Raw genomic sequence first — 574,347 nt, forward strand, 5'->3', positions numbered from 1 at the left:
CGCTCTCCAGATTTCAGTTTCCTCAGCTCGCCCGGCTCCGCCTCTGTGCTGAAGAAGACTTTTCCTGAGACGCAGTCCACCTCAGGGGAAAAACAGAAACCAAACCAAAGCAGAAAGGTGTTTTGGGTGAGCACTTCCAGCAGCCCCTCACACCCGCTCGCCCCTTCGCAGGGAGGAGGGCAGCGCAGACCTCAGCTCACCGGGGGTGGCGAGGGGACACGGCCTGACCGACTGGCAGATGTCCCTGCCCACGGCAGGGGCGGCGCCAGGCGGTCCTTAGGGGTCCTTCCGACCCAGACCCAGACCCAGACCCAGACCCAGACCCAGACCCAGACCAGACCCGACCCGTGGGGCCCCACGCAGGTGGCGGCACAGCCCACACCGCTGCCGCCCGGCTCCAGGGCGCGAAGCGAACGAGACCGCGTTCCCCGCCGATCCGCGCCGATCCGCACCGGACCGCACCGCCCCGCCCCGGGCGGGCACCGGCGCCGGCTCCCCCCTCACCTCTGTGGCACCGAGCCGCGCCCGCACCTCCCGCGCAAGGAAGGCCTCCAGCCCGCGGCCCGCCGTGCAGAAGTACCGCCAGCCTCCCGCCGCCATCTTGGCCCGCCCCGCCGTCCTCAGCGCGGGCTGGGGGCCGGGCGGGACCGGCCCTCCTCCGCGGGGCCCCTCCCCGGGGGCAGCTCTACCGCGGTGAGCCCGCCCTGGCAGCGGGCTGGCGGGGCAGGGCGGAAGGCAGGACTGCCGCCTGCGTCGGTACCAGACAAAGGTACTTGAAAGCACCTGGTCCGGAGTCTGTTTGCACACTCGGGGGGACAAAGCTTCACCTGTCCCCACGGGACGGCTTCACCGCTAAATGCCGTCATCACCGTGGCGGGAGGTGACGCCCTGAGGGACCATCAGTGCAGGCGGCGAGATCAATTACTGCAGCGCAGCTCTCACTCGTCCTGTTCCAGCAGAAGACCGCGCCACCGCTCCTGAGAGGGCTGATGAGGGAGAGGAGCTTTGCTGTGGCGCAGAATTGGTGTCTGCATCCACACCATGCAGGCAATCTGTAGACACCCCCCGTGAGTGATTCAGCACCCACGGCACCGGAGGAAGCACCAGCAGGGCAGCTGCGAGCCAGCAGCTCCCCCCCCCCCGACAGGCGACCTGCTCTGCTGCAGGATGTGCAGGAACTTCTATTCTCCAGACTACTCTGCTGTATGGGGCGATGTTGCCTGGAGAGAATGTGCTCTGTGTTCTGAGAAATCAGCTGAGGCTAATTACCGGGGGGCGGGGATGGTTGTAAGGGAGGAAGCAAAAGAAAAGGTCAGAGTTATGCTGTCATTGAATTGTCACTACATTGTTGCTACCTAGATGAATGACCTGCTGCGGCTATGGACTACGCAGGCTTCTCCTACACACTTCTTTGTAGGTTTTCTAGCAAGCTGATCAGCTCACTTCCAAATATAACTCTCTGAAAGAGGTCGTCGGTAAGCTTTTTCTCCCCACATGGAGCAGACGGTTTCAGAGAAAGTTTCAAGGTCATCTTGATAAATACAGCGCCGGAGAAAAGGCAGACTTGTGCTTAATGAGCAGCTTTTGGAGCTGTGGGGCTGAATTAAACCGTAGCGGACAGAGCTGGAGTGGGAAGACATGGAAAGAAGTGTCATCACTGAAAGCATTAACGTACAGGGAGGAAAAACGTAGTATGCCCCTCCTACATTTGTAGGAAAAATAACTGTCTCTATATAGTTTGACGGAAGTAATCAGTGTTTTGCCGGAGTCCTACTTCTGTTGCAAAATACCACCTATGGTGCCGTGAAGAAAGAAAGAAGAGCAGCTTTTCTTTGCTAAGCGGGTCTTGAGCTTATTATTCTTGTAAGCTTAGTCTGAGAAGAGGGATTTTGTTCTTAGCGTATTTAGCATCTTTGTTTTTACCTCTCCCCTCCAAGAGATAATTCATTCTGCAGGACCATAGTCTGTGATTCTGATAAGAAATTCTGCCGGTACGGGCTCGATCACGAGCCCGCCTGTATGTTGCATCTCTTCCTTGGTGACCTGAGGTGTCATGGGCCCACCGAGCTAGAAATGATTCACCCTTATGTTGCCAGTCCAGATCCACCTGAGCCACTTCAATCTTAGCAGCCTGATCCACCTGCTGGTTGTTTTGATGTTCTTCAGTGGCCCGACTCTTGGGTATGTGAGCATCTACGTGACGGACTTTTACAGCCAGGTTCTCCACCCGGGCAGCAATACCTTGCCACAGTGCGGCAGCCCAGATGGGTTTGCCTCTGCACTGCCAATTGCTCCGCTTCCATTGCTGCGACCACCCCCACAGGGCATTTGCCACCATCCGTGAATCAGTGGTGTGAGCACCACACAGCCACTTGCTCGCTCCTCCCACACCCCCGTGGGATGGGGGAAAGAAAGTATTTCTGTCCTATACTAAAAGGCAACACTTATCCCTTCTTTCAGTAAGTGGACTTACTCCAACACTGACAAAGAATGTGACCCGAGTAGCTGAGATTTACAAGAAATCTGTGTACTGAACAGTTAAGTGACACAGCATATACGTCTGGGTCCACTCTGCCTAAAGGAAAATGACTCATCAGTAAAATGCATATACGGGGTCCAGAGCTGGACTTCAGTTTCGTTAATTTTTTGTGGTGTGGGGTGCGGTGTTACACATACACATATATGTACAGTGCCAGCAGAACGCAAGCTGGTAAGACACCTATTTAGAACATTTTAAAAGCCGTTTTCAGCACTAAAGAAGCATCGAAAACATATCTGGGTGAAAGATACCGCAAAATTGATTATTATCAATTAGAACTAGAGTTGTTAGTATATAAATAAAATAAATATTAACAAATATTAATTTTATAAATAGAACTCGAACGGGGGCTTCACGTTTCTGAGCACCCACCGTGTGCAAACCGGAGGGGATGACTCGAGGGCAGGAGTCAGTGCCGTACCTTTATTTCTAGAAACTACAAGTGGGGGTTGTTTCTTAAGCAGTAGAAACAGTCGCTCTCCAGATTTCAGTTTCCTCAGCTCGCCCGGCTCCGCCTCTGTGCTGAAGAAGACTTTTCCTGAGACGCAGTCCACCTCAGGGGAAAAACAGAAACCAAACCAAAGCAGAAAGGTGTTTTGGGTGAGCACTTCCAGCAGCCCCTCACACCCGCTCGCCCCTTCGCAGGGAGGAGGGCAGCGCAGACCTCAGCTCACCGGGGGTGGCGAGGGGACACGGCCTGACCGAGTGGCAGATGTCCCTGCCCACGGCAGGGGCGGCGCCAGGCGGTCCTTAGGGGTCCTTCCGACCCAGACCCAGACCCAGACCCAGACCCAGACCCAGACCAGACCCGACCCGTGGGGCCCCACGCAGGTGGCGGCACAGCCCACACCGCTGCCGCCCGGCTCCAGGGCGCGAAGCGAACGAGACCGCGTTCCCCGCCGATCCGCGCCGATCCGCACCGGACCGCACCGCCCCGCCCCGGGCGGGCACCGGCGCCGGCTCCCCCCTCACCTCTGTGGCACCGAGCCGCGCCCGCACCTCCCGCGCAAGGAAGGCCTCCAGCCCGCGGCCCGCCGTGCAGAAGTACCGCCAGCCTCCCGCCGCCATCTTGGCCCGCCCCGCCGTCCTCAGCGCGGGCTGGGGGCCGGGCGGGACCGGCCCTCCTCCGCGGGGCCCCTCCCCGGGGGCAGCTCTACCGCGGTGAGCCCGCCCTGGCAGCGGGCTGGCGGGGCAGGGCGGAAGGCAGGACTGCCGCCTGCGTCGGTACCAGACAAAGGTACTTGAAAGCACCTGGTCCGGAGTCTGTTTGCACACTCGGGGGGACAAAGCTTCACCTGTCCCCACGGGACGGCTTCACCGCTAAATGCCGTCATCACCGTGGCGGGAGGTGACGCCCTGAGGGACCATCAGTGCAGGCGGCGAGATCAATTACTGCAGCGCAGCTCTCACTCGTCCTGTTCCAGCAGAAGACCGCGCCACCGCTCCTGAGAGGGCTGATGAGGGAGAGGAGCTTTGCTGTGGCGCAGAATTGGTGTCTGCATCCACACCATGCAGGCAATCTGTAGACACCCCCCGTGAGTGATTCAGCACCCACGGCACCGGAGGAAGCACCAGCAGGGCAGCTGCGAGCCAGCAGCTCCCCCCCCCCCGACAGGCGACCTGCTCTGCTGCAGGATGTGCAGGAACTTCTATTCTCCAGACTACTCTGCTGTATGGGGCGATGTTGCCTGGAGAGAATGTGCTCTGTGTTCTGAGAAATCAGCTGAGGCTAATTACCGGGGGGCGGGGATGGTTGTAAGGGAGGAAGCAAAAGAAAAGGTCAGAGTTATGCTGTCATTGAATTGTCACTACATTGTTGCTACCTAGATGAATGACCTGCTGCGGCTATGGACTACGCAGGCTTCTCCTACACACTTCTTTGTAGGTTTTCTAGCAAGCTGATCAGCTCACTTCCAAATATAACTCTCTGAAAGAGGTCGTCGGTAAGCTTTTTCTCCCCACATGGAGCAGACGGTTTCAGAGAAAGTTTCAAGGTCATCTTGATAAATACAGCGCCGGAGAAAAGGCAGACTTGTGCTTAATGAGCAGCTTTTGGAGCTGTGGGGCTGAATTAAACCGTAGCGGACAGAGCTGGAGTGGGAAGACATGGAAAGAAGTGTCATCACTGAAAGCATTAACGTACAGGGAGGAAAAACGTAGTATGCCCCTCCTACATTTGTAGGAAAAATAACTGTCTCTATATAGTTTGACGGAAGTAATCAGTGTTTTGCCGGAGTCCTACTTCTGTTGCAAAATACCACCTATGGTGCCGTGAAGAAAGAAAGAAGAGCAGCTTTTCTTTGCTAAGCGGGTCTTGAGCTTATTATTCTTGTAAGCTTAGTCTGAGAAGAGGGATTTTGTTCTTAGCGTATTTAGCATCTTTGTTTTTACCTCTCCCCTCCAAGAGATAATTCATTCTGCAGGACCATAGTCTGTGATTCTGATAAGAAATTCTGCCGGTACGGGCTCGATCACGAGCCCGCCTGTATGTTGCATCTCTTCCTTGGTGACCTGAGGTGTCATGGGCCCACCGAGCTAGAAATGATTCACCCTTATGTTGCCAGTCCAGATCCACCTGAGCCACTTCAATCTTAGCAGCCTGATCCACCTGCTGGTTGTTTTGATGTTCTTCAGTGGCCCGACTCTTGGGTATGTGAGCATCTACGTGACGGACTTTTACAGCCAGGTTCTCCACCCGGGCAGCAATACCTTGCCACAGTGCGGCAGCCCAGATGGGTTTGCCTCTGCACTGCCAATTGCTCCGCTTCCATTGCTGCGACCACCCCCACAGGGCATTTGCCACCATCCGTGAATCAGTGGTGTGAGCACCACACAGCCACTTGCTCGCTCCTCCCACACCCCCGTGGGATGGGGGAAAGAAAGTATTTCTGTCCTATACTAAAAGGCAACACTTATCCCTTCTTTCAGTAAGTGGACTTACTCCAACACTGACAAAGAATGTGACCCGAGTAGCTGAGATTTACAAGAAATCTGTGTACTGAACAGTTAAGTGACACAGCATATACGTCTGGGTCCACTCTGCCTAAAGGAAAATGACTCATCAGTAAAATGCATATACGGGGTCCAGAGCTGGACTTCAGTTTCGTTAATTTTTTGTGGTGTGGGGTGCGGTGTTACACATACACATATATGTACAGTGCCAGCAGAACGCAAGCTGGTAAGACACCTATTTAGAACATTTTAAAAGCCGTTTTCAGCACTAAAGAAGCATCGAAAACATATCTGGGTGAAAGATACCGCAAAATTGATTATTATCAATTAGAACTAGAGTTGTTAGTATATAAATAAAATAAATATTAACAAATATTAATTTTATAAATAGAACTCGAACGGGGGCTTCACGTTTCTGAGCACCCACCGTGTGCAAACCGGAGGGGATGACTCGAGGGCAGGAGTCAGTGCCGTACCTTTATTTCTAGAAACTACAAGTGGGGGTTGTTTCTTAAGCAGTAGAAACAGTCGCTCTCCAGATTTCAGTTTCCTCAGCTCGCCCGGCTCCGCCTCTGTGCTGAAGAAGACTTTTCCTGAGACGCAGTCCACCTCAGGGGAAAAACAGAAACCAAACCAAAGCAGAAAGGTGTTTTGGGTGAGCACTTCCAGCAGCCCCTCACACCCGCTCGCCCCTTCGCAGGGAGGAGGGCAGCGCAGACCTCAGCTCACCGGGGGTGGCGAGGGGACACGGCCTGACCGACTGGCAGATGTCCCTGCCCACGGCAGGGGCGGCGCCAGGCGGTCCTTAGGGGTCCTTCCGACCCAGACCCAGACCCAGACCCAGACCCAGACCCAGACCAGACCCGACCCGTGGGGCCCCACGCAGGTGGCGGCACAGCCCACACCGCTGCCGCCCGGCTCCAGGGCGCGAAGCGAACGAGACCGCGTTCCCCGCCGATCCGCGCCGATCCGCACCGGACCGCACCGCCCCGCCCCGGGCGGGCACCGGCGCCGGCTCCCCCCTCACCTCTGTGGCACCGAGCCGCGCCCGCACCTCCCGCGCAAGGAAGGCCTCCAGCCCGCGGCCCGCCGTGCAGAAGTACCGCCAGCCTCCCGCCGCCATCTTGGCCCGCCCCGCCGTCCTCAGCGCGGGCTGGGGGCCGGGCGGGACCGGCCCTCCTCCGCGGGGCCCCTCCCCGGGGGCAGCTCTACCGCGGTGAGCCCGCCCTGGCAGCGGGCTGGCGGGGCAGGGCGGAAGGCAGGACTGCCGCCTGCGTCGGTACCAGACAAAGGTACTTGAAAGCACCTGGTCCGGAGTCTGTTTGCACACTCGGGGGGACAAAGCTTCACCTGTCCCCACGGGACGGCTTCACCGCTAAATGCCGTCATCACCGTGGCGGGAGGTGACGCCCTGAGGGACCATCAGTGCAGGCGGCGAGATCAATTACTGCAGCGCAGCTCTCACTCGTCCTGTTCCAGCAGAAGACCGCGCCACCGCTCCTGAGAGGGCTGATGAGGGAGAGGAGCTTTGCTGTGGCGCAGAATTGGTGTCTGCATCCACACCATGCAGGCAATCTGTAGACACCCCCCGTGAGTGATTCAGCACCCACGGCACCGGAGGAAGCACCAGCAGGGCAGCTGCGAGCCAGCAGCTCCCCCCCCCCCGACAGGCGACCTGCTCTGCTGCAGGATGTGCAGGAACTTCTATTCTCCAGACTACTCTGCTGTATGGGGCGATGTTGCCTGGAGAGAATGTGCTCTGTGTTCTGAGAAATCAGCTGAGGCTAATTACCGGGGGGCGGGGATGGTTGTAAGGGAGGAAGCAAAAGAAAAGGTCAGAGTTATGCTGTCATTGAATTGTCACTACATTGTTGCTACCTAGATGAATGACCTGCTGCGGCTATGGACTACGCAGGCTTCTCCTACACACTTCTTTGTAGGTTTTCTAGCAAGCTGATCAGCTCACTTCCAAATATAACTCTTTGAAAGAGGTCGTCGGTAAGCTTTTTCTCCCCACATGGAGCAGACGGTTTCAGAGAAAGTTTCAAGGTCATCTTGATAAATACAGCGCCGGAGAAAAGGCAGACTTGTGCTTAATGAGCAGCTTTTGGAGCTGTGGGGCTGAATTAAACCGTAGCGGACAGAGCTGGAGTGGGAAGACATGGAAAGAAGTGTCATCACTGAAAGCATTAACGTACAGGGAGGAAAAACGTAGTATGCCCCTCCTACATTTGTAGGAAAAATAACTGTCTCTATATAGTTTGACGGAAGTAATCAGTGTTTTGCCGGAGTCCTACTTCTGTTGCAAAATACCACCTATGGTGCCGTGAAGAAAGAAAGAAGAGCAGCTTTTCTTTGCTAAGCGGGTCTTGAGCTTATTATTCTTGTAAGCTTAGTCTGAGAAGAGGGATTTTGTTCTTAGCGTATTTAGCATCTTTGTTTTTACCTCTCCCCTCCAAGAGATAATTCATTCTGCAGGACCATAGTCTGTGATTCTGATAAGAAATTCTGCCGGTACGGGCTCGATCACGAGCCCGCCTGTATGTTGCATCTCTTCCTTGGTGACCTGAGGTGTCATGGGCCCACCGAGCTAGAAATGATTCACCCTTATGTTGCCAGTCCAGATCCACCTGAGCCACTTCAATCTTAGCAGCCTGATCCACCTGCTGGTTGTTTTGATGTTCTTCAGTGGCCCGACTCTTGGGTATGTGAGCATCTACGTGACGGACTTTTACAGCCAGGTTCTCCACCCGGGCAGCAATACCTTGCCACAGTGCGGCAGCCCAGATGGGTTTGCCTCTGCACTGCCAATTGCTCCGCTTCCATTGCTGCGACCACCCCCACAGGGCATTTGCCACCATCCGTGAATCAGTGGTGTGAGCACCACACAGCCACTTGCTCGCTCCTCCCACACCCCCGTGGGATGGGGGAAAGAAAGTATTTCTGTCCTATACTAAAAGGCAACACTTATCCCTTCTTTCAGTAAGTGGACTTACTCCAACACTGACAAAGAATGTGACCCGAGTAGCTGAGATTTACAAGAAATCTGTGTACTGAACAGTTAAGTGACACAGCATATACGTCTGGGTCCACTCTGCCTAAAGGAAAATGACTCATCAGTAAAATGCATATACGGGGTCCAGAGCTGGACTTCAGTTTCGTTAATTTTTTGTGGTGTGGGGTGCGGTGTTACACATACACATATATGTACAGTGCCAGCAGAACGCAAGCTGGTAAGACACCTATTTAGAACATTTTAAAAGCCGTTTTCAGCACTAAAGAAGCATCGAAAACATATCTGGGTGAAAGATACCGCAAAATTGATTATTATCAATTAGAACTAGAGTTGTTAGTATATAAATAAAATAAATATTAACAAATATTAATTTTATAAATAGAACTCGAACGGGGGCTTCACGTTTCTGAGCACCCACCGTGTGCAAACCGGAGGGGATGACTCGAGGGCAGGAGTCAGTGCCGTACCTTTATTTCTAGAAACTACAAGTGGGGGTTGTTTCTTAAGCAGTAGAAACAGTCGCTCTCCAGATTTCAGTTTCCTCAGCTCGCCCGGCTCCGCCTCTGTGCTGAAGAAGACTTTTCCTGAGACGCAGTCCACCTCAGGGGAAAAACAGAAACCAAACCAAAGCAGAAAGGTGTTTTGGGTGAGCACTTCCAGCAGCCCCTCACACCCGCTCGCCCCTTCGCAGGGAGGAGGGCAGCGCAGACCTCAGCTCACCGGGGGTGGCGAGGGGACACGGCCTGACCGACTGGCAGATGTCCCTGCCCACGGCAGGGGCGGCGCCAGGCGGTCCTTAGGGGTCCTTCCGACCCAGACCCAGACCCAGACCCAGACCCAGACCCAGACCAGACCCGACCCGTGGGGCCCCACGCAGGTGGCGGCACAGCCCACACCGCTGCCGCCCGGCTCCAGGGCGCGAAGCGAACGAGACCGCGTTCCCCGCCGATCCGCGCCGATCCGCACCGGACCGCACCGCCCCGCCCCGGGCGGGCACCGGCGCCGGCTCCCCCCTCACCTCTGTGGCACCGAGCCGCGCCCGCACCTCCCGCGCAAGGAAGGCCTCCAGCCCGCGGCCCGCCGTGCAGAAGTACCGCCAGCCTCCCGCCGCCATCTTGGCCCGCCCCGCCGTCCTCAGCGCGGGCTGGGGGCCGGGCGGGACCGGCCCTCCTCCGCGGGGCCCCTCCCCGGGGGCAGCTCTACCGCGGTGAGCCCGCCCTGGCAGCGGGCTGGCGGGGCAGGGCGGAAGGCAGGACTGCCGCCTGCGTCGGTACCAGACAAAGGTACTTGAAAGCACCTGGTCCGGAGTCTGTTTGCACACTCGGGGGGACAAAGCTTCACCTGTCCCCACGGGACGGCTTCACCGCTAAATGCCGTCATCACCGTGGCGGGAGGTGACGCCCTGAGGGACCATCAGTGCAGGCGGCGAGATCAATTACTGCAGCGCAGCTCTCACTCGTCCTGTTCCAGCAGAAGACCGCGCCACCGCTCCTGAGAGGGCTGATGAGGGAGAGGAGCTTTGCTGTGGCGCAGAATTGGTGTCTGCATCCACACCATGCAGGCAATCTGTAGACACCCCCCGTGAGTGATTCAGCACCCACGGCACCGGAGGAAGCACCAGCAGGGCAGCTGCGAGCCAGCAGCTCCCCCCCCCCCGACAGGCGACCTGCTCTGCTGCAGGATGTGCAGGAACTTCTATTCTCCAGACTACTCTGCTGTATGGGGCGATGTTGCCTGGAGAGAATGTGCTCTGTGTTCTGAGAAATCAGCTGAGGCTAATTACCGGGGGGCGGGGATGGTTGTAAGGGAGGAAGCAAAAGAAAAGGTCAGAGTTATGCTGTCATTGAATTGTCACTACATTGTTGCTACCTAGATGAATGACCTGCTGCGGCTATGGACTACGCAGGCTTCTCCTACACACTTCTTTGTAGGTTTTCTAGCAAGCTGATCAGCTCACTTCCAAATATAACTCTCTGAAAGAGGTCGTCGGTAAGCTTTTTCTCCCCACATGGAGCAGACGGTTTCAGAGAAAGTTTCAAGGTCATCTTGATAAATACAGCGCCGGAGAAAAGGCAGACTTGTGCTTAATGAGCAGCTTTTGGAGCTGTGGGGCTGAATTAAACCGTAGCGGACAGAGCTGGAGTGGGAAGACATGGAAAGAAGTGTCATCACTGAAAGCATTAACGTACAGGGAGGAAAAACGTAGTATGCCCCTCCTACATTTGTAGGAAAAATAACTGTCTCTATATAGTTTGACGGAAGTAATCAGTGTTTTGCCGGAGTCCTACTTCTGTTGCAAAATACCACCTATGGTGCCGTGAAGAAAGAAAGAAGAGCAGCTTTTCTTTGCTAAGCGGGTCTTGAGCTTATTATTCTTGTAAGCTTAGTCTGAGAAGAGGGATTTTGTTCTTAGCGTATTTAGCATCTTTGTTTTTACCTCTCCCCTCCAAGAGATAATTCATTCTGCAGGACCATAGTCTGTGATTCTGATAAGAAATTCTGCCGGTACGGGCTCGATCACGAGCCCGCCTGTATGTTGCATCTCTTCCTTGGTGACCTGAGGTGTCATGGGCCCACCGAGCTAGAAATGATTCACCCTTATGTTGCCAGTCCAGATCCACCTGAGCCACTTCAATCTTAGCAGCCTGATCCACCTGCTGGTTGTTTTGATGTTCTTCAGTGGCCCGACTCTTGGGTATGTGAGCATCTACGTGACGGACTTTTACAGCCAGGTTCTCCACCCGGGCAGCAATACCTTGCCACAGTGCGGCAGCCCAGATGGGTTTGCCTCTGCACTGCCAATTGCTCCGCTTCCATTGCTGCGACCACCCCCACAGGGCATTTGCCACCATCCGTGAATCAGTGGTGTGAGCACCACACAGCCACTTGCTCGCTCCTCCCACACCCCCGTGGGATGGGGGAAAGAAAGTATTTCTGTCCTATACTAAAAGGCAACACTTATCCCTTCTTTCAGTAAGTGGACTTACTCCAACACTGACAAAGAATGTGACCCGAGTAGCTGAGATTTACAAGAAATCTGTGTACTGAACAGTTAAGTGACACAGCATATACGTCTGGGTCCACTCTGCCTAAAGGAAAATGACTCATCAGTAAAATGCATATACGGGGTCCAGAGCTGGACTTCAGTTTCGTTAATTTTTTGTGGTGTGGGGTGCGGTGTTACACATACACATATATGTACAGTGCCAGCAGAACGCAAGCTGGTAAGACACCTATTTAGAACATTTTAAAAGCCGTTTTCAGCACTAAAGAAGCATCGAAAACATATCTGGGTGAAAGATACCGCAAAATTGATTATTATCAATTAGAACTAGAGTTGTTAGTATATAAATAAAATAAATATTAACAAATATTAATTTTATAAATAGAACTCGAACGGGGGCTTCACGTTTCTGAGCACCCACCGTGTGCAAACCGGAGGGGATGACTCGAGGGCAGGAGTCAGTGCCGTACCTTTATTTCTAGAAACTACAAGTGGGGGTTGTTTCTTAAGCAGTAGAAACAGTCGCTCTCCAGATTTCAGTTTCCTCAGCTCGCCCGGCTCCGCCTCTGTGCTGAAGAAGACTTTTCCTGAGACGCAGTCCACCTCAGGGGAAAAACAGAAACCAAACCAAAGCAGAAAGGTGTTTTGGGTGAGCACTTCCAGCAGCCCCTCACACCCGCTCGCCCCTTCGCAGGGAGGAGGGCAGCGCAGACCTCAGCTCACCGGGGGTGGCGAGGGGACACGGCCTGACCGACTGGCAGATGTCCCTGCCCACGGCAGGGGCGGCGCCAGGCGGTCCTTAGGGGTCCTTCCGACCCAGACCCAGACCCAGACCCAGACCCAGACCCAGACCCAGACCCAGACCAGACCCGACCCGTGGGGCCCCACGCAGGTGGCGGCACAGCCCACACCGCTGCCGCCCGGCTCCAGGGCGCGAAGCGAACGAGACCGCGTTCCCCGCCGATCCGCGCCGATCCGCACCGGACCGCACCGCCCCGCCCCGGGCGGGCACCGGCGCCGGCTCCCCCCTCACCTCTGTGGCACCGAGCCGCGCCCGCACCTCCCGCGCAAGGAAGGCCTCCAGCCCGCGGCCCGCCGTGCAGAAGTACCGCCAGCCTCCCGCCGCCATCTTGGCCCGCCCCGCCGTCCTCAGCGCGGGCTGGGGGCCGGGCGGGACCGGCCCTCCTCCGCGGGGCCCCTCCCCGGGGGCAGCTCTACCGCGGTGAGCCCGCCCTGGCAGCGGGCTGGCGGGGCAGGGCGGAAGGCAGGACTGCCGCCTGCGTCGGTACCAGACAAAGGTACTTGAAAGCACCTGGTCCGGAGTCTGTTTGCACACTCGGGGGGACAAAGCTTCACCTGTCCCCACGGGACGGCTTCACCGCTAAATGCCGTCATCACCGTGGCGGGAGGTGACGCCCTGAGGGACCATCAGTGCAGGCGGCGAGATCAATTACTGCAGCGCAGCTCTCACTCGTCCTGTTCCAGCAGAAGACCGCGCCACCGCTCCTGAGAGGGCTGATGAGGGAGAGGAGCTTTGCTGTGGCGCAGAATTGGTGTCTGCATCCACACCATGCAGGCAATCTGTAGACACCCCCCGTGAGTGATTCAGCACCCACGGCACCGGAGGAAGCACCAGCAGGGCAGCTGCGAGCCAGCAGCTCCCCCCCCCCCGACAGGCGACCTGCTCTGCTGCAGGATGTGCAGGAACTTCTATTCTCCAGACTACTCTGCTGTATGGGGCGATGTTGCCTGGAGAGAATGTGCTCTGTGTTCTGAGAAATCAGCTGAGGCTAATTACCGGGGGGCGGGGATGGTTGTAAGGGAGGAAGCAAAAGAAAAGGTCAGAGTTATGCTGTCATTGAATTGTCACTACATTGTTGCTACCTAGATGAATGACCTGCTGCGGCTATGGACTACGCAGGCTTCTCCTACACACTTCTTTGTAGGTTTTCTAGCAAGCTGATCAGCTCACTTCCAAATATAACTCTCTGAAAGAGGTCGTCGGTAAGCTTTTTCTCCCCACATGGAGCAGACGGTTTCAGAGAAAGTTTCAAGGTCATCTTGATAAATACAGCGCCGGAGAAAAGGCAGACTTGTGCTTAATGAGCAGCTTTTGGAGCTGTGGGGCTGAATTAAACCGTAGCGGACAGAGCTGGAGTGGGAAGACATGGAAAGAAGTGTCATCACTGAAAGCATTAACGTACAGGGAGGAAAAACGTAGTATGCCCCTCCTACATTTGTAGGAAAAATAACTGTCTCTATATAGTTTGACGGAAGTAATCAGTGTTTTGCCGGAGTCCTACTTCTGTTGCAAAATACCACCTATGGTGCCGTGAAGAAAGAAAGAAGAGCAGCTTTTCTTTGCTAAGCGGGTCTTGAGCTTATTATTCTTGTAAGCTTAGTCTGAGAAGAGGGATTTTGTTCTTAGCGTATTTAGCATCTTTGTTTTTACCTCTCCCCTCCAAGAGATAATTCATTCTGCAGGACCATAGTCTGTGATTCTGATAAGAAATTCTGCCGGTACGGGCTCGATCACGAGCCCGCCTGTATGTTGCATCTCTTCCTTGGTGACCTGAGGTGTCATGGGCCCACCGAGCTAGAAATGATTCACCCTTATGTTGCCAGTCCAGATCCACCTGAGCCACTTCAATCTTAGCAGCCTGATCCACCTGCTGGTTGTTTTGATGTTCTTCAGTGGCCCGACTCTTGGGTATGTGAGCATCTACGTGACGGACTTTTACAGCCAGGTTCTCCACCCGGGCAGCAATACCTTGCCACAGTGCGGCAGCCCAGATGGGTTTGCCTCTGCACTGCCAATTGCTCCGCTTCCATTGCTGCGACCACCCCCACAGGGCATTTGCCACCATCCGTGAATCAGTGGTGTGAGCACCACACAGCCACTTGCTCGCTCCTCCCACACCCCCGTGGGATGGGGGAAAGAAAGTATTTCTGTCCTATACTAAAAGGCAACACTTATCCCTTCTTTCAGTAAGTGGACTTACTCCAACACTGACAAAGAATGTGACCCGAGTAGCTGAGATTTACAAGAAATCTGTGTACTGAACAGTTAAGTGACACAGCATATACGTCTGGGTCCACTCTGCCTAAAGGAAAATGACTCATCAGTAAAATGCATATACGGGGTCCAGAGCTGGACTTCAGTTTCGTTAATTTTTTGTGGTGTGGGGTGCGGTGTTACACATACACATATATGTACAGTGCCAGCAGAACGCAAGCTGGTAAGACACCTATTTAGAACATTTTAAAAGCCGTTTTCAGCACTAAAGAAGCATCGAAAACATATCTGGGTGAAAGATACCGCAAAATTGATTATTATCAATTAGAACTAGAGTTGTTAGTATATAAATAAAATAAATATTAACAAATATTAATTTTATAAATAGAACTCGAACGGGGGCTTCACGTTTCTGAGCACCCACCGTGTGCAAACCGGAGGGGATGACTCGAGGGCAGGAGTCAGTGCCGTACCTTTATTTCTAGAAACTACAAGTGGGGGTTGTTTCTTAAGCAGTAGAAACAGTCGCTCTCCAGATTTCAGTTTCCTCAGCTCGCCCGGCTCCGCCTCTGTGCTGAAGAAGACTTTTCCTGAGACGCAGTCCACCTCAGGGGAAAAACAGAAACCAAACCAAAGCAGAAAGGTGTTTTGGGTGAGCACTTCCAGCAGCCCCTCACACCCGCTCGCCCCTTCGCAGGGAGGAGGGCAGCGCAGACCTCAGCTCACCGGGGGTGGCGAGGGGACACGGCCTGACCGACTGGCAGATGTCCCTGCCCACGGCAGGGGCGGCGCCAGGCGGTCCTTAGGGGTCCTTCCGACCCAGACCCAGACCCAGACCCAGACCCAGACCCAGACCAGACCCGACCCGTGGGGCCCCACGCAGGTGGCGGCACAGCCCACACCGCTGCCGCCCGGCTCCAGGGCGCGAAGCGAACGAGACCGCGTTCCCCGCCGATCCGCGCCGATCCGCACCGGACCGCACCGCCCCGCCCCGGGCGGGCACCGGCGCCGGCTCCCCCCTCACCTCTGTGGCACCGAGCCGCGCCCGCACCTCCCGCGCAAGGAAGGCCTCCAGCCCGCGGCCCGCCGTGCAGAAGTACCGCCAGCCTCCCGCCGCCATCTTGGCCCGCCCCGCCGTCCTCAGCGCGGGCTGGGGGCCGGGCGGGACCGGCCCTCCTCCGCGGGGCCCCTCCCCGGGGGCAGCTCTACCGCGGTGAGCCCGCCCTGGCAGCGGGCTGGCGGGGCAGGGCGGAAGGCAGGACTGCCGCCTGCGTCGGTACCAGACAAAGGTACTTGAAAGCACCTGGTCCGGAGTCTGTTTGCACACTCGGGGGGACAAAGCTTCACCTGTCCCCACGGGACGGCTTCACCGCTAAATGCCGTCATCACCGTGGCGGGAGGTGACGCCCTGAGGGACCATCAGTGCAGGCGGCGAGATCAATTACTGCAGCGCAGCTCTCACTCGTCCTGTTCCAGCAGAAGACCGCGCCACCGCTCCTGAGAGGGCTGATGAGGGAGAGGAGCTTTGCTGTGGCGCAGAATTGGTGTCTGCATCCACACCATGCAGGCAATCTGTAGACACCCCCCGTGAGTGATTCAGCACCCACGGCACCGGAGGAAGCACCAGCAGGGCAGCTGCGAGCCAGCAGCTCCCCCCCCCCCGACAGGCGACCTGCTCTGCTGCAGGATGTGCAGGAACTTCTATTCTCCAGACTACTCTGCTGTATGGGGCGATGTTGCCTGGAGAGAATGTGCTCTGTGTTCTGAGAAATCAGCTGAGGCTAATTACCGGGGGGCGGGGATGGTTGTAAGGGAGGAAGCAAAAGAAAAGGTCAGAGTTATGCTGTCATTGAATTGTCACTACATTGTTGCTACCTAGATGAATGACCTGCTGCGGCTATGGACTACGCAGGCTTCTCCTACACACTTCTTTGTAGGTTTTCTAGCAAGCTGATCAGCTCACTTCCAAATATAACTCTTTGAAAGAGGTCGTCGGTAAGCTTTTTCTCCCCACATGGAGCAGACGGTTTCAGAGAAAGTTTCAAGGTCATCTTGATAAATACAGCGCCGGAGAAAAGGCAGACTTGTGCTTAATGAGCAGCTTTTGGAGCTGTGGGGCTGAATTAAACCGTAGCGGACAGAGCTGGAGTGGGAAGACATGGAAAGAAGTGTCATCACTGAAAGCATTAACGTACAGGGAGGAAAAACGTAGTATGCCCCTCCTACATTTGTAGGAAAAATAACTGTCTCTATATAGTTTGACGGAAGTAATCAGTGTTTTGCCGGAGTCCTACTTCTGTTGCAAAATACCACCTATGGTGCCGTGAAGAAAGAAAGAAGAGCAGCTTTTCTTTGCTAAGCGGGTCTTGAGCTTATTATTCTTGTAAGCTTAGTCTGAGAAGAGGGATTTTGTTCTTAGCGTATTTAGCATCTTTGTTTTTACCTCTCCCCTCCAAGAGATAATTCATTCTGCAGGACCATAGTCTGTGATTCTGATAAGAAATTCTGCCGGTACGGGCTCGATCACGAGCCCGCCTGTATGTTGCATCTCTTCCTTGGTGACCTGAGGTGTCATGGGCCCACCGAGCTAGAAATGATTCACCCTTATGTTGCCAGTCCAGATCCACCTGAGCCACTTCAATCTTAGCAGCCTGATCCACCTGCTGGTTGTTTTGATGTTCTTCAGTGGCCCGACTCTTGGGTATGTGAGCATCTACGTGACGGACTTTTACAGCCAGGTTCTCCACCCGGGCAGCAATACCTTGCCACAGTGCGGCAGCCCAGATGGGTTTGCCTCTGCACTGCCAATTGCTCCGCTTCCATTGCTGCGACCACCCCCACAGGGCATTTGCCACCATCCGTGAATCAGTGGTGTGAGCACCACACAGCCACTTGCTCGCTCCTCCCACACCCCCGTGGGATGGGGGAAAGAAAGTATTTCTGTCCTATACTAAAAGGCAACACTTATCCCTTCTTTCAGTAAGTGGACTTACTCCAACACTGACAAAGAATGTGACCCGAGTAGCTGAGATTTACAAGAAATCTGTGTACTGAACAGTTAAGTGACACAGCATATACGTCTGGGTCCACTCTGCCTAAAGGAAAATGACTCATCAGTAAAATGCATATACGGGGTCCAGAGCTGGACTTCAGTTTCGTTAATTTTTTGTGGTGTGGGGTGCGGTGTTACACATACACATATATGTACAGTGCCAGCAGAACGCAAGCTGGTAAGACACCTATTTAGAACATTTTAAAAGCCGTTTTCAGCACTAAAGAAGCATCGAAAACATATCTGGGTGAAAGATACCGCAAAATTGATTATTATCAATTAGAACTAGAGTTGTTAGTATATAAATAAAATAAATATTAACAAATATTAATTTTATAAATAGAACTCGAACGGGGGCTTCACGTTTCTGAGCACCCACCGTGTGCAAACCGGAGGGGATGACTCGAGGGCAGGAGTCAGTGCCGTACCTTTATTTCTAGAAACTACAAGTGGGGGTTGTTTCTTAAGCAGTAGAAACAGTCGCTCTCCAGATTTCAGTTTCCTCAGCTCGCCCGGCTCCGCCTCTGTGCTGAAGAAGACTTTTCCTGAGACGCAGTCCACCTCAGGGGAAAAACAGAAACCAAACCAAAGCAGAAAGGTGTTTTGGGTGAGCACTTCCAGCAGCCCCTCACACCCGCTCGCCCCTTCGCAGGGAGGAGGGCAGCGCAGACCTCAGCTCACCGGGGGTGGCGAGGGGACACGGCCTGACCGAGTGGCAGATGTCCCTGCCCACGGCAGGGGCGGCGCCAGGCGGTCCTTAGGGGTCCTTCCGACCCAGACCCAGACCCAGACCCAGACCCAGACCCAGACCAGACCCGACCCGTGGGGCCCCACGCAGGTGGCGGCACAGCCCACACCGCTGCCGCCCGGCTCCAGGGCGCGAAGCGAACGAGACCGCGTTCCCCGCCGATCCGCGCCGATCCGCACCGGACCGCACCGCCCCGCCCCGGGCGGGCACCGGCGCCGGCTCCCCCCTCACCTCTGTGGCACCGAGCCGCGCCCGCACCTCCCGCGCAAGGAAGGCCTCCAGCCCGCGGCCCGCCGTGCAGAAGTACCGCCAGCCTCCCGCCGCCATCTTGGCCCGCCCCGCCGTCCTCAGCGCGGGCTGGGGGCCGGGCGGGACCGGCCCTCCTCCGCGGGGCCCCTCCCCGGGGGCAGCTCTACCGCGGTGAGCCCGCCCTGGCAGCGGGCTGGCGGGGCAGGGCGGAAGGCAGGACTGCCGCCTGCGTCGGTACCAGACAAAGGTACTTGAAAGCACCTGGTCCGGAGTCTGTTTGCACACTCGGGGGGACAAAGCTTCACCTGTCCCCACGGGACGGCTTCACCGCTAAATGCCGTCATCACCGTGGCGGGAGGTGACGCCCTGAGGGACCATCAGTGCAGGCGGCGAGATCAATTACTGCAGCGCAGCTCTCACTCGTCCTGTTCCAGCAGAAGACCGCGCCACCGCTCCTGAGAGGGCTGATGAGGGAGAGGAGCTTTGCTGTGGCGCAGAATTGGTGTCTGCATCCACACCATGCAGGCAATCTGTAGACACCCCCCGTGAGTGATTCAGCACCCACGGCACCGGAGGAAGCACCAGCAGGGCAGCTGCGAGCCAGCAGCTCCCCCCCCCCCGACAGGCGACCTGCTCTGCTGCAGGATGTGCAGGAACTTCTATTCTCCAGACTACTCTGCTGTATGGGGCGATGTTGCCTGGAGAGAATGTGCTCTGTGTTCTGAGAAATCAGCTGAGGCTAATTACCGGGGGGCGGGGATGGTTGTAAGGGAGGAAGCAAAAGAAAAGGTCAGAGTTATGCTGTCATTGAATTGTCACTACATTGTTGCTACCTAGATGAATGACCTGCTGCGGCTATGGACTACGCAGGCTTCTCCTACACACTTCTTTGTAGGTTTTCTAGCAAGCTGATCAGCTCACTTCCAAATATAACTCTCTGAAAGAGGTCGTCGGTAAGCTTTTTCTCCCCACATGGAGCAGACGGTTTCAGAGAAAGTTTCAAGGTCATCTTGATAAATACAGCGCCGGAGAAAAGGCAGACTTGTGCTTAATGAGCAGCTTTTGGAGCTGTGGGGCTGAATTAAACCGTAGCGGACAGAGCTGGAGTGGGAAGACATGGAAAGAAGTGTCATCACTGAAAGCATTAACGTACAGGGAGGAAAAACGTAGTATGCCCCTCCTACATTTGTAGGAAAAATAACTGTCTCTATATAGTTTGACGGAAGTAATCAGTGTTTTGCCGGAGTCCTACTTCTGTTGCAAAATACCACCTATGGTGCCGTGAAGAAAGAAAGAAGAGCAGCTTTTCTTTGCTAAGCGGGTCTTGAGCTTATTATTCTTGTAAGCTTAGTCTGAGAAGAGGGATTTTGTTCTTAGCGTATTTAGCATCTTTGTTTTTACCTCTCCCCTCCAAGAGATAATTCATTCTGCAGGACCATAGTCTGTGATTCTGATAAGAAATTCTGCCGGTACGGGCTCGATCACGAGCCCGCCTGTATGTTGCATCTCTTCCTTGGTGACCTGAGGTGTCATGGGCCCACCGAGCTAGAAATGATTCACCCTTATGTTGCCAGTCCAGATCCACCTGAGCCACTTCAATCTTAGCAGCCTGATCCACCTGCTGGTTGTTTTGATGTTCTTCAGTGGCCCGACTCTTGGGTATGTGAGCATCTACGTGACGGACTTTTACAGCCAGGTTCTCCACCCGGGCAGCAATACCTTGCCACAGTGCGGCAGCCCAGATGGGTTTGCCTCTGCACTGCCAATTGCTCCGCTTCCATTGCTGCGACCACCCCCACAGGGCATTTGCCACCATCCGTGAATCAGTGGTGTGAGCACCACACAGCCACTTGCTCGCTCCTCCCACACCCCCGTGGGATGGGGGAAAGAAAGTATTTCTGTCCTATACTAAAAGGCAACACTTATCCCTTCTTTCAGTAAGTGGACTTACTCCAACACTGACAAAGAATGTGACCCGAGTAGCTGAGATTTACAAGAAATCTGTGTACTGAACAGTTAAGTGACACAGCATATACGTCTGGGTCCACTCTGCCTAAAGGAAAATGACTCATCAGTAAAATGCATATACGGGGTCCAGAGCTGGACTTCAGTTTCGTTAATTTTTTGTGGTGTGGGGTGCGGTGTTACACATACACATATATGTACAGTGCCAGCAGAACGCAAGCTGGTAAGACACCTATTTAGAACATTTTAAAAGCCGTTTTCAGCACTAAAGAAGCATCGAAAACATATCTGGGTGAAAGATACCGCAAAATTGATTATTATCAATTAGAACTAGAGTTGTTAGTATATAAATAAAATAAATATTAACAAATATTAATTTTATAAATAGAACTCGAACGGGGGCTTCACGTTTCTGAGCACCCACCGTGTGCAAACCGGAGGGGATGACTCGAGGGCAGGAGTCAGTGCCGTACCTTTATTTCTAGAAACTACAAGTGGGGGTTGTTTCTTAAGCAGTAGAAACAGTCGCTCTCCAGATTTCAGTTTCCTCAGCTCGCCCGGCTCCGCCTCTGTGCTGAAGAAGACTTTTCCTGAGACGCAGTCCACCTCAGGGGAAAAACAGAAACCAAACCAAAGCAGAAAGGTGTTTTGGGTGAGCACTTCCAGCAGCCCCTCACACCCGCTCGCCCCTTCGCAGGGAGGAGGGCAGCGCAGACCTCAGCTCACCGGGGGTGGCGAGGGGACACGGCCTGACCGACTGGCAGATGTCCCTGCCCACGGCAGGGGCGGCGCCAGGCGGTCCTTAGGGGTCCTTCCGACCCAGACCCAGACCCAGACCCAGACCCAGACCCAGACCCAGACCAGACCCGACCCGTGGGGCCCCACGCAGGTGGCGGCACAGCCCACACCGCTGCCGCCCGGCTCCAGGGCGCGAAGCGAACGAGACCGCGTTCCCCGCCGATCCGCGCCGATCCGCACCGGACCGCACCGCCCCGCCCCGGGCGGGCACCGGCGCCGGCTCCCCCCTCACCTCTGTGGCACCGAGCCGCGCCCGCACCTCCCGCGCAAGGAAGGCCTCCAGCCCGCGGCCCGCCGTGCAGAAGTACCGCCAGCCTCCCGCCGCCATCTTGGCCCGCCCCGCCGTCCTCAGCGCGGGCTGGGGGCCGGGCGGGACCGGCCCTCCTCCGCGGGGCCCCTCCCCGGGGGCAGCTCTACCGCGGTGAGCCCGCCCTGGCAGCGGGCTGGCGGGGCAGGGCGGAAGGCAGGACTGCCGCCTGCGTCGGTACCAGACAAAGGTACTTGAAAGCACCTGGTCCGGAGTCTGTTTGCACACTCGGGGGGACAAAGCTTCACCTGTCCCCACGGGACGGCTTCACCGCTAAATGCCGTCATCACCGTGGCGGGAGGTGACGCCCTGAGGGACCATCAGTGCAGGCGGCGAGATCAATTACTGCAGCGCAGCTCTCACTCGTCCTGTTCCAGCAGAAGACCGCGCCACCGCTCCTGAGAGGGCTGATGAGGGAGAGGAGCTTTGCTGTGGCGCAGAATTGGTGTCTGCATCCACACCATGCAGGCAATCTGTAGGCACCCCCCGTGAGTGATTCAGCACCCACGGCACCGGAGGAAGCACCAGCAGGGCAGCTGCGAGCCAGCAGCTCCCCCCCCCCCGACAGGCGACCTGCTCTGCTGCAGGATGTGCAGGAACTTCTATTCTCCAGACTACTCTGCTGTATGGGGCGATGTTGCCTGGAGAGAATGTGCTCTGTGTTCTGAGAAATCAGCTGAGGCTAATTACCGGGGGGCGGGGATGGTTGTAAGGGAGGAAGCAAAAGAAAAGGTCAGAGTTATGCTGTCATTGAATTGTCACTACATTGTTGCTACCTAGATGAATGACCTGCTGCGGCTATGGACTACGCAGGCTTCTCCTACACACTTCTTTGTAGGTTTTCTAGCAAGCTGATCAGCTCACTTCCAAATATAACTCTCTGAAAGAGGTCGTCGGTAAGCTTTTTCTCCCCACATGGAGCAGACGGTTTCAGAGAAAGTTTCAAGGTCATCTTGATAAATACAGCGCCGGAGAAAAGGCAGACTTGTGCTTAATGAGCAGCTTTTGGAGCTGTGGGGCTGAATTAAACCGTAGCGGACAGAGCTGGAGTGGGAAGACATGGAAAGAAGTGTCATCACTGAAAGCATTAACGTACAGGGAGGAAAAACGTAGTATGCCCCTCCTACATTTGTAGGAAAAATAACTGTCTCTATATAGTTTGACGGAAGTAATCAGTGTTTTGCCGGAGTCCTACTTCTGTTGCAAAATACCACCTATGGTGCCGTGAAGAAAGAAAGAAGAGCAGCTTTTCTTTGCTAAGCGGGTCTTGAGCTTATTATTCTTGTAAGCTTAGTCTGAGAAGAGGGATTTTGTTCTTAGCGTATTTAGCATCTTTGTTTTTACCTCTCCCCTCCAAGAGATAATTCATTCTGCAGGACCATAGTCTGTGATTCTGATAAGAAATTCTGCCGGTACGGGCTCGATCACGAGCCCGCCTGTATGTTGCATCTCTTCCTTGGTGACCTGAGGTGTCATGGGCCCACCGAGCTAGAAATGATTCACCCTTATGTTGCCAGTCCAGATCCACCTGAGCCACTTCAATCTTAGCAGCCTGATCCACCTGCTGGTTGTTTTGATGTTCTTCAGTGGCCCGACTCTTGGGTATGTGAGCATCTACGTGACGGACTTTTACAGCCAGGTTCTCCACCCGGGCAGCAATACCTTGCCACAGTGCGGCAGCCCAGATGGGTTTGCCTCTGCACTGCCAATTGCTCCGCTTCCATTGCTGCGACCACCCCCACAGGGCATTTGCCACCATCCGTGAATCAGTGGTGTGAGCACCACACAGCCACTTGCTCGCTCCTCCCACACCCCCGTGGGATGGGGGAAAGAAAGTATTTCTGTCCTATACTAAAAGGCAACACTTATCCCTTCTTTCAGTAAGTGGACTTACTCCAACACTGACAAAGAATGTGACCCGAGTAGCTGAGATTTACAAGAAATCTGTGTACTGAACAGTTAAGTGACACAGCATATACGTCTGGGTCCACTCTGCCTAAAGGAAAATGACTCATCAGTAAAATGCATATACGGGGTCCAGAGCTGGACTTCAGTTTCGTTAATTTTTTGTGGTGTGGGGTGCGGTGTTACACATACACATATATGTACAGTGCCAGCAGAACGCAAGCTGGTAAGACACCTATTTAGAACATTTTAAAAGCCGTTTTCAGCACTAAAGAAGCATCGAAAACATATCTGGGTGAAAGATACCGCAAAATTGATTATTATCAATTAGAACTAGAGTTGTTAGTATATAAATAAAATAAATATTAACAAATATTAATTTTATAAATAGAACTCGAACGGGGGCTTCACGTTTCTGAGCACCCACCGTGTGCAAACCGGAGGGGATGACTCGAGGGCAGGAGTCAGTGCCGTACCTTTATTTCTAGAAACTACAAGTGGGGGTTGTTTCTTAAGCAGTAGAAACAGTCGCTCTCCAGATTTCAGTTTCCTCAGCTCGCCCGGCTCCGCCTCTGTGCTGAAGAAGACTTTTCCTGAGACGCAGTCCACCTCAGGGGAAAAACAGAAACCAAACCAAAGCAGAAAGGTGTTTTGGGTGAGCACTTCCAGCAGCCCCTCACACCCGCTCGCCCCTTCGCAGGGAGGAGGGCAGCGCAGACCTCAGCTCACCGGGGGTGGCGAGGGGACACGGCCTGACCGACTGGCAGATGTCCCTGCCCACGGCAGGGGCGGCGCCAGGCGGTCCTTAGGGGTCCTTCCGACCCAGACCCAGACCCAGACCCAGACCCAGACCCAGACCAGACCCGACCCGTGGGGCCCCACGCAGGTGGCGGCACAGCCCACACCGCTGCCGCCCGGCTCCAGGGCGCGAAGCGAACGAGACCGCGTTCCCCGCCGATCCGCGCCGATCCGCACCGGACCGCACCGCCCCGCCCCGGGCGGGCACCGGCGCCGGCTCCCCCCTCACCTCTGTGGCACCGAGCCGCGCCCGCACCTCCCGCGCAAGGAAGGCCTCCAGCCCGCGGCCCGCCGTGCAGAAGTACCGCCAGCCTCCCGCCGCCATCTTGGCCCGCCCCGCCGTCCTCAGCGCGGGCTGGGGGCCGGGCGGGACCGGCCCTCCTCCGCGGGGCCCCTCCCCGGGGGCAGCTCTACCGCGGTGAGCCCGCCCTGGCAGCGGGCTGGCGGGGCAGGGCGGAAGGCAGGACTGCCGCCTGCGTCGGTACCAGACAAAGGTACTTGAAAGCACCTGGTCCGGAGTCTGTTTGCACACTCGGGGGGACAAAGCTTCACCTGTCCCCACGGGACGGCTTCACCGCTAAATGCCGTCATCACCGTGGCGGGAGGTGACGCCCTGAGGGACCATCAGTGCAGGCGGCGAGATCAATTACTGCAGCGCAGCTCTCACTCGTCCTGTTCCAGCAGAAGACCGCGCCACCGCTCCTGAGAGGGCTGATGAGGGAGAGGAGCTTTGCTGTGGCGCAGAATTGGTGTCTGCATCCACACCATGCAGGCAATCTGTAGACACCCCCCGTGAGTGATTCAGCACCCACGGCACCGGAGGAAGCACCAGCAGGGCAGCTGCGAGCCAGCAGCTCCCCCCCCCCCGACAGGCGACCTGCTCTGCTGCAGGATGTGCAGGAACTTCTATTCTCCAGACTACTCTGCTGTATGGGGCGATGTTGCCTGGAGAGAATGTGCTCTGTGTTCTGAGAAATCAGCTGAGGCTAATTACCGGGGGGCGGGGATGGTTGTAAGGGAGGAAGCAAAAGAAAAGGTCAGAGTTATGCTGTCATTGAATTGTCACTACATTGTTGCTACCTAGATGAATGACCTGCTGCGGCTATGGACTACGCAGGCTTCTCCTACACACTTCTTTGTAGGTTTTCTAGCAAGCTGATCAGCTCACTTCCAAATATAACTCTTTGAAAGAGGTCGTCGGTAAGCTTTTTCTCCCCACATGGAGCAGACGGTTTCAGAGAAAGTTTCAAGGTCATCTTGATAAATACAGCGCCGGAGAAAAGGCAGACTTGTGCTTAATGAGCAGCTTTTGGAGCTGTGGGGCTGAATTAAACCGTAGCGGACAGAGCTGGAGTGGGAAGACATGGAAAGAAGTGTCATCACTGAAAGCATTAACGTACAGGGAGGAAAAACGTAGTATGCCCCTCCTACATTTGTAGGAAAAATAACTGTCTCTATATAGTTTGACGGAAGTAATCAGTGTTTTGCCGGAGTCCTACTTCTGTTGCAAAATACCACCTATGGTGCCGTGAAGAAAGAAAGAAGAGCAGCTTTTCTTTGCTAAGCGGGTCTTGAGCTTATTATTCTTGTAAGCTTAGTCTGAGAAGAGGGATTTTGTTCTTAGCGTATTTAGCATCTTTGTTTTTACCTCTCCCCTCCAAGAGATAATTCATTCTGCAGGACCATAGTCTGTGATTCTGATAAGAAATTCTGCCGGTACGGGCTCGATCACGAGCCCGCCTGTATGTTGCATCTCTTCCTTGGTGACCTGAGGTGTCATGGGCCCACCGAGCTAGAAATGATTCACCCTTATGTTGCCAGTCCAGATCCACCTGAGCCACTTCAATCTTAGCAGCCTGATCCACCTGCTGGTTGTTTTGATGTTCTTCAGTGGCCCGACTCTTGGGTATGTGAGCATCTACGTGACGGACTTTTACAGCCAGGTTCTCCACCCGGGCAGCAATACCTTGCCACAGTGCGGCAGCCCAGATGGGTTTGCCTCTGCACTGCCAATTGCTCCGCTTCCATTGCTGCGACCACCCCCACAGGGCATTTGCCACCATCCGTGAATCAGTGGTGTGAGCACCACACAGCCACTTGCTCGCTCCTCCCACACCCCCGTGGGATGGGGGAAAGAAAGTATTTCTGTCCTATACTAAAAGGCAACACTTATCCCTTCTTTCAGTAAGTGGACTTACTCCAACACTGACAAAGAATGTGACCCGAGTAGCTGAGATTTACAAGAAATCTGTGTACTGAACAGTTAAGTGACACAGCATATACGTCTGGGTCCACTCTGCCTAAAGGAAAATGACTCATCAGTAAAATGCATATACGGGGTCCAGAGCTGGACTTCAGTTTCGTTAATTTTTTGTGGTGTGGGGTGCGGTGTTACACATACACATATATGTACAGTGCCAGCAGAACGCAAGCTGGTAAGACACCTATTTAGAACATTTTAAAAGCCGTTTTCAGCACTAAAGAAGCATCGAAAACATATCTGGGTGAAAGATACCGCAAAATTGATTATTATCAATTAGAACTAGAGTTGTTAGTATATAAATAAAATAAATATTAACAAATATTAATTTTATAAATAGAACTCGAACGGGGGCTTCACGTTTCTGAGCACCCACCGTGTGCAAACCGGAGGGGATGACTCGAGGGCAGGAGTCAGTGCCGTACCTTTATTTCTAGAAACTACAAGTGGGGGTTGTTTCTTAAGCAGTAGAAACAGTCGCTCTCCAGATTTCAGTTTCCTCAGCTCGCCCGGCTCCGCCTCTGTGCTGAAGAAGACTTTTCCTGAGACGCAGTCCACCTCAGGGGAAAAACAGAAACCAAACCAAAGCAGAAAGGTGTTTTGGGTGAGCACTTCCAGCAGCCCCTCACACCCGCTCGCCCCTTCGCAGGGAGGAGGGCAGCGCAGACCTCAGCTCACCGGGGGTGGCGAGGGGACACGGCCTGACCGACTGGCAGATGTCCCTGCCCACGGCAGGGGCGGCGCCAGGCGGTCCTTAGGGGTCCTTCCGACCCAGACCCAGACCCAGACCCAGACCCAGACCCAGACCAGACCCGACCCGTGGGGCCCCACGCAGGTGGCGGCACAGCCCACACCGCTGCCGCCCGGCTCCAGGGCGCGAAGCGAACGAGACCGCGTTCCCCGCCGATCCGCGCCGATCCGCACCGGACCGCACCGCCCCGCCCCGGGCGGGCACCGGCGCCGGCTCCCCCCTCACCTCTGTGGCACCGAGCCGCGCCCGCACCTCCCGCGCAAGGAAGGCCTCCAGCCCGCGGCCCGCCGTGCAGAAGTACCGCCAGCCTCCCGCCGCCATCTTGGCCCGCCCCGCCGTCCTCAGCGCGGGCTGGGGGCCGGGCGGGACCGGCCCTCCTCCGCGGGGCCCCTCCCCGGGGGCAGCTCTACCGCGGTGAGCCCGCCCTGGCAGCGGGCTGGCGGGGCAGGGCGGAAGGCAGGACTGCCGCCTGCGTCGGTACCAGACAAAGGTACTTGAAAGCACCTGGTCCGGAGTCTGTTTGCACACTCGGGGGGACAAAGCTTCACCTGTCCCCACGGGACGGCTTCACCGCTAAATGCCGTCATCACCGTGGCGGGAGGTGACGCCCTGAGGGACCATCAGTGCAGGCGGCGAGATCAATTACTGCAGCGCAGCTCTCACTCGTCCTGTTCCAGCAGAAGACCGCGCCACCGCTCCTGAGAGGGCTGATGAGGGAGAGGAGCTTTGCTGTGGCGCAGAATTGGTGTCTGCATCCACACCATGCAGGCAATCTGTAGACACCCCCCGTGAGTGATTCAGCACCCACGGCACCGGAGGAAGCACCAGCAGGGCAGCTGCGAGCCAGCAGCTCCCCCCCCCCCGACAGGCGACCTGCTCTGCTGCAGGATGTGCAGGAACTTCTATTCTCCAGACTACTCTGCTGTATGGGGCGATGTTGCCTGGAGAGAATGTGCTCTGTGTTCTGAGAAATCAGCTGAGGCTAATTACCGGGGGGCGGGGATGGTTGTAAGGGAGGAAGCAAAAGAAAAGGTCAGAGTTATGCTGTCATTGAATTGTCACTACATTGTTGCTACCTAGATGAATGACCTGCTGCGGCTATGGACTACGCAGGCTTCTCCTACACACTTCTTTGTAGGTTTTCTAGCAAGCTGATCAGCTCACTTCCAAATATAACTCTCTGAAAGAGGTCGTCGGTAAGCTTTTTCTCCCCACATGGAGCAGACGGTTTCAGAGAAAGTTTCAAGGTCATCTTGATAAATACAGCGCCGGAGAAAAGGCAGACTTGTGCTTAATGAGCAGCTTTTGGAGCTGTGGGGCTGAATTAAACCGTAGCGGACAGAGCTGGAGTGGGAAGACATGGAAAGAAGTGTCATCACTGAAAGCATTAACGTACAGGGAGGAAAAACGTAGTATGCCCCTCCTACATTTGTAGGAAAAATAACTGTCTCTATATAGTTTGACGGAAGTAATCAGTGTTTTGCCGGAGTCCTACTTCTGTTGCAAAATACCACCTATGGTGCCGTGAAGAAAGAAAGAAGAGCAGCTTTTCTTTGCTAAGCGGGTCTTGAGCTTATTATTCTTGTAAGCTTAGTCTGAGAAGAGGGATTTTGTTCTTAGCGTATTTAGCATCTTTGTTTTTACCTCTCCCCTCCAAGAGATAATTCATTCTGCAGGACCATAGTCTGTGATTCTGATAAGAAATTCTGCCGGTACGGGCTCGATCACGAGCCCGCCTGTATGTTGCATCTCTTCCTTGGTGACCTGAGGTGTCATGGGCCCACCGAGCTAGAAATGATTCACCCTTATGTTGCCAGTCCAGATCCACCTGAGCCACTTCAATCTTAGCAGCCTGATCCACCTGCTGGTTGTTTTGATGTTCTTCAGTGGCCCGACTCTTGGGTATGTGAGCATCTACGTGACGGACTTTTACAGCCAGGTTCTCCACCCGGGCAGCAATACCTTGCCACAGTGCGGCAGCCCAGATGGGTTTGCCTCTGCACTGCCAATTGCTCCGCTTCCATTGCTGCGACCACCCCCACAGGGCATTTGCCACCATCCGTGAATCAGTGGTGTGAGCACCACACAGCCACTTGCTCGCTCCTCCCACACCCCCGTGGGATGGGGGAAAGAAAGTATTTCTGTCCTATACTAAAAGGCAACACTTATCCCTTCTTTCAGTAAGTGGACTTACTCCAACACTGACAAAGAATGTGACCCGAGTAGCTGAGATTTACAAGAAATCTGTGTACTGAACAGTTAAGTGACACAGCATATACGTCTGGGTCCACTCTGCCTAAAGGAAAATGACTCATCAGTAAAATGCATATACGGGGTCCAGAGCTGGACTTCAGTTTCGTTAATTTTTTGTGGTGTGGGGTGCGGTGTTACACATACACATATATGTACAGTGCCAGCAGAACGCAAGCTGGTAAGACACCTATTTAGAACATTTTAAAAGCCGTTTTCAGCACTAAAGAAGCATCGAAAACATATCTGGGTGAAAGATACCGCAAAATTGATTATTATCAATTAGAACTAGAGTTGTTAGTATATAAATAAAATAAATATTAACAAATATTAATTTTATAAATAGAACTCGAACGGGGGCTTCACGTTTCTGAGCACCCACCGTGTGCAAACCGGAGGGGATGACTCGAGGGCAGGAGTCAGTGCCGTACCTTTATTTCTAGAAACTACAAGTGGGGGTTGTTTCTTAAGCAGTAGAAACAGTCGCTCTCCAGATTTCAGTTTCCTCAGCTCGCCCGGCTCCGCCTCTGTGCTGAAGAAGACTTTTCCTGAGACGCAGTCCACCTCAGGGGAAAAACAGAAACCAAACCAAAGCAGAAAGGTGTTTTGGGTGAGCACTTCCAGCAGCCCCTCACACCCGCTCGCCCCTTCGCAGGGAGGAGGGCAGCGCAGACCTCAGCTCACCGGGGGTGGCGAGGGGACACGGCCTGACCGACTGGCAGATGTCCCTGCCCACGGCAGGGGCGGCGCCAGGCGGTCCTTAGGGGTCCTTCCGACCCAGACCCAGACCCAGACCCAGACCCAGACCCAGACCAGACCCGACCCGTGGGGCCCCACGCAGGTGGCGGCACAGCCCACACCGCTGCCGCCCGGCTCCAGGGCGCGAAGCGAACGAGACCGCGTTCCCCGCCGATCCGCGCCGATCCGCACCGGACCGCACCGCCCCGCCCCGGGCGGGCACCGGCGCCGGCTCCCCCCTCACCTCTGTGGCACCGAGCCGCGCCCGCACCTCCCGCGCAAGGAAGGCCTCCAGCCCGCGGCCCGCCGTGCAGAAGTACCGCCAGCCTCCCGCCGCCATCTTGGCCCGCCCCGCCGTCCTCAGCGCGGGCTGGGGGCCGGGCGGGACCGGCCCTCCTCCGCGGGGCCCCTCCCCGGGGGCAGCTCTACCGCGGTGAGCCCGCCCTGGCAGCGGGCTGGCGGGGCAGGGCGGAAGGCAGGACTGCCGCCTGCGTCGGTACCAGACAAAGGTACTTGAAAGCACCTGGTCCGGAGTCTGTTTGCACACTCGGGGGGACAAAGCTTCACCTGTCCCCACGGGACGGCTTCACCGCTAAATGCCGTCATCACCGTGGCGGGAGGTGACGCCCTGAGGGACCATCAGTGCAGGCGGCGAGATCAATTACTGCAGCGCAGCTCTCACTCGTCCTGTTCCAGCAGAAGACCGCGCCACCGCTCCTGAGAGGGCTGATGAGGGAGAGGAGCTTTGCTGTGGCGCAGAATTGGTGTCTGCATCCACACCATGCAGGCAATCTGTAGACACCCCCCGTGAGTGATTCAGCACCCACGGCACCGGAGGAAGCACCAGCAGGGCAGCTGCGAGCCAGCAGCTCCCCCCCCCCCGACAGGCGACCTGCTCTGCTGCAGGATGTGCAGGAACTTCTATTCTCCAGACTACTCTGCTGTATGGGGCGATGTTGCCTGGAGAGAATGTGCTCTGTGTTCTGAGAAATCAGCTGAGGCTAATTACCGGGGGGCGGGGATGGTTGTAAGGGAGGAAGCAAAAGAAAAGGTCAGAGTTATGCTGTCATTGAATTGTCACTACATTGTTGCTACCTAGATGAATGACCTGCTGCGGCTATGGACTACGCAGGCTTCTCCTACACACTTCTTTGTAGGTTTTCTAGCAAGCTGATCAGCTCACTTCCAAATATAACTCTTTGAAAGAGGTCGTCGGTAAGCTTTTTCTCCCCACATGGAGCAGACGGTTTCAGAGAAAGTTTCAAGGTCATCTTGATAAATACAGCGCCGGAGAAAAGGCAGACTTGTGCTTAATGAGCAGCTTTTGGAGCTGTGGGGCTGAATTAAACCGTAGCGGACAGAGCTGGAGTGGGAAGACATGGAAAGAAGTGTCATCACTGAAAGCATTAACGTACAGGGAGGAAAAACGTAGTATGCCCCTCCTACATTTGTAGGAAAAATAACTGTCTCTATATAGTTTGACGGAAGTAATCAGTGTTTTGCCGGAGTCCTACTTCTGTTGCAAAATACCACCTATGGTGCCGTGAAGAAAGAAAGAAGAGCAGCTTTTCTTTGCTAAGCGGGTCTTGAGCTTATTATTCTTGTAAGCTTAGTCTGAGAAGAGGGATTTTGTTCTTAGCGTATTTAGCATCTTTGTTTTTACCTCTCCCCTCCAAGAGATAATTCATTCTGCAGGACCATAGTCTGTGATTCTGATAAGAAATTCTGCCGGTACGGGCTCGATCACGAGCCCGCCTGTATGTTGCATCTCTTCCTTGGTGACCTGAGGTGTCATGGGCCCACCGAGCTAGAAATGATTCACCCTTATGTTGCCAGTCCAGATCCACCTGAGCCACTTCAATCTTAGCAGCCTGATCCACCTGCTGGTTGTTTTGATGTTCTTCAGTGGCCCGACTCTTGGGTATGTGAGCATCTACGTGACGGACTTTTACAGCCAGGTTCTCCACCCGGGCAGCAATACCTTGCCACAGTGCGGCAGCCCAGATGGGTTTGCCTCTGCACTGCCAATTGCTCCGCTTCCATTGCTGCGACCACCCCCACAGGGCATTTGCCACCATCCGTGAATCAGTGGTGTGAGCACCACACAGCCACTTGCTCGCTCCTCCCACACCCCCGTGGGATGGGGGAAAGAAAGTATTTCTGTCCTATACTAAAAGGCAACACTTATCCCTTCTTTCAGTAAGTGGACTTACTCCAACACTGACAAAGAATGTGACCCGAGTAGCTGAGATTTACAAGAAATCTGTGTACTGAACAGTTAAGTGACACAGCATATACGTCTGGGTCCACTCTGCCTAAAGGAAAATGACTCATCAGTAAAATGCATATACGGGGTCCAGAGCTGGACTTCAGTTTCGTTAATTTTTTGTGGTGTGGGGTGCGGTGTTACACATACACATATATGTACAGTGCCAGCAGAACGCAAGCTGGTAAGACACCTATTTAGAACATTTTAAAAGCCGTTTTCAGCACTAAAGAAGCATCGAAAACATATCTGGGTGAAAGATACCGCAAAATTGATTATTATCAATTAGAACTAGAGTTGTTAGTATATAAATAAAATAAATATTAACAAATATTAATTTTATAAATAGAACTCGAACGGGGGCTTCACGTTTCTGAGCACCCACCGTGTGCAAACCGGAGGGGATGACTCGAGGGCAGGAGTCAGTGCCGTACCTTTATTTCTAGAAACTACAAGTGGGGGTTGTTTCTTAAGCAGTAGAAACAGTCGCTCTCCAGATTTCAGTTTCCTCAGCTCGCCCGGCTCCGCCTCTGTGCTGAAGAAGACTTTTCCTGAGACGCAGTCCACCTCAGGGGAAAAACAGAAACCAAACCAAAGCAGAAAGGTGTTTTGGGTGAGCACTTCCAGCAGCCCCTCACACCCGCTCGCCCCTTCGCAGGGAGGAGGGCAGCGCAGACCTCAGCTCACCGGGGGTGGCGAGGGGACACGGCCTGACCGACTGGCAGATGTCCCTGCCCACGGCAGGGGCGGCGCCAGGCGGTCCTTAGGGGTCCTTCCGACCCAGACCCAGACCCAGACCCAGACCCAGACCCAGACCAGACCCGACCCGTGGGGCCCCACGCAGGTGGCGGCACAGCCCACACCGCTGCCGCCCGGCTCCAGGGCGCGAAGCGAACGAGACCGCGTTCCCCGCCGATCCGCGCCGATCCGCACCGGACCGCACCGCCCCGCCCCGGGCGGGCACCGGCGCCGGCTCCCCCCTCACCTCTGTGGCACCGAGCCGCGCCCGCACCTCCCGCGCAAGGAAGGCCTCCAGCCCGCGGCCCGCCGTGCAGAAGTACCGCCAGCCTCCCGCCGCCATCTTGGCCCGCCCCGCCGTCCTCAGCGCGGGCTGGGGGCCGGGCGGGACCGGCCCTCCTCCGCGGGGCCCCTCCCCGGGGGCAGCTCTACCGCGGTGAGCCCGCCCTGGCAGCGGGCTGGCGGGGCAGGGCGGAAGGCAGGACTGCCGCCTGCGTCGGTACCAGACAAAGGTACTTGAAAGCACCTGGTCCGGAGTCTGTTTGCACACTCGGGGGGACAAAGCTTCACCTGTCCCCACGGGACGGCTTCACCGCTAAATGCCGTCATCACCGTGGCGGGAGGTGACGCCCTGAGGGACCATCAGTGCAGGCGGCGAGATCAATTACTGCAGCGCAGCTCTCACTCGTCCTGTTCCAGCAGAAGACCGCGCCACCGCTCCTGAGAGGGCTGATGAGGGAGAGGAGCTTTGCTGTGGCGCAGAATTGGTGTCTGCATCCACACCATGCAGGCAATCTGTAGACACCCCCCGTGAGTGATTCAGCACCCACGGCACCGGAGGAAGCACCAGCAGGGCAGCTGCGAGCCAGCAGCTCCCCCCCCCCCCGACAGGCGACCTGCTCTGCTGCAGGATGTGCAGGAACTTCTATTCTCCAGACTACTCTGCTGTATGGGGCGATGTTGCCTGGAGAGAATGTGCTCTGTGTTCTGAGAAATCAGCTGAGGCTAATTACCGGGGGGCGGGGATGGTTGTAAGGGAGGAAGCAAAAGAAAAGGTCAGAGTTATGCTGTCATTGAATTGTCACTACATTGTTGCTACCTAGATGAATGACCTGCTGCGGCTATGGACTACGCAGGCTTCTCCTACACACTTCTTTGTAGGTTTTCTAGCAAGCTGATCAGCTCACTTCCAAATATAACTCTTTGAAAGAGGTCGTCGGTAAGCTTTTTCTCCCCACATGGAGCAGACGGTTTCAGAGAAAGTTTCAAGGTCATCTTGATAAATACAGCGCCGGAGAAAAGGCAGACTTGTGCTTAATGAGCAGCTTTTGGAGCTGTGGGGCTGAATTAAACCGTAGCGGACAGAGCTGGAGTGGGAAGACATGGAAAGAAGTGTCATCACTGAAAGCATTAACGTACAGGGAGGAAAAACGTAGTATGCCCCTCCTACATTTGTAGGAAAAATAACTGTCTCTATATAGTTTGACGGAAGTAATCAGTGTTTTGCCGGAGTCCTACTTCTGTTGCAAAATACCACCTATGGTGCCGTGAAGAAAGAAAGAAGAGCAGCTTTTCTTTGCTAAGCGGGTCTTGAGCTTATTATTCTTGTAAGCTTAGTCTGAGAAGAGGGATTTTGTTCTTAGCGTATTTAGCATCTTTGTTTTTACCTCTCCCCTCCAAGAGATAATTCATTCTGCAGGACCATAGTCTGTGATTCTGATAAGAAATTCTGCCGGTACGGGCTCGATCACGAGCCCGCCTGTATGTTGCATCTCTTCCTTGGTGACCTGAGGTGTCATGGGCCCACCGAGCTAGAAATGATTCACCCTTATGTTGCCAGTCCAGATCCACCTGAGCCACTTCAATCTTAGCAGCCTGATCCACCTGCTGGTTGTTTTGATGTTCTTCAGTGGCCCGACTCTTGGGTATGTGAGCATCTACGTGACGGACTTTTACAGCCAGGTTCTCCACCCGGGCAGCAATACCTTGCCACAGTGCGGCAGCCCAGATGGGTTTGCCTCTGCACTGCCAATTGCTCCGCTTCCATTGCTGCGACCACCCCCACAGGGCATTTGCCACCATCCGTGAATCAGTGGTGTGAGCACCACACAGCCACTTGCTCGCTCCTCCCACACCCCCGTGGGATGGGGGAAAGAAAGTATTTCTGTCCTATACTAAAAGGCAACACTTATCCCTTCTTTCAGTAAGTGGACTTACTCCAACACTGACAAAGAATGTGACCCGAGTAGCTGAGATTTACAAGAAATCTGTGTACTGAACAGTTAAGTGACACAGCATATACGTCTGGGTCCACTCTGCCTAAAGGAAAATGACTCATCAGTAAAATGCATATACGGGGTCCAGAGCTGGACTTCAGTTTCGTTAATTTTTTGTGGTGTGGGGTGCGGTGTTACACATACACATATATGTACAGTGCCAGCAGAACGCAAGCTGGTAAGACACCTATTTAGAACATTTTAAAAGCCGTTTTCAGCACTAAAGAAGCATCGAAAACATATCTGGGTGAAAGATACCGCAAAATTGATTATTATCAATTAGAACTAGAGTTGTTAGTATATAAATAAAATAAATATTAACAAATATTAATTTTATAAATAGAACTCGAACGGGGGCTTCACGTTTCTGAGCACCCACCGTGTGCAAACCGGAGGGGATGACTCGAGGGCAGGAGTCAGTGCCGTACCTTTATTTCTAGAAACTACAAGTGGGGGTTGTTTCTTAAGCAGTAGAAACAGTCGCTCTCCAGATTTCAGTTTCCTCAGCTCGCCCGGCTCCGCCTCTGTGCTGAAGAAGACTTTTCCTGAGACGCAGTCCACCTCAGGGGAAAAACAGAAACCAAACCAAAGCAGAAAGGTGTTTTGGGTGAGCACTTCCAGCAGCCCCTCACACCCGCTCGCCCCTTCGCAGGGAGGAGGGCAGCGCAGACCTCAGCTCACCGGGGGTGGCGAGGGGACACGGCCTGACCGAGTGGCAGATGTCCCTGCCCACGGCAGGGGCGGCGCCAGGCGGTCCTTAGGGGTCCTTCCGACCCAGACCCAGACCCAGACCCAGACCCAGACCCAGACCCAGACCAGACCCGACCCGTGGGGCCCCACGCAGGTGGCGGCACAGCCCACACCGCTGCCGCCCGGCTCCAGGGCGCGAAGCGAACGAGACCGCGTTCCCCGCCGATCCGCGCCGATCCGCACCGGACCGCACCGCCCCGCCCCGGGCGGGCACCGGCGCCGGCTCCCCCCTCACCTCTGTGGCACCGAGCCGCGCCCGCACCTCCCGCGCAAGGAAGGCCTCCAGCCCGCGGCCCGCCGTGCAGAAGTACCGCCAGCCTCCCGCCGCCATCTTGGCCCGCCCCGCCGTCCTCAGCGCGGGCTGGGGGCCGGGCGGGACCGGCCCTCCTCCGCGGGGCCCCTCCCCGGGGGCAGCTCTACCGCGGTGAGCCCGCCCTGGCAGCGGGCTGGCGGGGCAGGGCGGAAGGCAGGACTGCCGCCTGCGTCGGTACCAGACAAAGGTACTTGAAAGCACCTGGTCCGGAGTCTGTTTGCACACTCGGGGGGACAAAGCTTCACCTGTCCCCACGGGACGGCTTCACCGCTAAATGCCGTCATCACCGTGGCGGGAGGTGACGCCCTGAGGGACCATCAGTGCAGGCGGCGAGATCAATTACTGCAGCGCAGCTCTCACTCGTCCTGTTCCAGCAGAAGACCGCGCCACCGCTCCTGAGAGGGCTGATGAGGGAGAGGAGCTTTGCTGTGGCGCAGAATTGGTGTCTGCATCCACACCATGCAGGCAATCTGTAGACACCCCCCGTGAGTGATTCAGCACCCACGGCACCGGAGGAAGCACCAGCAGGGCAGCTGCGAGCCAGCAGCTCCCCCCCCCCCGACAGGCGACCTGCTCTGCTGCAGGATGTGCAGGAACTTCTATTCTCCAGACTACTCTGCTGTATGGGGCGATGTTGCCTGGAGAGAATGTGCTCTGTGTTCTGAGAAATCAGCTGAGGCTAATTACCGGGGGGCGGGGATGGTTGTAAGGGAGGAAGCAAAAGAAAAGGTCAGAGTTATGCTGTCATTGAATTGTCACTACATTGTTGCTACCTAGATGAATGACCTGCTGCGGCTATGGACTACGCAGGCTTCTCCTACACACTTCTTTGTAGGTTTTCTAGCAAGCTGATCAGCTCACTTCCAAATATAACTCTCTGAAAGAGGTCGTCGGTAAGCTTTTTCTCCCCACATGGAGCAGACGGTTTCAGAGAAAGTTTCAAGGTCATCTTGATAAATACAGCGCCGGAGAAAAGGCAGACTTGTGCTTAATGAGCAGCTTTTGGAGCTGTGGGGCTGAATTAAACCGTAGCGGACAGAGCTGGAGTGGGAAGACATGGAAAGAAGTGTCATCACTAAAAGCATTAATGTACAGGGAGGAAAAACGTAGTATGCCCCTCCTACATTTGTAGGAAAAATAACTGTCTCTATATAGTTTGACGGAAGTAATCAGTGTTTTGCCGGAGTCCTACTTCTGTTGCAAAATACCACCTATGGTGCCGTGAAGAAAGAAAGAAGAGCAGCTTTTCTTTGCTAAGCGGGTCTTGAGCTTATTATTCTTGTAAGCTTAGTCTGAGAAGAGGGATTTTGTTCTTAGCGTATTTAGCATCTTTGTTTTTACCTCTCCCCTCCAAGAGATAATTCATTCTGCAGGACCATAGTCTGTGATTCTGATAAGAAATTCTGCCGGTACGGGCTCGATCACGAGCCCGCCTGTATGTTGCATCTCTTCCTTGGTGACCTGAGGTGTCATGGGCCCACCGAGCTAGAAATGATTCACCCTTATGTTGCCAGTCCAGATCCACCTGAGCCACTTCAATCTTAGCAGCCTGATCCACCTGCTGGTTGTTTTGATGTTCTTCAGTGGCCCGACTCTTGGGTATGTGAGCATCTACGTGACGGACTTTTACAGCCAGGTTCTCCACCCGGGCAGCAATACCTTGCCACAGTGCGGCAGCCCAGATGGGTTTGCCTCTGCACTGCCAATTGCTCCGCTTCCATTGCTGCGACCACCCCCACAGGGCATTTGCCACCATCCGTGAATCAGTGGTGTGAGCACCACACAGCCACTTGCTCGCTCCTCCCACACCCCCGTGGGATGGGGGAAAGAAAGTATTTCTGTCCTATACTAAAAGGCAACACTTATCCCTTCTTTCAGTAAGTGGACTTACTCCAACACTGACAAAGAATGTGACCCGAGTAGCTGAGATTTACAAGAAATCTGTGTACTGAACAGTTAAGTGACACAGCATATACGTCTGGGTCCACTCTGCCTAAAGGAAAATGACTCATCAGTAAAATGCATATACGGGGTCCAGAGCTGGACTTCAGTTTCGTTAATTTTTTGTGGTGTGGGGTGCGGTGTTACACATACACATATATGTACAGTGCCAGCAGAACGCAAGCTGGTAAGACACCTATTTAGAACATTTTAAAAGCCGTTTTCAGCACTAAAGAAGCATCGAAAACATATCTGGGTGAAAGATACCGCAAAATTGATTATTATCAATTAGAACTAGAGTTGTTAGTATATAAATAAAATAAATATTAACAAATATTAATTTTATAAATAGAACTCGAACGGGGGCTTCACGTTTCTGAGCACCCACCGTGTGCAAACCGGAGGGGATGACTCGAGGGCAGGAGTCAGTGCCGTACCTTTATTTCTAGAAACTACAAGTGGGGGTTGTTTCTTAAGCAGTAGAAACAGTCGCTCTCCAGATTTCAGTTTCCTCAGCTCGCCCGGCTCCGCCTCTGTGCTGAAGAAGACTTTTCCTGAGACGCAGTCCACCTCAGGGGAAAAACAGAAACCAAACCAAAGCAGAAAGGTGTTTTGGGTGAGCACTTCCAGCAGCCCCTCACACCCGCTCGCCCCTTCGCAGGGAGGAGGGCAGCGCAGACCTCAGCTCACCGGGGGTGGCGAGGGGACACGGCCTGACCGAGTGGCAGATGTCCCTGCCCACGGCAGGGGCGGCGCCAGGCGGTCCTTAGGGGTCCTTCCGACCCAGACCCAGACCCAGACCCAGACCCAGACCCAGACCCAGACCAGACCCGACCCGTGGGGCCCCACGCAGGTGGCGGCACAGCCCACACCGCTGCCGCCCGGCTCCAGGGCGCGAAGCGAACGAGACCGCGTTCCCCGCCGATCCGCGCCGATCCGCACCGGACCGCACCGCCCCGCCCCGGGCGGGCACCGGCGCCGGCGCCGGCTCCCCCCTCACCTCTGTGGCACCGAGCCGCGCCCGCACCTCCCGCGCAAGGAAGGCCTCCAGCCCGCGGCCCGCCGTGCAGAAGTACCGCCAGCCTCCCGCCGCCATCTTGGCCCGCCCCGCCGTCCTCAGCGCGGGCTGGGGGCCGGGCGGGACCGGCCCTCCTCCGCGGGGCCCCTCCCCGGGGGCAGCTCTACCGCGGTGAGCCCGCCCTGGCAGCGGGCTGGCGGGGCAGGGCGGAAGGCAGGACTGCCGCCTGCGTCGGTACCAGACAAAGGTACTTGAAAGCACCTGGTCCGGAGTCTGTTTGCACACTCGGGGGGACAAAGCTTCACCTGTCCCCACGGGACGGCTTCACCGCTAAATGCCGTCATCACCGTGGCGGGAGGTGACGCCCTGAGGGACCATCAGTGCAGGCGGCGAGATCAATTACTGCAGCGCAGCTCTCACTCGTCCTGTTCCAGCAGAAGACCGCGCCACCGCTCCTGAGAGGGCTGATGAGGGAGAGGAGCTTTGCTGTGGCGCAGAATTGGTGTCTGCATCCACACCATGCAGGCAATCTGTAGGCACCCCCCGTGAGTGATTCAGCACCCACGGCACCGGAGGAAGCACCAGCAGGGCAGCTGCGAGCCAGCAGCTCCCCCCCCCCCGACAGGCGACCTGCTCTGCTGCAGGATGTGCAGGAACTTCTATTCTCCAGACTACTCTGCTGTATGGGGCGATGTTGCCTGGAGAGAATGTGCTCTGTGTTCTGAGAAATCAGCTGAGGCTAATTACCGGGGGGCGGGGATGGTTGTAAGGGAGGAAGCAAAAGAAAAGGTCAGAGTTATGCTGTCATTGAATTGTCACTACATTGTTGCTACCTAGATGAATGACCTGCTGCGGCTATGGACTACGCAGGCTTCTCCTACACACTTCTTTGTAGGTTTTCTAGCAAGCTGATCAGCTCACTTCCAAATATAACTCTTTGAAAGAGGTCGTCGGTAAGCTTTTTCTCCCCACATGGAGCAGACGGTTTCAGAGAAAGTTTCAAGGTCATCTTGATAAATACAGCGCCGGAGAAAAGGCAGACTTGTGCTTAATGAGCAGCTTTTGGAGCTGTGGGGCTGAATTAAACCGTAGCGGACAGAGCTGGAGTGGGAAGACATGGAAAGAAGTGTCATCACTGAAAGCATTAACGTACAGGGAGGAAAAACGTAGTATGCCCCTCCTACATTTGTAGGAAAAATAACTGTCTCTATATAGTTTGACGGAAGTAATCAGTGTTTTGCCGGAGTCCTACTTCTGTTGCAAAATACCACCTATGGTGCCGTGAAGAAAGAAAGAAGAGCAGCTTTTCTTTGCTAAGCGGGTCTTGAGCTTATTATTCTTGTAAGCTTAGTCTGAGAAGAGGGATTTTGTTCTTAGCGTATTTAGCATCTTTGTTTTTACCTCTCCCCTCCAAGAGATAATTCATTCTGCAGGACCATAGTCTGTGATTCTGATAAGAAATTCTGCCGGTACGGGCTCGATCACGAGCCCGCCTGTATGTTGCATCTCTTCCTTGGTGACCTGAGGTGTCATGGGCCCACCGAGCTAGAAATGATTCACCCTTATGTTGCCAGTCCAGATCCACCTGAGCCACTTCAATCTTAGCAGCCTGATCCACCTGCTGGTTGTTTTGATGTTCTTCAGTGGCCCGACTCTTGGGTATGTGAGCATCTACGTGACGGACTTTTACAGCCAGGTTCTCCACCCGGGCAGCAATACCTTGCCACAGTGCGGCAGCCCAGATGGGTTTGCCTCTGCACTGCCAATTGCTCCGCTTCCATTGCTGCGACCACCCCCACAGGGCATTTGCCACCATCCGTGAATCAGTGGTGTGAGCACCACACAGCCACTTGCTCGCTCCTCCCACACCCCCGTGGGATGGGGGAAAGAAAGTATTTCTGTCCTATACTAAAAGGCAACACTTATCCCTTCTTTCAGTAAGTGGACTTACTCCAACACTGACAAAGAATGTGACCCGAGTAGCTGAGATTTACAAGAAATCTGTGTACTGAACAGTTAAGTGACACAGCATATACGTCTGGGTCCACTCTGCCTAAAGGAAAATGACTCATCAGTAAAATGCATATACGGGGTCCAGAGCTGGACTTCAGTTTCGTTAATTTTTTGTGGTGTGGGGTGCGGTGTTACACATACACATATATGTACAGTGCCAGCAGAACGCAAGCTGGTAAGACACCTATTTAGAACATTTTAAAAGCCGTTTTCAGCACTAAAGAAGCATCGAAAACATATCTGGGTGAAAGATACCGCAAAATTGATTATTATCAATTAGAACTAGAGTTGTTAGTATATAAATAAAATAAATATTAACAAATATTAATTTTATAAATAGAACTCGAACGGGGGCTTCACGTTTCTGAGCACCCACCGTGTGCAAACCGGAGGGGATGACTCGAGGGCAGGAGTCAGTGCCGTACCTTTATTTCTAGAAACTACAAGTGGGGGTTGTTTCTTAAGCAGTAGAAACAGTCGCTCTCCAGATTTCAGTTTCCTCAGCTCGCCCGGCTCCGCCTCTGTGCTGAAGAAGACTTTTCCTGAGACGCAGTCCACCTCAGGGGAAAAACAGAAACCAAACCAAAGCAGAAAGGTGTTTTGGGTGAGCACTTCCAGCAGCCCCTCACACCCGCTCGCCCCTTCGCAGGGAGGAGGGCAGCGCAGACCTCAGCTCACCGGGGGTGGCGAGGGGACACGGCCTGACCGAGTGGCAGATGTCCCTGCCCACGGCAGGGGCGGCGCCAGGCGGTCCTTAGGGGTCCTTCCGACCCAGACCCAGACCCAGACCCAGACCCAGACCAGACCCGACCCGTGGGGCCCCACGCAGGTGGCGGCACAGCCCACACCGCTGCCGCCCGGCTCCAGGGCGCGAAGCGAACGAGACCGCGTTCCCCGCCGATCCGCACCGGACCGCACCGCCCCGCCCCGGGCGGGCACCGGCGCCGGCTCCCCCCTCACCTCTGTGGCACCGAGCCGCGCCCGCACCTCCCGCGCAAGGAAGGCCTCCAGCCCGCGGCCCGCCGTGCAGAAGTACCGCCAGCCTCCCGCCGCCATCTTGGCCCGCCCCGCCGTCCTCAGCGCGGGCTGGGGGCCGGGCGGGACCGGCCCTCCTCCGCGGGGCCCCTCCCCGGGGGCAGCTCTACCGCGGTGAGCCCGCCCTGGCAGCGGGCTGGCGGGGCAGGGCGGAAGGCAGGACTGCCGCCTGCGTCGGTACCAGACAAAGGTACTTGAAAGCACCTGGTCCGGAGTCTGTTTGCACACTCGGGGGGACAAAGCTTCACCTGTCCCCACGGGACGGCTTCACCGCTAAATGCCGTCATCACCGTGGCGGGAGGTGACGCCCTGAGGGACCATCAGTGCAGGCGGCGAGATCAATTACTGCAGCGCAGCTCTCACTCGTCCTGTTCCAGCAGAAGACCGCGCCACCGCTCCTGAGAGGGCTGATGAGGGAGAGGAGCTTTGCTGTGGCGCAGAATTGGTGTCTGCATCCACACCATGCAGGCAATCTGTAGACACCCCCCGTGAGTGATTCAGCACCCACGGCACCGGAGGAAGCACCAGCAGGGCAGCTGCGAGCCAGCAGCTCCCCCCCCCCCGACAGGCGACCTGCTCTGCTGCAGGATGTGCAGGAACTTCTATTCTCCAGACTACTCTGCTGTATGGGGCGATGTTGCCTGGAGAGAATGTGCTCTGTGTTCTGAGAAATCAGCTGAGGCTAATTACCGGGGGGCGGGGATGGTTGTAAGGGAGGAAGCAAAAGAAAAGGTCAGAGTTATGCTGTCATTGAATTGTCACTACATTGTTGCTACCTAGATGAATGACCTGCTGCGGCTATGGACTACGCAGGCTTCTCCTACACACTTCTTTGTAGGTTTTCTAGCAAGCTGATCAGCTCACTTCCAAATATAACTCTCTGAAAGAGGTCGTCGGTAAGCTTTTTCTCCCCACATGGAGCAGACGGTTTCAGAGAAAGTTTCAAGGTCATCTTGATAAATACAGCGCCGGAGAAAAGGCAGACTTGTGCTTAATGAGCAGCTTTTGGAGCTGTGGGGCTGAATTAAACCGTAGCGGACAGAGCTGGAGTGGGAAGACATGGAAAGAAGTGTCATCACTGAAAGCATTAACGTACAGGGAGGAAAAACGTAGTATGCCCCTCCTACATTTGTAGGAAAAATAACTGTCTCTATATAGTTTGACGGAAGTAATCAGTGTTTTGCCGGAGTCCTACTTCTGTTGCAAAATACCACCTATGGTGCCGTGAAGAAAGAAAGAAGAGCAGCTTTTCTTTGCTAAGCGGGTCTTGAGCTTATTATTCTTGTAAGCTTAGTCTGAGAAGAGGGATTTTGTTCTTAGCGTATTTAGCATCTTTGTTTTTACCTCTCCCCTCCAAGAGATAATTCATTCTGCAGGACCATAGTCTGTGATTCTGATAAGAAATTCTGCCGGTACGGGCTCGATCACGAGCCCGCCTGTATGTTGCATCTCTTCCTTGGTGACCTGAGGTGTCATGGGCCCACCGAGCTAGAAATGATTCACCCTTATGTTGCCAGTCCAGATCCACCTGAGCCACTTCAATCTTAGCAGCCTGATCCACCTGCTGGTTGTTTTGATGTTCTTCAGTGGCCCGACTCTTGGGTATGTGAGCATCTACGTGACGGACTTTTACAGCCAGGTTCTCCACCCGGGCAGCAATACCTTGCCACAGTGCGGCAGCCCAGATGGGTTTGCCTCTGCACTGCCAATTGCTCCGCTTCCATTGCTGTGACCACCCCCACAGGGCATTTGCCACCATCCGTGAATCAGTGGTGTGAGCACCACACAGCCACTTGCTCGCTCCTCCCACACCCCCGTGGGATGGGGGAAAGAAAGTATTTCTGTCCTATACTAAAAGGCAACACTTATCCCTTCTTTCAGTAAGTGGACTTACTCCAACACTGACAAAGAATGTGACCCGAGTAGCTGAGATTTACAAGAAATCTGTGTACTGAACAGTTAAGTGACACAGCATATACGTCTGGGTCCACTCTGCCTAAAGGAAAATGACTCATCAGTAAAATGCATATACGGGGTCCAGAGCTGGACTTCAGTTTCGTTAATTTTTTGTGGTGTGGGGTGCGGTGTTACACATACACATATATGTACAGTGCCAGCAGAACGCAAGCTGGTAAGACACCTATTTAGAACATTTTAAAAGCCGTTTTCAGCACTAAAGAAGCATCGAAAACATATCTGGGTGAAAGATACCGCAAAATTGATTATTATCAATTAGAACTAGAGTTGTTAGTATATAAATAAAATAAATATTAACAAATATTAATTTTATAAATAGAACTCGAACGGGGGCTTCACGTTTCTGAGCACCCACCGTGTGCAAACCGGAGGGGATGACTCGAGGGCAGGAGTCAGTGCCGTACCTTTATTTCTAGAAACTACAAGTGGGGGTTGTTTCTTAAGCAGTAGAAACAGTCGCTCTCCAGATTTCAGTTTCCTCAGCTCGCCCGGCTCCGCCTCTGTGCTGAAGAAGACTTTTCCTGAGACGCAGTCCACCTCAGGGGAAAAACAGAAACCAAACCAAAGCAGAAAGGTGTTTTGGGTGAGCACTTCCAGCAGCCCCTCACACCCGCTCGCCCCTTCGCAGGGAGGAGGGCAGCGCAGACCTCAGCTCACCGGGGGTGGCGAGGGGACACGGCCTGACCGAGTGGCAGATGTCCCTGCCCACGGCAGGGGCGGCGCCAGGCGGTCCTTAGGGGTCCTTCCGACCCAGACCCAGACCCAGACCCAGACCCAGACCCAGACCCAGACCCGACCCGTGGGGCCCCACGCAGGTGGCGGCACAGCCCACACCGCTGCCGCCCGGCTCCAGGGCGCGAAGCGAACGAGACCGCGTTCCCCGCCGATCCGCGCCGATCCGCACCGGACCGCACCGCCCCGCCCCGGGCGGGCACCGGCGCCGGCTCCCCCCTCACCTCTGTGGCACCGAGCCGCGCCCGCACCTCCCGCGCAAGGAAGGCCTCCAGCCCGCGGCCCGCCGTGCAGAAGTACCGCCAGCCTCCCGCCGCCATCTTGGCCCGCCCCGCCGTCCTCAGCGCGGGCTGGGGGCCGGGCGGGACCGGCCCTCCTCCGCGGGGCCCCTCCCCGGGGGCAGCTCTACCGCGGTGAGCCCGCCCTGGCAGCGGGCTGGCGGGGCAGGGCGGAAGGCAGGACTGCCGCCTGCGTCGGTACCAGACAAAGGTACTTGAAAGCACCTGGTCCGGAGTCTGTTTGCACACTCGGGGGGACAAAGCTTCACCTGTCCCCACGGGACGGCTTCACCGCTAAATGCCGTCATCACCGTGGCGGGAGGTGACGCCCTGAGGGACCATCAGTGCAGGCGGCGAGATCAATTACTGCAGCGCAGCTCTCACTCGTCCTGTTCCAGCAGAAGACCGCGCCACCGCTCCTGAGAGGGCTGATGAGGGAGAGGAGCTTTGCTGTGGCGCAGAATTGGTGTCTGCATCCACACCATGCAGGCAATCTGTAGACACCCCCCGTGAGTGATTCAGCACCCACGGCACCGGAGGAAGCACCAGCAGGGCAGCTGCGAGCCAGCAGCTCCCCCCCCCCCGACAGGCGACCTGCTCTGCTGCAGGATGTGCAGGAACTTCTATTCTCCAGACTACTCTGCTGTATGGGGCGATGTTGCCTGGAGAGAATGTGCTCTGTGTTCTGAGAAATCAGCTGAGGCTAATTACCGGGGGGCGGGGATGGTTGTAAGGGAGGAAGCAAAAGAAAAGGTCAGAGTTATGCTGTCATTGAATTGTCACTACATTGTTGCTACCTAGATGAATGACCTGCTGCGGCTATGGACTACGCAGGCTTCTCCTACACACTTCTTTGTAGGTTTTCTAGCAAGCTGATCAGCTCACTTCCAAATATAACTCTCTGAAAGAGGTCGTCGGTAAGCTTTTTCTCCCCACATGGAGCAGACGGTTTCAGAGAAAGTTTCAAGGTCATCTTGATAAATACAGCGCCGGAGAAAAGGCAGACTTGTGCTTAATGAGCAGCTTTTGGAGCTGTGGGGCTGAATTAAACCGTAGCGGACAGAGCTGGAGTGGGAAGACATGGAAAGAAGTGTCATCACTGAAAGCATTAACGTACAGGGAGGAAAAACGTAGTATGCCCCTCCTACATTTGTAGGAAAAATAACTGTCTCTATATAGTTTGACGGAAGTAATCAGTGTTTTGCCGGAGTCCTACTTCTGTTGCAAAATACCACCTATGGTGCCGTGAAGAAAGAAAGAAGAGCAGCTTTTCTTTGCTAAGCGGGTCTTGAGCTTATTATTCTTGTAAGCTTAGTCTGAGAAGAGGGATTTTGTTCTTAGCGTATTTAGCATCTTTGTTTTTACCTCTCCCCTCCAAGAGATAATTCATTCTGCAGGACCATAGTCTGTGATTCTGATAAGAAATTCTGCCGGTACGGGCTCGATCACGAGCCCGCCTGTATGTTGCATCTCTTCCTTGGTGACCTGAGGTGTCATGGGCCCACCGAGCTAGAAATGATTCACCCTTATGTTGCCAGTCCAGATCCACCTGAGCCACTTCAATCTTAGCAGCCTGATCCACCTGCTGGTTGTTTTGATGTTCTTCAGTGGCCCGACTCTTGGGTATGTGAGCATCTACGTGACGGACTTTTACAGCCAGGTTCTCCACCCGGGCAGCAATACCTTGCCACAGTGCGGCAGCCCAGATGGGTTTGCCTCTGCACTGCCAATTGCTCCGCTTCCATTGCTGCGACCACCCCCACAGGGCATTTGCCACCATCCGTGAATCAGTGGTGTGAGCACCACACAGCCACTTGCTCGCTCCTCCCACACCCCCGTGGGATGGGGGAAAGAAAGTATTTCTGTCCTATACTAAAAGGCAACACTTATCCCTTCTTTCAGTAAGTGGACTTACTCCAACACTGACAAAGAATGTGACCCGAGTAGCTGAGATTTACAAGAAATCTGTGTACTGAACAGTTAAGTGACACAGCATATACGTCTGGGTCCACTCTGCCTAAAGGAAAATGACTCATCAGTAAAATGCATATACGGGGTCCAGAGCTGGACTTCAGTTTCGTTAATTTTTTGTGGTGTGGGGTGCGGTGTTACACATACACATATATGTACAGTGCCAGCAGAACGCAAGCTGGTAAGACACCTATTTAGAACATTTTAAAAGCCGTTTTCAGCACTAAAGAAGCATCGAAAACATATCTGGGTGAAAGATACCGCAAAATTGATTATTATCAATTAGAACTAGAGTTGTTAGTATATAAATAAAATAAATATTAACAAATATTAATTTTATAAATAGAACTCGAACGGGGGCTTCACGTTTCTGAGCACCCACCGTGTGCAAACCGGAGGGGATGACTCGAGGGCAGGAGTCAGTGCCGTACCTTTATTTCTAGAAACTACAAGTGGGGGTTGTTTCTTAAGCAGTAGAAACAGTCGCTCTCCAGATTTCAGTTTCCTCAGCTCGCCCGGCTCCGCCTCTGTGCTGAAGAAGACTTTTCCTGAGACGCAGTCCACCTCAGGGGAAAAACAGAAACCAAACCAAAGCAGAAAGGTGTTTTGGGTGAGCACTTCCAGCAGCCCCTCACACCCGCTCGCCCCTTCGCAGGGAGGAGGGCAGCGCAGACCTCAGCTCACCGGGGGTGGCGAGGGGACACGGCCTGACCGACTGGCAGATGTCCCTGCCCACGGCAGGGGCGGCGCCAGGCGGTCCTTAGGGGTCCTTCCGACCCAGACCCAGACCCAGACCCAGACCCAGACCAGACCCGACCCGTGGGGCCCCACGCAGGTGGCGGCACAGCCCACACCGCTGCCGCCCGGCTCCAGGGCGCGAAGCGAACGAGACCGCGTTCCCCGCCGATCCGCGCCGATCCGCACCGGACCGCACCGCCCCGCCCCGGGCGGGCACCGGCGCCGGCTCCCCCCTCACCTCTGTGGCACCGAGCCGCGCCCGCACCTCCCGCGCAAGGAAGGCCTCCAGCCCGCGGCCCGCCGTGCAGAAGTACCGCCAGCCTCCCGCCGCCATCTTGGCCCGCCCCGCCGTCCTCAGCGCGGGCTGGGGGCCGGGCGGGACCGGCCCTCCTCCGCGGGGCCCCTCCCCGGGGGCAGCTCTACCGCGGTGAGCCCGCCCTGGCAGCGGGCTGGCGGGGCAGGGCGGAAGGCAGGACTGCCGCCTGCGTCGGTACCAGACAAAGGTACTTGAAAGCACCTGGTCCGGAGTCTGTTTGCACACTCGGGGGGACAAAGCTTCACCTGTCCCCACGGGACGGCTTCACCGCTAAATGCCGTCATCACCGTGGCGGGAGGTGACGCCCTGAGGGACCATCAGTGCAGGCGGCGAGATCAATTACTGCAGCGCAGCTCTCACTCGTCCTGTTCCAGCAGAAGACCGCGCCACCGCTCCTGAGAGGGCTGATGAGGGAGAGGAGCTTTGCTGTGGCGCAGAATTGGTGTCTGCATCCACACCATGCAGGCAATCTGTAGACACCCCCCGTGAGTGATTCAGCACCCACGGCACCGGAGGAAGCACCAGCAGGGCAGCTGCGAGCCAGCAGCTCCCCCCCCCCCGACAGGCGACCTGCTCTGCTGCAGGATGTGCAGGAACTTCTATTCTCCAGACTACTCTGCTGTATGGGGCGATGTTGCCTGGAGAGAATGTGCTCTGTGTTCTGAGAAATCAGCTGAGGCTAATTACCGGGGGGCGGGGATGGTTGTAAGGGAGGAAGCAAAAGAAAAGGTCAGAGTTATGCTGTCATTGAATTGTCACTACATTGTTGCTACCTAGATGAATGACCTGCTGCGGCTATGGACTACGCAGGCTTCTCCTACACACTTCTTTGTAGGTTTTCTAGCAAGCTGATCAGCTCACTTCCAAATATAACTCTTTGAAAGAGGTCGTCGGTAAGCTTTTTCTCCCCACATGGAGCAGACGGTTTCAGAGAAAGTTTCAAGGTCATCTTGATAAATACAGCGCCGGAGAAAAGGCAGACTTGTGCTTAATGAGCAGCTTTTGGAGCTGTGGGGCTGAATTAAACCGTAGCGGACAGAGCTGGAGTGGGAAGACATGGAAAGAAGTGTCATCACTGAAAGCATTAACGTACAGGGAGGAAAAACGTAGTATGCCCCTCCTACATTTGTAGGAAAAATAACTGTCTCTATATAGTTTGACGGAAGTAATCAGTGTTTTGCCGGAGTCCTACTTCTGTTGCAAAATACCACCTATGGTGCCGTGAAGAAAGAAAGAAGAGCAGCTTTTCTTTGCTAAGCGGGTCTTGAGCTTATTATTCTTGTAAGCTTAGTCTGAGAAGAGGGATTTTGTTCTTAGCGTATTTAGCATCTTTGTTTTTACCTCTCCCCTCCAAGAGATAATTCATTCTGCAGGACCATAGTCTGTGATTCTGATAAGAAATTCTGCCGGTACGGGCTCGATCACGAGCCCGCCTGTATGTTGCATCTCTTCCTTGGTGACCTGAGGTGTCATGGGCCCACCGAGCTAGAAATGATTCACCCTTATGTTGCCAGTCCAGATCCACCTGAGCCACTTCAATCTTAGCAGCCTGATCCACCTGCTGGTTGTTTTGATGTTCTTCAGTGGCCCGACTCTTGGGTATGTGAGCATCTACGTGACGGACTTTTACAGCCAGGTTCTCCACCCGGGCAGCAATACCTTGCCACAGTGCGGCAGCCCAGATGGGTTTGCCTCTGCACTGCCAATTGCTCCGCTTCCATTGCTGCGACCACCCCCACAGGGCATTTGCCACCATCCGTGAATCAGTGGTGTGAGCACCACACAGCCACTTGCTCGCTCCTCCCACACCCCCGTGGGATGGGGGAAAGAAAGTATTTCTGTCCTATACTAAAAGGCAACACTTATCCCTTCTTTCAGTAAGTGGACTTACTCCAACACTGACAAAGAATGTGACCCGAGTAGCTGAGATTTACAAGAAATCTGTGTACTGAACAGTTAAGTGACACAGCATATACGTCTGGGTCCACTCTGCCTAAAGGAAAATGACTCATCAGTAAAATGCATATACGGGGTCCAGAGCTGGACTTCAGTTTCGTTAATTTTTTGTGGTGTGGGGTGCGGTGTTACACATACACATATATGTACAGTGCCAGCAGAACGCAAGCTGGTAAGACACCTATTTAGAACATTTTAAAAGCCGTTTTCAGCACTAAAGAAGCATCGAAAACATATCTGGGTGAAAGATACCGCAAAATTGATTATTATCAATTAGAACTAGAGTTGTTAGTATATAAATAAAATAAATATTAACAAATATTAATTTTATAAATAGAACTCGAACGGGGGCTTCACGTTTCTGAGCACCCACCGTGTGCAAACCGGAGGGGATGACTCGAGGGCAGGAGTCAGTGCCGTACCTTTATTTCTAGAAACTACAAGTGGGGGTTGTTTCTTAAGCAGTAGAAACAGTCGCTCTCCAGATTTCAGTTTCCTCAGCTCGCCCGGCTCCGCCTCTGTGCTGAAGAAGACTTTTCCTGAGACGCAGTCCACCTCAGGGGAAAAACAGAAACCAAACCAAAGCAGAAAGGTGTTTTGGGTGAGCACTTCCAGCAGCCCCTCACACCCGCTCGCCCCTTCGCAGGGAGGAGGGCAGCGCAGACCTCAGCTCACCGGGGGTGGCGAGGGGACACGGCCTGACCGAGTGGCAGATGTCCCTGCCCACGGCAGGGGCGGCGCCAGGCGGTCCTTAGGGGTCCTTCCGACCCAGACCCAGACCCAGACCCAGACCCAGACCCAGACCCAGACCAGACCCGACCCGTGGGGCCCCACGCAGGTGGCGGCACAGCCCACACCGCTGCCGCCCGGCTCCAGGGCGCGAAGCGAACGAGACCGCGTTCCCCGCCGATCCGCGCCGATCCGCACCGGACCGCACCGCCCCGCCCCGGGCGGGCACCGGCGCCGGCTCCCCCCTCACCTCTGTGGCACCGAGCCGCGCCCGCACCTCCCGCGCAAGGAAGGCCTCCAGCCCGCGGCCCGCCGTGCAGAAGTACCGCCAGCCTCCCGCCGCCATCTTGGCCCGCCCCGCCGTCCTCAGCGCGGGCTGGGGGCCGGGCGGGACCGGCCCTCCTCCGCGGGGCCCCTCCCCGGGGGCAGCTCTACCGCGGTGAGCCCGCCCTGGCAGCGGGCTGGCGGGGCAGGGCGGAAGGCAGGACTGCCGCCTGCGTCGGTACCAGACAAAGGTACTTGAAAGCACCTGGTCCGGAGTCTGTTTGCACACTCGGGGGGACAAAGCTTCACCTGTCCCCACGGGACGGCTTCACCGCTAAATGCCGTCATCACCGTGGCGGGAGGTGACGCCCTGAGGGACCATCAGTGCAGGCGGCGAGATCAATTACTGCAGCGCAGCTCTCACTCGTCCTGTTCCAGCAGAAGACCGCGCCACCGCTCCTGAGAGGGCTGATGAGGGAGAGGAGCTTTGCTGTGGCGCAGAATTGGTGTCTGCATCCACACCATGCAGGCAATCTGTAGGCACCCCCCGTGAGTGATTCAGCACCCACGGCACCGGAGGAAGCACCAGCAGGGCAGCTGCGAGCCAGCAGCTCCCCCCCCCCCGACAGGCGACCTGCTCTGCTGCAGGATGTGCAGGAACTTCTATTCTCCAGACTACTCTGCTGTATGGGGCGATGTTGCCTGGAGAGAATGTGCTCTGTGTTCTGAGAAATCAGCTGAGGCTAATTACCGGGGGGCGGGGATGGTTGTAAGGGAGGAAGCAAAAGAAAAGGTCAGAGTTATGCTGTCATTGAATTGTCACTACATTGTTGCTACCTAGATGAATGACCTGCTGCGGCTATGGACTACGCAGGCTTCTCCTACACACTTCTTTGTAGGTTTTCTAGCAAGCTGATCAGCTCACTTCCAAATATAACTCTCTGAAAGAGGTCGTCGGTAAGCTTTTTCTCCCCACATGGAGCAGACGGTTTCAGAGAAAGTTTCAAGGTCATCTTGATAAATACAGCGCCGGAGAAAAGGCAGACTTGTGCTTAATGAGCAGCTTTTGGAGCTGTGGGGCTGAATTAAACCGTAGCGGACAGAGCTGGAGTGGGAAGACATGGAAAGAAGTGTCATCACTGAAAGCATTAACGTACAGGGAGGAAAAACGTAGTATGCCCCTCCTACATTTGTAGGAAAAATAACTGTCTCTATATAGTTTGACGGAAGTAATCAGTGTTTTGCCGGAGTCCTACTTCTGTTGCAAAATACCACCTATGGTGCCGTGAAGAAAGAAAGAAGAGCAGCTTTTCTTTGCTAAGCGGGTCTTGAGCTTATTATTCTTGTAAGCTTAGTCTGAGAAGAGGGATTTTGTTCTTAGCGTATTTAGCATCTTTGTTTTTACCTCTCCCCTCCAAGAGATAATTCATTCTGCAGGACCATAGTCTGTGATTCTGATAAGAAATTCTGCCGATACGGGCTCGATCACGAGCCCGCCTGTATGTTGCATCTCTTCCTTGGTGACCTGAGGTGTCATGGGCCCACCGAGCTAGAAATGATTCACCCTTATGTTGCCAGTCCAGATCCACCTGAGCCACTTCAATCTTAGCAGCCTGATCCACCTGCTGGTTGTTTTGATGTTCTTCAGTGGCCCGACTCTTGGGTATGTGAGCATCTACGTGACGGACTTTTACAGCCAGGTTCTCCACCCGGGCAGCAATACCTTGCCACAGTGCGGCAGCCCAGATGGGTTTGCCTCTGCACTGCCAATTGCTCCGCTTCCATTGCTGCGACCACCCCCACAGGGCATTTGCCACCATCCGTGAATCAGTGGTGTGAGCACCACACAGCCACTTGCTCGCTCCTCCCACACCCCCGTGGGATGGGGGAAAGAAAGTATTTCTGTCCTATACTAAAAGGCAACACTTATCCCTTCTTTCAGTAAGTGGACTTACTCCAACACTGACAAAGAATGTGACCCGAGTAGCTGAGATTTACAAGAAATCTGTGTACTGAACAGTTAAGTGACACAGCATATACGTCTGGGTCCACTCTGCCTAAAGGAAAATGACTCATCAGTAAAATGCATATACGGGGTCCAGAGCTGGACTTCAGTTTCGTTAATTTTTTGTGGTGTGGGGTGCGGTGTTACACATACACATATATGTACAGTGCCAGCAGAACGCAAGCTGGTAAGACACCTATTTAGAACATTTTAAAAGCCGTTTTCAGCACTAAAGAAGCATCGAAAACATATCTGGGTGAAAGATACCGCAAAATTGATTATTATCAATTAGAACTAGAGTTGTTAGTATATAAATAAAATAAATATTAACAAATATTAATTTTATAAATAGAACTCGAACGGGGGCTTCACGTTTCTGAGCACCCACCGTGTGCAAACCGGAGGGGATGACTCGAGGGCAGGAGTCAGTGCCGTACCTTTATTTCTAGAAACTACAAGTGGGGGTTGTTTCTTAAGCAGTAGAAACAGTCGCTCTCCAGATTTCAGTTTCCTCAGCTCGCCCGGCTCCGCCTCTGTGCTGAAGAAGACTTTTCCTGAGACGCAGTCCACCTCAGGGGAAAAACAGAAACCAAACCAAAGCAGAAAGGTGTTTTGGGTGAGCACTTCCAGCAGCCCCTCACACCCGCTCGCCCCTTCGCAGGGAGGAGGGCAGCGCAGACCTCAGCTCACCGGGGGTGGCGAGGGGACACGGCCTGACCGAGTGGCAGATGTCCCTGCCCACGGCAGGGGCGGCGCCAGGCGGTCCTTAGGGGTCCTTCCGACCCAGACCCAGACCCAGACCCAGACCCAGACCCAGACCCAGACCAGACCCGACCCGTGGGGCCCCACGCAGGTGGCGGCACAGCCCACACCGCTGCCGCCCGGCTCCAGGGCGCGAAGCGAACGAGACCGCGTTCCCCGCCGATCCGCGCCGATCCGCACCGGACCGCACCGCCCCGCCCCGGGCGGGCACCGGCGCCGGCTCCCCCCTCACCTCTGTGGCACCGAGCCGCGCCCGCACCTCCCGCGCAAGGAAGGCCTCCAGCCCGCGGCCCGCCGTGCAGAAGTACCGCCAGCCTCCCGCCGCCATCTTGGCCCGCCCCGCCGTCCTCAGCGCGGGCTGGGGGCCGGGCGGGACCGGCCCTCCTCCGCGGGGCCCCTCCCCGGGGGCAGCTCTACCGCGGTGAGCCCGCCCTGGCAGCGGGCTGGCGGGGCAGGGCGGAAGGCAGGACTGCCGCCTGCGTCGGTACCAGACAAAGGTACTTGAAAGCACCTGGTCCGGAGTCTGTTTGCACACTCGGGGGGACAAAGCTTCACCTGTCCCCACGGGACGGCTTCACCGCTAAATGCCGTCATCACCGTGGCGGGAGGTGACGCCCTGAGGGACCATCAGTGCAGGCGGCGAGATCAATTACTGCAGCGCAGCTCTCACTCGTCCTGTTCCAGCAGAAGACCGCGCCACCGCTCCTGAGAGGGCTGATGAGGGAGAGGAGCTTTGCTGTGGCGCAGAATTGGTGTCTGCATCCACACCATGCAGGCAATCTGTAGGCACCCCCCGTGAGTGATTCAGCACCCACGGCACCGGAGGAAGCACCAGCAGGGCAGCTGCGAGCCAGCAGCTCCCCCCCCCCCGACAGGCGACCTGCTCTGCTGCAGGATGTGCAGGAACTTCTATTCTCCAGACTACTCTGCTGTATGGGGCGATGTTGCCTGGAGAGAATGTGCTCTGTGTTCTGAGAAATCAGCTGAGGCTAATTACCGGGGGGCGGGGATGGTTGTAAGGGAGGAAGCAAAAGAAAAGGTCAGAGTTATGCTGTCATTGAATTGTCACTACATTGTTGCTACCTAGATGAATGACCTGCTGCGGCTATGGACTACGCAGGCTTCTCCTACACACTTCTTTGTAGGTTTTCTAGCAAGCTGATCAGCTCACTTCCAAATATAACTCTTTGAAAGAGGTCGTCGGTAAGCTTTTTCTCCCCACATGGAGCAGACGGTTTCAGAGAAAGTTTCAAGGTCATCTTGATAAATACAGCGCCGGAGAAAAGGCAGACTTGTGCTTAATGAGCAGCTTTTGGAGCTGTGGGGCTGAATTAAACCGTAGCGGACAGAGCTGGAGTGGGAAGACATGGAAAGAAGTGTCATCACTGAAAGCATTAACGTACAGGGAGGAAAAACGTAGTATGCCCCTCCTACATTTGTAGGAAAAATAACTGTCTCTATATAGTTTGACGGAAGTAATCAGTGTTTTGCCGGAGTCCTACTTCTGTTGCAAAATACCACCTATGGTGCCGTGAAGAAAGAAAGAAGAGCAGCTTTTCTTTGCTAAGCGGGTCTTGAGCTTATTATTCTTGTAAGCTTAGTCTGAGAAGAGGGATTTTGTTCTTAGCGTATTTAGCATCTTTGTTTTTACCTCTCCCCTCCAAGAGATAATTCATTCTGCAGGACCATAGTCTGTGATTCTGATAAGAAATTCTGCCGGTACGGGCTCGATCACGAGCCCGCCTGTATGTTGCATCTCTTCCTTGGTGACCTGAGGTGTCATGGGCCCACCGAGCTAGAAATGATTCACCCTTATGTTGCCAGTCCAGATCCACCTGAGCCACTTCAATCTTAGCAGCCTGATCCACCTGCTGGTTGTTTTGATGTTCTTCAGTGGCCCGACTCTTGGGTATGTGAGCATCTACGTGACGGACTTTTACAGCCAGGTTCTCCACCCGGGCAGCAATACCTTGCCACAGTGCGGCAGCCCAGATGGGTTTGCCTCTGCACTGCCAATTGCTCCGCTTCCATTGCTGCGACCACCCCCACAGGGCATTTGCCACCATCCGTGAATCAGTGGTGTGAGCACCACACAGCCACTTGCTCGCTCCTCCCACACCCCCGTGGGATGGGGGAAAGAAAGTATTTCTGTCCTATACTAAAAGGCAACACTTATCCCTTCTTTCAGTAAGTGGACTTACTCCAACACTGACAAAGAATGTGACCCGAGTAGCTGAGATTTACAAGAAATCTGTGTACTGAACAGTTAAGTGACACAGCATATACGTCTGGGTCCACTCTGCCTAAAGGAAAATGACTCATCAGTAAAATGCATATACGGGGTCCAGAGCTGGACTTCAGTTTCGTTAATTTTTTGTGGTGTGGGGTGCGGTGTTACACATACACATATATGTACAGTGCCAGCAGAACGCAAGCTGGTAAGACACCTATTTAGAACATTTTAAAAGCCGTTTTCAGCACTAAAGAAGCATCGAAAACATATCTGGGTGAAAGATACCGCAAAATTGATTATTATCAATTAGAACTAGAGTTGTTAGTATATAAATAAAATAAATATTAACAAATATTAATTTTATAAATAGAACTCGAACGGGGGCTTCACGTTTCTGAGCACCCACCGTGTGCAAACCGGAGGGGATGACTCGAGGGCAGGAGTCAGTGCCGTACCTTTATTTCTAGAAACTACAAGTGGGGGTTGTTTCTTAAGCAGTAGAAACAGTCGCTCTCCAGATTTCAGTTTCCTCAGCTCGCCCGGCTCCGCCTCTGTGCTGAAGAAGACTTTTCCTGAGACGCAGTCCACCTCAGGGGAAAAACAGAAACCAAACCAAAGCAGAAAGGTGTTTTGGGTGAGCACTTCCAGCAGCCCCTCACACCCGCTCGCCCCTTCGCAGGGAGGAGGGCAGCGCAGACCTCAGCTCACCGGGGGTGGCGAGGGGACACGGCCTGACCGAGTGGCAGATGTCCCTGCCCACGGCAGGGGCGGCGCCAGGCGGTCCTTAGGGGTCCTTCCGACCCAGACCCAGACCCAGACCCAGACCCAGACCCAGACCCAGACCCAGACCAGACCCGACCCGTGGGGCCCCACGCAGGTGGCGGCACAGCCCACACCGCTGCCGCCCGGCTCCAGGGCGCGAAGCGAACGAGACCGCGTTCCCCGCCGATCCGCGCCGATCCGCACCGGACCGCACCGCCCCGCCCCGGGCGGGCACCGGCGCCGGCTCCCCCCTCACCTCTGTGGCACCGAGCCGCGCCCGCACCTCCCGCGCAAGGAAGGCCTCCAGCCCGCGGCCCGCCGTGCAGAAGTACCGCCAGCCTCCCGCCGCCATCTTGGCCCGCCCCGCCGTCCTCAGCGCGGGCTGGGGGCCGGGCGGGACCGGCCCTCCTCCGCGGGGCCCCTCCCCGGGGGCAGCTCTACCGCGGTGAGCCCGCCCTGGCAGCGGGCTGGCGGGGCAGGGCGGAAGGCAGGACTGCCGCCTGCGTCGGTACCAGACAAAGGTACTTGAAAGCACCTGGTCCGGAGTCTGTTTGCACACTCGGGGGGACAAAGCTTCACCTGTCCCCACGGGACGGCTTCACCGCTAAATGCCGTCATCACCGTGGCGGGAGGTGACGCCCTGAGGGACCATCAGTGCAGGCGGCGAGATCAATTACTGCAGCGCAGCTCTCACTCGTCCTGTTCCAGCAGAAGACCGCGCCACCGCTCCTGAGAGGGCTGATGAGGGAGAGGAGCTTTGCTGTGGCGCAGAATTGGTGTCTGCATCCACACCATGCAGGCAATCTGTAGACACCCCCCGTGAGTGATTCAGCACCCACGGCACCGGAGGAAGCACCAGCAGGGCAGCTGCGAGCCAGCAGCTCCCCCCCCCCCGACAGGCGACCTGCTCTGCTGCAGGATGTGCAGGAACTTCTATTCTCCAGACTACTCTGCTGTATGGGGCGATGTTGCCTGGAGAGAATGTGCTCTGTGTTCTGAGAAATCAGCTGAGGCTAATTACCGGGGGGCGGGGATGGTTGTAAGGGAGGAAGCAAAAGAAAAGGTCAGAGTTATGCTGTCATTGAATTGTCACTACATTGTTGCTACCTAGATGAATGACCTGCTGCGGCTATGGACTACGCAGGCTTCTCCTACACACTTCTTTGTAGGTTTTCTAGCAAGCTGATCAGCTCACTTCCAAATATAACTCTCTGAAAGAGGTCGTCGGTAAGCTTTTTCTCCCCACATGGAGCAGACGGTTTCAGAGAAAGTTTCAAGGTCATCTTGATAAATACAGCGCCGGAGAAAAGGCAGACTTGTGCTTAATGAGCAGCTTTTGGAGCTGTGGGGCTGAATTAAACCGTAGCGGACAGAGCTGGAGTGGGAAGACATGGAAAGAAGTGTCATCACTGAAAGCATTAACGTACAGGGAGGAAAAACGTAGTATGCCCCTCCTACATTTGTAGGAAAAATAACTGTCTCTATATAGTTTGACGGAAGTAATCAGTGTTTTGCCGGAGTCCTACTTCTGTTGCAAAATACCACCTATGGTGCCGTGAAGAAAGAAAGAAGAGCAGCTTTTCTTTGCTAAGCGGGTCTTGAGCTTATTATTCTTGTAAGCTTAGTCTGAGAAGAGGGATTTTGTTCTTAGCGTATTTAGCATCTTTGTTTTTACCTCTCCCCTCCAAGAGATAATTCATTCTGCAGGACCATAGTCTGTGATTCTGATAAGAAATTCTGCCGGTACGGGCTCGATCACGAGCCCGCCTGTATGTTGCATCTCTTCCTTGGTGACCTGAGGTGTCATGGGCCCACCGAGCTAGAAATGATTCACCCTTATGTTGCCAGTCCAGATCCACCTGAGCCACTTCAATCTTAGCAGCCTGATCCACCTGCTGGTTGTTTTGATGTTCTTCAGTGGCCCGACTCTTGGGTATGTGAGCATCTACGTGACGGACTTTTACAGCCAGGTTCTCCACCCGGGCAGCAATACCTTGCCACAGTGCGGCAGCCCAGATGGGTTTGCCTCTGCACTGCCAATTGCTCCGCTTCCATTGCTGCGACCACCCCCACAGGGCATTTGCCACCATCCGTGAATCAGTGGTGTGAGCACCACACAGCCACTTGCTCGCTCCTCCCACACCCCCGTGGGATGGGGGAAAGAAAGTATTTCTGTCCTATACTAAAAGGCAACACTTATCCCTTCTTTCAGTAAGTGGACTTACTCCAACACTGACAAAGAATGTGACCCGAGTAGCTGAGATTTACAAGAAATCTGTGTACTGAACAGTTAAGTGACACAGCATATACGTCTGGGTCCACTCTGCCTAAAGGAAAATGACTCATCAGTAAAATGCATATACGGGGTCCAGAGCTGGACTTCAGTTTCGTTAATTTTTTGTGGTGTGGGGTGCGGTGTTACACATACACATATATGTACAGTGCCAGCAGAACGCAAGCTGGTAAGACACCTATTTAGAACATTTTAAAAGCCGTTTTCAGCACTAAAGAAGCATCGAAAACATATCTGGGTGAAAGATACCGCAAAATTGATTATTATCAATTAGAACTAGAGTTGTTAGTATATAAATAAAATAAATATTAACAAATATTAATTTTATAAATAGAACTCGAACGGGGGCTTCACGTTTCTGAGCACCCACCGTGTGCAAACCGGAGGGGATGACTCGAGGGCAGGAGTCAGTGCCGTACCTTTATTTCTAGAAACTACAAGTGGGGGTTGTTTCTTAAGCAGTAGAAACAGTCGCTCTCCAGATTTCAGTTTCCTCAGCTCGCCCGGCTCCGCCTCTGTGCTGAAGAAGACTTTTCCTGAGACGCAGTCCACCTCAGGGGAAAAACAGAAACCAAACCAAAGCAGAAAGGTGTTTTGGGTGAGCACTTCCAGCAGCCCCTCACACCCGCTCGCCCCTTCGCAGGGAGGAGGGCAGCGCAGACCTCAGCTCACCGGGGGTGGCGAGGGGACACGGCCTGACCGAGTGGCAGATGTCCCTGCCCACGGCAGGGGCGGCGCCAGGCGGTCCTTAGGGGTCCTTCCGACCCAGACCCAGACCCAGACCCAGACCCAGACCCAGACCCAGACCCAGACCAGACCCGACCCGTGGGGCCCCACGCAGGTGGCGGCACAGCCCACACCGCTGCCGCCCGGCTCCAGGGCGCGAAGCGAACGAGACCGCGTTCCCCGCCGATCCGCGCCGATCCGCACCGGACCGCACCGCCCCGCCCCGGGCGGGCACCGGCGCCGGCTCCCCCCTCACCTCTGTGGCACCGAGCCGCGCCCGCACCTCCCGCGCAAGGAAGGCCTCCAGCCCGCGGCCCGCCGTGCAGAAGTACCGCCAGCCTCCCGCCGCCATCTTGGCCCGCCCCGCCGTCCTCAGCGCGGGCTGGGGGCCGGGCGGGACCGGCCCTCCTCCGCGGGGCCCCTCCCCGGGGGCAGCTCTACCGCGGTGAGCCCGCCCTGGCAGCGGGCTGGCGGGGCAGGGCGGAAGGCAGGACTGCCGCCTGCGTCGGTACCAGACAAAGGTACTTGAAAGCACCTGGTCCGGAGTCTGTTTGCACACTCGGGGGGACAAAGCTTCACCTGTCCCCACGGGACGGCTTCACCGCTAAATGCCGTCATCACCGTGGCGGGAGGTGACGCCCTGAGGGACCATCAGTGCAGGCGGCGAGATCAATTACTGCAGCGCAGCTCTCACTCGTCCTGTTCCAGCAGAAGACCGCGCCACCGCTCCTGAGAGGGCTGATGAGGGAGAGGAGCTTTGCTGTGGCGCAGAATTGGTGTCTGCATCCACACCATGCAGGCAATCTGTAGACACCCCCCGTGAGTGATTCAGCACCCACGGCACCGGAGGAAGCACCAGCAGGGCAGCTGCGAGCCAGCAGCTCCCCCCCCCCCGACAGGCGACCTGCTCTGCTGCAGGATGTGCAGGAACTTCTATTCTCCAGACTACTCTGCTGTATGGGGCGATGTTGCCTGGAGAGAATGTGCTCTGTGTTCTGAGAAATCAGCTGAGGCTAATTACCGGGGGGCGGGGATGGTTGTAAGGGAGGAAGCAAAAGAAAAGGTCAGAGTTATGCTGTCATTGAATTGTCACTACATTGTTGCTACCTAGATGAATGACCTGCTGCGGCTATGGACTACGCAGGCTTCTCCTACACACTTCTTTGTAGGTTTTCTAGCAAGCTGATCAGCTCACTTCCAAATATAACTCTTTGAAAGAGGTCGTCGGTAAGCTTTTTCTCCCCACATGGAGCAGACGGTTTCAGAGAAAGTTTCAAGGTCATCTTGATAAATACAGCGCCGGAGAAAAGGCAGACTTGTGCTTAATGAGCAGCTTTTGGAGCTGTGGGGCTGAATTAAACCGTAGCGGACAGAGCTGGAGTGGGAAGACATGGAAAGAAGTGTCATCACTGAAAGCATTAACGTACAGGGAGGAAAAACGTAGTATGCCCCTCCTACATTTGTAGGAAAAATAACTGTCTCTATATAGTTTGACGGAAGTAATCAGTGTTTTGCCGGAGTCCTACTTCTGTTGCAAAATACCACCTATGGTGCCGTGAAGAAAGAAAGAAGAGCAGCTTTTCTTTGCTAAGCGGGTCTTGAGCTTATTATTCTTGTAAGCTTAGTCTGAGAAGAGGGATTTTGTTCTTAGCGTATTTAGCATCTTTGTTTTTACCTCTCCCCTCCAAGAGATAATTCATTCTGCAGGACCATAGTCTGTGATTCTGATAAGAAATTCTGCCGGTACGGGCTCGATCACGAGCCCGCCTGTATGTTGCATCTCTTCCTTGGTGACCTGAGGTGTCATGGGCCCACCGAGCTAGAAATGATTCACCCTTATGTTGCCAGTCCAGATCCACCTGAGCCACTTCAATCTTAGCAGCCTGATCCACCTGCTGGTTGTTTTGATGTTCTTCAGTGGCCCGACTCTTGGGTATGTGAGCATCTACGTGACGGACTTTTACAGCCAGGTTCTCCACCCGGGCAGCAATACCTTGCCACAGTGCGGCAGCCCAGATGGGTTTGCCTCTGCACTGCCAATTGCTCCGCTTCCATTGCTGCGACCACCCCCACAGGGCATTTGCCACCATCCGTGAATCAGTGGTGTGAGCACCACACAGCCACTTGCTCGCTCCTCCCACACCCCCGTGGGATGGGGGAAAGAAAGTATTTCTGTCCTATACTAAAAGGCAACACTTATCCCTTCTTTCAGTAAGTGGACTTACTCCAACACTGACAAAGAATGTGACCCGAGTAGCTGAGATTTACAAGAAATCTGTGTACTGAACAGTTAAGTGACACAGCATATACGTCTGGGTCCACTCTGCCTAAAGGAAAATGACTCATCAGTAAAATGCATATACGGGGTCCAGAGCTGGACTTCAGTTTCGTTAATTTTTTGTGGTGTGGGGTGCGGTGTTACACATACACATATATGTACAGTGCCAGCAGAACGCAAGCTGGTAAGACACCTATTTAGAACATTTTAAAAGCCGTTTTCAGCACTAAAGAAGCATCGAAAACATATCTGGGTGAAAGATACCGCAAAATTGATTATTATCAATTAGAACTAGAGTTGTTAGTATATAAATAAAATAAATATTAACAAATATTAATTTTATAAATAGAACTCGAACGGGGGCTTCACGTTTCTGAGCACCCACCGTGTGCAAACCGGAGGGGATGACTCGAGGGCAGGAGTCAGTGCCGTACCTTTATTTCTAGAAACTACAAGTGGGGGTTGTTTCTTAAGCAGTAGAAACAGTCGCTCTCCAGATTTCAGTTTCCTCAGCTCGCCCGGCTCCGCCTCTGTGCTGAAGAAGACTTTTCCTGAGACGCAGTCCACCTCAGGGGAAAAACAGAAACCAAACCAAAGCAGAAAGGTGTTTTGGGTGAGCACTTCCAGCAGCCCCTCACACCCGCTCGCCCCTTCGCAGGGAGGAGGGCAGCGCAGACCTCAGCTCACCGGGGGTGGCGAGGGGACACGGCCTGACCGAGTGGCAGATGTCCCTGCCCACGGCAGGGGCGGCGCCAGGCGGTCCTTAGGGGTCCTTCCGACCCAGACCCAGACCCAGACCCAGACCCAGACCCAGACCCAGACCAGACCCGACCCGTGGGGCCCCACGCAGGTGGCGGCACAGCCCACACCGCTGCCGCCCGGCTCCAGGGCGCGAAGCGAACGAGACCGCGTTCCCCGCCGATCCGCGCCGATCCGCACCGGACCGCACCGCCCCGCCCCGGGCGGGCACCGGCGCCGGCTCCCCCCTCACCTCTGTGGCACCGAGCCGCGCCCGCACCTCCCGCGCAAGGAAGGCCTCCAGCCCGCGGCCCGCCGTGCAGAAGTACCGCCAGCCTCCCGCCGCCATCTTGGCCCGCCCCGCCGTCCTCAGCGCGGGCTGGGGGCCGGGCGGGACCGGCCCTCCTCCGCGGGGCCCCTCCCCGGGGGCAGCTCTACCGCGGTGAGCCCGCCCTGGCAGCGGGCTGGCGGGGCAGGGCGGAAGGCAGGACTGCCGCCTGCGTCGGTACCAGACAAAGGTACTTGAAAGCACCTGGTCCGGAGTCTGTTTGCACACTCGGGGGGACAAAGCTTCACCTGTCCCCACGGGACGGCTTCACCGCTAAATGCCGTCATCACCGTGGCGGGAGGTGACGCCCTGAGGGACCATCAGTGCAGGCGGCGAGATCAATTACTGCAGCGCAGCTCTCACTCGTCCTGTTCCAGCAGAAGACCGCGCCACCGCTCCTGAGAGGGCTGATGAGGGAGAGGAGCTTTGCTGTGGCGCAGAATTGGTGTCTGCATCCACACCATGCAGGCAATCTGTAGACACCCCCCGTGAGTGATTCAGCACCCACGGCACCGGAGGAAGCACCAGCAGGGCAGCTGCGAGCCAGCAGCTCCCCCCCCCCCGACAGGCGACCTGCTCTGCTGCAGGATGTGCAGGAACTTCTATTCTCCAGACTACTCTGCTGTATGGGGCGATGTTGCCTGGAGAGAATGTGCTCTGTGTTCTGAGAAATCAGCTGAGGCTAATTACCGGGGGGCGGGGATGGTTGTAAGGGAGGAAGCAAAAGAAAAGGTCAGAGTTATGCTGTCATTGAATTGTCACTACATTGTTGCTACCTAGATGAATGACCTGCTGCGGCTATGGACTACGCAGGCTTCTCCTACACACTTCTTTGTAGGTTTTCTAGCAAGCTGATCAGCTCACTTCCAAATATAACTCTCTGAAAGAGGTCGTCGGTAAGCTTTTTCTCCCCACATGGAGCAGACGGTTTCAGAGAAAGTTTCAAGGTCATCTTGATAAATACAGCGCCGGAGAAAAGGCAGACTTGTGCTTAATGAGCAGCTTTTGGAGCTGTGGGGCTGAATTAAACCGTAGCGGACAGAGCTGGAGTGGGAAGACATGGAAAGAAGTGTCATCACTGAAAGCATTAACGTACAGGGAGGAAAAACGTAGTATGCCCCTCCTACATTTGTAGGAAAAATAACTGTCTCTATATAGTTTGACGGAAGTAATCAGTGTTTTGCCGGAGTCCTACTTCTGTTGCAAAATACCACCTATGGTGCCGTGAAGAAAGAAAGAAGAGCAGCTTTTCTTTGCTAAGCGGGTCTTGAGCTTATTATTCTTGTAAGCTTAGTCTGAGAAGAGGGATTTTGTTCTTAGCGTATTTAGCATCTTTGTTTTTACCTCTCCCCTCCAAGAGATAATTCATTCTGCAGGACCATAGTCTGTGATTCTGATAAGAAATTCTGCCGGTACGGGCTCGATCACGAGCCCGCCTGTATGTTGCATCTCTTCCTTGGTGACCTGAGGTGTCATGGGCCCACCGAGCTAGAAATGATTCACCCTTATGTTGCCAGTCCAGATCCACCTGAGCCACTTCAATCTTAGCAGCCTGATCCACCTGCTGGTTGTTTTGATGTTCTTCAGTGGCCCGACTCTTGGGTATGTGAGCATCTACGTGACGGACTTTTACAGCCAGGTTCTCCACCCGGGCAGCAATACCTTGCCACAGTGCGGCAGCCCAGATGGGTTTGCCTCTGCACTGCCAATTGCTCCGCTTCCATTGCTGCGACCACCCCCACAGGGCATTTGCCACCATCCGTGAATCAGTGGTGTGAGCACCACACAGCCACTTGCTCGCTCCTCCCACACCCCCGTGGGATGGGGGAAAGAAAGTATTTCTGTCCTATACTAAAAGGCAACACTTATCCCTTCTTTCAGTAAGTGGACTTACTCCAACACTGACAAAGAATGTGACCCGAGTAGCTGAGATTTACAAGAAATCTGTGTACTGAACAGTTAAGTGACACAGCATATACGTCTGGGTCCACTCTGCCTAAAGGAAAATGACTCATCAGTAAAATGCATATACGGGGTCCAGAGCTGGACTTCAGTTTCGTTAATTTTTTGTGGTGTGGGGTGCGGTGTTACACATACACATATATGTACAGTGCCAGCAGAACGCAAGCTGGTAAGACACCTATTTAGAACATTTTAAAAGCCGTTTTCAGCACTAAAGAAGCATCGAAAACATATCTGGGTGAAAGATACCGCAAAATTGATTATTATCAATTAGAACTAGAGTTGTTAGTATATAAATAAAATAAATATTAACAAATATTAATTTTATAAATAGAACTCGAACGGGGGCTTCACGTTTCTGAGCACCCACCGTGTGCAAACCGGAGGGGATGACTCGAGGGCAGGAGTCAGTGCCGTACCTTTATTTCTAGAAACTACAAGTGGGGGTTGTTTCTTAAGCAGTAGAAACAGTCGCTCTCCAGATTTCAGTTTCCTCAGCTCGCCCGGCTCCGCCTCTGTGCTGAAGAAGACTTTTCCTGAGACGCAGTCCACCTCAGGGGAAAAACAGAAACCAAACCAAAGCAGAAAGGTGTTTTGGGTGAGCACTTCCAGCAGCCCCTCACACCCGCTCGCCCCTTCGCAGGGAGGAGGGCAGCGCAGACCTCAGCTCACCGGGGGTGGCGAGGGGACACGGCCTGACCGACTGGCAGATGTCCCTGCCCACGGCAGGGGCGGCGCCAGGCGGTCCTTAGGGGTCCTTCCGACCCAGACCCAGACCCAGACCCAGACCCAGACCAGACCCGACCCGTGGGGCCCCACGCAGGTGGCGGCACAGCCCACACCGCTGCCGCCCGGCTCCAGGGCGCGAAGCGAACGAGACCGCGTTCCCCGCCGATCCGCGCCGATCCGCACCGGACCGCACCGCCCCGCCCCGGGCGGGCACCGGCGCCGGCTCCCCCCTCACCTCTGTGGCACCGAGCCGCGCCCGCACCTCCCGCGCAAGGAAGGCCTCCAGCCCGCGGCCCGCCGTGCAGAAGTACCGCCAGCCTCCCGCCGCCATCTTGGCCCGCCCCGCCGTCCTCAGCGCGGGCTGGGGGCCGGGCGGGACCGGCCCTCCTCCGCGGGGCCCCTCCCCGGGGGCAGCTCTACCGCGGTGAGCCCGCCCTGGCAGCGGGCTGGCGGGGCAGGGCGGAAGGCAGGACTGCCGCCTGCGTCGGTACCAGACAAAGGTACTTGAAAGCACCTGGTCCGGAGTCTGTTTGCACACTCGGGGGGACAAAGCTTCACCTGTCCCCACGGGACGGCTTCACCGCTAAATGCCGTCATCACCGTGGCGGGAGGTGACGCCCTGAGGGACCATCAGTGCAGGCGGCGAGATCAATTACTGCAGCGCAGCTCTCACTCGTCCTGTTCCAGCAGAAGACCGCGCCACCGCTCCTGAGAGGGCTGATGAGGGAGAGGAGCTTTGCTGTGGCGCAGAATTGGTGTCTGCATCCACACCATGCAGGCAATCTGTAGACACCCCCCGTGAGTGATTCAGCACCCACGGCACCGGAGGAAGCACCAGCAGGGCAGCTGCGAGCCAGCAGCTCCCCCCCCCCCGACAGGCGACCTGCTCTGCTGCAGGATGTGCAGGAACTTCTATTCTCCAGACTACTCTGCTGTATGGGGCGATGTTGCCTGGAGAGAATGTGCTCTGTGTTCTGAGAAATCAGCTGAGGCTAATTACCGGGGGGCGGGGATGGTTGTAAGGGAGGAAGCAAAAGAAAAGGTCAGAGTTATGCTGTCATTGAATTGTCACTACATTGTTGCTACCTAGATGAATGACCTGCTGCGGCTATGGACTACGCAGGCTTCTCCTACACACTTCTTTGTAGGTTTTCTAGCAAGCTGATCAGCTCACTTCCAAATATAACTCTTTGAAAGAGGTCGTCGGTAAGCTTTTTCTCCCCACATGGAGCAGACGGTTTCAGAGAAAGTTTCAAGGTCATCTTGATAAATACAGCGCCGGAGAAAAGGCAGACTTGTGCTTAATGAGCAGCTTTTGGAGCTGTGGGGCTGAATTAAACCGTAGCGGACAGAGCTGGAGTGGGAAGACATGGAAAGAAGTGTCATCACTGAAAGCATTAACGTACAGGGAGGAAAAACGTAGTATGCCCCTCCTACATTTGTAGGAAAAATAACTGTCTCTATATAGTTTGACGGAAGTAATCAGTGTTTTGCCGGAGTCCTACTTCTGTTGCAAAATACCACCTATGGTGCCGTGAAGAAAGAAAGAAGAGCAGCTTTTCTTTGCTAAGCGGGTCTTGAGCTTATTATTCTTGTAAGCTTAGTCTGAGAAGAGGGATTTTGTTCTTAGCGTATTTAGCATCTTTGTTTTTACCTCTCCCCTCCAAGAGATAATTCATTCTGCAGGACCATAGTCTGTGATTCTGATAAGAAATTCTGCCGGTACGGGCTCGATCACGAGCCCGCCTGTATGTTGCATCTCTTCCTTGGTGACCTGAGGTGTCATGGGCCCACCGAGCTAGAAATGATTCACCCTTATGTTGCCAGTCCAGATCCACCTGAGCCACTTCAATCTTAGCAGCCTGATCCACCTGCTGGTTGTTTTGATGTTCTTCAGTGGCCCGACTCTTGGGTATGTGAGCATCTACGTGACGGACTTTTACAGCCAGGTTCTCCACCCGGGCAGCAATACCTTGCCACAGTGCGGCAGCCCAGATGGGTTTGCCTCTGCACTGCCAATTGCTCCGCTTCCATTGCTGCGACCACCCCCACAGGGCATTTGCCACCATCCGTGAATCAGTGGTGTGAGCACCACACAGCCACTTGCTCGCTCCTCCCACACCCCCGTGGGATGGGGGAAAGAAAGTATTTCTGTCCTATACTAAAAGGCAACACTTATCCCTTCTTTCAGTAAGTGGACTTACTCCAACACTGACAAAGAATGTGACCCGAGTAGCTGAGATTTACAAGAAATCTGTGTACTGAACAGTTAAGTGACACAGCATATACGTCTGGGTCCACTCTGCCTAAAGGAAAATGACTCATCAGTAAAATGCATATACGGGGTCCAGAGCTGGACTTCAGTTTCGTTAATTTTTTGTGGTGTGGGGTGCGGTGTTACACATACACATATATGTACAGTGCCAGCAGAACGCAAGCTGGTAAGACACCTATTTAGAACATTTTAAAAGCCGTTTTCAGCACTAAAGAAGCATCGAAAACATATCTGGGTGAAAGATACCGCAAAATTGATTATTATCAATTAGAACTAGAGTTGTTAGTATATAAATAAAATAAATATTAACAAATATTAATTTTATAAATAGAACTCGAACGGGGGCTTCACGTTTCTGAGCACCCACCGTGTGCAAACCGGAGGGGATGACTCGAGGGCAGGAGTCAGTGCCGTACCTTTATTTCTAGAAACTACAAGTGGGGGTTGTTTCTTAAGCAGTAGAAACAGTCGCTCTCCAGATTTCAGTTTCCTCAGCTCGCCCGGCTCCGCCTCTGTGCTGAAGAAGACTTTTCCTGAGACGCAGTCCACCTCAGGGGAAAAACAGAAACCAAACCAAAGCAGAAAGGTGTTTTGGGTGAGCACTTCCAGCAGCCCCTCACACCCGCTCGCCCCTTCGCAGGGAGGAGGGCAGCGCAGACCTCAGCTCACCGGGGGTGGCGAGGGGACACGGCCTGACCGAGTGGCAGATGTCCCTGCCCACGGCAGGGGCGGCGCCAGGCGGTCCTTAGGGGTCCTTCCGACCCAGACCCAGACCCAGACCCAGACCCAGACCCAGACCCAGACCCAGACCCAGACCCGACCCGTGGGGCCCCACGCAGGTGGCGGCACAGCCCACACCGCTGCCGCCCGGCTCCAGGGCGCGAAGCGAACGAGACCGCGTTCCCCGCCGATCCGCGCCGATCCGCACCGGACCGCACCGCCCCGCCCCGGGCGGGCACCGGCGCCGGCTCCCCCCTCACCTCTGTGGCACCGAGCCGCGCCCGCACCTCCCGCGCAAGGAAGGCCTCCAGCCCGCGGCCCGCCGTGCAGAAGTACCGCCAGCCTCCCGCCGCCATCTTGGCCCGCCCCGCCGTCCTCAGCGCGGGCTGGGGGCCGGGCGGGACCGGCCCTCCTCCGCGGGGCCCCTCCCCGGGGGCAGCTCTACCGCGGTGAGCCCGCCCTGGCAGCGGGCTGGCGGGGCAGGGCGGAAGGCAGGACTGCCGCCTGCGTCGGTACCAGACAAAGGTACTTGAAAGCACCTGGTCCGGAGTCTGTTTGCACACTCGGGGGGACAAAGCTTCACCTGTCCCCACGGGACGGCTTCACCGCTAAATGCCGTCATCACCGTGGCGGGAGGTGACGCCCTGAGGGACCATCAGTGCAGGCGGCGAGATCAATTACTGCAGCGCAGCTCTCACTCGTCCTGTTCCAGCAGAAGACCGCGCCACCGCTCCTGAGAGGGCTGATGAGGGAGAGGAGCTTTGCTGTGGCGCAGAATTGGTGTCTGCATCCACACCATGCAGGCAATCTGTAGACACCCCCCGTGAGTGATTCAGCACCCACGGCACCGGAGGAAGCACCAGCAGGGCAGCTGCGAGCCAGCAGCTCCCCCCCCCCCGACAGGCGACCTGCTCTGCTGCAGGATGTGCAGGAACTTCTATTCTCCAGACTACTCTGCTGTATGGGGCGATGTTGCCTGGAGAGAATGTGCTCTGTGTTCTGAGAAATCAGCTGAGGCTAATTACCGGGGGGCGGGGATGGTTGTAAGGGAGGAAGCAAAAGAAAAGGTCAGAGTTATGCTGTCATTGAATTGTCACTACATTGTTGCTACCTAGATGAATGACCTGCTGCGGCTATGGACTACGCAGGCTTCTCCTACACACTTCTTTGTAGGTTTTCTAGCAAGCTGATCAGCTCACTTCCAAATATAACTCTTTGAAAGAGGTCGTCGGTAAGCTTTTTCTCCCCACATGGAGCAGACGGTTTCAGAGAAAGTTTCAAGGTCATCTTGATAAATACAGCGCCGGAGAAAAGGCAGACTTGTGCTTAATGAGCAGCTTTTGGAGCTGTGGGGCTGAATTAAACCGTAGCGGACAGAGCTGGAGTGGGAAGACATGGAAAGAAGTGTCATCACTGAAAGCATTAACGTACAGGGAGGAAAAACGTAGTATGCCCCTCCTACATTTGTAGGAAAAATAACTGTCTCTATATAGTTTGACGGAAGTAATCAGTGTTTTGCCGGAGTCCTACTTCTGTTGCAAAATACCACCTATGGTGCCGTGAAGAAAGAAAGAAGAGCAGCTTTTCTTTGCTAAGCGGGTCTTGAGCTTATTATTCTTGTAAGCTTAGTCTGAGAAGAGGGATTTTGTTCTTAGCGTATTTAGCATCTTTGTTTTTACCTCTCCCCTCCAAGAGATAATTCATTCTGCAGGACCATAGTCTGTGATTCTGATAAGAAATTCTGCCGGTACGGGCTCGATCACGAGCCCGCCTGTATGTTGCATCTCTTCCTTGGTGACCTGAGGTGTCATGGGCCCACCGAGCTAGAAATGATTCACCCTTATGTTGCCAGTCCAGATCCACCTGAGCCACTTCAATCTTAGCAGCCTGATCCACCTGCTGGTTGTTTTGATGTTCTTCAGTGGCCCGACTCTTGGGTATGTGAGCATCTACGTGACGGACTTTTACAGCCAGGTTCTCCACCCGGGCAGCAATACCTTGCCACAGTGCGGCAGCCCAGATGGGTTTGCCTCTGCACTGCCAATTGCTCCGCTTCCATTGCTGCGACCACCCCCACAGGGCATTTGCCACCATCCGTGAATCAGTGGTGTGAGCACCACACAGCCACTTGCTCGCTCCTCCCACACCCCCGTGGGATGGGGGAAAGAAAGTATTTCTGTCCTATACTAAAAGGCAACACTTATCCCTTCTTTCAGTAAGTGGACTTACTCCAACACTGACAAAGAATGTGACCCGAGTAGCTGAGATTTACAAGAAATCTGTGTACTGAACAGTTAAGTGACACAGCATATACGTCTGGGTCCACTCTGCCTAAAGGAAAATGACTCATCAGTAAAATGCATATACGGGGTCCAGAGCTGGACTTCAGTTTCGTTAATTTTTTGTGGTGTGGGGTGCGGTGTTACACATACACATATATGTACAGTGCCAGCAGAACGCAAGCTGGTAAGACACCTATTTAGAACATTTTAAAAGCCGTTTTCAGCACTAAAGAAGCATCGAAAACATATCTGGGTGAAAGATACCGCAAAATTGATTATTATCAATTAGAACTAGAGTTGTTAGTATATAAATAAAATAAATATTAACAAATATTAATTTTATAAATAGAACTCGAACGGGGGCTTCACGTTTCTGAGCACCCACCGTGTGCAAACCGGAGGGGATGACTCGAGGGCAGGAGTCAGTGCCGTACCTTTATTTCTAGAAACTACAAGTGGGGGTTGTTTCTTAAGCAGTAGAAACAGTCGCTCTCCAGATTTCAGTTTCCTCAGCTCGCCCGGCTCCGCCTCTGTGCTGAAGAAGACTTTTCCTGAGACGCAGTCCACCTCAGGGGAAAAACAGAAACCAAACCAAAGCAGAAAGGTGTTTTGGGTGAGCACTTCCAGCAGCCCCTCACACCCGCTCGCCCCTTCGCAGGGAGGAGGGCAGCGCAGACCTCAGCTCACCGGGGGTGGCGAGGGGACACGGCCTGACCGAGTGGCAGATGTCCCTGCCCACGGCAGGGGCGGCGCCAGGCGGTCCTTAGGGGTCCTTCCGACCCAGACCCAGACCCAGACCCAGACCCAGACCCAGACCCAGACCAGACCCGACCCGTGGGGCCCCACGCAGGTGGCGGCACAGCCCACACCGCTGCCGCCCGGCTCCAGGGCGCGAAGCGAACGAGACCGCGTTCCCCGCCGATCCGCGCCGATCCGCACCGGACCGCACCGCCCCGCCCCGGGCGGGCACCGGCGCCGGCTCCCCCCTCACCTCTGTGGCACCGAGCCGCGCCCGCACCTCCCGCGCAAGGAAGGCCTCCAGCCCGCGGCCCGCCGTGCAGAAGTACCGCCAGCCTCCCGCCGCCATCTTGGCCCGCCCCGCCGTCCTCAGCGCGGGCTGGGGGCCGGGCGGGACCGGCCCTCCTCCGCGGGGCCCCTCCCCGGGGGCAGCTCTACCGCGGTGAGCCCGCCCTGGCAGCGGGCTGGCGGGGCAGGGCGGAAGGCAGGACTGCCGCCTGCGTCGGTACCAGACAAAGGTACTTGAAAGCACCTGGTCCGGAGTCTGTTTGCACACTCGGGGGGACAAAGCTTCACCTGTCCCCACGGGACGGCTTCACCGCTAAATGCCGTCATCACCGTGGCGGGAGGTGACGCCCTGAGGGACCATCAGTGCAGGCGGCGAGATCAATTACTGCAGCGCAGCTCTCACTCGTCCTGTTCCAGCAGAAGACCGCGCCACCGCTCCTGAGAGGGCTGATGAGGGAGAGGAGCTTTGCTGTGGCGCAGAATTGGTGTCTGCATCCACACCATGCAGGCAATCTGTAGACACCCCCCGTGAGTGATTCAGCACCCACGGCACCGGAGGAAGCACCAGCAGGGCAGCTGCGAGCCAGCAGCTCCCCCCCCCCCGACAGGCGACCTGCTCTGCTGCAGGATGTGCAGGAACTTCTATTCTCCAGACTACTCTGCTGTATGGGGCGATGTTGCCTGGAGAGAATGTGCTCTGTGTTCTGAGAAATCAGCTGAGGCTAATTACCGGGGGGCGGGGATGGTTGTAAGGGAGGAAGCAAAAGAAAAGGTCAGAGTTATGCTGTCATTGAATTGTCACTACATTGTTGCTACCTAGATGAATGACCTGCTGCGGCTATGGACTACGCAGGCTTCTCCTACACACTTCTTTGTAGGTTTTCTAGCAAGCTGATCAGCTCACTTCCAAATATAACTCTTTGAAAGAGGTCGTCGGTAAGCTTTTTCTCCCCACATGGAGCAGACGGTTTCAGAGAAAGTTTCAAGGTCATCTTGATAAATACAGCGCCGGAGAAAAGGCAGACTTGTGCTTAATGAGCAGCTTTTGGAGCTGTGGGGCTGAATTAAACCGTAGCGGACAGAGCTGGAGTGGGAAGACATGGAAAGAAGTGTCATCACTGAAAGCATTAACGTACAGGGAGGAAAAACGTAGTATGCCCCTCCTACATTTGTAGGAAAAATAACTGTCTCTATATAGTTTGACGGAAGTAATCAGTGTTTTGCCGGAGTCCTACTTCTGTTGCAAAATACCACCTATGGTGCCGTGAAGAAAGAAAGAAGAGCAGCTTTTCTTTGCTAAGCGGGTCTTGAGCTTATTATTCTTGTAAGCTTAGTCTGAGAAGAGGGATTTTGTTCTTAGCGTATTTAGCATCTTTGTTTTTACCTCTCCCCTCCAAGAGATAATTCATTCTGCAGGACCATAGTCTGTGATTCTGATAAGAAATTCTGCCGGTACGGGCTCGATCACGAGCCCGCCTGTATGTTGCATCTCTTCCTTGGTGACCTGAGGTGTCATGGGCCCACCGAGCTAGAAATGATTCACCCTTATGTTGCCAGTCCAGATCCACCTGAGCCACTTCAATCTTAGCAGCCTGATCCACCTGCTGGTTGTTTTGATGTTCTTCAGTGGCCCGACTCTTGGGTATGTGAGCATCTACGTGACGGACTTTTACAGCCAGGTTCTCCACCCGGGCAGCAATACCTTGCCACAGTGCGGCAGCCCAGATGGGTTTGCCTCTGCACTGCCAATTGCTCCGCTTCCATTGCTGCGACCACCCCCACAGGGCATTTGCCACCATCCGTGAATCAGTGGTGTGAGCACCACACAGCCACTTGCTCGCTCCTCCCACACCCCCGTGGGATGGGGGAAAGAAAGTATTTCTGTCCTATACTAAAAGGCAACACTTATCCCTTCTTTCAGTAAGTGGACTTACTCCAACACTGACAAAGAATGTGACCCGAGTAGCTGAGATTTACAAGAAATCTGTGTACTGAACAGTTAAGTGACACAGCATATACGTCTGGGTCCACTCTGCCTAAAGGAAAATGACTCATCAGTAAAATGCATATACGGGGTCCAGAGCTGGACTTCAGTTTCGTTAATTTTTTGTGGTGTGGGGTGCGGTGTTACACATACACATATATGTACAGTGCCAGCAGAACGCAAGCTGGTAAGACACCTATTTAGAACATTTTAAAAGCCGTTTTCAGCACTAAAGAAGCATCGAAAACATATCTGGGTGAAAGATACCGCAAAATTGATTATTATCAATTAGAACTAGAGTTGTTAGTATATAAATAAAATAAATATTAACAAATATTAATTTTATAAATAGAACTCGAACGGGGGCTTCACGTTTCTGAGCACCCACCGTGTGCAAACCGGAGGGGATGACTCGAGGGCAGGAGTCAGTGCCGTACCTTTATTTCTAGAAACTACAAGTGGGGGTTGTTTCTTAAGCAGTAGAAACAGTCGCTCTCCAGATTTCAGTTTCCTCAGCTCGCCCGGCTCCGCCTCTGTGCTGAAGAAGACTTTTCCTGAGACGCAGTCCACCTCAGGGGAAAAACAGAAACCAAACCAAAGCAGAAAGGTGTTTTGGGTGAGCACTTCCAGCAGCCCCTCACACCCGCTCGCCCCTTCGCAGGGAGGAGGGCAGCGCAGACCTCAGCTCACCGGGGGTGGCGAGGGGACACGGCCTGACCGACTGGCAGATGTCCCTGCCCACGGCAGGGGCGGCGCCAGGCGGTCCTTAGGGGTCCTTCCGACCCAGACCCAGACCCAGACCCAGACCCAGACCCAGACCCAGACCAGACCCGACCCGTGGGGCCCCACGCAGGTGGCGGCACAGCCCACACCGCTGCCGCCCGGCTCCAGGGCGCGAAGCGAACGAGACCGCGTTCCCCGCCGATCCGCGCCGATCCGCACCGGACCGCACCGCCCCGCCCCGGGCGGGCACCGGCGCCGGCTCCCCCCTCACCTCTGTGGCACCGAGCCGCGCCCGCACCTCCCGCGCAAGGAAGGCCTCCAGCCCGCGGCCCGCCGTGCAGAAGTACCGCCAGCCTCCCGCCGCCATCTTGGCCCGCCCCGCCGTCCTCAGCGCGGGCTGGGGGCCGGGCGGGACCGGCCCTCCTCCGCGGGGCCCCTCCCCGGGGGCAGCTCTACCGCGGTGAGCCCGCCCTGGCAGCGGGCTGGCGGGGCAGGGCGGAAGGCAGGACTGCCGCCTGCGTCGGTACCAGACAAAGGTACTTGAAAGCACCTGGTCCGGAGTCTGTTTGCACACTCGGGGGGACAAAGCTTCACCTGTCCCCACGGGACGGCTTCACCGCTAAATGCCGTCATCACCGTGGCGGGAGGTGACGCCCTGAGGGACCATCAGTGCAGGCGGCGAGATCAATTACTGCAGCGCAGCTCTCACTCGTCCTGTTCCAGCAGAAGACCGCGCCACCGCTCCTGAGAGGGCTGATGAGGGAGAGGAGCTTTGCTGTGGCGCAGAATTGGTGTCTGCATCCACACCATGCAGGCAATCTGTAGACACCCCCCGTGAGTGATTCAGCACCCACGGCACCGGAGGAAGCACCAGCAGGGCAGCTGCGAGCCAGCAGCTCCCCCCCCCCCGACAGGCGACCTGCTCTGCTGCAGGATGTGCAGGAACTTCTATTCTCCAGACTACTCTGCTGTATGGGGCGATGTTGCCTGGAGAGAATGTGCTCTGTGTTCTGAGAAATCAGCTGAGGCTAATTACCGGGGGGCGGGGATGGTTGTAAGGGAGGAAGCAAAAGAAAAGGTCAGAGTTATGCTGTCATTGAATTGTCACTACATTGTTGCTACCTAGATGAATGACCTGCTGCGGCTATGGACTACGCAGGCTTCTCCTACACACTTCTTTGTAGGTTTTCTAGCAAGCTGATCAGCTCACTTCCAAATATAACTCTCTGAAAGAGGTCGTCGGTAAGCTTTTTCTCCCCACATGGAGCAGACGGTTTCAGAGAAAGTTTCAAGGTCATCTTGATAAATACAGCGCCGGAGAAAAGGCAGACTTGTGCTTAATGAGCAGCTTTTGGAGCTGTGGGGCTGAATTAAACCGTAGCGGACAGAGCTGGAGTGGGAAGACATGGAAAGAAGTGTCATCACTGAAAGCATTAACGTACAGGGAGGAAAAACGTAGTATGCCCCTCCTACATTTGTAGGAAAAATAACTGTCTCTATATAGTTTGACGGAAGTAATCAGTGTTTTGCCGGAGTCCTACTTCTGTTGCAAAATACCACCTATGGTGCCGTGAAGAAAGAAAGAAGAGCAGCTTTTCTTTGCTAAGCGGGTCTTGAGCTTATTATTCTTGTAAGCTTAGTCTGAGAAGAGGGATTTTGTTCTTAGCGTATTTAGCATCTTTGTTTTTACCTCTCCCCTCCAAGAGATAATTCATTCTGCAGGACCATAGTCTGTGATTCTGATAAGAAATTCTGCCGGTACGGGCTCGATCACGAGCCCGCCTGTATGTTGCATCTCTTCCTTGGTGACCTGAGGTGTCATGGGCCCACCGAGCTAGAAATGATTCACCCTTATGTTGCCAGTCCAGATCCACCTGAGCCACTTCAATCTTAGCAGCCTGATCCACCTGCTGGTTGTTTTGATGTTCTTCAGTGGCCCGACTCTTGGGTATGTGAGCATCTACGTGACGGACTTTTACAGCCAGGTTCTCCACCCGGGCAGCAATACCTTGCCACAGTGCGGCAGCCCAGATGGGTTTGCCTCTGCACTGCCAATTGCTCCGCTTCCATTGCTGCGACCACCCCCACAGGGCATTTGCCACCATCCGTGAATCAGTGGTGTGAGCACCACACAGCCACTTGCTCGCTCCTCCCACACCCCCGTGGGATGGGGGAAAGAAAGTATTTCTGTCCTATACTAAAAGGCAACACTTATCCCTTCTTTCAGTAAGTGGACTTACTCCAACACTGACAAAGAATGTGACCCGAGTAGCTGAGATTTACAAGAAATCTGTGTACTGAACAGTTAAGTGACACAGCATATACGTCTGGGTCCACTCTGCCTAAAGGAAAATGACTCATCAGTAAAATGCATATACGGGGTCCAGAGCTGGACTTCAGTTTCGTTAATTTTTTGTGGTGTGGGGTGCGGTGTTACACATACACATATATGTACAGTGCCAGCAGAACGCAAGCTGGTAAGACACCTATTTAGAACATTTTAAAAGCCGTTTTCAGCACTAAAGAAGCATCGAAAACATATCTGGGTGAAAGATACCGCAAAATTGATTATTATCAATTAGAACTAGAGTTGTTAGTATATAAATAAAATAAATATTAACAAATATTAATTTTATAAATAGAACTCGAACGGGGGCTTCACGTTTCTGAGCACCCACCGTGTGCAAACCGGAGGGGATGACTCGAGGGCAGGAGTCAGTGCCGTACCTTTATTTCTAGAAACTACAAGTGGGGGTTGTTTCTTAAGCAGTAGAAACAGTCGCTCTCCAGATTTCAGTTTCCTCAGCTCGCCCGGCTCCGCCTCTGTGCTGAAGAAGACTTTTCCTGAGACGCAGTCCACCTCAGGGGAAAAACAGAAACCAAACCAAAGCAGAAAGGTGTTTTGGGTGAGCACTTCCAGCAGCCCCTCACACCCGCTCGCCCCTTCGCAGGGAGGAGGGCAGCGCAGACCTCAGCTCACCGGGGGTGGCGAGGGGACACGGCCTGACCGAGTGGCAGATGTCCCTGCCCACGGCAGGGGCGGCGCCAGGCGGTCCTTAGGGGTCCTTCCGACCCAGACCCAGACCCAGACCCAGACCAGACCCGACCCGTGGGGCCCCACGCAGGTGGCGGCACAGCCCACACCGCTGCCGCCCGGCTCCAGGGCGCGAAGCGAACGAGACCGCGTTCCCCGCCGATCCGCGCCGATCCGCACCGGACCGCACCGCCCCGCCCCGGGCGGGCACCGGCGCCGGCTCCCCCCTCACCTCTGTGGCACCGAGCCGCGCCCGCACCTCCCGCGCAAGGAAGGCCTCCAGCCCGCGGCCCGCCGTGCAGAAGTACCGCCAGCCTCCCGCCGCCATCTTGGCCCGCCCCGCCGTCCTCAGCGCGGGCTGGGGGCCGGGCGGGACCGGCCCTCCTCCGCGGGGCCCCTCCCCGGGGGCAGCTCTACCGCGGTGAGCCCGCCCTGGCAGCGGGCTGGCGGGGCAGGGCGGAAGGCAGGACTGCCGCCTGCGTCGGTACCAGACAAAGGTACTTGAAAGCACCTGGTCCGGAGTCTGTTTGCACACTCGGGGGGACAAAGCTTCACCTGTCCCCACGGGACGGCTTCACCGCTAAATGCCGTCATCACCGTGGCGGGAGGTGACGCCCTGAGGGACCATCAGTGCAGGCGGCGAGATCAATTACTGCAGCGCAGCTCTCACTCGTCCTGTTCCAGCAGAAGACCGCGCCACCGCTCCTGAGAGGGCTGATGAGGGAGAGGAGCTTTGCTGTGGCGCAGAATTGGTGTCTGCATCCACACCATGCAGGCAATCTGTAGACACCCCCCGTGAGTGATTCAGCACCCACGGCACCGGAGGAAGCACCAGCAGGGCAGCTGCGAGCCAGCAGCTCCCCCCCCCCCCGACAGGCGACCTGCTCTGCTGCAGGATGTGCAGGAACTTCTATTCTCCAGACTACTCTGCTGTATGGGGCGATGTTGCCTGGAGAGAATGTGCTCTGTGTTCTGAGAAATCAGCTGAGGCTAATTACCGGGGGGCGGGGATGGTTGTAAGGGAGGAAGCAAAAGAAAAGGTCAGAGTTATGCTGTCATTGAATTGTCACTACATTGTTGCTACCTAGATGAATGACCTGCTGCGGCTATGGACTACGCAGGCTTCTCCTACACACTTCTTTGTAGGTTTTCTAGCAAGCTGATCAGCTCACTTCCAAATATAACTCTTTGAAAGAGGTCGTCGGTAAGCTTTTTCTCCCCACATGGAGCAGACGGTTTCAGAGAAAGTTTCAAGGTCATCTTGATAAATACAGCGCCGGAGAAAAGGCAGACTTGTGCTTAATGAGCAGCTTTTGGAGCTGTGGGGCTGAATTAAACCGTAGCGGACAGAGCTGGAGTGGGAAGACATGGAAAGAAGTGTCATCACTGAAAGCATTAACGTACAGGGAGGAAAAACGTAGTATGCCCCTCCTACATTTGTAGGAAAAATAACTGTCTCTATATAGTTTGACGGAAGTAATCAGTGTTTTGCCGGAGTCCTACTTCTGTTGCAAAATACCACCTATGGTGCCGTGAAGAAAGAAAGAAGAGCAGCTTTTCTTTGCTAAGCGGGTCTTGAGCTTATTATTCTTGTAAGCTTAGTCTGAGAAGAGGGATTTTGTTCTTAGCGTATTTAGCATCTTTGTTTTTACCTCTCCCCTCCAAGAGATAATTCATTCTGCAGGACCATAGTCTGTGATTCTGATAAGAAATTCTGCCGGTACGGGCTCGATCACGAGCCCGCCTGTATGTTGCATCTCTTCCTTGGTGACCTGAGGTGTCATGGGCCCACCGAGCTAGAAATGATTCACCCTTATGTTGCCAGTCCAGATCCACCTGAGCCACTTCAATCTTAGCAGCCTGATCCACCTGCTGGTTGTTTTGATGTTCTTCAGTGGCCCGACTCTTGGGTATGTGAGCATCTACGTGACGGACTTTTACAGCCAGGTTCTCCACCCGGGCAGCAATACCTTGCCACAGTGCGGCAGCCCAGATGGGTTTGCCTCTGCACTGCCAATTGCTCCGCTTCCATTGCTGCGACCACCCCCACAGGGCATTTGCCACCATCCGTGAATCAGTGGTGTGAGCACCACACAGCCACTTGCTCGCTCCTCCCACACCCCCGTGGGATGGGGGAAAGAAAGTATTTCTGTCCTATACTAAAAGGCAACACTTATCCCTTCTTTCAGTAAGTGGACTTACTCCAACACTGACAAAGAATGTGACCCGAGTAGCTGAGATTTACAAGAAATCTGTGTACTGAACAGTTAAGTGACACAGCATATACGTCTGGGTCCACTCTGCCTAAAGGAAAATGACTCATCAGTAAAATGCATATACGGGGTCCAGAGCTGGACTTCAGTTTCGTTAATTTTTTGTGGTGTGGGGTGCGGTGTTACACATACACATATATGTACAGTGCCAGCAGAACGCAAGCTGGTAAGACACCTATTTAGAACATTTTAAAAGCCGTTTTCAGCACTAAAGAAGCATCGAAAACATATCTGGGTGAAAGATACCGCAAAATTGATTATTATCAATTAGAACTAGAGTTGTTAGTATATAAATAAAATAAATATTAACAAATATTAATTTTATAAATAGAACTCGAACGGGGGCTTCACGTTTCTGAGCACCCACCGTGTGCAAACCGGAGGGGATGACTCGAGGGCAGGAGTCAGTGCCGTACCTTTATTTCTAGAAACTACAAGTGGGGGTTGTTTCTTAAGCAGTAGAAACAGTCGCTCTCCAGATTTCAGTTTCCTCAGCTCGCCCGGCTCCGCCTCTGTGCTGAAGAAGACTTTTCCTGAGACGCAGTCCACCTCAGGGGAAAAACAGAAACCAAACCAAAGCAGAAAGGTGTTTTGGGTGAGCACTTCCAGCAGCCCCTCACACCCGCTCGCCCCTTCGCAGGGAGGAGGGCAGCGCAGACCTCAGCTCACCGGGGGTGGCGAGGGGACACGGCCTGACCGAGTGGCAGATGTCCCTGCCCACGGCAGGGGCGGCGCCAGGCGGTCCTTAGGGGTCCTTCCGACCCAGACCCAGACCCAGACCCAGACCAGACCCGACCCGTGGGGCCCCACGCAGGTGGCGGCACAGCCCACACCGCTGCCGCCCGGCTCCAGGGCGCGAAGCGAACGAGACCGCGTTCCCCGCCGATCCGCGCCGATCCGCACCGGACCGCACCGCCCCGCCCCGGGCGGGCACCGGCGCCGGCTCCCCCCTCACCTCTGTGGCACCGAGCCGCGCCCGCACCTCCCGCGCAAGGAAGGCCTCCAGCCCGCGGCCCGCCGTGCAGAAGTACCGCCAGCCTCCCGCCGCCATCTTGGCCCGCCCCGCCGTCCTCAGCGCGGGCTGGGGGCCGGGCGGGACCGGCCCTCCTCCGCGGGGCCCCTCCCCGGGGGCAGCTCTACCGCGGTGAGCCCGCCCTGGCAGCGGGCTGGCGGGGCAGGGCGGAAGGCAGGACTGCCGCCTGCGTCGGTACCAGACAAAGGTACTTGAAAGCACCTGGTCCGGAGTCTGTTTGCACACTCGGGGGGACAAAGCTTCACCTGTCCCCACGGGACGGCTTCACCGCTAAATGCCGTCATCACCGTGGCGGGAGGTGACGCCCTGAGGGACCATCAGTGCAGGCGGCGAGATCAATTACTGCAGCGCAGCTCTCACTCGTCCTGTTCCAGCAGAAGACCGCGCCACCGCTCCTGAGAGGGCTGATGAGGGAGAGGAGCTTTGCTGTGGCGCAGAATTGGTGTCTGCATCCACACCATGCAGGCAATCTGTAGACACCCCCCGTGAGTGATTCAGCACCCACGGCACCGGAGGAAGCACCAGCAGGGCAGCTGCGAGCCAGCAGCTCCCCCCCCCCCCGACAGGCGACCTGCTCTGCTGCAGGATGTGCAGGAACTTCTATTCTCCAGACTACTCTGCTGTATGGGGCGATGTTGCCTGGAGAGAATGTGCTCTGTGTTCTGAGAAATCAGCTGAGGCTAATTACCGGGGGGCGGGGATGGTTGTAAGGGAGGAAGCAAAAGAAAAGGTCAGAGTTATGCTGTCATTGAATTGTCACTACATTGTTGCTACCTAGATGAATGACCTGCTGCGGCTATGGACTACGCAGGCTTCTCCTACACACTTCTTTGTAGGTTTTCTAGCAAGCTGATCAGCTCACTTCCAAATATAACTCTTTGAAAGAGGTCGTCGGTAAGCTTTTTCTCCCCACATGGAGCAGACGGTTTCAGAGAAAGTTTCAAGGTCATCTTGATAAATACAGCGCCGGAGAAAAGGCAGACTTGTGCTTAATGAGCAGCTTTTGGAGCTGTGGGGCTGAATTAAACCGTAGCGGACAGAGCTGGAGTGGGAAGACATGGAAAGAAGTGTCATCACTGAAAGCATTAACGTACAGGGAGGAAAAACGTAGTATGCCCCTCCTACATTTGTAGGAAAAATAACTGTCTCTATATAGTTTGACGGAAGTAATCAGTGTTTTGCCGGAGTCCTACTTCTGTTGCAAAATACCACCTATGGTGCCGTGAAGAAAGAAAGAAGAGCAGCTTTTCTTTGCTAAGCGGGTCTTGAGCTTATTATTCTTGTAAGCTTAGTCTGAGAAGAGGGATTTTGTTCTTAGCGTATTTAGCATCTTTGTTTTTACCTCTCCCCTCCAAGAGATAATTCATTCTGCAGGACCATAGTCTGTGATTCTGATAAGAAATTCTGCCGGTACGGGCTCGATCACGAGCCCGCCTGTATGTTGCATCTCTTCCTTGGTGACCTGAGGTGTCATGGGCCCACCGAGCTAGAAATGATTCACCCTTATGTTGCCAGTCCAGATCCACCTGAGCCACTTCAATCTTAGCAGCCTGATCCACCTGCTGGTTGTTTTGATGTTCTTCAGTGGCCCGACTCTTGGGTATGTGAGCATCTACGTGACGGACTTTTACAGCCAGGTTCTCCACCCGGGCAGCAATACCTTGCCACAGTGCGGCAGCCCAGATGGGTTTGCCTCTGCACTGCCAATTGCTCCGCTTCCATTGCTGCGACCACCCCCACAGGGCATTTGCCACCATCCGTGAATCAGTGGTGTGAGCACCACACAGCCACTTGCTCGCTCCTCCCACACCCCCGTGGGATGGGGGAAAGAAAGTATTTCTGTCCTATACTAAAAGGCAACACTTATCCCTTCTTTCAGTAAGTGGACTTACTCCAACACTGACAAAGAATGTGACCCGAGTAGCTGAGATTTACAAGAAATCTGTGTACTGAACAGTTAAGTGACACAGCATATACGTCTGGGTCCACTCTGCCTAAAGGAAAATGACTCATCAGTAAAATGCATATACGGGGTCCAGAGCTGGACTTCAGTTTCGTTAATTTTTTGTGGTGTGGGGTGCGGTGTTACACATACACATATATGTACAGTGCCAGCAGAACGCAAGCTGGTAAGACACCTATTTAGAACATTTTAAAAGCCGTTTTCAGCACTAAAGAAGCATCGAAAACATATCTGGGTGAAAGATACCGCAAAATTGATTATTATCAATTAGAACTAGAGTTGTTAGTATATAAATAAAATAAATATTAACAAATATTAATTTTATAAATAGAACTCGAACGGGGGCTTCACGTTTCTGAGCACCCACCGTGTGCAAACCGGAGGGGATGACTCGAGGGCAGGAGTCAGTGCCGTACCTTTATTTCTAGAAACTACAAGTGGGGGTTGTTTCTTAAGCAGTAGAAACAGTCGCTCTCCAGATTTCAGTTTCCTCAGCTCGCCCGGCTCCGCCTCTGTGCTGAAGAAGACTTTTCCTGAGACGCAGTCCACCTCAGGGGAAAAACAGAAACCAAACCAAAGCAGAAAGGTGTTTTGGGTGAGCACTTCCAGCAGCCCCTCACACCCGCTCGCCCCTTCGCAGGGAGGAGGGCAGCGCAGACCTCAGCTCACCGGGGGTGGCGAGGGGACACGGCCTGACCGAGTGGCAGATGTCCCTGCCCACGGCAGGGGCGGCGCCAGGCGGTCCTTAGGGGTCCTTCCGACCCAGACCCAGACCCAGACCCAGACCAGACCCGACCCGTGGGGCCCCACGCAGGTGGCGGCACAGCCCACACCGCTGCCGCCCGGCTCCAGGGCGCGAAGCGAACGAGACCGCGTTCCCCGCCGATCCGCGCCGATCCGCACCGGACCGCACCGCCCCGCCCCGGGCGGGCACCGGCGCCGGCTCCCCCCTCACCTCTGTGGCACCGAGCCGCGCCCGCACCTCCCGCGCAAGGAAGGCCTCCAGCCCGCGGCCCGCCGTGCAGAAGTACCGCCAGCCTCCCGCCGCCATCTTGGCCCGCCCCGCCGTCCTCAGCGCGGGCTGGGGGCCGGGCGGGACCGGCCCTCCTCCGCGGGGCCCCTCCCCGGGGGCAGCTCTACCGCGGTGAGCCCGCCCTGGCAGCGGGCTGGCGGGGCAGGGCGGAAGGCAGGACTGCCGCCTGCGTCGGTACCAGACAAAGGTACTTGAAAGCACCTGGTCCGGAGTCTGTTTGCACACTCGGGGGGACAAAGCTTCACCTGTCCCCACGGGACGGCTTCACCGCTAAATGCCGTCATCACCGTGGCGGGAGGTGACGCCCTGAGGGACCATCAGTGCAGGCGGCGAGATCAATTACTGCAGCGCAGCTCTCACTCGTCCTGTTCCAGCAGAAGACCGCGCCACCGCTCCTGAGAGGGCTGATGAGGGAGAGGAGCTTTGCTGTGGCGCAGAATTGGTGTCTGCATCCACACCATGCAGGCAATCTGTAGACACCCCCCGTGAGTGATTCAGCACCCACGGCACCGGAGGAAGCACCAGCAGGGCAGCTGCGAGCCAGCAGCTCCCCCCCCCCCGACAGGCGACCTGCTCTGCTGCAGGATGTGCAGGAACTTCTATTCTCCAGACTACTCTGCTGTATGGGGCGATGTTGCCTGGAGAGAATGTGCTCTGTGTTCTGAGAAATCAGCTGAGGCTAATTACCGGGGGGCGGGGATGGTTGTAAGGGAGGAAGCAAAAGAAAAGGTCAGAGTTATGCTGTCATTGAATTGTCACTACATTGTTGCTACCTAGATGAATGACCTGCTGCGGCTATGGACTACGCAGGCTTCTCCTACACACTTCTTTGTAGGTTTTCTAGCAAGCTGATCAGCTCACTTCCAAATATAACTCTTTGAAAGAGGTCGTCGGTAAGCTTTTTCTCCCCACATGGAGCAGACGGTTTCAGAGAAAGTTTCAAGGTCATCTTGATAAATACAGCGCCGGAGAAAAGGCAGACTTGTGCTTAATGAGCAGCTTTTGGAGCTGTGGGGCTGAATTAAACCGTAGCGGACAGAGCTGGAGTGGGAAGACATGGAAAGAAGTGTCATCACTGAAAGCATTAACGTACAGGGAGGAAAAACGTAGTATGCCCCTCCTACATTTGTAGGAAAAATAACTGTCTCTATATAGTTTGACGGAAGTAATCAGTGTTTTGCCGGAGTCCTACTTCTGTTGCAAAATACCACCTATGGTGCCGTGAAGAAAGAAAGAAGAGCAGCTTTTCTTTGCTAAGCGGGTCTTGAGCTTATTATTCTTGTAAGCTTAGTCTGAGAAGAGGGATTTTGTTCTTAGCGTATTTAGCATCTTTGTTTTTACCTCTCCCCTCCAAGAGATAATTCATTCTGCAGGACCATAGTCTGTGATTCTGATAAGAAATTCTGCCGGTACGGGCTCGATCACGAGCCCGCCTGTATGTTGCATCTCTTCCTTGGTGACCTGAGGTGTCATGGGCCCACCGAGCTAGAAATGATTCACCCTTATGTTGCCAGTCCAGATCCACCTGAGCCACTTCAATCTTAGCAGCCTGATCCACCTGCTGGTTGTTTTGATGTTCTTCAGTGGCCCGACTCTTGGGTATGTGAGCATCTACGTGACGGACTTTTACAGCCAGGTTCTCCACCCGGGCAGCAATACCTTGCCACAGTGCGGCAGCCCAGATGGGTTTGCCTCTGCACTGCCAATTGCTCCGCTTCCATTGCTGCGACCACCCCCACAGGGCATTTGCCACCATCCGTGAATCAGTGGTGTGAGCACCACACAGCCACTTGCTCGCTCCTCCCACACCCCCGTGGGATGGGGGAAAGAAAGTATTTCTGTCCTATACTAAAAGGCAACACTTATCCCTTCTTTCAGTAAGTGGACTTACTCCAACACTGACAAAGAATGTGACCCGAGTAGCTGAGATTTACAAGAAATCTGTGTACTGAACAGTTAAGTGACACAGCATATACGTCTGGGTCCACTCTGCCTAAAGGAAAATGACTCATCAGTAAAATGCATATACGGGGTCCAGAGCTGGACTTCAGTTTCGTTAATTTTTTGTGGTGTGGGGTGCGGTGTTACACATACACATATATGTACAGTGCCAGCAGAACGCAAGCTGGTAAGACACCTATTTAGAACATTTTAAAAGCCGTTTTCAGCACTAAAGAAGCATCGAAAACATATCTGGGTGAAAGATACCGCAAAATTGATTATTATCAATTAGAACTAGAGTTGTTAGTATATAAATAAAATAAATATTAACAAATATTAATTTTATAAATAGAACTCGAACGGGGGCTTCACGTTTCTGAGCACCCACCGTGTGCAAACCGGAGGGGATGACTCGAGGGCAGGAGTCAGTGCCGTACCTTTATTTCTAGAAACTACAAGTGGGGGTTGTTTCTTAAGCAGTAGAAACAGTCGCTCTCCAGATTTCAGTTTCCTCAGCTCGCCCGGCTCCGCCTCTGTGCTGAAGAAGACTTTTCCTGAGACGCAGTCCACCTCAGGGGAAAAACAGAAACCAAACCAAAGCAGAAAGGTGTTTTGGGTGAGCACTTCCAGCAGCCCCTCACACCCGCTCGCCCCTTCGCAGGGAGGAGGGCAGCGCAGACCTCAGCTCACCGGGGGTGGCGAGGGGACACGGCCTGACCGACTGGCAGATGTCCCTGCCCACGGCAGGGGCGGCGCCAGGCGGTCCTTAGGGGTCCTTCCGACCCAGACCCAGACCCAGACCCAGACCCAGACCCAGACCCAGACCAGACCCGACCCGTGGGGCCCCACGCAGGTGGCGGCACAGCCCACACCGCTGCCGCCCGGCTCCAGGGCGCGAAGCGAACGAGACCGCGTTCCCCGCCGATCCGCGCCGATCCGCACCGGACCGCACCGCCCCGCCCCGGGCGGGCACCGGCGCCGGCTCCCCCCTCACCTCTGTGGCACCGAGCCGCGCCCGCACCTCCCGCGCAAGGAAGGCCTCCAGCCCGCGGCCCGCCGTGCAGAAGTACCGCCAGCCTCCCGCCGCCATCTTGGCCCGCCCCGCCGTCCTCAGCGCGGGCTGGGGGCCGGGCGGGACCGGCCCTCCTCCGCGGGGCCCCTCCCCGGGGGCAGCTCTACCGCGGTGAGCCCGCCCTGGCAGCGGGCTGGCGGGGCAGGGCGGAAGGCAGGACTGCCGCCTGCGTCGGTACCAGACAAAGGTACTTGAAAGCACCTGGTCCGGAGTCTGTTTGCACACTCGGGGGGACAAAGCTTCACCTGTCCCCACGGGACGGCTTCACCGCTAAATGCCGTCATCACCGTGGCGGGAGGTGACGCCCTGAGGGACCATCAGTGCAGGCGGCGAGATCAATTACTGCAGCGCAGCTCTCACTCGTCCTGTTCCAGCAGAAGACCGCGCCACCGCTCCTGAGAGGGCTGATGAGGGAGAGGAGCTTTGCTGTGGCGCAGAATTGGTGTCTGCATCCACACCATGCAGGCAATCTGTAGACACCCCCCGTGAGTGATTCAGCACCCACGGCACCGGAGGAAGCACCAGCAGGGCAGCTGCGAGCCAGCAGCTCCCCCCCCCCCCGACAGGCGACCTGCTCTGCTGCAGGATGTGCAGGAACTTCTATTCTCCAGACTACTCTGCTGTATGGGGCGATGTTGCCTGGAGAGAATGTGCTCTGTGTTCTGAGAAATCAGCTGAGGCTAATTACCGGGGGGCGGGGATGGTTGTAAGGGAGGAAGCAAAAGAAAAGGTCAGAGTTATGCTGTCATTGAATTGTCACTACATTGTTGCTACCTAGATGAATGACCTGCTGCGGCTATGGACTACGCAGGCTTCTCCTACACACTTCTTTGTAGGTTTTCTAGCAAGCTGATCAGCTCACTTCCAAATATAACTCTTTGAAAGAGGTCGTCGGTAAGCTTTTTCTCCCCACATGGAGCAGACGGTTTCAGAGAAAGTTTCAAGGTCATCTTGATAAATACAGCGCCGGAGAAAAGGCAGACTTGTGCTTAATGAGCAGCTTTTGGAGCTGTGGGGCTGAATTAAACCGTAGCGGACAGAGCTGGAGTGGGAAGACATGGAAAGAAGTGTCATCACTGAAAGCATTAACGTACAGGGAGGAAAAACGTAGTATGCCCCTCCTACATTTGTAGGAAAAATAACTGTCTCTATATAGTTTGACGGAAGTAATCAGTGTTTTGCCGGAGTCCTACTTCTGTTGCAAAATACCACCTATGGTGCCGTGAAGAAAGAAAGAAGAGCAGCTTTTCTTTGCTAAGCGGGTCTTGAGCTTATTATTCTTGTAAGCTTAGTCTGAGAAGAGGGATTTTGTTCTTAGCGTATTTAGCATCTTTGTTTTTACCTCTCCCCTCCAAGAGATAATTCATTCTGCAGGACCATAGTCTGTGATTCTGATAAGAAATTCTGCCGGTACGGGCTCGATCACGAGCCCGCCTGTATGTTGCATCTCTTCCTTGGTGACCTGAGGTGTCATGGGCCCACCGAGCTAGAAATGATTCACCCTTATGTTGCCAGTCCAGATCCACCTGAGCCACTTCAATCTTAGCAGCCTGATCCACCTGCTGGTTGTTTTGATGTTCTTCAGTGGCCCGACTCTTGGGTATGTGAGCATCTACGTGACGGACTTTTACAGCCAGGTTCTCCACCCGGGCAGCAATACCTTGCCACAGTGCGGCAGCCCAGATGGGTTTGCCTCTGCACTGCCAATTGCTCCGCTTCCATTGCTGCGACCACCCCCACAGGGCATTTGCCACCATCCGTGAATCAGTGGTGTGAGCACCACACAGCCACTTGCTCGCTCCTCCCACACCCCCGTGGGATGGGGGAAAGAAAGTATTTCTGTCCTATACTAAAAGGCAACACTTATCCCTTCTTTCAGTAAGTGGACTTACTCCAACACTGACAAAGAATGTGACCCGAGTAGCTGAGATTTACAAGAAATCTGTGTACTGAACAGTTAAGTGACACAGCATATACGTCTGGGTCCACTCTGCCTAAAGGAAAATGACTCATCAGTAAAATGCATATACGGGGTCCAGAGCTGGACTTCAGTTTCGTTAATTTTTTGTGGTGTGGGGTGCGGTGTTACACATACACATATATGTACAGTGCCAGCAGAACGCAAGCTGGTAAGACACCTATTTAGAACATTTTAAAAGCCGTTTTCAGCACTAAAGAAGCATCGAAAACATATCTGGGTGAAAGATACCGCAAAATTGATTATTATCAATTAGAACTAGAGTTGTTAGTATATAAATAAAATAAATATTAACAAATATTAATTTTATAAATAGAACTCGAACGGGGGCTTCACGTTTCTGAGCACCCACCGTGTGCAAACCGGAGGGGATGACTCGAGGGCAGGAGTCAGTGCCGTACCTTTATTTCTAGAAACTACAAGTGGGGGTTGTTTCTTAAGCAGTAGAAACAGTCGCTCTCCAGATTTCAGTTTCCTCAGCTCGCCCGGCTCCGCCTCTGTGCTGAAGAAGACTTTTCCTGAGACGCAGTCCACCTCAGGGGAAAAACAGAAACCAAACCAAAGCAGAAAGGTGTTTTGGGTGAGCACTTCCAGCAGCCCCTCACACCCGCTCGCCCCTTCGCAGGGAGGAGGGCAGCGCAGACCTCAGCTCACCGGGGGTGGCGAGGGGACACGGCCTGACCGAGTGGCAGATGTCCCTGCCCACGGCAGGGGCGGCGCCAGGCGGTCCTTAGGGGTCCTTCCGACCCAGACCCAGACCCAGACCCAGACCCAGACCCAGACCCAGACCAGACCCGACCCGTGGGGCCCCACGCAGGTGGCGGCACAGCCCACACCGCTGCCGCCCGGCTCCAGGGCGCGAAGCGAACGAGACCGCGTTCCCCGCCGATCCGCGCCGATCCGCACCGGACCGCACCGCCCCGCCCCGGGCGGGCACCGGCGCCGGCTCCCCCCTCACCTCTGTGGCACCGAGCCGCGCCCGCACCTCCCGCGCAAGGAAGGCCTCCAGCCCGCGGCCCGCCGTGCAGAAGTACCGCCAGCCTCCCGCCGCCATCTTGGCCCGCCCCGCCGTCCTCAGCGCGGGCTGGGGGCCGGGCGGGACCGGCCCTCCTCCGCGGGGCCCCTCCCCGGGGGCAGCTCTACCGCGGTGAGCCCGCCCTGGCAGCGGGCTGGCGGGGCAGGGCGGAAGGCAGGACTGCCGCCTGCGTCGGTACCAGACAAAGGTACTTGAAAGCACCTGGTCCGGAGTCTGTTTGCACACTCGGGGGGACAAAGCTTCACCTGTCCCCACGGGACGGCTTCACCGCTAAATGCCGTCATCACCGTGGCGGGAGGTGACGCCCTGAGGGACCATCAGTGCAGGCGGCGAGATCAATTACTGCAGCGCAGCTCTCACTCGTCCTGTTCCAGCAGAAGACCGCGCCACCGCTCCTGAGAGGGCTGATGAGGGAGAGGAGCTTTGCTGTGGCGCAGAATTGGTGTCTGCATCCACACCATGCAGGCAATCTGTAGACACCCCCCGTGAGTGATTCAGCACCCACGGCACCGGAGGAAGCACCAGCAGGGCAGCTGCGAGCCAGCAGCTCCCCCCCCCCCGACAGGCGACCTGCTCTGCTGCAGGATGTGCAGGAACTTCTATTCTCCAGACTACTCTGCTGTATGGGGCGATGTTGCCTGGAGAGAATGTGCTCTGTGTTCTGAGAAATCAGCTGAGGCTAATTACCGGGGGGCGGGGATGGTTGTAAGGGAGGAAGCAAAAGAAAAGGTCAGAGTTATGCTGTCATTGAATTGTCACTACATTGTTGCTACCTAGATGAATGACCTGCTGCGGCTATGGACTACGCAGGCTTCTCCTACACACTTCTTTGTAGGTTTTCTAGCAAGCTGATCAGCTCACTTCCAAATATAACTCTTTGAAAGAGGTCGTCGGTAAGCTTTTTCTCCCCACATGGAGCAGACGGTTTCAGAGAAAGTTTCAAGGTCATCTTGATAAATACAGCGCCGGAGAAAAGGCAGACTTGTGCTTAATGAGCAGCTTTTGGAGCTGTGGGGCTGAATTAAACCGTAGCGGACAGAGCTGGAGTGGGAAGACATGGAAAGAAGTGTCATCACTGAAAGCATTAACGTACAGGGAGGAAAAACGTAGTATGCCCCTCCTACATTTGTAGGAAAAATAACTGTCTCTATATAGTTTGACGGAAGTAATCAGTGTTTTGCCGGAGTCCTACTTCTGTTGCAAAATACCACCTATGGTGCCGTGAAGAAAGAAAGAAGAGCAGCTTTTCTTTGCTAAGCGGGTCTTGAGCTTATTATTCTTGTAAGCTTAGTCTGAGAAGAGGGATTTTGTTCTTAGCGTATTTAGCATCTTTGTTTTTACCTCTCCCCTCCAAGAGATAATTCATTCTGCAGGACCATAGTCTGTGATTCTGATAAGAAATTCTGCCGGTACGGGCTCGATCACGAGCCCGCCTGTATGTTGCATCTCTTCCTTGGTGACCTGAGGTGTCATGGGCCCACCGAGCTAGAAATGATTCACCCTTATGTTGCCAGTCCAGATCCACCTGAGCCACTTCAATCTTAGCAGCCTGATCCACCTGCTGGTTGTTTTGATGTTCTTCAGTGGCCCGACTCTTGGGTATGTGAGCATCTACGTGACGGACTTTTACAGCCAGGTTCTCCACCCGGGCAGCAATACCTTGCCACAGTGCGGCAGCCCAGATGGGTTTGCCTCTGCACTGCCAATTGCTCCGCTTCCATTGCTGCGACCACCCCCACAGGGCATTTGCCACCATCCGTGAATCAGTGGTGTGAGCACCACACAGCCACTTGCTCGCTCCTCCCACACCCCCGTGGGATGGGGGAAAGAAAGTATTTCTGTCCTATACTAAAAGGCAACACTTATCCCTTCTTTCAGTAAGTGGACTTACTCCAACACTGACAAAGAATGTGACCCGAGTAGCTGAGATTTACAAGAAATCTGTGTACTGAACAGTTAAGTGACACAGCATATACGTCTGGGTCCACTCTGCCTAAAGGAAAATGACTCATCAGTAAAATGCATATACGGGGTCCAGAGCTGGACTTCAGTTTCGTTAATTTTTTGTGGTGTGGGGTGCGGTGTTACACATACACATATATGTACAGTGCCAGCAGAACGCAAGCTGGTAAGACACCTATTTAGAACATTTTAAAAGCCGTTTTCAGCACTAAAGAAGCATCGAAAACATATCTGGGTGAAAGATACCGCAAAATTGATTATTATCAATTAGAACTAGAGTTGTTAGTATATAAATAAAATAAATATTAACAAATATTAATTTTATAAATAGAACTCGAACGGGGGCTTCACGTTTCTGAGCACCCACCGTGTGCAAACCGGAGGGGATGACTCGAGGGCAGGAGTCAGTGCCGTACCTTTATTTCTAGAAACTACAAGTGGGGGTTGTTTCTTAAGCAGTAGAAACAGTCGCTCTCCAGATTTCAGTTTCCTCAGCTCGCCCGGCTCCGCCTCTGTGCTGAAGAAGACTTTTCCTGAGACGCAGTCCACCTCAGGGGAAAAACAGAAACCAAACCAAAGCAGAAAGGTGTTTTGGGTGAGCACTTCCAGCAGCCCCTCACACCCGCTCGCCCCTTCGCAGGGAGGAGGGCAGCGCAGACCTCAGCTCACCGGGGGTGGCGAGGGGACACGGCCTGACCGACTGGCAGATGTCCCTGCCCACGGCAGGGGCGGCGCCAGGCGGTCCTTAGGGGTCCTTCCGACCCAGACCCAGACCCAGACCCAGACCCAGACCCAGACCCAGACCAGACCCGACCCGTGGGGCCCCACGCAGGTGGCGGCACAGCCCACACCGCTGCCGCCCGGCTCCAGGGCGCGAAGCGAACGAGACCGCGTTCCCCGCCGATCCGCGCCGATCCGCACCGGACCGCACCGCCCCGCCCCGGGCGGGCACCGGCGCCGGCTCCCCCCTCACCTCTGTGGCACCGAGCCGCGCCCGCACCTCCCGCGCAAGGAAGGCCTCCAGCCCGCGGCCCGCCGTGCAGAAGTACCGCCAGCCTCCCGCCGCCATCTTGGCCCGCCCCGCCGTCCTCAGCGCGGGCTGGGGGCCGGGCGGGACCGGCCCTCCTCCGCGGGGCCCCTCCCCGGGGGCAGCTCTACCGCGGTGAGCCCGCCCTGGCAGCGGGCTGGCGGGGCAGGGCGGAAGGCAGGACTGCCGCCTGCGTCGGTACCAGACAAAGGTACTTGAAAGCACCTGGTCCGGAGTCTGTTTGCACACTCGGGGGGACAAAGCTTCACCTGTCCCCACGGGACGGCTTCACCGCTAAATGCCGTCATCACCGTGGCGGGAGGTGACGCCCTGAGGGACCATCAGTGCAGGCGGCGAGATCAATTACTGCAGCGCAGCTCTCACTCGTCCTGTTCCAGCAGAAGACCGCGCCACCGCTCCTGAGAGGGCTGATGAGGGAGAGGAGCTTTGCTGTGGCGCAGAATTGGTGTCTGCATCCACACCATGCAGGCAATCTGTAGACACCCCCCGTGAGTGATTCAGCACCCACGGCACCGGAGGAAGCACCAGCAGGGCAGCTGCGAGCCAGCAGCTCCCCCCCCCCCGACAGGCGACCTGCTCTGCTGCAGGATGTGCAGGAACTTCTATTCTCCAGACTACTCTGCTGTATGGGGCGATGTTGCCTGGAGAGAATGTGCTCTGTGTTCTGAGAAATCAGCTGAGGCTAATTACCGGGGGGCGGGGATGGTTGTAAGGGAGGAAGCAAAAGAAAAGGTCAGAGTTATGCTGTCATTGAATTGTCACTACATTGTTGCTACCTAGATGAATGACCTGCTGCGGCTATGGACTACGCAGGCTTCTCCTACACACTTCTTTGTAGGTTTTCTAGCAAGCTGATCAGCTCACTTCCAAATATAACTCTTTGAAAGAGGTCGTCGGTAAGCTTTTTCTCCCCACATGGAGCAGACGGTTTCAGAGAAAGTTTCAAGGTCATCTTGATAAATACAGCGCCGGAGAAAAGGCAGACTTGTGCTTAATGAGCAGCTTTTGGAGCTGTGGGGCTGAATTAAACCGTAGCGGACAGAGCTGGAGTGGGAAGACATGGAAAGAAGTGTCATCACTGAAAGCATTAACGTACAGGGAGGAAAAACGTAGTATGCCCCTCCTACATTTGTAGGAAAAATAACTGTCTCTATATAGTTTGACGGAAGTAATCAGTGTTTTGCCGGAGTCCTACTTCTGTTGCAAAATACCACCTATGGTGCCGTGAAGAAAGAAAGAAGAGCAGCTTTTCTTTGCTAAGCGGGTCTTGAGCTTATTATTCTTGTAAGCTTAGTCTGAGAAGAGGGATTTTGTTCTTAGCGTATTTAGCATCTTTGTTTTTACCTCTCCCCTCCAAGAGATAATTCATTCTGCAGGACCATAGTCTGTGATTCTGATAAGAAATTCTGCCGGTACGGGCTCGATCACGAGCCCGCCTGTATGTTGCATCTCTTCCTTGGTGACCTGAGGTGTCATGGGCCCACCGAGCTAGAAATGATTCACCCTTATGTTGCCAGTCCAGATCCACCTGAGCCACTTCAATCTTAGCAGCCTGATCCACCTGCTGGTTGTTTTGATGTTCTTCAGTGGCCCGACTCTTGGGTATGTGAGCATCTACGTGACGGACTTTTACAGCCAGGTTCTCCACCCGGGCAGCAATACCTTGCCACAGTGCGGCAGCCCAGATGGGTTTGCCTCTGCACTGCCAATTGCTCCGCTTCCATTGCTGCGACCACCCCCACAGGGCATTTGCCACCATCCGTGAATCAGTGGTGTGAGCACCACACAGCCACTTGCTCGCTCCTCCCACACCCCCGTGGGATGGGGGAAAGAAAGTATTTCTGTCCTATACTAAAAGGCAACACTTATCCCTTCTTTCAGTAAGTGGACTTACTCCAACACTGACAAAGAATGTGACCCGAGTAGCTGAGATTTACAAGAAATCTGTGTACTGAACAGTTAAGTGACACAGCATATACGTCTGGGTCCACTCTGCCTAAAGGAAAATGACTCATCAGTAAAATGCATATACGGGGTCCAGAGCTGGACTTCAGTTTCGTTAATTTTTTGTGGTGTGGGGTGCGGTGTTACACATACACATATATGTACAGTGCCAGCAGAACGCAAGCTGGTAAGACACCTATTTAGAACATTTTAAAAGCCGTTTTCAGCACTAAAGAAGCATCGAAAACATATCTGGGTGAAAGATACCGCAAAATTGATTATTATCAATTAGAACTAGAGTTGTTAGTATATAAATAAAATAAATATTAACAAATATTAATTTTATAAATAGAACTCGAACGGGGGCTTCACGTTTCTGAGCACCCACCGTGTGCAAACCGGAGGGGATGACTCGAGGGCAGGAGTCAGTGCCGTACCTTTATTTCTAGAAACTACAAGTGGGGGTTGTTTCTTAAGCAGTAGAAACAGTCGCTCTCCAGATTTCAGTTTCCTCAGCTCGCCCGGCTCCGCCTCTGTGCTGAAGAAGACTTTTCCTGAGACGCAGTCCACCTCAGGGGAAAAACAGAAACCAAACCAAAGCAGAAAGGTGTTTTGGGTGAGCACTTCCAGCAGCCCCTCACACCCGCTCGCCCCTTCGCAGGGAGGAGGGCAGCGCAGACCTCAGCTCACCGGGGGTGGCGAGGGGACACGGCCTGACCGACTGGCAGATGTCCCTGCCCACGGCAGGGGCGGCGCCAGGCGGTCCTTAGGGGTCCTTCCGACCCAGACCCAGACCCAGACCCAGACCCAGACCCAGACCAGACCCGACCCGTGGGGCCCCACGCAGGTGGCGGCACAGCCCACACCGCTGCCGCCCGGCTCCAGGGCGCGAAGCGAACGAGACCGCGTTCCCCGCCGATCCGCGCCGATCCGCACCGGACCGCACCGCCCCGCCCCGGGCGGGCACCGGCGCCGGCTCCCCCCTCACCTCTGTGGCACCGAGCCGCGCCCGCACCTCCCGCGCAAGGAAGGCCTCCAGCCCGCGGCCCGCCGTGCAGAAGTACCGCCAGCCTCCCGCCGCCATCTTGGCCCGCCCCGCCGTCCTCAGCGCGGGCTGGGGGCCGGGCGGGACCGGCCCTCCTCCGCGGGGCCCCTCCCCGGGGGCAGCTCTACCGCGGTGAGCCCGCCCTGGCAGCGGGCTGGCGGGGCAGGGCGGAAGGCAGGACTGCCGCCTGCGTCGGTACCAGACAAAGGTACTTGAAAGCACCTGGTCCGGAGTCTGTTTGCACACTCGGGGGGACAAAGCTTCACCTGTCCCCACGGGACGGCTTCACCGCTAAATGCCGTCATCACCGTGGCGGGAGGTGACGCCCTGAGGGACCATCAGTGCAGGCGGCGAGATCAATTACTGCAGCGCAGCTCTCACTCGTCCTGTTCCAGCAGAAGACCGCGCCACCGCTCCTGAGAGGGCTGATGAGGGAGAGGAGCTTTGCTGTGGCGCAGAATTGGTGTCTGCATCCACACCATGCAGGCAATCTGTAGACACCCCCCGTGAGTGATTCAGCACCCACGGCACCGGAGGAAGCACCAGCAGGGCAGCTGCGAGCCAGCAGCTCCCCCCCCCCCGACAGGCGACCTGCTCTGCTGCAGGATGTGCAGGAACTTCTATTCTCCAGACTACTCTGCTGTATGGGGCGATGTTGCCTGGAGAGAATGTGCTCTGTGTTCTGAGAAATCAGCTGAGGCTAATTACCGGGGGGCGGGGATGGTTGTAAGGGAGGAAGCAAAAGAAAAGGTCAGAGTTATGCTGTCATTGAATTGTCACTACATTGTTGCTACCTAGATGAATGACCTGCTGCGGCTATGGACTACGCAGGCTTCTCCTACACACTTCTTTGTAGGTTTTCTAGCAAGCTGATCAGCTCACTTCCAAATATAACTCTTTGAAAGAGGTCGTCGGTAAGCTTTTTCTCCCCACATGGAGCAGACGGTTTCAGAGAAAGTTTCAAGGTCATCTTGATAAATACAGCGCCGGAGAAAAGGCAGACTTGTGCTTAATGAGCAGCTTTTGGAGCTGTGGGGCTGAATTAAACCGTAGCGGACAGAGCTGGAGTGGGAAGACATGGAAAGAAGTGTCATCACTGAAAGCATTAACGTACAGGGAGGAAAAACGTAGTATGCCCCTCCTACATTTGTAGGAAAAATAACTGTCTCTATATAGTTTGACGGAAGTAATCAGTGTTTTGCCGGAGTCCTACTTCTGTTGCAAAATACCACCTATGGTGCCGTGAAGAAAGAAAGAAGAGCAGCTTTTCTTTGCTAAGCGGGTCTTGAGCTTATTATTCTTGTAAGCTTAGTCTGAGAAGAGGGATTTTGTTCTTAGCGTATTTAGCATCTTTGTTTTTACCTCTCCCCTCCAAGAGATAATTCATTCTGCAGGACCATAGTCTGTGATTCTGATAAGAAATTCTGCCGGTACGGGCTCGATCACGAGCCCGCCTGTATGTTGCATCTCTTCCTTGGTGACCTGAGGTGTCATGGGCCCACCGAGCTAGAAATGATTCACCCTTATGTTGCCAGTCCAGATCCACCTGAGCCACTTCAATCTTAGCAGCCTGATCCACCTGCTGGTTGTTTTGATGTTCTTCAGTGGCCCGACTCTTGGGTATGTGAGCATCTACGTGACGGACTTTTACAGCCAGGTTCTCCACCCGGGCAGCAATACCTTGCCACAGTGCGGCAGCCCAGATGGGTTTGCCTCTGCACTGCCAATTGCTCCGCTTCCATTGCTGCGACCACCCCCACAGGGCATTTGCCACCATCCGTGAATCAGTGGTGTGAGCACCACACAGCCACTTGCTCGCTCCTCCCACACCCCCGTGGGATGGGGGAAAGAAAGTATTTCTGTCCTATACTAAAAGGCAACACTTATCCCTTCTTTCAGTAAGTGGACTTACTCCAACACTGACAAAGAATGTGACCCGAGTAGCTGAGATTTACAAGAAATCTGTGTACTGAACAGTTAAGTGACACAGCATATACGTCTGGGTCCACTCTGCCTAAAGGAAAATGACTCATCAGTAAAATGCATATACGGGGTCCAGAGCTGGACTTCAGTTTCGTTAATTTTTTGTGGTGTGGGGTGCGGTGTTACACATACACATATATGTACAGTGCCAGCAGAACGCAAGCTGGTAAGACACCTATTTAGAACATTTTAAAAGCCGTTTTCAGCACTAAAGAAGCATCGAAAACATATCTGGGTGAAAGATACCGCAAAATTGATTATTATCAATTAGAACTAGAGTTGTTAGTATATAAATAAAATAAATATTAACAAATATTAATTTTATAAATAGAACTCGAACGGGGGCTTCACGTTTCTGAGCACCCACCGTGTGCAAACCGGAGGGGATGACTCGAGGGCAGGAGTCAGTGCCGTACCTTTATTTCTAGAAACTACAAGTGGGGGTTGTTTCTTAAGCAGTAGAAACAGTCGCTCTCCAGATTTCAGTTTCCTCAGCTCGCCCGGCTCCGCCTCTGTGCTGAAGAAGACTTTTCCTGAGACGCAGTCCACCTCAGGGGAAAAACAGAAACCAAACCAAAGCAGAAAGGTGTTTTGGGTGAGCACTTCCAGCAGCCCCTCACACCCGCTCGCCCCTTCGCAGGGAGGAGGGCAGCGCAGACCTCAGCTCACCGGGGGTGGCGAGGGGACACGGCCTGACCGAGTGGCAGATGTCCCTGCCCACGGCAGGGGCGGCGCCAGGCGGTCCTTAGGGGTCCTTCCGACCCAGACCCAGACCCAGACCCAGACCCAGACCCAGACCAGACCCGACCCGTGGGGCCCCACGCAGGTGGCGGCACAGCCCACACCGCTGCCGCCCGGCTCCAGGGCGCGAAGCGAACGAGACCGCGTTCCCCGCCGATCCGCGCCGATCCGCACCGGACCGCACCGCCCCGCCCCGGGCGGGCACCGGCGCCGGCTCCCCCCTCACCTCTGTGGCACCGAGCCGCGCCCGCACCTCCCGCGCAAGGAAGGCCTCCAGCCCGCGGCCCGCCGTGCAGAAGTACCGCCAGCCTCCCGCCGCCATCTTGGCCCGCCCCGCCGTCCTCAGCGCGGGCTGGGGGCCGGGCGGGACCGGCCCTCCTCCGCGGGGCCCCTCCCCGGGGGCAGCTCTACCGCGGTGAGCCCGCCCTGGCAGCGGGCTGGCGGGGCAGGGCGGAAGGCAGGACTGCCGCCTGCGTCGGTACCAGACAAAGGTACTTGAAAGCACCTGGTCCGGAGTCTGTTTGCACACTCGGGGGGACAAAGCTTCACCTGTCCCCACGGGACGGCTTCACCGCTAAATGCCGTCATCACCGTGGCGGGAGGTGACGCCCTGAGGGACCATCAGTGCAGGCGGCGAGATCAATTACTGCAGCGCAGCTCTCACTCGTCCTGTTCCAGCAGAAGACCGCGCCACCGCTCCTGAGAGGGCTGATGAGGGAGAGGAGCTTTGCTGTGGCGCAGAATTGGTGTCTGCATCCACACCATGCAGGCAATCTGTAGACACCCCCCGTGAGTGATTCAGCACCCACGGCACCGGAGGAAGCACCAGCAGGGCAGCTGCGAGCCAGCAGCTCCCCCCCCCCCGACAGGCGACCTGCTCTGCTGCAGGATGTGCAGGAACTTCTATTCTCCAGACTACTCTGCTGTATGGGGCGATGTTGCCTGGAGAGAATGTGCTCTGTGTTCTGAGAAATCAGCTGAGGCTAATTACCGGGGGGCGGGGATGGTTGTAAGGGAGGAAGCAAAAGAAAAGGTCAGAGTTATGCTGTCATTGAATTGTCACTACATTGTTGCTACCTAGATGAATGACCTGCTGCGGCTATGGACTACGCAGGCTTCTCCTACACACTTCTTTGTAGGTTTTCTAGCAAGCTGATCAGCTCACTTCCAAATATAACTCTTTGAAAGAGGTCGTCGGTAAGCTTTTTCTCCCCACATGGAGCAGACGGTTTCAGAGAAAGTTTCAAGGTCATCTTGATAAATACAGCGCCGGAGAAAAGGCAGACTTGTGCTTAATGAGCAGCTTTTGGAGCTGTGGGGCTGAATTAAACCGTAGCGGACAGAGCTGGAGTGGGAAGACATGGAAAGAAGTGTCATCACTGAAAGCATTAACGTACAGGGAGGAAAAACGTAGTATGCCCCTCCTACATTTGTAGGAAAAATAACTGTCTCTATATAGTTTGACGGAAGTAATCAGTGTTTTGCCGGAGTCCTACTTCTGTTGCAAAATACCACCTATGGTGCCGTGAAGAAAGAAAGAAGAGCAGCTTTTCTTTGCTAAGCGGGTCTTGAGCTTATTATTCTTGTAAGCTTAGTCTGAGAAGAGGGATTTTGTTCTTAGCGTATTTAGCATCTTTGTTTTTACCTCTCCCCTCCAAGAGATAATTCATTCTGCAGGACCATAGTCTGTGATTCTGATAAGAAATTCTGCCGGTACGGGCTCGATCACGAGCCCGCCTGTATGTTGCATCTCTTCCTTGGTGACCTGAGGTGTCATGGGCCCACCGAGCTAGAAATGATTCACCCTTATGTTGCCAGTCCAGATCCACCTGAGCCACTTCAATCTTAGCAGCCTGATCCACCTGCTGGTTGTTTTGATGTTCTTCAGTGGCCCGACTCTTGGGTATGTGAGCATCTACGTGACGGACTTTTACAGCCAGGTTCTCCACCCGGGCAGCAATACCTTGCCACAGTGCGGCAGCCCAGATGGGTTTGCCTCTGCACTGCCAATTGCTCCGCTTCCATTGCTGCGACCACCCCCACAGGGCATTTGCCACCATCCGTGAATCAGTGGTGTGAGCACCACACAGCCACTTGCTCGCTCCTCCCACACCCCCGTGGGATGGGGGAAAGAAAGTATTTCTGTCCTATACTAAAAGGCAACACTTATCCCTTCTTTCAGTAAGTGGACTTACTCCAACACTGACAAAGAATGTGACCCGAGTAGCTGAGATTTACAAGAAATCTGTGTACTGAACAGTTAAGTGACACAGCATATACGTCTGGGTCCACTCTGCCTAAAGGAAAATGACTCATCAGTAAAATGCATATACGGGGTCCAGAGCTGGACTTCAGTTTCGTTAATTTTTTGTGGTGTGGGGTGCGGTGTTACACATACACATATATGTACAGTGCCAGCAGAACGCAAGCTGGTAAGACACCTATTTAGAACATTTTAAAAGCCGTTTTCAGCACTAAAGAAGCATCGAAAACATATCTGGGTGAAAGATACCGCAAAATTGATTATTATCAATTAGAACTAGAGTTGTTAGTATATAAATAAAATAAATATTAACAAATATTAATTTTATAAATAGAACTCGAACGGGGGCTTCACGTTTCTGAGCACCCACCGTGTGCAAACCGGAGGGGATGACTCGAGGGCAGGAGTCAGTGCCGTACCTTTATTTCTAGAAACTACAAGTGGGGGTTGTTTCTTAAGCAGTAGAAACAGTCGCTCTCCAGATTTCAGTTTCCTCAGCTCGCCCGGCTCCGCCTCTGTGCTGAAGAAGACTTTTCCTGAGACGCAGTCCACCTCAGGGGAAAAACAGAAACCAAACCAAAGCAGAAAGGTGTTTTGGGTGAGCACTTCCAGCAGCCCCTCACACCCGCTCGCCCCTTCGCAGGGAGGAGGGCAGCGCAGACCTCAGCTCACCGGGGGTGGCGAGGGGACACGGCCTGACCGACTGGCAGATGTCCCTGCCCACGGCAGGGGCGGCGCCAGGCGGTCCTTAGGGGTCCTTCCGACCCAGACCCAGACCCAGACCCAGACCCAGACCCAGACCCAGACCCAGACCAGACCCGACCCGTGGGGCTCCACGCAGGTGGCGGCACAGCCCACACCGCTGCCGCCCGGCTCCAGGGCGCGAAGCGAACGAGACCGCGTTCCCCGCCGATCCGCGCCGATCCGCACCGGACCGCACCGCCCCGCCCCGGGCGGGCACCGGCGCCGGCTCCCCCCTCACCTCTGTGGCACCGAGCCGCGCCCGCACCTCCCGCGCAAGGAAGGCCTCCAGCCCGCGGCCCGCCGTGCAGAAGTACCGCCAGCCTCCCGCCGCCATCTTGGCCCGCCCCGCCGTCCTCAGCGCGGGCTGGGGGCCGGGCGGGACCGGCCCTCCTCCGCGGGGCCCCTCCCCGGGGGCAGCTCTACCGCGGTGAGCCCGCCCTGGCAGCGGGCTGGCGGGGCAGGGCGGAAGGCAGGACTGCCGCCTGCGTCGGTACCAGACAAAGGTACTTGAAAGCACCTGGTCCGGAGTCTGTTTGCACACTCGGGGGGACAAAGCTTCACCTGTCCCCACGGGACGGCTTCACCGCTAAATGCCGTCATCACCGTGGCGGGAGGTGACGCCCTGAGGGACCATCAGTGCAGGCGGCGAGATCAATTACTGCAGCGCAGCTCTCACTCGTCCTGTTCCAGCAGAAGACCGCGCCACCGCTCCTGAGAGGGCTGATGAGGGAGAGGAGCTTTGCTGTGGCGCAGAATTGGTGTCTGCATCCACACCATGCAGGCAATCTGTAGACACCCCCCGTGAGTGATTCAGCACCCACGGCACCGGAGGAAGCACCAGCAGGGCAGCTGCGAGCCAGCAGCTCCCCCCCCCCCCGACAGGCGACCTGCTCTGCTGCAGGATGTGCAGGAACTTCTATTCTCCAGACTACTCTGCTGTATGGGGCGATGTTGCCTGGAGAGAATGTGCTCTGTGTTCTGAGAAATCAGCTGAGGCTAATTACCGGGGGGCGGGGATGGTTGTAAGGGAGGAAGCAAAAGAAAAGGTCAGAGTTATGCTGTCATTGAATTGTCACTACATTGTTGCTACCTAGATGAATGACCTGCTGCGGCTATGGACTACGCAGGCTTCTCCTACACACTTCTTTGTAGGTTTTCTAGCAAGCTGATCAGCTCACTTCCAAATATAACTCTTTGAAAGAGGTCGTCGGTAAGCTTTTTCTCCCCACATGGAGCAGACGGTTTCAGAGAAAGTTTCAAGGTCATCTTGATAAATACAGCGCCGGAGAAAAGGCAGACTTGTGCTTAATGAGCAGCTTTTGGAGCTGTGGGGCTGAATTAAACCATAGCGGACAGAGCTGGAGTGGGAAGACATGGAAAGAAGTGTCATCACTGAAAGCATTAACGTACAGGGAGGAAAAACGTAGTATGCCCCTCCTACATTTGTAGGAAAAATAACTGTCTCTATATAGTTTGACGGAAGTAATCAGTGTTTTGCCGGAGTCCTACTTCTGTTGCAAAATACCACCTATGGTGCCGTGAAGAAAGAAAGAAGAGCAGCTTTTCTTTGCTAAGCGGGTCTTGAGCTTATTATTCTTGTAAGCTTAGTCTGAGAAGAGGGATTTTGTTCTTAGCGTATTTAGCATCTTTGTTTTTACCTCTCCCCTCCAAGAGATAATTCATTCTGCAGGACCATAGTCTGTGATTCTGATAAGAAATTCTGCCGGTACGGGCTCGATCACGAGCCCGCCTGTATGTTGCATCTCTTCCTTGGTGACCTGAGGTGTCATGGGCCCACCGAGCTAGAAATGATTCACCCTTATGTTGCCAGTCCAGATCCACCTGAGCCACTTCAATCTTAGCAGCCTGATCCACCTGCTGGTTGTTTTGATGTTCTTCAGTGGCCCGACTCTTGGGTATGTGAGCATCTACGTGACGGACTTTTACAGCCAGGTTCTCCACCCGGGCAGCAATACCTTGCCACAGTGCGGCAGCCCAGATGGGTTTGCCTCTGCACTGCCAATTGCTCCGCTTCCATTGCTGCGACCACCCCCACAGGGCATTTGCCACCATCCGTGAATCAGTGGTGTGAGCACCACACAGCCACTTGCTCGCTCCTCCCACACCCCCGTGGGATGGGGGAAAGAAAGTATTTCTGTCCTATACTAAAAGGCAACACTTATCCCTTCTTTCAGTAAGTGGACTTACTCCAACACTGACAAAGAATGTGACCCGAGTAGCTGAGATTTACAAGAAATCTGTGTACTGAACAGTTAAGTGACACAGCATATACGTCTGGGTCCACTCTGCCTAAAGGAAAATGACTCATCAGTAAAATGCATATACGGGGTCCAGAGCTGGACTTCAGTTTCGTTAATTTTTTGTGGTGTGGGGTGCGGTGTTACACATACACATATATGTACAGTGCCAGCAGAACGCAAGCTGGTAAGACACCTATTTAGAACATTTTAAAAGCCGTTTTCAGCACTAAAGAAGCATCGAAAACATATCTGGGTGAAAGATACCGCAAAATTGATTATTATCAATTAGAACTAGAGTTGTTAGTATATAAATAAAATAAATATTAACAAATATTAATTTTATAAATAGAACTCGAACGGGGGCTTCACGTTTCTGAGCACCCACCGTGTGCAAACCGGAGGGGATGACTCGAGGGCAGGAGTCAGTGCCGTACCTTTATTTCTAGAAACTACAAGTGGGGGTTGTTTCTTAAGCAGTAGAAACAGTCGCTCTCCAGATTTCAGTTTCCTCAGCTCGCCCGGCTCCGCCTCTGTGCTGAAGAAGACTTTTCCTGAGACGCAGTCCACCTCAGGGGAAAAACAGAAACCAAACCAAAGCAGAAAGGTGTTTTGGGTGAGCACTTCCAGCAGCCCCTCACACCCGCTCGCCTCTTCGCAGGGAGGAGGGCAGCGCAGACCTCAGCTCACCGGGGGTGGCGAGGGGACACGGCCTGACCGAGTGGCAGATGTCCCTGCCCACGGCAGGGGCGGCGCCAGGCGGTCCTTAGGGGTCCTTCCGACCCAGACCCAGACCCAGACCCAGACCCAGACCCAGACCAGACCCGACCCGTGGGGCTCCACGCAGGTGGCGGCACAGCCCACACCGCTGCCGCCCGGCTCCAGGGCGCGAAGCGAACGAGACCGCGTTCCCCGCCGATCCGCGCCGATCCGCACCGGACCGCACCGCCCCGCCCCGGGCGGGCACCGGCGCCGGCTCCCCCCTCACCTCTGTGGCACCGAGCCGCGCCCGCACCTCCCGCGCAAGGAAGGCCTCCAGCCCGCGGCCCGCCGTGCAGAAGTACCGCCAGCCTCCCGCCGCCATCTTGGCCCGCCCCGCCGTCCTCAGCGCGGGCTGGGGGCCGGGCGGGACCGGCCCTCCTCCGCGGGGCCCCTCCCCGGGGGCAGCTCTACCGCGGTGAGCCCGCCCTGGCAGCGGGCTGGCGGGGCAGGGCGGAAGGCAGGACTGCCGCCTGCGTCGGTACCAGACAAAGGTACTTGAAAGCACCTGGTCCGGAGTCTGTTTGCACACTCGGGGGGACAAAGCTTCACCTGTCCCCACGGGACGGCTTCACCGCTAAATGCCGTCATCACCGTGGCGGGAGGTGACGCCCTGAGGGACCATCAGTGCAGGCGGCGAGATCAATTACTGCAGCGCAGCTCTCACTCGTCCTGTTCCAGCAGAAGACCGCGCCACCGCTCCTGAGAGGGCTGATGAGGGAGAGGAGCTTTGCTGTGGCGCAGAATTGGTGTCTGCATCCACACCATGCAGGCAATCTGTAGACACCCCCCGTGAGTGATTCAGCACCCACGGCACCGGAGGAAGCACCAGCAGGGCAGCTGCGAGCCAGCAGCTCCCCCCCCCCCGACAGGCGACCTGCTCTGCTGCAGGATGCGCAGGAACTTCTATTCTCCAGACTACTCTGCTGTATGGGGCGATGTTGCCTGGAGAGAATGTGCTCTGTGTTCTGAGAAATCAGCTGAGGCTAATTACCGGGGGGCGGGGATGGTTGTAAGGGAGGAAGCAAAAGAAAAGGTCAGAGTTATGCTGTCATTGAATTGTCACTACATTGTTGCTACCTAGATGAATGACCTGCTGCGGCTATGGACTACGCAGGCTTCTCCTACACACTTCTTTGTAGGTTTTCTAGCAAGCTGATCAGCTCACTTCCAAATATAACTCTCTGAAAGAGGTCGTCGGTAAGCTTTTTCTCCCCACATGGAGCAGACGGTTTCAGAGAAAGTTTCAAGGTCATCTTGATAAATACAGCGCCGGAGAAAAGGCAGACTTGTGCTTAATGAGCAGCTTTTGGAGCTGTGGGGCTGAATTAAACCGTAGCGGACAGAGCTGGAGTGGGAAGACATGGAAAGAAGTGTCATCACTGAAAGCATTAACGTACAGGGAGGAAAAACGTAGTATGCCCCTCCTACATTTGTAGGAAAAATAACTGTCTCTATATAGTTTGACGGAAGTAATCAGTGTTTTGCCGGAGTCCTACTTCTGTTGCAAAATACCACCTATGGTGCCGTGAAGAAAGAAAGAAGAGCAGCTTTTCTTTGCTAAGCGGGTCTTGAGCTTATTATTCTTGTAAGCTTAGTCTGAGAAGAGGGATTTTGTTCTTAGCGTATTTAGCATCTTTGTTTTTACCTCTCCCCTCCAAGAGATAATTCATTCTGCAGGACCATAGTCTGTGATTCTGATAAGAAATTCTGCCGGTACGGGCTCGATCACGAGCCCGCCTGTATGTTGCATCTCTTCCTTGGTGACCTGAGGTGTCATGGGCCCACCGAGCTAGAAATGATTCACCCTTATGTTGCCAGTCCAGATCCACCTGAGCCACTTCAATCTTAGCAGCCTGATCCACCTGCTGGTTGTTTTGATGTTCTTCAGTGGCCCGACTCTTGGGTATGTGAGCATCTACGTGACGGACTTTTACAGCCAGGTTCTCCACCCGGGCAGCAATACCTTGCCACAGTGCGGCAGCCCAGATGGGTTTGCCTCTGCACTGCCAATTGCTCCGCTTCCATTGCTGCGACCACCCCCACAGGGCATTTGCCACCATCCGTGAATCAGTGGTGTGAGCACCACACAGCCACTTGCTCGCTCCTCCCACACCCCCGTGGGATGGGGGAAAGAAAGTATTTCTGTCCTATACTAAAAGGCAACACTTATCCCTTCTTTCAGTAAGTGGACTTACTCCAACACTGACAAAGAATGTGACCCGAGTAGCTGAGATTTACAAGAAATCTGTGTACTGAACAGTTAAGTGACACAGCATATACGTCTGGGTCCACTCTGCCTAAAGGAAAATGACTCATCAGTAAAATGCATATACGGGGTCCAGAGCTGGACTTCAGTTTCGTTAATTTTTTGTGGTGTGGGGTGCGGTGTTACACATACACATATATGTACAGTGCCAGCAGAACGCAAGCTGGTAAGACACCTATTTAGAACATTTTAAAAGCCGTTTTCAGCACTAAAGAAGCATCGAAAACATATCTGGGTGAAAGATACCGCAAAATTGATTATTATCAATTAGAACTAGAGTTGTTAGTATATAAATAAAATAAATATTAACAAATATTAATTTTATAAATAGAACTCGAACGGGGGCTTCACGTTTCTGAGCACCCACCGTGTGCAAACCGGAGGGGATGACTCGAGGGCAGGAGTCAGTGCCGTACCTTTATTTCTAGAAACTACAAGTGGGGGTTGTTTCTTAAGCAGTAGAAACAGTCGCTCTCCAGATTTCAGTTTCCTCAGCTCGCCCGGCTCCGCCTCTGTGCTGAAGAAGACTTTTCCTGAGACGCAGTCCACCTCAGGGGAAAAACAGAAACCAAACCAAAGCAGAAAGGTGTTTTGGGTGAGCACTTCCAGCAGCCCCTCACACCCGCTCGCCCCTTCGCAGGGAGGAGGGCAGCGCAGACCTCAGCTCACCGGGGGTGGCGAGGGGACACGGCCTGACCGACTGGCAGATGTCCCTGCCCACGGCAGGGGCGGCGCCAGGCGGTCCTTAGGGGTCCTTCCGACCCAGACCCAGACCCAGACCCGACCCGTGGGGCCCCACGCAGGTGGCGGCACAGCCCACACCGCTGCCGCCCGGCTCCAGGGCGCGAAGCGAACGAGACCGCGTTCCCCGCCGATCCGCACCGGACCGCACCGCCCCGCCCCGGGCGGGCACCGGCGCCGGCTCCCCCCTCACCTCTGTGGCACCGAGCCGCGCCCGCACCTCCCGCGCAAGGAAGGCCTCCAGCCCGCGGCCCGCCGTGCAGAAGTACCGCCAGCCTCCCGCCGCCATCTTGGCCCGCCCCGCCGTCCTCAGCGCGGGCTGGGGGCCGGGCGGGACCGGCCCTCCTCCGCGGGGCCCCTCCCCGGGGGCAGCTCTACCGCGGTGAGCCCGCCCTGGCAGCGGGCTGGCGGGGCAGGGCGGAAGGCAGGACTGCCGCCTGCGTCGGTACCAGACAAAGGTACTTGAAAGCACCTGGTCCGGAGTCTGTTTGCACACTCGGGGGGACAAAGCTTCACCTGTCCCCACGGGACGGCTTCACCGCTAAATGCCGTCATCACCGTGGCGGGAGGTGACGCCCTGAGGGACCATCAGTGCAGGCGGCGAGATCAATTACTGCAGCGCAGCTCTCACTCGTCCTGTTCCAGCAGAAGACCGCGCCACCGCTCCTGAGAGGGCTGATGAGGGAGAGGAGCTTTGCTGTGGCGCAGAATTGGTGTCTGCATCCACACCATGCAGGCAATCTGTAGACACCCCCCGTGAGTGATTCAGCACCCACGGCACCGGAGGAAGCACCAGCAGGGCAGCTGCGAGCCAGCAGCTCCCCCCCCCCCGACAGGCGACCTGCTCTGCTGCAGGATGTGCAGGAACTTCTATTCTCCAGACTACTCTGCTGTATGGGGCGATGTTGCCTGGAGAGAATGTGCTCTGTGTTCTGAGAAATCAGCTGAGGCTAATTACCGGGGGGCGGGGATGGTTGTAAGGGAGGAAGCAAAAGAAAAGGTCAGAGTTATGCTGTCATTGAATTGTCACTACATTGTTGCTACCTAGATGAATGACCTGCTGCGGCTATGGACTACGCAGGCTTCTCCTACACACTTCTTTGTAGGTTTTCTAGCAAGCTGATCAGCTCACTTCCAAATATAACTCTCTGAAAGAGGTCGTCGGTAAGCTTTTTCTCCCCACATGGAGCAGACGGTTTCAGAGAAAGTTTCAAGGTCATCTTGATAAATACAGCGCCGGAGAAAAGGCAGACTTGTGCTTAATGAGCAGCTTTTGGAGCTGTGGGGCTGAATTAAACCGTAGCGGACAGAGCTGGAGTGGGAAGACATGGAAAGAAGTGTCATCACTGAAAGCATTAACGTACAGGGAGGAAAAACGTAGTATGCCCCTCCTACATTTGTAGGAAAAATAACTGTCTCTATATAGTTTGACGGAAGTAATCAGTGTTTTGCCGGAGTCCTACTTCTGTTGCAAAATACCACCTATGGTGCCGTGAAGAAAGAAAGAAGAGCAGCTTTTCTTTGCTAAGCGGGTCTTGAGCTTATTATTCTTGTAAGCTTAGTCTGAGAAGAGGGATTTTGTTCTTAGCGTATTTAGCATCTTTGTTTTTACCTCTCCCCTCCAAGAGATAATTCATTCTGCAGGACCATAGTCTGTGATTCTGATAAGAAATTCTGCCGGTACGGGCTCGATCACGAGCCCGCCTGTATGTTGCATCTCTTCCTTGGTGACCTGAGGTGTCATGGGCCCACCGAGCTAGAAATGATTCACCCTTATGTTGCCAGTCCAGATCCACCTGAGCCACTTCAATCTTAGCAGCCTGATCCACCTGCTGGTTGTTTTGATGTTCTTCAGTGGCCCGACTCTTGGGTATGTGAGCATCTACGTGACGGACTTTTACAGCCAGGTTCTCCACCCGGGCAGCAATACCTTGCCACAGTGCGGCAGCCCAGATGGGTTTGCCTCTGCACTGCCAATTGCTCCGCTTCCATTGCTGCGACCACCCCCACAGGGCATTTGCCACCATCCGTGAATCAGTGGTGTGAGCACCACACAGCCACTTGCTCGCTCCTCCCACACCCCCGTGGGATGGGGGAAAGAAAGTATTTCTGTCCTATACTAAAAGGCAACACTTATCCCTTCTTTCAGTAAGTGGACTTACTCCAACACTGACAAAGAATGTGACCCGAGTAGCTGAGATTTACAAGAAATCTGTGTACTGAACAGTTAAGTGACACAGCATATACGTCTGGGTCCACTCTGCCTAAAGGAAAATGACTCATCAGTAAAATGCATATACGGGGTCCAGAGCTGGACTTCAGTTTCGTTAATTTTTTGTGGTGTGGGGTGCGGTGTTACACATACACATATATGTACAGTGCCAGCAGAACGCAAGCTGGTAAGACACCTATTTAGAACATTTTAAAAGCCGTTTTCAGCACTAAAGAAGCATCGAAAACATATCTGGGTGAAAGATACCGCAAAATTGATTATTATCAATTAGAACTAGAGTTGTTAGTATATAAATAAAATAAATATTAACAAATATTAATTTTATAAATAGAACTCGAACGGGGGCTTCACGTTTCTGAGCACCCACCGTGTGCAAACCGGAGGGGATGACTCGAGGGCAGGAGTCAGTGCCGTACCTTTATTTCTAGAAACTACAAGTGGGGGTTGTTTCTTAAGCAGTAGAAACAGTCGCTCTCCAGATTTCAGTTTCCTCAGCTCGCCCGGCTCCGCCTCTGTGCTGAAGAAGACTTTTCCTGAGACGCAGTCCACCTCAGGGGAAAAACAGAAACCAAACCAAAGCAGAAAGGTGTTTTGGGTGAGCACTTCCAGCAGCCCCTCACACCCGCTCGCCCCTTCGCAGGGAGGAGGGCAGCGCAGACCTCAGCTCACCGGGGGTGGCGAGGGGACACGGCCTGACCGACTGGCAGATGTCCCTGCCCACGGCAGGGGCGGCGCCAGGCGGTCCTTAGGGGTCCTTCCGACCCAGACCCAGACCCAGACCCAGACCCAGACCCAGACCCAGACCAGACCCGACCCGTGGGGCCCCACGCAGGTGGCGGCACAGCCCACACCGCTGCCGCCCGGCTCCAGGGCGCGAAGCGAACGAGACCGCGTTCCCCGCCGATCCGCGCCGATCCGCACCGGACCGCACCGCCCCGCCCCGGGCGGGCACCGGCGCCGGCTCCCCCCTCACCTCTGTGGCACCGAGCCGCGCCCGCACCTCCCGCGCAAGGAAGGCCTCCAGCCCGCGGCCCGCCGTGCAGAAGTACCGCCAGCCTCCCGCCGCCATCTTGGCCCGCCCCGCCGTCCTCAGCGCGGGCTGGGGGCCGGGCGGGACCGGCCCTCCTCCGCGGGGCCCCTCCCCGGGGGCAGCTCTACCGCGGTGAGCCCGCCCTGGCAGCGGGCTGGCGGGGCAGGGCGGAAGGCAGGACTGCCGCCTGCGTCGGTACCAGACAAAGGTACTTGAAAGCACCTGGTCCGGAGTCTGTTTGCACACTCGGGGGGACAAAGCTTCACCTGTCCCCACGGGACGGCTTCACCGCTAAATGCCGTCATCACCGTGGCGGGAGGTGACGCCCTGAGGGACCATCAGTGCAGGCGGCGAGATCAATTACTGCAGCGCAGCTCTCACTCGTCCTGTTCCAGCAGAAGACCGCGCCACCGCTCCTGAGAGGGCTGATGAGGGAGAGGAGCTTTGCTGTGGCGCAGAATTGGTGTCTGCATCCACACCATGCAGGCAATCTGTAGACACCCCCCGTGAGTGATTCAGCACCCACGGCACCGGAGGAAGCACCAGCAGGGCAGCTGCGAGCCAGCAGCTCCCCCCCCCCCCGACAGGCGACCTGCTCTGCTGCAGGATGTGCAGGAACTTCTATTCTCCAGACTACTCTGCTGTATGGGGCGATGTTGCCTGGAGAGAATGTGCTCTGTGTTCTGAGAAATCAGCTGAGGCTAATTACCGGGGGGCGGGGATGGTTGTAAGGGAGGAAGCAAAAGAAAAGGTCAGAGTTATGCTGTCATTGAATTGTCACTACATTGTTGCTACCTAGATGAATGACCTGCTGCGGCTATGGACTACGCAGGCTTCTCCTACACACTTCTTTGTAGGTTTTCTAGCAAGCTGATCAGCTCACTTCCAAATATAACTCTTTGAAAGAGGTCGTTGGTAAGCTTTTTCTCCCCACATGGAGCAGACGGTTTCAGAGAAAGTTTCAAGGTCATCTTGATAAATACAGCGCCGGAGAAAAGGCAGACTTGTGCTTAATGAGCAGCTTTTGGAGCTGTGGGGCTGAATTAAACCGTAGCGGACAGAGCTGGAGTGGGAAGACATGGAAAGAAGTGTCATCACTGAAAGCATTAACGTACAGGGAGGAAAAACGTAGTATGCCCCTCCTACATTTGTAGGAAAAATAACTGTCTCTATATAGTTTGACGGAAGTAATCAGTGTTTTGCCGGAGTCCTACTTCTGTTGCAAAATACCACCTATGGTGCCGTGAAGAAAGAAAGAAGAGCAGCTTTTCTTTGCTAAGCGGGTCTTGAGCTTATTATTCTTGTAAGCTTAGTCTGAGAAGAGGGATTTTGTTCTTAGCGTATTTAGCATCTTTGTTTTTACCTCTCCCCTCCAAGAGATAATTCATTCTGCAGGACCATAGTCTGTGATTCTGATAAGAAATTCTGCCGGTACGGGCTCGATCACGAGCCCGCCTGTATGTTGCATCTCTTCCTTGGTGACCTGAGGTGTCATGGGCCCACCGAGCTAGAAATGATTCACCCTTATGTTGCCAGTCCAGATCCACCTGAGCCACTTCAATCTTAGCAGCCTGATCCACCTGCTGGTTGTTTTGATGTTCTTCAGTGGCCCGACTCTTGGGTATGTGAGCATCTACGTGACGGACTTTTACAGCCAGGTTCTCCACCCGGGCAGCAATACCTTGCCACAGTGCGGCAGCCCAGATGGGTTTGCCTCTGCACTGCCAATTGCTCCGCTTCCATTGCTGCGACCACCCCCACAGGGCATTTGCCACCATCCGTGAATCAGTGGTGTGAGCACCACACAGCCACTTGCTCGCTCCTCCCACACCCCCGTGGGATGGGGGAAAGAAAGTATTTCTGTCCTATACTAAAAGGCAACACTTATCCCTTCTTTCAGTAAGTGGACTTACTCCAACACTGACAAAGAATGTGACCCGAGTAGCTGAGATTTACAAGAAATCTGTGTACTGAACAGTTAAGTGACACAGCATATACGTCTGGGTCCACTCTGCCTAAAGGAAAATGACTCATCAGTAAAATGCATATACGGGGTCCAGAGCTGGACTTCAGTTTCGTTAATTTTTTGTGGTGTGGGGTGCGGTGTTACACATACACATATATGTACAGTGCCAGCAGAACGCAAGCTGGTAAGACACCTATTTAGAACATTTTAAAAGCCGTTTTCAGCACTAAAGAAGCATCGAAAACATATCTGGGTGAAAGATACCGCAAAATTGATTATTATCAATTAGAACTAGAGTTGTTAGTATATAAATAAAATAAATATTAACAAATATTAATTTTATAAATAGAACTCGAACGGGGGCTTCACGTTTCTGAGCACCCACCGTGTGCAAACCGGAGGGGATGACTCGAGGGCAGGAGTCAGTGCCGTACCTTTATTTCTAGAAACTACAAGTGGGGGTTGTTTCTTAAGCAGTAGAAACAGTCGCTCTCCAGATTTCAGTTTCCTCAGCTCGCCCGGCTCCGCCTCTGTGCTGAAGAAGACTTTTCCTGAGACGCAGTCCACCTCAGGGGAAAAACAGAAACCAAACCAAAGCAGAAAGGTGTTTTGGGTGAGCACTTCCAGCAGCCCCTCACACCCGCTCGCCCCTTCGCAGGGAGGAGGGCAGCGCAGACCTCAGCTCACCGGGGGTGGCGAGGGGACACGGCCTGACCGACTGGCAGATGTCCCTGCCCACGGCAGGGGCGGCGCCAGGCGGTCCTTAGGGGTCCTTCCGACCCAGACCCAGACCCAGACCCAGACCCAGACCAGACCCGACCCGTGGGGCCCCACGCAGGTGGCGGCACAGCCCACACCGCTGCCGCCCGGCTCCAGGGCGCGAAGCGAACGAGACCGCGTTCCCCGCCGATCCGCGCCGATCCGCACCGGACCGCACCGCCCCGCCCCGGGCGGGCACCGGCGCCGGCTCCCCCCTCACCTCTGTGGCACCGAGCCGCGCCCGCACCTCCCGCGCAAGGAAGGCCTCCAGCCCGCGGCCCGCCGTGCAGAAGTACCGCCAGCCTCCCGCCGCCATCTTGGCCCGCCCCGCCGTCCTCAGCGCGGGCTGGGGGCCGGGCGGGACCGGCCCTCCTCCGCGGGGCCCCTCCCCGGGGGCAGCTCTACCGCGGTGAGCCCGCCCTGGCAGCGGGCTGGCGGGGCAGGGCGGAAGGCAGGACTGCCGCCTGCGTCGGTACCAGACAAAGGTACTTGAAAGCACCTGGTCCGGAGTCTGTTTGCACACTCGGGGGGACAAAGCTTCACCTGTCCCCACGGGACGGCTTCACCGCTAAATGCCGTCATCACCGTGGCGGGAGGTGACGCCCTGAGGGACCATCAGTGCAGGCGGCGAGATCAATTACTGCAGCGCAGCTCTCACTCGTCCTGTTCCAGCAGAAGACCGCGCCACCGCTCCTGAGAGGGCTGATGAGGGAGAGGAGCTTTGCTGTGGCGCAGAATTGGTGTCTGCATCCACACCATGCAGGCAATCTGTAGACACCCCCCGTGAGTGATTCAGCACCCACGGCACCGGAGGAAGCACCAGCAGGGCAGCTGCGAGCCAGCAGCTCCCCCCCCCCCGACAGGCGACCTGCTCTGCTGCAGGATGCGCAGGAACTTCTATTCTCCAGACTACTCTGCTGTATGGGGCGATGTTGCCTGGAGAGAATGTGCTCTGTGTTCTGAGAAATCAGCTGAGGCTAATTACCGGGGGGCGGGGATGGTTGTAAGGGAGGAAGCAAAAGAAAAGGTCAGAGTTATGCTGTCATTGAATTGTCACTACATTGTTGCTACCTAGATGAATGACCTGCTGCGGCTATGGACTACGCAGGCTTCTCCTACACACTTCTTTGTAGGTTTTCTAGCAAGCTGATCAGCTCACTTCCAAATATAACTCTCTGAAAGAGGTCGTCGGTAAGCTTTTTCTCCCCACATGGAGCAGACGGTTTCAGAGAAAGTTTCAAGGTCATCTTGATAAATACAGCGCCGGAGAAAAGGCAGACTTGTGCTTAATGAGCAGCTTTTGGAGCTGTGGGGCTGAATTAAACCGTAGCGGACAGAGCTGGAGTGGGAAGACATGGAAAGAAGTGTCATCACTGAAAGCATTAACGTACAGGGAGGAAAAACGTAGTATGCCCCTCCTACATTTGTAGGAAAAATAACTGTCTCTATATAGTTTGACGGAAGTAATCAGTGTTTTGCCGGAGTCCTACTTCTGTTGCAAAATACCACCTATGGTGCCGTGAAGAAAGAAAGAAGAGCAGCTTTTCTTTGCTAAGCGGGTCTTGAGCTTATTATTCTTGTAAGCTTAGTCTGAGAAGAGGGATTTTGTTCTTAGCGTATTTAGCATCTTTGTTTTTACCTCTCCCCTCCAAGAGATAATTCATTCTGCAGGACCATAGTCTGTGATTCTGATAAGAAATTCTGCCGGTACGGGCTCGATCACGAGCCCGCCTGTATGTTGCATCTCTTCCTTGGTGACCTGAGGTGTCATGGGCCCACCGAGCTAGAAATGATTCACCCTTATGTTGCCAGTCCAGATCCACCTGAGCCACTTCAATCTTAGCAGCCTGATCCACCTGCTGGTTGTTTTGATGTTCTTCAGTGGCCCGACTCTTGGGTATGTGAGCATCTACGTGACGGACTTTTACAGCCAGGTTCTCCACCCGGGCAGCAATACCTTGCCACAGTGCGGCAGCCCAGATGGGTTTGCCTCTGCACTGCCAATTGCTCCGCTTCCATTGCTGCGACCACCCCCACAGGGCATTTGCCACCATCCGTGAATCAGTGGTGTGAGCACCACACAGCCACTTGCTCGCTCCTCCCACACCCCCGTGGGATGGGGGAAAGAAAGTATTTCTGTCCTATACTAAAAGGCAACACTTATCCCTTCTTTCAGTAAGTGGACTTACTCCAACACTGACAAAGAATGTGACCCGAGTAGCTGAGATTTACAAGAAATCTGTGTACTGAACAGTTAAGTGACACAGCATATACGTCTGGGTCCACTCTGCCTAAAGGAAAATGACTCATCAGTAAAATGCATATACGGGGTCCAGAGCTGGACTTCAGTTTCGTTAATTTTTTGTGGTGTGGGGTGCGGTGTTACACATACACATATATGTACAGTGCCAGCAGAACGCAAGCTGGTAAGACACCTATTTAGAACATTTTAAAAGCCGTTTTCAGCACTAAAGAAGCATCGAAAACATATCTGGGTGAAAGATACCGCAAAATTGATTATTATCAATTAGAACTAGAGTTGTTAGTATATAAATAAAATAAATATTAACAAATATTAATTTTATAAATAGAACTCGAACGGGGGCTTCACGTTTCTGAGCACCCACCGTGTGCAAACCGGAGGGGATGACTCGAGGGCAGGAGTCAGTGCCGTACCTTTATTTCTAGAAACTACAAGTGGGGGTTGTTTCTTAAGCAGTAGAAACAGTCGCTCTCCAGATTTCAGTTTCCTCAGCTCGCCCGGCTCCGCCTCTGTGCTGAAGAAGACTTTTCCTGAGACGCAGTCCACCTCAGGGGAAAAACAGAAACCAAACCAAAGCAGAAAGGTGTTTTGGGTGAGCACTTCCAGCAGCCCCTCACACCCGCTCGCCCCTTCGCAGGGAGGAGGGCAGCGCAGACCTCAGCTCACCGGGGGTGGCGAGGGGACACGGCCTGACCGACTGGCAGATGTCCCTGCCCACGGCAGGGGCGGCGCCAGGCGGTCCTTAGGGGTCCTTCCGACCCAGACCCAGACCCAGACCCAGACCCAGACCCAGACCAGACCCGACCCGTGGGGCCCCACGCAGGTGGCGGCACAGCCCACACCGCTGCCGCCCGGCTCCAGGGCGCGAAGCGAACGAGACCGCGTTCCCCGCCGATCCGCGCCGATCCGCACCGGACCGCACCGCCCCGCCCCGGGCGGGCACCGGCGCCGGCTCCCCCCTCACCTCTGTGGCACCGAGCCGCGCCCGCACCTCCCGCGCAAGGAAGGCCTCCAGCCCGCGGCCCGCCGTGCAGAAGTACCGCCAGCCTCCCGCCGCCATCTTGGCCCGCCCCGCCGTCCTCAGCGCGGGCTGGGGGCCGGGCGGGACCGGCCCTCCTCCGCGGGGCCCCTCCCCGGGGGCAGCTCTACCGCGGTGAGCCCGCCCTGGCAGCGGGCTGGCGGGGCAGGGCGGAAGGCAGGACTGCCGCCTGCGTCGGTACCAGACAAAGGTACTTGAAAGCACCTGGTCCGGAGTCTGTTTGCACACTCGGGGGGACAAAGCTTCACCTGTCCCCACGGGACGGCTTCACCGCTAAATGCCGTCATCACCGTGGCGGGAGGTGACGCCCTGAGGGACCATCAGTGCAGGCGGCGAGATCAATTACTGCAGCGCAGCTCTCACTCGTCCTGTTCCAGCAGAAGACCGCGCCACCGCTCCTGAGAGGGCTGATGAGGGAGAGGAGCTTTGCTGTGGCGCAGAATTGGTGTCTGCATCCACACCATGCAGGCAATCTGTAGACACCCCCCGTGAGTGATTCAGCACCCACGGCACCGGAGGAAGCACCAGCAGGGCAGCTGCGAGCCAGCAGCTCCCCCCCCCCCCGACAGGCGACCTGCTCTGCTGCAGGATGTGCAGGAACTTCTATTCTCCAGACTACTCTGCTGTATGGGGCGATGTTGCCTGGAGAGAATGTGCTCTGTGTTCTGAGAAATCAGCTGAGGCTAATTACCGGGGGGCGGGGATGGTTGTAAGGGAGGAAGCAAAAGAAAAGGTCAGAGTTATGCTGTCATTGAATTGTCACTACATTGTTGCTACCTAGATGAATGACCTGCTGCGGCTATGGACTACGCAGGCTTCTCCTACACACTTCTTTGTAGGTTTTCTAGCAAGCTGATCAGCTCACTTCCAAATATAACTCTCTGAAAGAGGTCGTCGGTAAGCTTTTTCTCCCCACATGGAGCAGACGGTTTCAGAGAAAGTTTCAAGGTCATCTTGATAAATACAGCGCCGGAGAAAAGGCAGACTTGTGCTTAATGAGCAGCTTTTGGAGCTGTGGGGCTGAATTAAACCGTAGCGGACAGAGCTGGAGTGGGAAGACATGGAAAGAAGTGTCATCACTGAAAGCATTAACGTACAGGGAGGAAAAACGTAGTATGCCCCTCCTACATTTGTAGGAAAAATAACTGTCTCTATATAGTTTGACGGAAGTAATCAGTGTTTTGCCGGAGTCCTACTTCTGTTGCAAAATACCACCTATGGTGCCGTGAAGAAAGAAAGAAGAGCAGCTTTTCTTTGCTAAGCGGGTCTTGAGCTTATTATTCTTGTAAGCTTAGTCTGAGAAGAGGGATTTTGTTCTTAGCGTATTTAGCATCTTTGTTTTTACCTCTCCCCTCCAAGAGATAATTCATTCTGCAGGACCATAGTCTGTGATTCTGATAAGAAATTCTGCCGGTACGGGCTCGATCACGAGCCCGCCTGTATGTTGCATCTCTTCCTTGGTGACCTGAGGTGTCATGGGCCCACCGAGCTAGAAATGATTCACCCTTATGTTGCCAGTCCAGATCCACCTGAGCCACTTCAATCTTAGCAGCCTGATCCACCTGCTGGTTGTTTTGATGTTCTTCAGTGGCCCGACTCTTGGGTATGTGAGCATCTACGTGACGGACTTTTACAGCCAGGTTCTCCACCCGGGCAGCAATACCTTGCCACAGTGCGGCAGCCCAGATGGGTTTGCCTCTGCACTGCCAATTGCTCCGCTTCCATTGCTGCGACCACCCCCACAGGGCATTTGCCACCATCCGTGAATCAGTGGTGTGAGCACCACACAGCCACTTGCTCGCTCCTCCCACACCCCCGTGGGATGGGGGAAAGAAAGTATTTCTGTCCTATACTAAAAGGCAACACTTATCCCTTCTTTCAGTAAGTGGACTTACTCCAACACTGACAAAGAATGTGACCCGAGTAGCTGAGATTTACAAGAAATCTGTGTACTGAACAGTTAAGTGACACAGCATATACGTCTGGGTCCACTCTGCCTAAAGGAAAATGACTCATCAGTAAAATGCATATACGGGGTCCAGAGCTGGACTTCAGTTTCGTTAATTTTTTGTGGTGTGGGGTGCGGTGTTACACATACACATATATGTACAGTGCCAGCAGAACGCAAGCTGGTAAGACACCTATTTAGAACATTTTAAAAGCCGTTTTCAGCACTAAAGAAGCATCGAAAACATATCTGGGTGAAAGATACCGCAAAATTGATTATTATCAATTAGAACTAGAGTTGTTAGTATATAAATAAAATAAATATTAACAAATATTAATTTTATAAATAGAACTCGAACGGGGGCTTCACGTTTCTGAGCACCCACCGTGTGCAAACCGGAGGGGATGACTCGAGGGCAGGAGTCAGTGCCGTACCTTTATTTCTAGAAACTACAAGTGGGGGTTGTTTCTTAAGCAGTAGAAACAGTCGCTCTCCAGATTTCAGTTTCCTCAGCTCGCCCGGCTCCGCCTCTGTGCTGAAGAAGACTTTTCCTGAGACGCAGTCCACCTCAGGGGAAAAACAGAAACCAAACCAAAGCAGAAAGGTGTTTTGGGTGAGCACTTCCAGCAGCCCCTCACACCCGCTCGCCCCTTCGCAGGGAGGAGGGCAGCGCAGACCTCAGCTCACCGGGGGTGGCGAGGGGACACGGCCTGACCGACTGGCAGATGTCCCTGCCCACGGCAGGGGCGGCGCCAGGCGGTCCTTAGGGGTCCTTCCGACCCAGACCCAGACCCAGACCCAGACCCAGACCCAGACCAGACCCGACCCGTGGGGCCCCACGCAGGTGGCGGCACAGCCCACACCGCTGCCGCCCGGCTCCAGGGCGCGAAGCGAACGAGACCGCGTTCCCCGCCGATCCGCGCCGATCCGCACCGGACCGCACCGCCCCGCCCCGGGCGGGCACCGGCGCCGGCTCCCCCCTCACCTCTGTGGCACCGAGCCGCGCCCGCACCTCCCGCGCAAGGAAGGCCTCCAGCCCGCGGCCCGCCGTGCAGAAGTACCGCCAGCCTCCCGCCGCCATCTTGGCCCGCCCCGCCGTCCTCAGCGCGGGCTGGGGGCCGGGCGGGACCGGCCCTCCTCCGCGGGGCCCCTCCCCGGGGGCAGCTCTACCGCGGTGAGCCCGCCCTGGCAGCGGGCTGGCGGGGCAGGGCGGAAGGCAGGACTGCCGCCTGCGTCGGTACCAGACAAAGGTACTTGAAAGCACCTGGTCCGGAGTCTGTTTGCACACTCGGGGGGACAAAGCTTCACCTGTCCCCACGGGACGGCTTCACCGCTAAATGCCGTCATCACCGTGGCGGGAGGTGACGCCCTGAGGGACCATCAGTGCAGGCGGCGAGATCAATTACTGCAGCGCAGCTCTCACTCGTCCTGTTCCAGCAGAAGACCGCGCCACCGCTCCTGAGAGGGCTGATGAGGGAGAGGAGCTTTGCTGTGGCGCAGAATTGGTGTCTGCATCCACACCATGCAGGCAATCTGTAGACACCCCCCGTGAGTGATTCAGCACCCACGGCACCGGAGGAAGCACCAGCAGGGCAGCTGCGAGCCAGCAGCTCCCCCCCCCCCCGACAGGCGACCTGCTCTGCTGCAGGATGTGCAGGAACTTCTATTCTCCAGACTACTCTGCTGTATGGGGCGATGTTGCCTGGAGAGAATGTGCTCTGTGTTCTGAGAAATCAGCTGAGGCTAATTACCGGGGGGCGGGGATGGTTGTAAGGGAGGAAGCAAAAGAAAAGGTCAGAGTTATGCTGTCATTGAATTGTCACTACATTGTTGCTACCTAGATGAATGACCTGCTGCGGCTATGGACTACGCAGGCTTCTCCTACACACTTCTTTGTAGGTTTTCTAGCAAGCTGATCAGCTCACTTCCAAATATAACTCTCTGAAAGAGGTCGTCGGTAAGCTTTTTCTCCCCACATGGAGCAGACGGTTTCAGAGAAAGTTTCAAGGTCATCTTGATAAATACAGCGCCGGAGAAAAGGCAGACTTGTGCTTAATGAGCAGCTTTTGGAGCTGTGGGGCTGAATTAAACCGTAGCGGACAGAGCTGGAGTGGGAAGACATGGAAAGAAGTGTCATCACTGAAAGCATTAACGTACAGGGAGGAAAAACGTAGTATGCCCCTCCTACATTTGTAGGAAAAATAACTGTCTCTATATAGTTTGACGGAAGTAATCAGTGTTTTGCCGGAGTCCTACTTCTGTTGCAAAATACCACCTATGGTGCCGTGAAGAAAGAAAGAAGAGCAGCTTTTCTTTGCTAAGCGGGTCTTGAGCTTATTATTCTTGTAAGCTTAGTCTGAGAAGAGGGATTTTGTTCTTAGCGTATTTAGCATCTTTGTTTTTACCTCTCCCCTCCAAGAGATAATTCATTCTGCAGGACCATAGTCTGTGATTCTGATAAGAAATTCTGCCGGTACGGGCTCGATCACGAGCCCGCCTGTATGTTGCATCTCTTCCTTGGTGACCTGAGGTGTCATGGGCCCACCGAGCTAGAAATGATTCACCCTTATGTTGCCAGTCCAGATCCACCTGAGCCACTTCAATCTTAGCAGCCTGATCCACCTGCTGGTTGTTTTGATGTTCTTCAGTGGCCCGACTCTTGGGTATGTGAGCATCTACGTGACGGACTTTTACAGCCAGGTTCTCCACCCGGGCAGCAATACCTTGCCACAGTGCGGCAGCCCAGATGGGTTTGCCTCTGCACTGCCAATTGCTCCGCTTCCATTGCTGCGACCACCCCCACAGGGCATTTGCCACCATCCGTGAATCAGTGGTGTGAGCACCACACAGCCACTTGCTCGCTCCTCCCACACCCCCGTGGGATGGGGGAAAGAAAGTATTTCTGTCCTATACTAAAAGGCAACACTTATCCCTTCTTTCAGTAAGTGGACTTACTCCAACACTGACAAAGAATGTGACCCGAGTAGCTGAGATTTACAAGAAATCTGTGTACTGAACAGTTAAGTGACACAGCATATACGTCTGGGTCCACTCTGCCTAAAGGAAAATGACTCATCAGTAAAATGCATATACGGGGTCCAGAGCTGGACTTCAGTTTCGTTAATTTTTTGTGGTGTGGGGTGCGGTGTTACACATACACATATATGTACAGTGCCAGCAGAACGCAAGCTGGTAAGACACCTATTTAGAACATTTTAAAAGCCGTTTTCAGCACTAAAGAAGCATCGAAAACATATCTGGGTGAAAGATACCGCAAAATTGATTATTATCAATTAGAAATAGAGTTGTTAGTATATAAATAAAATAAATATTAACAAATATTAATTTTATAAATAGAACTCGAACGGGGGCTTCACGTTTCTGAGCACCCACCGTGTGCAAACCGGAGGGGATGACTCGAGGGCAGGAGTCAGTGCCGTACCTTTATTTCTAGAAACTACAAGTGGGGGTTGTTTCTTAAGCAGTAGAAACAGTCGCTCTCCAGATTTCAGTTTCCTCAGCTCGCCCGGCTCCGCCTCTGTGCTGAAGAAGACTTTTCCTGAGACGCAGTCCACCTCAGGGGAAAAACAGAAACCAAACCAAAGCAGAAAGGTGTTTTGGGTGAGCACTTCCAGCAGCCCCTCACACCCGCTCGCCCCTTCGCAGGGAGGAGGGCAGCGCAGACCTCAGCTCACCGGGGGTGGCGAAGGGACACGGCCTGACCGACTGGCAGATGTCCCTGCCCACGGCAGGGGCGGCGCCAGGCGGTCCTTAGGGGTCCTTCCGACCCAGACCCAGACCCAGACCCGACCCGTGGGGCCCCACGCAGGTGGCGGCACAGCCCACACCGCTGCCGCCCGGCTCCAGGGCGCGAAGCGAACGAGACCGCGTTCCCCGCCGATCCGCACCGGACCGCACCGCCCCGCCCCGGGCGGGCACCGGCGCCGGCTCCCCCCTCACCTCTGTGGCACCGAGCCGCGCCCGCACCTCCCGCGCAAGGAAGGCCTCCAGCCCGCGGCCCGCCGTGCAGAAGTACCGCCAGCCTCCCGCCGCCATCTTGGCCCGCCCCGCCGTCCTCAGCGCGGGCTGGGGGCCGGGCGGGACCGGCCCTCCTCCGCGGGGCCCCTCCCCGGGGGCAGCTCTACCGCGGTGAGCCCGCCCTGGCAGCGGGCTGGCGGGGCAGGGCGGAAGGCAGGACTGCCGCCTGCGTCGGTACCAGACAAAGGTACTTGAAAGCACCTGGTCCGGAGTCTGTTTGCACACTCGGGGGGACAAAGCTTCACCTGTCCCCACGGGACGGCTTCACCGCTAAATGCCGTCATCACCGTGGCGGGAGGTGACGCCCTGAGGGACCATCAGTGCAGGCGGCGAGATCAATTACTGCAGCGCAGCTCTCACTCGTCCTGTTCCAGCAGAAGACCGCGCCACCGCTCCTGAGAGGGCTGATGAGGGAGAGGAGCTTTGCTGTGGCGCAGAATTGGTGTCTGCATCCACACCATGCAGGCAATCTGTAGACACCCCCCGTGAGTGATTCAGCACCCACGGCACCGGAGGAAGCACCAGCAGGGCAGCTGCGAGCCAGCAGCTCCCCCCCCCCCCGACAGGCGACCTGCTCTGCTGCAGGATGTGCAGGAACTTCTATTCTCCAGACTACTCTGCTGTATGGGGCGATGTTGCCTGGAGAGAATGTGCTCTGTGTTCTGAGAAATCAGCTGAGGCTAATTACCGGGGGGCGGGGATGGTTGTAAGGGAGGAAGCAAAAGAAAAGGTCAGAGTTATGCTGTCATTGAATTGTCACTACATTGTTGCTACCTAGATGAATGACCTGCTGCGGCTATGGACTACGCAGGCTTCTCCTACACACTTCTTTGTAGGTTTTCTAGCAAGCTGATCAGCTCACTTCCAAATATAACTCTTTGAAAGAGGTCGTCGGTAAGCTTTTTCTCCCCACATGGAGCAGACGGTTTCAGAGAAAGTTTCAAGGTCATCTTGATAAATACAGCGCCGGAGAAAAGGCAGACTTGTGCTTAATGAGCAGCTTTTGGAGCTGTGGGGCTGAATTAAACCGTAGCGGACAGAGCTGGAGTGGGAAGACATGGAAAGAAGTGTCATCACTGAAAGCATTAACGTACAGGGAGGAAAAACGTAGTATGCCCCTCCTACATTTGTAGGAAAAATAACTGTCTCTATATAGTTTGACGGAAGTAATCAGTGTTTTGCCGGAGTCCTACTTCTGTTGCAAAATACCACCTATGGTGCCGTGAAGAAAGAAAGAAGAGCAGCTTTTCTTTGCTAAGCGGGTCTTGAGCTTATTATTCTTGTAAGCTTAGTCTGAGAAGAGGGATTTTGTTCTTAGCGTATTTAGCATCTTTGTTTTTACCTCTCCCCTCCAAGAGATAATTCATTCTGCAGGACCATAGTCTGTGATTCTGATAAGAAATTCTGCCGGTACGGGCTCGATCACGAGCCCGCCTGTATGTTGCATCTCTTCCTTGGTGACCTGAGGTGTCATGGGCCCACCGAGCTAGAAATGATTCACCCTTATGTTGCCAGTCCAGATCCACCTGAGCCACTTCAATCTTAGCAGCCTGATCCACCTGCTGGTTGTTTTGATGTTCTTCAGTGGCCCGACTCTTGGGTATGTGAGCATCTACGTGACGGACTTTTACAGCCAGGTTCTCCACCCGGGCAGCAATACCTTGCCACAGTGCGGCAGCCCAGATGGGTTTGCCTCTGCACTGCCAATTGCTCCGCTTCCATTGCTGCGACCACCCCCACAGGGCATTTGCCACCATCCGTGAATCAGTGGTGTGAGCACCACACAGCCACTTGCTCGCTCCTCCCACACCCCCGTGGGATGGGGGAAAGAAAGTATTTCTGTCCTATACTAAAAGGCAACACTTATCCCTTCTTTCAGTAAGTGGACTTACTCCAACACTGACAAAGAATGTGACCCGAGTAGCTGAGATTTACAAGAAATCTGTGTACTGAACAGTTAAGTGACACAGCATATACGTCTGGGTCCACTCTGCCTAAAGGAAAATGACTCATCAGTAAAATGCATATACGGGGTCCAGAGCTGGACTTCAGTTTCGTTAATTTTTTGTGGTGTGGGGTGCGGTGTTACACATACACATATATGTACAGTGCCAGCAGAACGCAAGCTGGTAAGACACCTATTTAGAACATTTTAAAAGCCGTTTTCAGCACTAAAGAAGCATCGAAAACATATCTGGGTGAAAGATACCGCAAAATTGATTATTATCAATTAGAACTAGAGTTGTTAGTATATAAATAAAATAAATATTAACAAATATTAATTTTATAAATAGAACTCGAACGGGGGCTTCACGTTTCTGAGCACCCACCGTGTGCAAACCGGAGGGGATGACTCGAGGGCAGGAGTCAGTGCCGTACCTTTATTTCTAGAAACTACAAGTGGGGGTTGTTTCTTAAGCAGTAGAAACAGTCGCTCTCCAGATTTCAGTTTCCTCAGCTCGCCCGGCTCCGCCTCTGTGCTGAAGAAGACTTTTCCTGAGACGCAGTCCACCTCAGGGGAAAAACAGAAACCAAACCAAAGCAGAAAGGTGTTTTGGGTGAGCACTTCCAGCAGCCCCTCACACCCGCTCGCCCCTTCGCAGGGAGGAGGGCAGCGCAGACCTCAGCTCACCGGGGGTGGCGAGGGGACACGGCCTGACCGACTGGCAGATGTCCCTGCCCACGGCAGGGGCGGCGCCAGGCGGTCCTTAGGGGTCCTTCCGACCCAGACCCAGACCCAGACCCAGACCCAGACCCAGACCCAGACCCAGACCAGACCCGACCCGTGGGGCCCCACGCAGGTGGCGGCACAGCCCACACCGCTGCCGCCCGGCTCCAGGGCGCGAAGCGAACGAGACCGCGTTCCCCGCCGATCCGCGCCGATCCGCACCGGACCGCACCGCCCCGCCCCGGGCGGGCACCGGCGCCGGCTCCCCCCTCACCTCTGTGGCACCGAGCCGCGCCCGCACCTCCCGCGCAAGGAAGGCCTCCAGCCCGCGGCCCGCCGTGCAGAAGTACCGCCAGCCTCCCGCCGCCATCTTGGCCCGCCCCGCCGTCCTCAGCGCGGGCTGGGGGCCGGGCGGGACCGGCCCTCCTCCGCGGGGCCCCTCCCCGGGGGCAGCTCTACCGCGGTGAGCCCGCCCTGGCAGCGGGCTGGCGGGGCAGGGCGGAAGGCAGGACTGCCGCCTGCGTCGGTACCAGACAAAGGTACTTGAAAGCACCTGGTCCGGAGTCTGTTTGCACACTCGGGGGGACAAAGCTTCACCTGTCCCCACGGGACGGCTTCACCGCTAAATGCCGTCATCACCGTGGCGGGAGGTGACGCCCTGAGGGACCATCAGTGCAGGCGGCGAGATCAATTACTGCAGCGCAGCTCTCACTCGTCCTGTTCCAGCAGAAGACCGCGCCACCGCTCCTGAGAGGGCTGATGAGGGAGAGGAGCTTTGCTGTGGCGCAGAATTGGTGTCTGCATCCACACCATGCAGGCAATCTGTAGACACCCCCCGTGAGTGATTCAGCACCCACGGCACCGGAGGAAGCACCAGCAGGGCAGCTGCGAGCCAGCAGCTCCCCCCCCCCCGACAGGCGACCTGCTCTGCTGCAGGATGCGCAGGAACTTCTATTCTCCAGACTACTCTGCTGTATGGGGCGATGTTGCCTGGAGAGAATGTGCTCTGTGTTCTGAGAAATCAGCTGAGGCTAATTACCGGGGGGCGGGGATGGTTGTAAGGGAGGAAGCAAAAGAAAAGGTCAGAGTTATGCTGTCATTGAATTGTCACTACATTGTTGCTACCTAGATGAATGACCTGCTGCGGCTATGGACTACGCAGGCTTCTCCTACACACTTCTTTGTAGGTTTTCTAGCAAGCTGATCAGCTCACTTCCAAATATAACTCTCTGAAAGAGGTCGTCGGTAAGCTTTTTCTCCCCACATGGAGCAGACGGTTTCAGAGAAAGTTTCAAGGTCATCTTGATAAATACAGCACCGGAGAAAAGGCAGACTTGTGCTTAATGAGCAGCTTTTGGAGCTGTGGGGCTGAATTAAACCGTAGCGGACAGAGCTGGAGTGGGAAGACATGGAAAGAAGTGTCATCACTGAAAGCATTAACGTACAGGGAGGAAAAACGTAGTATGCCCCTCCTACATTTGTAGGAAAAATAACTGTCTCTATATAGTTTGACGGAAGTAATCAGTGTTTTGCCGGAGTCCTACTTCTGTTGCAAAATACCACCTATGGTGCCGTGAAGAAAGAAAGAAGAGCAGCTTTTCTTTGCTAAGCGGGTCTTGAGCTTATTATTCTTGTAAGCTTAGTCTGAGAAGAGGGATTTTGTTCTTAGCGTATTTAGCATCTTTGTTTTTACCTCTCCCCTCCAAGAGATAATTCATTCTGCAGGACCATAGTCTGTGATTCTGATAAGAAATTCTGCCGGTACGGGCTCGATCACGAGCCCGCCTGTATGTTGCATCTCTTCCTTGGTGACCTGAGGTGTCATGGGCCCACCGAGCTAGAAATGATTCACCCTTATGTTGCCAGTCCAGATCCACCTGAGCCACTTCAATCTTAGCAGCCTGATCCACCTGCTGGTTGTTTTGATGTTCTTCAGTGGCCCGACTCTTGGGTATGTGAGCATCTACGTGACGGACTTTTACAGCCAGGTTCTCCACCCGGGCAGCAATACCTTGCCACAGTGCGGCAGCCCAGATGGGTTTGCCTCTGCACTGCCAATTGCTCCGCTTCCATTGCTGCGACCACCCCCACAGGGCATTTGCCACCATCCGTGAATCAGTGGTGTGAGCACCACACAGCCACTTGCTCGCTCCTCCCACACCCCCGTGGGATGGGGGAAAGAAAGTATTTCTGTCCTATACTAAAAGGCAACACTTATCCCTTCTTTCAGTAAGTGGACTTACTCCAACACTGACAAAGAATGTGACCCGAGTAGCTGAGATTTACAAGAAATCTGTGTACTGAACAGTTAAGTGACACAGCATATACGTCTGGGTCCACTCTGCCTAAAGGAAAATGACTCATCAGTAAAATGCATATACGGGGTCCAGAGCTGGACTTCAGTTTCGTTAATTTTTTGTGGTGTGGGGTGCGGTGTTACACATACACATATATGTACAGTGCCAGCAGAACGCAAGCTGGTAAGACACCTATTTAGAACATTTTAAAAGCCGTTTTCAGCACTAAAGAAGCATCGAAAACATATCTGGGTGAAAGATACCGCAAAATTGATTATTATCAATTAGAACTAGAGTTGTTAGTATATAAATAAAATAAATATTAACAAATATTAATTTTATAAATAGAACTCGAACGGGGGCTTCACGTTTCTGAGCACCCACCGTGTGCAAACCGGAGGGGATGACTCGAGGGCAGGAGTCAGTGCCGTACCTTTATTTCTAGAAACTACAAGTGGGGGTTGTTTCTTAAGCAGTAGAAACAGTCGCTCTCCAGATTTCAGTTTCCTCAGCTCGCCCGGCTCCGCCTCTGTGCTGAAGAAGACTTTTCCTGAGACGCAGTCCACCTCAGGGGAAAAACAGAAACCAAACCAAAGCAGAAAGGTGTTTTGGGTGAGCACTTCCAGCAGCCCCTCACACCCGCTCGCCCCTTCGCAGGGAGGAGGGCAGCGCAGACCTCAGCTCACCGGGGGTGGCGAGGGGACACGGCCTGACCGACTGGCAGATGTCCCTGCCCACGGCAGGGGCGGCGCCAGGCGGTCCTTAGGGGTCCTTCCGACCCAGACCCAGACCCAGACCCAGACCCAGACCCAGACCAGACCCGACCCGTGGGGCCCCACGCAGGTGGCGGCACAGCCCACACCGCTGCCGCCCGGCTCCAGGGCGCGAAGCGAACGAGACCGCGTTCCCCGCCGATCCGCGCCGATCCGCACCGGACCGCACCGCCCCGCCCCGGGCGGGCACCGGCGCCGGCTCCCCCCTCACCTCTGTGGCACCGAGCCGCGCCCGCACCTCCCGCGCAAGGAAGGCCTCCAGCCCGCGGCCCGCCGTGCAGAAGTACCGCCAGCCTCCCGCCGCCATCTTGGCCCGCCCCGCCGTCCTCAGCGCGGGCTGGGGGCCGGGCGGGACCGGCCCTCCTCCGCGGGGCCCCTCCCCGGGGGCAGCTCTACCGCGGTGAGCCCGCCCTGGCAGCGGGCTGGCGGGGCAGGGCGGAAGGCAGGACTGCCGCCTGCGTCGGTACCAGACAAAGGTACTTGAAAGCACCTGGTCCGGAGTCTGTTTGCACACTCGGGGGGACAAAGCTTCACCTGTCCCCACGGGACGGCTTCACCGCTAAATGCCGTCATCACCGTGGCGGGAGGTGACGCCCTGAGGGACCATCAGTGCAGGCGGCGAGATCAATTACTGCAGCGCAGCTCTCACTCGTCCTGTTCCAGCAGAAGACCGCGCCACCGCTCCTGAGAGGGCTGATGAGGGAGAGGAGCTTTGCTGTGGCGCAGAATTGGTGTCTGCATCCACACCATGCAGGCAATCTGTAGACACCCCCCGTGAGTGATTCAGCACCCACGGCACCGGAGGAAGCACCAGCAGGGCAGCTGCGAGCCAGCAGCTCCCCCCCCCCCGACAGGCGACCTGCTCTGCTGCAGGATGTGCAGGAACTTCTATTCTCCAGACTACTCTGCTGTATGGGGCGATGTTGCCTGGAGAGAATGTGCTCTGTGTTCTGAGAAATCAGCTGAGGCTAATTACCGGGGGGCGGGGATGGTTGTAAGGGAGGAAGCAAAAGAAAAGGTCAGAGTTATGCTGTCATTGAATTGTCACTACATTGTTGCTACCTAGATGAATGACCTGCTGCGGCTATGGACTACGCAGGCTTCTCCTACACACTTCTTTGTAGGTTTTCTAGCAAGCTGATCAGCTCACTTCCAAATATAACTCTTTGAAAGAGGTCGTCGGTAAGCTTTTTCTCCCCACATGGAGCAGACGGTTTCAGAGAAAGTTTCAAGGTCATCTTGATAAATACAGCGCCGGAGAAAAGGCAGACTTGTGCTTAATGAGCAGCTTTTGGAGCTGTGGGGCTGAATTAAACCGTAGCGGACAGAGCTGGAGTGGGAAGACATGGAAAGAAGTGTCATCACTGAAAGCATTAACGTACAGGGAGGAAAAACGTAGTATGCCCCTCCTACATTTGTAGGAAAAATAACTGTCTCTATATAGTTTGACGGAAGTAATCAGTGTTTTGCCGGAGTCCTACTTCTGTTGCAAAATACCACCTATGGTGCCGTGAAGAAAGAAAGAAGAGCAGCTTTTCTTTGCTAAGCGGGTCTTGAGCTTATTATTCTTGTAAGCTTAGTCTGAGAAGAGGGATTTTGTTCTTAGCGTATTTAGCATCTTTGTTTTTACCTCTCCCCTCCAAGAGATAATTCATTCTGCAGGACCATAGTCTGTGATTCTGATAAGAAATTCTGCCGGTACGGGCTCGATCACGAGCCCGCCTGTATGTTGCATCTCTTCCTTGGTGACCTGAGGTGTCATGGGCCCACCGAGCTAGAAATGATTCACCCTTATGTTGCCAGTCCAGATCCACCTGAGCCACTTCAATCTTAGCAGCCTGATCCACCTGCTGGTTGTTTTGATGTTCTTCAGTGGCCCGACTCTTGGGTATGTGAGCATCTACGTGACGGACTTTTACAGCCAGGTTCTCCACCCGGGCAGCAATACCTTGCCACAGTGCGGCAGCCCAGATGGGTTTGCCTCTGCACTGCCAATTGCTCCGCTTCCATTGCTGCGACCACCCCCACAGGGCATTTGCCACCATCCGTGAATCAGTGGTGTGAGCACCACACAGCCACTTGCTCGCTCCTCCCACACCCCCGTGGGATGGGGGAAAGAAAGTATTTCTGTCCTATACTAAAAGGCAACACTTATCCCTTCTTTCAGTAAGTGGACTTACTCCAACACTGACAAAGAATGTGACCCGAGTAGCTGAGATTTACAAGAAATCTGTGTACTGAACAGTTAAGTGACACAGCATATACGTCTGGGTCCACTCTGCCTAAAGGAAAATGACTCATCAGTAAAATGCATATACGGGGTCCAGAGCTGGACTTCAGTTTCGTTAATTTTTTGTGGTGTGGGGTGCGGTGTTACACATACACATATATGTACAGTGCCAGCAGAACGCAAGCTGGTAAGACACCTATTTAGAACATTTTAAAAGCCGTTTTCAGCACTAAAGAAGCATCGAAAACATATCTGGGTGAAAGATACCGCAAAATTGATTATTATCAATTAGAAATAGAGTTGTTAGTATATAAATAAAATAAATATTAACAAATATTAATTTTATAAATAGAACTCGAACGGGGGCTTCACGTTTCTGAGCACCCACCGTGTGCAAACCGGAGGGGATGACTCGAGGGCAGGAGTCAGTGCCGTACCTTTATTTCTAGAAACTACAAGTGGGGGTTGTTTCTTAAGCAGTAGAAACAGTCGCTCTCCAGATTTCAGTTTCCTCAGCTCGCCCGGCTCCGCCTCTGTGCTGAAGAAGACTTTTCCTGAGACGCAGTCCACCTCAGGGGAAAAACAGAAACCAAACCAAAGCAGAAAGGTGTTTTGGGTGAGCACTTCCAGCAGCCCCTCACACCCGCTCGCCCCTTCGCAGGGAGGAGGGCAGCGCAGACCTCAGCTCACCGGGGGTGGCGAGGGGACACGGCCTGACCGACTGGCAGATGTCCCTGCCCACGGCAGGGGCGGCGCCAGGCGGTCCTTAGGGGTCCTTCCGACCCAGACCCAGACCCAGACCCAGACCCAGACCCAGACCAGACCCGACCCGTGGGGCCCCACGCAGGTGGCGGCACAGCCCACACCGCTGCCGCCCGGCTCCAGGGCGCGAAGCGAACGAGACCGCGTTCCCCGCCGATCCGCGCCGATCCGCACCGGACCGCACCGCCCCGCCCCGGGCGGGCACCGGCGCCGGCTCCCCCCTCACCTCTGTGGCACCGAGCCGCGCCCGCACCTCCCGCGCAAGGAAGGCCTCCAGCCCGCGGCCCGCCGTGCAGAAGTACCGCCAGCCTCCCGCCGCCATCTTGGCCCGCCCCGCCGTCCTCAGCGCGGGCTGGGGGCCGGGCGGGACCGGCCCTCCTCCGCGGGGCCCCTCCCCGGGGGCAGCTCTACCGCGGTGAGCCCGCCCTGGCAGCGGGCTGGCGGGGCAGGGCGGAAGGCAGGACTGCCGCCTGCGTCGGTACCAGACAAAGGTACTTGAAAGCACCTGGTCCGGAGTCTGTTTGCACACTCGGGGGGACAAAGCTTCACCTGTCCCCACGGGACGGCTTCACCGCTAAATGCCGTCATCACCGTGGCGGGAGGTGACGCCCTGAGGGACCATCAGTGCAGGCGGCGAGATCAATTACTGCAGCGCAGCTCTCACTCGTCCTGTTCCAGCAGAAGACCGCGCCACCGCTCCTGAGAGGGCTGATGAGGGAGAGGAGCTTTGCTGTGGCGCAGAATTGGTGTCTGCATCCACACCATGCAGGCAATCTGTAGACACCCCCCGTGAGTGATTCAGCACCCACGGCACCGGAGGAAGCACCAGCAGGGCAGCTGCGAGCCAGCAGCTCCCCCCCCCCCGACAGGCGACCTGCTCTGCTGCAGGATGTGCAGGAACTTCTATTCTCCAGACTACTCTGCTGTATGGGGCGATGTTGCCTGGAGAGAATGTGCTCTGTGTTCTGAGAAATCAGCTGAGGCTAATTACCGGGGGGCGGGGATGGTTGTAAGGGAGGAAGCAAAAGAAAAGGTCAGAGTTATGCTGTCATTGAATTGTCACTACATTGTTGCTACCTAGATGAATGACCTGCTGCGGCTATGGACTACGCAGGCTTCTCCTACACACTTCTTTGTAGGTTTTCTAGCAAGCTGATCAGCTCACTTCCAAATATAACTCTTTGAAAGAGGTCGTCGGTAAGCTTTTTCTCCCCACATGGAGCAGACGGTTTCAGAGAAAGTTTCAAGGTCATCTTGATAAATACAGCGCCGGAGAAAAGGCAGACTTGTGCTTAATGAGCAGCTTTTGGAGCTGTGGGGCTGAATTAAACCGTAGCGGACAGAGCTGGAGTGGGAAGACATGGAAAGAAGTGTCATCACTGAAAGCATTAACGTACAGGGAGGAAAAACGTAGTATGCCCCTCCTACATTTGTAGGAAAAATAACTGTCTCTATATAGTTTGACGGAAGTAATCAGTGTTTTGCCGGAGTCCTACTTCTGTTGCAAAATACCACCTATGGTGCCGTGAAGAAAGAAAGAAGAGCAGCTTTTCTTTGCTAAGCGGGTCTTGAGCTTATTATTCTTGTAAGCTTAGTCTGAGAAGAGGGATTTTGTTCTTAGCGTATTTAGCATCTTTGTTTTTACCTCTCCCCTCCAAGAGATAATTCATTCTGCAGGACCATAGTCTGTGATTCTGATAAGAAATTCTGCCGGTACGGGCTCGATCACGAGCCCGCCTGTATGTTGCATCTCTTCCTTGGTGACCTGAGGTGTCATGGGCCCACCGAGCTAGAAATGATTCACCCTTATGTTGCCAGTCCAGATCCACCTGAGCCACTTCAATCTTAGCAGCCTGATCCACCTGCTGGTTGTTTTGATGTTCTTCAGTGGCCCGACTCTTGGGTATGTGAGCATCTACGTGACGGACTTTTACAGCCAGGTTCTCCACCCGGGCAGCAATACCTTGCCACAGTGCGGCAGCCCAGATGGGTTTGCCTCTGCACTGCCAATTGCTCCGCTTCCATTGCTGCGACCACCCCCACAGGGCATTTGCCACCATCCGTGAATCAGTGGTGTGAGCACCACACAGCCACTTGCTCGCTCCTCCCACACCCCCGTGGGATGGGGGAAAGAAAGTATTTCTGTCCTATACTAAAAGGCAACACTTATCCCTTCTTTCAGTAAGTGGACTTACTCCAACACTGACAAAGAATGTGACCCGAGTAGCTGAGATTTACAAGAAATCTGTGTACTGAACAGTTAAGTGACACAGCATATACGTCTGGGTCCACTCTGCCTAAAGGAAAATGACTCATCAGTAAAATGCATATACGGGGTCCAGAGCTGGACTTCAGTTTCGTTAATTTTTTGTGGTGTGGGGTGCGGTGTTACACATACACATATATGTACAGTGCCAGCAGAACGCAAGCTGGTAAGACACCTATTTAGAACATTTTAAAAGCCGTTTTCAGCACTAAAGAAGCATCGAAAACATATCTGGGTGAAAGATACCGCAAAATTGATTATTATCAATTAGAAATAGAGTTGTTAGTATATAAATAAAATAAATATTAACAAATATTAATTTTATAAATAGAACTCGAACGGGGGCTTCACGTTTCTGAGCACCCACCGTGTGCAAACCGGAGGGGATGACTCGAGGGCAGGAGTCAGTGCCGTACCTTTATTTCTAGAAACTACAAGTGGGGGTTGTTTCTTAAGCAGTAGAAACAGTCGCTCTCCAGATTTCAGTTTCCTCAGCTCGCCCGGCTCCGCCTCTGTGCTGAAGAAGACTTTTCCTGAGACGCAGTCCACCTCAGGGGAAAAACAGAAACCAAACCAAAGCAGAAAGGTGTTTTGGGTGAGCACTTCCAGCAGCCCCTCACACCCGCTCGCCCCTTCGCAGGGAGGAGGGCAGCGCAGACCTCAGCTCACCGGGGGTGGCGAAGGGACACGGCCTGACCGACTGGCAGATGTCCCTGCCCACGGCAGGGGCGGCGCCAGGCGGTCCTTAGGGGTCCTTCCGACCCAGACCCAGACCCAGACCCAGACCCAGACCAGACCCGACCCGTGGGGCCCCACGCAGGTGGCGGCACAGCCCACACCGCTGCCGCCCGGCTCCAGGGCGCGAAGCGAACGAGACCGCGTTCCCCGCCGATCCGCGCCGATCCGCACCGGACCGCACCGCCCCGCCCCGGGCGGGCACCGGCGCCGGCTCCCCCCTCACCTCTGTGGCACCGAGCCGCGCCCGCACCTCCCGCGCAAGGAAGGCCTCCAGCCCGCGGCCCGCCGTGCAGAAGTACCGCCAGCCTCCCGCCGCCATCTTGGCCCGCCCCGCCGTCCTCAGCGCGGGCTGGGGGCCGGGCGGGACCGGCCCTCCTCCGCGGGGCCCCTCCCCGGGGGCAGCTCTACCGCGGTGAGCCCGCCCTGGCAGCGGGCTGGCGGGGCAGGGCGGAAGGCAGGACTGCCGCCTGCGTCGGTACCAGACAAAGGTACTTGAAAGCACCTGGTCCGGAGTCTGTTTGCACACTCGGGGGGACAAAGCTTCACCTGTCCCCACGGGACGGCTTCACCGCTAAATGCCGTCATCACCGTGGCGGGAGGTGACGCCCTGAGGGACCATCAGTGCAGGCGGCGAGATCAATTACTGCAGCGCAGCTCTCACTCGTCCTGTTCCAGCAGAAGACCGCGCCACCGCTCCTGAGAGGGCTGATGAGGGAGAGGAGCTTTGCTGTGGCGCAGAATTGGTGTCTGCATCCACACCATGCAGGCAATCTGTAGACACCCCCCGTGAGTGATTCAGCACCCACGGCACCGGAGGAAGCACCAGCAGGGCAGCTGCGAGCCAGCAGCTCCCCCCCCCCCGACAGGCGACCTGCTCTGCTGCAGGATGTGCAGGAACTTCTATTCTCCAGACTACTCTGCTGTATGGGGCGATGTTTTCATCCCCCCCTCCCCCCCCCTTCCCACTTATTCACAGGGGACAGAGCCAGAGTGTAAAGTAACACAGGTCTTCAGGTGCGGTAAAAAGCAAATGCTCCACAGTAGGAAAAGTGAAATTCTGTCTCGCCTACCACAGCTCACACATCTCTAGATTAATTGAAAAACTGTAGCGGCCCCTTGGCTGGAGCAGCGCCATCTGTGCTCCAGACCACGCTGGTCTCCTACAAGCGCTCAAAAGCCACAGGTGGCAGGATCCAAACCAGCCAGAGATAAGAGATTTCAGTAGAAAATTCAGACTTTAAAATTACTCACGGTCTTGGTTCCCTTCCCTCAGTCAGCCAGGGATCATTTCCTGATTTTTGTTTCTCTGTAGATGGACTCTTGGCCAGCCCTGGAACAGCAAAGACCAGCTAAGCACGGTGCAACACGCGCCCAGCAATGGGTTGTGCGACTGATGAGGAACAGAAGTCTACCTGCAGTGTAAGTGGTCAAGGCCAACACCACCTTCTGGAAGCAGCCACCATTTTAGGTTATTTAAATTGCGGGCTCTCAGCACGTCTTTGTCTGAAGACAGTTACCCAAACCCATCAAATTCAGTGGAAAATAGAGGTCCCCTCAACGCAGCCGCTATCTTTCACTATTTTTGGTTTGACGCCTGTGAGAAATAAGCCGGTTAACAGGTAGGGGAGAGCTGGGGAGAAGGTTTTGGAAGAACTGGAGGCACTAAACAGCCTATACAGTGCTGATTAATTGATACACACTGGCTGAGTGGAACACTGCAGCTGCCTTTCACCAGGCAACATGCTTCCCTTAGTGACCTGCTGCCGCCATGCAGGAGAGCAGCTGCCAGGGCAGTCGGGCCGCGTAGCGGTCTCGGCAGAAATCCAGCATTTCCAAGGAGCCTTCACCCCAGCTGGGCATCAGTGCAGAGTAGCTGTGTGCTCAGTGTCAGGGCGTAGGGATGGAACAATTTCACAACAGGACCGAAAATCCTCTTTGGCCACACCACAGAGTTTTCCTCAAAGAGCTGCACGCTCAACAAGGCGAGTCTCTCTCACCTTCTCTCTCAGGAATCATTTTTTCCCCTCAGACGAAGGCTCATAAAACTCAGCCCTGGCCATTTCAGCATAAAGCTTACCAGCAGCTGATAGACACCCGCAGAGCAATACGGGTGGACGCTCCCCTCTTTGCTTGTCACCGCAGCATTTCCTTACAAGAGGAGGTTTTGGGTAGGATATTAGTTGAACATAACCTCCCCCCGCCAGTTCCCACAGCCCTGCCCTTTGGTTCCCTATATCCCTGCTGCATTGCCCTGTCGGCTGTGGCAGAACAGCCGTTGCACGTGGCCAAGCTGCGAGCTCAGCTCTAAGAAGTGACACAGCCGAAGTGCTTGTTAAAGCCTAGTCAGGTTTGGAGCAAGTTGCTGACACAACTTACTCATAAATAAGGAAGTCAGCAAGAATACATTAAAATTGTAATGCTGCTCAAACGTATCTTGTAAAATCATCGCTACAGTGGGTGTACTTATTTCCACACCCCACCCCCACAAACAGAATAGGCAAATGCTATTCTCTGAGCATCCGAAGGTTGGGAAACAAGTTTTTAAGGGTGCCAAGCCCTTCCCAGCATCACACTGTGATTAGTCTGAAAGCGTGCTTCAGACAGCACAACTTTTAAACCACAGTCACACAAAATAGCTATTATGTTCAACATCTCTGTGGACGCTCTGCCCAGCATTCATGAGCAGTGACATGTGTAACTCCGGTAGGGGTTGCACATCAGTTGGCAAAGCCCTCAAGACCTGTTAAAAGAACCCCACAAGGGTATACAAATGAGGAAAAAAACCTTAAGAATTAATCACATAGGTGAGTAATCTGGACTTGCTGTATCAGATAACAGCCACAGGTTCCTGATGTCAAGAATCAGGTTCAATGCCCCCTCCACCCTCCCAAAACCAGAGCTCACACACTTCTAAATTTTGGGGGCGTTTTGTTTTGTTTTTTTTTAAATAAAAGACAGCTTCCAGATACCTAATCATTACTGTGCTGTTTGTGCAGGACAAACAAACTTTAAATACTAAAATGCACAAGGCAAGTCAAAACAAGCTGTTTGGTTCAAACTGCTCAGCAGTGCAGGCTCAAGCACTTATTTGCAATGGCTTTACTCTTTGTACAATCAGTTCTATGTAGCAATAACTGTATATAAAGAATATAGTACACACTATTGTTTTCATTGTCAATTTACAAGAGAAAAAAATAAATATTTTCCATTCTTATTATACATTAACACTTCAGTAGAAAGTTACAGCTGTTGTGTTGGCATAACCTGCAACTTCAGGAGGAAAAAGGACATGCATACCTATCTATTAAGAACTCTAATCTATGACTTTGTAATAAATTACAGAGGATAGACACCAGCTAACAGAATACCGATTATCTGAATTCAGTATATTTGCGATTCTTGCTCTGAGGAAAAAAAAAAAAATCTTGCAAAATACAAAAGCTAGTAGCTTGTATTATGTAAATGAGACAAACCATGTATGGGATAGCCTTTTCTTCAAATGTTTGTGAATAATAGACTTGTGGTTTTAGGCAAAGAAGATTAAGTAGCTGAGTTAGTCCTTGCACCCTTCACACATAACTAGCACCGTAAAGATGCAAGGACCTCAGCAAACACCTAAATTTCATGCTTCATAACTAAAGCATGCATTTTGTAGAGTTTGTGCATGTTACATATTCTGTTTATTAAGGTTACTGTGCAAAAAAGATTCTCAACCACTGAAGACGTTTCTGTAATTCTGTTAAAATTATTTGCAACATTTCTAAACGTTAGCAGGCCTGTGTGAGATTAATGAAAAAAATAATCTTACTTGTGGTTCACCCTTGACTGCTATACACAGACACTGTACCAATGAATTGGCAAATCAGAGTAATGGTAGCAGCCTAAGTGTCCAATGAAGTGGGGAAAAAATGAGTTAATATGCATTGCAGGTTACTTAAAAATATATAGGTATTATAAAATGGCACAAAGCTTTATACAGGTGGATCTATCAGTGCAAATACATATACATGAGGTACCAATTTATTCAGGCCAGATCTAATTACATGTATCTTACAATCACTCTCAATTTCCTGTTGTCAGATACAGGCTGACAAGCCATAGCATTGAAGTAAAATCAAAGTCAAAACAATTTTTCAGCATATTCAATACCAGATCATTGTAATTTCCCTACAATTTGGTTTCTGAGCTTCCACTCCTCAGACTGCTTAATATTTTTTTTATATTTTTAAAAACACACTTAGTGTTAATACTTAATTTTCTTTTTCAAGGTTTGAGACTTGGATTACAGGAAAAAGTTAAAACTGTGTATGTAAACTGGAACAATAACTATAGCTGGCTGAATATTTTAACATTGTTTGAAATTTTAACAAGTACTGTCAGGAAGGAGGAACACAGTTATTGCTATTTGGGGACTTAAAAATAAAACAAACAAACCTGAAGGCATAGACAGCACTGTTCCAATGGTGAAAGTTAAATAGATACAAAATGGCATTCTGCCTAGAATCAGTCCTTTTGCATTTGAACACTCTTCAAGTTATCTACAGCATTCTCTTCCAGGCAACTATGATGACATTTACATGGAGATATGGATTTGAAGTGGCTAACCGTGGGACACACGCAGCTTTTCAACTCTGGTAATTCTTTCTTGAGACGTTCCAGCTGCTCCACCTGGAATATATTTGGTTGTTCAGGATTTGAGTCATATATCCTGAATAAAAGAGAAAAGAAAACACACTGATCAGTATAATCTGACAGTTCACAGAAATGTAGACTAGATGAAGCAACTGGGTTTTTTTCCCTAGTAGAGTAAAGTTAGGTATTCAGCAAGTCTATAAAAACAGTATGTTTGAGGTTAGTACCCTAAGTTTTGCTGCTTGTCTTGCAATATAAAATGGTATTCCTTTTACACAATGGTTACTATTTCACTGGCTATACTAAAAAGCTACCCACTAGCATTTACCTCACTTACTCTCCTGAAAAATGTGATTTTACAGGTGACACAAAACAGTGAAGAGCAGAGTTCCAGGCTTCAAACTTAAAAGCGTAAGATGTTTCAAAGCCCTGAGATTATTTGAACAGACTGTGATACACTACTTTTACATAATACTGAATGGAGTTCATACTTACGTTTCAAGAAGTATTTCACCACCACCCCAATTCAGAACCATTTTTTAAAGTTACCATTACATTATTAGGTGAAGAGTGAAAAACAGAAAATCTCATCTCTATTTACACCTAATGCAAATTTAACTATCTCTTTTCACTTTCTTGTTTTCACACATGTAAACAAAGCTGCAGGATTTGAATTGTCAACGTTGTACCAGACTGTCCAAATCCAAAACACATTTTGAGTTTGACAGTGTAGGCACTGAGTATAACTCAAATACTATTTTGGTGTAATTCGTTATAAAGCAAAAGCATTCATGTTCCTGTAACCTAACTTTGGTACAACACTTACTGTGACAAGGATACATTCTGATCTCCCAACATTAATTTCTAACATCAGTATGCTATTTATATCCAAAATTTAAATCCTGGCATCCAGTTCCCCTCACTTGTAGCTACTGCGCATATACAGTTTCAGGTACTGCAGGTCTCCAGCTTTATCTCCTTCCAATGAAAACTTCTGAAAGAAATTACCATGGCTTCTGCCTTAAGTCTCTCATGAATATTCATACTTTCATTTATGATTCCTTCAAAAAAGTGGTTTGTTTTTATTGTATCATCCTTTCTCTTTCATATCATAATTTCAAGGTATGTCCAAAAGGAACGTGATGTCACAACCAAAACAATAGAGTGCTATATGATACAGTGCCAGGAGCCTTTTTACCCCCACAAGACAACTTGTGCACTGTTCGCAAGTCCAAGACATCAAAAATAATATGCAGCTCAAACAGTGATATAGTAAATGGGATTCAAATGAGGAAACACTTCTGCAGGAAATATAGATGTGGATCACATTACCTACAGTAAGATCAAAGATAGTTTCTTTACAGAAACTCCTAGAAGTGAGGACAAATGCTGTCCAGTCTTATGGAATACACACGGAAAGCACAGCAGTTAAATTACTTGCACAGAACCTATAATCCAATACAGGCCTAAGATACGACCTAAAATTGCCTAATAGAAGCTATCTGCAAAATAAAAGCCCAACCTTCCTTCCTTCCAGGATGCAGATATGACCTGTGCTTTCTTCAGTTAAGTTAGCTTACACATTATAAATTTCTCTATGCATTCAAGAAAAAGCACTGAAATTAGGAGATAATTTTCTATATAGCAATACACCTTAGGAGTTTTCTATATAGCAATACACCTTAGGAACTGCGAATCTCAAGTCCTTCCCATCAGTCAGACACTAGAAGAGCAAACAAGGGCATGTTTCTAAGCCCTTGTTCATAGAACGTGGCTAAGCATGTTTCTAAGCAGCTTCTGGCAGGTGTTTTATTAGTTCTTTACTAGGGCAAGCATAAATTCTGTAATTCTTGCTTCGTATTCAACTCTCTTCAACTGAGATTTTGGATGAGTCCAACCCTCCAAGCTCCCTTCAGACTGGCTACTGGAACCAGCCCGCTCCAATGTGTATGTATATAGTATTTCTTCTAAACCAAAAGCAGAGAAGACAATTTGAAGCACAGCTACGCTACCCTTGTACCTCAGAATTTCTTGTCCCCACTTTTCGTTTGGGTCCATGAAACTACACCATCAGTTGGCAAAAACAGAACATAGCTCCAGGATTTCTCTTATGAATTATTTCCAGTATCACCATCAAAATAAGGAATAAACTCTCATCTCCCTATCCTTCAGTCTTCACCAGGACAATTATTTATTAAGTAACTATGCACCAAAGTCCTTCCATTCGACTTCTATTAATAAGCAAGCCCTGCAGAAGACTGGGAAGTCCTTCAAATATTACTTTTTTAAATTAGCGCTTTCTACAAAAAGCTTTGCAGGACATTCCAGGGTTATGCAGTGGGCATAGAACTGATTTGCTTAGCTCCTACCGGGTGTTTTTGCAACCTCTGAAGACACATACATCCAGCAAGTCTCAGTCACAGCTGTTTTTCTTTGCTATTGCTTGGTCCAAAAATGAAGAGTCAGCAGCACTGAAATACTGTTTTCATGCTAAGAAGGTTTTCTGAAGCTTTTGATTAAAACTTTTCATTTTTCTTTACCTCTCAAGGTAAACTTGAGTTTACTTTGCAATTCACAAAACAGGAAAGACTTAGACTGCCGTTGCATAACATCCTAATTCAATCATTGAGTAGATTAAATTATAGATCAACTAATACTAGTTAACTTCCTACATATATCCATGCTGTTATTTATTTAAGCAACATTCAGTTTCGGGCAAATACAATGGCACAGGTTTAGACAGTCTTCTAGTTTAAGAAGTGTTTTGAATGCTTTTGCCTTTATTGCCAACTAAATTTGTGTTAGTTTTGGAAAGTTACTAATACTAATAGGAGTACAGAGCTTTTGTCTGGAGTCTGCAAATGCAACATGCAGCCATAAGGAACTGTAGTGTTTAGAGAGGAGACAAACACATTGAAGATTCTCATGGAAAAGCTTTCAGCATAAATGTTTGAGGATTACTGGTTTAATATTCTCATGCAGCTATGTGTATTATTCAACAAACAGAACTCAGATCATGTAAAGTGAATTAAAAAAAAAGGCAATGCAAGTGTAAGCTAGCACCCACCCCCTCTCCACGTTGGTATTTTAATATATAGTGAACTGGTATAAAAACATAAGACTGCATTGTTCTTACTGAGTTAAGTATATTCAAACACAAAAATATTTCCTGGACTGTTTACAAAGCTTATTCAGGAGAAAAATACCAGATAAATCATCCCACAAATCCTGCTTTAAAATTCTTAATTTTGGCCAATCCAGAAAATTTCACTACAATAGGTTAAAGTTTTTTCTTTAAATAAAATCTAAATCAAACTAACAAAGCATTTTAAGCGTAAGATTTGATTTTCTGTGTGAACAGAAGATATTCAGTCATGCATTTAAAGTACTTTTCTAGATTAGGGCCCAAATAGAAGCTTGGAGGCACCTTTTCTGTAGGTTGCCCTTTTAACACAAGTAGTTTGGATATCTTAGGTGCTAAGATATCCAAGAGATGAATGCTAGTTGAACATAGGAAAAAAAAAAGTAGAACATTGTCCCGGCAACTGCACTAGACCATCCGTTTGGTTTAATGACTTTAAGTATGTCTAATAATCTGCAGCCCAAGTGGAGAAAGGACTGGATGGGGAAAAGAAAAAAAAATTATTTCCCCTGCCCCAGTGAGATCGTTCTTTTAATAGTGTTGGCATTTGTAAGCTTCCTAGATTTAGTCTTGCAGTTTTTCTCCATGCAAAACAAAGTCAGACCCCCCCTACCTGCATTTTTTTTTTTTGCCCGACACTTGGTATCAGCAACTTTTGGTATTCAGGACACAGTTTTTCTGCCATCTTCGCAAGTGGCTACAATGTTTTGCTCAACTCTACATGGATGATTAAAGTTCAGAAAAAATAGCTTATAGAAATCATTTCTACCCAGACAGTTCATAATCATTGACATAATTACCGCATGCAATAACAATAACTCAGGGCCATATCCAAGCAACCTAAAATTCACTAAAATTCCTGTATTCACTTCCTAGCTTATTCAGACAAATAACACTAAGATGGTTTAAGTAAAGGTCTAGTAAACAGCAGCACAAAACACCAGGCACAGCGATTTTTGATAAATATCTGGACTTGGCCTTAAGTGCAGAGAACAAAAATTCTGCCGAAGCCATGGAAGAAGCACGTCTTCCATGTTCATGGATTCACTCCTGGAAATATTCTGGAATTTGAAGATACAACCATAGCATAAACTGGCTTTAAGCTAATAAACAGATTACTGCAGTCCCTACTTATTTCTAGAGCTTGAAACAGGCATGTACATCTCTCTCTCTACTTGAGTTCTGCTTCACAGTAGTTTTGAATTTATCTATTTCTAAACTTCAAACAGCACAGAATATGGATGCTTATACCATACCTATTTAAACTTTTGACAATTTAAACTCTTGATATTCACTTCATACTCTCAAATGATTTGAAAGACTGCCTCTCTACCCAGCAGCTCCAACTGTGAATGGAAACACTTGCTGCCAGGTTTTACATTTAGACATGCCATCCAGGACTTGCAGGTACCACCCGCATTTCAAAATGTCCAGCCTGAGATATCTGATGCAATTTTCAGAACTGTCGTGTTCCTTCTAAGGAACCTAGATTAAGATTAAAGTTAATTCTATTCAGACAATTAGTAAATTTTGAAAAATAATTAAGAATTGTAAAGGAACATTCCAATATTTGTTTTGGCCTACGGAAAAAAAAAGGTCAATAATGTTTAGAAATTAGACTTAACGAGCCTGCAACAATTACACTGAAATGAGATAGTTGTTTGCTACTCAATTGCAGTTTGTAACTTGAAAAAGAAAGAAAAAAATGCACCACTGAACTACTGTTTTTTAAACAGCTTTGGAGTTAGTATTAATTTTGGGGTTCCTCTGAATAAAGTGGAAAGATGTCAACGAGGTGGAAGAGATACAGGGGGCAGACAGTGAGAGGAGAGATGAATACTATTAAGAATCTAGATGGTCTTAAATAGTGCAGGATGGTTAAGAATTTTTTGTTCAGTTAAATCCATAAGGGAATTCAGCCTATAAGCAATTCCACTGAATTGGTTAGTCATCAAAAGGTGAGGTAAAAGGTGTTCTGCTATCATACTGCAACTTAAAACACACTAAACAGTACAAAACAGAACATAAGATGATATGTAGCAGACTTGCAGCCTTGACATAAATACAACATTATTTAAGTAGTGTTGAGCAATTAAGTATCTAAAGTAATAAAAGCCACATGAAGTCAGAAATAAGGCTGTCACCCATTTTACTATTTTACCATAGTAGTGCATATCTATTACATCAAGTGTAATTAAGAACTCTAGAAGACTGGATTAGCAGACATCAGATGAACAGACATTTCATAAGAACACTTTATGCAGCAGTATTTGATTAAAATACCCTACCTGTCTATAGACCAATAATTTATCACTTCAAGTTATACATACCATAGAATCAAATTTCATAGCAACCCTACGACCGTATACTAAAGCGGCAGAGTACCATTTTGTCTGCATACTAGTCCAGAGATATTTTTCATCTACTAAAGGGGCCTCAATCTGGAGTTGTAGGAGAGGTACAACATGTAGCACTGCTGTAGCAGGAAAGAGGACTTATGTTTCAATTACCAGTCTGAAGCTGATCCCCAATGTAAAAATCTTGTTATTCCTTTTTACCACCAATGAAAAGAAGGAGACATACTATACAGTACAAGAAGGGACACCTCCGGCAAACCAGAGGAGCACTGGACACACCACTCTGGAAGGACTCTCCATAGTCAAGAATAGATTGAAGGGAGTTAACTAGTTTTCACACTGGCAGCCTAGAACTCTAAGAACAAACATATTTGATTTCTTGCCTCTAGATATGTTAACTTGACTCTCAGTTTTCACTTTGTTAAACAGAGTCCTTGACAATTACTTGATTTCCCTCCCCGCCCGGTAAAACAATATGCAAAGCAATGCCCTTGCTAAAGCGAAAGGTTTGAGTGTCTTCTATAATTTGACACTTCAGTTACACTTAATGCTTTCCCAATTACATATTCTTTGCAATCTATCAGAAAGTCTAATTTAATACAGCTTCCCAAATTAATCATCATCTTGTAATAATGAATTTCACATCTTTTATGATAAAAGAGCTAAAACTTTTCAGTTTTGTAAGAAACTAAAATAACACTTTTGTTCAAAGATTTACCACAGTATTCTGATGTCCACCTGAATTGCGTGGATATAACAACTACTTTCTGAAGTGACTAATTTGGTAGTTTGCCCTGTGAGTCACTCCAAGCTAATTTTAATAGGAGAAATGGTGAATTCACAGCTTTGAAACACAACAGAATGTTGGCAAAAAATTAAGTTAAAATCATTCATTTAAGTTGTGTTAACTATTTCCATAACTAAATGTAGAAAGCTGAAGATTTCAGCCAAACAGTTAAATAACATTGTCCTCACCGTGTCATGTACAAAGTTTAAGAATTACTATCAGGAACGTTAATAGCATGTTAAATGTGTATGCCATGCACTAGTTCTTCAGAGAATCTAATTATATTCACATTAACCTCAGGAGAAGCAAAAAGTTATTTTGCTTCATATATACAGCTGAACAAGTAGGAATTAGAGCTAGTCTTGTTTTTGAATTGGGGTTATGTGCTTGTTGTGCTTATAGTACCAAAGGAAGATGTTCTGTACCAATGCAAAATTTCACAAGAAACTGGGATACAATAATTTCTCAGCTTAATTTTTATTACTATTTTTAAAACACAGTGAAGTACCTGTCATATATTAGCCCATGAACACCATATTCTCTCAGCTTCTTCCTGTTATCTGGGTCATTTGCATCATCACCCCATGAGAAAATCACTAGGCCTTTAGATTTGGCCCTTTTAATAAATGATGGATTCCTCAGCAGGTCTTCAGAGTGCACATTAATTCCCTGAAATACAAAACACTTCAATTAAAATCTGTGTTTCTGAAAATCTCTCACCTTAGTTTTTTTTATCCTTTGATACTCACAGCTCCTTACAATTTCATACATAATATTAATAAGAAATAATTTAATACAATTGAAGAGTTTACTGATAACACTATTTGTTAAACAATGTATTATACAGGCATTGAAACAACAGACATTATTTTGGCAGTTACTAAATATTAGTTTATTTCTTTTGTGATGTTGTTTGTAATTTTAAGCACGTCAAAAATTATGGATTTACAAAAAGTAGTAATAATTTAGTTTCATTTTACTGCAGATTAATACCAGAACTTGTCAGCTTACCAACAAGTTTTCAAACTGTGCAAAAGTAATGGCAATTGGAGTTGTACGAGACCTAAGATCCATAAGTTCTGGATAGAGTTTAGATTCTCCTTGGGTGAGAAATAACACAGGATACTTGTTTTGCTTATGCCGAACCCTGTTATAAAAAAAAAGTTTAAAAATAGCAAATGTGTTAAAAAGCAGGGAAATTCAATCTTACTTTTTGAGGAGGATTACACCCTTTACTGCATGTTCTTCTAATTCCTAGCTGGTGCAACAAGATGGTACTACAGTTTAGTATGAAACTATGTAGACAAACTGTTCTGTCCGTTACTTTTACCGCTAATTAGAGATTAATATACACAATTTAAGGGAAGCTAGACTTTAAGTTGAACTGAGATCCACATCCTCAAAAATATTTATACAAAATCCTTGAAGACTGTCCAATTCTGTAATTTTCTTCTTAAATGCACATTAGAGTAAAGTGAACATTCACGGTAAAAGTTTATAAACATGTTTAATATACAATACCTAACCTTACTAATGTTTTTCAAGTCTGATACCAGAAAGATGGTATGAAATGACAACAGATGGAAGCAAAGTTTTGGGATTAGCATGTCATGCATTCTTACACACTTGTTCCTTAGCCCTTTTATCAGTACCTTGATTTGGTTTTGTCCTGCCCATTTACCCTTCAGTGGTATTTCATCAGTGCAGTCTCTCATCAAACGAGATTTCCATAAAGCCTTTCATTAACAGTGCTAAATCACTTCTTGTTATGAAGTACTACAGCATATTGTTAGTTCATATGCATCCCAACTGTTCCCCAGTTCAACTCCTATGGTTTTTCTGTGCTTCAATATGACATTCCATAAAAGAAAGACAAACTGCTTAACAAAAACACACAGGTAGTTCAAAGCTATTTCATTTTCTGTCCTTTTGAAAAGGCAGATATAGAGAAAAAATTGTAATAAAATTAATTTTGTTTCTAAATTAGGCTTGCATACCCCTTAAATATGACTGAAAGAGACTTTGTGATACCAGAAGAAATCTTGACCTTTTTTGTTGTATCAAGAAAGACTGAAGCATTCAGGAAGGCACTTGACAAAAATATCTACTTTGACTTTGTTCTCCTATTTTATTTTTGCACAGCTCAGATAGCAAAGTGGTCTAATTTCTCGTTTCAATTCCCAACTATTTTGGCACCCAAAGTTTAGGTCTAATCAAAACGTGTGTTATGTTGGGTATTCTTATGTCCAAAGTAAATTTTACCAAAGAAAAAAAAAAGAAAAAAAGAAGAAAATACATTGTGTATCTCTTCTTAACTTACATTGTACAAATATCTGCATTAAAAGAAGAAAATACAATCCTTCTTCTTCCAGCATTCATCAAAACAGTTTTTAGAATAATATCTAGAAAGAGGTTCATATCAAAGTAAGTTGACAAGTTGCCATCCCACTGTCCATCCTATAAAAATAAAAGACAAGTTTCAGTCATTTAAATTAATGCTTACTAAAATTATTTTAACAAGCAGTGGTGTCTCCCTGAGCAAAATGAGAATTCAGTTTACAAGTCTGAATACAGAAGTCACTCCTTCACTCTACTGAATGCTAGTTACAGCTCTACAGGACTGTCAGTCTGTGAGGTGCAGCTGAATTCTAACAGCAATAAGATTCACTGAAAAATTCACCACCTTCCCATCCAAGGAGAGAGTTTCTATGAAGCTGTCCTGGTTTTGGCTGGGATAGAGTTCATTTTCTTCCTAGTAGCTGGTACAGTGCTGTGTTTTGGATTTAGTATAAAAGTAATGTTGATAACACACCAATGTTTTAGTTGTTGCTAAGTAGTGCTTACACTAGTCAAGGACTTTTCAGCTTCCCATGCTCTACCGACCGAGAAGGCTGGAGGTGCACAAGAAGCTGGGAGGGGGCACAGCCAGGACAGCTGACCCAAACTGGCCAAAGGGATATTCCATATCATGTGATGTCATGCTCAGTACATAAACTGGGGGGAAGCGGGCTGCGGCTCGGGGACTGGCTGGGCATCAGTCAGCAGGTGGTGAGCAACTGCATTGTGCATCACTTGCTTTGTATATTCTTCTTCTTATTATTATTACTATTATTATTAGGTTTTTATTTTATTTCAATTATTAAACTGTTTTTATCTCAACCCATGAGTTTTCTCACTTTTACTCTTCTGATTCTCTCCCCCATCCCACCGGGGGGGGAGAAGTGAGCGAGTGGCTGTGTGGTCCTCAGTTGCCGACTGAGGTTAAACCACGACAGAAGCCTTTTCTAATTTTGAACACACAAAGGAATTCCATGAAAGATCACTAAAAACTATTACAGATATTTTGTACTGCTTTTTCTAAATATAAAAATGCAACCATAAGATTTGTAGAAATAAACGTGATATCCTTTGTCTTTGAGAATAGCACGTACCAGTCTTTCTGCAGTTGATACGTCTCTGAGAACATTAGCATGTTTCCATGCATACAGACTTCCACCTACCACTCTACTTAGTTTCTTTCTCCCACTCCAGGCTTCCAGTCCTAGCCCTGACAACCGTTTCCTTCTAGACTGAGCGCTAAGCAATCCAGCTGAGTCCGCAGTATTGCTGACTAGAAGGAAACTGTTGATTGTATTACTGCACCATGTTGTAGCTGCTCCTGCACCAGGCCAGGAAAGTTGGAATTTCTTGTCACTTTTCCCATATATAGCACGCCTGACCTGTCGTGATCCATTGACTTTAAAAAGGGTCTTCTACTAAAAGCAGTCTGAGCTACATTATGAACTCAATCCTATAAATACTTCCTATTGTTTTAAGAGTAAGTTTGTTCATTTGCTAAAGCAGTGCTATTACATTCCTAGTTTTAAAGACAGTGGGTTATAAATAAAACAAGAGTCATAAAAACCCCCCAAAATTATGCCTTTGTTTGTAGCTCATAAATTGCCATGTCAAATTAACAAGCTTTAGCCACGAGAATGGCAAAGAATCAAAGCAAGTCACATGTACATTTACTTACCCTTTGCTGGCAGATCCATTTTATTTCTATGTTGAACCCAACATCTTCAGAAACAGACTCCAGGACCTGAAAAAATTTTCATTATGAAGAGACCCCACAGCAAAGGAGGACAACTAAGCACTATGTGGGTAATTACTGGGAGAATACATTGGAGTTTAATGCCAATGGGGTCTAACAGTAGAATAAAGAAACCTACATTTTTAACATTTAACACAAGATACATATACATCTTTTCCTCCTTCAGTTTAAAAGTTAGGAAATACATAAAAATGGATAAAGTCTTAAGGACAAAATTTTGACAAGGTACAAATGCAAGTCAATTCACCTTAACATGCGTGAGAAATGCCTCATTTGTACTCCTAAAGAAGAAATGTTTTTTACTTCTTCAGGAAGTTTTTTTGAATGCAAAAAGCATCTTAAGTAACACATAGTCCTAAGTATGAAATCCATGAGGTTGCCATTATGATGATGAGAACAAAAGTCTGTGAAATTCTTGTAAAGAATTAATTGTAAGGCAACTTCAAATCAAAAGGTGAAATTAACAGCTAATGAAATTAAGGAAACGTTGGTAGATTATTCTTTAACCCTATAAAGATGACAGGTACAGAAGAGAGTAACATACCCTTTCTTATAGGAAGAAAATTAAATTTGGGGAATCAAACTGGTAGAGGACTTGAACCTCAGTGGTTTAGTCTATTACACAAAGTTCTTTATTTTCTGTAGTTATGCAGTAATCTGATTAGACAGTAAAAAAAAAAAATACAGTGGAGCATATGACCTGTAACTTATGGCTATTTCATACATGTTCTGACATAAGCCTATAAATAACTGGATACTAATCATCTCTATAATCCAAATAAAAAGCAGTATTATTGTATAAAACAAGTCCCTAAAAGGCATGTTAATGAGCAGTTCAGACGTTGGGAAAAACAGTAAGGGGGGGGGGGGGGGGGAGAGAGCAGTTCTAGAAAAAAAAAACCACTGTAAATGGTATCAAACTGGTTTTGGTCAGTTGTCTCTGTGAAAAATAAGCCAACACAAAACCCAGAGTTGGCAAATAGTCATGAATGGGAACATACAAGAAATTCACTTATAATTTCTCTGTGTCTGGCTCTGCTGGATGGCCAAGAGTATGTGATGAACTGCCAAAGGCCAAGTTTTTTCCCAAAATCAGCAAACAATTGTCGATGCTTTAAAACGCAATGCCTAGATGCTAACCCGCTGTAAAACTGAGTGTATCCTGAGCTATACAACTTGGGTTCATGAATTAAGAAGCTTGAAAGATATTACTTTTAAACTGTTTTTTTAAACTATTACTTTTAGCTGCTGAAAAGGCTCCAGTGGCCAACAATAAAGCCTATGTTCTCAGTTCCAGCATTGATATTGGAGGCCTAAACCCAAAAATTAACATCCCTTGCTATGCGTGCAAAGCTGAAAGAAAAATGCATGTTTTCATGTTCCACAGTCATCATCTCTATTGCTCTACATTTGCTGCTTACTCTCTGCAGAGAAGGAAATGGCTGGGTCTCAAAAGCAGAGTTTTCTTCGTCTTTAAAAGATGCTGAAAAGAAATACAAAATACTGAATCAAAACAAATAGCACTGCTAATCCCAGCAAGAAAAGACTGGCTCAAAATCATAAGGCCTTTAAGAGTAAAGAATGGAATCAGGTCTTTCTTTTAATTACCTAAGGCTTCCCCCCCAACACTGACATACTCCAACAATGGTGTTGGCAATTTCTGTTTTGCAAGTGGGAGAGTTTTTTGACCCCCATTAAAAGCCTTGCCAGAATATTTATCAGAAGCAGCTTCTCCCATCCCTCACCATTTCAGTCACTGAATCACATCCAGTAGAAGCAGCCTTGCCTGTCAAGGCTTATTATTTATTTTATCTTTTCCCAGACAGGTAGGATGTGTGAGATACTTTGTCTGATTCTGCTGTCCCTATAAAGGCGATGAATTAACACCAAAAATTTACAGCACCAATAAGACACACTACAGCAGTTACCGAAGTTCTTGTTAGCAATTCTGAAGAGCTGCCAAAAAGGTACAGTTAGAGAAGCATAAGATGGAAACATTGGGAACAATTTTGTTAAGAACATTCATAAATATATATTTAGCTATGCATTCATCTTCTACCCTCCTGTCCCCTCTTCCCAAGGGAGTAACTCCCATCTGGGTATTTACTTCCCAGCAAAGAACTCTACAGCATGCACTAAATTAAAGTAACTACATAAGCATTTAGAAATGTTCATGAAGAAGCCAAATGTGATTAGAACAAGTGACTGCAACCACAGAATATATATCATTACATGGGAGTAAAATCTCAAGACTCTTGCAAACTAGTACATACCATTGTGATCTTTTACTTTCAGGGCAGTCACGTGAGCCAGCTAAAAAGCATAAGAAGAGTAAAATTAAATACTCCACCCATAGAGATCTTTTACTACATGTAAAATATAACTAATTTTCCTTACAAATTGTTTTTAAGTTTAAAGGTTTACAGTTTTAGTAATTTGTAAAAGAACAAAGGAAATACTAGTACGCATCACAATTTTCTTTCAAACTTTAAAACATAAAGATTCCAAGGAAAGCTCAAAAACAAACTGAAAATGTTCTTACTGAAAATTCAGAAAAGATGTTGAAGGGTAGAAACACACATAATATAATTTAACATGTGAAGAAATCTGAACATTAAATCGTTCTCTGTCAGATGTTAAGACTCCGTGTTTCCAATCAAGTGCAGACAGAGGGCCAACAGCGGTTTTATAATGTAGTCACATACTGAGATAGAATCAGGCCAGGCATAGGACCAACTCCCTCGCTCCATTCAAATTCTCTCTCCACAAAAAGGAGGAGACCAAGTAATTTTAAGTAAAAATACAGCTCTTGGATCAGCCAGGTGCTTCCTTGACTGAGGACAGATATCTCAGCTGGGTCTTTAGTGGCCCAGTCTCATCCCCTGACCCCCTTTTTACATAGGCCAGGCACTTCTGTTTGAAAGATAGTGATAACCAATTAAAAAAAAAAAAAAAACAACAATCAATTAGTTCTAGCCAGTTTGTCCAGTCCATACCATTGAGTCATGGACCCTTCTACACCTCCACATGCACCGCCAAAGAGGAGTTCAACATAATCTGGATCTCCCTTGTTAACAGGGAAACATTTGAAAATTAGATAGACTTCATGACAAATATCTTTCTTCTTCAACAAAGACTCCAAAGCATTGGCTTTCAATGAACCCTACCACCACTTTCAGCCTTTCTTTTTTTAATTATCAATGTTAGCATAATGATATGGATCTACACAAGTTGTCAGACCATCTTTCTAGAAGGTAAGGAAATGGCATTTATTCAAGTTGTAATGATGGTGCAAAAGTACTATTCTTGGAATTAGCTACTTGTTCTACTTGTACAATTTTTAAAACTTGACCTCTCCCAATCTGTAGTTACTCCAAAAAAAATCTAAGCTTCATACACAATTTGAAAATTCTACACATAGCATATCATAGTGGCCAAAGAACAATACCTTCAATAACTGTAGCTGATCAAACGTGAGTTCTTTGACTGCAATCTCAAACAGTTCCAAAGGCTCCGTATCCAGTTTCTTTGAAGAGAAATAATACATAACTAAGCATTGGACAGGCTGCCCAGGGAAGTAGTTGAGTCACCATCCCTGGAGGTATTTAAAAGACATGTAGACGTGGCACTTAGGGACAAGGTTTAGCGGTGGACTTGGCAGTGTTAGGTTTACAGTTGGACTCAGTGATCTTAAAGGTCTCTTCCAACCTAAATGATTCTATGATCACTGAAAACTACAAAAAAGCCTACATGCTTTGAATATGGTAACATTAAAGGCAAGTAATTTTTTCTCTTTTATTGATAAAGATACAAGTGATATCTTATTATAGCAAGAGTAAGATGATCAGTTTTCAGGAGACAACACAGGCACTCAGAAGAATGAAACAAGTGTCAATTTGAAAAAAACCAGGATTTGGTCTTTCATGCAAGTCAGACACCTCAATGTTCTTTCTTCAGAAAAGGTTAGCACATTTATTCTGTAAAAACTTGATCAGTTAATGTATTCAGGAAAAAAGTTTGCAAGTAAAGAAATGCATTAAAAAATACTCCAAGGCAGCTCAATTATTGTCTATCCAATGTCTCAGAAACTAATAAAAAAAAGACAAGTGTCCTGGTAAAACTGAAACACGCATACCCTGCCCCCAAACTAAAGATCTGGTGTTGAAAAAATTCTGTCAATCCATTTTTCACTTCCCCTCTTCAATATAAAGACATTTTTACTCAACAATACTGATTCAATATACACTGAATATGCATTTCCCTTAGTCAAAGTTCCATTTCCACAACTGTTCAGAACCAAACTTCTTATAAATTGCAATATTGCAACAGGTGTGAGAATTTGATGACACAGACTTAGTGCCAAGAAGAAAGAGAGAACTTATCTTGCAGTCTGCTCTGCCATGCTATCTTTCTTTTCACTGCCAGAACTAGAAAGGAAGAAAACTAGAACAGAGTCCAACCTCTTTGTACTGCTGCTGAATGCAACTATTCTGGCCTCAGTGGAGAACATGCAACAGACCAGCACCTCAGTGGGTTTTTTTAGTCACCGGTCCTTATGCCTATGGTTCTCTCGATATTAAGGAGTGTCATGTCACTTTACTCCATGAAAACATTCAATTGTTATGCTTCATAAAACTTGGGTATTTAAGAGGTATTGTGATAGTCTGTTCAGAGCACCTTTTAAGGAATGCTTATCTGTACATACGAGTAACAGTACTGTTCACTGCTTCTTATGTTATAGTACTCTTGACGCTTACAGAAACAGCAGAAAAGAGTTTTTGGTTAAAAAAGAAGGAACAACAACTGCAACCTCATGAGGTAAGCAAGGAAAGGAACATGACACTTGCTTTCAGGAGCCATTTTCCTGCTCCTAGAACCTCTGTCTTCACTCCTTTCCTTCTGTTCCACTGAGCAATCCAAAAGCAGTTCTTCAGCCTCACTTACTGTCCCAACGAGACATGAAATATACTGTTTACCTCACAGTTAAAGGACAGAGCAAAATGCAGAAGTAAAAGGGTTAAAGAAAGTTAGAAAAACTAATGGAAGCCAAGCCATTTGTGGCTAATCAAACCCCCTAAATGACGGAGATCCCTGTTTCTTCCACTTTTCTGCTTTCCATCTACTGGCCACTACTGGGATACCAAACAAGATAGGCTTTGGTTTGACCTAAAGAGCATTTATGAGTACGTAACTGCTTAAGAGAAGTATACATTTAAGTATCAGCAGGAGTGAGAAATCATGCTGAGAATTACACTAACTGTCCCTCAAAAAAGAAACAACTAGAAGTTCTGACTCTGACAGTCTAAGAGAGTCCCAGAGGTGCTACTGAATATAGTGGAGTTGTCTGCATTTTTCTTCCAAACCATAAATTAAAAAAAACTAAAAAAATAACTACAATGTAGGCTTGAAGAGTCTCAAACCATGCATCTGAAATGCTGTTGCTACAACATCAAAAGGAAAAACTCAACTTCCCTGCTCTACTTTATACACACAGTAATGCTGCATATTTATTCCCTTTCCATCCCTTGATTCCCCAGAATTATTTCTATGAGAGCTTGGCATTTTAGTTTCTGGAATGGTTGCATTTAAAGATAAGATACAGATATCATCATCTTTACCTTTTTCATGGCCATGCAACATGTGAGATCGTGGTATACAATAGGCACATGATCTTTAGAAAGATGTACATCAAATTCCACATATGCTGCTCCCTACAGGAAATTGAAAAACACACAGAATAAAACAAAAACCAATTAACTATTTATGCACAAGGACTACAGAACTGCAGACAAGTTGCCAAGTATTCACAGGTCCTGGACATCAACCAGAAGTTGAATGCAACTGGCTATTACCAGTTTATTCATACTCAACAATGGATTAGAAATGAAAAAAAAAAAAATCATATGGGAAAGTATTTTAAATTACCATAATGCAGCTCTGATATATATATATATATATATATATATATATATATATATATATAAAACTTGCTTAATCTTGTAAACCCTCTAGTAACATTCAAGTACTGTAAACTTGATTTCAGAGAAAGGCTAAGATGATGTTTTTAAACACAGATGCCTTCGCGGTGCCCTTCCTCCCTCCTCCCCAACACCCCACCAAGAGACAAGTGATTGCTACAAATTGGCAAAGCTTTAGGGAGATATTCCATATACTGAGGAGCTTCTGCAGTCGCTAGTGAGTAACACAGTAGTAGCGTGTTATAACATGTGCAAGAGCAGAAATAGCTACATCCAGTATTCTCCTAGCCTTTACAACTGTATGTTATTTTCTGTGAAGCTTAAAAAGGAAGAAAGATCAAACGAGCTCTAAGTACAATCTTTTTGAAAAGAGGGAGAGCCGGAAAGACAGAAATAAACACACAGAAACAATTTTTTTTTACTTATTCTCACTGTCCGTAATTCATTCCTTTGAAAGGCCTCCAAGAATACTATTCATCAAATTATCATCCTGACTTGCTTACTCTTTTTCAATCAGTACAGAAAGAAAATAGGACAGGCTTTTTTCAGCCCTTTTCTCAGCAGAAATATTTTTAGAGTGGTGGCTTTCAGCCTTTTCTATCTGCAAATAATTGAAAGTACTTTTCTGGTGATGCTGCTGATGACTTCATAGTAAATTTCTGCTTCAATGCATACTTCTTGTGGGCTTTTTGAAAGCTGTCTATAAACCTGCAGCATCCACCCAGAAATGAAAAATTACTGTTCAAAAGGATCATTTAGTAGCTGCAGTTTTCTTTTGCTCTGCAGTCAGCCACTGTTCAAATTATACCCTGACTCCCAAACGAGAGAAAGCTTTCAGTATGACTCTTGGGGAGTACAGTACTCCAGAATCAGTAGCCAATAAGCATAATACTCTAGATGCTGCTCCCATCCCTTTAACAACTTCAAAAGATGTTTGGTAAGAATCTACATTAGTGAAGAAGTACCTGAAAAGGCTTAGGAACCCTACAAGTTAAGTGGCAGGTGATCTCACAGCAGCATCTTTACATAACTAACCACAGCTCTTCACTGTGAAAACAGGAGCTAGACAAGGAACCTCTGAATGTGCTTCTGACTCCAGCTACTCTGCTGCAGTGTCTCACTAGATTGTCTAGATCAATCTTATCACAGATCACTTCAGTGACCAAGATTATTGGAAGGAATAAAAGTGACCACCTCAATCACAGAATTTAATCACCTGAAGCTAGCTAGTATCTCCCAAATTGAAAGTCTCATCTTAGGATTTAAAGTCTTCATTGTAGCAAGCACTGAAACAAAGGATTGTTTTATTCTACCAGCTCAGCTCCCAAGTCTGATTTTTGGACACCAATTTTAGGTACTCAGCAGTTCCTGAGCGACACCTTTGCCACCTCAGACTATGCTGACAGACTCTAGCAGAGCTAAAATTTTATTCATTTGTTCAAAATTATTCCAACCCTATGTCTCTGCAGGGTTGAGATTAAAATTTTCCCTGTATTAGAACACCATCAGAACTTATTAGATCAAAGTTGGGTTTTTCTTGAGGAACTTAAGAATGAGAGTCTAATCTAGCTATTACTTCCCTTCCTATCTCTCAGGGAATTTCCACAGTGATTTGATGTAATTTTTTATCAGTTGAATTACCATTCGTTGTATTGAATCATGGAAATTAAGCACACAAGCCGAGCAAGTTTTAACTATACGGGTACTATGTGCGTGCAAATGTGCATACATACATGACTAGCAGCATTCCTCAGAGAGGCAATAGTGTTCTCTTGAACTTTAGCAAGTCTGAAATAACAGCAAAGAAAAAGGTTTTGTTAGATGCAGCATAGCACAGAAGTCCACTGAAACAACAGAAATACAAATCAGAAGTCTCTGTTTTACAGAACATCCACGTTTGATATTGAAGTGACTAAAATGATTATGGGTTGTAGCTTTTTATTTTAAACTGTCCACTTCCTCAACTGATGTCAGTGAAACTAAAATAACACACACCCCCAGATTAAAATGCAAATGAACTTACTTAGCTGTTGTTGTAGAATTTCCCGCTCCCCTATGTCCAACATCTAGAGTTGTTCTTGGTTTCCAATATTTTGCATATGAAGCCTTCATATCACAACTGTATCCCTGGATCGGCTTAATAATTATGTAGTCCACTACAAGAAAAATACCAAATGCTTCACATGTCAATAGATAATGGATGACTTCCAGTAAAGTTATCTACATCTGTTTGCATCAACTGTACCTCTAACTTTTCCAATTGTCTTCCTTGGATTTCTGCTCATAATAGCAAGTGTAAGAATTCCAGCACTCTTCCCAAGCTCTGCAATTGTGGATGACAGGAGGCAGGCAGAACCTACATGACCTGGGAGCGCATCACCTTGTACTACTTTCTCACCTAAATCTTCCTAAAAACAAAACAAACAAAAAACCAGAACACCTACTGTTATAGGTAGGTGAGAATGCTAAACAAACTCTTCTTTCTCATGGAAACCTTGCTCCTCAGGAAGATATATACAGAAATTTCTTGTGTGTTACAGAAAACATTGATTTCAGGCTAAAAATTGTTTAATATAACAGTGTGTTGCAAGTTATGATCAGGAATATGAAATTGTTGATGGACATCTAGGAAGTCATGTACATTTGTCTTTGAAAACTCTTAGATTTTCAGCTTTTCAGATCAAAGTTGCATGCGTAGAATAGTCTGTCTTCTAAAAAGCCCAAGTCATGTTTAGAACAAAGATGAACGGGAATAATATATATGCTTAATATAAGGTTATATTCATTTGCAGGGAAGGAAGAGGGCAACTAGCAAGCAGAACATATATTTCTTGACCATCATCAGGTTCAGGAACTATGTAGTCACCTTACAATTATGAACGTAAGTGATCTAAAGGTATTTTTAGACTGAAGAGAGAATGCTTAAAACTTTCTTCTGCATAAACAGTATGAAGAGACAAAAGTTGCTATTAAAAAGGACTTTGAATATTAAAATCTTTCAGAAAAAAATACAGTGCAAAACAACAGCTGTAGTAGTGAGAATCAGCAAGCACCCAGTTTTAATTTGCACTAGTCAGTGCAGAGAAATCTCTTTGTTTATAACTTAAAAAAATCAAGATCAAATAGTTGTAATTTAACTAGTTCATATACACATTGTTCAGATTAAAAAAGGATAAGCAAAACTGATCTCTGATAAAGGATAAAAATCAAGCCGACCTAACTACATGTAGTACCATACACCAAGATTTGAGTCTTATTTGTACTTCTAAATAAGCAGAAACTGCAAAGCTTTCCATGCCATACCAAGAAGACTCACAAAACCTTTCTGCAAAATGGGGCAGTAGCCAATAGCCTTGTGGCTTTGTTTACACAAGTCCAAAAGATCAAGAATATCAGGCAATAGCCCTATCCTAATAGTGAAACCTTCATGGTAATTAACTCCTTTAACTCCTGAAGGCAGACTGGAGTTGCTTCTTAGTGGTAAAGAGACATACCTCAAAAAAATCAAAGATTAATTCCAAGTTATCAGGCTCCATGGTTTGTATAGTGTATTCTATCCATCGGTCTGGCTGCAAAGCGTAGCCACAGTCTGGCTGAGAGTGTCGACATTTATATTCGTTGTTACTTATTAAGGAGAACTCCACAGTGTTTGCCATTTTCTGAGGGACAGTAGGGGATGTTTTCTCTTGGCCCTCTTCGTCATCATCATCTTCCTCTAGGCCTTCTAGAGTCAATTTTACTCTACTCAACCAGAAATACAAAACAAATGGTTAAGTCACAGGAGTGTCTTTGGAAATAACGAAGAATTAGAAAGAAGCTTGAGCAGAAGCTCATACAACAGCACAAGAATTCTTCTCAACACCACCATCTACAGTGTACACAGTGGGCCCTCACAAAAGGCAGAGTTTGCAACTGTTGTCTAAATCTTATTTTAGTCAGATTTAAGTGCTCAAGTCACTTCCAAAACTGGAACTTGGATAAATGTAAAAACTGTACTAATGGTCTGAGAAGCAGCACTCCACCAAACTAACGATCTGGGTTGCCAAACAGACAGCCTTTCTCCAGAGATTTATACCCATAATGCCAAAAGGCTAATGAAAAGCACTGAAAATAGCAGTAATCATCAAGATCAACACCTGAACGTTGGTGGCTGCTGATACAACTATAAGTCTCTCTGAACACCAATAAGGCAGATAAATGTATTCTATTAGACATAAACAAGATAGTCTGAAGTAATTAGTAAGTCCCTTGAGAAATCCTAAATGATCATTTAAAAGTAAACTGAATGCAATTTCTGAAAAATCCTGGACTGAGAAGAATAAGCCTCCCTAAGACTCAGAATTCATTTTACAGAGCAAACCTTCCAAACAGAATGAATTATGCCAGTGACGGAAGCATATATGAGTAATCCAAATCCCTTTCTGAATCATCTAAGCAACAGATGGGATAAAGAGTTATCATTTAGTTAGATGTCCATTCACTAGTAAAACTGAAGTTGTATTTCAAAGAAACAATTACAATCATAGAAATCCTTTACACTAAGTCCACATTCTTAATACCCTCATAAAAAAAGTCACAACACAGATGCTCCACAAACTTGAAAAATGACACTGCCATAGCAAGTGACAGTCACAAAAACTACCTAACTTTTTAGGCAGAACGTGGAAAACAGTATCTAATGAGTGCATCCAGCTTATCAAGTTTGGATTTCAACTGTCTAATTTAGACAAAGATCAGGCTTCAGAAATTGCTATCTCTCTACCTGCTGTAACACACAAGGAAAAATTGCAAAGCTCTAGAGAACAGGACGTAAGTATTAATTCTCACTGAAGAATGTTGTATTAAATAAACTTTCCCCTCATCAGAAGAGTTGGGGGAGGGGCGGCACGTGGGGGAAGGATAAAAATAATTTAAAAAAAAAATCAAGTGTCAGACCATCAAAATAAGGCACACAGTACAGAATTAACTCCCAGGTTAACTGAGTGATCTGTAAATAACTTTGATAGTGGTGTGCTGGAAGTTGCTCATATGTTACAAGCTCAAAATCTGGTTTCTAGCAATTGAATACAAAATTGTTTGGTTTGGTTTTGGTTTTTTTAAATGTTTTCCATCAAAGAAAAACAGGGAACCACAATCCTTTCCAAACAAGAAGATGGATTGTATGCAAGATTAGGAGTGGGAGAAATACTGTTAGTCTGTCAAAGGATCTGAGCACTCCTGCTCCCCTCTTTCCCATTGGTAAGAGTAACACATGGCTAACATACTACCTAAAAATTGCTGCTGTGAAAAAGCACTTTTTCTGAGGATTGTTAGTAGCAACAATCATCATGCATTCAGAGATGTGTCAGGCTCTAGTTAAGGAGGAAAGGTTTTTATACATCTCAACTCTTCCCTCCCCCCCAAAAAAAAAAGACCGTGAAAGATACAGAAAACAAGCTTACACCACACAGTACAACGATATGTGCTGGGATAAAGCTTGGCAACCACAGAGCTCAAAAAAAAAAACCAAACCCAAAACCAACCCCAAAAAACCACCCAACCAACCACCACATGCAGGAAGGAAAGGGGCCGGGGGCAGGGTGGGGGGAAGAGGGGCAGGGAAGAGAGAGCAAGCTCCAGATCCCAGAAATTCAAGAGGGGAAGGAGATCAAACACTCAGGGCAATAGCACAGTCCTCAAAACATCAGGACTAAGATACCCATTTCTGTCAGTCAACTGTATAGTTATAATAATGCCTGCTTTTTGAGACACCTCTACAGATAAAAAACATCAAACTGACCTAAACAGCAACAGAAGTGATTAGAGAATGCTGTTATCTCCACCATCGATGTTGACTGGAAATCTGTAATGCCAGTGGAGTATTAACTATATATTAAATGGAAAGGGCTGTTTACTTTGGTAAGGAGAAAAAGTAGTAAGCAACAAAAAAACAGGAAGCCTTCTCCCTTTCCTTTCCCCCAACTTCCACTTCCATTCTGCTCTTTTCAAGAAGTTAAGAGAAAAGAACAAAGATGAAAACTCTCTGAAAAGTAACAGCAGAGAACTACTTCAGAACACTACAGTTCCAGCCAAGAAGCAGGAAACACCAAGGCAAGTATGGAATAAGTATTTGTGAAAGACACCTGTTACCTACTGCTTAACTTGTGCTATCACATCTGCTTTATACATATTTAGTAGCTTAATAACTATCAGAAAAGCAAGAACCAAAAAGTATTAAGTCAGCAGTGAAACTAGAACAGTTTTGACTGTTTGTCTTCCCTTGTTGAAACAGAAGAAACTCTTTTCACACTACATTAATAATAAAATGAGGTAACTGAAACACACCACTGATTTAACGTTAGCACCGTATTTTTACAAAGTGCCTAAATACTTGGAAATTGGCCTGATAGTACACCCCTATTAGCAACCCAAAATTAATTGAAAGGCTACATTAATTAAGAAAAAAAGAATCACTAGTATTGACAATTAACATCAGATAAATTGCAAACTGAGATGAGCAGGCTCTTACCTAAACCTTGATGTTTTGAATTTCTTCTTCGATATCACTACAGGTGGTTTCTCAGAATAATGCAGACGTAATCTTATTTCTGTTTGACAAGTCAGCCACCCAGCATCCACAGTTTCAATACCATCTATCAAAAATTAAACAAAAAGTAGAAGACACTTTAATAACTTATTTTAGGGAAATCTAGACAGTTTAACATACAAAATATAAATACAGTTCCTCTGACACCATCTTCCAGACAATCCTCCTTATCACCGGCCTTATTCAATAATATTTCCAGAGCAATTGTTGAGTACATCCTTTCACCTGTCTTTTCTGAACTACCCAGAATAAACAACAGATACTGCAGTTGTTTGCTGGCTTTTAAGGAGATTAAATAGGAACAATGATCCTCACCAGATTCATGTCTAAACTGTCTGCAGGAGAGCACTAAGTATTCCAGTGTTAATTTTATTCATGGAATCAAGGGCTAAGTTAAGTCTCCAAAGGCAGACATAACATTCCCTTGTCCTGGGATCTCCCAACACATGGAGTAACACTGACAAAAACTCTGAAGATTCATAAGCAACTTGAGACTCCCTGTTTCTATTGAGATACAGGTGTCAAATTAGCTTATCATAATCAATGCCAGTAAAGCAGTGTAAGTCTGCAGGACAGGATATAGCAACAGATATGATGGGGAATCAAAGCATGGAGGAGAATCCTCAACCTCACCACCAGGACAAGGAAAGCCTACAAGCAGGATGGCCAGAAAGCCCAAGCTGCCAGACCAGGTGCTGAAGCAGACCCTGCAGTTTTGAAGAGTTCCTAGCAAAACGTATCATTCGATAAGGATATGAAGAAAAATGAAAGAGCTTTAAGACAAGATGTATGAGACCTGACAAAGAGTTATCTCAGGCACCACAGGATTGAGCTTTAAGTGACAGGTGGGTTAGAACTGCCAAAAGTGAGACATACGCACACAAAAAGAACATGAGGTTTGAGCTTATGAGAGGTTTTGGCAGTTACGTGCCTAACTGAAGAGGCAGATTGTGTACATTTAGTGTAAGTGATAATATTTTTCTAGGCACAAAGAGTTTTTTCTAAGGCCAGGTTTTAAGAGAAAGCTAATATTCTATTCTGTATTTCCAAAAAATACATGCTCATGATCTAAAGTTTGCAAATTTCAACCTTTAACACCAGCACACTGACAATATTTCAACTCTTCCTAGCAGTCTTTTATTAACACTAGAAGGGATTTCCGCCTGAGTGTGAATTCACAAATGCTGGATATAAAAATAACCATATAAGCAGAGAAAACAATCACTTACAGGCAAGTCCTGTCACAACTAACTTAGTATTTCAAATATTTTTTCAACTACAACACTTAATCTTGTTAAAATTAAATACATGGTAAAGAGTGAAGGTCAATATATCTCACTTACTACGGATTCCAAAGTATCCATCATCAATTGTAATTTCATTTTCTAGAATTAAAAGGAGGGGAAAAGAATGAAAGAAACTAATTAGTATTCACATTATAAAAAATCATTGCCAAGTTAGATTAATCTACTTTTCCACTTCACTTCTAAAAAGTATATCTAATTAAAACGTAGGAAAACTGAAACAGACAAAGAATAAACATGTTTACTGCAACCTTCTATAAAGCTTTTTCCCAATTTATGCTTTTTCTTAGTTTCTGCAAGAAAAACCAAATCAACACACAAGATGCCATGTTTTACCTGAAGTAATCTGAACTGAGAAAAGCAAGAAGGTTGCATAATTTCCTAGTTTGCTGCAGTATTTTGCTGATAATATCTACATCCTACTATGATCTAAGATGCTTTTCTTGTTAGTGTCAAAGACATTAAAGTTTCTTGCAAACATACAAGAAAACTGCTTCTAAATCAAGTTAGTCACAATTAAAATGCTTATTCTGCCCAGGTGACAGAAACCAACCTAGGATGAAATATTCAAAACACTCATTTCACACTTACTTTTATCCTCACCCTCTCCAAAGTTTTAATAACTGAAATCTTAAGACACTAAGTAAATTCACCAGCATTAACAGAATTGCAGTAGTCTAAACAAACTGTAAGTTTCTTAAAACATAAATCTTAACAAAATTTTGTCTCTACAGCCATTAATCCCATTTTTTTCCTAAGAATCATGGGCCTGCCCTCAATTTTTAATAACCACAGGCAACAATTTAGGATCATAATGACCAAGTGCTAACATCCTGGTTTTGATGCATTTTCTTAAAGACTGCTTATGAAGCATTGAGTATTACTGGGGGGAGGGGGGGGAATCCTAACTGTTTGGAATGAAGTTATCCAAATTTAGAGATAGTCTAGACCCTAACAGAGGGTAGGCTGCTTCGTTAATCAGTTACTGAAAAATACAGAAACATAATCTTGTTACAGGAATAGAAACACTTAACTAATTCAATTGAAATAAAAAAAAAAATAAAGGGGGGGAGGGAAACGTGATCATGGTACTACTCATGATTAACAAACAGTTTCTTTAATACCAGCTTCTTTCTAAAAGACATTTTTTCAATATATCAGAAGGTATTTAATAGATGTAAACTCCTAAGCGTAGAGGAAATAACATTTTGCATATCCTAGGAAAGACAGCGCATGAAACATGCCATCCCGTAGCAGCAGAAGAGATCTAAATTACAAGCTACATTCAAAGGTTATTTCAGTCACTCTTAAAAACCAAACTTTTCCCCTGTTCAGAAAAGCATTAGGAACTTGTATGCGAGTCTGCATGCCACCTTTTCTTCCAGCAAAATAAATTACTGCTAAATTGCCGAGTAAATAAGCCCATTCGTGGTTTTATTTACATTAATCCATTTACTTAAAGAAGCCTAATTAAGAATTTTTGCTTTAAAATTTTACTAATGAAATAGTAGTTAAATAAAAACAGCAGTGACTTCACACCCTCCCCCTCCCCACATTTTCTCTGAAAAAAATTATATGGATCCTTAGTCTCAAAGAATTAAACTTACAGAAAATTATTACAATTCCAAATTAATAAAAAAAAAACAACCCACGTAATCTTAAGGATGGCAGCAAAGAATTTCACATCCACTCCATTTTTAAGCCACTTATTTATATATCTATTTTGAGAGTAAGGCCCATGTTGTGCAAAGAAAAAGTTTATACCTCCAACACATTAATACATTTAACTATTTTAAAACTGTAGTTATCAATCCCTCTAAACCAATGTGCAGCATATTAGCAATCTTATGCATATGCCTCAAACAGATGCAGTTGATGCCCATACCTAAAGGGGTAATTGATCGTGGTTGTAGATGAGTCTCCCACGTGTGAACTATGACTTCGCAGGGACCATCGATAGTCTGTAATTTAAAAGTTAAATGTCTGCAATAATTTCTTTTATTATATCTGATTTTCTACCCGTGAAGCTGTTTGGGATGGTTGTGAACTAAACTTACAGATTTAAGAAAAAAAGAAGAAAGAGAAGGAGAGGGGGATAGAGAAGAGAGAATGAAAAAGAAAACAGATCAGGCTTGTTTCTTACCCCTGCAACTGCTGATGATGCTATCTGATGTGTTGGGTACACATATGACAAAACTTGTGACAAAGTCTGACAGGGTGGCGAAGTTACATGGAATTATTAAATCTTTACTGCTTACAGCTACTCTGCTGGACTACTTTAATTTCCTTCTCATACAAAAACAACAAAGTGTCTCTGAACTCATTAAGCATGCTTGCTTTTTTCTTAAGATACTAAAGCAACAATTTATGAAAAAACATATCCCACATCTCTAATTCCAAACAGCACTCATCATCTACTCATGCACTTAACAGTTGCAGGGGTAGGTTCTCCCTCAAAATTTGCTTGACTAATTCAAAGTCTATAAAACACACTTATTTTAGTTGTGGTACAGAAGAGCAAATTATTTACCATCTAATTAAAACATAAATACTTGGAATTTTGCTGCCTCAGAAGGAAAAAGACACTGATACTACCCAATTGGCCAGCAGTGAAGCCCCTGCAGTCTATTCCATTTGGAGCAGGATAAATTAGATTCTCTCACCAAAAAAAGATTACTGTCCCTTAAAAGACTACATTTGTTGACAAACATGGCGAAGACTCAGATAGATAATCAGAACAATAACTCAATCTCTTCTCTCAGAACAATTTAAGTTTGAAATAGCTTTCTAGGTTAAAGCTTTCAGGTAACCACTGGCTAGCAACAGAAAGAATATGCCTGATTCCCAGCTCAGTCACCCTAAGAAGTTTCCCTTAACATTGCGTGGTTGTTACTATCAGTCATAAGAACCACTATCAAATAGCTGTAGAGTTTGTCATTTTGGTGTTTTGGGCCTAAGTAATTCTTATTTCCAAAAAGACTTGCTACAATTGCCAAAGTCATAAGCTTCAACGCCAACTTGTCCCAGTACTTCAGGTTCTTGTTTAAATAGATTTCGGATCAACAGGGACATCCAGACAAGCTTCAAACTCAGCAGTATAATTACACAGTACCATAATGCTTTGTTATCTTACAGCTCACCAAATAAATTCTTTAGCAGCAGATGGGATTTCTTGACATAGATCAAATACGTTTAATCTATTATGCTTTTGAATGAATTAACAGCAAACGCCAAATATTTAAAAAGTGCTCAATAAGACAGGTTTGCTCTGTGAGTCTTAGCTAAAAGCAATTTAATTTTTCTAATGAATTCAGAGGCATCTATACTTAAGGGTCATGTCAGAATAAAATACATATGCTTAAAGTTCTGCTTTAAAGATAGAATGCATGTAAATATAAATAAAATGATATTATTGTTTTCAGTTTATTCCTGTTATAGGGCAGTTTTAATTCCCATCTTCTCACTGCTGCCACAATGATCACTCCTATGGACTTCTAGAAAAGTAAATAATGAGAAGCATCTTCCTCCCTCTTTACAGCAGATCCACACTTGCATGTCACAGTCTCAGTTTCCGAAGCTGAAACCTGTGTTTGCCAGCAGGGAGGCTACCATTTCCTAACACTATGCAGGCCTGCAAGCTCTCCAACAGCGACTCCCATGAACACATACAGAACTTGTAGCTTGTGAACCTGGGCAATGCAAATCTGTCCTAACATGGATTAAGATGTTTTCTTCAAAAGGTAAGCAAAGGTTTTTCCTTGTAGAAGCCCCCAATATATTGTATTAAAATACCAATACCAGTCTATTTCTTACACTTCTGTAATTGTACATTTTAATTCTAGCTTCTAAAATTATGAATGAGACTGAGTAACAGTATCCCAACAATAAGCACAACACGCTGGATACATTCAGCAAAATTTCATCCCCTGAAAGGAATACAGTGGGCTGATTAGGCATTTAATCCCAGGAACCCTCAACACTTTCCATACTAATAAGAGCCAAGCAAAGCTGCCTGGAAAAAAGGGGCAATGGATTAGAGAACAGGCACAGACATGACTGAGAGCCCTCTCACAATCCCTGCTCAGACTGTCTTTGTGTTTATAGGCATTTAAATAATATTTTAATTACAAATAACAGAAGTCATTGTTACAATGAGGTTAAAATACTGATGTAATTTCAGTGGCATATGCTGACCGCATTTGAACAGCCCAGTTCAGATCAGCCTGTAGCAGAAGTATATGATGTGTCATCAATATTCATTCATCCATCAATAGTCATGTCATCATATTCATATTGGGTAACTTTTTGTTACCCAAAAAGTCAGCCTCTGCTAAGACAGTCTTAAAAGGGCACCATCCAAATGTCACATCAAGCATCCCAGTGGGCAGTACACTGAGATTACAGTAAGTGGCACTGTATGACATGGATCCCTCTCTACTAACACACAGAATTTTTTTTTAAAAGCAAATACATAAAAATTATTTTGCTTGATTTATATTTAGCTGAACATCTGATGCAATTTTGAAGGTCTTAAAGGGTAAAATGCCTATAAAGAATAATGTTCCAGAGGTTCAAAGCAGTCTGATGCACACTCTGCATGAAGTGCTTGGGTGCTCAGTACAATTAGAAAATGAAAGCACTTCCATGGATGTTTAAATGATTATTTAGGAGGCCAGTTCCAAAATCCCTGATCCAAGGCAATACAACAGAGTAGGCACGGGGGGAGGTCTTAAAAACACCACACAACTACATTTATCCAACCACACTTCTTAAAACTGTTTCAAGAATATTAATCTACTTCAAGAACATGAAACAGCTAAATTAATTACTTAACTGCTGATGTTGGATTTCTGACAAAAAAGTCTCTGGATTTCTGCACCATGAGAGACAATAATTAAACACAAAACCAAACAATCAACCAAAGCCATTCAGCCATTGTAACTAACTTTGCAAGGCAACAGCACATATAAGTCACCTGCCAGGAAGTCCTGGGCTAAATAAAGATTTTATAGCTCTAGTATTTCCAGTAACAGTTTAACACACAATCTGCTATCTCAGCACAGTCACAGTAGAGGTGTTCCTTTGTTATTATCAGGTTAACCATGGTTAACATGGTTAAGTCTAGCAAAAGCTTTTCTAAGGTATTCTGATATTATAGAAATTACTGAGCCTAGACCTAAGTTTAACTTTTATTACTATATTCCAGGCACTAAATGGATTTGATTTATTTACATTTTAGAAAAGTAAATTTAAGTCTCATTTGAAACCTCTATAAATAAACAATATTTTCACAAGTGTGAAAAGTGTTCACCAATCCAGGTTTAAAAGTCCTGCTACAGGCACGGATAGCTTAGTTATTTCACACTTTCCTTGAAAGAAATAACCCTAAACTTGTATGCTTATTTACTGTTGGAAAAACAAATATAGAACATAGCTTAACAGAATAAGGTATGTATTTTCCTTACTAAGGTTTTCAAATATGCATCATGCAAACAATACATATCAAAGCATTCTCCTAAAACATGTAACATACACAAGACAAATTCCAGACAATGGGGTTTTGGTTCTCTCCCAACCCCCAAACAAACAGAAGGTATGTGTAGAATAAAACATGGGAAGATCCTCACAGTAAGGTAACTGGTACTGGCCTATGTTTAAGAAAAGAACAAACCTTGAGCAAAATAGTTTAAATTACTGTCTTATTTCATCAAGTGTATGTATTTACTTTTCTTTTAAAATGCTTAAGATTACTCTTATCATTAAAATGTTTACAACATAGTAAAAGCTCTTGATATGCAGGAGCCAATACTTGCACCAATTTTATAGTAAAATGTTCATTGTATACACATTTATTTGTATTCCTACAAATATTCTATAAATTTTAATATATCATGTAGAAAAAAATCCCACTCTATTTACATAACCACAATCTGTTAACACCAAAATGCTTCAGTGCAAACAAACCAAACTTCCCATGACATTGTACTATCTTTCAAGCAAAATAATTTAACTGAGATCAAATTATGACTTTTTTTTTTAAAGGGAGGTGAGAAAAATACTTTTTTTTTTCCCCCCAAAATGTGAATTATTATATGTATTGTCACATCTAGTCTGTAGCAATATTTTGGATAATATGGGAACTATCATTTCTCTGTGTAAACATGTATCACCCCCAGCTTTGCCACCATGTCCATCTCGAGCATCTTCAAAGATGCAGTTGATATAGAAAGCAAGGAACAGTAACTTCAGCTGGATCTGTCTTCAGCATGATTTACTCAATTATGTGGTGTCAAATTCATATATTCAGACTCTAACATATATTTAAGATTAAACATGTATTTAAGTTATCCTACTACAGGCCATGACACAAAATTGCATTGATATAAAAAGCTAACAGTGTCTGAAGGATCATATATTGCAAGCCTATCAAATTTAGGAGATTAATCACATGCAATGCCTAATGAAAAAAATTACTGAAATAAATATATTCAGAAGAATTTAACTTAGAAGTATCTTTTCCTTATCAGAGTTGTTAATGCTGAAGTCCTCCATATACTGTCTCATTTGCACTATACTGTGGATTATATTCCTGTTAGAACAAAGGGATACTGCTTTTTCATTGTTTTTCAAAAAATTTACAAAAAGAGGAAGAAAACATTGTAGCTGGAATTCTTTTCTTCAAAAGACTGTATGTTATGAGAAAAAGTCCTGTGCACTTAACAGGTACAGGCTAGACACCGCTAAGTGGATAACCATGTACCCTGGCAATTCACATACTTTGTTTTGTAGGATGGTTTTCTTTTTGCCTCCTTTTTATATACAGTAGCTTTTTATGCTGGTATTCCATAAAATTTATACTTACCTTGGCAGACTCTGCATCACACAGTACATAAAGCGTGCACGATACAGAGCACCTACTTAAAGAAACACACTCACCAATACATATTGTAAACTTTTTCAAATAATAAAATGGAAATTGTGTTGTCTATGAGGGCATTTTCTACCAATCTGTTCTCACTAAGTGTGCTTTTTCTAGTGCACTATTGCTTACATTTTAAACTCATGGGCATTTGTGAAAAATATGAGAGTCCCATCAGAGCTGATAGGCTGTAAGAACTGATCTACTTTTGGCCTCAGTTTGACCTCAGAAAAATAAATCTATTATTGGCCATCCCTTCTTTTGCCTCAGAATAACAATTTAAACATCAGTTTCAGATTAGACTATTTCACATGCTGTAATGAAAAAACAGAATGCAGTCTCTTGTGTTTCATTTAAAATTAGTATCTTTCACTGAGATGATCTCTGTCAAATATTTTTCAGTGAAAAAAAGGCTAGTCCAACTGACAAAATCTTACACACTCTTGACAGTAATTTAAAATATTTAAAAGATATAGACCAGATGATTCTATAACTCCTTTACACTTTTAGTTACAGCTTTCATACTCCCAATTTCAGTGAAGAACTAAAGGCCAGGGTGAATAGCTACAGGATATTAATAGAGTAAGAAAGACAGCAAAGACAGCTTTAAATGGGTTATTTCTAACAGTTATTACTTGTTATTAAGAAAAATAGTTAAAAAGTAGCTGCTTATTTTCGTAAATTAGTCCAACTTTTTTCTGGATACAGTCTCATCCCTAGTCTGAAGAACTTCCCCCTTACCCTAGTACGATTTCTACAGACCAGTATACTGCCACATACATTCAACTCACATGCAACTTTGCCATCAATACCTGTAAAAACACATTTGTGTCTGCCTCTTGTCGTCCCGTCCCCCCCCCCCCAAGTCATGCAAATACCTATATACAAACCTAGAGAAAACACTGGAATGCCCCATTCCTTGTCTTACCTTTTTACTCCAAGAGATTAATGTGATAATTATGCAGCACAAAAGCTAGTTAATACTTCTCATGCTTCACCAAAAAATCTGCAGTAATTTTAAAAACTGTAGTAGATGAGGCAAATTTAAATACACCTGCTCACACTAACCATTTTTCTCCTGCTATCACTTGCTTCCATGCTAGAGATCCTTGCCCTGTTGAAGTCCATATTCTATTGTAAGTGTAGAAGTTATAGCCCCACTATAACTAATGTGAACTTCACCACATCATTTAAGCTTTATAATAATGTCAGGCATTTCAGTATCACCGGAATTTTTAAAACACTAACACTAGTAAAAGAGAGAATACAATTTAACATTAATAATTAAAGTTAACAACATATGGTCCTGTATTTCCAGAAGTGAACTGCTTGTATTGCCACAAGTGTTTTAATGTTTCATATGTTGCAATTTAAGATTTATTTCTAAAAACTCAAGTTTAACTCAGAAAATCCTTTTTACTTCAAGTAAGAGAAAATTTTTCCTAAGGATGAGCCAGCTTAAAATAGAAAAGGTTGTACATACCTTAGGTTCTAGGAAGTACCCTTTAAAATACCGATACCGAACAGGAACTCCTCTAGGAAGCTCTACAGTAGCTTTCCATAATTGACTGGGGAGGGGGTGGGGGGGTGGGACAAAACAAAACAAAACCAAAACCATTTCAAAATACAGCCTAACAGCCACCTCAGACATATGTCTGTCCTAAGTGCTATTCTAAAATAAAGTTTAGTGTATTGCTGCAAGAAAGGTTTTTACAAGGTAACTTAGCCAAACACACACAAAGCACAATAAATACTTCGAACTGAAATAGCACTTTCTAAGCTACAGATCTGAAGTGCTCTAATGGAGCAAGAATTCTCATCGTCATTTAACAGATGGGGAAAACATGATGATGTAATTCAGGGACTCATCCAAGATCACACAGCAAGTCACTGCCAGAATTATAAATATGTCCTGCGAGTCCTATTTTCCTGCATCATACAAACAGCGATAGGCAGGGCACCATTTTAAGAAATCACTGGATTCCTCCACTGCATTTAAACTTTCTTCATGTACACTCATCTTTATATACACACAAACCACTTAAGAGTTTTAATGCAACTCTCATTTTAAATAATCTTCTCGCCATCTCTTTATAGCCATAATAACAACTTGTATAGGTTAAAAAGAAAGTAAACACTAAAAACATTTCCTGTATCATGTTGTATAGTTATGCGACTGAGAATTATCCATAGTAGTTTCTTATTCAAAATGTCTACAACTAAACTACTGAAATATGCCAGCCACAATGGTAGAAGCATCATCTGTAACTAGAAAAGCATACCCAAGTTAAACATTTTCTTAGACACATTCTTAAGCATTCAAAATGTTCAAGGGCAACACAAGACATTCTGGAGAGTTTTACTAACAGTACATGTAGCTCAATAGTTTACAAACTCAAAGCCAGAATAAATTTGTTGCTCCAGAACTCCAGCTACTTCAAAGGGAACAAATAAAAAACCCAAAAACCCACAACTTACCGATCGTCAGTTTGGAGAACCACTGCAACTTGTGGATTCCAATTTCCCAAAGCACTGCAGCTCCCACATATTGCAAAAACCTCTCCTAAAAAACCCCAAACAAACAGAAAAACTCCACAATCATCATAACTCAAACCTATATGGAATTAGTAAGTACAGCCTAAACGGTCAAACCTTCAAATACTTTAAACACCGATCCAAACTCCCTCTTTTTGGTTCAGAAAGGAATTTCCCCCTACCCAAAATTACAACGGTGTTTTCTTCTCCATCTTTAAGACAGACCACACTGAGAGGGACTACTGACAACCCCAGCCCTTAAAAGGGTTGGTTTTCAAATCCTCCTGCAGTAATACTGTTCAAAAATTTCTGCAAATGCAGCAGGCAGATTTTCACTGTAAAATGCTTATTGTCAAGATGAAACAGGTTTTTTCCTATATACTGTATAGGGTGGGTTGTTTTTTTAAATATATATACACACACAGTACTGCAGTAACATACATGTCTAAAACCAGCATTCTCTGAAATTCATACCAATAATCTAGAAAACCCAGACAAGTAAGAGGTTGCTAGCATCATTATCAAGACAACACATCCATTTAATTTTATTCCTGTGAGAAATAAGATTAAATTTTGCTGCTATGCTTTCTGGTTTTTATTGGATATAAAAGCATAACACACAAAAAAACCCCCCAACATTAAATTGTCACACTCTGTCTACCCGAACGCATACATACATATGCAAAGAACTCAAAAGACTACAATAAGGTAAGAATGCTTGATTCTGGGATATCCAGGAGTTAAAGTTAACATTGCAACTTATCCTTGTTTTTAATACAAAACCTCTAGAGATATATACACACACACACACACACTGTAAGAACAACAACAATGATAAATACAAACGGAAAGGACAAATTAGTATCTTGCTTTTACAGAGTTTCAACAATATTTTTAGACACAAGAAAAAAATCCATTGTAGAAGGAGAGTATGTGAAGTTTTAAAATATATTTATGCACCATCTGCTTAACCTTTTAGTCTTGCTATGCAAAATGTAAGAACTACCAGAGTATTGGCGCAACTTCTAAATAAAATGTAATAAAAAAACAAAACTGAAATTTACTTCAGCCTCTAACAGGAAATGCCTAAATGTAAAGTTTCAAACAAAGTCTCCCTTAAACTGAAGTAGACAAGAGGAAGTTCAGCTAAAGTTAAATTAGCCCCTAATATGGGGGGGGGGGGGGGGAACACGACACGACACACATCATTTGAGAAAAAGGGGAGAGAGTATCCAGAACCATCCTGCATGCCTCAATAGGAAAAAGCAGAGATCAAACTGATAGCTGAAAACTCTGAGATAAAAAAACATCAGTCTTAACAAAAGCAAGATACAAGCATTGTGATGGTGATTTCACTGGGAAAGCAGTAGCAATAGCGTTGGAGCCACAATAATCTGAAGATACAAAGGAGGCAAGCTATATACAACAAAGATACACTACCTTTTACTAAGCCAAATATCATAGCTGGAACTTCAAGTCTGAAATAAGAGTTTTCAGGATGTACTTATGCCTCTAAAATTGTGTCCATGTTTTCCAGCTATACAGGTTAATCTAAACAACCAGGTTTGTTTATGAAAGAAACCCCTGCAGACCCAGGGGTTGCAAAAAATTTACAAAAGCCAGGAATTAAGTAAGGTAATTTGTTCCTAAAAACAGCCTATTGAAATAATTTTTGAGAACATCTTGAACTACAATCCCTTTTTTTATAAAATCTTTTGTTCCAAACCATTAAAAAAAAAAATCCAAGCTTTTTGGATGTTCACTGTAAGCAGACAAAAATCAGCTGCATCAGTATAATTACTATGCAGTTCACTGCACACAATTGCGTAAGTCAGGTGCTTTACCTTTTCCACTCTGTACTGAGACACATGGTTTGTTTTTGCAGGGAGGAGATAAAGGGGGGAAGGGAAACCACCTGAATACCACACAGTTAGAATTTCTGACTGGAGATATTAAAAAGAAACTAAAATTCTTTTAATATCCCTTTAAAATAGCAGCATTTAGTACATCTTAGTGTACACACTGGCCAACCTCTGAAGTGCCATCTAAATTATATTCCTCTTAGTAGCAGCTAGCTAGAATAGTTTTCTGGTCATCTTTTTTAAACAAACAAAAGTGTGTGAACATTCAGTGAATACTTATCACCCAGTAAGGTACAACACACAAAAGGCAACATTTGAACAAGATGCACAGTCACCTCTAAACTCACTTCAAGAATTACATTCCAAGGCTGAATCAGGATTTGTAAAATGCTGCTTAAATTATCGCAGGAAAGGCACAAGCGAAATGCATGATAAACTGGAACTGCCTTTTCAAAGGCAATTCTAAACTCAGTGGGGTTTTGGTTTGTGTTTTAAGCTCAGGGGTCCTCAACTTCTCCCTCTTGCCAGGGAATGCAATGCTGCTACTGGCAGGGCTCCTTCAGCTACAGCAGAGAGGAAGCTGCTCCAGGCCTTCTGCCCAGTCTCAAAGCTTGCAACAGCCTCACTGATGTGGCATCTCTCTGCTCTGGCCAGCTCTGTTGGAGCAGAATTTTTGTGTGCAACTGGGAGCTAGAAGCTTCATTTTTTTATTTCATATTAGCTAATATTTGGCCACCTAGCAGTCTCTTGGTATGGGACTGTGTCCCAGTGAAGACCTAAAGGAGTCACAGCTAGTAACCGGTGATCCTCTTCCTTCCTCTAGGATGAGGCAAAAATGAAGCACTCCATGTCACAAATATATAAAAGCTTATGTCAGTGTGTTGGGCTTAATCACCAATGTTGACTCCAGAAGTGGTTTGTCTAGAGGGAGGAGCGAGTCAAAGCATCATTCCTATGCTGGTGATGCCCTTTTATCCTGCCAATTAGCCTGGAACCACTGGCTTTGTCATCAACAGGAAGGGACAGTGATGAGGACACAGGCAGCATGTTAGCACTCAAGGTGAGGATTCTTGTCTCACCAACTAACTACTCACCATGATGATCTGACAAAATCAGTACATGGTGTTTCTAAATAAACTGGAAATTTTGCTGTTTGTTTCAGATAGCTTTGAAAACCTACCTCTCTTCTTTCACAAGACTGCATCTTGCCACCGCTGCATCTCAAAGCTCTTCTCCCCGGTCAAAACCGACAGTATCAATATTGTCATAAGCACAAACAACCTTCTGTGTCAACTCTTTATGCTATACATATGACAAATATGTCCAGGTAATTCTTTGTAACCAACCACTGAGGCAGGATCTAGTTCTCTGTAATCCTAATTTTTGTTGCAGATATTATCAGATATTATTTCACATCGAAAGTCAACTTTGCTAGTGACAGTGCCATCACAACAGCAGAAGCAACACTGTAAACAGGGCAAAAAGAGCATGGCTTGCAATACTCCATTATATAGCTACACCAGTGCTTTACAGCATCATTTGATCTAAGGTCAATTTATTCTTGAATTTTAAAGTTTTCTCCCGAATGCTATGAAACCACTACTCCTTACTAAAGGCTTCATGTCCACATTGTGTGTCAATGTTCGGTTCCCAAATTCCCAATCAAATGGGGGAAACACAGGAGAGGTCTAACATGGGGCAGATGTCAAAACTTTTAAAATGTTTTTATGATTTTTCTTCCCCAACTACAACAGACACTTGTGCCATCTGGTATTTGTCTGTAACAGGAATTTTGCCAACCTGTACATGCTCCCACATTCATCTGCTTCTGTTAGGCAACCACCAATTAATTTTTTGGTGACCTTCCTTCAAAGTTCCTAAAGATGAAGGTCAAAGTAATAAGCAGAATTTATCAGCACTAAATCTTGGTGTTCTACATGATCTGACACCTTGTGTTCCTCATTTAGATTACAAAAGTTATTTTACACATTTTTGCACAGACAGAATACTGAATTAAGCTGCATATTCTTTGTCCTTAACTCCTAGTAGAGGTCACATGTTGTTATGGAGAACTTTCAACAGGGATGCAGAGAGAATAAAAAACCAGAACAAACTCATCAATGCATGCCTGACCATCATGGTCCAGTATGTAAATACTCGTTCCCAGAGAATAAAAAGTTACTAGAGACAGAACACTGATTTTAGAACAATCAAACATTCCAGTTAGCATCAAAATCTCTAGCACAGTATGAAACTGTTGTTGGAAGAAAAAGGTAAAGATTAATTCCCAAATCTCATTTTCAAATTCCTATGTGAAATTTCTTAATTAATGTATTTTACAATTATTTATCATTTTGATATTTGAACTGGCGTGTTCTTTTACCTCTGAAGAAAACAGAAAAGACAGCCTTTGAACATTCTTCTATTTAGTCGTCTTCTAGTTAAACCATGCAAAAAGGAGAAAGCATGATTTGGGTACCTGGTACTGATGGTCCTCTTACTTCAAAAGTGACTTGAGAAGAGGTCATACTTGCAGAACTTTTGTCTTAGGATAGTTGAAATCTCCTATAATGGGAGCAAAAAGATACTACATTTCAGGAACAATACACTACATCTGTTGCTGTCCTAAGAGGAAACATGAATCCCACCACTTATAGGGAAGCAAGCCACTAATGATGTTACTGTTTGAGTGAGCAGTAAGAATAGAAAGCTCTTTAAAACCAGCAGCAGCCCCAGAAAATAGCATCCAGCTGCAGAAGACACTGTTGCAACACTGGTACAAGAAAAAGATTACTAAATCAAATACCATATGCAAGTATCAATATCATGTAGCATTCATCAGTCTTAAGCTGAGATTTTTCAAAAACCCCTGTTCTGACTAATTTTGCTCCCAAAGAGGCCACTGGAAGTTTTACTAAAAGACATTTAAGATTATGATCTTTGGCAAGCAGTAACTTCTGACTGCTATGCTATTCTTCAGCATCCTCTTCAAAACACAAGAAAGGTTTCATAGATAAGCACTACCACCTTGATGGAAAAAGGGGAAGAACCCATGACAGATGACAGCTCTCTGCTGTCACAGGCAGTGAGTTGTTCATCACCTTGGACTCTGCGCCCCTACTAATACTTCCAGCCTTTCATATGGAGCATCAGCAACTAGAAGCACCAAGCAGACTTCAAAACACCACATCAGGAAGGAACTGCTTATAGCCTCTGTAGGCCAGGACAGCAGCTGGAAGATTGACCCTGCTTCAACTTTCTACCCTCCTCCAACACACAATAACTTGACGGAAAAAAGCTGGCAGAATCCCACTCTCCCCATTACAGCAGAAACACTATTGATGTAAAATATCCTTTTATATTATTTATGAAAGTAGTAGTCATATCAAAGTCCAAGTCTGGATGTTGCTAGACTAACAGTCATCACCCAAGTATATTCCTTTGGACATGGGTTGCAAAATAATCATACTAATTATACGCAGAATTAACTTTGCAATGCTCTCAACTAATTCATTTCTTTGTATCACTGTGTTGGGTTTTTTTAAACCAAGCAAGTAGAACATTTTTATTGCTATTTTTGGACAGGACAAAAGCAGTTTATTTCAGTACAACGTTGGTCATCAATCCTTTAGTAACAGCTTTAATAATAATGACAAGAACTAACGACATTAGAGAGCAATCTACCTTTCATTAGCTCTACAAGCCCTTGCCTTCAAAGAGCACAGGGTAGTTTAACAGAAGCCTTGAAAGCAAGAAGAGCTAAAGAAAGTCAGATACCAAATAGGAAAAAATATAGAGGGGAAAAAAAAGCTCATAATCAATCCTCATTCCTCCTGGGCAATCAGACAGTTAGTTAAGGTCTGAAGTTTAAACACCTACACTTTTTCTGCTGGACCTTCTCCTCTTCCTCCTCTCAATCTATTCCTTTTCTAACTATTGCTGCCTTTACTTTATATTCTGTTTTCTCCTCCCTTATTGCCCTCTCTCCATGTCAAGAGAGATAACTTTTCAGTGGTAAAGGAGAGCAAGAAAATGGTAGCAATATAGATGCTTCTGGTCATATATTCCAATTCTGCATGTAATCTTTTACAAGTAACATTTCTGTAAATGATAAATTCCCAAACTACTGAAGCTAGAAATAAGCACACTTCATAAACAGGAATTCCATGAAGGGCGCACCCTTTATGAACTTTGTCATGCATGTGTCATTAGGTGGTCTGTATGTTAACAGTGACACATTCTAGCATTTATTTTTAGCAGTTATTTACAGACACAGAAGCGCAGCATGTTTCAGTGCTGAAACTAAAACTGGACTTGTGAAACTGGTCCACTATGACACAAAAAATCTCAGTTTGAAGCAGAGAATATAAACTACTGGTGTGCATTTATGATGACACTGAATAGTTCAGGGCCTTGGCTGTGTTCACCGACTGTCCTTGCTTGGACACCCTTTAACTGAAAAGGCAGAAGAGCCAAAGGTGAGAGGAAGTAGGCAAAAATGCCTTGCCAAAGACTACAAAGCAGGTAAGTGACAGCTGAAGCCTGAAACCAGTTCCCCAAAGCAAGAACAGGCTTTTGCCTTGTAAAAAAAAAAAAGTTTCCTTGTAAAAAAAGCAATGTGACATTAACTCAAAATTAAACTTGATGAAAACCAGCATGTCTGTCTTACTCCAAATTAATTAACTACCCATCGGTTCTTAGAGAAAATTGGAAATCCTGTTATTAAGTCTATAAAGGTTTTAGCCAATCTTGTAAAAATTCTGTGTACCTACTTGCAAGACATTGTGGGCTTTTCTAAACTGCCTAGCAAAAGAGTATTACTTTTCTATGTAACAGTAGTTAATTGTAAGGAGATTTTGATAAACTGATTTTGTAAAGTTGTCAAAATTCTGCCCAAAAGGCATTTTGTCTTACAGACCTACTCAACCTGCCCAAGGGATGTATATCAGGAGAAGAAAAACTCTAGTGTACATCATCAAACACAGGCATGATTTTTCTAGCAGAACTGCAGCTACAGGTATTGCACTTACATTCACATTTAGGGTCAAAGTACTACCACTCATTTTGAAGAAACGTTTTCTAGCAGAGCACTGTATGTAAGCACACAGCAAGGAAAAAATAGATCTGCTTTGTGTTAATGGATCAAGCCTATGCTGTGTATTATCATGCACTTATAAAGCATTCTGTACTTTCAAGACATGACATGAAAATGCTTTATTTAGGGGAAAAAAGCATAAGTTTAACTGTCTAGTTACTGATGGTTCCTGAGAAGAGGGAGCAGTTTAATTCCCAGAGAGAAATGGCAAGAAACCCTGGACAATCGAATCCTCCGACCAGTAGGTGTCAGCTGATCTTTTAAACCCTATGTTCCTTCCTTCAGACTTTCAGTACTGCCTCACCAAAGAAGCTGACGAAGAGTAACAAAATCCTCTCTGCTCCCCACACCTGTAAAAATGGACTGTTTGGGAGAATGTAAAGAATCCTCAGCTCAGAGGGGTCATAACTGTCTGCTTAGGGGAACTGAAACAAGTTAGAACAGTTACATTAAAAATGTTAAACGCTTCCTAATCAGCAAATATTAACCAAGTCAACCGAGCAGATTTACAAACTAGAAGTCCTTGTGCGACAAGGTTTTTTAAGCAACCTTTGGGTTCAAAAGTATTAAAGCTAAATTCACATCTGCTGCAATTACATGCATCCAAATGCTAGCCTGGGGTGCAAACAATTGCCCCTCATCCTATGTTCCACTTCCTCCCTCTGGTCAGCTTTTAGGTACTGCAACTACATGTAAGCAAGCAACGAACACCTGAATCTCAGTCATTTCCTCACAAGAAAGAGAGGTCTCACCCAGGCAGACATTCACACAATGGTATCGGCACTTCGCTAAAGAAAAAAAACGTATCTCTACCTAGAGATTCTTGCTTTTACAACAGAAACATGTTCTTTCCCCCACCATGCCACAGTTCAATTCTCTCACACTCTCCTCCTTCCACAAAGCAAACTCTTACCTTCTACAGTCTCTGAAGGCTTCCTGAGGAGATGGTGACTGCACAGCAGCAACAGCACTCTGAGCCCTGGGGCTGCACTGATCTGCCTTCAAAAGCTTGACTCAGATAACCCTGCCCATCAACCAACCTCACTGTATAAAATAGGCTGGCTGCAAGACTTCCAGAGCAGGGGCAAGACGAACAGCCTAGTAGGTAGGGTCATGTGCAATCTTGGTTCCCCTGCCACAAGACAAAGCTCTCCTCATGGTCTTAGATGGGAAGAAAAGCAACTAGGAATCTTGCAATTTCAGAAATCCACTTACTTGCCTTCATACACCCAAAAGAAAAGCAACAAAGATTTTAAGCATAGTATCCTGCAGGCTGAACAGAAGAGAAAAAATGTACTCCTTGTTCTAATATTGCCTATAAAGCTTTCCTTTCACGATTTTCTCCTCCTCATGGGCACCTGAAGGAGTACAAGAGTGACAGGAGTTAATGTACTTCCCTAAATAACAGGGAACCCAAGCTCTTCCCTCCTGATTCTAGAAGGGCACTTCTAGAAGATGCAGGCAAACAGCTGTGGACCCCTAAAGGCACTTGAAAGAAGAGAAAAGAAGACTTTTCAGACTCTCCTTCCGGCATAACACAATCAACTATTAATGTATCACAAAATATCATAGCTTTCCTCTAAAATAAGGTAGCAAAGTTCATCATGGATGGGGAAGACCAAGATAATTTTTGGTTGTAGTCAAAATATACCAGAAGATGGACTTAATTTAGTAATTCCAAGCTTGAAGTTCATTTGAACCTTCTGGCCTACAGGTCTGGTGGTATATAAAACCCCTTCAGGACACTTCAGCTTTAGTAGATTATTTCTGCTTCCCCCCCTTAATTTCCTTAACCTTTCCAATATATTTTAAGAGGTATTGGCTGTTTGCTGTCCCATATCTTACACTCAGTATTTCAGGCTTAGATAAATACACAGCAAGTAATCTGGGAGAATCCTGGAATATAATAGCCTAGCTTGCAAACACTAAACAAATTTTAGACTCAAAAATTCATAGCATTCATAAAGCCAGATGACATGCTCTCAATACAAGCGAGATTTTTAATAGCAACTCAAATAGGTTTGCAAGGCTCTGACTTCTAATGCTCTAAGGGCAATGTTTGAGACAGGCTTGAAGCACGATGTGATCATTTTTTTCTACTGCAGAGAGTTACAAGCCCAAAGGCCTTGAACTTTTTTTGTTGTATGGACAGAAAACTTTCAAAATTAGGCAGGAAACACTTTAGGCAATGATATTAAGATATATCTGAATGAAAAGCTGACTTTATCAACTATGAGTTGACTATAAGGGCTGCAGAATGGCTGGTTATACTTAGCACTAGAAGGAAAAAATACACATTGACATCTAATGGGAGAAGAGAGGGGAGACAAACAGATCAAACCTCAGGAAATTCTACGCTAGCTTTCTAAATTGGGGGGACCCGAAGAGAAGATTTCTATTGAAAATAATCAGAACTCGTTACAAAAATAACTCCAAGATTAAAGGGGAAGCAAAATGCTACTCTTCTAGTACATGAGGGGAATCCAAAGTTTTATAAGTTCTATCCTCTCTAAGATGCATCTAATGGAGTGTGAACTAAACCACCTTCATTTAAGCTCCTAAAAGTTAGATGACTGAGATCATTTGAGACCTTGACCCTTTGCATGGACTTAGTCCATTGAGAGTAATCGGTATTTGGCAACATGCTGATGAGAAAGCCAAAAAGCAGCAGACTTACACCGAAACATAATGTGTTATGCTTTTTCTCCCCTCACCCTCCAAAAAGCCCCAAAACCCTACCTAATAAACTATTAGTAGACATTTCTGATGTAAAGCTATCAACCCAAAACTCTCTTCAGTAACATTATGTTTAAGGATGACTGGATAATACACAACACAGATTTTTCAATGAGGATAAAACACAGCTTATAAAAGTATCTTTTTAATGGGTGATTTTTTTTTTTTTAAGATATCCAGATATACAAATTTCTATAAGTACTTAATGGGACTTTTCAAAGGTAATTAGACAGACAATTAAAATGAGACAGCTAGGTACCTAGGTGCCATGATATTCTCGTAATGCATTTTAATACTTTCAAACATCTGGTTCTTAATGTAAGAACATTTTTAATCACTATATTACTGAATTTGCTATCTGTAGAAGAATAAAGACCATCTGTGCACAAACAGGCTCTTTCATGCCATTAGCACACATTTCATCACAGACCACAGTGCAGACTACTGGTACTGCAAGAAGTAAACATATGCTCAATTATTTCAAAATATCGCTCCATTTTTTTGCACATAAAGATCAAAAGGGCAAGGACTAGAAGGCTGCAGTATTTTTGCTTATATTTTTCTGATTTTAAGCAGACATTCTCCCCCTTAAAAGTACAGACTCATGAGACCTGTCAACACCAAGGAGAGGTCCAACTCCAGCCTGAAGCAGGGGAAAGTTGCCACAGTCCCAGCCAAGTTATTTGAGAGCTGGGAGTGCACGCTGGCAGGAGCGGGGCCAATGCAGGGCACCACAGCCTCCTGCAATGTTCCTTGGGAAGCCTGCATTTGAACACTGTCACGCACTGTGGGAGAAGGTACTGTATTTACACTTTACCTTCTTGAAAGCTTTGCTATACGCAGCAATAGAAAAGCCACCACGCGTCAGATCTGGTGCTATGCTGAACAAAGAAAAGATATGAGCCTAAGCACACAAAACTGCTGTTTTAAGATGCAGTTTTGTCATTTTTACTCACAACATTAGACTCTCGAGCATAAAATATTGACTCGTTACTTCAGACTATGCCTTTAATATTTAAATGATATCTATTCAAATCCAATTAAACTTGTAGTATGAAGAACAGATTTTGTTGCTTGTGGTTGGTCCTAACAAGGTATCAGAATATTATAAAGTACACCTAAGTAACAAATTAGGTATGTAATAAAATTAAGTAACAATAGTTGACAACACCTGGATTTTAGAACAAGGTCAGAGGATGTGCTTGTCAGGACATTCACTCGAGAATTTTTAGAAACAGCATTACAGCATCAACTCCTTCATTTTCACCCAAACAACCAGAAGGTTATTCCTGCCCCCTCCTTTCCCCCTGCACCTTGACTGCGTGAGAAAGGACTGCCACAAAGTCAGCAGCTCTCTCATACTGCATTGCAGTATTAACATTGGACAGAAAACAAACTTGCATACAAGATTTGGACATGCTGTTCTGATTCAAAGGCAGGAATTTTACCAATAGGGCTATGCTGACATTTAGAAAGAAGCAAAGCCTGAGTACTATTTCTGAAACAGCATCACATTAGTATATAGCAATAGAGAAAAATATCTTTAAGATGCTATTTTCAGTATCAATTTAACTACCCATTTGCAGGGCCAAGCCAGCCCTGGTAATCAAACACAAGATCCCTATCTGACATACTGTGTTCACCTAGAATGCATCTGCTTGGTTTTAAATAACAAGAACCTAATGGTTTTCAGCATTTTTAAAATTCCTGTCCATATAGCAGACTCTTCTGTCTTAGCTATGTCACAACAGTTTTGTAGACAAAGTTCTTGAAAAAATGGTTGGGGCATATTTGCAAGTAAACCAGAACAGCCTCAGTTTGATTTCTCTTTGCTGAAGTGTTGTTCATTATTAATGTGTGGCTGACAAGATCTTAATCAAGTAATTTAGCTCTTTGTGATCATACTAACATTCCTCACTTAGAAATGACATGGACAAATAACATGTCTAATGCTCCCCACAGTTCTCAGTACTCAATACAACAACAAGCAACTTTTTAAAAGGTTTTCCAAAGCCTGTATCCATTTTATTGAGGAGCACCCTGCTTTACTAAGAGATTAATTATGTGGCAGTTTAGACTAGTAGCTTCTGTTCAAGACAAACAGCATTCCCTTGATTTTTTAATATTTTCTACAGTTATTTTACAGGCAACAGTGCTAGAATAGAAATACATACAAAAATCTGTAAGGAAAAATATCTTTTATGATAAAAAATAATTCCATTTATCAACTATTTCACTCTAACATTAACATTTAAAATATTTTGAAGGCTAATCTCCACCTAACAGTGCATGCTTTAATGAATTAAAAACACTGACAAGTAACTGCAAGACAAGCTATCGATTCAAAAAGAAAGAAAGAAAAAAATAGGAAAATTAATCTGTGCCTCCTGCAACAGCCTGGTTAGGAAGCAGATAACAAAATCTAGAGTTGTCTTATTAGTCCATATGAGGTCAAGAATACTAAAACACAAGCTGTTAGTATTGTTAGCGTGTTCCTTCGCTCCAGAGCAGAGACGCAGAGCAGAGCAGAGCAGAGCACAGCACACACACCCCCACCGACCGGCGCCGCAGGGCGTCCAGCCCGCCGCACCCCGCTGGCCGGCCTGACGGGGACTTACTGAGCGCTCCCCGCCCGCCGCGGGCGGCTGTCCCACCGCAAGCCCCACACAGCGCAGCACTGCGGTCGGCTCCCGGCCGGGAGGCGGCGCGCCGTGTCCCCGGGCCCGCCTCGTCCCAGCCTCCCGGCCGCTTACATAATGCAGCAGCTGCGGGACCACCCCGGGCCAGGGCTTTCGGCGGGGACGTAAACAAACAGACCCACCGGCCCGCCGCGTCCCCGGCCGGCAGCCCGCCAAGCCACGCTCACCGGGTGATGGCCCGGACCCGGCCGCCGCAGCGCCGGGAGCTCAGCGCGCCCGCTGCCCTCCCATCAGGATGCCCCCGCCCCGCGCGGCACCCCGGTCACCCCCGGGCGGCACGCAGCCTCTCTCTTCCCGCCTCCCCGGACAGCGCACTCTTCCCCCAGCTCTCCTCAGGGCCGAGCGCCACCCCTCCCTTCAGGTCGCAGCACGCCAACCGACACCATCCGGGAACACCCGCGGGGAGAGCGGCACCGCTCCCCCAGCACCCTCCCGCCACCGGGGCGCGAGCCGAGCCCCCTCAAGCCCCAGGTTCCCCCCAGGGCCACGCACGAACCGTCCCCTGCCGCCGCAGAGCCCGACCGCGACGCCCAGCCGGTGGTGCGGACTGACCTGCCGAGCGCCGCTCCCGGCTCCCAACCCCTTTGTGCGGCGCTGCGGGCAGCGCCGCCCGGGCTCCCTGCCCCTCCTCCCGCGGCCGGGTTTCGCGGCCGCTGCCCAGGGCCGCCTGACAGCGTGGGGCGCGAGGGAGGGGAGGGGGCGGCGCGGCCGCTAACCAGTTCCAGCTGCCCCGGCCAAACCGGAGAGGGGCGGAGCGGCACGGCGGAGGTGGCCCCACGTGACCTCCTCTTGCCGACACGTCACTCCCCGTGGCTTCGGCCCCGCCTTCCCCGCCGCAGCCAATAAGAAGCGAGCAGGAAAGGTGGGGGAAGACCGTGCCTTTTCCTCGAAAGCCCTGGGCCGGGGCCTGAAGGCGGGGCTAAGGAAAGGCGAGGTGCGTGAGGGGAGCCAGGGTGGTGGGAGGAGGCGGCTATGCGGGGCAGGGGGACGCTGAGGGGGGAGCTGACTTGCGGCCGCCTGCCCGCGGCGGGGGAGCGCTCTACTCTCCCCATCTCTCCTCAGGGCCAGGCACCAGCAGTTCCCTGCACTGCAACCCACCAAGGGCCGAGCACCGTCCCCCCGAGACCTCCCGCGGGGAGAGGGGCACCACTCCCCCCAGCGCCCTCCCGCCACCGGGACGCGAACCGACTCCCTCAGGCCTCGGGTCTCCCCGCGGGCACGAATCAACCGTCCCCCGCCGCCGCCACGCAGCCCCACCGCACCCCCACGGGCCCCGCGCCCCCCCGGCCGGCGGCGTGGACTGACCTGGCCGAGCGCCGCTTCCGGCTCCCAGCCCCTTTGTGCGGAGCTGCGGGCGGCGCCGACCGGGCTCCCTGCCCCTCCTCCCGCGGCCGCTGCCCAGGGCTGCCTGACAGCGCGGGGAAGCGGGGGCCGGCGTAGCCGCCAACCGGTTCCAGCTGCCCCCGGCCGAACCGGGGAGGGGGGCTGACCCACGTGACCAGCCCTTGCCGACGCGTCACTCCCTGTGGCTTCGGCCCCGCCTTTCCTACTGCAGCCAATAAGAAGTGAGTAGGAAGGGTGGGGAAGACTATGCCTTTTCCTCGAAAGCCCTGGGTTGGGGGGAGGGGGCTAGAGAGCGAAGCGGGGGGGCTGAGCTGAGGGGGCTGTTGCCCTGGGGGAGGTGAGGCGGTGGGGATGGGTGGCTGTGTCGGGCAGGGGTGAGCTGAGGGGTGGGAGCAGGGCAGGGGCCTTGCTGAGACAGGGCAGGCTCCCACTACCATCTTCCTACCCCCTGAGGTCACCTTACCTCAGGCCAGGTCCCCAGTACCTGGGAGCGTGAGGGCTGCTCTGGGGACAGGTAGCCCTGTTTCCTTGAGGTACTGTTGGGTTGCAGTGGCTTAGGCCGGCTGTGAGCTCGTGGCATCAGGTGCATGATGACTTTTTTTTGTGCTATGAAGGGGCAGGCAGCATGCCTTTCTTGAAAGGCTTTGGTCTCTGTGGATTTGATGGTGGCCATTTATCTCCATGTGCATTTTTCTGACACCCTATCTGTGCGGGTGTCCCAGCCCTGCTGGCAGGCTGCAGCCTCTGTCACCTGCTGAAATATGGGGTGGCAGGAGCTGGTGCCCCTGCTCCCCACACGCCTGGGTCAGGGCTCCCAAGGAGCTCCCCTGCTGTCATGCAGGCTCTGCCTCTTCTTCTGTGCAGGTCTGGTTGCCCGTGTGCCCAGTCACATGAGCAAAAGGGCTGTCATTCATGGTACAGCTAAAAACGTGTCTTCACAGCAATGGCACCAAGGCAAACCAATGTGGGAATGCCTGTGCTGGAGTTCTGAAGCTGCAGGCAAAGTTTAAGTGTGATACTTGTCTCTGTTTCAAGGTAGCTGAGACCATTGGGTGAAGATCCCAGGGAGCTTTGCTGCGCTAAAAGGTAGTGTTGTGTTTGGCACTGTGACTTTGTGGCTTTCCTGAGACCTGATTTTATGACAAAAAGGGTATCCCACTGGAATTCACCCAGCAAAGTATCAGCAAATAAAGGGAAACTATTTTCCTCTGTGTTTTTGGGGGAGCTTGTGCTCTGTTTTGTAGCAGAGCTATGGAGTTGTGATAGTATGACCAGTCCTTTCACCCTAATAATAAGCTTGCATAGTTTGGTAAGTAACTTGCTTCTGCTTTACACAACTTGTGTCAGCTGACAAATAAGTTGCAGTTTGAGTATGCAGAGAAACCGCTTATCCTGTCTTGCATTGGGAGTTAGCGCCGTTACAAGTATGCTGCTCCATGCTGTCCTTCCATCTGTCATTTAAATAGAGGGCTATTTTCCATTTATTCATCCCCTGCAAATCCAGCCATGTTTATAAGTAATCTGTGACACAGCCCTGGATGTTGTAGGGAAAATGTATAGAACATCTGATATTAACATTCCAGAAAAGTATGTAATACTTCTGAATTGCTGAGGTCTTTATGTGAGTATTACAAGATCAGCGTACCCTGCTTAAAGGAAAAAAAAAGTAGGGGGAGGTATGCAGTAAAAGGAAATGATAGCAGAAAGCAGTTTATTTTGAAGCCAAAAGGATAAGAGGAATTCCTCTGGGTAAGGAGGAGGGAGGGTTGGTGAAAAGTGCTTATTGGAAAGTGAGGATCTTGTAACTAGTTCACATTTGTGCTTAACAAACCCTTAGTAATTAAGTAAACATGAGGATAATTAAGTCAACATGAGGAGCCATCACTTCTACAGGTGTAATCAACAGTGAACTGAAGACAGAGGAAGAAGAAACTTTAGAGGAAATACTATTTAGAAAAGTAATTGTCTATTTGTTTTCTCTTGCCCATTTTTAAGATTGATTAGTTCAAGTAACTTGTTGTAAAGCTGGGATATAATTGAACACTTTCAAACATGTCTTGGTGTGTTATATTTTTCAAAAATGGGTCTTTGATATGGTGCCAGTCATGTTATAAAATTGTACTATTAATGTTTTGTTAAAAACTAAAGTAGAACATTGGTCTCTTTCAGCTCTAGTATTTATTTCAAAAAATGCCTGTATCTAGTCAAAACTATTATTGCATTTCCTACAATAATTCATTATAGCTAAAAATTGCAATTTAGGCCCTAAATGGATTCAAGAAGTACTTGTGTTCATTTTATTAAAGATGTACATCTCCCTACTTCTTCACTAAGATAAGAGAAGCTAATATAATCAGCTCAATTGAAATGCTTAGAGAATTCTCTTTTTCTCCTTGTAAACTTCTGTGGTTGATTTCAGCTAAAAGCTGACGTTCTGTCAAATAAACCATTTTTTAATTCTTCAGATATCTTAAAATAGTATATATTCATTTGGAAATAATGTTAATGGGAATTCCTGTGCTGCATTAAGAGAAACAGCTGATTCTAAACAGTGTAATTTGTCATGGCAACTTTCAAGGACTAATTTTCTCTTTAAAGGTAACTCGAGTTTGTCAAAAGCAGAGATTATTTTCTTCATTCTGTAATTGATAAGGCTTTTTAAAGGGAAGAAATTTCATTTAGCTGTATGATTCTTTTCCCTAAACAATTAATGTTACCATGATTGCATCAGTAGGACTGCTTTTTGGGTTGAGGCAAGTCTTCTGCTCTCTGCCTCAACCTGTGAGATCCCCATCTTGCTTTGTTCTTAAGCCTTTCACTGAAATACAAATTTTAATAATTTTATTCCTGTAAATAATTCCACTGTACTACTTCTTGGTCTTGCTGAATAAAACAAAACCAGCTAATTAAGAATGATGATTAAGCTTGTGCTCAGTATAGAGCAAGTAGGAAAAGGGTGGGATGGGAAATATTGTTATGTCTTGGCTTAACCTGAAAAAAGTCTACATTTAATTAAGCTTGCCAGTGTACTTTTTTTTTCCCCTCCTCCTTAAGGAGTTGCTTCAATATGGTTGGGTCGGATAAGGTCATACTTTGCCATGACGCAGCAGGCAAGTCTCAGCTACTCTTTAAGATAATATAAAACTGTACAGTAATTAGAGCATGTAGATGAGTTTATAGAACTCTTCTTAAATATCTGTCCAAAAAATTAAGATTGGTGGTCTGCTTTTCTTGTTTACATAGCAACAAAATAAAAACAAAGGAAATGGGGTTTTATAACATATAAGCTGAGTTGAATCGAGTTGCTGTTTGCAAAAGTCCCAAAGAGATCCAGAAAGACAAGGCTACAAGATCTGTTTCAAGTGTGGAAACACAAACTCGATTTAAACTATGTGTGCACATGTTGGAAAGCACATTTTCCCCTTTCCACTGCAGTAGTTTAATAAGAATTACTAGTACTTAGCCAGTACTGTCTGGCAAACTGCTTCATCTTTGTTCTGGCAATGATACTGTTGTGATGAAGTCACTGAGCAGGAGTGAAAGAGCTAAAAGATGCTGTGTGCATGCAGCCTCCTCAAACACTGTGGAAGATGCCTTAAAACTGTACCTTGCTCCCAGCCATGACATAGGGTATGAAGCGGGGTTGGAGGTGGTGTGTGCCATAGGCAGAATATCAAAGTAGCCTTGAGGCTGTGCTAGTTGAGATGCAAAGCCCAATGGGACTTAGGCAGCCTGTTTTTTGTAAATGATGACAAGAATACTTGCCCAAGTGCAGGAAATAAGTGGTTGAGGCTAATGTATAGAATACACTAGCAAACCTATACTAAAAAGGCACTAGGAAATGCCTTTGAAGTTTTATGTCCATTTCTGTAGCCGATGTAATATTTTTCTTCAGCTGCCAGAATTATAGGTTCAACCTATAAATCAAGCTTCATTCATACTATAAGTAGTTATAAAGATTGTGAACATCAGATTATAGATGTGCTTCTTCCTCCTTCATAGTTTGCATTATCAATTCCGGTGAACTGATTATACTGACACCAGTGCTTGCAGCTGATGAAAGCTGCATGTATTTAGATGAATTGCACTCCTTATTTTACTGCACTTGATTTTTCTGCAGTTGTTCTGGTTCTGATGGGTTACTGTGAATAAAAATAGCTGGTAAAATTATGCAAATGAATGCACTGCATGCCTCATGCAGTGCATTCATCTCATTAGCTATTTTTTATCTTGTTGTAGAATCACTTGTTTTTGAAAATGCACTTCTCTGACCTTTTCTCTGGTGCTGAGTATTGCTGTATCATTATCTAATGTGAAATCTGGACAATTTACAGGCACTAAAGAAAAGTGATGCTAAGAGACTGGAAGGTATCAAGCAAGAATAAAAATTGCAAGACAGTAGATCTGCTATTAGCATGGCAAAAGCCTCAGTCTCATGGAGAATGATGAGGAAGGATTATTAGAAAAAGGCCTGTTGTGCAATGGCTTTTTCTCTGTAATGTATACTGTAATACAGTATAATATATTTTTTCTCTGTGGACGAGTTAGCAGTTAGTCAGAGAGCATAGAAACACATCAGAGAAGTGGGTAATAATTAAGCAAGAAGATAAGGCTGTGTTCAAAAGTTTTTAAATGCCTACAGTGGGGAAACATAGAAGGTAAGCAAAAGGTGTGGAGGGAGGGTAGGAATGCTACTCTAGATTTGCAATAGCTCAGATTTCTTTTTGACTAGGGGAGATTATTGCCTAATACAAGGACTAGGTGTGCTGGTAGCAAATGCGACAACATATCAGAAAGGTGCATAAGAGCATCACTAAATATAAAAACATAAATATAAAATGAAACCCTTATGTGGCTACTGTTAACAATTATCAAATTTATAACATGAAAAAGAATAGTTACAGATATTTCACTTTCTCCTGTAGAAAATTCAGTCATTTTCAAACAATGTTAATTTTCATGTATAATCTGGCACCAGTGGTAGACAATGTTACAACAGAAAATTTTCAAAAAAAAAACCCTGCAGGTGCTAATACAATGTTGCAGAAATGAGATTGTATTAGAAATGAGACATGTTATAATCTAGTCTTGAGGGTGCCTGAGCATGATTTTCTTCTTGATCTAAGCTGGTTTGTAGTTTCTGAAATGAAACATGTATGAGAGGTGTTTCACAATAAAACTTAAACACCATCAAAGCACCACATTTAAGCTGGCCAAAGTCGATTACAGATATGAAACTTTTTTGTTTTTTTATATAACTAAACCAATTTATATAGTAAGTTTTATGTGTATATATAACTTAAGTCGTATAGTAGGTTATACATAACTTTTTTGTTTTATTTTTGCATATATAAATGTGTATGTGGTATTCTGTGAACTCCTAGCTCTGTCTGCATGCCAATTACAAGCCATTCTCTTGTGTTCTTGCACAAAATCTTCTTGTGTTACCATCTCCATCTCGTTGTCTCTGAAATTGTACTCAAGACCTCCCATGCTCCATTTGCCAGCATTTCACTGTGTCAGAGACAAGGGTGGTCAGCAAATGGAGAACAGTAGCAGTTGTGGAATATGACACAGATAATGATTTTTTCTTTTTTTTTCTCTCAACAACAGGGAGGAACACCTGCCCTAAGATAAGGAAGGGGTTTCCTATGACAGCAGGAAACCTGCACCTGAACTGGTGCAGTTCAAAATCCCATTTCAAAGGTCACGTTTATGCTTTAAATGAAATGTGTGGCTGAATTTTATGCTCTGCCAGATAACAGTAGTAGTGATGCAAGTGCTTCCTTTGGACTCCGTGGGTCAGGGCTAGAGATAATGCGGGGTTGCAGCGTGACAGTGTCCGGTGTTTCCTGGGGAGAAGGACAGTGGTGCTCCCAGTGCCCATGTGAACACCAAAGGGCCCAACAGGGCCAGAAATATGCCACTTCTTACTGTCCATTGGAACTTTCTACTTCCAGACTCAACATTCCTTGAAGTGTGCCTGTATTGAATATACTTATATGGAGAAAGTAAGTGGGAGACCTCAAATCCAACAGGGGAAAAAGTTAGCTTTTCCAATGCTCTACCACTTTTGTTTCTCCTCCATCTGCTGCACATACCGATAATGACAGAGAAACATGTTTAAGTTTGTTATTGACGTGAAATTCTTTAAAAGTACAGACTCCTGTCTGTGACTGATATTTCTTCCTTTTTATACTTACTAAATAGGTATCAATTCTTATGTGGAAACCCTAGGTTTACTGCACTGTTGTTCCTAGGAATGCAGCCATACCCCAGGGACACAATTTCTTTCTTGTAAGCAAAGCTCAGCTTGAAGAGAAGTTAAGGGTGTTCCTGGCCTAAGCCAGTCTCGCATCTGGCTGCAGCATTTTGGCTCTACTACACCTGCTCTTGCTCTCCTGCCTGCCCTTTGTACTCTCTCTGGCCCTTGTCTAACCTTTCACTGAGCTATACTAGCTCTCTATCAGAAAGTGGGGGTTTTGTTTGTTTTGGTTTTAGGTTTGATTTTTTTTTTAATTAGGTTAGTTCTGTGTTGGGTCAGTGGGCTGAAACAATTCAAAGCCAGGTTGGATGAATGTTAGAGCTGTCTTGGCACAAGTGGGGACATCAGAGCTGGAAGTTAAATCCTCTTTAGCTGCCAGGGAACTGCTTGCTGCGACAATGGAGTTGTAGAAAAAGCAGCTCAGAGACAGATTTATCACTTGAGGTTTTAAACAGAGACAGCTATCAGTGAGTGACCTCAAAGAGGACTTCTGTAGGAAAACAGGAGAACATGTCAGTTACTTTACACCTACTCTGTATTCTTGGCTGTCTCTGTCATGCTCTTGTAAGCAGAATGTGCTTATTCTGCCCACAGCATTGAAAATGCCCAAAAATGAGATTTCTTTTTTTTTTTTTTAAGGCTAACAAGAGACAAACCAAGAAAGCTTTTGGAGCAATTCTGACTCTTATTCTCCTTGCTGGGAGGAAGTGAGAACTCCCATCTCCAAAATTCTGAAGATACATACACGTGTATAACTTTAAAGATGATGACATCCCTTGTTTTACAAATCCAGATTTACTTGCAAGTAGGTTGTTGCTTCAGCTCAGTCTAACAGTTTTCCGCAGTGGCTGTCTCCACATGAAGCTGTTCACAAGTTTGCCATTTATATTTTAGTCAAAGCTTTAAAAATTAAGAGCAACCACTATGAAAATGCAAGATCAGTGATAAAAATGACACGCTGTACAGCTGAACAATGCATAGCATTTGTGTAACAGTAGCAGAAACTGGTTTATCAGGTTCACCCCAGACATGTGAAGGATAGGTAAACTTTTGAAACATTACAAAATCTAGTGGAGTATTGGCTGGCTTTCTCACCAGAAAAAGAGTACTGGGACTAATGGTAGCAAAATAAAAGCTGCAAAATGTAGGCTGTAACTGGTGTGAGGTGGTGAGATCTCAAAGCTAGCTTGTTGGCTGGTGTGAACGCCCTTTTCTGTGAATCACAGAAAAGTGCTGAAAACCTCCCCAGCTGCTCTAAGCCATGAGACCGAAAGAGGTCAAGGTGTGCCAGAGGACTGGCCTGATCCCAAGCCTGTGCACAAAGGCAGCACAGATAAAGCTACAGACAGGCAGAGGACTGATTAACTAAAATGGGTGAGGCTGTTTTGTCAGTGCTGGCCGCTCTGCTGGCGAGATTGCAGCCACGAAGCTCAGCCACTGTTCACAATCTAGGGAAACTGTGTTGCTGGAAAACAACTGCTGAAGGAATAACCCTCCCTGCTGTCTTGCAACTCTTCCTCTCAGGACCTGACCCTGGGGAGAGTCAGGTGAAATAATTATTAAAATAATCCATGGGGAAGGCTCCCAGTGAGGAAGAGCTGCGCTGCAGTCCCAGGCTGAGTTTGATCATCCTGAACCCAGGCCAGCACTCCACAAAATGCAGCATGTTCCCACTGGGTGCTACTGGCAAGAGATGGGGCACTGTTTTGAGGTGTGACTATCAGTCACTCGAAGACTTAAGTTGCATGAGTTACTGCAGAAGACCATTGGGGCAAAAAGTATCTTTTTGTTGCACCTTGCATTCCTCTGGTCTGAAAAAAATCCCGCTGATTTGCAGGGAGGAAGTCTGGGGCTCCTATGAATTTTGTTAACGATTGCCTTGAGCTGAGACTGTGTTGCAGACAGGCATGCTGCTCCATAAACAGCACCCACCTACTTCCACAGTGGGAAAGTATTTGCCTTTAAAATCTGCTAGTGTTGAATTATGGCCAGTTATGCATTGTATTACAGAACTTTCGTATTTTTAAAGTACAAATAAAAGTGTTAGCATGAGGAGTAAAGTGAGAGCACAGAAATGGTCTCTTTTAGTGTTGGGGAAGCCTGTGGTGTTTCCCTGCTCTCTTCCAGAACAAGATGCAGCTATAACTATTTCTGCTGTTTCCCTTCAAAGTATTGCTCCACAAATAGTTATACCCCTTAAAAATTGAACTGGTTTTTAACGTTATTAAAACAAACCAGAGTTCTAGTATCCTGGGGGCTCAGAACATGAACTGTATTAAGGGATCATATGACACTCAAAAGACTTTTTGGAGACTAAACATCCACCTTTGTTCAGTGGAATTAGAATTACAGAATGGTTTGTGTTGGAAGGCACCTTTGAAAATCATCTAGTCCAACCCCCCTGCCATGGTCAGGGACACCTTCCACTAGATCAGGTTGCTCAAAGGCCCATCCAAACTGACCTTAAACACTTCCAGGGATGGGGCATCCACAGCTTCTCTGGGCAACCTGTTTCAGTGTTTCACCATCTTAATCATAAAGAATTTCTTCCTTATGTCTAATCTAAGTCTATCCTCTTTCAGTTTAAAAGCGTTACGCCTTGTCCTGTCACTACAGGCCCTGGTAAAAAGTCTCTCTCCATGTTTCTTATAAGCCGCCTTTAAGTATTGAAAGGCTGCAGTAAGGTCTCTTAGATTAATGAATGCTAAGAATCAAACAACAAAAGCAAGTGTGATCTTTCAGTGGGTTCCTCTTTTTGGGTGTGGTCCCAGGACTGTGTGCATGCAGTCAAAATCTGTGAAGGTTCTTAGATGCTGTCTGAAATGAGGAGTCTTTTAGGGAATGAGTGTTAAAAGACACCTTCAAAATCCCATTCTTTGTACCCAGGGATGGAAATAACTGGGAGGGTTTTGAATGGAGTAGGCTGATTCTGATTCTGAGACAGGGGGACTGCCTTGCCTGAACAAACTGTTATGTTAGCTTTCTAATTCCTTTATCCTATGGATCCTCTGCAAAGGATCCTGAACCAAGCCAAAGGTCAGGCTGAATTAAATCAAAGTAATTTAAAAGACAGCAGATGAACCAGGGTTTGACATATTCTGAAACACAATTTGTGACTTGTGCATAGGAATCATTGCCTCCAGCTGTGAAGCCGAGATAAAAGTTTATTTTTTTCAAACTCTCTGAAGGACAGAAGGGAGTGATTCAATTAAAGCAGGAAAGGAAAAGCAGCAGTCACCAAAAAAAAGAGAAAAATTCCTCGAAAAAATACACAATGGGAAAGGATACTGTTTAAAGCAAGGGGAACTGCCCTTAATATGTTGTGGCTACTCAGTCACTTATTTCCTGTTTATTTGTGTTTACTTTGTTTTGCAACATGCTCCAGACCTTTAATATTTTCTAACCTAAATAGTTATGGTTATTTTGTCAAATAACTTCACACACAGTAGATGTTTTTGCAGAAACACACATTCAGAAAATGCTTTTTGTTTCAATAAGGAAAGCATTTTACAAACTATTACAGAAACAAAACAAAGATATCTTGTTTTTTCAACTCATGCAGTTGCACAAAATGACTGCACTGCTCAGAGATGTTTTATATTTATTGAGTTAAAACATTTTTTTAAAAGTGTTTTTAAATTAAATATTACAGGCTATGAAGATAAAAAAGTCTGACTGTCAGCATCTCTTTCCCGCTTGTGTGTTTTAAAAACTAATCTCATGCTGCAGGCTCTCCCTCAGCAGTGGCACATGCGCTCTGCCTCTTCTGTCCCGACTGTGCACCTCATGTCCTAGGACATTAAGATCCTGTTCTGTGCCACTGGGAGGGTAAGAGAGCAAGACGATGCAGGGCTTTTTCCATATTTCAGTAAGAAAAGCCCAACAACAAATGGCCTAATAAAATAGCTATTTTAATACAGTAGAATAAAAATAGGAATATAGATAGTGAGTAAATCTTATATCCCTTCAGGTTGGACAGACCCCAGATGGATTTTCCCATGGTGTGCTGTCCGTAAAGAGGCTCTGCCTCTGCTGTGGTGCCTTTTATTTTGCATAACAAACAAAACCAGATATCTTCTCCTGACAGCCTGGACTCTCTCATAATGCTCACCAGTGCAAAGCACAGGCTGTCACGGGGCACTCCAGCAGGTTCCCTTGCAGCAGCTACTCATGCTAATGTACAGGCTGCTCAAGCCCTGCATACGACACCTGGTAGGACAGACATGGTCTGTTCATGGTCACTAACTCTGTGAATACATCATCTTCCACGAGGCTCCCAATGCAGATGCCAAAGGCCCTTGCCACTTTGTCGATAGTGTCCAAAACCAATGGATGGATTCAAACTGTACTGGGAAACAGGAAAATATAAACACACAGCCTAGCGACATAAATCTCAGTTTTCTTAGGGAACTGGGCAAAAGAAATTAAGCATGTTAAAAAATAAAAAGCAAAATTGGCACTAGCTGAGAAGACAGCAGGGAGAGTGACTTGCACAGAATAACACTGAGCTCCTGTCAAAACTTTATGCCCTGGGTGACACTGTCACCTTTATTTGCCCAGTTACAGGTAGGTTACAACCTCAGCCATAACTTTTTGGACAGTAGCTGTATTTAAAAATAGAACCATGGCTTTGCACTAAGAACAGTTTTGCTCATAAGCTCAGGAAGCAGTGAAGCCTTGTGACTCATGGCCATCCTGACTTCATTATCTGCCTATTTCTAAACGTTAATTAACATCTGTAGTATCATACTTTGTTTACTTTGCATCTTATCTTAGGGCTTCATCCTGCAGCCCTTAATTGTATTGTAATCCTTGTGTTCAATAGGACTGTTTGCACGATGGAGGATTATTTGTGTAAATAAATTATTAACTGGAAAGCATGTGTACAGGTCCTCTACAAGTACTCCACTTGGCTGTCCCCAAATCAAGAAGTAATTAGTTATTTGCTAAAGGCCTGATCCAGCATCTGTATCCATCAATGACTAGGTGTTGACTTCAGTATGCTTTAGTTTAGGCTTTAATACTGTGGTCTCTCATCCTCTGGGACCTGGTAATGACTTCCACATTGAATGTCTCTTTCCTGGAGGACAAGGGAAAGTACCCACAGCTGTCATGGGGGAAAAGACCCTGTCTTCGTCCCAAGTCACCAAAGCCTACAAGGCCAATGTGAGTGCACGTTCCTAGCATTTTGCTGAATCGAGGACCTTCATTCCTAAGCAGTAGCAATTTCCAGGGGCGTCACACTTATCACCTCGTGGCCCCTGTTTGTTCACACAGGGGTGTTGTTTATCCACAGTCACCCTCTTTCCTTAATACCTCAAGCAGAACTGACACTGTATTGGAAAGGGGAAGAGCAATGACACATGGGACATCAAAATATGGAGCCATTTGTCTGCTTTCCCATGTTTTCTGTGGAGGAGTGCTGGGGCAAGTCCTGCAGCCCTCTTCTTCTCTAGGGGAGTCCTGCCACGGGTGAACAACTCACTTGGCAGAAAGCCTGTCCCCATAAAGCACCTTCTGAACCTTTTCCCAGGAAGCAATTTAAGGGGTGAAGTCACAGCCCTTCTGTCAGTGGTTTCAGATAATTTGATCAATACTGCAGAGGGCTGGTGTTGCATGCATAGTGCCAGGGTAAGGCACAGAAGCGTCAGGTGAATATATTCCTTTGATGGCGGGGTTTGCAAAACGGTTGAATGCCACGGGTTACAGCACCTTCCCATCGCCAGCTTCAGACAAAGCCTCCTAACTGCATCAGGCTCGCTTGGCAGGAACCAAGTGTGACCTGCTCCAACGGCAAAATACAAAGCCTTTCCCTTGAGCCCCGCGTATCTCATGTCGATAAGTCACACACACTGGGGGCAAAGCCTTCGGCTCTGTCACCTCCGCATCGTGCTGCCCATTTCTTTCTCCTCTTCCCCGCAGGGTATCCGTTGTGTCTGTACTGTGCTACACACCTCACTGGGAGCCAGCCCCACCCAAGAGGAGAGCAGCTTGACCAGGGAAGATGTGGAAAGGAAGGGAGACTAAATTAAGGTAATCAGGCTGAAATGTGCCAGATTATTTGGCACCTTGGGCTCTCTCCAATGTTTATACATTGGATTTATACAGGTTAAAGCAGCCATTCTTCATCTGCCCTGGGCAATGGCTGGACACAGTCCTGGACAACTGGCTCTAGGTGACCCTGCTTGAGCAAGGGGCTTGGCCCATATGACCTCCAGAAGTCCCTTCCCACCTCAACCCCTCTGTGATTCTGTGATCTCAGAGCCAGCTGGGGCAGGTTTCCCTTTGCAGAAGAAAAGTCTCAGCTGGTTCATTAAGTCAGAGAAGCAGTGTTTTTCCCATCTGTGCCCGCAATGCCAGCAGGGAATGTGTTTAGGAAGTGAGAACATGCGGGAGATGTGCAGTGGAGCTCTGCTCCACAAGCTCCCACCTTGGAGGAATTAATTATGGAGTAATATCTTCTGGCAAAGATAGAGGAATTAATTTCAGAACATGACTCAGACACCACAAGGATGGGCTACATCTGGAAAAGGAGGTAGAGCTAAATGACCATGTCTTTTCCAGGACACGAGAACGATGCAAGAAATGGCTGTGTCTAAATTTAACGCTAGCATAAGCAATGTTATTGATAATTAATTTAGAAAATAGAAACAATACATTCCTTTCTAGATCTTAACTCTATTTTCTGTTGTTTGGGTGCTTCATATCTCAGTGTGCAAACAGATAAACATGAACTGCTTTATGAACAGTAAAGTATCGCTTTTACTGCAATTGCCTGTATTCAAAAGGCAAGAAGAAGTAATTATCATTGTTTACATCAGCCATTGCCTTGCAACTATTGTGTTAAGAGAACATGTCCTAGGATAATCAGTGTTTTATAACTGTGTTTTTTCCTTCTAAAGCGTCTAATCTTTGTGTCTTCTATTTCTTGTGGTGTGACCAAGTCTTGCACAAAGGCAGATAAAAGCTTAAAGCTGGGAAACAGGTGAAGAGTTTGGGAGAGCTGAGAGTTTGGAAGGAGTTATATTTGTCTTTAATCATATTCATATTGCAATGAATAGACATGGCTTTATTATTTTCCCAGAGAAAATGCCACATCATATATTGCACTTCTAAGTTATCTAATGTAACAACAACAGTATCTTGGATAAGGATAGCAAAGGAAGTATGGGGTATGAAGGCTGGATGATAAGGGAATACCAGAGAGCACAGATAGAATATTCTTCAAGTAGAAGCAGCAGTTTTCCTGGACAAGTTAAAAAAACCCGTAAGACCAGTCTCTCAATCCAAAATGCATGTGCATTTTCTTTCTTACTTGTCAAAGTGGTGAACAATGGTTAATTTTGAGTTTGTAATGTAAAGAGAATTTGGTAAAAATCTCTGGAAAAAGAAATCACTTGTCTCAGATTCCATGTTATACTTTTACTTGATAGACAAAGAAATGTAAATGAAATGCCTGATTCACCAGGGGAATGTGTTCTGCGTTTCATCCGGGAGCAAGATGAGATAATTTTAAATCCCAGAGCTGCGTCACAGCACATATATGCAATATCACTTTAAGGATGAACAGAAGTGCACATCATGCCCCTTCCTTTCAATATTAAACATGCATATTGTTTGCTGTGATGGCACCATAGAGGAGTGTACTTTTATGGACTTTAATAGTAGTTTCACTCTTTTCACCATATTTTTATTCTTTTCACCCCACAGTCAGGCCACTTGCACCCCTTGGATGCCTCTGCTCCTCCAGAGCAAGGATGTAGACAAACAAAACAACCTGCTTCGAAGAAAAGTACACAAATGTTGAAAGGTAAAAGGAAAGCTGACATGGCAACTTAGGCAGCTTTTAGACTGCAGAAAGCTCAGTAAGTCTCATTAGACCCCTCCTAGAAATCTCAGAACTTGAATCCAGCACTTGGGCTCTGTGGCTCCAGCTGTGCTGGGCCAGCACTTGAGAGCGGCATCCTGGCCACTGTGCTCTGTGGGCTTAAGAAAAGCAACCAGGATATGAGTTGTAGGCAGTGATGTCTCCTGCTCATGCTTCCTCCATGTGACAGGCAGGCAGTTGGGTGTCTCTGTTGTTTCACAATGACTTACAGACAGCCTCTGTGAAGACTTACCACTACCTAATGGCCCAGGTGGGTTTAACTCCTAGTACAGAGCACTATTTCACCCCAAGCGGATCTCTGCTCTGCAGCAATGCCACGGATTTTCCTAAGGGACTGCTCTTTTAAAATTTGGTTTATAAATACAGTCTCCTCTCCGCTTAAGGAGATTGTATTTATACAACCTGTCATAAAAACTGCCAGCAATTTTCTGTAGAGAGGAGGAGAAAGAATAAGAAGAAGGAAGAGGAATGTTAGCATTAGGACTTCAGTTACCAGTGTGACAGGCTTAGCAAGTACAAAAATGTAGGATTTGATTGCAAATTTGTGGCGGTCAGTCCCAGAGCTGTTGCACAGAGGCATATTCTTTTGGATACTGCCAGTAACAGGTACATGTGAAGAACTGAGAAAATGGTGCTTGATTCTAGGATTCAAGTTATTGTCAGCACAAAATGCACACCTTCAAATGCCAGGAGTTTTCTGGTGCAACACGGGCAAGTTCCTTCAGCTGCAGGGAAACTGTGCTGATGGCCAGCTTGGGGATGAACCTCCGATACATCTGTCTTTTTAATCCCCAGTTCAGCCTATCTGCTTGCCATGGTGTTTCTAAATTTACTACTTTGGCAGTTATCTTGTTTGATCTCTTCAGTTCTTCCTCATACATCCAAAGTGTGAAATAGCTTTTTCACCTTTTAAATTCACCAGTCAGGAAATAAGTGACATTTTACTGGCACACTTTTAATGAACTAGTCAGCATCAACACTTTTTTGCCAGCTGACTGGCACAGACCTATCCCAAAACAGGAAGCAGATTCTTGCCTAAGTATTGCTGCACAGAAGTTGCTAAGTCAACACTGGCAAGGTCTGGTGGATGTTAATTTGGTGTGATAATACTTGTGAGCAATAGGCATCTGGGGCACACCTGCGGAGGAGCCTGCAGTGGGTGGCCAGGAATCCTCATGAGAAACCATGCCTTGGTTTCCAGAAGCTGATCAAGAAAAGGTCTGAAATGTTGTCTTCCAGATAACAAAAAATGAGTTAGGGATAGGTTTTAAAAACCATCATATGCTCCTCTTGCCCCAAGCTGGAGTGCCGGTGAAAGACTGCAAACTTGGGAAAGACCACTTTGAGGAATGCTCGAAATCTCATGGTGAATTAAACAATTCTGCTTCTTTTTCATCAAAACCTCAGTCCTGTTCTCCTTGACCTCACTGGCAAAACTCCCTCTGTTTCTAACATGGACCAGAACCAGCATCAAAAATTTGTGCTGCCTTATACAAGCCTTGCCACAGGGCTGTGTTGCTGGAAGTAACTGCTTTCTCATAGTTCCCAGAGTGGCCTGCACAATTCCCAAACTGAAAGAAACCGCAGCTACAGCAGAGCTCTTTTCCCAGCAAACAATTCAGCTCATTTGGTTATTTGCATAGGTTGCAAATAACTGGGCTTGTAGTCAGACATACACAATGGGGAAGGAAATAGATAAAGACAGAGGCTGAAGAGGCTAAAGTTTACGGGGGGGGGGGGGGGGGGGGGGGCGAGGCAGAAACAAGACAAAACCAACAAACCCCAAACCCTTTGTTTGATTTTGTTGTCTGTCTACACATCTTTGGAGTTCAGCTGCAGACAGTTAGCATCTAAAATTGTGATAAGATCTTGTATTTTCTTAGATTTTTTCAAAGCTGTGGAAAGGGTTCACTTGCCAAATTTAAGCCCACAGACATAATCTCAGCAACAGCTTTTTTTGTGTTCCCACCATACAAAACAAAGGCAGCTATATTTATAAATAGATTTTCTTGTCGTGGTGGGTGACTTCAAAAAGCATGATCTCTCTGTCCCTGGGAAACAGCTGCCAGCTGATTTTCTTCTCATCCTTGCAGAGCAAGGGAGGAGTGGCAGCCTGGCTGCCCAACTTTAGGAGAAGAATTGGAGCTGCCAGACCCAGGTCAGTGCAGTTCAAGCCACTAATTATAAATACTGTCTTTTTGTGTATTCAGGGAAGCCGTGACTGTTTCCTTGACTAAGAATATCAGCTCCAGTTTCCTGAAGCCACGTAGATATTTTACACCTCACAGGCAAAAAGACCCTCAGGCAGGCAATGATCTCGCCACGCTTTGCCCAGGGACAACACAGGGCACAAACATCGTATTACCCAAGAAGAAAGGGATGCTTTTAATGGTAAGATTTGTTCCACTGCACATAATACCCATCTACAGCCAAGCATCTCCTTTACTCTCCCCTCCTCATCAAGGGAGGAGAAATGATTTCTAGAACAGGGTTATTCTGAATTGTTTAGGTGTTTCCCTTAGAATGTAATAAGCAGCAAGTCAGACATGCTTGTTGCCCTCCACTGACTGAAAATCTGCTCAGCTTACTTAGACCCAGGAGCCTACACTGTTGGCATTTCAAGTAGAGATAGATGAATCTCTCCTACTGCTCCATGAACGCAAAGCCCACCTCATTGCAAACATGAACTCAAACTTTTCCAAGGTCAGCTATGTCCTCGTAAGGTGCTTAGGGAGCCAGTTTCCAACAAGAAAGCTGGAAGAAACTAGCCTCTGTTTTAAGGAGATTATCTTCAACAAAGATTTGTCAAGCTGAAGTACAGCAAAGGGTGAAGCCAAGGCATGTGTTCCTGTGACCCAGTTACCTTCAGGAAACCCAAGCAGGACAGAGAGGATTCTGGCTTCTAGCTACAGGAGAGCAGCTGAGCATTAAGACATAGTAACCTATAATTAATTTATTCCCCCGAAGGATAATTACTAGCATTTTTTTTGCTGCAAAGTAGCAGCCTAATATTGGTGCTGATTTTAATTAACTAGCCAATGGGAGGCAGGATGGGCTGAGGAGAGATTTCATACAAAAGTTAATTAATGCACTGACCTAATTTAAAGTGTTCCTTAAGTGGAAATTGGGGGGAAGTTGACATCAACCAGTTATGGATCTTTTAGCATCCATATTACCGGTCATATAATGAGTCCTCCCATGTGATCCACAGCACTTAAATTAGCAACCTAGCAGAAATTAGTGAACGCACAAGAAATAAGGAAGTAATTCCCAAGGCAAACATAATTCCTTCTTCATCAACACACCTGAGTTAGAAGAGGAAAAAGCCCTTCTTGTTCAAACCAAGCACCTGGTTTACAGCTGAGCTCAGCTCAAGGCATGTGATGGGTGATATGGGCTCTGCTGCTTAGCCAGGAGGCAGATCTGAGTAGCACCAGTCCGGCTGAACCATGTAGTGGGACCAAGCCAGTGCCCAGCACGTGGGAGCAGAGCTCAGTACCTTTGTTCAGTGTTACCTGTAAGAGCTGTACTCCTGGGGGACAGTATTTTGCACCTCGTGGAAAATGTGCTGGGTTTGCAGAAGCATCCTGATGATAACTCGTTATTTCTTTAATGAGACTATAACTATCTCTGGGTTTCTTCCTTTTGTTCTTCCCAGATCTGCTTTAATCATATGTGTCTCAGATTAATAACTTTTGCTTTGATTTATTTTCCCATTACTGAAAATAAGACACTTCAGGATTTTATTTAATCTTTTTGTTTGTTTGGGAAATAAAAGATGATTTCTCTTACTGATCATCTGTAAATTCTTCATATAAAAGCAGATTTCTCTTCATCTCCGAAAACCAGGGCCCTCTGTGATTCTTGCCTTGGGCCCACAATTATTTATAACCACCAAATCACTTTTGCAAACTGATGCCAATGAATGCAGGACATTGATTATTGCCTTATTATTCTTCATGGGCTGTGTTTTGCTTGGCACTGCCCCTGTGTTGAAAAGTTAGCCATCTGAGCAGGCAGAATAACCACACTGTGGGAGAAAGGAGGTTTTAGTTCACTCCTATTTCACAAGAAGGAATCTGAGGCACAAGGACATGAAATGACTTTACCAAGGTCACAGTAGTGCAGAGTTAAACCATCCCATCCTTTGCCCATTCCTCAGCATTACATCATCTTCCTCTCAGCTGGCAAAGTCCAGCTGGGATTATTGCAGTTGGAAGGGCACAGAAAGACATAATTTTAAAATTAGTGTATCAGGTTAACTACAGTCTTGTAAGAATCTCTTCCTTTTCATAAACAGGTTTGTCAAGGTGGTTGGGAGTCAGATCCTGTACCCAAATTTTGTGAAACATTGATTCACCAGGCAAGCAGCTCTGTTTGAATCACTGCAAATCACTGAATCACTGAAACAAACTATTATCTGGCAGCTGAGCATCACATCCTTGTTTAGGTCACTCCATAGATAAGCGGTGGCTTATACACTCTAAGTGGAGCCTCACAGCCTTTTCTAGGTCACTTCACAAAAAACCATATGAAACTCTTCTGCAAATCACAGCCTAATGTTTTGTTGGAAGCCTGAGGCGACTCCTTCCTGGGAGGCAGGAATTACACACCCTTGGAATCTGACTTCTCCCTAAAATGCAGCCCAATCCTAGGTGGAGAATATGTTTAGACCTTTCTGAATCCTATTAAAACCCCTTTTTGTCAAGGATACGCCAAATATCTCTTTTCTCTTTTTTTCTGCAGGAACGTGTAAATAAGGCATGTTGTCCAGTTGGCATTCAAAGAACACCAAAGCTGGAAAGGATTAATGAATTGTGGCCCTGCCTTTAGCACCTGATTTGGGTAGGGGAGGCAGGTTCCTACAAGAGAAGGGAGAGCCACATACAGCTTTCTTAAGGAGTTGATCAGTGTTTGTAAATAGTCTTGGGCTTGGGGGAGGCTTTAGCTTCTTGTTGCTGAGATTTTGTCCCGAATAAGGGACCAATGGCTTTCAAAGAAGAGCCTGAAGGACTTAGGTGCTGAGTCCTGGGTGATAGGGAAAGTAGGCTGCCCACCTTCAGTTATCTATTTTACTCTTTAAATATTGCTGCTGTTCCCTTTCCCCTTGCTGTATTGAATATTCTACCGTTTTATCTAGTTTTCCTCTCTTTCTTCCCTGAATTGAGATGCTCCTGCTGCCTGCTTCTGGTCCCCTTCATCCTTCTGCACTGGGGGGTGGCTGAGGACCAAAGCTGTGCTGTGTGTCTGTGGTAGCCTTGGTGCGAGAGGCTTCCAGCCTGTGCTCTGCTGTGCTGCAAGACCGCTGTCTTGCATCTCTTGGGGTATGTTTGATTTCCATCAGTTCCTTCTTCCTGGCCTCTGGAAGCACAGGAGAAGAGGGCCTGGCCTTTGGTAGGGCACAGCTGATCCCTTCTCCTTTGAGGCTATACACACTAAGCAGGATTAGAAGTCATGTGGGTCAACATGCCCCAGCCATGTCTAAAAGGCAATACTAGTTGTTCTGATAGCTGTTGCCTGCCCTCAAAGGAGGTGATGTGTCTGCACTAAGGAAACCAAGATGTGGTCTTGTTGGGCACATTCACTTTTTGAGGAAGATTTTGCTGTGGCAACCACCCTCAGAACAAGACAACTCTCACCTGCCAGGTAGGTAAGCATGCTGCTGAGACCTATTCTCCATGGGGCTGCTGATGTCCTACCTTGCACATCCCATCTCTCCTCTTGGTTCCTGCCTGCACGCCTTGCACACTCGTCCTCCCCTCTCGAGAAGCACACCCCATGATCTCTGTCACTAAAACTGGGGAGTATTGAGTGGTGGTGTCCACGCCTATATGGGGAGCAATGCTCTCCCGCCTTCTTCCACAAGTACTTCCCGAACACTGGACCTTTGCCCCATGATGCTTGTTTGGGCTTAGCTCCACAGCGGTCTCCTTCAGCATGTCCTTGCACAAGATTTCTGTGAATATGGCTGAGCTAACCTGGCCCTGGAAAAAGACATCCTTCAATGATGCTTCTTGTCTTTATTACAGGTTTTGTATTTTTTGTTTACATGGTGATGCTTGATGAACCTCTTAGCTCAAAGAAATACTATCTCCCACCCCTCCATGAGGGATACAGGGGAACTGAATAGGCAGCTGCTAAGAGATTCCTGGCAGAGGAACTTGCCCTTGGCACCCTGACTCAAGGCACGTGATGCTTGGCTCTGTCTACACACACCCACTTGCGTGGATGCTATGTGGCTTGTTTGCAAATACTGGTGACTCCAGCTGAAAGGTGCCAAGTGCTCACAAGTATCCAGCAGGATGTTGTTGGTGACCTCCTTTGTGAAGAATGTCCCATCGTAGGTGCCAGCAACAAAGTCCTGGCATGACCAGGAGGCAAAAGGACAATGTAATAGTAGTCTCCAACCTCTTGAAGGGCAGTTGAAAAGATGACAGAGCCAAACTCTTCTCAGTGGTGGCAGATGGTGTAACAAGAAGCAAAGGTCACAAATTGTGGCTTGGGAGGTTCAGGTTGGATGCCAGGGAAAAACTTCCTCATGGGTAAGGTGTGCAGCCCTGGGACAGATCACCAGAGGGGTCGGGGAAACCTCCATTCTTCGAGGGGGTTCAAGTATCTCCTAGATAAAGCTGCAGCTGACCTGATTTAGCACTGGCAATTGTCCTCTTCTGAGCAGGAGGTTGGAATGGAGACTTCCAGAGGTCCCTTCCAACCAAATACTCATATGATGACAATCTCACCTGTTGGCATGTGCTGCGGGAAGACTGAGGGTGGAGCCTGTGACTGCCAAGTCTGACAAGCCCATGTAGTGGGAGGAAGGAAGAACCCAAATGGCAGCAGATTCCAGCTGACTCCCAGGCAGCTCACATGCTGTTGCACCAGCAAGCAACCCCTCTGGCCTTTCTCTAGACACGGGGCAGCTGCAAGGACAGGTCTGTGCTCTGAAAACACCTCTTGCAGCATGGGATGTACTAGAGCTACGAGCAGACAGACAAGATATTTGCCCTCTTCTGATGCTGTCATGAGGGGCAGGGGGGGAAAAGAGCTGAAGAGCATCATGACCAGTGAACCTGACTTTATGTACTAGTAAAAAATCAATGTGAAAGTCCAAGTGTTGATTAAAACCAATCGTACGATCCTTACCCTCCCTGTCCATATCTTACCCAAGTCTGTCCAGTACCTATGCATGTGTACCTGCTTAAAGTTTATGCTGACATGTAACATATTAACTTCTATAGCTAGTCAAGGATAATGACTGCAATAATTCAGAAGTTGTATTACCTCCAGAAATGGAATACCATTCCCAGAGATATGCAGCACATTACCTAGAACCTATTCTGGACTTAATTTGTCAAAAAATTGTATTTAAATGCATTTTAAAAAGTAGCTATTGTATTATATCATTATGGATTGCTAGTCTCTTTGGCATTCAGTATAATGAATCAGTGGTCAGTTATTTCTTGGCAGGAAGTAAAATGACTGTCTTTGAATCATATTTGAAATAAGACAGCATGTACAACCTAAAAGCTTAATGGGCAAGAGACCATGTAAACAGTATGTCATTTTACTTTTTTTTTTTTGGGGGGGGGGTTGTAGCTTAATTTAAAGTGTGCTAGGCCTTTGAGGAAGGAATTGGAGCACTACGGAAGCAGCATGTGTTACTGGGAGGCAGTTGTATGTTAGTCCTTGGTTTTGGGAAGATGGAACCTTATCTGTAATTTTAAATACACAAAAATGTATTTTCAAGGGGAAAATTCAGATGAATCCTGCATCTTGTAGTTACACAAGGGAACTGGATGGGTAACTGTTATTACTGCTAATGTAAAAATCCACTGCACTTCACTTGATTCAGGGGCACCTAAATGTACCATTAGCACTAAAAAGTCTCAAATTAATGAATTAGTATTCATGCTTGTCCTGAATGAGGTTATGTTTTTCCTGCTGAGAGATAGTGCTAGACGACAGGAACAAGAGCAATCTCTGCATGGCGAATTTTTGTCCCTCTGATAGTACTCCAGGTGGGAAGGGCAAATTTGGGCAGCTATTGGGATCAATTCACAGCCTTCAGTGCAAGGGGTTTGCTGGCACCAGCTTTTGGACTGTGGAAGTCCATCCTCTGCTCACTTCTTGGCCCAATGTAGCTGTGTATCTTCTGGAGCAGGCATCACTGCCTGTCACTAGGGGCAGGTGGCCCTGGTTTGGACCTGTCTGTGCTGCTTCAGCATGCGGTCCCTGGCCATTTTAGGGCAGAAGGGGCAGATTTGGCTGTGCTCTGTTCCCTGCCCTAGGGTTTGCCCTACCTGTGGCAGTTCAGCAACCCATCTCTTAAAGACTTGCCTGTTGCAGTTGAACCCAAGGTGTTTCATTTGGGGTTTTTTTTGTTGCCTTCTGCAGTCCTTATGATCCACTTTCTTGCAGGCCATGTAGCATGGATAGCCTGAGCCATGGTAAATGCAGTGTGTAAGCAGGACTACAGGGTGTAAGCAGGACTGCAGGGCCTTAGCCCCTGGGGTATAGCTCACCAGCAATGGCCCAGCAAGAGCACTCGGCTGGCGAGTGTTTAGAGACATCATTGCTGCGCTCAAGGGTGAGGTCCTGCAAAGTGCTGGAGGTGATCAAATGGTTCCCAGGTGCCAAACAGCTTCTTTTATCCCATTATAATAAGTTGTCACAAGATTTTAGATGGATTTGATATTTATGTAGATACAGAGCATCTCTTCTGATCCAGTCACAGTCTTGGACTTAAGATCTAGTCTGGCATTTTTAACTGTGGCTCGTAGACTTCTGGATGCTCTACTTAGGGCAGGATTTCCAAGGGGAATATTTTTCCCACCATCTCTCAATGCTAACAGGGAGTTCCCAGCAGGGATATTCCAAGGATATTTTGCATTTTTGTGCTGCTTAATGTCTGTTTTAGTTGCCTTTCAGTCCTCAATAATTCCTCGAGTTTGTGATTACAGTCTCATTTAACATCCTTTGCTACAGAAACTTGTATTAGTGCCAGGGAACTGCTAAGAAAATGCCAATGCAGAGTTTAAGAGTGGGAGGGAAGCATCATGAGACATGATGTTTATGAGGGAAGTGGAAGTAATTCCTTTCATGTAAACCCAAAAACCTGCATCAGTACTTTTGTTATATCAAGTTTCTCTCCCCACCCCCTCCCAGCCTTTCTCAGGTTCCTATGGCTTTGCACTTTTGTCACCCTAAGTATCTAAATATTTTCTTAATTTATCCAAGAAATGAAGTGATTTTCTAAAAGAATAATGAGGATATTGTAAAGGAAACAAAGCCTGCTTTGCCAACACTATCCTCTTCCTCAAAAATTGATGGATGGGGACTGGAAGGGAGGGGGGAAATGGAGGAAGGGAGGATGCATATATTGCCAGAGCAATGGTCTTGCAAGAATCATGTAGCTGTTTTAATTTCTGTAAAATGAAACACACTGTGCTCTAAAATGACAAGATTTCTTTCCGATCTATGGGAAGTTGCTGTTATTAAGTAACTCCAGGTTCCCCTGATGGTGAGTTGCTATTAATGTGAGTCATGGAAATTACAGCTCTGTGGAAATCCAGTTCTGGTGCCTAGCCCCTGTGTCCCCGTGTGGTACCTACCAACTGAACAGTCCTGGCTACCTAAAGTGACTGATTTACGGCAATACAGTACTAGTAGGTGAAAAGGCTGTTCCAGAGAGCAGCTGTTCCTTAGACTCAATGACAGATCCCACCAAAATATTAAATATACCATGCTCTAATTTCTGATTTAAAAGATCAAATGGAGGTAAAAATATCTGCTTGGCACTTCTAAGCTATAGACATGCATGGTTTGGCTGTGACAGTTTTGCCATAGTAGGCACAACCACTTAATGCACTAGGGCGAGGGGCTGGCTTGCTTTCTGAACAACATTGTGACACTGGAAAGAAAGTCACAGGCTTTCATGTGGCTGAAGTAGGAACTGGTCAACCTCTCCCAGCTTCAAGTGACTTGAGCTGCTGTGTATCAAAACTCCAGCTGGAGAAGCAAACAAGTACTTCCTACCATAGGATAAACGAAGAAACAAAGCTACATTAGCTCTAGTAAGAAGAAACCACAGTACAAAAGTAAAAATGGATACTGTATAGAAACCATTCCAGCCCTTGCTTTTTGCATTAAAAATATGAAAACCCTATGCTCAGTTTAAATACAAGCTTCAGCAGTGATTTGGAAGTAACTGCAGTTACTTCAGTCTCTTAAGTTACTGGTTAGTTCCCTGTTGGTCATCAAAAAAACGTTACAAATCTCTTGGCTTGCTTGCCTGTACTGGTGCTGCTATTTGGAATGAACTCTTGGCTTGAATCTTTCAGAGTTGCAGCAAAAATTGTGATGAGCAGCACCTGCCCTCTGATGCTGAGCCCTGAGTAACCTGGGTGAGAAGAACGGGACTGGCTGGAGCTTCTGGGGTATAACCAAGTCTTTTTGTTTTTCTCTTTGGTGTAGTTGGGGAATAGTGTTTTTCTTACAGAGACTCATTATTGATGCTGTGATCATGCATCAGAAGCCCTACTGTGTACTGTTTTTCCTTGAGATGATTAGCAAAAAGCTGCTAAGCTTGCCTTTGTCAGGTTGAATGTGTGTATGTATATATATATTTATGAATTATATATGGAAGTTCATCTACCCTAATAGCCACTTGAAAACCTGCAAACTTTCCTCCAAAATGCCTGCATTCCAAAAATTCAGCATTTCTTGTCAGTTCAGTCATCATGAGACTTGGAAACATTTGACTTCGATCTTCTGGGTTGGGGTACGAAAGCCTTGCAGTGCAAAGCTGCAATCACTGGCAGCGTGGTTTGGTCTCTGTGTAACTTCCAGGCAGAATTGTGGTGCAGAAGAGGCAGAAGGCTGCTGTCTTCTCCAGCTAGAAAGGAGATTTGTGTGAATCTGAGCACTTGGGATCCAGCACGGTTGTCTTCATTAGGAGGAAGGATTGGTAGTAACAGCCTGATAGGGTTTTGTGGCCTTGTAACAACAAGCCAAGACAGTATTTCATGAACACACAGGGATTTTCTTTGCTCAGGTAGCTGAGTAGCAGACAGACATATTCTACTTCCCGTCTGTTTCTGGTGCCTCTAAACACAAACACCCCAGACCCTCTGTTTATTATTGGAGAGGAGCTGTGGCTTGCCAGGTCCTGGAGCTGCCCTCCCTTGGTTTTGAAGACCTGATCAAAGCAGAGAGCCACAGCCAGCTCAGGCTTCTCAGATTTCAGGCTGTGCTTAAGACTCTGACATTTTTTCTTCCAAGATTGGGAAAAAAAAAAGTGATAACACGTTAAGAAACATTGGGCCTGTTGCTGTCTTGGCATCAGGGACTCGGTGACAGCTAATGGAAACCTTCAGCAAAACAACGTGCCAGCCTGTGTTACAGAGCACTTCAGATGCTCTCCTGGGGCGAACAAAGGGTGACAAACTCCTTCATTCGCAATCAGGTGATCCCTTACTAAAACCACAATGGTATCCATGTCTGGGCACACTTCTGTTTCCTTTTCTGTTTAAAGAAGGGGTGCAGAAATTCCCCAGGCTGAGGAGCCGAGCACTGCAGTTAGCCACGCTTCATCCAAGCCTTTCCTGCGTGAGCTTGGCCAGGGTGCAGAAGGGGTGCCCATGCAGAGGCAAGGCTGTGCGGAGCTGGGGAGCCCCTTGCAGGGTCTTGTAGGGCCATCCATCCGAGTTGGGGGCGATGAAAAACTGGCAGTGGGCACAGGAGGAAAAGTCAGTGCGAGTGGCTTGTGTGATGCTGAGAAGAGGTGACTGGCTCTGGGAACTGGTGATGCTGGTCCAGCAGGTCACTGCAGTTGGTAGATTTCCATCACCAAACTAGGATTTTTTGTGGGGGAATAAAGGGTTCTCCCTACTTCCCCCTCCCCTGCTTTTTAGGGGGAAAAGTTGAAAGTTTGAAGTTACAGTTGAAAGTACAAGAGGCATATCTGCCTGTCTGTCAGCATAATGTAGCCCTGAGGTATGTGCCAAATTCTACTGCACCCTGGCTCAAAAAGTGCTGAGAGGCCAGGACTCACAGATTGCATTACCCCTGGAAAAGAAGTCCCCACCCGGGGGATCGGCTCTGTTCCCAGAGTAATGTGAGCCAGTGACTGAGCCACTACATCTTAGATTTTTTTTTTTTTAATTAATTTGGTTTTTTTAATTAGAGGTCTCTGTTCCCATGCCTGCCTAGGCCAAACTCTGTCTGTGGTCCAGTCAGTATATAAAATAAGAATATAAACTGATGTGATGTAACTGCAAATAAAACAGAGCGTTCAGTACTGAGAAATGTGAGCATCAAAAACCTCCAAGTAAGTAGGCATCAAGCAATCTCTTAAAAATAGCTAATCTAAAAATAACAGATTAGGGAGGGAGCTCTCCTGAAAAGCAGTTAAGGAGCTTACATCTGGAGACTAAGGACAAAGAACAGTGCTCTATCTGCAATGTATCTTTGCTTTTAGGCAATAAACAAGCCTTAGGCCAGAGGGCAGGGTCTCTTCTGTATCAGTTCATATGCAGAGCGTAAGGCAGTCTTAGTCTGATGCTTTTACCGAAGGAATTCAAGGCCATCTCCAGCTGACTCAGGAACACGGTGTATGAAATTGTGCTCCAGCAGGGGTTCTCCTGCCTCAGCCCAAGTCCAAAGCTTTTGTCTTCCTTCTCCCAAGCTGTGTCAGCACTGGAATGGAAAAGCAGGCTGAGCAGCAGTGGGTATGTGCCAGCCCTGGAAGCTGCAGGGCTCTTCCTGCTCCAAAAGGTATTACAGGATGGGCTCCCTATACTAATTGGAGGCCATGAATAAATGCAACTAGAAGGACACCAGAAATACTAGCCTAAAGCCAACAACAAGGCTCCAATCTCTTTAAACAAAAAACATTGTTGGCTTAAATCTTTCATTAGTAGTGGGGGCTTTTGGAGCTGTGAGGATTGAAACTGGAGGTGAGTGTGATAGCTTGGTGTTCATTCTGAGGTGGTCATGTAGATTTATTGCATGATAGCATGTTCTCAGTGTGGCTGACTCTGGATCATGCCAACACTCACAAGCAAGCTGAAGGCTGCTACAGACTGAGGGGAAGATCAGTTTATGCATTAATGTATCATTTGGCCAGGTTTAGCTTTGCTTCCCTCTTGATCTTCAGGCTGGGGGACAATTTCCATTACACTTCTGCTCTGCTGACAGCTCAGAAGAGGAAGGCCCAAAAACACTCTCTTACTGCTGAATAGCCCAAAACAAAAAAGTAGCAGTGAAGAGAAGCCTTTACTTTCCTCCTGGCATAACGCTAGGCCTCCCAGGGAAACCAGCAGGACTTTGTGAGCATTTCACAGCTCAGGTAAGAGCCCTGCCCTGCCCAGGTGGAGTACTGGAGAAAGGCTGGAAGCCTGGAATCTCTCAGGATTTTCTTGCCACTTTCCATCAGCAGCATGTCTCTGCAGAGAGTTAGAGCTCAACAGTGCTCCTTTCATGTAGGGGCACTGATACATGCCTGGCTTTTGATGGGCTTTAGTCCTTTAGCTGTGACTCAGCCAGAGTGCAGGCACTAGAAGTGGACATTTCTTGAAAGGACCTTAGCAGATGGCCAGACTTTAGCAGCCATAACCTCATAAAAAGAAATTATGGGAGAAAGTGTAACTACTCCAAAAAAACCCCAAACCCCCCAAAAGCCCCAATGCACCCCACCATAATGTATGGGGCAGGTAATAAGACTGTCATCTCAAATCAAGATACACTGAACAGGATCAGAATGGAGCCTCCATTTTAAGTTATAAAGATGCTCTCCTAGAATTGGTGTGTGAAATTAATACCAAAGCCATTGTCAATCCTATGCCTTATGAATGAGAACTCAGTTAAAGTAAAATAATATGCTGACAACTACAAAAACTGGTTAGAAGTGGAGAGAACTGCTGGGGGAGCAGATAACATTGTGTGTGAGCAGAGGGTGATTTCCTTCCAGCACTCCATGCTCTCTGGCCTTCAGTTTCACTCTGTTCATCATAACCTCACTTGCAGGATGCCAGCCTTTTAGATGAAAGACATGACTCTTCTCTTTATTTTGAGCCTGGCTTCTAGGAGAAACAAAGCCAATGTGGATGTGCTCATCTCAAGTTACTCTTTGATCAAATCTGATAGAGAGGTAATGATCTCAGAGCTGATGTGCTTGCTGTAACAAAAATCTGTTACTAGACAGGGGAGAGACCCTAGCAATGTAGAAAGTCAGTGGAGGTGGCTCAGCTCTTAAGCACTGGAGAACTTCTAGTGGAAAAAAGTGCATGAATACTGCAGTTGACACTTCTTGCTGGACCTCCGTACTGTATCAGGCACTGAAAAATCCAGATGAGAAGCCAGACTTTATTTCCTGTTCTCCTGGCACTATTTACTTCAAGTGAGGCTGGAAGCATCTTTTGGAAATTCCCTAAAGGCCCAACAGCATGAGAACATGACAAATCCTTGGTGGATATTCATGTGTGTATAGAAGTATGTAGGTCCAGCTGTAACAATTTCCATCCAGATCCCAGGAGTACAAGAACTGGAAACTCAGACACATGCTCCCTGCCAGAATTAAAGGAGTCCAGTTGCTAGCTGGTGTGTATGGTGACTAAGAAGCTGAAGAGACTGTAGATCACTCGGTTCATAGGGTAGAAATAAGAATAAAGGGGATAAACAGCAGAGGATAAACCAATGCTTAAAGGGTTATTTTGCCCCAAAGGGAGACTGAGACATGAGCCTAGGTAAGACCTGTCCTGTTATGTCAAGTGTCTCTGCTCTTTCTATGTGCTTCCTTCATCGCGGCTGCAAAGTACAGGATTGCCATCGGGCAGCAGCTGTGTCACAGGCACAGGCAGAGCAATTAGGATGTACAAAATCACTGGGTAGCAGGAATGCAAGGGAAGAGCATGGGTGTGGAGACTTAAATAGAAATACATTGCAAGAGGGGAAGTCTGGAAGAAGGAAATACAATGCTAGTTAAGACAGACCCAAGTTGTGCTTAGGTGCAAGATGGGAGCTAAGTTACAGTGTGCTTCGTGTCTATCCTTGGGTCACATAATGTTTTTGTTTTATGGTTAGTGAATGGTGATGCAGAAAGGCTCTTTGTAGGGAGGAAATGAGGCCCCACAAAGCCCTACGTCTGCATCCACTGTGCTAAAAGCTTAAGCAGAACAGGAATAATAGTGTTAGCATCCTAAAAATCTTTCCTTCAAAGTGGATTCAAGCAGCAGCAGATGCAAAGAGGGTAGCCCAAAAAAGAAGAGAGGTAATATCAGAGGGGTAGGAGCCATGCTTCTGCGCCCATTCCAGCAAAGGCTCTCAAAGGAGAGACACAGGATTTGGTACAGGATTGTAAGAAAAAAAATTTGGCTCCTGCTTGTACTGGGTTATCCCCAACATTCACATTTTCAAGCCTTTGCCACAGAAAACTACTTTTTGAAGAGAGCGAGTTTCTCCTGAAATCACAAAATTCCAAGACATGGTATTAATACGTGAACTGGCTACCATGATTTCATGTTGAGTTTAGAAGTGGCACCTTAAAAAGTCAGATACTGCTGGCAGACCCACAGCAACAGATTCCTGGCGGGGGGGGGAGAAGTCAATTTACTGGCATGGGGTACAGCAGAAATAACATTTGGTCTTTGAAACTTCTGTACCTTAGGGTGTTGATTGCAGAAAAAAAAAGGCTTAAACTCCTAGTTACTGAAGGAGGAAGCAAAAAGCATTACTTGTCTTATGGCCAGAGAAGAGAAGGCCAAGAATTTTTTGGATGCCTGGCTGACCCACTTTTTGTAATGCAGATGACTGCTTGCTGTTCATAACCTTAACCTGTTTTGAAGGGAAGTACAGTTACCGGATTACAGTTTATGGGGTTGGGGTAACTTGGTAGACCTCAGTGTTAACCAGGAACCTGAATCAGCAGTAAGTGCTCTGTAATAATTCAGTCCAAACTCTGCAAGGCATTAGCCGCGCAGTTATCACTGTCTGGAGATAGTGATGACAAGGAAGGGTATTTCAGTTTAAGTGGAACTGACCTTTTAGAGGGAGGTTTGCTGGTTTGAATGTTTGCCTTCGATGTGGCAAAACATGAAACACACAATGACTTTTTATGTGGTCCTGGAAACTTAACTGTGGCACATCTGTGAGGACTGGTAATACCCTTCATCTGATCAGCTAACACAGCTGGATAAATCAATGAGTTTTAGGGCAACCAAACCTTTTATTTTGGGGTTGCACAGGTATGGTTTGTTTTTTTTCCCAGGTAAGCAAATATATTCCCCCAAGTATGTTAGCTCAGGTCTGGCCTTGGTAGGAATCAGATGGATAATACGCCTAGACCTGGGAGCTTGGAGATGCTCCTTGTGTGTCTGCTGTCATAATGCAGCTTTTATGTCTCTTGCCTCTGCAGGTGAGCTGCACCTTCCATGCTGTACCATGGTGTGCACACAAAGGACACGGCTATAGGTGAAGGGAGGATGATTGTGAGAAAAGCTACTGGAGAATTCTAGGTATCTTACCTTTTATGGGGTGGTGCGGTGGTGGAAAAGAGCTCTTCTTCCAGCCTTCCTCTGCCCTTTGCTATTTGAAGTACCACCAGCAAACCTTACTGGTCTGGAAGGAGGGATGAGTTGCCAGTTGCAGTTTCTCATCTCATGGGTTTGAAGAGCTGTCTCTCAGATTGGCTTGCCTGAAGCCTGAAAATGCTCATTCCTGGGGTAACCGCAAGAGGCTTTTCCAGAGCAAAGGCCACTAAAACACTGTCTGCAGGGCTTGAGGGGAACTTCAGAACGGGAATCCAGTACAGCCTGATCTTCCATCTGTTTTAGTAACAGTCTCTAGAGCTGGGAAGTAAAATGCATGCAAATAATAGATTTAAATATACTGATATTCTTTCTTGCTTTCAGCTTTGGGAACAAGGGACTAGTTCATTGTGAGGAAGTGAACTCAAAACACTTAAGTATGCAGACTGCAAACTTTGGCTTAATCGTTTCTATGAAACAACATAACAATCTTTGTATAATTCAACAGTGAGAAAATCAACCTTGTTCGTGTCTCCTTAGCATCCCTCCTGCCCTGGGCACTTCCTGCTGAATAGAAGCTATTCAGCTGTTATTCTGTTTTCACGTACTAAATTCACTTCTAGCTATTGTGAAAGAAGGAAGTGAGTAGGCAGAATTGCTCCCCTGTGGTGTGACAGTGGGAAAGGGCTGAAAAGACATGAACTTGCTAGTTCTGCTGTTTATGAAGACAGACTTTTTTTCTTCATGTTATGTATTAAGTTTTTAAGATGGTAAGTAAGTCAGCAGATACATATTAGCTTCGATAACATGAAATTGTACAGCTTAAGACTCTGGCCCTGAGACTGTCAACACTCTGAAAACTCACATTGCGACAGAGCTGCAATAGTCAGAAAATGTATTTCCTTTTCCCCATGTGTGACTCTCAGTAGTTTGATCTTTGCTAAATGACAAGTGTGGGGTTTAATTCTGCGTTTCCTGGCTTGCGTGTACCTTCCGCTTTAACTAACTTCAGACATGGCTGCTGGCGTAGTTTTATCATGTGCTAACATTAACACACTGATAAAAAGAAGGAGCATAGTACGCACTACAGACTTGCCCTAAATACTGTAGGCAAATGTAATCTTTTTGCTGATAATGCAGTCCATAAGGAATAAAGGTAAAGGTTGTAGATTACAATGGCAGGGGGACCAGGGGAGTGCACTGCTCTATCAGGGCACAGGACCTTTCCCTTTTGATAAGGGAAGGGAGGGAAATGAAGGTAAGTTCAAAGATTTGGTTGTCCACCTAATATGACAAATAGAAACTGGTAAGCTGGAGATGTTTGTTAGTAAGTACTATGGCTTCCTTATCAGTTCTGTTTGCTGGAGCTCCTTACTTTTCCAGGAGCCAGCAATACCTACCAAGTTCGCCACCACCAGAGCTTTTCTGATGGCAGAGACTTGGGATGATCCAGCAAGGTGGAATCACAGAGATGGCTGGTTTCTGGATGCTGTAATATTGCATGTGCTCCCATAGCTAAATAAGGCAGATCCGCTGATGTTTTGCATTCCCCAGCTCAGCTCCAGCCCCATTCCCTGCAAGGAAACAAAGCGCTGGACTGCTGCCTTCCAGCTCATAAAAAAAGGGGCCATCCCACTCCTCAGAGGATGGTTAGTTCTTGGGGATAGAGAGTGAATAATAGCAAGAGGTAGCCTGGCACTAGAGCTGGGTTTAGTTACAGCCTAGGAGGTAGCTAGGCTTGCATGTCTACTTGCACAGTGACCCCAAAAGCACAGACCTGGCTCGAGGGAGGCTGTAAGTGTAAGGCAGAGTTGCGGCTGCTGTGCCTGAAAAGCAGACTCAAAGGCTCTCCCCGTGGGAACCTTCCCCGGCTTGAGCCAGCTCACCTGGGAGCAAAACAAAACCCTCTTGGCAACCACGGAACTTCAAATTTATTTTCTTCCTTTTAATGATTTCCTTCTAAACACATCAGTTTGCCATCACTGCTTTGCAGTCCAAAGGCTCTTGGAAAAAAACTATCAACTCCTTCCCAGCCTCACTGGCAATGTATGTGCCAAGAAGTGCAGCCAGCTCTCCCCTAGCAGCACTTCTTCTCGGCAGGCTGGCCGGCAGCTTTCCTCCCCAACTGCCTGCCCGGACAATAAAAGGTGCTGCTCCCCGACCTTCGCTGGCAGCGGTGTCTGGGGATGTCTGGCTGTGCCACACATGCTCTGTCAGGCGGCACTGCAATATATTCTCTTTGCTGGGTAAGCATCTGGCATGTGGCCAGGGGCACTCGCTGCTGCGAGTTAGACCCACTAACACCACTGTTAGAGGGTCAGGATGTCTGTGTCGCTCCCCCGTGACTGCTGCTGGGGTCCTTGTCACCATGCCTGTCGTGGCTGTCACAGCATGCAGCAATTGTGCCATGTGCCAAAGTGATGTGTATGCCCCAAATTCAGTGGGGTTCGTATCCTATTTTCCAGCAGGGTTTGCAAAGCTTCCACCATGCTGCCTGTTAAACTTGGTGCCACGTGGGAGAGCGTGGACACCCTTGGTGTGCAGCAGCCGATGACTGGCCTCCTGTTTCCTTCACCTCCAATGAATTATTGTAGATAAGCCCTGTAAGCCGTAGGAGAAAGACTCACAGCATACCCATCTGCTGACATCCCAAGTGAGAATTGTGGGGTTTTTTTTGCCTGGGCCCCACTATGTTGTTTCCACCCCACGGACCCAGCACAGCCCTGCGCTCACCACTCCTCAGGGCTTTTCCAGGCTGCGCTTTGGGTTGGGGCTTGTACAGCAGCGGTGTAAAACGACCAAGTCCTGGGTGGGACAAAACAAAAGCTCGTGTGCAAGGTGTGGGATGGCGCCACTGGCAGCCCCGCTGCTGCCTCTCCTCACCCAGGTGAGAGGCAGTGGTACCAAAACTTCTCCCGTCTGAATCCAGAGAATTAAAACCCAGTTAAATGTGTTTTGAGGAAAACCTGACTGGAAACAGCTTTGACACCCCCCTGCACACCCACCCATTCACCCATTTCTCCGTATGTATCTTTCTCCTCTTTTCTCTTTCTCCCCACACACAACCCGCCCGCGGCCCGACGGGGAGCTCCAGCCCAGCCGCCCCCAGGGGCGCACACGCCGCCCGCGCAGACGCTCTCGCCGGCCCGGGGGCGCCGCAGGGAAGGGCCGGGCCTGCCGTTGCTGCACGGGTCTGTGTCAGCGCCGGCTTCGCCGCCGTCCCGCCCCACCCAACAGCGCCGTGCCCGGGGCCCCTCCGGTCGCGCCTGCCCGCAGCCAAGATGGCTCTGCCCGCTTCACCTGGCTCTTCGCCGACATGGCCGCCGACGGCCTCGGAGCGGGGAGGGGGCCTGCCCGGGCCCATCGTCTCCCGCCCGGCAGCGGGGAGGAGGGCCTGAGGGTGGCTGTGGGGGTACGCCGGCCCGGCCCGGGGCAGCCCTGGCATGCTTTTGGCTTTCCCCTTACTCCCTTCCGCGATGTTTTGCTGTCCGTGGGGTGCTGCAGCCTGCTTTTCTCCTCAGAAAATGGCGGGGGGGGCGGAGGCAGCAGCCATGGCAAGGCCGCGGGAGGTTCTGGCTTTGGGGAGGCCTGGCTTGCACCAGGCCTGTGGAGGGTTGCCCTGTGTTGCTCTCATTTCCCTTTGCTGCCAAGGTTGTTGAAATAATGCGCGTCTCTGCCTGCAGGAAAGGGGAAAAGAAACGAGACTGGGAGGAAGAGGACCCCCTCTCCTGTGCCCCCAAAACCAGCTGAGCGGGGCAGCCGGTAAGGCCAGCACCTCGCACCCACCAAGTTGCCCATCACATGTCCTGTGGCACGCCGTCAACCCAGCGTGTTTGCACAGGACTGGCGGCATGCATCCTATGTCTGGGAAGTTCCCGGTAGCAGTGCAGTGCCACCAGTCAAGGGTGGCCCAGAGGAAAATCCAGTTTCCTCCTGAAAGTATGTTTGTCCTTGTTGCTCACTGAAAATAATGAGGTAATGGCAGAGGGTGGGAAACAGGATTGGGTTTCCTGGGCCTGTGGCTTGCTCCACACACAGGGTTATGTGGCCTTCTTAAAACACATTTCTTGGTCAAGGTTTGATGCAGCACAGGCTATCAGTGTTGGTGTCAAAGCACTGCTAGATAAACCTGTTGGGGAAATACCTGCTCCTCCGCGAGAGGGAGAGAAGGATGCCACCTGTAATTCACTTCTCTGCTTTACAGGTTTTGAATAAACAGCCCATCTGTCAGGTTCTTGTAAAGAAAATCTTGGCTTTTTATCTAGAGTGTACCGACACCTTTCCAGGAGGTCTCCATTGCTGTCAAAAGATTCAAGGGCATTACTAGATGTGCTGTTTCTGATTCCTAGAAAAAACTTTTCTCTGTGCCAGACCTGACAAACAGTGGTATATGTGATGACTGACTGTTGACATCAGCTGGTGTATGTGCTTTGAAAGGTCACACTGTCCGTCAGCCCGATCAGGTGATGCAAAGCACGTAACCAACCTGTTTGTTTCATTCCAGCGAGCTGGGATTGACAAACCATGAAGGAAGATCCTGAAGGAGATCCTGAAGCAGTGACAGACTGTTTGCTCCCGGACTCTGTCTAAGGGGACTGCTTTCGCATCAGTGCTGTTCCCAGGTATGGCACAGAGGTAATAGTGCATCTCTTCCATGCGCCTGACGGTCCAGGGTTGAGCTGAGGTCTTGCTTAACCTCACAAACAAGTCTCTCCATCAGTTTTGGGAGTAGAACTGCTGTAGCCTTGACTTATGCTGCCTTACATGGTCAAACTGCACTCTGAAATTATTGGAGGCCTAGAGGGAGCTGATCCAAGGGAAAACTTTTTTTTTTTTTTAGAAAGTGATTTGTTTTATCTGAACCTGATCATCACATGACTGTACATGTTGTTAGCTCTGTCATGGAAATATGAGGAAGGAGGCTGGCACAGGCAGCTGGCAGAGACGGCTGGGATCAGAGCAGCCCATATCAATGACGGCCTTAAGATGCTGTGGTACCACACCAGCAACTCCTCTTGCTATAATCTCGCACTTGCCCTTGGAGGGATAGGATTGGTTGGGTTTTTGGTGTGGTGGGTTTTTTTTGTCAGACCAAGGACTGAAATAGGCAGTTTTGTTCTCTAAAATATCCGTGTACTTAAAAAGTAGCACAAATCATGAAAACAATATTCGAGGAAAGTCTCTCCTTCTCTGTGTTCCTTATGCACAGATCACCTGTGTTTTGGCACATGAAGAGCAATGGAGGAGAAGCTTCCCTCTGAAGTGACTGTTGCAGAGCAGAGGGTTGTGTGCTTTGTTTTGTTTTTAACCTTCCACTCTGTTTTTCCTGGAAACTTTCTGTGAATGCACTGACCTTGCTTGTCCCTCCAAGGCAAGGCAGCTGGTCTCTTCCAGTATCGCAGCCAACATCTCCACTCTGTTCATTAGTGAGTCAGCATTCTGCGAAGGTCAGAGGTGCATCTTAGCTACAAGTTTGCTCAACGCAGAAGCACCTAAGGAATGGTGTTTTTTTAAAAAAAAAAAAAATCTGCATGGGGGTATTTACTTCATTTTTCAGTACTAATTCCTTCTAGGGATTTTTTTGGCCCCTGTGGCTGTAACAGTCCTCACTGACAACGCCCCTGAGATAAGAGTGTGTTACCTTCTTCGTTTTATAGAAGAGGAAATAAATGTGAGCCTGAAGGGTCCGAAGCCATTGCCTGACCACTGGATCTTGGTTCCACTATCCTATCAGTCTTTACCAAAATAGCAGAAGGATACAGCTGCATGGAGGGGGCAGTGCAGATAGCCATAATCTGGCTTTTTTTATTGCATATAAGCAAACAAACAGATGAAGGAAGAAACTTGCACAAGATCTCCTGGAGTCTCTGTAAGAGCTGGGAACTAAAAACGCATTTCATGAGAAACACACTTGTTCTGTCCACATTTTTTCCATGAAAAGCATCATCTGTTATCTGAGTGAGGGGGAAAAACCACGATGTCAGTGCACATTTACCCCACTCAATCTCATCATCAACGCTCAGTGGGTGTTTAAGTGAAGTTCCTGCCTGAAAGTCCTGGCATAAGGCCTGTGCAGTAAAGACTGCATCAATTCCTCCTCTATTTGGTGTTGCTAGAGGTGTGGGCTGGAGTACAACAGTGCTCTGCTCAGAGTCTTTACTGTTCGTGGGGAGTCTTGGCTGCCTCACAAGGGGTTGTGCAAGGTGGCCAAAAGCTAGTGACTGAGGTATTGGGTGGAAACAGGGCGTTTGGGACTCTTCTGCATCTTTTCTTGCAGATGTCTTTCCTTGAGAGCCGCTCTTACTGAGTCAGTGCTAATCATGCTTCGGCCCAAGGATTCTTACTTGCTCTCTCCATTTGTCATTCTGTGAGCTCCTGTCCCACCAAGTTTTTGCCTTTCACTCCTCTCTTGCCCCAGACACTTGTGTGGCTGTGCTTGGAGCTGCTGGACTGGAACACTTTAGTTTCATCCTCTCCAAAAGAGTTGCCCATCTACTGTGGCCCTTGTGGAGCTGCATGGCACCAGCCCTGTCCTGCTCTTCACCCATCTGTGTGATCCTGCCCTCTGCAGTGGTGGACTGGTTGAGGGAGCTCAAGAGAAGGGTGTTGGGATGTGGGGATGCTTCAACCACAGCTTTCCAGAGTGCTGTGCACAGGGTATATAACACAGCTGCCCTAGTGTCTTCACACCAGGAAATCCTTGCCATCCCTGTGAGACTGAGACTACCAAGTTTTAAGATGCTCTTTCCTTCTGCTAGTGAGCATGATGAACTTATGAACAGACCAGGAGGGATGGGTTTAACTTGTGACTTCTAGAAGCATCAGTGGAAAGGGACCCTGTAGAACATGTTTCCTTTTAAATTGCACGCATAATATACCATGAAGGGAATATACTCCAAAGCTTTCTAGTTTTGGGGCCTGAATATGTACTTCTGGGAAGCCTCTAGGAAAGCCAGATTTGTTGTGGACTCCTCATTATCCTACTTATGGCTGAGGGCTGTTGTCTATGGGTTTTGCTGTTGTTCTTCCTTTACATCTTTAAATTTGCTCATATTTTCTTAAATGAAGAATGAATATGCTAGAACAGCTTCTGTCAGCTCATAAAGCAGTGCAATAATGACAGATCACTTGTGTTGACTTCTGCTTAGATTTTCATGCTCTGAAAACCCAGCTCAGTTGCATTTGTGTCTCTGCAGTGGGACCATGGAAGGAAAAGAGACGTCGCCATGTCATCATTCAGAGGAGAGCAGCATATGGGACCTACCCTCTGTTTGTGACCTAGCAGAGTGCTTTCTGCCTCCACACAGCTCTGAAAACAGCGAGGAGCTTTTTCGTTCTGTGGATACTTTTCCCTCTCTGCCAACAGGTAACAGCTTCTGCCGCTCCACATGCTCTTTATTTAGCCAGCGCATTAGCTGTTTAGGCAGTGTGTCATTTGGCTGAATAACAGCCATCTAATACTGGTGCTTCTGCCTTGTCTTAGAACGCAGTTTACCAGAACTACAGTCTGTTCCAGCTTGACAGATACAATGTGAACTGTGGGTCCATGAGACACAGGAGAGGAGTTCAGAGGATACTATCAGCTGCTAATGTTCTGACAACAATGTTTCTTGATGTTTAGTGTGTTCTCAGAGGAAGAGAGTTCCTTGAACTAACCCACAGAGCAATCCTCCGGGCATCAGTAGGAAATACTGTCTCAAATTACCATAGGCAGTAAGAAATGTTTTTAAACTTTTCCTTATGTTCTTCACGTGCTTATCATGTATCTTCCACTCATGAGCTCAGGATGTGGCTAGGAAGCATTCTGATTACTATACCCCTCAGCCCAGTCAGTGTGAATATATGGCAAGAAGTGTGAAATCGAAAAGCACTGGCCCAGTGACACTTCTTGCCATATATTCATACTGGCTGGGCTGAAGGTTGTAGTAATTATATTTACTATTGTGGGGGGGAAATAAAATCTGATCAGCAAATAATGTGTGGAGATGGTGTGTCAAGGCACCTGAGCAGGTGAAACATCACTGATGACATTTCTGGTTGCTTTGGAGTCTTAAGTAGTGTAAAAGTAGAGTTTGGCTCCTCTTCCTCCTCTGGCACTGTGTGGTTTACTTTGGCCTAGTTCCAAGAAGTTGGCTTGGAATTAAACGTGAGTTTTTTCAGTGGGAATTCCACTATTTTGCATGCTAAACAGGTAAGCAGTGGGATCTACCAAACTAATCTAGCTCTGTTGATGTTGACTACTTGCCTGCGCAGTTGTCTTCACCTCTAATTGTGGGACATCAGAACTGTAATGAAATCTGCAAACAGTAGATACCAATCGTTGCTTTGGTTTTCCTATGCAGACCAGGAAGTCACGTCTCTTATGTTACTAATAATGCAAATCTGCTGTAACCTCTACTTTAAACTGTGATCCATATCACATTCCATAATCCATATTGCATTAGAGGAATAGTGTTATCTGGTTTGAGGTTTTGCTTTATTTTTCATGCATAAGAGCAGTGACCACCACTATGAGGAATGTCATGAGCAAGCCTTTTCCGCTGTCATGGGAGAGGAGGATGGGGAAGTTCCTCTAACAGTGAGACAGGCTGGAAGGCATTTGTCTACTCAGATTTCACAAGCCCTGTGTCAGGTATGAAGAAATTCTGGGAGCTGTGAGGCAGTTCCTGCAATGTTTGTAGGGCGGCTTAGCTGCTCAAACACCATTTAGTGTGGCTCGGGGCAACTGGACTTGATTGCTGTGATGAATGGGATGCACAGAAGAACACCAGAAGAACACCAGAAGACTGGTCTGAGGCATAGCGGCAGTGACATATGCAGAAATGAAGATAGGCAGCTGTAAACCCAAATGATAGCATTGGGCAAGTCATTTACAGTGCATGCGTGGAATATGTAGCTGAAGCTCAGTACCAAGGTATGCTGAGAGGCCAGATCCTGCCTCCTTGATGTCTCCAACACCCCCTGGTGTCAGCGACGATTCCAGGTATGCTGAGGAGGGCAGATCATGTCTATGAACCCTCTCCTTCGTTGCTTGTTTTAGACACCTCTCACAACTGAAACCACTTGGTTTCAACTGAAACAACAGTGGGATGTATGCTGTAAAATGGTTCCTTACCCTGTGCTCCTGGGAGTGAAATAACCAAGTATCACATTGCACTGAGTTCATGCTCTGAACATCTTGGTTCCTTTCTCCTTATAACAGCATCAAACCAATATACATACTCACTTAAACTCTCTTTCTTTTTTGATGCAACTTCAGCTTTCTAAGCCATTGAGTTTGGTCAGTGTGGCAGAAGAGGCAGGAGGACGGTTTTAAAAACAGTCTGCCTGCGTCAGATGTTCTTGGACAAGCAAGTTCTGTCAAACTTATCTTGGGAAAGGAAGCTCCTTTGCTTGTTTGTTTTCTCATGAGACATTGTAAACTGCTGCTGTGACACAAGATAAATTAGGAGAGTGGGGATGGCTATAGCTTGCACCCCACAGTATGACCAGAAGATTGTGTCCTGGGACTTGGGCAGGATGGATGATGGGTCTTCTCATCAAACTTGAAAGATTTTTATTAGGGGCAGGGATCTTCCTTAGTGATTCAAAAGCATTTCCAAAAGGCTGTGAGGTCTCTGGGAATATGACAGCTTCCTTAGCAAAGAAGCAGACTGACAGCACAGGCTGTGTTTTCTGACATCTGTCACATGAACTGGACTGAGACTGAAATATCATGCCATCCCAGCCTCAGGAGTTGGAAATGGATATGGAGGGTATTCCTAGTGCCTGAGTCACTAGTAATAGGTCTTACTAGTCTAGAGAGGCTCCATCACTTGTAATAGCAGAAGATAGTACCCATTAGCCATGAAAACAGGGCCTTCTGAAAGCAGGCATCCCTAGGCAAGAAAACGGTAGTCCTGTGGGAATACTACTACATGTCTAAGTTGTGTATAAATGAGTGGTTTTACGATTTGTATGGGAGTGAGGGTTCTGCTCTTGCAAAAAACATGCATACTTTTAGCTTATTGTCATAGTGAGTTCAAGTGTTTAAGTGGTGATAGACTGAGAAAATTAAATTGGATCAGTGAACCTTTCAGTATGCTTCCTTTTTTACCCCATATTGGAAAATAATAAAAAGAATAATTAATTGTTTATAGTGTTTCTAATCTGCATCACTCAGTTGCACAATGCTGCAGCAACACTTTACTACTTCCTCTGGATTAGGAAAAGTTGCCAGCAAAAGTTCTTACTTGGCAGTGCTCAGGTGTGTGTGTGGGGAAGCCTTAAATTATTTGGATTAATATTTGAAAGGCAGCTAATAAAGTTTGTTTACAATGAAATAACTTATTGGCAATGTTCCTTTTTTTTTGTAGGGCGCTGAACCGGAGCATATCAGGGACAGTGGAAACGTAGTCTTTGCCTGGAAAAAATGAAGCCTAAAAAAGGGTTAGAGAATAGACTACGGATGTGGTGCAGGCAGGGTCCTGGGCTCTGTCCATGGTGCGTGGTCTGACAGAGCTGGGTTTGTCAGTGCAGCCCTGGAGTGATGCTACCAAGCTTGGCAGCAACGTTTGAGAGCTCAGCCGTGGCACCATGCTTGGGAGACTGCCTGTCTGAAGCATGGGCAGAGCTCAGCCCCATCTGCCTGCATGGCCCTTCCCTGGGGCTAGCGATCCTGGGGGGATGGGTCTCCTTGTTTGTCCTGTAGCTTCTCTCTTAATCACTTTTTCTTTGTAATGAAAAGTAGTTAAAAAGCTGTGTCCTTAGGAGAATGGATGGGTAGACAGGGTCATCCAGTGGAAGGTACACGGAAAATGTAGCATCACAGGAACAGAGAAAAGGAAGGATGACAGTAGGAGGAAAAGGATGATGCTGGAGAGATGAGGTGGAGCAGGAAGACAGAGTTCACTGTGTGATTGGAGAGGCCTGTGTGTATCTAAAAGCTGGCTAGCTTTTTAAAAAAAAAATCAATAATAAAAAACAATTTGGGGATGTTCAACATTTAGTTGCCTCTCCAAAAAGCACTTCTGTTCCTGCAATTTGCTTCAGGTTTGAGCCCAGGCTTACCTTTGGTTATCTTCCATGGACTGACCTGACTTCTCTAATGCAGTGAGAGTCCCAGGCTGCCCCTGACCATGCTTCTTATTCCTGCTCCATCTTTAGCGCTGGTACTCAGGCGGCCACATGAGGAGTCAGCTCAGGGAATTGACCCAGCTTGCTGGGCAGTCACGAGAATATTTGTGTGGAGGAGATGGGGACAGCTGCTCTTTCTGGCAGCAGCGCAGGTATATGCCAAGATACAGCGGTCTGCAACGTGTCCTGTCTTTCATATGGGGTTACAGTCCTTCCAGAATGGTGGCTTCTGGAAAAAGTAATGTTAGAGTATTAATTGCTTTTCCGATGCGGGGACCCAGGCTGTAGGTTCCTTTTGATCGATCATGTTTTTTGTAGGCTTCCTTCAAAAATAGTCTGTTTGGAAGAAGTTGTGAGAGCTTGGGGGAGATGGAGCAGAACCATTTCACTGGAGACTCACTGGCTCCAGGCAAATCAGTCAGTCTGGGCCACAGCACTGCTGCTGAAATTGCTGATAACATCAAGAGGACACCTGATCACAAGATTATCCCAGTTTAAAAATAAAAGCCGTCATGATTTTTGGACTGTTCCAGTTGCTTTCTGGGTTTTCAATCAACCAAGCATGTGTGTTAAACAGAGCAGGGATATCCAACCTGTTAACACAGCTCTCGGTTCTATAGGTGATTGCGATTTCTCTGAAAAAAATGCTACACATACCTGGTGAATTTACATGCTTAGTTTTGCAGTGGGTTGTTATGTCTTTTATTAGCAACTGAGGAGTCATGCTAATGTTGGTGCATGTGTTCTGACTTGTCGTTAAATGCTCTCTCCTGTTTACCATGTCCACTTGCCTGTCAGGAGTTGCTTAATCTCTTTTGCAGAAGTGGGTTGTGTTTACTGAAGAAGTCTGGCATGGTTTGTGCTTTTTCTGTATGGGAGTTGTGCACAAGTGCTGATGCAGAAGCTGAAAATGAAAGGAGCAGGCTGTACTTGTCATGTCAGCAGCAACCTTTCAGGGCTGGCACTTGATGGATGCTTGAAGGTTCAGTTCAGCCCAGAACTTACTGTATTCGTTCATTACTTGGTACAGAAATTATAGCTTGGCCATCTCAGCTACAACTGTTATCAAAAGCAGAAGAATTTCCAAAACGCTTTTTGTCTGGCTATGCTGAAGACAACCTGAAGGCTAAAGACCTTTATATATATTCTCATTTAAGTAGTCTGTGTTAACTTTGTAAATCCAAAACACACGTGATACTTTAAATCACTTTCAGACTGAGCCAAAGCTGAGCTAAGAAGGACTTGTACTTGCACTCCTGGCTGTAGTGGTTAGATACAGAAACTTCTGATAGTCTTCCTTTACCAAAAAGTTACAGATTGCCCAAAGAAAATCTTACTTTTTGGCTTGATGTGGAGATGAAGGGGGGGGGTGCTGTACAAAGGTGCTTTGTGCTGTTATGAAGAGTCTCCTTTGACTGCAGGAAGTTAACATGCTCTCCTACTTGCAAACTTTCTTCAGTTTGAACTGTGATCCCAAACACCATCGGAATTAATGGGGTTTTTTTAGGTAGATGACCCGTGCATAACTGCCTTGGCCTTGCTGAAGATCATGGCCCCTGTTTTGGGGATGACTGGCTTTTTATTGGTTTTGGTTTGTTTCCTGCTGCCCTCTAGTGAGTAATGTTACTCGTTTCTGATGCTACCAACCTTGCATGCTTGGAACTTAGAGGGCTAGTGATTTTTTTTTTTTTTTCAGCTGGTGGTGGGGTTGTATGTCACTGTACCAAGCTCAGTCCCGTGTCAGTTTAATGCTGTTGAGAAATGATGTTAAACAATCCCCAAGGCTGATGTGGGAATACTTCTCAGGAGTGTTGGTTGCACGTTGTTTACTGCGTGGATCTTGGCATAAGGTGGCTAATATTGTCTGTTGGCAAAGTATTTGTTTTTGTCTGGGAATAGCCTTCCTACTTCTGTCTGTTACAATTACAGCCCTGCTAGGATCTGATTTTGTTATGTAAATGAAGGGTCTTTAAAGACTGGTTATAGTATGCTTTTTTTGGGTGCAACTGTCATTTTTTTTAGCCTTTCCAAAAGTTCTCTTTTTAGCAACTTTCTCTTTTATCCCTGATACTGGTATAAACATCCAGTTATTTGTAAAGGTGGGTGATTTTTTTTAACTTATCAAAAGCAAAGAAGCACCTATTTTCAAGTGAATGTGTATTTTTTTTTAATGATGATTTCTAACAAAGCACACTCTCAAATATAATCAAAATACTAGATTTTTCTTAATACTCTAGTCTTCTCAAGAGGAAAAAAAAAAGGTGAAATGTTTCAAATCCTAATAATTTTGTACAGATGTTGTGATCCAGTGGGGCGGTTGCTCAGTGGACTTGAATTTATGCAGCTCCACTGAAGTCATGGGCAGGCCCTTGGGTCAGGTAACTACATAGCTCTGGTGAGTTTGGCAGCATTAACTTTCCAAGCATCTCTTTCTGGCCCAGTTGTGTTGAATATTGAATAAAGTTACAAAGTGGAATTCATGCTACCTTACTGTTGTGGTTTAACCTCAGCCGGCAACTGAGCACCACACAGCTGCTCGCTCACTCTCCCCCGCCCAGTGGGATGGTGAAAAGAATCGGAAGAGTAAAAGTGAGAAAACTCGTGGGTTGAGATAAGAACAGTTTAATAATTGAAATAAAATAATAATAATAATAATAATAATAATAATAATAATAATAATAATAATAATAATAAAAAAAGAATATACAAAGCAAGTGATGCACAATGCAGTTGCTCACTACCTGCTGACCGATGCCCAGTCAGTCCCCGAGCAGCACTCTTTGGCCAGCTTTCCCCCAGTTTATGTACTGAGCATGACGTCACATGGTACGGAATGTCCCTTTGGCCAGTTTGGGTCAGCTGTCCTGGCTGTGCCCCCTCCCAGCTTCTTGTGCACCTCCAGCCTTCTAAGTCAGTAGAGCATGGGAAGCTGAAAAGTCCTTGACTAGTGTAAGCACTACTTAGCAACAACTAAAACATTGGTGTGTTATCAACATTACTCTCATACTGAATCCAAAACACAGCACTGTACCAGCTACTAGGAAGAAAATTAACTCTATCCCAGCCAAAACCAGGACACTTACATAAAAGGAATACAGGGAAACCTCACGACACAAAAAATAAAGCACTCAGCACCACTGAGTCGCTGAAGGTGTTACATCTTTTGTAAATTATTTTTTCAGGAATGTGTTACATAAAGCATCTAGCCAAAAGTAAATCCTGAAAGAGAAAAAGCCAGTGCTTTATTCTTCACAGTCTGAGGAAGAAAACTAATCCTATTTTAAGGAGAATTAGAGCACTATACTTAAATCAGTGAGGGAAAAAACTGAGACATGTGACTTGCCTTTTAGAATTTAATGCTTCAGAATACCTCTGTGGTCTGTGAAAATGAACAGTTTGTACTAAACCATTAATAATTAGAAATCAAGTCCAGAGGAAATGCTTCAGTAACAAGGAGTTGCACTTACACACTTAAGTTGTCTGATTGGATTCTGCAGTTCTGTGCCTAAAGGAGAGCTTGGGAGTTTGTCTCTCTGAGGTGCTGGGGAACAACTGTGCAGTGCAACTGTGTGCTGTAGTCTGAGGTTTTGTATTGACTTGTTTGGAGTTGCACCTTCTGCTCAGAGTGAGTTTTCTTCTGCTACCCAGCTCATATTTTTTTCCCAGAAAAAGAGGATTTGGTAGGTTCACTCTCATTAGGCACACAGTTTCAGCTGTATCCACCAATCTAATTACCAAGCCTTTCAACATGGAAAGGAGAATAATAAGTGTTCTGCATGTTATCCCCAAATCCTTAAAAAGTGCTGGCACAATACAGAACTTGGAATTTGTATATTTGAGGGTGACTTTGAGGGGCAGTCACCATTGTTTCCTTTCATTTATTGTTTTAATTGAGCGTATAGGCTAATTAAACCCTTGCCAGCGTCTCTATGTAGAGGCAGAAACAGAATGGATTGATTTCCAATTTGGGATGCTCCCATCAAACTTTAAACAGTGAAGTAGTTTCTAAATGGTTCTAAATGTTCTAAGTTTCTAAATGGTTCTAAGTGGTTCTAAATGTTGGCAGGAGTTTTGTTTCTTACCTAAAGCCAGTCCTAAGCAGTTGCCTATCAAATTTGTAACTGGATGCTGTAGCCTAATCATGCAGAGAACTACTGCATGATTACTGCAGAGCTAGGAGCTGGTTGATAATCCGCATGGTAGCTTTAGGAGTGGGCCTGATCTGTAACAAATTGCCATTGCTTAATGAGTCACCTTTTGTTAATAAGTGCAACAGACTAAGTATCTGTGGAAGGTAAGAGGGGTGTACTGGTTTGGGGGTTCTTTTTAATGGTATATGTATGCATGTGTTTGTGGTGCTGGATTTAGAGCTTCTCCAGCTCTAATAAGCATGGCAGAGATGAAGTTTTTGTTTCTGATACTGGACAGTAACTTTCACAGGTAGGGACTGATCCAGAGCTCCCTGCTGATGCCAGCTAATACTGGTTTGGGTCTGTAGAGCACAGCCCTGCAGAGAGCTGAGTGACTGCGCTTCTCCTGGCTGTCCAGGGAGTTGGCTGCTCAGCTCTCTGCAGGACTGAAAACTTTCTGTGCATTGCATTGATACATTTCTTCAAGCTATCAAAACATATCTGCTTTCTAGTATTTATTGCTAAGTCCTGATGGGGAAGGGGAGAAACCTTGTGGCTAAAGATGCATGCACCTTAAGATTTGCCAGTGTCTTACCCAAGAAGTAGTTCAGGTGAAATCTAATAGCAAAGAACTGATTAGATCTGTGGTCTGAGCCAGACTTCCAGAGGCAGTCTTTTTTTTTTCCTGAAATCACCATTCTGCAAAGATGTTGTCATGTATTTAAAAGGTGATGATATACTTAGGATTTCTATACCAGTTAATAAGTTGAGGCAAACAAATAGGCCACACATTCAAGACTGAATGTGTTTGTTCAAAGACAAATTCTGCTCTTATCCCACCTTCTTAGAGTCCTTTTACTGTCAAATCAGTTGCACTGACTGCCGCTGGTCTGCTCTGTGATCTTGGGCATGGCTTTTCCCTGCCATGGCCTCTGTTTCTTGTACTTGTGGGCTCTGTGCGTCTCACTCATGTGGTTAATGAGCTCCACGGGGCAGCGACCACACTGTGCTCCATAGCTACCTGCTATACAGAGGACAGTCAAGTCTCTAGCTGCCTTCTGGGATAACAAAGCCTAGCAGCACCTTGTACCTGTCTGATCCAGGTACAAAGAACCTGTTGTTTTAAACTTTTGTAGGAAATTTATAATTTAGTCCTTGTTTGGTCAGAGAAGATGAAACAAGGTTCAGAGTAAGGAACAGTAAATACTCCCAATGGAACCATTAAGCCATGAATCAGAGAACACATTTGTCCCATTCACCATTGAGAACAAGACATGTTTCTGAGGTAGCTTGTAACTCTTTAGGTTATTTTCCATTTTAAGTGTAAAGTCCCTGTGTTGTGAAGATGATGCAGAGTTGCTGTGGTGCACTATATGATCTAGAGCCTGGATACTGAGTTGTCAATGTGCTTATACGTAGCAAGGCTTACTAACAATGTATGCTGCTGCATCCCTTACGTTGCTAAAAGATTTTTAGTGAGGTTTTGTTTTTCTGTGTGCAAAAATGTGTCGGATTCTTTTATTTTTTCAGACACCATTCACTTTGTGGAGATTTCTCTTAAATGCTTCAGACTCCTCATTTGCAAATACTGAGCCACCTTGCCAGGAGACATGAGGTGTCAGTCTGATTGACAAGGCCTCACACAAATGAACTTTGGATTTAAGCGGTTTTGTCAGTTCTAATTGACACACAATACAACAGGAAGCATCTCCAAAGAAAAAAATGCAGGACAGGGTAGTATGAGAATGCCCAAAGTGGGTCAGAGTAAAGATTGCTTGAGTGGTAACTTGTCTTCAGCAGCAGGTAACAGTGATATTTAAAGAGCAGTACAAACAGAAGTGATCCCATCCCTGCAAGCCTTTAGCTTCCAGGACTTCTGGTTTAGGAGCCACAGATGGCATATCACTGTGTCACTAGCTCCTGATGAATGATCCTTCCAGGAATTTGTCTAACTGCCTTTGGACCTCTCCTATCTCTCTCAATGTGGGAGTGGGACTGTGGGGAACCACTGGCTTTGTTTTGCATATTTTGCTTCCTTTGATCCCCTGAATCTCCTGAGTTCCTGCAGGCTAAGAAAAAGTGTATGATCACTGCTGTTTCTTTCTCCAAGCCAGTTGTGGTCTTACAGACATCTTACACATTCTTCCTGTTGTATTTTTCCAGGCTAAAGAAACTTGGTATATTTTATTTTTATCTCAAAGAAAAGCCATTCCAAGACTTTAGGCAGCTTTAGAGTATCCTTCTGTGTGTCCCTTCTAGCTTGTCGATGATCTTTTAGAGATGTGGGGACAAGAACAGTGCACAGTGCAATGTCTGTGACATGGCTCAGAGCAGGCTGTCCTTGCTTTTGGTTCTTTGTGCATTGTTTTGCTGTTTGTTTTTTTTTCTCTCTTTTTCTCCCCAATTTGGTGCCTGTATTGGAGGAAGGGAAGTCTTTCCTTGCTGGGCACTGAACTATGCCTGGGCTAGGACAGTGGTCTTGAAAAGGTGCTCTCTTGAAAGGTCTCTGACTACCTAGTAATATAAGTCTAGGATCCCTGCAGGTAGGTCAAAGTTGTCTTTTGCTCTTTTCCTAGTCTTTTTGTTCACTGCAGTCTGTTCACATGCTTTATTGTCTTCTTTCCTTCCCTTATAATATTCCTTGCTTTTGCACTTTCACTGCCTTGTCTCCTATTCTGTGCTAAATTGTGGCGGTGTTTTTTCTCCCACATCTCCATTGTCCACATACAGCCACCTACCTGCTGTGGATTCTGGGTAATGTGGTCCTTTTTATCCCAAAAAGTATACAGACCTTTCAGTAGATGGTCCTTGAAACAGCATGAAAATATTTGCTCTGTCAGCCTGTAATTAAGACTAGAAGTCCTAAATGCTGTCCTCCCTCCCTGTGCTGTGTGCTGAGTCTTCAACATGATCCCTAAATCAACTGTTATTGCTGGACTTTTATTTCAGGAAACTTCATGGTATTTATTGGCTTTACCTCCAAAACCCTGCTGGCAGTTTTCAATAAAATGTTTGCTCTGCATCTGCCTTTGATGTTTGTTGTGCTTGTAGTCCTTGTATTTTCCAAGTGGTTTTCCGGTCCTTCCTGGTTATAAGGCTCAAGGATTTGGCTTAGACTTGAAATGGCAAAACTAAAATGTGAAGACAGTGTTTTAGTGATTTATAAAGGTCAGACAGTCCTATGAGTCAGGTTCAGGAAAATAAATGTGATCCTACTTCAGTAGCCAGAGCCGGGATTTACTGAATGTCGAGCGAGGAGGGGAATCTGTGTATCTGTATAAAATGTCATGATAACAAACCATTATTGGCATTCATTTCAAAAAGGAGGCTGCACAAAAGCTTGTACCTGCTTTCAGGATGCCACATAGCTAATTTCATTATTGTAACAAATGCATTTGTAGCTTTTCTTAAAGCTCCATCTACTGGAGATGACTGACTATGAATGCTTTACTTTACACTGATGACAGCAGTCTGGCTGTTAGCGATAGAATATCATAAAGCTCTAAAAAGTGCACACATGGCATATACAAACAATATATATCTATTTTAGATCTCATTAATCTTTAACAGTTGTCTGGTGTGAGAGGGGCCTAGTTCATTTGCTGGCAATAACAGCCATGCTATCAGCACACATCAGTACCAGACAGTGGGACCTGTAATAGGTACATAGAGCTGTGTCTGCCCACCAGTGGGACTGAGTTCTTTTAATCTCGCCTTGCCCTGTGGCTGTGGCGTAAGAGTCCCTGTGGGCCATTTCTTCCTTATCTTTATCTAAATTGTCATTCTAACCTGGGCTTTCATTTCTCTCATTATAGCTATCAGTGTTTGTCCATTGCTGGGACCTAATCTAATTCAGACTGCAGTGATGCCATTATGGCGATTGTTCCTAGGGTGGCTGCGAGGCAATTTTGTACATACTTACGCCAATGCTGTTTTATCTTACTGGGCCAGTTAGTGAGCATTAGCTGTTTAAATAAGAAGGAATTAAATCCTGTAAGTAAATGACAGAGAACAAGACTTTGTTCAGTTCTTTATGAATCATTTTCCATCCCCTGAAGTGCAGATGTGGACTCCTTTGAGATGGAAAATTGTAGATCAGGAACAGAAACCATTCAAGTGTGTGTTTTACAGAGGAATGATGGACAAGTTTAGATTCTATAAAGCCTGTGCCTTTCAGTCATCATTTGTAACCACCATGATGCCATTAAATATTATGGGGACAAATAAGAATTTCTAAGGTAGTACAAGAAGACCTCAAGAATTCTTACTGACCAAGATACAGACTGATATCAGGTCAGGATGGGGGTGTCTTTGGGTAGGCAAATGCTACTGGCTCTGTAAAGCTGCAAAATACAGTGCAGACACGGCTGAAAAGCTGATCCTTGCTTTGGGTTCCTCCTTAATGGGTGCTTCCCTGGGCTTCCCTGTTCCGTAAGTAGGTTTTTATCGCTTATGTAGCATGAAGTTTCTTCTGTGATTGAAGCTTTCTTTTGTAGCCCTACTCAGCTTTTTCAAAAACATTAGCTCTGTTCCTCACCCATCAGAGTCATCAGTGGAAGTGGATCTGTCCTGGAGCAACTGGATGCCAGATGTTGGCAGTCAACTGATGCTACTGGAGGGAGCAGAGTGTTTACTGAAGTTAATAGTTCCCTGTAAAACAAAGGTCCACTCAAGATGGCTGCCTTCACTACACTGAGTACACATCTGAAACAAATTTGTCTATGAATTGTCTTTAGTTGGGCTCCAGAATCTTCAGGGAGAGGCTGTGTTAACAGGTCTGTGTGGCATCTGGTATGTCTCTGGGTAGCCAGCATGGAAGCCATGGCCTAGGACGGTATTTCAGCAAGTAAATATCATTCCTTATCTTGTCCTTCAGGAGCATGACTCCAAAATGCACTAATGCCCATGATACCAGTTTCACACACTGGTGTTGGTGCTCTTCCATGCTTCTGTGTATGGCTGCAAGGGATTTACTGAATGCTCCAGAGCAGCGGAGTCTGGCCTGCCATGACATGAGCCTCTGGCTTGTCACAGGCAGGGAGACGGGGGTTAAAGATTCTTATTTTCCTGTGACAGTTATTTCAGTGCAAAGCTGTAGTATAAATTCTTCAAGTTCCATTAGATTTTTATAAAAGAGATAAATGCCTTGTTTTGACTGATCGGCTCGATCTTGCCCAGGGACTGTTTTTGCCACCTGCTTCTCACTCAGGTGCTGGCTTTGAGCAAGCAGCAGGAGCCATTTCCTTCACATGATTAGAATCAAAAGCACAGGCTGCTCTTGCAGAGATCCTCATCTGCTTCATTGTCTGACGCTGTTCCCTTCAGCAGTATTGTGGCTCTGTGCAAGGGTGCTGAAGTGCCAGTAGAAAGGATATGGGTTGAATGAAAGTGCAGGATTCAGGAAGGGGAAAGAGGAAATTAAAGTGTCTGTGAGGTTGAGGGAGAGGCCAGGAATCCTGTGCAAAATGGGTTTTGTTGTTTAATCTCTAGCTAATAGGTTTTGATTAATTTTGTCATTATTTCGAAGCTGAGGAGCTCTAGGAAGAATCACTGATGTAACTGTGGGACTGGAAGGGTATGGGAAGATGGATAGCAATGGCAGTGATGGTGAGAATATTTTACACAGGTGTGGGAGCTGGGCAGCATTCCCTCTTTATCCATCACCTTGGGTTACCGTTTTAACTGCAGTACATTTCTCTTTTTCAGACAAGTTACATTTTTGTATGCTGAATTCCTAGATAACCTTCCATAGCTGTACTTCTTACTGTTGAGAAGTGACTATTGATTAGTGTGTTCATGTTGTTTGGATCCAGGTATCCAAAAAGTATTTCACCAAGCAAAGTGCAGAGGGCTGGGAGAATGTCCTCTGCTTTCCTGATGTAGCGGTGAATTTGGGTGCCACTTGTGTACAGCAGAAAGACACAATCATCATTTTTTCTCCCAGGCTTCTTTGCAGAGTCTGGAGGAAGGCCGTGCTGCAGGAAGACAGACTTTCCTTCTCTGCTGTGTTGTTTCCCAACTTTGAGAATCCCTCTTCAGAGACCCATAGGAGAGGATTTCATAAAGTGACCCTTCTTTACAGCACCAAAGCTTTGACAGGATTTCCCCATGATCTGATGTACAGAGGTTGTGACACCTGAGAGTGGGTCCCAGAGATGAACACATCCTTCCAAATCTACTCTTGTGCTGGATTGGGAGCTGCCCCCTCCCCACAGCAGACTGAATGTCTGGTTGCCTTCATCTCTTCTTTCTGATGTGAAATCCAGCAAGTGCTTCATCCCTCTTGCAATGCTGTGTTCCTGTAAAAGTTGGGTTGGGTTTTTCGCGATGGAATATGTCTAAACAAGGATAATATGAACCAGATTTCAATGTATATCTGAGCAGTGAGTGCTCTATGTTTGAAACATTGAGAGGCAAAGAAAGAAGTTCACTTTCTCTACTACTGTGGAGAAAAAGGTTTGGTTTCCTTTTTTTAAAAAAACCCAAAACCTCTAGGGTGTATTTTTAGCTTTAAAATCATGCAAGAAGTTTGCATTAAAAGATTCACAGACATGAGAGTTACATGAGGGGCAAAGACCACAGAGGAGAATGGGAACACAAAGGGGTTGGACTATAGGTCCTGCAGACCGTGCTGTAGGGTGTCCAGGTTAGACCTGTCCCATTTTTAGTTCTGTTTTTAAGGAAGAGAAGCATCTTTTGTAGGAAACAATTTCAGTGAAACTCCAATTTTCCTTAACAGCTGGAGAGGAGAAGCTACAAAGCAGTCATGAGGCCTGTAAGCCAGGGTATGCGTTTTTATAATAAAGTGCTACAATAATACAGTAATAGCAGCTGTGAAACATGCTGGTGTATGCATGAATGTTTCCAGTCACTTTGGAGTGCAAGAACTGCTGTACAGCTGAAACATGTCCACATATTTTTTCTTGAAGAAAAATGAAAATGCATGTCATGAATCCTTAAGTAATTGAAATAACTAGGGAAAGCTGTATAGGAGTGTGACTGTTCCTGTTACCTGGACACTTGCTTATGGCATCTTTTCATCAATGTTAGATTCTTTTGTGTGGGGCTCCCGAGATGTTGTCTCCTTCCTTGTATAATAAAGCTGCTCTTTGCAGCTTGGTATTATGGTCTTGTTGTAGTGCGGATACTGCAAAAATGCCCCAAGATGTATATATCTGTGTTGAGCAGCCAGCAAATGGCAGAACATGAAATGCCTGTGATAACCTTGTTATGTAAAACAAGTATTACCCTTCCCTGCTGTCTGCAGAGTGTGCCTTGGTGTCTCAGCTTGTCAGCTACATCACTTATGTGTGGGTGGTAAAGATCTGTGAAAATAGCTTGAAAATACCAATTAAACCACGAAGGATGTCTGGCTAGGGCAGAACAATGAAAAAGGGCAAATTGCCTTGGGAAGCCATGCTGAGGCCATCCTGTACCAGCCCACCAGGATATTTCTTCGATAGCATGGCGCTGTGTGGGTTATCCAGGTTAGCATGGGCATTTGGGGAAGCAGTATAGCTGCATCACCCTGAAATGCAGCTGTACTCAAGACAGAGAACCCAGGTAATGATGCTACAGAGCTTCCAGTAAACCCTGAGCTTCACACATTTAATCAGATGCTCTGGGGCATATTGCCTCCAGTCCAGTTGTGAGCAGTGTTTGTAGTTTAGATGGAGATTTGATACTCTGGTGATATAACACATAAATACAAAATGTGACTCCTCAAGTATCTTTAAAAACTCTTGTTTCCATGTTTGTTCTCTTACATATGCTGTTTTGCTGGCAGTGGCTTTCATTTCTGCTTGATTTTCTGAAGTGTATGCCTCTTGTGTGGATGTATGTGTCACCTGCCCTGCACCCAGCCTCGCTGCTCACATTGGAAAGCTTTGCCTTCTGGTGCAGTCCACGGAAAGACAGCAGTCTGCATCATGCCACATGTTGGGCCATGTTTGTACATGAGTGTTTCTCCCACTCTGACGGTGCTTTTATGTAATTCATCATAGTTACTGCTGAGATAGCAAACAGCCCTCTGGAGCTGCATAAATAAATAATCAGAGAATGTTCTTTTATTACCAATTTACAGGGATAGCTTATGTAAGCAACATGTGCCAGAGCACTGTGTACTGAAATACTGGTATCTCTTGAGCGTGTCTGAATGTCACTGAGATAAGTTATATGAGCCTGTATGAAGTACCTGCATGGCCTAAGCACTGAACTTGTACAGTAATGAAGGATGTTTCTTCATTACTCTATTAGCAAGATTTTTACTCTTTTTTTTGCCTGGTCTGATTCTAAAAGTAGGGGTTTTGCCTTGTAATTTGTCAGATTCACCTGTCCTGTTACACAAAACACCTTGGAGGACCCTCAGAGGCCTAAATTCTCTGTATGAAGTTCAGCCTCTTCTGGGCATCTGTTACACCAGTGATCATTTATGTACAGTCTAACTTTCTCCTTTTCACCGGGAGGCTTTCACTACACATCTCTCTATCATTCAAACCTTTTCTCAGACATATAGCGTGACTATGTGCTAGAAAAATGATCTAGAGTTTATTGGACCCAAAAGGCTCTGCACTGACAGTTGTCACTGAAGTGCAGCAAGAGAAAATAAGATACATCTGCCTGATTGCCATGGGCTCTTATTGCTTCTGAATTTATTCCTTGACTTTGAAGCTGCTTTGAAGCTGCTGTGAATTGGCAACCAAGAAACACATCTCTGTGGCTGGTGGCAGGGAGGAGGAGAAAAAAGGGATGCCAGTGCTGTTGAAATGAGAAGCTGTATTCCTTGCTGTGCCCCCAGGACTCTGCTTAGTGTAGAGGCCAGACTTACTGCTGTGAGAGGATGCAACTTGTTCCTACCCAATTCTGCCATGGCAAATTTGGAGTAAGAGCTGAGCAGGAGGCTGTGGGCAGGGATGCCTTCATTTCCTGTGTGTGAGTAGAGCTTATGGTGGATCCAGTGCCTGGAGCACTGCAGGGGATGCTCCATAGCTGTGTGACGAGGTAGGACATAGCGCTACTGCCTGGACAGCCATTACCATCTTCTGACTGGAGGTCCCTCCTCTCTGCAGTGATGTGGCCTGGATTAATCCCAGGATTGTGGGGATCACTGTGGAGTTTTTTTCTGGTTTTCTGTGTAGTTATTTAGTCTCTGCCTTTGCATTCACATGCTGCTCTCAATGTCTCCTTGCTTTCCCTCTGTAATGTTTGGCTTGCACCACAGCACATGGATTGCGTCCAGATCAAATATTCCTAAAGACTCCCAGCTCAGGCACCTATCACAAAAATAAATTACGTAAGTGGGGGACCTGGTGCTGGATTTAAACTAGTTCTCTGTGTGTCTTAATTCAGGCCTCAATTTTTTTGCCTGTTTCTCTGGTTTACTTTACTGAGCTCATTGGTGTGCAGCTGATGAGGCTGCAGAATAAAAGCACAAAAAATAGTGACTCATAACCCTTTAGTAGCAGACTGCAAGTATAAAATACAGCACACTTTCATCATCCACAATATTTTTTTAAGCAAAACAACATAGGCCAGTGATTCAGCATCAGTGTTGGTTATAGTACATGAAGTTTTATCCTGGAGCCCTCCTGCATCTGATTTCTTCCTTCATCTCACGAGTTTAACAACCCTCCACCCCACCCCCCTTCCTTTTTGGTGTTGCATGCTATAGATTTCATAGTAGCTGAGCACCTTGGCTGGCTTACGCATGCACATATATATTCCTATAAAATCTCCTCCACAGACAGATGGAATGCTGTCAGGCTGAGCAGTGCTTCTGTGTTTACAGCGAGCCTCCATGCTAAGGTTATATGTGAAGGGTAGCAGGCAGCTGGTTATTTATTGCCGTAATAAGCACTGGTACACACATGACTATATCTTGTGCTATATGCTGCTTGCTGTTCTTTTCAGCATGTTGAGGGATTTCTAGCTGTGCTCTGTTTATGTTCATTCCTGGGTAAAGGTGGGAGCAAGTGGCAGCTTGACTTTTGCAAGTTGACTGTATTTTGTAAAGATAGTGCTGCCTATGTTACAGAGATCATCTTATTCCAAAAGTAATTTGGGTTTGTCAAGAAAGTAAGCCCTTTGCATTCCTACCTTCCATAAATGCCCACAGACTATTTTATACATCTCTAAGTAATAATATGATGCGTGTTAGTACCAAAGGAGGTCCTGGCTTTTTACAGGCTGTGATGCCTGACAGGAAATTTTTGTTTTTTTTTTTAAATCTGAAAAGATGAGACAAAAAGAACCATAAAAAAGTAAGTGTGGGAAAGCAGGCAAGTACACTATTACATCTTCTAGATAAACTGGGACTTTGGCACTGCCATAGTGGTCCATTTTATATGCGTACTTCTATCTCAAAGAATTATGCAAAACTTGTTTGTTTGTTTTTTTTAAAGTTAAATCCAGAAAATATAATGATCTAGAGAGGAATCTGAATGTTGATTCTGCATGTGTTGGAAGACGAGGAAAAGGAAGGGTAGTAGAATCAAAATCAAGCACTTCCTTATGCAGCAGGTAATTAGATTATAAAACTCAGTGCTACAGAAAATTATTGAGGCTAAGAGCTTAGCAGTATTAAGAAAGGGGATTACACACTGATTTGGATAATAAGAGCAAGCTAAGTCAATAGTTCTTGCTGACACAAACGTTGCTGAGGTATTGGATACATAGGGTGGTGTTTCAAGGCTTGTACTAATTGCTGCCTAATTTCAAGTGTCAGATCACACCTACATATCCCCATTACATCTACCTGTTGTCACCTAGAACAGACCACAAGTGGAGGGGACATATTAGACTAGATGTACTTTTGATCTGATCCTGCCTCGCACCTCCTTCCTTTCCCCTTTAGAAAAGAGGAAGAGATATTTCCATTCTGCAGATGGCAAAGCTGATACCGATGCTTTAATGGGTACAACTCTTGCCTTCAATAGTCTGTACCTTGTAAGTACTGTTACTTGAAAATAAATCCTTGGATAACCTGCCCAGAAGCAGAAGCAGGAGGGAGACTGAAGTAAGGGGGTTGTTGGAGTAGAGAAGCAGGCATTGGAGAGTTGGAGGAGGGGACAAACTTTTTTTTGGTCCACAGCTTAGCTTATATTTCTGCATGAGTAAATTTTACAGTGGTATTTTACTTTGTTAATGGATAACCCACAGATAGCATACATCAAAAATACAGTAACTTGTGCAGACCTAAGGAATATTCACCCTTAATATGCTGACCCGGTGCCTAGCCCCAAGTCTTTCTGTACTCTTCATAGTATAAACTTTTTCTGAATTTAATTATTTAAGCAGTTATGGTCTATAAAGATTGCAGAGAAATATATCATCTTTACTCCTGGTCATGGTGTGGCACAAGTGGGATCTGTTTCGTGATATCTTATAATCTATCAGTAATTTCTTGAAGGGGTGAACTTTCTACCCAAGTGCTGAATTGAAGCAGAATCTGATTTACAGAACTACCATCTCCAGTCCCTGCTGAATTTAACATTGCTGCTTCTCTGGATGTCTAATGAGGTTATTCCTAGGTTAATTTTTCTCCTGATGCAGTTTTAATTAAAATATAATGAAAGCAACAGAAGATGCAAAATAAAATAACTTGAGAAAATCCATTTCATGCTGCATCAGTGCTTTGTGGTAGGATGTTTGTTATTGCTGCTAATTATTATTTTATATGAGGCACTTGTCTAATAGCATGTATGTGCATGTGAATCATCTGCAGAGCCTGTGGCAGCATTCCAGAAGTGAAGTTAGCTCCAGCGGCTGAGTCACTGAGTTTGTGCCAGTGGGTTTCATTCCTGTGTTAGACTGAATGTGAGGAAATATTAGTATTCTTCAGCCCAGCAATCTTGGAATATAAAGGGAAATATTTTTGCATTGTTAAGAAATCATGTACTGCTGTTAGCTCTCAACAGTCTGCTGACTGTAACGTAATTTACTCCTGATGAGGATCTAGCTCTGAATTTTTTTCTCTTAAGAGAAAGAAGAGGAATCATTCTTTTGCAGAGGATGAAAGCAAAAATGAGGTTGCAAGTTGGATCTAATATTCAGAATGTAAGCATCATGCTCTATAATTAGCAACAGTGAAATGCATACCCACCAGGATGAGTTAAACCATGTGGGGAAAGAGGGTGAACATGCGTTGTTGGCAAATGTGATTCTTCACACAGAAAACAAAATGCTGGTCTTGCCCGTGCTTTTCCCACACACATGAAGAAAATATTCACTTAAATTCTTCATTACTTCTCTTGTATTAACAGTACCTGGCAATGAAATATTTGTAGATGAACCTTCCTGTTCAATTATGGATTAGTCAACTGCTATCTCTACAGCATGCTGAAGTGCTGGTCATAGAATGAGGTGATATAAAACCTAATGGTATCTTTCAGGCAATAATCCACCTTTAAAAAGTGCACGTGGTTGGTTTTAATACTTCAGACTAGTAACCTGCTTGTTACATCCTTAGTTTGCCAAAATCATCCTCCCTGTAGCACAGAACAAAACCCCTGTGCTATTTCTGCATGCCAATGTCTAACTGTGTTTGTGTTGGAAGTGTTGCAGTCTGTGCTTTCTGGGATCATAGCAATGGTCTCCCCACTCTCGATCGTCCTGTTAAGAAAACAAACAACAAACCAGTCTAGCCACTTCTTAAGAGTAAGATGATTTCAGAAGGAAATCCTTTTGAAAGGATCTGGCGGGAGTCTCTGCTGCCAGTTCACCTTTTCTCAGCTGTGCACTAAAAGCAGAATTTGCCTTTCCAAACTAGTACTAAATGAATGTGTAGTGGTCAAACTTAGCCAAATTCTCTGTGCAGCTAAGCCATGGAAAGGAATGCAGTATTACAGAGCTGTACTGCTGCAAGTAGGGGCAAATTTGGCCTCCTTAGAAATATTACAATTCTATGTGCCTCAAGATCCTGCTCATCTTGGAGTAGATATTGGTAAGACCACAGTGATCCCAAAACAGTCAGGTGGCCAAATTTCAGAGAAGATGGAAAACTCGGTTTGGTTCAGCAGCCTTAGTGAAGGTATTTACTCTGAATCTTCCAAACTTTTTGAAGCCCTGCCAGGCAATAGCTGGGCCCACGCTTTCTCCTCGCCTCTCAAGCAGACCTCCATAGCTTTTCTCAGCCAGCAAGTTATTGGCTTGTTGCAGGAATCTAGTTCCCTCCCTTGATTATTGCATGAGAAAGTAATCAGGCTTCACTGCTGTTTTGGAAGCTGTTACATCTGATAATGTGTTTGGGGTTTTCCTTTTGCAATACACTGTTTACTGCTAATTTGAAAACAGTTGTTTCTGCTGCTCTCTGAGGAACCAATGTGTTCCTATGGTTTTTACTTCTCTTCTGGGCACCATAATATCCCTAATTGCTCTTGCTTTAGTGACTAATGAATGAGCAACAGAAATGCCCTGTTGCTTGAAACTTAGGTTGGAGAGTTTGGATATGTATCTGAATATGCCTGTGCCTTGGCTCCAGTATTGCATTTCTACCTGTGATGAAAGAAGGGAGCAAGCAATGAAGCAGAAGCAGAGCCCATCTTCTTCAGGGGTGCAGGGACCAGACAAGGACTCGAGCTTTGGGTGAACACTGCAGGCACCTCGCTGCTCTGCTTGGACAGCTTACTGCTGCGTACAGTACCTGCCAGGCTTTCCCTCTCTGCGCCTTTCCTGCCTGCAGAAAGAGGACTAATGCTGTCAGAATAAACACTGTAGGGACTATAGAGTGTATGTCATTGGAAATATTAATATATCAACCGTCAACTCAGTACTCCAGATGGTCACCTACCTAGAACACTTTATCTGGAGTCCAGTTATTGAGGAATAATGCACCTGGAAGAGTGTATTGCCCTTATCTGTGGCAGGTTTCATCAAGCCTTTGCTTTGATAGTAAGGCTGCGACAGTGAGAGGAACCAAAATGGGAAAGGAGACGGTGTGCCAAGTAGCACCCTTTGGTCTCTGCTTCCTCTTCTCATGGTTGGACCATGACCATGGGTCTGGGTGCAGCTCAGTCTTGCCAGATAGGTTGTTACCATTACTACATGTTATCGCAGAACACAACTAATTAGACAAAAGCTAAACTACTTACGGAACTTAAATGGTATCTAGAACTACAGCTGGTTGGTGATAACTCACTAAAATTTTAATATAGTTGTCCCTGCCTCTTCTTGCTGCTGTTAGTAACCTGGAGGAGAGGTTAATGTTCTCAATTCTGCATCTGTTAGAACATCATCTATGTGACTATGTTGATTTAACTCTTGCTTTGTCCTTTTCTATAACACTTTGCCCAAAACCATCTTTGTTTTTCCTCTGGGAGTGTTTGCGGGAACATCTCTGGTTTCATTAACATTCATGCGAATATTCCCTAAAGCTCAGTGTGGTCTTTGAAAAATGTCAATGTCCCAAATGTGCATTGGTGCACATTAAGTCCTGCTTAAAGGCAAAAAACCTAAGACAAAGGAGATGCAATAAACCATCTGTTGTACCTTAGCTATACCTTGATACAAAGAGCACTCTTGGGGCTGGATGACATACAGCATGTGACAACCTGCAGAGCATGTGCATCCAAAGGAGAGCATGAAAGCAAGTATGATCTTTTCATTTTGCACAGTGTCTTAGTCTGTGGATACATCCTGAAATCATACTGCTTAGTGCCCATAGAGAAGACTTGACATGGATGGTATAGTTCATTCAGTGGATTAATTTGAATAAATAAAACCTACTGCACTTTTCCTATCTGTATGGAGCTCCAAGCAGATGAGTGCTGGTAGAGGGGCATGGGTATGGGTGCTTGGAGAAGGGTTCAAGCCTTGCCTGAGAGATGACTAGGTTTCTCAGAAGCAGCTGTTAACTCATTTGGTGGCCACACACAGCTAATGCTTTTGTTTGTCAAAACTGTGGAAACCTGCCTTGAGCCTTGGACCTTTAAAATGATGGTGAGGGCAAATAGGTTTGAAAAGTAGTTCAGATTTTTATGCAGGTTGATTGACAGACGCTATATTGGTAATATTGATAAGCTGTTGGCCTGAGACAGGAGAAAGAGGGATGCAGATTTTTTCTCCGTCTACTGATTAAATAGCCCTTTGCCTTAAATTTAGTTGAACTCCTCACGACTGTATCAAGAATGAACATGGACATTTTTGGCTAGAAGTATCTTCGGGAAAGCTGTCCAAAGAAGGATTCCTCTGCTTTTCTGGAGACTCCCGTTGTAATTCTGCCCATTAAGGTTTTTTTCTTCATAGTCAACTGTTGCGCTGACCTTATGACTAGTTCCTTGGCTGGGAGCTAGAGTGCTCCCCACACCTTAGGGGCTTTGAGTTGCTTGTGGGTCTGCCCAGTGTCAAAGCCAGTCAAATAACCCTGAGCTGGTCTAATAGTCCATCGTAAAACAGATGCTGGTGAGCTGAGGCACAGTGCTGCCCCATGTGAAATGCAGCACGGAGTACACTGAGAACAGGAAAATCTTATAGCACAGTCCAGGTCAGAGAGGCAGCAAATCCGAGGGGAGTAAGGGCTCTGCCAGATGATGCATGAGCATGACAGCGAGCCGGCATGTTGGGTTGCAACCGGCCATTTCAGTTAAATAGTTTGTGAGGCAGGTGATCCAGGGGAGGGAGCCTGGGTCAGTGTTTTGGAGGCTCGAGTTTGCAGCCCTGTCTGATGACTTTAGCTGTGACCTTACTTTATGCTGGCCTGTCTCCCCATCTCTTTGACTGCCAGCTCTTCAGCGCAGTCTGCTTTGCTCTTATCGGAAGAAGCCCCCAGCCCAGTCCCGCTGCCAAGGTGGCCGGTGTGGGAGCACTGCAAAGTCTGGTGGCTGCTGGGAAAAGACTCGAGACCCAGGTTAAGATGGGCTGGGATAGTGCCATGAATGTCTGTACTGATCCACACTTACTGTGTGATGATGTTGCACTTTTTTCCTCCCCTGCTACTCCTGAGCATGCAGAGAGTAGGATATCAATGCTACAGTCTGCAGCGATCTGAGAAACAGCATTGGGAAAGTTGATAGGAAGATGTTGGCATCTCTTGCTAAACACTTTTTCAAGTCTGTAAATTTACGGTATAACAGAATATTGTTACCTAGATGCTCTACTCTTTGGGTAATATTGCAGAATGAAACAGCACATTAGCTGTAAGAGAGTATTTTATTAAAATATGTCTTAGCTTGTTTCCAGGCAAAAAACTTTTAAAATATTCTCCCTTTCATATGTGCTCAGTAATCTGTTCATCTGTTTTCAGTCATCTTTTTAATATTTTTACAAAACTGGGGAGTGTGGGGTTGGTTTTTTTTAAAGGAAATTAAACTCTGTTTTCAGCTAGGGAGCTTTCATTAGACTTAGTCTGTAACATGTGTCTCTAGCATCAGGAGATCCTGATACTGGGCCATAATTGAGTTTTGCATTCTGTCTGAGCAGAGTTCATCTCAAAACCTAAAATCTAAGGGAAAAAATAATTTGTGCAGATGGTCTTCATAAAACAAAGGCAGATTAAATCTGGAGCTGTTGCAGAATTGCTCTTACAGATGCATCTGCTGCAAAATAATTAATTACCTTTCTTGAGCCCAGTAAGTTAATCAGTGTCTTTTGTTTGTGTCTACAGTGAAAACAATTAAAAGCTCATCTCCTATTTTTTTAGGTAAACTTACAGATTCTCTGATTTTTAAGGGTAATTAGGTTTATTTTGATGTGTATCACAGTCCAAAGTGTTCCTGTTGGACAACTAGCTGTCTGTAATATAATTTACCTGTAGCCAGGATGTAATTTCTTTTCAATCACCTTTTTTTCCTTGGGCTGTTTTTTGCTAAAGAGTGCAAAATCCTTTTGTCTCATTTCACGTAAATTGCATTTAAAAAGCTTAGGTCTTTTTGTACAAACATAAGAACTGCCATTATTTGCATTTATTTCAAATTTTCTTTAAATTCATGTTCTGCAACATGAGGAAAAATTCTATAATGTAGTTGAGAAAATAAACACTGCTACTACCTTGGTTGTAATCTGTGAAAATCTGTGTTGGGAGTCTGATCTCTCAAATGCATTAAGACACTTGTGCAGTGTATAAGTACATGTGGGTAGAGGGGACCCCACTGAGACGGGCAGTGGACGTTAGAAAGCAGCTATTGATGATGGGTGAAGGGTCTGGAGAACAAGTCTTATGAGGAGCGACTGAGGGAACTGGGGTTGTTTAGCGTGGAGAAAAGGAGGCTGAGGGGAGACCTCATCGCTCTCTACAACTACCTGAAAGGAGGTTGTAGCGAGGTGGGTGTCGGTCTCTTCTCCCAAGTAACTAGTTACAGGACAAGAGGAAATGGCCTCAAGTTGCGCCAGGGGAGGTTTAGATTGGACATGAGGGAAAATTTCTTTACTGAAAGAGTGGTTAAACATTGGAACAGGCTGCCCAGGGAAGTGGTTGAGTCCCCATCCCTGGAAGTATTTAAAAGATGTGTAGATGCGGCACTTAGGGACATGGTTTAGTGGGCATGGTGGTGTTGGGTTGACGGTTGGACTCGATGATCTTAGAGGTCTTTTCCAACCTTAATGATTCTATGATTCTATGATGGCACCTAATTCCTAGAAGCACATCTGAAATTCCCAGCGGACTTGCACAGTGGGATTTCCAATAGAAATTTTCCTCAGTGTGATTTGCCAAGTCCATCAGCAAGGCTCAGTATCACGCTGTGGTTTCCTGGGGGGATAAATCCCACTCCTCCATGCTGAAATGACTTCTGCAGGGTAGACAGTGGCAGACCTGGAGAGAGAGTGCCGCTTCCCTCATGGTCCAGAGCAGCAGAGTCTGCTTCCTCCCCGGGATCGCGGATGCCAGGGCAGGCATGGATGGTGCTGTGGTGAACCTATTTTCTGCTCCAAAGGCTTCCCTGGAGCCTGGACCAGGCGAGCATCGTATCTCACATGCATGCTCTGTTTTAACCGCAGGAATGCTCATCACGCAGTTGACCACACAGTGTGAACACTGCCACAAAGAGTGAGGCTTTGAAAGGAGGCATCACGGGCTGATGCCATCATTTCTGCCAAGCCTCTCTGCAAGGTAGCATACATCTTACGTCTTTCTTCCTGCTTTGCACAATCCTTGCTCCTCCAGGACAGACCAGTCCTTTGCTGTCTTCAGATTGACTCTGTGCCCCCTGTAGCGTCACTGTTTTGTTCATCAGGAGCAGATTTAAATGACTTTTCCTGTGCCTCCTTTTCCTCACAGCTTGTCAGGAGGATGAATAAGCCCTCATTGTTGCGCTGGAGGTTAAAAAAAAAAAACGAAAGAGAAAGAAAAAAACCCCAAGATCTTTTAAACTCTATAGTACATGGCAGTGATGATGCAGTTGTGTTTAAAAAGAGCAACAGGATCGCACCCCGTGATTAACCTTGCATGCATTCTTCAGGATGGCTTCACTTTGTTAGCTCTTTGTGCTCTGCTTGTGCTTATATGTTGGCATTAGATCACAAGTGCTTCTGTCACTAAAATGCACCTTTTGTCTCCACCTCTGAATACCTTAATCTCTGAATTCTTTCAAGTCTGTGCTGCAGCAGACTGGCCTCTTATGTTTTTATTATAAAGAATGAGTGACAGTCGCTTAAGGGGGGGGCACTAAGGGCACAACTGAGCCTCTGTGCAGGCAGACAGATACTTGTTTTACTTTGATTCTCAGTGACCTTTATTTTATCCTGATTCAATTGCTCGCTCAAGGGCATCAGCCTTTTTTGTGCCCTTAATGCATTAAACATTTTTCCAGAAAGCATTAGATTTATCATACCTCCTGTTGTCTTAAGAGTCACAATTAACTTTCAGCAGTGAATGTGACCTAGAGGAGGTGGAAGAATGTGAAAGTGGAAAGTGGATTTGTTTGTAGAGTGGAGGAAATGAAGGACTCTACTGCTATGATCGTAGAGGTTTTAAAACGTCAGAGCTGAGGATCCCCTGAGTGTCAATTTTATTTTCTGACAGCTCCTCCTGACTTAATTTAATTAGTGGGAAATGCACCTACCCATCTTATTAGTAAGTTAATAATGTTCATGTCCAAGTCATTCTTGGATATGAGCATTTTCTGGTACACTCTTATACCTGTAGCTACACCTTCTTTAAGAGGCACAAGTGTCTATACATTCTGCAGAAGTGTCCTCCTTTATGAGGGTACTGAGGCTTTGGGGATGACTTATGAAAAATCAATCCACTCAGTAAATAAGAAAATGAAAGAGATTAAGAAAGCGGGTTATCAAGGTAGTGGAATACGAATTAATTACTTATGCCCTTGGATTCCTCATGTTGTCCACACTTGATCTAAAAAAACCTATTAAATAGCCTTTGAAAATCAATCCCAAAACTTGAGCTGAAAATGTTCATTGAAGTCTTTGTTTCAGAATTCCTTGCTTTATTTATAAATAAAACAGATGTATTTACTACCATCACAGAATCCAGTCTGTTTGAATTATGTTTTCTGTAGGCCCTTTAAAAGAAAATCCTTAAGCTGATCATAAATTTTTGGGGTTAAAAAAATTAAAAGAAAATTACCCAAATATATGATCAGCTAAATTGTCTGGACTGTCAAATCCCACCCCACCAACCAATCTCAAATAAGAACCAGGAGACTTTAGCTTGTACTAGAACACAGCCATCAGGAATATCTCCAGCCTAGATAGAAGAAACTGAATAGTGGTAAACTTACCACTTTATTTGAAAAATGGAATCTACCTTCACTGTTAAGGATCTATCTTATATCATACACATATCATACATATCCAATTTTATCATTGGATAAAAATGTCCAATATTAAGGCATTCATTATGTTAAATATTTGCCTTTTCCTTTGAATAGGTGAATGGCTATATTAATATGATTAATATTATTAATTATGTTTGTAATAATGTTTGCCAGGAGTGCTAATCAGTGGTGACCAGTCATTAATTAATTGACATTTTTAAAAGAAGAGGAAATGTTACTCCAAAATATGTGTGAACTTCCGTTGTTCGAAGACCTGTCTGAAAATGAGATTTGATAGCTGAAGTTGGCAGCTATTTCCATTGCTGGAATGAATGAGTTTCACTATTTGATCAAAATTCTTTTCAATTTTCTGTGTTAATTTTAGCCACATTATAATTTGACTACAAGTAGCAAAATCTGAAATGGTCCAGCAAAATCTGCACGGCCCTATCATGCCAAATTTTTAGGTGGTGCTAACTCTCCTTTCTCCATCACTGAGAAGTGGTCCATCGGTTCAGGCTGTGCATGTGGGTCTGGAAAACTTACCTGCTCCCAGAGACTCCCTGAACAATTTGAGGGTCTGGATTGGTGCTGCTTACCTAGGAATTATGAGCTCTATGGATCTGAAGCTAGTTTGTTAATTAAACTGAGTTTTCAGGCTTCTGTAACTTTCGCTCCATGTTTCAGTGAGAGACATTCCACTCTGTAGTGGCTTTTTCACCTTGTCTAGTTAACTGGCTCTCAGAGTACTAAAAGTAACTAAATACCACCCTGATGGGGTTTAATTTATATACACCTCTGCCTTCCATTTCAGTGTAGACTCATTCCAAAACATGTTCTTTTTTCAGATTATTTTTTCATATGGGCCAGCAAGCCTTTCTCAACAGGTAGAGCAATATTCACAAGCATGCTGTCCTTCCCCGTGCTCTTTAAAATGTATGTCCAAAAGCAAGATGCTGAAGTATCTTCACTGGTTGAGATCAGAGTAAAAAAAAAAACCAACTTTGAGCAGGGCCACCATACTGAAGGAATTTCTTGTTTCTTAAAGAATCCCTATCACTAGTCTAAGGATACCTCTAAACCCATCTGACTGGGGATTCCTGGTGCAGAAAGCTACTTACACTCCTATATAGCTCAGTTGTTTTTAGTTTGTGTGTTGTTTTTAGGAACATAATTTTCATGCATTTAGCACCTGTGCTGCAGCCCCTGGTTGTCTGGACTCAAAAACACTCTAGAGAACTTCTTTTATCTGTTGATTGCCTGTTTGTTCAGCTTTACTCATGTTTATTTTCATCTTTTTTATTTCTTGTCTTTTTTTCCCCTCTGGGATTGTTTTGGAGGGAGAAGCAGTTGCATGCGGAGACCCATGTTCTCATTTAGATGACAAAAGAGCAATGGGAATTGCTAAATGCCCCAGTAACATTGGTTGCTTCACGTTTGCAAAAAGAGCCAGGCAATTTTGAGAGTCTGATCAATAAGCTACAAATTGTGAACTTACTGGTGTTTCCCAGTATCTGGGTGTCTGTTTCTATAGTCTCTCTAGCCCTTATGCAGAGAACAAATTCTAAACAAACATGATCATAATTCATCTCACTACTCTGTTGAAAGTCATACAAACACTCTCACATCACCTTGAAAAATAGTTGAGATGTTGTTCCTTACTGTTTGTAAATGGTGCAAATATTTACACATGCAAATATCAGATGGATTATGAAAAACACACATTACAGTGTGTAGATCCCTGCAGTAACAAGCCCTAACTCTCCTACGTTTCTAAAAGGAGTTTTATCTTTTTCTCTACCTTGCTACTTGTGTGATTATTTTTGAATGAAGTAGGTATTTTCAGTTAGGCAATCTCATGGCCTAAGGTAGGTGAAAAATGTTTCCTTTAATAAAGGAAAATTTGAATTGCCCTAACTTGCTCTGGCTTATCTGTCTTTTTGTTTGCCTTGTTTTGCAGGAATGAATTAATTTTTTTGTTCACAGGTATTTCTGTAAATGTTTTCAAGCTACATGTAGTAATGCAAGATCTTAGTATGTCTGGACTCTCTTGTGTGGCTTAAAAACATCTGTGCCATAAAAGTGTGGTGAAGAAACATTATGTGGTTGCAGTAACGTCACTAACCACAGTTCGTCAGTAGTTGAAGGTGTTACTGAAAAACTGTCCAAGCAAGTGGTTCACACACAGCACCAGACTCTTTCCTGATAAAGTCTGTGCAGTCTCTCAGCAGAGCCATCCCAGCGCAGAATTGCTGTTGGGTAATGCTCAATATGGGATGGGAAACATGGGAGTTTATTTTGTTTGCTTTTTAAACAGGATTTGGTCTTTCAATGACCTTCATAGTTTATCCAGAGTTGTGTCCATTAGTAATTCAGATGAAATGTTTGGTTTGGGGCAGAACTAAGAGGTTTGAGTACACCCAGATCTGCTCATGGCTAAGAAATTTGCTTAAAAAGCAGGACTAATAGGCTATGCAGCCAGCTAAAGGGATGCAAAAAAATCCTGAGTGACTGAAACCTTTTACTGTTTGGCCTTAGAGGGCAAAGCTGAATTATAGCAGGGAAATGCCTGTATTGCCAAGCCTTTCTCGTGACTGGCTGAGAGGACAAAGTGAGGAGATAGGAATGGAGACGGATAGGATATAGTTGCTTGCTCAGTGATTTTTCTCCTTTTTAGCTTTTAAAGTAATACTCCTTTTCAAGGACTTTTTCCTTTCTCCCTTCTCCTCTGCGGTTCAGGTTTTTTTAGTCCATTCAGAGGCATATAGAGTCCCACAGCCATGACACCGCCTGAAAAAAGTTTGACAGGTGAGTGCAGCCCATTAAGGGCCTGAGGATTCACTCCCAATGCAGTTCTTACATGATAACAATTTCCGATTTCAGTTTTCAGGTGCTTGGTTTATTAGCAACACAGCAATTCCTGCAGAAAGCTGACTGATTAAATGGCAAAACACTTCTGTTCAAAACCTCATTTTCTATCAAGCTGGTTCTGATGGAAGAGATTTTCAGTGATTCCCAAAACAGCATGTAGATAATTAAGAAAAAGCCCTTGTGGTTCTCAAGCCACCAGATTTGTGAATGGTCTATAAATGTGCCTGTCGCTCTAGTCCAATCATCTTTCTACTCATTACTTGATTTCAAGTAATACTGCAGCAAAACTAGATGGCTCAAATGTTTATCCACTGTATTTTTAAAGTGACAAGCCAAAATGCCACAGACTAGTGATGAACAAATACCTCCAACTTATTAAACTTGTGTATCTTGCTTGCTTTTCATTGTATTCTGTTGAAATTGCATTTTCTGTCTCTTGAAAATTTCCTTGGTGACTGTTAGATATATCTGACTCCCTGATTTCTTCAATATGAGGATGTTTCATTTATTAGCCTTTGGAAAGCTGATAGGTGGAGATTGGTATCTTGCTTCCATTCTTATTTTTGAGTCTGGTTTTTCATTTTTGATCATTATCTGATGCACAAGCTTCCTCTGGCAATGCAGAAAAAACAGCCCCAAACTGTGTGATTCCACGTCCCACACGGTGGGGCTGGGGAGAGGACAGAGCCGTAGGTCTGCTCTTTCTGTGCCAAGGCACTCTGGGCTGGCTAGGTCTCTGCACAGCCTGTTCAATGCGTGCAGCCACGTCAGGCCTGCAGGGAGACTGGGAAAATGCCTCACTCTATCTTCAAATCTTCACCAGAATATCAGTAGATTACCTTTGTACCTGCTATTTGCCTGTGCTTTTTAAGATTATTTCTTTGTGGTTTGTTCCTACTCCTGCTTCTAAAAGAAGTGCAAGTCTTTCTGTGCTTGTCTGACATACAGCATATTTTCAGGAGCATGACATATACAAGAAGCATGGTTTTAAAATCATCTCACTGCAAGTAAATTCGGGAAACCACCTTTGCAAGTGTTCCTCCGTTGTTCTTAGTGAAAGATCAATCCTGACTGAAGGTAAAGAGCTTTGATCTGAAGAGGGACAGACTGCACACATTCAGCTATTTCTGTCACATCTAGAGAGAATCAGTCCATCTGTAAGCGTTTCTTGTGCTTTTCCCACACTCATGCTTTTGGCCTTAGACAAAAACGAAAGATCAGGACCGTAAAATCTGAGAACCAAAAGGTGCCTCTCTTGTTTTTCTGTTATACAACTTGTAGTGATCTGCTGCTGAAGAATTAGTAAAGTTAAAGCTTAGATTGTCTTCAAAAGAGCTAAAATCTCTATGGCTTTTTTTAAATTTGGTGAGAGCATCTGTGTATTCAGCGCTTCTGAAAATCAATCCACTGATTTGGGATCTGAACCTAAATAATAAGTTGGTAGAAAGTTGAACAAACTCACACAAATGCATTTCACTAAGAGACATAGAGGTGTGCAGGTTGGAGGGAGTAAAGAATTCAGAGGAAGTTATATTTAACTCAGTTTTCACCTTCATCTGCCTTATTTGACTCAGTTTTCAACCTCCACAGTTTTTAGAGCATTTTCTCTTCCCCACAGCAGCTGTTTTACGGTAGATGCCCTGTGGAACCCAGGCATCAATTCCACATCAGGATTCAGGCCTCCAAGTGCAGGGCCTCCCATGAAGATGGCTAATGGTAGTATTATAGGTCATAACTCTCTTGCTCTCAAAAATATTTACAAGTACAAGTAGTGTAATTTTACCTACAATTCAAGAAGGATGCTTAAAAAAATATCTTGCTTTGCAGTATTTTCTTGGTCTAGTAACTGCCTTTCTGCCGATGATTCTCATGTCACTTGTGTCCACAAATGTGTGTAGCTGGTTGGAAGCAGAGCTGAAATGCATGTGAATCTCTGCAACGTAAACTGTATGTATGTTTGTGGGTGCTAACATTGTAGTGAATTGGACTTTCAAGTGCTATAATGGCAAGGGAAGGCAGTGTACACTGAACAATCCCCCCCCACATCTCCTTTTCCAAGTACACACAATCTGTAAATAAAGCAGCTCTTTTGCTAAATTTTATATAATATTTTGGCATTCTAGTCTGTTCTTCTCATTAAAGAAATAATGTCATGACAGGCTCTTCCTCTTCTATTTTAGTTGTATGAGTAGCATCATATTCTTGTTTTTCCAGGCAAACTGTCATGCATGTCGCTCTGCAAGGAGATGCAGAAGGTAGAATTTTTGTAAACTGATGTTGAAACTTGAGCTACTGATCTCCAGTGAGAGCTGTCTGCTTATTCCTATTCTTGCCAAAGGCATCAGCTGAGGATTGTCCGTCCTCTTGAGAACTGAAAATGTGTGACACTGAATGAAAGACAAAGTAATATATCAAGAAACGATATCGCTTTGGGTTTTGTTTTCTTTTTAATACTTGCAAATAGAGTGATATTGTCTTACTCAGTAATATTTGTAATCTAGAGTTGCTTCCTGTCATTGGCAGTGGCCATTACTGAATATTTCAGAATAAGAGCCAGTTTCCCTCTTTTTATTTCATCCCCATCCTCTAAAACGGGTGTCTGCAGCATACAACGTGCTGCCTGTTGGGACCCATTCTTGCCACTAGCAGAGGATTTGCTAAAGCCCTGAAGAATGAGATTTAATAACTCTTCCAGATTTTTTTTTGCTAGACTTGTCTATGATCACTAATTGTCATCCAGATAGATGTTCAAGTCCTCTTTTAATTTCAGCTCACAGCTTCATCAGTTCTGCATGACAATATCTGCAGAATGTGTAAAAGTACAGTATCTTTCCTTTGTGTGTTGCCAGAAACAGGAAGGATTTTTCCCTGCTTATCTTTTACCTTAGAACGATGAAGAATGTTGTCTTTCATCAGTCCTTCTTTGTGTCTTCGAGAGGTCTCCTTGGATGACTCAGGTTCCCAAGGGACTTTCTCAGCTCTTAGCTGACGAGGTGGGCATAGCAAATCCTCTTCTGAATTCTGGAGTTAACTAGCTAGTAACTGAACCGAGGCATTTGGTTAAATAAAAATTCCTTCCCTTTCAGTTAATGAGGGTTCTTCGGGAAATTCTTCTTATGTCAGAAAGCTAACAGTTCATGAAGACGTGACTCTGTAGAGTCAGCTGGAAAAAAGAGAATGGACCAGACTGGAATTTATATTTTTTAGGCAGGAAAAAAATATGAAGGGAAACAACTACCATTTGCTTTAGGTGTGCAATGTGAATAAAGTGAGAAAGCTCCTTCAGGTGCCATAAAACACGAACCCCAGTTTTCCTTCATAAAATTTTTTACAAATCTTAAGCAGTGAAAATCAGGCAGGCAGAATTGTTTCTCATCGGTTTCAAGCACCAGACTTTTGCTTTTATTCTGAAATAGGATGAACTTAAAGACAAATATGATCTGGAGCTAGATTAGAGCCTTCCATGTATAAAAAAGCAACACTGCAAGTTACTGATTAAAAGAAGGAAAAATCAATCTTTTTAATAAAAGGCTTCTGCTTGCTCACAGGAGGAAAGGGGTCAAACTTGACTCAAATGGTGTGAATCCTCCCTGTGGGCAGAGCGATGCTGTGGTCCTGGTGAGTAAGGGACTTGACATGAGAGGATGGTTCTTACTTTCACCTACAGAGAAGGCAGAGGCTTGGCTTGGGGATGCTTGTGTTGGATCCTGTCTGTCAAAGATTGAAAGCCCATTGGGATGTTTTGCTGTGGCTAAGGAGAGGCTGGTCTAGCACAGCACTGCTGTGTATCTGCACATGAACATACGTGGTGCTATTCTTGCAGTCGCTTCCCTGCGCTCTCCTAATGCCTAATTGGAAGCTGAGCAATTAATCTTAAGAAGCCTTGTCAGAGTTTCTTTTTGGAAATTGGTGCCTTTAGTGTTACATAGACAAGGTGAGTCTGGCTGCCAGTTCCCAAGACTGTATTTGTAATAGGAAAGCAGCAGATAGTTGCAGTTTAATAAAGTCCCTTGATGCCCTCATCTGCTGGATAATAACTTTAATTAGCAGTTAATGTTTTCAGCTACATAAACAGTTTTTTTTATTTATGTTCCAGAGAAAAGTTACTCTTGATAGTAAAATCTTTAACCTTAGATCTTAAGAAGCTTTTTTTAAAATCACAATTTGAGAGAAGTAGGATGCTTTAGGGGTTTTTGCTGGCTACAGAATCATGTAAGTTAAACCACTCTAAATATACCTATTTGAAGAGTTCTTAACTTTGCTATTTCTATTTTTAGAATGGTGATGAGCTCCAAGGCAGGAACTTGCCTTGTAAAAATAAAATCTCAGGCACCCCAGTTATGTTGCTACCCACCTCTTCAGAGATACCTGGGATCTTTGCAATGAGAGATATTCCTGTATGCTGTTGCACTTACAGCAACTGTTCACAGTCAGTTACATCCAGTGCCCATTGCTCTGGGGCCCAGCTGAGGATATACCGTCAGCAGGCTCTTGGGGCGCAGCCGTAAGTGATGGTATTTATGATGCTGCCACTGTTTCTGCTCATATCTATTGCCCTGGACCATGGGTCTTGGTTGCTTAGGAACAGGTTTGTGAGATGACAGTAGTGCCTCTCTCTTGGCTTTCAGCATATAAGGAGTGTTAATTTGTAGGAGTTCATATTGTAGCTGACTTGCTCTGTGGTTTATTAAATCCAACGTGTTTAACTAGTGCATTCTCTGAAAGAATTCATGTAGCTGAGTTTTCCAGCTGTCTTAAAAGTATGGCACAGCAGGCATCAGCTGTGAACTCTCAGAGCAGGGCAGAGCTTAATACCAAGTGTGACATTTGGAAGAGTGTCTAGGGGGATGCGCTATGCCTGCTTGTTGCTTTTCAAAAGCACTTTACCATTAGTCAGGCTTTTTATTTTTCTTGAATTTCAAATTCCTAAGGGAGTTAGACAGAAAGGGAAGGGTTTATGCTTCCCCAGAATAACTGCTTATGTATTGTCCCACACAAAGCCCCCCAACTTTTCACACCACAAATGTGCAGCAGGTAGAAAAAAAAGGCAGGGAGCCTGACTCAATACCGGACTATACACAGTGCTATTCCTCCATCACTGCCTCCCTTTTCTACTCCATACTCCAAATTCCTCCAGCCTCTTCCTTCCCTTCTTGCTGCCTCGCCCACCCTCCCACGCTCACTTCCTCCAAGTCTCCTGACAGAGCAGCCAACATTTGCACAGCTCCCAGCCAGCTCCTCAGCAGTCAGACACAGCAACATGTGCCTCTCCTGTGGGCTGGTGCATAAAGAGTATAGCTAGTTATGTCGTGTAAAGCAGAGCCTCACAGATCCTGTCTTGTGAGCTATAGCCTACTGCATATTATGGTACGAGAAGGCTGGTTTGTGTGTCATCAGGGTGACAGCAAAGTAGCAAGGCTTATTATATTCTTATTTTCACTTATTATATTCTTAAATTTTCACAATTTAAATACCCACAAGGAACAAATTTTCCCTGAGTACAACAGTCTTTTTGAATGATAATGTCATTGAAAATTCCATTTTGCCTTTGCTTTAAATGCTGGAAGGTTTCCCAAACAACAATGCAAGAAGAAAACAGCTGTTTTCTGCAAGGCAGAGATGTGTGCAGAGAAATTGTAAACTCTACCGTAATTCTTCAATACTGTACAAGAAAGGCTTTAGGATCTGTCATTTACTCAAAGTGATAGGTGTTTGTACAGCACCTAGCAAAATGATACTTGTTTTTTTGGTTCTTGGTTTTTTCGTGCTGTTCCAATTTAAATGTTAGTAATGGAAATCATACAATGCAAATATATTCCAGTTCATGTAAAGGGATGTAATCAGCAGTTCACACATGGGTTTTTAACTGTTGTAATCAATGGAAATTTATTAATGCAAGTAAGGGCAATAGGATTTGGTCCCAAAATGTCTAGCTTTGCAATGCCTGAGCACTCTGGTATGTGATTACTGGCAGGCTAAGGTGCTGTGTGAGATTGGGGTATAATGAGCTCCTACTAAATTCTCCTTAAATTTATTCTTTCTTCCCAGAGCAGAGTGGAATTGCATTACCATGATGATATGTGCACTCCCACTGGGAATCAGCCAGGTGGAAAGAAAAAAAAGATGGTTTTCTCTGCATTAGCTGTCTCAAGTGCTCAACACATGTAATTGTAAGGTGCAGGGACATATAGGGAGTTCTGCTGTGACATGGGACCTGTTCTTGCCTCCTGTGCAGATAGAGGCATCCCCCAAATGATGCGGTTTGGCACAGATTTGTTGTTGGTTGGGAGCTCTGCTCAAGCCCAAGTAGTATCGCCTCTGCTTGAGCTTTCCCATGCCGTATGGACATGTCTGATGGAGAGGCAAGAAGGAATTTTCTAGGAGTGGTGAGAGGGCTGTAGCAACCCTCTGGGATGGCATCTGTGTGCACTTGTCTTATCACTTAATAGCAGCCACAAAATTAGGGACCATTTCTTATTTGTGCATGATTGCTTTCACCCCAGGTACATCCTGGCAGGTTGATGGGAAAATAGAAATAATACAATCTGTGAGAACTTCTGAATGGCCCTTTTTTAATGGGTACCATCAACCAAAACAACTGGTAACTTTTGTCCTTCTCGTATGACTCATCATTGCCTATGGATGTCAAGAATGTGTTGACTTTAACTGTAACAAGTCACAGTGGGGAGAAGACTCGTGGGTAGAAAGAGCACACTGAGATACAGGTGGCAGTGTCCAGGGCAAGGAGTGGCTGATTTTGTGACTGACAGAGGAGAGTCTTCTGTCTTCCTCTCTGAGAAAAAGTTTGGGAGCACCAATTAACTGTGATGTGCCAAGAGGCAGGATCTGTGGCCTCTTGCAGATCTTGAACTTGGCATAAAATCATGGTGGTGCCTCGGGCAAAGCAGTGTTTTAAGCTCTGACATGGGAGTCCATAGCTGGAGTTTGTCTCCTCAACTAGAACATGTCTTCTGCTTCTGCTCTTCAGCTACTGCAAAAAAAAGCTGTGTTCAGTTACGCTCAGCCCCATCTACTTCCAGGGAGAGTAGGTAAAGTATTGATGACTTTTGGTATAGTCTCACCCAAGGAAAGAGTTTCTCTCATCTAGCTCTCTCCTTTCCTTTGTTTTTCCTTTCCATGGCTGTGTTGCTCAGTTCTCTGGTAATCTTTGTTCAGGGACATTTCTTCAGACAAGCTGATCCTAATGGTCTCTTCGGGCCTTCACCGCCAGCAGGATGGCTGTAGCAGGAAGCAGACACATGTTTTCTCAGTACACCCTCTCAGAGTTGAGTACCTAAATAATCTCTATCACTCTGAGATACTCTGGATAACAGTCCTGTCATAGACTTTACAATATAGGGATGTGCTCTAGCATCATTTAACCAATATCTGGTTGAACTTCAGTCACTACTGTGAACATAAGGGCAATTTGTATGTCTCCAGATTAATTTAGTTCTGTTCAAAAAAATGATTCACTTTTCTCAGTCTCAGTTCTCTTGGTCCTTGTTTAGGGTGGCACAATAGAGGCACACAGAGAAATTCAGCCCTTTCTCCAAGTTACCCACAGTATGTGATCGATCAAATGGCTGAAAGGGGTCAAGGGCTTGAACCATTTAGACAACAAGGGCTTGCTGGCCTTGTTGAACGTGGCTGCTCCAATAGTGTCCAACACCTGAGAGCACCAGAGCAGCTCTGGGGTGGGTATGGGATTGGCATTCATTTTGGTAGGCTTGGACTTGAGCTCCATTTGTACCAGGGATGAGTCATTCCTAAGCCCTAGGGCAAATGATTCCTGCCCTAAAACAAGTGATGTAATTGCCCTTTTCACAGAACTGCTGATGACAAAGACTGTGGTTTAGCTCTCACATACTCAGATCTAAAGTGTAAGTCTCCCAGACTAATAGGATGGGCCTTTGTGGACTAGGCAGGAGGGGAACCACATGTCCTACAAGCAGGGTCCCCAGAAGGCAGTCAGACAGTGTGGGAGAGGGCAGAAAGCTTGGACAAATCCAGCTACAGGTGTTGTAACTAGAGAATTAGCAGCTGCTGGCATCCAGCTAAGCCCCTGCAAGGGGCAGAGACAGAGATCACAGCAACACCAGCTCTAATGAAGCACTAGCAGCTTCAGGGATTGCTGCCCACCTGAACTGGGGGGGATTTCTTTCCCCAGAAAGCCAGCAGTGTAGGAGCTCTGCTGTTTGAGGGATGTCTTATTTTATACTCTGACTGTATGTGCTTGAACACAGTTATATGGAGACTCAAACTGCTACATGAGCTGCTTGCTGCTTTTGGAAAGTGCAAATAATAATATTGCAGCGTTGTTGCACCACTGAAAGTGGCCCAAGTCCAAAGCAGGATTTGGTTGTGTGCTTTGGGCGGTAGGGTTATGTTCTTGTACCAGATGGAGACTTTAAATTTTCATCAGCAGGTTTATAAACACAAAGAATATCCTTTTATCAGCCCTCCGGTCTTTTACTAATAAGCTGCAAATGCTGAACTTCAATTAGCGTGGAGTGGAGGCGCAGATGAAATAATGTACATTCTTACTGATGATTATCCATCATGTGAGAATGAAATCAAGACATGAGTAATGACCTGTTTCAGTTTTGGGGGCTTTTTTTGTTGTTGTTGTTGGGTTTTTTCTCCCCCTCTTTAACACATGCTTGGTAGTATAAATGAGTGAAAATTGCAAAAAATAATTTGGGCCAGATTCTCAGGTGATGAAACTCCATTTCAGGCGAATGCAGTGTGAGTTTTCAGCCCTGCTTATCTTTGCATTGACTTCTGTAGGTGGTGGGTCAAGCCAACACAAAGGTGTGTGACAGCTGTGTTAAGTTTGCCATGGAAGGATAAAGAGTTTACAAAACTACGCTTTTCCCGCTGCTGACAGCTGGCCAGAGAGGTCTAAGCTTTGAAGCAACTCTGCTGTGTGTTATCAGGGAATCCCAGCTTTCTTGAGGGGTGTAGGTGCATGGAGAGGGGAAAGGGATTGATAAGCTTAATGCTGCCTTTGCCTTTAGCAGCACATTTGCTGGCCTATGTGGTGTGCTTGTGTTCTGTACATGTGCCCCAGCTGAGAAGCTCTTTCTGGACACTGCAGGCATCCAGCTACTGGGCTTGTGCCCTGTGGTTTATAAGTCATTCAGGAGATTTGTGCATTACAACAGCAATATCAGCTCTTTAGAGGGTGTTGAGGAAGGGCCTCTACCTTGACTGATATCTTTTAGGGAGGAAAAGATTGAGTGTATTTGCAAAGATTAGTCTTGGCACATAGTTTGAGAAGGTATTGGGAAATTGTCAGGAAAGCTGAGGAAAGGTGCAACCTCGTGGGATACAGATTGGTTCTGGGAATTCTGCATCTAACTTTTCATGTCTTGCCTTAAGAAGTCTTTGCTGGAAAAGTAATCCACTAAGAGGATAGGGCCTACTGTTGAAAAATAGAGATACATAAATTTGAATCAGTAACTGAAAGAAAACTGTTCTCCCAATAATTTAATTGAGTACTTTCTGACTAATCAAACCCCAAAATATACCCCTGAAATACTTACAAGTGACTTCTTCGGTGGATTGTGCTTCAACAGAGGATGGCTGCTTTATAGGTCATACCGGCTTAGAAGAGAAGAGAAGAGAATAGAATAGAATCATTTAAGTTGGAAAAGACCTTTAAGATCATCAGTCCAACCATTAACCTAACACTGCCAAGTCCACCACTAAACCATGTCCCTAAGGGCCACATCGCATGTCTTTTAAATACCTCCAGGGATGGTGACTCAACCACTTCCCTGGGCAGCCTGTTCCAGTGCTTGATAACCCTTTCAGTGAAGGGTTTTCAGTAATATCCTTTCAGTGAGGAAATTTTTCCTAATATCCAATCTCAGATTGCGGGAGAAAGGCAGAGCAGCATTGCAAAGGTCTCCCCTGACACCATGAAACCAACAAGATTTTGCTCTTCCTGGATCATGTAGGGTTGAGATTTGTAGCTGGAGGCAGCTGTTGCTCTTTTACAAAATATGTCTGTGAGCTGTGCGTAAGAAGTAGCAAGATGACAGTACGGCACAGGGGTTTGCAATTGCCACAGGAGTCTGAGCACAAGTGCCACTTGATTGAATTAACAGAGATGCATGAGACTTCAGTTCTAACTTAACATAGGCACCAAGGCTGAGAGATTATTGAGGCAAAATGGACCTGTTCTCTTTGATTAGCTCTGATTTGCTACTCTGATGGCATATATCGATGTTAAAAGAAGGCCACTAAGCTTTTCTTTGTACTGCATTGGAAATGACACATTGCAAGAGGAAGAAAAGTTCTATTTAAAATTACAGAATCGGAGATGAAGTGAAATTGAAAAGAAAGATCAAAGATAGAAAGTAGAGGGAGGAAGAAAGAAGCAATGTACAGTATGGCTGCACAGACACCTTAATTTCAGTTTAATGAATCTCTGACCACTCAGGAAGGGGAGGGTAACTCTGTGTACTGGGAGGGAAAGAACAGCCTTCTGCCACCGCACTGAGATTTCCTTTGAACATGGTCTCTTATCAAAATGAAGGACTGCACTCTGCTTCATATTTCACAGAATTAGAAAAGACCAAGCTATTTTCTGACTCCCTGCGTCCTGCTTATGTAACTTGCAGATGACGGCTGTGCAACCTCTGGCTGAGCCCTGGAAAATTTTCTTGTCGGTGACTCAGGTGCTTGGCTGGCATGGCGGGCTTGGAGATGAGATTGCAGTTAGAGACACTCCCTGGGTACCAGAGCCCAATTCAAGGTCCCTTTATGGAGGCTTTTCATACTAGAAGCTGTGTGTGGCTTGCTAATCATCATGGTCACGTCATTGCCAAGAGTCCCTGTGCTGATGCTGTGTTAATTATGTGCAAGTACAAAGCATCCCCCTTGATTGCATTGGAGCAGAAGTGAACCATAGCCCTGGCTGTTATCCAGAGATGTGGGTCAGCAAGGAAGGAGGAGAAGAGCTAGACAAGAATGAGTCCTTGGCCTTTACATAAATGTTATCTATAAAAATTCCTGCAGGATGTGGGAAGAGTGTTTAGTGCAGCTGGGCTGCAAAAATGGGACTTTCGCAATCCGCATTCCCAAACTCTATGCAGTCACCATAACAGTGTTGGTTTCAAGGCTCTAGATCTGGCTGAAAGCTGAGGGACAGGACTACACATTGTGCTGTAGGAGTAAAATTGAGAACTATGAAAAGGGAAGAATTAGACCCAGGGATGAAGGGAGAAAAAAGGAAACAGGCAGAACTGCTTCAGCTGCAAACTAGACTTCCCTGTGGGTCAGCTGTTGTCTCCCAACAGCAGAAGATCCCAATTTCCACCTCTTTGGAAGTATGACTGAGAGGAACTAGGAGGTGCATACTACCAAGTAGGTTCAATCACTGCAGTAGGGTGAGACTGGGACAACTATGAGATCCCCAAATACAGCCCATGTTGTATGAATCTATGCAGCCAGCCCCTCTGGCAGTCCAGCCAAGTTTAAAGCAGTACTTAGCTCACTCCTGCACAGAGCCTGTTTGCCAGACTGCAGTTAGGGGGGACAAAAAAAGATTTTGCCACAGGGCTGACCTGGTGACTAATGAGTTTCATTGATCTTGTGCTTGCAGGAGAGAACGATTTACCCTCTGCAGTTCCTGCAAGCTTTTCTGCTGGAGGCTCTGAGAAAACAAATGTGAGATGTTATCCAAAAGCGGGGCTGTGTGAGCCCACTGAACCTAATGATGCTGCTCTCTCATGGATGTATGAACATGATAGTGCGGAAGATACCAGTGTCAGGAAATGTCTTGATGGCTTCTACAAAATGCATTGCAAAAAACGGCCAGACAGAATGGATCCCACCTATGAGGCTGCATCACAGTGTCTGTCGCAGAAGATTTCAGAGCTAGCAAACCGGGATGGAACAAAATATGCGTCACGTTGCTTGCAAATGGCCCAGGTGGTCTTGAACAGAGATGGGTGTAAGATCTTTCCAAACCACCCCACTACTGCTTGTTTTTCAAAGCCAGCTGAGGGAGAAGTTGTCTTAGAAGACAGAAAGAGAACACCCGGACTCTCAGATGATGTCCTGCGATTCCTCTTGAAAGAAACATGGACAGAGCATAGCCCTGACATGCCACATGAGAAGTGAGCAAGATGCTGGTTTGTTTCTGTCATTGGAGCTTGGCTTTCACTCTGAAAAGAGGTGACTTTCTTGGAAAGACACTGTTCCTCTTAGCACCACCTTCAACACCACATATTCCATGGACGGGTTCATCTGGATCAGACCTTGCCACCTTGGCCTCTGCAGGGCAGCACCACATAAGGAGCATCTGTGGTCCCTGTGTAACTGCTTGGGGTGTGTTGACTAATCGGGATGGGTGATGTGTGATACAATGTCTGTTGCTGGGACATCAAATGTGATGATTTCTACATACCAGGCTTTTAAATTGACCTACATCCCTACCCCAGCTGAACAGTGGCCCAGCCCAAATTCGGCCCCTGTGTGGGCATGGATGTCCAAGTGCTGTTGACTATAACAGACTGATTGAATGAGCTTGGCACGGTATGCCCCAGACCTAGGGAGGAAACTTAAGATTTTGATCTGTACCTGACTGATACTGTAATGCCTATGCCTCCACGGGGGTGCCTGATAGCTGTGTGTGTTTATCTACAGGCATATGATCCCACAGGTCATGACTGCAATGCGGGTGAGCTTTTTCGACAGTAAAAGTGTGTGTGTGCATGAGAGAGAGAGGAAATACAGCTTCTGAGCAGGGTTTTTTTTTTTTAACAGGAGGGATAAAAAAAGAGAAATAAAAGCTATATCACCTTAGTGATGTTTCTAACACTTCAAATGCACCAGCTGAGCAGACTGAGGATTTTTTCCTATCTATATGAGCTGGTTTAAGAGCAACCTGAAATAGATTCATGAGCAAAGGCCCTGCAGAGGTGTCCATAGGGAAGCTGCGGAGTTGGTGCCAGCTGCCCTGGTAGCTGCCTGCTGTAAGATGCAGAGTATCTAGGAAAAGCAGAGCTCACATCTCAGCATGCCCAAGACTGTGGGTCGCTTGGTTGATTCAGTAGAGGCAATGCTGCTTTCTCCAGCTCTCTCCCTACCCATTAGCCCCTGCTGATTTCTGCTACCATGGGGTCTGAGCCCAGAGCTTTCACAGAGAGGAAGCCAATGCTCATTGCTTGAGTACACTCTATTATCTTTGTTGGCACTGCACCAGACCTTGTGATTACCTTCCTGGTGTGTTGATGGATGAAGGAAAATGTTCTGTGAGATGTTTGAACCATGGAGGTGGTTGCTCTCCAGTAGGGATCATCTGGCGTTGGTTGGTTACAGCAAAGGTTTGCTTCTTCTAACAAGCTCTGCTGCTGTTTATACCCAGAACTTTCTTGCTCTGGGTTTAGTTGGCAAGATCACCACTGGCTGCAGTGGGAACTGGCCCCATGCACTGGTTGCCCAGCTTGAGTTGTGGTGACTATCGCTTGCCCTATGACATTAAGAGGTGACCTGAAGGACTAATTCCGAGCAGTTGGTTTTGGTCACTGCCACCTGGGGAATTTAAAGTGCTCTGGGTCTGATGCATCACTAGGAATTTGGCAGGCCTAATTCTCCTTTGCTTTGTGCTTGTGGAAACTGGGAGTGAATCCCAAGGAAAACAGCTGCATGAGGGGTGCAGACCTGGGCTCCCTCTGTCAAAGCCTTGGTGGGAAGGGTGCTGCTGTCGCGCAAGGCTGCAATTCAGGCCCCTCTACTCAGCATGTGGGAGCCCTTTGAAGTGGTCAACCAGGAGCAAGAAGAGCTTCCGATCCCTCTCTGGACAGGTTGTGTCAGCCATTAAAGTTATGCTTTACTGCCTGCAGTTATTCTTATAAATGTTCTGTTCTTGAATGATGTATCAGGCTCTAAAAGAGACACCTGGGGGGAGAAGATAGTTATGTGGTAGTTCTTATGAGGGTTGCCAGGCCCACTGCTTTGATGTAGTTTTTGCTTTGTTTCACAGCTTGCTTGGGGGGCTTGCAAGTCAAAGAAACCTTCTGGAAAAATTCTGAGCTTTGTCTTCTCCAAACTTTTATTGTTAGATTTTCATTAAAATTTAGAATAAACCTAATTATTTTATGGCAGATTTTCATATTTTAGGTGCTTACAGAAGCAGAGGAGAGCCCAGCTGGATAAATTAGGCTCCAAAATCCCATTGATTTTTAATGATAACAAAACAAGCTAAATGTTTAGGGGTGTCTGACAGTCTTGTCAGATATCTGGTGTTAGGAGCCGAAACATGATAGAGTTTAGGATACCTGATCACGGCTACTGTGAAACAAATTCTGGAGAAACACTTAATTTTAGGAGGTGTTTCACTGGGATCTTATAGTTCAGTCACTTTTATTAAGTTAAACAAGACTGCAGCACAGAGAATAACACTCATCACTCCTTTTCCCACTCACTGCTAATTAATTTTTTACAAACCTGTGCTGGAACCTGCTGTATGTATTTCCTAGTCTGCTGAAAGCCAAGCCATTTGTATTACTCATTCCCTTGACAAACATCTCTCCTCGATTTCTTCAAGACATGGGGAGATGAATGCATCCCTCTCCTTTGCCCAGTGTTCCAAGCAAGGCTCACCAATTGCTTTGAATGGGCTGCACTTGAAAGAAGCACAGTCCTATTTGGCATTTTATGATGCTACATAGAAGAAATTGTAACAATGACTATTACCTCTGGTGAGCAACAGCAAGGGGCCTAACTTATGTCTGTTTGAATTTCTTAAGCTGATTTGCAGTTATAACTAAGATGTTTTGCTTTGAATTAACAAAGTTGGATTTTTTTTTCCTCCTACTTTTGTGGGTTCTTAGCTTTTTTTGTGTGTTGCTTTTGTGACTTTTCTCAGCCTAATAGAGGGGAATCTACCTGTGTTCTGGATCCACTAAACTGCTCTTTCACAGACTACTTCACTCCCTTCTTGCAATGGAGTCTTCAGAAAGGTGGAAGCAGCTTTCAAGGAGCAATCAGCTTAAAATGCGTAGGGCTGCCAGGATCCTGTGTCAAACCAGTCCTCAGCATTGCAGAGTGGGACGAGTGTGTTACAATGCCAACGCGCCTCCCACCACTGCAAACACAACCACGGGTGCCTTGTCTTCTGCTGCCAGTTGTAGAGGCACAAACTTGGCCAGAGCTGCTGCCCCCCTCAAACAACGGTGTCCAGTCACCGATGGGAGAGAGGAGCAGGACAGACCCCAGGAAGAGTGAGAGCACAGGGAGAAAGAGGAGGGATTTGGCAGGGGGAAAACTGCCCCATGAGTGCAGGTGGGTGAGTAGGTGCCTTGGATTGAGCTTTTGAGTGGCTGTTCTCCTGAATGTTGCCTCCCCACCCCAACCACTCACCTGCAGACAGGGTAAGGAGGCAGCCCTTCCCTGGGGCAGCAAGACTGTCCCAGCAGGGCAGAGTGCTCCCAGGCTCCTTCCTCTGCCAGTTTAAATGCAGCTTGACAGGACAGCGCTTCTGTCCTGTTTCCCTCCCCACCATCACCCCTCCACCAACCTCCAGTTCCTTTCTGTCTTTCATGATGGTGCTAATGAGATCCCTGGAGGAGCTTTCCCTTTAAAATGAAGCAGATCTCTCTGAGCCCAAAGAGCCTGATGTCAGTCAGCAACAGAGCAATGAACCCCCACACAACCACTTAAGGTCTCTCTCTTGGAGGCCTCCTATCTACTGGCTCGGTGGCTTCTTTGCTGCTTTACTCCCTCTGCCAGGCAGACGTGTGCCTTTGTGCATGTTTTCCACCCACAGGTTTGTCCACTGAAGGGGTGGTTTGCTGTTGTGATGTTGCTCACTGACTGGGGAAGCCATTCATTCTCCAGTGTGGACATGTTCAAGGAAGCACGGAGAGCAAGAGGAAGGCATGTACAGAAGGTGACAGCATATGGGTGAAGAAGAAAGAAGAAAGGACGGTTGAGATCTCAAAGGTCAACATCAAGGTTCCCAGCTAATGCAGTTACTCCAGTACAGCCACACTGCTTGCACCAGTTTTAAGATTTGATCTTCAGCATTTCAGTTTGGAGATAGCTCTTACTCTGCCAGCTCAGTTGCTGAGACCTCTCATCTGTTCTGGCCAGATGCCAGCATGGGTGTTTGTGTTTCGTGCACATCAGATTCCCTGCTGCAGTTTCACATGGGGCTGCTATTCCTGCTTTGCTGCCCCTGGCAGTTTGGCACAGCTGCTGTGCTCTGTGGGTGTTTCCAGCAAAGGCAATGGAAATTTGGCTGCTGACTTTAACCAGAGCAGGAAGAGGCCCTGCTTGCCCAGCTGGCTGCAAATTATGGCCAAGATCTTTGGATTTGGTGCAATCTCTCTTTGCAAATAGGTTTATACTGGGACTGTCTGGGTTTAGGTTGCTGTCCTTGAGTGATCGTGAAACTGATACATCTGGCTTCTTGTTGGTTCTGCTTGATGTGTTGCTTGCTTGCTTTTATGGCAGGGGTGTTGTACGTGTGCTGGAGGGCACACAAAATATTGGAGCAGACCCTCAGCTGCTCCCCTAGCTACTCAAGTTAATGGTGCTAGGGGAAAAAAAGGAGTTGAGATGAGGATCCAGCATAATTTCTGTAGTGGTAAATATATCCGCAGGTGCTGGTCTGTCAGAATCCAGAGAAAAGCATCCTGCAGGCAAAAATTATGGAGGAGAGTAATACCAACTGTTTCAGCAATAGATAGAGCTGGAAAAAACAAACGTGCTATTGAGTGTGCTATCAATAATTACAGTAACAGTACTAGCCTCTCCCTGCCAGCTCGCATTGCTTAACCACCACAGATCTGTCACAGCTACAAGGTCATTAATACTGACAGATGTAGGGAGCTATTGCTGAAGATGTACAGGGAGGAAGGAAGGTCTTCAGTGTGAATCAGATGTTGTTGCTTATAATTTTTTGCCAGCATTTATGCTGTTCCACACAGTTAAATATGAGTTGCTGTGCAAGACCTTTTAACTGCCATTTTAAGGGAAATAACCTCTGAGAAAGAGAGAGCTGGAGAAGTCAGAGGACTGCACCTGAATCCCTTCAGTTGCTGTATTATGTTTGGTGATGAATTGGTCTGTGCTTTGGGTTAGCTCTAAAACCACCTGGTCTCCTAGTCAGATTTAAAAAAAAAAAAAAAAAGCCAAACCCATACAGTTTCCACAAAGAAAGCTCAGAGCAAAATATGAGGTTCTTGTTCTTTAGGAGAGTCCTGCTCCTACTGATGTTTGAGAGATACCTGCTGGGCTTTGATGGAAGAGAAAAGAAGTCCTAATGGACTCTGTCTGACCCTAGATCAGCCCCAGAGCCAGATGTGGCCTTCCTCACTCATAACAAATGTGAGGTATCTGCCTGGACCCCTCTTTGGGGCTGTGAGGAGAAAGGGTGCACACAGGGTGCTCCTCCTGGGGCCTGGAAAAACCTGAGCTGCCATCTTTTTATCTGCTTTTTGAATGAGATTTAGAAAACATTCAAGGGAATAGCTGTTCATTTGTTGTTAAGGGTTTTAAATGATGGCAAAATGAGGCAATCTTAGTTTGGAAGGTGCGTGTCCATGCAGGAAGTTAATCTGGGGTCCCGCTGTGGGGGGATTGTGCTGCTTCTCTATACATCAGGGGCCAGAGGGGAGGCGAGGCGCCTCTGGAGAGGTCATGCTTCTGCTTCAGCTCCTCCGGGCCCTTGGGGCTGCACAGCCACCACCTTTAACACGCCAGTTTTCTTACTAGAAATTTCTGATGCAGCAAGAAAAGGGATAAGAGGACTCATTACTCTTCAACCCTTTAGGAAATGAGATGCAAGCAATGACAAAACAGAGAATAGGCGGCTGCTGAAAGAGCATGATGATAGATACCGGCAGAGGAGAGCATGAAACTGTTTGATTTTAAAGAGCAACGTAGGCAGAACAGACTGGATGCAGCTGAAAAATTTGTATTGTGACTCACATCTACAAATCTTGGCTGGCATCTTGCAGAGGACGTGGTAAGCTCTATGCTACTGAAACACACAGTCTTTTGAAAAGTTTGTGCCCCTCACGGTCAGGAGCGCCTGTAGTTCTTCTGTGCACTGCTCACTTCCAGGTACAATATTCAGCTCATGCCAATAAGCCTGCCAAAAATAGATGTGTGTCTCACACTGAGACAGAAGGAAGGGCAAAGACAGAGCCCCTTGGAATAAACATCTCTGGAGCAGGTGATAAATTTGACGCAGGTCTTGTCTAGAGGAGAGGGTTTTTTTCTTAACTGTATTTGGTTTCTTTGGAGTATGAGTCTGATTCCTGTGTCCACGCTGATTTGCACGGTAGGTGATTGAGAGGCTAAGTTTTGAGGAAGGGTAAATTACCTACAAGGAGAACGGATAGGGGATAACTCTCAGTTCAGTGCTTTTTTAGGTGGGTGATAATCTGGCATCCTGGGATGCGGTTTGGAAGTAGTTGGCCAAAGTGATTCTCTTTGCATGGTTGGAAATGCTACTGCAAAGCACTTCTAGGTTCACTGCCTTCACAGGCAGAGCCCCCACACTTGTTGGAAAATGAAGAAGAGGAAACTTGTGGCCTTTGCGAATAAAACCAGAAATTATGTTGCTTGGGGCACCTTCCTAGAAAACAAATGAAAGTTCATGAAGCTTGAAATTCCCTCCTGGGATGGGAGGGAATCTGTATCTAGGATATATAAGTTCAGATAGTTGTAGCAGTTACATACAGAAAGGCCTTGCACTGTGGTTATTTTTCACCTCTTCTGAAGTCAAAGACATGAATCAGCCCATGCTCTTACTCCAAAGTCCCAATGCTTTTGAAGTGACCTAACTGTCCCTCTGTCCTATCCCTACGTGTAGAAAAGGATGAACGCTCCCGTGCAAATGTTCCTGCCCTTAGACATGTCTGGTCCCAATGTTCATGTCCCAGCTTTGCTGCTGCCATGACCCCTCATACACTGCTGAGTTTACACTATCTGGGTATCTGTTACTATGCGAAATATCTGCCTTCTCCTGTCATGTTGCTATTCCCTGAATTTCAAGTATTTCAAGAATTTTGAGCCCTGTTGCCTTTTAGGTGGTGTTTTTTTTCCTTCCATGACTGGAAGAAGCCACAGAAGCACAGTCAGAGGCTCATTAGTTTTGATCTAACTCTGCTTAGCTGCCCTTGGAAGGACTGAAATAGTGGCCTGGAAGTATGGTAGATAGATGATGGCTCCTTCCAGTTAAAGAACAGTTTTTTCTGGATGTTTAAGTATCAAGAGTGGTACGAGGCCCTCACAGAAATATCCCATGTTCTGTACATTTCTCCCCAGCCTGTGCAATAACCTCTGAGAAACTGTGTTTCCTTTTGAGGGGGTGAAGTGCTTTCCTCTCTGCCTGGCTTGCACTTGACTTAGCTTTGACCTTTCCATGGTTTCAGCACTCAACGAAGCACGAATCATCTTCTTATCAGAGGCCCTTTGCTGTTGGTTTCTCTCCATTCACTTTGTTTGCTTCTGTGACCCACCCCATCATTTTATTTTTTCTCCACTGCATTATTTAAGTCAGGAAATAACCTGTTTCCCTGGAGGTGAGGATCCAGGTGATGCTGGACCACTTTGTACCCAAACATGCCCCACCACTGTGAGCTCAGTAGACAGCCGGGCTGCTTTGGTTCAGCTTTCAAAAGCAGACATAGCTGTAACCACTGAACATTTAGCCACTGAGCAAAAAAATGCACGCAAAGTTATAGTCTCCTTGAAACTCTCCTGCTAGCTGTTGCCCATGCTGTGTGCACACTCTGGGCAGGATAGCTTGCAAGTGACACCTTTGCGCAGTAGGAAACATCCCTCCGAGTTGTTGTTTTTCCCTTGCTCTAGCCTGAGCATGACTTGCCGCTCAGCGGGGCCGGCTGCGTGATCCCAGGGCAGAGCTGCCAGGCAGGGTGATGCCAGGTGCTCTCAAGCGCCCTCCTGCCCTCTGCTTCCTGCCCACTTCAAGAGCTGTAGGAGGGAATTTTCCCAACTTTCCCTAAATCATGCTGCTGTGGCTCTGGCAATTTGCACAGAAGGGAGAGCAGGGACTCTTGATTCCCGTTACAAAGGTTGCACACGTGCAAGTCACATTTGTTTCTTTCCTTGTTGCAATGACCCTGCCTGAAGCAGCAAAGGTGTCCCCTCCGCAGCCCGTGTTCCCTCCACCCAGCTCCCCTCTGTCTCCTGGTGTGAGCCCCTGCAGCTGCGTGCCCTGCAACGTCCCAGGGCTATTTCCAGGAAGCCATGGCTGAGCTTTGGGCTTCCCTGCTGTGACCTCTGTTCATCCCCCTGTGCGCTCTGGTAGTATGTGGGGGCTGCTTTTGCAAAGGCATTTGGTGCCTTCCACTGCAGAACAAATCCAAGGGTTTTTTTCCTTCTGCTTGTTCAAGAAAGTGTCCTGGCTCACAGCAGAGGAGCAGCACTCCAAGCCTGGGCTAGGACAACACCTAAAACCCACAACACCCTTCAGGGCTGTGGGTATACAAGATCCCACAAGATCTTCAAGTGAAATGTGTGAGTGAAGTAAAAGATGGGGAATAACATCAGCCCCATAGGGTTTGACAAGCAAGGCCAAAATTGATCCGTCATTGCCAAGTAGGAGGAACACAGGACATGGTGAGGACTTGACAGCCAGTGCCCAAGGGGTTTCCCTGCTGCACGGCCCAGATCCAAAGCCCACCCAAGGTCCTTTAGAGATGTGTGCACTTTGGCTTGGGTATTTAGCAGCTGAGCTGGACCAGCATCCCTCAGTGTCTCAGAGGGGTGACTCACGCTGCTGCAGGTACAAAGCCCCCTGCACATGCGCACCAGCTGCCTGGGTTGCCTTGGGGGTCATCTTTGGACTAAGTCTGGCAGGCAGCGAGTGCCAGAAACAAACATTACATAAATGCCTGATCCAAACTATTTTGTCATCCTTGATGAATTTTCCTGCTATTAAGTCATTCCCCACTTTCCTCAGCTCGGACCTCCTCCAGGATGTTTGGTATCGATGGCCTCACTGATGCCTACTCCGACAGAATTTTTATTTTCCCTCCCACGCAGCTGCTAGTGGGAGGCAACTGATTCATGCCAACGACCTGCCCGATCCTGGAGCCGAAAGGCAGCCAGGGAGAGAGCTGAGCTCCTGTGACAGGCAGGTGCCGGAGCAGATCCTCAGCAGGTGTCAATGAAGTAGCTCCCAGCCTGTGAATGGAGCTGGGGCCATTTACACCAGCGGAGGATCTTTCCCCAGGAGTTTGAGGTTTTTTGGTATGCGTGGGTATATCGGGACATATGGTTGCTAAAATCAGTGTGCAACAGGCAGTATACATCCTATATAAATGTGTCTGTTTCATTATTGAGTGTAGGTGCTTTTGTGTGGGGCAAATGTTTTCCCGCAACACAAAAATTCATTTTAAAAATACCCTGTTTTGTAGGCTTTCCCTAATGACTGTTTTTCCCTGCACATCTATTAGCCAGCAACATATACCAGCATTTCTTCCTTAAAAGTAAAAACTGGCACATAGCATGCAGAGCATAAAATAAGATGTGATTAAGACAGTAGCTGGAGCTAACCAAAGCCAGAAAACTCATGGCTGAAAGGTCAAACCTTTATTTAAATTGCCTTTGCAATGGCCTATTTATTTGCAGGTGCTGTGAATTAAGAGGGAAAGTCTTGTAAGGAAGGAGCATCTGGCATGGAAAATCTCACCTCAGTTCAAACTGAACAAAGTTTCACTCGCACTAGAAGGTAGGTTCTTGTAATGGGAAATGTCAGTCAACCTCAGGGCAGGTAACACTATCCAGCATTATCTGTAATGATGGCATTTCTGGGTAAGATGCAGTACATGGGCCAGGAATGCTGCTAAATGGGTGCTAAAATCAGCACCTCCTGCCAGGGAAACAGGATTATTCTGTGATTAAAGATACTGAGGTGGGGATAGGGGAGATCAATGCTATGCCCTGCAATGCATTTTCAGTGTGACCTTCACAAATTGGTTTGTTCTGAGTTCCCAGCAGCTTGTTCTGGGTATCTGAGAGCTTTGAAGAAGGAGTGAGAGGACAGGGCATTTACACTCACATCTTTGGCTAACAGCAGCTCCCCTAAAAAGGCTGCAGTTAGATGTTGAAATAATACGGTTTTGTGTCTGTGATCCAGGCCCCCTTGTTGGAGAAGTGATTCAGCATGTGCTTTGTGAGGCCAGTGTGTTTTCACATCCTTGTCCCTTTGTCCTCCCTGGGTCTTGGGGGTCCCTAAGGGAGCATCACTGCTCTGGGCATGGGCTGGGGGCCAAGAGAGTCAGGGCACAGCTGAAGGTGGCCGTGGAATAACTCTCTACATATTCTCAAAGCACTTCTTCCCTCTGCAGGATGGCTGGATCTATAGGGGAGTTGCTTTGTTTTGGTTTTCTGTGGGGTTTTTTTTGTGATCTGAATTCTCACTTTGGTATGGAAAGGTTAGTTTTAGTTTTGAGATGTATCGGTGCTGGAAGCAGAAAGAAGTTACCACAAGCTGAGTACCACGTGGAGTGATGAGAAATGTGTGTGTGTAGACAAGTCCCACATCTAGGTTTTTGTCTCCCTGAGTGTTAATGCTGACTGTCTGGTATTGCACGTGAATTACTGAGAAAAAAAAAAATCTGGGATGAGGAGAGACAGACTGTGGCTAAGAGCTATTTTGAAGACTAGGGAAGTCTTTCCAGAGGCAGCGGTGGATCAGGCTTAAAATCCAGTGGTGTGCTGGACAAGGGTAGGGAACAATTTTTGGGCCCCTTCCTCCTGTTCCCGTTACTGTGGGGTGCCTCTGCGGCGCTGGTACTCGATGAGAGGAGATGGCATCAGCGCCCAGCCTGCCACAAGAAAGAAATGAAGCTGATTAAGCGCAGATGCTTCTTGTTCAGGGTTTGAGTGCAGCAGGCATCCTCGACAGCCATGTCCTCCGAGCAAGGAATGAGGCTGCTAATGTTATTAAGGCTGAACCAGCCCCGCTTGCGAGGCCCTGGAGGGGGTGGCAGTTCGTGATAGGGATCTACTGCGTGGCTGCGCTTTTGGGGCTGGGGGCGAGGGAGGTGTGATGCCCTTAGCAAGGAGGGATTGGCTATTTTGGGCAGCAATATCCATCCGGCTGCAACCGAGAGTAGCCTGTGGGCTGGGGTGGTCCCAGGCTGTCCTCAGGGCTGCTCAGCCTGGGTGGGACAGTCACCCATGCACACTGGCTAGGGAGCATTGGGTGCTCCTAACCTTGAACGAAAGTGTGCTATTAACTTTGTTCCCAGTGTAAGTTTGCCACACTTGACCCATTTAAGCTGAAATATCTCCCCTGAGGTGGCCACCTGACACGGGTCTGCATGGAGGAGGAGGCGTGCGAGAACTGTCTCTTCCCAAAGCCAGGGCATGACACTTTGCAGGCTCAGTATGCCTCGTGTAAGAGTTGGCGAAGCCACCCGCTATGGCTTGCTCTTCCCCATGTCCAGGGTAGCAGAGGTCTCTTTCAGGGTCACTTTTTCTGCTTTTCCTGCTGCATCACCTCTCCACCCCTAGGGTTACAACTAGATGCTGGGCCTTTCGTCAGGGCTTGCACCAGCATGTATCTTTTTTCCCTCCCAGAGTGTTTAAAATGCTTTCTTCTCAGCCTTTCAAATGTCACATGGAGTGGCTGGACTGAGTCACCCCTGAGTGCCTCCTGTCTGAGCGTGGCCAGCACTGGCTGCCAGCAGAAAGGCTGAGGAAACCCTGGGGCATCGCTTAAGGCTGAGATACGGGGCCAAGCCCAAGGGAGCAGGCATGGCCACTGAGTGGAAATCCAGACAGATTGTGCCAAGGAGTAGGTCCTACACTTGCTTTTTCAAGAGACAGGCCGGAGGACCAGGCATGTTGTTTGCTGCCCAACACAAATGGCAGCAAAGGTGCTAAGGACCCCAGGGAGAACTGTCACCACCCCCTTCCCATGGGAGCTGGGCTCCCAGCTGGTCAAGGCCGCCTTTGCAAAGTCTGGAGAGGGCAGTGGTGGCAGGTTCCCACATTAGTACCCCTGGATAACAGGTCATGGCTCTTGGCATCTGCTGGTTTCCACCTTGTGAGGACATTTAATCTTGAAAGAGTTTTTTTTCTATATTCACTGGCAGGCTGTGTTCTGGCTCTACATCCCTGGCTGGGGCCCTGCAGCACATGGCAAGAGTTTTTGGCTGGAAAGCTGCAGAGGCAGATGTGTGTGATGGGATTTTGAATGTCAGCAAAGATGCCCGTTGCTCTCTGCCTGGTCCTGCCCGTAGGCTGCCAGGTGCCAGCTGTAGTGAACCCCGCTGCTTGCGGCAAGTGCTGCTACTTGAAAATTGGTGCTTCTCCAGGGAGCACAACAGGAACCCAATATCTGCTTTCTGGCAGCCACAAAGTCATAAACCTCTTGTCGAGACCAGCTAGATGGATGGGATAGTGAATGAGTGCCAGGCAGTGTGGAGGTGAGTTTCTGCCAGACCGTGATCCTCTCTCTGACTAGGGAGAGATCTTTGGAGAAGGGACAGAGTGGTGGCCCTGGTGTGGGGCCATGGGATCCATGTGTAGCATCTGTTGACAGCTGGCTGAACATGAGCTGGCAGTGTGCCCAGGTGGCCAAGAAGGCCAATGGCATCCTGGCCTGTATCAGAAATAGTGTGGCCAGCAGGAGTAGGGAAGTGATCGTGCCCCTGTACTCGGCAGTGGTGAGGCCGCACCTTGAATACTGTGTTCAGTTTTGGGCCCCTCACTACCAGAAGGACGTTGAGGTGCTGGAGCGTGTCCAGAGAAGGGCAACGAGGCTGGTGAGGGGTCTGGAGAACAAGTCTTATGACGAGCGGCTGAGGGAACTAGGGTTGTTTAGCCTGGAGAAAAGGAGGCTGAGGGGAGACCTCATCGCTCTCTACAACTACCTGAAAGGAGGTTGTAGCGAGGTGGGTGTCGGTCTCTTCTCCCAAGTAACTAGTTACAGGACAAGAGGAAATGGCCTCAAGTTGCGCCAGGGGAGGTTTAGATTGGACATGAGGGAAAATTTCTTTACTGAAAGAGTGGTTAAACATTGGAACAGGCTGCCCAGGGAAGTGGTTGAGTCCCCATCCCTGGAAGTATTTAAAAGATGTGTAGATGCGGCACTTAGGGACATGGTTTAGTGGGCATGGTGGTGTTGGGTTGACGGTTGGACTCGATGATCTTAGAGGTCTTTTCCAACCTTAATGATTCTATGATTCTATGATCTGTGCTTGGAGCTTTGGTATGCCAGTGCTGCCTGGCTTGTTTGTACAGAGGTAGCAAAGCCAGAAGGTTTGTGACCATCCGTGTTTGAAGAGAAGGACCTAAATTAATGTTACTGTCAGATGGATAGATAAGAGAGACCCAAATTAATGCCTCCCTGAGGGAAAGACAATTAAGTAAGTCAGCTCATGTCCATCCTGCCAGCCAGTCACTCAGCACTTGTCCTGTCAGCTGATCAGTACTTGCACAGCTCCAGACTGCACCATGCCCAACCAAAATGGTTGGGACAACAGGGAGGGAGGTGGGGACACGGCACTGGAGCAGGTGGATGGCCACGCTGGGATGCAGGCGTAAGCTGGGATCCCTGGGGAGAAAGGGGACACATTCAAAATCATTGAATTTATGTGTCATTAATTCTGCCTCTTGCAGAATAGCTCTTCTACTCTGAAAAGATTCTGATTATCCCTGAGAAGGTGCTTTCTTGGTTATTGCAAGGTTGGAGGGAAGGTTTAGGTTGCATTTGAAAGCCTTCGCTTTTGGGGAGCCAAACTCTGGACACTCTTCCTGCAAGGAGAAGCGGTTACTGCCGCTTGGCTTGAAGAGCCGCTATCTGTTGGGCTTTTTCCCACTGATCATTCCTACTGACTTTACGTATTATGGTGGCTGCTTTTCCAAAGGCTGGGAGGATTGCTGTTCCAGCTGACATGCTGCAGTGGCAGGGAGGGTCTTTTGCAAAACATCAGGTCAGCACTGAAATGTCGTTCCTCTGCTTCCTCTGCCTTGCTGTCGGGGTGAGTTATATGAGGTCCCTGGAGTCATAATGAGGGACATGAGACTGGAAAAAACTCAGGAGCAGGATGGTGGTGTCCAGTGAATGGGGGGGTTGTGTGCGAGGAAGGCAACATCCCCGACAGGCCCCACCTTGTCCGTATGGCATTTTGCAGAGGAATTATAACTATCATTTGCCTCTGGAAAATTGTCCCTACATCACAAATAGAGGTAGTTATCGTCTTACGCAGGAGGGAATGCCTGAAAATACACGCATCTATGGCAAAGCCTAAAATGACAGGCCAGGGATGTGCTCTCTGGTCCTGGCTCTCAGCTGGTATCATTTGAATGTAGTCTCTGAAGTCGATGGAACTAGTCAAATTTACACTGACAGAGTATCTGCCAGGTATTTTCAGTTCCCAAGGCTGCCTTTAAAATTAAGCCTCTTAAGCCTTTTTTATAAGCACACAGCATTTCACAAAGAGAGCCTAAAAGTCTTAAAATCAGGGTGTACAAAAGAAAAAAAGGACTTTCTAGTGGGAGGAGATCTTAACAAAATCTCCTTTTGCATTTTGCAGGTTTTGCTCTCTCTTTCATAGGGTCTTTTTGCAGCTGGGTTTCTGTTTTTAGTGCCAGTGGCGATTGAAAAGAGGCGATTGAAAATTTCTTTGGTGATTCCTTTTGCTGTGTGAGTACCGGTGCCATGAAATAGATCTCTCAGCACTGTGTTTTCAGTCTGGAATTATGTGCAAGGGCATAATGGGATTTGTTTTTTCAGTACATACGTCGTTCAGCAATAAAAAGTTTCCTTTGAAATCGTTACAGTCTGTTGCAGAAATCTATATATTTTTATCTTACAAAATTGAAATTTGCCTCTGAAATTTCCATGACACTCTCAACCACAGAACAATATTTTCTTACCATACAGAACCCTTGCTGAGAGTGAAAGTGCTATAAATATTTAAAGAAATGAATTACTAAGTAAGCCAGACTAGTGCCCCAGTCTGTAAATATTAAATGGAACACACACAGTTGACAAAATGCAGGCCGAAACATTGAATGGGGCCATTTCATTGCCTAAATGAAATTATTTGCAGTGCAAAGGCAACTGTAAAAGTAATTTTTGCTTAATGACAAGCAGCACTCAAAATACAAGGGCCTAAGTCAGCATTTTGCTTGCTGAAAGAAATTTCCATCCTGTTTTACTGCACAAGCCCCAAACTTCTTCACCAGTGAAGTTACCAGCATGGTTAATTGCATACTTTTAAAAAAATGTTGGGGGAGTTGGGCAGGGTTGTTTTGTGTGGGGGGTTTTGGGAGGTGGTGGATCTAGGTGTGCAGCTCCACTGTGCCCAGGCTGGAGGGTGAGATGCCCTACAGCTCTCAGGCTGCTCCCTGGGCATCAACTACCTGGGAGCTCCGGTCCTGCAGCGATGCCGAGCATCCAAAAGCTGGGCCGGGGGAGACCTGCTGGCAGCTTTCAGGGGTGCTATTGCTCTTTGTCCAGGACTCATCTCTGGTGTGGAGGATGTTGGGGTGCTGTTACCTCCCCACCTTGCAGAGGAGGAGGTGTCTGGGGCTGCGGAGGTTGCTCCTGTTGTCAGCAAGGCAATTTCATTACAGCTGTGGCTAGGAGAGGGTTTAGTCATAGCCAAATTCATAAAGCCATGAGTAATCATGTAAGGGCTCCCATGGATCCAAAGCTGCATTTTAGCTTGATGATCGGTTCATCTGGAGTGGCAGGTTTTGACTGGGACTCCAGCACATCATTTTCTGACAGTGAATCAGGAATTTATACCAAGGTGAGAAGTGGCAGCACAGATAATACGAAGAGACTTGTGACTACAAATCCCAGCAGTGCAACGGTATTAGGCAAATTCCTACTTTCTCTTGTAGGAGGGCAGGAAACATGCATGCTCTTTCACATCAATGTCATCTTTCCCATGGATGCCATACCAGTGTAATTGCAAGAGCTAAGTTGCGTTTACTGCCTGGAGCAAGCAAGGTCGGCAAGTTGCTGTCAGGGAAGGACCTAGGAAGTGGCACCGCTTTTTAGTGGTAATCATGCTGACAGAGCAGTATAGAAAAACTGTCCTTCATTTTGTAGGCCCCAAAGTCTGCTTTTTATTTATGTATTTATTTTTGTATTGCAGCATAATCTAGTTTTCTCCCATCTGAGCTGACAAACACTGAGGGAGGAATGACTGGGAGGGAGGAGATAGGTGTGTGTGAGTGGCATATATGAAGATGTTCATGTGGAAAACGTGGGATGTCAGGGAAACGGTTGTGTTTAGACTTGGTCTTGCCTCTCTCGCTTACCTGTGTTTTGGGTTTGGCTTGGTTTTGTGTTTTTTTTCATTCTGGTGATATCTTTACAGCTTCTGTAGCCTGTGAGTGTATCCAGAGGCCCTGAAGATTTCTATCAGCTGGCATAGGGCTTTTTCCAGAAGACCATAGCAGAGTGTGCATATATTTTTAATATCCCTTAACAATTATTACATGTCTTATAGGCATATTTTAAACCTCTTTTCAGTTTGGCCATATAACATTTGATCTTATTTCTGTGGTACAGATATATCACAGAAGAGCTGGAGCTAGAAGGATCCTGCATGGAAGAGAAGAGGGTTACAAGTGAGCAAAATCTTCTTCTTTTAAAGAAGACCGAGAAAGACAACTCAAGAAGAGTCTACCTGAACTTTTAAGGTTCTCTTGGTTCTGAAGCAGAAATATCCTGTAGATTCTTTAGATATTCTTTGAAGAAAGTCTTTGAGACTAAAGACTAGCAGTCGGTTTCTAGCAGTTGTTTCTGTACTGCCTAAGAGCACATAGCATGAACAAAACTCCACTGTGTGAGGTACTATATAAATATAGAAAGGAAAAAAAGATAGTTGCCTACGGTACAGAAATTACACATCTGTACCACACAGGGTCTCTTCACAGCTCCTCTGTCTCTCAACTGGAGCTCAGTTTGCTGGGCAGTTCATTGATACCATGTGCTAAGGCTACAGGCACTGACAGGCGTGTTTAACTTTCAGGGGAAAAATGACCCAAAAATATTTCAGTGGAGGCAAAAGATGTGCATTTTAGATTTAAATTGGAAGCTGGTTATTGTGTAAATACAGAATTAGGTGGTTTTATATCTCGGTACATTCAGGTGATTTGTATCCTGTGGACTCAGTTCTTCTATGAGGGTGCATTTTTTATCACTGTTGGGTTTCGGATGACAGAGAGGCTAAACCGAAATGTGCAAACTGACCACCCATTACAAGTATCAAACCGGACCAGCCCAGTCCACCCAAGCACAGGCTGCTGCAGGGTGTGCTTAGAAGCGTCTTGCCTTGTCTAATAGCAGTATCGTTTCATCTCCCATGGATTCAGCTCAAGCAGCCACTGTTCCTGATACCTCAGTCCCTGTTGTTTGTCAGATCCTCCCATAGCTCGTCAAGCAAGCTCCATTCATCAGCATCACTGCAGGTGCCTGGTACAGGATAAATAGTCTTTGCTCAATAAGAAGGGGGAGGTCTGAGTGTGGTCCTGGCTGCCACCTCTCACAGAGGCTTTGACTGGAGGCATGCAAAGATTTTGGGTGTATACAGGCATATGCACCCCTGAAGGGTTGTCCTTTCTGCTTTGCCAGGCCCCCTGTCTGGATGCAGCACAGACGAGATCCAGCTGAGCACTGGCCTGTTCCCTCTCCAGTGTATGTGTCTGATGGATTTTAACTCCTCTGAAGTCCATTACCATACGAACAGGGAGATAAGCCAGGCACCTAATCCTGCCTCACTGTAGAGCTACTAAGATGATAATTGAATTCCTGGGGCATGGTTCAAATACGTGTTGCACCAGCTCTAAGCCACTGTAACAGTTGGTATTAGTGAGCTATGGGTAAATGTATATATGGTAATGTATAACGGCAGCAAAGCCTAAGCATCTGTACAACTCCAGTATCCATTATGGTGCAACCGGCACTGCATATGTGTAGACCTCTGAAAGGATTTTTGCTGCCATTAGTGAAGCTAGAGAGATGATGTCCCTTGAGGTGCTGGCTTTTCAGATTTGATTGGTGTTTTTCTCCAGATCCATCCCCTTAGCACCTTCTGAATGAAAGACCTGAGTTTGTTCATGAGATAGGCTGCAGGATTTTTATTCCATGAAAACTAGTTGGCATCCAAGAATGAAGATAATCCCACTAGCACATCTAATTAGAGAAGAGCAATCCTCATATTCCCCGAGCAGTCTCCTCTCCATTTAGAAGGAGCTCAGACACAGAAACTCGCTTGTCATCCTTTGAAGTTCTACCTTCTAGGATGAGCCAAATGTGTATTTTTTTTTTAAAGCGTTTGTTTTTGAGAGAATCCAGCAGGATAAATACTGTTTATTCATAGGGCGATAGATTGTCACAACATTGTGAGGTGTGTATATCACTGCAGTCGAAGTTCTGACACATCTGAGAAGGGAGGTTGGGGTGTGCCACTCACAACCGATCGAGTGAAATATGCCACCACCTGCTGTAATCCTGACTTCATGCAGTCACATCTCTTTCCTAATCTGAGGGGAAGCTCATGCCAGCTGATACCTGGCTGTAAAAGTCCATGTGAAGCAACATTGTTTTGAAGATACAGGCTGACTTAATGTAACTGTGGGCAAGGTGCTTGGATTCTCTCTGTCTGGTTTTCCAGCATTGGCAGAAAAGTCTGTGGGATCATGTTTTGAAATCCTACCCTTGGATGCTGACGATGAAATTAGATATACTCCATCCAATTCTGCCCGTGCTCCTGTCACAGACCTCTTGGGTGACCTCCTGCAAAACTTGCAAATCTTTGTAACCTCGATTCTGATCAAATCTGAAGGCGTTAACATGTGCTCCCAGTCTCCTGATATAACTGATGGCAAAACATGCCCCGGCAGTGCTTTAACATCTTCTCTTATCAACAGCAAATACAGGACTTCTGGATTCTTCGGGATCAGCCCACACAATGCTGAGGTGAGGGAGCATTTCAGAGAAATCCTACAAGTCAAATACAAATAAAACAACCAGCACAGAGAAAACAGCCATGAAGCCCCAGTGATTGCTGCTGCAGTGCAAGGGATGGATTAGAAGCCATGTGAGGCAGGGGTGCAGGTCTGCTTAATCTCAGCTGTCTCTTCTGCAGCAAGAAGGCTTCTGTAGTGGTGGTTGTACCGACTATCAACAGGACTTGTGTGATACAGGTACTTAGTACAAATACCTCATAGATGGTAAAATAGCTGGCTATTTTTATTCAGCTTCTTTGTATCACTTGCCCCTTTTGACTGTCATGTCCAAGATAAGTATAGCCAACCAATGCTGGAGTAGAGCAGTTACACAAGGATAACCAGAGAGTGCTATTTATATGCCTGGGGAAGCAGAGGACACTTAAACAGCAAATGTTTCACCTAAAATTCTTTCTCGTGAGCAGCTGAGGAGGTTGAGGCCAGGCTGAATCCTCACACTGATGGGGGAGGACATGGGGGCCTTGGAGCCCGTGAAATTCTTCATAGTCTTTTGAGTTGGGCTCTCGACTTCCCACAGTCAAGACTAGTGATTTCCAAAGAAGCATCTGCCTGTGGAGATGGGGCTTGTATGGGCAGTAGAGGAATGGCATGTAGGAGGGGGAGGTTGAGGAAGCAGAGAAGATGTTGCAGTGTTGATTTGCTTTTCACGGTGGCCAGGTAACTGTGTTCTGTTATTTTGCAGAAACTGTAATCTGAATGCAAGGTGAACGAGGTATCTGGCTTTGCCTCCTGGAGTTAAAGGCTGTCTTCTGAAACAAGCTTCAAATGGAGCTGAAGTTCCTGGCTTCCTTTACGCACAGATGAAGCTGCACGTGAGTTTCGCTGGAGTGTTGTGTCCTTGTGTCCTGTTTTATATGTTTAAGGGATATATGGTTATAGCAGCCTGGCATTGTTAATACACAATATAATAGTACACAGAATGATAATAGAGATAACTGCCATTTTGATGTACAGATCCATTGTCCTCCATGAACACCGGCAATTAAAGGGCCACCTGCTTAGCACTGAGAACAAACAAAAAAGAAGAACTGAAAAGTACACATAATTTGGAGATGGCCCTCTAGGAGTTAATGAAAGGAAAAGCAAAACAAGTCCTGGTCTTACAATGTCTTTGCCTGGCTTTGAAGGGAACTGGGGGGAGTGCTCAGGCTTGCTTTGTGGAGAGCTCATCATAGCTTGTCATTTGTGCTTTCCAGTCCATTACGGACTAATCGGGACAGTGGGGGCTGTTTAAGAAAATTATGTAAAACTTGATCTCTGTGGGTTTGCTCTGGCTCCCCAGAGCATCATCACAGTAAATAAGAGGTTTGCCTGTGGAGATGGATGCTAAGAGCAGTGATTTCTGTGATAAAACTCTTGAGGAGCACTGTGTGTCATTCACTCACCAGATGCCCTAAATACGGGGATTGCTTTCCAGTTGTTCTCTGGTTCTGGGTTTGCCGTGTGCAGGGAAGGGCAATGATTTGAGTGGAAGGGACAGAAACCTTGCAGGAAAAAAAGGCTGCCACAGCACCTGGAAAGGCTTTGATCGGAAATGGATGTGGAAACGCAGCGGTTATTTCTTGTGAAAGCTGTTCCAGAGGGAAGGATTACCGCATCTCCTCCCTGTAGGTAGAGGCTCAGCATCCTCTGACGGTGGGAAAGACCCGAGGATCATACTGCATCCTCTGAGCTGGAGAAAGCAGCAGGGAAACCCCGCTTTTCTCCTTTTCTGAGGGGATGGCGGGGCAGAGGGATGTAAAGCGGTATTAGGAATATTAGGCGAGGGCGGGCAGGAGGAAGAGATGTGGTATTTGCAAAGGAAGGGAAAACGAGCTCGGCTTTCCCAGCCTGGGAGAAACTTCCCCCGTGCTGGCGAGCCGCGGGGGCCGGGATGGAGGGGAGGCGAGAGGGCGAGGGAGGTGGGATGGGGAGGGGACAGACGCGGGGCGGCGCGGGCAGGGGGGGTCCCGCGGCTGTGGGCAGCGCCGCTGTGGGGGAGAGGACAAGGTGGGGGCGGTGGCGGCGGCGCCGCCCCCGGGGGCTCGGAGTGACGCAGGCTCCCGGCGGGGCTCCCCGCCCGTCTCCTCCGCCCCCGCTCCCCCTTTTAAATAGCGGCGAGCCGAGCCGAGCCGAGCCGAGCCGAGCATGGGGCCGCTGGCGCTGCTCGGCCTCCTGGGGGCCGCCGCCCTGGCAGGTGAGCGGGAGCGAGGGCGCGGGCGCGGCCCCCCCACGAGGGGAGGGCGACCGTTGAGCTCCCTCAGCGGCGGTTCCGGCGAAGCCCGCCCTCGCCGTGAGGGAGAGGCGAGTGAAAAGCCCACTGGGCGCGGGGTGGTTTGCGGGGGATGGGGGGGTTTGCCTCTGAAGAGCGGTGGAGCGCCCCGCTGCCGGAGGGGTGACGCCACCGGTGAGTGTATGACGTCATGCCCGGCCCGCCCTGCGTCACCCCGGGTCGCCCCTCCGGCCGGCCTGGTGAGAGGGAGGGTGAGGTAGGGCCGGGGCTTGAGGAAGGCGCCAGCGCCGCGGCGGGGAGCCCGCCGGGCTGCCCGGAGCTGTGCCCCGGCAGCCGCCACCCCTCTGCTCGCCGCTGCCGGGCAAAGGACAGCTGGCCTTTTCCTCATGCTGTGCGAGGGCTAGTTTTATTTTTCTCCCCCAGTACAGTTTCTTTCCACAAAGACTTCTCGGTATAATTTTATTTGAGCGGTGCTGCTAGATTTTTGCCAGCTAGTTCTTGATACTGGGGGATGACTGTAAAGTAGCAGGTTTGCAGCTTTAACTAACACAAATCTTTTTTGGCATGCGGCATTAAATATTAAAACCACACTGTGAAATGAAGATTAAACGCAATAGGATGAGGTGGTCGCTTGGCTTTATAGCTTTTTATGCATACTATATCATTTCCTGAAAGAATTGGTGTCATTCTGAGTTAAGTAATTCAGCTTTAGGTATATTGGAGGTCTCCACATGGAAACGCTTCTGGGACTTGAACAAAAACTCTAATGAAGTTGACTACCTTCAAGTGCCTTTACTGTAATCAAAGGGGAGGGTGGAAGATGGGGGGAGAGACCCCAACCCAGAGAAGCTCACCAGACTTACTCCACAGATCCCATGCGGATTTCTTACCAAATATTTTTTTCTTGTTTATGCCATCAAACAGGTCAGGTACCTCTTTACATCCTTTTTGGCTATCTTGCTTTCAAATGTCAGCCAGAATCAATGAACTGAGGAGTTAGTTTGGGGCTGGGAATCAGTGAAAAACTAACTTCAAGAACTTTCTAGTGCTCCTTCTGCAAATCAATATGCCAAAGTTTCCGTGATCTTTCCTAGGAAGGGTTTTTGCTGACATTTTGATGAGCAATGGCACTGCACTGAGTCATCGGCATTAATGAAACGAAGCCATGTGAGTATTTCATCAGGGAGCCACCTAAAGATCTGTCCCAATCTTGGAGATGCAAGCAAAAGCTGCGTGAATTTGTCATGCATTTCTCATCCTTTTTTGTGATCTTCATCAGCTCTCAGCACTTCTGCAAAATCGAATAATCTGATCGTAACTGCCTGGGTAGATTTGGTTCAGGAGGGGAAAGCGGACCCAGGGTTTTGCTTCACTTTGTGGGTCTGTGGTCTGGTTTTCTGCATGGGCAGGGGAAGGATTTCCATCTTGGTGTGTGCTCTGATTTTGTTTCTGCTGTGAAACCCTGCAGTTGTACCGTCTGCTGTGTCCCTGCAAGCCCAGTGGGTGGGTGCCCTGCCACCCGGCGGTGTTGTGGTGATGGCTTCACCCTTCCTGAGCACAAGTGGAGAGGAAGGCAGAGGTGTTGGCCAGCAATCTCCAGCTGGCAGGTGGCCCTGAGGGAGCTCTTGCAGCTGGCACGGGCTAGCGCTGCCAGCACCGATGTAAAGTGGGGCATGCTGGTTTCCCACGGGCTTCCTATATCAGCTCTGGCAGAGCAGCTGCCTCAATACATTATTTCGGGCTCTGGGATGGATTGGATACTCATTTTGTTCCTCTGGGCAGATTAATATGACGTGCTTCTTCCAAACATTTTTATGATAGCCTAATGCTTCCTCTTTGTCTGTGCATGTCAGCTTTCATCATTAACCAAGCACTTGCTTAATGGTCATTAATCTATCTGTAAATCTCCTTGGAGAGACAGGAGCTTTAGAATGACAGGGCAAAGGCAAAACCTGACTTTGTATTTCCACACCACTGACATAGTGCTCAAGAGACAGCCCGAAGTTGGCATCTCTAATAGCAAAAGATGTTCAGAAGTTTGTCTGTTCCATGCTTTATCACATCAACTGGGTGTAACTCACAGGAGATGTGCTGTGGCAAGCATCACTAAAAGGACAAAATCAGATGTTTGCCCTTGTGCGTGTCATGATTTCTCATGGGCTGGAGGACCAGAGGAGCCTCTTCAAGAAGAGGCAATGAAGCGGGTCATCCTCTCTGCTTACATGTAAGTGGTGACTGTGAGCAGCTCGTGCCATAAGAGCAGTATCTCCAACCCCTGTGGGACTGGGAGAATGTTCTTTTAGTGGTTAACACTTTTTTTAGTAGAAGGGACTTTGCTGCCAGTCTCCTGCACCTGCGTGCAGGTGCGATGTGTGCGATGTACATACATCCTTATCCTCCGTACTCAGATGGAGGATGCAGGCAGGTTAGACTGCAGCGGCGTCAGCACTGTGCAGTGTGGTAGTTATTTGCATACTAGGTTAGTAAATAAAGTAACCTAAAGCCTGGCTCAGTCAGCACTGAACGCAAAAGATGGGGGAGAGGGTTGGCTCTGTATAGCACCATCTCCCCCATACACCACCTGGTATTCTGGGGAAATGATGGGGTAGGGATGTAGTGCTATTTCAGCAGAATCTCCTCTGTGCTATCCTTGTGTGGGTTCCCTTCTCTGATCGTAGTTGTATACGCAGAGAGGAGACGGGGGCTGAAGAAACACATTCCTACATATGTGTTTGGAGGAGCAAAAATAGAGGACGGTAGAAATATCAAGAGAGTTATTACTGTACTGTGCTCAGTTATTACACACAGAGTCAGTGCTCAAGGGGATGTCGGCTTCCTCTGCAGACACAGAAAAGAAGAAAGGTTTTGCTGCTTTCAGTAGCACAAGGCTATGTGCTCCTGTCTGCTTTGCAGGAAACTTCCTTGGGGCAGTGTTAGTTTTCCTGACACTGCAAGGTAAACTGACCCCCTTCGTCTCCATAATCTGCTTTATGTTCATCTATTACAGAAGATCTCTCACTGTCCCAACCAAGCAGTATTGCAGAGAGGGTGATACTGTCCTGACTTGTGTAAGAAATTCAGAACTGCACCCCAAGCTGTACGTTTGTGTACTGTGATTATATACCATGCGTTAAGTCTCTGAAGCCATGATACAATAAGCTTTGCTTCTACGTACTCATGTGTGGCTGGCAGACTTGCTTAACTTCACTTCTGCAAATCTCAAGGTGGATAAGAATTGGCATGGTTTATTAATAATGCACAGCAGCCAAGCTCATTAACCAACTGGAGACATATCACAGCAGTGATGGCAAAATAAAGCAGCATGGAGGTTTCATTTGCAACAGCTTCTTTCCAAAAGCCAATACCTTGGACCAGGTACAGTAGAACTAGTGCAAGGAGGTGTTAATTACCCCACATGTCCTCAGGACAGAGAGAGAGAGACGGGTTGTGCTGCTTCCTTCTGGGGTAGTGTTTTCCACTGGGATCTGATTCTTTTGCTCATTTCTTGGGGTGATAATGGACCACTCAGTGAATGGAAATTTGCCTCTTCCTTCTGGCTCTGTCCTTCCCTTCAGGAGCCACCTCCTATCCAAGCGAGACAGGATTTCTCCAGGGACAGTAGTTGGTTTAAAGCCTTGAAGAATGGTCTTCTATTGGGGAGGTGGTGGTGGGGCACCCAGAGCCCCTTGCAGAAGCCAAAAGGTTCTTGGGGTGCAAACACGCCTTGCTTGTTTCCTGTTTTTTTTACCACCAAACAGGTAGAACTACATGAAGACCTGACTTGCAGTAAAAGCTTCGGTCTTGGAATTTAAACGTTGCTTTCTATTTTTTAGTGTATATTCTTTTTGTGCTAGAAATGTCAACATGCCTCTTCTCTCATGCTAGGCTGCAAACTTTACATTGCTTTTCCATCCTGAATAAGAAAAGATGTAATGCAAAATGTGTCTGGTTTACTGACCTGCCAACCCAAAACTCAAGCAGCCTCAGACCAATTTGACTGAGGACTCCTGTCAGTGATGCTTGTTGCTAGGACTAATGAGTCTGTAATAATTTGTTTTTATTCTAGGTGTCAGTGCAGTTCCAGTGGAAAAAGACCATATTGAAGAAATGGTGAGTAGCTGTATGTCAAAGTGCATTTCAGAAAACATCGGTCACATGCTCTCCATGTTTTGTCTTTAAACTGTCAGGGTAATGCTTTTTTTCCCCTAAGCGTAAACTCTTAAGAGATCATTGGTGATGTGGAACTCAGAGTCCCTGTGGCTGTCAGAAGATGCCTGCATGCACTTCAGTGCATTTGATGAAAATGGAAGCTGGCTTCTTGTGTCACTGTGGTACTTTTGAAACTCTATGTTGTACAGCTGCCTGAAAAATGATATGAAATATTATTTGATAGTACATGTTACTGGACTGTAAAAAGTGAGATGGCAACTTCGGAGAAAGATGAAATATCTACAGTTGCCAACTATGTAATGGACTTTCTAATGCAGTCCTCCCATCTGCTTTGGAAAGAGATTCTTAACCTGTTTGATTAAATAAATGCCATTAGCTGCTCTCAGCACCTGTAACCTGACATCAGGCCCTGTAACCTGACATCAGGCCCTCTCCAGTGGTTGGTAGTGTGATCATGTAGATTAGTAAACTCCTGGTAATAACTGAAAACAGTTAAAAGACAAAATGGCTATATAAATGTTTTATTGTCTCCTCCCATCCAGCCACCCAGATTGGCAGCCTGAGACTCTCGTACCCCTGATGATCTGGGCGCTCAATCACAACAAACAACTTCAACACTTGAAAATAATTTTGCGTGAATTTGTATAGAAGAGCTACTTTGGTAGCGCTTAGGATTAGAGGAGATTGTGTGACTTTCCTAAATCAATCAATTTCCTCTGCTTCCAGAAGACTATCCAGTTGAATGTTAAGCGCTAAAAGAAGCAGGGCTTACAGCACACACACACATGAAAAAATGTGGAGCATGTCATTTACAGAGGCTATAAAGGCTTTTTTGATTTGTTGGCAATCCAGGCAATACTTCTGGTAATACCTTTGCAGCATCCTCATTTGGACAGATCCTGCAGGATGATCCTCATCTTTTGAATGTGTGTTGTGTTGGTTATTTTTTTGTAGGGTGCTGTTACCACATGTTGTTTGACTCTCCTTTGTACTGAATACGCTATTTAATATTTAAAAACATACAAAAGGAGCCTGTTACCTATGCAAACAAAAGGAGAGATAAAAAGAACTAATGACTATCCTCCTCTTACTGGTATGGGAGTGAGGAGCAAAGCACTTGTTGCCCAAATGCACAGGAAGTTGCAGTAGAGCTGGGGATTGCTCAAAACTCATAAATACTAGCCTGAATTCTAATCCTAAACTAGCTTTCCTCACTAACTGGGTCAGAAGTAGGATTTCCATTTTTGCCATGAGAATTTCTTCTCCTATTTTGTTTCTTCTAGGTAACACAGTGCATAGTGGAAGTTTTGTCCAACGCTCTATCTAAGCCAAATGCACCACCAATTAATCCTGAATGCAAAGAAATCCTGAAGAAGAGTAAGTACAACATTATCTGAACTTGTGAAAGGAATTTGGTAGATGGATCCTCTCTTGTGTTGGAGCTGGTGAACTGTTACTTCAGCTCGTGTGAAACTGGTGCCTCCAAATTTCAGTGTCAAAATTCTGATTTCCTTCCGTTTAGTCTGTCTTGCTCAAAGAGCAAACAGCCTGACCTGATAACTGTCAGGGATTCTTGGCTAACACGTGTGGCTCTCTACTTAATCCACCTGAAGAGTCTGAGGGAACTAGACAAGCTCTTTAGGTAGCCTGAGGGGTCAACAAATGTGACCAGGTTTGGGTCACATGCTGAACGCATCCCAGAGGGTAGGAACTGGCTTCAAATAACCACCACTTAAATCAGCAAGGCTCCTGCGCCTGGTGGCATCTGAATCCATGCCCAGCTCAGGAGAGGGGAGTCTTTTGCTCAGCCCAGAAACGATTAAGTTTGTGGTACTGTTTCTGGAGGTGTGGAGTCGTGTGCTGAAAGCTCCCTGTGGGAGTGCTCATTTCAGATGAGCTCATTCCTACAGCATGGTGCTTAGCTGCCTCGATGTCAAGGTGTAAGCCTGTTTGCACGCTTCATTACTGTCTGTAGTGAAGTGTGGTTAAGTTTGACACTGTGCCAAACTGCAGAACGCACATCTTTCTTTTCTGCCCAGTTATATTTATTTGATTACAGAACAATAAAAAGGCTCTTGAACTTATCTGCCAGCAAGAAGCAATAAAGAAACCCATCTGTCTCCTGCTTGTTTATAGAGGGAATAATGCATGGCCCTAATACAGTCATCAGAAGAGGGTGGTTTGGGGGCTTTGGGAATACATGTATTTGTATCTAACTCAGCCCCAAATTTCTATGAGATGCTGAATGCCATCAGGCATCAAGCTTTGCTTATGACATTGCTAGTTTCAGAAAGAAACCTGTTCATTTGCCATGTTTTAGAAAATGAAAAAACACTGGAAAGGGAGGGTAAGGACCATATTTTTGCCGTTAGACAGGTCTCCTCCAAGAATATCAGATAATGAGAAGCTTTTCAGAAATAATGAGCTGGTTTTAAATCTGTGCAGCTATTGTCTGAAAGCTTTTAGGATTTGTGATCTACTTCTGATGTTACTCAGACTCAAGTGAAGCAGAAACATCTTCATAGAAATATACTATTACCATTGTGGTCTGAGTCAGATTTTCATTTAGCATTTTGGAAATAGTGGAAGGAGCATGATTTGATTAAACATAACTATTGCAAAGTAACAGATTTCTTTCTTTCTTTTTTTTTGAGTCAATTTAGAACTTCTAAAATTTGCTAAAAGCCCCAGATATTTTCGAGTAGCTTGAAAAGATGGTTGTCTTTTCTGTGAATAAGCATATGTGATGGGTAAGACCTGACATTCAAAGAACTGAACACAACTCCAGATCCCATTGATTTTTAATGGGAATGAGAGTTAATGTAATTCAATACTAAAAATGTGATCACAAAGAAAGAAAAAAGCCAAAGTAGAAAAATTATTCTGGAAATTTCAGTGGAACTTTAAAAATGCCTAATTAAATGAAAATTAATTAATGCTTTTCCAGGCAAACATATAAAATATTAGAAAATCACTAATTTAAAAAGCAGAACCAAAAAATTAATTCTGTCCAAATCTTCTTGCCACTGTGGGAAGCCAGTTATCTATTTAAACTGAAGTAATGCTTCAGTAGAGAGTTGAATTACTTCATTATGCTGCTTTTGTTACTGTAGGTGGTAGAAATGACAGAGAGAGAAGCGAAAACAAACAACTTGAAGTGAGGCATTTGAAAGACCCAGCAGAGATTGAAAAACATCATACTGGGAGTGTGAAGAAAGAACAAAGTCAGGCAGAAGAGGAATCTAAAAACTACATGGAAGGAAGTGATGAGGAGAAACTTGCTCATGAGGAAGGTAAAAGCAAGGAAGAGGAGGATGGACACCACACACCTATTCAAGAAGAGAGACTTCATACAGAGGAAAAGAAACACTATCAGGAAATTAGAAGAGAGGAGGAGAAGAGCTACCACAGTGAAGAAGAAAGCAAAGAGAGCAAGCGTCATGACGAAGAGATAGAGCATGCTGTTCTCAACAAGAAGTCCCACTCTGGAGGCACGAGCACAGAGGAGTTCCATGATGGGAATGATCAGCGCCCCATGGGCCACTGGCATTCAGAGGAGGGAATGCAGAGCCCTTACAAAAGAATTCATGAAGGTGAAGAGGAAGAGGCAGAGGAAGAAAGAAGTGAAAAATACCACCATGAGTCTAAGGAACGTGATTTCTCCCATCAGCAAGAGCATGAAGAATCTGATGAGAGTGAAGAAACAGAGGAGGAAAAGCAACCCTATAAAACCAAACGTTACCATGAGAAGCATAGAATGGGTGACTCCTCTGAAGAGAAGAGGGGCCGTGGTGGTGAGAAAGAGGAACTAGCTGTGGAATCAAACACAGAGGAGGCCCATCTCTGGGACAAAAGGAATCACCATCAGAAACATCATGAAGAGTCTGAGCAGCAGCGTGAGGAGAAGAGTGGTTATCATGGGAGGCATGGGTCTGAAGAGGTGGAGGAGAAGAGGCGTGCAGACCAGGGAAGTGAGGAGTACAGAGAAGGGTGGCAGCAGAGTGAAGAGAGCAGTGAAGAAGAAAACAAGAGGCATCGCCACAGTGAAGAAAGTAATGAGAAATGGCGCGAGGATAGGAGACACCATGATGGATCACATGAGGCAAGGAGGCACCATTCTGAGGGAAGGACGTATCTTGGAGATGAAAGTGAGGAAGAGCTGGACAGGTATCTCAGTGGTGGCAGCAAGGAGAAGCAGCATCGTGCTGGAGGGAGATACCGCTTGTGGGACAATGAAGATGAAGAGTCACAGAAAGTGTACGCTCGAGAGCACAAAGGGCAGGCCAGAAGACACTACAGCACTGAGGACAGTGTAGAGCAGCAGAGCTACCCTGGCAACAGTGAGGAGGAGGAGGAGGAAGTAGAAAAGAAGCATCACAGCAGTGATCAGATGGAAAATGAAGAGGAGAATATGGAGGAGGGAAGATATGCAGAGAGGGAAGAGTACAGAAGCCATCTCCCTGCAGAGAATGAGAAGAGAACCATGGCATCCTACAGCCCTTTCTACCCACTGCTGTGGTGGAAAAGCCAGCACTTTGAGAAAAGGGACAGTGCAGGAGAGCAGCTTCTGGAGGGCAAAGAGGAAGGCAGGCCCACCCTGAACGAGAAGAGCCTTTTCCCTGAATATAATGACTATGATTGGTGGGAAAAAAAGCAAATCCTAAGTGCTCTGAACCACGGACGCACCGACAAGAGGAATCTTGGCAAAATGAACAGATACGATACGAAAAGGCAATACAACAAGATGGATCAACTCGCACAACTTCTGAATTACAGGAAGAAATCAGCTGAATTCCCAGAGTTGTACAATTCTGGAGAAGACATGAAAAAACATCACGTAATCAGGAATGACAGAGGAAGTCTGAGCCAGCGGCCTCTGACAGAAGAGGAGGTATGTGTGCAGGTGTTTCTCTGAAAAGCTAGGGGAAGCTGACTTCACATGCACATTTCTAAATCCATTCCCAAGGCAGCTGGTAAACTGTGCGTGGAAAAACACAACCAAGATTAAGTCACATTGAGAGCCAGATCTTCAGTGATTTAAAAATCTGCTTTCTTTGAATGAATTCAGTGGAACTCCCCCAGGGCACAGTTTGTGAAATAAAGACAATCTGCATCCTCATTAGCTTCTGTCTGCTGCAAGACAGGAAGAGAAAGGAGATTTTCTTCCTTTTTGGGCCCTCTCTCTCCCTCTAGGGTCTTACAGACTAATAAAACAAAGATGCCCATTGCAGCAGTAGCAGAGAGGTAATTAGCAAGCACCACTTGGTCTGTTGGGTTGTTTAAAATGTACATCTGAAAAGCAAGTTGGACATTTAGAGTGAAATTCAGCTGTTCATTGACTTCCCGGCTGTAATTGCAGAGCAGAACCTGGCTTGACTTGTAAGCCCGATTCATGCATGTAGTTCCCATGTATGTGAACCCTTTTCTTGTTGGACTTCCTGTTCTGCTTTGGTGTCCAGGAAAACTGAGTCTACACGCATCAGCTAGATGCTCCTCATGTATGTCACTGTATCTATTGCACAAAGCTGAGCTGGGAGCAGTGGAGGTTTAATACTAATTTACATAGAGGCGGCGTTAGCAAGTCATCATAATAAACAAGAATTGGCTGCATTTTTTTTCCCCTAGCATCTGGTAATGTGGAGGTGTTGCTCTTGTTGCACACTGTGCTTGCTGGGTGTCATAAGCCTGAACCACTGTGATCATAAGGTTGTAGCCTCCTAAGGGACCTTCACTTGGGCTGAAGTGACTGCCCGCTGCAGGGGGTGGCAGCTGTGAGATAGCAGGAGGTCACTACTAGATAATGGTGCTTTAAAGCTAAAAAGATCAAGCTGTAATTAGGGCCAGCTCTCAGAATGAGTATTTTGATACTTTCCCCAGCCCTAATTTGGTTAAAAGCAGGAAATTGCACAAATCTCCAAAGTATGTGCTGCACTGCTGTTAACAACCCCCACCCCAGCACGTTTCCTAGGGACCGGTAAAGTAGCAGGAGATGTCTGCCTCAGAAATGGTCTTTGTCTCTCATTTTCATGGAAGAAAACATTTGCCAACGTTATTTGATGTGTAAAACGCTCTTCATGTTTTCACAGGAGAAAGAACTGGAAAACTTGGCCGCTATGGATTTGGAGCTGCAGAAAATAGCTGAGAAGTTTAATGACAACAGGAGAGGCTGAAGATGATCTGCTTTGGCGTTTCAAAGCTAGGTGTAGCTGTACTCACAATACCTGTATTTTGTGGTAAATTCACTGCCACTGGATTGTTGTTTGCCCTAAAACCAGGAAATACTATTTACTGTCCACTATAGCGTAGTGATTTATACAGCTGAAAATGTCTTTAATTTGCTATTATGCTATTGAGATCTGAATAGCATGAATTTTAGTATTATAACCTTTCATGCAAGGCAGATATTTTTAATATGCTTGTGAAAATAATTGTGTTAGTGTTCTGCAGAAATATATTTGTCTGAGTTTGAAATAATAAAAACCATTGATCTTGGACCAAACTTTCTCCTTGCTTATTTGACTGGTTGGGTTATTTCAAAGTCGGCTGTATCAGATGGATAGATCATGTACAAAATGTTGACTTGTGGTTCACCAATTTTTTTTTTTTTTTAAGTTACAAGGAGCCTATCTGTGCCTTTTATTTACCAGTTAGCAAGAGCACAGAGGTGAGAAAGAATCCCGATTAATTTGCTCCAGTAACTCAGAAATGTCCTGTGAATTACTTAGTTCTGGAAATCAGTCATTAAAGAAGCAAAGAGGTTGCAACACCAAATGGATGCTTGTTAATTTGGAAGGCACGTGGTGCTTCAGAATCAATGCATTATGTAGTGAATTGGTTTTGCCACTCGTTCAGTCTAAGTGGTCCCATATTTTAATCACCTACCGAACATGCTTTGCCAACATGTTCTTTCCACCTACTTCAGGCAAGCAGGTCCTGGTGGGATTGTGCTGCATTGGAGCAGGGCTGATGTTGCACAAGGCGAATTCCTTAGCAGCCAGCGAGCCGGGGGCAGGATGGGCTCTGTGTAATAAGCTGTACGATGTCTTAGGGAGAATGAGTGAGTGGTGTGTGGAAGGAGCCATTTGGTAATCTTACGACGCTATGAAGCAGTAAAGGAAATGATCCCATAATTAGTTTCAATTACTCCAAATATCTGGCGTTCAATTTAATTTAACGTATCCAAATGTGTTGTTTTACAGACTTCCTGCTGTGACAGTGTCTTCAGTTGCTTGTATAACACCACACACAGGAGAGAGGTGCTATGCAAAGAATTCAGCTGTCACATTATCAGTAAATGTGCAGTATCTATCATCCCAGCTTAACCCATTTAATCCACCTGCTCATTAAAACACACAGTCTCTGATTAACTCTAAGGCAATATGAACTGAAAATATTCAGTGAGCTACTGATCCTTGAACTGTGTGAGCATGTCTATGCCTAAGGATTTTGGTAAGACCACTCAAATGTTTCATCTTGTTTGGTTAAGTTATATGAAGCTTGAATCCTGGCTCAAAGAAGTTGACAGAATTTTGACTTCAGTAGGACCATGGTTTCACCAGACTTTTCCAGCAACAGTAAGGAAAGTTAGAAAGTGTCTCAGCTGCAGAAATACTTTTTGTTTGCTGTCTTCAAATTCTGAGACTCTCCCTTTAAAAATTTGCAGTACTGTACAGTAAGTATTGCACCATGGTACTTTTTCTCCCCAGCTAGTATGAGAGAAAGCGGCCTGTGAGTATGTAAATACCTAGAAGCAAATAGCTTTAGTTGTAGCACAGAAAACTTTCTAAATTGTTCAAGTATGTAACTTTAGCAATGATTTTTTTTTTTAAAAGCTCAGCTTATGCAAATATACATTCACGAGTCAGCAATATTTTGCTTAAAAACATGTCCCTTGAAAGACTTTAAAACCAAATATCATTCAGTGGCTTCCAAGAGCTTCGTGACAGCCCTTTTATCTGTCATCTTTCTCCGTTCTGCTTGCATTGCTCTGCGGGGCTGATGCCACAAGCACTGAGAGTCGAGTAGCTGTTCTGACTGCTCCTGCCTGTTCCATTTTTATCTACACATTTGCATTGCCTGTTCAGGATTTTTTGATGGGTAACACTGGATCTTCTTTTAAACAGCCAATACAATTTACATTAATTAGCATTATTTAAAGGCAAATTGCCTGCTTTTGGCATTGAAGCTAGGTGGTACAATTTAAAACGAGTATTGATGTATAAGATGCATAACCTTGTTCCAGGAAATCAAATGAAGCAGAAATAGTGGTTTTGGCTTCTGAAAAAGTGTTGTCTCCCTTCTGGCTCATGCATCCCTGGTTAATGGTAAATTTGATGTGTGTGGTTCTAGTAAAACACAAGAATGGAAAGCTTAGTAACTACTTATTTCTCCTAATCTGCTCCTATTATCAGCAAATTTGCATAGTGAAGGCAGTTGTATGCTCTGCTCCGTGACTAAAGATACGAATAAAAACAGCTCCTGAGTCTCTTTTTAAGTTCAGCGATACCTTTACTAGACTAGGCCCTGACCCTGCCAAACATCCTCAGTGTATTATAGAAGCTGAGGCTTGAGAATTTGTTGGCTGTTGAGCTTGGCCACTGCCAACCTCTAGAGGAAGGCTGAAGTTCCTCTGAGGGGTTAACAGCACCTGGATCTCATTTGCCACCCCCACTGTGCAGATTTCAAGTTTGGATGAGTACTTCAGGAGACACAAACATGGGCAGACATACACAACGCACTCATTTCCAGACTGCAAAATAACTGCTCTTTTCTGATGGAAGTGGCCCATTTCAAGCTGTAGGCGAGTTTTTTAAAAAGTTATCATTTGAAGGCAGCCAGCCACAGTTGGGCTAAGCTGCTTGTAACCACGGCTGAAATAGATAGGCCTGACTAGTGCTTGTGCTGTAACACAAGACTCCATCCCAGCGATGGCCCCTCATACAGCAAATGAGCCCAAGCGGTGGAAGTTGCCTGTCCAAACCAAGTCCTCTGCCTCGTCAAAAGGGTGGCTTCTGCCCAACTCAGTGGTCTAAATGTTAATCCTGCTTTAAGGAACCCATCTCTGGTTTAATACCCGCTACCTTTCCCCATTCCTTATCTACACATCATTGGCCAAAATTAACTTCTGCCAATTTGTTACATTTTATACCTCCGAAGATAAAAGTTCTTGGACGTTCTGCCTTTCTCTAGCGATTATCAGGTTCCTGAGCAATGCTGCACGGAGACTAAATACAGGTATGCAAGTATCGCCTTCCTTTTCCTCACCCCCCCCCCCCCTTTGTCTTTTCTCTTTGAGATGCTTTTCATTACAGCAGTTATTTTCAACTTACTTATGTTAAGATCTTACAGGATGCACTCTCTTTCATTTGTTCTGGATTTTCTCTAATTGGTTACTTGGAAAAAACATAAAGGCTCCCTAGAGTTTCAATCACAACTTGCATTTCAACAATGCTTCTCGCATTATAGGCTTTAGTTTCATTTATTCACGTGTTTCAGTTAAAATAGGAACAATGTTACATCGAGATGTGCTCTTCTACTATTACATATAGAATATGTTCCATCAATTTGAAACATCAATAATTTTAAATTTTTTACATGAATTATTTCTTGGTTTCTTACTATCTTTCTTTGGTACAAGCATTATGGCACATTTGAAAAATGGGGGGCTGGATTCAGCATATGGGGAGCGTGGTAGTGTTAATGCTGGAGAAATGAAGTCAGTTTGGCTTTGATCTAAAGTAATTTTTCAGATGTTCCAATATTGTTTAGTTCTCAAAACTGATCTTTTTATTATACAAATAAACCAGATTTTTTTCCTCAGGTTATTATTTTTAGCACATTATATACGATAGGAATTTAAAATGTATGTTGGTTGCTTAACCTAACTTTTACTGTTTAAGTTTTTACACCTCTGTAGTGCTGTAAATACGACAGCCAAGTACCTACCAGCTCAATGAAAGTGGCAGAGAAGTACCTATGTCTGCTTTACAGGTAAGAAAACTGAGGCAAAAGATAATTTTTTCGGTATTAATCTCCTGGCTTACACTGATTTAATCATTTTCGTGCCTTTCCCCAGCTTCCACACTCCTATCCATTGCTCTAAGCTAGGCTGCCTCAGAATTTCATCACATGCTGGGCGTTGGCTGCTTTGGGAGTCCCAGTTTACCTTCAGCATGCATGCGCGGACATATAGTAGAGGAAAACTTCTCTTCCCCGCCCCTGTTTTCCCACTAATTCTTGAAAGAAGTTGAGAAATTCAGAATTTAAAAAAAAACTTAGTAAAAGCCACACATCACATTTCTATTCCCTACATCTGATTTGCAACACTTGCACTGTACGGAGAGGTGAGAGGGGCAAAGCACATTTTTCAGATCCACATGCTTGATGGAATGCAGAGGAGATGGTGAAACCTACAATCTCTCCATTTATGGGCTTTTCACATAAGTAAGAGAAGAATTTTCCATAAAAATAGAAAAAAAAGAAGATGGGACATTTACAAAAAACAGGACAGAGGTAGACAAAAACCGGAAGATGTACTGTACCTGTTCACCTAAGAGAAATCTTTAACCACTTCTTTACACAAAATATAACCCCCATTTTATTTTGTTTTGAGCAAATGGTGTCCTGAAAGAGCATCGCTCATCAATATACAGACTTTTACAGCTTTATGAAGTCTGATTACTTAATCCCAAAGCTCCAGATTCCCACTGATGAGTAAGTTCAAGAATGGAAGCCAAGTCCTGCCGGCTCTATGAGCTCCCCACTGGGGGTTCAATGGGGTGCAGTCAGCAAGCATATTCTCCTCCTGAAGCCTCTGCTAGACCTTTTGATTTCCCAAAAGAGGGGACAGTAAGAAAAAGGAAATAAACCTCATTAGGAAAAACATCCCACAGTTTAATTGAAATGGCAAATGCAAAGTTAAAAAATAAAAAAATAAAAAAAGCTACGCATCATGAAAGATAAAACAGTAGAATAAATATATATACATACAGCGGTTTTCAAAATAGTCGTATCTTAAAATAAAAACATATAACAACTCTCAGGAAAACAACAGGCAATACTAATAGAGACATTCTGTTTAAATATTTGGTATTTTAATTTACGAACTATGTTTCTGTTCTGCATTTATTTCAGGAAAACATGGGGGTCATGCTGTAAAGTTCTGGTATTAGTATTCTCTTTTTATCGTTCCTTTGGAAGGAAAAGCGTATGATTTTTGCTGTTCGTTCTACTTCCTCAAATCACTGAACGCAGCTGGGTTGTGTGTCCAGAGAGGGAGCAGATCACTGCGTAGAACATTTTACCCCGATGCTGTTCTGGGAAAATGGGAAGCTAAGTTAGATGTGTTGATTCGGACTCAGCCTTTTAAAAAACTACGTCATCATATCCACTTTTGGCAACAGACAGAGAGAATGCCTTCACTGATGCTTGATCTTCTCTTCTTTTCGAAGTTAGTGAGTTTTCAGTGGGATGTTTTGCTTCCAAGATTTTTCTTCTCATTCTGATCATGTAAACTGGTAAAGAGCGAGACAATCCTCCCTTCCACTCAGTTCTGCTGCTTTTTGCTGACAGGTGTATGACAGGTACAATTTCTGTGCTGTCAAGAGCACAGAAAGCATACTTGTTACTTTACTAACAGTAGGACTCCTGAGATCTAAAAAACAGGTCAATTCTTCAAATGTTAACAATGAAGGTCTTGAACTTTGCATCTTTTAGATGATGGCTCTTCCATCTTCAGTGCTTCTAAATTACTGGAATCAGAATTGCCCTTATCCAAGACAACAGTTATACCAGATAGAAGGTACCCTCCACCTCCGCTCATTGTCAGTTTTGGATGGCTTCGATCTGGTAAGACCTTTAAAAAAACAAAACCCAAAACAAACAAAAAAACAAGTATCTGTAAAAACTCACTCTATATGTGCACATCAAACTGTGTAATTTAAACTTAGAGTATAAGATGTAATTTTTTTTCCCAGCCACCACAACAAACAGCCATTTGGAAAGTGTATTTATCTTTAAAGGGCAAAGTTTCTGCATACCAGAAACCAGTTACAGAAATACATAAGAATACAGGCTACTGCCTTACCGATTACTTCTTCATGGCATTTCCAGCCAAATTATAAAGTCAAGGTTTGGGATACATGGAAGTCTCATTAATGTGTTCAGAACTGGTGTACTTTGCAAGAAACCACAGCTAGTCTAAAAAAGCAGCATTAAGTAATACAGTAATTTCCAGTTCTGTCACTATAATCTTTATGTAGCTAATCTTAAGGTTAAGACATAGCAATGAACCATCGCTTTCAGCTACATTACACTTTTCTGTAAAGGCTTTCTCTTCAGTTACGCTTCCTCCTTGCTTTGACTGCCATCACAGGTCTAAGCTGATTCACCTGTGTCCAGGAGACTACGCGGTATTGTTCCTAACTGCACCTGGACATAGTAACCCTTGCCAAGCCTAACTTGTGTGAACATCTTCATCTATCCATCTCCTAATCATTCCCAATGTGGTTGCATGCTCAATAGTAAGTAATCGTGGCCACCCTTGAATTAAGTCATCCCCTAAATAATAATTCCTTACGGACTCCAGAAGCCTATGGGCGAGGAGAAAGTCAGTAAAATGCAAGAACCTCTTCAGTGGTGGTGAGCTGCTTAGAGATCAGACATGCTTCTGTTTCTCCATAGCTGAGAGGGTACTCCACATTTGCAAACATCTTGTTCAAACAAAGTTAGCCAAGCTGACATTTTTCACTGTGGAGATGTTTTCCCCCTCTCATCTTGTTTTCATTGTTCAGTTCCCAGACCAGAAACTCCTTGTTACTTTAGTTCCAGGAAACGTGTTATTTGAAGACACTGACTCTGTAAGTCACCACCATTCTTAACATTACAAATTTTTTTTCAGCTATCAAACCAATTGGAAATGAATAAACACTTGTAATATTTTGCTATGTCTCTCTTACATGACATCAGATTGTCCTTCACTTTAGGCTAGCTACTAAAGCAGCACAACTATTTATTAGATTTGTCAGTGTGCTACAAATATTTCAGCAAATGTTTAAATGAAATGATTTGTAAGAAGAAAATAAAGTATTTCCATTTGAAATTGTTGCAATGAAGCATTAAAACTCTTCAGAACATTTTCCCACTGCTCTCAGGTAAAACAAATGCATGAGCTTATACATAGTTTCAGTCAGTCTAAAACCCACATATTTTCAGAGGGTGTTTTGTTCCCCAGTATTCATGCAGTTTTGACAGCCACTTGCTGTAATGCTTACCTGGTAGTTTCGTAGCCAGGTTTCAGACAGCTTGAGGTTAATAACACCACCTCTTTCCCTCAGCTTTGTGTAACATTCTAATAATGGCTTAAAAAAACCACATAGGTTATACAGCAGAATACTCTCAAACTTGAACTGTAACAGCTAAAGCAACATACTCGATTTACCTCTTTATACTGGCAGTAGACAACAAAAGGCCTTGAAGGAGCAACAAATTCCAATAAAGAAAGTAATAAAGGAGTGGGATGAAGCTTGCTGGCTACAATTAAGCTGCAAAAGAAATTTCATGCACGTTAGTTTTCTGCTTCTAAAACCTATTCATCAAGTGACGTTCTCTCCTACTTAGCACAGTGATCAATTATAGCTTAAATGTTGCTAATCAACACATTTTCATGGCTCTAACAACTCCCAAAATACAAAAACAAATCACGATTTCCTACTTGCATAATGAGGATAAAACACTTGTTCCCTAACGTGCAGTATATTAAACGCATTGCAGAAGCACTCATTTCAGCTGTGTTGAGCTCCACAGTAATTCTTGCGACCCAAGAATTTGCATGCTGCTTTCTCTACCCTAAGACCATTGTCCAAATATAATTTAAATTTTGTGACTGCTAATTGTTGCTTAGAATGTAACCTCATTCATGATTCTTTAGACTGGGTAATCCATTAAATACAGTTTTATGTTAAAAAGTTCTTATTTAAGGAGAAAACAATCCCTTAGTGGGCATGACTAAAAATCTTTTAAAAAGAAATTATGTCCTTGTCAACTTAAAGGCTTCATATTTTATTCATCCTCATTTTAATATCACATTATAACTCATATTTACAGATGCTTAAGATTCTCTACAGATATCTAGAGTTTTTATCAAAAAAATCATGGCTAAACTGTACTACAAGAAATGGTTAATATTCAATTAGTCAACAAGTTGTAGTTGTGCAGAAAGAATGGGCTAATTAAACTACTTCTCCAGTATACAGTTACTACATGAAAAGGCCCATCAATTAATTAACATTTGTTCTCCAGGGGAACGTACAGCACTGGAGACACCGTCAAACCTATCTAACAAAAGGGAGGTAAAAATGGATGTTCAATTTTCTAAACACAATAGAGATAAAGAGGTGAAGCAATTCTTTTACAGTTGTTTGCATTTCAGTTCTCTGCTGGCCATGGCCTTGCAGGCTACAGATTTACCTCAAATCCAAACTTCAAAAAAATTGTGCTCAGTAATTAACCAAGTGGACCATAAAGAAAAAAGACTCCAGACTGTGTCTCAGAAGGCTTGGAGTGCTGCGCTGACACTTCCAGGAGCTCTGCCAGACAACAGGAAGGTAGGTGAGAGATGAGAGAGGCTGTGAAAAATCAAATTCTGTTCTCTCATATGGCAGCACATATTGCTGTCAGCAGGTAGTCTGGCCAGTCGCAAAATTAATGTAATGGGTGAGAGAGGAGGAGGAGGAGGTAGAGGAAGGGCAGCGAAGGGGAGAGACGGGGTGTGTGGTCTAATTCTGAACACATGGAGTGTCTATAAACCAATTTCCACTTTCATAGTGTCAGAAAAACGTAATAGTCTATCTTAAAAAAGTCGTCTTTAAAAGAATACCAAACCCCTAATGAATGTCTTCCTTTTTCCCCCTCAAAGACCTATGACAGACTTCAACTCTCACAAATGGGAATTGAACAAATAGATCTAGTATAAGCAATGTTCTACCACGTAACAGCACAGAAGATACAATTGTTATAAAATTTGTATCTTCTACATTAAGTAGTAAATATTGTTAAATTCAGGACCTCAAGAAGTAATTCTCCTAAAGTTGATGCCCATCTTTACCTAACAACCAGTTTTTCTTTACTCTGACAGTAAGTCCTAATCTTTCTCCCCACCTCCAATGTTAACCAGCTTTTACCTATCCTTTCCCTGTTTCTCTATTGCAAAACAAAACAAAACCTTAACTTCCCTGCCTGCTTCTACTCACGTGCCAAGTCATTAGTTCGAAGCATTTCTTTATTCCATGCCAATTTTTCCTGGCTTAGCAGTGTATGTACCCTGTGGTTCTTGATCTAAACAAATGGTGGGCTCTAAAAGGCAGATGACTAAAGAAAGGTGATCCTGACTGAGCCATGTGCCTTCAGGCAACCGTAAACTTCTCTTCCCCCCCATCATGCTGAAGACTTCCTAAAGCAAGAAATCACTCATCCCTTCAAGTATATAATTTGTTATAGCTTTCATGCATTACAAAGGACAAAAGGAGTATACAAGCGATTGAAAACAAATGAACAAGAGACAAACACTAAATAGGCTTCCTTGAACTCAAACTTCATCAACAACCGAATATACTATTTTACACTACAGGAAGAATCAAGTAAAGTCAAAAATTAATTTTCACTTTGCCAGACCATGCAGAGACATTATAACGATGGGTGCAGGAGACAGCGGTAAAACCATAACAAAACACTACCACTGTTTAGGCAGCTTAATGTCATCCACAGGCATCGCCAGTGGTGCTGCTGCTGCCAAACAGATGTGCAGTACTTTTTACAAACCTCCTTTACCATTTTATTGCTTTCAGAGAACACGGAATGACCTGTCTCTGCATCTTTATAGAAAGGGCTAATTCTACCACTTAAATACACTAGATGAGATATACTAAAATACGAATGAGCATGAGTTAAAACATTTCATAATAATAAAAACAAAAATTATACACAAACATTTAAACATAACCAATAAATGTGTATTAAAATGTATCCAAGCAGAACAGCTTTATTCCCAGTGAGCCAGTATTCTTAGGAGGAAAAAATGAGTATGAATGTTATTAAATTAACTAAATCAATGTTACCTCATTAACTCAAATCACTTCAGCATTTGCTAAGAACATTATGAAAAAGTCACAACCACCAAGTGCTCTTACGCTATTGTGGGGCTGAATTTCTAGGAATATGTCTATTGTATTTGTTTTAAACTTCTGATATTAAATCTTCATGTTAAATTGTTCCTTGGGAACAATCAATCCTGGTTAAAGCAGGTAAAATGAAGTTATGTGGTTTTCCTGTGTAAAAAAGAAATGAGTTTCTAAAAACAAACCAACCAACCAAACCCCAAAACAACAAACTTAGTTCCAATTTAATAAACTTAAAACCTCAGGTTCTACTTTGCCAGTTAGAATCCTCCGATTTTTATCGGCAGTCATTTGGTATTAAATTCTGCCTGGATTCTGTTTCTCTTTGGACAGGTTTGGGGTTTTTTTTAATGTTTACTCATAGCTAGACAGGAAACGATGACTTTTAGATCATGAAATTTCAAACCATTTAAATCACAGAAAAAATCTCAACCAGGTAAGAACCAAACAAGACCCAAGACACACCTGGGTTGACTGCTTGCTTCTAAATATTAAGAAAAATTTAGGGTATTTTTAAAACAAAGCTTTTATTTGTTTCAGAGGAAATTATTTTCTGTAGATGTGTTTTCAAACAGAAGACCTTTCTGACTACTCACCCATCAGCATTCTTCTCGCTCAACAAAGCAGCAGTTTCTATTAGCTTTTTCCTTCTCTCCCATTGTTTTCTTTGCTTTTCCCGAACCTTTGAACAACAAAACAAATAGTTTGCACTTTAACTGGTAATTATATATTGGATCACTATTGCATGGTCTGAATTTTCATTTTTTTGCATCTTAGATGGCTTAGCGTAAAACAAAAGACAACTTCCAGAGTTCCATTTTAACACCTGAATAAGCTGTATTTCAGCATGTCTGATTCAGATGGCAGAATTTTAAGTATATAGACGACGTAATACTTGAATAGCCACAATAAATATTCTTACATTTTCCTTATATCCTTTTTCTTTGTTCTCTTTAAATTCTACATCTTCAGCATTAATGTCCATTGTTTCTTGCTCTTCTGTTTGATTGATCTCCATAGCGGCTTCAGTAGTAGATTCCTCTTCTGTTTCCTGTAGGGAAGTCTGCTTCTCATCAGTTGATCCATTGCTTTCTTCTTCCACTAGCATGTTATCTTCAGGTTCTGAAGGCAGAGTCTCTGTAGAAAATGTCCCAGAGAGGAGACTATCCACTTTGCTGAGAGGAAATTCATGAAGATTATTGAAAAAAAGTTTTGGAAATCCAAAACAACTGGTAGCAGCTCTAACGGGTCCCCCTCCTGGATACATCTGAATAATGGATCCATAGCCTATGAGAGCAAAAGAATCAAAACCACATTGGAACGGCAGAATTTCTTAAATTGCTTACATTTTCTAAATTTCTAAAATGCTTAAATGAAGAATTCATTTAAGAATGAGTAAGTAAATTGCCTGCTCTTAATCTAACCTTCATGAAATTTAACAGGCTGCTGAAGTATGCCTCGAGATAGAAAATCTTTATTGGAAGGACAACAGTTACTGCAACTCAAAAGGACAAGGTAACTCAAAGATTATGCATGTATTAAACATGCGTTTAGGATTAGCACAGAACATATAAGCAGTGACAAATTGTTAGAAAAGCTAATTTAATAATTAAAAAGACAAATTTTCTACAGTATTTGTTACTTATAACTATGGAGCGGCTTTGATAAAAAAAAAAGCTAATTTAAACAGCACTGATAGGCAAAGAATTTCTTCAACATCCAGACTCTAAAGGAAGAGATGCCAGATGCTTAAACGTACTAAAAAGAACTTTTCAATAGTTACATTGAAATTGCATCTTATTTAATTCACTTCAGAAAGTATCCCTATGGCCAAAAGTTGCTAAACGAAAACAATTTGTAGTATAACTGCCTGTGTGCTTCTCAGCCAACAGACAGCACATCTGGGTGCACAACATCACATCACACTTCCTACCTTTCCAGGCTTCTGGAATATAATTGTCATCTCTGTTTAGTGTCTTTGAATGACTTACGATGAAATGTATTAACTGAGTTTGAGAAATAAAAAACAAGTCAAACTTCCCCTAGAATATGCTCAAGAAAACGTCATATACTACTTTTAAAATACACATTTTGCAGAGTTTAAATCTCTGGCGCAGTGAACGAGGAATGACAACATTTTCAGTGCTGCAGGCTGTCTGAATTCCAGTGTTACTATTCATGTTTTCTGCCATTCACTTTCCTGGACTTCCCAGGTGCCTGGGAAGAATCTGCACACAAGCTCCTTACAGCCTTTTCTGAACGCAATGTTGTTATGCCAAGACAGAAACTAAAACAGATCAACATACAGTGATATCAACTTTAAATTTGTTTTTTATTTTTAAACAGTGAAAAATAAATCCAACTGAAATACGCAAAATACAACTTTCTCCAATGGAAAAACAAGTATCTCTCTGAATATTGGAGACAGTAAAAGTAGATTTTAAAAACTGAGAAAGTATTTTGAAGCACTGCCTTTTAGAAGTATCAGAGAGATGCGTATTTCTTAAGTTTCAAGTAAGCCTTCGGTCTGTACATTACTAAAGCTACCGTGTTACTTACCTCCCATTCGTTCCATCACTGCACCCAGCACAAGGCCTGCACATGTTTCCATTACAATCATCTTGTTGCCGGCACGGATGTTTCCTAAAGTCAGCATCTGAGCTAGGGTGTCATAGCGCAAGTGGCTGGAAGACAGAGGGTTTTTAGAAATACCAAATGAGTTTTCTTACAGTTAGAAATACTGTGTGTTAGCTCAGGAGCCTGTCAAAAGAAGTTGGATCACAGGTAGATTTTCAGGAACAGCATCAGTGGCCTTCAGAGTCACCATGCAGAAACTTATAATTAACCACCTGGTAATAAAGAAGTACTAGAACTGGAGCCAACAAGAAATCAGCAGAGAATAGACATTTAGGTTTACAAAGAAAATAGCAGAAGTAGGATATGAAGTAGGGTGCACATAATAAAGTGCACATCTTGTGCTGTGCCAGTCAGACAAAATATTTTTTAAACATCTTTTCAATTTTTTATTGTTCTCTCAAACATGTCAGTTTTGTAAAGAACAGATGGTATTTTAATGCATTTCCTAATCCAGTAATGTATCCTGAGTGATTTTCATCTGTTTCGCAGTAGCACGCACCACCTGCAATCCAGGATCAAAACCTAACTCTACTGATTGCAGTGCCTGCACTAAAGAGACTCAGCGATGGCCAAGGAAATTACAACTAATCTTAATAGATAAATAAAGCCAAGTGAAGGAGATGGGGGAAGGAGAAGGAAAAAGTTTTGAGAAGCCTTAAACAACATAAATAGCAGTTTTTTCAGTCTCAGCATCTTACATCTACTTTTACTACTTTAAAAATGATAAATCAGTCCATCCTAAACAATGTCTGGAACAACGTATCATTTAATTTAGGGAAGTGAAAATCACAACTAGATCTCTGCCCCCCCCAGTATTAACCACATGTTTTTAAATTCTGGAGACTTCTGATTGAAGAAGATTTGATTCCCTAACATGTTAAAGACAAAAATTCTGGCTTCTGGTAGGTGGCTTGTTATTTTGATTAATGAGCCAGAAAACATAGAATCATTGAGGTTGGAAAAGACCTCTGAGATCATCGAGTCCAACCATTGACCCAACACCACCACCCACTAAACCATGTCCCTAAGCGCCTCATCTACGCGTCTTTTAAATACCTCCAGGGATGGTGACTCAACCACTTCCCTGGGCAGCCTGTTCCAATGTTTAACCACTCTTTCAGTAAAGAAATTTTTCCTCATGTCCAATCTAAACCTCCTCTGGCGCAACTTGAGGCCATTTCCTCTTGTCCTGTAACTAGTTACTTGGGAGAAGAGACCGACACCCACCTCGCTACAACCTCCTTTCAGGTAGTTGTAGAGAGCGATGAGGTCTCCCCTCAGCCTCCTTTTCTCCAGGCTAAACAGTCCCAGTTCCCTCAGCCGCTCCTCATAAGACTTGTTCTCCAGACCCCTCACCAGCCTCGTTGCCCTTCTCTGGACACGCTCCAGCACCTCAACGTCCTTCTGGTAGTGAGGGGCCCAAAACTGAACACAGTATTCGAGGTGCGGCCTCACCAGTGCCGAGCACAGGGGCACGATCACTTCCCTGCTCCTGCTGGCCACACTATTTCTGATACAGGCCAGGATGCCATTGGCCTTCTTGGCCGCCTGGGCACACTGCTGGCTCATGTTCAGCCGGCTGTCAACCAGCACCCCCAGGTCCTTTTCCGACAGGCAGCTTTCCAGCCACTCTTCCCCAAGCCTGTAGCGCTGCATGGGGTTGTTGTGGCCGAAGTGCAGGACCCGGCACTTGGCCTTGTTGAACCTCATATAATTGGCCTCGGCCCATCGATCCAGCCTGTCCAGGTCCCTCTGCAGAGCCTTCCTACCCTCGAGCAGATCAACACTCCTGCCCAACTTGGTGTCATCTGCAAACTTACTGAGGGAGCACTCAATCCCCTCATCCAGATCATCAATAAAGATATTAAACAAGATCGGCCCCAAAACTGAGCCCTGGGGAACACCGCTCGTGACCGGCCGCCAACTGGATTGAACTCCATTCACCACAACTCTCTGGGCCCAGCCATCCAGCCAGTTTTTGACCCAGCGCAGAGTACACCTGTCTAAGCTGTGAGCCGCCAGCTTCTCAAGGAGAATGCTGTGGGAGACGGTGTCAAAGGCCTTACTGAAGTCCAGGTAGACCACATCCACAGCCTTTCCCTCATCCACTAGGCGGGTCACCTGGTCATAGAAGGAGATCAGGTTGGTCAAGCAGGACCTGCCTTTCATGAATCCGTGCTGGCTAGGCCGGATCCCCTGGTTGTCCCGCACGTGCCTTGTGAGCGCCCTCAAGATGAACCGCTCCATAATCTTCCCCGGCACCGAGGTCAGGCTGACAGGCCTGTAGTTCCCCGGATCCTCCTTCCGGCCCTTCTTGTAGATGGGCGTCACATTGGCAAGCCTCCAGTCGTCTGGGACCTCCCCCGTCAACAAACAGACAATATGCCACTGACCAACAACAGATAAGAGATTCCTCTGCAAATGCAAACAGCCTCTGCCTATGTAGGCAATTAGCAAGATGGTGGTGGTAGGGAAATGGTAAAAGCGGATACTGCATGCAAGAGTTTTCTCTTCACTGCAATAGCGTATTGATTCATCTTCTATAGCACATTATTTTTCATTAATTTACAATCTTTCCATTAACAGGAAAAAAAGAAGAAATGTGATGAGTATTATATACTCTGGTATAATACAGTTATTTTGAGAAATATTAAAATATATGTTATAATTTGAAAAAAGAAACAAAATGAAAACTTACTTAATTTTTCCAGGTTCCCTTGCATAATACATTGTTGAAAGAATGCGAGTGGATGGTTTCACAATTGTAATAACTGCCTCGTATCTGTAAGAAACACATAGTAATAGTCTTATTTCAAGCTCAACAACTTAGAGAACTACTAAGTGTTTTCCAGATTTTAAAATTCACTTACTTTTTTTTCTTCTTCTTTATGTATTTATCTTGAGCAAATTCTGTTTTGTCTCTGAATGTTGTACTGTTCTCTATTAACTGTTGAACTATTTCCTTGGAAGAGACAATTTATTTTTATTGTAGCTGGTATTTCTGGTATATTTATTTCTCATGCATTTCATACATAGTATTTTTTTAAACAAACACTGAAAATATTTTCTTCTGATAGAAGCAGGTATACCATTAACTTCTACTGACATTAATAGCAAAGTAAATTTCTACTAATTGACATGACAAATGAGGCACTACCCTGACTATGTGTGGGAATTTAATCATATACTTCTGCCTCTAGGTGTTCTTTAACTATATAATGCCAGCATAAAAATGATAAAACTGAAAATGCTTATCCTGGCAAGGGGATATTTTGTGGGGAAGGAGTCTGGTAGGTGCCAGAACTAACTCATGAGAGAGGGCAGACTCGTATGGCCAGAAATGAAGAAAAAGCAGGATTGTTCCTTTCAGCATCAGCAAGTCATTACTTCAGCTCTTACTGTGAAGCCTCAGTACCTACATATTCTTACCCTCTACTGAATGTCAAGAAGACTACCTTGCTTTCTCTAAGTGATTAGCTATTTTAAATTTAATTAATTTAATTTATTTAGAATAAGGCAGTTATGTTTATTGTCAGTTATTATGGAACAGCTGACATATATTCTGTCAGTCTAACATTCCCCATAGTAACTGGTTTGCATGACAGTACCCTAAGTCCTGTGTGAAGCTATACAGGCAAAAATGTTTTACAAAACCCAAACAAAACAAGGAACCTGATGTCATATGTAATATTTACTTTAATCCAACTCCCTCTTTGGGTCTCTTGTCTGACTTTAGCATCTCTGTCTCTGAGGGTATCTTTTTTTCCACCTTGTGCTAGTTCTTCCCCTATACTCTGGCTATTTATCAGACATCTCCCCTACCCCACTTAATTTATTCCGCCTCCCAAACTGTGCTAGACTCCTGTACCAGCCCCTTGCACGATGTCAAACTCCTTAGCATTTACTATTTCCTACAATACCCCCCACGACTTCTTCCTTCTCTAGCTCCCAGGTTTCCCCAGAATCCCAGGTTTTGTTTCCTGGTCTCCTTGTTCTAATCTCCCTTTGCCAATCCAACTCTTCTTCCTCATACTTTCAGGTTCCAGTTGGAGGGATCATTAGGACCTCCAACAGAAAAAAGCTTTCATTTCTCAGGGTTTGTCTCCATGCCTGCACTACAAGAACAAATGCTGCAGAATGCTATTTTGGTTGTTGTGATCAAAGTAGTTTAACTGCTAAAATTGTAAGTTTCTATTAAACATGTAGGAAGAGCAATAGCGTAACCTGGCCTCGCAGGAGTTTGGAGAGGGTGGTGGTGGGGAATGACAAAAGGAGTATTTTCAATGGGGACACTACATCTCCCATTGCGCTTTAAGAACCTGCTCCAAAATATAGTGGTGCAAGTACTTCTCACATTCTATTGCTCTTTTCAAGCCATTATTTCTTAAAGCCCTTCAAGCACTTAAAATGTACTATTAATGGCATGAAACAGCGTATCTTTCTCTTTTTGCCTTATTCTTGGAAAAAGTTGAATGCAGTGGCTGGGTTATTTGGGGTTTTGGTGGTTTGTTTTTTTTTTTTTTTTTTTCAGTAAAATTTACAGTGAGGAAACTGGGGAGTATTTCTGCAGGGTAAGCAAAACAAGCCAAAGGGAAGCTGCAGCACTGTGCAATGCCCTGGGAGTACATGCCACTTGTAGTCTGCATCCTAACACCTATCCCTCGGGACCTGGGAAGGATTTGGAAAGTGATGGGAAATCAAACCCCGTTAACACTGCGGTTGCTTTATTTCAAAGAACAATCATCTCTAATGTGAGCCTGAGTCAGAGACATGCCATTCACAAGCATGAGTTCAAATTTTACCAGACATTTCTGGAAGAATAATATGTTACTGCTAATACAACACAGTCTAAAATGAATATTCAGCTACAGTTCAGAAGCCAGAGTTAACAAAGTAGGACGTTTTAATAACCTAAAATAACAGTATGGTAGATATATGGCACAGACATGCTGAGGACATACAGAAAAGTCAGAGTGATCTTCTGCCACGGATAATGAGAACAAATAGAAAACGTCGAAGCTATCAGACCGATTAGTACATTCTTCTCAAAGAGGTAACACCACGAGCAGCACAACCAGGGAAACAGAAGAAATACCAACACCTTGGACCCATCCATTATTAAGCAGGCAAAAGCAGAACAGCTGCTCTGAAGAGCAGCAGCAAACAGCAAGATGCAAAGAGGAGATGAACTTGATGTAAGCATGAGCAATTTCTTATTTTTATTAGAAAGGGTAAACCAAAGATGAGAGAGAATTTTGACATGTGCAGAACAGAATTGGCTGCAATGGTTTATTAACATTTAAGATGGCCTCACTTCTTGTTGACAAAGTGCGGGGTAAAATCCAATCCCTTTTCTAACAGAACGGAACTGATCACTTGAGAATATTCTTAGCTTTTGAGGTGCAGATAAAACACAGGCATCACATGTGTTTGGTAGGTACCGCCTAGAGGCGCACTGACAGAACATTTGTTTCATAGTGTTATTTGTTAATACTTTGGTGTTTATCCATAATCCTTTCCTACACCTTTGATAGTTTAATTATTGCATAATTTTAATACGTCTGTAATATAGAAATAATATGTTGAATCCTTTGAACAAACAAAACCAAAAGGTGATTACGTGAGCTGTATTTCCTTAACAGTTTTAGTATTTCTTTTTGTCTGTTATGACTTCTGATGCTGTAAAAACTCACTTTACTCTCTATTGACAAAGTTGCCAACCTTACATGAAGTTTTCTCTGAAAATAGCCTTTGCATTTTTGCAAAAACAGATCTTTAGGAAAAACATGACTTGAGCAGAAAAACAAAGAAAAAGCACTGAAGTCTATGCACCAATAAAAAGAATAGCCTATTTCATAAACTAAAATATAACCATCAAGGTAGCACAGAAATGACACCAAAACCTTATTTTTACCTGTCCTTTAATACCCTTGTCCTTCAAAGCCTTTATGTCATCATGAGTCAGTTTTTGAGACTTTCCATCGTCAACTATGTTACGATTATCTGTACCTGCTTCTTTTGTTTCTAAAGGAAAAGGATATAGACTTGTAAAATCTAGCTCTAAATATCTTTAAGTTGGAGAAACATATGATTTTAGTTTCACAGAAAGCAGACTTCTCAGGATTAAACCCACATGCTTCACAGCCTTGCAACATATTGCCTAAGCAATCAGTAAAATGTAATATGTAAAATACATCTTAGTATATATATTCACTCAAACTAAGGTTCAAATTTTCTCCCATATTAAAAAGCTGATTTGTTACAGGACTAGTGAAACAGCAGATCAAGACAAAACCATGCACTTTTATGACAGAAAGAATATAAGTAACGTTAAGTTAACAAATGATTAATAGAAAGCTTTTCCATCATCTTTGGTATTATCAAAGAAACAAATTAATTGGAACTCGTTTTTCCAAACACCAGTCAATCCTCTGTAATACCTGGGGTAGTCTCTTCCACCTCTTGCTTTGGCTGGAGGTTTCCACCACTGGTTACTTCAAATGTAGTTCCATAAATATGTCCGATGGCATTATCCAGATAGAACCACTGCTTCTCAAAAATAATTTTTCTGAAATAATAAAGAAGTTAATGATATTAAAAGCACTATTTTACTATGCCTGAAACCTACAACAGTTGAAAGTAAACTATAGCTTCATATATGCCATTTTTATCTATATCCTTGAAGAAAACCAGGACAAGCATAAAAAGTGAAATACCAACTACTGTTAACCACAAAACCACATTAAACTGAAACTGGTTAGGAAAAGAACAAAGAACTTAAATCGAGCATACAGTAAGAATTTTTTTTTTCCAGTTCAAAAGAATTCTAAAATGGCAGATAAAACAAGGATATAGCACTCACATTATATACTACCGTTTTTGACACAGAAAGTCAGAACGAGGCAGAGAATTAAATTAATCTAAAGCATATTAAATCTAGGCTGGGTCATGCAGATTACTGCAAAAAGATGAGCATGGACCTGTATTTTGCAGAGCTCCTTTGAAATAACATTTGCCAAAGGACTATGAAGAAAATAGACAGCAGAGAGTGTAATGTAATCCTAGAAATGTTTAATACGGGGAGGGTGGGAAGGATTTTATCATCCCTTTCATTTTGATTGCACTGAGGGAGGTTTGCATTTTTCCTTCTTCACACAGAAAAGGACCCACAAAGCCTTTAACTTTCAGGCTCTCCTACTACAAGTTTCCTTGCTGACCAGAGAAATACCGATCTTGTCAAATGAAACAGGTACCAATGTCTGTGCCACACTCACATTTGAATCAAAACTTACCGATATGAGCTCTTTATTATGCTGATTATACTCATCACTAATTCTGAAGCTAAGCAAAAAGGTTGAGTTCTTTGTTATTTCCAGTTTTCGACTGACTTAAGTATGCAATTCATGCATATATTTTAAAGATGGTATTACTTGTATCCCAAAATACAATCCAGAATTTAAGTAAAGCATAAGAATAAAAAGTTTTGTCAGAGACATTACCAAATTCTCTTATTAAAAATTAACAACATTATACGTGCTCACGTAAAGTCTATTAATCTCTGCCAACCCAGATTTTAAAAGACTAATAAATTATTATAAAAGGCTTGAAATGACTGAAAAGAATTTAGGTAGATAAAAAATTGTGTGCATGTGCTCAAATTTCATTTTGATGACCATTCTAAACAGAATATCGAACCACAGCTATTGTCACATGTTCTTGGAGTGTCTTCACCCTCATCAGATTATAGAAAAGGAAAAATTAATGCAAAAGTTACTTCATTTCCTGTGGCAATATTTACCCTTTGAATTTTTAATTCTTTCTTTTATGATAGTGGTTTTAAATAAAAACTGAAGAGGCACCTAACAAACAGATCTTGGCAGTGCTAACAGCTCTGCAGGCTAACAGAGTAACTACCTGATTTCGGTGCCAGATTCTACTGGTGAACATTAAGCCTGTCAATAACCAGTACTCCCAAATTCCTAGGTCTGAGCTATGCCATTTTTAAACCAGTCTCATTCAAGCATAGTTCCTTTAAAGCTCCATGCTACTGAATCAGATGTCTGGCCACATTACCCAATACTGACTTCTACACATTGGTCTATAAAATTGTCTACTGCAATGGGAAGAGTCCACTGATTATAGTATTTCCTGCTGGGGTGTAGGCGCTTCTTGCTATGCCGGTTGGCCTAGGAAAAAGAAATAGGAGACCTTTCATAGCATCCTCTCCAAAGCAGTAACTATCCAGAACTGACAGCTAACATCTTCCTACAGTCTAACACCGACGAGAACACTGAAGCCAATCCCTATTATTAACACGGCAATGCTGCATCTCGCAGAAATTACACACCACAGCGAGATAAGTATGATGAAGATATGCTTCTCAGGCTGCTGCGCCTTTTCTCCTATTCAATCGGCACCAGTTTGACAATGGCAACACAAAACCATCTTAAATATCTTTCAAATTCTTACAAGAAAAGCAGACAGGAGATCTTCCGGTTTTTTTTCGTCATAGGAACCGAGGCAGCATTAAAAATCTTTCACGCTGCCTGTCACATCGGCCTAGCGAGGCCGTTATTTCTGACTGGCACGGCAAGGAAGCTATGGGTCACCTCGGCCGCATCGGGACCCCCCTTCCCTCAGGCGGGGCCGCGCGACGACCGTTGGGATCGCCTCACGGGAGAGCAGGGGGAGAGGAAGGCGCAAACCTCGGCCAAGGGGGAGATGACAAGCGGGATCGAAAGCCCCGGGCCGACCCCTCACCTCCGCCGCAGCACGGGTACCGCTTTGAAGACGTCGTCCCGCTTCAGGACGGCGCAATCTCCCTCACAAATGCGCGGGCCCGGCCTCTGGTCGTCCTCCATCGCCGCCACCGCTCGTGCGCCTTCCGTCGCGGGGATGGCCAGCGGGGATGGCCAGCGCGCAGGCGCCGCCGGCCCCCGCCGGCCCTACTATTGGCGGGCCGACGGCGCCTGCGCACTGAAGCAGGGCAGGCTGAAGCAGAGGGCGAGTGGCCGGAGCGAGACCCTCTCGGAAGGGAAAGAGCCGACCAATGAGGGCCGGCGAGCCACGCCTCCTGCTCCATGGCGACGCCGCATGCTCCCTCGTGATTGGTTGCAGAGCCGGAAGTAAGAGTTCGGCGCCAAAATAGAATGCTGAGGGGGGAGAGGCTTTCCCCGTCTTCTCATGGGGCCGGCGACGGCGCGGCGGTACGGTGCTTCGCGCGGGACAAAAGCCCTCGCGAGCGGCGGCCGTTGCTGCGGGAGTTTGGCACTGTTGCTTCATCCCCTCGTCGCCGGGGCTGCGTAGTGGGGCCGCTTAACGGGGCTCCTCTTTGCCTCCCCGGGCACTGCGGTGGGGAGAGGGAGGCTCGGTCTTCCGCAGGGCCTTCGAGGTACCTCAGGGCCTTTGCTCCCAGCTCTGCAGGTGAAGCCCCCCCGGCAAATAACCCTAACTTAAATTAAATCTCTTGTGGTAAAAATTTCTGTCTCTTTAGCTCAGTTTGCCGTCACATCCCCAAACTGATGCCTGCGGAGTGAGATGAGTAGGGACCTCAGAGGCAGGGGACGTGCCCGGGAACGAGGCTTTCAGGGATGGCGAGGCGGATGGCGAGGCGGATGGCGAGGCGGATGGCGAGGAGGATGGCGAGGCAGAGGGCAGAAGGCAGAGTGGAGAAGAATGCCCGAACCTGGTGAGCTAGCTCCTGTGCTTCTCCCTGTTTTCTGAAGCCATAATGTTTTCAGAACAACCTTTTCTTTTGACCAACTTTTGCACTGGATAATTACAGCTGATTGCCTCCTGGTGCTCTAAAAGATCACTGAAGAATAAAACTTGCAAAGTTTTAGTATCCACATTGTTTTAATCCCTGTTTTAATTTTTTTTTTTGGTAGTAAGATCTCGACTAGTACAATCAACGTTGGACCAGTTTATTCCCTATAAGGGCTGGAAACTTTATTTCTCTGAAGGTATTTTTAGATCAAATTATATTTAGCAAGTATTTTATTCCATTTTTTCTAGAATTGGTTATAAGTAGAGGGGTTAAGTTCAACAGAAAGCAACTGAGATTCATATTTGTTATATAAAAACATGAACACAGTAGAGATTTTGGTCTTGTGGCATACTGTAATCTCTGTGGGCTCCAAACCTTGGAAAGGAATCTTGAATAGTATAAAACGTGATCTTTCTTAAACCTGTTCAATTAGCTACATGAAACCTGCAGTCTATCAAAGACTGGAATATACATACCTCTGCTGTACTTTTCTTGATCCTATGTGCTTGTCCTATGTCATCTTAGACAAAGTTCCGTTTTATAGCAGGTCATGTAACAGAACGTTACTGTGATACTGTAGAGATCTATCCTCTTTCTCAGTTTTGGAATGCAGTAAAATAATGGAAGACAAATCGCCTGTTTGTGTTATTTTGTGAAATGCAATTATTTATGTCAATTACTAATGCAACATGTTTCTAATTAGCTTATGCTGACAAGTCTCCTTTTGTCCAGAAGACTCAAGCCTTTGAAAAGTTTTTCGTGCAACGCATTGAGCTTTATGATAAGGTAAAAGCAAAACAAAACACCTCCCCCCTGCATTGTTGGTACAATAACATTACAGATTTTATGTATTTTCTCCATCAAAAATAATCTCCACCATAGATAGGAAATGTTTATGACATGATTTGGATGTGTTGTGTTTATAATTTGAAGTGTATTTAATAACTTAAAATATTTCACAGGATGAAATAGAAAGAAAAGGAAGTATTCTTGTGGATTATAAGGAACTGATACAAGACAGAGAATTAACTAAATCAATACCAAATATATCTACTGAATTAAGGGATATGCCTCAGAAAATATTGCACTGTATGGGTCTGGCAATTCATCAGGTAAATATGATGTTCTAATACATAGAAGCATAACCCTCACAAAGAATCGCTGGGACTTAAAGGTAATTATGTTATAAGACCCAAATCTCTGTTTTTCTGTCTTAGAGAAATTTACTGTTTATTCAAAACTCAAACTCTTCCATCTCCCCACCATTTCTGTATGGCCTACAAAATCATGTTTTGAAAATGCTTTAGTCTTGGTATATTTTGCTTATTCATCATCAAAGCAGTTGACTAAAACTAAGTGTAGTTCTAACATTCATGTTACTCCTTATTGGGAGTTCTAATTTCTGGATTTTTTTTTTTTAAATGTACTGTGAGTTACCTGTGCTGTGAGTCCCACCTCACGCAACAGAACCATGGCTCTGGTGGGTGAATGGTGAGCAGATTCAGGAATTCCTGGCTCTTTTGAATGTCTCTTAAAGTAGCAATTCGCTGCTTGTTGACAGGCAAGTTCTCAGATGTTTGTGCTTCAGTCAAACAAAACTCCACACATTGACCAGCATTAAAGATTGCTGTATACGTTCTTTTTCTTTTTTTAATTAAAGAAACAAACACAACAAATATTTCCATTTAAAATGAAGCTTAAAACTGCTCAGAAGCAGAAAAACACTGTTTAGCGGGCATCGCTGGACAGCAGAGGGCTCTTTAGACTTCAGTAGGTGGTCTAATCATAAGGGATGGTAATCAAACTTAATAGCAAATCGAATCCATACTACATTTGTATCTGCCTTTCTGTTCTCTCTAGGTGCTAACAAAGGACCTTGAAAGGTATGCTGCAGAGCTGCAGGTGCAGGAAGGATTACCACTTGATGGAGAACCTATAATAAATGTGCCTCTCATTCATGCTAGGTAATGGGTGTTGAGTCTTTGTTTTGTTTTCAGGAGGATCCGTTTGCCTCTTGTCTAATAGTTGTCAGTGTCCATGCATGGTGCTGGAGGCTTACGTATTTATTTTATTGAGAGACTTGACTCTGTGAAGCTATTTCCAGAAAAAGTGTACACTTTGCTTTTTTCTTCACTGTGACAAAGGCTAAACTATTGTTGTGAAGACAAAAGCGACATGAAGCTGATTATAAACTGAACAAACAGCTTACAACTAGAAAAGCTTATAATTAGAAAAGTAACTTATAAGTAGAACAACTATTCTGTGAAACACATATTGACTAAAACCAGAGAAATGTATTTAAATTTCTGCTGTTTACTGGAGAATGCCTGGGAAGGCATTACGATCTAGCCTTTTATTAGCAAAAGGTTTGTCTCTGTAAAGAAGTTGATTTGGAGGGTGTAGACCTAAACTACAACTGGTAATATTTATTATTCCTTGTATGGATCTTTTGACAGTGGTGTATGAGGATGTGTATTTCATACTAGCTTAAATCTATTAAAGGATTACTAGTAGAAAGTCTCAAGAATATTAATTCTAATTAATTAAACTTTAATTTGAAATGAAGAAGCTGATGTTACACAAATTCTGAACTTACAAGAATCATAATTACTGTTATTTTAAAAATGTGGCTTCCTTTTCAGTTCTTAATGAAACAAGCCCTTAGGGCAAATTTTTTTTTTTTTCTTTGTCAGAAGTAATGGCATCTCAGACTTCAGGAGTCTGAGGGGGACTATGAATATAAGCCCTATTTGAGTTTGGTTTCTTTTGTTTGTTTTTTTTTTTTCCTGCTGGTGCTGGTTTGGTATGGGAAAGCAGCATGTTTGGGCATGGCAGGTGGATTTAATTTGGGGGTTTGTCACACTGATATATTTAAGTTTTGCGTTATTATAAAACTGCACCCTTTTAATTATACAGTAGAAATGTGTTTAGGAAAAACCTGTGGCCAAAAAAAGTATATACAAGCTTTCAAATTCTAAGAGACAGTTATGGACTATTATCCTGTAGAGGAAAGTATTCAATAAGTCAATAAAATGTCATGCTCCTAAAATGGTTCTGCAGCATAGGCAGGGTTGAACAATGAGATGGTGGCATTCAGGGTCCTGAGCAGAGGGAGCAGGGAAAACCCTAGATTTCAGGAGCCAGACTCTTCTCATTGGTGCCCAGTGACAGGACAAGGGACAGTGAGTACAAATTAAAACACTTAAAATTCCATGTGAACACCAGAAAATGCTGTTTTACTGTGAGAGAGATTGTGTAGTCTCCATCCGCGAACAGAATCAAAACTCAGCTGGACATGTACCTGGGCAAGCTGCTCTAGCTAACCCTGCTTGAGCAGGGGTGTTGGACTAGTCAATCTCATGAGCTCCATTCCATGATAAATGATTCTGTTTAAAGTTTGTTATTCTGAACTATTTGGCTAGGTATTCTTTGTCCTTAACAAGGTGCAGTGTGTTGTACCTGATGACAGGTTCTTATGTCCTTGAAACACAAAAACTCACCCTTCCTTTTGGAGTGTAGGCATAATAAATCTTTGATCCTTCTGTGTTGCAAGTCTAAACTCTGGTCTTAATCTGAAATAATTCAAAGAGACGGTTATAGATGACAGTAAAGTAATTTCTGTTGTATCGCTAGTCTCAGTTGTTTACAGGAGGGAGGTGTCACTATATAAACAAGCTGTACAGTTGTTGAGTTATATATACTTGGGGAATATTAAATGTTACGCTGCCTTCTAGAACAGGAATCAGACTATGCCATGGGTCCACAGACAAAATATTTCTAATCATTGCTCCAGATTACTGCTAATAATTGGTGTGTAAACGTTTTTTTGTTCTTGTTGGGTGTGGGATTTTTTTGTTTGTTTGGGTTTGGTGGGTTTTGGGGCTTTTTTGTTCGTTTTTTTGGGGCTTTTTTTGTTCTGCATTTATGTATGGTAAGCTTTCAAAATGTTAATGCTTAACTTTTGTGTAGGGTGTACAACTATGATCCGCTAACTCAGCTGAAAAATGTTCGGGCCAACTGCTATGGAAAATATATTGCCTTGCGTGGTACTGTTGTGCGTGTCAGTAACATTAAGCCTCTTTGCACTAAGCTAGCTTTTGTATGTGGCACATGTGGAGATGTTCAGAGTGTTCCTCTACCTGATGGAAAGTATACTCTTCCAACTAAGGTAAGGTAAAACCAATTAACTTCATACTTTTCCCTTATCTGTAGTGATTTGACAAAAAGCAGCACCACTGGTATTAAAAAAAAAAAAAAAAAAATCTAATCTTTAAAGCTAGGTTAAACAACTGACACATTAGAAGAAATTAAACTTACCAGGCAACTTTGTATTACTGCATACCCTTGTTATTTCAAAAAATTGTATCCTGCTGAACAAAAGCAGTATGTAGAAACTCCCTCAATCTAGAAAACAAACAAACAAACAAATCTCTTTTCATTTCCATTTCACCAGTTATGTTTAAAAAGCCTCCTCCACCTCACTGTGGTGGTTTTCTATGGTTAGATTGGGGGTTTTTGTGGGTTTTGTTTAGAACTTTCAATTTTAATTTCACTGTTTTTTATCTGGATTTAAAAAGTTATTAGACAAAATAATTGGGTACTTTCTTATATGTTACCTGATGTGCCCAAGTGAAAAAAATATCTCCTCTGGAACATCTGCAAGTATATATAAAAAAAACCAAACAAACCAAAAACCAACCAACCAAACAAAAAAAACCTCAACAAACAAACAAAACTCGCACAAGAAAACACCCACCCCCTCCTCTCCCCCCCAACCCCCCAACACCCAAAAACTCAAACCAGTTCACCAAGGGGATCGTACAATTCAGCTGTATTTGCTTGAACAACTGAGTCAGGGTTCGGGTGTCTGTGCTTGATAGCTCTTCATTAATTATGTATGTGCTAACTTGTAGTCCTAATTTAACTAGCTTTTTTCCTGAAATGGTGTTAATGAATTGCATTGTTTTGCTTTCTTTTTTTTTTTTAAACTAAATAAGGCAATGTCAAATTATGATTTTAAAAAACCATTGAAAATGAATTAGAATTATTGTTGTTACAGTGCCTTGTTCCTGAGTGCTGTGGCCGGTCCTTCACAGCTGACAGAGGCTCTCCTTTAACCACTACAGTGGACTGGCAGTCTATTAAGTAAGCATGTCTTCTCTTCTGCACAAAAATGTAATGCAACAGGGTAGCCAAAAAGTGGCAGGATGGCTCATTCCATGTTTCACTGTGTAATTTTAATAATTGTATTCTTTTGTTGCAAGCACTCTTCAAAATTTGTATTACAAAGCAGTTGTTTTATCTGAGTGCTAGTATACTTTGTATATTAAACCTACTCAATGTAATAGCTTCTTGGAAATTCCTCCTACCATGACTGAGTTCTTTGAGAAATGTTCAGTTTGTGCTCTCTGCAGCTTTTCTCAATCATTTCTGGTTGCATCTATTATTTAATGATTCCTTTTAATGAGCTCTAAGTCAGCTAGAAAAGCCCTATTAAATCACATTGGTCAGCTGTGACAGTTGACTTGAATGAACTGAAAGTAAATTTGAGGGTTAAAAATCTTAGTTTGAAGTGATATTGATTGTGTCCCCTAGTCCTTAAGGTACACTTGGTAGAAGGAAATAGTGCTGTGCCTGCCCATTCATCTACTTTCTATATCTAATCAGCAAGTAGGTATGCCTAAAACTTGAGACCTTTGGTAGGGGGGAACAAGTTACTGTTTCTACAGAAATTAACAATGTTAGTGTAGGAAGGTGGACAGTGCATCTGTTTTTCATCACTTTCATCCTACTATGTGCTATCAGTGCTATGACCATCCTACTATTGCACTATGATATATGTTCAGAAGAGTTTGTGTTGTTTCTTGTCCATCCCGTTAGCTTACTGTAGTAAGGGTGTCAGCTTGGAAAAAACAGGACTCTACTTACTTTTTCCCACTTCCTACATTCAGATTCTGTAAGTTCACGTGCTCTGTATCGAAAGTCTTATTGTGCCAAATGACATCTAAATATGTTTTTTTAATTAACATCCTGTGGTAAAAGTTACTTAAAAATTCACTTAAGAAAATAGTGCTGACATTCTTGTCAGCAGCTCTAGAGGGTGCAGGTTATTGCAGCTTCTTAAGAAAAGCTTGACTCTGAGCTTCAAGGAAAACTATCAGAGCTCTAAGTGCAGAGCCAAAACTGGAACCTTTTAAAGAACTTGTTAGTTGCTAGCCTTTTACAACTATACAAAGAGTGAGCTACTGTTCTTGTTATGGTTTGAGGAATTTCTTGGGTTTTGCTAGGGTTAAAATGCCGATTAAGGATTCATCAGGGCTATAATGTCTGACCTCTTAATCTTTGTATTTGAGGTCCATCTTATTTCACGTACTGTAATTATTTCTACATGAACATGCTCATCGGTGCTAGAAGATCTGAATTTCAACATTGATTATTATTTCTGGAGTTCATAGTTATTGTCTTTCTGGGTTTTATGCATAATGTATACTTATTAAAGTCTGAACTGAAAAAGTCTTTCTCCAAATTCAGCACTGCTATTTCTAGTGTTTGTCAAGGCATTTCTGCCATTTCCCTTTTCAATTTGGAAAGGATTGGTTGGAAGCACACAGCTGCAGATCTTGTATGCCGTAATTGAATTGGAAGTGTTATGCATGCAGTGTGCACTCACCTTGTGTTTTGCAGGGTGCAAGAACTCATGTCAGATGATCAGCGAGAAGCAGGCCGAATCCCTCGCACAATTGAATGTGAGCTGGTTCAAGATCTTGTGGACAGCTGTGTCCCAGGAGATATGGTCACAATTACAGGGATAGTAAAGGTGTCGAGCACTGAGGAAGGTAAAATACATCATGTGAGAACTTTTTTCCTAGGGTGGGGATTACACAAGAACAGCAGCAGCCATCCCCCTTAATTTGAGCTCTCAAAGTTGTAAACACATTAAGTGTATATTTCTTCAGAAGTTCCCAAAGTTCTATAACAAGGAGTTATTTTGAAAAAGCCAGAAGCAGTGCTGTCCAAGAGGAGCACTGTCTCTAATGTCCAGTGGGTTGCGAAACCCCCTCTCTATACACAACTATGGTCCTGAATCTGAAGTGCCAGTCTGACATCTGATGTTTTAGTATGTCAGCTGATAGGAAAGCCTTCTCTGGACCACTAATGTAAGGGAGATATTCTTATTTCCTAAAGTCTCTCTGAGAGACCTCTTTTTTTTCCTTTGTTTTTTTTCTCCCCCCCCCCCCCCCCCCCTCCCCCAAGTGAGGCTGTAATAGACTATATTGCAGAGAACTGCAGTACTGGTTTACTGTGAGACCACATTCTCTGCTCAGTAATCATTGGGGGATATAGAAAATGATTAATTATTAAGCTACATGTTTATTCTTCTGCACTATGGATTTTTTCCTCTAAATATTGAGTGGAAACATTTTATTTTCAACTTATATTTGACTAGAATAATGTAACTTAAAATTCCTGGAAAACTTCATTTATTCGGCAAGAAAATCCTCTCTATACACATATAGCCCCCTAATCCAGCAAAATATTTTATTGTGTACCTAAATGGGGGGAACTTAAAGAACAAATGTAACTAGAAACTTACTTACTTTGCATCAATTTTTGAAAATGTAGATGTTCAGGTACCTAAATATGAACATTTTGCACATGACTGTACTTAATATTTCTTAATTACCCTATGCCATTTGTAAATAACATCAGTACTTGATGATGTAAAAAATATTCTTTCATCCTTTCTCAATTTTTCTAACAGGAGCTTCTAAAAATAAGAATGACAAGTGTATGTTCTTGTTGTACATAGAAGCAAATTCTGTCAGCAACAGTAAAGGACAAAAACCAAAGAATTTTGATGATGAGACTTTTCAAAGATCATTCATGGAGTTTTCACTTAAAGACCTTTACGCTGTTCAAGAAATTCAAGCTGAGGAAAATCTGTTCAGGCTCATCGTGAAGTAAGTTGTGTCAGATCTAGACTGGGCCTAGGATTAGACTTCTGAATCAGCATGACCAACTTCAGAGAAACGTGACAGCTAACTTTAAAGCTATGAAATGTCTAAGGCTTGTGCAAAGACACTACAGAGATTTAACAAACTTTAGCAGGCGTGGGGCTTGGGAGGAAGTGAAAGTATTGCAGTGGGGATGTTAGGACTCTGGGAGGGATTTAAGGATACTGGGAAGTTAGGAGTGTTTCAGTTCAACCCTGAGACAGAAAGCCACAGGTAAAAAAAAAAACAAAACCAACAATTAATTAATTTTGCTTCTCACCAAGCAAATTCAACTCACAAGCACTATTTTGTTCTCTGCTCTGCTTTTCTACAGCAGAGGAAAGAGGTGTGAGAACTGAGCAGAGGGTGTGAAAGACCTTCAGTTCAGACCGAGAAGTACTCTTCTAGCTGGAGTGTCCCTTTGGGTCCTCCCAGTGGAGTCAAAGAACACAAAACTAGCACCTTTAAAAGGAGGGTTACAGGTAGTTACTTGATTAAGATAAGAATGGGTGCAGAAACCACGGGGAAACTGGTTCTCCTCTGTGTTTGTGTGAACTCAGATGAAAGGCTTTTCTTATTTCAAGCATATCTGGTTATCTGAAAATTTCAAGAAATTTGATGCTGCTGATGTAAACTGATTCTGTTAGAAATTCAGCAACAGCTAACCAAAAGTTTTATATGTTTATAGAGGTATCATATGACAAGGGAGACAGAAGTGATTATTTAATAGTAATACAAGATTTATATTCCCCTTATCTTACGGTGTTTTTTGTTTTTCAGCTCTCTCTGTCCTGCAATCTATGGCCATGAGGTAAGTAAGTTAACAGCTCTGCTTGCAACTTCAGTTTGAAATGTTTATGCCACAGTAAACTCCAAAAGGATTTATAAAGCTTATCTGGGGTGGGTGGAAGGGGCAGGGACTGTATTTACAGGTGACTGTGACTCACAGTCACGTTCAGTGACAAGGAGGTGGCAGTCTTACACACCTAAGTTCAGCTGTCCAGAAGGAAAGGGTTAATACAACCAATTCTAGGGAGCTGTCAGTATTGGTCACCATGATCAAGTACTTATTAGTGTTGATATGTACCACTACAGATTGTAAAGGCAGGTTTGGCCCTGGCGTTATTTGGAGGATGTCAGAAGTTTGTAGATGACAAGAACAGAATCCCGGTGCGAGGAGATCCACATGTTCTGGTCGTTGGAGATCCAGGATTAGGAAAAAGTCAAATGTTGCAAGTATGGGTTGATTTATTTCTATTGTCTGATTGTGTATTTTTCTCTAATTCCTTGCTATCTTGACTTCTTGTAAGCATGGTAGGATAGCTGTACTAAGACTAAAGGGTTGCTTGAGCCTGGCTGGAGCTATCTTTTCATGTAGGATGCCTCAAATATAGGATAGTACCCAAAGGGGTCCCCTGCTGTCCTCTCCTTCCAGGGAGCCTTGCAGAAGGGATCAGGCCTGTTAAAACACTTACCAAGCAGGTATTCTTGGTCAAGCCTGTGAGCTTTCAAGTATAGACTTGCTGTCCTGCCCTTATATAGTTTGTTGGTTTTTTTTTTTCACCAACTCTTTTCCCCGGTGAGGAGTTTCATTCTGTCCTATCTTCATTGAGCTGATCCATTGCCAAATAAAGTAAGTACACTCTTGGAAGTAATGCAACTTTAAATACCAAGTCACTCACCTTCTGTGAGGTTTATTTCCATTCTCTTACACTATTTCTATGTTGCTAGCACAGATCTCAGCTTTTTGGGAAAGGGACCTGCTGCTGTGCTTGGGTTTTAATCTTGGTGGGCATTTCTGCATGACTGACAAAATCAGTTAGTAATAGAATCTTTTCATCTTAAACTGAATGGCTTTAAAGTTCCATGTCTTTTCCCATGGTTACTGTGAAGTGAAAGAGGGACAGAGTTCACCTAGTCCTGCAGCACTGCATACCTCATTTAAAAAGTCTGAGTCTTTCTAATGTGGGCATGTTATGTTAGGATATGACTTGCAATAATTTAACCAAAATGATGGATTTGTATGCAAGCATCTTGGCAAACAAATTTTTAAATCATTTTTCACTGAATGGAGACTCTCTAGCATACAGTAGATCTGTTTTTTCACATCGTTGCTAAATAATGGAATGCCATTCAAGAAAAGCTAGTAATCTGTTCCTCAGATAAGACCCTGAGACAAGGCTTCTCTCAGTCATCACTGTCACAGGAGAAAAAAAAAAAAGAAAACCAAGGAGAAAACCAAAGTTGTGCACGAGCCAGGTTTTTTTTGTTTGGTTGGGTTTTTTTATTCAATACTCAGTGCCTGTCACATATCTGGTACTGAACAAATATGCTTTGGGTGTCATCTTTTAAATAAAACAGAGGCACCAGTAACTAGATATTTGCTGGGAAAATCCAGTTATGGTAACTGTATTCTAGGCAAATTTAACTGCAACATGTCTGTGTCTTTGCCAGTCTATGTAAAATTTCTTCAAGCTTACCATGCTTTCCTTTTGTAGTTCATATTTCAAATTGTAAGCTGCTTTCTGGATACTAGAGACATGGACCAAGACTAGACTGTCCTTCATCCCCTAGTTGTGGGGAGAACTATGCATGCTTCCTTTGAAGCAGCTTGTGTTGGGCACTCAGACAAGATGTTAGTCTAAATAGACCTTGGGGTCTGAAGATACAGAAACTATATATCTGCAATTCCGTGATGGACAGCATGTGCCTAAGCATTTCAATATACTTTGAAATGTAAATGTTGTGCCCAAAGTCCTAATAGATTTGATAACATGTAGACACAGCTGTGTACAAGTAGTGTGACCAAAGTTATTCCTACTGTTTTGCAGAAGTATGTCTCTTGGGGTTGCAAGGAGTTATAACTTTACTGTTGGGCCACATTAAGTAGAAGGAAATAAATTTGGGTTTGCTTTGAATTGTTTCTCTAGAATAAGGCTTATCAAACTCTTCACCTTGGGAAGGGAAAAAGTATTTCTTTCTCTTCCAGGCAGTGTGTAACGTTGCTCCTCGAGGTGTGTATGTTTGTGGTAATACTTCTACCAGCTCTGGCCTAACTGTTACACTGTCCAGAGATGGCGCTTCTGGAGATTTTGCCTTGGAAGCTGGTGCTTTAGTGCTTGGAGATCAAGGTAATATGTGTAATGCTACAGGTTTTGTATGAACGAACATGGAGGGTGTGTGTGTGCTGCCAAGTCTAAGGTTAACTACAGTGCTTGCATAATTGTGGACTAAAAATGTAAATTTGAAGTACGATATTGACTTTCCACGTCTTGGGAAGGTTCTGAGCTTCTCCAGTGACTTCTTTGGAGGGGTGATTCCTGCTTTCCTAGGGCTTAGGATGTATAGGAAACTGGAGTTCTGCAGTTAACCTACCAGCCTTACTTAATGTGTCAAAGAACTAGGATATCCTTGATGAAAAATCTGACTTAATGGCAGCTACTGGATTCTTACTGTTTTTGAAAAATAGCTGGCTTGTGAGATTTGTTGTCTATTTATTTTTAAAAAAGCTAACAAGCTTTTGTCATCTTAATGTGTAATCAAGACACTGCTTCCGCAAGCCAGGCCAAATTCATAATGGTTCAGCTGCGGCAGCATGAAATGAAAACAAACCTTGCTAAAATGGAGACTTGGTCTGATGTCTCCTGCAGTCCCTAAGATGTTAGGTTGGACTTCTGATGGATTGTAACATACAATCTGATAGATTGTACAATCAGCACTGGATTGTAGCATACACTTGTCCATCAGTTAATGTGTGTTCTAATAAGTCTTTGTCTTGTGTTAATTGCTTCCAGGTATTTGTGGAATAGATGAATTTGATAAGATGGGAAACCAGCATCAGGCTTTGTTGGAAGCCATGGAACAGCAAAGTATCAGCCTTGCCAAGGCTGGCATTGTTTGCAGTTTGCCAGCTCGGACGTCTATTGTTGCTGCAGCAAACCCAGTTGGAGGACATTATAACAAAGCCAAAACAGTGTCTGAGAACTTAAAGTGAGCACTTTCTGAAATGCTGCTGGTATAGTTCACATTCAGGAGCAGGTGCTTCTGGCAGTCTTGTAGTTTGTATATAATTGCTTTTGAGTTTCCTGGAGCTTGAACACAAACTTACTGTAACAATTTTTCATGACCTTTTGAGAGAGAAATTGCTGTTCTACTTTATTCTGAATGAATGGGACAGGACTTTCTAAATGTCTTTGAAGTGGAGCAGAGTTGCTGTAATTTTTCCACTTTTTTTACAAGCATTGTGTGGTTTTCTTGTCTTCACTCTAGAATGGGGAGTGCCTTACTGTCGAGATTTGATTTAGTTTTCATTTTGCTGGACACCCCAAATGAAGATCACGATCACTTGCTGTCTGAGCATGTGATGGCAATCCGAGCTGGAAAGCAGGCAGCATGCAGCAGCGCTGTTGTGACTCGTACCAACACACAGGATCGCTCTGTTCTCGAAGTTGTTTCAGATCGACCGCTGCTTGAAAGACTAAAGGTAGGACTGGTCTTGTGACTGTTGCTATGCCCCGTCCTGTGGTGTTCCTTGCGTTGGCACCTGGCAACCCTGACCTGCTGGATGTCCTTGGTCTCCCACTCCCATTCTTCTCATGATAATTGGCTCTGAATTAAAGAGGAAGTATTTAAGGCCCCAGCCACCAGTTTCTACCAATTGTCTGTTGTAGCTACATTACCCACCCTTCTGGAGCTACTAAAAATGTTTCTCAAGCCATCTTCATCTCCACGCAGAAGAGAATTTATTAGCTGAGCTGGCTTTTTTCAGTTGTGGTAGTGAGAAGACACTTTGCGTGAGATACTCTAAAGCAAATTTGCTGTGTTAGATTTCAATAAAGAGCTACAGAACTAGACTGGATATAATAATTTGATATAATATGATGTGCTGTGAAGTATTGAGTCCAAATAAAGCAGTATGTAAACAAATGCTTGGGCATCTGCAACTCATGACAAATTTGGGGATTATAGGAGGGGAAGCATATTTCTTATTAAACTTAAGTGATCAGTTTGAGGGCTGATATTGTCAAATGCCAGGTCTCGGGAGACATATCCCCTGCTGGAGCTAAACCCATGCACTTTTGGAAATGGGATGTCAGCAGTGATGGTTTAATCTTCTGTGGAGATATGTCTTGTACCAATTGCAAAATTGGATTTTCTCTTTTTTGAGAAAGAATTCTTGATATAGATAAATCATATCTGGCACTTCTTATCATTGCAAATGAGAAGCTTTGGCTACTTTTTCTGAAATGGCTGAGTGTGTTTAATTACACGTCTAAGCATAGCGTATGTACTTTTTAAGTACACAGTTCATATATGAAGCACTAAAGCCCTTACAGTGAGGGTTTCACCAGATAAAGCATAGAAGGTGAAGATTTTCTGTTAAAATTTATGTTGTATAGGGTTCTGACAGACAGAAATCTAAGCTCTTTGTAATTGGGTTAGATCTTACCAGGAGGAAACTTTGATGCCATTCCACATCAGCTGCTGAGGAAGTACGTTGGATATGCTCGGCAGTACGTTCACCCAAATTTATCTCCAGAAGCTGCTCAGGTCCTCCAGGAATTCTACCTTGAGCTCCGGAAACAAAACCAAGGAATAGACAGCACACCAATCACGACAAGGCAGCTAGAGTCACTGATTCGACTTACAGAGGTAAATTCAAGGTGTAATACTTAAGGGATTGAAAGCCAAGAGATTATTCCTAAACTACTACTGATATCCTATAAGTTGGTTTTTTTTATACACAACAAAAAAAAGCATAGCCCTGAATAAGCTGTCAAAAAAAGTGACAATGCAAGAGACTTACAAATGCTTAAGAGCTACTGATGCTTAAAGCCTCTTATAAAGTAAAACACCCTTGACGGGGTAGAAAGAGAATCTATCACATTCTCCCAAAAGGAGAAAAAGTAGGTGCAGGCAGGGACAAGCTGCTGCCCATCTTGAACTTAAACTGCTACTGTTTTCCCTAACACTATGCTTTAATAACACTATTTGTGATCTGCTGCTTCCCAAGAATACACTGTTAAAAAGCAAATAAACTCCAAGCTACAGCCTAATAATGCAAGTGTGAAGGAGATGACATTGAAACGCTATCAGAAAAAAAAATAGAGGAATCTTCCTCTAAATCCTGTAGGCTCAGGCTCCATCTCTGTGCTTCTAAGATTTGTGCTTGTTGTAGGGCGATTGTAGCCTTGTTTCACATCAGGTGTAATATATCTTAAATATACCTTTGTGGGTTTTTTGTTTTGTTTTAAGGCACGATCAAGGCTGGAATTAAGGGAGAAATCTACCAAGGAAGATGCTGAGGATGTAATAGAAATAATGAAATATAGGTAATACACACTGCTTTAAAAATAAAGTATCACAGTGCTATTCATTCAAAACTTTCTTTTTTTTAAATACAGATACACAAACACAGTGCAAAAATTACTTTATCAAGTTTAGGCCCATGATACCAATACTGAGATTTGTTAGCTCTTCTTTAAAAACTGACAGCAGCCCTAAGTTGAATACGATCACTTAGACCTTTGAGTTGTATCATCATAGCAATGCACAGTAATTTAGACATGAGGTGCTGCCAAAGGTTTTTTCTCTTGTGTGATTACTCTCTGTTGCAGCTGAACAATTTAAGTTCAAAAGTGATTTGGACAGATGCTTAGTCTAGGTTCCCTAGATAGTGACTTTCTTACTCGGGGGTGGTTTCCTATGCGGCTTCTGAAAGCTTTCTCAAGCAGTTATGTTTCAGGAAGCAGATTAATGCACTCTTGCTTTTACCTCCTGTTGATCTTTTTTTATATATTTTTAGCATGTTGGGAACCTACTCAGATGAGTTTGGAAAACTGGACTTCGAACGTTCACAGCATGGGTCTGGGATGAGCAATCGGTCACAAGCAAAAAGATTTGTTTCTGCCCTTAACAGTATTGCAGAGAGAACTTACAACAATCTCTTTGACTTGCAACAGCTTCGACAGATTGCGAAGGAGCTACAAATACGAGTAAGTTTGGAAATCAAGCATTTCTTCAACAACAAACTGCAAGACCAGTCAAAATTCTTTATTGCAAAATGGGAAGTGGAAAAGGCACATCTGTTGTGGCTCTCTGCAATGAACAGGGATAAGCAGTGTTTGCTGCTTTTAGGGTGAACACACTTTCTGAATTGCCTTTGTTTGTAAGCTTTACTGATCTTACTAGCTGTTTGACAGTAGCAACTCCTTGCACTAGTAAGGGCTGGTTCTAGTTCTGAAGCTGGTCTTTAACAAGATTCTGCTTTGTTTCATGAAAGGCAACTTTGGTTCCAGTATACTTTACTTCCTCTGGCTCCCCACACACCTACTTTTGTTCCCAAATTTAGACTGTTGTGGTGTCCATGTTGCATTTCAGCAGTGCAGTTATGTTTCTGCTTGGCCTTCTCTGGCCCAAATATGCCTTTTCAGTTTTCATTCCTGCTTTGAGCATCCTAATATTGTAACTTGATAGGAACATCATGTAGGACAGATGGCCACAAATGTGTGTTATCCTGTAATTGATTTGCATTCTGTACTTGTGGGGGACTCAGCCAAACAAAAATATCAATAGCTTTAAATGCCAATTTAAAACTTAAAACTGGATTTCACATGTAATGAATGAAAAGTAGTGACAATTAATTTATCTCTATGGAACTTATTATGAGCAATAATGGTGTTCTTTCTATCGCCTGGTTAACCTCCTTTGGCCTGCTGGGGCAAGATAGCTTCAGTCTCCAAACTTGTTCAAATATTGACTACACATACTTGTGTCTGACAGAACGTGTTATTGCCAGCTCTCTTCTCACGTGATCATTCATTCAGTGACTAATTACTTACAGCTAACTCAATTAATTCTAATTTTCCCTTTACATATAGAATATTTTTTGCCCATTCAAAGTTCTATACCTGAAACAAATACTTGGAAATCAGCGAGTGCTGTAGAAATCAGACTTTTCTTTGGCAGATACTTGTGTTTCAGAACTTAGATTTATACATAGGTTACTCTGTATATTTTCTGCCTGCCTTAAAGTGTGTAAATAAAGCACAAAAGGGTGCAACTGACAGTATGCCATCTCCTAGTAGGTCAGCCGTTTGCTAAGGAAACTAACCTATTCTTAGCTCACTTTATTTCACTAAGTTCTTTCAAACAGTTTATGTTGCTTTACATCAGATAAAATGTCAATCTTCCAATTTGATATTTATTTTTTTCGTTTCCCCCCCCCCCCAGGTATCTGATTTTGAAAGCTTTATTGGATCCCTAAATGACCAGGGTTATCTTTTGAAAAAGGGTTCAAGAGTTTATCAGCTTCAGACTATGTGAAAAGAGCCACTGTGATAAACGTTCTTGAGACATAATCGTTACATCTGGAATGGGCTGATGGATCTGCAGCAACAAAGCACGCTGAACCTGCCTACCACAGTAGTCAATGCACCGCTGGCAGTGTTGCTTACTGAGGTGTGAGATTCCCTTTCAGAAACTAGCAGTGCCCACAGGCTTGCTTTAAGCTGCCGTAGGACCAACTGACACATGGTCTGCTAGCCCAAATGAGACTGTGTAAGACTAGCATGTACTTCATCATCCTTGAGGAGTGGAAAGTGTATTTTGTATTGACATTATCACAGTGCCATAACAGATTTTACTTCTAAAAGAGATGTTGGACCCATAAATTTAAAACCAGAAATTTTTCATGAGAAGGTGAGTTGTCTTTTTTAGCATTGAGGAATTTGAAGTATAGAAATGTTTTCCAGAAAGTTGGGACCATTCAGGCTGAGACAACAGTTTTGTGGCTGTAGGCAATGATACCTCATTGAAACTGACTTAATTTTCTGCTTTGCAGCTCTGTATTTATTGGTCTCTGTAGCTGAGATTTTATTTGAAATGCAAGTCTGATTTAAGAAAAAATCCTTAATACAATATTTAATTTGTAAAACAGGAATTAGATTTTTTTGTCTTTCATTAAACTTTATGTATGAGAAATCTGTGATTTGTTCAAGAGTGTTATACAGTAACAGTGACCACTGGTGTGGGCGTTAATGGCCATTACAAGATACATAATACGGACATGTTATGTATGTTTCTGTGTAACTCTGTTCCTGCCACAGAAGAATGCATGTTCTGCAAGAGTAGAGTACTGAATGTTTCCTGACTTTTATCAAATCAGAATCATGGTCTAGTGCAATAAAATCGCAGATGAGAAGCTTTCAGTGTATTTAAAAAACGAACAAACAAAACCAAACACCCCCACCCCCAACAAACCAGAAACCCCCCACCAATTAAAAAAATTCAAGAATGCATTGCTGATACTTGTGTTTTTTTTCCCCCCTTTTATTTCTAAGGTAGGATATGATGCATACATCATAAGATAAGAAAATAAGCTTCATTATTAAAAAAAAAAAAGCAGAAATAAAGTGACATAAGGATCTGATCTACAGCATGTGTGGGCATACAGCAGTCATCTGCCCATGTGTGTTAGCATTTGGGCAGCAGAGGAGACACACCTTTTTGCAAACTGGGAGTTAATCTCACATGAAGAGGCAACCTACTGTATCAACCACTGGGAAGTAGGTGTTAGACATTGATTTTAATCTTTTCCAACAGATTAATGCAGGGTTTGGGGTTTTTTTGTTTTCCCTCTATAGGAAATCTTTTCAGACTTGCACAATGTAACCAGGACATAATGGGTAGAGAACAGAACTGGAATTTTGGAAGCAGGCTCCCACCTCCCTTCTGCTGCTCTGGAATGCTGAGGCCTGCGCTCAGAACCACAGAATGGCAGACATGGGAAGGGACCCACCACCCTGCTCAGGCAGGGCCATCTAGAGCCAGGTGCCCAGGCCCGTGTCCACTTGGGCTTTGAGTATCTCCACAGCTGGAGAACCCATTCTCCGCTCTGCAGAAGTGCTTTCCAGTGGGTAGTCATCCCTCCCCAGGTGCAGGACTTTGCACTTCCCCTTGCCGAACTTCATGAGGTTCCTGTCGAACCAATTCTCTTGCCTGTTGTATCGTCTGTGAACTTGCTGGTGGTGTACCCCGTCCCAGCATCCAGGTCACGTTCTTCCTGGTTCTCCCACCATGTTTAAAAAAACCAGCAACCCCATCTATTCAATGTGGTAGAGGAATTAATAAATTAACAAGGTCATACATATTTTAGCTACTCTTTCTTGATTCTTTTAAACAGCTGTGGAAGGGGTAGAGTTAAATATCCTACAGGTGATTGGTTTTTTGTTTGGTTTTTTTTTTAAAGCCTCCATTTGTTTTGCCAGTTACTGACTGCTGGGTGTTATTAATGCTGATTGAACACCTGGGGGTTAGACCTCAGCTGGTCGATAAACTGATGCCAGAAATATGAAAAATAACAATGTCTCTTAGTGTTAGGGAAGGTGGGTAGGAGCAAGCCTCAGCAGCAAATAAATGATGGCACCCGGAAAAGTAAACGCTGGTTCTTTCTCCTTGAGCTAAAGTAAACGGGGGGGCCGAAGAGCAAGTACCAAGAACAAGAGACTACCTAAGTCCTCCGAGAAGTTTCTTACGGCAAAGCAAACCTTCACCTTCCTCCGCAAAGGGCTTGTAAGAGAACAGCTGGGGCAAAAAGCGCGGCCCCACGAAGCCGCCCCGCCGTGGCAGGCAGCCGCCCGCCATGCCGCCATGGACGCCGCCGTCCGCGCCCGGAGGCCCCCGGGGGAGAGCCTCGGCCGGCAGGTAGGCCGGAAAACGGCGGGAAAGCGGTTTTCCCCTTATTTCTCCTCACAGCTGGGATTTACTTTTTAATTCAGCCGCCGCGGACGGCAGCCTGCCGTAAAGCGCGCGGCCCAGCGGAGAGGGGGCTGCCGTAAAGAGCCGCAAAAAGTCGCACACACCCCCCCAGCCGCACACGCATACTCTGCGGCTCGTAACTTGTCCCCGAGCCCCCGCCAGTCTGTCGGGGTGGTGGATGGCGCCGGCGGTGGGAGGCCGCTTGCTCCCGCGGGCAGGGCCGCAGCGCGCATAGGGGCCGCGGGCAGGCGCCACCCCACACCATGCTGGCCGCCGCTTGGCTGGGCAGGGGTTTCTGGGGGCTCCTCCGAGGCGCGGGGCGGAGGCGGCCGGGCGGCGGCGCAAGGCCTCCGGCCAGCCTAGCCGGGGCGGCGGCTGAGGGGCGCGGTGGAGGGGCGGGCGGCCGCCGCCATGGCGACAGCGGCGTCTTCTGCCTCGCGGCGGGCGCGGGGGCTCCGGCGGGGCCGCGCGCGGCGCCCGCTCTGCGGCAGCACCAACGGCTGCTGCGCGAGCACCAACGGCTGCTGCGCGCGCCCGCCGCCGCCTGGCGCCTCCTCAGCGGCGGGGCCGCGCCGCCGGAGCCCCCCCGGGAGCGGCGTGTGGCGGGGCGCTACGCCGAGTTGGTACGTGACCCGGGGGGGCTGAGGCGGGCTCGGGGAGGGTGTGCAGCGCGGCGGTCGCTTTCTCGCCGTCGTCGGTGCGGGAAGCTGCCCGGCGCGCTCCTCCGCTGCCCGACGGTCAGGGGCGAGACGGTGCAGCCCGAGGGGGAGCACAGGTTACCCCGTAGCACGGCGACAGTCACGCTGCCTGCTGGAAACGGGTGTCACGCCCAGACTTGCAGCCAAACAAGGGCGTTTTGGGTCTCTCGGTGGCGGCGTATTTTCCTTTTGAAGGCTAAGTTAATGATTAGTAGTTAAAGGCCGTGGCTGTGTGTCTTGCGCAAACGGCAGGTTGCTTTCAAGAACTTCCAAGGCTTTCTGGCTAGCTCAACTTAAAGCGTGTGTTTGTCTTGATTAATTCTGTTACATGCCCGGTTAGGGTTTGCCTTCCTGGCCTGAAGTTTTTGCTTTCTTGCTTTACAGTATGAAAACCCCTGGACGATCCCAAATATACTGTCAATGGCAAGAATGGGTTTGGCGCCAGTTTTAGGCTATTTGATTGTTGAAGAAAATTTCAGTGTTGCACTAGGTGTCTTTGTTTTGGCTGGCATAACGGATTTGGTATGTTTACATCAGTTTGGAAATACTTTGGGGATAGCGTGGGTTGCAGCGATCCCATTAACATGCGTTGAAATTTAGACTCCAATGTAGAATGGAAATGAATAAACAGATTAGTTTTTATATTCATTGTTTTGTAGAAATGGTATATATGTCCTTTGTGACATTGTGAAGGGAGCTCGGAGATAGCCAGTGCTGGTGGAGCAAAGGGGATATCGGGGTTCCCTGACCAGCCCCAGGTGGGCATTGTCCAGTCAGTGCTTATACATCTAGTGGTCCGTTACCATATGCAGGTGTACCCGGTGCACCCATCATGACAATAATTGTGTGAATTTTAGAACATCAGTTACCTTTTTCCCTTTTTTTTTTTTTTTTTTTTTAAATGAGAATTGAGTATGTTCAGAGGGCTCCAGAATCTGGAATGTAATGTGAAAAAAGCATGATAGAAATATCAGCTAACAGGTCTTATGTTTCATCTTAGTTAAACTAGCTGTGTTATGCGATGTTGTTCATTAAATATCTCTGTAACAGTAGCATATATAAGCTATTTTTATTCTTAGTGTTCTAACAGAGAAACATTGAACTTTGTTTTTCCTAGTTGGATGGATTTATTGCACGAAACTGGGCTAATCAGAAATCAGCTTTGGGAAGTGCTCTTGATCCTCTGGCCGATAAAATTCTCATCAGTGTGCTCTATGTAAGCCTAACTTGCACAAATCTAATCCCAGGTGAGAAAATGTCATTGCTTGCATGTACTATATAAGGTAAAGAAGCTAATTTTATGTATAGTAGTATTTGTTGTGATTCTGGAAGGAAAACTGTATTGCTTAGAGCTCTTGCTTTGTCAGTTGCACTTTGCTATTTGCTCCTATTAAATACTTGAAAAACACCCCCCCCAATAGACCTCACAAAAAGCATGTGCTGCCGTATCCAAAAATAACTAGCATATACTGCCATTTTCAAATGTACTTTCTTAAAAGCTATAATAGTTAGTAGCTATATCAAAAACTTTCTCATAGACTGGATTATTTTAAGACTTCAGATTAAATCCTTTCAAGAAGTCATGTTAAAAATCTTCAGTCATGCATAAAATTTGTTCAGAAGAAGTTGAGAGTGGTTATTTCTTCTTGTTTCATATTTTGTGCTCTTTTGTTTTGGTTTTAATCATGGACGTGATTTTTCACTAGATCCTGTTGGCTTGGTTTTTCAGTTTCACTTACTTCCATGATCATTCTGAGGGATGTAGCGCTCATTGCTGCTGTTTTTTATGTGCGATACAAAACTCTTTCTCCACCGGTAAGTGTATAGCGTTAAACAAAATTGTATGAACGTGTAATCATTTTATTTTGATTAAATCTTCTGTATTTTTACAAGTATAAAAAAAGTGAATAAGCCTTTAACAAAGTTGTAACCAAGAGATTTTCATCTTGAGACTTGATGGTTGCTCAAAACTTGGGTGGATAGCCTAAGATGTAATGCTGTGCTCTTGCCAGATGGATCTGTAAGCAGAACAGTACTTCATAAAATAGGTTTCATAAAGATGAGTCGGAGCTACTGATGACTTTTTTTTTCCTGTGTATGATGTGTAATAAATCATATAAGAGCAGCAGCAGCAGTATAACTCTTTAGTGCTACAATTGACTTTACTTCTCTATCATGCCAAGAAGTATATCAAACTGAATATACTGGAATTGCCTTTTTTTGTTCTTTTTTCTCCCCCAACAGAGAACACTCAGTAGGTATTTTAACCCTTGTTATGCTACTGCCCAATTAAAACCAACATTCATTAGCAAGGTAAGAGTAGTCACTTGTTACAAAAGATAACTCCTCAGTACTTGGGGTGGTGTGTGGTTAGGAGGGAGGGGGCTGTTTACTACTACTACTGAGTGCAGTTTTGAAATAGTGCCAACTAATTTGGAGGCAACTTACATCCTGAAAGATTTTCAACTGTACTCTGTCAGAGCACATGCTAATTCTGTGTGTGTAAGATGCTTCATTAAAAGAGGCTTCTAAATAAACTTTCTGTATATAGACTAATACTTAAACCAGTAATAAAAGTGTATATTGGTATTCCTTGCATAGTACACGTCTTCATTTTGACCACATTTCCTATTTTGCTTTTACCAGATGAATACAGCGGTTCAGCTAATTTTGGTGGCAGCTTCTTTAGCAGCTCCTGTTTTCAATTATGTGGACAGCATATATCTGCAGACATTATGGTAACTTTTCACTTTTTTTCAGATAATTTAATGTACTCCTAAAGGAACTGGTAATTGAGATTTTTGTGGAACAAAAAAACCTGTGCCCAGATGATGTAATAGACCCATATGCCTGAATTTTTACGTTTGTTTATTAACTGACACAGGAGCTAGATTTTTATTGGTACTTAATTTACTATACAAGCAAAAAGTAGTCAAATGAAACTAGTTAAGATCCAGGAATAATAGCTAAGAAGTCTTCAGAATAGACATGTACGCAGGCAAAGTGTAAATTCAGATTAATAGAAGAGAAGGGAGTGGGAAGAAAGGCTGTTTGGGTCCTTTATTCATGCCATAAGTGTCCTTGAAAAAGCAACCTTCATTTCAGTAAAAGTAGATGGGAAGTGTTTTCTTATTGTTGCTTTATACTGTATCTGCTATCTTGAAATCCAGGTTTCTGAAGCCTCTTTGAAAAGCACCTGAAGAAATTGGTGATTCCTGCTAGACTGTAGGAAGGAAGGGGAGGGATCGAATGAAAACAGGCATGCAGGAGCATGCCCCCTTACATAATGGCTGTTCCTTTCACTGTTGTCATTGGAGACCTGAACTGAATCTGAATTGTAGCTGATGGCAGGTGTTACAAGTGCAGTTATTTCTCCTGAGCAGTTAGGTAAGAGTTCAGAACAAAGAGGCTGAACGGCAGATAGCGGAATTACGTAGTAACTTAGTTTAAAGTAGTGGAAAATCCAGTGTTACCAGTTTTTTAGAGGGGGGGAAAAAACCAAACCACCAAACGCAAAACCCAAGCTTTTAAGGAACTAGGAACCTTAATCTTAACAGTCAACATGATTTTTCATCCTGTTGGAAAGCCAAATCTGGAACTGCATCTGTGAAAGACGTTACCTTGCTGCTTGTCTGGGACTCTATGAGAGAGTTACCATGTTGTGAGGAATGGAGGAATGCAGGGTGCAACGTACCAGGGTCCTCTATAAACACTCTCAGAAATGACCTGACTCTGGTAATGTGTCCAGGGAGGGCAGCAGTAACGGAGGGGCAGGACTGTAGCGATGGCTCACACCTGAATGGTGTCAGCCTTGGACATGGAGGAGCGCTGCTAATTTAGAAACATATATGGTTATTACCCAGCTTCTGGGAAGGGAACAAAAGAGGCTGAAGCCGAAACGTGCTTTAGCTTTGGAACTTCGTAAAATGATAAGTTCAAGTCTTGTATGATTTGAACGCTCCCCTTTCGTACTACCAAGGGATAGTTTCTCATATCAGTCAGTTCTCAAGCTGGTAAAAATTACGTAGACTACAAATACTGAATCTTTTGTCTTCCCTTCTCTAGAACAAGTGCTAATACGGTAAAAATGTGGCATAGCGTGCAGTTAAACAGAAGCGTGCTACGTAGTGCTGGATGGCAGTTCCTTTGTTTATCTAATCCGCCACTTAGCGCTGAATTGCAGCATATAAACTGTAAACGGCATTTCTGTAGGACGTAGTCCTTGACTGTGTAGTGAAAAATAGAAAAGACGCTTAAAAATAACACTTTTTATTATCGTACTTAGACTCGGATGACTTACAGGAACTATTTTCCCCAAAGGTGCATCACAGCTTTCACAACGGTAACATCTGCATACAGCTATTACCACTATGGCCGGAAAACGGTTCAGGTGATAAATAACAAATGAATTATTCCTGAAAGGGCGGGGTCTTGGCAGCATGGTGTGCTGTACTGCCGAAGATGGTCATAATGCAGCTGAGTTTTGGATCAAGAACTCTGTTTTTCTGCTTAAACCATGGCATCACAATGAAGTGAAGTTTGAACATGTACTGTGTGTATATATATAAAGAGAGACTTTTCAATGTATTTTTAATTTGTTTAAAAATGAGATTGTTTACAAAAACTAATAAATAATATTCTTAAAGACATAGGTTACTGGTTGCTGCCATGTGCATTCTGAATAATTTTATACTGGTTTTGAAGTCAAAATAGGCACTTTTCACCAGCTTTTTTGCCACCGTCATGCAAGGCACTGAGTAGGCTGAGATCTGAGAAGAAAAAGCAATTATAAGAACAAATTTGTCTTTGTGCCTCAACCTAAGTCAGCAAACCAGCATTGCTCATTAGGACTTAATGACGTATGTCAGCTTGCAGCAGAAGAAAGCACGTTGTCAAGGAACAGTATCTTCAGAAATTTAAACCAGAGTGATAGACATTTTACTTCGTATTCCGTGGTGACGTGGATAAGCCATGAAGAGTTTCTACCCTGCTCCCTTTTCTTTTTAAATACAAGCGACAGTGAACTGTACCCATGGGAGGAGAGCTTTGAGTCTCAGAAGGGTCAGCTGTGCAGTGAGGAGTCTGTACCCAAATGGAATTGTTTCTCATACTAGAAATTATTCTAGTGATCAAAAGAAACTCTGCTGTATCTCCAGCTTCTTTAAAGCTTCTAAAGATGCTGTTTAGTCTAAATACCATGGGAGAAAAAGGACGTTTTAAATACTGTCCAAATGAACGGAGAGAGTGGAAGAAACTTTCAGATGCACGTACTGTTAATGATTCCTGTGCCGCTAGCTGCAAGAGGTACGCCATGATCCCCCTCAGGCAAGGACAACTTGCACGTGTTCTTTGCCTGTTCTCTACTCACAACAAGATGCAGAGTAAAGCACTAGGCAGAACAGATCGTGTTGATCACAAACTTATGTTTTCTATTTTCGAGCAACATGTGATTTCATGTATGTTGTGAAAAAGAGTGCAACTATGAAGGGCTTAAATAATTGAAACTGGGTGGTCTATGATGCCACTGTAGTATTCACAGAAGAAAATTTGCTGTAGACGTCTCTTTTGAGAGCATGCAGTCTCTTGTGACTGCATATGCTTGTATATACAAAGCATTTTAGTATTTTTTTATATTTAAACTTGTATAGAATGGTGCACAGAGAAAACACTTGATTTTTATTAGTACCTTTTTCTTAACTGTCCCTGTATTTTGTGGTCTACCCTGCATCTTACAGCAGGGGGACGGAGAGCAAAGCCTATGGAAGCTTCCTTTAAATATCTGGGTATTTAGTAAAATGGAGTACTTTTTCTAAACTGTTTCGTCAAGAAAGCAGAAATTTATTGTACCCAGTCAGGTTGTTCCTCGTTGGTTCTGGTTAATGGGATTGGGGTTTGGTTGGGGGGTTTTTGCGTTTGGGTTTTTTTGTTTGTTGTTTTCTGTCTCTTTTAATCACAGATACCTTTGAAACATTGCATGAAATGGTCAGGGAAGGGAAGAACACTGGTCAGTGAAGGCTCCATGTTGGTGTGTGTCATTATAGTTGTTGCTGCCTGTGTTGGTAATAACTTAAGTGTACAATTACTGGGTGGTACCTGCCTAAATACTCGTGTTAAATAAAATTCGTCTGGATGGTAGAGCCGCTGCTTTTTCCACGTGCGTGTTTGGTACTTGAGAGCTACGGTTACCTTGCTGAGAGCACAGTCCATCGTACCCCTGTGAGAAAACTCGGTACACGCGTGGGGGCCCGCCACCGCCGCGGGGGCAGGGCGGTGCGGCCTCTCGGTGCCGGTGTGGGTCGGGGCGGGCGCGGCATGGGGTGTCCCCGCGCGGCCGCCGTACGCGCGGGCGGGGCGGGGTCGGCGGTGGCTCCGCCCTCCCCACGATGGCGGCGCCGGAGCAGCCGCCGCAGCCGCCCGAGGGCTCCAAGCCGCTGAGCGCGCTCCTCAGCGGCATCGCCCAGGCTACCTACTACGGCAACGCGGACATCACGGAGGAGCTGCTGCGCGGGCAGCTCTACCCCGAGGCGGCGTCGGAGGAGTTCCGCGCTCTGCGCGCCAAGATGGGCGGCCTCCTCCAGGTACCGGCGGGGGCTCTGGAGGGGGACGGGGCTCCGGTCCGGGGAGCCTACTCTGGGGGAAGCCATTTCATCGGCCTCGCTGCTTCTGGGTGTCCTGCGCCCCCCCCCACACCCTGGACAAGGAGGAGGTGGGGGCGGCTGTGGGCGCTGCCACTGCCGCGGGGGTGAAACCGCCCGCCGGCAACATGGGGCTGGGCTGTACCGGGCGCTTCTGATAGAGGGCTGGCGCCGGGACCAGGCCGTGAGCACAGCCCTGCCCTGCCGTGTGCGGGAGGGTAAAAGCAGCCCGCGTAGCCTTCGGCTTCATCCCTTACCGTGCATCGCGCGGTGAACGCGCGGTTTGGGGGAGAGCCGAGGCCCGAGCGGAAGGTCGGGCTCTCCTTTCGCGCTTCCTCGGAAGCAGAGACCCGTCAGGCCGGTGCGCTGTGAAGGGTAAGGGGCGGCTTTTGGTTTTTATGCTGATGGAAGTGAGTACCGCGACTTGAGAACTTTCTGAGAAGAGCTACTATTCAAAATACAGATTTCTTGCAAGAAAACTGTATTTCGGGAAGAGCATCACCAAGTGTAAAATAAGCTGTTCTAAATAGAAGCAGATTTTGCTTTATGTGTAAGAGAAGAGAAGGTATTTTTCTCGGGAATGGGTTTTTTTTGCCCTCCGTTCAGAGAGAAAAGCGCAGTGTAGTTCCCAGCAGCTCGATGTGGCACGGGGAGCCTCCGGCTGCAAAATACTTGGATGGCCACTGCCGCCTGGTGGTCAAATCCACGACTGTGTTGCAGGGTTTATACACTTGGTCGATAGTTTTTTGGTACATTCATGTGAGGAAAAAAATTAATTAACTGCGGTAGCATAGTTTTGGCTGGATAATTTTTCATGCCCAAACCCCCGTATTTAGCAGTGAGCTTTTATGTTGTCTCTTTCCCTTTCTGAAGTGTCCTTTTTTTACATACAAGTAAAGCTGCAACATGTTTGCTTGCTATGCTTTCCCTGTTACTACATGTTATTTTTACTGCATGCTGTTTGTATTGCTGAAGATCATTAATCTGTTTTTCAAAACAACATCTTTTAAATTACTGCCCTCTAAAGAATCCTTGGGATTACCTTGTTTTAGTCTGTATGATGAAAAAAAAAAGTCAGAAATTTGAAAAGGAATTGGCTTTGCTTGCTTTTATCTGTGTTCTTATTTGTTATGGGGTCAAAAGTAAGTGTGTATGTGCTTTTTAAAAGAAAAATTACTGTAAGATGTCTTTTTTTTTTCTCTCTCTCTATACTGCTGCTTCTGTATCAGGAGTCAGTATGTTACTGCAAACATGCACGTTAGCCCAGCAGATGAACAGTTAACTGCTGCTTTAAATGACCGAATCATTAAGTGCAGCGTCACCAGATTCAGCAGAGAACACGGCTTAGTCTCTCATAATTATGCTGTGCCCACAGCACTGTTAGCAGCAGCCTCCCTCTTTGTGGATCAGGTAAGGAACTGTGTATGTGAAACATCAAATTGAAGTGGTACGTTTCTTTATTGTTGCTGATGCCTGAAGGCAACCGCCTCGGTGGGCAGAGCCGTCGGGTCTGCCAGGTGTTCTGCAAGATGCAGTATGCCAGTTGGGAAGTATGTTATTGCCAAAGAGCTGTGTGGGGGGTCTTGTTCCTTTTGCACCATCCACTGCCATGGCTTCTTCTTACCTTTCGACAGCTACGGGGTGCTTTCTGGACTGCTCTGTGAGCCGACAGTTTTCTGTTGGATTACTGCATAACTCAAAGGGAGGAAGAGAAAGAGAATTACTGCGAAGTTCCTGAGTTTAAACTGTCTCATGAAAAGATGTGACGGGCATCAGAGGTGATTAGAGGAGACAGTTGGGACTGCATAGCCAGGAGTGAAGAGGAGCAGGAAACAAGATGTGCTCTTTCATCAGTTGCAAGCTATTTTGCTGGCATACTGAAGTAAACTGAAATCAATGGCTGTAGTGAACTAGAGTTTCTCAGAATTGGACACGCTGCCTGTTCTCTGCTCTGTCTCATGAGGTGATGGTGACATGTGTTACCAGAGCTCAGGAACCAAAGCCCAGTGTGGATCAATGTCTGAATCCATGGCTAAAAGCCAGGATGTTTTGAGTTCTACCTGACAGTATCACTGGAAAAAAAGAAAAGATGACTTTCTACTGTATCATATTCTTTTAGAAAAAAACCTAACGCTCCCTACATTCCCCAAACCCCCCTGAGTATTCTGGCTGATATTTCAACACTTTGCTGTAGATTTCTGTTTAATTTTTTATTTGCTTTTGAGTTTTATTTTTAAAATTAGTTTCCTCTCTAAATCTGCCTAAGCCAAATTTTACTGTGGTACCCATTCTCCCCTGTTCTGATAGTAATTTTCAGACCTCATGGTTGTATCCCTTTTCTTTTTTTTTTGGCTCACCTGTTTTTCCTAGTGCTTTTTTCTGAGGTGCTTTTGACTTACCTCTGAGAGAGAAGTTTGGCAGATACCTGGCAAACACAGGTAGTATTTTTCTACTTATTTCAATGCAGTACTGGTGTACAGTAACTTTAGATAAATGAGAACTTGTATGAATACTCTCCAAACTCTATATAGGCTTTGCTTTTTCTGTTGGAGAAATGGGTAGTTCTTCAGCCATCATTGAAATGTGACAGCTGCTCAGCTGTGTTGTGTTTGAGGCCAGAAGAAAAGATGGTGCCACATCCAGAGGAAATAGAGAAACTTAGGTAGGCAGATGTAGTTTACAGATTTGGAATATGATGAGGATGCTGGCGTTCATTTTCTGCTTTTACACAGGGTCCATTGTTTCTTTAATAATCAGATCCATATGATGCCCTGAAAAGCCTGGAATGAAAGCTGAATCATAAAGGCTGATTCTTGCAGGACTTAAGACTCTCTGGTTTTGTCTGTGGGTTTTTTGTGTTTTTTTTCTTTCCCTCTCAAATACAACTCTTACTCAAGCACTGTTGAGATGTCATATTCTTGACATAATGTTAATTCAGGCCCCAGGAAACACAGATGATTAAAATTTTTGGATATTTACCCATCGTTGTAACATAGGCATATAGCTTAGGAGGATGGCAGTATGTTGGGGGGAGGATATCACATTCCCCGTGTGCTGCCTGCTTTAAGAACCGAAACTCGTGACAACTGTGGTCTTCAAGGTCATGCCTTCCAATGTAAATTAGCATCTTGCTGTTATCAGGTGTGTCTCGTGGTCTTCATGGCCACCACTATTCTCATCTCCTTATGGATGAAATTCCTGGGAAATAACCAAAGTTTATGCAGCTCAACACACTTTAAAGTGGAACTTTTGAGCTAAGCAATACACAAACTACTTTGTACAGACACAACTTCATGTCGAGTGTGGATGGGTTTTGGGGTGCTTATTTCTAGTGGGTGACTTAAAGGAAGTAACACCCAAGTCCTGTGGATACTTTCAGGATCTCTGTTCTAGAGCATGCTAAAAAATCCCTCAGCTTTCTGGTCATCTTGAGGGCCCTCTCTCTTTCATACCTCCCAGTATGGGGGGAGGGGGGGGAGGTTGTTATTAGAGTTGTGCTTTAGATGTAAGGAGGCTTAAACTTATTTTCCTCTCCCTCCATCTACCTAGTGGGAAAAATCCATTGTCCTAGCTATTATTTGTGATACCTCCTTTTCAGTTCTCACAGCTAGCCTACAACTAATCTCTGCCTCTTGCATAAACTGACCCGGCTGAAGCCATCTCACAGAGATATGGTGTGAGCCCTTTCCTTTTGTTTGAATGACGTGGCAGGGGCAGGGTGAGGGGAAAGTCGTCTTGGCCCTACAAGTTGCTTAACTAAATCTTTAAGCAGCTGAGAACTGCAAAACACATACGTGCATACTTCAGAGAGTTGAATTCTCTGTGAATTTAAATGTGGGGGGGTTTGGTGTAATACTGTATTTGCTGATAACAGCAAACTTCAAAAGTGTTCCTCTGTGCTTATAACATCTTAGTCTTTGGACAGACGTCTTGGATGCTGGTGTCTCCCCAGCACCTGGAGGAGCAAGCTCCACTCAAAGATCTGTGTTGTCCCTTTGTTGTCAATTGTCACATGAATTTCTGAGCAAATTTATTCCAGTCTTGATATTTAATTCATTGTGAAAAATCTGCATGATTAAAATGTAACAGCAATGTTTGTGTTATCTTTTTGTGGTTTTATTTTTTACTTCCTCTGGGTGGTGGAGGAAGGGGAGCAAACAGGAGAATAGCAACAGAAAGTGAGAGTACTTGTTCATGCAGCCACTTCCCTTGTGTGCAGTGATCTGCAGCTGAAGTTCAGAAGAAGACAGGTAACTTTTATGTCTCCATTGATGATAATACCTAATAGCACCAAATACATTCTTTTGGGAGGTGGCCATCCTGTTTATTTTCAAATACCTTATTTAGAAGCCCGGGTCCTTTGGTCAATGTGGAAAAGATTAGATGTCTTATACTGTCTTCTGTTGACTTCATAGGGAAGGTAAGCACCTAAATTGGATGGGATGAATAATGCCTCATTCCTGTCTCTTGAGGATTTTTTTTCTCTGACACCCATCTTGATGGTTAGAAGCAGAGAGATTCATTGCTTTTGTGACTTAATTGCTGTAGTACTTCATGTCTTCTAAGTAGCAATCATAGATCTGTACCATAAATCAACCACTTGCTTGTATTAGAGCTGAGTATAAATAAGGTGAAGGACTTTCCTGTACCCTCCTGCATTCCACCTGTGCAAAGCATGGCACCTGTGAAAAGTATGGAGATGAATAAGGGCCACAAAAGTGTATCATATTTACTGCAGCAATAAGCATTTAAATGTTTCTTTTCACCTGGTTTGTATATAGAGTAGTCCTGGTTTTGAATTTATAAAAGAAGTCATGATGATTTACTTCGTAGAGCTGTTTCCTTTCCTGCCCATAGATCTGCTCAATGTGCATGAATCGTCTGACCTCTTTCTAAAATGCCAAATTTATTCTGTAGAGAAATCATGTTACCTTATTACATTTACCTCTAGTGAAATTTACTTTTTTTTTTTTTTAAATCTCATTTGTTTTCTTGTGTGGAATATTCTGGAAGGTAGAACAAAGCCCTAGGAAGGCTGGCCCTGGAGTGCTGTACCCTTCGAATGTTCATCTATCAACTGTTTTTTACCCTCTGCCTTCATACTTCCCAGCCTCCTATCCCATAAGGTTTCAGAACATTGAGAAACTGGGGTGATCAGCTTTTGCAAATTTTCACCCCCAGCTTTTTTTTTTGTTTTCAAAGACTTCTTCATCCTGATTAAAATACTATATTTGTCTCCTCCTTACATAAGTTTGATTTACTGTATTAGTTCCACTGGTAATAAAAGTTACTTTACATCTGAAGTAATTCCACTCTTTTCCTTTTGGTGGCAGTAGGCTATTTGGTTTATTGAATGTGATCATTTGCTGATGTGTTGGAAGTGTCCTGGTTCGCTCTTCTGCTGCAGAACAAACTGTACGTTGGCTAAATGACAATAAAAATTTCAGCATGAGGAGTCTAAATATTTTATTACATTTGATTTATAAGTATTTATTTTCACAAATACTGAGGTGTCACCATCTATAATAAATATACTGGTATGTCATTGGTAAAATATTAATCAGACTCTATGTAAGTAATACGTGAGAACCAAGAGCTTGATATCCAACATATAAGGTGCACCCAAACTCTATGTAATATGCTTTATAACATTCACTACCCCTCTCCCATCAGTTGTTTTCACTAGAAATCATGCTGATATTTCTACCAGATTTTCTAATGGCTGTCATGTTTCATGTTTCATTTCGCTGTCATTCAGCCAAGAGGCTGATGGTACCATCGTTATTTGGCTCTGCTGTGCCACTGGTATGCACAGTGTATGTAAGTCCCGTCTTGAAGCTATTTCAGCTTTGTGAAGTGGCCAGCTATTTCTAGTGATTACTTTTCTTTGTGCCTTTGGAGAATATCTGATGAATAAGAAACCTTTTGATCAAAATCTGATCTAAAGGCTTATGGGGGGAAAACTTAGTGCCACTAGTGGATAAAACTGCTCAGTGCGTAAAATGCTCTGGAGGAGCACCAGCAAACTGCAGGTGCTTTGGAGGCTGCTTAGTGCTGTTGTCATGTGTTGTCCCTAAAGACTGTCACTCTCCCGCTAGGGACTGCAGTCCTTTCCCTATGAAGTTGCTGTTGTTACCTAGAGGAGGTCCCAAAGCATTACTGCCCCTGCTTGAGAAGGAAGTGACTTGATCTTCATAAAAGGGGTCTGCCCTTAGATGAAAAGTCAGAGCAGAAAAAGTCGTAGGGTCCACTCATTTGTGGAGGATAAAGGTCTTTGCATCTTCTTCAGCAGGATTTCTGCTGACAGCCACTGGTGGGAAATAAACAACTTCTTGCATTTTCTAATGAGGGAAGAGAGTTGTCATTCTTCCGTCTCCCCAGATATCTTGTGATTCCTCAAGTACGTGGGCTGAGTCATGAACTCTTGAGTGCTTTGCAGTTGTCCAAGCTTCTACAAGGCCGAGAGGCAGAAGAGCCTCGGTCTGAAGACTGAGATAAAATCATTTCGGAAGAGTTAATAGGAGAGACTGCTTGCTTTCTGCCATTTAGAATTGCAATTGTGCCTGAATCTACTAGCTAAAAAGATAGCTCAGTAAGCATGCTCATTCTTCTCAATTCAGGTAAAAGGAAACAAGTTGCTTGTAAAACAGTATCAGCAAGTACTGTGTCCGTATGAGGTGCTTTCTACCCAAATATGCGTCCTATGTAGTGTTATACCTTTCACTCCAGTGAATGACTGTGCTTATTATGAGTAATTGTATTTGCTATTGGGCTGGGCGAAAATATACTAACAACAACTTTGCACGGAATTTTGGGAGGGAGGGAATGTCTACAGTGTTATAATTGGACATACATGAGAGAATGATTATTATCTTGATGTTTGCCTGGAACAACTAAATAACAATCCTAGTCTTTTTTTTTTAATTTAGCGAAACACCACTATTATACAGCTTGCTAATCTGAACACAGCTTGATTGCCACCTCTGCAGTGTCTGATGTTGCAGCACACATTTTCTCTTCTCAGTATATAAACCTACAGTTATTGCTTCTTTTTTTGCCCTATTTCAGCATCATCTTAGGAGGGTAGAAAATTGAATGTTCACTTGAACTAGTACCTGCTGTATTGTGGTGATGAAAATGTTCATGGGTACTGCCCCACAGCATCCTTCTTAGTGCTTCCAATATGAGTTATTTTAGATTTTAGGTATGTGTATGTGCGGTCAGTTCAAATAAGGGCTGGTGCAGCTGGCAGTTGTAGGAATAAAAAGTGGAGGGGGAAAATTCTTCAAAAGAATGAACGGGAGAGGAAGGTGGGCTGCAGGATGTTACACGGTTGAAGAACATTGGTAGGAGCGGTAAGATCAGTGCTTCACTGCTTAGAGCAGCAATTTATTGCTTGTGTGTGTCAGCTAGAAAGAACAATGTACCTGCATCGTTCTGGATTTTTTTAATACTCCTTTTTTTGTGATTTCTCCAGTTGCAAAACTTGGTGTTTGTGTTGTTAAAGCCTTTCATATTTGCAATGCTGTTTTCATTGCTGTTGTAATTACTGAAGAGATGTGTAGAAGGTGGTGTTATTGCTGGTAGCTGTGGGATGTGGAGGTGATGGTATTCTGCACTGTGAGCAGATCTATATGAATTGGGCTGTCGTTTAAACAACAGGGTGTGAGCAAGGAATCCGCACCTCCACATTACGAACCTCATAGTCTTCCTACGGCTGTGCAGCTACAAGTGCAAATCCTGAAGACAGGCAGAAACAGGAGGGCTCCCGCCGTTACGTCATTCATTTAATTAGTAGTATTTTCTATAACTCAAGTGTGAGACAGAGGTGAAAGGTCATTACCTAACGAGGCCAATCCAAGACTTATTTCATTTGAGATTTTAAAGTGCTGATAGACTATAACTGTGCCACTTCATTGAAAATGGCTAACCTTACATTTAATGGTTTACTTGACCTTTTGTGTCTTTTTTTTTTTTTATGTTCTTATCTACAGAAGAGCAGTAAATTAAAAGAAGTCAGCAGACCTGTGTCATTGATGTATAATAGATGTGGTAAACTGTAGTGCCCAAATGAGAAGCAAGTCTATCTCTCTCTCTGTGTTTTTCCTCAATTACAGTGTTGATTATATCTCCACAAGTAAAGAGCTATTTGCTTTGTCCCAGTTGTGGAGGTGAGGGCTGCTCTATCTGTCACATCTTGAGCAGGCAGGCCAGTGCCAGCTCTTCATGTTTATAATGACTCTGTATTACATCTTAGTTTTATAATGCCCTACTGAAAATCTGCTAATTGTGTGTTAATGGACTTCCAGAACAGCGTGCTGCTGAGAAAGTTGGATTCCCTGGTGGTCACAATGCTTCGTATACTGTTGATTGCCCTTTTCCCATCCAAATGTACGGTTCAGTTTGTTGCATTTGTAGAACTTCTGCCAGTAAGTAGTATTTTCATCACTAATAACACCAGCAGGTTTTAGATGCACTCTTTATTTCTCAAAAAACCAACCCCATACAGGTATGATTAGCATAAGTTACATATATGTGTGTGTGTGTGTGTGATTAGCATATGTGGTGTGTATATATGTGTGGGTGTGCGTGCACACACACATATGCATACACAGAAAGGCAAGTATTTTGATTATGCTGAAATTCGTTAGTCCAGTCTGATCCCCGCAGTGTTTCTCTTGACCTTAACAAGAGTCTACTCTGTTTGAAGACTAGGGAGTCAGATCTTGCCTTTGAAGTTCATTACTACAAATTAAATGCTTCTACTATACTTAATTAGTATTCATCAAACACATGCTGTATGGTGTATATTTGAAAAGGGAAAAAGACTCCCTTAGGCTTCACACATAGTTTCACGCCTTTATTTCAGTAACGCTAATGCTCTGTTTCCTATTCCCCAAAGTGTGGGGGAAATTCTGAAGAGGGTAATGAAGTTCACTGCCATCATCTCAGCACTGGTGATTTTCTGGACTAGTATGAATTGTCTTTCCTCTTTAAATGTGGCCTATGAAAAGGGGAGAACTTGAGTTGTCTCTTCTTCAAATTTGATGCATAAAGAAGGACTAAAAGGAAAAGAAAGGCTGTACACTGAAATTATATTCTTTATTATATGATACTTTTAAAATTGTGTCTGTTACAACTGGTGTGAAGGAAGATTAGTGCTTGCTTGCTCCAGGAGAGTACTGATGTTGGCAATGAAGTAAAAACTCTTATTCCAACCTTGCCAGTCTCATGTAAGGCTGCCACACTTCTGAGCAGATAATAGACTTCTTTCTTTCTTCAAATATACATATTTTTTTTTTCATCGCAAGTAAAGATTAATCTTATTAGGAAAAAAGACTAGTCAATGGATCCTTTACATTGTGGTGAGCATAATCTCCTCTGCTAACGTATACATCCTCATTTAATGGAAAGTTCAGAACAAGAAGAGAGCGACAGAAAGAGCTGTTAATGCATTGAATAACCAATACCCTATCAAAAATGCAGAGCTGTGGTATTCACTTGAGCCACTGAAGTTCACAGGTAGCATATGAAAAGGAAATTTGGATGGCAACCTTTTTACAAGCTGAACACCTGAAATTTTCCATTCCCGATAACGCTTGGCAGCTACAGTCTTGCTATGATGTACCTTGGTTTTTCTACTGTACTAGTTTGTAGCAACTGGATGTAGTATATCCCAACAACTTAAAAAAAAAAAAAAAAAAAAAACAAAAAACTGACAATACCAAAAACTTAGAGTGGTGAAAATGCTGTGTGGCTAGAATTATTCCATTTTGCAGCTTGTACTCTCTGGATTTCTTCCAGTCTGGTGACCAAGTGTGATGGAGCCTTGAACACTTCAACATATTTGGATGACGTTGATTTTTGCAATAGTTTATTTAATTTAAAAAAAAAAAAGAAAAAGCATTAGTGGCACAAAATAACAGACACTACAATTGTTACATGAAGTCTTTTGTTCATTGATGTTTTAGTCGTTGAGCCCAATGGGGCAGAAGTTGTTAGGTAAGAACCTCTGGCAACTTGAGCTCCAGTCTGAACGGCTGGTCTGGTTCCCTGTGAGCCTCCTTGGGCAGGAAGGGTTGGCTGCAACTTCCTGCGAGGGCTCCAAGTTCATCCCTAGAGGATCACTGACTTTAGAGCAAGATGAAGTGAGTGACTTTCTTTAAAGGAAGAGCCTAAAATATTCCTTTTAATTTTTTTTTATTTATCATTATAAATACATGCTTTTACACAATAACTTTAAAAAAAAAAAAACAACCACAAAAAAACCCCGAACCCAAGGATTTAATATATGGAGTAAGTCAGAACTGACTGGAACACGGATGGCCTCCATTGTGAAGGATTAGGAGTTCATTCCTGGGAAAACCAAAGTGGTTTCTTATTTTAGGGAATTTTTGTTACGTATTCTGAACACCTGAAGCTTAAGCACAATAGGTTTTCCATAATCGTGTTCCATTGTATATAGTAGTCATATACAAGGAAACTAAATCTTACAAATCATACAAGGAAACCAAATCATCCTATACTTCTTTTAGCCACCCAATGATTTAAAATGGGACTGTTTGAACAAAGCAAGTGGGATATACCTTTCACTTTGTTTATAGTGCACAAGCACTTGTTTATAGCTGATAGCCCAAAATCTAATTCAGAGTACTCGATCTCCTATAAGGTTGGTAGTTTTATAGTTGTCTAGCAAGTCTGACTCCCTCCTCCTTCTCAACTCCCCATGGAGTTTGGTATCTGTTTATCTGCTCTCCTTGAGAACTGCGTGTTTCGATTCTAAAGGTGACAGTGACCTTGGAATACGTTTTTTATCCCTCTAATTCTTTGGCATCTTCTATATTTACCTCTTAACAATGCTGGTTTATGTGTGATTCCACATAAGTAAAAATAGATTACAACAGAATCTCACTGAAAGAAGACATAAAATATACTGTGCAGAGCAAATGTGAAATAATAGCCAACTTGTCCAAACAATTTTTAGACTTAAGTGTTTTTCTAATTATTTTTAAAAATATTTTTGTAATTATCTCATTTTGCATATGTTAATATATTTCTGAAAGCATGTTTTTCATCTCTCTCTCTCCCGCCTAACAATAAAAAGTGGCAATACAAACATAGTTTGAGTGAAATTCTGTGTTTTTTTCCAAATAAGGTTAGGGTTTTTTTCTGGTTGAGATGTTTTGGGATCTCTGCCAAAAGATTCCTACCTCAGCTTGGTGGGTAGTTTTTTCTTTTCTTTCTTTGCAGTCTCTATAAACCGTGATGCCGGGATTATGAAACATGTTCTGAAGACATGCAGACACTGAAGTAGTACCTGTGTAAAAGGCAAGTAAGCAACAGACATTTTTACTCCTTGTCTGACATTTACACACGGCTTTGTTGTCTCTTTTCAGACTGTCACATCAGATATGCCGTTCTCTTACATTCTTTTTGCCATTTCTGGTTCAAGAGTAGTTTATATTCTGTTCTAACAAGCTGTTTGTATAAGTACCCTTTAGTTTTACATGGTCAAATATAGTACAGGTATTTTGTAGATTTGAATTAGTTGTGATTTCTTTTGCATTTTTCATTAAACTCAATTTTTACCTTTTTTGAAGTGAACAAAATACATGTAACTCCCCTTTTCTGCAGAAGAAATGGCACATTTGGGCAGTATGCTATTGTTTTAGTAGAAGTTCAGATATTCATATGGTGCTCACACGTACATGTTTACAAAATATGTATGCATGTATCCAGAGATAAGAAGAGAGGTCAGAAATGAGTGCCCTTCTAACACCATTCAGTGACACACTTAGTTTTTGTACATTGCCTAGGATGAAGATGATAAGCTGTGGTTCTGAGGCTAACTGGGGCCTTGCAGCATGGCCCCATGGTTTGCTTTCCAGTGTTATGGGTGAGATGCATGGGCCGCCTGAGCTGTGCTTTACTGATGGGTCCTCAAGAGGCTCGAGGTTGTTAAGCTGCTTCAGACCTCTTGAGACCTCTAAGATGGTCCTCTCTTGAGGACTCTAAGGAGCCCAAAGGCACGAGTGGCTGATGCAACTTTGCAGAAGGACTCTTCCCCCATCGGTTACTGGACATGCCTCCTTGTACGCGACGAGTACCTGTGTGCGTGCCTCTATTTTGCGTCCATTGTATAAAGTCTCCTCCTGCATGACCAAAAGAGAGGGATCTGGTTCTGACTTGTGAACCAGGTTAGAAGAGTGTCAGTTGTTCCTTGCTTGGCAGGGAGAGTGCTGTTGTTCACAGGATTCCGTTTATGATATGTCAGGAAATCTATAAAAAGTCTCGTAATGAAAAGAAAGTGCTTTCCAGTTTGTGTGAACAAATGGTAGGGAGTTCATTGAATATGAGTAGCCCCCAATTTGACTAAAAGCCAAAGAAAAGCCATGGGAAAAATTAATTGAATTCTTTTTGATGGCATGGGCTGCACTGTCTTGGAGCATTTGAGTGCTGAAGTTTTTAGCTGTTTGGGCTGCGATAGTGAAATCTAAAGCCAGATTTTGTTCGGTACCAAACAGTTTTCACTGGTGGTGTGTGTTGTGTGATTTGGTATACTACTTATATAGAATTTGCTTAGCATAACTTGCTTAGCATTAGTAGCTAAATTTGCTTGAAGCCTTAGGCCGCAAGCTGTGAATTTTCACCTAGGTATGTTGAACTCTTACCTAGTCAAGTAAAAGAAGGCCCCAGCGCTGGTTCAAGCCAGAAGATAAAGAAGCTACATTCATTAACAGAAGCTGCAACCTTAGAGTTAAGAAACGGCCCACCTAGAGACAACGGAAGGACCCAATGAAGAATGGGAAGACCTCAGACCCTAATATTACTACTGGTCCGAACTGTCGCATGAGGGGTGGGAAATTTAGATAGTAAGGGTGTAATTGCCCAGGGATTTCTTTGTTCGAGGTCCCTCTTCAGAGGCACCCAGCTCAAGCTGTAGCACTATTAATAAAAAGGACTTCATAGAAGAATCTCTTTTTGGCTTATTGATTCAGCGGAAACCTAGAGTCGAACCCTGTTATAGTGGCTGGCGTGTGTGATTTCCATAACGTGTGTCTGCAAGCTCTGCAAACCACTGTCGTGCATGTGCAGCTCTCGAGAGCAGTGCACCTTGTCTGTGGAGGCACAGAGGTTTGTTCCTACAAACTTGCTGGAAAACCTGATTACTTGGCCAGCTCTACCGATAGATGTCTTGGTCAGGAGCCTAACCTGATAGAAATAGAGAACTCCCTCTGGGGTAACTAAAGCAGTTGTTAATATTTAATGTGATTCTATTGGAGAATACTTTCAGATTGGTATTTTGGCTGTTTCATTAAGTCTTTAGCCTTTTTTTCCCAAAAACACTTATTACATGTAGTTCTAAGAGCATTTTTGATAGAGCAAATGGTACTTAAATCTTTATGGGAAAGTGAGGGATGGTCTCTTCTGAGCTCCTCAGCTTGGGCTTTGTTCCCGATCAAGTGTTGTTTTCCAAGCACCAGGGTGTGAGTGGGGACTTTCACAGAGCAGTTGTGATTCCTACAGTGAAGAGTTTGACTTGCTGCTCCTTTCTCCTCATAAAGCCTCAGCTGTTAATAACCACCGTGGCTGCTACTGGCTTAGGGAATGTGTTTTATATTTCACTGAGCCGACAGGAGGGAAAACCATTTTATCCATGCCAAAAGGAAGACCTGCTGGCTGGTATCCTGAGACTTGAAGCTTACCTCTTACCTGTTAAACCTGTCAATGGGTAACATGAATTGTCAAAATAGGTGATGAATGACCAGATGGTAAAGCACTCTTGCTTGCTTCCCTTGAAACAGTGTAGTCTGTATACTTGTCTCCTTTACTTGCCGATCTCTTTGCTGCTGTGAAATGTGTCTGCAGGGTTATGGGCCAAGGCAGTGATGGGCTGTGGTGTGAGCTTGGTTTAGGAGTACAGGAATCCTTCTCCATCCAGGTAGGAAAACGTAACTCTAGCTATTGCCCAGAATAGTACAGATAATTTACGATGGTGCTGTGAAAGGAAGGAAAGCAGAGCATGGAGTCAGAGTTTGGCTCTGAATCAGAGTATATGGCAAGACATCGTACAGTTGAGGGGTGTGACTCATGTATTTCATGTTGTTCACTGCTGGAGCATCTGGAGAACAAGTCTTATGAGGAGCGGCTGAGGGAACTGGGGTTGTTTAGCCTGGAGAAAAGGAGGCTCAGGGGAGACCTCATTGCTCTCTACAACTACCTGAAAGGAGGTTGTAGTGAGGTGGGTGTCAGTCTCTTCTCCCAAGTAACAAGCGATAGGACGAGAGGAAATGGCCTCAAGTTGCCCCAGGGGAGGTTTAGACTGGACATGAGGGAAAATTTCTTTACTGAAAGAGTGGTTAAACATTGGAACAGGCTGCCCAGGGAAGTGGTTGAGTCCCCATCCCTGGAAGTATTTAAAAGATGTGTAGATGCGGCACTTAGGGACATGGTTTAGTGGGCATGGTGGTGTTGGGTTGACGGTTGGACTCAATGATCTTAGAGGTCTTTTCCAACCTTAATGATTCTATGATTCTATGCTGATGTCCAAATGTAAACCAAGGGGGAATTTAGCTGAGTTAATTATTAACTTTTAAGATGCAAATAATCAAGGTACACTGAATAAAAGTGAAAATTAATTCATGATGCTAATTCTGTTTTCTCTGCTTGGTTCATAATAAAGCAAGTTTGCGCTTTGCCTGATTTCACTGACAGGATCGCTGCCTGCAGAGAGCTATAATAAGCTCGGCTAATGTCTGTACCATTACTGCACGCAGGGTAGGGCTACAACTTTTTTTTTTCCATGTGCCTTCAAAACACGAGCTGCTCCAACTTCTATTTTTAACTCTACTAAGTGAAACAAGATTAAACGTGAAGCAGTAGTCTGTGGCAGCAAGTAATTTTCCCAGAATGATTGTAGAAACCTGATAAACCCAGTTCTCGTTTATTTTATTGTAAGAGAATGGAGGAGCAGAAAAAACACCGACCACGTGGTCTTTTAAGGGAACGACAGGTCATGTCACCAATCCCGGGACTGTCACTGTGTTTGTCTGTCTCTCTTTTCCTGCTTTTACTCCCTCCCTTGAAGTTTTTTGTATTTACCATCTGGTATTTATTCTACCCTATCTGGATTTCTCTCTGCCTTTTATTTTCCTCTCCATCTTTAGCAATACTGTATTAAATGGCTTCCATCTGTCAAGAGTTCTTATTTCTGAATCCAGCTCCTTCAGGAGGACTGAAGAAGAAACCATTTTAGACTGAAAAACATAACCTGCGAAGATTTAGACATTCTCCAGAAAACAACTTGCTTCTACTGAAGCATAGTTCAGGGAGCATGTGTGTATGCACATTAATTTTGAAAAAGGTTGAACCTCTCAAACTTGTTTGTAACACGACTGCATGTTAAGAACTACTGGAAATGTGACATTTATTTGCCTCCACCCCAAGTGGCAAACTGCTTTCTAAACGATAGCAAAGAATTTGACTCAAGTGGGGAGAAAACTGATAGCAAAGCTTGGGATTTTTTTTGCTGTAATTCAGTTGACTACAGGCCAGGATGGACAATTTATATTTTTAATTTTAATATATTTAAAATTTTAATCCTCCTATTTGACCCTTGTAGTTGCAAGTATATCTGCTATTAATAGAACATTTCCTTACTTTTTTGGTTCCCTGTTTTATCTCCCTCTAGCCTGTCGCAACGCCTATCTGTGCTCTCTGAGAAGCGTTTTCCATTGCCTTTTTTTCTTGTACATCTCTTCCTCTTTCTATTTTAAATAATTTAAGTAGTTTGGAAACTATTATTCAGGAAGGGGGTGGTGCTTCTTTTTTTATGTTTATTGCTTAAAATCCAAGCTTTTAGTATCTATTCGTAATCTGAGTATGCAGGCATCATTTGGAGATGTAGCTATGACTAACGTTACTAGTGGGTGGGCTTGTTCTGTTTTTTTTATTTATTCTTGTTCTGTAAGTGGTATAAAGCCTAGATAGAGCCTGTAAGTAGGTCCAGACAGAGTAATCCTGATGATTTTCAATTTTCCTTCAGCTAAAGGTGTTTTTTTAGGATGGGACTGGGGTGGGAGAGCCACTTTTTTGAGCTCAGCACAGCAGGTTTGCAGGAAGCACGATCTGACCACAGGAGCATGGCTCAGGTTGCAGTTCATCTGGTGGCTGTCTATTTTAATCAACCTTTTATCCTCCTTTGTCATCAAATGAGTCTTCATACTGCAGAAAAATGACACCTCCTGCAAATAAATTTAGGAAGTGTTTTATGGAATTATGAGTTCAAACTGGTCATTTCTAGCAAACACACAGACTAATGGCAGAGGCAGGCTGGAGGAAAAATGTTGTGGTCACTTCAGATGCTTTTAAAAACTAACGCTGAGATCTCTTTTGCGTTCAGTTGTAAGCTAGGCCAAAAATAGCTGTATATCTACTCCCCTGTTATTAAACTTCATGTTCAAATGAAAAAGTAATTTTAGCAGAGAACATTGGGTTTGGTGAGCTTGTATGCAAAAAAAATCAGATAAGGGTTTGGGGGGGTTTCTGCTTGGTGGGAACCTGGGAATCTTGGGGGAGAAAACAGAGGAGTCGGTCAAGAAGCATGGAAGCGACCCATTGAGAAGAGTTTTCTCTTCCATGTGCACACTTGACAAGTCTGGGTCGAATCAAGCTTAATAAGATTAGAAATGCAGGAAGGATGTAGTTTTGGCCAGAACTTATCATGCACACACATTTTTCCCATCTGCAATAGCAGTTAAGTAATTTTTTTTTTTTTGTTGCTGTGTGTTGCGAGTCCTTCTGTCCAAGAAGAAAGCTTGATGAAAGTCAGAATAACTCAAACTTAAAAATATTTACAAGTCTACTGAATGTCCATTGACCTGGTTAGTGTCTCCTCTGCAATGAATCAAAAGGCTCTACAGGTTGGAATAAGAAACAGGTGTTGCAGAAGATCTATTACACACTAGGAAAAAAATTAAACTACAGGCTTTTAAACTATATATATTATCCTCTTAATGATTCACAGTTAGCTCTTTTCTCTTAGCAAACATTTTCATTTCACTTTTAACTGTATTACAGCTCAATAAGAAGCAAACTAAAATAATATTGGGACATATGGAACTTGAATAAAAGAAATTTGTGTGATCTCCCATGGATTAGATGAAGACTTAAAGATTAGTTAAAATCTTTCTACTTTGATGTAGAAATACTAAATCTATTGTTAAGGTCACTTGTGATTTCTGACTTACAAATCGGGGCGGGGGGTGGTGGTGGTGTAGACGCCTTTAGCTTTGGGGTTTTTTTCCAAAAGGTGGATCACCATTTTCAAGTGCAGACAAGCAGGCTGTTGCATCTAAGTTTATCTTAATTCCGGTTCTCAGGAGAGCTCTTGGACTCTAATAAACAGTGTTTGTGAGGCACAACCTACCAACTAGTTGAAAACCTCCACTGTCTCCAGAAACGTGGGAAAGTCTACTGGACTAATATCCAGGAACATCTATGGGAACAGCTCATTTATTACAGGACTGGGTATCTCAGCAGCCCTTGGGAGAAAGTCTGGTTAGTACATACTTACAAGGGAGGACCCAGAAACCGCAGGATTGCAGAGATGTTCTCATATTCCTCCTGTCTGAAGCTACTATTTGCAGAAGAACATGCTGAGCTAACTTTGACAAATAGCTTAGTGTCACTAGGACCCGCGTGTGATGAGAGCTGCTTCTGTTCCTCCTCTGCTCTCCCAGGGTTGCCTTTCTTTTTAGATAAGGAGAAAGAAGCTGCACACCCCAAAGCTGCATGCAGCAGGCACCCCCTATTTGCCCCAAATCCAGTAAAGGTTTTCTTCTAAGGATGATAAGTGAAAGAAATGCATAGTATCCTGATGTTAACAGCAATTGGCTTTGTGTGATCAAAGTGTTTTGGCCGAGTGGGGTCCCTTGGCACGTTCCTCCTGTCTGCAGCTGGTCCCTCCTCTCTGTGCATGTGCTCCAAGGGTCTGAGAAATGGTTTTCAAGGTTATATTTCTAAAAGCATCCGAATTACAAGGGCTGTGATACAGGAATAGCCTCTCACCCCCACCTACCAAAAACCTTAGGAGGCAAGTTCATTAGTATGGTACACGGCACTGAATTATTTGTTTCTCTGACCTTGTGATTTCTTTGTGCTTCAGGCTGGCAGCAGCCTGCAATTTTGAGGGTCAGCTGGAGAAAATGCCTACACATGCTGGCATGGCTAGCTCTTGGAGCTCTTCCATAATGGTTGACAAATAATGTTTTATTTCTGGAAATGAAGTGTGTTCTCTTTTCCCAGTGGGTTTTACCAATTGTTGTTTCTCACTAGTATTGCATGCTTGTCAGGCTTTATTTCTCAGAAGAGATAATGAATTTAAGTCTGTTTTCCTGTTCTTTGTACCAAGGCATGTATCTAATGGATCTAATTAAGCCAATACAAAACTCTCCAGATTATCAAATATTGTTTCATTAAAGAAATAGTATTTGAAGTCATATTTTTATTGGCTGAATTATATTTGAAGACATAGTGGGTATGTGTTGAATGTGAATACAAGGAGAAGTCAGTATGACCAAAACTGTTTCTTGTTGTTTAAAAGCACTTGCCCAGCCTAGGGAAAGAAAGGTGTAGCCAGTTGCCGAGGATGGGATTTGCGTGCTCGTAGTATGATGTGCTGTCCATAAGCTGTGCTTCCTAGGAGGGAAAAAACCCATGTTTTAACAAATCTCAAAATACATAATGTGAGGAAATTTTTACTATCTAATGGTGCTCTCATACAGACTCTAGTTTCGAAAATAGGCTTTTTTTACTTAGTCATTTAAGTGAATAGTCATAGTAATGTAAATGAAATTACTCACTGGCATAGAGCAGCTATGATTTTATACATTATTAGAAAACTTTTCTGCTTTTTGTTAGTAGAAGATTTCTATGTTGAAATAGTAAATCATTTGTGATTGCCAATAAAAACTGGAATTAGGTCCTACATAACTTTGATAATATATCAAGATATATAACTGTGATAATATATTGCAAAACTATGCTTATTGAGGACTGCTGAAGAGACGAGGTGTGAAACAACTAAGGCAGGATCTCCACGTACACACACTTAGCTCAGAATATAAAGTCTATATAATATAATGATGTGTGTCACTGACAGTACAGTGACTCAAGCTACAGCAGTAGATCCTGCACTTTAAGGTCTGTCTGGACTAAGTAATTGGCTTATATTAATATAAGTTGTATCTGTCTCGAGCCAATGCTGACAGTGATTCAGCTGCAGGAGCTGTTGGATAATATAGGTGTCAACACCTTTCAGTCCTGAGAAGTTTCCAGTAATGATGCTAAAATGTGCATGTGCTGTTTATTCTGGCAGTGAAACCATCGCTTCTGTGGGAGCTGGACAACAGCTGGTCATTGTCCTGGTGGTGGTAAATGATCATCCAAAACTCTAAGGTTTAAAAGCATGAGAGGGAGACCTATAATCAGATATATTTTATCTGCCTTTAGTTATAAGCACAGAAGAACCACTCATGTTTTAACTTTAAATTAATCCTTAGAAATATCAATAAGGTGTATTCACTGTAATTTGGTATTCTATGTAATAAATGAGCATTGTTAAAAGTGATGGAAAGAACTGTTTGTAATGCTGTGCAGAATATGACTGGAAATACATTTTTTTTGCCAAGTTAAACTAAAACATTTCCTCAAGCTTAAAAAAAAAAGTCCGAATTTTAACTGTGGTCATTCATATGAGCAATGGAGTAGAACTACGCCTATTTAAAGAATGAGTTTTAAAGTGTTCGTACAATAAAGGAGATGGAAGAGCAGCACAGACCTTAATTGTTCTCTCATTCTATGTAACTTATATCAGGTTTTCTGTCCACAATGCAATGTTTCCAAGTTTAAGATGAAAAAGAATATTAAAATGAGTTGCTGTTCTTCTGTGACTTGAAAACCTTTATAGCTGGTGGGTTTTGTTGAGGAATTTCAAAGAAAATATGTCTTCGTTAATATCTTCGTGCAACTATACTGAGGTATAACTCATTGATTGCTTGTACCTGCTTCCAATTAAAATTTATATTCATTTTTTTTAAATAAGAATTTTTAAGTAGTAAATGTCCTATTTCCAAGCTGAGAGAGATTCTAGTTTGAATGATGGACTATATTGGTTTGTTATTTAGAGCATGCATTTTCTGATAAATATTCCACCAAAATACAGTATGGTTGTTATCTTCTGGTTTCTTAGCTGTGTACACATAGAGTATTAAGCGATCCATATTGTGTGTACATGTGCACACGTGTCTGTGTGAGAGAGAGAGAAGTGATTGCTAATGATGATACATGGTTTCCTTCCTCTGTTTTATGTGATAGTATTTTGGTAGCAAACTATATCAGGGTGCTTATAGTACATGAATGTTTTTAATGTAGCTTACACTGGATCTTAACTAATCGTCGATATGTTGATGATCTTTACCAAACAGGCAAGTTTAGCTGTTCTGTATAAGCCCTAGTAATATTGTTTTGTCATCCTTAGGCTTAAAACTGCAAGCTTGGTCATAAGCTTCCTCTTTCGGATATACTTAGAAGTCAGATTTTTATCATGCGTCAAGCACAATAAGGAACTTTTGTGTGTGTGTGTTTTATCAGCCTAGCAAAGCACCACCAGAAATCTTGCTGCATCTTGCAAAAAGAGTTGTTGTGAAGGGGGTGAGGTTAAAAGAAACCCCTAAGAATTACAAATGTGAAATATTTGAAGGTTGTAAAATCAAGCTGAGAAAAGGGTTACCTGGTTATTTGATCCAGTGAATCTGGTTTAGGTTCACATTTCATGCAGATTAGATGTTTCTCCATGACACGTTTGCTTCATTCAGTGCAGAGGATGCAGTTTGTGTTCTTGGTTCCTGCACAGGAATAAAACAGAAGGCAATTTTCTGCACAGCTGAACTGAGAAGAAAGTCTGCATCTCAACTTGATCTTGGTCTTGACAGGGCTTACATAAGGTGCTGGGGTCTGGGGTTGTGGATTCACCTCTATTCCTCCCCCCCTTCACATAAACCAACACAAAAGGTGTATATAAGTGGTAGCTGGTGTCACAGAACACGCAAACAGATCCACACACAGATGTAGTGATATGAAAAATATTAAAACAGAAAATACTCCACACTGCTGTTAATAGACCTGTTCATGTAAGGTGTGGATGTAGGAAAGGACTGTAAGTCTAAGTAGTTTTTCTTTTGAAAACGAAAAGAAGTGCTTTTTTCACTTACAGCATAATTAGATACTACAGGATAATTACCTCTTAAGTTAAATATCTTCATGATAAAAGCAAACAATATATATACAGATATGGTGAATGCCCTATAGAAAAGACAGAACAGTGCACCAGGCATCTCAAATTTTATAATAAATTGGCAGATGCTCCTATTAAGCTGGAGCCCTGATACAGCTGAGCAGTTACTTCTGGTGTGGATTGCCATTTCTTTTCTTGATCACGTAACAGATGGCAGCTAATCCATTGCGAGAGCGAGGGAAGGCAATGCATACCTCTTAAAAAACAAAAGAAAAAACTATAAAAGCTTCAGGAGAAAGATCTTATACACTGGATGATAAAAGGCAGTGTAACTGTTGTAGATCAGAAGTTGTTGGGGTTTTTTGGGGGGGTTGTTTCTGGTTTGCTTTTCTCTGGGAAAGACTCAGGGTAAGGAGGATGCGGTGGTCTATCTGCTGAAGGTTGAGCACATCACGATGTTGGCTTTACTCCCTTCAGAGCAGCAAATCTGCCACTGTTCTCTGTCGCTTGTGTGATATGTGAGCTCTTTGTTTTGGGCTAGTTCTTGTGGTTTGTTTGTTTGGGTTTTTTTACCTGCCGTTTTTTTTCAGGCCACTCCTGGTGTGACTAAGGTTGCATACTTTGACATCTGCCTGGTCAAGAGGAAGGTGGCAAAGCCTGCCGGTAGCTCACCCCACTGACAATTTTAGTTCATTGCTGATGAAGTGGGGAGAAGCAGCAGGTCTCACATCCTCAGGAAGCTCATGGAGCGCTAACCCATCGGTTTTTAGATGAGCGATACCCAATTTTGCAGACAAGCAATGTGAAGCACACAGTGTGCATCCGGCCAAAAGCCACATGGTGTCACCCCCTTGGCTAATGAGAGCGAGATCGTTATTTCCCTGAATGTGTGGAGTATGGCACTAGGAATACCATGTCAAGGAAAATTAAATCGAGGCAAATCCCAAGGATTGCAGTGTTGGCCACACTTCACCTTGCTGTGCTCCACATTGGCTCATGCTTGGAGGTGGCATGTTCACTTAGGGTAAGCTGCATCCATTTTGGGTGAGAAGGAAGCAAAAGCTTGAAACTACGATGGGGAAACTTAGCCACAGTTTCCTCTCTTCACCTCCGGTCCTCCCCTCCCTTCACAGCCATATTTAGCAACCATTGCCAGTTAGGCAATGCAAATTTAAGGCTGTAGGATTATCAGCTTTGAAAAAATAGTTGGAAAAACTGGATATCTGTTAAAAAGGGGTTTGGGAAGAATAATTTCTGTTGCTGCACAGGGAGGAGGAGTAAATGATCGTTTACACTCCCTTGCAAAACACAAATACAGTATTTAGCTTGACAGAGTCCACTGATGCTTCGGTTGCATTTTTAAGTATTGCCTCACACACACGGACCCTCCCTTGGAAGACCCGTGCTCTTGCTGCTGCAGCCAGCACACCGCTGTGGCCAGTGCTGCAGACCCTGCTTGACTGGTGCGGTATTTACCAGTTTTGCTTCCTTGTTCGCGGTGTGGAGGTGGCAGATGAAGGTGTGGGTGTTGCAACGAGCTGGTATGTCTCCTCACTTGTTTCAGCCTTGGCCGGGGGCATGCCGTGTTTGCCCCAGCTTTCCTGTTTAATAGACCATCAGAACAGCAGTATCGTGCCAGGCCCCTGACCCAGTGTTCCTAGCAGTGACCAACTGGGTATGCCTAGGGCATACTGGGGGAAGGGGCCAGGCAGACAGTGAGAAGTCCCCTTGTTATGCTGTACCAGTACTGCATTCCCAAAGGCGCTCCCAATTTCCTCATCGCTGTTACTGATCCATTATCCTCCAGCTGTCTGGGGGCAGGAATCTGGGATAAGTGGTAGGCACTTGCAAATTGAGTTTTAATGAAAGTTGTCAGGTTATTTCCATAACCCAGCTTTGTTTGCACTATCCCTTTAAAATCTGGTATTTGTAAAACTCTAAAGATGCGACCTTTTGGTAGACTGTTCAGCTTAGACTGTTAAAGAGTTATTTTTGAGTAAGCTTTTCTCTTTTTCTCCTCTTATTTTCCCTACAGTCAATTGCTTCAGCGGACATGGATTTGAATCAGCTGGAGGCTTTTCTCACCGCCCAAACCAAAAAACAAGGTGGCATCACATCTGATCAAGCTGCAGTCATTGCAAAATTTTGGAAGAACCACCGAATAAAGATCCATGAGAGCCTGATCAATCAAAGCCGTTGGGATAATGTCTTGAAAAACATGAACTGGCGAGTGGATCTGAAGTCACAGTCAAGACACATCGATCAGATAAACACTCCTGTGGCAATCGTTGAAATGGAACTGGGAAAAAATGGGCAGGTAAGCTTTCTTTTGCAAAATATATAAACCTGATTTAGCTACGTATGTGCTGAGACATTTTACCTATTGCTGAATTCACTGCATCCAAATGAAGTCAGTGTATATTTCAGCACTGGGCCTTTAATGAACTTGAACTTGTGGTATCTTTGGATGCAAAGATATATTTTGGGTGGTGAATGCAATTTTTGCTTACTTTGTATCTTCATATATGTATTGGCAGCTCTCTTTACATTAAGCTTGGAAAATCTGAGGATGTAGAAATCAACATAAAATCAGCTGTACTAGCAATTATATTTGTATTCCATGCACTGCAAAATTGATTAGTCTTCCCCCCCCCCCCGTCAAATACTAAAATTAGGTAATATCTGCAAAGTAGAAGTTGAAAAAAATAAAGTTTGCAAATTATGGTGATCAAGCATCCCTTACATTTTCGGACAAATGAGGGGAAAGACTCCTCTTTATTTTACATAACACCTATTTTCATGTTACAAGTACATCTTTATTACCAGTCACATTATGCAGTCTGGTCTTATCTGCCTGAAAGAGATATATAGCTCCATCAGTGCTGAACACTGCATTTCTTTTTAATCTTTATAATTCATATGAACGTACAACTAAAGGCACAACTTCCCATCTTCAATTTTTCTGTCTTTTTCTGACAGAAAATGTGTTTCAATTTGGTATCTTTTTCCTCTGCATGTGTTAGTGAATCTTAAAACCTAATTTCTTAGCAGTAGCTACTGCAAATTGTACCATGAGCTAATTTAGGGGTTTTGATGTTAATAGTTAGGAAGTTTCCTTGGATTTCATAATATTTTAGTAGCTTATAGCAAAAGAGTACCTGGATTAGGTATACCTAAAGTGTGTGTGTGTGTGTATACACACACATATATACATACGTGGAGTATACCCATGCAGACTGAATGGTTTAACTGAAACTGTGTGGCTATACCAAGGCCAAAATGAAAGTACAAGTAAATTGGCATCCTACTGAGACAGTATATATTGTTGAAGTTATTCTGTTAGTCCACTTTTCCTCTTAGTTTTTGAAAGGTTACCCTTCCCAAGTGCTGACCCTCCGCCTTCCACTTGTGTATCTCTGCAGTGACCAATACAATAATGGTGTGTGGTTTTAGGCTTTTTTCCTAGCCTCAAAAAAGTGGAGTTTTCTGCTAGGATCTTGAGATTGGAAATAATTATATTTCATTAGTAACAAATGGAAAAAGGTTTTAAAAATAAAAGGTTACAGTGAGTACATTAGAATGAGTACATTAGTTAGCAAATGGGAAAAATACCCGTGTTCATTAAAAAAAAATAATCCTTAACTCAGACTGTTGTATTTCATAAGGGAATTATGTAGTTAGTGACTCTTGTTCTGAAATTGTTTTTCCCCCGATAATGGATTATTACGGTAACATCAATCAACAAGTACATTTATATTTCTTCCACCCTGTGCAGTGAGAGAAAAGGGCATGTGAACATGAAGGAAGAATAGACATTTCTGAGACACTGTAATTTCCTTTACCAAAGAGCCCCACAACAAAACCAGAATGAATGATTTTAGCAATGCATCTTCATATTTCAAAGGGAAGTGGTTGTGTGAATGTATTTTTTGAACTACCGTTAGACATAACTTTTGTCTCCTTTGCTGAGGACAGTGCAGTAGTGAGCGACAGCAGTCAGGCAAGTCTGACTGTCGGTGGAAATAAAGGTATTGGACTGGTACTTACAGAAATAATCATGGAGTAATTAGGATTGTCATCACTTGAGTCAAAATTGGGATTTATTTTAAGGCGTTGTGGTTTCATGTAGTCTTTAGCTTTGGTTTAAATAGATTTTCTGCTGCAAAGCTTCTGGCTGAGGCAGTCTGCAGCATACTCGCATGATGGGCTGAGGCAGGGGAGGTGGGGGAACCCCGGGACCGAAACAGCAGCAAATGGGTTGCTGGAACAGTTCATCCAGCCCTCAGCCTCTTCCCACGTGTGTTTGGGGACCTCCTGGAAAAATGGACCTCCTGGAAAGATGGTCGCAGAGACTTTACTGCTGGAGGTTGAATGAGTGGTTCTTGCACACTGGATCCAGCCCACAAACTTAAAACCATCATGTTTTATAGCCTTTATATGTATTTTTACTTTATTGTTAGCACATTTATATCTGTTCTAAATACCAAGTTTTGTAGCACATCAAATACCTGTACGCTGGTACCCTTCTGAAACTTAACAGAGAGAACATCTTTTCTAAAAGGTTGTCATTCATAGATGTGATTTGGTGAATAGTGAAGATCTGGATTTGTAGAAGAAAGCTGGCTGATGATTCAGGAGTAAATTATTCAGAACAGACTGTTGTCATTTGGACACTTGATAGCAGGGGAATATACAAATGCATTGATGTGTAACGAATTGACATTAATATTTCATATGTTTCAACAGAAGCAAAGAAATGCTCTGTAGAAAATGTACCTTTCCAGAATTTAAAGTCGCTCTGATTCTTCTCAGTGTCTCCGGACTGGGTTTAGATCTCTGCCCAGCAGAAGGCCAGGCAGTTTGGTGGAGTGTCTGCTCCTTCTGCTTCAATAAGTAACCTTGCTTTCTGCTTGCCATCTCTGAATTTTAATCAGTCAGTTCTTTCATGATAGTAAGAATATATGTGTAAGAGCTAATATGGCTAGAAATGAGGAATTTGATGTGACTGGTTTATAAATGTCAGTAGACTGAGTTTACATGAATTACGTCAAATTTCATTAATGTTTTCTGATGGGAGAGAGATGTTTCTGGGTTTGAGAATCCATTACAACTTGCATGAATTAATTCTTACTATCCTTGGCATTACTGATAATAGAAAAAAATGAACCCTTTCCTCTTAAGTGGTCTTAAAAGCACTTCTAATGATAAACATTCGGAAATACTGGTGCTCCAAACTTTGGGAAGCTTGGTTCAGGATCTGTAACTTGCAATTTAAACTCTTCTTCAGTAAAGATTTTACAGCGACATTTAAAGTTTCCTTTATGCTGGTGACATAGTCTTTATACATCCTGGTTAAAGGCAGATGAACATGCTAGCCATGAAGTACTCTGCTTTGAAAGCCTTTTTTCTTTAACAATATGACTAAAAATAAAATCCTAAAGTAGTTGCACTTTTGCCTGCATTTGCCTTCATCTGTTCATGATATTCAGCATTCGTCACTGCCAGTCCATTCTTTCCTTTTGAACAGCTCATCTTTTCTTTTGCACAATGGTTTTATCGTCCTGTACCTCTATACCTTGCTGGCTTTCTCTTAAAACATCTATAGCTCCCTGCCCCCTTCTTTACGTCCTTTTTAATCTTGTTCTTCCTCTCTGGGCATCGCTGTAAAGCTCTTTTGGCATGAAATTTCAACCGGACACAAATCTGCCGGGAGGGATAGCGGAGTGAGCTGGAGAGTTGCCCTTCTCGTGCCCTTCCTGCCCCGCTGCACCAACGCTGCTCCATATGGTGAATGGTTGCTGCCGCACAATGTTAGGTTACCTGCAGATTTCAGCCACAGATTTATATCTGACCTTGTCATTAATAGAAAATAAATGCATTGGTTTTGCACTGTGGCTTGGCATTAAGATATATTTAAACTTGTTTTATGGACTTTGTCATGTTATTTTCCTTATGAGATGTGCCTCTCCCTTGGGGCTGCGTTCTTCCTACTTGTATTCTGGGCTGATTTGCCAATAAGTTTTAACTTTCTTGCAGCGTTATATATTTTGCAGTTTAATATCTGAGACTGATCAAATGTTATAGATTAGCCTGAGTATTTGCTCTTGGCTTTTATGCTTGAACTTATTTACAGGGTGGGTATTTTCATATATATTTCTTTTCAGTGTTTAAGACATTGGTAATCCATGTAATAGCACTTTTATTGGAGTTTTGTGGGATGCTAAGCATGTTTTATGAGCAAAGACTATTTTCTGCCCTAATTTAACATGAAGTCTGGGGTTCCACTGCAGGATTCTTCCCAGAAAGATGTGAGGAAATCGCAACAGGATTATGGATTAGAGGTTTTTTTCCCAAAACATTGTATATTTCTTCTCTTTCCTTTTTTAAAACATCTACCTGACAGAGGTATCATAAAACTTAGTTAATGGTATATGGTAGGTAAATACTACTATATAGCAAATACTAAAAGCCACAATATAAGTTATGAAATTAGGATAACTTCTTTCAAATTTAAGGGCAAATAGCAGCCTTATCATTTTTCTGAAGTCTGAAATCACCAGGGATGTATATTTTTATATAAAACAAACATCTTTCTTTAAAGAACAGGCAAGCATTAGTAACAGTCTTTTGATAAATTGAAAAGTCTAATATTTCCTAGTTCTGACTATATTTTGATTGCCATTTTAAACTCTCACCAGTGAGATAAATACTTCATGATGAAAGGACTTGCTAGCTGAAGTGATCCTTTCACAGAAGAATTTACCTGATACTGAAAAAGTAAGAAATGTCAGCTTGCAGTTTACCTTAGGTATATCACATCTGCTCTCTGCTAACAGCTGGGTCCAGACCCTGGTAATTCAGAGAAAATAATAATAATAATTCAGGTAATAATTCTGATAATTCAGGTGCAGAAAGAATTCATAATGAATGTAGACAATTGTCATGTGCTATATGTAGGAGGTAAAATGCTACCAGGATTTTGAAGGTCTGGAGCTTGAAATTTCATCAACTTTTAGTTTGTATGACTATGAAGATTTAATTCTTTTAATGTTCTGGGAAAGAGTGAAGTAGGTCTCAAAGTAAACTTTTGGAAGATCAAAACTGTTTCTGACTTGTTAATTATGTATATTCTACACAAATTCAGGTTGAAATTTGTATCAACCATGCTATAAACAAATGATAAGCTGAATTCACACACGTTGACAAATACTAAAATTAAACATGCTTTCACAGTGTAATAAAAAAATCTTAGGATTTAGCTTCCATAAATCTCATTACCTTGCTAGGATTACAGACTGAATGCCACTGAGGATCTGTTGGTGTTTTGCACAGTTTTGTAAGCATGGGTCCCTTGGTTTCCCTAGGCTGCGGTTATCTCCAGCAATAGCTTTTATTGCCTAGGAAAGTCAGATCAAGAAAATGTCATGAGTAAACTCATGCTATAGGGAGGAATGATTATGGCTGCACTTGCTTTTGCCTCCGTGTGACTCCAGGTCAGGCTGCTTCAGAGCTATCTCTGAAAATAACTTCAGATAATAGACTTCCAGTCCTTTTTACGTAGGATCTATTCTGAAAAGACAGACTGCCTTTTGTGAGATATCGGTATGGGCAAAACGATGCTTGGGGACATGAAAAGCAGTTCTAGGTACCTGAACCAAAATAAGGGCAGCCTGGCCTGCGAAGGGGAAGGAAAAACAACCACCAAACAATTTTTCCTTTCCAGCCTTAATCCATTTTAATCTTTGTAGTTACTAACATTATTGGAACTATGTTCTGGTCAAAAATGGGAAAGCGCGCAGGCATTTAGAAGCTGAATTGATCAGCTTAACCTCAATGGGCTTAATACTTTTATGTGATTAAAAATATAAAACCCGGTAAGTAGCAGTTAGTGGGAAAAAAATCACCTTGGTGGCCAAGCCAAATGTAATCGCTTGAGCTTTTGTTCACCTTGGAAATTTATGAGCTGGAGGGAACAGTTACATAAGGCAGTACAGTGAAAAGCAAGTAAAAACCAGAAAGGGCAACAGGTCACTCGGCACAGAGAAAACTGGAACACAGTTGGCTGACTTAACTCAGTTATTTCCTTAATCCTCTGCATGGCACTCTCTGTAGTCCTTTGCTTCAGCAGTTCAATTTTTGTCACCTTCTCCTGAAAGCAAAGTGAAATTTGGGGAACAAGAAGAGAATTTTGTTATTTGTGGCTGTTGGGGTTTTTAAGTATAATATGTTACAGACAGAAAAGCATTAAACTGAGATATTAAATAACTGTCCGACTTGAATTGTCACTTTTCCACTGTATATATTTGACAGTATTTTTTTCATGAGTACCTCATCTGTTCATCCTATACGAAGCAAGGATATTCTATAATTAGTGGTACTAACAGTTTCCATCCTTGTTTATTTGTGCTATGTATATACACATACGGGTGTGCAGGCACACGCGCACACATATATTCCTTGTCAACTGTTTTTACTCTGGAACTGGATTTGCTGAAGTAGCTAAATAGAGTAATCTAAGTGAGACGTAAATATTTTTGATTGTAGCCAAACTCAGGGTATTATGGGGAGAATTCTGGATTAACTGAAGGTGAGCTGTATGAAGGTAGATGTTATCGTAACAATGCATATTTACTGCCTTTCATCTGCTGAAATTCAGATTCAGTCCTGGACCCTTGAAATTTTTTACCTTCTCAGAAAATACATTGAGGTCTTGGACGTTATGACAGAGAACTTGCCATCTGTTATGTATTTCATGCGATCAACAAATATTTTGCAATCTAACATCAATCTGGCATTCTCATGCAACAATAAAATGATGTGTAGCTTTGATGAAACACCCTCCAGAGCCATCTCTTGGAGCCTTGGGATATGGACTACGATGACGCTGTGGCAGGGGCAGCTGGGTTCAGCAGATCTGTCTTGAAAATTGTTTCCAGCAAATGCATTTCATCACTCAGCTACACCTTTTTCTGGAATTGGCGCTACACATTTATGAGTTAGTCAGAAGGACCTGTTCTTCCTCCTTCTGCTTCTTCTTATCATCCCTATGTTATCCCTGTCTGCTCGTGGCTTTTCTGGAAGTCCTCGCTCTGGTTTTCTACCAGCTCCCTTGCTCCCAGAAGTGGTTGGTACACTTTTGGAACCTACCCTTAGCTAACAGCCCTCCATCCTCATCCTGGCTCCCCTACTGAAAACATTTCTATAGCTTTTCAACCTTTTCTTTGCTATTCCTGCAGCACTGGGGTAAGTGTTGTGGTTTAACCTGGCAGGCAGCTAAACACCACACAGCCATCCACTCACTCCCCCACCCAGTGGGGAAACCAGAACAGTAGGGTACCCTGAGAGTTTGCGGTGGTGCATGCTTTGAGATCTTCAAGACTCAAGCTGGATAAAGTCACTGCGGTCAGACACACGGTCAGGGTCTCCACCACAACAGACCCGAGCAGTTAGCCAGTAGACTTTCAGGTGAAACAGATGGTTTCATGTTCCTTGTTTAATCCAGCCGCTGTGTGCGTTTCAGTTCCTTCTCTATTCACCGAACCTCACGTGGAAGATTGAGCTAAGAGCACGTTTCTGTTGCTTTTGTACTTTGTGCTTTAGTTCAGTTCGAATGCGTAAACTTCTGGCTCAGGAAATCAGGAGTTCAGCTTCAGCAGAGGGAGAGAGGTTGTTTGGGAACTGTGACACTGAATGTTGGGGGGGGGGGGGGGGGAGGGCCGAAAAAAGCTGATGGCATTTAAAGAGAACACATTGCAGAGGCTGGATGCAAAGATGGATGATGAGCTTCAAAACCTCCACAGCTCTGGCTCTGTTCTCTAATAAGAAAGTTCCTGTGTCGCTAATGAGCTTAGAGGATGGTTATGATTTTCTTGTGCTTCCTCATCATGTTGCATTAACTGGGTAATTCAGAGACCCTAAATTGCCTACCCCCCCTCACCAAAGGAGTTGCTCTGTTAGAGGCAGATTGGCAGAGCAGTTTCAACATGATGCACTACTGCTGTTGTGTAAATAATCACAAATGACTCCACTGTCCATGCAATCCCCCACCACCAGGGACTTGGAGTTGTATAGAGACTGACTGCAAATATGCAGATTAAAGCATTGCATTTGCACAAAATGCCACATGCAGACTGGCACCATTTGGCTGCATGACCTTGCTCTTAAACAAGCCTAGTCAGAGCTTCTGCCTTCTTCAGAGCACACGGCCTGGCCTGGGTTGCTGCCAGAGTGTAGAGGAGCAGGTCTGCATTTCCCATATCTACCAACCAGCTAGAGATTAAACCTCGCTGCAGCAAAACCAGGCTTTAATTGAGGCGAAACGTAGTGTAAGGCTTGGAAAGATGGAGCTTTACTGTATGAAGTGGAAGGTCTTTGGAGATTTGCAGAAGGTGAGAAAATTGAAATGGAAAAGGTAGATTAAAAAATGCTGCCATTTCTCATTGTACTTGTACCAAGCCTGGGGGAGGAGGCAGAGGGGACCGCGCTTGGCCAATGTGATCGATTCCTGGCTTATTAAAAAGCAACTTTGCAATGCAAAGATTGGGTCTGTTGGCTGCCATGTTGCCAGCTGTTGAAGACCCAGAGAGAGCATTTGCTGGTGTGAGGCCTCCTAGGGGTAAATATATAGGAGTTAGTGATTTCTTTTGACACTGCTCACCTTTTGTAAAACCAGCAGCATTTAGTTTGGGTGTGAAAGTGAATGTATTCTGTTTTGTGAAATAATTTATCTTGGGATACATCCCAGAATAAATGTATTTTATGAAATATATTTACCCCAGGAGGCCTTCAAGGAAGGGGAACATGGTTGAAGGACCAAAACTTGTTATCTCCACTAGCTTCTTTTTAAAAAAAGTAAAAAGTTTTGCTTGATTCTCAAAAAAAAAATTTTTTAAGTGGAATTTCTTTGCTGGAGAGTCTGTATATAGCATCTTAGCTCCAGTGTTGCTGGCCATCTGCATTGTTCAGAAGACTTGGATGTCAACATTAGCAAGTAATTTGTTCTTAGAAAACTCAGGGGAAAAAAAATTGTTATGAACATAAGTGCCCACTGCATTGGCTGACAAAGCATCTTGTTTTTACAGGCCTAGCCTGGCCAAGTACATTTAAAATTGTTGTTTTACCAGTTGGCCAGCCTTCCCACTCTTGAAAATATGCCACGTTGCCGCTGAAAAGTGCCTTGGAGATCCAGGTTTGTCATGGTCTCTCTTGGGATCCTCGAATAGTAGTGTTCAGGGGTGTAAATAAGAACAGGTTCTTACTTAATTTACTTTAATTAGGAAGAGCTGCTGCAGGAGAAGGTATCAGAAGATATAAAATTGCAAAGCTGGCACGTAATTGGGGAGAAACGCTTGTAACTCATGCCCTTCTTTGCTGCTTAATCTTTTGGATTCTCTTTATTTTGTCTTAAATAAATGTATATATACACACACACTCTTCATAAAAGCTGGACTCCAGCTTTGGCTGTGCAAGAATTGATCCAACAAAAAAACCCACCCAACAGTACACAATAGCAAAGCAAAGTCACTGCAGACTGTACAATTAAACTTGCCATGTTTCTCTGCGTGTCTTAGCTTTTTGAGGGAAGAATGAACCTGTGTTATTTCTTTTGAGCAGCTTGTATGTTATCTGCCAACAGCTTTATTTTTTCACCTTTCTTCACGAATTGAATTCCCACGTGGTGAGCAGTTCTATTAATACATTAGGCAGCAGAAGGCATGGGCAACAGGAGAATGCAATTTGTAGGCAGTTCTCAGTATAATCTTTTTATCGAGGAGATATCTCTCTTCTAATTTCTAGCAAGTTGTGGCTTTCTGTCCTTCTAGTGCTTCTACTCATATGTCTCGTCCTAGTTAAAAATAGAAAAAAGATAACTATCACTTTTTTTCCTTCCTTTTCTTCTTATCATTCCCTTTACAAAAATCTCTAACAGAGAGATTTGGCTGGTAGCTGCTGGAATTTGTTGGTGTACAAAACTCCCCTTGGCAGTTGGTAACTGAGCGTTAGTGCTGAGGTGTTATGAGCTCCCTGTACAGAAATGTAGTTAATCAACATGTGAAATGTTTGGAATACTAGCGCTGCGTCTGCGTAAAAGCAAACTCTCATTCCTGCTGCAGATGTTCTCGCTGCTATCAGTTTATACTACTAGCAGTGGTACCTAGGGACTTTTAGATGCCAGGAAAAAAATTTTGGGAGATGCTCATGCCCCTTCCCAAGTGGGTGAATTAAGACTGTGGGAAACAAGTCTCTTCTTGCAGATATAAACTTCCATGTTGTATAGGTCAGGTTTTCAGCAGATGACGGGTGGGAGTTTGCACCGAAGAAGCTCAAATATTTCATTTGCAGGTTCACTTACCTCCATATTAAATGGATTTGTCTTACAGGTGCACCTTAGTACACTGGCCTTTGTTTCATCTTGTTAAAAACATAGACCAAAAGGAAGGCAGTAAATAGAAGTGCAATGGAAAAATCACATGTGGGTCTTAAGATGGTAGTTTTGGGTTATAGATCTTTTTCTTGCAGCAGCGTTGACTGACCTTTGCTACTTGTTCTCACCATTGCACTACCCTGGTAGTTATGCATTTACAGAATTGAAAGTCGAAATTGGCTGAGTGAGTCCAAATTAATTTTTTTTTTTTTGTTCCCTCCTTGCCTTTTTTATTTTTTCCCAAATTATTTTTAGTTGGATCAATTTGTTGAAGGGACAGGGAGAGGGCAAAATTGAGCAAAAGAAATGGAGAACTCTGCCATGCCATTAAAAAATGCTCTTTTAAACATAGGTGTTCAAAGGATCACCCGTTTTAAATCCTAGCTAGTGGTTTCTTGAACATGAGAAGTAAAGCAGCTTTCCTTGAGCACTAAGGATAACCTCTCCAAAGTGCCAACATTTCCTCAAAGAATGGAGGAGGAATAGAAAATGAGAGACATGGCTGTTGGACAAGTTCAGGATTGTAGACCTAATCTGGAGAAGTGTGGAAAAGGTATCTGATTTGGAAATGAACTAAAATGGTATCTGGAGGTGGGAACCTGCTAAGATTTCAAGAACAGAGGAATCTTGGTGTTTTAGCAGCATTAGTATTCTTTGTTTCTAGAAAATTTCTCAGCTACGCACGTTCATGACTGTCATTAATGAGGAACATGATTGAAATACTTGTCTTATTACTTGTCCAATTATTTTCTCCAATGTTAGGTGGAAATATGGCAAGCTGAACCACAGAGTTGGCTGAGTTGCCTGGAGTGATGCTAGAAATATGGGAACAGCAAGGAGTAGAGCTGAACGGCGAGCGAGTCCTGACTTAGTCACAGCTTTAACAAATAAACTGGTTTGTTGGGGGTTTTTTCCATTCAATTGTTACAAGAAGTTGATTGCTGTCAACAATTTCATCGTCAAAATGGCTTTCCCTATTACCTTGTGTGCCTCTTCCCCCCCCTTTTTTTTTTTTTCTTTTTGCTTGCTTGTTTTGAAAGTACTTACTGAGGCAGTGTGTTGAAGCATAAGCTTCCCTGCTTTTCTCTGGAAGGAGATAGTTGGGAGATCATCACTGGCGGTGCTTTTGGTTAAGACATCATTGTCCTATTTACTGCTTTAAAAGTTGAGGAAATGACTACTTTGAACATAATTCCAAGAGCAAGTCCTCTTCATTTAGAAAGAGATTCTCATTTTAGCTTATCAAAGATACAAAACAACCCTTTGATTAAGGAACCTCTCTAAGCTGTAATTTTGCATAGACCTTGACACAAGTGGGTTTTTTTCTGTCCTTTCAAGTTGTCAGTTGCAAAACTCCACAAAGATAATCAGACATGCAAATCTTCGATATATTTTTAGTTCAACTCGCTGATGTATATTCATTAATATGTTAATAAGACAAGCAAAGCATAATTTAAATTGCATACGCTTAATTTGGTTAATAAATGCTTGAAATATAGTCCCATTTTTAAAACTAACCATACAAATGATGCCACTTTTCCAGGATTTTTTCTCTTAAGTCACAAGGAGGGTATAAAGCCTTTTGGTTTAGTGACAGAAGTAAGTTTCTAGTGCTTTTTACCCTGACCCTGTGCAACCAAAGGACCTCTGTGTTGAATTTTAGTCCTCCTTGTATGCATCGTCATGTTCCTAATGATTTAATTGTAATAAATTGCACCAATGGAGACCTAGTGAAGATTATGGCTTTGTAATTTGAGTTCCCAAACTGTACTAGGTGGAGTTAGGTAGGCAGATACAAGATGGAAAGAACGAAGTTTCCTTGTGTTCAAATATGGCTAAGCTCCACCGACGCAAATCAGGGGCATGCTCGCCCTATATTTAGTTTGCAGTGACCTAACTAAATGAGATCTTCGCAAATTACTACTGGAATTAGAATAAATTATCTGACAGCTTCTGGACCTTGGTTGAACATGCAAAACTGCTATCATATCTATTTCTTTAAACCTCTGAAGTGATATTTGAATGTTTACAGGCAATAAACTTTTAAGTCAATCGATTCCATTTCTGTTGAATAGCTCTCAAAAGTGGAGCTGTGCTTTAAGAACTATTAAAAAAATTTCATTCCATTTAACCTGTAAATATGCCACAGGACTTAAGAAAATGCGTTTGATAATGGCTTTTTTTTGTTTTAAGTCTTCAGCCTGGAAGGCAGCATCTTAAAAGGACTCAGCATTGAGGAGAGTCTCTAGCATATCCAGTTACACTGGCCTGGCTTATTTGGTCTGAAGTGATGAGGCATGACAGATCACGAGTGCAGTGCATCATGTTCAGAACCAATAACCCCTTTCAGAAAATTACATTTCTGCTCTAAGCAGTCATTTTGAGTTATCTGCAGCTAATTTTAAACTGCATGCTTTTATGGAAATGGAGCGCTTGCGTTTCCCAGTAAATATCACCACGATGCTCAGAGACGGCTGTAAAGTGCGACTGGGAAAAAGCTCAAGTCTGATCTATCTTAATTAGACTGGAACCTGTTCCTGCCTACAAATATCTTGATTATATGATGAGAACAAACATGACACTTGACAGAATTGGCTTTTGTGATACCTACTGCTGTGAGGACGTGAAAAAGAGCTGTTGATTCACATGCTCTCTCTCACTGAAGGTGCAGGCATTGGCAACAGGGTCTTCCCGTATTGTTTCTCTTCTTACTGACCTTTTCCACTAGAAGATAAAAGGTACTAATTGAATCTAGTCAACTTCTGTGTGTAGTAAAACGTGCTTTTTTTCATTGCCACTGCTGTCCTGTGGTGTTTAGGTCGGCATCGTTGGAGTTTGAGCAATGAGACACGTCTGCATCCAGCCAGTCACCTGGAGTTCACCAGGGAGCACGTGGAGAAACCCAGGCTGTTTGAGGGAGCAGTAAATCTGGTTCGGTTCAGGTGCCTGCATTGGACCATTCCCTCAAAGCATCTGTTTCCATGGACTCCCAAAGGAAGCATGACTAGCTCAGCTCTAGGGGCCTGAAGTTTGTCTGAACCACATAGTGTCTAATGATGGCTTAACAACCACTCTTCTCAGATGAACGGTATGGATAAAACCTTGTTGCTTAGTTCAGCTCAGGGCAGATGAGGCAAACTGTCTCAGCCTTCGTTTTCTGGGAAGCAAAAACAGAAGGGAAAGGCAGCTCCTCCATTTATACCAGGGGAAGAGTAGTCAAGTGAATGTCATTAAACCCTGTCAGCCAAAGACGTGCAGGCTGCTGGGTGGCAGAGACCTGCATTTGCATTAAATTGAAACTCTTGGGGTAAAATTAACGCAAGATATAAATGAAAGGATAAAGAAACCCTCTTTAAATGTGTGTTTCTTTTTTTAAAGTCATATTAAACACGCATTAAGTTTTCAGAGCAGAAGTACTTACACATGTAAACATGCCAAATGCAATACGTGACAGTTATGGTGCTGATAAGCAGCGATCCAAGAGCACTGAAATATCATGGTCTGGATATGATGTGTGACCAAGCCACTTCAGGTCATAACGCTTTCCTCTGCAGACGAAGAGTTAAGCTTAGTGGATGCTAGGGCAGAATAAACAGAAGAAAGACAATACCCACAGCTGAGGGCAAGGATTTGAAAGGCGGTGGACAAATGGATCAGTTTCAAGGACCTGAAGCTTCTGTCTCGGGGTGGGAGGAAAAAAGAGAGGCTTGTTTTTCCAGGCACAGAGCTTGGAGATCAAAAAGACCTGCTCACCTCTGAAGGAAACTGTTCCCCAGAGCTGCTGGAGGAGAGCTTAGCTGAGGGACTTGTGGGGTTGGGCAATGCTGCCATGTCCCAGTGGCCTTGGGGTTGATTGCGGGATGTTGGCTTGCCATGATCCTCATGCAGAAGCTAGCTGGTAAGAAAACTGTGGTTAGCGAATCTTTGTATTTTATTCTAAACCATCAACTTTTGCTCTGCATGGGTAGTACTTTACTTCAAAGAGCTTTGGACATTGTTTTTCTCAGCCATTGCTTTTTGGAAGAGGATTTTTGGAAGGGGTTGTCGGAGGTGTGATGCTGTGCTCCAAGCCTGCGACACAGCCTCATTCCTTTTGCCCCTTCTTGCGTGTTCCTTGCAACCCCCTGTTTGCATGACAATGTGCAGAGCTCTCCACAAGCCTTTCTGGCTCACAGGAGAGATTTCAACTCATACCTTTCTCTCGGGGCAGCAAGCAGAGTGCCAGGCCAGAGGGCTGAGTATTGCAAGCACTTTTACATGCAAACGGGGTGTGAGAAATTTGCTGTCAGCCAGGAACTTGCACATGACTTCCAATGCTTGCTGTGCTCCGGGTCAGCCTGGCTCGTGATCTCCCATCCTAAGAAGTGACAGCAGTGTCCAACAAACCTCCCTCCACTCGGAGGACAGGGCTTTCTCATTCGGGCAGAGACTTGTCACCAGGGCTCTCCCTTTGCCATCTCACTGCCTTCCCTGTTTGGCACCATTCCCTGCTTGAGCATGGCTCCTCTGCATGCTCCTTTCTTTTATGCCCTTTGCTTGGCTCTGGTTGTGTGTTTGTTTTCTCTCCTACACAGTCTGTGTTTCATTCACGGCCCAGAATAATAAGGGGCTTGTTGAAAGGGTGCTGCTAAGTAGTTTGTCTTATTTGTTCATTCTCTCTATTTATTTAACATTTGTTTTCAGTGTGCATTGAATACGAAATTATGAATGTCTTCATTGTTTATTTTAATACTATTTATTATTTTGGAGGCTCCTATGCAAACCATCTTCCTGCCAGAAAAATCCCATAAATAAATAGTTATAATCAGTTATGATGGTGGTATAATTCCCATTTCAAGGATACGGTCTGAGGACAGAGAACATAAATGCAAGGATTTCCATGAATTTTGGTGCCCAGCTTGAAAAACCCTCAACCTGAGTTCCCAGAGTGCTGAGCCTTGGTGGTATAGCCAGTGTACATTTTTGATTGCGAACCCACAGCTGTGACGGACATCAGTCCTTCTGCAAACCAGGCTCCAGGTGCCTCAGACTGAGCCTGGAGAAAACAGGGAACACACAGTGAGTGACCGCCTGGAAAAACATTGTTGGCGTGACTTGCCTGCCGTTTCACAGTCTTTCCTGTAAAGCCACAGCCCAGTTCTGCAGGGTATCATTCAGCTGCTTTAACCATAAGATCCTTCTTTTTCTTCCTGCAGTTCCCCATCTGCTTCACTCTGCACCTTCCAGCTTCTGCAACGCAAGTGTACCTGGGCAGCCCACAGACCACAGCCTGCTTCGCTACACAGCCCCCATTCATTGCCTGGGCACTGCCTGCAACAGAGTTAGGCTGGAAAAAAAATAGTATTGTATCTTGTCATGGCAGCCTGTATTACAGTGCATATGCAAAAGGGCAGAAGGTTATTTAAGGTTGCCTGGCAACTGTAATTCTGACATTTTTCTGTATTTTGATAATTTTGCGTTGTAGTGCTTGTGTTCTTTAATATAGTTTTTAAGAATGGAGGCGGAAAGAGTTTCTTAAGATTATGCACGCAGAAAATCCTGGCTTGGGCCTCCTGTATGCATACAAAAACGTTTACCTGTGGGCAAATAAGTTTACTTAATGGCTGCGTGCAAATAAAGGCAGAACACTCATGATGTTCGTAAGCCACTGGAGAAAATATTAGTGGCATTCTTCCAGCCAAAGAAAATCTGAGATGGAGGTATATTGGAGCAGAATATTAATACCTCCCCATCCAAAATCTGGGAGATGGCTTTTAGTGCTTTTCTTTTTCTTTCCCTGTTGTTAGAACCTAAGTCATATGCTGCCTTTTATCTGAAGTGGTTTGCCCAGAGACTTGAGCTCCATGCAAGTGTATGTACTATCTAGCCTCATTCTTCTCTTAACATCTTCCTTCTTCCAAATTCGGAAGTGCGAAGCAATAGCATTTTATACATAGTGAAATGTAATCATACGATTATATTGTAAGCACTCTGGTCAATAAAGTGAATCTCAGGCTTAACTAAGGAAGTAGGCAGTCATGCAGAAAAATCTAATTTATACTGGTGTAGTAGGATAGGTGTAATGTGCTTTTGGAAACCAGAGCCTGCCCAGCTACGACTGAAGTACACCCTGGGCAGGTGCTGCCTCTTTTTTTCTTGGCTAAAGTGCGTATTTTGCAAGGCTGGAAAGCTAGGCAGGAAGCACGTTGTAAAACAACTAGCATTGGGCTGTGTTTGTCCAAGGAAGTGTCTGTCATCTTTGACAGGGGAGAAGTGTTCCAAAGAAAATGACCTCTGTAGAAGGTCGTTCAATGTGTGGCATGTTGATGTGCAGGCTGTGCTTTTGAGATACTCTGCTGCTTTTCTAAATTACAAGACATTGCTTGAAGATTGCCTGGGCATCAGTTACGATGGGTTTGCTGGTAGACAGGGGACTATTTCCAGGGTTAGCTGCTAAATAGGGGACTGCTCGAGAAGGGTCAATTGGGAGTGTGAGGCTCTAGTAGGGTTGCCTTGTGAGAGCCCGAGCCAGAGTCCTGGAGAGGGCTCAGACTCCAGCAGGTCCTGAGATGCAGGTCACCTATCAGCAGTGGCAGCATATTCCTCGCTGTGTTTGAGTCTTCCCATTTCTCCCTTGCCTTTCTCTGCCGGTTCTGCTCTCATTTCTTCTGCTTCTCCTTTTTCCCTTCTGCCCCCGCACCCTCAGGGTGCTGCTCTGCCTCTTTCCTCCCTCTTTTCATCCCCTTGGCTTCCTCCTTGCTCTCAAACTTGGTTCTTTGTTTCGTTTCAGCAGAGCTACCTAGGTTTTTTCCTTTATCAGAGTTGTGCAGCACAGCAGAGGGCCGTGAATGGTCCCAGGTCAAAGCTGCCCATGACCATGTGAAGAGGCTCTCCTGGGAAAGGTTCAGGTTTGCAAGGTGTCTCCACTTGCTGTCTCTCTACGTTACTGTACTAAGACCAGTGCTGTATTATGGAAACAGCGTATTCTTCTTGCTCTGTGGCAAAGCTTATTTTTTTAGGAGGCTGTGAATAGATTACATTGTGTTCTTGGGGTTGTATCTGGCTTGGTTTTTTTTTTTTAAAGCAGTGTATGAAATCTTCACTTGAAACTGCGCATGAAACTCCTTGTCTGTAATTCTTCTTCTGTGGATTTAGTGAACTGCAGTGTCAAAGTAGAGCTTTAAAAACAAGGATGGAGCATAAAGGAATTACTTGGCACCTGCATGTTCTAATGTATTCTAAATAATGAGCTTTATGTGGTAAGTTTATGTAGCTGAGCTGTATAATTTTGTTCATGATGATGATTATACTGAGAATCAGCCTTGCTTGTTGAGATACACATGAACACAACCCAGGCTCATTACCCTGGAGACTTGATTAGCAATAGTGCTGGGATTGGGCAGAGGGCAGCTTAAAAGTAAGTGTATTTGCATTTTAAGCTGGCTGTAGTTGCCGTGAAGGTATGCAAACTGCTCTCAATTAAAATTGTATGTCAGACTGTACAAATGATACTGCACGCTAATGCTCCGACATGTGGCTCTAAGGCGCGTGAGGACACTGGTGGTTCTTTCTGATGTTTTTTCCCCTTTGGACTAGTGGATCATGTGGCAATGTCAGCTTCAAACAGGATGCCACTAAGGGGTTTGATAGATTTACTGAGAGGATCAATTGTGCATGCGTTGGATGAAGTCTTCTGATGTCTTATTAAATATCAGCAAACCAAAGGGCCATCATCTTTTCCCCCCTTCCCCCCTACTTCATCTGTCATCTGGTTGTAGCCTGCACAAAAATCTTCCTCTTTAGACCTTTACTTTTGAGTTGGACTTACTTGAAAATAAATTCTGAGAACTGAAGATTGACATATATGAACAAACGGGTCCATTTATTTAGAGACTAGCTCTGTATGTTGCATATGGAAATAGTTTGGGGGGTTTTTTGCCCAGTGGTAAACATACTTCACACTACAAGCATTGTCAATGCAAAGCCCAGCATCCTGTTGACACTCGATATTTTTGACGGAGGCAAGGGTTGGGTCACCAGAGTGGATGGATTATGACTTTTTGTGCTGAAAACAAACACGTTCAAATCTCTTACACTTGAAATTATGAAGATGCGTTTTGTCTATAGTTTCTCTCTCCTCTGTACAAACACATCTTTATCTCTCAGGCTGGTGTTTAGACTTTAGACTTGGCTGGTACTAATTAGAGACAAACCAGGTAGAAAGCAATGAGTCAAATGTTGAGGAAAAGATTTGGCCTGTTTGAATCAAAGCAAAGTGCTTTATCTGTACAATCTATACTTCTGGATAAGCAGGAGGAGTTTTTCATGTACTTCCAGGGTATTTTTGGATATTAAAGTGATAGTGTAAGAACCTAAATAGAAAAAGTACGTCTTACAATTATGGGTGTGCTGCATCACCAGTGAAGTTGCCTTCATGCACAGTAAGTGCTGCGCTGTATAGTTAGCAGATTTGTGTGCTCATGGGCAGAAAAAGTCATGCTTTACAAAGCTAATGGCATATCTCCATGCCCCTGATGAATTCTGAGTATATTTTGTTTTATATGCAGTCTTCCATTTGCATAAACATCTGGACATAGCAGGCTATTCTGGCCTTTCCTGCTTTTCACTTTGTCTCCTCTTCCTTCTTACCTCTGAAATTTTCTCTCTGATTTGAGTCATTGCAATGTGTCGGGTACTCTTGTAACGCCTTCACAAACATTCATGCCTGTGGACTTTTATCGGAACTTGTGTTCAAATTCGCAGGGCTGTACCCCTGCCAACTTGCTGTATGTAGGTGTGCCAGGAGCAAAGTATCAATTACTGACACGGAGGGACATTTGCAGTGTAGAGGAGGCCCTGGAGATACCCAGGGAGTGTTTCTTCTGAGGTTCCTGTAAGGCTAGAGATCTAGCTATTTCAATGGAAATCCAGTAGTCACTAGAAATAAATGCAGAGGTCTGCTTTACTCATGTTAGTACCAATGCTATCTCTGTTCCCCTTTATTTTTTTTATTTGTTATATTAAAAATGTCACACGTGGGTAATACTTCTTATGTATCCCAGCACAGGACTGGAATACAGACAGTTGTTTCCATATTAGGGATGGAGATGGGGGGAATGCAGCGCTTATCATTTGCTAGTTCATTGCCAAAATTACTGTTTGCATTAAATATTTGCCAAAGCAGCTCTTCCCTGTCCACAGCTCTTTTTGTTTGTTTCCCTCCTCACAGGAGTGCAGGGAAACAGAAATTCTTGACTTCTTTCTGGATGTGGAAGAGCGATGGGTTAGTTCCATATGTCATGCTTATGAATGACCAGTCCCGATCCTAACCTTACAAAGATGCTGTTGTGTACTATATTTGTGTATCTTCAAAGATTTTACTTCTCTAGCATATTTCATTTATTGTGTTGCAGGTGGTTTAAACGTATATGGGGTCCTGCCCCTTTCTAATAATCCCTAGGTTAAGGGAATGTTTAAAAGGGGGTAGGGAAGTACATACTGTTTTTACACTACCGAACTGCTTATTAGTGTAATCTGCATCACTCTGGAGTTGTTTCATCCCCAGGAACATCATCATCACTAGGTTTTCTGACTGTTAAAGGAAATAACTTTTTTTTTTTTCCTCCAAGTTGCAAGGTCTCTTCTCTTGCAGTAAGTAATACCAAGAATATCTTTTCTTTGTGCACTTGCCTCCCCCTTCTTTTTCCACCCAAGGAAACCAGAATGTCGAAGGGAGCCTCAGATCCTGTCTTGTTTGAAACACCTCCAGATTTCTGGCTTGCTGTCACTGTCATTGTGACAGCGTTGCAGTCAGGTGCCATGGTGATCTTAAACACTGTCACACTGCCTACATGTACTTGTCAAATAATTTTTATAAGTTTTTTTTTTTATTGCTTTGATTCCAAGATGATTAAACAACAGGCATATCTAATTCCCGCTGCAATGTCAATGCTATTTACCTTAGAAGAAACTAATTTTTAATGATTTGCTTAGTGCTTATCAGTGTCTTATTACTTTGTACTGCTTTAGCTTCAGGACAACAGCTTCTGGCATGGGAATCTCCCTGTGTAAAAGTGCTGCTCACTGAAATACAAATGGATCCCTACTTCTAGGAATGTGTTTCAAATGAACACTGGTAAGGAACTCTTTTGTACTTCTACTTTGAAAGTAGAAATACAAAACGACGTGATATTGTCCTAAATTCACTGGCCTTTAATTTATTCAGGAAGCAATTCTTAATGATCTTGTTCTGAAACCTGAAACAATTTTCTAAAACACGGGAAAATGCATTGTATACAGACGTCAAGGCCATGGCCACAGGCGTGAGAGCAGAACAAACTCAGAATTGTGTTTAGACGTTGATGGTGGCACCAGGGGGTGTATAATTTTCTTTCCGTGTGGCAAAGCCTCCTGTGATTCCAGAATCATGTTGGAGTTACAGGTACAACAGTATCCTACTCCTTACGGGGTAGGAGAGTAGTTAGTACCATGATTTAGCTAATACTATCTTGGAACAATTTGCCACATGGATTAAGATTGAAGTTATGTATCATGTTTGAGCGGGTCTAACAAACTGCCATAGCTGAAAGAGAGGTTTTAGTCCCATCTCACCTTCTCTGCTCCATTCCTTTCCCAGAAAGAGATTCACTTGCTTTACAAGGTTGATTTTTGGCCAGGTTAGTGGACAGAATTGGGTCACAGAAGACTCCAGTGATTGCCAGTGCTGGCACAGGGGGACCAACTGCTTGTACGAGGATTTAGGGGCTGGAGAGGGGGAGGTGGTTTGGATTTCTTGAGGGTTTTCTGGAAAGGGGGAGAGGACCTCTGTTTGGCTGCCTTGTGTAACTCGAGGAGTCTCTGCTAGAAACTTCCTCTAAGTGATGCTGCTCACAAGCTGGCTATGATGGTCGTGATTCTGAAGGGTTCATCCTCTCTTTGAACCAGCAATGCTGTAATTACTGGTTCTTCCTGACCTGAAGCATACTTTGTTTTAAGCAATCAAAATAAGCTAAGAATTTATTTTGAGGGGCCGTTAAGTTCGGTAAAGTCAACAAACAAGTTAATGAGAACTTAAACTGCATAAGCATATCATCATTCTTTCTTTTTTTCTCCTGTTCCATAGGTCACATAAGGACCAAGTGGCCAGAAGCACTAAAAACTAACTTACTGTATACCAGAAGGTTGGGGGGGGCGGAATAAATCTGTTGAGTGGGATAGCTTTCTCCTGGGAGAACTCTAAGAATATAAACATTGAAACACAGAAAATCCGGTTCTGTTATATCTAAATAACTTGTCATGTTGGCTTGACATAGGCTAATTTTCAATATCTAAAGTAAAAGGGGCCTTTTACTGATTTTTGAGAGGGTTATTTGTTTCTAATCTCAGGATCTGAGATTCAAAATAGTTTATTTTTTTTCCCCTCCTTCATAAAGAAAGCCACAGGCTTTTTGCCCATGGGCTTGAGGAAGATAATTCTATTGAATTTCACAGAAAGGATCCTGTTTCGCTGTGGATTTATGAGGAGCTTAGAAGAGTGAAGCTAACTCATATTAGCAATAATTAGATTTAGAAATTAAGAGTGATATACAAATATTAAAAAAAAAAAAAATCAACTGCCAGGAATATATGGAGCTGACTGAATACAGAAACATGTGAATGTGAAAGATACAGTGGACCATCAGCTAAAACACTTTTCCAGCAGAGAAAATCTACTAAGAATTAGTGAAAGTAGATATTTGATCTTGCTGTTTCCCTGTCCCTTGTGCATACCAGAATCGCACATTCGCAGGCTTTTTCCCGGGCTGATGCCATGGTTAGATAACTTCCATAGGAGAAAGACCCGCAGAGTTTGGCCCCTCGTTTTTTTGGGTTGGGTGAAGTTACAGGGTGCTGAATAGAACATGAAGAACAGAACGTTTCAAATTTAAAATGGTGAGATAGATGTTGAGTTCATAGCGAAATAGCCTCCCATAAAGGAGTATTTAGATGCTGGCAACCCTGCTGAGTCATTCCTCCTGCAGAGCTTCCCAGGGCAAAGCCCTGGGGTTTTTTGTTAGTCTAAGCTCCATCTCTAAGGCTGTCCTTGGTTTTTGTGAAAGAGTACAGAAAGAGAGAAGAGGCCCTAGGTGATGAATTATGGGTCTGTTTTACTAATGGCTTGTATTTCACTGGGGACGTAACTGAAATCTGGCAATATCAGTTGCTCAAAGAGATGTTGTTACAGCAGGAGTTTTGAAAATACTGCAGTGGTTTATTTACTTCCATGAGGACTTCAATTCTAACTTTTCTGTGTGATGCTCATCTTCCGTAGCGTAGCCTCATTACACTTGGATGCCTGTTTTTCTGCTACCCCAGGGCTTGGGATAGTGTCTGAAAATGTGAATTATAGTGAAATGAATGGAACTGCTTGGGTTTTAGTTTGCTCCCCCTCCCACCAGCAGCTGAAGGAGAGGATTTGTTTTCAAAATACAGTGCCAGAACATCAGTGAAATTTCTGATGGACACTGATCTCCTGAGACATGGCAGTACTTTGTTCTTCAGCGTGGCTGGACCCACAGCAGTCTTTATCTGCAAGTAACGTGTTTTCTTCCTCTGTGTTATGGATCCTGATACACTTACAGACCTTTTGGCTATTCCTTAAAGTTTGTTGATAGTGGGAACAGGTTCATGGAGCTTGTATCCAGGGTGCCAGAGATAACCTTGGAAAAGATCTTTTTCTAGGGGGATACAAAATTAACGTGACCTGATGGGCCGTCTGAATAAAAACAGTAAAGAAACCAACAACTAAACAAAAAATTCAAGCAACTGCCTCCACGAGGTGCAAGGTGACAGCTGGGAAGATTCATTCCCTACCTAATCTTTGGCAACCAAAATTGCTTCTGAACTGCTTGTTGAGTCTCACCTCTGTAGGTTCCTTGTGTAGCCAGTGGAGGGAGAGGCTTCTCCAGGGAGTGACTCAGGGTTGATTCAGAAGGCAAATTTAGCCTGACGAAGACTACCTTTAGCACCGTAGCTACCTGGACCTGATGTGAATACTCCTCAGTGTGGTTTATTGAGCAAATATTTGTAAAAGACTGTTGGTTGTTCGGCTAGCATCTCAAAAAGCCATTTTCCAAGTTCAACTGATGCAGAAAAGAGAAGCTTCTTTGTGATACTAATATGTATGTTTACTGTCCGTCCTTGGTGAAGTCGACCATTTGTCACCTTTTCCTATCCTGCCCCTGCTTGATCTTGTCTCCCTCCAAAATCACATGCACTCATACTTTGAGTGGCAGCATTTTCCTGCATCTTTTTGGTAGGTCACACTATTTAATCTTTTTGTTGCCGGTGATAAGAAGGGGGTCAAAAGGAAGGGTGTGCTACGAAAGAAATTTTTAGTGAGGTATTTCTTTGTCTCTCTTTATCTCGGTGACATTGTAATAGCTGTGCCTGTAGCATCATCCTTAAATAAAAGCTGAGAGTTTGCTGACTGTTACCCTTCAGTGCTGGAGAGGTGTCCTGTTTCGTCCTGTGCAAAGCGGTGTTACTTTTATCTTTTACACTTTGATTTCTCAGTTTTTAAAAGATGGAAATTCAAGATGAGTGCAATTTTGTGATAAAGGTTACACATTTATAGAAGTTGTAATAGAAATAATGGAAAAATACTTCTCTCTTTATAAAAAAAAGAGGGAATTTGTTCCTCTGATGCTCTAAATGAAACAAAATCTTCGTCCACAAATTCATCAGCTGTCACCAACAGAAATATTTGTGTGGCTCTGAGTAGTTTTCTAAACTTGCAACCAAAGATGTGAACGCTTCCGCAAAAACAATTAAGCCTCTTTAATTCTGTTTTCCTTTCTCTTTCTTTCTGTTGCCTGAGACTGTTCTGCCTTTATTAATCTTTAGCCAGTATATTTTTCTGTCTTAAAAATACGAAATAATTTAAATTTAATATTGTATCAATATTTTCACAGTGAATACCATTTATAGTAAGAAAGATTTATCATAGCGTTAATAAAATGACTTAAACATTCTATATTGTAAAACTGTAGGAAACTGTGGTGTATCACATTGTCACTGCGTGGTATTTAGAGCAGGAGGGTCTTGATTTGACAGCATGGCTGTGAAGATAGACAGAATTAAACCCACTTTGTTTTATCTTTTCATTGAAAGATGTCAGTGTATCCTAAAAACCAACCATTTATTCAACTTTCGAACATGATCTACAATGGTAAAATTAATTCCTTTCTGTCTGAGCAGGAAGTGGCCAGTGCTATCTACGTTTTCCTATTAGGGATAAATCCATAGGAACGCCTGCTGACCGCTCTGTGTCTTGAACTTTTAGCTTGACTTAGTCTGGTTTGCCTGTTTATCCTGTGCACTCCTTGGGTAAGGGAATTTCATGACAGAGAGTAGCCCTGCTGATACTCAGGATTCAGAAACCTCCTTTAAAAAAATATACAAGTAAATGCATAGGTCAAAAAGAGGGAAATTTTAGTTGAGGTTTTATTGGTATTTTTTTATTTTTATTATTTTATTATTATTATTATTATTATCATCATCATCATCATCATCATCATCATCATCACTTTACAGAAATATATTTTGTATCAATAGTAAACCAGACAAAAAGTGTTGTGTACTTTTGCTTCTTAGGAGATTTGTACATACAAAATATATATCTTTGAAATTACATATCAGCTAATTCATTGCTAAGGGAAAAACTCTTGCTTGATTTCATTGTGGGTCTTTCTGTGGAAGGAGCTGTCTAGTCAAATGCTGTAGTGCAAATGATACCAACTTAAAAAGACTTTTCAAATTGTCACATTTTGGTCTTATTAACTGTGGTGGAAGGATTGCTGGCATAAGATCTGCAGTGAATGGGAAGCTGCAGATCAGGCTGAGGAGTTTCTGACCACCAAGCTCTGAGTTTCTATCTCTTCTAGGTTTAGGAGCAGCAGTGACCAGGGGCCTCTTCAGGAGGGACTTAATGAGCAGGGTTGGCTTATATATATAGTGCAGGAGTCCATGGTTTAGGGTTTCTGTTGGCAGGAAAGCCTGGCTTCACCCCTGCTCACACTGCCACAGCTTTGCTGTTCGACCGTCTACCCAGGTGTTGAGGGCGAAGCTGTACCCTTGAATTTAACGTCGCCTTCCAAAAATCCACACACCTGTGTTGTTATGCTCTGCATGTATTTGCATGGCCAAAAAAACCCCCAAAAGAAACCAGAAAAAGGTGTTGAGGTGATGGCCAGTAGCTGAATGGTGCAGCCTGGCAAGGATGAGCTTTGGAACAGGGAGAGCTGCAGTTCACGGCATCCGGTTTTCAAAGCTTTGGGTTTGTTTCTATTCTTCCCAGCATGCGGAAAGCTTTGTTTTTGTAGTGTTTCTGGAGAACGACTAGAAAGTAAGGTTAAATTCTTTCAGGACAAGTTTATCGTATCTGACCTGGGGGGGGAAAAAAAGTCTCTTGTGCTTATCTCTAAAGTGCATTTTAAATGAAAATTAAAGAAAACAATAAACAATGAAGGAGACAGAGCTATTTCTGTCATTTGATATTGTGCCTTCTGTCCCATGTGCACATGCTGTAATTTATCATAGCGTTTGCACTTACATAAGGTTAGTTCAACACCAGGCGTAAAACATTTATAAATTAACTCGGCAAAGTGATTTTTTGCAGAAGTGTGTAATGGTCTGCATGCATGCACAAAGCCTGGGAGGGTGACGAAGCCCTTTTCCCTGGCGTCACGGCAGCTGTGCAATTGGGGGTCAGAGGAGTCTCTCTCCTCTTTCTAGCAGGGAAAGAGATGTTTTCCTACAAAATTTGGCTTCTCTCATGTTGGCTTTCTCGGTGCCTGGTGAAAGAAGAGTAGCAGGGGAGAGCATCTCATGAAGAAGAACTGGAACAGCATCTCCTTTATTTTCAGTGTTTAAATGTAGTACCTTTTGGCTTTGCTACATGAAAAACATGGGCCTGATGGCTAAAACTTAGCTTGCCTTATGCTTTATTTATTCAGACCGCTGTTTGGCTTGTTCACATGGGAAGGATCAGGTCTTCTATTGTTTTCTGGGCACTGAATTGCCATCCTTGTTATAGTGCCTGATTATAAAGTCACATCTCCCAAGAAAGATGTTTTTGTCTGGTAAAGTGCAGAAGGCTGAACCCTTGGCGAGCAACACTGTCTGGCCAGCTGGGCAGCAGTTGCAGACGCTTGGGTTTTCAATGCTTTGCCTGCCAGACTGCGATGGTATCTGATGGGGGCCTGTTTCCAGTCACTTCTTGCCGACTTAACTGTCAAGATGCTGATGCCTGTTATGGTTTACAAATGGGTTGTTGAAAAAGGTTTTGGGGCAGGGTATGTTTTCCCAGGGAGAGGGCTTGTTTTTTCCAAACCATTGTCCACAGCACTGACTGTTGCACTAGAGCTTTGTGTAGGTGTCATGGTAGCCACCCATGACATCCCCGTGTCAGGATGCCCTGTGGTTTCTCAACCATGGTATATCTAGATCACCCGAAAAGCTTTAGGGACCTTTGCTGACCTGAAGCTGTATGCAGAACGTGAACCAGCCCAGCCCCTCATCCCAGTGTCAGGGCCCCAGGCATGTTCCTGGCTTCCACTGCTGAGGGAGGAAGGCTCACATCTCCTGCTGTTCAGATAAACATAGTTAGCCTAGACTTTGTTTTTTGGACAACACACATTAATTGTGTGGCAAGGCTTTTATTGGTAATTACATGTTTGCTTTTCCCTCATGAGGTTACTCACGCACCAACACAGTCCTTTGGTTTAAGAGAAAAGTTTATTGGTGAGACATGGCATATTGCCATTGTCTGAAGTTACCTCAGGTTCATCTTGGCAGCAGATCTTGCCACTTTATTTAGAAAATGTCTTTGACAAGATTGCAACCTGTGTCATTTGGCGATGCTTTTTCCTCTTGTGCAGGGCTTAAGTCTCCTGCACGCATTTTCTTGCGCTGCTGGTTAACAGCATTCACAGACTCTTAGGTTGCACATCCTAAAGCTGTTTCCATCAGTGTCCTGGGGTTTTGTTGTTGTTTTATGAACAACAAAAAAGCTGAGATGAGCTATGCTTTCTCATACCATATTCAGTCTTTTGTGTGTGTTTAGGTTTTCAGACTGCTGTTGAGAAAGAAAAATCAAAATATCTGAAATTTCATTATCTGGCTGCTTCAGAAGTGAATCCAGTAACTGTTTTGGAAAGTTTCCATCACAGACCTGATATGAAGTTAGTGGCGAGTGTTAAAGATTGCAAATTTTTTTTGGCTTGTGATATGTTTTTCTAACACTGGCTGTATTGCACAAGGACTGACTCATTTCAGACCAGTGGTTTCGAGCAGCAGGCACAGCACTGCCCCTCAGCCTCAGTATGTGCCCGGTTTGAGAAAGCACGTGACATGTCCATCACCCACGCCTGAGGTGATAAGCTTCATTTTCTAGGAGGGTTTTTTAACACATTTGGGGACCCTTTAGTCACGTCTTAAATATGTGGCTTGCTTGCCACAATCCTGGATGTCCGATAATCAAACTCTCACAAGTCTTCTTTCCCACTTGTGTTATTCTGTTTAATAATACACTGTTGGTGAGACGGGCTTCATTTTTATTTACTCTCAGTGAACACTTTGAGAAGAGAATTAATCTTGTCTCTTCTTGAAGAAGTGAAAAATGTTCAGGATCGAAGTCAAGGTGCTAAATCACATGGAATCACTGGCTGTGGACTTGCTCACTTCATTGCATACTCCAGCACACATGTTGAACATGCACATGTTAACTGTTGGAGCATGGCTCCTTGGAGGCTCAAGAGGCTGTAACATAAACTGCTAATGCAGTCTAAGCATGTAGATAATACTTTTATTAAAGTATATTAATGGATACTTTTGTGAACAGAGCAGTTGTAGCTAAATAGTCAGTGCATGGTTAGGGTCCAGCAAAAACTGTATTTTTTTAATCATCAGCCTTGTAAAAACAAAATTATAGCTTAGGCCTTTACAAACTTGGTTTTTATTATTTCTAAATGAAAGTATCTATTTCTAAGAATTCTCTTTTACTTTAGTGATAAATCTTATAAAAGCTGATTACTGTTATTCAGGAACTTTGGAATTCATTGCAAATTTAGAACAATATTCTGATATTTTGTGCTTATTTTATTACTAAGCTTTGCTGCAAAAATAATTATCCCTTCAGATGATACTTAATTCTTAAAATTGGTTGTGGGTACCCTCTGTCTTTAAGGATGGAGAAACTGATGGTGTTCCCTATTTATCCAGCTGTCTTCCCACTCCTCCTGTGAATATTTAAACCATATGCAAATAACCACTTATACTCCATTTTACATTGTTTTAATTAAATGCATCTCTTCTTCCTCAGTAATTCTCTATCTTCAGATATTGGTCATTCTGCTGTTTTTCAGGGTCTTTCTGGAGAAGGTTGATGACTTGTCCCTCACTTGCAGAGATAAATTATGAATACTGCTGTAAATTCCTATTAAGGGGAAGCCCTAAGAATCTACTGTTGTTAATTTCTATTTTTGACAGTGTATTAGGTAGAAATACATTGCATAGCATAAAGCATGCATTTATTTCAAAGCAAGAAGCATGCATAGTATGGAAATTATCAGCAAGTAGCTTTGCAAGGGTGCACACCAGGATTTGATAAGAGTTGTTCTTTGACTATGGCTACACAAAAAGATTTTTTTCTCATTAGTGCATCAGCCAATATAAGCAGTAGTATTTGGGCCAAAATAAGCAAGTCAGGGAACTCAGAGGTGAAGTTTTGTTGACAAATGTGATATTTTAAAGTAGTGCAGCAGATGGACATAGTAGGCTGGTAATCTACAAATGTGGGTTGATTTCTGGGATTTGGGGTGGGGGATATCTATTTTGGGTGAGATGCCTAAGTCTGACAATGAAACCAGCTCCATAGGAAAAACCACCTGTAACAAAAGTTTCTGTGACATGTTTAGCGTGAATAAACCATCAGGTTTTATTACAAGTATCCTGGTAGTGGAAGAGGGAATTTTTGAAACATGGAACTTGAAGTGAACATTTAACAACACTTGGGAGAAAAGCAGATTGTTCAAGCATGGATTTTTTAATGAAAAGCCTCACTGAAAGTCACAGTCTTTTCTTGTGTTCATTCTGTATTTTTCACAGTCATCTGTTTCTTAAAATATTTTCAATTTTGGGTTTGTTCTGGAGCTTATTCTGGATGCTCAATGACAAGTTTCAGGGGGAATATTTGTAATCCTGTGCTTTGAGGAGAGTGTCAAGAATTGATAATCCAGTACCAGGAGTTCAGGTTAAACTTGTGGAATTGTTGACTGTAACATACCCTACCCTTTCAGATACTTGAAGAGCTAATTAACCATTTTCTGGCTTTCATTTCTGACACTGTATAGCTCAGGCTGCTGCATTCCTCTGAGCTGGAACTCTGTTAGGAGCCTGTAGGTTTGGTGGTTTTGAGGAAGATAAAACTGCTATTTTTGTTTCTAATTCCTTTGGCAGGCATAACGTTTGGAGGATAAGGAGGGAACGATGATTATTAAATTGGATAATTTGTTTTGGTCAAAACTCTCTTAAGGGCAAGCTATTTTTAGAGCTTTATTTGTGGCATGAGTTAACGGAGGTGTTTTGAAGCTTGCTCCAACAGGAACAGGGATTGTTTTACCAGCAAATGTGAACAAGTTTGTTTTGTAACTTGAAATCTGTGTTTAGTTACTCTGTCAGTGTTTCTGTGGATCACAGTTGTGAGAAGATTCAAGACGTAGATAGCAAGGGAAGCTGGTAAAACAAATGCACCCAGGGAGCAAAATTGAAAGGGCTATGGAGATGTATTGTGGTTTTTTTTGCATTGATTGCCCAAAATAACTTTGCTTTTCATGTTACAGAATATTGATTGTTTTACATAATTTGCTAATGATACAATAGCTCATCTGTGTTTAACAGCCTGAATGAATCCCAGCCGACATGAAACATCAGCCTCAGTTAAATGTAATAAACCTTTCATTAGCAGATTCCATAGACCTCCATTTCCTAAATATTTAGAACAAACATCTTGACAGGCATCAATAAACAGAGTTATAAAAAAGAAATGTCGAAGCTTTCTGGTGATGCTAAGCTAATTTCTTATGTGCAGAAGGATGAGCTACTTGGCTGGGATCAGGAAGGGCCCAAGCCAGTAGTCTGCAGCCCAAGTGCTCTCATCAAATGAAACCAGGGGTTTCTCTTCTCTCTCGCCGTGCACTTCTTAACCCATACACTGAGATTCCCAGCTAATATTTCGTGGGTGAGTTTACTACCAACCTCTTGAAAGTTAGTACATTGAGTGCTCTATTGATTAGGATATTGAGTGCCTTGCTCTGTCAATCTTTAACCTATTAGATTTTCCAAGATGTGCAAGTAGTAAGTGTGCTGTTTTTTTCCAAGAAAAAAAATACTGACAGGTACTTCAAGGCTTAAGAAAAACAAGCTTTTATAGCTTAAAAAAAAATTGTTGCTAATGAAACCTTCAGATAAGAATAAAATGCATCGGAGCAAGGCACTTGCACATCAGCATAGGGCATTACGCTGACACTTCCTTACTCTACTGAGAATATTCAAGCCTTGCATTAATCAAGATTGCCAGATGTAATAACGGAAGTTTGTAGTCTCAGGTTTGGATTCTATTTTGGGTTTCTGCCTTTTAATGAATGTGGAAAGAGTGCTAATCTCAAAAGCACGCACTGTAAAAACTGAAAAACAGGAGAAATCCCTTTGTCAGGCCAGAAGCTTTCCTCACAAGTACTTGATTGATGCTCACATGCACCCATAGGCATCCCTTAAAAAAAAAAAAAGTCAAATATAGGTGAAAGGAACTTAAAATTCCTTCAGGTTCCTGGATGCTCCGAAACAACGTCTGGAGCTGCAGACAGGAGCCGGTCCCATTGTTTTTAGTTCTGCCTGTTGTTTCTCATGGTCATTAGCGATCAGCCCTCCCCAGCGCAGGGAGATTCAAAGAGCCACCGCTTGCTTTTCCCTTGATTTGGATGGGAGGAGGGATGGAATTGCTTGCTGCCGAGACTTCATTTTCTAAGGTGGCAAGTCTCAAATGTAATTTTTCTTCTGTAGATTTGAGGCTCTGAAAGATTCCTTGGCCATAATCTTGGGTCTTTCACATCCCTTCACCTTCCTCCAAGTTTTTAAGATGCGAAGCCGATCTCGCAGCTCTGAAAATTCATCCGAGCTTGGATTTGGCTGTTAGCTGCCATTGCCAGCTGTATTGATCCCTTGCTAAACCATGACTTAAAAACAAGTCCAGTTACTTAAAAAAAAGTCCCATGGCAATTGATTTGTGAGGTCCTTCCCTGCTTCTTTAAAATTCTTTTTTTTCCAATGGAAATCAATCTGGTTTTATAGGTACCGTCATTAATGGATGGTAGATACATATAAAATTCATGTAAAGCTCACCGTGAAGGAAAAAAACACCAAGCGTCACACAAACATTTATGCAAACATTAATTCATCACCAATATAAACATTCTTATTCATAGCAAGTATCATCTCATCAGCTCATCTCAAACATTTTCATGTTCTTTTTCTTACAAAGAGGGAACTACAGTGACATTTTTGGAAACTAAATTAGACTAGGCACTTTGATCAAGATGAAATCCACGTACAATCCAGTTTCTTGCAATGCTTATGCAACAGGTTTGCAATCTTAATCAAACTGTTCTCACACTGAATGTGTTATGGCTTTGTATAATAGGAGTCTGATGCTATGTCTACAATTTTTAACACAGAGCTGAGTAAACATAAGCAAAACAGTAAGGGCATCAGAAATTAAATGAAGGACTAATGACTACTAATGGATTACTGAATTTCTGGGTTTGAAACTCTAAAGGTAGTTGCTTGCCCTATGAACTGGCATCTCTGTTTCAAATAACCGGACTGGCTCAGGCATTAAAGCAAAAGCTTTGTGTGAACTTCCTTGCTGTGGTAGGATTCACATTATTGAATTAGGGATCTTTACTTTCTTGTGCAGGCCATACAAATAATGCAGAATATAAAATTCTGGTAATAAAACCGGTCCTTGATAATAAAATTCTAGTAGTAAAAATTCTTGGTAATAGAAAATTCTGATAGTAAAACTGGTCCTTGATTAGATATTTAAAATATACCCATGCCTTACTGTTCTCTTCATATGAGTGGGGTGCTTTGTACGTGCCTTCCTGCCTGTGCTTTTCCTAAGAGCTCCAAGCACAAGGCAGGGCAATTTTAAGAACTTCTTGGGTTAAGCAAGAGGAAACTTCAAAGAAGCAGATGAGGAAGATCTCCTGCAGAGCAATTCAGCTTAGTGGCTCTGTTGTCAAGCAGTGGGAGGTGGCAGCTCTCTGATAGCCCTTTCTCAGAAAGGACCGTCAAGAAGGAGCCCTCTCCTCCCCAGCCAGGAATGGTGTTTTATCACAGGAGGAGTGAAACTGCTGAAAAGTCTGATCATGTTTCAGGCTTTTTCTGATGAGTGCCATTTAATAACAAATACTTTAACACATTAACAAACCTTCAAAATCATCCTAAGGTATTGAAGAGTATTTCTGAGATAGGAGACTCTTTAAAGTCTGCTTCAATTTTTTCTTTTCCATCCTAAGTTTCACAGAAATTAAGTCTCAGATGGCTCATTTAGATGCCCTATCATGTCTGCTTGTTCGCTAAAAGAAAGAGGAAGAAAATACACATGCTAATTTTGATTTCTTCAGCCAGAAGTCTTTTGTGCATGTTAGGCAATTACATCTGTAGTGCCTGATGTTAGTGATGTGAAAGGAACGGTAAAGGTTTTGCAGGGGTTTTCTTCCCTCCCAACAAGAAACATTTTGTATTTACTTCAGAGAGTGCTGCCTGGTTGTGTCACCTATGAAAACATCAAATGAAAGGCAGCAAAAGCACCTGAAAAAATTGTTTCTTCTGTGGACCAATTTGGTAAGTTAGAAAATTGCTGTAGTGGAGTTTTGTACTGACTGGCAAGTTGCCTTCTCCCCGAAATGAAACTGTACCATCCCTCATTTACTGTGAGCTGCTACACTTAGTAGCTCTAAGGATGGACTGGTCCTCCATTCTTTGACCTTTACACTCTTTTTCCTTATCAACTTTTTTCCTAGTATTATCTTTTTGCTACACTTGTTCCTCCTCCCCTCTTCATGCAGAAGCACATTAATCATTAACATTTGTACATGTGGCTGAAAAAGTGCCTTTTCAAAGCTGCTTTTAGCAGAGGTATAAATATTAACCAGCAGATTTATCAGTAGCTGTAGGACCGGTTTTTAACTGCTGCTTCTATTAAATGCCCCAATTTTGCATTTGAGAGGTACTGGTCTGCTGTTATGCACTTGGAGATGCTCAATGCATGGATAACGGACCAAAAAACCAGCAAAACATCAGTATTAGGGACAGAAGTGACATGATCTCAAAATGAGTATAGCACATGGCCTGTGTGAAGCCCCTTTTCATTTCATATAATCTTGAGATGGTGTCTGTAGTGTGGGATCATCTTTTTTGAGTTGTGGAGCCCAAAATAGTTTGATGGAGGTACTGGACCCTTTGGAAGTGGCACACGCAGGTGGCTCCAAAGCACAACTATGAAATTAGTTTTCTTAGTTAACTATCCCTCATCTCTTGAAAGTGGTTCAAGGATTCCAGGATAAAACCCGCTGCATTAGGCGTGTTGGAAGAAATGATCTCTAGTAACCAAACTGCTAATGGAAAGCAACAAGGGAAGGTTAAGAGGAAGAAACAACTTCTTTTTTTAAATAATAAATGCCATTCTTCTATATTGGTTTTTCTTTCCACTCTCTTTGCTGTGATCACATAGTCACCCTGGTAGGCGTAAACGTTGTGTTGCAATTTGAAAGTAAAGATGCCTTAAACGTAGAGAAGTTTGTAATATTGATGACATGAGATAGAGACCGGAGAGGGTATTCCACCAGTGTGAAAAAGAGGAAGACGAGTTAGATTTAGTGTTAGACTTAATCCTTGGCCAGCTGCTTGCATACGCTCTCATTATGGGACGTTCTGGACTGCAAACCAAAGTGTGATGTTTAAGGCAATAGAAAGAACAGCAAGCAGCTCTTCTCAGGCTTCATTATACATTTATAACGTTTCTGTGCTTTTAACACTGGCATTAGAGCCCTTGCTTGCCACTAGAAAATGTCAGCAGTCACAACTGTGATGCCAAGAAGTTATCAAGGGGGATGTTTCAGATATGAATTGAATGTAACACAATTATTTTTTTTTTGGGGGGGTGCTGATGTCTTCCGAAGAAGAGATGTGAAACTTGGCTTTGTAGAGGATTCATCTTTTCCACTTGAAAATTGTGTTTCCTGCTGTCAGCGAAGAGTCCCAAAATGCCCGCCTTGAATCACACGGAGCCAGACCATGTCAGAGAGAGTCTAGGACAGGAGGAAAAAGTAGGTCACAGACTAAGCACAAAAAGTTGCAAACTGAAAAGTATCTTTAGGGAAAAATATCCCCTGGGCTCCACAGTCTAGATTCCCCAACCCTCCTTTGAGGAATAAACCAAATTTTTTTTCTTTCCCTAAGTAAATTCAGACCCAGGTGAGCAACTATGCTGGTTGCTTCCCCTGTTTTGGACCTGTCAGCTGATGGCACATGTCTGCGTCTGCAGTGAGATCTCACTGTGGCAGCGTGTCTCTCGGGTCAATGAGGGCACGGAGAGAGATGATGTATCCGAAACTCCAAACATATGGTGGGTTTGGGGTTTTTCTCCCCCCCCCCCCCCCCCCCCAAAAAAAAAACCAAAACCAAACCAACTCAGTTTTGCCCTTTGTAGCTGAAAACTAAGAGGACAGTGATTAGAGCTTTTACCTAAGACAAAAAATTAGTAAAGCTGCTTTTCTGGCCATTTTATCTAATAGCAATAAATCTCATTGAGCAGAGTGCATCTGTCCTTACGGATGTGGCTATTCACTTCAGACGGTGCTACCAATGCTTTAGACCCAGATACCAGGGTCTTTTTGATCCTGCAGTAGTTATATTTTAGTGGGTGAATCTGTAGATATTAGAACATCAAATACTGGCTCCTCACTATAGTCAGATAAATGGGTTATAGCTGGGGAAAAGTATGGTGATTCATTTTTTAATGAAAAATGGTTTCAGTTCTGTTTCTGGCAATACACTATCTTCTAAATGTGTTGTCTTGAAAAAGTCTAATCCCAGTTTTAAACACTACATTTTTTTTATTTTAACTTACTGTCTTGGTTTTCCAGTATGAGTATTCTTCTCAGGCTATTATTTTTAGATGCTTAAGACTCTTGTTTAAAAATAAAAAGTATGTAGCTTGGAGTTTAACGCAGCCAGGTCAGTAAATAAGAATCATTTTTCAGTGTTTCCATCCCTCCATCCTCCCCATCCGGAGCTCCTGAAGTGGATTATATTTTTATTGTCTCTTACTGATGAAATTGTCTCTTGTTATTATACCCATTACAAAGGGGTGAGGGGATGGTCCAGACAGCCTTTATTGTCTTCATCCTGTTCATGAATGATTCAAAGAGCAGTATCCAGTTCCTGGAAGCTCTAGGGCTTCGTTTTTAATTTTGACTAATTGTTTTCTTGAAATAATGAGCAGTGATGACTTCAGAAAGCACAGTCTTCTGGCACCCAGATCATTAATGACTCACCATATCTTTAGTAACAGTTAAAAATATGCTTCACCACAATTTTAAAAAGTCCTGGTCATTTTGCTCACAAAGGATGTATAACGTACGGTAGGAATAAGTGGAGATGTTGTATTTGCTTATTATTTCCTATCCGTGACCATTTTGAGACACAGAATCCAAGGCAACCAAAAACTAGCAGGAAAAAGGGAGTTGCATTGGAGGACTGGTCCAGATGGAAAATACTGTCTGGGGTGGTTTTTTAACCTGGCCCATGACAAAGTTGGGGGCAGTGACCCTCTTGCCCTCCTCCTTAACTCCTCTACAGTGATGCAGTGCAAGTACCGCTCCATGTTTTTGAGGCTCATCGGTAGTGGGAGCTCTAAAATTAGTCCCCTGTTCAGGAAGACTTTGGCTTTCGTGGAGAATTCATGGTGGAGATTTCATCGCACGCATTCTTCAAGAGCAGCGCTGGAGGACAGTGGAGGGAGGAGAGCGCGTTATCTACCCATGGTTGGCAGAGGTTTCCAGCAAGGGAAATCCCTCATTGCTTCTCTCAAGCGCTGAGCGGGCAGGTCCGTTCTCATCCCAACTTGGTTTCTCCCTCAAGGAAAAGGGAGGGGGCCTCGTGCTGTCTGAACTTCAAATGCATCCATGAAATTGCTGCTAGGATTGACCATTGAGTCTTTCCAGCCCGGGGTGTGACTGCGCCCTCCCAGGCCCAGCTCCCCATGCAGCGGGGCAATGGATGCCCTAAGCAAACACCTTCAAGCTCTTAGCCCCTCATCCAGAATGTGCTTTCTCAGGTGCCAGTTAAACTTTTGGTCAAGACCTTCCCATGGTGTTGGCCACCACGTGTACTTCCCAGTGCCAGTAACACCCCAAAGGCCGGTGGTAAGAGACTGGCTATGATCGTCAGCTCCTTTTGGAGAAAGCCACCTGCCACAAATAGCACACACAAAAGCTGGTCAGAGATCATGCGGACGACAAAGGTTGATGCAGAGAGGTTATTGTGTCAAAAGCCGGACCTTTGGCATGGTTTTCACAAAGCTTTGGGGTGGTTATGTGATGGGAACAGAGAAGAGCTTTTTAGTTTCACTGGGAGCATTGACTGGAAGGAAGCTTGGAAGTGGAGGCAAAGAAACGTCATCCTGGTGTTTGATTCCCTATGCCATCTTGCTGAACAAAACTCGGTGCCTGTAGCTGTACATTTGTGGGCACATATATACAAAGTGTGTATATGCACAGACACGCATTTCTTGGACTAGGTCAGCTTTTGCTCTTAAGAGACCCCAAAATACAGACTAACCATCTGAGTCAAAAAGAGGTGGTGAACTGTGACAGGGGAGGATGGATTTGAGGTGTAATACAGGACTGCCTGAGAATTCAGTGTCCGATGTGCTCGGGTGAAATGAAGTGTAGGGGTGGTCGTCGTTGTCGGGTATAACTCTGCAGGCATCTCTCAAATATGCCTGGTTTCAACCTCAGTGGTGTCCAAGTCTGTTGTGAGGTCAAAAAGTTGCATAGGATTGCCTGATGTTACAGGGAAAATTATAAAAGTCAAGGATATGGTATCCCCAGTTCAGTGAAGGACTGCTCCTTCTTGGCAGAGGGAAGAAATGTTAGGCAGAATTTTGCCAGCGATTGCAGACACTTTGCTATTAGTCCTCCCAAAGAGTTCACGTATCCCTCAACCTTTTTTTTTCAGTTTGGTGACACTGGGGTTTTTAAAATGATATCCAAAACCGCTGTATCAGAATTTCCTCAGATCTGATGAGATAATATATAAAGAAATACAGAAATATATATTTCTATATAGTGAGACAGCCCAACCAGTATACCCACCTTCAAAGACAACCATTGAATGGTTTGTTCACTCTTTCTTCCCTCCATCATTTGCAATATGTTGTGAAATATTGAGAAGAGCAGTGTGGTAAGATAAACTCAGTGAGGTTAAAAAAGAAAAAGCCGAGTCTAATGTTGTCTGTACCTATTTTATTGTTTAAAATTCAGCAGTGGCCTGAAATCTGTATCAACCCCTTTGCAGTAGCACAGGATTCAACAGCACATTAGAAGAGTTTCTTCTGAAAAGCATCTCTGGGATGTTTTTCAGCAAGGGTGTGTTGTTCTGTTTTTATAACTCACCAAAGATATATTTGATTTCTTCGTGTGACTGACTGGCTTTGTTAAAAGTTATAGTGGAAGTTACTTTTTTGGAAGTTACTCTTTTGTTGTTACTTTTTTGGTGCAGGGGATGCTCGTGGTGCTCAGTGTTCTCCCCTGCTCTGCTGCCACAACAACAAAAAACCCAAACAAAAACCTATCGCTGCCACCGCATTGGTTTGAAATGAGAAGCTGAGGTCTGTAATGTCAAGATAAGGTGTTTTATCAGCATTTCTTTGCAGCCCTTTGTTAAACAGGTGCATACAGAAGTAGCACAAACCTATTAAATGGTAATGCTGAGGTCTCATCAAGAACTTGTTTATGGGAGAATCAATCGAAGGAGGTCAAAAATGCCATCTTCACTCCGTGGTTATTTTAGGAGCTCATTATAGCACAAACACCTTTTTCATAACCCAGGCTGGTATTTAGAAAATATCACTGTAGTAAAATTTTCTTTATGTGTCTATAGTTTGTTTCCAAAACTGTTAATTGGGCTTGTGGGGAGAAAGGCCGTTCCAAATGTAAAGCTGCTTTCCAGCATACTTTCTCTCAGGATAATCTTTTTATCCAAGGAAGTTAAGGCACATTTTATAACATCCAGTGGTACGTTACCGAGCCTACAGTGGAGCAGAATGAATGCAGTAAGCCCAGCATGCACCGTTGTCATTTTTCTTAGAACTGTTTAGCTATTTATCAAACTTTGTTTTCAATTTATGAGCGAATTTGGTCTTCCCGAAAATGAAACGCTGCTTTTGGCTTTGCATCAAGCATAATGCAGGCAAGCTCATGCCAGCGTTCACTGCGCAGCGCTGCCAATGCACCTCTCTCTTCATCTGCAGCGCCACCGATGCATCGTCCTGTGCTCTTCCTGCAAACAGTTTGGCAGGCTCCCAGAAATTAATCACTATGGTTTTGTGGTAGATACAAACAACAGCTAACATGAGTTGAACCCAGCTTTGCTTATTAATATAGCCAAGATGAGGTTTTTTTAAATCTCTGGAGGGGAGGCGGAATGATGCTTCGGAGAAGGAGTCAATTGGATTTTGTAAACCTCTCTGAGCTCCATGTGAGCTGTAAAGGCTTGCGAAGGAAGGGAAAGCCAGGGGTGCAAGTGTTGGATGGTCAGTGAACATCCCTGTTTGGCATTCAGCAGCAGTGCAGATAAAAGCAAGCTTGAGAAATGGGAGGAAGTAAACCTGAAAATTTAATTATTTACTGCTGCTGCAAAATCTGTGCTAGCTCTTGTCTCCTAACCTTGAAGAAACATGTAATAGACATAGAAAGATAAAAAAAGCATTAACAGGGTGAGGAGAGGTGTGAAAATCCTACAGGCAAGGAGGGGAGGCAGATGTTCCCTGTTCTCATTGCCATTTTTCCCTTTACATGCAGGCCTCTTTTTGCCCTACTAGCCCCCAGAATAGTCCAAATCTTTCCGTACAATCTCCGCTACCTCCCAGTCCTTTGGTAGGACAGAAAGCAGGGAAACTGAAAAGTAAGATATTTAAACCAGAAACAAGTATTTTTATTACTATGGTGCACAGTTAGTCCTAGCTTTGTTAGTGTCTGTTGGTCAAGAGTGCAGCAGAAAGATCAGCCATTGGTACAAACCCCTAGGTTTGCAAGGATTAAAAAGGTGTAGTGCTTTGATGTTTGAAAGGAGAAGAAACATGTACATTTAAGGACACAGGCCCACTCATGGATTTTATTATACTTCCACTTTAGGACAGCTGTCTAAACCAGGCAACAGCGTTCAGTATTGCACATCCTCCTTCTGTTCCCTGCTTCCTTAAGGAAGGGGGAGCTTTGGGTTTTGTAATACTGCTCTTCTCCCTACCTTAAATAACAGCATAATTCATTTTTCTTTTATCCAAGAGCTGCTACAAATCGTGACTTGGTTCTTGTCCCTCCACTCAAGAGCTGAAGTGAAAAGACACAGGGTGGTGTCACTGCACCCTCATGGCCATGATGTGCCAGGCCAGCATGAGGTCCACTGTGCTGGTTTTGGCTGGGATAGAGTTAATTTTCTTCATAGTAGCTAGTATGGGGCTATGCTTTTGATTTGTGCTGAAAACAGTGTTGATAATACAGGGGTGTTTTCGTTACTGCTGAGCAGTGCTGACACCGAGTCAAGGCCTTTTCTCCTTCTCACACCACCCCACCAGTGAGTAGGCTGGGGGTGCACAAGAAGCTGGGAGGGGACACAGCCGGGACAGCTGACCTCAACTGACCAAAGGGATATTCCACACCATATGACGTCATGCTCAGCTTATAAAGCTGGGGGAAGAAGGAGGAAGGGGGGACGTTCGGAGTGATGGCGTTTGTCTTCCCAAGTAACCGTTACACGTGATGGAGCCCTGCTTTCCTGGAGATGGCTGAACACCTGCATGCCGGTGGGAAGCAGTGAATGAATTCCTTGCTTTGCTTTGTTTGCGTGCGCAACTTTTGCTTTACCTATTAAACTGTCTTTATCTCAACCCACGAGTTTTCTCACTTCTACCCTTCTGATTCTCTCCCCCATCCCACCCAGGGGGGAGTGAGCGAGTAGCTGTGTGGTGCTTAGTTGCTGGCTGGGGTTAAACCACGACATCCCCGAGGCAAGGTCCTCGGTGCTTAGGTTGGTGTCCCAGGAGGACACATTTAGTCTGATTGCAGGAACAGGAAGGAGGTGAAACACGTACTATTTCTTGCAGTCCTACAGCAAGAGCGATGACCTTACATCTGCCAAGGGGAACCAGTCACAAATCTTACATTTTGTTGATGCAGGAGAACAAGGCTGCAGCATTACAGACTTACTATCAATAAGAAACGCATCCATTCTGCTAAATGCTGATGTCCAAACTGTGGATGTAGACCAAAAAAGAAAGGTTGCTGTTGTGGAGAGAAAAAAGAGACTTCTCTGCTTCAAAGGCACAAAAAGCTAAATGGGCTGTTCGCATCATCTCCGTTTTCCTCTGGAGAAGTGGTTAAGTTCTTTTATATTTCATCGCCCTCTCCTCCCCTTGTTCGTCGGGAGAAAAAGAAAGAGATAACCAATTAAATATCTGATGTGGAGGAGCTGCAGCCTTTCTTTGTGCAGAGGTAGCTCCAATTCTCACATGCTTATTTTCACATTCAGTTTTCATATGCCGAGCAGATCACTTATTAATTGTTAAATGACTGCTCTGCAATTCAGTTATGGAAATGATTTCTACTTCGGTACCACTTGCCCTTGAATTGAGAACGAGAGGTCACCCAAAATTAGATAACTTTTCTTTGAATCTTTTATCTTTCTAAAAAAAGATACAGTTCAACATGATGCTGTCAAGAAGACTATGAAGTGCCGTGCGTTAAAACAGTCTTCATGGCAAGGCTGTTTTTGGGATCGTGTTGGGAACTGGTGTCCTGATCTGTCCTGATTAGACTTTTAAACAGATGAATCCAGGTGAGGTGCATTGACTGTAATGCAGAGTTTGTATTCTATTGCCTGTATTCATTTCTAGGACGAATTTTGAACTTGCAGCTTGAATAAAACAAAGTTGTAATATTAGCTGAGGCAAAGAGAGCTGTGTGGGCAGAGCCTACGGCCCCTTGACTTCAATGGGATTCTGCACAGGCATAAATGTCCTCCCACGCTAATCTCTTTGCAGGATTGCACCTACAGGTTCAGCTTTCATTGTGAGCCTTTGCTTTTCCTCTTACACAAGGAAAGAGACTGGGAAAAAAAAAAGGAGTTATGTATCATGCAGCGAATACTAGCAAGGACATATTCTGTGTTTAAAAAAAAAAGGCAAAGAAAAATGCAAATCTGTAGCTTCTCCATTTTTTTCAGCAGAGAGCTATGTTCCTCCGGTGTCTCCCTGCTGGCACGTAACGCTGATATTTTAGTGCATTTGATCCAAAGGTCACTGAAGTCAGTGCCGAGATTCCCACTATCTTTAGTGGGCTTTGCACCACACTCAGCAAGAGGTGGTGTTTTGCTGATAAATCCGAGTGCGATACCTGTCCTGAGGCTTCGGAACAGCAATAGCAGCAGTGTTCAAGGGGCTGTAAAACAGGCTGGACTGCAAATACATGGCTGCCCTCCTTTCTGTGGGAGGTTTCTCATGGCTAATTGAAAGACAGCAGTTTGCATTCTAAAAGAAATGAGAAAAAAATATCAAAAATTAAATAAAACAATATTTTTCCAATTTGCCTTTTTTCCCCTTATAAGTTCATACATTCGAATTACTAAAAAGAAACAAGTATAGTTATTTTGGTCCTGCTGAGAATATGTGTTTGCAGTGGCAATGTAACTCTAAGTAGTCCCTTTTGTCCCCATAAATTCTATTTTCAGGTCATTGGAAAGAGTATAGATAAATGCCGTAAAAACAGCAAAAAAAAGCCTGTTTGGCCTGACTACTTTGTCTTCTTATATATCTTAAGAAGGATAACCCAGCTGAACACATGCTGAACTGCAGGCATATTTTCAAGCCTTTGGTACACTGTTTTCATATTTTAGATGAGCCCTTCTGCCCAAATGAGAGTAACTTTTCACTCTCCATTTAGAGGCATATTCGTGTGTAATTCAGGATTTGCGTGATGCACCAGTGTGCCAGGGACAGAGGTTAATGTTTTTGTAACGAGATGGGGATGTTGCTGGTGGCATGTGTGCCTGCGAGGATCTGTTTTGCCAGGCTTTTTGCTTTTCCCCCTCTAGGTAGTAAAATACCCTGGTGCAAATGGATGCCTGGCATCACCGTGATGCTATAAACACAGCTGGGATAGATGCCCTTGAAAAATTACTTTATGAAAAATTTCATTTTGTGGGCACAAACGTATTTGCTGTAGCCTGGTCATGCTGATCTAAGAGCTTAGGTGCAAGAATATAGGGACTTTTTGATTATGGGACTTTTTGAGGGCATTGCCTGTCACTGTTCAGAGACACAAACCAGCAGAGGATTTGCATGGCCTTTACTAACCACTTGCAAAACTTGCAGCAACCAAAATAAACATCGTTGTACTTTTTGTTCAGCTCTGCATGTTGAAATATTTCAGCAACATGCTCTGTACTCCCCTCCCTCATCTGCTCCTCTGTTTCAGGCAATCCAGGTGCCTTTTAGACCGAAGGGCAAGTGCACATGGTTCAGAAAGGAGCAGAAAAGAAGGTTTTAAACACATCTTATTCCAAAATTCTGATTCAGAGTAATTTTAATCTTTGGTCTTTTCTTTGACCAAACCAGGTATGGTCTTTGCTGAAGACAGATTGGCATCAAAAAGCCAAGATCTTCTAGCCATTGCCATCAACAGGAGCCAGCGTTGCCTGCTGTCATGGAAAATAAGGCCACTTGAACCGTCTTAGGGGATTAATTTCCACTCAGCTTTTATATTCGGTCTAATACTTTTAGGCAGGACATTAATGGGCACTTGAATCCTTTACGTAACACATGAACTAAAACATTAAAGAGCTGCGAGGGAGCAAAAGAGATCTGTTTTGGGGGATGCTAACCAAGTTATTAAGCCTGCAAGCTGATAATAGTGCTCTCGGCCAGAATATGCCAGGATCCCAAGTCACGCAGCCTTCTAAAGGTCAGGTATTCTCTGCTCAGGTTTTGACTGTATTCTTTGATCATGAGATTATTTTTAAATGCAGATTATTTAAACTCTGTGTATGTAGTTGGTATAAAAGTAATTCTTAACCCCATGGCTCATTCCTGTTTTCCTGCCAGTAAATATTGCAGTAACTGAGAGGAACGTGGTTGACACTGATTTGATTAAATAAACAGTCAAGTTAAAAGCACGGAGATTTCCTTATGTAATTAAGAGTTAACTAAATGCACAGTCGGCAAACTCCAATCTTGGTGATACCCTGTAACAAAAACATGCCCCAGTGGCATGGAGGGTTTGATGTTATAATACGGTACTTTCCGATACATTTAAGAAAATGGTAGATAATCAAGTTTCAACTACTTTGTGATATTCTGAAAAGGGTTTTTTTTATGATGCTGAATGGTGCTTGATTTTAATTTTGACTCCCATGTTAGACAATAGGGGGGTTAAAATGTAAGGAATATGAATTCCAGGTCTGATTAACATTCTCACTAGAGAAGCTGAATTTAGGGTAAAAGCAGAAGATCCTTCCAGTAAGGGCTCTCTTTTTCTTAGACAAATTTCATACTGCAATTAAGTGCTACAAGACTGAAAAAACAGACTAGCCTAGGTATTTGGAGATTAAACATGTATAGAGAAAGCTGTAGACGCAGCTCTATGAGCAGGCTTAAAAACAGCAACCAAACAAAACATGGTGCAAGAAAACAAGTACAGCTGTCAAACAAGATAGAAATAGAAAAATGCAGATCACCACAGGAAGGCAATGATCATAAGTGAGGAAGGACATTTACCCTTTAAGGTCCCCTGCAGGGGACTTTCGGAGGAAAGTACATCACCTTGCAGTGGTTCCACTGAGAGACTCTTTGTTAGTTAAGAGCTGACACAGCAGACAGAGCTCGAATAAATGATGATGGAGCTTTCTCGTCGCTGGTACCCTTGTGAGCACTGGCAGTGGAAGGACTACCAGCAGTGGGGGAGCTGAGATGAGCTGGAGAAAAATGTGATTAAGAATTAAGATGAGAACCTGATACCCTGCCAGAAATATAGTGTATTTCCTTTAGTTTTTAAATACATGTGTTGATTCAAATCTTACAGTGATAAAAAGGTAATTTTTTTTTTTTTAATGCTGTCTTTGTATGCTTCTTTGTACAGTTTGGTGAAACTTGCATGTATCCCTGTATTCTCTTTTTCTTTTAAAACCTCTTAAGCCCTGCCAGATACCCACAGGCATGCACTAGGGCATTCACATGGAGAAAAACACATACAAATGTTAAACATCATATTTCAGCCTCTGTTTCCTAAGATTGTCTCCTATGACAGACACTGGAATTGCATAGGATCCCCAAAAGCTTTCTTCTAAAGGAGGAAAAATAATGTGAAACTTTCAGTCTAATTTACACTTTTAGGGTGATTGGGGACTGGCAACCGTGTTTGTTACAGAATTAACGTGATTCCACATAAAGCTTTTATGTACCATCTCCCAAATGGGGGTTAGACCAGTGATGACCGGTCTATGAGGCTAGATTCAGACTAGATATAAGACAGACATTTTTTATGCTGAGGGCGGTGAAGCACTGCAACAGGTTGCCCAGAGAGGTGATGGATGCCCCATCCCTGGAAACGTTCAAGGTCAGGCTGGACGGGGCTGTGAGCAACCCGACCTAGTTGAAGATGTCCCTGCCCATGGCAGGGGGGGTTGGAGTAGATGACCTTTAAAGCTCCCTTCCAACCCAAACCATTCTATGATTCTGTGATTTACGAAAATTGACCACAAGACCCTAAATAAATTCTCCCTAAATTCTCCCTTAATAAGCCTCGACCTTGAAGAGTCCCGGCTCTCTAGACTTGTATCGCCTCTTTCTTCTTGTTCTAAGGAAGAAATGGCCATGCCTGTAGGCCAGAGGAAGAGCCGGGCTTTCTCCCTAATATGCACATGAAGTGATGTAAATCTCTGCAACCCATCTGCACAGAGGTCTTTTAAGCTTGCCTAATGGAAACAAAGTTTGTGCAAAGAATAGTTAGAAATCAATTGCATTTCTTAGTTGGTGATTTTAACTCTCTGCTTGTTTACACCGTCTTCTATGTAACAACTGGGCTCAAGACCCAACCAGAGCTGCATACCAGCGTCACCAACAAAGGGTGAGTAGACTAAGCAGGTGAAGTGATTTATTTTGCATGCTGTTACACCTATTTACTTCAAGCCAGTCAAGCAGCAGGAGAAAAATGCCCCTGTTAAAGATTAAACATCCCACACTCATTCTAGGGTTTGAAAGAACTCTTGAGCTCAGCTGTGCTTTCAAGGTGCTGGAATTCAACTGAAAACAGTCTTGATGTGCTTTCTGTGTCAAAATAGTGTCTGTAGGGGCAGAGAGGAGTTGGGGGGGGTGTCTTTTTGCATTATTTTTTAGAAATCAGTTTAGATACAGAGATGTCTCACTTTCCATTTCTGCACTGGGAGTCAGATCGTAAGACTTTTTGTTCTCTTGCCACAACTCCCATTCCTATCTAAAGAAGGCAATGGTGATGGCAATGCCTTTAGTTAGGATTACCCAAACCTGTATTTAGTGGCCTTCGGCTTTGACCAACTTACATGGTCAGTATTTCCCATGCCAGGCTGAATCCTTCCCCAAACTGGTTTGTCCATCTCCAAGATCAAGACTAGGATGGAAAAATGTTCAGGGGGGTTCTCCTTAAATGTCTTTGCATATAGGAATTGCCATAATGCTTTTGGGGAAAAAAACCTTGGAAATAGTAAGTTCAAGGTTTACAGCAAGGTCAGGAAGGTGCCTCTTGGTGCCCTTATGAAAAGAAATTGCCTTAAAAAATTTAGGAGCCTCTGAAAATTTTATTTGTGCATCCTTGATAGAGATTTTGTCCAGCAGCTCAATTCCTAGCGGATTTTGCCTGAATCACGCATGTTCCAGAGTGGAAATACAGCCTCTGGGTGCTCTGGGCACTGCTGTAGGTACCCAGCTCTGGGTTCAGGCTGATGAACAGGCTACCCAAGGGTAGGACACAGGGCATTGCCAGAAGGTAAGAGACAACCTCATGCGTAAGACAGTGAAACACAAACTCCTGGCTTATTTCAGTCTGCAAAGCTCTGGCGTGAGGCTTGGTGAAGCTGGCCACAGCTGAGCACTTCGGAGTCGTTTCCCAACGAGATGTTCCCCATTTTCTGGGTGCCCAAGGCAGATGCGGGTAAATCTGCAAAGAGCCATACACTTACAACCACAGGTGGTCAGAGCCGTGTTGAAAAGGTATGGAGCACTATTAAAAACACTGCAGGTTTCTGAAAAATGGGGTGGATATCCACACCAGAGGGATTTTAGGTTCTGCATCTCTTTGCCTGTTTACCAAGTGCTGAAATGAAGCCGATGCAGCTTCATGGGGATGATTGACTTTGCAACCTTAGCATTGGTGCTCAGTGTTGGCATGTGGGACTCGGGCAGACAAACCAGGCTATTTTTAAACAATTATTATTAACACGTTTCAACCACTCCACATTTATGAAGCTGGTTGGCTACAGGGTTGGAGAAATCACTGGGAATTCCCTATCAAAGTTACAGTTTTATAGTGACTTGAACTGTGAACAGACAGGAGGCCAAAATACTATGTACATTACATACATTTAAACATACGCCGCTTCCCAGCGAGAGAGAGCCGTAAAGGGGGTTCCATTCTGTTAACCTCTCATGATGGCCAATGACCACAGCAGATTTGGAAAGGCATTTTATGGGGTAACTTGAGTCTCAACTACTTGAAGACGTTGTAAAAGGGTGTTGGAGGAACCAGGTAAGCAAGCTTAGCAAGTGGTGATCAATCAGATAAGCCCACATAAAAAATTACAGGTATAATCTTGCAAAGAATCATCGGTAAATGAGAATGAAATTTGCGTTTTGTCAGCATAACCAGGTCTTTTTTTTCTGAATTGTGTTGGTACCAGCAGAACTGTGGCTTTTATAACCTTTCCTTTCTGGCCACAGCAAGTTGCAGTATGAAGTGGCTCAGCATTCGGGGCATTTGAATGTGTTTTGCCCTCGTAGGAAAGACATTTGCGGCGTTTTCTCCAAAACAGCTGAGGGTTTGGGCTAATCGACATGAATAATGAATGAGCAGTGTCCTAGCAGCATCTGGAACACAGCAGTTATAACTGAGCACTCTTTCAATAATGAAAAGAAATAGGAGACCACTAATCACAAACGCAGGGTAATTTACCCATGTTAGATGTCCGCCGTTTGTTCATTGTCAACCTCTGTATTTATGCATTGTGGTATAATATTTTTAAGTGGAAGCATGGATAAGTAACCCCTGTAATACAGAGTTTGTGTAGGGGGATCACACAGGACAGGATGCTGCTCTCTGGGCGGGATACGGGGAATCCATAAGGTTACGATAGCTCAAAAAAGGAAACACGTAGAAATCAAAGTGATTTTTTTTTTTAAATCAAAAAGAGAGGAAGTTGGAAGGCTTACAGAAACCAATGCAGGTTAATATCACCAATTTGAAAACAGCATAGCCGTACAGAAAGTATATAAAACTTGCATAAAAGTATTAAGTTGTCTTCTTTCTTATTAATTCTTTATGATGTGAAATGTATAAGAACTTCAGTGTACGCTTCTTTCTAACTAGCTGTACTGATTAAAATATGGTTTGGGGTTTTTTTGCCTGTAACACTTTCTGAAAAGAAAGCTGTGCTTCCAAAAGACACACAGACCAGCAGGTTAAAGCGAGTGCCTCTCTGCAGCCATAAATACTCATCTTTCATGTAAGGTATAAAATACTAGATGGACTATTTTCAGTAGGTTGATATCGTAAAAGCAATGACATTACGTTTGCTGTGCAGTATCAGAGACCTAGTCTTATGGTCTTGGAATTATTCCAATTTCTACAATCCTTTATCTGTTTAATCTGTGATATTACAGGCTTGATGTTCCATTAAAAGTATTAAAAAATCTCCAAGCGGGTTAACTTTTTTTCCCTACATGGATGTAATCGTCATTCGTTTAAGAGATTCTTGGTTCATGTAATACCAAAATAATGTACAAGAATTAGAAGGCACTTTCAGTTACAAATATTTGTGCTTTATTTTCTACAGTATTATGGAAATTAATTGCACTTTACCTTAGAGGTTTTGAAGGCCATGATTATAGGCTTGTTGCAAAACCAGTTCTGAATTGAATTAAAAATAATGAATTTAGTATTGTCAGAAATGTGGTCATATGAAATCAATGTGCCTTCCATTCCAGTTTTTCTGGAATTATCTAGACTTTGCTTATGCCCCAGTGTATCTTGCAGAATATTAATGAATCTAAAAATAACTTCTGAAGTTTGCAGTGGGATCATGATTGGTGCAAGGTGATAGGAGATTCACTGCAGCATCTTGTACTTTTATCGCCCTGCATTAGTTTGTGGCAGCCCAGGTTTTTTTTTCTTTTTACCACTTATCAGGTGTTCCTAATCTGAGAGTCTAAGCAGCAAAAATAAATCGGTCTCATAAACATCTGACATGAAGTATTTCCACTTAGTGTGAATCACCCAGTTCAATGTGGTATTGCCCTGATTCTTGAAGAAGTAAAAATAAGCTCAAATCCAGTATTTTTCTTCTTTTGGGGTCTTCTTTTCCTACTTTTGATAACATTGTCATGGTAACTTCTGCGTTATCTTTTTTTTTTTTTTTTTTAGCATGAGTTACCCAGGTCATTTCTGTCTCCCTCTCCCCCAAGTCCTGCTAGGAATGGCATGAGCAACTATTCCTTGGAGAGGCAAACCTGGAGCACTAAGGAAGCGCTCTGTGCTGGGAGGATCTTCCACCCTGATGGTCTGCGAGAAGATCAAGTGTAGCTTATGGTGTATTTTGACATGTAGCAGAGCAAAACCCAATACCTCTTAACCAGACAGCCCTTCAGGGCCTGCCAGCGATACCGGGGTGAGTCACATATGAATTGTGTGCACCAGGTGTCAAGGAGAGGTCCTCCGTAGAAAGGTTTGGAAGTGAGCAATAATAATAATAATGCTGAGGTGAGTTTATCGGGGGTTTTTTGTCAGGGTTTATTTTCCGCCATTGGGCAGTACAATAGCAAATTCCCACAGTAATGAGTAAGTAAGAGAAGCCTATGGTGAAGGGAGGCTTCTGTGGTAGAGCTGGGCGGCATCATTGCAAAAATGACTTGAAGATGTGCTTTTTCCAAGGAAAATGCGTCCTTGCACCGTTTTAAAAAGTGTCTAATTTCCAATTTGAATTTTGGGTTAAGTTGGGGCTTTTTTAATTTCTTTTCTCTTGTCTTTTTTGGGATGGGGAGGGTGTTTGGAAATTTTTTTCTTTTTTTTCTTTTTTTTTAATTAAGATTTGCATTTCTTTATCATGCAAGCCTCTAAGCAGGTCCAGCTAAACCTTGAAGGTAATGTCTTACTGTTTCTGTCCATGTTAGAGAAATAACTCTAACATGGAGCATGCTATTAATACCTTCTGGCAGTGGCCAGGGCACTGGCATGACTGGGGCTATTTGCCAGCTTCCTTTTAACACTGGAGCCAGTGGGCTCCACAGGCAGCTCGCTGTTGCTGCTTTAGAGCCACCTCTGCTCCCAGCAGTGCTGGTGTGTCGAGGAATGACTGAGGCCACCTTTAAATCTATCGACTTAAAAACCAGCCAAGTGACACTGATGGAGCACTGCTTAAAAAAGGTCTAAAGGACTTCGACTGGTTTGTAGTTTTTTATTCGTAAAGTTAAGGTGTGGTTATTACTGTCAGGTCTGCACTACCACTCTGCCAGTTCTCTAGGTTTCCTCACCGGCTAGTTCCAGACACTTTCTTTTCAACTACAGTTATAATCTTTTAGTGATCAAGAAATAAAAAAAAGGATAACTGAGAATGTGCAATTCTTGGTTGTGAGAATGGGAAGCTGGACTGTACCGGCACAGGCAAAACATGCTCTGGTGCTGAGCCGGCAAGGAGGAGAGTGCACCCAGAGGGAGCATCAGTACCTCTCTGTAAGGGTAGTATGGTATAAAATGGGAGCTGATAAGGTAGTTGGCCATTATTCATTTTCCTATTGAAATACTATTATACTTGTGACTTGGGATATTACTTACAGGGTAGTCCCTGCAGGTGTTTTACTAAAATAGTATTTAAATGTAATTAGCAAATTTGGAGGAGTTGGGAGAGTTGACATTTTCAGCTAAACCAGAAGATTTTTTGGTAATCCTAATTCATGCTGCTGAAGCGGGTTACATCAAAGCCCATGCATACGTTTTCTTTTACTCCAGATAAGCAGTGTCTTAATACATGTTTGCAAAAGTGGGGAAAAAAAAATTATAGGCTATGAATTTACTCTGAAATCCGTATTTTGTCTTTTCTGTTTAATTAATACCTTGGAAACAAAGTGACATTTGGTTCTGCTTCTGGATGTTACTGGAGAAGATGAGTGTGCTTTGAATTCCCATGCATGTTTGCTATCCTGCTCGCTGCTGTGTGATGCAAGCTGACCGCAAGTTTGGGCTTGTGTGATGTCTTAGTGACTGGCTCCTTGTACCAAACCACACCAAGCAGCTTTCTCTGCAATTGTTTTATTTAACCCTCACTGGCTTTTCTGTTTGCAACCTAATTTGCTCATATTGTGAATTATAAGATGTTAATCTGGTGTTAATACATTGCTGATTTAACCCTAACCCTGCTGCTTTGATGTAAGCAAAGCCCGCAATTTCTTTAGTGCGCTTAGAATAACAGTCAAAGGCGTTTTCTAGATACGCGTTTACAGAGATAATTCTGTTTGAAAGAAGATGGTTGGTTAGCTTGTAACGTATGTGGCTTTATATATCCTTGTGTTTCTTCTGAACATAAGACATGTATTATTCGGACATAGAAATCTGAAATCCTCCAAAGTAGGTTGTCATTCTATATATTTCGGTACTTCTTCCTGCTGCAAAGAATAAGTCTGTCCCAGCAAGATGCCTGGCACCTAATTTTGCAGCAGGAAGGTGCCCACAGCTGGATGCGCTTGCTGGGAAGTCGGCAGCGTCCATGGAGGTGTGGTGAAACCCTGCTGGGCTGGCAGGGGCGGCCTTATCTCTTCCCAGGCTCCTGCCGAGCTGCCACACATCTTACCGCAGATCAGAGTGGGTTGACTTGCCACACGTGAGCCAGATGCAATCTGCAGATGACTCCTGGCCCACCACCTCTTCTGCAGAGGAGACCAGGGCAGCTGCTGCTATATGTGGTTGTCTCCCGGCATATTACAGTAGAATATTATATCGGTTTGGAGGTATTCCCTGCTCGTTTTACTATCCAAACTAACATGAAATGCTGAGATGTTGACAGTCATGATTCTGGAGTCTTTATTTACCAGGGATGCACTTAATTACTTACATAAAATATACATGGTATTTTTCCTGGTTAACAGAGGAGGTAGGAGATTTGCTTGGCTGCAGAATATTCAGTGATCTGGAAGAAAAAGTGACATGGATTAGTGAATAATTAGTTATTTATTACTTAGCCATGAGGAACTCAGAAGTTGTTAAAAAGCAGCAAAATTCATTTCTATAGGAAATATTATGCTAGAAATTTCTTTGATTCATTCTTTCACACATCCCACTGAGAAGTGGAGAAACAGGTTACTTTTTATTTTAATCACATATCATTGAATGGCTGGGCTTTGGCCCAAAGAAAAGGCAACACTTCTGAACTCTACTACTTTTGTTAATAACTTTTATTGAAATTCTGGCTTCCGCAGTTCTTTTAATTAAATAAAAACCCTCCCTAAGTAAAGCACTTTGCTTACCGCAGTATGAAAACTGTTAATAAGGATAACAAGGTTTCCTTGCTAGCAAGCAAATGCAAACTGCAGATGTAAAACCGTTTTATCAGCTAGTCCTTTCCAAAACCACTTAATGTCTTTGTTGACCAAAAAAATTGGGAAGGCTGAAAATTAATGTGTGTTCTTAATCACAATGAAAGGTACCAGGATGTTTGAAGACAAGCTGGGTTTCTGGTGACATTACAGATTTAGTTTTTACTTATGCAAGGGGCAGCTAAATCTTTAAAACATCTTAATCTAATGCAAAACCTAAGCCAGGAAAATAAAATTATCTTCCAGAGCAATGAAATTACATTGAATCCCAACCTCTGCGTAGCAAATGACTGCGTTGCCTGTACCAAAAGGATAAGACCTAAAAACCCACAATACTCCCATTGCTCCAGGAAGCAGCTGTGTAGGTACAGAAGTCCATGTCTGTACCTGGCTGGCTGGCTGGCTGTGTTTGCACACAGGCATCAGAAGCTGATGCTTTTTCACTATCTAAAGAGTTTGCTTTCCTGGTAATTTAAGATTAGATAATTCCTTTACAAAGAGCCGTAAATGATCTTACAAGCACTACATCAAGTTGAGAAGGCTTTTATGCATGTGCCTGGTGCGTTGGCTGGTGGCTGCCTGTCATGGGGTGTTGTTGAGGTTTCTTCTTCCGTCCTGGTTACTCAGGACAAGGTCTGTGGGTCCCAGTTCATAGTGTTTCTGCTCTTCCACTTCCACATGATCTGAAGGAGTTCTTCTCCTGTGGGCCCCTCTTGGCAGTGGCACCCGTAGCCCGGTGACCTCTGGGACCCAAGATCAAGCAGCTGTGAGTGGGCTTGTTCCCATGGGATGTGGACCCTGCACTCGCGCCGGGCATGTCTGAAACCCACGGAGGTGAGGATGGGCACACAGCATCGCCTGTATTCTCTTTGCATAGGGTTTCAAAATGCGACTGCTTTTTATATGAAATAGTATCTAACCAGACAAACCCTGCATTTCTCTGTCTCAGTTCTTTGAACACCATAGGAGTGCTCCCTGTGTGTAGGTGGAGTTGGCTCCCTCTTCCTTTGCATGTGACACCTCCACTGAACCATGGAGACCTGCTCTCCTGGTAGTCAGCCAGCTCTCAGCTTGGCAGCACTTCTCTGATTTAATGGAAGAAAGCCCCATGTCCTCTGAACCCACCTGGGTTGTGGGTTGTTAAGGCTGTCGTCAACACCTTGGTGTCTTTGTTCAGTTGCTGAGCAATTTTTGTTTCCTACCCCTTGGCAGGGGGTTCTCCTTACCTCTCTCAAAGCTTTGTTCGAGGTGTTTCCACCTGGGTGGGCAACTATTTGTACGCAGCAACCTTCACTGTCCTTGGGCCAGTGAGCATGAGGCATGGCATCCCACTGATTGCACTCATACCAGCGTCTCCCTCATGACCACCGTTTGCTAACAAAGCTGACTTCCTAACTTCTGCGTCGGGAGATGCCCCAAGCCACCACCCCGGCCCGTGGAATAAGCCTTAGTCAAGACACTTTGTATCAAAGCAAATTTACCACCAACTTACGTTGCAGTCCTGGCAGTGACCAAGTTCCCTGAATGCTGAGTGGTCTCTGAATCAAGTGGAAATGAATATGAATAAAATTATATGTGAATTCAGAGGGTGTTATTTTTGTTTTTCCAATATAATGGCTACAACTTAAAAATACTAGATGTATCAGAGTTGCTGGGAACCATTTTAAGTAGCTGGTCAAACTGATGCAATAGAGAACAATTGTATTTTTTTAGGTTTTGAATGTGTGAGGATTGGTTTTCTAAAAATACATGGTTTTTTAAGTGTAGCTACTGAGATACAGAAAGTTGTGCTTCTCTTAGTCCCTCATATAAATATTTTTGCAGCGCTCTCTTGTTCCTGAAAAAGAAAAAAACCTAGAAGACCTAATTCATGGCTGTGGGAGTTTGTGTTTCTTGGATGTTTGTTTTGCAGCTCCTTTTTATAGCCCAGGGTCAGGAGGGAAATGGGAGGAGGGGTGGGAAAGCATGTGTCGAGAAAACCAAGACGGTCGCAGGACATGAGCTTCGAGCATCAGGCTTGGCTTTCCAACCTGAAGGTGGGGATACATGTGCCGTTTCCATTGCACACAGACATGCTCTAATGACCCCGCTTGTTGCGCATACACGTGCCTTTTTCCAAAGACTGCATCCATCTCCGTGAAGGGCTGAAGTCCACATTTCGGTCTGGTAGGCAAGTGTGCTGTGCTGCAGGGCTTTGAGGCACTGCTACTCATGCTTCGGGTATGAAACATTCACCACAGCAGGTCCCCATCTGGTGAAGGGGCTCATGGTACCATCATTGCGTGTTTGGTGGCTTCGGATAAGTGAGTGTTTGGTAGCCTGTTGATGTTCTTGTTTGTTAGCTTCTGGGTTTATTTTTAATAAGCGACTCATTCCATTTTGGGTTTGCTTAACTACGAGACGTCCAAGTGGGCTGAAAATTTCTGTAACAATAGGAAGTATCAAAAGGGATGCCTTGTTTCTTGCCTCTGAGAAGGAGCAGAGACACCAAATTTGTCCTGCTCCTGGAGGACACCTTAGGGGAGTGACATGAAGTTTTAATTTCGCAGCTCCATCTTCTTTTTTCTTCCTTTTTTTCTCCTTCTTTGGAACTTTGTAGAGGATATAAACTAATGAAGCATTAAATAAAACTGATTTAATTTATATTGCATACTCACCAATTCTGAGCAGCCTGATTTACAGCCCTCTCGGTCCATGTGAGAGTGTGATAACTATTTAGATACCATCCAATCCACATAGGAAAGTTTAGCTGCTTTATAGATAAAAGTATGCTTTATGAGTACACTTACACTTGTATAAAGTGGCATGCAGAGTCTTAGTGTAATCCAAGAATGTCCTTTTGCTCAATTTACATTCCTTTTAACTGACAAAACCTGAAGAGGGGAAAAAAAAAAGCCTCCTCATGCCTTAGGCTCATGCAAAAACATCTCCACCAGAGCTGAGACCTTCAGTCTTCTCCTGTCTGCTCACACTCACCATGTGATTAAGCCGTAAAATCAGCTTATGAAGATCTTCAAGGCTTCATGGGCAGACCCTGGCCTGAGGAAGTCTGTTGATGGGCTCACGTGACTTGAGGTGCACAGTTGTGGCTGGAAAGCCACAGAAGTCAACAGGAGTTTGGCCTTGGAGTTCATCCTGTCGAGGACTATGACCCAGGGCTGCATAGCATGGTGCCGCCACTCATTCCCTAAAAGGTCAAGACAGAAATCAGCCTCGTGCTGAGGAAAGAGAGGTCAGGTTACGGAGAGAGGATGTTTTCAGATGTTGTCTGTGAAACAAGACTTGTAATGTGTTACAGATACTGGGATGATTTTAGGTTGGTGAGAAAAGCTTCTGATTCTGCGGTAGCTCTTCTGTGAAAGCGAGCTCAAACTTTTTCTGGTCAGGTCTGGGAAAACAAGGATGCTAAAACTGGGGGGATTTAGCTGGGGGAGCTGAAGCAGTTGCAGCAGTTGCACCAGTTGGGCTGACGCTGCCCGTTTCTGCTCATTTCAGTGGAGAATGGTTTACTCCAGCAGGGGTCTGTGATCTGGTTTCAGCACAATGCTTCACAAAGCCTCAGGGGTTAACTAACGGATTGCTTGAGATTTGACTTTTCCAGTGCTTCCTAATCAAGGAATGTATAGAGAGATATTTCAAGGTTTCGTTCCGGCTTTCTTATGCAATCTCCTGCAAACACATCTTCTTCAGGCAGATCTGACCTAGATTTTTCTCAGTGCACTCCTAATCAGACAGGAAAATACAAGAAAGCCCACTGCCAAATGGAGTTAAGCTGTCAAATTCCTCACCAATCATTTTCTTTCTGCACAGTGACCAGCTGTAATTGCGCTTTGCTGTAATTATGCTTGCAGAGATATTTTATACAAGGTATTTTCCATAAGATGTGTTGATAACCATTGTCAAGGACAAGAAAAACTGTGTGAGAGAGCACTTGCTTCCAAGTCCTAGATTTCATATCTGTGTTGTTATTGATCCCGAATGTTTAATGCTACTTCTGTGATGTTTTGGAATGTGCTAAGTAATATTATAGAGATGAACAATTCATTTAAAAAGAAAAAAACACAACCTACAGTAATAGTTTCCAATAGGATGCTGTTTATGAGCATAATTGCTTGCTCAGGCAAAGGCCTTTCCTAATAGTCATCTGTATATTCTACATGGTATGTATTTAGTTACATGACTATTACTGAACTTTACTGATACTTCATTCAGTCAAAGTTCTCCTTAATTCTATGAAAACTTTTCTAATCAGAAGCACCTGCATACTAAATACATAACTTGATTTCTGCATCTTGGTCTGTTGGCTGATTTGGTCGTTAGCAGATAAGATAATAAACATTTCATAAAGACTGACTCATCCAATGGAGCTACGGTAAGTGACTTACCAGCACCTAAGTACCAGCATTAGGGAAGAGACAGTGATATTTGAAGACAAGAAAAAGTTTAAAGTGCACGCTGCTCTCATTGTATGAGGTCTTCCTTCTTAGAAAGTTTCAAGTTTTAAGGTTTAAATCATAGAATCATAGAATAGTTTGGCTTGGAAGGCACCTCTAAAGGTCATCTAGTCCAACCCCTGTGCTGTGGGCAGGGGCATCTTCAACTAGATCAGGTTGCTCAGAGCCCCATCCAGCCTGACCTTGAACGTTTCCAGGGATGGGGCATCCACCACCTCTCTGGGCAACCTGTTCCAGTGCTTCACCACCCTCAGCGTAAAAAATTTCTTCCTTATATCTAGTCTAAATCTACCCCCTTTTAGTTTAAAGCCATTCCCCCTTGTCCTGTTGCAACAGGCCCTGCTAAAAAGTTTGCTACCATCTTTTTTATAAGCCCCCTTTAAGTACTGATATAGGCTGCAATAAGGTCTCCCCGAAGCCTTCTCTTCTCTAGGCTGAACAACCCCAACTCTCTCAGCCTTTCTTCATAGGAGAGGTGTTCCACCCCCCTGATCATTTTTGTGGCCCTCCTCTGGACCCACTCCAACAGGTCCGTGTCTTTCTTGTGCTGAAGGCTCCAGAGCTGGAGGCAGTACTCCAGGTGGGGTCTCACCAGAGCAGAGTAGAGGGGCAGAATCACCTCCCTCGACCTGCTGGCCACGCTTCTTTTGATGCAGCCCAGGATACAATTGGCCTTCTGGGCTGCGAGCGCCCATTGCTGGCTCATGTCGAGCTTTTCATCCACCAGTACCCCCAAGTCCTTCTCGGCAGGGCTGCTCTCAGTCCCTTCATCCCCCAGCCTGTCTTGATACCGGGGGTTGCCCCGACCCAGGTGCAGGACCTTGCACTTGGCCTTGTTAAACCTCATGAGGTTCAGACAGGCCCACTTCTCGAGTTTGTCCAGGTCCCTCTGGATGGCATCCCGTCCCTCTGGCGTGTTGACCGCACCACTCAGCTTGGTGTTGTCGGCAAACTTGCTGAGGGTGCACTCGATCCCACTCTCTATGTCATTGATGAAGATATTAAACAGTAACGGTCCCAATACAGACCCCTGTGGGACGCCCCTCGTCACCAATCTCCATCTGGACATTGAGCCGTTGACCACTGCCCTCTGGATGCGACCATCTAACCAATTCCTCACCCACCGGACAGTCCACCCATCAAATCCATACCTCTCCAGTTTAGAGAGAAGGATGTTGTGGGGGACCGTGTCAAAGGCCTTACAGAGGTCCAGATATAGATGACATCTGTAGTCCTTCCCGTGTCCACTGATGTAGTCACTCCATCATAGAAGGCCACTAGGTTAGTCAGGTAGGACTTGCCTTTGGTGAAGCCATGCTGGCTGTCTCGAATTGCCTCCCTGTCCTCCATGTGCCTTAGCATAGCTTCCAGGAGGATCTGTTCCATGATCTTGCCAGGCACAGAGGTGAGACTGACTGGCCTGTAGTTCCCCGGGTCTTCCTTTTTTCCCTTTTTAAAAATGGGGGCTATGGTTCCCTTTTTCCAGTCAGTGGGAACTTCACCGGACTGCCACGATCAAAAATCACCATTTTGATTTCTGCCTTGAACTGTGGTAGTTCCCTGTGTGACTGATGTCCGGGCAGAAGCCCTGGCACAACTTTTTCATGCACTTCCACATGCTCGGCTTCCTGATCACTGACTTCTGGCACCTCATTTCTTTTCTGTTAGCATTCCTCTGGCAGTGCCTTTTGTGATAACTGCACACAAAATGATCCCCTTGCTGCTTCTGTCAACATTTTGGTTCATATCTCACTTGCTGGTTTGGTTCTTACAAAAAATGAAACAATCCATGAATCCTTGGGAGAACAAGAGAGGGTAAAAGGTACAACTATTCCTGATGCCTGGGGGAAAACACTTGTAACAGTCCTAAAATGTGGTTAGTAAAAGTTGATGGGTTTAATTTGTCCGATGATTTTATCCTTGTGTATTAACTATTAATTCCATAAATGTAAAGGCTGAAGTTGCGGTGTTTTGGGTAGATGCTAATTGTATGGAAAAAACACATTTTGAAATAATGATAGAAATTTTAGTCTGGTAGAAAACAGATGAGACCTGGAGATCGCCTTCTGCTTTTATAAGCACCACAGGGTCTGTGTTATATATAGAAGTTCAGTGGATATACAGTGATTCTCATTGCTAAAACTATTCCAATGTCTCATAAGGAAACCTCCCTTCATACTGGCTGCACTTTCATCTTCAAATATTTTCAATTTGTTTCTCTATCACTGACAGTGCTTCACCTGGAATGACCTTTAGTACACAGTCACACTCCTGGCAATCTCAAACATTTCTTCTGCCAGACTCACTACAGGAAATACTTTGTAACTACAGGCATACCAGTAGGTAAGGCTAATGAACTGGAGATCTCAGGAGGCCTTTTCATATTGGTGGTTATTAATGAGTTCCATATCATCTGAACTTTTTTGGTATATATATTTATATATACATATATATATTCTTTTTTTTTATATATATATTCTTTATTTTCTGGGCCTTTGACAAGATCCTTTTACTATATCCCAATATCCATCTTGTCAGAGAATAACTACTTTTTAAGATGTGACAGGACTTTTCAGAGCACATCAGTGCTGCTTCTTAACTTGCTTCTAAGTTTATATTGACACTAGAGCCCGTGTGTATGAGAATATACAACTCCCCTGAATTTCCAGTATGGAATGTCCTGTACAAGACTGTGTTCTGGATTCTTGTTTTCCCCTGTATAAAATCTGTTTCTCGTATGTGATGAGCTTTGTGCAGTGGCTCCAACTGCTTTGCAGTTCCCAGAGTCTGCAGCGACAGCTTTGGGGATCACCAGATTGGAAAGAAAAGTGGAAGTCTCAGCTATAATTAAATTTGTACAAGTTTTGCAAAAGTCTGCAGCTAAGGAGAGACCTAAACTGATGCCTACATTGAAAGGAAAGGTGGGCAGAGCTCAGCCTTCCTCTTTGGCCCCCACTGGCTGGCCTGCCGGCACGTACTGCTCTCACTCGGTAGGTGGGTAGCCAACCTGTGGGTCTACTAAGGTTAAATGGTACCAGGAAAAAAGGAAGCACGGGACACAAATCATCAGGAAACCAGAACTTGCTATCCTGCCTCTATTGTATGCCTGAAAAAACATTATCTTTCTCAACTATTGTTCTTGCAATTTTGTTTTGTAGGAATCGGAGTTTCTCTGTCTGGAGTTTGATGAGGCCAAGGTGAGCCAGATGCTGAAGAAACTCTCGGAAATAGAGGAGAGTATGACTTTGTTGACTCAGACCACTTAACCAAATAAAGAGATTGCAACGCAGAAAACAAATGACCCTCAGTACTTTGTCATAATTCCTGTTTCTACACATAAAATAGGTAATGATTGTTAAATCCCAGTTATAACTGTACAACACATTCACAACCAAGTATGGGCTAAGTTACACTGTGAAGCTTTCTCCGACCCATCCTCCAGGCCTGTTCTCCAAGGCGGCGGCGGTGGTGTTCGCATAAAGCTGTGCATAATCAGGCCTTCGAGATTAGTGTAGCTTTTCTCTTTTTTCCCTCAATCAGTTTCTGAGTCTTCCAGATGCTGTAAATACTGGGCTGGATGAACAGCAAAGGTAAATTGGCCAGTTGTGGCAGGGGAGAAATGAGCAGAAGGAACAGGCAGACTAGGGGGGACTCATGTTTATCCTTCCAAACCATGGGCTATGTAGTACAAATCCACCCGCATGAACTCTGCCTGCTTAGAGCTTAAAGCCCAGGAGAGTAAATGAAGTGCAGCAAGTTCAGGGAGCAGAGGCACAAACATACATTTCTGTAATTGTGAGCCTCTATGCTGCTGCGGATTAAATGGTTCCCAAGGGTGTGAGGTGGCCAACCTTGCTGGACCGTTCAGTCACACCTACCCGACGCCATGGGGAGCCAGGGGACAATCAGGGGAGCATCTCTTGTGCAGTGGGACATGCTGGTTTCCCAAAAGGAGCAGCCCTCCTGCATGTGCCTGATCCAGCAACCTGCTGGCAAGCCTTCAAAGCCACTTCTGACCTGCTTCCCCCAAGACTGTCCACCCTCAACAACCTTCTGGCTCTCAAGCTGTGATGGTGCAGCCCTGGCACCGAGCTGCATGGTGTGTTTGAGAGGACGGTGCTTTGTCAGGGCATAGTTTAACTTGGCTGCTCTTAGCCCCGTTTGTTATGATGTTTGTCTTGACCTCAAAAAAGCCCCAGGTTAAACCCAGGGTTTCTAGTGTGTGCCTGTTCAGCTTGGAATTCGGGTAAAAGGAAAATGCCCTTGGCAACCTGGCAGGTTAAAGCCCTATCGATAAAACAGTTGTGTGAAGAAAGCTTCCAGAGGCTGATAAGGTGCATACAGGGCACCACGATCTGAACTGCCCAGGTTGCTGTGGCTCTTGGCTGTCGCAGGCACCCACATCTCTCTGCCATAATGCCAAACTGCAGAGCAACCGCTATCCTTCCGGCTAAAGAGGACTGAGCAGAAATGTTTTCAGTTTCAGATGTTTCTGTTCAGGGGTACAACCTTGTCGGCCTTGTCAGAACAGGCTGTATAACCACACTTACTGGTTTATCAGTGCAGGAGGACATGGAGGGGCTGTTCTGAGCGGGCTAATGCTTGTATGGGGCATGGTGGTCCCTACCAGAGAACTGCCTGATAGTCTGTAAAATGGTGATGGACCAGCTGGAGATGACACAGGCTCGCTGTTTTGCTTTGTTACTTAACAGGAAGGTGTGCACACACATTTGGTTGGAGGCTACATTGATTCTTTCCATTTTATTTTAGCTTCATAAGCAACCTCCTCCTGAGCTAAAATTATATTGAGGGCTTGTACCAAGATAGAGATGACAACATAAAATGTTCTTGTGCTATAACTAAAGTACTTCTCATTGCTTCTCCTTGTGAATTTATTGCTTGTGGATTTGCCAGATTGTACTTGGAAGCAAACTCTCTCTTCAGAGCAAGGGAAGGGCACGTTTTCCAATCTGCCTGGTCAGAAGGGAAAGCATCACCCAAGCCAATTTGAATCACTGCATTCGGAATTAACATTTCCTTTCCTGTGCCTGTCCCACTGCCACCTCATCTCTTGCAGCCACCTGGTTCTCCCCTCTGTCTCATGGAGGGACTGCGCAGCCCACAGCTCCTTGCTTTCCCCATCTGCCTCCAGCTGATACTTGTCAGAGTGGGACTGGACTGTAACCACCAACCACACTGCAACCACCCGGTCCTCGGGTAACCAGCTGACGGTGCGGGTGTGAAATGCTGAGTGGTTGCCGACTCTTTGAGCTTTCCACTTGGTTTTTCATCAAAGTTCATTAAAATGTTTTTCGGTGGTTTAGAGCATGTTTAAAAAAAAATAAAATCAAGGTCAGGGAAGGATCATGATCTTAAGTAACTTGCACCATGTCAAACATACTTATTGTTTTATTTTAACATGGTAAGAGGATAGGAAAATGTGCTATAAATGGAAATTAAATAGAAACAAACTGGGAACAGATGTCAGGAAGTATTATTTCATGCAAAGAATAATAAATATGTGAAATGGCTAACCAGGCAAGGAGGCTGAGGCAAAAAATATCAGTGTCATTTAAGAAATAATTGGATACTTTCCTAGTAGAGGTGAGGAGTTAAAAAGGGGCACATTTTAATGGGTGGCCGCTTCTCTCTCTTCCTAATCCTCCCTCCCCTGAATATCTAATGATCCTGATTTTCTTCTTGGTGGATGTTTGTAAACTACTGTGCAAAACTGGAAAAAATAAAGCTTAGTGTTTTGGAGACCACACTCTGCCCGGTCCTTGGTAGGGGCACAGGAGTGTCACTGGGCAGCAAAATTGTTTCTGCTTCATGAGGTTTGATATGGGCAGGGAAAGAGGATGCTGTGCTTCCCCAGACTGCTGTAATGCCCAGCTGCTACTGGGGCATGGAGAACAGTTTTTTCCCCCTTGAGCAGGACCGTGCCTTCCTACTGGGATGGTTTATGTGTGTGTCCATCTGTCTGTCCCTCGCTATGGAGTTTTCAACCTATTGGCCACTCTTGGCTGAACTTGGTGGAGGAGAAGAGGCCTCCGATGCCGCTCTGCTTTGCTTCCTTGAGTGAAGGACAGAAACACCTGTGGCTTTTTGTTTGGACTCATGAGCGTTACTAGCTATCACTGGTCCCGCTAAATATCTCTGTGGTGGTGGCAAATGAAAGCTGCTGCTTACGTGCTTCAGGAGAGATTTCACATTCCTTCCCCAAAGCCCAGATGTAAACCAGACTCGGCCCGAACGCATGGCCAGGAGCTCCCGCTGTGGCTGTGGCCACACGTGGATGCTGGCCTCCTGCGTGGGTCTGTTCAAGCAGACATCCCAGCACAGCCCTGTTGGCCATAGGGGCCACATCCTGTTCTGAAGACCATTGCTGCCCACCGTGGCGCCAAGCTCCTGTGCCTGCGTGCTGAGTCATGCCAGCAGTGTGATACCAGGACCATCACCTCCTCCTCTTCCTCCTTTCCTCAAGAGAGCAGCCATGTGGCAGTGTGCTCTGAGCTGCCAGTCGAGCCTGCCGGGCAGTTTGTAGATTTATAGCAGGGACATGAGCAGCCCAGCACAGCTGGAGGAGGAAAGCGAGGGAGGCAAGGAAGCAGCGGGAGGAAGGGCTGAAGGCGGGCCCCTGCCTGAGTTCCACCTGGGAGAGGTTTCCCTGCCCAGTCCTTGAAGGAGCTGGAGGGAGCTGGAGGAGCCAGGGAAGGAGCTGGGACACAAAGCGTGCCATGCTCCAATATCCTTAACCTCAGAAAACTCCCCTTCATACCTGCCCCCCTGCAGATATACCTGCCTGTGGTCTGCCCAATCTCCATCCTTCCTGTTTTACTAACAAGCAAAAACCACTCGCAAGTGGGACTGCTTCGTACTGCCGGGCTGGGGCAGGCTTTGTTTCGATCAAAGGCTGGATATTTAATCCAACCTGCATTGTGTTGGTGGAGGCAGGGCAGGGAGCGGTCAGGTAGATGCTGCTCAGGCAGGGGACGGCACCCGGCAGCACCAGCAGTTTCATCCGGTCCCACTTTTGCTGGCGCTTTCCTAGGTGATGGCTCACCGAAGCCATGGTGGATTTGCCCCGTAGTGAGCAAGGGCTGCTGCTGCAGCTCTGGCACCATGGACGTGACGACTCCAGATGTGCAACTCTGGGTGTGCAGCCCATCCCAAGCTCTGCTGCTTCTTACCAAAGACTCACAAGCAGCAGCCACATCTCGTTGCAACCTTCAGCTGGTTCTTCCTCAGATGTCACCTTTTGCACCACTAAAATGCCCTGCAATTTATTCATGCAATCACCTCTTGTTTTCTGGGAATTCCTCCAAGTTGCCACTCGTTTATCATCTGGTGCTCCCAAAAATATATGCAAGTGCTGTTGCCTTCAATCACGCATTACACAATTGGCAAGCCCTGCACTCGCTCTCTGCTTGGCAAGATGATTCCTCTTAGCACAATTTTCTTTTTTCTTGGTCCACGTATTCCCAGAACTGCTGAATTTATAGAGTATTTTTCTAGGCATATCTGTATTTGAAAAAAATAATAGTTTAGGCACACCATGTTTTTCTAAATCCTAGCCAAGCAAGCGCTGTATTTCATAAAGCTTTGGGCCACAGAAAGCAGCAGACGAGGAGGTATACTTATTTTATATTGGTGTTGATTTACTTTCCCATTGTTCAGGTTACTTAGTCTCATTTTATTTTACATTTCTTTTATTTTTCTTTCTTACAGGTCCTTTTTGCATGTTTAAATATTAGAATTAACGTTTGTGCTTTTATTGTGTTTCATGGGAGGGTTTTCGCTGGAGTCCATGACCTCCACATTTTATTGTGCTTTAACTTTTTGATAAACTGGTTGATATTTTGCAAGATTTTCTTTTCTGTACATCAGTTCTTTGCTATCTATTGATAAAATAAATCGCTTACCATTTTTCTGAGGAGATTTCCTGATTTAGATATTTACTGACCGTTTATAGACGTGCAAGTCTCTGAGAAGTTTTACCTGATGACTCATGCTTGCCCCACGTTGCTCGCAGAAATGTTTCCTTCCCCTTCTGGGGATTTTCAACAGTTTATTCATTTATTCCAAATATTTATAAAGAGGCACTCAGTTGGTGCCAGGCACAGAGGGAGCCTTTTTAAGAAGGCAGTACCACATGGTGATGGCTAGGCAGGGGGAGCGCAGTGGTCCTTCGCAGCAGCCACTGACAACTTTTTAATGCATTATGTTTCATGTGGCTTGCGCCCAGAAAAATAGACAATGACTCCTCGCCTTGGAGCTGGGACTATTAAAATCCGCCTCTTAAATTATTCCCAAATCCCGGGGAAGCAGGGCTTGGGGTGCTGTTTAATCCAACATGAAGGCCAGACTGCACTCCTGGGCCTCCTTTGCCATGTTGGGAGGTAAAGGTGATGGCGCAGGGAGATTGACAGCCGTCATGACCAATGCTTTCTCCCCTCAGTGCAGCAAAATAAAACTGTTTCTACCCATAAAGGTCACCCTGGTTTAGCCAAGCCTTGCCAAAACTGTGGATGAGTCCCCCTTTCCTCAAAAGGGATGCACATAAACCAACAAAAACACCTTTTCCCAGTAGCATGAATCCCATGGGTGATCCCCAGGGCCACCAGAGTCCCCAGAGGACATGATGTGTCACTTCCCATGAAAAGGTGGCAAGGGGGATGCAGCTACAACCTCACCTGGTGCAAATCCACCTCTGAACTGCCGGTACCACTTGATTAGGATTATTGTGGGGTATCACCTGAGCTGCTTGTCCCAGCACAAAATCCATGGGTTGTAGAGGCTGGTGCTTTGAAGCTTTCCTCTCAGATGTAATGGCGTTGATCATCGCCATGCTCAAATCCCAAATGCCTTGCCCGTCCTCCTTCCTTTTCATGGTAGTAAGGCAGATCTTGAAATGCAAGAAATTGCAGTAAAACGGGTTTGAAAGCTTGTTGGAGGGAGAGGGCTGGGGCAGCCAGGATGGAGAGCCTGCCTGGGGCGTTTGGCCCTGGGGCATTCTGCAGGTGGCCCTTAGCGTTATTGCAGCAAGCAGGACCCAAGGGGAGGTCCCTGAAATGAAGTGCTGTCAGAGGACATTGGCCAACAGGGAGGTATGAAATATTTCTCCGAAGATGTTTTCTTGTTTCTTGTCTCCCCTGAGCGCAGGTGACCTGGAGCTTGCATTTTAATTCACTTAGCAGCCAGCCACGCTGAAATTCCGACACTCAGCCATTAGCTTTCATAATGAGATGGTATTGGAGAATATGTAAAACCAGATAATTGAATAAATGGCATTTTTGGATGCCAGCGAGTGTCTCAGACCCTTGAGGACTGACGTTTTACAAGGGTGGATGGGGGGAAAAAAAGCCATCGCAGCACAAAACCCAAAGCCATAGTGCTTCTGAGTGGAGCCTGGGAGGAAACATTCATCATTTGGGTTTGATGATATGTAATTTCTCTGCTGTATTTCCTGAGCTTTCTGGCCAGTTGGCAGCCCTGGCCGAATACAGTATTACCAGGAAATTATATGATATAGTGCATTTTAGTAATAAGTGGCACTATTCGTGCGTTGCAAATCAAACCATGTAGAACATTAGAGTCTTCATGGCATCTCTGTTCTTGGCAGTGAAAGAAGAAAATAAGCAAAGCCACATCAGGAGGAGATGGCAGGCTCAAGCAGCGAGAGGTGTCCGTTTGATCCCAGCTGTCTGTGAGTGGCTCAGGGCTCTCCCTGTGCTCCCAAAACACGGCAGCTGCCCCACCACCCTCCGCAAAATATCTGGTGGCTTGGTGAGCCCTGGCCTCCTCCAGGCATCCCCTAAAATAACTTTGCTACTGCAGAACCTCAGGATAAATCTGCATTTTTCTACAGCTGAGGAACACAGTGCGTAAAGCTAATCCCCTGCCCCAAGATCCTGCGAGGCAATGGCATGCAGAAGTACAAGGTTAAAAAAATGCCATCGAGAAGTAGTGGCCAGGAACCAGAAATACCTTTCAAGCAGTCCTTAGGCACATCAGGAGACGAGCAAACAAAGCAACCAGAATTTATAAACTTGCATAATTAATTTTTCTTTGTGGGAGAACAAACATTCCCATGTTCCAGCTCTCTCAGGGCCTTTGACAATCAGGCTTCTTTCTATAAATAATGTTATGTAAGTTTATACATTTCAATTAGTGCTTGTTTTAGCCTCTCACAGCCCAAGGATGTTTTCAGTCCAGTTTATTATTTAGGCTGTGGGTAGATCATTTTGCCTTGGTGCATCTATAATGTGATTTAAATTAAGATGCTTGCAAGCAGCATAATAGTAATGAAACGGTCTCTGGAAAACATTGGCACGTCCCCAGTGAGAATGCAAGAGAGAAATGAGCTTTACATTGCAGCATCCAACAAAACGTCTGCACCCTCTTCTGCAGGGCGGGAGCAGGATTTCTCTTGTCTGAGGACACAGCCTGCGAAGGGAGAGTGCTCATACCTGGGCTGTGCCACGGGGCCACCGATGACATGGTGTAATGGCCACGGATGTTTCTTTTCCAGAGCAGGAACATCTCCAAGTCATCCTACGGCCCTGTAACTACAATGTGCTGCAATCAGAGCCAGCAGAAATGCTTAACCCCGGTGGCTTAATCCCCAGCCATTGCAAATTAGTACAGCTCCATTAACTTCAGAGGACTATTTACATGGGGGAGGTTAAATATGTACAGGATCAGGCACAAAACCTGCAGCGATTTCATACATGGGGCAGTGGTTTACTAATTTATGAGGCTAGATCTCATCTGTGCTGCATGCTGGTTTCTGAAGTTTTATTTATTTATAGTGAGCACATCCGTGTCAGAGGGAGTTCTCCATCAAGCAGCATGAAGAAAACCCTTCACTTACTCTGATTATGTTGCTGATCTCAGTCCTTAATGCAGGAGGTATCTTCCCTCTAGGTCATTTTTCAGTAACCCATAGGTATGAGGCTGGATATTAAAACTAGGTATGTGGATTATTTCATTTCCCTTTGCCCTGTTTTTTATTTCTGAAGTTTATCTGCAGATCCTACAATAACAAGATAAAAGCTTTCTGATCTCCTTCTTTGATATATTGTAATTCTGGTACGCCGGGGGCCACATCTTGCACCCCAGGTGGTACCACTGGCCTCCGCTCATTGCAAAGAGGTCTGGGTGGTAATAGGTGTGTGTAACTGAGCAATGTGGCATGGCAAATGGCCTGTGGCCTCTGAGGTGGCTTTTATGAGCATAAATACATGTAAAAAGGTTACAGGGGATCCATGGGGCCTGGGGGAAATCAGATGAGCCCCAAGCACCTGCAAGAAGCCATCGGCAGCCGGATGGTGCAGAGCAGGAGCTTCCCAGCTGGGAGTGAGGCTCCCGGGTGCTCCGTGAACCGAGCACCCAACGTGCTGGATGGGTGCCTGCACCCAGGGACCAGCACGGAGGATGCGGGGAGCAGTGGGGCCGAAACCAGGGCTTGTAACCACTGTCCTGCCGGGGTCCCCAGAGAGCTTACACAAAAATGAGGATGCCCTGCATCCCCCTCTGGATGGGGCCTGATGAGTGCCTCAGAGGGAGCTTTCAAACAGCCCAGCTAGGTCCCACCCCAACCCTGCAGCCCTAGGAGCCAGCCACCGCTGCCCTCCTGAGACAGGGCCTCTCTCCCCACCCTCGTTTTGGAGACCCTTCTGCTCATGTCATGCAAAGGAGGAGCCCTCAGTAAGGAGTGCCAGCCCCAAGCCCTGGTGGCAAAACACTTGCTGTGCCACCAGCACTGGTCTGCAGCCCCTGTGGGCTGAGCAGGATTTCACTCCGGTGGCGGCTGCAAGCACTTCGCCAAACTGTTGGGAGTGTCTTGAAAAACCTCCCGCGCACAGTATTGACTTAGTTTTCTTTGCCACCCAGAAACAGCCAGCTTGAATGTCAGCACCCTCCCAGATACAGGACTGGTTTTAATTGGAGTCACCTTACCCAACCTGGCACCGCAAGAGTCCGAGGGAAATTACGCAGCAGAGCCTCGTCCAGGACATGCCTGAAGTCAAGGTGGTTTAAAAAAATCTAAGTTACATGTGAGGACTGGTGTCAGCCACCACCAAACAGCTGGTGTTTTGCTGGTGCTTAAAACCACATCTTCTAAAAAAATAAAAACAAAATGGAAGCAGTTCAGCTGAAGTGGGTCCAGTACATTTTTTGCTAAGTGTAAACAGTTTTCTCACCTTCGAAGAGACTTGGCTGCAGCCTCTGCTGCCTGGCAGTTTTCAGTTTTGCAGCTCTTCAGGTCTTGCTGCAAAACACTGTGGGATGCCACTGAACAGAGGTAAGGAGAGGTGTAAGGGGCTCACGTTTCCGGGACACAAAAAAGATGTTTTGTACATAGCGGGCACTTTATTGCTGTTTGCAAAATAATTATTGTCCGGTTTCTGCTGATATAGAAGTTGAATTTCAAGTGGGTTCTTCTCCATCCTCTTGCCTGCACTCTGCACTGCTGTGCCTTCTGGCTGCAAGGAAAAGGAGCCTCACTGGGAGGAAAACACTCCTAGTTCTGCAGCCTTTGTCTGAAAAAGGCAGGTATGTCCTTCTAGAACAGGGAAACACTGACTTTAATCGAAGCAGCTCAGAGTAATTATTCTTGGCAAATGTGAATCAATACGAGCATAATGCAGCTCTGCCTACAGCTTGCAAATGACAGCACACAACGTAGCAGGGGCGAGTTTCTTTCCGCCATCACTATCCTGCCCCACTTTGCCTGCAAGAGCAAGCTGCAACGCTCCAGAAAAGGAGTGGTGCTCTGGGGGACATGGATGGATATGCCAATGTCTTCAACTTGAGTGGTTTTGCCAAAGCTGAACATACCACTCACATCTCCCCCATCTCAGCAAGGCACGAAAGCAAAGCGAAGTGGAGCAAAACAGCTCTGTAGTGGTTGTTCTTGCTGTGCTGGTTTGCATGCGTGTCAGGGGGAGAAAGTGGGGAAAATGACTGTGTGAGGAGACCACTGAAATGTTGCATTCACGTCACTGGGCAAGCCTTGCTGACAAACCTTGCCTACCCTGGGAGAGGCTCTTTGCTTGGCTGAGTTCCAGGCTCAAACATTTGGGTGGGAAAAAAACAGGTTCATTCCTGGAGGAACTGAGATGCTCCAGCTCCAATTGCATGTCATCTTTGCTTTTTTTTTTCCCCTTATCTTCAGTGTTTGAACATCAGGGTTGCTGCTGAAGTGCTTGCATGCCACAGCAGCAATCTTTAGGTTCCTGTTATTATTTAAATTTTAACCTCTTATCTTGTGTTTTTATCCTCCTTGGTCGCAGAAGCACACTCAGGTTAGTCCCATGCTTTCCAGGTGTCCTCTAGCTACACCAGCCTGTTCACAAAAATCAGATAGACCTGTGTCCTGGATAAGCTTTGGTCCATCACAGAAAATTAATTCCAGCTGCACTGGCCTTATGGGAGCATTTGACCCAGGAGAACTAGGTGAGTATTTACAAGACGGAGGTTCAGAAGCATTTCAGTACATGTGTGCTTGCAGCCAGCAGCATTTTTGGCCTAGATGGTGGGTGCACGCTTTGGAGCAGGGGTTGTGGTGCTAAGAGATGTCATTAATATTATGGGATGTGGTGTGAGGGGTCTGGGCAAAGCACTTTCTTCATGGACATGACTACCAGCTGTGCTGGATTTACAGGTGCTCCCCGTGCAAAGGAGCTAGTCAGTGTTTCAATGAGACAGGTGCTAGTCCCTCGTGGTTAGCTGCTGCCAGGGAGAAGGCACTGACGGTGTTCACAAGGGTGGCTGCAAGCAGGTACCTGGGAATCCCGGGCAATACACAGGTTCAAGGGAAAATCCAGTCTCTGCTGCTTTCCGCTAGCTGGGGGAGGACATGCCTGCAGCTGCTGTGATGAGCCCGGGAGATGTGGCGGGATGGGACACGCTGCGACATGACTCCCCCGGGAGAGCAGCCCATGGCCCCCAGGGGTGAGGGCCCCATGGCCGGGCCCAGTCTCGCCACATCCTGGCTTGCATCTGACTTCTCTCACTCTTGCTTTGCTGCTGTGAAACAGGAAGAGCAAGATAACCTTGAAGATTTTGTAACCTGGGACTCATTCCTACTTCTGCTTTGCTCCTGGCAATGTACCAATTATTAATTAACAGGCAAATGCTAGAGGAAAGGCCAATGTACAGAGCTCATTTCCATAGCTGTAAACGCAGTAGCCCCAATCAGCTTTTATTCCAGTGAACCCAATTGCTATGACAGCAATGAATAAATAGCCTGGAGAAAATAGAAATTATTTTGAACTTGATAAAAAATGGGAGTTGAATCCTTTTAAAAGACTCCCTTTTCTGGCTGTCGTGCATATCACGCTACCTATGGGAAAACTCAGACAACAAGAATTTGTGTCACCAAGTGACACACCACCAATGCCCTGAATGTACAACTTCCCTGTAACCAGCCCCTGAGAAATGTTTGATGCTCTGCAACTCACTGGCAAGGGCTCTACACTGGATCTCATAATTTGCATCACGATGCTGAGTGAAGGTGGAATTTTTGAAAATGTAGGCAAAAAAGTTATTCCAGATTCAGGCCAAATTAAAGTGTGTATGTGCTGCTGACAACAGCTGCAATCAAAACCATTTGCTCTCTTTCTCAGGAGGAAAAAAAAACCCAACCATTTACTACTATGTCTGTAACAAAGCTCAGCTTTACAGACCTGAAACATGAAAATCCTGCTTCCTTTCTAATCAAGCAAACTACAGAACAATTTTAACATCAAATTTTTCAGGGCTTCCTTAGTTTCACCCAAGCACAACCAGCCATCCAAAGGAGGTTTTATAACTGTGTTTAGATGTGGTCCCTCATGTCCTGCTTCATCCTACCATGCACACTTTAGGTGGCCCAGGGACTGTACTCCCTGCCAGTCACACTGGCAGGTGTAATTAGTGTCTACTCCATCGTCAGTGCTTTAAAAAGTGTATTTTCATGAGGTTACTCCTTACTCTGGCACCCCACTACCTGTCTCGACAGCTGGATACAAAATCCTCTTTTTCAGCAGGCCCTGTCAAAGCAACAACATCAACAACAACAGCAAAAGCCTGGGTGCTGTTAGGAACCGGTTCCCATTAATTAATGTATAAAGTTGTATCAGGTCATGACACAGGATGGCAGGGCATCAGGTGGATTTGTGTCCTCGTTTGACAGCGTTGTTTTCTCCCATCTTGGTGGCTGTAAGCAACAGGGCCTTCTGAAAAGGGAGAAAAAGATATAAATACAATAAAATACATAAAAATCTGAGAGTGACCGAGGTGCTTTTAAACAAGATCCCTCCCTTAAACCCCAGTGGGGACAGAGACATATGGGGAGGTGTCCTGGCCCCCAGCGAGAGTGCGTGGGGCAGGAGGGAAGGAGGCTGCTTTGGAGTGAAGCCTGAAGGGAAGATGTCACAGCAGGACGGAGGAGAGTTGTTTCATGGGATTGTTTCGTGCTAATGAGACTTTATTAAACCTGACGATTGACAGAGGAGATTTGAGTTTAGAGCTGGAGCAGTTTTCGTGCCATTGTAGCAGGCTGAGGTGCACTGAAGCCCTGCAGTTCCTGCCCCGGAATGGTGCTACGCTCACTGTTACTCGTACTGGCACCTGTTAATTGGTAAGAAACCTCCCCAGGCTTAACACTTTGCCCAGTGTGATGCACAGATTCGGGGAAGGTTGAGCCACCTGTACTCAGGGGAGCAGGGCTGGAAAGTGAGCTCCTGCCTTACCCCTCACTGAGGTTTTTAGGGTGTAGCTGCACTGAGCACAGCCGAGGCATCGCAGTTAGGCAATGGTATGAAAATATGCTGTGCTTGGTGGCAATGTCGGTTCTAGGTATTTTTGACGCCTTTCAGCTAATTTTTGAGGCTCGGCTGCCAGTTGGATCAGGGAATATATTTGGATTAAAACACCTCCCCCCCTCAAGGTTTCACAACGCAGCCTCATAATCAGTTGAATCAGTGCGATTACAGAGGAGCAGGCACGGCCGTGGGTGTGGGACCGGGAGGAGGGAGAAATGTCTTTCCCCTAAAGACAGCAGACCATTTCACCGTCGTCAAAACTTTTCAGCTTTGATGTGTTCTTCCAGGCTCCTTAGCACCCAGTGTTACGTGACACACTGTTCTAGTTGATTTTTGTTTTCCTTTTTTTTTTGATTGATCTCAAAACATTGTTATGAAATCTCCCATGCAGTGGAGCCAAGCTCCTGGCTGCCAGACGCTTAATTCTCCTTTTGAGCCTTGCGTTACTTAATGGACAAAGATGCTTGCCGATTTAGGGTAGTTCCTCCCTTTTCTGTAATCTTTATACTTTGATGAAAAAGACAGCTTTACTCAAACATGAGTAACATATATAAATATTTGAAGAGGAATGAAATATGCAGTGTCCCTCCCAATGCATCGTGGATGGGGACATTCCTTCCAGTCTCCTGAATGAGATTTTGGAGCAGCTCCATGAGACTCGCTGTGGGTTTTCTATGGGCTGCCAATATTTAATGACACGGGGTATGGGGAGCTCAGTATGTGCTGTGGATACTCATGCTGTTTACCAAACCAGTCGTGTTTATGACTGTGCATGTCAGATACTGAGTCTTGGTGAAAATGGAAGTGCATAAACGTGTATTTTCATGGATTGTGGGGACATGCTTACCTATCCTATTGCAGTGAAAACAGTTTTTAAATGACTGTGCCAGGTGATGTTGAGATAATTGCTTTGGTTGGGCCTCCCCTTATATTGGATTGAGAATGCAGGTGCTAAAAATAGAAACAAATGGCATGTGTTCATTTTCTTCCTGTGAGGAAGAAGTGAGGTTCAGAGTCATGGGAACTGTAAATCCGTTTGCTGGTTGCTATTGATTTGGCCACAATAAGATTGAAGACTGTACTCCTTGCTGTAACAGCACATTTTATTTCAGTAAGCATCCTGGGTCTCGGAGATTTCTCTTAGTTTAATAGTGATGTTTGGCCAGGATTTGTAGTCTCATCAACTTCGCAAGTAAGCAAACAAACAAAAAAAAAAAGAGGGTTACTAATGAGTGAGTCGTGCATGATTAAGTATCAGGTCTGGAAGGCAAATTTCCAAAATCTCAAACTCTCAGAAACTTACTAAGGGAAGCGCTTACAGCCTAAACCAGTCCTTGTCTTCTCCCTCCTGGACTCAGTAACAAAAGCTTTGCAGACCACCACATAAAACTGAGCCAGCTGCAATTACCTTACTTAAAAAGGAGAAAATTAAAAAGTGATGTGGAACAGCATTTTTCAGCATGGCTGGGGTTTTTCCTCTTTTGCTTGATGCCATGTGGAAAAAAAATGAAGGAATGAACATTGTCACAAAAGATGTTTCATATAGCTGCAACCAGCAGCCCCTGTGGCTGTAGAGGCCGCCAGTCTGTGAAACTAGTAGGTGTTTACCTCAGAAAACATGTTTTTATTATTGCAGGAGGGAGGGAAGGAGGCGCAATCTCACCTTCTCCTGCAAACGAAGCTGGCAGACCTAAGTGTGTTGGTGTTTGCCTTTCTGCCGCTTCAAGTGCTGCTCCCTCCCTGTGGAAATAGTCTCCAAACCAGACGCCCGCCTCCTGGGGGGGGGGCGGGTGACACCTCCCTCCTGTGCCGACAGTCAGCGCTGGTATGTTTTGCAGTGAGCTACGGGTGTCTGAGGGCACCCGGGGGACACTGACTCCCCCTTCTCGGGGTGTTTCACCTCAGGAAGGGGGTGAGGCGTCGAGGGAGAACATGGCGGACGGGAAGCGGGGCTGCGGGCGGGCGCCATGGCGGCGGGGTCGGGACGGGGCGCTGGGCTCAAGGGCAGCCACGCGGGGGAGGGTGGCGAGGCATGGTGCCTGCAAGCCGTAGGGTGGCGGGGGAATGGTGGGGAGACTGTGTCCTGCTGGGGAAGGGGCCGGTGAGGCGGCAGTGCCAGGCCTCGCCCCTCCGCCCGCCCGCTCGCGTCCTCAGGGACACAACGGTCCGACAACCGCGGGGACGACCGCGACCAGAAAGGGTGCAGGGACCCCCCCCCCCCCGCCCACGTCCCACGTGCCCCGCCCGGCCCCACAGCGCGCCGCGCCGCTCGCCCGGCCAATGCGCTGCGCCGCCGGCCGGGCAGAGGCGGGGCTTCAGCGGGAGCGCCGCACTCGGCGCCACGCCCCCCGCGCCCGCCTCCCCCCCCTCCCCCAACCCGCCTGCAGCGCGTGGTGCCAGCCGTGAGAGGCTCGTGCTGCTGCCTAGGCGGCGGCCGGGCGGTGCGCGCGCGCTCGTGCTTGCGCGGGGAGGCGCGCGTGACGAGCGGGAAGGCGGGCGCGCGGCTCTGCTACAGGGCAACAAGTGAGGCGCTTCCCGCCTCCTCCAGCGGCCGGCCCGCTTCGCCCCCCCCCGCCCCGGCTGCCGGAGCCCAGAGCGCTTCATTTGGGGTTCTTTTTCTCCCCCCCGCATCCCTTCTCGCTCCCAGCCCCGCTCCGTCCGCCGGTGCGGCCGGCCCTGAGGAGAGATCGGCGGCGGCGAGTGCCGTCCCGCGGGGAGGTGGCGGGACGGGACGAGCCTTCCGTGGCCGTCTCGGCGCCGCCCCGGCATTGCCCGCAGGTGCGGAGCCCCTGCCCGCTGTGGGGGCTGGCGGAGCGCGGCGGCATGGAGCCCCGCCGGCCGCTGGGGCCGTGGTAGTGCGGCAGGCCGGCGCCGGGGGGGGAGGGACCCCTACCGCGTACAGGCAGCCCGCGGCCGGACAAAAGCATGGTGGATGCGGAGGCGGCGTTAGGAAGAACCCCGGCGGAGACCCACGGCAGCCTGGCAAGGTACGTGCGTGAGGGGGCTCGGCTGCCGCCCCCGCCAGCGTTGCTTCCTCGGGGCGGCGGGGATCAGCGCTGCGAAGAGGGCTGAGGAGGGGCGGGGGAAAAAAAAAATACCATTTTTAAACTTAATTTTTACCTCCCCTTGTTTTCCAGATGGTGAGGTTTTTCTTCCTCGTAGCCCCTAGCTTATTTGTTTACTGACAGCTACAAGCTGACGGTGGGGGGTGAACGGTCGGAGACATATATTTATTTGGCATTTTGGGTTGTTTTTTTTTTCCCCCCCGATGGGGGAGGTGACAGGCGGTGGAAAGGGTGGGGTTAAACCACGCGGATGCGAAATCTCTACCCTGGCGCACAGGAGCATCGGCAGCCGGCACATGTTGCAACAAACTCGGTGAGAGGAAGGCAGAGGCGCAGTCTGTTGGCATGGATGAAACTTAGGCCAGCTCAGCCGAGTTAAGTGACCGTATGTTTGTCGTCGCTTTTTTAAAAAAAAAAAAACAAAAAACAACCGTGGGGAGGAGGAGTTGATGCTGAAACCGTGAGCTTTTTCCAGAGAAAACCCGAGACGTAGGGTTGCTGCAGTGCTGAGTGCTGCTGCAATCCTCTCCTTGGCTGGAGGAGAGAAGCAGAGGGGAGGACGCGGGCACGGTAGCGTCCGTCGGGTTTTCTTCGAGGGCTGGTGGCGGAGCTGGAAGACTCGGACAGCTAATGAGCAGGCTGTAACCGAGTAGGTTAATTATTAATATCTGCGCAGCGTTAGGATTTTGCTGTTACAGTATAGTGCTGAGGTGGTGGCTCTAAAGTATGGACTTTGGTGAACCGGAAAGGGGGAAAATGATATTTTTGCTAGAGTTGGCCTGAATATATGTGGTCCTTTACGAGATGATGCTTTTTAGTCCTTTAAACTTCCTCAGACATACTGTACCCCGCCAGGAGGGGACTTCAGGTTACTCGCTGTGATTGTGGCCAAACTGCAGGTCACAATTCATTAGTCATCCTACAAAAATTTGTGGTGAAAGTTACTTGAGTAACCCTTCAGTCCGACTTCCCAAAATGCTCAGTGCTCTTGGAGTTGATTATTAAATACTGATGTTTAGTTTTAACTATGCAAATTAAGAGTTTACTTGGTTCAGTTGCTTTTTTTTCATGTTTTGTGCTGTTTTTTTTTTTTTAAATATAATTATTTTGGACACAGAAAGTGAGTTTGGGCACAGAAGAGTTTAATCTGGCTGTGGAAGGGTGTATGCATTATATATTATTATATACATGCTAAATATATAATCTGAAAGTTGTTGAGGAAACATGATTATAGTGTTCTCCTTTGAGGAAATTTCTGGTTAATTATTCCTCCCCTGTCTTAAAGAGAGACAGCCTCGAATTTAGTTCTCTTTTAAAGTTGCTTAAAACGGTTTCGTGTTCTTTTTGCAGTTCCGCTTTTGCATCAGATTTTCATGCTGTAACGGAGGGGGGGGGTGTGCGGGTGGGGTGGGGGGAGCAGATGACATTCCGGTGCATGGTACAGTGCTTTGTTCAGATGAGAGCCGAGGAACTGGCTGCTGGCAAAGGCTACCTCGTCACCTTAGTGACCCAGCCTAATGCCTGTTGAAACCACCGGAGGAGTTGAATTAGCTCCGAATTATTACCAAATGCATGGAGGAAACGAAACGGAGAATCAGCTTTTCTCGTTCAGCAGATGTAATTTCTAATGTTTTTTTCTGGGGCTGTGAACAACTTGAGAAGAGAATAGACTCTTTAAAAAACATTGTTGCAGTAGAGATGAATTAAAATGCAGAATGTTTGTCGTATGCTTAAAAATAGAATGCTATTGGTTAGAATAAAAATCTTTTGGCTTAAAGGAAACCCTGATTTTGCTGCTTGCTCTGAATGTGTGACTTTCTACCTGAGATGTTGTGCAATACTGTTGTACGGTTATAAGGAAGCTACAGACACTGCATAAAATGATCAAAAATTAGAATTTGTTTTAAGTAATTTTGCTGGCCGTAAACTGGTTTTGCTTGGATTTTTGCTTGTTTCTTTTCACCATGTACTATAAATAGATGAGGAAAATGGAGGAAAACGAGGTACAGCAGCAAGGTAACACTGCTGAAGGGACTTGTTTTGAAGGTCATGCATTAGATGACTGGGAGTGCTAGCTAGCCATCCGATGCCCTGTCTCATAATAGGTACAGCTCACTAGTCTCCCTAGAGATTGTTCCTAATGAACACAATGTCACTGGTGGTCAAAAATTTTATTATTATTGCCTGTAAGTGCTTCCTAATTTTTTTAAATACTTCTGGGTAATGAAGATGCTTCTGAGGAGATCTATGTAAAAGTAGTGCTTGCTCAGAAAGGCTTTGAAAAATGAGAAGTGGATAAAATGGTTTTGTATTCTATGCTGACAAATATACGCAACTGTCTGCATGAATAACTTATACTGTATATAGAGGGAAAAATGCAGGATTGGAGTCTTCATCTTCTTGCCTACCCATCAGACTCCTTGGAGAATGAAGTCTTTCAGAGGAGTGCTCCTCTATGGTGACTTGTCAGTGTCAAGAGCCATAGCAATTGTCATTTTACTGCCACCTGGTGCAGCTATTTTTGTAGTGGGACTAGCTCTGATAGTGATTTTTTTCCTGTTGGCTGTGTTAAACCACTTGAAGAAGAACAAATGGCAGTGATAAAAGACAGTCTATGCCAGTGCTGATCGTGTTGAAACATAGGTCGTAGTCATATGTCTCCTACCACAGCCAATATTGTCATTGTCACAACAGTCAAGAAGCAGGGATGGCTTGTCATTGATACGTGTACTTAACTGAAATCTGTATAGCCATATTTTTCCAAATTAGCTAAAGGAGACAAAGAAGATTGAATGGTATCAATTAAGATCAGCCAACTTCTTTAGTAACTTGTTCTTTTTCAGCAGATTACTTCATTTTTGACAAATATGTGTCAAATTATCTTGTAAAGTCTTTACTTCAGACAACTTGTGAAACTTCAAAAAGTTACTTGTTGGGATTTTTCTGTGTGCTGTCAGACTTGCGAGTTTTGATGGAAAGTGAGCAGCTCTGTCAGAAATGCATCAAGGGTTGATGTTCCAGATCTCTGTATTTTACTGGATTTGGTTATGTTTCCTGCTGTAAAAATCCCATTAATTTATTCTTTTTCAGTTGAAGCATTTGCACTCTAAATAGTAGAGCCTGGTAGGTTTCTTGTAGGTTTGTCGCGCGCTTAAAGCTTCTTAAACTATATAATTCTAAAACTTGCCAAGAATAGGCCAAAGGAGGGGTGGGGGGAAGCTGTTGGCAAGAGTATACTTACTGTGGCAACAAGGTTTTAATAATCTGTTTTATTTAGTTTGATTGGTGTGTTTTTGTAGAAAGCACAGAACAGAGAAAAAAGATGTATTTCATTAAAATAATTAGCTTTTTAATGTGTCCGGTTTTCATGTTAATGTTTCTGGAAGGCCATTAGGATTGATCACCTTCCAAAAGCTTGAAACCGTCTTTGTCCCTTTCGTAGGTTGTCAGTTTGGGATTTTTTTCCTAGCGTGTCTATTTATTACATTTTTCTATTACTATACAGTAGAAGTACCTAAGTAATTTTGAAGCAAGTAGGCATCCATTTGCTTTTAAAATTTAAACTTTTAAAATCTTTTTCAGCTATACCCAATTTTAATCCCTAATGGTTGTTTGTAAAATAACATTTTTAACCAAAGTGTTAACAGTTAGTTTAGGAAGAAGGTGCGGTCGTTATGGTTGTGTGCATGAGAAATCACTGGATTAGTATTTGATGTTTCTAGTGTGTTGTAGGCTATATTCAGACAAGTGCTGCACATAGTTTAGAGAAGAATTTGTGCCTGTGAGTGCAGTTAACAAAAATTACTAATGTAATCCCCCTGTTATGCCATGTTCTGACCTCACAAATATATATTTAGATGTTTTTATCAGTCTGCTACTACTTCACAGTTGTGTTGCACAATCCTTATGTGCTTAAAACCCCGCAAAAATAACCAAGACAAGGTGATGATGATACAGTGAGATACAGGCTCTTCCCATCATTTCAGAACAGAATGAACAGTCACTAACAGAAGGTTGGAGAATAAATATCTTGGATCTGTTCAGGCACATTATTTCTTTTTACATAGGAAGAACTGACAGGTATCTTGGACTTGATCCTGCGCTTCTCTTGTATTTTTTTCACTGATTTCATTGGGCCTTTTAGGATTTAAAAGATGAGTAAGTAAACCTCCCCAAGTCTCCAGATCATGTAAAATGCAGTGAAAAGGCTGGATCATTAAAATGTCTTGTGATGAACTGTGCAAAAGAATGATTGAATTGATGCCTCATGAGAAGCAATTAGCATTTAAATAAGGGAAAAAAAATCCCAGTGTGTGATGGGTGTGGTGCTGAGATTTTTAAGGGAGAATTGATGAAACAATTTCATCAGCAGTTGGTTAAGAAAGCTTTGATGTTTGAGAGAAACACAATAGTAAGAGCCGAAAAGCATTTAACTTGGAACTAGTTTTGTTCATCTTTGTAAATAACTTCTGAAATTTAGCAGCTGCTTCATCTTAAGCTCACAGAAGAGTTACTCTGAGGGTGGATTGACTACTTCAATTTGTAAGTTAGCTCTCTAAGTCAAATGAGCAAGAAATCTTGATTATTTTTTTTTGTGGATGACTAATTTTATTCTTTTTCTATAGAAGATTAATTCTTAATGGTTTATGAACCGTCAGAGGATATGCATATTTGTATGAAATTTAATGTAGCAGTGTGATATTGAAAGTTTATGTGCCCCGCCAGGGTGTGCATGTGTGTGGGATGCTCAGCTTCCTGCCGCAGACACCTGCCATTCAGCCTGCACCGGGTTTCCTGCCGATAGCATCCTTCTGTAGGCTGGTGCAGCTTTGAGGCATAGTGGCTAAAGCACTGCTCCTGTCTGTGCCCCCAGTCTGTTGTGCTGGTGTGGCTGTTTGTGCAGCTGTGTTGTGAACTGGATTGAGGAACCAAAGGGGTTGAGAAATAACCTTTCTGTTTGCTTCTCTTTGGGGGTATACATAATGTAATACAGTGAGCTATGCAAATATGGGAATTCATGGGCTGGGGGAGGGTGGGATTTTTTTAATTCAGTTTAAGGAGCGGTGTGGCTGAATGTCAGACTGTACCCTGAATTTAGTGCTGTTTCACCATACTTGAGCAATGATATTTTTTAATCTGATATTTGAGTGTTAGAATATGGTAATGGAAGGCTGTCTTTGGGATGGAGAATGTTACTGCAACCTTGTTGTTGATTTGATTTTGAATAAAAACAATTAAAAGACATGCAAAACAGCTTAAAGTTGATTACTCAAACCGGTCTCAAATATAGTGGATACTTCGCATTGGTGTGCAGGTAACAGGTACAAAAAGAAGTTCTTGCTTGGATTTAGAAGTCTCATCGGGTTAGGTGCTTATCTGCCATTAACCAAAATGGGAGTTAGCTGCCTAACCTGCTTCAAGATCTTTTACAAAATCCTCCTGGTACTTATATGCATCTTTAGCTGCCTAAAACTGCTGGAGAAATTGTTACCTTTTCCTTAAACTTGATAGTCTGGAATAATATCTTTATCTTATGTTTTACAAGTTTGAAGGAGGAAAATGAACTTCCCTACTTACAACTCCACTGATTTTCTGAACTTCAAATGAATTCTTTAGAAAGATGAAAAACTTTTTTTTCGCTATACTTGTTAATTATACTTGAAACCAAAACCGATTAAAGGTGAAAATCTTTTAATGTATTTGCATTTTAAAATGTAGGTTTTGTGTTCTTAAACATTTATTTAGTTCAGTACTCCAAATTCATAGGCAGATCTCAGAATTCTGACCTGAATATTCACAGAGTGAATTTGGTTTGAATTGACTTTGGATTGACTAACCGCATAGCGCTTGCAGGGAAATGTCTTGAGATAGCTGGGAAGGTTATCGTCCCAACTGTGTATCCCATCACATCATAATTCTAAAGCTTGAACTGACCTTAGAATGACACGTGATTTTTTTTTTTTTTTTTTGTATACTGGATTTGGAAAAACAGGTCACTTTCACTACCGCGGGCCCTCAAATACTGAGGTATTAAACTTTAATATTAGTTTTTATGGCAAGTTGAGATCTTATCCTTGGTTGTCAGTGTGAAATCTGAACTACTAAAAAGAAACCAAAACCAACAACCCAAGCCCTTTTTACTCTTAAACAAAGAAACCAAACTTTTTTTTATCACAAGTTACTTTGCACATGCAGTTAGGAACACCTTCATAGATGTTCAGTGTGGCTGCAGGTATGCCAGTATAGAATGGTAATATTAGTACAATGTACTAATTTATAGGGACACTGCTATGGTGTAAATTGCTTTACATAAGCGTGGTGTATGTGTGGAGCTCTGTTGCTTTTTTTTTAATCCCTGTAGAAAATCATGACCAAACTCAAGTAGTTTATACCAGTAGAAGAATCGGAATATACATTAAACCTGGGACTGAATTTACAGAAAACTTTTTTCGTAATGACCAGAGGGCTTTTCTTGCATATGCCTTGATCTTCTACGGGAACACTTGAAACAATTCAAATATGAACTGAACATTCTTTCAACCAATGCAAGGATTTAATTTTAACAGATAAAAAAAATATTTAGGCCTAGCTTCACTGAATTCAATAGGTACACAATGTTTAAACATCTTCTTAATTAAACCCAGACCTTTTGTGAAAGACACCTATAATAACTTAAAATATAGACAGGGTTGGGAAGATCTGAGTGATTTACTGGTAGCTGACTTTCTAATTAAAAATAGATGAAAAAATAGATCACTCTCCAGTTGAAGGTTTTCTGACTTTATCAGTTTAATTCAGGGTTGGAAGTGTTCAGTTTGAGATAGTGGAGATCTGGTAGTATCTCTTCCATCTGTAAGTATTCTGTCAGGCAGGAATTTCGCATAAACTGGTTTTAATGAAGTTAAAAAGTTTTTATTGTCCTGAATTACTTTGTAAAGATAACTTGATGCAAACTTTGTGGGTGTTGCTGCAATATTTCTAAGCAGCAATATAAAGTCAACAAAACTTTTGTTTCATAGATGTTATTTTAAATAGTGTACCTTAAAAGGTGATGTTCTGGTAACTTCTCTTTCCTGTTTGAGGAGCTAGAGGGAGGGAAGCAACTGGAATTAGTCAAAATGGTGACAGGAAACACAGCAGTAGTATAAACTTACTCTGAAGACTTTGGGATTCTGATATTCAGAACTTACCATTCAGCAGTAAATGAAAGGACTATTCAGTCTTAATACCACAGTCAGAAGCTGACGGCAGTAGTCTCAGGACAGCAGTCAAGTAGGCTATTAGGGGTAGGGAGTTTTGGATTCTCATTATGCTTTTACAAACTTTAATGTAGCAGGGATTTCCTCACCTTTTTGTAGCAGCTTCTGACAAGTTAAGTTCTTGAGTTTCATCTTAACGTAACTGCTTTGAGCAACGCATTTAAACATTGTGCGTTATCTGATTGCTTTGAGAAGCAAGACTGCAGAGAATAAACCTGCTGACTTTAGGTAGTAGTAGTTTGAGAAATTTAAATGTTTGTAGTGCTCACAGATCCCTTCAGATAGCTGCAGGGTCTGTCTGCATTGCACCTAGAGGAGTTGGCTTCAATGATAATGTGATTGTCTACTGTCCTGTCTACACACAAGGATGGTGTTCTTACCTAATGAAGACTGACTCTTAATCCATGTGTTCTGGGGTCTTGGTGAGACCCGGTGACGGAGCGTGGTCAAGTCTGGCTTATGCTGTAGAAGAACCTTGTTGGAACATGTTCTCTTTACTTGGTTGTGACTTGGATGAGGTTTGAGAGGCTGCAAGTGGAGTCTTGCATTGTTCTTTCACTTCAGAACTGTAGCTCTTGTGGGATGCACGATGACTTTATCGTCTTTGTGCCTTCCTTCTATAGTAATTGCACAGTTTTTTTGGAAGCAGCGGCCTAGAATATTTGGAAGTTGTCCTATGGATCATAGGAAACAAATCAGATGGTATAACTAACCTAAATAAAGCCATTTTGTGTGTATTTACACACAGTGCCAGATGACAGTCACTATCAGCCTGTGTGGAGAAAAATATTTACCTGTTCCATAGTTAAAATAGTAACTTCGATTCTGTAAGCCAGCAGTGGTTCACAAAACTGGGCTGTGGGTTACAATTCTAGATTGTATTTAGAGAAAATGCCATGTATTTTATGTACCACTCCACTTAAAACTCTATAAAGCATAAAGTTATGTTCTTTTGCATTTCTAAGATTCGTATGTTGTGTAATAACCTTCATGAGATGTTTTTATAAAATAATTTTTATTTATGAAGTAGTAAATGCAAAGGTGACATTAATTTCCACCTTCTGTGCTGTTTGAGGCTATTCCTTAATTGTTGCATTCAATCCACCTTAGGAAATATAATCCAAATAGGCTTCTTGGAATGTCACCTTCATAATATGGTAGTTCCTATAAGAATGAATGAGAAGGGAGCTGTTCAGATATGGACTATTGCTTTAGTGCTTGATAAAGACAGTCAAAGTTTAGAAATATATTCTTTCATTTTCACCATAGTTTTTCCTTGGCTGATGGCAAAAGTTCGGGTTGTTGAAAATAGTTTGCGGGCCTCATTTTGATGATTAAAACAATGGGCCTTGTGAATACTACATTACAACATTTTAAAGGTTTTTATTCAAGCCAGTTAATTACTATTGGATTGAATATACATGTTCATTAGATCAGCTTGTCTTACTTAAGTATATTAACCACTAAAGAAAAAAAAAATTAGAGTTTCTGTAGGATACCGGATTAAATGCCACATGGAATGAGACGTTTTCTGTGTGGGGAAATTGCAACAGTTTCTATTTTTTTTTTAACACCATTTCAGTTGGAAACTAGGGGTTTTCACCCATCTGTGTGCAGACATACGTTTAGTTAGCATATTTTTAGAAGCTGGGTCTAAGCTCTTATCCCTGTGACTGCAAATGTGATGTGCCAAATGAATTGAGAATGAATGGTGCAGTTATTTCCTGAAGTCTGTAGGTAGCTCCAGTATTGCTGCTGCAGAAGTTTTTGTTGTAATTGGGGGGGGGGGGGGTAATGTAGAACTCTGAAAACTACCAGTGAAGCTGAGAGGCATTATTTCAAAGCAAGAACAAGAGCACATTTGAAGACCCTTCTGTAGGAATAGCGCTACAAATGGGCTATCAGAAGAGGAGGGACAATGGAGAGCTTTGTCACTATGCCTAGGGTAGCTCCAAGGCTTGATTGACGTTTGGAGGTTGTTTCTTTCGTGTAACAGGCTTCAATCCTTCTGTACCAGTTTCAGACTTGAAAAGATAGTGTTGAGTTTGTAACCTATAAGATAAATCAGTGGTAGAGCTGACGAGGGCCCAAGTTTACTACCATAGCTACTGTAAAGCTACTTTGTGAAGCAGCTGAGTGCATGGTTGAAGGTTAGAGGGTGGAAAATGGTGAGTAACAAGGAAGCAGTACCTTTAAGGCAAAGGGTAAATTGAGCAGATGACCACAGAAATGCTTGTTTCATTGGAAGACTGGCAACTGTGTAACAGTCCTCTTTCACAATGGCAGTTTCAGATTAACTTTAATATTTATGAAGATTTTACTACTTGTTTCCATCAGTCCACCTCAGGAGAGGGGCAGAATCCATCTGGGAAAGGAGTTATGGCATGCATAAGATAAGCAAAATAACTTTTGAAGTGTAGCACAAAACTGATTAAACCGTCTATGATTCCGTGCAGTGTATGCTTCATTCTCTTAAATTGTAGGGCATGATCTGGGAGTAACCGGGTTATTTAAGTGCAATATTAGGAACATTGAGGCTTCAGGTCCAGTTAATCTTTTTACCAGACAGCCAAAATAAGTGTTGATTAGTGATAATTTTAGTGGTAAAATTTGTGGGTGCTGGAAACTGAATTGAGAAGATCCAACTCCGTATGGGTCACAAGACAATGATGACTTTCCTGAAAAATTAAATGGCAAAAGCTCAGCATCATCCACCTGCCATGAGGGTCTTGGACAACCAGATACATGTGTGGATGTTTTAAGTGAGAAAGCTTTCTAAGCTAATGGGAATACCCTGAGATGTGTGTGGGAAAGAGTTCTTTCTCAAATTTTGTGGTTATTTTGGAAGTAGTTCTCTCTCCTTATTATGTTTAGCAAGACTGAGTATATAGAATCATAGAATCATTGAGGTTGGAAAAGACCTCTAAGATCATTGAGTCCAACCGTCAACCCAACACCACCATGCCCACTAAACCATGTCCCTAAGCGCCTCATCTACACGTCTTTTAAATACCTCCAGGGATGGGGACTCCACCACTTCCCTGGGCAGCCTGTTCCAATGTTTCACCACTCTTTCAGTAAAGAAATTTTTCCTTGCATCCAATCTAAACCTCCCCTGCCGCAACTTGAGGCCATTTCCTCTCGTCCTATCACTTGTTACTTGGGAGAAAAGACCAACACCCACCTCACTACAACCTCCTTTCAGGTAGTTGTAGAGAGCGATGAGGTCTCCCCTCAGCCTCCTTTTCTCCAGGCTAAACAGTCCCAGTTCCCTCAGCCGCTCCTCATAAGACTTGTTCTCCAGACCCCTCACCAGCCTCGTTGCCCTTCTCTGGACACGCTCCAGCACCTCAATGTCCTTCTTGTAGTGAGGGGCCCAAAACTGAACACAGTATTCAAGGTGCGGCCTCACCACTGCCGAGTACAGGGGCACGATCACTTCCCTACTCCTGCTGGCCACACTATTTCTGATACAGGCCAGGATGCCATTGGCCTTCTTGGCCGCCTGGGCACACTGCCGGCTCATGTTCAGCCGGCTGTCGACCAACACCCCCAGGTCCTTCTCTGCTGGGCAGCTTTCCAGCCACTCTTCCCCAAGCCTGTAGCACTGCATGGGGTTGTTGTGGCCGAAGTGCAGGACCCGGCACTTGTCCTTGTTGAACCTCATACAGTTGGCCTGGGCCCATCGATCCAGCCTGTCCAGGTCCTTCTGCAGAGCCTTCCTACCCTCGAGCAGATCAACACTCCTGCCCAGCTTGGTGTCACCTGCAAACTTACTGAGGGTGCACTCAATCCCCTCATCCAGATCATCAATAAAGATATTAAACAAGACCGGCCCCAGTACTGAGCCCTGGGGAACACCGCTCGTGACCGGCCGCCAACTGGATTGAACTCCATTCACCACAACTCTCTGGGCCCGGCCGTCCAGCCAGTTTTTGACCCAGCGCAGAGTCCACCTGTCTAAGCCGTGAGCCGCCAGCTTCTCTAGGAGAATGCTGTGGGAGACGGTGTCAAAGGCCTTGCTGAAGTCCAGGTAGACCACATCCACAGCCTTTCCCTCATCCACTAGGCGGGTCACCTGGTCATAGAAGGAGATCAGGTTGGTCAAGCAGGACCTGCCTTTCATGAATCCGTGCTGGCTAGGCCGGATCCCCTGGTTGTCCCGCACGTGCCTTGTGAGCGCCCTCAAGATGAACCGCTCCATAATCTTCCCCGGCACCGAGGTCAGGCTGACAGGCCTGTAGTTCCCCGGATCCTCCTTCCGGCCCTTCTTGTGGATGGGCGTCACATTGGCAAGCCTCCAGTCATCCGGGACCTCCCCCGTTAACCAGGACTGCTGATAAATGATGGAGAGCGGCTTGGCGAGCACCTCCGCCAGCTCCCTCAGCACTCTCGGGTGGATCCCATCCGGCCCCATAGACTTGTGGGTGTCCAGGTGGCATAGCAGGTCATTGACTGCTTCCTCTTGGATTACGGGGGGTTCATCCTGCTCGCCGTCCCCGTCTTCCAGCTCGGGGGGCCGAGTACCCTGAGGATAACTGCTCTGCCTGTTAAAGACTGAGGCAAAGAAGGCATTGAGTACCTCAGCCTTTTCCTCATCCTCAGTGACAATGTTCCCCCCCGCATCCAATAAAGGATGGAGATTCTCCTTGGCTCTCTTCTTGTCATTAATATATTTGTAAAAACTTTTTTTGTTGTCTTTAACGACATTTTGTTGTCTTTAACGATATTATCTGGCTTGCACCTTATACCAAGCTCCATTGATATATAGATCTAAAAAAATCTCCAGAAATTCTTATTTGTAAGCTTTAAGTACTAAATGCCTTTTTTTTGTTGTTGTTGCCATATCAAAAATGACCTAATAGAAGTGTGGGGGGGGAAGACAAGCTTAGTCAGAAGTGCAAAATAGTTCCAGAAATAAAATGACTAGGACTTCTTACCGTGGCAAAGAAGGAACAGAGGACAGGTAAAGGTTCGTTATATAGCTGGTATGGCAAATGTACATAGAGAAAATAACTACAATTTTTTTTGTTATGTTGTATTTTCCAAGGTTTCCCCTCTTGTGTGGTAGTACAAAAGCAAGTCATCCCAAGTTCTCACTGCGTGAGAAATTGAGGAATTCATCACCAGTGGAATTCATAAAAGTTGAAAATATAAACAGGTTCAAAGAGGGATTGGACAAAGTGAGATTAGGTTCAATAACAGTAATTAAATATGGTTCAAATGCAGTTCAAATGTGTTGAAGATAACTAGTGGGAAACAGAATGTGAAGTTAGGTTGGCTTTTATTCAGACTCTTTATAGTTCTTTATGCCTTGGGCTGCGTTTTAGGAAAATATAAGCACATCCTTCCCCAGTCTTGCTATTTACTTGGATCTTGAAATTCCATGCCCAAGTTGGACTGGTGTCTTTTGGTATTAAAATATTGGAAGAGTAGAATTTCTCCCAAAACTAAATAATATGCCAAAAGATGGCTCAAAGCAGGTATATGCAATTAATTAAAACTAATGTTAAAATAAACATTAACTGCTCTGAATTTCATTGCACTTTTTGACACTTTGTGTAGTGTGTTGTAATCTTGGTAACTTTCCTCCAACTGGAATGTTGTTTCAGACCATGGTGTTTGAAGAACACAGAAAACATTGACTGTTACTCAGCGGTAGCCACTGTGATATGCTTCTGCAGAAGCGGAATACTGATGTCTGTTGAATATTTACCAGTTCTTAAGATGTTCTTAATTACTATTGTGTAAAAATGGACTTGTGTAAAGTTCTGAGGGGAAAAAGAGATACAATTGTGTGTAGTTAGAAAAATAAATAGAGTGTCCAAGTTCTTTAAAGTTGGAAATTGCACAGACTTTTTATAACAGCCTGGGGCTCTTAATATTTTCACATTCTACAACTGTGTTGTTGCTCAATCCGGAAATCTCTTTTGACTCACTGAACAGAACTGAGGTATTAGAAGAACTGATGCATCTCACAGGAGGTTAGAGGGACTGCATATGGCTTGTGATGTGTTTAATAATAATATTTTTAAAAATTCTCTTCAGAACCGTAGTGTCACTATTGCATGCACTATTGCTAGAACTACCAGAAGTTGTGTTACATGTACAACTGCTATAAAGGATATCAGGCTTCAAAATGAAGTTACGTGGTGAGATCCAAGTTTGCCATAGCCCCAGTTATAGCTAGTCTCTGCAAAGAGATGAAAGGTGGTAGTATCTGTTAGATACCTGAATTACAGCTTTGTTTTGCCAAATTCCTGATCATTTAGTCCTGAACCAGTAGAGTAGTAGGTGTAATACCTGCAGGTAGTAAGGATTATCTTCTCTTTTTTTCAGCCCCAGTAAGTAAATGGACTTTTAATGCTTGGCTTTGGCAGTCAAATAATGTAGACAGGTTACTCAGAAAATACAGGTCACTTAGAAAATACAGCATAACCCCTGTCCTCAGTAGAAGATACAAGGATTTGCAGTTAAAGGTCATGGCTTCTGTCAGACTTATTAGATGTTTTACCTTGTGTCTGCACTATCTGTTCAAAGACTGGCATTATATGACTGTTTGCACGAGGGTATAAGTATAGTGTTGTCATTGCTATGATGCTGGATAGCCTCTTGTTAGAGGGTGGAAGGCATTATGGATCCAGAACCAAGGCTCAGTTCCTGGTGTGTTGTCATCCCTGTTGAAGAGGGGAGATCTGTCTGCTCCTCTTCTCTCTGCTGTGTGCTTTCACTGTAGCTGCTCTGGTGCTTATCTGGTGTGCATCTCTGGTTATTGTTAGTTTTCTGCTGGATTAGTGATGTGAACTGATTTATGGAGGGGCCTGGCAGAGCACCAGAGCCAGTGCAAGGGAGGGACTGGGCCTGAGTTCTTGGAGTCAGAAAGGGAGGAGGAGAAAGCCTCCATCAAAAGGAGGGGTCAGGTGATTAGATTGGTTCAGCTGCTTGTGGATCGACAGCTTGGGACTGCTGCAAGAGCCGAGGGTTGAGGCAGGTAGTCTGGTTAAACGTATTGTTTTTCTTTTATTCTGGGGTTGCATGAGCATGCCTAGGTTTGGTTTAGTGCCTTGAAGTACAGATTTGCTACTATGGCTGCATCTGCTGTGAAACACTTGGCTGGTGCAGGAATGCCCCTGTGGGTATATGCAATGTGGGAAGGAACACCACCTGAGGTAGTCCGCATCATGTTATCTGATCTTGCTTTCCCAGGGGAATTGTTAATGGTCAATTCTAAATATTCTAGCTGTTTTAAGGGAGTTCTGCTTTGGGTGGTTTGCTTAGCTGCAAATCTGTATGATACGCTGCTGTTGAGACTGCTCACTGGTAGTCACAGCTTACTCTTACTGCTGTTGAGCTTTCATGTTAAGACTTGAAATTAATAAATATCATTCATAAGTAAAAGCATAAAGGAAGAATGTTTCAATAGCAAAGGACTGGTCTTGAAGAAATTGATGTTTGGTACATCCAGAAACACCATTTAAACTTATTTTTAAATAGAACTATAACCTTGAAAATGGCTGTTGTCTTACCGGTCTTTTGCTCCCTGAAACTTTCCTTCTTTATGTAATAAACAGGAATACTGCGTTTTCTTCATCTTGCTGGAAGAGTTTGTGGGTATGCCCGTGCTGTGCAGTGGAATGCAGCACGGGTCACTGTGCTACCACAGGCTACACTGCCTTTTGAACGCCAACTAACACCCTTGCACTGTTCAGGGTTGTGCTGTGTGAACCTACTTGCTGACCTGAAACTACTTTTAAAGATCCTTGCTGAGTATTGTTGTATTGCATCGTGCCCAGTGGTGTTTTTAATAAAATTTAACCCTTTGTTTGAAAGGGAAATGATGGAGCTTTCCTGCAATAATAACGGTAACACCTTTTTAGGTGTTATGTTTTAAATAGTCAGAAGCAATCTGTCCACTTGCCTAATTTATCATGGGCTTCAGTACTTAAGAGCAAGGAAGATGACTTTTCTGTCAGTATTAAGACACATGAGGGTAACAGTTGCTTTCCCTTTTGTAGCTCCCTTCTGAAGGCTTGTTCTTCAATTTTGTGCTATAGGTATACTCTTACTGCATTGCAAAGGGGAGCTTGGGATGGATATTCATCTTTCTACAGAGACTGAGACAGCGTGTAGAGTGCTGCAGAAGAAGCTTCAATGTACAACAATTGGGCATCTTAGTAAGAGGCTCCACTGGTTAGGAACTTAAATTAAACATCAATAAAATCAACAAATATGATCAACATTTGGTGTATGAATGTATGGTTCTTTGATACTCAGGTTCCTAAATAGAAACCTGGAATAAAAGAAAGTTTACTCATTTAGGAAAGTGGCATTCCTGAAGTTGTCTTATAATATCTCAGTTAACGTGTAAGCAAGCAGTCAATCCTCTGGTATTTTAAACACTCAGTGGGTGTCTTGTTGAATATAAGCAGAATGAACTGAGTTAGATACAAACTTGGTCTGACTTTTCAGGAAAGAGTTTTTTTTGTTGCTTCATTGGTAAAATTGGTAGGATTGACTGTCAAAATTTATCCATTTGCCCCTTGCTTTCACGCTCATCAATGCCCTCCTTTGTTTTGATGGTATTTCCAAAAGAGCACCTGCCTGTCCTACCTTGAAGGTTTTTACTGTCTATGGTAACATCTCCAACTCAAATGAAGTAGTACCTTGCTTAAAAGCTGTAGGAAAGAAAAACTACTTCATAGTTCAGGGCGATGTCGAGCATCTGCCAAAATCTGGATGTTGAAGCAACAAGATTCCTGTTTGGATTGATTATAGGCTGCACTCAGTGACTGCAAATCTAGGTGTGTTTGTTTTGACATCTTGCTATAGAGGACTAGTTAGTGCACTGTCCGAATCCACTGTGTTTCATTGTCTCTATCCTAGAGAAGTTTGCTTTTTCTGAACTTCTAAATATACTTTGGTTTTTTAGCCACTTCTTTCCAACATCTGCCTCTCTCTTGCCTTTTTGTCTCCTACAGCTAAACCTCAGTAGAGGTTTAGGCTTGGTTTTGTGCCTAGCAAGGTCTTAGTAGCATCAGTTTAAAAAAAAAAAAAGAAAAGTTAAAACTGTCATCACATGTTTAACATACTAATGTTGTGAAGTCATTACAGAAAATCAAATGCTGTAACAGGGCTGACCAGAATTCTTCTGCAGGATCCTAACTCCAATGTGAGAAGTTCAAACTGATGTATTGCATGTGCCCTTAGTTAGGGGCTGGTACACTTAGATGTACTTGTTCTTGGTTTTGACCTTGAGCTTGGCCTCCTCCAGATGTAACCCTTGTCTTTTGTCAGGGGGCATCATGGCCCCTGTCTGTGTAAATTCTTGCTTCCAGAAAAGTCTCTTGTATAATTAATTCCTGGAACTGGATGGATTGTGCATACTCAGTATTCAAGAAACATTTGGACAATGCTCTTAGATATATGGTTTAACCTTTAGGTTGCCCTGTGTGGAGTCAAGAGTTGGACTCAATGATCCTCATGGGTCCCTTCCAGCTCAGGAGAGAGATCCTGTGAGATTCTCACTTCATACCAGCTCTTCTAGACTTCTGAGTAGGTTCCTTACAGACTTTTGGAATACATTCACTCTTGAGATAAAGCATCAAATAATACTGTTTAAAAACAACGTGTGAACAGTTTCTCACCATTTTGCATTAATGTTATTTGGACTTAAAGCTTTTGGGGTGTTTGGGATCTTTTCTTGTAGCTCATGGCTTCTTGTAATACCTGTTTTCTTCTTCTGTTGTGGTTCATCTTGTTTTATTGATTGCTGCCTTGTCCCACAGTGAAGCTGCTTTCTTCACAGGTTCCGCTGGCTTGCCTTTTCCATCCATCTCTTGATACCAGTGCTGCTTTTGTGGCTCCATAAATCTGTTCCATTCTATCAATACCTTAGTTTTGACTGCAGTGAAATGTAAGAGTGGAGCTGAAGAGGGCAACTCCTCCCTCTTTTCCCCCCGTTTCTGCAGAATCAATCTTTACAAATACTGTATCTGTAGCAGAATCTTGGTTTATCCAGAGTATGGTTAATGTTGACCCTTTTTTTTTTTTCTAGCCACATGGATGTTTTCTAAAGGCTTTGAACAAATGGACTTTATGTATGCAGTGATACTGATGCATAAGTGCGCAGCTGGAAGTTGCATAAGCAGAAATGTGATGATTTGTACAAACTTGAACTGATTGCTAAAACTATCTTCATATCAGTGTAGCTGAGAAGTTGAAAACAGGCGTTGAAAAACCGTGTGTCAGAGCACCTTTGAGTATAGGTAACTCTTCATCTTACCTGCTGAAGTTGGAATAAATTTCTGCAGGATTTTCTGTTCCTGAGGTTCTGTGTGTACTGTCATTTTCTTTACCAATATATGGTGTTTACTCTTGTTCTGCTGCTTCTGCTAGCTAGCTATGTGTTCTAGCCTTTTTTAACACCTAAAGGAGCAGGAATTTTTCAAATAGAGTGTTGCTTTGTACTGCTCATCTCAGTTCTTCAACAAAACTCATATAAAAATGCATCAGATAGATTTAAGTATGAACCAGATCACTTTTAGTTTGTTTTTGGCTTCCCTAACAGATCTTCCGTTCTCAGCAGTCAAAGGAGGCAGCTGGGGATTTTTATAATATTAATGCTGATGGAAGAAGCTATTACTGGAATAGGAGAAAGTTTTTTGTGATCTGTCCAGATCGCTGTCGCTAAGCTGTAGGTAGGAAATGGGCGCTGTCTTGTACTCTACAATGTTGCTCCTTAGCAAGCTGCCCAGTGCACAAAATCTCCATCGTGCTGGCACTTTGGTCAATTACTGCAGCATCAGCAAAGCAGATAGGAAATGAGATTTGCCTTGAGACATGGGCTGTGGGTGTTTACTTAAAAAAAAAAAAGCCACAAAAAACCTCCCCAAACCAAACAAAAACCCCAAAACCCCCACTAGCAACATTACAAATGCAACCCCACCACCACCATCGTGATGAGGGTTGTAATACGGTGTTTTGCGATAAATCCAATTCACTTAATGTGAAATTGCCAAACTGGCATCCTTTTATCAATTCCTGTTTTCAGGTGTAGTAATTTAACCTCAGTAATTTAACCTGGTTTAACCTCAGTTGGTGACTGAGCACCACACAGCCACTCGCTCACTCCCCCTGCCCTGGTGGGATGGGGTAGAGAACTGGAAGAATAGGAGTGAGAAAACTCGTGGGTTGAGATAAAAACAGTTTAATAATTGCAATTAGAAAAAAAAATACATACAAAACAAGTGATGCACAATGCAATTGCTCACCACCCGCCGACCGATGCCCAGCCAGTCCCCGAGCAGCGGCCCCCCCAGCCAGCTTTCCCCCAGTTTATGTACTGAGCATGATGTCACATGGTATGGAATATCCCTTTGGCCAGTTTGGGTCAGCTGTCCTGGCTGTGCCCCCTCCCAGCTTCTTGTGCACCTCCAGCCTTCCCAGTGGGCAGAGCATGGGAAGCTGAAAAGTCCTTGACTAGTGTTAAGCACTACTTAGCAACAACTAAAACATTGGTGTGTTATCAACATTACTCTCATACTGAATCCAAAACACAGCACTGTACCAGCTACTAGGAAGAAAATTAACTCTATCCCTGCCGAAACCAGGACATAATTAAAGCTAATATACATTAATTGCAAAATTGAGGATTCTATTTCAACTTATGGAAATAGCCTTTCTGAAGCCTGATTGTTTTCTATTTGCTTTTTGTTCAGGAACCTCAATCTAATGCTATGAATAAGTGTTTAATACAACCTGTCTTTGTCTAGTTTATAAAAAGGATGCTTTTTTAACAAAGCAGTTTTTATCCCTTTTTTACTTGGTAGCCCTTAGTATTGCTTTGATATTCTTAATGAGTTATATTCTTAACAAATTGATAAAAAAACACATGTAGATAGCTTTTGATTACAGAAGAGAGGAATGCTTCCATGCAAAATTGGGGGTGTGTGTGTTCATGTCTTATAAAACTCTTACTTGTATTGATATTGAATGTCACTTGTTACTTAACTTTTCTCAGAAATATTAAATTTATCATCAATATTGGATAGCTTTTTAAAAAGGAGACTGAAAATTATACTGGAAGTATTTACATGTGGGGCTGATAGCATTTACTGTGCTTTGTGATGGAACCATGTCATCTTGCCAGGCAGGTACTTTTTTTTGATGAAAAGTTCTACCAAGTTTAACAGTAAATGGAGATTTTTCTGTGTAGGATTCCTGTCTCATGCTGCAGGGGATTGCAAGGCTACAAGTGAAAAACAGGAAGATTAAGGAGGATCTTGTAGTTACAGAATTTGAATGCTTACCTAAAAGACTTAGTGATTTGAAGGATTTTGTTAAGTGATTGAAAATAAAGTCTTTGCAAATGGTGTCTCCTTGTGTTCAGAACAGTCTCAGGTCAAGCATCCAGATGACTTACAGAGGTGCTGAATACTCATAGTCTTAGTAGCTGGGGGCTGTGAACAGATGACCTGGGTAGCACTACATATCCTGGAAAATCAGGCTCTGGCTGAGCTCTTGACAATCTTGGTGTGTGTTAGCTATTACTAGGGGGGAGTTTCTCACCCCGTTGTCTCGGAAGTGCTGGGTTCATAGGTAAAATACCATGTCATTTGTTCCAGTGAGAAGTGCTATAGAGGACAGGGTAGATAAGCACTGATGTGCATGCTGAACTGCATGGAATAGTACAAAACACGGGACAGCTGCTTCTCCAGTATTTTTGTGTGTACTGAAAGGGAAGTGAAGAAAAATAGTATATAATGATCTGTTTTTAGTGGAAGCTGCTGTGGCAGTTGAAAGAGGAAGATAAAGTTTTTGAACTCTGTGTGGCCAGCCGGTACTTTCTAACAGTTCAGCTTTTTAGCTTAAGTGACGGCACTGACCACAAGTATTTTTTTGTCTTCAAGGTATAGAAGAAAACTACTTTAAAATTAGAACAGCAAACTTCATAGCTGGCTGAGAAAAGGACATTAAATAAAGTAGATCTGGCCTGAGCGTATGCAAAGGTGAATATGCAGATGGTACATGAGGTCAAATGAAAGAAGAGTAGGGATTTTTCTCTGAGTAGTCCATTGTTTGGCTTTTTATTTAAATTCAGAAATACTCCCCCTCTTTGGATTTAATGAGAATCCAGGGGTCAAATAAGAAAAAAAAAGATTACTGATTATTTACCTGCTGCTTTCTTACTAAATTTTGTGTTTAACTTGCTGAGGAGTAAAAGAAAATAAGACTGGTCAAACCAGAAGAGACCAAGGGTCAGTCTAGCTCAGGTGTCTGGTGATGGCTGGAAATAAAATGAAAAGAAGAGCGAGTACAAGGTGTACTTCTCAAGTGTACCTTCCTGACTGCTGTTGCTCTGACTTCAGGACCTCCGAGGCAATGTTTACAGCTGGGTTTAACAGCCATTACAAATCTTTTATTTCATTAGATTTTTCTGGTCTTCCAATAATCATTTATACTCCTGGCAATTGAAAGCATCTTTGACAATGAGTTCTGTATCTGACTTAAATGTAGTCTTACTAACTTTCTCATTCGTTCTGAATTATTTTCTAGTCTGACTTCCTGATTTAGAATGGCTTGTTAAATTTTGTGTAGCTTGTACATTGATTTCCCCCTGGGCTAGTAAACAGTTTGATAGGCACTACTTTAGAGGAACACACTGTTTTCATGTTCCTCCTTGTACTTTGCACCTTTCATTATGACAGCTGTGGAAGAAAGAGGGATTGATCCATTTTCTCTCAGTAAAAACTGGAGATGGGTCACAGAATAACCTTCGCTACAACAGAGAGAGGTACGCTTACTATTCCTGGTCTTACGTATATGGGAAACCTCTCCTTTTTTGATTTCTCTTGTGTGTTTTTTTTGTTTCCTAGGAATAATTACACTTTCACTTTCTGCTGCCATTAATTTCCTTTTCTAGTTGGAGGGGGGAAAAAAACCAAAATTCGTGTTGTCTTCTGTCTGCAGAGATGTGAATACCAGCAATGCAGCTGGCCAGTTTTGTCAGCCTCTCTCCCAAGGAACAGCCAAGTGACATGGACAGAAACAAATTGTATGCTTTAAAATTCAGCTCTACCTATTATGTAGTTGGAAGGTATAAGAGTGCAAGTATAAAAGCTAGAAACTTAATTTAAAAATAACTGACCTTTATCATATAGCAATTTATTCTATACCCTTAAGCTTACCTTACTAGCAGAAAAAAAAGTTTCTCTGCCTGCCTTTGCCAAGCTGAGGGCTCAGATTATTATGCAATCAAGCGTTTCAAGGAGACTTAAATGAGGAGCAAAAACTGCTGGCAAATTTAGACACACTGTGAAATGCTATGTAAAATTCCGAAGTAGCAAATGGAAATTTTACATTCTTACCAGCTTCTTGTTTGCTGATGAAACCCCAAACCCCTACTAGCTGTAGGTGCGCATGTATTAGAGGTAAATTAGTTTTTGCTTTTTTGGGGTGTAGGTAACCTCTGTTTTTAGGCTACTAACTTGCACATTCTTCATCTGAAAGTAGTTTGCATTTTTATGAGATCAAGAACTTGATAGAAAGAAGGCTAAAAATCTGTCATTTTTTTTCTCTTTCCAGATATGAGAAATGAGTGTTGGACGCAGAAGATTAAAGCTGCTGGGAATTCTGATGATGGTAAACATTTTTATTTATGTGATTGTGGAAGTCTCAAAAAGTGGCAACCAAGAGAAGAATGCAAAAGGCCATGTTATTATACCACGCAGCAAATTCTGGAGAAAATATACTCCTCACAAAGCTTATTGGAACAAACAGCAACAGAAGCTTGAACTGCTGTACAACCCTATTCTGACCTTGCTTTCCAATATGACTGTGGAAGAGAACTTAGTTTCAAACTCGAGTGTTCTCAGTTCCTGTGACCCTGACCCGTGGGTACCTTCAGAGGTTAGTGACTTTGCAAACTTGCCAGACAGATTCAAAGACTTTCTACTTTATTTGAGATGTAGAAATTATTCATTATTAATGGATCAGCCAAACAAGTGCAAACATAAACCTTTTCTGCTGCTGGCTATTAAGTCACTTACACCCCATTTTGACAGAAGGCAAGCAATTAGGGAGTCCTGGGGCAAGGAAATAAAATCGGGGGATGTGACAGTCAAAAGGGTCTTCTTACTTGGACAGACCCCACCAGAGGATAATTTTCCTGATCTTTCAGACATGATAAAATTTGAGAGTGAAACCCACCAAGACATTCTCCTCTGGAACTACAGAGACACTTTCTTTAATTTAACTCTGAAAGAGGTGCTGTTTCTTAAGTGGGTCAGCAGCAGTTGCGCAGATGTCCAGTTTATTTTTAAGGGTGATGATGATGTTTTTGTGAATACCCATCAGATCCTGGATTACTTGAAGAGCTTATCGAAGGATAAAGCCAAAGACTTATTTATAGGCGATGTGATCAAAGATGCTGGACCTCACAGAGAAAAAAAATTGAAGTACTACATCCCAGAAAGCGTTTATGAAGGTTCATATCCTCCATACGCAGGAGGTGGTGGGTTTCTGTACTCTGGTGATCTGGCATTAAGACTGAATAATGCATCTGACCAGGTACTCCTTTACCCTATTGATGATGTTTATACTGGAATGTGCCTTCAGAAGCTTGGGCTTGCTCCGGAAAAACACAAAGGCTTCAAAACATTTGATATCGAAGAGAAATACAGAAATAACATATGTTCCTACACAAACTTAATGTTAGTACATAGTAGAAAACCTCAAGAAATGATTAAGATTTGGACACGCTTGCAAGATCCACACTTAAATTGTTAAAGTAACATGCATAAGTGTCTTAAGTCCAAATAACTTTCCAAGTTTGGGTCTGACTTTCTTGGTGGACCATTGAAGCTCTGTATAATAGTTTAATTTTCTCTGGAAACTTTCTCCTGTACTTCTGAAAATGAGAATAATACTAAAATTTGAGGGGATGGCTTGAAGACTTGGTCCTGACTTTTCCACTGTCCTGGTGGTCATTATGTTTCAATCTTTGTCTTAAATTAATTTTAAAAAGGACTTCAAGGATGTAACTAGCTGTCAGTGACTGGTTAGCTGTATTGGAAACAGGGATTGCCTACTACAATGCATCTTTCATTAATTGTGATGGTGGAAGATAATTTTTCCTTGAGTAGTGTTTGTGTGTGGGTGTGTGGAAACCACTGTAAATTGAAAAGTCACAAATTGGAGGAATATAGTTTTACTTTAAGTATGAAACACTCTCTTATGGAGACTTTAACTATTGAATTTTTTTAATTTATAGTTTTCAGTCTTTTTGCACCCTGGAACAATATTTTCTCCTTTACTTATGATCTTTTGTGCAAAGCGTGCCTGTGTGTGAAGGATTTACTGTTATATTAGATGATGCTTTTTTAATAAAAAAAGCATAATACTGTTTGAAACACCCCATTGAAGAGCTGAATATGTAAGGAAAAGGAAGAACAGATTTTGTTTGGGGCTGGGCAGTAGGTACAGTTAGGTCTGCCCCCTGCACCAAGCTTATGTGAGGTAAAGCTGACTTGTTGCTCATGTTATTTAGGTGAAAAGCTACTCTGGTCAGTCCTTGTTTTCTGTTTTGGCACTAAATGTGATCAGGTAGCTTGATTTGATACAAATAATGGAAATTGCACATTGCTTACGAGAGCATGGTTTGGATCTCCTATAAAGCAGTAGCAAATCTAGAACTGTGCAGATCCTAAGAGTTTTGAATTTTGAAACAAACTTTGAAGTTGCATGATGTCTCATGTAGAGTTAAACCTGTTCTCAAAACTCAGATTTTTCTTCTGTATTTCCGCATCTTGCTTATAAGAGTTATTCTAAATAGTGGTTGCTTCCTTTGTATATGTAGAAGTGCCTGTCTATTTATTGTTCAGATTGAAGACCAAAACATTTTCTTAAATATATTTTGTGTAACATTTTATTTGTATAGTGTTGTCACTCAGATATTTAAATAGAGCATGATATTTTAAATCTGTGAGATGTGTAACATGTTAAATAAAGCTGTTATTTTTGAATTTGAAAAATAAAATGTGATTTAAATATTTCTTGTAATGCTTAATTTGTGGCATAATGTTGACTTACAGAGCAGTTGCACTCTACTGCGTGGCATTCAGTATCAACACGTTTCAGATGTTCAGAAGCAAAAGGCTTTGTTCAGCAACTTTCTCTAACGCTTATGTAGTAGACTATCAAGAAAATGTTGCAATTGTGCATGGATTTATTAAATTCTGTGCTGGATGGACAACTCTGGCAAAAGGAAGGGAACATTAAGTGCCCCAGTAAAAACAGTACGTACAGAAATAATTACCTGTACAATAACACTGCTTGTACAATTGAAAGGAGTCAAGGAATGGATTAAATGGCTGGCACTTCAGTTTTTGTTTGAAATAACTTGGCAGATACAACTCCTTTGGCTTCTTCACCTGCTTTCTTGTTCCTTCGTTTACCTTGAAGAACAGATGTGGTGCTTTTTTTTGTTTGGGGAGAGGTGAAGTCTTCTGGTCTTCCACCTTTCTGTTCTGTAGATGTTCACTGTCAACCCCCAGGATAGATAGATTAAAGACAGACTGTGCTCTGGCATTGTGCCATGAGGTTTGGCCCCTGTGCCTTGTCATTCCTCATGAGAAATTATACCTTTCTGAAGGAGCTGCAGGTTTTACTGTACATGTGTTACTTCCTACTCTGTTCTTCCTAGCCATGCTAAGCACCCTGTTTCTTTCTAAATATTAGTGGGATTTTTGTCAAGTTTGGGCCAAGTGAAAGAAAAGAAGTTACGCTGATGATGGGGAATGCAAGTAGAGATGTGATGTTAAGAGTCTTCATGGACTAGAGAGAGAGGAAAAGGAGGGTACTGTGAGTGAGCAGAGCCATGGGGGAGAGGGACACGGGAGAGGCCACTGAGCACTAAACATGGTGATGAGTTCCAGGGAAGGATCAAACACAAACAAGAGCAGGTTGCAGAAACAAAGGGACAGGAAAAGAGCCCAAGAATTAAATCTTATGAGTAAGATGGGGTGGAGTGCACATGTGATATTAACCTGTTAGTGAAATGGGTGGGATTGGTGGAGTGCCAGCATTAATTATTTACTTCATACCCTTCCTGTAACCATGAGATTAAAAACAGGCCTTTTGTATAGGACACAACTGAGAATAAGGAAAAACAGGCTGAGTGGTACTTGCCGAGGATAAATGCTGTGAGAAAGCATCTACCCACCTTCTGAAGTGACTAGAGAAGAGAAAGAAGGGAGAGAAAAAGGCTGAGCGGGTGGCCCCAGTGGGCTAAATAGGTAAAAGGTACTGGAGAAGAAATTAGACTAGTTGTTTACTCTGGGTGTGGAGAAGCACTGGTGACTGTACTGTCCGGTTGGGTCTCTGGTCCACTCCCTTGGAGAAAGAATTGTCTTGACAAAGAAGTGGGAGCGTGTGGAGTAAAGAGTAAGTGAAATAAATAAGAACAGAGATAAGGAAACAGAATGCAACAAAAAGAAACAACGTGATGGGAACAGGATTTGGGGACAGTTGGGAAGAGAAGATGAAAAGTCTTTAAAAAGCAGACACAGTATTAAGTTGTTGTATCTGGGTTTGTTTGGTTGTGTGTTTTGGGGTTGTTTTTTTTTTTGGATGCCAGTTCCTGGTGTGTGGAGCATTGCTTGAGTACTAAGTACTTTAAATGAAAAGTGAAAGTAACATAATTAAATCAGGATCTTTTTTTTTTTAATATGGACTGATTTCCTATGAAGTAAATTTAGAGTTGAGGAAACAATGAGCAAAACTGGTAACTACTATAAAATAAATAAATATATGAATGACTTCTTTGGAATTACTTAGTGAAAAGTGATCTGGGAAATATAGGGAGCTAAAGATTGTTTTTTTTTTTTTTCTTAAATGTAAGGGAGAGGAAAGTCTACTAAGATGAAAGCATGAGAAAATTTGACTACAATGAGAATAATGGAATTTGAAAACTGAAATAAGAGGTGTTTAGATGAGTTGGTTGAATGTGGATGCAGTCTTTATTTGTTTTCCTTCCCTCAATACAGCAGGGAAAATGAAGTGCTTCTGTGATTAAATGACGTTGCATCAGGGTAAGCCATTAGAATCCATTAGCTTGTTTGTATAAAGGCTCAGTCCTTTGCTTCTAAATCCAGTTGGGAGGAGGAAATATAGGCCTTTGGATAAGGAAGGTAAATGAGCTATAATTAATGCACAAATTATAATGTTTATCTTCTAGAGGATGGAGTCCCTTTTTTCTAAATAAAATACTTTCTGCCAGTCAGTTACTTGGACTGTATGCACTTACACTTGGATCCCTTCTCCCCCTACCCAGTTTTATTTTGTTAAATAACAAATTTTGTTAAATTTTTGGCTTGAGTGAGATGTAGCACTTGACAGGACTGGTGCTAACAGAATTCCTGACAATCCTTTCTGCTTTTCAGTGTTGGAAGCACTGAAAGCCAAACTTGAAAAGAGTTTTGGCTGGAGAATACAAGAAAGATGCAGACTAGAATTTAGTAAAACTTCTGCGTTACGTATGCAATTCAACAAGGATACACATGCAGGTAATTCTTAATTTTGGGCTTTGTGATGCGGTAATGAGCAATCTAGCTCTTAACTGGTGTGGCTGTTGTGCTGATCTAGCTTACAGTAAGCAGTTTACTCCCTGAAATATGTCCTCCTTTCTGTTCCGGCTTATTACACCTCATATGCATAAGATTTCCACTGTAGTTGTATTTGCCTGAGGGCACGAATCCAAATGAGTTCATGTCTACACTGAACTGTTTCCTCCTCACATAATAATTGTGAAACCAACTTAGCAAGCAAATAGGGCTGGGAGAGCTGCTTAATGGATCCCTTTTACAGACAATAATGCATGAAGGTGGTCTGAAAGGAGGAATGTCAATCAGCATGAGCACAAAACATCACTCTTCAAATTCTCTTCAGCCTCTTCCTCAAACTTTTTAAAGCTGTTGCCCTGTTCCTTGCTGGATGAAGATGAGAACAGGAGTGAGAGTGAGAACTTAGTAAAGCAAGCACAGTTCTGGAAGCCAAGTCATGGCCAACAAGCCCCACGCTATGCAGAGGGAGACATCTGCTAGTGGTTTTCCCAAGAAGGAAAGTTGAATAAAGACAGGGTTGGAAAGAGCCAGTCTTGATCTTAACCTCACAGGAACATTCTGATGTCTTGTTTTCCAGTAGCTCCACACCATCTTACAAACTGTATGCTGAGAGATCTAAGCAAATTTTCTAAATGTCAGGGGTGATGAAATACTGTGTAGGTCAGTTTTTCTTTTCTTTTGTTGTGCTCAGACCAGGTCTTTGGTTGCTAATCCCAGTTTATAATATTTGTATTGGCCCAGCCTGCTCAAAGTAGTGTTTAAACAACTCTGGCTAGACTCTGCCGAGGGATGGCTGAACAGCACCTCATGGAGTTTGCACGCCATCTGTTTCAAAAGATCTACAGTCTCTTTTCATTTGTCAATGAAAACATTTGTACCCTGTCTAACATCTGACTGTACAAGGTGAGTTGGACCTAAGCTGGTATTCATGTGTCAGCCTTCACTTCAAGGTCTGTTAACATTTATGTAAGTACAGAACAAACCTGTGTGATCTCAAATGTTGCTCTGTTTTCCGTATTTGTGTGCTGTTGCAGTTACCTCTCTCTTTTTTTTTTTTTTTTTTTTTTTTTTTTTTTTTTTTTTAAATTGCCCTCCAGTCTAAGGACTTCAGACCATGAGTTACATGCTTATAACTCGGCACCCTTCCCTGCTGCAGGGGCTGGGGCCCTTGGCAGCATGCAGCATCTTTGCTCTCTGAAGAACTGTGGAGGGAGGCCTCAAAACTTGCCCATGTCAGATTATAGCCCAAATTTTCTGTTCAGGTCAGCAGTAGCATGTCTAGTATGTGTTATGATAGCAGAGGCCTGACAAGTGTCACTCAGTTCTGACCTTAGGTGTATTGGGATGTCAGTTTTGTGATGGCACAAAGGGAGTTCATTCAGCCCTGAAGGACAACAAAGAGATGGGATCTCTGCTTTTGGGATCTTTCCTGTTGCTGTTGGTTGAGTTCTGTAAAGTTACTGATCTTAGGTCAGGCCCTTCTCTCCATCTTACCCTGCTCTCTTCTGAGAGGGGGATTCATACGAATACTGAATTTCTTGTCAAAGATTTATCAAGACAGAAATTTGCACAATCTCCAATTTTATAGGGAGAAAATTCCCAATCAGTCCTCTAATGTCTAGGCTCCTTGACTTACCTCTGCTTGACCTGTATCACTCTTTCCATTCTTTGCTGCTGAACTCCCTATCTAAAGGCATCCATCTTTCTTGCCTTCTTGTTGTCATGTCTTTGTCCCCTCTATCCCGTGTTGTCTCGGCTGTTGCTGGAGATGAAGTGCTTCCCTCTCCAGAAGTGCTTCCCTCTCCAGTAAACCTCAAGGTTTACTGAGAAACAGAAACACTTCTTTGGATTCACTGGAACGGATGGCTATTCCCCTCTCTAGCAGATGGATTTTTGGTTCCCTCGGACTGAATAGTCTTAAGGTACTTGATTTTTGTGGCTTCGGTGACAGACCCTTGGACTATGGAGGAAAGAGACAGTTTGGACAGTGTTCACTGGGAATTAACCTGGGAATTCAGCTTTTAAAAAAACCCCAGAAATTGCTGACTTCTATCAGAGCCTCATTCAAACTGTTTCAAACAGTGGAGTAAGTGTGTGTGGGAAGTGCTGAGCTGCAAATCAAGCTGTAAACTTTATGGTTTTGAAGTTAGCTTTCCTACTGTCGCTGCCATCGTCATTTCTTTAAACAAAACTGCTCTGGGCAGATCTGGAGAGAGTTTCTACAAGGGTTAGAAATAATCTCTAAATATCCCCTGTTAGCTTTTAAAGCCAAAGGCTGCAGCTTAGTATTTGTTCCGGCTGTGTTTTTGTGTCCTTTTCCCCTCTTCCTCCATCCCTCTGGCTAAATTTTGACTGAATTTTGCTTTTTGCTGTTTCTGCTGTGCGAGGGGGTTGTACATGATTCATTCATTTGTGTTTCCTCATGTGGCTGAAATGTCATCTGTTTTTTCCCCACTACTCCTACCACCACCACTGATACTCCTCCTCCAGAAAATTCAATTATCTCATGATGGTCTGAATTTTGTCTTTTTTGGGGTTATGCTGGCAGAATGCATGTGTGATGAGTATTTGAAAGCCCTCCGTAAAACCTGTGACTCCCTTTTAAGAAGACAAGCCTTTCATTTGTACAGTAAAATTGAGTTGTAACTTCAGAAAACAATGTCATCCTTCAAGTCACCTCTTTCCTGTTTTCTTACGTATAGGATCACTCAGTTTCTTAATGTTTTTGTTATATTTCAGGCTCTTATTTTCCTGGTATCCTGTAACATTAGATTGTGAGCTGTTGTGATAGAGCTGGAAACAGTCATGGGATTTATGTTTGGTCTATATAACTACTCGGCCAAGTAGGGAGGCTAGCATCTGTCAACTCTTTACAGAAGTCAAACCTGAAAGCTCATCTTATGAGTAGAGGCAAGATTAAAAACATCCAAATTTAGACCAAAATTTTACTGAGATTTGAAATATTCTTCAATAACATTATTGAAGAAAATAGAAGCACGTTTATGTACCTAGAGACCCCTTGTGTTTTTCTTTTCCAAAATCTGCATCACAGTTTGCATTTCTTATTGTCCCATATTCAAACATATACAAATAATTAAAAAAAAAAAGGGGGGGAATACATGACAAAAATCCCCACTACAGACGTTGCAAAAGCTTTCACGTAAGCAACAGCCAGGGTTGCTAATAGCCTAAGCTGAAGGAACAAATGACCTCTTGCTAAGATGGATCCCCTGTTATGCACAGTGTGAAGCGTGAGGGAATATTTTTTTTGAAGATGTAAAACCAAAGGAATTTGTCTGTTTCCCTTTCCCTTCAATCTTTCTGGTATGTGAGGAAACGGACTTCTGCTTTAGACGTAAGTTTGGCAGCTGCCCAAGAGACCTGAGAGACAAAATTTCATCATCTTGTTAGTTGTTGACTTTCTTATGCGAAAATAAATACCAGAGAGGGCAGTGAATTGTTCTGTTTTTCTTAAATCTATCCTACTTGGTTTTGATACAATCCCAGGTGCTCAGCAAAAATACTTACGACATTTAGATGAATATAATGATGAATATCATTATCAAAAAAGTTGAAACCTAAGCCATGCTTTAAGACACCTAGAAATTGGATGAGTTTCAAAGAGGCGAGCTGCACAATCTAGCTTTGCTTGTGCCCTTCAGATTTCAGAGAGGTTCCTTACTGCAACTAGTCTGAGAGTTCATTCTTGTTATTAGAGCTGTCATCCATTGTCTGTGTAAATATAACCTGGATTGTTCTAACTTACACTCTAGGAAGAGCTGTACTGGGCCAAACCAAGGCTAGACTGGTCCTTCAGGCCCCTCAGAGGAAGCACAAAATGCTTCTGGTAGCTCGGGAGAGCCTTTAATCATGATTAGAAGTTGGTTCTAGGCCACGGTGGTTAGTGATGAGCAACAAAAATATCCTCCAGGAATTTGTCTATTTTTTTTTTTTAACTTCACTGCATGCTCTGGCAAAGAGCTCTGCGGCATAATTATGTGCTGTATGAAAATTCAGTATCTGGAACTCCAAGAATGAGAAAATCATTAGTCAGCTGTCTCCTCACTCCCTAGCAATTTGGAGTGGACACAAGTACTAACCCCCACCTTCCTTATCAAAGCCAGAAAACTGCACCTAAAAGCTTGAAGAACTTACTTGAGCAGTACAAACTTGCTTCTTCCTCTGAGAGCTGAGACTCTTGGGATCACAGGTCTCAAGACAGGGTCTTTGAGCAAAACACTGTGTCGTGGTGTTGTGTGAGAACTGGTACGTGTGTATAGTACACTCTGTTCTCCTGCATCTTCTATGCCCACTCAGTGAAAGCCTGCAGTGCTACTGATGCACTCTCGGCATGGAGGAAAACATGCATCGAGGGAGGTGTTGCCCCTTGAGAATCCATACAGCATATGGATTTAGCACGAAGGGCATCTTTATTTTACTATCTATATCTTTTTGGAATGGACCATCCCCAGTGGGTGTTGGTGGTACAGCCATTGGTGATACAACTTAAACCTGATGCCCTTGTGATCTTTTAGTAACAAAGTATAACGGGAAAAATTGAAAGTTTTATACGTAGTCAGTTATTGGTTACGTGTGCATGTGCTTTTCCCCTGCTCGGAGTGTGTTTTAGGGCAGGAGAGAACGTGGACCTCCTGGTTCTGCTCTCAGTTGGGTGGTTAAGAGTGTAGTATCCTTTCCCCTGGTTTATTTTTGCTTGTTCTCAGGTGGTCTGTTTTGGATTTTCCCTGGTTTAGGATGTTTGTTGTATGTAGCTGGTGTTTAATGCCAGAGAGATCTGAATCATTCACTCAAGGTAATTAATACTGACCTACTTACATGGATGAGTTTTGCACTGAAATTTTTAATGGTACTTAATAATTAGAAGAGTTCTTAATTCCCCACCTCTATGATTCAGTCCTTTGCCTTTCGTGCCTCCAAAGAATAAGGGCACTTGATGAAATGAATTCCCTGTTTATTTTGTGTTGGGTAACTCTCTCAGTCCCCATGCCTTCTGCCTGGAGAAGGAAGGGAAGTTGCTGCAGTTTAACCTCTCCACAGAGAAAGCTGTGGTTGAATTCAGCAGCACTATATTGTCCCTCGTCTAAACCAGGAGAGGACATCAATGAACTTTAATCTCTGTAGGAGATTGCAGAGGTCACATGGATAGGGAGACTCATAGACTACAGCTTTGTCCGTGGCTGTTGCGCACAGAACAGCTTTCTGTTCAGGAAATCCTCAAGCCATGTTTGCTAAATGGGAAGTATGCTAGAGAAGATACATCTTTATACGCCATCCTATTTACATCCATCCCCAAAGCGTCTGTCTAGAGAGGAGGCTCCTACGTAACCTGGTAGAGTTATCCTTTACCTTCTTAACTGATGAGTGTGCAGGGTTGTGTCCTAAAGCACTGCAGTAAATAGGAGAAGCCCAAATGATAAAGACATCACCTCTCCCAGTTTCACCAGGCTAGGGAAAAAAACGCTAGAGGCCAGCATGATTTCAGACCTACATCACGCCTATAATAAAGCGGTTGCACACTTCAACCAGCAATCCAGCTGGGCAAGAATGGCGCTGCACCCAGTCTCGTGTAGATCAGCTGAAGTGGTAAATGATGGACTTCACCCACCGCACTCCTCTTGCCAGCTGAGGCTTGCTGAAGTGACTTCCCATGCTCCTCTGCAGAGGAAAGGGGGAAGGAGGGTATATAAACAAATATGAAAAAGCTCGGCATGGGAGTGTTTTTGTAAATGGAGGGCCTGCAGTTTGCTGAGGGGCAGCCAGGGTCATCAGAGCTGGAAGGATTTCAGTCAACGGCAAACCGGGAGCTGCAGGCAGGAACCTTGGCCCACTCCTGCATCCCAGGAAAAACCTGATGAAAAACCCAGTGGAAAGCTGATTCTCAGAAATATTTGAGTGGCTTTTTTTCCCCCTGGACCTGTATCTCTTCTGTGATTTCAAAAACACTGTGGATAGCTTATTTCTAGATACAATATATGTTTACGCCTTACATGTCTCCAGGGGCTAAACAACTGCCAGAATACCCATGTGGCTGTAGTTCTGTGAGGGTGAGCAGATAAACATGGTGCTTTGGGGCTGACGTTATTGTTTCTATCCCCAGAAGGGAGATCAGTGCAACGAAAGGGCCCGAATTGTGCAAAAGTAAAACTCTACAACGGGCATTTCACTTAGTCACTCAGCATTTGCTTAAATACATGAGCGCTGCTCTAATATTATGTTAAACGTCCCTCACACCTACTTCTCTTTAAATTCCCCCTGTGTTTCTTCCTTTTATTTCTGGTCTGTTCTGAATATCCCAGTGTCTGGAATTTGTCTTTTATAATGATATATAGTGTGGCATGATGCCAGCCTCTACTCTGGGGAATTTTTGTTCATGTTAAGATTTGAAAATTTTTATAAACACACCCTTGGAGGAGAAATAGTCTGGTATTTAAGAAACGGGATAAAGAGTTAGAAGAGCTCAGTGCTCTTACCAGCTCCTCTTACCATATCCTCCTGGGCTGGCGTTTGGGGGGAAAAAAAAGGATAACCTCTGAAACTCGGCTCTAGAATGCTTCCTCACTGACTCATGGAGCTACTGCAGAGGAAAAGAGCATCTGAGATTTGCTATATAAATATATCTAAAGATTCAGTGAACAGCTTTTGTCCCTAACTACTTGGGCTCTCAGGAAAGATTTGAGACGCACGTATTTTTGAGAAATGTGTAACAGTAATCAGACCTCTGTTATTTGGACCGTCCTTCTCGCAGGTGAACACAGGGCAGTTTCTTACAGGAACCAAGATGATCTTCAACGTATTCATGCTGAACTGGAGGTGAGCAGTGGGATGGGACAACTTACTCATGAGATGAAGTTTTTGAGGGTGGTGGTGATTGAGGACATGGGCAGCTGGGGGGCAGTTCAGAAGGGCTGTAGGAGGCCAAGTAAAATGGGAGGTAGACATGAAGGAAGATAGGTGGAAGATGATACAGTGGGGGGAGAAGGTAGTGTAATCTGGTGCTGCTCTGGAGCAGGACCTTAGGGTTGCTGTAGGTAGTGGTGGGTAGTGGTCAAAGCCCACACACCAAACATGGCAAGGAAAGTGGTAGAGTACATCTTTATGGCACTCTAAATCCATGGTCTATCTGTATCTTTGTTAGTGCAAATGGTTCAGGTTTCCTCATCTAAAAAGGACAGGGGAGAACTGGAAAAAGCGCAGAAGGAGACAACAAGGATCCGTAGTGAGCAGCTTCAGTCTTAGGAACAGTTATGTGAGGTACAACTCACAATTTGGAAGGAAATGACTGAAGAGGGGCATGATAGAGATCTACAAAACTGAGTGGCCTGGAAAAGCAAGAAGCAGCGGTCTTCAAAGGAAGTCACGCAAAGCCAGAAGCACAACAAAAACCAGTGGGTTTTTTACGCAGCAGGCAGTGGATCTGTGGAGCTCCCTGTCTGAGGATTTTTTGGATGCTCAAAATTTACACGGGCTCAAGAGGAAACTGGGCAAGTACTTGAAAAAGGGAGTCTGCTTCAGGAGCACAGTGTGTTTGTGTGGTGGGTGTCACTGAGCAGAAATCACATCTGGCTCAGAGGACCCCTGCACTGAAACCAGTTGAAGGCAGGAGAGCACTTTGAGGCAGATACCTTACATGGTTGTCTTATTCTTACTCTTTCCTGGTTGTTTGCTCATGACTGCTGTTGGAGGCGAAGCCAGAGGGCTAGACAGACCATTGACCTTGTTTTCTTCTTACATGAAATTCCTAGCAATTACCAGCAGTACAACATGCAGGAACACCAACTCTGTAATAACTGCACAGAAGATAATTATTTTCCTCATTTTCACAACAAGCCATTGCATGTAGGCAGTGCTCACTTACTGACTCTTTGTTGTCTTAATTTTGAAGAGACTCCCCAAAAAGACAGTCCTAAAGCCCAGGCTTTTGAAGCAAGAGTAACTCTGGCTCTGTGGACAACTTGCCAGCTTTTCGAGTGAGAAGAAGCAAGCAGAGAAAGAGAGGAAGCTGGTGTCACTCAGTAGTGGCCATGTTCATTGCTCACGTGTCTACTGTTAACCTAATACTTGAGGTTTATGCTTTCGTTCTCACTCCTTCCTTCCACAGGAGACTGTCCCCTTAGAGAAAGGAGTAAATGCAATCTCAACCATTTTTGCTGGCTGTGAAACTGCCTGGGACAGGCCGTTTGGAAATCGGTAGGTGTTTTGTCCTGATGCCTTCAGGCAGGCAGGGGTGGGACGGGATGGGCAAGCTGCCCTGTCCCGTGGCACCGCTCCTTGCCTCTCACACAGGCTTCTGCTGCTCTGTCCACCTGTGCTGGAGCACCCGCTGTTGTCCTGGATGGAGATGGTTGGGCTTGGGCAGACACCGCAGCCCCAGCTTAAACTCACTTTGCATCATGGACAAGTTTTCACTGGGACGAATGCCTGCTCGGTGAGGAAGATTAAGCTGGATTTTTCCGTGGCTGTACAACGCAAGCCCAGCTGGGGACAAGCCTGGCAGGCGGGAGCTGGGGCTGAGCCACCGGCCAGAGCTTGGGGCAGCCAACGAGGAGGGACCTGGCAGAGAAACCAGCCCAGGGGAGCGAGAGAGGGCTGGGAGTGAAGAGGTTTGTGTGATATAAAGTGTATCTCTCTTGCCCGAGGGATTTACAATGTGGCTGGAGGCAGGGGAAGATATTTAAGGCTGTTTGAGGTCACTTGACAGCTCCGTTGCTGAGTCTTTTTGCAGAGGCTGGGGTGTTCAGATGCAGGTTGCCTTCTGAACCAGCGATGCCCTGACCAAAGGACATTGTCCCCAGATGCTGGTGTGATGACAGCCGAGGGTTTGCCTGGCAGTCCCAGCCCAGCGGAGCTAGAGGGCTGAAGCGTGCTGGGGGGGGGCGGGCAGGAGCAGGTGCTGTGTGCTCAGACCCCCCTCAAAGTCAGGGAGGTGTGGGCAGAGCGAAGCTTTGGGTGGGCTTCAAGTCTTAGTGAACACATTAAATAAATGATCATCTCTGAACCCTCTCCCTCCAACCAACGGTGCTGGCCTGTCAGTAAAGTTTAGATTTGAGACTGCAAGTCTATTTCTATACATATATAAAAAAATCCTATCTTCTGATTTTACTCTATTAGGGCAAAATGCTACATAGAGAATCCTGTTTACATGCATGAGGCAGCTGCTTTTCATTACGATCATTTGCCGTAAGCCTGGCTGTCGAAATACTTCTGCATTTAAAGAATGTGGTTGACTCGCCCAGCCCCTGTGCTCCACAGCAAGCACGCTGCGGGGGCGAGGGTAGCAGCGGGTGAGCCATTTTCAACCTAACTGGGGCTGGAGACCTTGAAAGCCTTGAAGTTGTACAAGCCCCACAGCACCCAGCGGAGCACAAATGCCCCAACCGGGGCATTTTTCATCAGTGCTGGTGGCTGATAGACACTAGTGAGTCTCACCTGGGGATGTAGAGTCCTGCCTGGTCTTTTCCACTGCAAATGACCTATTTGTTAAAAATAGGTATATATGTATATATGGCTCCATGGCAGCGCAGGCACTCGCAGCCTGATTGCTTTGAACAGGCACCCAGAGAATTGGGATCAAGCTACCATTTTACAAATACCCTTTCCAAGCATGTCTTTTATTAGCTTTTTTTTTAAATTTCATTTTAATTTTCAAAGCCGTGAAGGGCTGCGATGTTTGCTTGGTCTATTTTTTTTAATCAACCATCATCCTTGTTTACTCCAGGTGGGACTTTTCTTTCTGGTTGGGGAATTGCTGAGGCTGCTGGCAGTTGTTCAGCTAATGCAAGCTGTTGCTCAGCTGGGTTTTTGCTCCTGAGCACCTCCACAGCCCAGCTGGCCAGGAGAGTGGGGAAGTGTTGCACACCAGCTGTCACTTTTAACATCTGGATTCCTTCATGTGAAGTCATTAGCAGAAGTAAAAGAGAGTTCAGGCTGAAAGGAGGGGAAATTCCCCTTTGATACCTCTTCCAGTCTGTTGTTTGAGGGTGTTCATGCTACTGGCGTGGCCATTTGAAAGTCCTGCTGGAGGAATTGGATGCATTTCTGATTTTCTCTCGAAGAGCTGATGTGTGGTGGAGTGATGCTTGGGGTGGTGGCAGCTGCCAGCGTGGACCCAGTCGTCACCGCTGCAAGTGCACACAAAGCATCTGGGATTTAGACCTTTCAGGGTGAGCTCATGCCTGCCTTGAAAGCAGGCAGGGTTTTGCCACCGGCTTCATTGAACACCCTTGGTGCATGCAATGGGTTGCTTCTGAGCAGCCCATTCCCCAAGGGATTTCCACCAAAATATCCAACTTTTGGCTGAAGCTGGAAGTGTGATGACTTGTACCTGGATGGCTTCCAAAGAGATGCTGCCAGACACGATATTTGGGAGCCATTTGCTCCCTGTGGAGCAGTAACGAAGGATCCATCTCTTTTATTGGCTTTGCTGCTGCAGTCCCTCAGTGGCTCTGTCACATGGGCGTATGGAGCAGCATTTCTTGCAGCCTTTCAGAGCTGGGCTTTGTCCTCATTTTTATGATTTGTTTGTTGGATTTTTAATGTTTCTCTTTGCTTCTCCTCTGTGTTAAAATCTTCAGCAAGAGCAGGAGGCAGTAGCTCTGTACCAGGAATAACATCGTTCTCTAGAATCACGTGTAGTTAGAGGCATTAAAGGAAAAAGTGGTGATGTGTTCTCGATTTGAGCTTTTGCACTGTTTCTTAAACTGCTTCCTGACTGCAACATCATCCTCAAAGCGCCTTTGCTAGCATCACGGGGGCTTTTCACACCCGAGCTGCCTTCTTCCAGCACCTTCCAGTCCCAGCTTTGCTACATGCCCAGCAAAGCCGGTGGCAGTGGCAGCATGTTGGAAATGAAACCATTCCCCGTGCAGAGAGTCGCAAGGCGCTGGCGCTGGCAGACTCCCAGAGTAGCTGCTGACTGTGGTGGGGCCAAAGGAGATGGGAAGAGAGGGGGTTATCAGCCCAGATAAAGCATATTTGAAAGCATCTGATGTAGGCAAGCGCTGTGCATCAGGTCGCTGCCTCTGCCTTCAAAGCCCTTTGGCCATGCACGTCTGTGTGCAGGGCGATGAGCATCCCCTGCAGAGCCCACCGCTAGCCCTTGGTCACCACCACCAGCTCGGTGCACGCATCTGGTCAAGGTTTCAGCAATGTGACCCCATCCCTACCTACACACCATGAGCATCAGAAGCAAGCACCTGTGTAACAGACCTTGCTGAGAAGATGGGGTGCGTATTGACCTGGGGTAGATGGGGAGCTTCTCTAACCAGAGCTGTGCAGATCCATACAGGGTTTCAGGAAAATATCTCCTCTAGGGCTTCATCTTCATGGGGTGTTTTGCTACAACACCAGGCAGGCTCACCAGCCCTACACGTAGCTGCGATGGGTCAGTCTTTTTGCAGACCAGCACGTCACCCCTGCCACACTGGCTTGAAACGAGGGTAACCAGATGCAAAGAGCGTTAGTCTGCGCTGATCCTGCGCCAGGGTCAGGACAGGACCCGTGCAACCCCTTGGCACCCCATTCCTGAGCAGGCAGGGAATAAATCACATCAATCTGGCTACAGCCTTAGTGGTCTCTATTTTTTCCTTTTTTTCTTTTTTTTCAGGTGTTTCAGCTTTTTTTTTAATGGAGAGGTCAGGATTTTTTTTTTTCCCCCCAGCTTTGTAATAATGAACCAACACAGAGAGGAACGGCAAAGGGTTGTTGCCACCTCACACCCACGCGTGCTGCTGTGAGAGAGTGGCGGGGAAAGAAACGCGGTGGGGGAGAAGGGATCCGGCTGCTGAAAAAGCGTGTTTCTTAGCACATGGATCTAGGTACAGTCATCCTGAAAGTTTGTGGTGGGAGCTAATGCATCAGTTTGCTATGCACCACTGTGCTGGCATCATGCCACCACCTTTCCGAGGCTAGGACAGGCTGTTTTGGGGCAGAAGGGAGCAATATAGCTCATTTTTTTGCCAGGCTAGGGAACTCTCCAAGGCGCTGGGCTTTTCCCACATCAGTGACACCAACACAGAGACACGAGGCTGTGTCTTCCCCTGCCCAGCAAACTCCCTGGGTATGGTGGGAGCCAGCATGGCAGCGAGCTGGGTGGGAAACGCTAGTTTTTGTTATCAGCTCTTGAAATGTGGTCACTGCAGAGGAAATGGGCCCCGGTTTGGCTGTTGCCAGCATCTCCTTTGGTGCTGCTGCTGCTTCTCGAGGCAAAACGGCCATGCACAGTCATGCACGAGAGAGGGTGGACCCACCCAAGCAGGGCAGCTGCCTGGGGAGGAGGGTGGCCCCTTTTGGATGGGTATTCAGATAGAAATCTCCTCCAGCACTGTTACCACCCCAGGAAACCCAGGACAAGTCCCTTCTGCTGCCTACGGTGGCTGAAAACAGCAATTACCAGCAGAATAACAACCACCGCTGCCTCCCCGGGGCTTATTGCTCCTGGGTGGTTCAGTTAGCGCTTGCTCGTATAAAGCAGGGGGGATAACACCACTCTCAACCCAGCTGCATTGTTTTTATTTTCATTTCTTCCCAGCAAAGCATCACTGCAGGATCACGGCAAAAGGAGGGGATGCAGGAGCTTGTCCTGACAACAGTGGCCCCTCTGTCTGGGTCCCCGGTGGTTTGGAGGTGATTTTCCACCATGGCTGCTGGGAAATGCAGCCCCGTGGTTTTTTTGTGGCCAGCCACCGCGCGAGTAAAAATATGAGTCATGATCCTGCAGCCTGTAAAATTGCTTTGGTCTCCCTGTTTTGGACAGTTGTTATTGATTATTTTTAGCTGTAAAAGGGGGCAGGGAGGAACGAGCTAGGACATGGCTCCCTGCTGCTATTTCAGGGGATTTGTTAGGTTTGCAGCTGACTGTTGAGAGATTAATAGACAAACCCCAACCACTTCGGTATTGTGTGCTCTTTATTTTTAATATAAATCAGTTTTGCAGTGGTTTGCAGAAGGACACAAAGCTGCCTGCAGCCTGGGCTTCCTCCCACCAGAATGAACAGCCTGGCCGGGCGCGTGGGTCAGCGGCCAGGGCATTGTCACTGCAGGGTTTTTGTTCCGCCTTTCCTTCCTCCTGCTGCTTGGGATGTGCAGAAGGTGGGAACCGCTCTGGGAGTGGGATGAGCCTGCCTATGCCCGGCTGGATGCGAGCCCTCCCAGGTCCTCCAGAGCTGGTCCTCCCAAACAAGCCCTGGCTTGGAAACCTCCTGGGGTCAAAGGGATGGCCACCAGCCCTCTCGTCCGCCATCGTCCCCTGCGTCTGGGGCAGAAGGGCAGTGTCTGCCTCTGCCAGGAAAGAGTTGGAGAGCATAAATCCCACCGGGGAGGGCACGGGGGTACAGGGAAGAGGCTCTGGTCCTGCCAGATGTTGCTTCCAGCATCTGTCTTGTCCCAGCCCTGGGTCTCCTCTCCACCACTGCCAAACACAAATTACTGTCACTGGGGAGATGCTGAGATTGACTTTCTTTGATACTCTCCATCGCAGCCATGGGAGAGGAAACCTCAGTGAGGGATCCATCCTGAGGACGGGCTGGGATTTGGGCTGGAACAAGAGGGTTAAAAGAGAGCTGTACTGTCCCAGATCGTGGGTTGATGTGACCCAGTGTCTGAAAACAGTCACAGTGGCTTACAGGACTAAGAAACAAGATGTGCACCAAGAGAGTAACTTCCCTCCCCCCTTGCAAAAGCATTTATTGTGTCGCACCCTCTGGACCGTGAGGCACTCGTGTCAAGCATCAGCTGGGCAATGTAAGTGCTGACCTGGGGTCTGCCCGGGCTGGGATTGTGCCGAGGTGCTGAAGCCCTCTGCGTCCCGGCTGCGTGGGCTGTTTGCTCTCCCCCGGCCACTGGGGAGCTGCACTGGCTGTCTCGGGAGTGCTCTCGTGGCTCCCCTGAGCATTGCAGGCACTTATGTCATCCCCGCTCTGCCCCCAGTGCCCTGACAATCCTCTCTCGCTGGGGACACTCCGCCAAGCAGTCTGGCTCGGCATCCCCAGGTACCGGAAAACAGGGAGAAGGTCTGCACCAAACATCTTTCAAACCGAGGAGCACCACCCGCATCCAGGCATCCATCCCCAGACCCTTCCTGGGAAGCCTTCAGCCCCCCAGGGAGCCTCGTCTTCCTCACTGGCTCAGCTGCATGGTCCTCCCTGCTCACCCTCCCCATCACCCTCTCTTCCACCGCCCAGCTCGGCAGCACCTCCTGTTCCCTCAGTGGTCCTCCCCCGTTTGGGCTGGGGTTTTTTTGGTTGGTTTGGTTTCCTCCCAAGGAGGACAAGCCCTGCCGCAGCCCCATGGGTCATCCGTGGCCATAGAGGGGGGTCCCATAGCAATTCAGTGATGCGCTTCCTTCCTCCTGGTCCCTCTGTGTTCACCAGCCTCCTCGGTAGCTCGCGGCAGGGATGCTGTGATTTTTGGCACCGGCCAGGTCAGTAGCTCCACTGGAAGCCTGGACTAAGGCTCAGGGAGGAACGAAGGGCTTCACCAATTTTAGGTATGAATTTCTTGCGATGCCCTTTAAAACGGGTGATGGGGAAACACTAGAGCAAAGCGCCAACCTCTGGCGCTGCCGGTGGAGGAAGGGCTCACAGATGGAGTTGTGTTTGGGCTCATAACTAGAATAAGGAGCCGTCAAAGAGGAGGGGAGGTTGCCTCTGTCTGCTGAAGCGGGGTGAGGGCCCCATTTTCTCCATCTTTTGGGATTCCCTGCAGAGTCCAATTCCCCATGTATTGCTGTGGGCACGTGGGCTCACTTATAAACCTGCTTTCCTGATGGAAAACCGGTCTTGGGAGCTATTAGCAGGGAAATACTTCCTTCGGTTTTTGAAAATAGTTCATCTGAGTTATGCTGAATTAACTGAGTGAAAAAAGGCTGAGCACAATGAAGCAGTGGCTCGCACGTTGTATGGGCGAGATGCATAAGCTTCTCAATTTTAAAAATATTTTGTTGAAAAACATTGCTGTAGGTATTTATTTCCATCATCTCTTTTAAAATATGTTTTACTGCATGTTCTGGAGAGCAGCTTCAGTTTGCCGTCATGTTGCCATGCTTTAAGCTGAAAGAGCTGGAAACCTCTTTTTTTTTGTTCCCATCAGGGCAGAGCGATGGCAGCACTCAACCTTTGCCACCAGTGCAAGGAAACCCAGCACGTAGCGAACATGCCAGCCAGGCTGATCATCACCTGAACTCAGCCATGGGCACAGAAATTGCTGAATGGGGAGTGGCTCGGGGAAATCCCACCTCTCCTAAATAGAGGGACGAGGACATTTCCCTAATCTCCGGTGGAGCCGCTCCTCCGGGAAAGCCCCGGCCCCAGCATGGGTGGAAAACACCTTCAAGAGGCAAGAAGGGCAAGGGGTGTGTGTGTCCAGTCAGTAACGAGGGTGGCAAATTTCTGAGGTTACTCATTAACTGGGCATCGATACCCTGTGTGGAAAATGGTATTTGATAACTGCAGCATGTTTTTCCCTCTACCGCTGCCCTGATTGCCGGGGAGGAAAGCCAGGCACGGGAGCTGCCACCTCACACACGTGCACGCCACCCCAGGGTGAATTTGCAGCTAGAAGAACCAGTATGTTCCTACCAGACACAGACTTAAAAGTGTACTGCTTTTTCTCTTTGCCTTTTCCTTTTTTTCTTTTTTCTTTTTTTTCCCCCTTTTTTCCCTTTTTTCATTTCCCCCCTTTTTTCCTTTTCCTTTTTTCTTCCTCTCTCTGTCCTCCTTCTTTCCTTTTTCTCTTTTTCTTTTTCCCTTTTCCTTTTTTCTTTTTTCTTTTTCCTTCTTTTTTCTTCCTTTCCCTTTTTCTCCTCCTTCTTTCCTTTTTCCTTTTCTCTTTTTTCTTTTTTCCCCCTTTTCCCCTTTTTCCCTTTTTTCTTGTTTCCCCCCCTTTTCTTCTTTTTTCTTATATTTTTTTCTTTTTTCCAGACCATAGGGTAATAAAGGCACCATTTCCCCTGTAGGGAAGGTGGTGGCTTGGGACCAGCCCTCCTTGTCTCAATTGTGAAGGGCCTGCTCTGACATCACCAGCCGGGCAGGTCCACACCAGCCCACAGTTTTTGGGGAAATCACCTGGTTTGCTCACGGGGCATTTCCACCTTGGGGCCAACCCTCAGCCGGGCCCCGTGGTCCTTCACAGGGCTTTGTTCTTGTCATGGGATGTGCAGGAGCCAGATCGTTCCAGTGGACAAGCTCCTTGTCCATGGGAAACGGGGTTAAAATACACTCTTTGGTAATTAATCAGGGCTAATTAATCAGCTGCAGAAATAACTAGCATCGACGCAGGAGACTAATCGTTGGACCTTTAGTTCAGCCTTGTGTCTTCATCACAAATTATTGCAACTGGAAGCAGGGCCTATTTTCGGCCAAGGAGAATAACAACCAACCAGGCTTTGGAGGGACATTTGAGAGGCAGCGGCAGCATTGCCTTGCTCACGGGTCCTGTCTGTGCTGCCCCAGCATCCTGCTGATGTTGCATCTCCCACAAAGGTTGGGCCGGCTAAAGAAGAGTTAAAAAAATTAGTTTAGTTGAAAAATAGTGAAAAACAATGTAAAAAAAAAAGAATTTTAAAATAACTCTGTAGAGCCCTAACTTGATTTCCAGCTGCAGCCCATGAAGGGCTCCTTGCCTGGGTTTCTTGAGCTGGAAACCACACGGCCGCTGTGGGCTGGCCGGGGTGACGGCTGCTCTGTCCCTCTCACCACCAGATGAACCATGTCTCAGGCACTGCTAAACCCACCTCAGTGCTTTTCATCTTCTTTTTTGGTTGCAAGAAGATTTTCTGTCTGGACACAGACCTGCTGGGCAGCAGCGGTGGCTGCCATGAGCCCTTACATTGAAGTAGCAAGAAAAGTCACCCTGGAGGGAAAAAGGAAAAAGCAGGGATTTTTTTTCCTGCCTTGATAATGAGCTGAAGTGGCATAGCAAGGTGTCAGGGAGATGCTCGGTCCAGCAGCAGGATGCACCCAATGAACCTCCCTCTACCCCACAGGATAACTGCATGGGGAAAAAAATAGTGCCAACACCTGAGGCTGCCCTCATGGGCTAAACGAGATGTTGCAACTTGGGTGTTAAACTTGGCCTCCTTGGTGGTTTTTATTTTATTTTATTTGAGCAATACTGTTTTTCAGCCGGATTTGTCCTTTGTGGCTGCAGTGGGAGCCGACTGCAGGTGTTGGTGCAACCAGTTGTGCTTCTTTGGGGAGCAGGAGCATCCTTCGGGTGGAGTGGGAGGTGAGAAGTAGGTCAGGACCAGCAGCTCTTGTTTTGCGGATGCAGTATTGGGTCTAACCAAGCCTCCCACAGCTTAGCTGTGGGAAAGACAGGGACAATACTTTGTGTTTAAGCAGGTAATTGCCCTGTACACCTGCCTGGGATAAACTGTACCGTGAAATACAGCAAGGTAGTGATCAAGCGGGGGCAGAGATGGGGTGCTGAGTGGGGTTTGACCCTAGGGGTGAAGGCTTTGCTGCCCCCAAGCAAGGTGGGGACGGGGGCTGCAGGAGCCCTGGGCCAGACCAGCATTGGGTTGGGGCTGAGCTGGCCAGTGGGGTTGGAGGCACATCTCCCACTGCTGGGGCCCGTCTGCTGGGAAATGCCCACTAGCGCTTGCTTTCTTGGCATGCAGCAGCATTTGTTTCCATCTCATCTCACAACCAGGTCAAAACTCAGAAGCTTGTGGTCTTTCAAGCCAGGATGGGCTTTGAGTGTCGTCCCCCCCCCAGGTACCATCTGCAGGTCAAAGCTGAAACTCTGCCCTGCCGGTGTAGTTCTGTCTGCTTACCAGGTACATGAAGAGAGCTAGGGACTTGCTCACTTTATACAATTAATTGTCATCTTCAGGACCTTTTATACTGTTTCACAGAGAGAAGGACATAGGCACACATACATCTGGACACAAATATCTGGGCTCTGCATCTGGACATAGACACACAAACATCTGGGTTCTAAGGGCTACAGAGACGAGCTCTACGCAAACATGAGATGCTCTGCAATCAACATCAGGAATCCTTAAGTGAAGTTCTACGTTACATATGGATCCTATAGCTCTCTCCCACAGAGGTCAAATAATGGTGTCCATGGACTCCCAGGTCAGGATAAAGAAGGAATAGGTGCCTTGAAGGCATCAGAAAGCCCAGAGAAAAATCACTTTAGCCCTCCCATGGGCTTGCAGGTGTGCTATTTACGCTATTAGTCTATAGAAATCCCACAAAATGCGAAGTCTAAACTATATATGTTTTATTAATAGTATTACAGTTCACCATCAACATGGGTAAAACACTCACCATGATAAACGGGAGCGTGATGGCATCGCTCATTTAAAACATCCCTGAGCACAGTCCAGAGGATTAGCAGCTAAATCAATGAAAAGCAGCCGGTGATCAAGGAAAGCCAACTCTGTATTTAAGGAAAACATCAGCTCCTGAGAAATCCTTACCTTTAATTGTATCTAAGAGCATAATTGCATCTTTGGCTCCAACAGACTTAAAATCAATCCGGTTAATGACTGACACAAAGAAATGTGAATTAAACTGATGCTTATCTCCGGTAACTAAATACAGGGATCTCGTTCTACATAATGTATATATAAATAATAGAGTAGCCCCTGCAAGCACGGCACTGTCAGCTCACTCGGAGGGACAGAGCCATTAAGATGGGCACCCAGGACATATCCCCCAGTATTCAGCTGGACGCCTTGCTCAGCTCTAAAGAATAACACAACTTTTGAAACCTGTTAAAAAAAGAGCTTATCAGCAATGTTACCATTTTTCTTAAAAAAAATTCTCAACTTTGATAAAAATGTTGTTTTTGCAGCAGCATTTAGCTGCCACTCATGTTACCTTTTTTTTTTTTTGGACCGTAGTTATTGCTAGTTAGCGAGGTGATGAGCGAACTCCTAATTTCTCGTCCTCCTTTAGCTCTTCCTCTTCGCGTTTGGTGCATAGGAGAATCATGAATAAGCAAAAGTGTTCAGTTAATTTGATTCTCTAAGAAAGAAAATAAAAATAACTATTGCCCAGCGTTTTTTTCCCTCTCTCTTTATGCAGCAATGTAATCACTAGAGGGAAGTAGACAGTAAATTTATCTGTCCCAAGCTCTCAGTCAGTTTATGTTGCCTTATAAATGACAGCAGAACAGTTGTAAGTAGGAGCACCTGGTACGTCATGCTGCCCAGGGGGGTGGAATTTGAGTGCTTGCTGAAATTAGCTTAATTTTGGTGAATCTCCCTTTGATGGCCCTGCCAGTCCCCAAGGCGACTGTGTCCCCCCCAGCAGCTGCGGCCAGCCCAGGTGCCTTGGCAGCTTTGGAACTGCCCAGCTGCCAAGGGTCGTGCCGGGTCCATCGGCTCATCCTGGGGGAGATTCAACCCTGTCCCGAGAAACTGGGAGCGCAGGAGGTGGTAGAGAGGATGAGACCTGCAATTTGGGTCTTTTGGCCCCGTGGTGCAGTTTGTCTGTCCAACTCGGCACAGGCCAGCATGAATGTGCCCACCAGCTCTCCTCCAAAAGATACTTTTGGGCCAGACGGCCCCAAAATAAATAAGAAAATCAGCAACCACTGAGCACAAGGATTTAGTCAAAAGGGCCAAACATCCTAATGGGCAATTTATGTTTTTATGGAAATACTCATGATAAAACTCAAAAAAAAGCGCTACCAAACACCACCCCCCCACCCCCCCCCCGTGTTAAAATTCCTCACTCAAATATTTATGTATTGGCAAATTAAAAATAAACTCGGCCTTACGATTTATTTCACCATCTCCACTCTACCATCTGCCAAGCTAAAATCATGCAAATGCTCCTGTTTTCCTCGCAAACCAAATGATACTTTAGGGACCTCCCTGCTTCGCAACAGGGTGTCCAGCCAGGATGCTTATCTTCCAGGGTTTACATTGTGGTAGCACAACCCTGTTGGATGTTCATGAGGGCAAACCCCATCTACATGGTAAGCATGGAGCAGGGTTTGCAGATCTGTCTGCGCCTGCTGTAGGATAGCAAGCGGGAATTGGGGTGACTTTGGACATGTGTAGTTACGGACACACGGCCATGGGAGGAGAAGGTTTGTGCCGCTGGAAGAATCACAGCCTTTTGCTGGCCTTTTGGCCATCAGGACCGCACATGGGATGGGTGGAAAAGCTTAAAAATCAGGATCTGGGACATGGTCGCTCGCACCAATGCCACTGTGAACCCTGGGCAGCTGGGAAGGTCTGACGCGCTGCTTGTTTTGACCCACAAAAAAAAAGGTGTATTTGTCCCTGAACACGCATCAGCCTGTCAAGCTGTGATGACTTAGAAGAAAAAAAGGATTTTTTATTTTAGTTTGCTAAATGATGATTGACATTTTAAAAGGAATATTGTCAAAGCTGCATGTCAAACAGCCTAATTGCCTGATCTGTGTGGCCCCTAATGACAAGTTAGACTATTACAGCTGAAAGAATTTTAAGCATCTAATAATTTACACATCATCACCTGGGCTATTTGCTTTCCACACTTCACTAAGCATAGATGAGGAGAGGAGCTGCTTGTGTTTCAAGGCAGTTTCACCTTTTTCACTCAGTCCTGCGTCAGGACGGCGCAGCCCTGGCGGAAATCACAGCCTTCAGCAGAAGCCGGTTAAAATGTTGTGATGAAAACACTCACTTTTACATTAGTTTTTTTTTTTTTTCCCTCCAGTAATTGAATCTTTTTTTTTTTTAAGAGAACAAGCAACTTGGGCTCTGCTTCTGGGTCAGGTTGGGGTATCAGCATTACTTTAATTCCAGTTTATAGCATTATGCATTATAAACAGATAATGCCTTCTCACAAAAACACCCAGGAAAGGAGGAATACTGGACGGTGAATTGAAAGAGCAGGTCTGTCCCTAACGAGTGATAGCTGGCCTCATTTCATTGATTAGTTAATTGCTATCACAGGGGTAGCAGGGCAGTATATGAGTGAGTGAGCTGCCAGATGTGACCCTTTGCTGTAGGGATGTGTTTTGGAGAGGGGCTTGGAAAGGTGGTGATCCTGCATTTGCTCTGCCTGGGGGATTATTTTAGGGAGGGAGAGGTTTTTCTTTTCTTTTTTGGTCTCGTTTTAATGCTGTGCCTCTGGTAAACCTCTGCTATGAAGCCTTTGCCCTCCCCGACGCTTCTGGCCCTGCTCCTGGTGTCCTGGGTGTGGGGGCTGGCTGCTGGCAGGCAGGCTCCCGGGGTGATGCTGAGGTCCCACTGTGATGCTGCCGGCTGTGATGCTGCTGGTGCTGCCCTGGGGGTGAGTGATGGGAAGCGGGGACTCAGTTGCCTATAGGAAACTCCTTTCCTGGCTGCAGCATCCTGCCTGCTTATGAATCCTCCCCTCTGCATGGCCCCTATGGATTAAAGCACAGCTGGCCTTTGCTTGCTGTGTTTTGGGGGTGTTTTTGTACTGGCTGTGGTCTAATGGCATAAATCAGACAATGGTTTTGCAGTTAGGGAGGGGTGAATATTTATTATCACGTGGAAAAAATGAGGTGGCCTAGGGGCTTGGTCCAGGCGCAGGCAAAACCCTAATCCACACAGTGGATTTGGTTCTCCCTCCCATTGGGCTTGGGCTGGGATCTCTCTGAGCAGTGTTACAAGCATGGGCAGCGGTACTTGGGTCTGCAATAAGACTTTCTTTTCTTTATAGGCTTGTGGGTCCTCTCAGGAATATCAGAAGATTAAACCAGGTAAGAGTTAATTCTCAGACTAGCCTTTTTTTTTTTTTTTTTTTTTTTTTTTTTTAGCCTGAATAAATCCTCCCCAGAATTTGTTGGGCACATCCAGCCTTGGAAAGCCAGGAGCAACAATCTGGCCCCAGGGAGGCATGGGGAGGAAAGGGGACATGGCTGATATCGAGTGCTGGGGAAAGGAAAAATCAGTGCTAGTGTGGGAGATAATGTGTGCTGCTATCTTACAGCTGCCAAACCCCCACTGCAGCGCAGGACCCCGGAGGCAGGAGCGATGCACTGTAGCGAATCACTGTTGGGCAGCAATTAAGACAAGTAGCAAAAGTTCAATCCAAACTTTAATTGTGCTCCTGTAGGGTAAACCTATCGCTGGCTTGTGGCTCTTCTAGCTTTGAGATAGCGATTTTGGAAAATACCATATTTCTTCCTGCCCGAGGGAAGGTGTTTCCCTCTTTGAGGGCTAAATTAGCTATGGTGAGATGCTAATGTTGCTTATCCTACTGAGCCTCTGAGGACTTCTTGCTTGGCTGAACTCTTTAAAGCAAAGGGGTTGAAAATGCCTTCAGGAGAGCATTACCTTCCAGTTCTGCAGGTGTATAAACAACAAACGTTGCCTGCGTGCTGAAACCAAATGTAATTGCACGCTTGTTGCTTTTGTAACTTGTCCTGATGTGGCAATTCCCTGAGCCTTTAGCTTTGATCCCTAAATAGCCCGACCCTGGGGACCTGCCTCCCTGGGACAAGTGGCACCCACTGCATGGCCATGCTGGGACCTCTGCGCTCCTGCGTGGCCATGTCGGGGGGGATGGGACTCAAAGCATGAGCGTGTCCTGCTCTGGGGTGGTAGCAGTGGGGGTACAGCCCACTCTCTGTGGGGCAGGAGATGGTGGTGGCCTGGGCTTCTCCAGCTGCCCCCAGCCCTCCAAGTACTCTGGAGCGGCATGTACTGGTGGAGTGAGCACTGATGGGGAGGAGGTTTGGGGTAGGCTGCGGGTATGGCTGGAAGGGATGGCAGTTTTAGGTTCATCTCAGGCTGGTGCATAGGTGCATGCCCAGGTGGCCTCCTCCCCTTGACCCCAGGACCTGACACAGGGTTACTTGCATGTTTTCCTGCTGATGGATTTGCATGTTGCTTGGCAAATGGGAGTGTGCAAATGGGGAGATAAGGGAGCTTGAAAATAATTTCTGGAAGTAAGGGCTAGTAACTCTTTCTGGGAAGCGGAGATGGAGGAAAACTTGAGGTTGTTGCTTCTTGTCTTCCAGGGTCAGATTTTCCTTGGATATTGGCATATGTGCCTATAAGAAGCTGCCACAGAGTCCTGAAGGACAAGTATGGGGAGTTTTCTCCTCCAGTGTACCATGGTGATTCCCCAATAAACTTTTGGTGCAACTGGACAATCTGGGCAGGCTCCAGAAAGCATATAATAATTTATATTCAGGGCTTTATCGCTAAGGAGGGTTGCAACAAAAATGAGGACAAAATCCTATTTGAAGGAGTTTCTTCACTGGTGGAAGACAGTGTGGTTTACGCTTGCTGGAAAAAGGAGACGCAGGTTTTTGCCACCTTTGCTCAGGCTGTTCATGTTGTGTTGCTGAAGAGGTACTTGCCAAACTGCAGAGACACACAATTTAAAGGGAAGTACTACATCTTCCAAGACCAGGAAGGTGAATCTTCCTTCAAAGATGATGTTATTTCTGAAACTCCTGCTCCAAAACTACCAAAGCAAGATAGTATTTTTCAGTCTGGATGGGCTGAAGACCTTAGACATGTGCTGGGCTTTGCAACCACACATAGCACCATAAGCCTTGGCAAGACCATGGTGTTGAGTGGTGGGTCGCCGCAGGGAAGAGGGAGCACACTGGGTACTACTGCTGTGGAAAGTCCTGTTGAGCTTGTCCCATATGAAGGTGCAAGGACACTGTTCCTGGAAACAAAAGCTCCTTGTGTGCTGGGGTCTGAGCTGCGAGGAGGTCTGAGATGCTGCAAGGAAGCTCAAGGCAGAGGAACACCTGGGCCCATAATCCCCACCGTACCGCAAGATACCTGGAGTCAGAGTCTCTCCATGAGTGGGGACAACACTGTGGATTTTCGTTATATGCACAGGCTTTCAAGTATGCTTTTGGAAACTCCTTTGCTCGGTGCCTTGCAGGTAGTGGAGCCTTTTTTGCAGCCAGCAGGCGTGGGTCTGGAGAACAGGCAGTCTGTCCTGCACCCTACCCTGAGGCCAAAAGATCTGGGAGACTTACAGTTTACTATTAAACCAACATACACAAGTTGCCTGAACTTGGATGCATTCTCACAGGCTTTGTCCCCTGGCAGAAGAGAAAGCAAAGAGAACACAGATACCACCATGTACCGAGGGGTCAGCACAGTCAGTTTAGAGAAGGATGAAAGCCATCCCCAGTCAAGTGGCCTGGCTGATGACACAGCGAGTAGTGATTCTGATGGCCTTGCAAAGGGCCTGATGCCCAGCCTGAGTAGCCTGTATAATGTGGTAAATGGGGATTGCTCACAGCTGCTATCTGAGAGAAGCCAAAGATGCCAAAGCAGTTTTGGGGATTTGTCCATGACTCAACCTGAGTTGGGAACAACTGGCCTCCAACATACAAAGCTCATGGGTATTTCCTCCCCAGAATGTTTTAGGGCAGTTGTTGAGGGGAAAACAGTGTTGCATCCCACAGCACCATGGGACTTCCTCCAAGAGCATCCTCATTTGTGTGGCCAGAGCACTCACGTCCTGCATTCAGCCCCTACAGACCCTGGGAGCCTTCCCCAAAACGCTCAAGCACATGACTGTCCAACTGCTGACAAAGCTCATGCATCTTCCTTCGGCGTAAAAAGCTGCTGCCACCAAAGTGACAGAGCTGCACAGACAGGGCTGGCTGTACCCCCTTTGGCAACAGGGCTGGAGCATGCTCCCACAGCCATGTCCACCCTAGGGACAGAAACAATCCCTTCGCTGCTGGCCTCCTGCACAGAACCTGTCCCTGCAGGCTTCAGCTCTATTGATTTCACGCCCGAAGCACCTCTTCCTCCAGAAGTGGAGCCTGTGTCCAGCATTGTCTTCTCTCCACCAGCAGCTTTGGATTTGGATCCCATCAGCCTCAGGCAAAGGGCAGGCATCTCACTGGCTAGCCCAGGAGGACAGGAGATGGTCTCCCCTTCCCCACCTCGCCATCCATCAGTAGCCTCTGAACGAGGCACAGAGGAGTCCTCCCAATGCCTTGGCCCTGGGATGCAAAAGCTGGCACTGGGGGAGGCAGGTGGCCAGCAAGGAGAAGCCTTAGCCCCTGTGGGCTTGCTGGCCGAGGATCCCTCCCCAGCTTCTGTCACCGGCCCACAGCCTGATGTGGGGCTTCCTTGGTCTGAGGACCACACGAGCAGTGGCTCTGGGGTGGCACCAGCTTCCCTGCCTGGCACCTGGGGAGTGAGGAGAGAGGAGCATGTGGTGCCTGTGCAGCATCAGGGCACGGCTGCTAGTGACAAACTAGCTTCTGTCTCTATCCTCAGGGGATTTAAAATGCAGAAAACCACAGAAGCTCTCCGAGCAGGTGCAGGAGAGCAGAGAAATGCCTCCTTCAGTGCCACTCCTGCACACCCTGGTCCTCCTGTGGCCCGGGGGGGAGAAACAGTATCAAGAGGCCAAAAGTCTCAGGAGCCCTCTGATGATCCTGTATCCAGAAACACCGGGATGCCAGGAGGACAACAACAGAAACATGCTGGTAGGTCTCCCAATACTTCATATCTTGCTATAAGCCATCTTTAGAAGGCAGAAGTACTTGGTGGGGGCAAGGATGAGGCTGTGTCTATCACCTGCAGTCCCAACCTGGCAAGCGTAACCCAGCTGTGTGGGGAGGGGAAGACTTCCAACAAAGCGGTCTTGTTGGCTAAACCTCTGTTGGAAGCAAAAACATGTAATTCAAGCTGCTGGAGACTGGATGGGCTGCAAAGGGCCGGACCCCTGCAGAGCAGCTGGGGCCCAGGCTCAGCTCTGATTGCAGAGCTGAGATGTGGCTCTGGGGGCTGAAACTATAGAAATCTTGCAGCAGGAGAGGATTTTAAACGGGGCCTCTTCTGTGGCAATTTACAGCATTCCTAGAAGCGCGATATCTGTGTCCTGGTGTGTACAATAACCATTGACTATGCATTTCCTTTCCGATGTGTCAGAGCTAGGACCGCCCTGGGCAATTGAGTACTTCCCTGTCAGGAGCTGCCACATCGTCTTTCGGGATGAGTCTGGGATGTTTTACCTACCGCTGCATGCTGACATTAAAACCAACATCTGGTGCAACTGGACCATGTTAGCAGGCTCCCAGAAGCACATTGTCATCTACATCCAAGGGTTCCAGGGGAGTGATGGCTGTGGCAAGAACCATGACAAGATAATCTTCCAGGGAGTCTTGTCAAGCGTGGAAACCAAAGTGGTGTACGCCTGTCACAACCAAGGTACTCTGGTCTTTGCTACGCAAGCTACTGCGGTCCATGTATTGTTTCTATCAGGGAGTGGTTCCCTAAGCCATGAATACAGACATTTTAAAGGACGGTATCATATACTCAGAGACTCTGAAACTGTGAGCTCTTCAAATGATACTATAGCTCCCCAAGAGCCTGTCCAGGATGTCTCCAAAAAAGAGAGCTGGAGGACAGTGGTAATGAAAGATTTATTGCCCATGCTGAGAACCTCTCCAGGCCCATCAGGTGCACCTGCTGGTGGCAGGATCCAGCCTGAGCTTGTGAGCCAAGATGAAGAGGCTCAACACCCTCCTGATATCATGGAAGATGCTCAGTCTAGTGCTAACCTGAGCAAGCTTGACCTGAACAAGTGTGGTCAGCTGCAGGATGAAACAGAACTGGAAAGGAGCCTTAAGGATGGTGGCACTGAGGGCAGAGAAACCAAAGATGATGTGTTGGTGGAGCCATCTCCAGCTGGGCAAGATACTGGGCGTAAAGCTGAGCTGTTTGCTTTGGAGATTGCAAAGGGGGATGTAGAGCTGGTGTCTGCTCTGGTCACTGTAGCTCCATGTCGCTCAGCGGGTATCCCTTCCTCAGAGGTGCCCAGAAGCAACGTAGGTCTCTCTGCCAAATCATCTAGCCTGGATCAGGGCAGCAACAGCCTGTCAGAAGAAGTGGTCACTGCTGCACATCGCACGCAGACACCAGTGCTGGAAGAGCCGCTGCTAAACACGAGTACAAAACTTTCTCCTGTCTACCCCTCTCCTGGTGTGACTGCTGGAGATGTGGTATCTCCAGGAGAAAGGAATGAAGAGCTCTTTGGTAAGGTGGTTTTTGGGTTATTTGTGGCTGAATTGATGCCTGACACTGTGCAATATCCATTTCCAGTGATGCAGCACTCTCTTAAGAGGTTTTATTTGTAGACATGGCTGTCACCTTCAGTTGGTCCATGTCGTAGCACTCTTTACTCCTTCTGTATCCAAGGAAGGTGGTACTTGAGAAGATATAGGATTATCTGTTGTAATGTGGGCATCTACGGTCTGATGCTCCTCTTAACAGGGAGAGGCCGTTTCCTAACCCAAGTGCTCTGAATTATCCCTGGAGGAGCCAGCCTTTATACCCAAAGCAGACTGAATGCCCATCTTGGTGTTAAACAGCTCTGGCTTGCATTGATTCCTATGGCTGTAGCCTGGCATGATGTTCCTAGCCATGATAACCGAGTTTGAGCTCCAGAAGTTAGAGGGAGGAGGTGGGGGGAAAAAAAAGGCTCTCTTCTCCTAAGAAAGTTTAGGAGCTGATGGTAGACTTCTTTTACAGAAATATTTAGCCACTGATATGTATTACTTTCTGCCTGAAGGTGGAAGAGATGTTTTCAATTGGTCTTTCCTCCCCTCCAAACTGTTCTTGCCCCTTCATTGTAGATGTGGGGAAGCTCTTTTGCAGTTGCTGGCATCTAATACACAAGGCCAAAGCTTTTTTTCTTCACTGGGGGTCCAAGGCAGCTTTGCTGGTTGCAGGAACTCGGGTCGCTTCACAGAGATAAAACTTCATCCACTTCTAGAAATGGAAATGAGGTTTACTGGGGTGATTTCTTTCTAAAGAGCATTTCCCATTGTAGAGAAGAGTAGATTGTATTTAGAGCTTGATATTTAACTTCAGTACAAGGAATATAGAAAGGAGCTGGCACATGGCACTCTTCTTGCAAAGTGACATGCACCTAATGTACTTTTTTCCCCCCTTACCGGTACACCGAGGTTAGCAGCCTGATTCTTTCCCTTGCTTTGACAGATCTGGTTTCTGCTCTGGCATCTCTGGAGAATGACACGGCACTGCAATCCCAGCACCATCCTGGAGGTGAGTGATGCAAAGAGTTAAGCATGTCTTAAAACACTGCCCTAAGTTCAGTCTGCTGATTGGAGTTGTGCATGGACATCATCTGCTCATTAAGTTTAGAAAGCAGTGGAGGGTGCTTCCAATTAGTAACCACTCTGAAGATTTCAATTTTTAAGATATCGCTGCAATCCCACAGTTGTGCTTTGGCCATTCTGTACTTACCCTGGAGAAACCTCAGTTCAGATGCTAAACCTGACATAAATGCTGGCTTGTTTGAGTTCAAGCATTACTTGCTGGCTGTTTAAAGAAGATTTTTCTCAGGTGAATGAGCCTCACTTCCTCAGATATACTCCATTGAGTGTCTCATGACTACCTGGATCAGAAGCCTGCAGGAGTCTTGCTCCTCAGACTGGGGAGAGGAGTAAAACCTGCTTATGGGAGTATTAGCAACTAACCAGCACAATACTGGGCTTATATAGCAGAGCAAGCCACAGAAGCAGCTTGTGAAAAGGAGTCAATACAGAAGGAGCCTGAGCTTTGAACAGGAGAAATATTGCTGAATAAATAGGCTTTAAACAGCAGACTCTGGCAAATCTGTGCCAGCCTGGATTCAGCCAGAACACAGCAGTTTATCTAAGCTGATCCCAAACAGAGATGGGTGACAGAAGTGGGCTTTTAGACTCCATCACGATACCTTTGGGAAAGATAATAGCTAAAGAAATGTGATTGCAATCAGGTACACATTAATGCTTTGTATACTTTTTGCTGAAAGATCAATTCCTGTATTCAGCACTGAGCATTAGCTAAGGTTTGTTTTCACCTGTTACTCAACAATTTGTTCTACCTGATTCACAACCTCTGGAAAGAAATACCCATGCGGCACTGACTTACACAAGCACATCCTCCTGTAGCTGTTCTACTATTGTTGATGTTTAAGGACTAACTTATTTAAGGATTCCGTTTGTGTTATGTGCACTTAAACATGCTAGGATCTTATGTCTTCTGATAGATGTGCTGTTTGAAGTAACTATTGAAATCAGACCGAAGGACTGGATTCCTCATGGACATGAGCTCAAAAAGGCTCTTCTTCAATCTATGAAGAACCATGTAAGTCTAGGCACAGGGAGGGGAAGAAAAACAAATGTGATGTCCCAAATCTTCAACTACTAGAGACCATGTTGTGCCCTTCATTCCAGGGATTTTCTGTTAAAGCCACATGATGAACCAGCATCTGAGTTGCTTGTGCTGGTCACCATCTGAGGTTAATGCCAATGCCCTGGCAGGGTGCCCAGCTGTAGCGGCTGGTGTTTAGCTGCTGCAGCCCTTCATAGTGCTGTGCCATCGCAAGGCAGCAGAAAAGCATTGCAGAGACAGGGATACAAGCAACCAAAGGCTGTAACTTGCCTCTAGAAATGGGGCAGGTTGTAAGCCAGAGCCTAAAAGAGGGCAAGCATATGAGCATCTGCTTTCAGGGCTGCACCTAAACTTTCCCTTCTGGGATGCAGACATGGTTCAGCCTGCTGCCTAGTCTGGAAGGCTGCTGTCCATCCACTGCTGCTCTGTGATGGTTTAGCACCCAGTTACCTGGGGCTACTATTGCCCTTCCTTTTCCCGAATGACCTTCTGTGTTTGTGGGGGTTGAGCTGAAGTGAAGCAGATGGGAACAATTAGTATTCTCCTAGAGAAAAGGCTCAGAGCAGTGGGCTGAGACATCTAATACATCCTAAGTGGTTTGTGAAGGGGAAGAACAAGATGGGGAGGTAGACTGAGAAAAGAAACTGTTTGCTGCCATACTCCTGCCCATCAAACATCAAATCAGCACTGGTCACTCTTCCTTTGCAGATCCAGGAGAACCTGAAACTTCCTGCCAACAGAGTCAATGAAATAAAGTTAAAGGAAATCAAAAGGTAGGGTTATTGGTGTGCTGCTGGCTTGGCAGGTGACTCTGCTATAACCTCAAATACTTCTTGGACAGTGGTGGCTTGGGTTCTCATTCTCCTTCCCCAGGCAAAGACCCAGCCTTGTTCCTCTCCTGTGATCTGTAACTTGTCCTGAAAGTAGAAGAAAAAAAAAAATCTGTTTTCTAGAGGAAAGATGGTGAAAATTGGTGTTTAGTGCTGGCTAGAGCCTTTATAGGTCTAAGATGGATTTAAACTCTGGAGAACATGAGGATCCTCACACCTGCCACGGTGTCTGCTGGAGAAAGCTGGGAGCTGTCAGCAAGGTCCCTGCCGTACTTCGTTGAGGCTGACCTGGGGCTGCAGGTTGCCACTGCAATTCGCTTTACGTGAATATCTAGTCACTTCAGCCTAGCTCCAAGTGAGGAGCCATTACTGGGCTCTCCTTTTTTCCTTGGTCCAAGTGCAAAGCTGCCTCTTCTCAAATAATCTTTGCAAGAGCCTGCAGCACCACTATCTAATATAAGTGGGTGGGAGGTCTAAATGGGCTTTCAGAGCCGGGCCTGGTGGTGATGCTTTCCTCTCACCTCACCCTGGGCTCTCCCCTGCCCGCAGGATGAATGATGCCAACCTGCTGCTCACCTTCTGGCTGCACCTGAAGCCGGAGGAGAGAAATGTGTCTCTGCTCCTGCGCTCCCAGCTGGAGGGGCTGCTTGGCACCTCGGTAGGAGTGGAGAAGCTGCAGCTTATTTCGCTGTTCATTGAAGGTGGGTGTTTCACTTCTCTCTGAGATAAGCCCTTTTACGCCAAGCCTGACTCGACTTATGGGACCTATTCCCCTGTTACAGATGTGAATGAATGCAGTGCTGGGGTCGGCCTCTGCGGGGAGGAGGCAGAGTGCTTCAACAGCGTGGGCACGTACCTCTGCCGCTGCAAAAAGGACTATGAAGATCATTCTCCCACCAAGTCTGGCACCCTCTGCATCCGTGCTCCCCGATCAGGTAGAGGACAAAGTAGCAGCTCTGCTTTCTCCTGTGGCTGGGTGTTTTTCTCATGTGCGTGGGTGAATAATTTGTGCAGCATCGCTCTTGCCACGTGCAACCTGGAGTGAGCATATCAGAGTAAGGAACTCTCTCCTTGACTGGAGTCCTATCAGCTGTGTCTCTGCTAATGTGTGTTGCATGTGATGCTTAAAAATGGCACTGCTACTGGAGTGGTGGCTTTAGATGTCTGGGACTGGCGTGGGAAGGATATATAATATTATCTTTGTAAGGTAATTCCCAGCTGGTTGTCCCCTTAGGCTTCCTCCTTTGGCTTTAGGAGCTCTTCTTTTGGAGTTGTGTTTAGATATGAGTGGACTGGAGGCAAATGTGATCCTTTTAGAAACTGAGGAGAGGGAGGAAGAGTGAGGTTTACGCAGCATAGGACTCCAAGTCAGGAGGAGTCTTGTACTTGAAGGACAAATGGTCTTTCCCGGGCTCCAAAGGCATCAGCTTTCAGAGGTTAGCCTAGATAGGCATCCAAGGGGTGACCTACATCAGTTAACTGTGTCAGGTTAAAGTATCTCTGCTTGTTGGGTGTAATTCAGTGAGACATCTGTGCTCCCAAAGGCTCTCCTGAGCAGTGCCTGAAAGTTTTAGAGTGTGATGCTATTTCTGGGCTCCTCAGTACAGAAGAGAGGCATGGACATACTGGAAAGAGTCCAGTGAAGGGCCACAAGGATGAGGAAGGGACTGGAGCATCTCTCCTATGAGGAAAGGCTGAGAGAGATGGGACTGTTCAGCCTGGAGAAGAGCAGTCTCAGGGGGATCTTATCGGTGTATATAAGTGAAGGGAGGGTGGAAAGAAGACAGAGCCAGGCTCTTCTCAGTGGTGTGCAGTGACAGGAACAGAGGCAATGGGTACAAACAAACACAGGAGGTTCCCTCTGAGCATTGGGAAACACTTTTCCACTGTGAGGGTGACCGAGCACCAGCACAGGTTGCCCAGGGAGGTTGTGGAGTCTCCATCCTTGGTGATATTCAAAAACTGTCTAGACATGGTCCTGGGCAAAGGGATCTGGGTGGCCCTGCTTGAGCAGGGGGGCTGGACCAGATGACCTCTGGAGGTCCCCTCCTACCTCAACCCCTCTGTGATTGATTCTGTGATTTCCCCTCCCTGTCTGAAGGAGGCTGTGGATGGAAACTCTGGGTAAGGCTCATGCTTCTTGGGAGCAGTGAGTCAATGCAGTCACCAGCGCCTGAATCTGGAGTATTTAACAGGTGGTTCAATACTGGTAACAGCCTGTGGTGTTTGCTGCCATGCTCTGCTCACTGGCTGCATTGGCACTTCCAAGTATAACCTCTCCATAAGGCTGCCATGCTCTGCTCGCTGGCTCTGTTGGCACTTCCAAGTATAACCTCTCCATAAGGCTTAGCCTCTGTTTCCCCAGCCTGCTCCTTTCCTTCCATTGGGGTTATAACTTGGCATGTGTGAACCTTTATTCCCCCAAATCTTCTGCATCTCCTGGCCTTGGCTGCTCAGAGCTTGTTGCTATCAGCAGAGTGTGGCCAAGGGTGATTTATGAATTACTTTTGCTGTAATTGATGCGGTGAGCAAACTTGGTCACTCCTCAGAGTCCCCAGTGGTCTCTTGTCACACTGTGTAGATCTTGGTGAGAAAAACATTGATGTTCCTGGTGTTTATTCTCAGCGCTCCCCTGACATATTCAGTACAAGGTTATAGTCAAGCACCATGTGCCATCTGCTTAATCAGAGCTGGCTAATCCAATTTCTCAGAGTAACGGGGCCTCCCAGCTTGAAAAACACCAATATCCTGCAATATGTACTCAAAACACTACTGCTACTTTACCAAAACTACTATTTATCCCTGCAGCATTGGAAGTGGCTTAAACCTGAATGTGAGCTTGCAGCCAAATTGCATTTCTCATCCATCCTCTCAGCTCCAAATTAATTAACCAGTTATGCAGCCTAAGCCTATCCAGACTGGCTGGATATGGTGTTATATTAATATATATAAATAATTTTATAAATTTATATTTATCTCTTGGGTGAAAGAGAGGGTCCCTTCAGGTCTGGATGGGAATGGTAGCAGGTCTTCTAGCCTCCACGTTAGCTGCACGTGGGTTTGGCAATGGCTTTGCTCTACTGGGGCTCTCCTGGGGTAGCACCAGCCCTGTGCTGTTCCTGCAGGCTGGCTCTTGGTCTAAATATATCTTTGGGATGGAGGTTTGGGAGAGATGCTCTGCCCTGGAGGTGGCTGTGAGGGTTTCTGGTGGGCAGCAGGGGAGATGTTGACCTTCCTGGAGGACTACCCACAGCTCCAGGTCTCACCCCTGAGCACTGCGGTCATGATGTGGGGGACTTTGTGAGCACAGTGGGGGCCACTGGGGCAAGCAGGTTGAGACCATGGCCCTTCTCTTGCAGGGATTGGCTTCTTCCTTCGCCATGCTGACATTCTGGTGGGGGCAGCCATCATGGCCGGCCTGGCGATGTTGGTGGCTGCCGGTGCCCTGTGCAGGGCGGCCAGGCAGGGACGGCACCCCAGGAGGAACCTGAGCCCAGAGGAGCCACCAGTGAGGGCCGTGGAGGAGCCGGCAATGGAGCTGCACGACCTGGGGGAGTGCCTGCGCCTCGACCCCTTCCAGCTGAAGCTGCGGGCCAGGCCCCCCGAGTGGCTGTGGGGTGCCCGGGCCCACCCCGGCCAGGCATACCAGGTCTTCCTGGAGCAGTCCCCCCCACTCTGAGGGTGTCCTGGGGAGCCCCCAAACCTTCTGTGGCCCTGGTGACCTGCACAGTTACTCCTGCCTTCTCTGGCCGACACAAGCCACCGGATGTGCACACCCTTTTGGTGTGTTTTATGGACCACAAATATCCCATGGTCTTTCTCATCTTGTCATTTAATTTTTTTAATGGTCACTCAGCTCGGGAAGCAAAGCACTTGCTCCAGATTGCCATATGTCTTCTCCCAATTTACCCCCTCAGTGCAGTGAAAGTAAACACTTTTTTTTTTTAAGGAAAAAGAAATAAGATGTTTTGGTGCTTAATTTAAGAAATTAAAGATTATTTTTGCACTTGTGCTTGGTGCTGCAGAGCTCTACAGGAAGCCCTGACAAGACCTGAGGATCTGGGGGGGGCTTCTTGCAGCCTGGCTGAGAAACACCCCCAGGGCTTGACTTCAAGTTTTTGGGGAGACTCCTGGCCAGGTCATGGCATATGGATACCCTGCGCTGAGTGATGGGGACAGCATTTTTTGGTGCTTGCATGAATGCTGGTTACTGAGATACTGGCTGCGAAAAGCACCACCACCACAATCCTTGCTGGCAGTAAAGCACAGTTGTCTCCCCAGCTTGCCGCCGCCCCCCTCACCCTAGTTGCAGGCTTGTAACTTCTCTATCTGTCTAGTTCAGGGCTTTTTAAGTTTGAATTACCATTTTTTTCCTCTCTGGGAAGATGTGTGAATGGTGTGGTGGCAAATGTGCCACTGGAGGGCACTGTCTGCCACCAAAAACCCAGCAAGGGCTGTTGCTGTAGAGCTGTGCCCCTGGGCAGGGGCTGCCAGATGTGGGGTACAGCTGGAGCAGGGTTCCCTGAGTGAAACAGGACCAGTTAGCGCAGCTCATGGATGGTCTCTTTGCACTTGTTGGCCAGCTTTGGCCAAGATGTGCTGTGGAGGTGTGGGTTGAACAACGTTTGCCCAGCTCAGTTTGTGTTCTCCAGGATGAGCTTAAAATGGGCTGGAAAAGGCCCTGCTGCATTTCTCTGCAGGGAAGTGGTGAGGATGCTGGTGAAGGAGGAAAAAGGGATCTCGGAGATTTCCTTAGAGTAACTCTTTTCCACCCTTCCCCCCTCAAAAAAAAGCAATTCCCATATCTCAGCTGTTGAATCAGGGGAGAAGCAACATTTGCAGCGTGGATGGAGATGTGGTAAGGGGCTGCAGGGCCCCTTAATCAGGGCATTATAAATGCCAATGTTGTATGAAACCAGGTGAGAGCCCGTCTTGTAGGGCATTTGCACTGAGATGATGAAGAAATGAGCATTGCTAGTGCTTGGCTGGCAGCTGCGGTGCCCCTCCGATGAGGGGTGACTGTGTTGCTCTCCAATAACAGGCTCATCCAAATTAGTTGATGCTGATGGGGCCCTCCTGCCTGCAGGGATATGCAAAGCAGAATGAACACCTCCCTGCACACACTCCCCCAACAGCAACTCAATTCAGCGCTGTTTTGTGCCATCCAGGTTTGAATACCGATAAGGTTAGACAAAAATAGGTCTCCCAAAGATATCCTGATCATTGCTTCCTTTGACATACGTGGAGCAATCAGCTCTTGCTGACCATTTTCTATGCATGGTTTTCAAAGTATTTTGCAAATAGCAGAGAATTAAATGCAAACGTCTCCCTAGGAAGCAGATAAGCATGTGTAATTTTCTATCGTAAAGAGAAGGAAACCATTAATGGGTTTGCGCAGAGTGTGCTTGTTTCCCCACCAAGGTCAAAGAAAAGCAGCAAGGGCTAAAATAATACTGTCCTTGTCTTGGTCTTGGATTTGGCTGGCCACCTTCTCCCCTTTTCTCTCCTTGGCTCCATGAAGGGGGCAAACTCTGTTCTCTCCCAGTAAGGTAAGGTTTGGATCCCAAAGCCAAGCAACTAATGAGCAGATCAATGCTTCTTCTGACTTCCTAGCTTTTCCAGGAGCAAGGTGAGCCCCAAATTGTGCTCCTGTCTGGGAAGCTAGCTCCTGTAATACTCAGCAGGTTAGTGAAAGCTGTTGTGTTTCCCCAAGCTCTCCAGGAGCGAGTCAAAGGTACCAACTTACCTTCCACAAGCCTTTTGAGCCATCATCCTCTGTCCAGTTATGAAACCAGTGCATCCTACTTGCTCCCATAGCCACAGCGTGTTTTGTCCCATTTTAAAAGGGGACCACTGCTGCATAGCTGCTGGAAAGCATCAGAAGCTGAAACCATTCTATGATTCTATGACTTCTTAAATTCACGCTGTAAACCATTGAGGGAAATCCTGTGACTTCCACTGCAGCACAGCCAACTGCTGGGGGAGGATCTGTCTGCTTGGACCTGGTGGTCCAAGGCAAGGATGGGAGCTGCCTTCAGCTTGTGAGGTTTTTTTTATTTCTATCGCTTGCAGTTTGCACTGTATCCCAGGCACGAGGCTCCCACTGGACCATCTTTCCCTACCATCCTTCATCCAGACAATTTGTCCCGCTGATGCTCATGCGCTGGCCCAGGGGGAGGGAGGAAAGCCCAGCGCAGTGATGTGCCCAAGCTTGCTGCAGCCAAACCCATTACAGCAGCAGGTCCATCCATGCTCGGTGTGAAAGCAGGAGGTGGAGCTGGCACACTGCCTCTCTCCTCATCGGGTGTGAAGTGACAGCACCTGCCCCTCATGGCTGTGCTTTGCAGAAATGTCAGGCTTTTATTGGAAGCATCTAAGGTGCATGTGTGATCTGTGTGTGAAACACAGCAGGACTTAGATCTGGACATCAAGCCCATCATAAGCAATAGGTGTTACGGTTTCCCTGTTACAAATATCTGCTGTTTCAGCCCCAAATGTTGCTTTTTATTTTCCACTGAGGCCGAAGGAGCTGTAGGCAGTCCTGCTTTGCCTCATGAACACCAGGCTGGCTTTAGGAACAGCCCATCCCTCCTTTCCTGGTTTCCCGAGTCAAATAGAGAGGGGCTGAATTTCTTCCCTCTGCTGCAGGTCAGGGTATTGGCATCTGCTCTTCTCTCTCATCTGCGGTGGAGTGAATTAATAGACAATAAAATGAGACAAATCTGCTGGATTTGGACACTGAATTAATAGACAATAAAATGGACAAATCTGAATTTGGGCACTGCAGTCCGAGGTTGACTGGGAGCTCTGCTGCTTCTGACATCCAAAATGAATTTGTCACCTCGCTGTGCAGTGCTCTGCTCGCTCACAGCCCTTGGCCATACAAAATGACACACTCTGTTGGTTTATGGACCACCAGGTACAAGTTTTTTTGCAGTGGGAACTGTTCTCTCATGCATTATAGCTGAGCGACTGAGGTATGTGCAGAGGTTTCAGAGAGTCCATGATTAACCTGGAGGCTGGAAGATGTCCTAAGGGCTGCAGGGGAGGAACAGTATTTGAATGTCAGCAGGTTTTTATTTTTTTTTAAAGACATTTACTGAGCCCTGGTTGAACTCATTCTTCTGAAATGCTTCAAGTTCATCTGATTGTTTTTTCTCTGGGTTTTGAAGCAGGCAGGGCAAGCCTCGTCTAGCCACAGAGCACTGTCCTTGGACACGAATCACCAAGCTAGGGGAGAGGCAGTTCCTTGTGGGAGACCCCTCACCCTATCCATTTGCATTTGCCTCATCAGAAAAGCCACGAAGAATGGGAGACACCTCATTCAACATTTGGTGGCCATGGCTGGTACCTCAGCCTGGGTAATGAAAGCAAAAAATAATGTCTGGGGAGAATTGCTACAAAGGGAGATGCTGGAAAGGAGTTTGGTTTCCTTTCCCACAACCAGGAGAGAGATGGGAAAGGGATGTGGGCACTCGCAGCCTGCTGGGACACCACTTGTGTGTCTTCTGCTGCCTGAACGTATGCCTGTTGGTAGAGGCTGAGGTTATTGTCATGTCAAGGGAGATCTCCAGAGGTTCAATGTCCCCGTGTGCCCTGGCAGGTTTAGGAGGACACCTCCTCTTGTTCCCTGCCGAACTCCTCCTCTCACCCTCCTTCTCCATTGTGTCTGCATGCTGGGGAGGAACCTCAGGCTTATCTAAGGCCTCATTGAAGGTGCTAGATGGTAAAGCAGTAAATGGGCCGTACGTGAGCAAAGAGGGCATTTTCATGGACAGATGATAAAGAGACATTTATAGGAGTGGGGATGAGATTGGAGACCAGAAGGATGCTTCAGCCTTTGCTACGATTGCTCTGTGTTGCAGTGGCAGTGGAAAGGGCAGGAGGCACTCAGGGTGCCCATGGGCTCCCTTCTCCCCCGGGACAAACCCCATGCCCCGAGGGGACCTGGGCTGTGCGGTCAGGTGGCAGCACGGCTGGGGCATGTTCTGCTGCTTCTCCCCTGCTGAAACAAGGATCATTGTAGAGGACCAAGCAAGGAGGTAACAAACCTCGAGACAAATGTCTATGGAAATATTCATCATCGGAGATGTTGGCTTGCTTCTCCTTGTAGTTACTAATACAGGTAGTAAATTTCTGATGGCACGTGGATGATTGTGCAGCCTGTGCTCCACAGGGCAGGGGCTACCATGGAGTCTCCAGGGAGATTTTCACCAGGAAAGAGTTTTAGAAAAATACCTGCGAGTGTAATTGTACATAGCGCATCTAAAAAGGTGCGATGGGGGAAAAAAAAGCTTCCTTCTTCCTATAGAAGCTTTTTGAGTGCCATTGATGCATTGACTTTGGCAGGATGAAATTAGCCATGTCCAGAGATGGGTAAACTGCTCAGCTCTCTTTTCTCCATTTCCTCAGGGCAATTTGAATGCATCGCTGTGCTTGCTCTAACCAGACAGCAGGTAGAAAATACTACTGGCCTTACATTAAGCTTTGTGCTTTACTGAATTGGCCAGCCATGTGGCTATGTATTGTAGCACCACCATTGTACGAGGCATTCTCTGCCAAACTGAACCTTTCCTGGCCATGACCTTTACATGCAATGTACATATGGGATTTCCTAAGCAATCCCTTGCAGTGAAGGAGGGTGTGGAGGCTCCAGTGAGCCCCACGACCCCACAGGAGGGCAGGAATAAGCTGCAGGCAGGCAAGGCTCGTAGCGAGTTGCCTCTGCTTGCGTTGCAGACGACTGAAACAAAATCAAAGGCTGAAGCCCAAGAGAAACAGCAAAATGGCTTCAGCTTATTGCTGCTGTTCAAAAACGCAGGCAGTTGTGGGACTGGGTGGGTGATGAAAATGATTATGGTTTGGAGGTGCCCCTAGATGAAAAGCTTAGGGATTGGTGCAGCTTAGTTTAAAGGGGAAAGAAATAAAAGACTGTGGTAGTGATATATATCCTAACTGCTTGTCTCATGGTAGAGGAATGAGGGGATGCTCCCTGAAAGCAATCTGCAAAGGCAAACTTGAAACTCATAAAGGAAATTTTTTTTTTTTTTTTTCCATGTGAAATGGGACAGTGGAGTTCACTGACAGCAGATATGGCTGAGAGCAAGTTCTGTGATGCTCAAACAGGAGTTAAGTACCAGGGTGAGAACTGAGGACAACCCACAGTTAAGTGAAAATATATGATGAAGGGGTTGAAAGTCTCCTGCTTCAGGCCATCACCGGTGGGAGCAGGGAAGGGGTTTCTTTGCACAGCAAACCAAACCATGTGGGGCTGATGTTCTGGCACCTACAGTTGGGACTGAGCTGCATAGGGTCATGCCAGCCAAGGACGAGGATGTTCCTCTGATCAGTGCCCTGGCCAAAACACGCCTCTTTGCAAGGGCTGGCGTGATGCTCTGTGGTGGAAATGGCTCCTTGTTCCCCACCAAGCAGTGGCACACACTTCTGGGGCTTTGCTGCATGGAGGGAAAAGTGGAAATGTGGCTCTAATGCAGTGGTTTGAATGGCATTAGGCTGGTGAGGCTGTAATATAACCACAAACTGAGGACAATCCCTCCTGGAGAAAGTTGTTTTTTACCATATGAGCTCAAGTGCAGAAACTTTTAGTGGTATTTTGTTGACTGCCTGGGTGATACCCATCCAAGTGAGTGACTGTAATGTGGAAAAATGCAGTAAATATGGCTAAGAAATTACTTGGGGATGCTGGGAAAAGACCCATCTCCTGGAAAGCTCAGGCTGCTTCTGAGCAGTGATTTCCCACTGAACTTCCCCGGGCAGCCCTTCGAGAACCAGTTCGAAAGCCTGAATGCTAGCACTTAGATCATGGGACGGCCATCCCAGATGTACAGAGACTTCGAGTTACCCCAAGTCCCTCAACATCAGTCGGAGATGGGCTGCTGGAGAAGGTGCAGGCCACACAAGCTGGCATGCAGCAAGGCAGCAAATGGGCATTGCAGGGAAGGGGTGACCATGACAAGGGCAGGCTTGGAAAGCTTGTGGCTTTGCATCTGAGCAGCTTTTGGGCTGAAAGCTTTAAATTAAGCTGTCCCATGATGCAGGTTTGAGGATGGACCGTGACAACATGGCGAGGCTGAAGCAGTTTCCAGTTAGGCACTGCCATGCCACAATGGGAGGTGTGGTGGATGTATTAAGTGTAGATATATCTGCATCAGCTTCAGATTAACCAGGCAGAGCAGAGCAATGAAGCCTACTCTGTTGTAAAAAGATGGTGTTTTTCTTCTAGCCTGATCTAAAAGCCTGTTCTCCTATTTCCTATGTCTTCAGAGGCAGCAGCTGAGGGCTCCCCACTCACCCTGTGGATATCACATGAGAGTTTGATTTCTTTGTTTGAGCTGCTGCCATGTACACAGTTATTACCTGCAGATGTGTGTGTGCAAGCACGGGCTCTGTGGGGCTGGAGCGGAGAAGCTGGCTTTGTGGGGGTGAGGACCGCTGTCTAAATAGCGAGATTTCCTGGAAGGAGGCAGCACATACTGCGAATTGGGTCTGTTCCCAGAGCATCTTAACTTGCAAGTGATTAGCTGTTAATTATTATGCTATAAATTACTTAATAAATTAGTATTCTTCACAGCACCTATTGTACCACATGACATCTGCTAAGCTGTGTGAAATACACATAATTACTGTCACAGAAATGTAATTATAGCTCTTCCCCCCAAAAATTCTTGTGCAGCTGCCAGCTGTGGCATGGGCGCTTGGTCCAGGGTGATGTGCAGGCAGTGCCACCGTGCACCACCAGCCACCTTGTCCCCACCTCCAAGCTTGCTTCCGGCTTTCCAATGAACGCCGGGATTCAACCTACAAAAGGTGAAAAAGCTGTGCCCAGCTGCGCATCACCTGTGTTTCAGTCTCACTGTCAGGCTTAGAAGCACCCTGAGGATAACATTAAGCTCTCCATAGTTAGCTTTAAAAAAAAAAATTAAAAAATCCTACTTAACATACTGATTTTATCCCAGTTTATAAATGTTTTTGCTTTATAAGGCTTTAATAGTTAAAGCTTCAAGGAAGAGTACATTCTGTTGCTGGGGTACTTCAGTTCAAAATATTTTTCCAGTGACCTAACTTTGTTTATGGCCCTGAACAGGGAGAGGTGGAGTCTCTTAACTGAGATCATCAAAATATTTGTGCTGGTATGTGCATTTTAGACCTGCCCTTGAAATTATTCAGCTTGGCTGTGGCTTGACTTGTTTTGGGCATTTGAGCTTTAATTTTTCTCCCTAGTTCTTGTTGGTCTGACTTGTGGTAATTGGCTGTGGGACTGTGTAATTGTGGGTTTGGGTGTTTTCAGCTGGTTTTTGGGGACATGCAGTGGTCTGGGCTTGCTCAGAGGTGGAAGGGGAAATAGGGGTGGAGTGTGCAGCAGAAAAACATCTGCACGTGGCTGAATAAGTGCAATCGCTTAAACTTATTTAAGAGGTTTTCTAACATATTGAACCAAAGTGCCTCTCTTAAGGGCGGGCTGCACATGTGAAAGATATATTGCAGTAAAGATGTGCTTGATAATGCTAACTGTAGTAGGATTTTGGTCTTAGCTTCTACAATTAAATTACATGGTCACAGTGATGATGGGCAATTTTATTCTAGGATTTCCATGTTCCTCTGTATGTCCCTCAGACTTTGCCACGCTCTCCTCCTCTCCACTCTGGAGATAGATCATGGAAAAGACCTGACAGGGCTTCAAAGGTATAATTTGGGAGCATTTAAAGCGATCAGATTTTATTTTTTTGAAGGGGATGCTGGGCATTTTCTAGAATTTAAATCTCTTAAAGCAGATGGCTGAAGTCAGTACATCCTGCAGAAGGAGCCATGTGCTGCATCTCAGCTGAGAGGCTGACCTCCCACTGATGGCATGGCACACCAGAAACTTCTGCAAAGCGCTTTTTGTTGCTAGTTCAGTTTGCTACACAATGCACTGCTTTAAAACCTGAGTCTGTTTGCTCTTGTTTTCTCTCAACCATAGAGGAGGAGGAAAATAACCCCTTTTTTCTTGTAACTGGCGGGCAGTAGGCTACACTACACCCACACACTGCCTCTCCCTGTGCCCGTGCCGGTTACGCAGCATCTACTGCATCTCCCCATTGACAGGTTCTGGTGCAGCTTGCTTATATTTTTTTTCCATTATTTTAAGGAGAATAAAGGTGACTGACATAGAGGTTTAGATGACTTGGGAAGGTTTCAGCAGTGAATAAAACCCAATCCACTGCAATTCTGTGTTTGCTCTCCTGCCACAGATTCTTCATAGGTTGCAAGGGAGCAGGAAGCTATCAACAAGGATAATAAGCACTAGATATTACAATGGGGATTTCTTACATTGCTAACAAGAGAAAAAGCTGCCCTGCCCCTCTGCTGGCTGAAAAACAGCATAGAAGATATTTCCAATAATTTTTTTTCCCCTAAAACGTTCCAGGCAACAGCATCCATGTAAGTGCATGCTGCTGATAGCGAAGCCAATGCCTCCATTTTTATTAGTTTCCAAATTACACTGATGCAGCAGCAAACAAGACCATAAGCATTGCTCTGAACATAGCCCTGAAAAGCACTGTTCACATGTCTAACGCATCAAAACCATACAGAAGTGAGAGCAGGAACAAGTTACATGTTGGATATTAATGATGTATAGTAAATGGGTGCTAAATAACAGGGCTGTCACTGCAAGGCTGCTGAAGCACTGAACCAGCTGTATGTGCCTGTTCTGCATGCAAACAGCACCAGGATTTCTGCAGGGCTGAATCGCATGTGCCTGGAAAAGTGCCTAATTCCCACAAAAGTATGGAAAGAGCTGTGTTCTGAATATCCTTCATACGGCATGGTGATCTGATGGTATAAAATGGGCAATACTGTATTATGTATGTGGCAAGCAGGACTGGCTAAAGTCTTTCAGCTTTGGGGGAGAAGGGTCCATCAGCCTTCAGACCCAGAATATCACTTGTTCACTGGCTGATTTCATAAGTGCTAACAACAAAGCAGTAAAATGGCTCAAAGCACTGTGCAATTTCTCTAAACATCCTGATCCTCCAATCATGAAGAAGAATAAGAAATTATTTATTTTTACAAGCTCAAACTATTTGTTCAGCGGGGTGATGGGCAGAGCTCTTACCTGAAAGAGATGTTGTACCCCCCAAGTGTTTAGCTTTAATTCTTTAATTTTTTTATGCTTGAAATAGAGCAATATCAATTTTTGAGTGCCTGGTCCTCTGAAAAAGACCAAAACAGTGCAGACACCTTTTGAGGATGAAAAGGTACCAGGTGACATTGTTGGAAGTCACTGGTTTTCTGCAGACCTCATGAGAAACGAATTGTATTTACCCAAGGAGCTGGGGGGGGGGGGGAGTACAACTGATTTCTCACTCAAGTGGGATGATGTACGTCCACTTTTAAAGCCCACATGCCTACTGTGGTTTTGCATTCAAATGAACGTAAGCAGTAGCACGAAGGTAGGCTGGACACAGAGATCCTGCTTGAGCTCGTGTCACAGCTGGTGACCATGCCGGGCTGGAATATTAGCAACTGGCTGCCAGCCAGCACTAAAAATTCAAGCCACTGGCTGCCTGATTAACTACAGCAATACAGCCTGAAACAACAGCAGCTGGCCATATGGTGAAATTAAAAACACAAACAAACTCTTCCTTGGATCCCTGCTGAGAGTTCATCTTTTTTCAGAGTTAAAATCCCCATTGGCAGGGGCTGGATTTCAGGGCAGTGGTGGCACTGGCACATCCCCCACCCAAAGTTGCTCCAGGCCCAGGGACAGGCTTTGCTGAGGGAGGAAGGACCCCTCAGCACACCAGCTGGCCAGGGAGCATGGGGAGCTGTACCGCTGCTCCCTTGCTTTCCTGGACCAGCACCGGTCCCTTAGCAACATATAATTGAAAGCTGTACTGAGAAATGTGAACACGGGCAAATGTGTCCCATCCTACTCGTAGCTGTTGGGCCGCTTTGTTGCAGATGATATTTAGGACTGAACCAAATTACTCTTTCAGTGCATCCTAAATAAAGCTCTAAAGACTTTTCCTTGGTTGTTTTTTTTTTCTTTTCCAATGTCCGTTATCACTGTAATATTTCATGCTTCATGCTTCCGGAAAAAAAATTCAATATTCAAGAACAAAGCAATCCACAGCTTTCCTTCATTTCAGTCTTTGGTATCCTAGGGCTGTCCTAACTCAATAACTGAGTTTTTATTGTGTCACATTTCACTGTTGCTGACTGCAACCAGCCTGGCTAATCTCTTTGCTGCTGCCTTATCAGTATTTTTTGTAATTCATTGTTTGTCCATTCTACTTTCACAGCTTTTAGGATTTTTTCTTTTTTCCCCACCCCCCAATTCTATGAAATTTGCAGCTGCCCTCTGTGATTGCTCAGTCTGGTAACTGGTCACATACAAAGACAAGCAGGTAGTTAATATCGGGAGCTCAATTTTGGCAGCTGCCATCACATTTTCTCCAGTTGGGAAAGAGGAAAAATTCAATATTCTCCAAAGCTGACAACACGGAAAGATTTCTATTCCTGATGGGAGTGGTGAAAGAGCAGAGAACCGCTGTAAGATCCAATCTCCCTGTGCATGGGGTACAGATCAGCATGTGCACTTGCACACATGCAGAATGCTAATCTCCGTGATTTAAGTGGTGTTTACCTGCCAGTGCCTGCCCAGCACACATGCAAGCCCTGGTGGCAAGACCCTACCCTTCCTAGGGCACAGGTTGCAGCTGCTTCTTTTTCCTAAGTAAAACTGCTTAAAAGAATAGTTTTAAATTCTCAAGACCCACCACGCACTTAGGAGTGGGGGTCAAGGTGATCGTAACAGGACATTGTCTCTTTGTTTACAGAAATACAGATTGCACTGTGCTGATCTCCGCTATGAGGGTGCTATCACATGGGAGCAAGTGCCTTCGTGGCAGGAGAAGCATGTTGTTTCTGCTATCCATCAATCAAAGCAGCTCTACCAAATAACTGGACAAGCTGTGACTTTTTTTTGGCAGATGAGAACACTTTCAGTTTTGAATAAGTGAATATTTAATAATCCCTCTCATTGGCTAAAAGTTCATGTGTATATGTACCAGGCAGTGCTCATTTGCTTGCTTGTTACTCTTAGCACAGGACTGTAGATATTGTGTAGAGGCGGAGGGGATTGTTTTTCTGTTTGGGAATTATACACATATACATTTTCAAGCACAGGGTGCTAGTATTTTAGTGCCTACCAGCACGAGACTAACCCTTATTTCTTTCGGTGTGATTGGTTTAAAAAAAAAAAAAAGGAAAGAGAATCATTGCCGAATATCAAAACTGCGTGGTGTTTCTTTTTGGCAGGACACATCAGCTGAGCACACTTGCTCTCATCACATGCTCTTCAATGTGGCACACCTGAGTGGTTCACCAGGACAGTCCTGCATCGCCTGTTGTTGCTACTCCTCACCAAGTGCCCTTGTATCTCTCGGGCATGAGGAGACATGTGCTAATCAGCCAAAGTTACACCCAGGGCATCCCAAGCAGCTGTCCCTATTCAACCCATTAATTCTGACTTTTGAGTTTTCAGTCAGGGCTGTGAGATACTCCTGAAGTTGTTCCCAGCTGGGGTGCAGCCTGAGGTTATTTAATCCTTTTCCCTTCTGCAGTATAGTATGGTCTTCTGGAGGTAATTTCTCAGGGTGGTGTTTGTCTTTCTAAACAGCTGTGGCTTTCAGGTGATGCCTAAGGTAAGCAACAATCAACCAGTTATTCTTTCCTAGGAGCATAGCCTTTGTCTTGGCTAAAAGACGCTAATCACTTCTGGAGGTATGTTTCGAACAGCATGATAACCTTGAAACTTTTCCATCATCACAGTTTCTGTTCAGACAGCTCAGCTGTGCTTCGGGACACCCTGAGCCACTGTCACTGCATTTGCGGCACTCAGAATATTGGGGATGCCTGCAGAAAGCCTCTGCCACGTGCTGAGGATTTTCTGCTCCCATCAATTCTGGTATTTCTTCATAGGCTGCTGGAATAGTTTGTGTGACTATTGGAAGATCCTTGGCAAACCCCCCCCCCCATGTTTTTATACATGCTCTGCTAACCATACTGAATCATTTGGGACAAAAAAAAAAGTGAGCTTTAGGTTTCTCCAGGATTTTCAAAGTGAAGGCATTGTTCAAAGGCTTGTTGTCCAACTACTCCCAGCTGCTTTACAAAGGGAGGATCTCTAGCATTTCTGGTTGTGGTAAGATTTCACTTCAAACTGAATGTTTTAAAAACAAACAAAAAATCAAATAAGGAATCCTTTAACTATGTATTTTAATTGTTGACTTTTACATGAATATCCTGCAGTCATAAGAATACTCGGGTATCTTCTGATGGGCTCTTGCAAGTTTTAATCCTGTGATGAATTCTATATTTCCTGTGCAAAAGGCCATGGGGTCAAGGGCAAAACAAAGAGAGAACAGATGTTCATGCTAAAATCCTTTCTGTAATTCAAACAGGAGATCAAACACATTGACTGATATGAATCATTCTGGATTGACACAAGCAGTAGGTTCCTCTTTAAGCAACTGGGGACCAGTAGTTGCATGGGACAAAAGGTTCTGTTCAAAGCTCCAGCCTGCCATAAGCTTTCTCTGTGTAAAGTAATAACAAATAAATCTCCCCTGGCATTAGCAGTACAAGTGATTAGGAATTAGGTATATCTGATATTCTTCCCACCTTAATGAATTCAGCTTATGGCGCGGTTTCAGTAAACTGAGAACATGGTAGCTGAAGAGTGTTCAAGCATTCTTGCCTGCACTTTTGACTCTGGAACAGCATGGGTCTTCCGGTGTGAATAAAGAAGGGTCTTTTCCATCCCTTAAAGAACAACACTAGCTTCTTTCATAGACTGCATGAACTCCTTGCCTAACACTGGATGTTCAAGACAGCTCTCAAGGAAGTCACTAATACTTCCTAAATTCACCAGGGAAGCCATAGCATGGTTGCGCTTGCAGCTGCCTGCCAGATTTGTTCCATTTCTCTCTACTGTTTCTCTGTTGTGCTCATGTCTCTTGGCTAGTATGTGCTTCCCGGGGACTGTGTTTTTATTACTTTCAAACCTTGGATTGTCTGAAGAAGAAAGTGTTTTTTTCATAACAAGCTGCAAAAGTTGCATGTATTTAATGAATGTGGAACTGTGTCTTGTAGGCTGCTTCTTAGCCGGTGGAATAACGTTTCCTCTGAATCCCTGTAAGATTTCAAGCTAGTAACTTAGCGCATTTATTTCCTTTCAATAAATTCTCTGCTTCGTGTACACAGGGGCTCCTTCAATGGCATCAATCATCAACATACTAATTTTCCTCCAGTCTTACGCTTCTTGAACCTATTTATTTTGTTATAGTTTAAATTCTTCTTGGTTTTATCAGCTGACCCTTATATACTACTTTGCCTGCCTCCTATAGAGGACCTCTATTATCTTTGCTTTATTTGAAGTGCTGAACAAAGTCCTCTTTAATTGCTGCCATCTGATCTTTGTCCTGGAGAAACAAAAATTGTTTTTCAAAATAAATCATCTCTGCAGCCTTACCCAGCTATCAAATATTACTATTGACTATCTTATCAGACCACATAATGATGCCAATTCTACCTGCTTCATTAACTATTTAAAGATTAACACTAAGTCTAGCCTAGTTTATAAGACACAAAGGCAAGAGTGAAATGTATGATCTCATTCCCCTGGGTGCAATTCTTTCAGCAATCTGAAAGAGTGAATTGTTAGTACAGAAAGGTTAATGCTGTACCCCCTTTTTTATCAGTTGTCTGTTTTTTATCAAATCTGTGCCTTATCTCATGTCTGCTTTATCAGATCTGCTTGAGTAAGGTACATAATTGAAGCCTCTTCCAAATTTAATTTCCCCTTCTCGGAAGTCCTGTAACTATTAAAAAAAAAAAAAAAAAAATCCTTTTACACAGCCTATTTTAGACAAGGAACACAGGCTGAGTCCAGGTATTAACAACTCAGCAACTATGCCCTTGAATACAAAATACTCATCTTCAAATTGATCAGTAACCTAAAAAAGAGCATTTTCAGATAATATGCCCATTCCTCATTTCTTTTCTTCAGTTAAAGGAAGTATGTTGGTACAAATTTCCTTTAAAATTGGCTGTTGGCCTTTCCTAACAGTAAACTTGGTGAAATAAAATAACTGAGCTCTGTAAATAGACTTCTGCCATTCAAAGATCTTGCTTGTGAAGGGAGAGCTATTGGTAGCTATCTAGATCATAAAACCCATGTTTTGTGGTTCTCTGCACAAACCTTAGTGTGGCAAAAAGCTGCTATTTTACAGCTTGTGTTCAAAAATGTCTAGATGCTGCTCAAGGAACTTCCACTAGTTTCCAATTTTCTTCAGTTTCCCCCTTTCACCTTTGTTTCCATCTATTCTGTGTGTGTGTGTAACACCAAACCCCCTCACACCCCAAACGCCTGCTTTGCTGAATCTTAAATTCTCGTGTTCTACTTGAGAATACTTTGCACTGCAAGATGAGTATATTCCTCCTGTTATGGGACAACGTACCTGCTCGTAGCTATCTGAATAATGGGAGGAAGAGGATTTATGAAGGACTGTTAGCTTTCCTGCTGTGCCCCTTTGAAATTCTCACATACCTTTTGCTGCTTTCAGTCTGTTCTGGCAATTATTCCTGAACTTCTTCATTAAAAACAAACCAAGCTTTCCTATGTTTTTCTTCAAAACATTAATGCCATTATTGCTGCCTTGCTTTTGATGCTAAAAAGTTCTTCCACTTATTTTCTGGTTTATAGTTACTGTGCAAGTACCTTCTGTAGTGTTTTTCCCCTTTTTCTCCTCATGTATTTCATTTGATTCTGTTTTTCCCCAGCATGCTTATCCAAAGTTTCTGTTCTGAAGTTTGCTTTTATGTGTCTGAAATTTGATGTTACAAGTGACTAGTATATTTTCTGCTTGTTTGATGTCTCACTGGTTCTTGTGAAATTTGGAAACTGAAGGAAAGTTTCAGTACGATTCTCCATTTGTTGTTCTGTGTCCCTGAGCGCTACTGTAATTTTCTTCTCCTGTCTCTGGGTACATGAGGAATAGGAAAACTCATGGAAAAAAATGCAGCTGTAGGCATTGAATGGGAGTTCTAGGTGCTTGCAGGCTTTCTTCATAATTAAATGTTTAAGCTGGTAATGATGAAATTAAAAACAGACTAGCAGGTCTGTTAGGGAGCCTGAGCAGAGAGAATGCAGACATCTTGTGTTTATCAAATATGTTGCTGAAGCTTTACATCACAGACTGGCTTCTACCTTCAGCATTTCCAGGCAACTCTAACAGTGTTTCTCTGAACCCTATTTTCTGTATCACCTCATCGATGTTCTCTCTCTCCAGCAAAGAGGTGTGTGTCTCTGTATCTTTGGCTCCTGATAATTGTCTTGCATTGCAATTTGATCTTCCAAGTTTCCTTATCGCTAAAAGCAAGGATTTTGAATCATGTCTCAGGGCCCTAGGCCTGGAGGCCAGTTCCTTGTTGCCAGCATTGGTATACGGTTGACTTTTCTTCAGCCTTATGTTGTATTTAGTGTCAGAAACCTTCCCACCCACTACACTCGTAATCTTACAAAAGAGTTTGTTTTAAACTATTTAAGGTGATACAGAAAAGAAAACCAAAGGATATGCCTTTCTCTACTTAAGGCAAGAGATTGGATTACTACAGGTAATCACTCCATCTCCTCAGAGCTTGGCTTACTGTACCATCTCAGTGGTACCATCTCCCTACTAATCTTCCATAGTGGCCTCTTAATAAGGGGAATAGGCAAGCTACATGCAGAGCAGAAGGGATGGCAACTGCCCTAGTGTCTCTTCTAAGCTGTCCCAGTGCTTGTCCTGTCAATGATATCAAGGGCAGACTCAGAGAGTCAGTGTACCTATGGAAAAGATACTGCTTTCCCTTAACTTGTATGTTCTCTTAGACAAACTATTGGAAGGCATTGAAAAGTAGCAGTGCTCAACTTACAAGCTAATGATGTGGCATGGATTTCTCTAATGCCCGGGTTTTCTTAGTGGTGGATGCGAGCTCCTTGGAGGTCTACCCTACATTCTTGGCCAGGAAGGGCAGCCTTTGATGTTAGTCCCATCATATTTGGGCTGGAAGAGGCAGCTCTGTATGGCTACCGAGGCACTAAGTCATCTGAGTTGCAGTTCACAATCACTGGAGAAAATAGGGTCCAAGGTATTTGATGTTTCTGTTTGGCCTCTCAGGACCCACTATGCTGTTATCTGTTATTATAATAGATCCTACCAAGCTTCTCCTGTAGCTCATCAGCCCTGACCCTGGCACTCTTCAGCAGCGTAATTGCGGTTGACATGAAAATACGTGCAACATCAGTTAATGTTTTTTCAAGGAGTTTCTAATGCTGTAGAAGTGTTTTTGAAACAATGTAACTCCTGCTTAAACCTCACTGTCTCTTGCAGGCTCTGAATACAGGGCTCTAAATGTTTTCTATTAACTGTTGAAGACACTCTTAGAGATTCTCTTACAGAAATCCTCCTCTTCTGCACAATAGCCACTCCAAGCCAGAAGTCTGTTTAAAAACAAAGGGGTATGTGCTCTGATAATATATGCTTTGTAATAACAAAATGAAGAAGGAAATTTAGTAGAATTTATTGTACCATTCACTCATGGATTAAAAAGAAAATGAACAGTTTTGGTATCAAACAAAGCTAATGCCTTCTTTTTTGCTGGAGGTTCTATAAGCTTTAAATATGCAGCAGCTTTAAGCATATGGTGCCTTTTTCACATTAGACACTTCTTTACATTCCTTTGAGCAGTTTGGATGTTTGTGTCAGCTCTCAAAACTGACAACTCTTGCCCTGCTGAAGACTCAAAGGATTCAGATGAAAAATTTATTTTAACTTTTGATCCCCATCCCTCCTTGACAGAAAAAGCGAACTTTTAGCCATTACCAAAACTGGAGAAGATAGTCCAGATATTAATATAAATAACAGGCTGCCTTTCAGTGACATAAACCGATTTTTTTAATGGCTATAATTTTGTTACTGCTGACTTATTGAATCCTCCGTTTGAGAAAATTGCACCACCCTGTTTGAATGGCTTGATAGTTAAAACTCTAGCTAAGCCAAAGAAGATGAGCGTAGGAGTTTTGAGGAAGGAATACTTCTTTTAAAATTCCATCCCTAGTTTATTAGTAAGGAATTTCTAGTGCTGGCATCATCTAGAAGACCATCTCTGAAACTGTAGTCTTTGTTCACTATCTTATCATTGTTCTTTCCGGGTCTCAAGATTTCTTGGGGTTCTTTGGTGTTTTGGTGGTGGTTTTTTTTTGTTTTGTTTTTTTTTTTTTTTTTTTTTTTTGCTTAACTGAGGTACCAGACACTAAATATGTGCAACGTATCTGGAAGAATAGAGAGAAAACTGGTATTGACACAAATAAAAATGTGTATGAAAGATTTATTGTGAACAAAACAATTCTGTGTAAACAGTGAGGGGAAAAAAGACCTGTTTTTTTTTAAAAACGCCACGTGACTTTGTAAAATGTAAAACCCACCAAACCTACTCTGTTGGTACTCTCTGCAGCAATAGTCCACAAATAGTCCATTCAAGCCACTTATGTAATTGGCTTTGGTTGTGGTTGGGTTTTTTTTAATTATTTCTTGCAGAGTGGAGCTCAAATCCCTGAGGCTTAATGTTGGCTCTTAAGCAAGACCTTAATATCTCTGATGCACGAAGGTAAAGAATGGCCCAACAAAATGGAAACAGAGCTGCAGCAACATGAGGCCTGCCTCTGTTAGCTTCTCAGACCCTCAGAGTGTGATTCCCCAGCCAGCACTTGTTGGGTGAACCTCCTCAGCATGGGCCCCAACCAGCCATGGAAACTGCTCTCTCTTCTTTACCCAGGCTGTAAAAATCAGGCACAGGATGTTCCTCCAGCTGGTCAAATTCATTAAGGCGGAAGTGAGTTGCCAGTTTGTTTACCATTCTTTTCAGGGTGACAAAGGCTGCAATGACTTGGAAGGTGAGGAAGAGGGCAAAGACAATATGGACTGCTCGCTCCAGCGGCTGAATTTTCAGACCTTCATTAAATAGCAAGAAAAGAATTATAGGCAACTGCAGGAGGAGACTCAGGAGCCAAAACCCAGCCAGCTCAGGGACCTATAACAGGGAGACACCACCTATTAACTGGCAGCTGGAGATGAAAAAATCCAAAACTTTGTAGAGAAAACCACTTTTTTTTTTTAATCTTCCAAAAGCCACCACATAATGTAAAATGGCAAAAGTGAGGTAATGTTTCCATATACTGTGTTTTTTAACCGTATTTTTTCTGACAAAACAGTTTTTGGGAGTGAGAGGGCTGTCTTCTGAGGGAAAACTTCCTGGAATGCACAAAAGTATGTGGAAGCTCTTGCCAATGGAATAGAAGATGCAGACTGTCACTTAGAGAAATAACCATCTCCTCAACTTAAATCTCTTTGATGAACTGGTAGACTATTCAACTCCAAAAAGCTCTCCTGCACAAATTAATATGCACATGCGGTAACGTACCTTCTCCTGAAGATTGGCCATGTATCCCAGGTAGAGTCGAATGACCTCTATTAGAGAGACTAGGATCATGATTGTGACCAGGATGAACTTGTAGTAATCTGACAAGACCGGATACTAGAGGGAAGAGGAGAGTAAAAGTTTCTGCTGTGCTGTTTCATAACATAGTTTGTGACTAAATGAAGGCACTGTATGCTACTGTAAGTTGACTCTGTTGTATTTGCTTTCAAATACTCTTGAACCTCCAGTTTCAAGGAATTCCCAAATAAACCTAATAGAGCTCACTGGAGCTAGGAGGTTATCTCAGTACTAGGGTGTGTTTGATCAGAAACATTACATTTGCAAACCATCACTTTCCTTCAGGACTCACCTTCACATGGAGCATGACAACTGTGCTGAGCCACCAAAATGGGAAAAAATAAACGTTGAAATAGAGGGACATCTGCAGTGGTAAACTGGAAACTATTTCATTACCTGTAGATAGAGAGAAGTCTTTGTCACTCCTAGTTTGTTCCATATTTGCCTCCCACAAATATGACAAAGATACTGCCCCACTTAGCTTCAAGCAGGGCATTAACACTCTTCACAGTCAAATTAAACGTTAAGAAAAATATTTTTATATATCCAGAGGAAAACCTCTACCCTATTCTGAGTTACAACGTTTCCTAGAATTTAATGCAACTTTCAGTTCACAGGATACAGAGTTTTTATCACTTAGTCATATATTCAAGCTGAGTGTCTGATTGTTGATTACCTGGGGGCTTATGGCTTACTCCACAATCTGACTGATAGGCTTAGCTCAAGTAGGGCTGTATACTGTACAGCCTGTATACAGCAATACATTTCTGTATTGCAGAAATGGTTAGTGGTTATTTCATTGCTGTTCCTAAGAGAATGGCCAAAGTTTAAATGAGTACATACTGGATTATCTTTATTTTGTAGATAATCCTCCTGAGTAAGGACTTACTGCTAGAGAGCAGGTTTGCATTGCCCACCCTTAATTTTCAATCTTTATTTAAACAGACATTTAGATGGAAGCAAAGTTGCAAGAAGCCAGTAATTCTTCTAGTTCTTAAGAGCTGACAGTTTCAAATATGTGTCAAACTAAAACTTACCCTCGAAAGTCTGGAGAGAACAAAATGTGTTCATACAATGTACAGAAAAGCAAATATTGAACTCTAACATGCAGGCTGTAAATTCTATATTTAGGATTTAATAATAGATTTTACAAGACTAGACTTAAAACAAGGAAAAATTTAAAAGGGCATTCTAAGGGAATCATTCATTTTTAATGGGTGAAGTTTTATTGTCATATTCTAGATAACTGATATTGCATCCTTTTTACTTCAATTACCAACAGACTTCTTCCTCATGTTTTCCCCAATTGAAGTTTGTAGGCACATCTTCACTTGGTACTTACTATCTGAGCAAGTTTAGAAAGTATTCACTGTGACCTGCTGATTTGTATTCAAGTTCTGTACCCCTGTCTGTCACCATGGTGATATTCGACTGAAAATTAGTCTAAACAGTCACATTGTCTCACTTTCAGCCTCAGAACTACCTCTTCTGACATTGCCTTCTCTTTCCGTATCTTCCAACTGTTCTCATACCTGTCTCTGTTCCATCTCAGTCTGGCATCCCTGTTTCCAGTCCAGCCACATACAGCCTGGTACAGCCTGTTCCAGAAGTCTTTATGCCACTTGCAGAAGTATTCATGGTAGTTACCAGACTAGGTAGGAAGGGAGGAGGATTTGGGAACAAAACTGGGACAGACCTTAAGGGTAGGGTGTGAGGGACAGGGATTTCTTATACTGAAATAGAAGGTGCAAGACAACCAATTTTATTTTTTTTTTAATAATCCCATTGTTAAGCATCAACACTTTCTTACATCTGCAAAGGAATGAAAATCTATAGGTACCTCAAAAACAATTTCACTATCTACCTAATATCATCCCAGCTGTCCTAATGAATGAAGCTCTTAAACACCAGGAGGACTTTGAAGGGCACCAGGATACAATTCTAAAACACTTTTATCTTTCAAAAAAAACCATGACCATGCAATTACAAGTAACTGTGTTTCTGCCCTATATGTATTGGATGAAAATTTAATGGTTAACGGCCATATTACTTAAAAACAGAGAAGCCAACAGCTCTAACTTCCATTATGATGATGAGAATGTTTTAGGTATGTTAAAGGTTTCATTGACATAGCACTGGTATTTGTAACTTCTGCTCAAGTTTTAAAACTGTGTTTTGGATGAATGTTTAGCAACATAAGCCAATTCTATTTCTAAATTGAACTAACGCTTATTTTCTGGGATTGCTAAAATTCATGGAAATGCCAGACAGTATTGCAATGGCCAATTCTTTGATGCTAGGGCAACTCACTAAGATATATACCTGTAAACTTAATTTTTGAAATCCTGATCTCCAAGAAGGTAATGGTACACTTGCAATTGGTTTCAATGGGTTGGATATTCACATAGGAGTTTTCATGATGGGAAATGGAAAAGAAGTTACTAAAAATAGAAGCTATTCCTGGAGTTAAGAAAATATTTCAGTGTTGTTTTATAAATGAAATGAGGAATTAGTAAGTGTTAGCAATATAACTACACTGGTGTATACAAAGAAACACAAAGAAAACAAGAAACACAAAGAAAATGAGAACTCCTGTCTTGAAATATGACTTTTTGATTAATTTTATCAGCTTGGAATGGATTTATAAGTTGAAATTCACACGCTAACTTCTATGAATATAACCTTTCCATGTAGACAGACTGTGTTTATTTTCATGGCTACTGTCACTCCAAAGGTATAAAAAGAGGGTATGTTAGCCTGCAGGTTTCACTGGCAATATCATGAAGGAACAGTTATCAGTCCTTATGATAGACTTGGAAGAAGTAAGAGAAAGCTGGCATATGACGAGTTTGAGGGTTTTGCTGCCTAACTCTAGCTTGGTACACTTCTTCATGCTTTAAGCATCTGGTGCCCTAACTGTGCAGGACTAGTGAGCTTAAAACAACAGCTCGGTTCTTTTATTTGTTCTGTGTTCTCCATAAATGATTTATACTTTTTACTTTGGCACACGCAGAGTAAAAACGAATTTTATCTGCAGTATTTTATGCAAACTTGCTTACTAAGTTGTAAAGGCAGCTATAATGTTCTCCATACTGGCTTTTACATCAGACTGTTCCCCATTTAATATTTTAAGTGCAAAGGAGGCCTGTCTTAGGCCTGCAACACTGCAGCATGTGAAGTGTAGGGCGATAGAGCAGCAGCATGACTGACAGTGAAACCAGACCTCATCTAAAAGGTACCTCTGATTTTCAGCGCCGGGCTGGCACCCGTTTCGCCTGGGCTACTCTGAGGCCTTCTCCCGGGCTCCTCCACTTGAGTTGGGGGAGAGCGACGGGGTTCTGGGGCCGGCACCTCAGCCTTCCTGCCCGAGGATGGCGGGGGGAGGCACGGCTCTGCCTAGGAGGAACGGGGAGCCAGCCGAGGACGCCCCGCTGAGGAGGGGACACGGCCCTTCCCGCGGCGGGCGGACATGGCCGTCTAGCGCGAAGCCCTGCACCAAACGGCCGCCAGGTGACAGCTGGCGGCGCCGCCATCTTCATGCCCGGGAAGCTCCCCTCGCCCCAGCCGGACCCGCCGCCATTTTTGCTGCTGGCGAGCCGCTGCGCTTTACCTGCGCGGTCGCCCGGGTACTGCGGGCCGGTGCGGTGGCTGTCGGTGAAGACGGTGCGGCTGAAAGAGCCCAGCCGCCTCCTCAGAGGCTCGGGCAGCGACATGCTGCGGCGCCGCAGCCCGCCGTTGCTGTGGTGACGGGGCGGGGGCGCGCAGGCGCGGTGGGAAGGCGGGGGCGCCGCCGGTTTCCCGCCAGCCGCGGGCCGGGCTGTTGGCTCTCTGAGGGTGTCTGGATCGGGGCGAGGACCGAGGCCTCTCCCGGCGCTGGGGAGAGGAGAGCGGTGCTTCTGCCGCGGGGACAGTGTTATAGTGGAGCTTTCTGGGGAGAGATACCAAGCCCAGAAGTTTCTGATCGCTGGTATGATGTAAAAGCATGTTTATTTGTGCTATGCGTGTGAGAGTGGTCACTGCTGCCTCAGTGTGTGCTTATACACACATAGAGGTGTGTTCCTGCTTACTTCTGTGACGTATATGTGTGTGCACAGAGAAGAACATTTTTGCTTGTGAAGGTCACTGTGCAATCGTGGTCCTTCCCTGCCTGATCAGGACTGTCCATCATCCCTGGAAAACTAAAAAAGCAGTGTCCAGCAGGATGCTCACCCGGAGCCATTCACGACATAGTCAGCAGTAAGCCCAGCGTGCGAGAGTTGCCCAAAACAGTGTCCTTTTGCCTCAGAGGTGCTGGTGTGTGCCAGCCCTGAGTGTCTTCCCTCAGCTCCTACATTGTTTTGTTTCCTTTCTAATCAGTCAGAGTGGATTTTTTCTAGTCTGTTAGGGTACGGTTTGGGTTTTTCTGAAAAGGTAATTAGGAAATACTTGTCCAAGGAAAGCAGTTGCAGGCCTGCTCTGCTTCTATCAGGATAAATCCAGGGGAATGGTGGTGTTCATGATGGCTAGAGAGAGGGGAGTAAAATAAGGATGGATATCGACAGAGCTATTTTATTAAGGTGAATATGAATGATCCTTGTTTTATGATAGATTCAGATACAGCTAAACTAGAAAATACCTTTTCCTCAAGGAAACCTGTCTGTGTCACTGTTGAGTTAAAAGCAGCGGTGAGATCAACACAGCCTTTTTATTCTAGTCAGCTTTTGTCCCTTATAGGAGGCCCTCATGGCCTTATGAGAAGTTAATAATGTAAAAACAAGTTCTGCTTGTTCTTCTTTTATTTGGAAAATGTAGTTCCCCTAAAAATGAGGTAATCTGTTCAGGTTTTTCAGCCCCCTTAGGGCCCGATTCCTTCAGAGGAGAAAGGATGCTGTTCTTAAGTGTGCAGGAAATTATTTTCTGCACAACTAGAATGAAAGAGCAGCTTGTGCCTTTTACTATGAGAACTGATAACATCTGTGATTTTACTATACCTAATATGACACGTCGACTCCCTTCTCCTGTCCCCCCTCCTCTTCCAAAATATTTAGCTACTTCCCTGGGTGATCGTTCTCTAGTATGACTTTCCAAACTCAATTATCTCTGACTAAATAATTTAAAGCCTAGTTTAAATTTAATTTCATTCTGTCCCATAAGGAGAACTACAGAGAAAGATGGCTAAATAAGCAGGAGTTCTGAGAAATCCATTTGGCTTTCGAGGTGATGAATGATGTGGATTGACAACAGATACTTTTCAAAAAACTTCTTCAAACATGGGTATGCCAGCAGGAATCTGCATAGAAAAAAAACCTGAAGACCTTCAGAAGAAATAATTTTTAAATAATGGCAGCAGATTGGAAGGGAGAAGGAATTAAAGATATCCCACAATTTCAAGGATGCTGTGCATGACCCCTTAGAGGCAGGGAGGGCAGCTGGCTTTGCTGTGTAAGTGCTCCTAGAAAATAAAGTTTTCAACACAGGTGAGGGTTATCCCTACTTTACAGATAAGACAGAACAAGAAAAGTTGAATCCTGTGAAATGCTGTTTGCAGTTTCTGTTGAAACCTACAGAAAAAGACACGTAATTTAGCACATCCTGGACATAAGCAGGCAGATAAGTTGTCCAGTGAAAAACACTCCTTACAAAGTATCAAAACATGAGGTAAAAGAAAAGAGGTGATGTAGCTTTTGTTGTACATGATGTGTCTGTACAGCAGTGACCACAGCTCAGCAATGCTACCTGGTTTACCTTTGAATTAGGTAGCTCAGGCTTGCTGGCAAGACAGCTCTATAAGCAAATAATTTAGTAAAGGTAAAAAGTCAGAGTATTTTTCAGCTTTTTTGACCTGACTCTTATCTTAAACTGTGAGGCTTCCCCCATAATCAGCATAGTGACTGTGATGCCTGCACTGGCTAGCCTGTTTGGGGGTAAAGCAATACAAGCTGCAGTCATAGACATACATGTCGTGTTGTGTCCTAGCCAGACTGGACCCCAAAGCTCTGAGCTGTGAAGGCACTAGAGGTATACTGCAGTTTCAATGGTAAAAATCTGTGAGTGGATGCCAGCTAATTGGCTAACTACCTAATAAATAATAGGGGAGTTTAAAGATCACTTCTATATTTGAGGAAAGATTATGAAAAACAGCATTAATGTTAGATAGGTTTCCGAACTTTAAAAAGTGCAATCTATATTTGTCATCTTGCCAATTGCCAGTAAGTGCTAGAAATTTATTTCCTGCCAGGCTCAACAACTGTAATGGTGACTTTTGCACTATCTAGCAGATCTCACCATAAAGTTCTCCACTATAGACAGTGGCAAGATGATGAATCTGTGCAAGATTTCCAAAGAGATTGTCTGAAACCTTGTTTTACTGTTGTTGCCTTAGTCCTGGTCTGGTTAAGACCCTTTAAATTGGGGGAACACTAGTCCCATACTCTCAGCTAATTAGACACAAGGAACAGGTTTATATGAATTAAAAGTATGGCAGGGTTTTGATTAAGCCAGATATTCATGGAAGTCTCAGGTTTTTTTCATAGTATAAGCTAGTGGCTGGTAAAAGGTCAGCCTTTAAGGATTTTCCTTTTGATTACTTTTTCAGAATGGAAGAATTTTCCCTGAACTGCACAATGTTATTCCTTTTCCTGATGCCAGTGCCTTTGAGTGGTGGCCCTGATCTCCCAAACACTCTGATTTTCTTATGTTCCCCAATTCTGAAAACCTGTCAAGCATACAGTCAGGTACCCTGCCAGCAGATCTGTGACAGTCAGTGGACTTTGCAAAATTGGGCTCTGCTTGTTCAAAAACTGTGAAGCAATCCAGCTTAGGACTCAGTGAAGTGTAAAACTGAGTAGTAGGTAAAGGAAAGGCCAGTGGAATGCAGACACCACAAGAAATACATGGATTTGCCACGTGAACTCAATTTCCAGACTCAAGGTGTGAATCTGTGATATTTGGCAGCCTTACATTTTCAGCAGATGGCCAAGCATCCTACATGTCCCTGTGAAATAAAATTGTGCACACTTGTTTAATACTTCTGTCTATGCAGATGCTTAAAATATTCCCTGAAGATAGAATATATACTCTTTGTTTTTACTAATTCTGTTTAATTTTCTTTAGACTGAGGCATAATTTTTTTTTTGGTCAATTTAATGAACAGAATTCTTCTGATTTTCTGTAGGGAGGGTTGGAGAGCACCTACTCCAGTTTCAAGCAGAAGAGACTCAACTTCAGGGATCAGAACACCAGGGCATCTTCATTGACAAGTCAGAATTTCCTGTAACAGAAGGATATAAATCTGTGCCAGAAGGAGTGGAAGAAGGAAAAACATTTAACTGTTACGTGACCGTAACAGTTAAGATGACTGTCTGTATAAATAGTGCAAGTGTCTAGCTTTTGTCATGAAACTGTATTTGGCCTTTTCCTCTTCTAATGGAAAGACATTCTATTACTGAATTTCTTTGTGTCTATCCACATATGAATGGTTAAGGTAGAAATCAGATTTCTAATTCTCTGCGCTTCAAAATAAGCTACTGAAATGTGAAACTGGAAGAAATAAGCCCATAATTGTGCAGCATATTAAATGACTGTTTCATTTCTCTCCACACATGCTAGCTATAAATAAAACAAAAGTCTCTGAAAATCTGCCTGAAAGCTTTAAATCAGAGGAATATTGGATCTTTGTGTATCCACAGTAGTCCAACTAAGTTGGTAGACACTGGCTTGGCTCCCAGACCGAAGCTCCTGGGGCTCTCTGGCAACAGCACTAAGCCATAAACACCAGATGCAGTATATCTAACGAAATTAAATATCAGCAGTTTTTTACAGTTGGCATTTCAGAAACACAGAGTTCATTTAAATGGTGCCAGTGGTTTATCTTTGCACCTGAATTGCAATTGCTGTATTTCTGAATGTGCTGGTGTGGAATCTCACAAATGCTATTTTCCCTGGCATGCCTGTGCTGCTGTCCCTTATGTAGCTGTAAGTGTGCAAGCAGCAGAAATCACTCTCCTCTTTGCTTGCCCCTTAATACCTGCCCAGTGTTTGTCAGAAGCGCTGTAAAACGTGTAAAAAGTACTGATAAGCCAAGGTATGTGCAGGCAAGCAGAGTACAGGCTTTCTCATCATGTCCTCAGAATGAAGTGACAGATTGGGAGTTTTAACAAATTACAAATGCCATGAAGACTAATGTGTGTGTTTGAAAGGATCATGTTATTAGCTGTAACAGTGTCTGCCAGAGCAATTTCACAGCTGTGCTCCTGGCTTGCAATACCCCAGGACAATCTTTTCTCTGTGTCACTTGTACACTAGTCCCTGGTGTTCATTTAACACCTACAGGATATTTGTGTCTGGTAAACAATTATTGTTGCTGATGAGACTTATCCCAGGCCCCTGTTTCAAGTATTACGTATCGTTGCAGTCATTCTATGCATTAAATATATCTTGGCTATTTTAGTCTTAAGCATAAAGACAGCAGCAAAAAAAAAAAAAAAACCAACAAAAAAAAGGGCTACTACTTGCTTGCATGGATTGATTTTCTTCTTGATGTACTTGGCATTTAGCTAGAACCACTCCTTAGCTTGTTTTACTTTGTTGATTTGTAGTTTTGTTAAGCATGTTGGAAAACTCTCAAAGCTAGTACGGCTATTAAACAAGTTTTACCATTTGTGTTGCAAAAGTAATCAATATTTTTGTGATACACAAGGAGGTTACTGTCGAATGGATGGATTTTGAGCCAGATTCTCACTTCTGTGAAGATCCTTGACATGCCCTTAAAGGACTCTCTGTGTGACCTGGCCAGTGCAGAGAGACCCCCTACTTTCAAAAGGTGGCTTTGGAATAGCTAGTGAACACCATGTTATAACAGGGTGGTGAAACACTGGAACTGGTTGCCCAGAGAGGTGGTAGATGCCCCATCCCTGGAAACATTAAAGATCAGGCTGGATGGGGCTATGAGCAACCTCATCTAGTTGAAGATGTCCCTGCTCACTGCAGGGGATTGGCCTACGTGACCTTTAAAGGTCCCTTCCAACCATGATAATACTGCACCCAGGCTGGGTACTTTTTTCATTTGTCTGATAACAAGCTTTGTCAGCAAAGTGATGTTCTTCCTTTGCTTCTGGACCTTGTTGGGGCTAAATTCTGCCCCAGTCACACCTGTGAGTCTGGGCAGGACTTGAGACTTATTCAGGCTTGAGACTTCTTGTTTCAGGAGGTACTCAGGGACGTGATGGGAGCTCTCGGTAATTCTCAGCAAATCACGTTTTGTCTGGTACGTGGTTGGAATAGCTGCACTGTTCTCTTTGTGCAGAAGTGCACACTGAGAATCCTGCTTTGGCTCTAGAGTCGCTTTGCAGACCTTTGCAGTTTGCAGGGGAGTCTGTGGAAGGATCTTTATGGCAGAGGATCCGACGGCTTCAGCCTTGGTCTCATCTTTGCTTGCATATGTAGGCGAGGTGATCTTTCCTGTGGTAATTTTAGCTGTCTAAATACTACTTGTACAATCCAAACTAGTTAGAGAGGCTTCACCTCTACGGTGGGTTCCCCCATGTTTAAGGCTGTTCATGGGAAGGAGTAATGCGCTTGCTGCATGTGTCTGTCCTTCTCTACTGATCACTGGTAGAGTCTAGTTGTTTTGCTAAATCGAGGTGCCCAGCTGTTTGAAAACTCAACACTTTAGAGATCTAAGCTCTCCCAGAGCTTGTTTTGTGGATCTGAGCTCCCCTAGATGGTAGGGCTGTTTGTCTTTCCTGGGCATCAGACCAGATGCTTTACTTGCACTCTGTGTAACTCTTGCGAAATGCTTCCTGGGAAGTGCCACTTCCCTGACAGTGCCAGTGCTTTCTCTTTTTATTGCAGAATCCAAAGATGGCACAGTATTTAAAAACTTACCTCCAAAGTGGCATGCATCAGCGTGATCATAAACCCATGCAAAGGCAGGATTTATTTTGCTATTGCATGCTGCTGACAGTTCCCTGTAATAGCTGTTTTGTACATCCTTTGCGATTAGTTCAAGCCCAAACCCTGAGTGAGTGATGGAGGATAACATTAGTAATTTGGTCATTTAGGGGGGAAAAAGAAAACCCACAAGGCAGAGAGGACTGTTGTTTAGTTAAGAAACTAATCGCAGGGTTAGGTTTTTTATGTTTAGTTTCTAAATTCCTATTTGGACAGTTACATAAATGCCTAATTTCAAAAGTGTGAGTATATAAAAACTTCAGTGCAACTTAAGTGGGAGCAGCAGCAGCGCCCTAAATTGAGGTCAGATATTTGGATTCTGTGATATGCATTTGGGTGCCTAAATTTGGATTTCTAAACAGGAGCAAACTCTCCCTGTGCTTTGAAGCTTTGCTGAATGTAAAGGTACACGTTATGTTGTCAGGTCAACATCGGTGTGTTTCCTTTATCTGTTCTTCATGTCCAGGCTGACACTTCCTCCTTGTGAGAGTAAAGGATTGTGAGGATGACTGGAAATCCCACAAGTCTTACTGCCTAAGATTAAGGCATAGAAGCAGAGTTCTGGTTCAGGGCCTTTAGCTTCAAACATCATGGGTTATGCTTTTGAGGATGTTAGTGCAACACCACTGCGATCGACGGTATCTCTGTTGGGATGCAGATCTGGCTCCATATTTATTTTTGTTCCATAATCTGTTAGCTTTAGGCTCTTTGCTGTGTTTCCAGACAACTTGGCTCAAGTTCTCATCAAGTAGTAAGAAGAAAGAGTGTAGTGACTCTCCGAAGTTCCAAAGAGTGCTTAATTCTTTCTTTATTACATTTTCAATTATTTATGGTAGGGGCTTCTTATTTGTGGGTATACATTGGCTACTTGCATCATTGTACCTCAGTCTCAGCTGTGATACTAGTTGCTGTCATAGTATGAATGATCATTTTGAACTCTCTAGTCTGCTGTCTTTTTAAATGTAAAATTTCTATTTGTCATTTGAGGATGGGATTTTTCATGTAACCAGAATCTATAAAGTGGTCCTTAAGACTGGAGAAAGTCTAAAGGGATTTTTACTCTAAAGATGTTGCTTAAAATCAAGGAATTCCTTTCCTGCATGCTGCATTGTTCTCATTCATGGTGGAGGAGGCAGGATTGAAGGATCAAATCCAGCTTGCTTGCTTGTCCTCTCTCTCCCTGAAATGCTTTATTACAGGACTCAATTAAGAGCAAATTTTTCCCTCAGACTCTGTCTACAAGGTTTTACCTGCCTTTATGAAATATTGAATTTATAGCTGCAGAATTTATTACAACAGTATTTTAAAACTTTAGATGCTGCTGCAGCAGCTCTAATTAGAAATGCAGAGTGCTGGACTGTGCATGTGAAATGTTGGTTTTAAACTGCAGCATCAGCATCGAGAGGCAAATACAGACTGTGTTTAAACATGTTTAAAGGACAACCAGAGGTGTCAGCGAGAAAAGCTAGAGTCTGCTGTGAAGTGCCACTGTGCTGTAATTTCTTTCTTCTTTAATTTGAATTTAGCACAGCTTGGGCCAGATTTTTTGTCTCTGTAGCATCACTGAGTTGCAGCAGTTTGGTTGAGAGGGAAGACTTGTGCTGAGGTGCTGTAGGCTTTGTGTTACAGTGTGACAAATTATGTACTTTGCTGTGGTGATCAGTAAGAAGTGATTAAAATGGCAGGTGGAAATCAACAAAGTCAATTTCTACTTGGCTAGTCCATTTCTGTTCAGCTAGTTGCTTTTGCTTTTTAAAAAATCATGAATATCCACTAGGTCTTGTCTGATGTAACCTGGCACATCTGTGACTTCCCTAAAATCCTCCATGCAAATCAGCAAGGCCCTGGAGAGGGAACTTCATCCTCCTGTCCCAAAGCGAGGCCAACCATGTCCAAACCACACCTCTCCAATGACAGAGACTACTCAGCCTGCCTGGTCAAACCTGTCCTGGTGCTCAGCTGTCGGTATCACTACGAAATGCAGTCCCAATATCTAGCCTAAGTCACGCTTTCTTCAGTTAGTCATTCACTTCTCATCCTACCCACCATGGACGCGCAGCTACTTAACTGCTTCTTTCTGCAGCTACCTTTTCATTTCTGTATTGTATGTTCCCTCATCTGCTCTTCTGTAAGTAAAACAAATCTAACTGAATGGATCCGTGTCTGTTTCTGCTAGATGTTTATCACAGTAGCTCTCCCCTGATTTCCTTGAGAGGAAATCTAACAGGCAAAGAGGGGAAAAGATTTAGGAGATGAATGTAGTAGAAGAGTTTCAGTGTACATTGCAAATTGCCCACTGCGGTACCAGACAGCCCTCATTGATCACACCTAAAGAACATGTTCTTTCCTTGAACATTAAACGTGGCAACACACTGTACTAGGACTCAGGATTGATATTGCTGCCCTGCAAGGATAATTAGGAATTTACCAGCCCAGATTAACAGACGCCGTGAGAGACGCGAGTATGATTAACTTCATAAATACCTATTATGAAATCATGGGCAGTGTTCTAACTGTAATGTATTTTCCCTGAAGGAAAATATGCCTGAGTAAAGAAATCAGAAAGAACTTGATGCCAAATGCAGAATGGAAGGAAATTCCTATAAGGCTGGAGTCCATCCACATTTTTTTTGAGTGGTCTTTTCCTTTGAAGAATTAGATGAGGAGTTATTTCTCTTCATTTTATTATCCCCTCATCTCCAAACTCCGTATCACTTTCCTAAAACACACCAGCATGTATCATGTGAATACATAACATTCCCTAGGAGACTTGTTTCTGCTTTATAGTCACTGCACATGAATTTGTTTATAAAAAGGCAAGCAGCTACTTGAGGCAGAGGGAGTATAAGTCAGTATTTGCTCCTGTGCCGAAAGTGGATTTCTGACTGTGTTACAGTATAAAGGAGATGAGTTTTCTACAAAGCTGTAAGGCCAAAGAACCCTGGAGGTGAATTCAAGCAGTCCTCATAAGGATTGTTTATTATAAAAGTCTCAGTTATCAGATCTGGAGGGCCTTTAATATCAGATCTGGGTTAGCTGCTTGAGTTTGCAGATTAGTCTTAAAGCTGTCGGTACCTCCAACTTGACATTCAGCCTTGCCTCAAGGAATCCTAGTTTAAGAGCAACTGAAAAAAATTGCTAGACAGTCCCTTCTCGGCATTCTGTCCTGGCAGAAGGTGACGTGTTGAGATTATTCCTGAATCCCACTGACCCTTACTTGCCGGAATGTCTGTTGGCAGCAGACGTGCCATAGAAGAGCTTACAGATTGCCCCAGCTTGCATGCGTGACTGGGCCTAGGATGTCTCGGCTGTAGATTAGAGGTACACAAAGCTGCCTTAAAGCTGCCTCATGCCAAGGGTGCATTCTGCACTGCTAGAAGGGAGAATTTCAGCCTCAGAGCCTGCGCTGACAGCACTTTATGCCAGCCATTATGTCCCAAAAAATCTCATCCTGGTGAAGGGTGGAGTCAATCAACTGAATAACTTATCCTTTTGTTATTTCCATTCTGTTCTCAATGTTTCTTTACTCTGCGAGGGTGAACTTCTGCTGGACAAATATTTTAGAGCTGCTTTTTGCTGTATGCCTTTCAAAGCAGAGAGAAGGAGAAGTGCCAAGTTAAACTAAACTTCAGAATGTCGCATTATTTGGGGGAGAAAGCTCATCAACTAGAGTTTCCAGTGCAACGGGTAAAAAGCTGTAATTCCTTGGGGCTGGCTTATTTTTGCTAAGAGTAGACAACTAGTGTAGCCATATTTTCAGTCCTGTGTGTGATCAGGGTCCTGACAGCACTAGGCACTCTGCTGAAGTGGATTAAAGATGTGGTTTATTTTTTGGGGGGTAAGGGTTTGAACCTTTCGCATGAAACAAGCCATATAAAGTTCACTGCAGAAGTGCCTCGTGAAGTTACAGCTCTTAATGGAATGAGAGCTTGTTTCTTGTCCAGTCTTGATTTGACTGGGTTCAGCATGTGCTTAAGAGCTTTGCTGAGTCTAGGCTGAGAAATACTTTTCATGTAGGAATGCTGCAGGAAGGACAATGACCACAGGAGCCTAGGTAGCAACAAAGGCTTCAGCCTGCTCCCTTTGAGCCTCAGCTTGTCTCACTTTGACATTAGTAGGATGTCAAGATGTAGACTTTAGTTGAAGTAGAATTTTTCATCAGATTTGTTTACTGGGTTTTCACCCCCCACCCCCAGCCCTTTTTGCTTATGTGTAAGCGCCTTTCTAGCCCAGGACACTTCAGAGAAATTGTAATTTAAAAATCCTTTGCTAACTACACCTGAGTTTTCAGTCAGAACTTTAATCAAATTTAAGTGCTATTCGGTTCATAAGTGTTGGCTGATATTTAGGCTTTTTGGCTGATTAATTTCAGATACTGCTTTCTGGACACTGCAATAGTCCATTGCACAGGCAAATACCGGCCCAGCATATGGAAAATGGCAAGTGATCCAGCTGCTTTGGGGCTCCTAAGTAGAGATGCATTAAAAAGAGCTGGTTTTCAGAATAGCTCCACCTTCTGAAATGGAAGTTTATTCTTGAGTTTTACCAAGGCACTGAAGCCTTTAAAATCACTGCTGACTTCAGAAAACTCATTGATCACAAACGCAGTTCCACATTGTTCTCCCAGTATTATTCATCTTAATTATGGCAATGGGTTATAATCAAGTAGTGCTGGAATAAAGGGACTAATATGCCATGCAGATGCAGCTCAATCCTTGCTTGCAGAAGATAACTGAGCACAAGTACATGGTGCTCAGCACAGTACAGCTGGCAGTACTGTACATGGTATGCCTCTACATTAACGTATGCTGGAGGCATTCCTTACCTGGCATCAATCTCTGTGCTTTTGCAGTAATCCCTTATGCACATCACCAGTGTGCTCAGAGTGGTTTCCTTCCCGGTGGACCAAGGTTGAAGTCATGCAGGAGTGCTCCCGATGGTAACCAGCTTGTGTTGTCAGCACAGCATCCTCCACAATTAGTGCACTGCTCAGGCATGCCTGTGACCTGCAACTGAATATAAGCCACATCATTGCTGGTAAATGTTATGTAGCTAACAAGTCCTAGAACTGTAGCACATCATGTCAAATCAACCCCCAAGCTTCCCCTCTTTATGCCATGCCAGGGGGTATTGTAGATGCACGGTCCTGATCCAGCTGTGGTACTTATGGATGCTGATAATAGCACTCTGAGACATACACATAGAAATAATTCAGACCAGGCACCAGGAAAAAAGCCCACGGGTAACTCAAGCAATCCTGCTAACTTCAGTCTGCCTGTTTGGGTGTGGATTTGCAAAACCCCACCCCATAGCAATGTGTCCATACCAACATTGCCAAGCTACTTTCAAAGGATGCTTCCTCTGTTCTTTGTGGAAGTCCTCACCACTTCCACAACCTCATGGTGAGAAGCCAAGAATCAAAATCAGTTGTTTTATTTTTGCTTTTTGGATGGAGTTTGTTCTCACTGGATAATTCTTTGTAGTCCCAGGGAAATTTTCTGATAAATGTTATGTGTTGGTGGCCTGAAACATGAAGTCTGAGCAATGTGGGGTTTAAAATACAAGAGACAAAGCAGTTGCTTAAAAGTTTGCTCCCCGAGACAGTTGGTAAATTTTTTCTCTGGTCATGTAACTTGTAAGAGGAGAGAGGAAAATAAAAGTTGACTATGAAACAGTTTAATGCAGAAATTACTCAACACTCGTTTTTCTAAGCTTGAAACCAGAAAACCAGTGTTCTGCTCAAGTGTTTCCACCATATCTATAGACAGGGTGAAATGTCTACAGTCTTGAAAGAAAGCTAGTAAATTTGGCAGGTTACCAACCTCTACTAAGGTGCATGTCTCCATTGCTTGTGATCCCCAAATGCTTCTATACATAGTCGTTTGGAGCATCGCTCTTTTCAGCAGCTAGGCACAATCATATACAAAGGTTGCATAGGAAATTCACACTGTTTTCCCATTTGATCTTACAGTCCGACCTTGACAATCTCTCCAAACAGAGGACAGCAAAATTTTTAGTGCCATAGAGATACAATGTTTTCCACGTAGTCAGCTATGCAGATTGGCACAGCTTCCTGGATTGTAAAGGAATGATGCCAGGTTATACCATCGTGGAGGTGGGTATATCTATAACTGTAATTAATTATAACTTCTAATTCTGATGTACTTTCTTGTCCTTGCTGTAGATTGTAGTGAGGATCCAGTAAGACTCTGCTTCTTTGATTTGTGCAAATAGGACCAGACTGAAGTATGAAGAGTTCTCATCTCTGCAGCTATTAAATTGATAGAAATACAGTTTCTCAAATAGTATGTAGAGTTGACAGTTTCTGACATGTTAGGATGTCTCTAAAACTCAAGACTGATATATATAACATCTGTAAGACATCTGTGTCTTTTCTTTTTTTCCAGGTATCTTTCAGGAGGTGCGTTATTATATATGTCATACACCAAGCCCAAGTAGGAGCAACTGTTCATTCTAAGGTAAAGTTCTGATCCTGCTGAGAGCAAGAGAAGTTTGGTTAGTAGGAGCCAGATTTTTGGCTGAGTTCTTTCAACTGTTATCTACAGCATGCTTCACGTTTGTTTTTTGAGTATATCCCTGAGCTTCCTCAGTAAGAGGTTGTAATTTATACAGCTGGAGCCCGAATAAGCCTTTGGTCACCAGCTATGGTTAGTATTTCTGTCTATTCTGCATCACTTCAGACATTAATAGTCAATGTAACCAACGGATCCAAAGGGTGTGCACTCTTGTTGTGGCAACGTAGTTTAGTGGTTAGTGTGCAGGACAAGAAGCATACTGTCTTCCACACACAGGATTAAATTCGGGTTGTTTTGTGATTAGCATTTTGTGGGGTGAAGAGGGGATGAGATTGCATTTATAGGAAGTTGCAAACTTCATCCTGAAATATAAGCATGTACGTCGTCTAGGTGGCTTTTCAACTCAGTCCATTAAAACAGAGTTTATCTCCTGTCTGATGCTTTTAGCAGGAATTATTAAAAAATATTGTTTGTTTTAGACAACCCTGTGACTCTTCACCACTCTAGGAACTGGGTATAGATGTAGGCTTGTTGATTTGTGCAGCTGAATATTTAATTGCCAGAGTTCAAAGGCTCTTACAGAATGCTCTGGCCAGTATCAAAACTGGATTCCTCCACTAGAAATTCAGAGTAACTTCACTGACTTAAAAAATCTGCTGCTGTATTTGGCCTGAGGGATTTTCACTTCAAGCTACGTGATTTTTCTCAGCTGTTCTTCTTAAGTTGGGCATTTTATAATTGTTGGGCTCATCCCACAATGATCTTGGCCCTCTTCTAAAGGGCGGATGTAATTTGGGTCCCTCTGCAGTGACAGCTGTGTAAAGATGAATTCCATATTCTTGTCAGGAGCTCAGTTACTTTGTTGGCCAGTGCATTTAGAAAGCTGCTGTCAGTCCAGCTGATTCATTTCAATGGGATTTCTTGAGTTTTTCTAGTGCTCCTCTTATTTATTTATTTTATTCCTGCATGTCAGGTGGTGTCTCAGCATAGACAGCGATCTCCAGAATAGCTATTTCTTCTGTCTTTTTCTAACCTCAATCATACTACAGTGTGAATACCGATTGCAAAGACATTGTTTGGCTTGGTTGCAACTTCCCTATTTCATTGCTCCCTCTGCTTGCTGGGTCTGTCAGAGACCTACTGTTTCTCTAGGCATCTCCATCCTGATATACTTAAGGCATTATATATTATTTCTTCTGGCAATGTATTCTCCTGGATTTTTTTCTTTAATATATCTTTTTCATTTTTCCTGTCCAAGTCTGTTCCATTGTATTAAAGACACATGAACTGGATTTACGGTGCCTGAAATACTGTTTTGGCCCTAAAACTCACCCCCTGCCATACCACTGGAAATTACTGCAACTTTTCTGTATCTTTAAAGATCTCATTGAACTCAGGTGGGCATGTGTGGCATTTTTCTGGCAGGAGAATGTTTGTTTAATCCTCGTATAGTGAAGCAGAGAGTGAAATCCTAGATCCATTCACATCAGTGGGGCTTTCCCTGGGCTCCAGCTGAGCCATGCCTTAATGGTCAGGTTTGTGGTCTGTAGTCAGCCTTCCAGCGAGGGGAGATGGAAAGCACAAAGCGGGATTTTCACTCCCATATTCTGGGATGAGAGGCTGAGCCAAGGGACTGCTTGCTACAGCAAGAGGTGGAGGACTTGGAGGACCAAGTTTTCTTCCTGGTTCTTGCACTGGCCTCCTGGAAGATACTTATTTATGTTTTAGTGTTTGCCTGGCTGTAAAATAATAAAGTTCCTCAGCAGCACAGTACTACTTGGATGTGTAGTTTTGCTGGTGTATTGCAATTGTATTTGAGGTTCTGGAGATGCGTGTCCATCTGGGACATGCTAAGCCCACAAAGCAACAGATAAGCTTAAGCTGCAGATTTATTCAGGTGCTTAAGTGTGTTGCCTGCATGGGGCCTTAATTTATTCCCTGTGAATTGTGGTGATGTGTCCCAGTGGAAGTCATCTGGTTTGGTGACAAGCCTGGTTTATCCTCCCAGCAGAGAAGTTTGCTGAAATAAGGTGGGTTAAAAGTTTTCCCCTATTCCCATCCCCAGCTGAAGAGCAGTTTAAACGGAAAACTGTCAAGAGCGCTTATTCAGAGAAGCAATGTTGGAAGTTGAAGATAAGAGCATTTATCTTCATGTCAAAACTACTCAGTGTCTTTGATGGACGGCCAACACGCTTTAACAAGGAGCTTAGGCTGGAGACACTGGAATGCAAGGAGTCCAGGGGGTGGTGTTTATCCCGCCAAAACATGGCATACATCAAATCAATTACACGGTGCAAGTGTATTTCCCCCATCACCAGTCAGCATTGCAAGCTCGAAGAAAATATGTTCTCCTAGGCACTAGAGGAGCCTCCTCCCTTTAGATGCTGATTTAATGTGAAATGTATATTAAAGAGGAGAGGGGGAATCTCGTATGTTCTGCAGCAGATTGCCACATCGATCTTGTCATTTAGGCAAACACAGTTGGACCTGAGGCTATGAGTCTGTGGGATGTGCTATATTTCTGTCATGAATTGTCAGCCTCAGAGAAGCACAGGAGAAAGAGAGGCACCGTAACAGAGTGGAAAGTGCAGTAATAAAGGGACCAGCAAGCCATTTAAGAGCAAATCAAAGCAGTTGCCATTTTGGATCGTGCTCGCCTTTGACAGCTAGAAATGTGCTCTGCCCTTGCCTCCTCCCACAGCGAAGTGGTGACGGGAAGAGGCAAGACATAAAGGAAAGACTGGTGTTTCTATCGGGGCTGCTCCCATCCATGCTGCTTGGCAGGAGTTAAGCTGTTCTGTGTGGCTAATGGTAACTGCAGGTCCCAAAGGAACCCTCAGGCTGCCCTGTGCCTGCCCTTGTACCACTCATACTATGGCTTGCCAAGCCCTCCCTGGTGCCATCTCTGAGCCAGCTCCTCTATGAGGATTTCTCCCCTGAGCTTGCACCCTGAAACTACAACCTGTTTTACACATCACTGACAGCCAATTTGGGAGCCGATGGGAGCACACTCATGTTCTGCAGGGACCTAATCCAGGATAAGAAACTTTCCTGAAATAGTTCTCTCCATCAGGAGTGTGGCTTAAAAACCTGTTTTTGTTTAAATGACTGCTCTGGGAGGCATTGCGCTGCTGGTGGGGGCCACAGTGAGATAGTTGGAGTGGCTTCCACCAGAAGCTTCAATCAAACAGATACACTGGAAAACTCATCCTAATTAATAGCAGGCCTTGGGCATCCCTCTGCCTGGATGTTTGTACGATGCTGTCTGAAATGATGTCAGTGCCTTGGGATAATTGTGTTTCTCCCAAGCAGAACAAAGACGCTAGAGAGCGCCATGTATTTGCAGATTTTGACTTTGGAAGCGCAGTCTGAGGATGCGAGTGCTCCCTGAGGGGAGTACATGGGAGATAACTGTTCTCGGGTCCCAGCCTGGGCTTGCTGCTGTGTGCTGTACAGGAAGACTTGTCTACAGAGAGGTGGTTTCCCTCTTGATATGTGTAGCTGCAGATGCAACATAGCTTTGCATTTCTTCCAGTGAGCTCCATGTCTTTGGGGAAGAAAAGGTGGTTTTGCTGTAAGGAGGAAATCCTGTTAGTCTCATTGCTAGTAGAGGAGATGTGTTTGAACCAGCAGATCTTCCCAGCCTTCTGTGCAAACCTTCTGTCACATTGTCTTGAATGTAGCAACCAAGAGAGGATACCAGGAGGGGCCTGTCCAGCAGTCTCCCATCTTAAGGAAATTCTCAGAGCAGACTAGGGTGAAACGTCTCAGGAGGTGCCCTTGAGGGAGCTTTGCAGGACGATTGCCATTGCTTTTGAGCTCACACTCTCTAGTCCTTGTGAAGAAAACATTTAATTTTCAAGTAGTTCAATACCTAAACAATGTTTAATATTTTAGTATATTTGAATGGCTGTCATTTCTTTAAGAACAGGCTGGAGTCAGATTGTTTTGCTGTCTTTTATTCCCACTCCCCCAAATGGCATAGGCTCCACATGAGCTCCATGTGGGCTCTACCCTCCTCTTCTTTGTGGGAGGGTGGGAAGCTCATGCCCATTCCAGCAGTGCTGAAGAATAACTGTCCTTGCTGTTACATCATACACTGTCCTGGATCTTCTCCCACCACCCAAGGCCTCCTGAAGCTTCTCTATACCCTAAATTGGTAGGGAAGCAATCTACATGGCATCATGCTCCTCTTAATCACCGATCATGCGATGATGATGACTAAATTTTCATTACAATGAGCTGGCTTTTTTTTTTTTTTCCCCCTCCAGTGAAATGTTTCCTGCAGAAAAAATGAGACTTCACCAAAACCTGACTTATCTTTCAGGAGATGCCCATCTCCATGTATTCAGAAATACATTCAGAAACTTTTCTTTGAAAAAGTTCAGAGGCTTTTTAAGGGAGGTGATATGTAGGTATTTAGGAATTTTAAGTTTGCTATTTTTCTCCTTTTCTTGTGCTATTAAGTCTAAAAGGCTAAATGAAGTCTTGCAGTTATTTTTCCTATCTCATCTTTTTTATTGATTTGTGGATGTTTTTATTATCTTGCCATTTCTGAAAACATTTCACATTGGGAAAGCTCCAAAATAGTAAAAGAGAATGAAAATGGTAGAAAAGGAAAAAAGGTGGTAGTGAAAAGATGTTTAGGAGGAAGCATTTTTATTGCAGTTGCCAGCAGGAGGAAAAAGAATAATACATATTTTTCTTCATCAAAATTCTTAATGATGTAGATGTTTAGAAATTTAATTGAAAAAAAAATCATATTTAGGCACATCTGAATGGATACAATTTTTCCTGTCCTGTTTTGACCTTCTTCAGTTCTCCTTGGCATTACTGCTAGTCCCCTCTGCCCCTTAGGCTGTGTCAGAGGCATCTGGAAATAGCGGATAAGAAGGAGCCTTGGGGCAGCGCAGCTTGGGAGCAGTGGGCATGGGCTGGAGGGCAGGAGGCATCTGTGTGCTTTGGGGGAACTATATGGACACTAGGAGCTGCTGTGTGCTCAGAGGAGCTCCCTTCCAGGGGGAAGCCATCAAAGGGGGAGCCTGCGCCTATGTGTTTTGAGAACTGCCTCTCTCCCATCCACGCAAGGGGGAAGTCAGCCATCCAGCACAGATCCAGGCTGGTATTTACCAGGAAGATGGTGTGCCTGGCAGCGGGCAGAGGATTACTGGCTGCAGAAATAACTTCCCAGGAAGTGCCTGTCGAGATTTTATCTTTTCGTTTGGAGAATGTTGGGTCTATGCAAATCCCTTAGAGCACAGGGAAGAAAACAACCCTGGGCACAGGGCTCTTGAAATGGAGAAAAATGAGCCCTAAGTTACAAAAATAGGGCAAAGCACTTGGGCCCAGAAATACATTAGAGTTCGGTGGAGGTGTTGGAAGCAGCTTCGAAGATTCCTTCCCATTCCTTAGTGCAGTGGTTGAGACACTGGTGGGAAGCATGAAGTGCTTCTCTGAAGGCTCAATATTGTGTTAAGTGCCCTGTGTTATCTGTGCAATATCAGCAAATAATTGCTAATTAGACAGAAACACTCTCAGACTTCACACTCAGCACCTGGTGAACAGTTTGCTGGATGCCCCTTTGCACTTACACATAGCAAATATGAATTGTGTTAATCTGATCTCTTATACTGTCCATCCATTCTTTACCCTAAAAAGTTTTGGTAAGTGTTGGCCAGTTTTGATCAAATTTGGCCAAGGGGGAAAGGTCTGAAAAATACTTTTTCCTGAAAATCAGTGTCAGAGTAGGAGAGGCCCATAGGAGTGTGGTCCCTAAGAAAGGGCAGCCCCATGTCTGGTCTGACAAGGAGGTAGTTTCTGGGACCCTGCAGCTTCTAGCTTCTTTACCCAAGGAGTAGTAGTAGGAATAAAGATAATAGGAAGAAGCTGGAATGTTTTGTGATGGGAATATTGCCAAACTGCAAATATTCTACAAATGTAATGGCTGGGGGAGTAAGGCATATAGGATATAAACCTCTGGAAAACCAGATTTCATGGCTCTGCTGCTCAGAGAACAACGTGTTTACTGGGAATGTTGGATTAAAACTGGATTTCTCCATCAACAACTGTGATCAGCGTGTGCTGTGTTGTAAGTGGGCAGGGGACTTTTGCCTGCGCTATGGAGTGCAGTGTTATGAATAGTTTCCTTACTCAGGATGGCATTACTCCAAGCCTCAAGGTAATTTATATCTCAGGTAGGCATGCTGTTGTTTAACAAGGCTAAATATGGAGAAATGAGAGCCTGATGTGGGACCATATGCTCTGTAAGCAACAGCAGAGTTTATGAAGGGTAGTTCAATATTCTTCATATTGTAGGAACAAGCATAAGCAGATTTTTTTTTAATTGGATTTTGGGACAAAGCACAGCTGGTACAAAGGAATTGTATTAGCAGGAATTCAAATGCTGCTGCTTATTAATGCAGCAAGTGATCATTTACAAGTCCTAGTTTTTTCTTTGCTGTTTAATACTCCGACAGCCATAGACCTACGTAGCATTTTGCAAACATAAGGTTTTTAGAGAAAATCAGCTGCTTATTCTTACAGCCCCTCTAGAATTAAGGTATATTACCAAGCCTCTGGAAGGTACTTGGCAAGGCAGGAGAGCTTAGCCACAACTTGCTAGAGGTAATCTTGCATCTTCCTTGGCAAAGAACGGGTGGGAAGCAAGAGCCAGAGAGTATGTAAGTATCCTTCTGGTCAGCATAAAAATAGCAAGTTGGAAAAAAGTCACACACATGACAACCATTTTTCTTCTCTCTGCTTAGAGAACTGGGAAAAAGTGTGTTTGACAAATGAGTTATTGCATGAGCCCCTGAGCAAAAGAAAACCTTTTTGAGCAAGAAAAGAACCATCCTTTCCCAGTTACTTTGTAGTTCTTATTTTAGTGTTTTGGGAATAGTGGTCATTTGGGAATTTTTTTTTCTTCAAGTGTGGTTTGGTGGTGGTTTTTTTTAACAGAGAAGAAAGGAGGCAGTATGTAGAGACACTAATTGGTTGCTCCTTCCCTGTTTCAAGATTGCTGGTGGAAAAAGAAAACCCAGCGATCATCCTTAGTGCACATGGGCTTCATAGTATTTGGCACGAGGCAACATGCAAGATGAAAGTGTGTCTCTTGACAGCCAGCTTCGTACTGGCAGCCTTTACTCCAGGCAACAAATTAATCCACTCAACTGTGTTCTGCATAATTGTTGATACTGTCTTAATTGGTACCATACGTTTCTCTGTGTCGACATGTCCATCATGTTAATGTCTAGGGACTGTTGTTTCCTGCCAACTCGGGAACAGCACAGCCTGCTCCATCTTAACTGAACTCCTACCTAAAATGCCTTAGTAAGAAATTTGACTTTATGGCAAAGGGAAAATGTAGAGCCATGTTGGGGCATGACTCAAAATTCATGGGGAAAAAGATGGGACTCTTGATTTCAGTAGCATTTGGAGATGAGCCAGCTCTTCCAGGGCTCTCTAAAGGCAATCCGGTCCAGCTGAAGTCAAGTCTGAAGGCAAAGGAGCTTATTCTCCCGCTCCCAGGAAATCTGTGGTGGGGGCTGGCAAACATTTTCCAAGTGTGTCACAGTGGGGTGTCCAGGGCAAGGCAGCTGCAGAGCTGATTGATCCCAGTGCACTGGTGGCTTTGTGCATTGGGATTAGCATTTTGAATTTCGTCCATTAATGAACTGGCAGCCAAGGCAGAGCCTGGAGTGCAAGTGCAGTCTGCTCTCCCCCCAGCTCCTCCACAGGCTGTGGTAACAGGGGTAGGAAGATGCTGGGGAGGTAGAGAGCTGGGTGCAGCCCAGGCTGAAGTGACCATGTGTGGGCATTGATAGTGTCAGCTCCTGAGAGGAAATGGCCATCTCATCTCCAGGCAAAGGCATCACTGATCCTTCCCTCCCTGGCAAGGCAGGGTGAAGGCACTAGGAAGCATTACTGGATTCGGTTGCCTCTGAAGAGTTAGTCTCTAAAAATCCCAAATTAGGCACTGAAATAAAAGGGCACTTCTGACTGTCTCTATGGCCACTTCCACATCTCTGAAATAAGAAGTAGTGCCATTCCTTTGTTTCAAAGCTTGCAAGCAGTCAGGATCTATAGGATAGGCATCTCAGAGGGCTATATGGAAAATGAATAGTTTTGTGTTCAGAGAAGCGCTGGAACCATACACAGTCCGTTAAGGCACGAGCCAGCAAACTGAGTGATGAGGATCAAATGTTAAATAACTTCTTATTCAGTCAGTGCCACCTCTGCTAAACATTGAATTATCTGGGATGGAAAAAATGGCATGTGATTATGAAATACAAGGCTCTAGCATGTGTAGAGGGAGCAATGTGCAGGGAGGGCAAATGTTTGCACAGGCAACCTCACTTTGGACACCTCCGGGTGCTAGGTTACTAGACTTTGCTTCTGCAATGAAATTTTTTACTATATTATTGCCTGTGCACATACACACATGCACACACATGCTCTCTCATTTCCTTTCTCTGCTCCTACAGTTAATTGATATGAGCTACACTTATTTACATCATTTTATGTGCCATCATCTCTTGTTCAAGCTGTTGGCCGGTTTTAAGCAAAAGTATTTAGGTAGACATGAAAGAAAGAAGGCTTCTTCCCTATCCTTTTGTAAAGCCATCACTGATTATTTAGGCTACGGCCAGTGTATGGTTGAAAAACTCATTTAAGAGAGCAGCAAAACACATGGTAACATGTTTTGTGGAGGTTTTAAATGCTATTGTTGACATTTGGATCTGGAGAAGAGAAAAGCAGGAGGGAAATAAGGAAGAATTTTTGGATGGATTTTTTCAAGTGTAGCTAGAAAATATAAGTCTACTGAGCTATAGCATTTTATTTAAGAGTCCTGGCATTCTCAGAAACCAGTTTTTGCATGTGGAGTGCAGTGGCAGTATTGGTAATCAATATGCCAAGAGAAATGTCATTCTTTTGAAAGCTGTGGGCTGCCTCGCCCTTTGTGGTTCCCAGGAACTGGTATTGGGAAATAAAAAAAAAAAAAGAAAAAGCTGCTTCAGCAAATTGACATGAGAGACAGATGAAATGGCTGAACTAAAGGAAAACCTTTTACGCAAAAAAAAAAAAAGCGCAAAGTGAGACCTCAAGCTATTTCTGGCATCTCTCCTTACACCTTTGGTGTACCAGAGCACATCTGCAGTGCTGAGTGTCCTGTCTGATGCAACTTCAAGCTCAGGATCATGCAGTCCCACAGCTTCCACCCCAAGTCGTTTCTACTCTCAGAGATGAAAGGATTCAGGTAACAGCTGGATGACCTTTTTTGTTTCCTAAGTGTCTTGAGGAGCCTTCCATTGGTTTACCTGCAGATAGGTGCAGCCAAGAAATGGAACATTTCCAGGTAGCAGAGGGAGGTGTAGGCTTCATGCATAGAGAGATTATAGTCGCTAAACTGTCCTAATGAAAGGAACAGCCCAAGAGGTGATTTGAGACCTGACACAGAAAGTAAGGGGACTCAGCAGCTTGTCTTCTGCCTGGGGGCTTCCCTCGCTCCTGGGAGCAGGGCAGGATTTGGCCCTGGCACTGCTGCTGCTCGTGCAGAGCAACCCCCTCCCTCCATTAGTGCTGGCAAAGTCAATGCAAGTCATCGCTCTGGTCCCAGCGTGGCTGGGAACAGGGAAGCAGGCAGGAGCTGCAATCCCATGGCCATGATCACCATGCCTCCTGGGGGAGAGCCCAGCAGGTGCATCCCACTGGGTGCCATGAGACCTGGCCTGTCAGGTGCTGCCTAAATGCCATTTAAGCATCACTTAGTGCTGACTTGCTTTAGCAGCTGATGGAATTGTGGTATAAAGTGGTTCAAAACAGGGATCAAACTCAGGATCCTTGAGCTGCTGCTAGCAGGGACAAGGTGTTTCTGAAGGAAAAAACCCCCTCTACATTTATGATTATTTTAAGACAGCTCCCCCTGCCCCAATGACTCTTTATAAGGTGGTATCTGGGGAGCCTTTTAGATTTCTGCACTTGTCTTGTGTTCTTCAACCTGTGAAGAAATCATCCTAGCTGGGCTTTCTAGAGAGCTCTGAAACATTTCTCTGCACTTACGCTGTAGCAACAACTCTGTAAAGAATCCTCAAAGATGTGATTAAGTATGTTTTGTCAGCATTTGAAGTGGAGATTAGATCATCTTGTAATATACGTATATAAAATCAAGTGATAGTAGTCTTCCATTTCGTAATGCATATCACCATGAGGGAGACTTGAATGCTGCATCTGCTGATCAGATGCACAGTACAGCACTGCCTTGTTCCCCTACTGCTTTAATTGCATGTGGTAGCAGTTTTTTAGGACAGGAAGTTTATATTATCTTTTCCAATTGAAACTTTAATAAAGTTGAGTAAGGAATTGGAATTTGGATAGGATACTGTGTCTGATGTAGTTACGTGAGCATTTAGAAAGATCACTTAGGGACCTCGAATGATAACAAACTGGACTGCCTGATGCTTCTAAATTAGATGTTGCTTTTCATGAGAATTCTCATGAAAAATATATTTCTATTATAAAATCATCAGGTGGGTTTTTTCCCAACTATTTAACTAAAGTGCCATTGTTTTCTCCACTCCTATGTTTCTAGTCTTTTTTGCAGTTTTCCAGGGGAAGAAAAAGTCACAAACATATTTGGCTCAAATGCTACAGTGGCTTTTGGTTGCTTCTGCTTTTGACCAAGTCTAAACATTGCTTATCCCCAAAAGATGTCACTTCTGGAAATGGGGATGCTTTTCTGGGGCTAATTCCGGCTGAGGGAGGAATGGTGCCATTTCCTTATCACTTCTCGTAGGCTGCAGTGGTGGATGCTGGGTCTGCCAGTGACCTGAGAGCCTTCGCCCTGCCTGTTGGCTCTCACCTTGCCCTCCATAAACACCTTCAGCCAGTCCACCCTTGCTCAGCTTCTGAGGGGAATAGTTTCAGTCCAAGCCAGAACCCTTGTAAATCACATATTAAAAATGTTTTACAAGCCTGTGCACTAAATGGGAAACATGCACACAGGGAGCATTGTTCACGTACGGCTGTAATTGAAGCCAGAAACAGCAGGAAAAGGGGAGTGAGGCCATGTAAAAAGCCCAAGGGAAACAGTCCCTAGTCGTGCAACTACACAACCATGGGCCCCTTTGCAGGTCGCTGGCTGGTTGCTGCAGCTGCATTCAGCTTTCAGAAGCCTTTTTTAATTCAGACACATGTACAGATGCCCATAAAGCACCTAGGAGCCAGACAAATTCAATCCCTAGTCAGTGAGCAAAGAGGCTGCTGATGGTAACAAAGGGGAAAGGATCAGCTTCCCCCGGTGCCTTGGGGCAGAGAAGGGTCCAGGCGGAGGGGAGCAGGGGCTGCTGGAAGAGCAAGGGGAAAAGGCAGCAGGGCACCTTGAGGGCTAAGATTGTTTGAAGGATGGGGCTGTTTGTCAGGGAGCAACAAATCAGTGTGAGCCCCAGAGTCAAGGGGAAAATGTCCTGAGGACTCACTCCAGCAGCACAGTTTTGGACTTAGAGCCTGGGGATGGGTTTCCCAGCAGCTGCAGGCGTCGAGGCAAGCAGCTGGGCTGCTGTCCCCCTGCGGTCAGAGACCTTGCACCCTGCAATTTAAATTAAGCTGGCTCGGGCCTCAAGATGTTTGTGCTTTCATCCTGGCTCAGCTAAACCTTGTCTACTTGCTTTTTTTTCAAGTGTGGAGACAAGACCAGGGACTTGTTAAATGGGGAGAAATAATCTTACATTTAACATAATTATAGTATTTATATTTGAAGAAACAACTTGAAATAGTTTTAATGTTTAGCTGTAAAAATCACTCTTAATATTTTAGATGGGCTTTTATCTGTCCACATGAGTCTTTCTTTTTTCCCCCCAGGTTAAACTTGAACTTCATAAGCACTGATGATGTGAAAAGATACAATTAAATAAATGTATCTAAAGAAATTAAGTGCATTAGGATGCTGCCAAGTTTTGTGCAGGGCTTACTTCTCTAACCTCTTCTTCAGTGTTGCATCTAGGCTCTCTTCCAAAAGTTTTTACACCTTGCGTAGCTTTCTTGGCCTCACTAAAGCTGCATCCCAGTGTACAGTGCTTTCAGATGTAGCCATGGGAGTTGAACGGGTGATCCCCGTGCCAGAGGCTGTGCCTAACTGGGGCGGTAACATCTGAAAAGTCAAGGAGGTATAACATAAATGTAAGTTACAACTTTCAGAGTCGATTTGAACATCGTGTTGGAAGACATGCCTTTGATTTTTTTGTCAGCTGATGGTGGTGCTGGCCACCCGTGATCTTGCTGCTGAAGCGTGTTGTTGGTAAGCAATGATCTGCCCGCTGCAGCTAGGGGCTGAGCTTCTCACCAGGGAGGGTCTTTATTAAGAGTTGTGCTAAGAGAGGCGACTTTGAGAGGTGTAACCTGCAGTTACTGGAGACTCTCAGTGGTGACAGCTTGGGGACCTCAGCTCAGGATTTTCGTTGACTTTGTTTTATGAAGGGTGTTTTTTTGGTTGTTAAATGGGTATTCAAGCCCTCATGTTCCCCAGGTGAGTGGAGGTCAGCAGGAGCACCCTGCACGACCAGGCTGGGCACATTGGGCTTTAAGGGGTGATTTCTAGGCAGCGCTGCTGAGCTGTTTCACACCCTGACATCAAACTGTTGCTCTCCAGTCTGTGCAGCTGCCTGGGGCTGGGAGGGTAGTCAGAAAGCTGACTTTTTGGAGCTAAACCCACCATATTTCCTCCTGAGTCCCCTTCAGGACTCAGCTGTTAGAGGCTGGAGTGCATGCAGGAGGGGGATCTTGTCTGGAAAGGGTGTGCAGGGCAAGCAGAAGTGATCCGTCAGATTCAGTGTGACTCCCTTGGCTCAGTGCTGGCAAAATGCAGCCACTGTTAGGGTTGCGAGGAGCCTCCTTTTCTGTAGCCCAACCTTGGCAGCTTCTGTGCCAGGGATCTGAACTGTCACTGTCTCCTGGTCTTTGCTTTGTGAGCACCAAATTTCAGTCTATTCTGTGGACTTCTAGGATTTGACAAGATGAAGCTGGTCTTTAAAGTAACTTGTACCCCAGTTAAAGCCAATTCCTAGGTCCAGTCACATATTTTCTAGGTGTCACTGGCCTAGAGGCTCGGTCAGCCAGTACAGTGGATCTGGTATCTGCGACAGCCAGACGATGTGGATATACTGATACAGGATGAAGGCAAGAAAAGAAATAGTGAGAAATATCTTGTTCAAAAGTGCCCTTTTGGGTTAACCAAAGAATGACAGGATAACAGAGGCTGGTAGGAGTCTCTGCATGTTGCTACTCCAACCCCTGCTCAATACAGGTCCAACTGGATCAAGTTGCTCAGGGCCGTGTTTAGTTGATGTTTGAATGTCTCCAAGAACAGGGGTCCTACCACCTCTCTGTACCCCACTCCAATGTTTGATCACCTTCATGGTGAAAACACTTTTCCTAATATCTACGTGGATTTTCCAGTCTTCCATCTTGTGTGCATTTGCCCCTTGTCCTTCCTCTGCACACCTCCGAGAGGAGCCTAGCTCTGTCTCCACTGTAACCCTCCACCAGTATGGAGTGAACTGGGCACTTGGCCCGTTTCTCAAAAGCAAGACGAAATGAGTGAATAGATCTGTAAAGCCAGCCTGTATTCTGTCCGTGAGGAGGGTGAGGTCATGCTGATGGTGACAGTACTTTGTGTTGGAGAGTTCATTATTAATTGTGTTATCTAGACTTTAATGCTCTCTTTGTGGTGTACTAAACAACTGCTGTTTAACAATGCAAAGCACTCCGTCTCTGGGTTAAAGAATACCTCTGGGTTCTGTCTTTCATTAAATTTGTTCTGCTGTGTGTGCACAGCATTCCTTTCTACTTAGCCAGCCATCCTCCTAGGCTTTTAAGCAAGCCAGGCCATAAAAATATTTACATTTTTCTATAGCACTTGGTCTGTATGCAGTCAAAGAAGCATGGCACTCGCTAAGAAGTGGTGGGACTTGGATTCAGCGGGAGCATGCCATCTTAAGCTGCAGCAGGCTGGCTTGCCTGCTCCCACCCCTGCAGTGAGGAGACCTTCTCACACAGAAGTGTCTCTGTTGCAATGAAACTTCTTTGCAGGTGCCCTAGAAAAAGGCAGTGTGTTGGAACTGCATATCTAGACATAATTCCAAGTAGCAGATTGTTAACATTATTTTACTTGTAGGAAAAGCTCTTCTTTGTTTTAAAGACAGATGTGGTGTTCATTCAAGACGTGTTTGACACAGTTAAAGCCCAATATGTAGCAAGGACATTATAGTAGATGCCCTCACCACTGCTTCAGGCTGTTAGGATGGGTTTAGAGGTGTCTTGTCTCCTGAGTCAGTCTTGATCCTTCACCTGCTGCCCTGCATGCTGCTTATGTCAGCTCTGTGATTGATGGTGCAGAATCTGGCCTTTGGGGCTTATATTGCTGAGCAAGGTTTGTTGCTTCTATGTGCATGTTCGTTGTTCCCTGTTCTTTGTACCCCAGTTTCGGAGCAATCGTGGCAGCTAGGGGCAAAGTGAGCTCAATGGGAGCAACCGGGCTGCGGCATGGATACAACCCAGGGCACATGCTCCAGTCCTGCAGCACTGTGAGTGCTCGCTGGTGCAAGGTTTTGCTGGAACTTACTGGATCCAGGTGTCCCAGTTTCACTGAAATTTAGTGGGATCCTGGCTCCAGGCACTCTGTCACATGCGCCATGCTGTTACAAGTGAGACTTAAGTAGCTACAGGGATTTTCCAGCATGCCTGGGCACCTCATTCCTGCTAATGTCAGTGTAAGATAGCAGCCTTGGCGTGTTTGAAAATCCCACTAGACATTTACTGCAACCCTGCACAGCCAAACCCCTCAGCCAGGCTCCTTTTCCTTTCGGCTATACTGTGGTAGCACTGGAGATAGAGGGAACAGAAATGCAGGAATCACGCCCCAAAACTGCTGAACTGATACCTAGTTGTCCTGAAAGACAGTAAATCCTTTCCAGATGTTAAGAAAAGTAGCTTAGCTGTCTTCCTCTGTTATGAGGCAAAACCTTGGACTGAATTTATATAAATTTATGTATTTTTATATATATATGTATATTGCTGTAGCTAAGCACAGTACACATTAACTGTCTGATGTGTCCATTGAAAGTCAAGAAACAGTTTCTGTAAAAGCCACAGTGTATTGCCTTGTTCTACTGAATGGATGTATGAATTTGGTTTTATGTGTTCTTTCATGTATGTATGTATAAATACAAAAATATGGCTCTATAGACTCTTACCTGTCATTCCTATAGACTCTCATCTGTCATTTCTATATGTACTGTATGTATGATCTGTCTATCTATCTGTATGGCGTAGTTTGTGAGCGATATATACATTTGGTGTAGTGTGGGTTTTACAGAAATATTTCTTTGCTTTTTGTTTTGACACAGATACATGAAGCAGCTTTCCAAGATGACCCTCTGAGGAGCACACTAAAGAGCTCTGGAGAGCTTGAGGGTGGTACGTACAGAGTGGGGCACACCTCTCAACTGCCTTGACTGCCCTGAGGCATCCCACTGAAGCTGACGTTTATGTTAAATGACTTCATGCTGATTGCATTATTGCAGTAAACACTAAACGAATCTGATGTTGAACGCTTACAGTCTTACCTTTCTTGATAACTCTATGTTAATATTACATTAATTATTCCTGACTTACAATACTGTTGAATGTTGATAAAGGCTGAATTGCTACTTGAAATACTGATCCTGACAGTCCTGTGGCAGGCGTTAAAAATGTGATTTCCAAGTCTTAGGGGAAAAGAGGGAATACATTACTATTTCTGATTAGAGGACTTCAGAAGAAACGTATTCTAGTCACATCTCATGGGGCACTTGCCTGAATCCCTCTTGCTTTCAATAGCCCATGCCTTTGCACAAGACGTAAAAGGAATATACACTTCACTTTTTTTATTTAAAATTGTATGGTGACTGCTGATGTGGAATCAGTTCAATGTGTATGAACAGTTCCCCACAAGAAAGATGCAGTGTCTATGTGGAGCAGTGGGCATTTCCTTTGCTTGTGAGAGCTGACGCATGGGAGTAAAGCTTGTGGAGCAAACACAGAGAGACCACTTCTCACTGGTGTCAGCTTCCCTGCAATTTTGGATCTGAACTTTTTGACTCCCGACTCTCTTAAGGCCCATTTGTGTGCATCTACCATTTATCTCATGTATCCCTTGTGTAACACTGTCATTTTCATGATGGGAACTCATAGGAAAGTTGAAGACTGCCAGGACTGGGAAATCACAGTGCTTAATTTTCCAGTGAGTTAAGTGAAATATTGGAAGAAAAAGGGTTTGGGACAAAATTAACAAAAGCACCTAAGTAGCTTAGGGAGCCTCAGCCATAAATTATTGAAAAAACCCCCTCTGTGGTCACCTCAGGTACTGCCTCTTTCAGCTGGTGGTTCCTGCACAGGCAGATGCTCTGATGAACACCCATCAAAGGCTGTATTAATGCAGGATCCCATCAGCTATGTTAAGCTGTCATCCTCCAAAATCCCCTCCTCTTAGGTGCCGCAGGAGGAAATAAGCAGCTCTGACATTTCTCAGTACCTCCACCCCTCCCCAAAGTCTGGATGACCTGTGTGGCAGGGGAAGGGGTGAGGAAGGGAGGAGAAATGTTCATAAAGTGGGATTTTGGGGAGTGGGGGGAACCTTCTTCCACTGTCCTGCACAAGCAACCACTCTGGCCTTCACTGTAGGAAAAATGTTCCATCTCTCAGAGGGTGTTTGAGGTTTCTGTTTGTTTGTTTATTAAGAAAGAAAGCATCTGGCATATGTATGTAAACATTAATGAGTCATTTAAAAATATTCTCAGCGCTGCACTAGTGAGGCTGGGATCTTCCAGCTACAAGAAGAAATGTGATGGAAGGGAACAGGCAGACCCTGAAGGACGGCTTTCCAAGCATGAGGAGGGGATACAAATCTTATATTTACCTCCCTCCTCTTTCCCCCTCACCACCGCTCCCAGGAGCATTTCCAGCCCTCTAAAACCCCTGGGTGAGGACTTTGAAATCCGAGTTAAAATGACTCTCTTTGAGGCTGCTGTGCCCTCCGTAGGGAGGCCAATGCTTGCCAGTGGGCCTCTCCAAGAAAAGCAGTTTATTTCCGGCACTGCGCAGGGCTACAAATAGACTTGCCAGTGGGGAGGGAGAAGTGTGCGTTGGTCTAGCTCTGTCCTTTCTGCTGTGTCAGCCAGCAGCTGGAACCAGTCGAATGAATTCAAATTCTTAAATATATGAAAAGTAAAGCTCTAAGAAGACTCAGCCATTTTCTTGGAGGTTTATGAGCAGCACAGCAAGCTGGAAAGCTTTGGCTGGAGCAATGTTTGAAGGCCTGCAGATGTAGGCATCCATTGCAATGCTGGGGTTGTAGGAATTTCTGGAGTTTCTTTACAGGAGGTAATTTCTTAGTATAAATCGAACATTTAAATCTCTGGCAGTATAACACTCAGAGAATTCCAGTTTTGGGAGCAAGAACTCTTCCTGCTTTAGATTTATTTCTGGGAAGGAGGTATAAGCTAAATCTCCCAATAGGAAAAGATACTCTTATATCACATTGCGCTTTCAACGTAAGTTATATCAGTGGCAGTATGATTATGTTGCGTTGGCTGCGACAAGCATTTTCGTTCTGTAAATGAGCCCACATGCTCAAAGGCAATTAGAATGAAACTGCTGTGCCATATACAGATACTTGATTTTGTTTACTGCTTGGTTTTGTCTATTCCTGCTTCTCAGGCCTTTACTATAGAGAGGGGGACAAGAACTGAAGCAACTCCAGCACCTGGGACATGTTAAATGGAGAGAAGACTTGTGTGACCCAAGCATCTACTGAAATGTCCCCACTCACCCAGAAAGATGCTCTCTCCTCATTCTTCCCTCTGTCCTAGTGAACTCATTCATCTTCCCAGTTGCTTTTTGTAGATGGCTGCTGAATCACGCACAGAAACATTCGTGGGAGGGAGAAAAGAGACTTCCTCAGGCAACGCCCAGCAGTAAAGGCTGGTTGAACAGACTTTCCTGGCTGCTGCTGCAGAGAAGGCTCTGGCCATTGCATGCAGGTCCAGCACCCCTGTTTATGGAAGTAGTTTGCATTTGCGTAAAAACAATCTATTTTTTATTTATTCTCACTTTAGATGCTTTAGATGGATACAACTTATTTCCTTTCACCTTTGGAAACAGCTGTGCCTATGTTGTGGGGCACAGCTTTGCTGCAGCACAAATTGCATCGGCTCCAGAGGTATTTCATGCTGCACCAGCATGCATAAACACCTACAGCTACCACATGCAGATGAACCCTCGGTATCCCTCCATCTTCTGGCAGTGTCAGTTCCCTGTGGACAGCTGGGTCCAGGCTCCAGGATGTAAAGAAAAAGCATATTTCAGTCTGTCAGGGCTCTTTCGAAGAAGTGATGCAGCTGCTTCATCTGCCATGGCAGAACTTAGATGCCTCCCAGAGACTGCTCCTGGGTTTGTTCATCATCCCACAGGCTTTGGATGGAGGATGGCTTAATTTTGTCCAGGATGTTTCATACTCCTAAATACTGCATGCTCTAGAGTGCTGTGTGGCTGGAATGTTAGAACTGAACCATACAAAAGAGTATATGAAGGAGAGGAGGCATCTTCTCAACACGGTTAACAAAGAGGGAACCAGTATGCCTGAAATGGGCCAATGCTGCAGGGAAGGATTTTGGTGGTCCTCTCTTTTAGTGCTGCTTGTGAGGCTGAAAAAGGACTGATGCTTGAGCAAGAGAGAGCAGATATCCAGCCCCAGAGCTAGAAATATAGGAGGGATGAATGAGAGAGTGGAAGAATGGGTGAATTTTTCTGCAGATGGCAGTGGTTGCTGAAGGGGCCACAAAGTGTCCGATGAAGAATGCGTCTGCAGAGAGGGTCCGTGTTTCTGCATCCAGGCTGGTGCAATAATTAATCTTTTGTGATTTTGACAGATGCCTACAGAGGAGCAGAAACAAAAGATCATGGTCTGACAGTGATTAATGCATCGTTAGTTGTCAGACTAAGAATTTTGGAAGTGGGTAAATAAGCCGTAGGCCAGGCTGTTGATTGTCTTCTTTGAGAAAACTGCAGAGGATTACAGCGTAGGGGGAGCTGGGGCTCAGCACTTATTTACCACACACTTACTATGTTTTGTTACTTGTCTGAAACCACCCTGTTCCCACAACAGGAGGAGAGGAGGAGAAATAGGGGCACGATTTCTGAAACAAAGCTTTCTGCCTCAAGCCTTGGTTGTGCTGAAAAAGTGGCAAAAGACACAGCCAACCCCAGCCTATATTGCCCTGGCATCCTCTTGGGGTATGGAGGTGGCTGGACAACAGCTGCTACCATCGTCCAGGACACTGCGACACTGTGAAGCATCTGCAAAGGAGGGAAACATGGCTCTTGCTGTATATACTCACAGCTGTGGATGGCTTTAAGGTAACTGAAGGCTCTGCTGTGCTGTGTGGTCTGCTGCAGAATGCTTCAGCCTTGATCCAAGAAAGGCCTTGTAGCCGCTGAACGCCTGGCATCCCCTGCCAGGCACCGAGGCTGCTGCAGTGCGTGAGCCAACCCATGTGCCTGGGGCGAAGGGCAAGGCCTGGCTTGCTGCCGGGGCAGCCAACCCCCCACTGGGCGCCTTCCCCACCAGTGCAGGCTCGTGCTCCCTCTCCCTCTCGCCCTGCCCTGGGCTCTCTGTGTCTTGCTTCCTGTGAGGTGGCCAGGCACTGGAGGGGCTGTTAGGGAGCTTTCTGTGCCCCACGGGCCAGGTAGCGGATGGGATGGGAGCTGCATAGGGCAGGATGTGGGGTTGGGTGCTCTGCTGAGAGCTTGACTCCTTGGGCTGCTGCAGAAAAGGCATTTCTTGGGGGGTGGTAGTGCTCACCACCGTGTTTCACCTGCATCCTGCTGCAGCTCCCAGGCTGGTCCCTGTCGGGGATGAGGACAGCACTGCCAGCCCTGGGCAGCGATGCCAGATCCTGGTGGCACTCAGGTGTGAGCTGGAGTGGAGATGTTTGGACTGGAGCAGCTCTGGACATGCTTGGGAGCAGGTTAACAGCCACCTACAGAGGCTGAGAGCTGAACCAGGAGGCAGCGGGCAAGTTCAGGCACCTCCAGGGCTAGGCAGCAGCTGAACAGGAGTACAGAGCTCCCGGATTGCAGTTTTCAACCAAGGTGCCCAAATTCTGCCAAAATCTTGCTTAAGGTGCCTATGGAATTTGCAGGTTTTGTTTTTATTTTAATGGCGGCAGCCTTTAATCTCTGTGGCTTGCGTTCTCCTTGTGTAAGATGGGGTTACTTATGCTCAGCCCTGTTTTGCAAAGAGCTCTGCTATCTCTGGGTGAATGTTCCTGTAGACAACCACAATATTTAACATATAGCATCGCTCTGTGGCTCTGCCTAATTCTCACATTGGTTTCCAAGCTGCTTAAAACAGGTACCTCGGGTCTGAGATGTTTGTCAGTGAGTTTTTGGAAGAGGGATTTGCCCATGAGTAAATCTCCACGAACGGCTGGGGAAAGAGGATGGCTGTAAGCCCTCATTAACTTTAATTAGTATGGCATGAACAGGGTGGGGGCTGCACACATCCCTTCACCTCAAGCATCCAGCACCGCACAGGACCCATTGCTCAGCACTGTGCGCAGAACAGGCATTGAAGTATTAGTTATAGTCGCACACGGCCATTCTATATTTGCTAATTTTCTTCTGGGTGTCTGAATGGAAGTGCTTTAATCCTTTCAGTTCTTGGTATGAAAAGCTGTTGACAACCTGTGTCTGTCCCTTGGAGGTGATGAGTATCACAGTCCAATCCTGCTCTCCTGACTGCCCACATCGGGGGCTCTCTTGGGCCTGTTGCAGCTCTCCTCCAGCCCCAGCTCTCCCAGTTTCAGTCCTGAAGTGTTTTGTTTTGTTTGCTGGACTTTACCCGTGGTACTCATGTCATTCACAGCGACTAGTACTGCCCCGTTTCTTCTCCAGAGTAATGCAAAGCAAACCAGCGTCTCCAAATCCCACTCCTCCCGGGCACGGCTCAATGCCCACGGGGGCATCCAGCCTGCACATTAAGAGGCTGCTCAAAACCTTCCGGGATTGAGCTCTGTGCCATGAAAATACGGAGCCACGTTCTTGGGCTGATGTAAACTGGTGTAGCTCCATTGATGTCGATCCAGCTTATACAAGCTGAAAATATGGCTTAGAGTAAATGAATCATTCTGCTGAAATGTAGCCAGCTCTGAAGAGTACCTGTCCCATGAGGATGCTGAGAAGTGAAAGTTGTTTCCACCCTTTTTGGCTGATAATCCACAAATGAGCCACAAATCTGGCACGGAAGAAAGGCTGCAGTGTAATGCATGAGTCACCTTACCCACTCTAAAATGTCACCAGTTCTGGAGAGAGATGCAGCAGCTGTTTAGCAGAGTGTAGCCCAGGTGGCAGAGATGGTCCTGTTATTTATATGGCTCCATAAATGAACTCAGTGCTTTGCAAAATAACAGCCTTTCCTCGAGCAGTTTCCAGTGTATCTTGCTCCAGAGCAAAGCAGGACTAGGCTGCCGCGAGCCCAATGATGTTGCAAGGAAAGTCCCAGCTGCTCCAAGGGCCATAGGAGCAAGCCCTGCAAGAAGGACAGCGCAGTGGGGCCACAAATGCACGGCAGTGCATTGAAAAGGAGACAGGTAAGTGCCAGGTAGGGGGAAGAAGTTACCCTCAATGTAGCTCTATCCCCTTAAAGTCTCTTTCCTTTCTGTCCTCTGTGGCTTTGCAAAATGTGTCCGGAGGGCAAAGCTTGCCTTTCCTTTTGCTTTCTTGCAGGAAAGTCGAGGAAAAGAAGAATTGCTCCATCTTGCAGCTGCAGATGTGAGGCACAGAGATCTGAAACAGATTTAGGCCTATGCAAAAAAAGATGCCCCAAGACAGGTTTCCTCACAGGGGCCGGAGCCGGCATGGCTGAACAGCTCTCCCAGAGGCACCTGCTTCGCTGCATGAAGATACTGCCCAGGACAGTAACATTTCTGTTACTAGAGCTAAGGGACATTTTTCAGATTCCCCTGGATTCAAGGGGTTGTGACATATGGTCACATCCATCTTTTGTCTTTTTTTGTCTTTCTTTTTTTTTCTTTTTTGAAATTCCCTCTTTTCTCAGGGGGAGCCCAACTTGCAGGTGCCAGGATGCTTTTCTCATGGTTAGGGGTAGGGCTGCAGGACTATGGGCTCCAAACTCCACACCGAAAGGGAGAAGGAGGTGGAACAAGAGGGAGGCAGGCTATTAGACACCGGAAACCTGGGCTTTCCCCAGGGTTGTTCGTGTACGCAATCACAGGGTTTTTCCAATGTGAAATGCATCAGCAGCCATGCTAGCTGATGGGGCAGGAGCAAGCATTGCCAACACTACAAAGCTGTGCCCTGGAAAGAGCTGCTGTGATCTGAAAGTGGAGTTTATTAAGTCCAGATTTTTACAGTGTAGCTGGCATGCCAACAATACGGTCCGAACATAAAAAATCACTTGCAGATATAAATCGGGGGAAGGCATCTCCAAAGGCTCCTGCTAGCCTGAGTCACGCACAGCTGCTGTGCCAAGTGCCAGCTGCTGAACGGCAGTGGGCCCGCAGCTGGGTCACAGGCACCGAGCTGGGGGTGGGGTGGGGAGGGCATTACTGATTGCCTGATTAACAAAACCACTAAGAATGGCAACTGATTTGCTGACTACAGAGCACAGGTGCCTTAAACAGTGGGCTTGCCCCTTACTTACAGGCAAAGGGAGGTTGGGCCAGCTGGTCAGTCAATAGGGTAAAAGGAGGAGGTGAGTTATAGGTCCTGTGGTGGCTCAGTTGAGGAGAGGCCTTAGTGAATAGTTGTGGGATTTACTCCTGGAGAAGGAAGTAGGGCAATAGCTGTTACTGTCTCAACCATCATGACCGTCTACCTGCTTTGAGATGTCAAGAAATACCTTTACTATGTCATTTTGTCTACAGGAACAGATGGAAAGGCTGGAAAGATTACCTCTTACTGCTGCTTGATGCAGTCCCTCAGCTGGAAATAACCATCCCTGGAGATGAGCCATTAAGGTGAAATGTGTTTGTACCCTTTGTCTGCACTGGCACAGCATCAGCCTTCCAGCAGGGAAGGGCCAGAGTCTGAGCCTCCCATCATGTTGCTGCAGTGGGCTTGCACTTGCCCTGCTGGCTGGGAGCTTGGAGCTCCTCTAGCTGTACTTGGAGGAGAACCCTTCATTTTGTACTATGTCCTTAAGAAAGGTTTAGGAGAGGGTTGGATGCAGCAATAACAGCTGACAGGTTTGCAAGCAATTCTCTTGCTGTGCTCCTCCTGTATGATGTAATGTCTTTCACCCTTCAACTCTCCTGCAAATGCTGCTTGAGCTCATTAGCATGTGCAGGGTTTCTGGGAGGTAAATGAGCAATTATGTCCCTTTTTTTTTAATGGAGGAAAGACCATGCCTGGGGGCTGATCTTAGGCCAGAATTGGAACTGGAACTTTCAAAACAAACCTTTTTTCCCCCAAAAATGGTGCTGTAAGCTAGTCTCTCAGTCTTGTACTCAGGTAAGGGGTCTAAGACTGTTGAGCACTGAACAAATTTTCTTGCTGCTGCTAAATACAGTAGGACTCAGGTGAATGGTTTTTGCTGTTCAAGTCTGTCCTGAACTTGCTGGGTTTTATCTCCTTTTTAATAACTGATCATCTTGAACCTTCCCATTTTGCTTGGAGTATAAATTTTTCATGGAGGCACTTTCCTGTTTGCTCCCACCCTGTGAATTATGGTGTTAATCTTTGATTGGGACCCTGTTGGTATTTCTGCAGGGTAAATAGAGTTATCAAATGTATTCAGAACTTAAAATTCAAGAGAGAGCAGCTTGCGTGTGTGCAGGGACGTGCATAGCAGAGAGAGGCAGAATAAAAGTTCAGTTATGTCTCTTTTCTTTTTGTGGTGCAGGACAAACCTTGCAAAAAAATGAAGGCTCTGCCACATGTTTTCTATAACCAGCCAAATAAAATATTATGTTTTAAAGCATTCAGGGTCGGTGAAATAACTCGGGCTCTGGGCTTAGTATTTTTTTCTTCCTCAAAATAGCTTCTACTGAATGATGATCTTTAAAACTATGCATATGGGGGACCAGATCCTCATCCCCATTGCATCTGCTCTGCACTGCTGCAAAAAAATGCAGAGCAGGCAGAAAGTTAGCTTAGCTGGATTGCTGGAGATTACTCTGACCCAGGTTGTCAGCCGTGGTGCTGAGACTGAGTGCTGTAGCCAGAGTATGGTACAAGGAAGAAAAATTGTTGTGATGCTCATATATTTGAGTACGTGTTGGGTGGGGTTGTGAGTATCCCCCTGTTGGCACCTCAAGGCTGAGGTGGTCCCTGGCTACTCTCACAACAGGGCTCTGGTGCTTGGCAGCAGCCAAAACTATGGCTTGACTGTTTTCTGTATATACGTGTCATTGCTGTATGAGAAATGCATGTGTTACATGAAGTGCGGCTTTTACAGCTTTCTCATGTGTATGTTTCTTGATGCAAGCTTCAGAGTGTCTCTTTGCTAGATAGCAATCTAGAGCAAGCACAGCAGCTGGGGTATTCCTGCTGCAGTCTTCCCAGTGAGCAAGCCTGGGTAAACCCACGTGCATTTCTGTCATGAAGCAATCTGTAAATGTTTCCTGGGGCGTGTTTTCCTTTCAGCAGCAAGTATGGGCATTGCTGTATTGGAGGGCCACCCTGATGTCTAACTCAGTGCTGGCTGCTACAAGCAGTGGAAATTTTTTCTGCTTTTGAAGGGAGAAAATCAAACTGAGTGGGCTGGAGCTATTCATAGAGCATGCTGTGTTTGAGTAACCCAGCCTTTTTCTTTAAAGACTGAGTAGATTGGTTTATACAGCTTTTTTCACTGTTTAAAATTGACATCTTGTTTTAACAATAATTCAGTCTCGGCTAGTTTATTTAAAAGAAAAAAAAAAAGTCTGCATTGAGTTTACCCATGATTATCCACCTCTGGAATTCCAATTTTGCCTATTCTCCATTTTCTCACAAATCGACAACACTCTGAGCTTTCCTCAGAGGCATGGATCCTGAAACAGAGACCAAGAAGGAAATTTTAGTTTTCATTCCAATGTAATATTAAAAAGCATACTTCTTTCTCTTGTAATGATGGAGGAAAGATTGGAAACGTGAGCTGAATATACTCCACAGGCTCAGGAACCAGAAAGCAATGCATAAAGAACCCAAAATTCATTGAGTTTTTTGTTTGCTTGGGTTTTTCTGGTTTTTAAACTAGCAACAGTTAAAAGTTGAGTTGGAGGCCTCACTCACACATTTATCCTTAGAAATGGGCAATGCTGGGATCCTACTGAATACTGCAGGACAGCTGCTTGGAAATTGCTGTGCGTTGTCCCTGATTATTAGTCCCTGAACCTGCCCAAGGTCCTTCTCTTTCTACCCTGATCTCTTGATTTCATTTACTGAAGCCTGGAGAGCTCGTCTGTGTGGGAAAACTCCCTTTGAGTTTGCTTGTGTTACTTGTGCTTATGTGACCCAGTGGAGCCTGCAGCTTGCAGGATGGGTGCCTAATGACTGTGCCTTTCACAGGCATTTCCCACAAGATAGGTGTCCATCCTGTCTGCCCCTGGAGCTGATTGCTGCAGGATGTGAATAGGTTTCCCTGATGCGCCCTTCCAAAACTGGGTGATAAATGGCCATGGAATTGTACTTTTGCTTCCTCTCGTCTCCCAGATTCCTGCAGGGTACATGCTGTTCCCTACCCATTTAATGCATCCTTCTGTGCCCCCCAATCAAAGCCTCGCTTAGGAGGAATGGCATTAACCCTGGACCTCTTTTTTCCACCAGCATCCATCAGCCAGCCAGGCTGCCACTGATGTGGGGAGGCATGGCCCCACCTTCTTTGCTCCTGAGCATGTTCTGCTCCTGGCTCTGCTTCTCTACCTGCTGTTTGTAATAAGGACTCATCACAGATGTGAGCTCATTAATCATCCCCAAGCCACACTTCCCTGATTCCATTTATAGTGTCTTCTCCCTCTATTCCTTTTCACAGCCCCCACCTTAGTCATTCCTCTGTTCTTGGCATCTGGGGGTTGTTTTTATTTAAGCTTGGAACTGATAAAGCATGAGAAAAGGGGAAAATTCGGAAATCATAGAATCATACAATACCAGGTTGGAAGGGACCTCAAGGATCATCTGGTCCAACCTTTCTTGGCCAAAGCACGGTCTAGACAAGATGGCCCAGCACCCTCTCCAGCCGAATCTTCAGTGTCCAATGTTGGGGAATCCATCACTTCCCTGGGGAGATTATTGCAATGGCTGATTGTTCTCATTGTGAAAACTTTTCCTCTTGTGTCCAGTTGGAATCTCCCCAGGAGCAACTTGTACCCATTACCCCCCATCTTTTCCATGTGACTCCTTGTAAAAAGGGAGTCTCCACCTTCTTTGTAGCCACCCTTTAAATACTGAGACACAGTGATAAGGTCTCCCCTAAGCCTTCTTTTCTCAAGGCTGAACAAACCCAGTTCATGTGGCAGGCTTCCCAGTCCTTTGATTGTCTTTGTAGCCCTTCTCTGGACCCTCTCCAGCCTGTCCACATCTTTTTTGCTTAGTGGGAACCAAAACTGAACACAGTATTCCAGGTGTGGCCTGACAAGTGCTGAGAAGAGTGGGATAATGACTTCGTTATCTCTGCTGGTGATGTCCTTGTTGATGCAACCCAGCATCTTGTGGGCTTTCTTTGCTGCAGGAGCACACTGTTCACTCATATTGAGCTTGTTGTCCACCAGGACCCCCAGGTAACTTTCCACAGAGCTGCTCCCCAGCCAGTAGATCCCAGCCTGTGCCGCACTCCTGGATTATGTTTTCCCAGGTGCAAGACCTTACATTTTCTTTGTTGAACTTCGTAAGGTTCTTGTTAGCCCACTCTTCCAGCCTATCCAGGTCTTCCTGCAGGGTGGCTCTCCCTTCCAAAGTGTCCAATTCCCCACTCAGTTTGGTATCATCAACAAACTTCATCAGGGTACACTTGATCCCATCATCCAGATCACTTATGAAGATATTAAACAGCACTGGGACTAATATTGATCCCTTGGGGACCCTGCTTGTGACAGGTGGCTGGTTTGAAAAGGAGCTATTTACCACCACCCTCTGGGTGTGGCCTGTCAGCCAGTTCCCCAGCCACTGCACAGACCACTTGTCTAGATCATAACCCATGAGTTTCTCTAGGAGGAGGCTGTGGGAAACCATATCAAAAGCCTTGGAGAAATCCAGGTAGGCAATTTCTACTGCTCTCACCACATCAACCGATCAGGTTACTTTGTAGAAGGCGATCAGGTTTGTCAAGCACGATTTGCCCTTGGTGAATCTGTGCTGGCTTTTCCCAGTCACTTGCTTCATTTGACTTGTGATAGCCCCCAGGGGGATTCGTTCCATAATATCCCCAGGGACTGAAGTAAGACTGATGGGCCTATAATTTCCTGGATCCTCTTTTAAGCCCTTCTTGTAGATGGGGGTGACATTAGCCTTCTTCCAGTCTTCTGGGATGTCCCCCGATCTCCACGACTTCTCAAAGATTATGGAGAGCAGCCTGACAGTGACCTCAGCCAGCTCTCTTAACACCCTTGGGTGGATATTGTCAGGGCCCATTGATTTGTAGGGGTCAAGCTCCTTTAATAGTTCACATACGAACTCCTCCTTCACTGACAGTGGGTCTGTGTTTGCATCAACCTGGATTTTTGTACCCAAGGCCTGGGGCCCAACAGTGCTGGTGAAGAAAGTGTTGAGAACCTCTGCCTCTTCAGTGTTGTTGGTGACTAGTTTACCTCTCCTGTTTAACAGTGGGCCAATATTTTCCTTCTGTTTCTGCTTGTTGTTTATGTACCTGAAGAACCCTTTGTTGTAGTTTTTGACATCTCTGGCCAATTTCAATTCGACCTGAGCTTTTGCTTTTCTAACTGCATCTCTGCATGCCCTGGCAATGTCCTTGTAGTTCTCAATGGGTATTCATCTGCTTTTCCATCCCTGGTACACTTCTCTTGGTTTTGAGCTCAGAAGCTCGCAGTTAAACCAAGAAGTCTTGGCAAGTCTCTTGCTCCGCCTACTTCCTTTACCTTTAAAGGGGATGAACTGTTTTTGTGCTTCCAAGAGAGCATTCTTGAAAAACTCCCAGCACTCACTAGCTCCTTTATCCTCCATGGAAGCTTCCCATGGAATCCCTTCTGATTGAGCTCTGAGCAAGCTGAAGTTTGCTCTTCTAAAATCTAAAGCCTTTCTCTTAGTACTAACCTTTAGTGGGCTCATCAGGATCCCAAACTCCACAATATTGTGATCACTGCAGCCAAGGCTATCGCTAACCAAGATATTACAAAGCAGGTTTTCTTGGTTTGTGAGTAGCAAGTCCAGCAGTACCTCATTCCTGGTTGGCACATCTAACATTTGTATGAGGAAGCAGTCCTCTACACATTCCAGGAACTTGATGGATGACATGTGAGCTGCTGTATTGTTCTTCCAACAAATGTCTGGGTAGTTGAAGTCACCCATAAGAACCAGATTCTGTTGACCTGAAGCTTGCTTAAGTGACCCAAATATTGCTTCATTGGCCTTATCGTCTTGGTTTGGAGGTTGGTAGCAGATGCCTACTGTAAGATCCCCCTTGGAGACAACCTGTCTCATCCTGACCCAGAGGCATTCGATAGGGCTTCTAGAATTGCTGTAGTTGAATTCTATACATTCAAGGTTCTTCTTAACATAGAGCGTGACTCCTCCTCTTCTTCCATGCCTGTCTTTATGAAACAGCTTATAGCCATCTGTCACGATCCTCCAGTCATGTGAGTTGTCCCACCATGTTTCAGTTATTCCTATATCATAACTTTCTGACTGGGTGCAGAGCTCCAGTTCCTCCTATTTGTTCCCCAGGCTGTGTCCATTGGTATACATACACTTGAGGTGGTTGGTCTTCTGGTTATCAGCTTGGGAGGCAGTTAAGGAACATTTGTCGCTGCTCTGGAAAGGCAGACCAACATCACAAGCAAAGTGTATGTAGGGCACATTTAATCATAGAATCATTTAGGTTGGAAAAGACCTCTAAGGTCATCAAGTCCAACTGTAGCCAAGTCCACCACTAAACCATGTCCCTAAGCACCACATCTACACATATTTTTAAATACCTCCAGGGATGGTGACTCAACTACTTCCCTGGGCAGCCTGTTCCAATGCTTGATAACCCTTTCAGTGAAGAAATTTTTCTTAATATCCAATCTAAACCTCCCCTGGTGCAACTTGAGGCCATTTCTTCTTGGGGGAAAAAGAGACTGACTCCCATGTCGCTGTGACCTCCTTTTTCAGGTAGTTGTAGAGAGTGGTAAGGTCTCCCCTCAGCCTCCTTTTCTCCAAACTAACTAATGTTAGACTACTTGGCCTAAAGTGTATGGGCAAAAGACTGGTAGCAAAGCTATTGCATTAAATGAAATAGAGACCACTTACCCTAAAAAGTTAAGGCACAGGACAGACAAACAGGAGCCCTTTCATCTTCTTGGGATTTCTTGGTCCTGCTAGCAGCTGGGGTTGCTTTCTTGCCCTTAGCGCTGGTCAGTCCAGTGCTGACCCTTGGCCACCAGCCTGGCTGGGAGTCCCACGAGCAGCCCATGAGAAAAGGGGAAGTGACGTGAAATCTAAAAGTCTCTGCAGAGGTGTTTAGGTGCCTGAAGGTGGAGAGAGGCACTGAGTAGCCTTTCAAAAGTTCCTCAGGAGACTGGATGGAGAGAGGAGGAAAAGTCCTGTCTCAGGGATTGAGTCTGACGCACCTCAAGACCTTGGAAAACCTCACCAGGCACCTCTCTTTGTGTCTAGGCTTCTAAATATCTTGGAAAGTCTGCTCCAGAGCAATTATTGCTTCTGTTGAGCAATTTCCGCTGGCCCAAGGCTAGGAAAAGAGTCTCAGTAGAGTCCCTTCTTGCTGTGTGAAACTGCTGCCATACCACCCTGGATCCCAGGGAAGACAAATTACTCCTCCAGCAGCATGTTTCTAGCTGACGTTGATTTGCAATAGGGCTGTCAACAGCAGCTGGAGAGCCCTGATCCTGGAAAACAAAGTCAATTGCCTGGGTTGGTTTTAATTCTTTAATCCTTTGTCTGCAACCTAATGTGTTGCAGCATTACTTAGAGATGAGATGTGCCACTGCTGCTTTGCTCTTGCTGTTTTGGAGCGTGGGGTTTGTCTGGCCAGGTCCAGGAAGAGCTGGGAAGATCAACTGGCTTGCAGTACTGCTTGAAATTTGCACAGACCTGTAAGTCACTGTATTTACATAATTTTGTCTCTTTCTACATCTGAATTTTAAACATCCATTATAAAGCAATTTTAGTGCTTTTAGTGGCGAGCCAAGTTTTTCTTCTAAAACACATGTTCCCTAAAGCCTTAGTACTTTATTTCCTTTGTTCTGATTTATTGCTGTTGCCTTACCACATGTGCTAGGCACAGAAGAGGAAAAACTACCAAAACCAACAAAACAGCCCTCTCTACCCCCTCTCCAGACCATATACATCAGGATTAACACACTGAATCTATTATATCAAGTGATTCAACAATGAATTAACTTGCATATAATTTCTTAGCTGCTTCCAAGCAGATATACCAATGAAGAGTGAGCACAGGTTAATAATGTGAAGATTATGATAAACCCAATGAAAGCTACTGTGGGGAACTGAAAATTGGGATAGATGCTAAATCTGGAGAATGATAGTGAGATTAAAAAAATAAAAATTGTTGACTGCATTTTCTAAATAGGGATTTTGTGGCTATCATTTTTATGTGCCTTTTACCAATACCTAAAATGGCCTTATTTGTCAAGGGATGAACTCTCTTCCACAAAATAAGGCCACCTGATGTTATCTCAGGGTAAGCATCAAGCAGCTGAGGCATGCAATTGCTGGTCACTTGGAGAGAAAAAAAAAAAAAAAAAAATTGACTGTTACTGTGAGGTTTG

General features: G+C 45.6%; 10 protein-coding genes across 40 annotated transcripts; 7 read left to right on the forward strand and 3 right to left on the reverse strand.

Annotated features, from left to right (window-relative positions):
- Positions 1–138,737: 138,737 nt before the first annotated feature.
- On the reverse strand, positions 138,738–187,788 carry GPCPD1 (glycerophosphocholine phosphodiesterase 1). Of its 8 annotated transcripts, XM_076334941.1 has the most exons (21): positions 187,646–187,788; positions 178,290–178,375; positions 173,892–173,976; positions 172,897–172,981; positions 166,380–166,455; positions 164,534–164,575; positions 163,113–163,236; positions 160,099–160,345; positions 158,850–159,012; positions 158,628–158,760; positions 158,338–158,392; positions 156,245–156,337; positions 154,075–154,152; positions 152,900–152,939; positions 152,048–152,109; positions 150,549–150,614; positions 148,854–148,990; positions 147,545–147,680; positions 147,042–147,202; positions 144,003–144,106; positions 140,241–140,323 (listed from the first exon to the last, which is right to left on the reverse strand). In XM_076334941.1, the coding sequence occupies exons 2-20, from the start codon at positions 178,336–178,338 to the stop codon at positions 144,052–144,054; spliced, it is 1,887 nt and encodes a 628-aa protein (XP_076191056.1). In that variant the 5' UTR covers positions 178,339–178,375; positions 187,646–187,788; the 3' UTR covers positions 140,241–140,323; positions 144,003–144,051. The 8 variants fall into 8 exon arrangements, with proteins under 8 accessions (XP_076191050.1, XP_076191051.1, XP_076191053.1 ...); XM_076334935.1 differs by lacking the exon at positions 144,003–144,106 and having other exon boundaries at positions 138,738–140,323; XM_076334936.1 differs by lacking the exons at positions 144,003–144,106; positions 187,646–187,788 and adding an exon at positions 186,893–187,019 and having other exon boundaries at positions 138,738–140,323.
- On the forward strand, positions 187,756–285,058 carry SHLD1 (shieldin complex subunit 1). 8 transcript variants are annotated; one of them, XR_012995049.1, is made up of 11 exons: positions 187,756–187,905; positions 188,720–188,770; positions 199,872–199,982; positions 201,660–201,759; positions 212,178–212,273; positions 218,249–218,348; positions 222,044–222,122; positions 222,865–222,995; positions 225,557–225,726; positions 267,797–268,524; positions 284,723–285,058. XR_012995049.1 is itself a non-coding variant. In XM_076334943.1 (10 exons), the coding sequence occupies exons 8-10, from the start codon at positions 222,985–222,987 to the stop codon at positions 268,315–268,317; spliced, it is 702 nt and encodes a 233-aa protein (XP_076191058.1). In that variant the 5' UTR covers positions 187,756–187,905; positions 188,720–188,770; positions 199,872–199,982; positions 201,660–201,759; positions 212,178–212,273; positions 218,249–218,348; positions 222,044–222,122; positions 222,865–222,984; the 3' UTR covers positions 268,318–270,297. The 8 variants fall into 8 exon arrangements, 7 of the variants coding, with proteins under 7 accessions (XP_076191058.1, XP_076191065.1, XP_076191059.1 ...); XM_076334943.1 differs by lacking the exon at positions 284,723–285,058 and having other exon boundaries at positions 267,797–270,297; XM_076334950.1 differs by lacking the exon at positions 284,723–285,058 and having other exon boundaries at positions 222,865–222,982; positions 267,797–270,297.
- A 2,080-nt stretch (positions 285,059–287,138) lies between these two features.
- On the forward strand, positions 287,139–300,070 carry CHGB (chromogranin B). Of its 3 annotated transcripts, none has more exons than XM_076334953.1 (6): positions 287,139–287,361; positions 287,867–287,996; positions 293,463–293,506; positions 294,850–294,943; positions 296,680–298,457; positions 299,653–300,070. In XM_076334953.1, exons 3-6 carry the CDS (start codon positions 293,504–293,506, stop codon positions 299,734–299,736), a joined length of 1,959 nt encoding a protein of 652 aa, XP_076191068.1. In that variant the 5' UTR covers positions 287,139–287,361; positions 287,867–287,996; positions 293,463–293,503; the 3' UTR covers positions 299,737–300,070. The 3 variants fall into 3 exon arrangements, with proteins under 3 accessions (XP_076191068.1, XP_076191066.1, XP_076191067.1); XM_076334952.1 differs by lacking the exons at positions 287,139–287,361; positions 287,867–287,996 and adding exons at positions 289,294–289,360; positions 290,491–290,563; XM_076334951.1 differs by lacking the exons at positions 287,139–287,361; positions 287,867–287,996 and adding an exon at positions 289,203–289,360.
- Positions 300,071–303,036: 2,966 nt separating this feature from the next.
- On the reverse strand, positions 303,037–321,267 carry TRMT6 (tRNA methyltransferase 6 non-catalytic subunit). Of its 5 annotated transcripts, none has more exons than XM_076334955.1 (11): positions 321,136–321,267; positions 318,816–318,943; positions 318,290–318,399; positions 315,246–315,337; positions 315,074–315,157; positions 312,298–312,422; positions 310,661–311,025; positions 310,335–310,420; positions 307,005–307,107; positions 306,838–306,924; positions 303,037–305,420 (listed from the first exon to the last, which is right to left on the reverse strand). In XM_076334955.1, the coding sequence occupies exons 1-11, from the start codon at positions 321,234–321,236 to the stop codon at positions 305,247–305,249; spliced, it is 1,455 nt and encodes a 484-aa protein (XP_076191070.1). In that variant the 5' UTR covers positions 321,237–321,267; the 3' UTR covers positions 303,037–305,246. The 5 variants fall into 5 exon arrangements, with proteins under 5 accessions (XP_076191070.1, XP_076191074.1, XP_076191072.1 ...); XM_076334959.1 differs by having other exon boundaries at positions 321,081–321,136; XM_076334957.1 differs by lacking the exon at positions 306,838–306,924 and having other exon boundaries at positions 303,037–305,162.
- Positions 321,268–321,720: 453 nt separating this feature from the next.
- Positions 321,721–339,092, forward strand: MCM8 (minichromosome maintenance 8 homologous recombination repair factor). The gene is made up of 19 exons (XM_076335587.1): positions 321,721–321,766; positions 321,869–322,063; positions 322,263–322,337; positions 322,845–322,927; positions 323,104–323,253; positions 324,002–324,105; positions 326,111–326,309; positions 327,201–327,286; positions 328,826–328,977; positions 329,904–330,102; positions 330,916–330,946; positions 331,231–331,371; positions 333,125–333,266; positions 333,930–334,125; positions 334,405–334,618; positions 335,578–335,787; positions 336,391–336,467; positions 336,941–337,130; positions 338,368–339,092. Exons 2-19 carry the CDS (start codon positions 321,913–321,915, stop codon positions 338,458–338,460), a joined length of 2,493 nt encoding a protein of 830 aa, XP_076191702.1. The 5' UTR covers positions 321,721–321,766; positions 321,869–321,912; the 3' UTR covers positions 338,461–339,092.
- A 1,938-nt stretch (positions 339,093–341,030) lies between these two features.
- On the forward strand, positions 341,031–347,728 carry CRLS1 (cardiolipin synthase 1). The gene is made up of 7 exons (XM_076334960.1): positions 341,031–341,516; positions 341,976–342,113; positions 342,709–342,838; positions 343,321–343,406; positions 343,836–343,904; positions 344,238–344,329; positions 345,912–347,728. Exons 1-7 carry the CDS (start codon positions 341,157–341,159, stop codon positions 345,997–345,999), a joined length of 963 nt encoding a protein of 320 aa, XP_076191075.1. The 5' UTR covers positions 341,031–341,156; the 3' UTR covers positions 346,000–347,728.
- Positions 347,729–347,962: 234 nt separating this feature from the next.
- COMMD1 (copper metabolism domain containing 1) lies at positions 347,963–431,884 on the forward strand. 4 transcript variants are annotated; one of them, XM_076334970.1, is made up of 4 exons: positions 347,963–348,169; positions 371,557–371,838; positions 417,388–417,425; positions 431,742–431,884. In XM_076334970.1, the coding sequence occupies exons 1-4, from the start codon at positions 347,975–347,977 to the stop codon at positions 431,782–431,784; spliced, it is 558 nt and encodes a 185-aa protein (XP_076191085.1). In that variant the 5' UTR covers positions 347,963–347,974; the 3' UTR covers positions 431,785–431,884. The 4 variants fall into 4 exon arrangements, with proteins under 4 accessions (XP_076191085.1, XP_076191083.1, XP_076191086.1 ...); XM_076334971.1 differs by lacking the exon at positions 417,388–417,425 and adding an exon at positions 349,456–349,636 and having other exon boundaries at positions 348,098–348,169; XM_076334968.1 differs by lacking the exon at positions 417,388–417,425.
- Positions 431,885–431,892: 8 nt separating this feature from the next.
- B3GNT2 (UDP-GlcNAc:betaGal beta-1,3-N-acetylglucosaminyltransferase 2) lies at positions 431,893–471,765 on the forward strand. Of its 7 annotated transcripts, none has more exons than XM_076334963.1 (3): positions 446,878–447,382; positions 447,680–447,845; positions 469,303–471,765. In XM_076334963.1, exon 3 carries the CDS (start codon positions 469,312–469,314, stop codon positions 470,503–470,505), a length of 1,194 nt encoding a protein of 397 aa, XP_076191078.1. In that variant the 5' UTR covers positions 446,878–447,382; positions 447,680–447,845; positions 469,303–469,311; the 3' UTR covers positions 470,506–471,765. The 7 variants fall into 7 exon arrangements, with proteins under 7 accessions (XP_076191080.1, XP_076191078.1, XP_076191079.1 ...); XM_076334964.1 differs by having other exon boundaries at positions 447,680–447,834; XM_076334965.1 differs by lacking the exons at positions 446,878–447,382; positions 447,680–447,845 and adding an exon at positions 431,893–431,928.
- Positions 471,766–500,252: 28,487 nt separating this feature from the next.
- On the forward strand, positions 500,253–542,830 carry LOC143158694 (uncharacterized). 2 transcript variants are annotated; one of them, XM_076334974.1, is made up of 7 exons: positions 500,253–501,309; positions 502,276–502,341; positions 503,330–503,427; positions 504,163–504,227; positions 504,834–504,985; positions 505,067–505,219; positions 542,791–542,830. In XM_076334974.1, exons 1-7 carry the CDS (start codon positions 500,277–500,279, stop codon positions 542,799–542,801), a joined length of 1,578 nt encoding a protein of 525 aa, XP_076191089.1. In that variant the 5' UTR covers positions 500,253–500,276; the 3' UTR covers positions 542,802–542,830. The 2 variants fall into 2 exon arrangements, with proteins under 2 accessions (XP_076191089.1, XP_076191088.1); XM_076334973.1 differs by lacking the exon at positions 542,791–542,830 and adding an exon at positions 534,043–535,691.
- On the reverse strand, positions 525,709–530,624 carry TMEM17 (transmembrane protein 17). The gene is made up of 4 exons (XM_076334975.1): positions 530,500–530,624; positions 527,182–527,285; positions 526,815–526,928; positions 525,709–526,424 (listed from the first exon to the last, which is right to left on the reverse strand). Exons 1-4 carry the CDS (start codon positions 530,600–530,602, stop codon positions 526,119–526,121), a joined length of 627 nt encoding a protein of 208 aa, XP_076191090.1. The 5' UTR covers positions 530,603–530,624; the 3' UTR covers positions 525,709–526,118.
- Positions 542,831–574,347: the final 31,517 nt, after the last annotated feature.

This window comes from Aptenodytes patagonicus, chromosome 3, assembly GCF_965638725.1.
Source record: "Aptenodytes patagonicus chromosome 3, bAptPat1.pri.cur, whole genome shotgun sequence".
Classification (NCBI taxonomy): domain Eukaryota; kingdom Metazoa; phylum Chordata; class Aves; order Sphenisciformes; family Spheniscidae; genus Aptenodytes; species Aptenodytes patagonicus.

Bases quoted from the DNA above. Each gene is read 5' to 3' on its own strand.
- COMMD1 (XM_076334968.1), top strand. From the start codon at position 347,975: ATGGCGGCGCCGGAGCAGCCGCCGCAGCCGCCCGAGGGCTCCAAGCCG. The intron at 348,170-371,556 runs GTACCGGCGGGG...TTTTCCCTACAG, and splicing joins AGATGGGCGGCCTCCTCCAG to TCAATTGCTTCAGCGGACAT. The intron at 371,839-431,741 runs GTAAGCTTTCTT...TTTGTTTTGTAG, and splicing joins AACTGGGAAAAAATGGGCAG to GAATCGGAGTTTCTCTGTCT.
- GPCPD1 (XM_076334935.1), bottom strand. From the start codon at position 178,338: ATGACCTCTTCTCAAGTCACTTTTGAAGTAAGAGGACCATCAGTACCA. The intron at 163,237-164,533 runs GTAAGTGAGATA...AATTTTTGATAG, and splicing joins TGGATACTTTGGAATCCGTA to ATGGTATTGAAACTGTGGAT. The intron at 158,393-158,627 runs GTAAGTTCATTT...CTGTTATTTCAG, and splicing joins AATTCTACAACAACAGCTAA to ACTTGCTAAAGTTCAAGAGA.
- TMEM17 (XM_076334975.1), bottom strand. From the start codon at position 530,602: ATGTCGCTGCCCGAGCCTCTGAGGAGGCGGCTGGGCTCTTTCAGCCGC. The intron at 526,929-527,181 runs GTGAGTCCTGAA...TCTTCCCTCTAG, and splicing joins TTGTCATGCTCCATGTGAAG to TATCCGGTCTTGTCAGATTA. The intron at 526,425-526,814 runs GTACGTTACCGC...TCCCTGTTATAG, and splicing joins TGGCCAATCTTCAGGAGAAG to GTCCCTGAGCTGGCTGGGTT.
- TRMT6 (XM_076334955.1), bottom strand. From the start codon at position 321,236: ATGGAGGACGACCAGAGGCCGGGCCCGCGCATTTGTGAGGGAGATTGC. The intron at 315,338-318,289 runs GTAAAAATAAGG...GTCTCTTCCAAG, and splicing joins ACAAGGGTATTAAAGGACAG to GAAATAGTTCAACAGTTAAT. The intron at 305,421-306,837 runs GTAAGCATTACA...GTTTTTTTAAAG, and splicing joins CCTGGCTACGAAACTACCAG to GTCTTACCAGATCGAAGCCA.
- CHGB (XM_076334951.1), top strand. From the start codon at position 289,312: ATGGGGCCGCTGGCGCTGCTCGGCCTCCTGGGGGCCGCCGCCCTGGCA. The intron at 293,507-294,849 runs GTGAGTAGCTGT...TGTTTCTTCTAG, and splicing joins AAGACCATATTGAAGAAATG to GTAACACAGTGCATAGTGGA. The intron at 294,944-296,679 runs GTAAGTACAACA...TTGTTACTGTAG, and splicing joins CAAAGAAATCCTGAAGAAGA to GTGGTAGAAATGACAGAGAG.
- LOC143158694 (XM_076334973.1), top strand. From the start codon at position 500,277: ATGTTTTACCTACCGCTGCATGCTGACATTAAAACCAACATCTGGTGC. The intron at 501,310-502,275 runs GTAAGGTGGTTT...TTGCTTTGACAG, and splicing joins AAGGAATGAAGAGCTCTTTG to ATCTGGTTTCTGCTCTGGCA. The intron at 504,986-505,066 runs GTGGGTGTTTCA...CCCCTGTTACAG, and splicing joins TATTTCGCTGTTCATTGAAG to ATGTGAATGAATGCAGTGCT.
- CRLS1 (XM_076334960.1), top strand. From the start codon at position 341,157: ATGCTGGCCGCCGCTTGGCTGGGCAGGGGTTTCTGGGGGCTCCTCCGA. The intron at 343,407-343,835 runs GTAAGTGTATAG...CTCCCCCAACAG, and splicing joins ACAAAACTCTTTCTCCACCG to AGAACACTCAGTAGGTATTT. The intron at 343,905-344,237 runs GTAAGAGTAGTC...TGCTTTTACCAG, and splicing joins AACCAACATTCATTAGCAAG to ATGAATACAGCGGTTCAGCT.
- SHLD1 (XM_076334943.1), top strand. The intron at 225,727-267,796 runs GTAACAGCTTCT...TTGTGCTTGCAG, and splicing joins TTTTCCCTCTCTGCCAACAG to GAGAGAACGATTTACCCTCT.
- MCM8 (XM_076335587.1), top strand. From the start codon at position 321,913: ATGAGTAGGGACCTCAGAGGCAGGGGACGTGCCCGGGAACGAGGCTTT. The intron at 322,928-323,103 runs GTAAAAGCAAAA...AATATTTCACAG, and splicing joins GCATTGAGCTTTATGATAAG to GATGAAATAGAAAGAAAAGG. The intron at 336,468-336,940 runs GTAATACACACT...ATATATTTTTAG, and splicing joins ATAGAAATAATGAAATATAG to CATGTTGGGAACCTACTCAG.
- B3GNT2 (XM_076334965.1), top strand. From the start codon at position 469,312: ATGAGTGTTGGACGCAGAAGATTAAAGCTGCTGGGAATTCTGATGATG.